General features: G+C 43.4%; 10 protein-coding genes and 1 long non-coding RNA gene across 51 annotated transcripts; 4 read left to right on the plus strand and 7 right to left on the minus strand.

Moving 5' to 3' along the window:
* Window positions 1-24,027: 24,027 nt before the first annotated feature.
* c8h5orf22 (chromosome 8 C5orf22 homolog) lies at window positions 24,028-35,546 on the plus strand. The gene is made up of 9 exons (XM_035430815.1): window positions 24,028-24,216; window positions 24,663-24,808; window positions 24,979-25,128; window positions 25,471-25,921; window positions 27,553-27,615; window positions 28,171-28,292; window positions 29,703-29,769; window positions 30,266-30,405; window positions 33,576-35,546. Exons 1-9 carry the CDS (start codon window positions 24,148-24,150, stop codon window positions 33,718-33,720), a joined length of 1,353 nt encoding a protein of 450 aa, XP_035286706.1. The 5' UTR covers window positions 24,028-24,147; the 3' UTR covers window positions 33,721-35,546.
* A 5,026-nt stretch (window positions 35,547-40,572) lies between these two features.
* mc4r (melanocortin 4 receptor) lies at window positions 40,573-43,872 on the minus strand. Its single transcript, XM_035430816.1, has one exon. The coding sequence runs from the start codon at window positions 43,385-43,387 to the stop codon at window positions 42,458-42,460; it is 930 nt and encodes a 309-aa protein (XP_035286707.1). The 5' UTR covers window positions 43,388-43,872; the 3' UTR covers window positions 40,573-42,457.
* A 4,121-nt stretch (window positions 43,873-47,993) lies between these two features.
* Window positions 47,994-66,263, plus strand: gad3 (glutamate decarboxylase 3). 2 transcript variants are annotated; one of them, XM_035430812.1, is made up of 15 exons: window positions 47,994-48,114; window positions 48,795-48,953; window positions 54,741-54,983; window positions 55,286-55,376; window positions 56,008-56,120; window positions 56,547-56,662; window positions 57,073-57,152; window positions 57,714-57,768; window positions 58,518-58,634; window positions 61,732-61,796; window positions 62,363-62,441; window positions 63,361-63,510; window positions 63,843-63,950; window positions 64,169-64,258; window positions 65,473-66,263. In XM_035430812.1, the coding sequence occupies exons 1-15, from the start codon at window positions 48,099-48,101 to the stop codon at window positions 65,644-65,646; spliced, it is 1,656 nt and encodes a 551-aa protein (XP_035286703.1). In that variant the 5' UTR covers window positions 47,994-48,098; the 3' UTR covers window positions 65,647-66,263. The 2 variants fall into 2 exon arrangements, with proteins under 2 accessions (XP_035286703.1, XP_035286705.1); XM_035430814.1 differs by having other exon boundaries at window positions 64,173-64,258; window positions 65,473-65,558.
* Window positions 66,264-78,086: 11,823 nt separating this feature from the next.
* On the minus strand, window positions 78,087-83,743 carry LOC118233095 (E3 ubiquitin-protein ligase RNF152-like). 2 transcript variants are annotated; one of them, XM_035428451.1, is made up of 3 exons: window positions 83,471-83,743; window positions 80,698-80,760; window positions 78,087-79,947 (listed from the first exon to the last, which is right to left on the minus strand). In XM_035428451.1, exon 3 carries the CDS (start codon window positions 79,625-79,627, stop codon window positions 79,085-79,087), a length of 543 nt encoding a protein of 180 aa, XP_035284342.1. In that variant the 5' UTR covers window positions 79,628-79,947; window positions 80,698-80,760; window positions 83,471-83,743; the 3' UTR covers window positions 78,087-79,084. The 2 variants fall into 2 exon arrangements, with proteins under 2 accessions (XP_035284342.1, XP_035284341.1); XM_035428450.1 differs by lacking the exon at window positions 80,698-80,760.
* A 3,162-nt stretch (window positions 83,744-86,905) lies between these two features.
* LOC118233078 (bucky ball-like) lies at window positions 86,906-92,155 on the minus strand. Its single transcript, XM_035428424.1, has 7 exons — window positions 92,049-92,155; window positions 91,814-91,882; window positions 91,237-91,401; window positions 88,933-90,621; window positions 88,318-88,428; window positions 87,633-87,746; window positions 86,906-87,497 (listed from the first exon to the last, which is right to left on the minus strand). The coding sequence occupies exons 2-7, from the start codon at window positions 91,818-91,820 to the stop codon at window positions 87,466-87,468; spliced, it is 2,118 nt and encodes a 705-aa protein (XP_035284315.1). The 5' UTR covers window positions 91,821-91,882; window positions 92,049-92,155; the 3' UTR covers window positions 86,906-87,465.
* Window positions 92,156-93,711: 1,556 nt separating this feature from the next.
* On the plus strand, window positions 93,712-125,944 carry LOC118234684 (oxysterol-binding protein-related protein 1-like). 4 transcript variants are annotated; one of them, XM_035431398.1, is made up of 28 exons: window positions 93,712-94,120; window positions 94,565-94,650; window positions 94,731-94,805; window positions 95,542-95,653; window positions 96,032-96,117; window positions 96,186-96,330; window positions 96,537-96,604; window positions 96,941-96,985; window positions 98,360-98,433; window positions 99,945-100,008; window positions 100,645-100,752; window positions 101,121-101,252; window positions 102,888-102,966; window positions 103,427-103,533; window positions 112,684-112,849; window positions 114,773-114,947; window positions 117,776-117,851; window positions 118,651-118,785; window positions 119,020-119,117; window positions 119,625-119,807; window positions 120,266-120,373; window positions 120,639-120,728; window positions 120,882-121,008; window positions 121,432-121,548; window positions 122,076-122,199; window positions 122,538-122,628; window positions 123,336-123,356; window positions 123,929-125,944. In XM_035431398.1, exons 1-28 carry the CDS (start codon window positions 93,997-93,999, stop codon window positions 124,029-124,031), a joined length of 2,919 nt encoding a protein of 972 aa, XP_035287289.1. In that variant the 5' UTR covers window positions 93,712-93,996; the 3' UTR covers window positions 124,032-125,944. The 4 variants fall into 4 exon arrangements, with proteins under 4 accessions (XP_035287289.1, XP_035287291.1, XP_035287290.1 ...); XM_035431399.1 differs by having other exon boundaries at window positions 93,713-94,120; window positions 100,645-100,746; XM_035431400.1 differs by lacking the exon at window positions 123,336-123,356.
* A 391-nt stretch (window positions 125,945-126,335) lies between these two features.
* LOC118234092 (tetratricopeptide repeat protein 39C-like) lies at window positions 126,336-148,614 on the minus strand. The gene is made up of 14 exons (XM_035430411.1): window positions 147,748-148,614; window positions 141,008-141,056; window positions 137,480-137,620; window positions 136,701-136,815; window positions 135,318-135,672; window positions 134,010-134,178; window positions 133,668-133,761; window positions 133,134-133,241; window positions 132,437-132,546; window positions 131,800-131,923; window positions 131,532-131,629; window positions 131,277-131,381; window positions 130,829-130,867; window positions 126,336-130,457 (listed from the first exon to the last, which is right to left on the minus strand). The coding sequence occupies exons 1-14, from the start codon at window positions 147,900-147,902 to the stop codon at window positions 130,368-130,370; spliced, it is 1,752 nt and encodes a 583-aa protein (XP_035286302.1). The 5' UTR covers window positions 147,903-148,614; the 3' UTR covers window positions 126,336-130,367.
* A 1,019-nt stretch (window positions 148,615-149,633) lies between these two features.
* On the minus strand, window positions 149,634-233,258 carry LOC118233913 (laminin subunit alpha-3-like). 12 transcript variants are annotated; one of them, XM_035430015.1, is made up of 84 exons: window positions 232,665-233,258; window positions 231,257-231,409; window positions 218,227-218,344; window positions 213,950-214,068; window positions 213,686-213,856; window positions 211,681-211,778; window positions 210,663-210,778; window positions 208,422-208,540; window positions 207,325-207,415; window positions 205,164-205,295; window positions 203,695-203,736; window positions 203,028-203,075; window positions 202,101-202,238; window positions 201,120-201,254; window positions 200,161-200,307; window positions 199,913-200,047; window positions 199,085-199,231; window positions 198,816-198,950; window positions 198,114-198,260; window positions 197,370-197,504; window positions 196,021-196,155; window positions 195,494-195,640; window positions 195,044-195,105; window positions 194,410-194,509; window positions 192,874-192,926; window positions 192,332-192,437; window positions 191,912-192,011; window positions 191,657-191,813; window positions 190,489-190,633; window positions 189,669-189,811; window positions 188,768-188,874; window positions 188,520-188,673; window positions 187,625-187,794; window positions 186,917-187,025; window positions 184,617-184,714; window positions 183,201-183,369; window positions 182,848-182,974; window positions 181,868-182,007; window positions 181,095-181,210; window positions 180,091-180,299; window positions 179,040-179,244; window positions 178,254-178,398; window positions 177,795-177,935; window positions 176,858-177,019; window positions 176,099-176,200; window positions 175,646-175,729; window positions 174,193-174,423; window positions 171,174-171,287; window positions 170,100-170,218; window positions 169,858-169,938; window positions 169,414-169,511; window positions 169,069-169,119; window positions 168,711-168,862; window positions 168,471-168,581; window positions 168,122-168,233; window positions 167,079-167,246; window positions 166,504-166,700; window positions 166,060-166,176; window positions 165,412-165,566; window positions 164,873-165,014; window positions 164,443-164,542; window positions 164,156-164,272; window positions 163,613-163,783; window positions 163,237-163,388; window positions 162,775-162,969; window positions 162,233-162,381; window positions 161,973-162,135; window positions 161,660-161,787; window positions 161,421-161,565; window positions 161,208-161,315; window positions 160,944-161,089; window positions 160,480-160,597; window positions 160,063-160,203; window positions 159,691-159,821; window positions 159,260-159,394; window positions 158,652-158,784; window positions 154,563-154,690; window positions 154,013-154,193; window positions 152,795-152,950; window positions 152,397-152,559; window positions 151,928-152,058; window positions 151,566-151,659; window positions 150,775-150,894; window positions 149,634-150,237 (listed from the first exon to the last, which is right to left on the minus strand). In XM_035430015.1, exons 1-84 carry the CDS (start codon window positions 232,929-232,931, stop codon window positions 150,095-150,097), a joined length of 11,175 nt encoding a protein of 3,724 aa, XP_035285906.1. In that variant the 5' UTR covers window positions 232,932-233,258; the 3' UTR covers window positions 149,634-150,094. The 12 variants fall into 12 exon arrangements, with proteins under 12 accessions (XP_035285906.1, XP_035285907.1, XP_035285910.1 ...); XM_035430016.1 differs by lacking the exon at window positions 190,489-190,633 and adding an exon at window positions 190,168-190,300 and having other exon boundaries at window positions 232,665-233,257; XM_035430019.1 differs by lacking the exons at window positions 198,816-198,950; window positions 199,085-199,231.
* A 5,392-nt stretch (window positions 233,259-238,650) lies between these two features.
* LOC118234423 (dipeptidyl aminopeptidase-like protein 6) lies at window positions 238,651-400,927 on the minus strand. 5 transcript variants are annotated; one of them, XM_035430940.1, is made up of 27 exons: window positions 400,520-400,927; window positions 400,347-400,423; window positions 286,214-286,328; window positions 280,149-280,247; window positions 268,081-268,175; window positions 267,584-267,658; window positions 265,801-265,853; window positions 264,664-264,745; window positions 260,803-260,923; window positions 253,187-253,341; window positions 252,977-253,074; window positions 252,556-252,679; window positions 251,904-251,942; window positions 251,237-251,344; window positions 250,569-250,660; window positions 250,117-250,164; window positions 249,725-249,840; window positions 248,798-248,845; window positions 246,075-246,173; window positions 245,128-245,197; window positions 244,184-244,378; window positions 243,710-243,764; window positions 242,455-242,554; window positions 241,896-241,954; window positions 241,730-241,802; window positions 241,417-241,490; window positions 238,651-240,359 (listed from the first exon to the last, which is right to left on the minus strand). In XM_035430940.1, exons 2-27 carry the CDS (start codon window positions 400,404-400,406, stop codon window positions 240,213-240,215), a joined length of 2,400 nt encoding a protein of 799 aa, XP_035286831.1. In that variant the 5' UTR covers window positions 400,407-400,423; window positions 400,520-400,927; the 3' UTR covers window positions 238,651-240,212. The 5 variants fall into 5 exon arrangements, with proteins under 5 accessions (XP_035286831.1, XP_035286835.1, XP_035286834.1 ...); XM_035430944.1 differs by lacking the exons at window positions 400,347-400,423; window positions 400,520-400,927 and adding an exon at window positions 386,750-387,316; XM_035430943.1 differs by lacking the exons at window positions 400,347-400,423; window positions 400,520-400,927 and adding an exon at window positions 367,063-367,291.
* Window positions 271,228-273,292, minus strand: LOC118234424. Its single transcript, XR_004766665.1, has 3 exons — window positions 272,984-273,292; window positions 272,719-272,779; window positions 271,228-271,294 (listed from the first exon to the last, which is right to left on the minus strand). It is a non-coding gene; the product is annotated as an uncharacterized LOC118234424 (long non-coding RNA).
* Window positions 400,928-438,584: 37,657 nt separating the features above from the next.
* On the plus strand, window positions 438,585-549,196 carry LOC118234703 (histone-lysine N-methyltransferase 2C-like). Of its 21 annotated transcripts, XM_035431458.1 has the most exons (62): window positions 438,585-439,339; window positions 453,270-453,476; window positions 462,001-462,089; window positions 466,197-466,356; window positions 469,154-469,342; window positions 471,472-471,590; window positions 472,484-472,593; window positions 477,106-477,268; window positions 477,846-478,017; window positions 480,734-480,848; window positions 485,998-486,173; window positions 487,886-488,049; window positions 493,419-493,514; window positions 493,914-494,710; window positions 497,916-498,035; window positions 501,868-501,984; window positions 502,682-502,792; window positions 503,229-503,333; window positions 505,915-506,096; window positions 506,892-507,056; window positions 507,530-507,639; window positions 508,015-508,092; window positions 508,196-508,408; window positions 509,530-509,658; window positions 511,561-511,680; window positions 511,800-511,930; window positions 513,542-513,743; window positions 515,542-515,646; window positions 516,023-516,070; window positions 518,902-519,039; window positions 519,331-519,363; window positions 519,456-519,596; window positions 520,092-520,242; window positions 521,198-521,412; window positions 521,544-521,617; window positions 522,460-522,666; window positions 523,289-524,831; window positions 524,916-525,694; window positions 525,851-526,170; window positions 526,300-528,032; window positions 528,312-528,423; window positions 528,740-528,821; window positions 529,275-529,338; window positions 529,577-529,809; window positions 530,759-532,369; window positions 533,001-533,183; window positions 534,964-535,128; window positions 535,829-535,970; window positions 536,334-536,481; window positions 537,799-537,977; window positions 538,354-538,490; window positions 538,603-538,801; window positions 539,408-539,532; window positions 540,188-540,295; window positions 540,698-541,820; window positions 542,826-542,962; window positions 543,753-543,883; window positions 544,700-544,907; window positions 545,557-545,673; window positions 546,140-546,213; window positions 546,839-546,947; window positions 547,138-549,196. In XM_035431458.1, exons 2-62 carry the CDS (start codon window positions 453,271-453,273, stop codon window positions 547,228-547,230), a joined length of 15,306 nt encoding a protein of 5,101 aa, XP_035287349.1. In that variant the 5' UTR covers window positions 438,585-439,339; window position 453,270; the 3' UTR covers window positions 547,231-549,196. The 21 variants fall into 21 exon arrangements, with proteins under 21 accessions (XP_035287349.1, XP_035287347.1, XP_035287342.1 ...); XM_035431456.1 differs by having other exon boundaries at window positions 523,289-525,694; window positions 543,753-543,895; window positions 544,739-544,907; XM_035431451.1 differs by having other exon boundaries at window positions 523,289-525,694.
* The last annotated feature ends 4,095 nt before the right edge of the window (window positions 549,197-553,291 follow it).

Consider the following 553,291-nt stretch of genomic DNA (forward strand, 5'->3'; position numbering starts at 1 on the left):
TGGTCCAGGAAGGAGGGCAGGGCCTAGTGGATGTCAGGAGTTGGATCTCTGCATTCCAACTGCAGGCAGCACTGAGACTCCTTTATTGAGTGGACCTGACATGGACCAAGATGGCATGTACTATCCTGCAGAAGGTGGAGAACCTGGGGCAGCTTTTTGTAATGAACCTTTGGGAGGTTGAGCTAACAGGCCTCACTTCTTATTGCTCTTCCATATTAAAATCAATAACATCCCTCATTAAGAAGTGGTTGTCCATAATTGACCGGTCGGGAAGACAATATGTCAGATCTTATACATCTTATATAATAAGTATAATATCTTGACTTGGATCCGTGGATTGTCTTCACTGTGGAAAGAGACATTTTGCAGTCAGGGGAATGGATTTTGGAAGAACCACTGTTTCACAATCCACTGATCCATGTCAAGATATTATACTCAGCAAGCATGCAAGCCTGTCTTGTGAAGAAAAGATGCACAAAACCGGCCCACCTAAGAGACCTCCGAAGCCCTTCAGGGGGTGACAGGCATATGGTCTTCTCGGCTGACTCATAGAGTAGTTGAGGAGGTCAAAGCAGCTCTGCCTGGCAACTTCAGACAGGCTCAGGAGGAACAGCTGAGTCAGTGCCAGAGGAGTAAGTTGTGTTGTCCACCATTCAATGTTTCGGCTGCCGTAGGGTATGTGCAGAAACACAATGCTACGAAGATTCTTTCTTACTGAACCCCAGAGTTAGGGAACTTTAAGGACATTAAAATGAAACCCATATATGTTACCTATGTTAAGGTAGCTGACTTGGACTTCTAAGGACTTGAAAGCCTTGAGGTGGTCAGAGTTATTAGAGCCAAATTTTTCTCTGAGGGGGGCACTGACAGGTCCTGTATAAACCTTCCCTAGAGAAGCATACAGCTGACCTACAGTGGAGGGTTATTCACAGGGCCATAGCTAAGAACAGACATGTGGGACACCTGAACCCGACAGTGAGGAGGAAGTGCTCTTTCTGTGGTAAGGAGACTTTGGATCATCTCTTCCTGTGCGGTGATCGCGTGAGGGGTCTTTTTAACTTGTTAAGCCATTGGTTTCAGGGGTTGGGTGAGGGTTTTTCTTTTAAATCCTTCACTGGGGGCCCAAAGTACAGTGTCCTTAATAAGGAGGAGGATTGTCTTTTGAATTATGTGTCTGGCTTGGCTAAACTGTGCATTTGGAAAACCAGGGAGAACAACCTTCTTCAGGCTGGTTTCACTGACCCTGGAAGAATGCTTAAGGGCTTGATGACAGCACGATTAAAGATTGAATTTGGGTATAGGACTTTAATTAATGATATGCCAGAGTTACATGCAACATGGTGTGTGACGAGGGTTCTTTGCCAAGTTGCGATGACGGGCAGTTGAGTTGAAATTTTTAATGGTCTTTTTTCATTTTCATTTTTTCATTTCATTTGTCTGAGTATCTCTCTCTCTCTCTCAGTATAATTTATAAACTCTATGTAAAATTATTCTGACCTACAATTTTCCACATACATTCTATTTCACTTCTGTAGGCTTTTAAGGAATTAAATCTTTGGGAAAAGATATCTATTTTAGGTCCTATTTTGAGTTTTCCTAATGGAAATCATCCAGCAGATTTTCTGCCATGCCAGAATAACAAAATGACTTTGTCCAGTGCAGAGGCTCGAAAGTCTGTCAGGGTTTGTCTTCTGATGATGTGTTCTGGTGGATTTTTTTTTTTTTTTTTTTACATATGAAAGCTCAAATAACAGCCATGGCCTTTGTTAACCTGGACAAGACTTCACACAGCATTGAAGAGCATTAAAAAAGGAACTCGGATTCTGTTTCATTTTATATTCTGTTTTAAAATTTGGTCTCACTTTAACTGACCAAATTCAACATTGGGTTTATTGAACTGCTGTTTTATTTATTTATTTTGTATTATTTTTAAGGCAGCCATCTCACTTCCATTAAGTGTAACCGCAGAAAGACCAGCCATGTCAATTCAGGTGATGAAGGGAAGTGAACAATACGAACTGCTTCAAAGGGCATCAACAGCCTTTTCATCAGCAGTGAGATGTGCTTTCAAGTTAAGTCATAAATAGCCATTAACTCTGCTTGCTATTCTCTGTCTTGAAGTGCTTATTGATAAAACAGGAGAGGAGCACCTCTTATGGGAAACAGCCACCTGTCAATTTAAATGACCTCCAAATAAGAGAAGGCCTGAACACTTGTGAATAGGAGAAGGTACTCCAGCACCTTGTCAAAGCTCAGAAAAGGATGGGAAGTAAAGAGAGATGATAATTTAATTTCTATGTGAGCCATTTTCTTCAGTCTTAAGAGGAAATCTGAACCAGTAAAAGGCTTCCACAGCAGAAATCGGAATAAAAGGCCCGTCCCAAGATGGCTGTCAACGCCTCTGGTGCTTTTAGCCTAGTTAGGAATCAAAGACAACACATGAATACAAAGCATGTGAAACAAGTCCTTTTCATACAAAAGAAAGGAGAGATAATTATTGAGAGATATTAAAGTCTACATGAGCACTACTCTTGAGTCTGTTTTTCATAATTTTCAAAGCGTTCACATTTTGATTTATTTAATAGAGTTTGAACTTATATAATTTTATATTGAAGAAAACTGCACCTGGTGTAATGGAGTTAATCTTTGAATGAGCACAATCGAAATAATGAAGATCGAAAAGCCCAGAGGGTGGAATATTTTTTTGTTGAAAAAGTGCACCACCCATTCAAAGACTGAGCAAGGTCTTTTTTATTATTAATCTTCAAAGCCAGATTTGTCAGCGCACCCAGTATTTTGCCTGTAATGAGTTTTACCTCTTTTCTCATAAATAATGTCGGACTGCTTGTGGCGTCAAACAAGTACAGCACTACACAATTTCCTGGTTATGTTACAAACAACATTGACAGAACACAAAGTGATGGACCTGCACTATAAACACTCCAGAAAGTTCTCAAAGTTCTGGTTCTGCTCTTAACCCTTTGAAGAGTAGGTTTTTATGGGATATTCTTCTCCAAGTCAGTGTTTTAGAACTGATTGTTACATCAGCATTAGAATGTTCAGTTAAGAACGTTATAGCCACATATCTATTTCACTTCGGTATAAAACAAGTAATTTTGTGGAACTTAACCCATTGTATTTACATAGGGTGAATACATAATGTACAATTGTGTACATAAGAGAGATCTGTTGTATATATGCATACTTCTTTAAATATTGATTGTGTTGTCATGTCACATGGTTTTGTCTCACCTACCTGTCTTCAATTAGTCCTATAATAGGGCTATGCATACTCACTGGCAATCACCCTGACGAAGGCATTTTTTTGCTGAAACATTGGTTTAATAAACACAGCGAGGAGGAATCCTAGTGTGCGACCAATTCCCAGTCCCTGCTGAATGTTAATGGACATTTCCAAACTTCCAAACATTTCAAAAGGCAATGTTTTCTCCCTTTTGTGACAATTTAATTTATTCAATACTTTTCCTTGAATTTGAGTAACAATTACTGCTATTAACTAATCCTACTCAACTGTTCGTTGAGTTCAGCAAGCAGTAAAACTATCTATCTCGAGTTTTGTTAAATGAAAAAAATAACACCTGCGTCCACATGCATGTCAAAGTTAATGACCAAAGTTGATTGGAGTTGAATAAAATTGAGTCCAGCTAACAGTCCAGCTTTATCGGAATGTGAAACCCACCAGTGAAAGTTTTTTTTTGTTTTTCAGCAATGTTTCAAAAACATTACTTCATACCTTTCCACTGAATCCTGCTTAGAACTCCAGTGGGCATAATGTATGAATGATGATTTCCAAGCTTGGCCCTTTCAAGTCAAGGCCTTTTCTATTCTTTTGTAGCTCTGTCTTTGAAGAGCTTTTGTCTGTCTTGCCACATTTCAACATGAACACTGCCCACATTGATTTGGGTTCATAGATTCAGAGACAGGGATTTAAAAAAAAAAAAAAAGGGTGAGACGAACAACCTGGTATCCTTAAGAAATTCTATATCTTCCACCTGGATAAATAATACTGGCCACCAAACAAAAAAAGCCTTTTGCTCTGGAAAAACTGCACTGTTGTAACCTGGAGAAACCCTCACAATTTCACCTGGAGGAACACTTTCATTCCAAACATAACATGTGGTTATAATATATTATTTATTATTTAAGCAATAGATCACATAAGGCATTAAGGGGTATTATTTTCTCATTTAGATTAAGTTTTAATTGTACAGTTGCAATACAGATTAACTGAAATTAGTCATATAAAAATTATAAACTTATCATAATGAAAACTATACATAATCCTTACTTCTTTGACTATAATGAACACTTTACCTGCGTAAGAAGATACAAGCCAGCCATTTCAATTGAAACTATGCTAAACTACAATGCTAAAATCAATAGGAAATAAATTGTCTAACTTTTATATAGATGTAATTGTAATGCAGAATTAAGCACATTATAGTTGTGTTTGTAACATTGCCTATCAATCAGAATATTTTAAGCAGGTTGAAATAAACTCAATGTTTGAAATGGACGCAAGTTATCTGCGGTTGGTTGTTTTCTGCGATGCCCATGTGATCACGGGCAACTCTTCCCTGTGAAATCACTCAGTGGGTCTCTCTAAAATGCAGAGAGTAGCAAAACACTGACATAGCATAATGTATAACTCCTGGAGAGGGAGGGTTAGTCTTTTGAGACCTCTCTGTAAAGAGCCACCATCCTTTGATAGCCCTGAGGTTTTCATCAGCCTCTCCAGAGGAGATCTGCCACTCATCTGTTAAGTGCCCAAAGCGCTGGTCCGGTAAACGGTCACAATGGGCCTACTTTAGATGGTAACCTAATTGGCACTTCAGAATCATTGTAGCTCAGACCTTTGAAAAATGGAAAGGTTTTTAATCACAACGTATTCTTGTGAATGGCGTGGAATGTGCGATTTATTAACAAACCTGATTGAAGCGGTATTTTTCCCCACTTGGCATTTTTCAGTGGAATGCATAATTCATACTTAAGAAAAGGAGATTTTTTGTTCATCATTTAGTCATTACTGTGAATGTGATGTATTTTCAAATGCTACATATCTGCTAGAAAGACAAAAATGACACTGTTGTGATTATCAGGATTAATTTCCCCTCATCTGTTTAACAGGATACATTGGCTTCCCAGCAGGGATTACATGGGTTGATGAAGACCATGTAGTTCAAGTTCAATGGTGGCTTAAATGCATTTTCAAGATTCAATTGTGAGGTACTGTTGCCTGGTATTTGACACACTGGCATGCAATAACTTTGTCACTTCAAAAGTGGTTGGGGGAGGGGGTGCCTTCTGTGTGTCCCAGTGATTACACAGTACAGCATGCAATTTGCAGTCCGAGCTGTGTTTGGGATGCACCCTATGCGTATAAGGAACTAAGGAACCTGTGTTGCTTCATGAAAAAAATGTATGTGAACAGAGAAATTTAAGAGTAATATGTGTGTGGACAGTGCTTAATGAGGACACCCAATTAGCAAATCAATAATGAAATACCTGTGTATTCATGTTGAAAAAATAGTATGCATACAGAATTTAAAATTTGGGATTTAGGGACATGTTTTAGGCCATCATGTTTTGCTTTTATTGTTTTTTTTCTCTCCAAATATAATCATCTGAAAAAGATGCTTTGAAGGCTATAATGCTGTAGGGGGGGCAGATATGGGAAAATGTTGATTTGGAAAACCACAGGATATCGGATAAATTCAGTGCAGCTGATGCCGGGGGTGCGTGTAATGGAGGTGTGGAACCAAAGTCTTTATCCCGAGCTGATTCAGATATAAAACGCCCTTTACAGCTGCTGGGAAGGTGAGCCGCAGTAGACACTTAGCGGAAACTGTTTGTTTTTGACGTGATCTCAAAGGCTCCCCGCTGCTTTCTGGGAACTGTTTCTCACAAGCTAATAATGCACGATAGGACTGCTGTTCTGACTGCTATCTTTAAGGCTCAAATGGCTCAGGCTGCTGGTACTGTTCCATCGCAGCGTGCCCCATAGGTTTTGTGGCATGTTGAAGGCAAAATCCAGCTGACCTTCCCATTAACACAACAGGATTTAGTTTTTTCCTGTAAAGGAAGTGGCTGTTCCCGTGTCATCCATGTGGTCCTTCTTAAGATGCAGTTAATGAGACTTCAGATTCCTTTTCCCCTGTACCTTTTGGACTACTGATAACAGTGTTTAATTACACAGAGTCATGAACACAATATTTAAGGATCGTGTTGGAAGTGTCTTGGGTAGTTGTACTCTTTGTTTTTCGTTTCTTTTCTTTTCTAAAAAAGGGCACACTTTGTGCACACAGGGTCGAGTTAAAATTCAACATTCCTGCAGCTCTGCGGCTAATCCCTCCTAGGAGATAAATTGTAATTTCCCAGTGATGCAGGCAGCCAGTCAGTCTCGCTACAAGTGTGCAGTGGATCCCTTAATCCCCTTTCCTGGTTCTGGTCTGCGTTCTGGGCTACGTGCACTCTGCCTTATGGCCAGAGCAGTCACACCAGAAGTCACTGTCACTTTGTGCTTTGGCGCTTGAGCTGGAAATCCTTTTACAAAAGCTTTGATCTGTTATTCCAAACCCCAAAACTCAATTATTCTCTGGGCTGCAGGCCTTTCCATGTAAGCAACTCATATAGAGAAAGAGAGAGGGAATGAGGGTGAGAGATTGATAGAGTTGAGAGAGAGAGAGAGAGAGAGAGAGAGAGAGGAATTAGATAACATTATTCATCTAAAAACAGTGCAAATACCATCCCAATATCATCAGAATAAATGCGCTCTCACTACACATAGCCTCAAACCTCCACACCTGCCACTACGGTTCATTTCATGAAACTATGAAAATATACTGAATTTCACAAAACTAAACACAAAGTACAAACAGTAGAGTCTGCAAAAACTTCACAAATCTTCATCAAAATATGACAGTGATGAAAACAATGTGTACTCTGCCCGAAAAATATCATTTTGCTTCCATATCATACATACAAGCTATCAAATGACAAATGAAAGACACTATTATGACAATCTTCAGGTATCAATATGTTTTTTTCTTATTTGGTGTTGTAATATACAACGAACATTCAGTAGCCTGCTGTTCTGGCTTATTACAGAGCATACATGCCTTCTAAAATATGAAAAGAACACATAAACACAGTGATTGTTTTTTTTTATTTTTATAAATTGCAGTACTCTGGGAAGTAGGCAGTGCAAAACAAAAAGAAACAGAAGGAAAAGAAAGTAGAAAATAACAGACAGAGAGGTAAAAAGCAGAAGCAAACAAAAATAAATGATTAAGGATCCAACCTCTGCTCTTGACCCGACCAGGGACTTCTCAAGCAATGCCTGTCTTGCTCTCTCTGACCCGAGGGGACAGGGGCAGTATTGCACAGGAGATGAGCAGAACTTAATGGATGTAGTGTGCACTTGGTGATGGAGGAAGCCCTGGTAGCTGATGGCTGCGCAGAGGGTGATATTTACCCCATGCTGACCACGGACTGACAATGGCACAGTGGGCAATGATGTTCCTTCTGAGTCACCTCCGCTTTGTCAAATCCAGCCAGCCTCATCACTGAAAAGGTACTTTTGCGCAATGGGGCTAGTATCTAGTTCACACATTCTCTGAGTAAGAAAAAGAGGACGATGGGCTCCCTCCATTATGTCAGATTCCTCCCGAGATTTCCTTTTTTTAATTCATCTGGAAAATGTTCATCGTGAAGTCTTGTATGACAACCTGACCGTTATTCGGCAGTAGAGCAAAGGGCCACTGGTGAGCCACAACTGACCTTTTGACCTGAAGGCCAAGGGTCACACTCTGGGCTTTACCCATGTTCCCCCTGTTCAATACCTATGATGGGCCGGGGCCTTGTTCTGTAGTTCACTTGGCTTGAGCTAAGGCAAGAAATGAACACAAACACTGTGAAACGCTCAGCTCTCGAGAGCCATGTAGACTTTGTTCTGTGGACAGAAAATAACAGAGTCCTCCGGCTTCAGTATTAACAAAATATCATTAATAATGAACTTTATAATAATGAGGCCAAGTACTTTACAGTACCACTATAAAACATAATAAAACAGTGAGCACAATAAAACAGTTCCTTTGAAAAATAAGGGCAGAAAACAATGAAACATTAAGTTTCATAAAGTCTGTAAGAGAGAGAAAATGTAAAACTCAGTGTCAGTATTATTCCTCATAATGTTACACTGGGGGATTGTTGAGAGGAGCAGCTATAAGTTCTTTCTGTTCTGACTGCAGAGAATATCTTTCATGAACTTACTTCCACTTCCCATCTTCTCTCTCTCTCTCAGCCCTTTTTGTATTCATAGTCAATATGAATAAATATGAAATTATATATATATATATATATACACACACACACACAAACTGGTGACAAATTAAAGGAAAAACCTGAATGAATGAATGAACATAATAAATGCAGATACTTCTATACAGGTGTACTACATGAAAAAATTAGTCAATGCGCATCCTATCATGTTCAGTGGAAATGCTGAGCAAGCCCAGCTGACCTCGATTTTCAAGATGGCAAGAGGAAAAGATCTAAGTGACTTTGAAAGAGGGCTCATTATTGCGGTACGGATGGCAAAGACTGCTCAACTGGCTAGTGTTTGAATAGGAACATTGTCTAAAGTGACATCTACATTTAGATCTATGGGAAAGGCAGTAAATAGGGTCACAAATTGCGGTCGAAAGCTCACATTCGATGACCGTGATGCTCGTGCATTAGTGCTATATGTAAGAGCTAAAAACAGAAGAGCAACTCTTCCACAGGTGACTGAGAATGTCAATGCAGGACATGATCAGACTGTGTCAGCAAGAACTGTCCATCAACAACTACATAGGGAGGGATATTACCGTAGGGTTTCAGTGCATAAACCCCTCTTTACAAAGGCAAATGCACATTTGAGAGTTCAGTGGTTCAGGCACTGGTCTACAGCGATGTGAAAAAAATTGATATGGGTTAGATGAGTCATCTTTCACCATATTCTTGACAAGTGGGCAAGTGCATGTGTGGTGCACACTAAGAGAATGGTACAGGCCTGAATGCTTGACCCCTACAGTGAGGGAGTCTGGTGCCTCTGTTATGCTGTGGGGGGCATTGGCCTGGCATGTTTTGGGTCCACTTGTCCTCTTACAGGGAAGGGTCACTGAAAATCAATACAAAGTTATTCTAAGTGATCACCTTTATTGCATGATGAAACATTTCTAGTCTGATGGGAGTGGTCTCTTCCAGGAAGACAATGCCCCTAACCACAGAGCGTCATAGGTTAATGAATGGTTTGATGGGTATGAAAACGATGTGAATCATATGCTATGGCCTTCACAGTCCTTGGATCTCAACCCAATTGAACACCTATGGGAGATTTTGGACCAACATGTTAGACAGTGCTCTCCACCACCATCATCAAAACACCAAATGAGGGAATATTTTCATGAAGAATGGTGTTCCATCCCTCCAGTAGACTTCTAGAGGCTTGTAGAATCTATGCATTGAAGGTGCATTGAAGCTGTTCTGGTGGCTCATGGTGGTCCAACAGCTTACTAAGACACTTCACATTGTTTTTTCCTTTAATTTGTCACCCGTCTGTGTGTATATATATGATCTGTGTGGGGCGTATTTAAGTATTTTGGGTTGTGATAGAGAATAAAAAATGTCTTGCATGGGAGAAAAGAACTACAATTCCACAGTTGCTGTCAGGAACATTATGAGGCAGTTTCACTGCTGTTGCTGTTGCTGTCTGTAGATATGCCAGAAATGCTGTGTGCTATTCAAATAGCACTCTCTACTGGCATGCCAGAAAACAAGAGAGAAATGCAGGTCTGAAGTATGCCAAAGCGAAGCGATACTGTGCACGTTTCAATTAACACACATCCTTTGTTGAAATACCTGAATGAGCAGGGGGCACATAGTATTTAGCAGTCTAAAACTACCACGCCATTCTCTCCAGCCCTTTCAGCAGTGTGTGACATTGCAAGGCTGGCTGCGGCCTTTGTCTGTATAATGAGTGTGAATTCTTGACTGTGTTACTTTGTGTCTTTGCATCCTTGCTGTGAAGCATGTAACACATTTTCCCAGTGGTTGGTCAGGAGAATTGGCCAGGGTGATGCGCTCGCATGAGCTCACCCCGCAGAAAACACTCCTCGGTGGTGGCGAGTGGAATTATCATCACGGCAACCTCAAAAGAGTGTGACGGGTCTGGCAGTGGCCGCAGAGCGAAAAGCTATTGTCGTCTATTGTTGTATTTCTCAGCACTTTGCTGCAATGAGAACGGGAGAAAAAGAGGATTACAGTCATCTTTAAATAAAAACACGTTGCCTAATCTCACCTCATATACAGCTATGAAGTAATCTATGCATGGGAATGTGTACAAAAGCTTTGGATGATGTGAATTTATTTTATTTTTTATCTGATGCACATAGACTTTTGTTGACTCACTACACTAGGCTCCAGTCTATTTCGGTAGAAACATTAACATTTATTCCTCCCAATAGCTGTGGTTGTACCTAAAATACCAATAAGTGTAGTTTTATTCGTAGACCTATTTGCAGTCGTGCCACATCAGACAGACGCTTTCAGTTTCCACCTTTTAGTTTGGCTTTAATTCTTGTGTAATTATATTTTCTACATTGATATATAGTTGTACTATTAGTAGTAGCAGCAGTAGTAGTAGCAGCAGAAGAAACAGTACTAGTCGTAGTAGCTGTAGTAGTAGTTACAGCAGCTACACAGTTGTAGCAGTAGTGGTAATATAGTAATACGGAATATTGCTAGAAATGGCCGTTTCTCTCTCAGGCTGATACTGAAAGGATATTGCATGGTTTTATAGTTGTATTACGAGCAGGCTTGAGTACTGTAATGCCCTCCTGTATAGTCTATCAAAAAAATTAATAACAACTTGTGCAGAATGTAGCAGCATGTGTGTTGGCAAAGACCAGATGGAGAGTTCACCGTACGCCCATTTAAAGGCCCTGCACTGACTGCCTGTTAGTTTTAGAATCTATTTTAAGACCCTTTTATTTGTTTTTTAAATCATTAAATGGCAATGCACCTGCCTGTTTATCTAAAATGCCTTTTAGGCATGTGCCCGGCAGAACACTTAAACCCTCTGACGCTGGTTTCTTAACTGTATCAAAGGCTAGAACAAAAAAGCACGGTGAGGCAGCTTTCAACTACCATGGCCCTGGACCCTCCTGAGGACCTACAGGTCCCTGAATCCCTGGGCACTTTCAGAAGGAATCTTAACACACACCTTTTTGGCATCACTTTTACCTAGGTTTGTTTTTTGTTTTTTCATTGCCTATTTTTCTTATGTACATTTATTTATTTATTTATTTATTGTTATTGCTATTATTGCCGATATTGCCACTGTTTCTGTTTCCATTCCTTTGCTTTTATTTTTTTATTCTTACCACTATCATTAGTATAATTTTTTTACAAAGTTCTTATCTGACCTTGTTTGCCATTTTGCTGTTGTTGCCATCACTGGGTAGTCTAATTTTAGTTTTATCCCTTCCCTTTTTTGTGTAAAGCGCATTGAGTTGCAACTGTTATATGCAAAATACTTTAAAAATAAAGTTTGATTGATTGATTGACTGGTAAGTAGAAATATTAGCATCATGCTAATATTAGCAGCAGTAGCCCTAGTTGGCCATTGCTTGTTTCCCTCAGTAAAGTATCTTGTACAAATAATAAAAAAACCTGTATAAATAGATAATCTACAAACTGCACTCGGTGTAAACCATCTGCTGAGTGGTGAGCGTGAATACCCACTTGTTTAATTACATTAAATAAAATGTGAATAGTATCTATAAATATTAGCTTAGCCTTGGAAAAAGCTTGCATGACAATATGTGGGTAATACCAGAGAGAGCTCATTGACAAAAATGTGACTACAGCAAGAATGCCCTCCAGTCATTAGATTAATTGCACACCTTCCAAAAATCATTAAAAGGCCATATCAGTCCACTGCATTGAGAACAGTGTGTTAAAACTGTAACTGTGGAGTACTGTGTTTTAAAACTGCCATATATGTTTAGCTCAACGCATGTTATATTTGAATCCTCACCCCATGGTTCGGCTTTGATTTTTAAATGGATTTCACAGTGACCTCCTTTGACGTCTGATGAGCGCCATTAAAGGTAAAAAAAGAAAGGAAGTGTAAAATAGGTTTGTGTGCGTAGGAAAAGGGCACAGCGGTGTTCCGGCGTGCTTCACGCAGCTGGAAAGAAAAGCGTGGGCCTGGTGCGTGGAATAAACTGCATTGTAAAATATGATATTCACTGAATCAAAGATAATCCCCCTTCTGACCTCTTTAATAGGAGGGCTTAGACAGACACACAAAGCTTTACCATCTGCTACCCAGTGGCCTGTCACAGACTTTAATCCAAAGATAATGCACACATGGAAATTAGGGACATAATCCCTATACAGAGTGCACTGTATATGTTACGTATACTCACATGTACGTAACATATATTTTGGATATGAATGGAAATGATGGGCTTGTCAGACACTTTCTTACATGATGCTTGGAGCTTGGCCTGGAACACAGGACCATAAGTGGTTCAGTGGTTTAACTGCAGATCAGCAGTCCAAAGAATTCAAAGAAGAACCATCAGGCATGCATATGGACAACTTTTCCTAGGTGTGTGTGTATGCCTGTGTGTGTGCATGTATGTGTGGGTGCATGAGAGAGGTTGTGTGTGTGTATGTGTGCGTGCGTGCGTGCGTGTGCAAGAAAGCATAAGCATCTGTGATATCAAAGTAATCTAACATGTTAGCTTGCTATGAGGGATCCCATCTGTAATTGCATCTTCAAAATCTTATTTTCTACCTTCAGAGCAGGTAAACAGCCTCCAGTAACACTCAGTGGAACTGCAATGCTTCTCAACTGTGACATGCAACGGCTTGAAATCCACTACAAAGCCCCAATTCTCTCACTTCAAGTTTTAGACAAGTGATAGGAACGAAGCCGGAACTTTGCTGAACAGAAAGCTTATTTATTACGAGGGATAAGAGATTGTCTATCCAAGCAATATTGCACAGACCCATGTACAATGTCAGAGACTATCACAATTATGACAACCTGAAAGCCAATACACTTCTATGAAGTGATTTTCTGTATGTCACCAATGAACCGTGATAACCACACCTGTAAGAAGGAGCTACTGTATAGTAGCCAGTATGTTTTTCTTTCATTTTTTGTTTGTTTGTTTATTAAAGCATTCATTTGTTTGTAGTGATCAATGTCTCATTTATCTCATGGTAGGATGCATCACATGCTTACATTCCTGTGCTACTGAAGAGGTCATGCTGGTCACACAGAGTATTAATGACATCCGAATCACTGTCAGCAGATAAACTCCCAGTGTCCCAGACCAACATGGATGTGACCTGGAGTTACCCAGCTTACTCTTCTTTACCCCCACTGTCTTCCTAAATCCCCTCCCTCGAAACCCCCCCCCCCACCACCACCACCACCACCACCACCCAAACAACCCACCCATCCCTACCAGAGGAGTCCATCTGCGGGGCTGTGTTTCTCTCTGCCGTTCCCCTGAGTGACTGAGATCAGTGTTTTGGAAAGGCACAAAGATGTTGGGACAGCCTGTGGAAAATGCAGCCCCTGCAGGGTATTATGTGGGGATCCTGCAAAGCTGGCAGGCATTTTTTTAAAAGCAGAGGATGCTGGGCTGGTGCTGAGAGTCAGTTGTTTACTTATTAGGTCCATTGTGTTTGCTCTAATTTTAGCATTCTCTGTTCCACTATCCACTAATGAGAGAATGTAGACTACAGGGGAGAGCTAGGAGGGTGTGTTCTGGAAAATACAGATGCACCACCCCCCCACGCCCGCCTCGCACCCCCCGTAGGAGGACAGAAGTCTCTAGACTACATGAGCAGAGCTCAGTGGAGCTGCCTGTCTGAATTATTAAAATCATGGGTTCACATTGAGTCAGAGACTTGACTACACATGCACGCACTTCTGGTAAAACTTTAAAAGGGATTCCTCTTTTGACCACAGCTGAGGGGTCTGGCTGTGAAATGGATCAACATGTTTCATGTTGCAATAAACACAAGGTCTGTTGATGGCACACTTCCAGAGGACAGGGTACGATAAAGATGTGGAAATGGTGTAATAAGGACCAGGTGTGACACCGACAGTGTGTATTAAGAACAGTATTATAAGCACAGGGTGTGTTAAGTACTTTGTGTAATAACCACAGTGTGTTTTAAGAACAGGATGTGTAATGGGCACCGTGTGGTAAGGACACTACTGTGGCTTATATTACTGTGAATCATTTAACAGCCCAGGGAATACCCTTCCTGAGTGGGCTCTGTGCAAACCCTCCTCTTCCATGCCTTCCTTCCATGGCCTGGCATTTTCTGCTCAAGTCTAGCTCCTGAGCACCACGGCAACATATCCTGCTTTCTTTAACTGCAGAGACAGAGCACGGTGTAGCTATCAAGACATATCAAAGAAAAAGAACACTGGGATGGAACACTAAGATGGAACCCTGACACAGAGAACCGATCTTGAGGTGGAACAAAGATAACAAGACCAGGTCAAAACCCAGTATATGGTGGGGCCGTGTATGTGCCGGTCTGATGTATGGTGTAACACACTTCATCCGGCTGACCAATGGTGTAACTTTATCACTCAGTCACTCAGTCACAGACATTCGCATTTATAGGGCTGGCCCCGCTTTTGCGGTCCAGCCAAAGGGGTAGTTTCAATACAGAGAGAACACACGCATATGAGGGATTCCAGTCTAAAATTGGACTAAAAAGAGCTGGAACACACATTATTAACACAGAGGCAGAGAACAGCGATTGGATCACAGGTTCTATTCAACAACCAGGTGATCAGCTCTTTCTTTCGTTCCATCATCGATGTTTCTGCAGGACAGGAGTTTCCAGCAACAGTGTTAACAGTAGTTAGAGGTGTAATACTGAGGTACAGCGCATCTATTGGCATTACCACTGCTGCCAGTCTTATGAATGCAGGGAATCTGATGGGCCTACAGAGCCTCTGATGAGATCTTGAGACGAAGATGAAACACGGCAACAGAACCAAGATGGAATGCCGAGGAGGAACATAGAGGCGGGCTATAGAAATGTAACACTGAGATAACGGAGACAGAGATGAGGGGATTCTATCAGAGTCATTATTTATTTAACAGGGCTCTGACAAAGACAGATCCGCTCAGCACAACCCAATGGCCAGGTAAAGAAAAAGGAACAGTCTGATCCACATTTGATTGACATGGCGAAGGAGCTGCACAGAGGAACTCGCTAGCCATATTACTACTTCACTGTCATCCTCCCCCGCACCCTCCCTCCCCCCCCCCCCCTCGCCCCCCGACTCCACCACCACTACCACCACCACCATTCAAATATCTTTATTGTCATGACAAGAAAAATGTTAAACTGCCAAAGCACAGATAAAGTTACAGCTATAACACACAGGCAATAAAGGGAATACTGTTGCTGAAAGAACTGATTCAATAAAATAGCAGTAATTAAATAATACGGCAGAGAGATGAATTGATGATTAATGCTCAGCATATTTTCAAACTCAGGGCAAATTTGTATGAATTTATGATAATTGTTTTATTATTTTAACACACACTGTCATTGTAAAGCACAGCGTTGAAGTGATTTCCAGTAAGAGAATAAAATATAAAGAGCACACATAATAAAACACTACCTGTTTTAAAAGAAAGCAGAAAGCAATAAAAAAAAGAAACATTAAGTTTACTAAATTAAACTTATGAAATAAGGTTTTCATTAAAGTAAAACAAGAAAGAAGATGTACTGTATATGTATGATAGAGTACAGTATTATTGCTCATAAAGGTATGTTGGGAATTGTTGAGCAAAGCAGCAATAAATTATTTTATGTTCTGACTGCAAAGAACATCATTAACTTACTTCCATTCCCCCCACCCCCCACCCACACCCCCTGAACTTGGTCCACACCTCTCAAAAGTTTGACAGTTGAACTCAGAGTCTTGGCGCTCTGGAATAATTGAACACAGAATCCTCTGTGATTTCTCAACTTCTTCCAGAGTTTTGCTCAGCTACACTCAACTTACCCAAAGCAACACGCATGAACCAAGTGTCACCCAAAGCAACATGGCATGCATGCCTGTGCACACACAAATTGAATTTGAATGAACAAACTGCTAACTCCATATGGAAACTCCAGAGACATGCAACAGGCGAATGAGTGAACAGTATATCAGAATCTGTCCAACCTATTAGAAGATGAAACGCTTCGGCGTTTATTTTAACATTTGTCTCTCACATCAAGACCTGGTTGGGCATCTATGAAGTGATTCAGTTCCAGCTCTGCTCTTAAACGCTTGTAGGAAGCAAGCAAAGGATGACGTGTGTGCCAAGTGAGCATCAGCAGGGTTGGCAATCTCGAGCATCACAATGCACTATGCGGGGATGGGTTTGAGTGAACTGCTCCCAAACGCTGCCTACACAATCCTGGCATCGGTTAAAAGAATACACCAACTCCACAGGCAGTTGAGAACATTTATTTATTTATTTATTTATTTATTTATTTATTTATTTATTTATTTATTTATTTATTTGTTTGTTTATTTATTTATTCATTCATTTATTTATTTATTAATTAATGTATGTTTTTATTTATTTATCCTAACCCATTCAACATGCATGGCCAACTTGAAAACACACTGAATGAACATCACCAAAGCAACAATAGCAATAGGATAAACTAGAGATAACATAAGATAGAGGACTGCAGCCAAAAGAGCAGCAAGCTGAAAAACAGAGCTAAAATATATAGAGATTTCACAGATGGGAAACATATACTTGCTAGATGGCCTATAGATATGTAATATTATGGATGTTTATTTTTGTAAAGAAAAGATAAGCTTGAATCAGATTCTCATGTGTTTGTTAATTTGCAAGTTGCTAATCTTAGCACCCACCCCTATGCAACAAGGGCTTTGTACTTACACACATAAGCCACAGAGCACTACGAGAAAGCTAGCACTGATCATTCCAGGAGAGCTAGTACGGATCATTACAGGAGAGTTAGCATTGATCACTACAGGAGAGCTGTTACTAATAACTAAATGAGAGCTATTATTGATCACTACAGGAGAGCTAGTACTGATCACTAAAGGGGAGCTAGTAGTGATCACTACAGGAGAGCTAGTACTGATCACTAAAGGAGAAGTAGTAGTGATCACTACAGGAGAGCTAGTACTGATCACTAAAAGAGAGCTAGTACTGATCACTACAGGAGAGCTATTACTGATCACTAAAGGAGAGCCAGTAGTGATCACTACAGGAGAGCTAGTACTGATCACTACAGGAGAGCTAGTACTGATCACTAAAAGAGAGCTAGTACTCATCACTAAAGGAAAGCTAGTAGTGATCACTACAGGAGAGCTAGTACTGATCACTAAAAGAGAGCTAGTACTGATCACTACAGGAGAGCTAGTACTCATCACTAAAAGAGAGCTAGTACTCATCACTAAAGGAAAGCTAGTAGTGATCACTACAGGAGAGCTAGTACTGATCACTACAGGAGAGCTAGTACTGATCACTAAAAGAGAGCTAGTACTCATCACTAAAGGAAAGCTAGTAGTGATCACTAAAGGAAAGCTAGTAGTGATCACTACAGGAGAGCTAGTACTGATCACTACAGGAGAGCTAGTACTGATCACTAAAAGAGAGCTAGTACTCATCACTAAAGGAAAGCTAGTAGGGATCACTAAAGGAAAGCTAGTAGTGATCACTACAGGAGAGCTAGTACTGATCACTAAAAGAGAGCTAGTACTCATCACTAAAGGAAAGCTAGTAGTGATCACTACAGGAGAGCTAGTACTCATCACTAAAGGAAAGCTAGTAGTGATCACTACAGGAGAGCTAGTACTGATCACTAAAAGAGAGCTAGTACTGATCACTACAGGAGAGCTAGTACTCATCACTAAAAGAGAGCTAGTACTCATCACTAAAGGAAAGCTAGTAGTGATCACTACAGGAGAGCTAGTACTGATCACTAAAAGAGAGCTAGTACTCATCACTAAAAGAGAGCTAGTACTCATCACTAAAGGAAAGCTAGTAGTGATCACTACAGGAGAGCTAGTGTAATGAGTTAGAGAAAATCCTGAGTCCGAGGTGGGATTTGAAACTGGCCTCTCATTCGTCCAAAGATTTCATAGACAAATGCCTTACCAATCAGCTAAATCGCTCCTAGTTAAGGCCAACTCTGATTCTCTGAGCATCTCTTTGACTGCGGGTAACAGGAAGGCATAGCCTGTGGCTACTCCTTCAGTTCGGCTAAATAATTCAATTGTTTTTAGCCCTGGAACAATTCATTATAAACACAAATTAATGAACTTGGCTCTCTGTCTGTACTCATTCTCATTTGCTCCAGAGGTATTCTGGGAATTTTCCCTTTCCCTTTTCCCTACTTTCAGCGACATACTTATAGCTGGCAGGTGAATTGAATTACAGGCCCAAATCAGCATTTGACCAAAACTTGCTTCAAGCCAAATTACCTGAGTGGAAATCCAGCACGCACCACAGAAATCACAGCAGTATATGCATTTTTGAAATGCAATATTACAAGAGTAAACACGAAGCCCCCTTTGAGACAATCTTCGGAGGAATGAGGCAGGAAGCGTTCAGAACAATTCCACTTCAGGCTACATCATTCCGTTAAAAAGGAAAGCCCGCATATTTATTTTTTCCCAACCCCTGGTAATATTTGCACAGCCTGAATTAAACATGATCTATCTAACGCAATAATTGTGGCACGCAGAGGGAGCAATAACAACAATAGAAAAAAACACATGAATAAGTAATGGCACTCCACTTTGAACCGTGCATCAAAGTGAGCTGGGGCTCTTCTGCGAGGCTGGCGGCGAACGCACTGCAGCTCCTAGGGTGCTCGCCGGGCAGCAGACTCAATCAATCATTGATTCAGTCAATCAGAGAACCCCACTACCTGACGGCCTCCCGTAAATACACCGCTTATTCTTTCTCCGCATGAAATTCCCTTTATCCACGGCGTCTTACCCAACGTTTTACGTTCTCTTTATGTAATATGAAGCGGGTAATATGAAGCTCAGGCCGGGTACCGTGAAGACAAGATTCAAGATTAACTTTATTGTCCCACAAAGTGGAAAATTTGGCTTGGGCTTTCACCCATGCTGCAGCCGTAAAAGACAAACATTCCAGATACAAAAAACATACAAAGATGTTAGCGAATAAAAACATACAGCAAGGTGCCTAAAAGCACCTATAGACAAACAAAAAACAAACAAACACATCAACAATAGAAGCAAAGATCGCCAAACACCGTCAGTATAAAATCACGCAATATTAGACACAAACAAACAGAACCACTACAAGGCAGCAGCAGCGCAGCCCGGGTTGCAACAGAGCAGCGCCGCCGGAAGTTGAATCAAGACACAAGAGCTTCACCCCAGCCTGGGGACCTGTTAACTGAAGGTTCAAATGTCACTCCAGATATGATGCTTTCCGAATTCAGTGAGTTCAATGATTCTGTCGATCCTTGATCACAGGAAAGCCTATGATGATCATAGTTTCTTAAGTGTGTTTGTCATGATGTACACTTGTATGACTTTTCGCTTTGTTATTCTAAAGACACACAGGGCTCATTCCAATTGCTAATTGTCATACCGTGAATCCTTGTGTCCTTTACTTGCTCCTTAGCTTCCCCCAATGGAGGACACAAGGAAAGGATGCGAGGAAGAGATAGGAAGAGCCTGAGGACAGATAAAATAAGCGAAATGGAATGAGCCCACAGAAGTCGCTGACATCTTGGATAGAACCACACCCCTCTCTATGATGGACAGCTTCTGACCCCACCTTCAAGTTTAGCTACTTCGGAAAAGGAATAAACAGCAACACTGTCTGACAACTCTTCATACAGACCAGTTAGTTTGAAGCATGTCGAAGCCTTAAGACCAGCGGTTCCACTCAATGAATCCCATTTGACTTTGTTACACTTGCAATATACTCTAGTGATCAATAGAGGGCAGCAGAATAGACAGATGAGTGCACTGGACCCAAAATTGAACTGGACCCAATGGGTCTCGAAATGTTGAACAACCACAAAATCAACTTGTAAAGCCATTGTCCTGTAAAGGCTTAGTGATTCCATTGTCTGGATAATGTAAAGGATAATGTAAGACTGACTGGTCTTCAAAACGCGACCAGGTTTCAGAAAGTGCTAGCACTGAGGCTAATTAATGCTGATCGGTTGAGCATGCTCATGAAAAATAAATAAATATAAAGTGTTAGAAAGTATTCAAAAGTATTTGAATACAGTCATAATACTGTATCATCTCACTGTTATGTGTACTTAGGCTACAGCTTCATTGAATCCCATATTCTGTATTCCTTCTCACCTGCCATCTAGTGGTAAGAAAATGCACAGAACAGTGACATGATCGTTCTTCTCATTAAAAATTATTTATTATTCTATGACCTTGCAATGTTACTCCTTCATGACTGCAAAGACAAGAGAGCTCAAAGGCAATACAAATCACAGTACTGTGGAGAGCAGGAAAATGCATTTCACCAGAATGATTTATATCAGATCAGTGCTATTCAGATGTAAAGGCTGTTCATAGTTTGGTTTACATGGTTTTCAAGTTTTCATAAGAATATTTTCCTGAAAACCTAGGGATTATTAATCAAAGATAATCAAATGAGTATGTCTCATTCAGGTGGTGAGAAAGAATAGCTGTGTTGAGCTGTGTTACAGATTGGACAAATCCCATTGATTTCCCATCCATAAAGAGATGCTACTTCCTCTGCATAACCGAATTCTGAGTTGCAGTCCTGCGGTCAGTATTGCCTGGGGAATCGGATGTCTTGCTCCACCCATTTCTCTTTTTTATACTGTGTTTAAAGCCTGTAATCTTGGAGAAGATGAAACTCTGTGTCCCTGGAAATCAAATTTAGTTTTACCTGTAGCAGTGAAAAGGGCATTACTTCTTCCCTCGCTGAGTTAATAATCTGTAATGCAATGGTCAATGCACCAAGCTTTTCTGAGAAACTGCTGCCTTCTGTGCCAGTCTCAGTTTATGAGCAGTTTCAATGTATCATTTGATTCCAATGCTGATATCTGGTAATGAATTGTAGATTGATGCAATACCCAGGTTGCATTCTTCATTTAAATAGCAGGTACTCTCTAACTGAATTGTCTGAAACTGTCTATGAATCCATTGCTGTGGTGCTCTGTAACTCATTTTCTAACTCATCTTATACTCAGAGGTTTACAAATGTCATAGTTATATCAGAATTCTTACAGATGCCAAAATGAAATCAATCCATTGTGGATGACCCTTGATATCCTCAGTACTGATCACAAATGTTAAAATATATGCCTAAATTTTAATCTTTGCTTTTATAAAAATAAAAAGGACTGCATCAGCTTGCGGACTTTCATTACTTTTATTATGTTGGCCAGAAGATGGAGCCATTCAAGAAAACTTTGTGCTGCTTCTAGAGCCATAAATACTGTAATGCTACGGTGAGTTCTTTAGAACAGTATGTCAGTATTTCATACTCATACACCATTATGAAACAACATAATTTATTGGTACTCTGGGGCTATTATTCATTTAGTTTTCTCTCTGAAGCCTGCATTATTTTTTCTGCCAACTTGGCAGGGAGAGGAAGGCAGTGTGAATAGTTTATTAACATTGATTGTTCTGTCACAGCACTGCAGACACACACGTTGTTAGTCGTAAGGTGAAATTAATTCTTCATATTTCTCTCACTTATTTTCTTTTTTGTAAAGTATTGTGTCAAAACATGTCAAATCAGTATATGAGCAGTCACTATTATATGTCTCGATGTGCAATATATATGTTTCTTTTCAGACTAAACCTTCAGGTGGGGGTCTTTGAAATCATCAGATAAAACAATTGCATAATAATGGCTGAATTATTTCTGTATTGATTACATTTGTTTCTTTACATGGTACAGATGCCATTTTGGAGAATTCTATTTCATTATCTTTATTTCAGCTCAACTTAATTTTACCACAAGTATTAGCATAATTAAATCTTCATTAAATCTCTCTCTCACTCTCTCTCCCACTCTCTCCCTCTCACACACACTCTCTCTCTCTCTCTCTCTCTCTCTCTCTCTCTGGCCTTGCTGCCAGTGTAATTATTTTAATTACAGCCTTCAGAATCAGAAAGGGATTTAGCCTTGTTCAATAGTGTGGCCCCTGTCAGCCTATGAAAGTGTCTTGAGACTGCGGGGGGGGGGGGGGGGGGGGGGGGGGGGGGGGGGGGCTAAACGTAACCAAGTTGTCAGTAAGAAGGACTGGCATTTATCTGCAGAACATGATTCCCATAGCAACAGGCCTGTTGGTGCATGGATACGAAAACAATGGCATAATATTCCTTCACCAAGGTTGGCCATCTCCTCCTTGCTTCTCCCACTGCTTTAAACTCTAGACACTAACACATTTACTAACAAACATAAAATAAATGTGAAATTGTTATGCTATATGCTATGCTATGTTTAATGAGTAGAAACAGCACTATGAATCATGGGGCCTGCTGTAATGTTTCACTAAACTCGTACCTATACCCATACTCATTCTTTACAGCTGTGATTGGTCACTGACTTTGTCACACTGGTTCTGAGCTTTGCACATCAATGTTCTTGCCCAGTACCATCAACACCAAAAAAATGGCATTAACAACTGTGATTTTAGGGAAAAAACAAATAACACAGCCACCCATTCATTCTCACATAAGGAGAGATACCTGGTAATGCTAATGGGGTCCTGCACCTACACAGAAAACAGCAGTGAACACTACAAGAAAGGGGGACTGCAATGGGAACAGAGGATATGGAACCCAAGCCAACAGGGTCAACATTCAGGCCTGTGGTGCTTACATTAGGGGATTTTATTATTATTATTATTATTATTATTATTATTATTATTGTTGTTGTTGTTGTTGTTGTTATTATTTGTACTTAATTTGTTTTCTTTGGGGTTTATTTTGTCTGATTGAAGTGGCACATTAGTATGTTTTGTTTTAATTGCCTGTATCTGGTAAAACCTTTTTATTTCCTTTAATACGGCATCTATTTTCGGGTAGAAGACGTTAATCATTTTTGTTTGCCTGGCTACGTTCGTATAGGGTGGTTTTCTCGGTAAAACTAATTATTACCCTAGCTCCCCAGTGGTGGAACGAACTCCCCGTCCCTCTCCGAACTTCCCCCTCACTATCCATCTTCCGCCGTGGCCTGAAGACTCATCTCTTCAGACTATACCTAGAATAACCACCACCACGCTGTGTATATATATATTTTTAAAAAATAAAATTAAAAAAATAAATTAAAAAAAACCCTTTTTCCTGTCACTTGTTACATGTTGCCCCATCCCTGCACTTCTTGGTAAATTGTATTTGTCCTAATACTCTACCCTATTCTTCTGCCTAGTTTGGCTTTGCAGATGTTAGACCAGGATAGTGTTCTTTGTTCTCGGCTAGAAATAGCTTTACAAAATAAGTAATTGTACCTTACTGAACCCGTGTTCAGCAGTTGTCTACGATCATGAAAATGCACTTTTTGTACGTCGCTTTGGATAAAAGCGTCTGCTAAATGAATGTAATGTAATGTAATGTATTACTTACCACTAGAGGGAGATGTGGTGCTATGTCAGAAATGTATTCAGGTCTATCCTTAGTTTGTTAAAGAACAAGGGAAATACGATTAAAGTAGTACATAAAAAATCGATTTTTTACAATTCATTTCACGGTCAAATTAGTCTTCTCAGATCTGTACCTATACTTCATACACAGGTCGTTTGCACAGGTCAGAAGCGTAATTCGCTTATGACCTCCCTTAATAATACCGAAAATGTGAGGACGCATGTTTCTACCCGGCGACAAAAAACAAGATGGACATTATTAGACCAATCACAAGCTAGTGAGATCTCTCTCAGCCAATCGGACTACAGAGTTATTGTGTGTTCAAGTAATTATCCCCATTACGAAAATTCTTTGAAAACACCAAAGGACGTGGAAATAAAGAGAATTTACGAAACTGATTCATTTGAAAAAACATGAATAGTCAAACCTCGAAAAGGGTATACACAGAGTTGCCTGTGTGGATTGTTGAAGACCACCACGATGTAAGCTTTGGAAAACCAAGAGATGTATAGCTTTCGAGCTAGGCTAAAAGTTGTATGCTTTGACTAACGCAGATTAAACTTGGCTGTCTTAACCAGGTACCTGGCAAGCTTGTAAAGTAGTTAGCCAGCCATGAATTACATTATATGGTGAAGTATGTAAGAATTTTTGTAAAGAACAAATTGCTCTTAAAATTGCACCTTGCAAATACGTGTCGGATAGCTGACGGGCTGCGGAATTAAACAACCGGAAAGCTAACAGTTAGCCAGATCTGCTTGCACTGTTACCTAAATTTAGCCTTCCACTCCATTATCCCTTCTGTTAGCTTGTCGGTTAGCTACAGTAGTTGTGTATGACGTGTATCGATAATTCCTTGAAAATCATATCATGAGCTGTCGTTTTAAATAGAGGGTATGGTAAAGCAATAAATAATTGTGTTTCCCCCCAGGTGGTGCGTCACATATATCGTGCAATTGCTTCAAGGCATGTTCCAATGAAGAATATTAAAATGGTCCATTTGGATTCTCACCCTGATCTCCTAATACCCGTTAACATGCCCGCGGACACCGTGTTTGATAAAGAAGCTCTTTTCAGGTTGAGTAATCCACTGTGTTTATTCAAATCAGCGCCTCATTTGATGTGTTGGATATTTCACAGTAGAAATGCCAAAAGAAAAAAAGTCTGCTGTATTCTTCCTGAACACCGTCTCTTTAAACATTGTGGTAGTATTTTCATTAATGTCATTTATTTATATTTTTTTACAGTGAGCTGAGCATTGAGAATTGGGTCATGCCCATGGTTTATGCTGGACACGTGTCCCATGTGATGTGGCTCCATCCCTATTGGGCCCAGCAGATTAAAGAGGGGGAGCACAGCATGTGTGTGGGCAGAGACTCCTCCACAACCACAATCAGGTCATTGAAGCCCTGGGGTAGCATCCATCTTGAAAAACCTCCACTACCCACCCAGTTGTCTACACTCAGTAGCCTATTACACACTGCATTTTTACTAGAATGGGAAAGGGGAACTATTTGTGGTGTACGCAGTGTGATTTACCTGAAAGGGATAGTGGAACTATTCAAAGGCTACACTTTGTCTGATTTTCAGAATTAGGACAGGGAAACAATTTCAAGGCTTAACATTGTTAGATTTGTTGGTTTCTGGACTAGTTGGTTGTGAGCTATTATTCCTTGTAGTGTCGTTTTTGAGACTCTTCAGGACAGAATAACCTCTCTGACTCTCTATCTTTTTCTCAGGGTTACAAGCAAGGATGATTACTTTCTTAGCGATGGTCTCTACGTTCCTCCAGACCAGCTGGAAAACCCCAAACCCCTGCAGCTGAGCGTTGTCCAGGTGAACCCGGTGGAGCATGAGTGCATTCAGGGGGAAGAGACCCCTGTGTCAGTTGCAAAAAGGCCACGGGCGCAGGACACGGGGGCGGAGGGAGCTGCCGTTTCTGGGAGTGATGTGTCACCCTACAATGACAGACTCCAGCCACCAGGTGGCAGCGGAACCTCAGGAGGTGATGACAAAAATGCAGCAACTCCACGGACCGATAGTCCTCAGTGTGGGAAAGATGGGACTGGCTCAACTGCTAAAGCTGTGGCCAGCCTCAGTTCTGCTATAGGGCAAGATGGTTCCTTCATCCTGGACATCGACCTGGATTTCTTCTCTTGTAAAAACCCATTCAAAGAGATGTACACACAGGTAATCTAGCAGCTAGGGACCCTGGAGCATATAGCTCAGTTAGGATACATTTATCAAGGTCCTTAATCTGGATTTTTTAATGAAAGGCCCAGCTGTGTAAATATGAGAACATATACGCTCTGCTAGTTGCCCTGAAGGGAATCTAGTGGCAAAATGTAATGCAGTTTCATCCGTTCATTCAATCTGTCTTGAACTGAGAAACCTGGTTGGTCTGCCTTTATTCTGCAATCAAGGGACATGGCCTGTGGCTGAGCAGATTTTTCAGTCAACCGGTGACTAGCGGCAGTAGAGAATGGCCTGAGGTTGTGATTTATAAAGCTCATTTATTTTCAAATGCATTCGCTCAGTGGCAGGTCCTTGTGAAATGAGACTGTAGACACTTCATTTTTTTTTTTTTGACTGGTACTGAGGCTCCTAAGCAGTTCAGCAGGAAAAACAGAAGCACCCTTCCTGTTCCCCAAAACCGTGCATTTCTAAGGCGTCAGTGTGCACTGTTGTGTGGCTGTTCTTACAATCCGTATTTGAACCTTGTACATACATTCTCAGTATTTCCATCCAGTTACCATTTCTGTCATTTCATTAAGCAGACACTTTAATAATGTGTGACCACTAGCTTTTGATACTATTGGACAACCAATTATCGTTATCAAAAATCACAATGGATTTGTCCTACTACTACAAATAGTAGTTTCTTTATATTTTAATGTGTATTTCTTTACCGAACCGATTTTGATTCAGTACTGTTGAATTGGAGGTATTTCTTGGAGTTGACAGATGACAGAAGTGCTGCAATTGGTGACTCAATGAGACTTTGAATTGTACCAACATCCCTCCAGGTTCAGTTGGTTTGATGCGCTTGACTTCTGAGCGCTTGACCATCCAGCTGTTTAGCTGAGCGTTGCCGGGTAGTCGGGTCCCTGAGAAACTCGCAGGAGTGGGTCGTGGGCTTTTTTTTCACGGAAATAGGCTGGGGGGTAAATCTGCCGGGCGCTGCATCGGCACAGCCGGAGGCGAGTCGCCGGCTCTGCGGAATGCGGCGACCGCACCGGACATCGCTCCAGTCAGATTTCCATCCCATTGAGAGAAGCGAGACCTCGGCTCGCACCGTTTCCTAGGTAATGGCATTTCGTGTGTTTAGTGAAACGGTTTGAAGTGGCTGCCTTTGAAAAGACTGACCGCAGTAGGAGAGCTGACTTCTCTTAAAACATTACGACTCGGGTCTTTCATGGGCTGGTGGTTCGGAGGCAGAGTTTTGTAATGCACTCTTTCACAGTTCCTACTGGCGTGAGTCACGCCGTCATATTCCCCTAAATGGTAATATGATTTATACGTATGTAAGTGTGATGCGAGATGTACTCTAGTATACTAGTCTATTCTTTAGAAAATAATTTAAATATGCATCTCACTATGATGTACATTCTGGGTAATATGGAGAATATTCCATAATATCTGTAATATAGCTATGTGTGTGTGTGTGCGTGTGCCTACCTGTCTGCCTGCCTGTCTGCCTCTCTCTGTCTGTCTGTATGTCTGTCTGTGCACAGTAAAATTACACATCAGATCAACTCAAAAAGTGTGTACACCTCTATCCATGGTCATGCATGTGTCAGTGTTTCTTCTGTCCTCCACAGGAGGAGTATGCCATTCTGCAAGGCTTGTACAGTTTCCAGAAGCCCAGTGAAAACGCAGATGAGGTAACGCACCTCCTGCCTCTCACACAGAGTCTCGTGGGCTAACAGCTATCTTGAGTAAATCGTCTCTTTTCGTATGTGAGCAGCACAAAAAATTTTAGGGTAGCAGGACCCTAAGAGCCATCAACAGCTCTTAGGGTCCTGCTACCCTAAAATTTTTTGTTAATGTTGTTATGGATGCCAACATTCTACCACATGTCCAATTGCCTCTGAAAGCAATCATAATCCTGAACCATCCTTAGTAATATCCTCCAAACATGTGTGTCTTCACAGTAGCATGTAACCGTGTTCTATCGGTCTTCAGTAATGCTCAGTGGATGTGCCGTGTCTTCTGTAATATGTTGGGAGCATGTCTTCAGCTTTATGTTATAAGCATGTGCTACTTGTCCTCAGAAATATTTTGTGTAGTGTGGTTTGAGTAAGATGTTGTAAGCATGTGCTGTGTTTTCAGTAATGCAGTGTAAGCGTGTTTTCAGCAGGGTTGCCTAAGCGTGTCCCGTGTCGCTCACACATCTAGCGTGGTTTCACTAACATTGTGAGCGTGTGTGGAATCCTCAGGACGAGGTGCTGGACTGTGTGGAGCGGCGCGTTCGGCAGCTGGAGGATCTGGAAACCGTGTTTGCCGACCTGGTCGAAGACGACGGTGAAGAAACGGTCCAGCGGTGGGCAGCCAACCCAGGGTGAGCATGAGGAAACGTACACTGACCGCGGTCGTGATGAGGATATGTATCGTGACCGCGGTCGCATATGAGGAAGCGTACGCTGACCACAGTCAAACATGGGGAAACATATGCTGACCACGGTGAATGATTTTCCAAACAAACATTTCCGCGGTCGACCTCACGGGAAAAGGAAAGCACAGCTTTTAAACCTGTGACTTTCTGTTTCTAACAGATTTCCTTGTCAGAAACTCTGCACCTCAGTTGTCTGTTACCTTTTACGTCACCATTTTGAAAAAGCCCTTAGGTTCACATTCCATTTGATTAAAGAAGTACATTATGGTACTGTGAATGCGTAAGCGCCTGAATCCTGTTCATTCATGTGTATGTAAAACAGGGCATGCGGGGATTCGTTTCTGAGCGTGGCGGAAACGCGAAAGATGAGCTCCTGAAAACATGTTTTTAATCGTCTCTGACTTTCCCAGTGCAGACCTTTGAGTCCAGATTCTGGAATGGCACTAGATACTTCCGAACAAGCTCTCTAATGGATTCATTAGGTCAGTGTTAAAGGCTTTTAGCTGGAGAAAGAACTATGAGTGTATCTGAAATAGTCCTGGTGTGTGAGTTAACGCACATATCATTGTAGAGAATCAATGTTAACACCAAAAGAGCTGCAGATACATGGAATGCTTGTTGGTACATTTTAATGTATATTATTGTTATATTTGATCTTAGAAGAAAAAAAAGATTGAACAAGCAAATATTCTGAAATGCACTTCCCACATCCTGATCTAGTTTCTTTGTTAGACTGTGTGTGTGCGCAGGCGTGTGTGAGTGTCTTTGTGTGTGTGTGTGTGTGTGTGTGTCTCTTTGTGTGTGTGTGTGTGCGTGGGTGTGTGTGTGCTTGTGTGTGAGTGTCTTTGTGTGTGTGTGTGTGTGTGTGTCTGTGTGTGTCTGTTTTTCACTCATTGTAGATAAATTAATAAAAGCTGGAACTGTCCCTATTTGTACATTAATACTAATGTGCTTTAGACTCCCTTAGCTTAAGTGGCTAACAAAGACATGGATCACATCCTCAGAGCATGACTAGTTTCTCACGCTTTTGAAGTCTGGCGTAGAAACTGTACTGAGCATCAGTACAATGCAACCAGCAAAGCCACTTTAAAAGGGGAGCCATTGTCCATCCCCAGCTCTTTTAACAGCACAAAAAGACTGGGGCCGGAGCATTACCGAGCACATAAATGACCCTGGGTGGTACTTTCATGCTCATAATAATGGGGTGTCGTATTCGTGCGGACACGCTTCTGTTTCCACGGTACTGTGGCTCTGTCTCTTTCAGGCTCAGTAGTGGTTTTGGGCATAGCGCGTTCCCATTAGGAGTTAACACACAGGCCGGATATGAGAACAGCCTGGGCCGCTTGTGTTTTTCAGGATGAAGTCTGTCGTGAGGCTCGTGCAAAGCCTGCGGAATCGCATGGAGTCTCCCGACTATGAAATGGTAAATTGTGTTGATCAGTGTAACCACCGTCGTTATCTTCATTCATATTGCAATACACTGTTAACACAAAAAATGAATCGATTGTGAAATGGTTAGTCATTTTTGTCAGTGTAACCACCATCGTCGTCATCGTCGTAATAATCAATACACGAGACAGTCATACATTGTGTAACCACCATTTTCCCAGTTACCCAATAGTGACATAGAACATCATCATCAGAATAATCAATTCAAGAAATAATCATACACTGTTTACCCAGACACCTGATTATGAAATTGAGATGATGATGATCATCATCATCATAGTCAGTACTACAATTTATCATGTACTGTTTAAACAACAAAAACATTGTTTTCCTGTCAGACCTTCTGGTGAAACGTGTCCACCCAGAGATGTCATGTGACTTCATGTAACACGGGTTCAGCTTATGAAACCTCTGAAGGGAGCACGTGTTCTTTAAACTGGCGCTGCGTCTCCTCTGGGTCTCTGCCACAGGTGCACCAAGCCGGCCTCACCTGTGACTACTCCGAGCTGCCCCACCACGTCAGCACTGAGGAAGAGATCCAGAGGCTGGCACAGGCCGTCAGGCTCATCCTGCGGGCACTGCCCAAGCCCACGCTGGTCACCATTTCCAGGTAAGAGTTATGGGACACAGCCCGCGCCAGTGTCTGTTCAGATCTCGGCCCAGACCGCCTGGCATGTCCGTCTGTCAGGCTGGCACCCACACCTGATCAAATCTCAGCAAAGACAGGCTGGTACCCATAAATGTTCACATCCCAGCAAAGACAGGCTGGGACCCACACATATTCCAATGCCAGCAAAGAGAGGCTGGGACCCACACATATTCCAATACCAGCAAAGACAGGCTGGGACCCACACATATTCCAATACCAGCAAAGACAGGCTGGGACCCACACATATTCCATTACCAGCAAAGACAGGCTGGGACCCACACATATTCCAATACCAGCAAAGACAGGCTGGGACCCACACATATTCCAATACCAGCAAAGACAGGCTGGGACCCACACATATTCCAATACCAGCAAAGAGAGGCTGGGACCTACACATATTCCATTACCAGCAAAGACAGGCTGGGACCCACACATATTCCAATATCAGCAAAGACAGGCTGGGACCCACACATATTCCATTACCAGCAAAGACAGGCTGGGACCCACACATATTCCAATACCAGCAAAGACAGGCTGGGACCCACACATATTCCAATGCCAGCAAAGAGAGGCTGGGACCCACACATATTCCAATACCAGCAAAGACAGGCTGGGACCCACACATATTCCAATACCAGCAAAGACAGGCTGGGACCCACACATATTCCATTACCAGCAAAGACAGGCTGGGACCCACACATATTCCAATACCAGCAAAGACAGGCTGGGACCCACACATATTCCAATACCAGCAAAGACAGGCTGGGACCCACACATATTCCATTACCAGCAAAGACAGGCTGGGACCCACACATATTCCAATACCAGCAAAGACAGGCTGGGACCCACACATATTCCAATACCAGCAAAGAGAGGCTGGGACCCACACATATTCCAATACCAGCAAAGACAGGCTGGGACCCACACATATTCCAATACCAGCAAAGACAGGCTGGGACCCACACATATTCCATTACCAGCAAAGACAGGCTGGGACCCACACATATTCCAATACCAGCAAAGACAGGCTGGGACCCACACATATTCCAATACCAGCAAAGACAGGCTGGGACCCACACATATTCCAATACCAGCAAAGATAGGCTGGGACCCACACATATTCCAATACCAGCAAAGACAGGCTGGGACCCACACATATTCCAATACCAGCAAAGAGAGGCTGGGACCTACACATATTCCATTACCAGCAAAGACAGGCTGGGACCCACACATATTCCAATATCAGCAAAGACAGGCTGGGACCCACACATATTCCAATACCAGCAAAGACAGGCTGGGACCCACACATATTCCATTACCAGCAAAGAGAGGCTGGGACCTACACATATTCCAATACAGCAAAGAGAGGCTGGGACCCACGCCTGTTCACATCCCAGCAAAGACAGGTTGGGACCCACGCCTGTTCACATCCCAGTAAAGACAGGCTGGGACCTACGCCTGTTCACATCCCAGGCAGGCTGGGATCTACGCCTGTTCACATCCCTGGCAGGCTGGGACCCACGCCTGTTCCAATACCAGCAAAGACAGGCTCACGCCCACGCCTACTCAAACTGGCTCCAGGTGCTGTTCACATCTCAGCCCAAATAGGAGTGCTAACGCTTTCATTTTTAGCTGTCATTTGCAATACATACTTTTGAAGACCTATGGTTTTTAAGGTGTTGTCAGTGGTGCAGCAGAAGCATACAAAATCTCATTTTGTTTTGTTGAGCTGTTTCTTATGCGTAATTTTCAAATTTTATATTTTAATTATAAGTGAAGAGCTGTTTCCGAGTTCAGACCAATCTCACAGCATCTGTGTTCCCTCTGTCAAATGTTTCTTCTGAATAGATCCATTGAAATAGGATACTGTGGTTTGTCTTCAATACGGATGGGTATCGTTTAGATTTTGCCAAAACTGGTGCTAAAATGATACTTTTAAAACTCTACTGTGTGTTTGGGGTGGGTGTGTGTTGCGAGGATGGAAAATGTGTGCAACGTGCCATGCGTCTTTGGTTGCTGTGACAACACAACACAAGTGCATAAATAAGAAGTCTCTCTCGCTTAGTGTAGCTTGTATCGTTTAGTGTTGCTTTAATTTCATGCCAAATTGCAGAATAAAAGAAGCCCATAAAATGCACACTCAACTTAAAACAAGCCCAAAAAACACAGCCCGCAGCTCTTTAAATTTACCAGTGACTTTATATTAAAAAGAAGAAGCTTATAATAAGTGGACTTGGCAACACTACTTGACTTGGCAGCTCGCACAGCAAAATGACAGTCGGCCTGCATGTGACCCTTTGACATTTCAAAGAAAAAGTCATGAATACAAAAGGATGGTGTGCTGCTTACAGAAATAAACAACTAACGAAGACACTGTTCAGAACAAAATGGGGAGGCGGCTGCTTCATGCTGACGTTGACGTCCATTCAATGGCAGTGTTTCTCCTGATGAATAAGGTTTATGATTGTGGTTGCATTTTGGCTCTCCGAGACACTAAAACACTTCAATCGATGTGAAATTGCACTAATAATTATGGAGAAAAAGACAAAACAACTCCACTACTTCTCTGTGTTTGGAATGCCGTATTACCTCACAGTGTTACAAACACCGCGAACTCTATGTTCGGAATACCACGAGTCTCCTTTGTGGAATTTTACAGAAATGCAGCGAGTGATGTTACTTAGTGCATACCATGTATCATCTGTAATTGTGTCTGCTTATGCCTTGCAGTGGTGTGTGTGTGTACGTGCGTACGTGCATGTGTTGCTCGTTTATACTTCTGTGATGTAATTAGCACCTGGTCAGGTCCTGTCACTCCATTATCCTTAGTAATTGGGCTTTAAAAGCTGCAGATTCATTGCACTGCATGCAGAGCACATTGGACGTGCTCAAGATCTCCTCATATCCATTCATCTGGCTCGACAATTTTACAGCGCTCAGCACCCGAAATGCCACAACTTGTCTTTTAATCTGCACCTTTAGGGAGTTATTGGCTTACAATCAAGCGAAAGCTCATCTTTCAACCATTAAAATACCCCAGTGTTCCTGTCTCATTCTGTTTCTCAGAAATGTATTTTCTTAAAATGATAGATTTGCCTTTTGTCGTTGTTGTTGTTGTTTTCCTGTGCCAGATCCAGTTTGGATGAGTACTGCCCTGTCGATCAAGTGGACTCTATTCAAGAGCGAGTCCTGGCCATCTTGGAGTCGCTGTACGGGCCGCTAGCAGTTCACAGAGAGTACGCTACCACGGCGGACTCCCCTGCCACGTCCTCCTGAGGAGAAGCAGCCGCCTGCCCGAGGGAGTGCGCAGCGCGTCTTTAAAACATGAGCCGCGTTTAAAATAGAAATGGACTAGACTCTCATTTCAGCCTTTCGGTTTGCAGGGGTGCAGCAGCGTGTAGTGCCAAAATGTTTGAGTGACTTAGCATTGTCTCGACTAAAATCTGTAAATCTTCATCAAAATGTGAAATGCAAATAATTGAAAGGGGTAGGCGTGTACGGCGGTCTCGCTGTGGAGTCGGACCTGTGCCTGTGCCGGTGCCGGCCGGCGGGGTTGGAGCACAGTTGACTTTGCATCGGCCAGGGATACGGCAGCGTTTGTTGTTCATGTGACCCCGGTTCCCTCTGTCTGTTCACACGTATGACTGGGTCTCCTCCACCCCAAGCTTGCGGCTTCAGTGTGTAAAGAAGCAGTTGGCTGGCAGGCACGTGTTACAGCAGAAAACCGTGGGTTGTCTTCACTCTCCCGAGCCAGCTGCAGAGGCTGTATATACACTGACATTTGGGTGAGATTGGAGATGCCAAACGCTTTATAAAACAAAAGGGATAGACTTACATTTGGCTTATATGTCAGAATGTGCTGTGCACAATGAAGAACAGTTAAGATTGCTTTCACGTAGTTCACATTTTGCGCGTGTTGTAAAAGCCATAATGTAACATGACTTGTGTAAGCTCTGTACAAAATGTGTGTATGTGAAGTTAACAGCAAAATTGTTATGATATATTTTGACCTATGCTGGAAATATATTCCAATATAATTTATTTGGTGTTTTTCTTTGTTGCCATAAACACGGCTTCCTCGAGAGGGTGTGGCTGGGGAGTTGCTACTGTGATGGTGGTCAGTGTAACCTTCTACCAGGATTGGGGGGTAAATCCATTCAATACATGTTCAGTCAGATGAAATTCAATTCATCAGTTGAAAAATATAGAACCTCGTGGCCACTTTTCAGTTCATTAATTCAAATGGACCCCAGCTCTGAGTTCTGCCAGTCAGGAGGTGTGGGCTGCCGGTCTAACGGAGCTTGGGATTCTACAGAATGGAATTCAGTGGCATGGGATACATGGCTGTCCTTCTAGAACCCGCTGCAGGAACTGGTTACTGCTGCCATAGTAACGGAACAATATAACCCTGATGCACTGCACGGTGGGCAGTTGATGTGCTCTTAGTTTTTAGTCGCACGCCTTCTGCGGTTGCCACGGCGTGACTTATAGCCGTTGCTGAAGTGTTCAATCTGGGAGACGCTTTACAATTCTTAGCCTTAAAAAATGGACTGGCTTCCATTTCTTTCATTAAAAGGACAATGAGAGAAAGGCTCTTTAGAATATAAAGCGTATGAAGAGTCAGGCATGATGAAATTATGTTGTACAGTCTCATTCTCTGCACTTGACTGCAGAAATAGACACATTTCAGAGGGAGTCTAAGAGGGACTAAAATGGAAAACTGATTGATATGCCATTTATTTAGTCCACTTCAGCTGTTTAATTACTTTATGTGACATAGAAAGGGTGTGGGCACATTTAACATGCTGATGAGGACTGGGTAACCTTGAGCATCCTCACCTGTGAGTAATTTCACTGAATTCTAATGTCATTGTTTGCAGTTCTCTGTATTTTTTCCCTTTTTTTGGTTTTATTCATTTATTTACTAAGTTTTCTGCTCTGGTGTTGATTTGTTTAGCCAATGGCTCAAAAGCCAGAAAGGTTTTTCATTTTGAGTTTTAGGTTTTTTTAAGTTAATGTTTTAACATTCTACTCACAAGTTTTCTCAAACGACAATGAGATAGCCTTCACCATGTTGGCTGAATAAAGGCAGGATATCAAGATGGTTTGTTGTGGAGTTACATGGTTTCGCTGAATGTCTGGGTTTACTTTGTATATCATTTGAAAAGAACTCATTTCGGGACAGACAGTTAAATGTGCCAGTCACCTTAAGCAGTCTCACTCATAAAAGTAGCTACCGGACATAAAAACTTCAGTTTCGCAAACAAGAAGAAAACTCACAAACACAGGCATAGACCCAGGGCCGTAAACTAAAAAAAACACATTTCACTGAAGGCAAATGACATATTTAAGGGTGGTATATTTTGGAGTGAAAATGATCTTTTGTCAAATTTTGTTATTCCTATACCCACCTCGCCCCCAGTCAGGAATTTGTGTATTTCATGCATTTGGATTTCAGATATGTGATGTGTTTTTGTTTTCATTTCATGGTGGCTATCTTCTGTTCTGCAACTATGGCTTCCCTGACATTGTTTCTGAACTATGTCTGCCCTTTCCTGGGCTGCTATGGTTCTGTCCTTGACACTTGTGTTTTCATATAGTTTCTTGATTTTTTGATTTTTCTAAATTCTGAGTCGTGGTTCTAGAACCCCATTGCTTTAAGTTACCAGTGGTGATAGTTACATCAGCAATAGAATGTTCAGTTAAGAACATTCTGATCACATATCTGTGATCTTATACCTTAAAAGGTTAAGTAAGCCCTTGAGCATCCCAATCCCTCAGTTCTCCAGTGCATGGGATGATGATTGCTGGATATCCAGTTAGGTTTTTGCATTGGATTTCTTCTCTGTTTTTTTCTGGTATTTCAACCACTAAGCCTCAGAGAGGTGTGATGAATTCCATATGCTGCCCCTTTTTTGAGGGGCGGTCTGCAAACTGTCAGTCTATAGATTTTATGCAGACTTATTACTGACCTCGTAATTGCACTCAGTAGGTGGAGGGCTGTTGAGTTAAAGCCCTAGGTTGCAGTTTGCACAGATTGATTTTTGTGCAGAAGATCGATCAGAAAATCTTTTCGGCATTTACTCCCACCTGAAGGAGCAGGAAAGTTGTGTTTTCTAATGAGTTTCCCAGGTACTGTGTGCTTTTGATTTATTGTTTGTTTCTCTTTAAGGAAAGTTCGCTTCTGAACATAAGTTAGCAGACCCCAAACCACTCTCTTGGGTTTTATTTTCTACAGAATTTCGTGTTTCAACCTGTTGCTAAGACACCAGACATCATCTGGTTCGGTCTCCTTGGACCCACTGCTTGCTTGTATATTTGGGAAATTTACGAAATTGCAGGCACATGGACACTTTAGTGTTAGTCTCCCAGGATGCGTATGGAAAACCGTATTTCCTCCCAGCATGCAATGCAGATTGAAAATACGTCCTCTGAGGCATAGCACTTGAAATGTAAGATGGAATACTTCACACAATTGACATAGAAGAATATCAGTTTGTTCATTTTATAAGGGTTTTAGAGTTCATTAATGGTGTTACAGATGCAGGTTCCGAACAGGTGGTTGGATAACAAACTATATAATTATGTGCGTTCTTTCAGGAGAGATGTTCAATTCCCCTGTTTAGTTGAACAGCACATCTTCCCTTCTGCCTGTGTTTTTTTTTTTTTTATAATTTTTTTAACACTGCTGTAGCACATTAAAAATGTTACTTCACACGGCCTCATGAGATGGAAAGACAGACAGACAGACCGACAGACACTGGTGGAACGTTCAGCTTGGTTCCAGCCTGGTTTAAAGCTGGGCCAGCTTATTTGAAGCTGGTTTGGACATGGTCAAGCTGGCAACAAGATGGTTGAGATACCAACCATGCTGGCAAGACCATTGTCTAGCTGGTGGGCCAGCTTGGTACAGAAAACTGACCATCACCAAATTCCAGATGGCATCCAGCTGGAGCAGAAGCTGGTTCCAGCAAGATTCTATCTTAGGCTGGTAGCTGGAATTTCCACCAGGGGACAGATGATTGAATTACTCTCTCTCTCTCACTATGACTGATGAGGTGAGAAACTGTAAAATTCAATAAAAGCATAAACTCATCCAGAATACACATTGTGAATCTCCAGGAGAGATGCAGAGCTGTAAGTATTGGCGCATGGCTCCAGCACTGTATCTATCAGCACTTTCAGTCTGCGTCATTTTTCATTGAACGCTCATGACCAACTGTCTCCTGCTTTAAGTAAAATGTTCACGTCTTGTGCTAGTCAGTTAATCAACATCGAATACTCCCGTCCTGCAGCTTTAGCAACGATGACATCAAAGTGATGTTCCTCAAGAAAACAAAGAACGAACCCAATTCAGTTGGAGGAGTAATGCTGAATTAGCATTTCTGTCATGTAGCACATTTGTTTCCCCATGCAATGAGAATTCATTAGAATATTCATGGAGCATGGTTTTGCATGAAAGATTTCCATTGCTAATAGATGCCGAGATTACTTGCGCACATTTACCTGTGGCACAAGAACAAAACAAAAAAAGTGAAACGAGAGTCGTAGGTGGTTACATAGAGTCCTCAAACTGTGGGGGACTGAATTAACCACAAAAAATACCAGCCACATGGGCTGAAAACAGCCAACGCAGATTTTAAAGGTGAAAAAAGACTGATGACGTAAAAACAAGAATAAAGAGGTTAAATGACTGTGGTCCCACTATTGTTAAGTGACATTAAGACTTGCGTAATTAAACTGTTATTACTTGAATAAGTCCACCATTATTCTTAATGATAGGCCTGTGGAATGGACAAGAGCTTTCAGGCAGTGCGTTGTAAGGTGAAGGAATATTCAAGCCGGGTAGTTGTTCAAAGAGAAATGACAGTCTGGATAGAGACAATCTGGAAAGAGACAACGTCTGGAAATCTCAAATATTGTGGTCCAAAAAACCAGGAGAAATACTGGTGGTTCATAATGATATATATGTGTGTATATTAGGGGTGGAGGGAGATGCCACTATTTGTATTTGTATCTGTATTTGTTCAACCAAAAAATTATTTGTATTATTATTCAAATTAAAACCGGAAGTAATGCAGTTTAACAATGAACTATAATGTTATATAGCCATAACAGACTTTTATAACACTGATGTGGGCTAAACAAACAGTCAAATCAAGTTTCAGACATAGGAAAATGTTTTTATAGATCAAAATATAGCTATATATTATATATATTTTCATCATACATTTTTAAAATATATTTGCATGTCCATCCTGCATATACTGTACTATTCTGCCAACAGACCTCAGTAACACTAGCAGAACATCCTGCCATTGATGGCACTTCTGCGAATCATTACCAGACAGCCTGTTTCCCACACTCTTACTTTTGGAGTGTTTGGAGCTGTTTTAGTGCTCCTCTGAAGAGTCTCTCCATGCCTTTGTTCCTCCTCCTCCAAGTCACTTAGCCTACACCCCACACATTCCCTTTTTTGTTCTGTGATGGAGTAAATTGGTCATGATCCCCTCTTCTTCATTTTCCCCCTGTTTGACGCACGCGTCCTTTTGTAGTGAAATGCGGGGCATCCATTTTGCCATTGAACCATTATTTTACCCGATGAATCCCACTCTCTTTCCTCGGTCAGGAAAGCGTGCAAACAGGAGAGTCCAATTTGAGACTAGATGAATCTCATGAGAAAATTGAATCTCTGTAGAGTTTGTTTCACAGGCATGCTGTCACAAAGACAGCACAGAAAAACAGAATATACGAAGATTGTGGGGGGGGGGGGGGGGACTGACAATATGTTTACAAATATCTGTCAGTACTCAATGAAGCATCAGTATCACATTCTATGGATTTAAAATGGAAATGTTAATCAGGGGTTAAGCATTGTATAATGCATTGTATAATGTAGCCACGTACTTTAATAATATGTTGATGGGAGCAGAAATATCAGAGCAGTATGCTTTTTTAGGGGCATTTTCTTCCTTGACTTCTTAAACATTTTAAAAATATTTTTTAGACTGTTTCCATGATTGGGAAATAACAAGTGTAATTATGATGAGCGTGATCATCTGAGCAAGCCCAGCCTTGCACAAATACCATCCCATGTCCCTTATAGACTGTGATGTAGTAATGTAAATATGGAATTGGCTTTCTTCCCAAACAAAAAAAAATACTGGGCCAGTTGAAAAACTGAAAAATATATTATTATTACTATTATTATTATTATTATCATCCACTTAATTTAGAGATATTGGGCATAAACATGCTGCGCTCACACACACACGCACATGGAAATCTTCTGGGAATCAGTCATTTTATATAGAGCTGTTGTCTGTGCCAAACATCCGGCCTCCTATGACCTGTTTCTCTCTCATAAAATAAAATGACTCATTCTATTGAATGTGAGATTTGTGACAGCATTTATAGGTAATAATTATTCTTTGCAGAAGTGTCAGAAACATAAAATATTAATAAGAGAACTTATTTGATTTAAATTTTTACATTTATTTGAAAATTGGATGTCCAACCTTGTTTGAAAATTCCTTGACATAATTACGGTTTATAAGTATAACTAAAGAACAAAAAGAGATGGTCATACATTATTATCAAATGATTCAATTTTTGTTCATTTATATGGTATTAAAACAGCTCGTTTTCCATCCTGGAGGCCAGTTTATTTTGTGTGTCCGTTACTCATGGATTTCTAACTTGGCAGTGTTTTTGGTTGGTTTGTACTGCGTCAAAATAAAGGTGCGCATTTTTTGTTTCGTTTTTTAATGGTATTGTCATGCATTGAAACAGCTGTTGAATATGCTGAGCTTTTAACAGTCATTTCAGAAGTCATCTATGCTCATTAACCCATTAACACATTAAGTTGGCAGTGATGTTCACGCATGAAATGGAATGGAATTCAGTTTGCTCCGAGACATGATTCCTGCTTAGTAGATGAAGGGGAGCATAAATCAGTTGTCAGCTGTGTAAACTGTTGTTTTTGTAAGGACATGCATTTCTGTGCAGCCAACTAGTTTAAACAGGAATGCCCAGTAATGAGAAAGCCGCTGGGATCAGGTCATTTGAGTCCTTTATTTTCAGCCATTTCCACTTTAAACGCTGTCTCAGAACATGAAGCATCTTTGGTTTAATTCTCTTCCAGTGCACACTTGTACATGTTCAAAACAACTGTGACAGAGAATTTGAAAAATTTACATTTAAAACATGCAACTTCAAGGCAAACACACACTCAAGCGGAGTAATGAAAGACCAGGTATAACTGCTACAATTATGCTGAGACACAATTACAACACAATGTTACTTTCCAAGAACACAAAAATGCATATCAGTCATACAAGTGACAACGTGGAGTGGTTAAAACAGTGACATTAAAGACTCGTTTTAAGACTCACTGGAGCCATAATCACGTTCTGAGGAACAGACAACAACAAAATGACCAGCAAGCTACTGGCACTGACACGTGTGTTTGTGTGCGTTCTTTTGTTTAATTTTACATCTCTGTGAATTATGTGAGATATTTTCTGTTATCTGTTACTGTTACAGTTGCGTTTTTGTCGGGACTGTGCAATCCTCAACTGTAAAGTTTGCACAAACCTTGACGTTTTTTTCACTTGCACTGTTCTTAAGCTGCAGTCATACCAAAGATGCTGTTTGTTTTCTAGGTTTGAATAATAGTCTGAATAATTTTAGTTTTTCAAACTTCACAGTCTTCACAGTTGGATCATTGGATATGGGATATCTGTTTTCACACAGATCAATTCTGCAAGCTGAGCTGTTCATTGCCAAGCTTGCCAGTCCTGTCACACATGTACAACACTAGTTCATTAAATTTAGGAGAGCACATGCTTTCATGTTTTCATATTAGCACAACAAATGGACAGTGTTGTTTACAGCAGTGATTTTCAAACTCAGTCCTGGGGGAACTCTGTGTATGCTGGTTTTTGTTACAACCACTATTGCAATCCCAGAGTTTTAACAAGCTGTTCATTTTTCTTAATTATGCTTTTCGTGTTTTCCGGATTATTTACTCTCTTAAGGCACACTATATCACAAATAGCTATGGTTGTCCTGAAGTACAACAGTTTTGTGTTCATCTTGTGCTATATTGCAGTTACATGAATCATACCAATCAAAGACTAAGATGAATCAACAGGCTCCTAAATGCTTTGCACATGCTGACAAGCCAAACCTGGATTGTGTTCACTTGTGTTAACACAGTACAAGTTTGGTTCGTTATCATTTGCAAAGCAATTAGGAGTCCATTGATTCACTTCAATCTTTAATTTCATCTGTTAAAAACGTTTTACCTCTGCTTACGAAAGCAATATTGCACAATGTGAATACGGGAGTTTTCTCATTCATAGTATGTCTTACCCATATGAGGGTAAATAATCCCTGAAAACATGAAGAGAAAATGAAAAGCTTTTTGCAGTTGCGGTTGGAGTGAAAACAAGCATACACAGCGGTCCCTCAGAACCGAGTCTGAAAACCTCTTAAAAAAAAACCTCACTTAAAAATCATTTGATTACAAGAGCAGCGTATAAACCTACCTCCTCGGTAACCGCCTGAAACGTAAGAACAGAAAAACAGAGGCTATCTTTTACATTTGCTAACCTCAAAGAGCACAGACAATGGAGCTCTTCCAGTGTCAGCAGTGTTGACCCAGGCAGACCCTTAGCCAACACCTGCTGTGGTCAATGCCCACTGGGTCAGTTTCCCCATGGTCAGTAGCCCCAGGGCCATTATTTGCTGTGTCAGGGTCTATACTCACTGGGTCAGTGTCAGTACCTATTGAGTCTGGGTCAGTGCTCACTGGGTCAGTAACTGCTGAAGCAAGGTCAGCAACCACTGGGTGAGTAGCCCCATAACCAGTACCTACTGAGTCAAGATGAGCATCCATTAGGCCACTACCAGCTGTGTAAATGTCAGTACCTGCCAGGTACCTGTTCAGTCAGTACTTACTGAGTGAGTACCTGATGGGCAGCTCACAGGCACAGGACGTGGGCCTCCCTCACCAGCAGCAGAGGAAGATCTCCTTGAAGGTCTTCCTCATCTCCTGGCTGCGGAAGGCATAGATGAGCGGGTCGATGACGGAGTTGCACATGATGAGGATGAGGTAGACGTTGAAGTGGGACATGAAGCAGATGCAGTAGGGGTTCCGAGGGCAGGAGATCATGAGGACCAGGTGGAGGAAGAAGGGCGCCCAGCAGACCACGAAGACGCCCAGCAGGATGGTGAGGGTGATGGCGCCCTTCATGTTGGCGCCCTGGCGCACGGGGGCGCCGCCGGGCAGGACGGCGATGCGCTTCATGTGCAGCCGGGCCAAAAGGAACATGTGCACGTAGAGCGAGGCCATGAGCACCAGCATGGCGAAGAAGGTGGTGATGAGGCACACCAGCACGGTGGTGCTCTCCGAGTACACGATGAAGAGGACCCCCGACACCGTGCAGCACGCCCAGATGCAGGAGATGATGGCTGCCGCCCGCCGCGCAGTCATGATGTTGTGGTAGCGCAGGGCATAGAAGATGGTGATGTATCGGTCGATTGCGATGGCCAGCAGGCTGCAGATGGACGCCAGCAGCGAGCTGCAGATCATGGAGTCGAAGACGTTGTCCATGCTCTTGATCAGGCCGCCCCGTGTGGCCAGGTGGTCGCTGGTGATCAGCGCCATGACGACAGTCTCCGTGGCATTGGAGACACTGACCAGCATGTCGGCCACCGCCAGGCTGCAGATGAAGAAGTACATGGGCGAGTGCAGGTTCTTGTTCTTGACGATGGCACCGACCACCAGGATGTTCTCCAGGAGGCTGACGATACCCAGGATGAGGAAGACCTCGGTGGAGACCAGGAGCTGCTCGTAGCAGCCGGAGGCGTCCTTGGCCCCCTCTCTCGAGCTGCAGTTCCTGGGGTGAATTGGACCATGGTGGTGCGTGCCATTCATCCCTCAGACTCGTGTATTAACCTCTGGCTGTTTGCGTGCTCTGCTCTCTTGGGTGGTTCCCTTGGAGAATCCTCCCCACCCCTCAGCAGACCGTCACGCTCCCTCGTTGCGGGACACTGCTGGAGCCTACGAGCGGTGGCGGGGGGAGGGGGTTACAGTCACTGGTGGGCGTCCACCTGTCTGTTCCCAATCCTCTGGTTGAGCTGTCTCATCATCGGCTCGGATCAACCCTTTCCATTTCTCTTCCTCTGTGGAGGAAGTCAGGGAGGAAAAAAGAGAGAAGGGGGGATGGAGTGAAACAAATGGTTAAGAAATATAGAGTGGTGCTGATGAGTAGAAAGGCAGGCAGAGAAAAAGAAGGGGAAAGAATGAGAGGCTGAATGCAGAGAAAGAAAGAGAGGCGAGTAGCGTGGGAATGAGTAGGAGCGGGAGTGGGCGAATGAAGATTTTCTGCAGTGCTGATGTGGAGCTGGAGAGAGCACATGGTGATCTCGCCGATTTATCACACACTGGCTTTATCAATCTGCTCCAGTCTCCTGACTGGCTCCTCCCACTGCTTTTCCTCTCAGCCAATTAGGTTGCGTATAGCAGTAATGGGTAGGGGGGCAGAGCTACAGATTGCTGTTCAGAAGAGACGTGGAAAGTAAATGAAGTAGATGCTACAAATGATCCGTTTTCACCTTTTCTTCTATTTACAGCATGGCACTCAAAAAGTAAAACAATTGGCAAACCACATTTAATCCATGAAAAAACAGCCTGCTTTCTGGAGAACACAGTAAAATAATTGATCGTTATTTTAATATACAGTAATATACCACAAGTCCCACACCAAAAATACCACATCCAATAATATTAAATTTGTGAATAGATAGTCTGCTTTAAATTTGTTATATAAGCTGTCAACTATGGCGAGACTATTTTGAAATAGAATAAATAGTATTTTCATATCCCAAAGAAATGCATTCATGATGTAATACATAATAGACTAAACATAGATGTGGATAGATAGGGCTGTATTCAGCCTTTCATAAATAGTCCATGTATCTGTGACACTGCGGTGCTAATGCATATGCAACAATGCTCAGAATAATTTCTGCATCTGTGAAAAGCTTGGATGTAGGATGGATTTAAATGTGTTATTTCGGTTACCACTGCATTAGCTACTTCAAAGAAAACAAGGCTTGTTAGAGAGAGACACACACCTTCCGATCAGCATTAGCTCGCTCTTGCAAGATTGCCTGGTCAGCCATGCAAATACACAGAAATTTTTCCACATCAAGTTAATACACCATGCATCAGATCTGATAAATGGACACAGAGATATTGTGACATTTGTATAAATTCAGTAATGAATAGTTTAAATAAAAGAATGCAACAGCTATTTCATTCAATTTGTCACCGTGTGAGGGAGCTGAATATCTTTCAACCAAAATGAATAAATACGAATAAATAATGAGAATGTGTTAACCCCAAGGAGAAGCTCCAGCACAGAAGAGCAGTCTGGATAACAGACCAAAGAAACCGGGCCATCAATTATGAATGCATTTTATGATTTGTAACTATTGAAATCAAACAAGACTTTATTCCGTGGCGGTTTAATTTTGCAGACGCACAAGATAAAGACTTGGTTAAAATTAACATTTGCCCTCAAATAAATTAAGTTCAACTTTTTTATCCCTGAAGTTCACTTCACAGAGTGCATGTTTGATGAAAGAACTAATGCTTTATTTCAATTTGGCCCCAATTTAAAAAAATAATTTATTTCAAAAGATTGAATCCTGGCCCAAGATTCAGACGAAGGGAAACTAAATAAGCCAGTGTGCATCATTATGTAATGTGTTTTGATTTTAAAAACCTTTTGTAATGTAGTACAGCATATTTTCTACATAGGTTTTGCTCTATTTTGATCATTGTGTATGTTGTAAACAGTTTAATGTGCATTTTAGCATTGAGCTCAGAACAGTTTGACCCGTTGTACTGTGGTTGAGCACTGTCACCCGTATAATAATCCTGGCTCACAGACAGTTAGGTTTTTGGGTCCAGCCACATGTCAATGCTTGCCATTAACTCACATAATCCACTCAAATCACTCAGAATGGCTGATGTGTACCAAAATAAGTATGGAGCATGGCTCACTCAGAGCAGCAGTGCATAGCACACCAAGTAAAATTCTTATCAGTACTTTCAGTGGGCTAAACACTGAGTGCTCAGTGGTTTAACATGCCCATGAATGCTTTTTTTTTTTTACCTGCTCTGATTCCAGCACAAATTGTGGAGTTCCAGAGCAAGAGACCCAGATGGGTGGGAGAACTTTGGGTGACTTGCCACCCAAGAATGTCCAGAATGCTCCCACCCACCTAAATGCTACACTGGCAGAGGAGACTGAGTCTGTGTGTGTGTGTGTGTGGGGGGGGGCATGATTCAGCGGGTATGACAGTGAAATTTGACCGGCTGTCCACTCAGGAAAGGGGAGGTTCACACCAGATCCGGTGAGGACGCTGGACCCCCAAGCTCTCCGTTTAATGGGCGGTACTACGCAAACAGTGCAGGCGGGTTACGTCGGATAGATGCCTTGGTGGAATCAATACGAACAGGTGAACACTGCCGGCACCTGATTGGATATATGATAGGTCGTCTTTTGGTTCGGCTCTCCTTTTCAAAACGAAACAATATGGCAGAGTGTTGATAAACTTTTTTTTTTTCCATCTAAACTGTCCACTAAAATATATTTCTGAAAACATTTGAGGGGAGAAATGGGCAATGTAGTTGCTGAATCTTGGTTCATATTTGATCTGCAGCACCTAGTTTGAAAGTTTGATCCCAGTTTTGCGAGCCAGAGCCAGCTAGGTTTGGATGCCTTCATGTGCACAGAACAAAGACAAAGTGCATTCTACGCAAATACAGAACCGGTGACGGCGCCACCACTTGCCAGACCGTTTCCATCATGCACTGTGCAGCCTGTCCATAGAAAATGAATAGGATGCGTTGAGTGCCAGATCCAGTGAGAACCCCCCTGAAAGGGGTAGTGCCAGGAAACATCAGCACCATGGACAGCTACCATGTTCCCCCATGTGGTAGTGAGGGGGTATGCATCTTTCTGACTCCAAAAACATGGAGTTTTTTTGTGATTGAACACTGATCTAATCTCAGTGAGGGCCTTAAGCAGCATACGGTCTTCAGATGTGTTTGAACATGATGTAACTGGACTCACCTCAAACCCATACATAACATACATAACGTTATTTTCGCGGAACTAGCGGTATAAATTGAAAATGGAATGGCAACAGAAAATTTCATGTAGGAAGGATTTTACCAAGTGAAATCCCGCCCCACCCCCCTCCACAGACTTGTTTAGGGCCACCAAAATCCTAGGGCTGGCCTTGAGACTGAGCATTCCAGAGTGCACTACGTAATTCCTGAAAAACATTCTTTGCTGTTGACTGCTCCATTAACAAAATGGAATATGCCTAAAGGCGCCCTGTAGCTCAGATGCATAATGGGCGGCATTGTTATGCTGAGGTCACTCCTTGCACAAACAAATGCTGATTTACTGCGACATGATCTTCTGTGCATATTGCAGCATAGGTCCAAACCCATATCTTTCATTCAGCCTGTACCTCTGAAAACTACATGTAGACAAGTGCAGACTTACTCTATGCATGTCCACTTGCTTGAATATATGAAAAAAACAAATGCTCGTAGACACAAAAACACACACGCGCACACACACACTCCAATATGCACACACATACATACTGTACACACATGCACACACACACATCCACATACACACACAGATACACATACTCATCTTCATTTATAGATCTGCATGCGCACCCACCACACATAGATACACATACACATGCAAACACACACACATACTTGCCCATTTCTCCATTAAATAAAGCTTTGATGATAATATTAAATCTTTCTGCATCTATTGGGATGGCAGGTATGCCATCCTGCCAAGTTATGCTTTGGCAGGCACCATGCCTCATACCTAAAAAGCACTGAGAATTTGGCACTTTTCAGGGTTTCCTACAGAAACAACCACAATGACCACAGACTCCCACATTAATTTAGCTACCTTCTGACCTCATGTCAACCCACAGAAATATAATATAGCCCTAATGGTGCAGTGTGTGCAGTGTATTTACATGCGTCTGAGGGTGAAAGGGGGCCCATAAAAAAATCTTAATTGTTACTGTAATTGACATACAGTAACTAGCTTCTATCACTGCTACTAGGGGGCATGCATCTGTTCTTAATCTCAACAACCATATGCTCTACAATGCTCTGTATACAGTACACTCTGTAGTTTTGAAAATGTTTTCAGTGGAACATGTTTTTGCGTAGCCCTTATTAGTTATTAGCATTTCAAAAAATAATTCTGCCAAGTCTGAGGGGTTTTTTGTACATGAAAGTAACATGAAAGGGGAGATTTTAATATCATGACGGTTCATATTGGGCTGGCTTTTTGCCAAGCTTTCTTAGCAGCGCGCTTACAACCTTGTTGAAAGACAGTGTGAATGGCCCCACCCCAGATCCCCTTTGTGCTATTTAAGAGATGGTAAACATGAGGTGCAGGTGATCAGTCTGTATCTGTCCTTGGAAGGAGAGAACACTGTGAACAAGGCTATAAGCAAACAGAAAAGGAAGCAGAAGACCTACCATTCCAATTTGGGACTTCAGTCACACTCAGCTGAACAAAATGCAGACTTTCCATGGTGAGTATCCCGGTATCTATGAACAGCAAATGTTTTCAATGTTAAAAACTCCAATAGAGTACATTTTACTCTGATAAAGTACCTTTTCCCATTATGGACTTGTGTATCTGTGTTGAATTAACACACTGAGCCCTCCCTTTGTTGTATTGTATTGACGTTTCACATGGATATTACAGTTTTGTTAGCGTCTTGATGCTGAGGGTAATCTTTAAATGTTATGCCTTCTTTTCTGCATTCATACCTCTCGAGCTTAATCTTTGGGTGCATAGGTCAAAATATCCACTTGCTTTCCTGTGGTTCTTTATTTGGTTTCACCTCTCTGTTCATTTTGGTCTGTTGGCAACAATATTTTAATTATTTCCAAGCGTTTCTGCAGTGATGTGATTTATTTAACCTGGTTTCATTACTACTAGAGTCATATTTGAATTCAAATGAATAATTTCCTTCTAATAAAATTGTTTCCGTTTAAAACAATGTGCATTGTAAATAAAATGTATTTGTTGGAGGATATGGTTATACCTCTCCAACCACTAAATAATCACCCTTCCTAGGGGTCATTCAGCTTACAAAAAATCTTTACAAAACAATTGTTCAAACTTTGTTTTATTTTTTTTGTGAGTGTGTGTGTGTGTGTGTGTGCATGAGTGTTGTAGGTTTACTTTTACCATTCTTCTCCCCAGACAACTCTGAAGTAATTCTTGCCAGGGGAGGGGGTAAACCCAGGATTGAGTGGATGGAGCATACAGACAAAGATCACCCAGAAAACAGCAAATACTCCCAGACCCCAGTCCCAGACAGAAGCTGCAATGCCAAGGATTTCAGCAGCATCTACAGTAAAGGTAGCATGTAATCAAGGCATATGTTATTATTCTTGGTAATGAAGGTTAAAATTAAGCAGAAAGATAAACTGCATTAGACCAATTGCCTTTGATGTCATAATTACAGTGCGCCAGAAGTCATCTGTATTGATGAATTCATTAATCATTTAATTAATTTGTCCTAGCAACAGCCCTTACAGGATTATAAACTGAAACGGGTAGGTAGTACATGTTTCCTTATGGGCATGCCACAGCATTAATAAAAGACATTTCTGAAACTTAAGAACTTCTAAAGAAGAATGCCTTGGAATAGTTATCTTATTGATTATATCAAATAAAACAACTGCCTATATGAAGTGTTTATCGTTCTGTTCTTTTAAATGTATGCTACTATAAATATTAGCCTAAATTCAATCCGTTATTCCTTTAACATTGTTCAGAGTTGGTTCTGGCTCAAACTCGAGGATACACCTTTACAGGTAGCTGAATCCAGGACAGCATCTGAAGCTGCGCTATTGTTACAGAATTCCCTTAATAGCTTAGCTAAATTGTTTAATAAAATGGTAGGCCTATTTTACCGTTTCCCATAGTAGCTAGGCCTGACACATTAATATCATTTTTCTAACCTTGTACCGCGAATATTGCGTCAGTACCTTTTATTGTTTTGGCCAATTGCATTATCGCCTACAGAACAACATACAGTAAATTGCGCTTTACCATATTTGTACATAGGCTCTCTATAGCCGCCGCAGCACATCGCTATGAGGTCGTGATTGTCAGATTTGTATGATTAGGCTACCGTTTTCATCTGCGAGGATAAGATGTGGTCGGCTGTGTGAGTATGGCTGAATTTAGTTGTCAGACGACAGTGAAAATTTTAGGAGAGCGGTAATGTAATTCTTAATGAGACAAATTGTTTGCTCCAGAAACGCCTTTGTAAATATCGTAGTGTTGTTTGCAATCTTTGAATGTGGGTGTTTTTTTCCGCATACATCTCACCAATACGAAAACTTTGGTGTGTAATTATCACTGGTGGAGAAGGGGGATGGGCGTCATGTAGCCTTTTGACGTCACTGCTAGTGTTGGGAAGAGTCTTTCAAATAAATTGGTAAATTTGAGTCAGTACATCAAAATTACCAGAACGTTTGAGTCTTTCAGATTATTTTTTCATAACCATTAAAAAACACCCACTTTGCCGATTATAATACTTTCTATTCCTGCTTCTCTGGCTCTAATTCAAATTATTCACTTTCGGCTCCTAGCAAAATGTTGGTGCTTGTGACAATGTATAATCTGAAGAAAAACACATTTTCAACATACAAATTATTTAATGGAATGGTTTAAACGATATGTTTTCTGCAGAATGGGCATGTAGATTAAGTTTAACACGATCACAGACTATTGTACAAAGAAAGCAGACTAACCATGACAGAGATGAGTTTGCTTATTGAACGATTTATAAAAGAGGTGGCACCTGTAAACTATCATATTCTCAGATGTTAAATGAGTGTCTCAAACACAATTAAAAGCTTGTGTGTGAAAGTTTCACCTAGACAACTGGTAGATATCAAAGTGTTTGTCATGTTTTTGAATGGAAGTGTTTTTAATGGGCTGTTGTATACACGACGGACGTACTAATTGTTTGCATGTGGGTAGAGAATATGGCTAGCTAACATTAATTTAGAACTGTGGCGTTTGCAGGTAACAATAGCTACAGTAGCCTAGCAAAAAAGTACTTAAACAGTAGAAATGCCACAACGGTCAGCTGTTGTCACTTCAATAAATATGCCGTAACAAATTGCACAAAATGGCTCCCCATTTGTGACTTTTGCAAAGTATATGCTTTGAACATTCTGATATAATTAGGATGTCAATATCGCATAAGAGAATAAAGTTATAAACACCTAGCCTACTTAGTTAAATGTCCGTGTCCAACAGCTTTGCAATAAGAAGACATTCTTTATTGTCATCATTTGCTCGTGCTTTTAAAGAAGGTAGCCCAGTTAGCACAAGCCTGAACATAGATGGAATGTAATCTAAAGGGTTGGAAATCAAGGTTGACATGTTTTGACATAAAGAACTAGGTTAGCTCAATTTGACCGTAATTCAATTCAGGTTTTACTTCCATATGGCCTGGCACCTACACAATATTAGGTAGGTGGTTTTAATGTTGCGGCTGATCGGTGTAAATAAGTTCCCACAAGGTTTATGCAGTTGCACCATTATTAGTAAACAAATAACAAATTAGAGATTTGCTTCAGCCAGAGTTGGGATTCTAAAGTCCTATAGGCAAGCACATTACCAGCGATCCACCATTGAAGTAGTCAGGATGGGGTGTATGGGATGTTTTGATTGCTGGTGTAGATAAATATCCGATGGGGAAATGTATTGTTTGTGGGCCGGGAGCATTTCTGATGATTTAATGGGCTAGGAAAAAGAAGAAGAAGGAAAAAACGGCAAATCCATTAAGCGTGGATGTGTCTAGTTGTTTGTGAATTCTGTCTGTTGAAATGGGATCAGAAGGTACAGAAATTAATGTTTTAAGGGCTGAGAGTCTGTGGTCATTGTGGTTATTTCTGTAGGGAACCCTGAAATGTGCCAAACTCTCAGTGCTGTATAGATATGGGAGATGTGGGAAGGGGCATGCCACTCTACCAAGCCGTAACTTGGCGGGATAGCATACCAGGCATCCCAATAATAGTTAAGCAAGGCTGTATTTCTTTTCTCCTGCTTAGATACTGTTAGACTAAACTTCATCTGGAGAAAAGCACTGTTTCAATGTACAAAAATGTCAAGTTACTCACACATGCAAAGCACTGTCTTCAACTAATTCATTCAAACTTGCAAAATCTGGGCCTGCCATTTAAAGTATTGATATCAAAATTAGGTCATGTTACAAGAAACGATATTACCTATCTTAGCTCACACAAATTAAACAAGCCGTATTCTATAGCAATGCCACTGAACGTTTCCTAAATTACTTCTATGAGTAACTTGGCCCAGTGTTTTTTCATCTTACCATCTGAAGAGAAGGTGGTCGTTTAAAATTTGCATCACATCATGTCAAATAATAAAAATGACCTCATGGAAGAGGACATTTCAATGAATGTACGAAACCGCTGATGAATACTCCAGAAAAGGGTATATTTACACTTGGTCATCAAGTTCATTTTACAAAATGTCCAAGTTCTTGTGTATTTGCAACTTAAAATAAATACTCATTGTTAAATACATTCATAAATAAAAAAATAAATATTAGAAACATTGAGGCCTATTACATAAATATTGAATCTTACAAACCTATCCAGACATATGTTTGCCCAATTAGTGTACTGTATGCTTGTACACACAGGGCCAAGACGAATCTAATTATCAATTAAATTAGGTTAATCGGTTGATTGAGTAACAAAGAGGGCAATTACTTTTTTACATGGGTGATATGAGTGTGTCTGTTTGACTTTTTTCATTAAAAAAAGAAATAATAATTTTAAAAATGCGTTTTGTGTTTACTCTGTTTCCCTTTGTCTAATATTGTATTTTATTTAAAGATCTGAAACCGTTCAGTGTGACAAATAAGCAATAATAGAGAAAATCAGGAAGGGGTCAAATCCTATACTTTGTCATGGCACTGTATATGAAATGGCAAATTCAATTCAAAATTAAATTTTAATTTTGAGACACAGTTAAATTAAAATTATATGATTGGGAAATTTAAAAGCAAATGTAGGATTACATTTCCATTTTACATACAACTTTTTCATTTGAATGTTGCCAGTGATATGCTTCCATAGAAATTAAAAGCACAGAATACACTCTGTGTGGTGAGGTCATCCATCAATGTGGTGAAACAAAGGACACTACAGGTCAGCCATCATGCTTTTAACCATGAAAATAATACACATAATGATTTTATGTCAGGCATTGTTGAGGACAGCCTTTGTGTTCTACCCCACTATTAATTGTGTGTGGATAGCGTTTCCTGCGTAAGTACAGGAGAGTACTGATAAAACTCCACATTTGAATATTTAGCACAATATGCCCTCTATGAAATGCGGTTCAGCACCAGGAGACATGAAGTACTCCAATGGACCAGTTGGAAGGAATTATGCTGTAAGAAAGGAACGGAGTGGTAACCCTGCCAGGCCACCTGTTTCAAAGAGTCTGAGCCAGCCAAATCACACTCGCCAGCAGCCTTCTTTTGTCGTTGGGTAATATTTTGATGGCCCAATTGTATAATTGCACTGAAAGGACACGGGTTCTCCGGAACATTTTCTGCGGCCTCTCATTGTGGCATCACTGAAGACTCCTAATGTATGGCGTACCTAGAGGAACTTGAGGAGGTACTCTACCATGACTCATGGGGCTCTATTTTCCAACGGGCGCATGGCGTGTTGGGAGCTGTCTGACTGGCGAAATTATGTCTTCATCATGGATTTTGACACGCCTGAGCCATTTGGAAATTTTGTGACTCGCCGTGTGCCAAAGTGGGAGCGGAGCCGCCGCTGTGGGTGTAGTGCAGTGCAATTATGATGTGGCTCATCGGAAGTTTTGGGTCAGACAAGTCCAATGAGTAAGCAATACAAGTCAGATCAATGCTGATTTGGAAACAGGTGATACATTCTCAAAATACGTGTGTTTAAAACATGGGGAAACTATAACTCATCCAAGCCTATTCGGTTCAGTTAAGCCACGCCATTGTTGCAAATTAATGACGGACTTATAATTTTTCTTTAATTTGAGCTGCACTGAGTCATTTTACTGCTGAGAACGGGATCATTGACATTGTATGATTTCCCCTGGTTTTATTTTGTTTAATAAAACTTCACAGTACAGTTGTCATTATTTCTTAGTTATAGCATATCATGTTTAAATTATTTAGCTACAGGAATACAATTGGAACAAATACAAACAAATTCGTCTTATGAAATTTGTTCGGATTCGGTTTTTGAAGAAAAAAAAAAAAAAAAGACAGCCCAATTCTGCGCCTCCTGCAAAAGACCGCATTGTGAGAAACATCTGATTAATATATCATTATGCTCGTCTTCCATTGCAGCCATCGTCTACCAAAATTGGCAGTACACACTGCAATGTCCTCGGCTCTTAAAGGGAATAGAAAGAGATAATTTGATTGGCTATTTAAAAAATACAGCAGCAGCACACCCACTAGTAATATATTCAGCATAACCCAGCGCTGTTTCCACGTGCGCCACATGTTTGTGCAATGCACTCCTCGCCTCTGGTCCTGAAAATATCACCATTCACTGGCCTCACCCAGTGTGCCCACGCGCTGTGCCATTGAGTGTACCCATACACCATGTGAGATTGATTCCAGAAAACAGAGTTGATGAAGTCAATATGTGGCCAATCAGGCACTTACCATGAGTTTTTCCCATCTCTTACTCCTGCTTTGAAACACTGAAAGCTTGCAGGGAGGCAGGTGGGTGGCATTACGTCCAGGATTTCAGCTGCCCTCCAACACTTATTTGCTTGATTGTATTTCATTCTCCTGGTTCATATAAATATACACTTATAAATGTGGCATGCTCAACTTGAGCAACAAGAAGCAGCCACTTGACATTGTATGTTTTAGAGGAGATTGTGTGCTTGTTTGCAGTCTTCTGAAGTGACAGTGAAGTTTGCAGCGATGAGCATGGCTGGTGATTAAGGCCTTGGGAGAATATGTGGGGAAAATATAGTTAAAACATTAATGACTTTGCCATGCACTGTCCCAATTGCATGTAAGTAGACAGCTTTACATTGTTGCAGTCTCCGAGTGTACAATATTATGCTGTGTCTTTGGATGTTTAGATTTGCTTCCCCACCCTGATGGGGAGAAGATGACCAGAGGTTTCCTGCAGGAGCTGGTGAGCACTCTCCTGGCCTATGTTACCAAGACTTTTGACCGGACAAGCAAAGTGCTGGACTTCCATCACCCCCACCAGCTTAAGGATGGCCTGGAGGGATTCAGCCTGGAGCTTCCCGACCTGCCTGAAAACCTGGAGCAGATCCTGGTCGACTGCAGTGACACCTTAAAATACGGAGTCAAGACGGGTAGACACAGTCATCATAATAATCATAACTATAATATTTATTTTTTTATTGTACAGTTCATGAATAGAGTATCCCAAGTCACTGTGCATGGATAGATTTATAAACAAATTTATAGATAACCATGAACAGACAGGATACATTAAAATAACTGATGCATTAAAAGTGCATCTTAAGTGATGTGAAAACTAGTGAGAGATTAGTAACTGTCTCTGTGATCCTTGAGAAAGTACTTCCAAAGCTGTGCTGTGTGTCTAGACAGGGTTGTGTGCCTGAAATTAATTGAATAACTCATCGGTTCCCAGGGCATCCACGATTTTTTAATCAGCTCTCCTCGGGCCTTGATATTATTGGTCTGGCTGGTGAATGGCTGACATCGACTGCCAACACAAACATGTAAGAAAGTGTATACTTCCCTTCTGTTTGCAAGATGATGAAAATCTCAGTGACAACTTTTAGTTATCCACCGCTTAGCAACTCATTAAGAATTGCACATATGGATTTTGACAATTTCAGATAAATAAACCAAAGCTCAAGTATTTGTGTTTATTTGCGCAACAAATGTTTGAGCTTTGTTTTTTTTTCTTTGAAATTGTTGCAGAGAATGATAGAATTATAATATGTGTGTGTGTGTGGGTGGGTGCACTCATGTTCATATTGCTATACTTGTGAGGACTTCCCATTGACTTACATTCATTCCGTAACCTCTAACCATAACCCTAACCCTAACCCCAACCACTACATGCCTAACCTTAACCCTAACCTTAACTTAATTGTAACCCTAACCCTAACCCTAAGTCCTAACCCTAAAACATTCAACAACTCTTGAACTTGTCGGGACCAGCAAAAGGTCTAAACCTTGTGTAATTTTCCTCATCTTTCTATCCTTGTGGGGACATTTGGTTCTCACAAAGATAGTAATACATGCCCACACATACACACACACACACACACACATGCGTGTGTGTGTGCATGTGTGAGTGTTTTTGTCTGTGTGCATGAATACGTGTGTGTTGTGTTCTTGTAGGTTTACTTTTGAAATATCCCCAGTCTTTATCCTCATGGAGGAAACCGTTTTGAGGAAAATGCAGGAGAAAGTGGGCTGGGCTGATGAAGAAGGGGATGGAATCTTCTGTCCAGGTTCACCAGCACTCTTAACCACCTTCACCAATTAGGCATAATCACCCCAAACAATACATCTGACAAACAATCACCATGCACAGGGGAAATGCGAGCTATTTCACCTTCAGTCTCATCCCATCCAAATGGCCCACACATCCACACACATACACTCACTCACTATTCACTCACTCACTCACTCACTCATCGCACACACTCGCTCACAGACTCAGCCGCCTACTCATTCACTCACTCACCCAACTCACATTCAATTGCTCACAAACTTCCTAACTCACTCACTCACTCACTATTCATTCACACATCCAGTCATTCACACACACAGTCACTAACTGACCTTCCCACTTCCAGAGTTTATGGCTTCTTTGACATAAAAATCAGTTGCAACAGTGTGCCAACATATTTGCTTTTATATTTCCATGCGTGTAGGTGGTTCCATGTGCAACCTGTACAGTCTGTTGCTGGCCCGATACAATTTCTACCCTGAGGTGAAGACGGGAGGAATGAGCGACCTTCCCAGACTGGCGTTATTCACCTCTGAACACGTAATCCCAGCATCCCATCTGGCCTTTCTGTGCTCTAACCATGCTAGTGTCATTCCTTACAGTCTGGGTAACTGCTTAATCGTTTATTGTTTCCCAGAAACAAAATGGGCTCCTTATGCGAATATTAGACTGCAGTTTCAGTTATTCCATAATCTAATTGCATTGCATCTTCTATATATTTTGTAATCAATTGTATTTACTGGTTAATTAATTTTGAATTGATTGCAAGCATATTAAACTGCGATCCTATTTAACTTTTTCTTTGATTTACTTACTGATTGCAAGGAAATGAAGACTTTATTCATACAGCATTTTTGACAATCTTCGAAGCCATGATGTCTATCTGGAATCATTTTTCTTTCCCACACTGCGTTATTAATGTTCCAGAATCTGTGTTATTAATGTTCCAGAGTCATTATTCCATCCAGAAAGCCGCACAAGTCCTCGGCATCGGGACCAAAAATGTTTTTGTCGTGAAATGCGATGAAAGGTAAAGAACGGGAAACATTATGGATGCCGCACATGCAGAAGTATTACTACAGCCCCAGACGTGCTCTTTACACTGTCAAAAAGTTGTGTGTGTGTTGTACAACACAGGAACTGTTTTATTTTATTGTCTTATAATTGCAATTACTGATGTATTTGTACATTTAGGGTGTTTGATGTAATTGGTCATGTCTTTTAAAACCAAGGACATGTATTTGCAAGAATGTCCTGGGTTTGAATCCCGGCCCGAGGCCTTTCTGTGTGCCTCCTCTCCCGATGACCGTTTCCTACCACAGTACATAGACATGCAGGTTACACTAATTGAGGAGTTTAAATTTCCTGTATGGATGAGCGTGTGAGTTAATGGTGTGTGTGTGTGTGCCCTGCAGTGCAATAATAGCCTGTCCAGAGTGCTCCTGCCTCTCAGGGATACCCCCCCCCCCCCCCCCCCCCCCCCCACCCCGCCATGACCCTGTCTGGGAAAGATAATGGAAAGATGAGCCCTTGAGTTTTTTTTTATCACTGCATTTGTTTTTTGTTTTTTTTTTGTTTTGTTTTTTCTCAGAGGAAAGATGATCCCTGTAGAACTGGAATCAAGCATAATGCAGGCCAAAGCTGCAGTAGGTGATTTTGATATTTTTTTCACTTGACTTGTATCTTCATTTGTTTTCAATCATAGCATTGTTGCATTGAACAAAGCTAAAAATCCATTGTGTATGCATATTTATGAATATTGCTTATGACAATAGCAAAAACATTTCCACCAGAATCAACACCAGGTTTTCTTAGCGTTATAGTATTTAGCATATAATGTGTCCAATAGCAGTATAACCAACATAATATTTTGTTTTGTTTTTAACTTTTATTTATGAATATGAGTTAATGTTGTTCCACAATATTCCACCCCACTAATAGCCAATAATTTTACTATGTTGAGAATGTATGTGCATTCAACAAGGATGATTTTGGGGGAAACTATGCTGCCATGCAAACAGTTACTACAGTTACTGCTGACAGTAATGATTTAATTAATAGTAATTAATTAAACAATGCAGAGATGGATTGATAATGTAATTGTATTTTTTATTACTTTAAAACACACTCATAGTAAAGCACATACTTAAAGCGCTTTACGGTAAAATAATATAGCAACACACATAATTAAGCATTACCTTCTAAAAAAAGGTAGAAAACAAACTTAGGAAAGTTAACTTTAAGAAAGGTATTACTCGTGAAAGTAAGCTGGGGGATTGTTGAGAGGAGAAGCTATTAATTGTTTTCTGTTCTGACTGCCGATATCATCTTCCATTCACCTTAGTTCCACTTTCCGTGCCTTAACCACCCCGCCCCCTCTCTGTCTCTCTCTCAGGGCTGCGTTCCATTCTATGCAAATGCCACGGCAGGCACCACTGTGTATGGGGCCTTCGACCCTCTGCCCGAAATTGCTGATATCTGCAGCAAGCATGGCCTGTGGATGCACGTTGATGTGAGTATAGCTCCATGTGTCATGCATTGCCTACATTTTGGTCACTGGCTATTAGCTGCTTTACTTAAGAGTATTAGTGGGGATGGGAGTGTAGCATAATGGTTGGGGAAGTGGCTCACAGGTTCAAGTCCCAGGTGACACACTGCCATTGTACCATTGAGCCAAGATATTTACCTGAGATGCTTCAGCATATGTCCACCTGTATAAATACATACTTACATATCTTTTTTTGTATGTAAAAAGTTGTTAAGCTGTGAAAATTACTCTGGGTAAGAGCATCTGCTAAATGATTACATTTTATTTGCAAAACGTGTTCAAATAAACAAATTCAAGGTGTAGTACAAGTTTGAGTTCAGGCTCGATGCTGTTCAATACATTTTGAATTGCTTTAATGTAATGCACAAGCTTGTTCAAGAAACACACATAGATACTCTGCAACAAACATAGTTAAAGTAATAATCTCTTTTAAAGATTTTCATTAAAATTAATGTCTGTTAAGTCACTATCTATCGCCAAATTAGGTAAAACAATGGTGATTAAGCGTATTATTATATTAATTTATATTATTATTATTATTATTATTATTTATGATTAAAGAACTGGGTGTCTGTGGCGACATTCCCAGGAAAAAATCAAAAGCGGCGCATAGTTAGTGACGTCTTTTCCATCACCCATCAGTGGTTGGTCCGCCAGAGAGGGTAGGCGGAGCTAACGCAATAGGCTTGCTCTTCAACTCACTTGTGTGTGAGTACTGTTTTTTCCGGTGTCTGCCAGCATTACAATAACAGAGAAGGGGGGGCAGGTTATGGAACCCTAAAAAGTTTTTGTGTAACATGAGAGGTCATATTATTTGTTGATGTAGATTTCGTATTACATTTGATGACAATGTAACGTTACTAAATTACATAGCTATTTGCACAGCTAACGCTAGCTACCGGACCATGTCAAGAAAGGCAACATTAGTTTAGACAACGTTGCACACAGTATCCATCTCTCATATCAGGTAACGTTGCGTTAGCTAGCAAGCTAATGTAAATAACACAATCTAATGTCAGCTAACAATTATAAAAAACGTTAGCTAACACTACCGACCGGTACCGACCTCGCAAACCGTCTCTCGAATGCAATGCTACCTTATTGCAACGTTGCAGTGTAGCTAACTAAAGGCCAGTTCAGATCAATGATTCGCAACGAGACTGGATGCAACTTGTAAAATTCCAAGACGTCTGATTGTAAACGTTCTAAAACTGCACTTGGCGATTTGACAAGGTGGGTCTTTTGAGACCCCAGGTAACGGCTTCAGACGCTCTGCAACTAACCAGTTCACACCGCTGTAATTTTCTCTGCAACATTCTAAAACTGTTTCGTGTCGTTGCGAATCATTGTTCTGAACTGGCCATAACGTTACCATTATTTACATTGCCATCAAGTTCATAATGATCGGAATAAAGCCGGGGTATAGGTGGAGGAGAGCCGGGTCTGATTTCTGTGTAAAGACGTCAAGCCGGAGAAAACTAGATAAAAGAATACGGCAGTATGGATTAGCGTTGTTATTATTTTATTATGCTTCCTCATATGTTCCTTCAGCCTTGATGCCCTTTTTTGATGAAATCTCCTTTGTTTTTGTTTTATTCTTGTTTTGATTGCTAATTTAACACCCAGCTCAGCTTTATCCTCGAACAGTTTAGCTAGCAAAACCAGAAACACCAAGGGTAACATTTTGCAAGGCGGTTGTTTCAAAAATATCACGCAACAATCATTCACGAAAAAGACTGTTTATTGTGCACGAGATACAAAATTGCACGAGCTACAGCGAATCCCGTGAATTCTTCTCTGCAGTGTAAAGAAGTTCATACCGGGCAAAAGGTGGATAAAGAACGTTTGTGGAAATGGATCATCACTTATTCTACCCCAGGTCTGCTACAGCATTTTAACCCGGCTCAGCAGTGTGAAGACAGCTTAAGTTAGCCTAATGTTAGACAATGAATGAGTATGTACATATCGTTACTTTTATAACAACCATTTTATTCAGTAAATAGTAAGTGTTATAGTTGGCGTGGCCCAGGTGCCAACTGACTGACGTCACACGAGCGACACTGGTTGGATCCGGGTGGATCTATGGGAAGTGAGGTCCAAAACCACACCTGCAATTAATGCTTCTCGCCATTGGTACCACCAAAGAGAATGAAACGGAAATCTTCGAGATTGTAACTTTAAATAGAAACTGCATTGATTCTGTGTAACAGTAATGGATTCTGTGGCAATCGTTGAAGCACACCAGGAAAGAATGGCCATCAGGAACATTTTTAGCATTTTAGCATCAATATCAAAGGTTTTAGTGAATACTTCACCTGTTAAAATGTTGTTTAGCATACACAGTAGCAAAGCAGCTGGCCTGATTCAGATCCTGCTAAAAGCACTGTCAGAAAAGTTGATGGCTGAACATGTAAATGTTAAGATGTATCTGTCTAAAAAACAAGCAACCTTGAAAAAAAAAGACCTGAATGAAAAAAGTCTGGCCTCAAGCTTAGTTAAGAAGCTTGGCTAGCCATTCAGAAAATTTAAAATGAAAGGCTTCTCTTCATCACTGTTTATAGAAATAAGATGGAACTGTAGTCTCCCTACACTCTGTAGCTGTTGCCTTGGGTTGCTTCTGCTTAGTTTCTCTGTTTTTAATTTATTTATTCTTACACCAATGTACACTATGTTACATGATAGTTAACACCAAGCAGGGTGCTGGCGAGTGTGGGCACGAGGAGTTGCGTGTTATGCATTCAAATGACAAAGTGCTTCTCGTCACATTAATAACACTAATTGAATCAACCAGCAGTACACTGCAAAAAAAAAAAAAATTCTTAACATTTGATTGGGTGGGCAAGATGCACGTTTGGGTGGGCTGAGCCAACCCCTGCCCATTACCGCCGCCGGCCGTAATGCCTTGTCATGACTTTGCACATTCCCCCTGTATTTCGTGATTTATTAGCTTGCCGTACCTGCTAATTCCCTATATAGTGATGCGTTTAATGGTAGGAACTGAAGCTGCATGTCATTCTTTGGGGTGTAACAGCAGATCGCGATCTCTCTCTGTCCTCTGCAGGCCGCCTGGGGGGGTGGCCTCCTCATGTCCAAACGGCATTGTGGTAAACTGCGCGGGATCGAGCGGTATGCTGAGTTTCGCCCCTAGCCCCACACCCCTCCATGACAACACTGACTGACTGCATTCTATGACCCTGTTTTGCTAAGAATTTTAGCATTCACAGAATTTTTAGTACAGGCAGAACTAAAAACAACAGGCAATGATGTGTGGATAAGCAATTACCATGACAATTCAATCATTGGTTGTGGTTATTGGTTTTGTGTGTGCTGACAGGTTTTACACAACTAAAGTCCATACTAAATTAAGTCCTATAATGGTTCCACGGAAAACAAAAAACTACTTTCTATGTAGAAGAATATGCAGAAAACTCCAAGACCTTCATATTTGGCTATATTAGTGGTCAATAAACCTGTTCCTGGAGATCTACCATCTTGTAGGTTTTCATTTAAACCCTGATTTGGTTACAGTGAAAACCTACAGGACAGTAGATCTCCAGGAACAGGGTTGGTTACCACTAGGCTATATCATATAGAAAAAAAGACACATTTTCACTGGTGATCTAGTGTCTCAGAGTTTTCTATATTTCGCAATGGGCACCTCTCCACCTCCAAAATTTTTTTTTTTCTGTTAGGGCTTCATCCGTTACCTGGAACCCTCACAAGATGATGGGGGTTCCACTGCAGTGTGCCGCCCTGCTGGTGAAAAAGAAGGTGAGCTGGGCCGTGTTACCGATGCACAGGTGCCGCATACCAGACAGGTTCAAACAGGCTGCTCTGCACAGTACTTCAGGTGTTCTCCAGTTCAGTCAGCTCTCCCAAGTACTTAAGGGCGGGCTTCAATCATCATTTCTCATTGGCTTTGATTAACACATTAAGTGCTAACGTTATTCAATGTAAACACAGATCGGCAAGTAAATGTTGGTGAGCCATGAACTATGAAAACTGTGCAGAAACTGCAACTGGAAACTTGTGCACGAAAGTGTGATGCAAAGTGAAGGACCCATTACAAGGGATTGTGAAAGAAGCAGGATTTAACGTGTCGTATTTGGTTCCGTGGTATTTCAGTAGAGAAATACAATACAGCTGAAGAGATGCCAGTTTTCCCAATAACTTTGGAGAGGAGCCCTTTCGTGGCACCCAGGCAGTTTGGCACAGTCAGTGTGGATTCCTCGAAATGGCACACGTTCCTCCCAGCTTCGCAGCCACAACCAGCGGCAATGGGAGGAACATGCGCCATTTCAAGGAATCCATACTGATTGTGCCAAAATTATTTGGTTGACAAGCACAATTCCTGCCAGTTTAATGAACTACGTACATATAATTTGCATCTGCTTGTGTGTGTATGAGCATGCATGCGTGTGTGCGTATGTGTGCGTATGTGTGCGTGTGTAGGTGTATGCAAAGGAGTGTGTATGAGTGTGTGTGCAAATGAGTGTGTATGCAAGTGTGTGTGGAGTGTAGCGTGAGGTAGCTGCATATACTTCTGTGTGTGTGTGTGTGTGCGTATATGAGTGTGTGTGTATATGTGTGTGAGTAGGTGTATATGTGTGAAGTGCAGTATGATGTAGTTGGGGATATTTACTTGCATGATAGCTTATGTTGCTAATGTAGCTCACATTGTCCATCACAGGGCCTCTTGCAGGAGTGTAACCAGCTGGGAGCGAAGTACCTCTTCCAGCCAGACAAGCAGTACGACGTCTCCTACGACACCGGAGACAAGAGCATCCAGTGTGGCAGACACGTGGACGTCTTCAAGCTCTGGCTCATGTGGAAAGCCAAGGTATTGTAACCATGTGCAATGGGTGACAAGGAGGGCAACAAGCACCAGGTAGCAGGCTTTAATGGGGTGATGCAGTGTTATGAGGGTTAGCTAACTGTGTATTTGGATAGCACTGTATGACACAAGTGATTGTGTAGCAGGCCGTGTGGTGCGTGCATGTGTGAGATAAATAAAAGGAAGTTTGACAGTTTGGGGAGAGGCTCAGTTCTTCCCCATGCTGTTAAAGGTCAGTTTGGGGGTCATGCCTACCCCAAATCTGAGTTTGTTTTACATTATTTTAGCACTACTTCTATGTACATGTCCTGCTGTTCACTTTTGGTTTGTCATTCCAGGGCTCTGAGGGATTTGGGTCACAGGTCAACAGGTGTCTGGAAAACGCAGAGTACCTGTTCAATCGCTTGAGTGAAAGGGCTGATTTTGAGCTTGTGTATAGAAGCAAGGTGAGGCAGAGAGCATCCTGGAGGCTCAGTGCACTTCACGTTCTCATTTTAGTTTACATTATTAATGCATTCTAAGTAATTTCTTCTGTGGTTTAATTTCAATTGTATTTTTTCGCACTGTGCATGCTAAATTTGCAAGACTAATTTGACTGTCATGCAAGTGGTCCAGTTCAATGACTTTGATCACAAACGTTATTTTTGTTTGTTTTTCCCAAAAGCCAGAACACAGCAATGTGTGCTTCTGGTACATTCCGCCCAGTCTGAGAGGGATCCCTCCAGGCGCAGAGAGAGAGAGGAGGCTTCATGAGGTAAATCAGCAGCCAAACTCACTCATAACGGATTCTGCCACACCCCAAATTGGGTGAAATGACCATATGTTACCAGTGACTCACAGCTCTCAAGTGCAGTGGTTTACAGCAGTTTACAGCACACAAAAGCTCCGCTCATTACAATGTTTCCTGTGACTGGCCCCCCAAAAATGTCTTATTAGCCTTTACGCAAAACAGGGATTTGTTTATTTCTTGTTTTCTGAGAAATGTTTAATTCATTAAAATGTCTGAAAATTGGCCAGATACAACATTTATTCATCCAATCCTGCCAAGTTATGCTAGTTGATTTCCCTTCACTGGAACTATGGAACCTAGCCCAAACTATGAAAAACATCCCTAGACCATTATTCCTCTTCCACCAGACTTTACAGTTGGCACTATTCGGGCCAATACAGTTAGCACTATGCATTCCGCCAAACCCAGATTCATCCATCAGACTGCCAGATAAGGAAGCGTTATTCATCACTCCAGAGAACACATTTCCACTGCTCTGGAGTCCAGTGGCAGTGCACTTTACACCACTCCAGCCGATGCTTGGCCTTGTGTATGGTGCTCTTAGAATTGTATGCAGATGCTCCCCCATGGAAACTCATTTCATGAAGCTTTTGATGAACAGTTCTTGTGCTTAAATTGTTTCCAGAGATAGTTTGGAACTCTGAAGTGCGTCTTGCAACCGAGGACAGATGATTTTTACGCACTACACGCTTCAGCACTTGGTGGTCCCAATCTGTAAGCTTGTGTGGCCTACCGCTTTGCGGCTGAGCTGTTGTTGCCCCTAGTTTACTGGGGCTACTCTAGCAGGGCAGGAATTTGATGAACTGACTTTTTGGAATTGCATCCTATGACAGTGCCACGTTGAAAGCCACTGAACTCTTCAATACGACCCATTCTACTGCCTGTGTTTGTCAATGGAGATTGCATGGCTGAATGCTTGACTTTATGCTCCTGTTTGCAATGGGTGTGACCAAAAGAGCCGCAACTACTCATTAGACGACTTGTCCACATACTTTTGAAGATGTAATGTGTGTGTGTGTGTATACATATATATATATATATATATATATATATATACAGCGTGTGTGTGTGTATATATATATATATATATATACAGTATATATAATATATATATAAATAGGGAAATAAAGCAGGAAAAGAGTGTTTAGTGTTTGTTGTGTTCTTTGTTCATTATGAAGGTTGCTCCAAAGATAAAAGCCAAAATGATGGAGGAGGGATCTGTAATGATTGGCTACCAGCCGACCAGTGAGAAGGTCAACTTCTTCAGATGTGTGTTCTCCAACCCTGCCACCAGGAAGGAGGATGTCGACTTCCTATTGGATGAGATTGTTCGGCTGGGGTGTGACCTGTGAACTATGTTATCACGTATGGCTGATGGTGTTTGAATATAAAGAGAGTAGATTGTTATAATTTGCATGACAATCAGCTGAACACAGAAATATTTGTACAATTTACAGCAAGTTTGTTCAGCAACTCAGTCAAACAAATCATTAATAATTAATAAATAATCATAGTTAAATTGAATCCATCTCCCAAAGCCTGCAAGAATCCACTGTGGATTCATGTTTCACTAAATTTATCAGGGTTTTAATATTGTCTGAGATACGTAATAGTATAAAATTAATTATATGTAATCTCTGGCAGTACATTAAGGAAAAATAGAATACAAATAGAGATAATAGCAATGTTTTAAGGGGAAATAGACTATAAAGAGGTAATGCAAATGCATTAACTGGGAATAGAATATAAATAATGCAGTACTTTAAAGAGGAATAAAATATAAATAGTGATAGAATACTTTGATTTCTAAAGGTGGAAAATATTTTATTTTTATATCAAGATCAGCCTTGTTTCTCATTAGCCTGCATTAACTGCATTAGCCTGGTCATGTCATTATTGTTCACTGTACTCATGTACTGAAGTGGTTGCTGTGTATTTAAACGTATTTTCTCTATCTTTTAATAAAGAATTATTTCATAGTTTGATGTATTTGACGGTAGTTTGAGTTTTTCCTGGAATTAGATCATGGAAGATAACAGAAAAGAGAAGGCTCTGGGGGATTGTGAGTGCTGGGAAGCATGTCGTTTCTTTCTCTCTTTCTCTCTTTCGTTCTTTGAAGCCTCAGTAAAGGTGTAGAGTATAATAGAATAATACTGCTCGGTCTGAGAACAAAGACACTGCCCCGATGGCTGTTGCCCCCTTTCGAAAAGGGCCACTCCCAGGAAGCGTGGGAAAAGGAAAACAAACATAACATGATAAATGAGAGGACGAGAAAGATAAAGAGACAGACTCCAGTGAACACACTAAGCCAGCCCCTGAAACCTCACACAACAGCCGGACAGATCGCACACGTGTCATCTGACTCACTGTGCAAATGAACATGCAAAGAAGGACCACCTGACCTTTATTTGTGACAAAGGTGGGAGGGCAAACAAGGGAAGAGTTCTCCTGGTCTGTACACGTATACAGGCTTTGTGAACAATTGTAGTCAGGGGTCCACCATTCACTTGCAATGCAGTCTGCTAGCTGAGATATGCAGCCGATGCGTTGGAGGACTGCGGTTCTTATGAAGCTGGTTCAGCCAAGATTGCTGGTGGCCAGCTTTTTGGAGAAGCCAATTTTGTGCAATGAAGTCAGGAAATTTGCTGAATTAAACTCGTGGAAAATGTGAAAGAACTATGTATCATCTCGGTGCACCTCTGTGGACAGTCAGTGCTGACATGGTCAGGATTTGCATCAGGACCAAGGGCTGAATCATTGTACACAAAGTCATACATTAACTGAACACACCAGCTGAGATTCCTGATGTTTATTTCATGATGTGCCCACTATGTCAGAACACTGCTCCAATCGGGTGCAGTTTGGCATATAAATAAATATCATTGGGTATTGCTCAAGTGACACCTTTACTAATTAAAACCACAACCATGAGATTTTCAGGTACAAATCATGTAAATATGTACCATTGTCACTGGAAATAAAATGACCTGAGAAATATAACAGAAAATTCTGAAAGGTAACATGACCGATGACCTATCATTTAAAAAATCAATTTTGTTTTGGGAATACCTTTTGCATCACTTCATTTTGAACGACATAGGAAGAAATCATAAGGTCAATTAGCTCCTCTTCATGTAATAACAGGTGCAACAAGTTAGTTTTCATGCCCCTGAACGTGGGTTTCCTTCACGTACTCCAGTTTCTTCCCACAATCCAAAAAACAAAAATAGGCTACTTAGGCAAAGGTAGGAGCATTTTAAAGGTGTGCCCATTTAAAGCGTCTCTGTAAATTAAGTTTACATGCACACCACTTGGTGGCGACATTATCCTGTCAAGCTCGCATACAGTGTGTGCTTATATATTTTCTTGATAGGATGATGTCACCACCTAGTGGTGTGTTAACATACATAAACATATAATGGACACTATGCACCGTGACCAATTCTAAAATCTGTTTGTACTGAAGCAATTCAGATGAAATACTTTCCGCAGGGGCCCAGCTGCAGCACCCAAGCTGGGAATCAAAGCGCTTTGAGTCACAAGCTCAGTTGGCTTATGATCCAAAGCTTATATACTACCGTGCTACACCCACACTGTAACTGAATGCTAAATATTTTGGATAATTAACCTTTTCCAACCTTTCAAAGGCATGTTTGATTGTGTATAATGAAACATTTAGATTATAAACAGTGTATACTGTGTAGTTTAGGCTTAAAATTGCATATAATAACGTGACAATAATGTGCATGTCATTTATTTGTTTGGCCATAAATGAAAAGCTTCTTTTCTTACTCTATACTCCATATTTTCTTTCCACAGCAAAGAATTTATACATTTTTGTGTTCTGAAAAGTTAGTGCCTTGAAATAGGTTATGGCCTTAATCTTCACATGCTCCAGTGAAATATTATATTCCACACCCTGCATAAGTACTATCCATCTTTTATATGGAAACGTATTCACGCCTATCTGCCTCACATGCAAAATGCAATCAACAAAGCAACTTAAAAGGATGGCCACTTACAGCAAGTGCTGAGAGAAATTTATTCTTCTGAAAAAACAGGACTTCATTTATAGCACATGAGCTGAAAAATGGTACCGCTACCCTATAAAAAGCTGTGCGTACTTTCAAATAAACCTCCTTTATAATATGAACGGAGCAAAATCTAGTTAAATGGTCAATGGCTAAATCTAAGAAAACAACCACATGCCAAAGGAGAAGAATAGGATTCGTGAGCAGGCCTTCTGCATAATGACCAGCCATAAATCATGTGTTGTTGATCAAGTACCTATGGACATTCTCATGTCCAATTCCAGCATTCTCATAAAAGGATACATGTTTATGTTTCTTTTTTCTGTTATATCGCCAAAACCTGACACCACAAATGCTAATCGGTCGCTCTGGACACTTAAAACGAAACTTGCCCTGGGTGGCTTTGGACATGAGCACGATTCTGGAGCACAAATTGTTTTTGTCTGTTTGGAGTTAATTAGCAGAATTAATTTTCATATTGCCCTGAAGCGATTTGTATTTTGTAAGCTTTATAAAGATTCACTTTCATTATCATGAAGGTTTACTGAACACATCTCAATAAAATAAGTAGACCTGGAGCTGATTCCAGGCATACGCATCATAGATGATTGCCCCCCCCCCCCCCCCCCCCCCCCCCCCCAGCCCCCGGTCTGCAATTGGAAATAACTCAATATAGTTCAGGCTTCCACCTAGGCCCTCCTGTTGTTTAGGGCCCTGAATAGAGCGTTGAGTTTTAGACATGTCAATTGCAGATCATGTTTAAGCATATGTGTAGCTCTACATTTGTTCTGTGAAGCTGTAGCAGGAATTCTCTGCCCGAGGAAACGTCATGCCCTGCTAACCCAATTTCTCAGTTTAAATCTGTTCTTAACAGTTTCCTTTATCCCAAAATGACATTATCCTTCCTCAGTATTTCCCAAAAGATATTACCCAAAGCAAAATGGATCATTAAACTCACTTTCCTCTGGGTGGGCTAAAACTCCAAAAAGTTCATTTTTATGGTGTGAGCAGTGTTAATCCAGTTCGGAGTTACAATCTCAAAACCCAACACATTGTCCTTTAATGTGATTTGGAGAAGATTAAAAACATGCAACTAAGTAGGTACAGTTTTCATACTACCACAGTAAACACGTTTTCCAAAGCCAAAATCATTTTTTAGCTTACCTGACCTTTACAAAAGAATGTTGGCAAATAAAGTCTGTCCCTTATGTAGCATAGTAAGCATGTGCTAAGCTGTTGTTTAAAATAAACGGTAGCTCTTGTGAGTTTTTATTATCAGTGGTGATAGCAGAAAGCCATATTAGAAAATGCAATTGTTGTGCATTTCTTACGGCTGAGAAATGTTCTCAAAATCGGACCCATCCTGCCCTAGATACAGGGTATTTTGGTGCCGGTGCCACTGTGAGAACACCCATAACTAGGGAATCAGAAAAATTCTGTCACTGTCTTGTCTTCACCAGTCACAATTGGTTAAAATATGAAATAGTTTTTTACATTTCCCCATCCATCCTACCCTTCTCCTGTTTCCAAGGTTACTAAGGTTACTGTCGGGGGGGGGGGGAGGGGGGCAATCCATTAATATGAAAAAGAATTCACCATGAGCCACACAACAGTTAATCCCAGAGAGCCAATTCCATTCCTTGTATGTTCCAGACCTGACCTCCTTTATCCAGAGCGCACATCGCCCCCAGCATGAAATACTTGCTGCTGTGATTGGTGTGTAAACAGATCGATGGGTGGTAAGTAAAGCAGGGATGGGGTCAAGTGCATTCAAAGTGCTCCCTCTTAACAAAATGCCCTGTGCACAAATAGCGAGACTGAGAAGACGCGGCTTGCTTGAGACTTTTGAGCAGGTTACAGGTTAGAGCAAGCAACGCAAGAACAAAACCATAGCTAAACACTCAGAATCCCATTAACATTAACTCCATCCACAGGGCAGCGTATTCCCAAACTTGAAGAGATATAGCTAGTCAACCTGGTCCTGGAGGGACATTGTTTCTGCAGGACCACCTACCCCTGGTCTCAGAGAGCTGTAGAGCTTGGAGGGCCTGGAGGGCCACAGTAATTTTAGAGCTACTACACCCTGCTGGAAAGCCACATAAATTTCTGGGCAGTAATTTTACTACATCAGATTCATTCATCTAATGAGGGATTCAGCTCCAGGTGCTTATTTCGGTCTACAGGTTCTGCACAATTCACGGTTTAAAGACACTTTTTTAGTGTCTTTTTTAGGCCGTGCTTTTTCACTCTCGCAACCCTCCCACGCACAGGACCCACAAAACACATCAGCATCCATCGGCGAACACCGGCAGATGAGCCAGCCTGCTCAGGCAAGCACCCATAACTGATGAAATCATAAAACTGTTTCCCTCAGAAACAGGGGAGGAGGAGCTTGACAGCCGGGGATTTAAGGCACTTCAACCTCGGCTCGCGTTCTCGAGACTGGAGGAGGATTAGTCTCCCAGATTAGCCAGCATGAGAACGAAACCAGTCCTTCCCCAGTGCTTTGTCTCAGGCAGAGATAAAAGGCCTGTGCCCTGTTCGAGCAACACAGGGGTGACTGGCTGCTGATTGCGATCACACAGTGCTGATTAGCATTCCCCTGGGGGATGTAGCGCTGGTACGAAATGGAAGACTCGCAGGTGAAAAGGAGACAGGAATGATGTGTGAGGAATGGTTTATGGGTGAATTATGCTTCTACCCCAAGGGAAATACAGACTTTAGATCCTGCTATTACGGCTATGGAAACATCAATAATGCAGTTGTTTATTCAGAGCCCCGAGTCGGCTGAATGGTGGATGTGTCCAGTGTAATTGGGCTGTCCGCGATCGGATTTCTGGGAAATTGAAATAGCTTTTCTGAGGCTCTTTATGGAAATGATACAGATATGGATGTTAATGAAAAGAACAGTCCATTGTTTAAAAATACTGTCATACTTTAAATCACGGGGGTGTTGTGAAGAGGCAGGCCTGGTGAGTGTGTCTGTGTGTGTCTCTGTGTATGTGTGGGTGTGTGTGTGTGTGTGTGTGTGTGAGTGTGTGTGTGTGTATGCGTGTGTGTGTGTCTGTTGTCTATGATGGTCTGTGTATGTTTGTGTGTGAGAATGTGCATACATGTTATATTGTGTGTGTGTGGACTTTTTTAAACCTTTATTTAATCAGGGAAGGCCTGCATAAACTAGACCTGATGTCCATGGCTTAGTGGGAATACTTATCGGACCTGTGTTCTGCAGTTGTTCCATTGACCTTCAGTATGCATTTATTGTGCTTTGATTTGGATAAAAGCAACAGCCAAGTAAATATAATGCAATCAGAGGTTCTGCAAACTACACAGATATTTCTTTTAACAAATAATGTAGTTTTTTATTTTCTAATAGGTTGTGCCTTGACATGATATGCTGTGGTTCTGTGGTGACATGGGCAAGGTCATGCTGCAGTTCCATGGCAACAGTCTCCATTGACAACAGAATAATTTTGTATCCTAGAAACAACTATATCATTGGCCGTGTCAAATGGCAGTTTGATAGACAATTACACGTGCAGTCAATTTCAAGTGCCAGACCAGTTTATCATAAGCAACTGCATTACACATCTTGTCAAGATTTCCTCTCTTCAGACAGTGACCTTCTGACACAGCCCTGGTTGAGGATCTGAATGTGAAGCTGAAAAGATTAATAATTTAGAATTAGAAAACAAGGTCTTTTTATTCAGTGGCTAAAATGTATATTACAGGAAGGCTCCAGCCATACGTAGCAGTTTCCAGGCGAACTCAGCTGGTTTCTCAAGGCTAAAAACAGTAATTTCCATTTTTTACATTACATACATTACTCATGACCTATCTTTGGACAACACCACAGCATCTTGTGTAGATTATTTTCTTGGGAATTTGATAACAGCTCAGGCTTTGAATTTTTGGCATGAGAATTGCTGATAAGCCGTCGATTTCTCAAACAGACAGAGAATGCAGCACAATACGACCAAGACAGGCATTGCCTCTCCAACCCTCATATGTGCTGAGCCTGCTCCATGCATGTCACCTGTATCCATCATCATCAAAGTGGTAACAGAGGTTGCCAGGGCAACACCAGAAGGATGCTCTGCCTGTCCTTGGCGTGTCATTTCTTGTTGATTTCACACAGAATGAGTGTGGTAGTGAATTGCACGGTAAATAGTGCATCATAGATTAACGCTGACATCTTTCACCCAGCAGATGCATAGTAAATGCACAGGCTAAAAAATGGGCTTTCTTTGCAGTGGTGAATACTGCAGGATTTACTGAAGTGAGCTTGTGATTTTGGCTTTCAACCTGCCCACCTAATTATCCCTAAATTTAACTGGCTCAGTAATTTTCTCTCCCCCATGCTAAGCCTACCATGAAATGCGTGTTAAGCATTCTAGTGTAAAATGGCACAAAATGGCTGATGTGCATCAGGCAAGGTGGGTGCTGCACATTTTTTGTGGTGGAAGTGAGTCCCCCCCATTCCCCCCATTCCCCCCATTCCCTGTGGGGTTATTACTCTTATTGAATATTATTATTTATTGAGTAAGATTTTGAATTCTTATGTTTATATCCAGTCGTCAAGAGGTTTACCATGTTGCATGTCACAGGCAGCAGATTTTACAGTATTTCACTGTATTCTCTGAGACATTACAATTGTGCTGGCCCATCAATCTTTTACTCATCAGGACGGATTGTCTTGCTAAAGCCCTGAGTCTGATACTGAATCCTGCTCATACCCGTTTCCGACTGTAAATGGCAGTCCGGCTGGTTGGCAAATCATTTCCTGTGAAATTGAACAAGGAGTGAGGGTTTAATCCCCGAGTCTGTCTTTGTCTCACTGCAGTGCGGAAACAATTGTAGTTGTAGTTATAAAATGAGCAAACTAATACAACCGAGAATTAAAAATGAACTAAAAATTGGTTTAAAACAATGGTTAAAAAAACAGAAGTACAGCCAAATCCTGGATTTTATGACAATCCTTTTTAAAAACAACGCCTCTTGAGAGGTTGGAGGATTTACAATGTGTGCAAAATGGCATCTACATTGGCTCTTGGCTATAGCTGTATTGACACTTTCAAGCAAGTGCACAAAAATAATTTCATTAGATTAGGGTAGATTTGATCCGATTAGACTTCGATGCAATTACATTGAGAGACGTCCCCCAGAGGTCAATATGGAAGGCGGAGATAAACCTGAATCCACCATGAATCAGTTTCATCTAATTTTATCGCACCGCATCTAATCTGAGGTGGTAAATATGGAGGTCTCTGTATCAGTGTTTCTCAACCCTGGTCCTGGGGACCCACTGCCCTGCATGTTTTAGATGTTTCCCTGCTCCAACACACCTGATTCAAATGAATGGGTCGTTATCAAGCTCTGCAGAAGCCTGATAATAACAGATTCATTTGAATCAGGTGCGCTGGAGCAGGGAGACATCTAAAACATGCAGGGCAGTGGGTCCCCAGGACCAGGGTTGAGAAACACTGCTCTATATTACAAAGCACTACAAAAGCAGGAATAGAGAAAACTAGTTTTATCCTCAGAATATTGTTTGTACCAGTAAAGTACAGGAGCATAAAAATGAATAAAAATTATTTTTTATTTATCTATTTACTTTTTTTGCCAAGAATTGGTCATCCATGCTATCTCAGCTTTTCAGCATGCACGCTGTCTAAAGAGCGTTATTTTGTGTGACGCCTGGTTTCAAAAACCCCAACGGTCTCTGCTTCTCTGACCAGTTCCCATGCAACAAATCCCTGCGTGAAATATTTTCTGTACTGTAATTTTACTTGTTTCTGTCATTTTCCTCCTTTGTTCTGCTGATGGATTTTAACCTGGAATATTGCATGTCTGTCATCTTCTAATGAAAAATAGAAAGCACCATCTAACTTCAGCTTACACTTCACAAAATATTGCTGTAAAAACTATGATATCCATGTCAAAACAAAATTCATTGCAAATAGAAGTCCTTGTCACTTACATATATAGGAATGTATGTACTAATTATGGAATATATAAAATTGTATACAGAATTTTACATTACAACACAAATGTGTAAAAATCCACAAAGCAGCCAAGTTGTACAATGTCCATAGGCTATTAATTCAGTATTATCGGTTATTCAGTTGTGGCATTTGCCAATTATGACATTCAAATATTTTGGCAACATAATAGCTGCCAAATTTGGGTGCATTTCACCAGTTGGTTTCAGTGATTGAAGTGATTGGAGAGGTTTATGGTGATTATGTTTAATCGGGTTTCATTTAACGCAGAGCTATCTCTCTCTCTTTCTCTCTCTCTCGGTCTTTCCCAGCCCTCTCCCTCTGGGAATAAGCACTGTGTCAATAAGGAAACCTTTTGAAATGCAGAAGACATGCTGTTGTGGTGGAACCTCTAGCAGGATGGCCAGATAAACAAATGAGCCATTTGGTTGGTGAGAATGGTGCAGACAAGTGTTCATTAAGAAGACACCAAATGTATCAGAAAGAGTCACGCCTGCAGTCAGAATTTGCCCTTATCAAAAGTGTGATTTAGCACCACAAGTCTATCTTTAGAGGGAATCTCAGGCTGGATTCACACCAGATCAGGCAATGCGGCACCTTGGCACAGGGTTGTGCGGAGGTGTGGGCGTGTCACTACATGGCCCATTTGTGTGACGTCATTTTGTGAACTTTAACCCCCCCCCCTCCATTTCCTGTCTGCTAACTCAAACAAGTGGACACAAACCAAGCGAGGACACAACTGGGAGAGTATCATCATTTGGTCCATGAACTCCATAGTACTAGGTACAATAAACTAGCATACAAGAACTGCTAAATAGCGAATCTTTTTATACAGCTTAATTCCGACGTTCGGAATTGATATTTAGCTAGTAACTATTGTTTCGGTACTCGTTCCATTGCTACATGGTAATTTAAACAATTTACGTGATTGGCCACCACAGTGTGACTCGGGTTGCGTTACGGCAACAGTTTATTCTGGTTCTACTTTCTTGCTGCAGGCCGCTGCGTTTTTTTTTTTCTGCACCCCATGCGGTCCCCACTCCTGCCGCCTAAACGCACTACCCCCATTCAAATGAATGGGAAGACTGCCGTTTTTGCCGCATTGCGTGATCTGGTGTGAATCCAGCCTTAGTGTAGGGTCTATATGGGACAGGGAGACAAATGCCCTTTTGTAAATGTATTTTATATATTATTATTATATATAATAATGAACAGAATCTTATATATAAAATAAGATATCAGGGAAAGATTAGGAGGAGAGGAAGAAGAAGAAGAAGAAGAAAGATGGAGAAGGGGTTAGAAACAGAATATTCCATCACTCCCACTCCAGGGGAAAAACATGAAACCTTTACCCTCCTCCCTCAGCACCATGCCTCCGTCGCTTTTTCATCCGCAGTTAGAGTCTCGTCGCCGGGAGCGGTACACCTCCTGAAACACAACGGGTGTCTGATAAACTACCTCCCCAGTGCTCAGGGATAAATGCGATGCATCATGGGCCGTCTCACGCGCAAGCTCTCCTTGCCATCCAGCCATTAGTCTTTTTTAATACTGTTTATCCCTTGTTTAAAAAAAAATGAGTGGAAAACACATTTAAATGCTAATAATGAAAGGGGGAAGCTGCGGCAGCTGTTGATGGATTTGCCGTGAATTGACCTCACAGGAAATACCCAGGCCCTGCTGTAGGCTATTCAACAGCGCTTGAATGGCGACAGTGAGCGGGCCTACAGACTCAGGATTGCTCTCTGCTAAAGTTTAATGACACGGAGACTGGGTCGTTTACTTCATATTTCTATATCTTTACATGTTATTCCACCAGCTGTAGCTTGTATTTCTGCAACAGTGGGGTTGCTGCAAAAAAAAGATATTCCCCCATTAACCTCTATACCAGCCTCTAAGTGGAGGTCAGAACAGCTGAGACTGTGACCCATTTCAAACGACGACTGAAGACCCACCTCTTCAGGCTGCACCTCTCCCCATCCCTCCCTTCCCCCCTGTAAATGACTAAACTTAGGGTTGTAACTAGGCAGCTGTTTCATAGGTGACTTAGTTGATGCACCTGTCTTAACGACTAATTGTATTTTTATTTATTTTTATTTTTCCATAGATTGCGTTGTTGCCGTTCTCGTTGTTAGTGTTAATCAGTTTACCCATCAGGGTCCAAGTTGAACTATGCGGTTGTTCCCTGCACTTGGACCGGTACTTCTCTCTAGGGTTTTCGTCATACTTGTTCCTGGTTATGGTTATACACTTTGTTGTACGTCGATGGATAAGAGCGTCTGCCAAATGCCTGTAATGTAATGTAATGTAATGTAATTAAATATTCTTGGAACTATGTCTACAATCATCAGTCAAGCATGGTAGAGGATCAGTGCAAGTTTGGGGTTGTATAACAACATCAAGAGTTGATGATTTGGTTTTAAGGCATTGTGAATGCTGATAAATACAAATAAAACATACAATACCCTCTGGACAATGTTTGATTTGGAGAAAATTAATTCTACAGCAAGATAATTACCCCAAGCACACTGCTCTAACAACTGTGAAAAGTCATCAGACAGGATTTCACATGCAAGCAGGACCTCTCGACATTGCATGACACTCAGCATTTACATTTTTGGCATGTTCCATCTTACACAACATTCTTTCACATCACAGGGACATTGTAATTCAGGTTAACAACCTTGCTCAACGGTAACACCCCAGCTGGGAATTGAACCAAGAGCCTCAGAGTTGCAGGTCTAGTTCCCTAGCCATGCTGCAATGCCTTCATTTGCATACTTTTGTGGAGATGCCATCTCTGTGACTGATATTAACATAAGCACATAAATTAATCTCCCTTCTGCAAATATGTAACTCATATAGTGACAGAATAACACACAGAGCCTGTTTTCATTTAATCTCAAATAGCACACACAGTGTTTGGAAGGAACACATACAGAGAGAGAATAAGAAAAAGAGAGAGAGAAGCACAGTAGGAGGGAAACAGGTCAGAGAAGATGAGAAAGGATGAAGAGAGGCAGATATAATTCATACTCAAGTGAAGGATGCTCTACTATTCTGTCGCCATAGGTTAGTGACACAATAAATCTATGGTGTACTTTTTTTTTCATGCCTAACTTCCCCCAGTACACCTCAATTTTAATACAGATTAACAGGCAAACCTGAAACAACACACGCCACACAACCTCACAGGATAACGGTGACCTTCAACAGAAGAGATGAACTAACCACTTAAGATAAGATTCATCCGACTGCGATTCCTTCCAGACTATTCCGCCATTGAATCCATCACATGAAATGTTCCCTTGGGCCCCAGACAGCAGGCATGACTGCAATAAGCGCTTACCTCAGAAACTCACAGAAGCGGCTAACCTCATCATATGGCTCCTACTCGACCCAGGATGGAGAGAAAGCAAGAGCATTGTACACAAACACAGTAAAAATCAATTAGTCTTTGCCTGTAGGTTCCATGTGGTGTATAATTCTTTCTTTTTTTCATTGTTTGTGTTATTGTTATACCTTCAAGTTCTTGTGAGGGCACTAATGCAATTAATTCAATTAAGGTTAGATATTTTATCTCTTTATGTTGTAACATTGTAGTGTGCTTTTCTGTGATGTGTATGTGCACACTGTCCTTTATTTTTTTCTTGTGTGTATTTATGTGTAGGCCTACATTTTTCAAAAACAATGTTGAGGTTTTTAAAACATTGTGACTGTTTCATACAGCAGCATGATTACAGAATGGACAGCAGGTGTTTATTTACATATTATTTCATTTTAATATGAAAAAGAAAACACAAAGATCATGTCAGGTCACAACCAAATGGTCACAACATAAGCAGATGTACAGAAATGACCCACCATATATCTGACACAGGGAATTAACAAATCTAGAATAAACAGTATGAAAATGTTTTAGCACTACACTTTGCTTATAAAGGCATTCATTGACATCACTAATGCTGAGGGTCTGTCTCTAAAAAACATGTCAAAATGTCAAATGTAAAGTGACATTTGTAAAACAAATGTCACTTTACTATTTTTTCATATTTATAAACCATTATTACACGGATAAGATGTTGATACTAATAACATTTCACGAACCATTAAAAAATGAAACACAGGAAAAATATTTCTTTGGAAATATTTACCATGCATCAAGAAGTTTGTCACAGTTACTCAGATAAAGAGTGAAGCTGCCCACAGTCACAGTCATTGCTTCATCTCAGCATCAGACAGGAGTAAAAGGGCATGGCATTCATCATATGAACACTGTTTGCAATTCACATATTTAAAAAATAACCTTTCTATAAATACAACTTCAAAAAACGTTGACTACAAAAACAAAAATGATAGAAAAACATACAAATACAATCATAACTGCACAGAGTTGGTCTGATGAAGTATGAAATTTTAAGAACCTATTAAAATATCCCTAGACCACAACATTTGAGAAAAGTATGAAAGAATAAGTAAAAATTAACATTGCAATCACAAAATTACTGGCTGCAACTAGCCAACAATGGTGAAAGGTTATTTCCATTGAGGTCTGCATCAAGAAGAGACACTGGCCTCCAAAGTTGCCCTTCTTCAGGACAGCCATTACAGCTGAGCAGTGATCAGCTCTTCATACCTGAGAGGGCACAGTGGTAAAGCCTGGTCAGCCCATCATCAGTTCTCAGAAGAGGGTCATGCCACAAGCACCACCTTCCACCCCAGTCCCAACTGTTCTTGTGCTCTGTGATCCTGCCCAAATTTCAGCCACAGGAGATGACTGTGAAACGCTTAGAGACACAGGACATGTTGTGCAGGATGATGATGAGGAGGAAGAGGAGGATGAAGGCCACCAGGAGCACAGTGCAGACCCCAGACCAGGTGGCCCCTCGCCTCCCTCTCTCCCGCTCCACCATGGGCAGCGCCACCATGGCCACACCTTTCTGGCGCTCGTTCGTTCTCCCCACTGCAGGCCCTCCCCGTTCATCCCCACCTGTCAGGGGCAGCGTGTAGCAACCATTGCTAGACAACCGGATGAAGACTGGTGTGTGCTGCGTGCGTTGCACGGCGATGAAGGCAATAGCGTCCGGGTCGTCCGGGAGATGGGACACAGGTTGGCCGGCTGGCAACCTAGTGACGGCGCGACACCAGGGACACCGCACTTCCCGTTGCCCCGCCCCCATTTGGGTCAGGCACACAGAGCAGCAGGTGTGCTGGCAGTCCAGCACCTTGGGCCGATGTCGCGGGCTGTAGCGGTTGAAACATATCTGGCATTCCAAAGGGGAGTCTTGTGAGAGCGTCTCCATAATCCCAGAATCCCCTTTTTACCCACTTCTTTCTCTCTCTCTCTCTCTCTTACCCACACTCACTATAACTCTCCTTTTTTCTTACTCTTCCTTTGTCTTCTTTAATCACCTTACACAATAATCACAGATGCAGCCATTTGCAAACTGTGTGACAACAAGACTAACAGCAAGTAGATTTGCCAGGAAACCATCAGAAGCAGATCTACCAGGTGACCACAGGAAATAGCACCAGTAGATCAGACAGGAGATTCAACCAGAACCAAGTTTCAATTGGCCAGGACGTCAATGGCAGTGATAATCCATTATGCATCTTTACTAGCCTGTAAAACAAGGGAGATGAGACCACAAGTTACTCAATGGCAGCACCACACAACCTCCTAGGACCCCAACACAATGAAGGACAGTATAAAAGGTTACAGCCGGCCAAAAGGCATCAGAAAGGAACATAATACTGGTGGAATATCTGGTGTGTGTAGAGATGGATACATGAAGAATTCTTTCCTATTCAAAATCCAGTCCAATTCAGCATTCTCATTCTTACCCCCATTATTACAAAAAAGTAGAGAATATGGATTCAGTAGTGAATAGTGATTTGTGCATTGTGGCATCGGTTTTTTTTAGTTCTGTTTTTACAATCAATGCCCTTGTTTTTTTTTTAACATATTTTCACTGAATATTGTTCTTAATGACAGACTATCATTTCAAATGAAAATAAAACCTGTTTTTGCAACATGCAATCCAATTTACATATTTAAGGAACTGTAATACAAAAAGAACTGAAATAGAATTGAATTGACACCTCAAGAATCAGGATCGTATTGTATCATCAGGTCCTTGGATATTTCCACTTATAAAGAAAATGCATATTTTCCTCAAAGTGTCTGACTTCGACACTTCACCTCAACAGAAGGGCCTGAAGTACCGCCACTGACGATAATGCGTGTGTGAAAACCCAGCAGCTCAAACAGTAATGTGAGAAGAATCAGCTCAGAGCGTGCTGTCACCTCCAATTCAAACCTTTACAGAGCTGAAGAAGAGGGTTTATTGGTAAAAACCAGTGCATCACTAACCATAACCACTTCAACTGCTCTTCACGGAGATATACAAATGGCGTTTGCGTGAAGCGGTCCTTTCTGTAAGGAAATAATGTCCTTCAATGACTTTCAAGTAGCCACAAGCAGAAGTAGGCTAGAGATCACCTATCCCAGCAGTACCTAATGGAGCAGTTAGAAACGCGTATGGGTCGTATGTAAATTTCCTCGGTGTTCACACTTAACTGTCTTCTGCCCGATAGCAGACCATTCACTACCCCAAACTCTGTGTGTGAATGGCACTCTGTGTGAATAGCGTATTCAGCTCCTTCCTGCGAATGATAACCGTTTAAAAGGAAGAATAAAAGGGTTTGTTTGTTCTCACAGCTAGCCAATGTCTTATCAGAGTAAAAACCTGTGGAAAATTCCAGCTAAGGACCCGCTGGGATCCTATGCTGGTTTAAGATGGTTTAAGATGTGTCTTTGACACGTCTCACTGGTCACGGCTGGTCTGTGGCAGGTCAAAGCTGGTCTCCAGCTGGACAAAGCGGGTACAGTAAGCTGGTGGTGAAACTGGTGGACTAGCTGACTATATAGGCTGGTTGGCTGCTTGACTGGCTAAAAGTGTTGAAAACACAGCATAAACCAGATAGACCAGTTTAGGCTTCTCAGCAGGGAAGGACTCTTTCCAGTTATGAGTTATGAATAAATGAAAGAAACGTTGTATTTATATAGATAGGGTAAACACACATATTTCTCACCTGAACAACTATAATTTTCTGGGGGTCAAAATGCATGGGTTATGGGTCAGGTTGTCATATTGAAACACCCTTGGACCCCTCAGGTACAACTGACATTTAGTTTATGAGGTCCTGTTGAAACAATTGCTTGGTTAGGGGGCAAAGGTGCCGAAGATTTCTGACAGTTGATTAATTCAATACACTTGTCTGGTGTATTGGAACCAATGAAATGCACTCTCAAAAAGTGCAAACCCCGCATTCTGGTCATATTGGCAGGCTCAATTACCCTAGGCTAGTGGTTCTCAAACTTGGTCCTGGGGGACCCCTGTGTATGCTGGTTTTCATTCCAACCTCAACAGCAATCCAAGAATTTTAACAAGCTGTTAATTTTTCTTAATTAGGTGCTTTTCATGTTTTAGAGCTGGGGTCCCCAGTCTTATCCGGAAAGGGCCAGTTTGGGTGCACACACCTGATCCTGATTCTACAAATCAAGGTGCTTAGCAATGACTCTAGTGATTGATCAGTAGAATCAGGTGTGTGCACCCACACTGGCCCTTTTGGAACCCCCTTTCTCTAAAACAGTGGTGTCAAACTCGTTGCCATGGAGGGCCGTGTGTATGCAGGTTTTCATTCCAACCAATTAATGCTGCCTTAATTGAGTCCAATTACTCATTCAGCCATATGCGTTTAACTGCATTGAAGCACAGAATATAAGAAAATTTTTATTTAGACAATGCGGGTCACCATAGATGTCGGGTCACCATTGTGCACAAACCTGCATCCCTAATTCAGCAAATAATTTAACTAATTATATAATCAAGATCTGAGGCTGGAATGAAAACCTGCATACACACGGCCCTCCATGGCAACGAGTTTGACACCACTGCTCTAAAACATGAAAAGCACCTAATTAAGAAAAATTAACAGCTTGTTAAAATGCTGGGATTGCTGTTGAGGTTGGAATGAAAACCAGCATACGAGGACCGAGTTTGAGAACCACTGCCTAGGCGAAATCAATAGAAATCAGCAGAAAAGTATTTGAATCCAAAACAAATATACTTATTTGACCCAGGTCTGATTGTAACTCAAAAAGTAAGGCTAAATTTTATTACTTTGCTTCCCCTCCATTTATTTTACATGGGAGGGGGAAAGTGCAGTCGTTTCCCAGTAGACCCGCGTTCTTCTCTTGCATCTGATATGCAATGACTGGGTTTATGTGGGGTCACTGCCGTCCTGACTCCAGGCGACCTAGTATTCGTGGTTTGAAGGGACTCGTAATGAGTAATAGTCATTTACATATCACACTCCTTCTTGTCATGTGAAACAAACGGAGCCCTACACCGCAAACCAGGATATACAAACGTCGCGCGCACAACTGTTCATGGTGCATGGCCCATACCAATTGCGTGTGGTCAAGCTTGATTTATTTCAGACAATTATATCAGAAATAGACAGACCGCTTGTAATAAATTTCAATGCAATGTATTGCACCGTCCAGCATGTCGGTGAGTGAAACTAAGGTGAATAATATGCACCCAGTCCAGGATATGCTGTCGTTTGCTTCAGATACACAGGGGGGAATTACACTTGATCGCGCAGAGCAGATACCAAGCGTGCTCAAGCTTTTGTTCTTGAACCATACAGGTTTCTAACGGAAAATGAGTAGCATCACAAAAATAAAATGATCCTTGTACTCATTCTAATTTCTGATCATACTAATCATAGCTAGTGCATAACGGGTTATACTGAAATATATGTAAATGATAATAAACAATATCGATAGCCAAATAGAACAAAAAGAGCACGCGTGCGTAACGCACACAGCTGGCCAAATTTCTTTATACAACGTTTTTACAGACGACTCGCATATCACACGGGATGGTATGTGCATTGCTTGTCTGTGCAGTACTAATCCACACAACGATCCATTACATTTACATTAACAATAAATAAAGTAATGGAGGGCGCATAATGGAAGTACTCCGAGAAGTGAACATCATTTAATTTTCACTTAAAAAAGACGGCACAAGTTTAGTTAGCTGGATTTTGGACAGGATATGAAAAAGACTCACCTTTATTGTTTTGGAATACACACAGCGTATTCGGTTTTTGTATCCAAAGATATATCCTGTAGTTCTGATCTGAAACACGTTTTCCACATTGGTTTCTGTTTTGTTTCCGTATTTTTTCCCCCCCGAAATACGTCGAGTCCCTCCCACTTTTCCCGTCTCGCCCAAACACAGCTCAGCCTTCATGCCATGGTCCGCCCATCGTAAAGAGAGCACGCCCAGTGTATTCTTAACCGTTTTGATGTGGTCAGTGTAAAACTATTCTCTAAATTTTGTGGAACCTTAGTTGTGTGTGTGTACGTGTAATGCATGTACAAATGGGTGACAAATTAAAGGAAAAACCTAAATAAATACGTGGAGAAACATAACGAATGCAGATGATTTCATACAGATGTACTGCATGATACAATTAATCAATTAACATCCTATCATGCTCTATGGCATATATGAAAATGCTGAGCAGGCCCAGTTGACCTCAATTTTGGATCAAGATGGCAAGAGGAAAAGATCTAAGTGATTTTGAAGGAGGGTTCATAATTGGGGCACGGATGGCAGGAGCTTCAGTCACAAAGACTGCTCAACGGCCGAGTGGTTCAACAGGAAGAGTGATGAAAGTGGCATCTGTATTTAGATCTATGAGAAATACATCAGTAAGTAGGGTCAGAAATTGCGGTCGAAAGCGCACATTTGTTGGCCGTGATGCTCGTGCATTAGTGCAACATGTAAGGACAAACAGCAGAGCAACTCTTCCTCCGGTGACTGAGAAAGTCTGATCATGTCCTGCATTGACAGTGTCAACAAGAACAGTCCATCAACAACTACATGGAGAACGATATTATAGTTGGGTGGCAGAGCATAAACCCCTCAGAGGTTTGTGAAATAACAGGGCTCCAGTGTTTGTCTGACCTATTATATCCAGACACTAACAGGACATGTCACCAAATGTGATGTCTGCAAAATAACTTGTCCCTTGTCAATAAATCCTGCTAAGGTACACAGATCAAACCAAAAAATACTTTATTCAGATAGCAGATATGATGTTAACAAGGTGTTTTGACCCAGACAATCTATAGACAGTCTGGAGCGGTGCACAAAGATAAGATGCATTCTAGCAGTTTTTAACAAAGACTCTAATGAATAGAGAACAGCTGAATATCTGCTTAGCGCATAGAAAATGGCAGCCATTTTTTTAACCAGACTTCCCTGGAGCCAGACAATATTTCAGGCAACCTAAGGGCTTACAAATGAACACAGCTCAGATACAAAATATAAAGGCACTGAGGCTTTAAGTATTACTAGGGCATTTGTAGAAAAATTGGTCAGGCAAAAACTTTGTTACCATACTACCCACACCTAGCTGCAAAATTAAGGCCCAGTTAGTGTAGCTGATTTTAATCAGGCCCACAATTAATCTCACCTGGAAACCTTCCAATCAAGTCTGAATGACACACCAAAAGCACTAATCCAGTAGTTCTAAAATTTGGTCCTGGGAACTTCAAAGTACCTTGACTTTTGTCACTGCCAATCTCTTCAATTAATGTTGTTGAACACATATGTTTAAGTTATTTGTCTTTGAATTATTCATTACCTAGTGGCAATGTGTCCACACTTTCACCAACAAGGAGCTTATTGATTCTCCAGTCTCTAATTTGAGAAGTCATTTTTGGTTTATCTCTTCTTATTAACTCTCTTAGACCACATTACCAGAAATAGATATACATGCCATGAAAAATAAAAGTCCTATGTTAACACTGCTTACTGCGCTATATTGCAAAATAATTACATAAGTCCTCAAAACATGAAAAGCTTCAAATTTTAAAAAAAATCCACAGCTTGTTAAAATCAGGGATTGCAAATATGGTTGGAAAAAAAAACGGCCTCCAGGACCAAGTTTTAGAACCACTGCACTATTCTAACAGTCGGTTCATGAAAATGGTGAAAACGGGAACTGGAGTACAGCTTTGCATGTTTTATTCGCTGCTATTGTCATGCTGGAACTGCATGTTCATATGAAGGAGACAAGATAGGAAGTGCAAGTCATGGATAATGAACTGGTCCTCTATTGCCACTGCCTCTTCGGAAATCAAAGTCTGCATCGATTCATACTCTATATTTATTCACAAGTTTCTGCCGAGAGTCCTCCAAAGGTATTCTAGAAACATCTGAGCTCACGCAGACTTTGATATCACAGCAGGCTGTGGGATTTGATTTTTAGAGAAACAAAAAAAGAAGTTATTGATCTTATTGTAGACACACCTACAAATAACAGGCTGGTTAGTCCATATAGCATATCTGTGTTTCATCCTCAAAGGAATCCATCTTATCTCACTACACCCCTGAGTTTGATTTCTGGTCAGTACACAGAACAACAATATTGGGACCTCCTAGTTTTGGATCTTTGTAGACATGACCAAATTGCTACTTGTCCAGGTAGTTAAATGATTTCAGCAGAGACACTGGCCTAGAATGACACGGGGACAGTACACTTCTTGGTCTTCAGATTTGTTGAAACGTTTTTTATTGCTAGACAAGTATGGGTACTACCCATGATGCTTTTGTCTGCAGTGTGTGGAGGCCCACTGAGTTGGAGTCACTCTGGGTATTAAGCAAACAAACCAAGGTCACAAGCACTCTGCAGTCAAAGGAATAGTTTCTTTATATTTGGTCCAACATTGATAAGAATGCACTGCATAGATTTCTGAGGTGTTGCAACTGAGCCAATTGTAATGTATATCACATCAAATTATGTGATATTTATATATTAGTTACAGGGATTAACCATGACTAACTACATATAGCAAATGGTGTCAAAAAAGGGGTCAAAATCATATTTCACATTCAAAAATAATTTCAAACTGCATGCCCGTCCCATTAAGGCCATGATGTGGGGTGACTGTTGGCAACACTGCATTATATTGATAACTTGCATTGTTACAAGTCATAACTGTACTAAAAGCTGAGGACATGCATATGGGAGCACAATCCAGAATGTGGCCATAACCATGCTTGTACTTTAGTGTCAATATTACATAAGCTAAGCAAAGTGATTATACACTTGCATATCGGCAAGTTGTAAGATTAGTAAAATATTACTAATTACTACTAGAATATTTTTGGAAATCATTTAACAAATCCATTTTTCCAATTTTATTTTGTGTTTATATTGTAATCCATTTAACATTTCAGATGTACACATTATCTATATTATTGTATTAATTTTTTTAAAAATGTAAGTAATGGAAGCATCCGTCCTAAAACAAATCGGATTTCAGTTCTCCCTCCATACTCAACTCAAGAATTTAAACTCCAGGAAACTCTACCATTGTGGACAAATGGCACCACCTACTGGACCAATGGATGACTACAGACATGAAGAGGACTAGTAAGGAAAACAGAAAGGCCAACAGAGCAAGCACACAAAAGATCAGGAACACACGATTAATTGCAATGCAAAGATTTTAATGACAACACTGTGCAGGTGTGCGCTACTCATCCATGTCAAATATTACACTGCGGTGTTTAAAAGATCTGCACCATAATAAAAACGAGACACTTCAGACTCCGGCTGGCTGGCCAGAGCCAATCGAAGCGGCCCCCTCCCTCCAGCTGCACTTGCACTGCCCGAGAACACAGCCCCCGCCCGGGCTTCGGCGTCCGCAGGCCACGTCCTGGCGCCGCTAAGATCCGTGACCCAGGCCCAAGCGGGCGGGGCCAGGTGGGCGTACGTCAGGGCGTGACCCGGAGAGAAATGGCACCGGGCGGTTAATCGGGTCGGACGTGCAGTCCAACACGGCTTCAGTCAAGCAGTGGAAGAGCAGCGTGTAACGGGGTGTTCCATCCGCCTTGGTATCTTTTAATATATTTTTACACAAACACTGTACAAAAACTAACAATGTGTGTCCATTTATTATAATGTGCTTTGTGTTAATTTCATAGAGAGTGCTTTTTTTTTTTTTTAGATATGTTTTTTTAAGTATTAAGGCAGTGCAATTTTTAGGTTAGTATCTTGCGCCTCTTCTTTTAGTGGACCCTATTTGAAAGAAAACAGCAAAAATTAGAAGGACTGACTTTCGCAGGACTGAGTCCATGTTCAATACAACATTAAGGTGCCACATCCAAAAGTCTGCCATGTTAACATGCAAGCCAATGTGTGAAGACATCCTACCTCTGCCCCTCTGGAAGCGCGTTAATTCCTCCTCCTCCTCCTCGTCCTCGTAGTCCCTCCTGAACCTCTGAGGCACGAACGTCTTGTAGCCCCCCCGTCTGCGCGCGGGCCTCACTGCAGGTGAGGGAGAAGACAGCAGTCACTCGCAGCAGTTAAACCAGGCCCTGACCATTGCGTTTCCCAACCATCAGAAAGCCACAGAGTTCAGAGTTAGCATGACAGCATAGCTCAGAACTGCTATCGGTTTAGCACTGAAGAGATTCAGTTCCATATATGAAACTGCTATTAGACATTTCAGAGAAGAGCATGAACACCATCACTCCAGCTGAAGTCTAACGGTATAGGAATGAAAAAGCTAAAGTCCAAAGCCTATTCCATTTCTTAGATTGTGAATACTTGGTAAGTCACCATATGATTAAACACACTTTTGAACTCATGCTTGCAACAAGTATAGAGGCCTGGATTCAGACAACAGCTTTGATTAACAATTAAAAGGATGTTTCAAGGTTCATGTCAAAGTTAAGGATAAATGTTGATTACAAGCAATGTAAAATGCAACAATATAAAATTCTAGCAGATTTGATGACTAAGATAAGATGTTCAAAGTGCTTGCCACCACAACAGGTTCCAGCAGTATGATTGACGGGCAGATCATAGCAAAGTTAGCAGCATGGGTTAGCCCTACCTCGCCCTCTTGATGAGGGATATGGTTTCCAGAACTTTTGTCTTGGTTTGATGCCACAACTCTCCCAATTTTCCTGGCCTGTGGCAACTCTGTCCCCTCCCTGTGGTTTGTCTGTTTAAGGGGGCGGGGGGGGGTGGTTGAAATACACCTTAAATTTGTAGCCCTTAAAGTCAATACATTTTAAAAGTGACGCTTAAGAAGTCATATAGATTTCATTTAAAAATGATTGGTGCATCCAGTTGGAACATCCACTTCACTGGTGGGTCCTCAGGGGGATCAGGTGACTTCCAAGATGCATGTGAAATCACTATGCACACCTTCCACAAGCATTCACTAAAGAAACTAAAGGATGCACTGGCAAGCATACATTCAGGTACTCTGGGAAAAATGCAGAGAACATAAGAATATGAAATATATAAACATACGTTAGGCTGCATTTAAAAACAGGGTTGATTGCTCAAAATGTGTCCTGGGAATCACTGTCCTAGAACAAACACTAAAGGACACATGAACACATTTGCCAAGCAAATTAGAATAGCTGAAATGTATTTGAGAATAAAATGGACAGTCCTACAGTATCTACCCTCTCCAGGTTGAGCAGAAAAAGGGGATTACCTGAGTGAGGCCTGGACTGAGTACCATTCAGATTCGGCCCTTTGCACTTGTCTGGTTTAGTGGGAGCCTTGTACCCTTCACAGCACGGTGGCCCTCTGGGGTAGCTCTGTTCCTGCTCCTCCAGACCGCTCGGGTCTAATGGTTCACAGCTGTAGGCATTTTTTAGCTTCTGCCATGGGACGCAAGAGGACTGCGTGTGCCTTACAGGACAATGCAGCTTCCTGACGGGCACCTCCCAGCTCTCACAAGCGTCTTTCGGCAAGTCATCTTCATCGTCGTAACCATCGCAGTCTCCGTCATCTACCTCGTCTTCTTCAACCACCTCTTTGTCATTTTGTGGATAGGCCCATGTTCCCATCCCCATGGATTTGCCCCTCCTGGAGTCTCCATTCAGGCACGACCCGCAAGCGACACACAGCCTCGTTTCACGAGCGGGGCGTTCCTCTTCCTCCCACCGGCCCCCCTCGTCTTCGTCCCCGGGGTCCGAAGCCCCCGCAGCCGCCTGGGCAGACACCCCCTCACCGACGTAGGCTGTCCCCGAGACGGACTCCACGTCCTCGAGGTCCGTGGAGAACATGTCGTCCCTGGAGGACAGCTCGTCCAGGGAGGGGCTGAGGACGCTCTGTCGCTCTGGAGCCACAGGGGGGTAGTAGCTGTAGAGGAAGCCGTCTCCGAGCGATGGCAGGTAACCGGCCCGAGGGAGCGCAGCGGCTGCGCAGGGCGTGGCGTCTCCGGGCCACAGGGGGCCGTCCCTCGGAAGCACTCCCGCCGTCGTCACCTCGTCGCACGGCAGACGCAGGATCCGGTACGGCAGGTTCTCTGTGTTCAGGACGGGCTCTTCCTGAACGCCTGTCACACCTGCCTTCTCAGGTGAGGGAACGTTCCCTCTTGGCTCCGAATCTTTGGCCGGGTGGGTTGATGGCAGCCTTTCTGGTGTCACTTCCCCACAGGCCTGTGGGCCTCCTGGTTTGCAAACAGGCTGGGTTCCAGCTGCACCATTTCCTTTGTTTTCTTCATGGTCGCTCTTGGGACAGTTGGACCAGGCTGTGGCTAGGTGCTGCTTCTCGGGGGCGGGGAAACTAACGGACTCATCCGGCATTGGCTCCCCTTCGCTCTCCTCATATTGGGAGGAGCTGTCGAGAGGTAGGACCCCATCATCAACCCCCACAGACCAGACCCCCTGCCGGATCACCTCCTCCACATGGCCCGGGCTCGAACCCGCAACATGCCGGGTCACGGTCGACAGTCCGCGTGGTGTGGCGGCCGGGGGTGACAGCTCGCCCCGCAGCGTGGCTTCCGCAGCCGGACACACCTCCGCCTCGGGGTCCTCCCTCTGTTCCTCGCGGGACGGGCCCTGCCCGGAATGCAGGAACATGTCGGAGGTCTGGGACACCACCCCGGAATCCTGCTCGTTCTCCTCCGAGGCCTCCTCGCTCGCCCGGAGCCCGCCCAGCCGCACCATCAGCTTGCTCACGGCGTCCCTGGCCTCGGTCTGCGTCTCCGAGGTGGTCGTCTCCCGACACGCGCGGGCCTGCGGGTGGAAGCGAACATCGCAGGCCGTGCCAGGCGACGTGTTTGGGTTAAACATTCTCCTGTAATCCATGGGCCGCATCGGAGCGTGCGGCATGATGTAGCCAGGACATGTCATGTAAGGATAGGGAGCAACGTATGGCCGCCCAAAAGGAACACCTGTGTAAGAGTTCAGAGAGAAAAAAAAGAAAAAGGCAATAACCTCACTAACAACTCCTCGTCTGTGTAAAAATAAAAAAATAACAAATTCAGTATCAAGTCTTGTAGCAATTGGATCTGTGCACTACATTTCCCATTGCTTTACAATGAACTCTTGGTAAGCTTGTGTGAAAACAGTAAATTGAGATCATAAGGACATGCACAACAAACCAGCTAAGGTAAACATGTAAACAGCTGTTCAGTTCTGCAAATGTCAGTTAAACTAAAGGAAATTTCCCATTCTGACACCAGAGGATGATTCTGTGCAACATTCAATTTTATTTTTATGGTGCTTTTTGCAGAGACCTGTCACAAAGACACCTTACAGATTAGCAAGGCAAGAGGGAGCAGAGCAAACAGAGCAAACACCACGCCTGAACCCCCAAATAGCAAGTACATAAGGTGTTAAAAAAAAAGAAAAAAGAAAAAAAGTCCCAGTGGGGAGAAAACCCTCAAATGGTAGCGAGAAACATACAAGGCTGACACGCCGATCTTTAGTAGGTCGACTGCATATTAGCGGAATCAATCAATGGGCGTAGGAAAGTCAATTTAAGAAATTTAAACACGCAAACCTACCTGTTCCCGGAATGGCGCCATAGTGCCCATACGGGTTAGTAAATTGCCAGTGGTGGTAGTAAAACTGCTGATTAGGTGGATGAACGTAGAAAAACGGCCTTGTGTGATTAACTGGATTTTGGTGTGGTTGCCCATTTCCCGTAGAGTGAGGAGGAATGCTCGTGTCTGAAATGAGAGCACACGGTCAGATATTCCACTTCTGCTACGCCGAATTCAAAGTGATCCGATCTGATGCATGGGCACACTGATGTTGACATAGGCCTAATTGTACAACACAGACCACTATGATTTCAGGTAAATGAAAGAAATCGATATACAATCAACTGAAGTGATCAATAAGCCAGGGCTGCTCAACCCGGTTCCTGTGGACATATACGGCCCTCTAGGTTTTCATTTACACCCGAATTTGGCTCGCCTGATTAGGAACTGAACGAGGTATCTAGCTGTTGAATAAGGTATGCTTCGTTAGGGCTGAAGTGAAAACCTATATGACGGCGGATCTCCAGGAAAATGGTTGGGCAGCCCTGCTCGAAGCTGTATCCTGCGATATATTTGGTATATATTACGCAAATGTTACCTTCCATTTCCTGTCGCGTTTCGGGATACAAAGACGTACAGGGCACGAGATACTATACACCGCAAAACACTGTGGGGAAGAGGATTAGCAACGATCAATTCAGTCACTCTTTGCCATGTGAAACAAACTAAGTACGTTTTACGCGCGATATGAAGAGACTGTCAAATGCGCCTTGTAACCCTCAGCATAAATTAATATTTGCATACATGTAATTTTGTCTGTGAACAGCACCAACCTGAAATGTGTACGTGATAATACGAAGTGTGTCCGCAAAACAGACAGTGCACCCCAAACACAAAGAGCAAAATTAAACTCTTTCGGCGGTGAGCCACTCCAGTCAATTTGTATGCCCGCGCACCTGTTTTCCATCACGCTCTAATGAGCCGTCAGTCAAACAGGTAGGAAAGCCCACACCTCTGTATGCGTACGTTTGTTTTTGAGTGGAGGGTTTTAATCAGCAACCATAGTTTTAATGAATGAATTTGAAAGAATTTAATGAAATGACTGTTTTAACATGAACTGTCGTCATGGGAGTGACGTGTTTAATGTTCAGCAGTAAAACGTACACTCTCAAAGAACTGTCTGAAACTAAGTGTCATCTTTTCCCTTTCCAGGAGATGGCAGCAAAATACAGCTGTTACTCAATGCAATAATAAAAAATAAAATAAAAACTGGCATCCAATATGTTTTATGGAAAGACAGCAATAGAACAGAGGAGACAGCCATCTAGATAACGCATGGGTGCACAATAAAACGTGTAGTGTCAATTCAACACTAACAGAGTACACAAGTCCAACTCAATCCTGAAGTACTCCATGTTTCACAAACTGACTCACTTACATGACTATCAGCCAGCTGTCATTTTCATTTTTTTTTTTTTTTCTGAAGATCACATCAATGTAATCTAAGTATGCCTAAATCTGATTGCAGGCTATGGGAGGGGCAGGGTCAGGATGACACAAAGTAATTGGTTAAAAGCAATTCTACCTTTTGATGGTCTCTTTCAAGTGCTCTAGAAGCTCTGTATTGGACCAACTAACGAGGTAGGATATCAAAGGGTTGGGCTTGACGTCAAGCCCCGCCCTTAGATGCATCTCATAAACATTTTTCTTTTTTTTTAACAAAAGGTTTCCAGTGCAAAATTGACAGAAGTGTGAATGATCTTTGACAGGTTTTTGTAAGACGCAAGCTGGTTGTATGAGGCAGGCTGCATTGGAGTGTTTTTAATGCGAACGGTTTTGATATTTTCATTCCTCTGTGTGAGGGTGTCTGTCGAATCTCTGCTCTTCCACATTCTTCCAATTCATCCAATTTCTCTTCGTTCAATTATTGCATGTCTTTTCTATAATGCACTCTGCAAAATTGCCTTTCTTGAGGCCAGTGCACTGAATGAAATACTGAGCCAATATATTTAATAATGTGAAGTGGCAAGTCTTAGCATTATTGCTTCTTGAGTTAAATGTTCATTCCAGTAATTTGTTTCAAACAGGAGAGGAAAATAAATAAATACTGAAGTGCATTAGAATGTCCAGCACCTCATTTCATGTTTGGTTCTAACAAGACAGCATTGCCCAGCGTCAGGTTTTATAGTGAAATCAATTACCCTGTCTTTAACATCTCTAGCAGTTGTTTAATTGCTCCCAGTTGACATCACATTAAATGCTCCTAATTGAGTATTAACCTTTGCTGTCTTAACGCCAAGCCCCTCATAACAGTTCTCATAATCTACTGTTGTGGGGACTGAAGCTTAAGGCTTAAGTGTGATTTTAACTGATTTGTGTGGAGTTACTGTGAAGGCTTGTTCACATTTATCTGTAATTCCATGTTGCAGGGTTATTCTTGATATTCTTATTTATTTAGTGTCTTACTTTAGGAATAACCTATGCATTTCAGAGATTGACTTTGAGCCTGTTCTGTTTTTAGGTTTATCTTCCAGTAATCTCTGTATGTTGCAGATCACAGGGGTCAGGGTCCAGTGTGTTTTAGTGCCAGTGGTTCAAGAGTCCACACACCTGTGTGCAATGTCTTAATTAGTTGCTGATTGGAAGGAAGCCACAGATACCTACAGATACTTGCAGACACTGCAGCTTTCCAGGTCTGAGGTTTGATTGACTGATGTGGTGCTGAGGTCAGCTCCTCTGAAGTAAAGCTGCATTTTTTTAGAGAGTCCTTTGTTGACAGTGATGGATCTTCATGACCCTGAAGAGCTGTTTCTTCAGTATGCCAGGAGTGGAGACCTTTCAGGGATTTTGAGGCTCCTGCTGGCCAAAATTAAGGAAGAAATTGGTCTTAACATCAACTGCAGAGGTAACTGCACCATCCACACTGGATCTCGGAGCTGGAGGACTAATATTAAGGATGATTTTGCACTGACTTGTATAATTACATTTTAATTAAATGGCAGATCAAGGAAATTAACTTTCTGTAGTGAAGCTAAACCCAGTTCACATGTATACATTCACACTCGGTTCCAGTCAAGGGATCAGTTCTGAGGTCTCAGCCTTACAGGATGTTAGCGGTTAGCAGAAGTACAGTTTTCTCTAAATCTGTGTGTGTGCACCAGATATAAATTTGTCTGCGAGTCTACTGTGGGTGGTGACTTCAGCATATTTTATTTTTAGATTTGAGATTTACAGACAGAAGCCAACCTTCAGTGATCACCAGCTGTGCATTCGATCACAGGCAGCAGTGCAGAAAGTATCCCTTCTGTCAAAACCAAGGTTTAAAATTGTACCCCTCCCCCCACCCCAGGTAAGAAAAAGGCTAACTCAGGATGGACAGCTCTTCATCTGGCCTCCTACTTCGGACACAGGGAAGTGGTGGAGGAGCTGCTCAAGGTAGTGCGTGATGTTACTGCCATTACTGAAGCATTGGTCTGGAGTGTATGTGAGTGTCTGTGATTGATGTGTGTGTGTAGGCGGGAGCTGATGTGAATCTGGCCAATGAGGAGGGAGACACCGCACTGCACAAGGCTGTACTCACAGAGAGAAAGGTATGAGGCTTCCATCCATCCATCTTTCACACTGTGTATGTGTAATATTTCTTCAAAGCATCTTGCTGGGCCCTCTTCAGTGCAGGCTCATAAGGAGGTCTGAATGGGTATTGTAGGATGAAGGAAAATAGTATGTTTAAACAGTCTCTTTTTCCAGAGTGATATACACCGCTTAGATTTAATATTTAATATATTTTCATTTATTTCGTTTTTGTTTATTTATTTAAAAAAACACAATCCATTTATACAGCTGGTTATTTCCTGAAGCAATTCAGGTTGCATACCTTGCACAAGAGTACTGCAGTGCCCCACCTGGGAATCAAACCTGCAAATTTTGCAATGCAAGCCTAATTTCCTAAGCATTCTACACTGCTAACCCAATCTGGTTTTTGTTAACCCAGGGGAGCACAAGTGCCAATCCGTTTCAGGATTTTGTGCCAACTTCAGCTCTTACTTAATTAGCTCAACCATATCTTGAGCTGATATTTGTATAAGCATCAGCTACAGCTGCAAGTGTATCCTAAAGATTTTACTGTGCTCAAGTACAGGAGTGAACCAGCGTAGTTTATAGAGCTGTCAGTAAACTAATACAAATGTAATTGGAACAAAAACCAACACAAAGGTGGGTCCTCCAGGACTGGAGTTGCACGCCCCTGTTTGCCTAATTCTGGAGTCATACCATCTCACAGTAGTTATTCTGATCCGTGTTGCTGTCACTGGGTGGATTGTTTTTAAGGAAGTCGTGTTGCTGCTGCTGCGGTATGACGCTCGCCCCTCAGCCACCAATGGAACAGGCCGAATCCCCAGAGACTGCACGCATGACGACGAGATAATAACCATGTTGGACGGTAAGGACTGTGTAGGGCAATACTGAGAGGAAAATACAAATTTGAGTGCCTTGTCACATAATCTAAATAACTGTTATCGCTGTACATTACATTTTTTTTTCTCCAATATCTGCACTTGCATGCCAATGGATTACTTTCCTCACCACCAACCCATAGCATCTAGCAAGAGTACAGCAAATGGGGGATTGTTGTATCTCTCAACAATTACATCTATTAGCTTGAATTGTTACTGAATGCACTGAAACCACTCTCTAGGGAGAAACTTATGATATGGCACTCAATGCAGCTCAATGCAGACTGGCATGTATTTCATCATTGAAGCGCTGTGGATGCTATTTTAGTGTTTGCGTTGAGCGTGCCAGTTTTGTGGCTCCACAGCCGCCGAGAGGAGAGAGCAGCGGAGAGCTGAGGAGCAGCTTCTGAATGCAGCGAGAGAGGGGGACGCCCTCACCCTGACCCAGCTGGTGAGCTCCGCTCCGTCAAAAAATGGATAGCGGGATGGCTAAAGCCTCTGATCACGGTCGGTCTTTAGCTCAGCAGAAAGCCGTCCCCGGACATACACTGCAGAGACATACTGGGAAACACCCCCCTGCACTGCGCGGTCTACAGAGGTCAGAAACACTGCGTTCTCCAACTGCTCCGGAGCGGAGCGTCCCCCAACCTCAGGAACCGGAACGGTAAAGAAGGACCTCAGAACCCTAATAATTAATATACAAACCAGTCCTGACCATCAACCTTTTCCATAAAATAATTTGGAGTAGCACCATCTTGCTTTATAAGACGCCTTCAGTGCAGCAGTCTACAGAATGTCGGTGACATTTTATAGTTCTATAAGGGTAAACAATGTGTGGGTTGGATAATGGAGACTGAGTGTCTGTTACAGATCAGTCTGTATTTGACTTGGCCAGCAGTACTGAGCTGAAGCAAATGCTGGAAGGAAATCTAGAGAAGGTTTGTGTGACTTGTTTATTTTGCCTCAAGGTAGTTTGGGCTTTAATGTAGTCGTCCTTTAGATGATTAATATTACATCTGGATTCTTGATCAGAACTTCTTTCTTTTTTGATGGTTCCTTCATAAGTCAGTGCCTGTCTGGCTTCTGCAACTTTAGTAAGTCTACTCAATCGAAGGAACTGTGGCCAGGAAGTGCCGCAGATCATTTGACTTCAATAGTCTCTACTTCACATGGATTGTTGTGCATGTTGCATTTTATTTTTAAGTTTAAAGCCTGTATGTCTCCAAATGGATTTAACAGACATAACTTTTCCCTCTCTTTTTTTTCCTTTAAAGGGTCTGAGTCATGCTGTTCAGATGTTTGAAGGACCTCTTTGGAAGGTATTATGAAATGCTGTTCTGATGTGCAATTTAACTTGAAGTAATTCAAAGGAAATGTAAAGGCCTTTAGAACCAGTGCACTGCATTTGGAAATATATATATATATTTAACAAAGAATGCACTACACAGTCATGTGTTTCTCTTCTAGGACCCGTGCACACAGTAGTGAACTGCATCATTCACTTTTTCATTATCTGCTTGACTTCACTATCTGAGGGCAGCATTATCTACTGAACAGATTAAACGGCCTCGCCAGTCACTCTCGTTTAGCGTGATTTAAATCCCATTAGTGATCTACATAAGTGCAGATTGAGAAATACCATATCAATAGAAATGACTGCCTACCAGCAACATGATTCATTACTGTGACTATGAGCCAGGTACCAGAAGAAAGTATAGCTCCATTTACTTCTTTCTAAAGATTGGTACTTGCCTGTTTTTTGTAAAATGAAATGATGGCCTTGTATCTTCTTAGTGGTTTAGAAACTGGTGCCCTTTAGCAAGGCAATTATCTTGAATGTATTCAGTATATCTCTTCCATGGACAGAATATAAAAAAGTAATTTAAAAAAGTCCCTCTATAAATGCATTTACTAGATAACTAAGGTATAATTGGCCATAGCCAAAGATAATTACCCCTTTCATCATGCAAAAGTAAGTCCCCTAGTTGCTGGAAGACCTACAGTCTGCCTGTACTGGTTGTATAAGCTGTGCACTCTTCTTTTGGATGTGAACTGCTTTGCGTGTGACTACAGAGTTTAAAGAAGAGGCTGCTTGCTGAATTTTTCATGGGATTTCTTTTCTGCACTCTCCTGAATTACACCTGAATATTCCGAATTTGGGAATTTTAATCTCTTCTGGATATTTTTGGACGGACTCCGCATGTCAAGGAGTCAAAGCCAATTTCATATAAATAGATGTTTATGTAAAAATTAATATTATAATTTTTTTTCTGTTTTTATGGTTTAATTCTTATTTTAGGAGTACAATATCTTGGCTTTCATGATCTATATAATGAATGTCTTTGCTTTCATTATCTGTATGTGAATGTCTTGGAATTGTAAGATGACAAGGCAGTACTGGACATCAGTGGATGTACTTGTTGGGTCTTTTATGGAATCACTTGATGGTGATGATGGAACACTGTCAGTGCTCACTAAGTGAAGTGAAGCTATTTGGTCCTCTTCTCTGTTGATCGGGCATGTTCATGATTGGGTCTGTATAAAAGCCACTGTCCCATTTATATACTTGCTCATTACTGCCATATGTCACGCCCTTCCCGGTCTCCTCCCTTCATATGGGTGGGAGGGTACCCTGTGGGAGTGCTTGTAGTCCCGCCCCTGATTGGCTCCTCCTTCTCCTCTTATCCATTCAGAGGTCTCGGTTTGTAGGCTGGCGATCGCACTGGGTGGTGCTTCAGGAAGGATCCCTGTCCTGGTATCCTAAACGGTGGGTCTTAGCAGAGCAGTGTGAGTCTTTTTGCACTAGGAACACTTAAGCCGCGTTTCCACCAAAATTACCCGGAACTTTCAGTCCCAGGAACTACTTTACCAGGAACTAAAAGGTTCCTTCAGCCAATGGTTGTCTGCGTTTCCACCGGGGTCTAAAGTCCCGCGAAGATTAGGCAAATTAGCCCACTGATGAAAAAGCGACGTTGTCGTCGGTCCATCTGTCATATGATTTCTTCTGTAACCCCATACTACCACCATAGTAGCCTACATTATTTTCTAATAACCGGGACAGCCCGGAGGGGTTTATTTCACTTATATACAACGGGTTACCAACAATGACTATATATATGGTTACTTTTGTATTTATTGATTTTCATATATCCTCTCAAACACATTCATTATGTTTTTATGCGAACATTCGCTTTCATGTCTTGACATCCGAAGCGACAGAATGCATTCACATTTATATGTATAACTGACAACAACAGCAGAAAACATGCACACGTTGTAAACAATTTGCTGTTTGATTACTTTCTCGTCGTCAATTCCATATAGGCTAATGGCAAAATGACAAGAATAGAACGAAAACTCGGACTTGCGTGAAAATGTAAATTAGTAGTGGTACAGCCACCGTTTGCTTTCCTTCGAAGTTACTGCTAGCCGAGCAGCGAAGTGTGCCCTCCAGATGCGAACCATGCACCATAAATTAGTCCATAGTCTTCCTGGTCTTTTCGTGGAATTGAAAAATGGCAGTAAAATTGAGTAAAATTACGGCAGTCTGAAAAAGCTAAAGGGAAGATTACTAGAATTAACCTGTTATTTTACCCGGATAAAAAGTGCGGAAGGTGATTTCCAGTTTGCTTGTACTGTATCACCAATGTTAATTATGCAGAACTACCGCATACCTCACATAACTGTATCAAACGTTTTGAGTCAATTACAACGGGCTAACAAAGAAAATCCGGAAGAAAATATTCAGCAACCGAATTAATCCGTTTGAATGTTTTGGTAGCCTACGTAATATGCTGTCCCAGCACGAATGATTAGCATTTTATAAAACGAATACTAAAGCAAGAAAAGAACAGAAGAGCACACGTTATAATTCCAAGACGTTGACAGGCTATAACCAAAACTAGGCTACTGCGCCGCATAACATACTGTTTGATTTGAAGTTATTATGAAAATAAATTGGTTTGCCGCTGCATATTTTCAAACATGGCGGGTAATGGCGGAAAATAAATACAACACAAGTGCTGCGAGTACTCGACCAATCAAAAATGTTCAGCGCTGCAAGCTCCACCCAAAAGGTTCCTGTACTTTCGGAAAGTACTACCCCCCGAGCAGGAACGTTTTGGGGGGTAAAACAAAGCCCCCAGAACTAAATTTAGACCCTAGTTCCTGCGGTGGAAACGCACTGAGTTCCTCAAAAGGTTCCTAGTTCCGGGGTATAGTTCCTGCGGTGGAAACGCGGCTTTAGACTGTCCCTAATCTTTCTCTGTCTGCCCCCAGGTCTGATGCAGCCTCGAACATCTGCAGGCAAGGCTTCAAAAACCTCACAGAGGCCCAATGCATGGTACTCCACAGACTGCCTGTACTGTAGCTTTGTGCATAGATTTAGAATTCTAATACGTTTACAGATTTGAGAACTTTCAGATTAATGTTCTTACGTATGCATGTACAGATGTATAGAGAAACACATTTTAGAAATTATCCCATACAATATCTGCAGATATATAGAAACATTCTTACTATAGTACTGTAAATTTAGAGATTCATAGATAAATTAATATCCTGTGGTATGTCATAATTGCAGAAGATGTAGTGATAAATGCTTATACTGTAGTTCATTAACAGATTCTCAGACAGATGACTGTACTTTGTAGAATATTTAGAGGATCACCTGTACTGTACTGTAGTAGAGAACTACCAGCAGATTATTATATTTTGAACAATATATTTTACATAGTTGAGGGACTGTAGATGGTGAGGTTCTTAGGGATTTGTGCATCACGTTGCTGCAATATTTAGATTTAGAGTAAGTCTTGTACTGTAGCGTGTTTTATATATTTATAGCCAGGATTTGTAATGTTACTGAACCTTGCATCTGAAGTGCAGAAACGGGGCAGTCACTGCACATGTCGCCCGGGGATTATTTTGCTCCAGTGGGTGTCTGATCTGCTTTGACTTGTTCATTCTTTTTTCCATTAAGGTGAAAGCCTGGGACAGCCGCCGTTTTACCCTCACGTGCTTTGATGGCAGTGTCCATCATTTTAAAGTGTCCCAAAGAAATGATCCGGCAACAACAAGAAAAGTTGAGATGGGTTTTGTTTTGTGTGTGGGTATGTGCACGTGTGTGTGTGTGTGTGTGTGTGTGTGGCAGTGTAGTATAATGGGTAATGGTTGCAGGTTTGATCCCCCGGTAGGACACTGCCATTGTACCCTTGAGCAAGGTACTTAACCTGCATTGCTTCAGTATATATCCAGCTGTATAATTGGATACAATGTAAATGCTACGTACAGAGTTGTGTAAGTCGCTCTGGATAAAGAATGTCTGCTAAATTAAGAATAAGATAAGCCTGTAATGTAATTTAATGTAATGTGTATGTGTGTACTACTGCATGTAGCCAATGTGACCCAAAGAGCCTGAGATGATGCGTGTCTATTGTTGTTGATGCATGTCTGTAGAAATGGCTGGATGCCCTGGAGGAGCACTCCACCTATAGCACACAGTACTGCTCCCAGGACTCAGGCAGAGAGGACAGGGAAGAGCGGGAACAGGATGTGATGTCACGGAGTCATTTGACAGACTGTTTGCAGGTGAGAGGTTCCACAGCTACAGGCTCAACCTTCGAAGTCTTTCAACATCAGAAAAACACACACAAACACGCAGCAGATACTGTGGATAGAAATGGTTGAACTCTCAAATGTAATGAAATCAAATTGTCGCACTGAGGCTGCTGAGTGGCTCACCGTGTTGAGGCACTGTTAAAGTATGTGGATGAGCCTCACACTGGGGTATTGAATTTGGATGGTTCCAGTGCTGACTGTGACCAGCAGACCCAGCAGCACGACTTGGACTAGCATCGCCCAGGGAAGGGAGGGTTTCATCGTGCACCAGTTCCCCCCCCCCCCCCCCCCCCCCGCCCCCTCACTGGCCAATCAGGCACCCCTAAGCCATCCTTATGCTGCACATGATGCAGCTTCCTCCGACTCGTGTTTGTGTGAACACGCGTTATGAACTGCGGCTTGATGAGAAGAGACGGCTAACATTGCATGCTTCAGAGGAAAGTACATGCTCTTCTGCACTCTCAGATCAATAGCAGTGGTTGTGATGTAGTGCTGACGGAGAGGCCATTTGGCATTCAAAACTTGTGTGACATAGAGGTGGAAAGCATTCGTTTTGTAAGATCATTTATCACCATTACCATTATCTTCTGCTGTAAGTGGAATGATTTATGGAAATGGAATGTTGAACAGGCTCATTTAAAAAAGTTGGTAAGGCTCGCTGGAGCTAATTAATAGCCCTGCATTTTATTGTTTCTCTGTGCGGGTTATAGGAAAATAACCCACATCCTATCAACCAATCAGAGTGGTGTATACATATATACTTGTGTGTATCTACATTATACATGTAAATATACATGTGCTGTATGTGGAGTGTACACTAATACACAGAATAAATATGCATGCAATGCTGCTGTGAGTATTGTTGTGTGGATGCTCTTCTGTCTCCAAGTTTTGCAAATCCAATGTTCTATTGCCATCCTTGCAATGTTGTGTCCTCAGAATGAATGAGATCTACATGTGGGGATGTGTTTGAGAAGCAGCCCCGCTGTGCGTGCGCGTGTGTGTGGGTGTTTTTGACTGACCACACCCTGCCCCGTTATGCAGGATCTTAATGCTCAGCACGTCCGTCTTCCGCATGTAAACCAGAGCAGGCACTGACGCGTAAGCAAATGTGCTTTAATATGCTTTATTTTTTGTGATCAACTGTTTTTCAATTAATTATTAAAGGCATAGGGGTTACATGATTACAAAGATACAGAAGAGCAACAAAAAATGTCAATAAAAATAATTGCCTCCCTAGCCCCCGTCCCATACCTGGCAACATCTCCTTCCCAACCCAACCCCCGGGATCACAGAGAAATGAATGAATAATAAGAGGAGACTTAAATGAGTTTAGTTAAAGCAGACGCAGCTGCTTCCCAGTAAAGTATTGTTCTCTGTATGGCACAATGAATCCGCGCAATGGACAGCTCCTTATAAATGATATGAAGAAAAGTGTGAATCCAGTGAATCTAAGAGAGTTAATGAGGTGGCTTCCACCGTACAGCCAGAACTTTCTCAGCTGCTCTGAGCCCTGACAGCCAAACGTATTTCTGATGCAGTGCAAGGTCAAGACCCAAATCTTCTTTTAAACTCCGAAAGGTTTCTGTTCCCCTCTTCCCTCAGATTGCTGAAGCCAGTCAGCAGAGACTGGAGACCCAGGTGTCTACCCTGGTCTCCATGGCGAAGAACAGCGAGGCAGAGAGTACGGCCTTCTTCCTCCTTTCTCTGAATCCTTGCTGTGATTACCATTGTCCCCCTGTAACCTTTAAACGTGGTGATACAATATGCAAAGCCAGACTGTGGAGCTGGAATACTCAACCCTGGTCCTGCAGGGCTGCTGGGTCTGCTGATTTTTTTCACTGTTAACCAGCATTTAATTTATGAACTGAAGTTGATGACAGTTAACTTTCCTCACCTGGTTTGTTGGATCTGTACTGCTTGACGATTGTAGGGGGATAACAAATGCCAGTAGAGTCTTCAGCCCTCCAGGACCAGAGTAGCCCTGCTGTGGTGTGTGTGTTTGTGTGTGTGTGTGTTTGATGCTATTATTATTATTATTATTATTATTATAATAGACTGTATGAAGGGTGCTGTGTGACTAATACAACCTACTACAGTACATTGGGCCACATTCAGTCAGTGTCTGTCCTCCTTGCCCGCAGGTCTGTCTGCTCCCATTCTCCTCAAAGTAAGGGAGGTGAGAGACCTCTCCGGCGAGACCTGCACCTTCCTCCGATCCTGCCTGGGACTCCTCTCCCAACAGGAGGAGGTACGTTTCCTGCATTTCTTCCATTAATACTGCTCGCATATTGGAGCGCGATGTGTGCTCAAGGATCTCTGCTCATTGTTGCAGGGTTGCAAGTTTGATTCCCTTGAGAGCCACTGTGCTCTTGTGCCTGTTCCACATAACCAAAATTTAATTAATAAAAACCCCCTACTCTATAAACCATAGGTGGAAAATGATGGTCCTGGAGGGCCGGTGTATATGGAGGTTTTTTCTTCCTGCAGACCAACATTGGTTCACACACAGATTAGATCACAGTAAAAGGTTTCATGTTTCATATAGGGACACAAGAACAGTCATCGGCTCTCTTATCAAGAAATGCTAAAATGTCAGATGGCGTAAATGTTAAGGCTAATTGAATAATTAAGGTCAGAAGTTGGAACGAAACCCTGAAACCAATACGGCTCGCCCACCTCTGATATAAACCATGACGTCATTACATGACATTACAGGAATTTAGCAGACGTCTTATCCAGTGTGACTTACAGAAGTTTTACAAAGCATTAAAGCAATCAATTGCACCCCTGACTTACCTGACATGACCCCAGCTCTCCAGGCCCCATTATAAGCATTATGTAAACAAGGAAACTCATGAACTGTGTAAATGAAGGTATACACAAAGTAATTAGCTCTGTGCATTAGCATGGTGAAATCCCAATTTATTTATGGATCATTGCATTTCTATCACAATACTGATGGGGTCCAGTTGCTTTCTTAGTCAGCATGTACTCAAATTTCATTTCAGATTTTTGCATGCTGAGTTTGACATTTTTAAGTTATTACATGGTGACTTAAGCTGTGCTGTGACTTGCGTGCAGTGAAGTGATTCTGACAGGGTGTGCGTTTCAGTAATGTTTCGCTGTTTGCATGTGAATCCCACCAGCACGGTGCCGTAGACTTTGTTTTGCTGTCGAACAGAGAAAAATGTCTCTGCTGTCAGTCGGAGCAGGGAAAAAACAATGAACTTCAAATCAATCCCTGACGAGATGCGTCTAGTGGCTCCATGTTCAGATACATGTGATATATATATATATATATATATATATATATATATATATATATATATATATATATATATATATATATCCCGTTTAAGTAATGCCACCTCACCAATACCAGAAGAGCTATGTGAAATATCGATATTTCGGGAGCGTGCTACATACACTGCATTTCATTATTCCTGCCACGAGACCGAAAGGCTGCTTCTGTAATGCTGACAGTCTCACACGTGTGTTTGTGGAGGTGTGCTGTGGCGCTGTTCTTAAAGGCGACGCCTGGTCCCACCGGCATTTCTGGCTGCTATCAACAAGAAGGCTGTGCATCCCCCCTCCCCTCCTCCCACGCATACACCTGTCCTCTACCCGGCCCTGCGCCCTTGGGAAGGAGAGAGGGAGGAGGGAGAGAGAGGGGAAGAGTTAGGGAGGGAGGGAGGGAGGGAGGGGGAGAGAGAGGGAGGGAGATGGGGAGAGTAATTACTGGTGTGGCAGCAGAAGGTGGTGTACGAATCTGGCTTTGTGCTGAGGTGTGCAATCAGCCTGGAGATCTCTCACACACACACACACACACACACACACACATACATGTGTGTACACACTCACAAGCGCACACACAGTTTCTCACCCGTGCTGAAGGGAAGTGCTGCTCACTGGAGAATAAGGACGGTACCGCGCATGCACACGCGCTCACGCACGTGCACACGCACGCACCTCTCATCTGAACAGAGGGAAAGCAAGGAACTGTGATCGGCGCCAACACCCGGCACCCCAGCAGGTACTGCCCCGTCTACACCGCGCCTTTTCTTCCTGTTTGCTCAGTTCTCGAGCCAGCCGTGCTCCTCGCTTTGCGCCGCGTTCCGAGGAAGCGCGTCTCCGAACCTTTTCGCTCCGTTTCGCGCGCCGTGTGCTCCCTTGCATATTGACATTCTATTTATATCTTGGGTCATCCATATTTAGGTTGTGTAGGTGAGTTCAGCAGCTTCGGCTGAATTTCTGGCATAAGATCTCCTGTGCTATTACTAGATGTCATTTTAAAAACTGTCATTTAAAATTTCCTTTAAAAAGCAGTTGTTGTGCTGCGATGAGTCATTGGATTTTGTTGTGTGACAGCCTATTGTGTAGTGGGCAGTGCAGGATGGTTCCTTTGTAACTTTATCCATACTGTGCATGCTATACCTGCGCAGGTTCAGATTAGCGAGCCTTTGGCGGGGATGGTGTTATGGTTTCTGCGAAGCTCCCTGAGGGGATTGTTTGAACAGGTAAAGGAGAGTGCGTTTTACAGGACTGCACTCTACGAATAGAGGGCTGTGGAAAGAACAGCCCATATTTACTCTACACACAGACTTGTGTGTTGTGTGTGTGTGTGCAGTCACAAGAACTGGTACACTATTAGCACAGCAGGTCATAATGTTAAGGCTTTAACATATTTAAAGAAATAAAATAAAAAATGAAAGGTGAATAAAAGGCATGGCGCTAACAGCCGAAACAAAATGAGCAAACGAGCACCGCTCAGTTTTTTAAAAATGATTTTTATGTTCTGTGCTTTTGCAAAGGGTTTCTCCTGTCTGTGGTGGGTTGCTGGTTCAGGGCTGTCAGTCCCTCGGTGAGTCCGGTAGATTGAAGTGGAAAAGCCAGAGTGTGTGTGTGATACTGATAATGCCACCTGGTCGAGCCTTGTTTCATATGTTTACATTTGCCGCAACATGATGTGCGCAGCCTGCCTGTCATGAGATGGGAGTGTTATACTCTATTGAGCACAGGCGCTTTCTAGACTGCTGAACTGTTTGACCTGCAACATGGCTGATTTGTGCCTGTTTGTGTGTTCAGCCATTTCACTTAATTTATGTGCTAGTCATTGTTTTATTTTTTATTGGAAGCCAACCATTTTTACTGTTGTTTTTCCATAGACTCATCAGCTAGTGTTAACAGCAATTTAGCTAACATTGTTCATTTTATGATTTATATTTTGAATGAAAATAAATCCAAGCCCAGTCTTAGAGGACAAGGCAGTGAGAGTCCAATGAATGGCTGACAAGGAATAAAATAATGAGATTACAACCCCGAACAGCTCACCAGGGAACAGACACAATCTGCGCAGAGCATGCACACAGGCAATATCTTTTCCACTAGGTTATCTGCTTAATCATGCTTATTTTTGTTACAATACAAATTATGGGTTTGTAAAGCTGAAATGGTGCTTATTGATTGTAAATGAGCCTGTACTTCCTTGGAGATTTCATACTTTTTAAATACTGCGACCAGCACTAGTGCATACACTGCTGTAAGGTGTTCTGGATAAGAGTGTCTAAGTCATTGAGATGTAAAAATGCACCAATACGCAGGAAATGCATGTCTGCACTGCGCTGTATGCTCCAATAGTTAAGGATGGCAAAGAGCATACCGCACAGTTATGATTTGCATAGCTGAAGTAAACGTACGGAGTTGACCTAGTTAAAATGGCTGTCTATTGGCTGAGCAGCATTGGAGAATTGATGAGGGGGAATTAAACAGGGCGAGGGACTATCGGCTGGATGGAACAATAAGACGAGAACAACTGAACAAGCAGTGACTCATTCCCCGGGCCCGACTGGCCAATAATCCCCTCCAGCAGGCCGAATGGGTTAGAGCGGTTAGCAGCGAGCGGCGTGTGCACAAGGTGTGATTGACGGCATTATGGTAATCCACCCGCCCGGTCTGCCTCTGCCGCCGTCTGAGGGGACACATTCCTCTTCCTCCTTATTTAACCGCGCGCCACGTGCGAACGCTCCGCTCTCCAGCGCCGGGGAAGAAAACGGTGGAATGATTCACGGTTAATGCCGCCACTCATTTACCGTCGTTACGGCTGATTGTCCAGCGGGCGTGATAATTTGGCACCGAGTGACAAAGTAACGGCGGATGATTAATTTGTTAATTACAGGACTTTATCAGTCGTTAGGTAAGAGGTGCTGATTGGACTGTATAATTGCAAAATTAAGGATGTGTTGTCTGGCTAAATTCATTATGGAATTGGAAAAGTAGGCTATTTCCCAGAATTATTATCCTCTTCTGGATAATAATTGTGAGCAGCCCACAGTCTATTACAGTCCCATTTCCACATCTCTTTAATTGTGTGTGACATTTGATTGTACGTGTACGGATTTACACTTCATTTCCAGTATAATGGTTTTATGGGGTTAGACAGCTGCCAAAACATATCTCAGTTTATAATTATGAAAAGTGTTGGCAGCGATCTAACTACATATGGTTTAATTGCACTATTTTTCTCTGGGTACTTTCTGCCACTTACAGCAGATCTCAGATCAGCTTTCCCAACACCAATTGTTATCCGGGCTTGTTAAACATATATATTTTAAATCTGATCCAGGACCAGTTGCAAAAGGCGAAATACGCCCCATGTTTGAAAGCCGAACATTGGATCATCGTTATAAAATGAGTTCAGACGTCACCTGGCCTCAACAGAGCCATGTAGATTTGAACTTAGCTCCAGGGTAAAACTGCAGCCGGAAGTCCCCTTTAGGGAAGACATTTGATTTGATGCTGACAACATAGAAACTGAGTGAACGAAATAAAAAACACTTCAGAAAGTGTGTTTATATCCTAGCGGTCACATACAGTAGTGGGCCTACTTGCCCCTAGAGAAGGCAGTCTCACATCTGCCACCATTGCAACAGCCAGCAGGGCATGTGAGGGGAGTGGTCTCTGAGGCTTTCGCCGCGACGCAAAGTGCCTACGTGCCCTCTCTGGTGCGCGAAGGTGCTGCGATTTAGAAACAACCTCGGCGCATTATACAACGAAGCACACCAGGATTTGACATCGAAGCGAGCGCGCTCATATGCAAGTTACTGTATCACGCTGTCACAGGGAAAAAAAAAATGCTTATCAACAAAGTTCTCATAAGATTGGTTTTCAAACACTGGGCTATGGACCCTTGCGTCCTGACCAGAGTAGGTATCCGTTTGACAGAATAAAGAAAAAAAATCTTGGGGTTTAACTCGCGACGAAGGATGGTGCGCATAGACTGCAGGATAAATGAGACTGATCATTCAGGAGGAATATGAGTGGCCGTACTGTTGATGAAAAGGTACTTTGGCAGATGGGGGAGAGGTGTGCAATCATTTCCTGGTATTACTTGACCCAAAGGACGAGGGCATTGTTATTGAAGCACAATTATTACACAGCTGCCCGGACGCCTAGCTAATCAGTCACAGCTCTTAATAAGCAGCTGGCATGCTGGTTTAAAATGCTAGCTTACCATTTCATACACTGCAATAATGATCCTTGTTTGCATCAGACTTTATGAGAATAAGTCATCGCTGAGCAAGCCTGAGCAACAAGAACGGCTTTCATGAAATGTCTGTCTTTTGAAAGTCCTGTGACGCTGTTGTTTTACCATAGGGGAGTTAGCTGGTGGTATGTCTGGGGTGTTGATGATGATGATGAAAAGGGCGAGGATAGTGAGAAGCTCATACTTTTTTAGGTCATTAATGTCCAACCCTCCACATCTTTACAGCAGTGTTGCCAATTTCCTCTCACTGATTCTGTACATGAGATCAAAGGTCATCTACTTATGGTTCAAATGGGCTGACTTGGGACTTTTTGTTTAACGTTGGCTAGTAGTGAATCAGGCATGAGAAAGTCAGAGCTGCCTAGGTCCACTTGAGAACAGGCCGTGTAGTTTGCTCACTTTGTCCTCCTCTTCTGACAGACTGAAATATGGCCACCAGTGCGTTTTTGGATAATGGTGGTGATGAAGCAACGTCAGGGCATCGGGGATGTCATGTACATGTGCAGCAGCACGTAATCAAGCAGAAGCCGGATGCGAGGGAGGTCTTTGAAAATAATCATAAGAGCTTAGTGTCACCAGCGTTCTCTCACATGCAGCTATTTCTGTGGCTAATTAGCACTCCTATCTTCAGAGGCTGGAAGACACATCGCGCTGTTCTCAGTGTGTCAGATGGTCAGGGGGCCAGTGCTTGTCAAATGACACGGATGTAAGCAGGATGCAGTTAAAGTGATATCCTCGCTCTCGGAGGGGTGCTGTTGTTCGTCCCCTCTACATATCGCTTGCTGTGCTCTCAGACCTCAGCCGTCATGGAGTCATTTTAACTGGAAGACGAAAGCACGTGGTAACAAGACCGTGAACGCCATGATGATCAGTCACGCTGGAGGGGAGAACTTGAGAGCTTCTGTTGTGCGATTCAGACGACCTTGCCACAAGCTGAAGATGTCACATGCATATGTATGATAATTTTTTGTATATTCATGAGTGTTGTTGGAAAGCAGATCCCTTGGTTTTTAAGGACTAAAAAAAAAAATTGCCTTTTTTTAAGGCAAGTCCAATGACCAAAAGTAGCCCCATTTTCCTGCCCACACCCCCACCCCTTGCCCTCAGGGTTTTGTCTTTCATAATGCTACCTGCAAACTCAATATATCGTATTGATCAGAGTTATTTTAAAGCGCCTCAGCAGAAAATGCGTAAGTTCATTATGCCGGCAAATCGATGCACCTGGCTCACTTTCGCCCTTGTGACCTTAAAATAGTGTGTTCATTACAGCTGTGGACTGTCCAGCATGAACTGCGTCATTGGTAAATTCAGAGATTGCGTGGTGTCTAAGAATCTTGTGTTTGCTGTGAATGATCAATGTTTTGGCAAGCTTTCTGAGATTTGTGTAAGGCGATCCCAGGCAGCTGTGGAGGTAGCTCCTGTAGAAGTTTGCTCCAAGGTGAGGTGTGTTCTGTTTACTTTCTTTGCTCTTGAGTATGCAATGAAACCCATGAAGGGCGTGCCCCCTGATGCCAACTGCCTAGAAAGCTCACCCAATCAAAGCGCGGCTCTGCTTCCTCTGTTCCGCTCTAATCCCTGCCATTGCTACCAGGCCACAGCAGTGGCCGTGGAGGTTGGGCATGGAGCCGTAGAGATTAACTACCACATGGTGTGAGCGGCAGTCTCGCAGCCTAAACTTCTGTGCTGGCATGACTACCCCTAACTCATTTCTTTAAGGATGTGTCCCTAAAAGATTAAGATCCAATTATGTTTGTTCCGGCATGCTGCGTGTTCCTCTGGGACCCAGACTGCAGTCTCTCCTCTCTTTCTGTACACCTTGTTTTAATGTTGTTCACCTCAGTTATGGTGCTGGAGTGTAGGAAGTGATGCTATGGCTAACTGGCCTTGTTAGTGTGAATGAAAGGGTAGCATTTGTCATGTCTCAACACAACAGCTGTTTCCAATTCCAAGACAAATTAACAGATGAAGGTCTGGATATGGGGAACAGGCATCATTTTTCAGTCTGTGTTGGTAGACATAATTAATTCTGGGTACACAGAACTAAGCAAAGACCAGACTGATTTTGGAAACAAAACCTTTTCAGATATAAAATGCAATTCTAAATATGATTCTGATCTTTATTCGTATGGGCAGGATTCAAATCAAAATACTGTCAGCAAGCTAAACGTAGGAGGCTTTCAATCAAACCCATGTGACACTCGCTTTAAAGCTTTTTAGAAATGTATGCAAATGTGTGTTTGAGCTGATTGGTGGTTAGTTTGCATGTGCCATGTCTGTGCTCTGTAGTGTTAGTGGTAGCATGAGCCATTCTGAAGCCCCGCCCCACATTCTGAAGCCCCACCCCATTCCTCTGAGAAGCGTGCCAATCTGAATGATCAGACACACAAAGGGTAGGTGACTCTCTTGACCCTGAACTGCAGCAATCAAAGACCACTCTCTGTTCACCTGGCCTATCAGAGCTGTGTGCTTGTGTACTGAATCTTGGATTCAGGTGCAGGTCTGAGGAGAACTTGAGGATATTTCCCCCGCGCGTCGTGAAAGCGGCGGACGATGATTGCTTGCCTGTCGGAAAAGGGATCCATTCCAGGTCCCAAAGACTCGCCCCCGGCTCAGGTTGCTCCTCGCGGACAAATGATCCGCCATCGCATATCGCGTTCCCTTGAGAGGAAACCAGAGCCAGAGGGAGATTAGAGCGACGATGAGTAGCTCACCAAGTGCCAATCGACCGCCAACCGCTAGCCCCTCCCCTCAGCGAGCGGCTGCTCGTCTAGCATAGGCTCGCTAGGCAGCAGTGTGGAGTAGCACCTAGGCTACCAGCCCATGTGAACAGAAGGCTGTGGGGTTGAATCCCACCACGTTATCTCGAGATTATCTTGTTTGAATGGATGTGTAAAATCACCTGTGGTCACCCTCTGTAAAAGTGAACAGCTGTCAACGAATCAGAGTTCTCTTTGGTGAAGGTTTACATGTGTGTCCTTTGTGTGTGTCTGGGTAATGATGTTTTCTTAAGCTGGGAATCTGTGGGAAATGACTATGAAGACCAATCCTTATTGCTGTCAATTGGCTGTGTCACTACTGCTAGAATTCTTGTTATCTTGATTTAGCACTTGATTTTTAAAATTTTGTAAATGGTGGGAATAAAATCAGATCAACTGTGCTGCACAATTTCAAATAGGGTATGAAGTCCAACAAAAAAATTAGGTTTATCGCAAGATTTCTGGAACAACTTGCAAGTGAAAGAAATTTGGAAAAGCAGTTCTCCTGAAGATAGCGGCTCAGACAGGCAAAGCCTTGTTTAACACCTTTTGTTATGAAAGATATTTTTAAAAACCAGACGAGATTCACGCTGATGTGTTTTTGCCCACAGAGCCTTCCTTCCACTCTTTTTGCCTCTATTTTATTGTTAAGATGTGGGGTTATCTGAGCATATGCTGTAGGTTTTGCTTGTGCAAGGTTTCCGATTGTCTTCCTAGATAATTAAGTAGTCGTACTCTGGAGATTTACGCAGGAATTTTTGGAATGTAGCTCGCAAATGTTACGGTACCACACTCAATTAAAATGGATGAACTGAGGATTTGGATGCCCTGCTCGAAGATGTATAATGAATGAATACAGCCTGTACTCGCATGCATTGACCTTAAAGGAGTAAGGTTGCACATTGTGACTGGTATCAAATTTAATTACCATTACGCTCTGCTTGCTGATGTGCAGTTCTTTCAATACCGAAGTTATGCGAAAACATTTTATTGCTCAGAAAATGTCAGGGAATAGATCTTGCTGTCACTGTATGATTTGTCAGTGTTAATTGGTAATGTTTTTTTTTTTTTTTTGCAATAAATAAATGCCCCCTTGCAGGTGTGGAATCTGAAATTGGAACAGGAAGTGGAAAAAAACAAGATCCTGTCGGAGGCCCTGCAGACACTTGCCACTGAGCACCACGACCTGAAGCGGTCCTTCTCCAGGAAAAGGTCCTTGCCGCAGAGCGCCTTCCCTGAGTACGAGTTTTTCGACGCTTACTCTGGTGAGTGCGTCTGTCCCGGGACAGCTCCGTCTGCCACCCATCCCCAGAGGCGATGCCCGTTATGTGGATACCGGGGCTTATGCATGGAGTATGAATGAACCCCTCACTCACAGATGGGGTGTTTTTGGTTATACATATATTTGTAACTTAAGCCCTACTGGCAGAAGATGTACACCTTTACATAGGTTATTATTGTAGGTCTCATGCTAAGTCCTGTCTGGTGAAGTGCATGCATCTTACACTCAGGATCTCGAGACCTTAACAGCTGCCCTTAGTGCTGGCTGTAGTTCCAGTTTTAATACCAATTCTTATGCAGCCATTGCTTCGCATTATCACATGCTACATTTTATGATGCTTGTATGTCTTAGATTTAATGCAGTATTTTTTGTAAACTATCCTCAGGACCATACCAGTGTATCAACCAAGCAAAATGTGACCTTAATCATTCAAGGGAAGCTACTGTGGCCCAGTGCAGAATGTTTTAAGGCCATTCGGTATAGGCTCTTATCAGGCTTTGCATGCTGGGAGAAAAAGAGCGTCAGGACGTTTACTGTTTTTCATCGGAACAGAGCTGCCCTACGAACAGCCTTGAGTGCTTGTGCTCCTGACTGGAGGGGCGCATACATCATTCTGACGCGGTTTCAGGAAGGCGGAGAGCGCTGGTGTTGATGTGCGGTCTGACCCTTGAACTGGGATGTAAATCGTGTTTTAGTGGCCCTGTCGGCACAAGCCTCCTGATTATAACCGCAGTGACCTTCCTGTCTGAGAGAGTGCCACTTTCCTGTATGGAGCATGTGAGGGGCGTGTCTGTGCCGGCGGGGGATGGCATCAGGTCTGAGAGATGGAAATGCCTGCAGTGCTAAAGGATCATGGGTGATATTTTTGTCGAATCAGCCAAGTTGTTGGCGTTTCAATTTGTTGTTTCTGCAGACTCGCATACATTAAAAAAACAAGACTCCTCCCATTTCTGGCCTTGTTCTGATTGGCACAGCTGATAAAATGATCATTCCATGATCAACGGCACACAGTTGGCTTTGAGACTTGCAGGTAGGTGTGCAGACCTCACAGTTCTGAAAATATTGTAGGAGTGATGTTCTGATGCGTTTCAAAAGTAAAGGTCAGTGCGAGATTTGATAGGTAATGACAGGGACTTTTACCAACATGCTGCAGAGCAGAACTTTGCCATTGTTTAATTGACAAGGTTGATCTTTATCAGAGGCTATGGACATGAATGAAAATTAAACTGTCTAAAATTTTTTGTTTGGGTGAATCCTATTGAAATGCACGGTTTGAGCTGGTCAACAGTTCCTGATGAAGTCCCTTTGGACAGCACTGCTGATTTTGCTTGTAAGGCATCCTTCCTGCACTACCCATGCCTTTGTAAAATGCTGTAATATAATACCAGGTCAAAGCCTCCACTGGCTTCATAGATGCAGGTGATATAATCAGGTCCTTTGTATTGATCTTCAGATAAATCACCTGTACAAAAAGCACAAACGCATTGCTATTCCAAAGTAACACTTCACCTACTGCTTGTTTAGAAGTTTGAGAGTAATATAGCTCTCAAAATCTTATTCAAACATCAGAGTAACTCATATCTATGCCTCAGAATTAAAACTGGGCGTCAGTTCACCGTGAGGTATGATTCCCGCGTTTCTGTACCAGCTATACGTTCTGCTATCGCAGGCAATGATTGAGTTTCCGTGGCAAGAGGAAGGAGGTAGGGTAGGGAAGCAAAGCGAGGTCTGCCGGAGGAATCTGACAGCAGACAGAGGCACTGCCTTCCAGTGGAACAATATCCCCAGATGGGGTTTCTGCCTCCAGGGAGGGGCGGGGAGGGGAGGGGGCGGGGGCGGGGGCGGGGGTGTCGGTTGCCGTGGGGCAGCGCTGACGGCAGGCTCTCCGCTGGCTCTTCCCCTCCAGACTCGGACTCGGAGCACTCTCTGAGCGGCTTCCTGTCCGTCACCGGCACCTCGTTGGAGGAAGAGAGCGTCCGGCACGGCGGCGGCGGCGGCAGCCCCAGCGGCCAGACCGCCATGTCCCGGGAGGGTAACCACGGCAACGAGAAGTCCCAGTGCAACGGGACGAAGAAGCACAGGTGAGGCTCCGCGCGCCGCGGCGGCGGGAAACCCGCCGGCTCTCCTCTGCTCTGCTCTCCTGATGCAGGCTGGGAAACGTGCAGGAGCCACTGAGCGTCAGCCTTCCATAGTCTGCGGTCTGTACGGCTCTGTGCGTTTGCAACGACTTCCTATTTCACATTTACTGGTGTTTACATGATAACGTGTTTGTATGGAGTGCTCCTAAGGCAGTGGTGTTGAACTGGGCAGCTGCTATCAGCTGGGCTTGGGCAAGGGCAGCATTGTTATATCAGTAAAAGTACAGCTGTGTTGTGATATCATATCTCCCAGTGCTGGATCTCAGCCGCAGTTTTTTATAAATGTGTTCTTTACATCCCCTCCCAAGGAAAGAGCATCTGATTCCAGTCCAGAGCCTCTCCTTCGGTTATGTTTGTATTGATAGCTTTTTCCCTGCCAAGTCCCTTTTATTTTGGGCAACTTATTTTCCTTCCTTTGGTGGCTTGTGAATAATTGAGGGCAGTGTCGTGTCTTGGGTTGGGACGCAGAGGGCGAGGGATTGAGGTGCAGCCATGCAGGCAGAGTAAAAGATTGATGAGGATGAGGAGCGAGGCGGGCGAACACGGCGGCCTGGAGTCCGTCGTCCCGTGATGACGGATGGAAGGGTCACATTCCACCGGCGGTAAACACGCGCGCTTACTAAGGTTTCATCCCCGCTGAGCGGGAGAACAAAACCTGATAGATTATGTGAATGTTAGACGGGGACTGCTGCATACTGGTCACTTATTCTTATGTTTTTAATTTGTGTGTGTGCATGCGTGCACAAGTACACAACAAAATGTTCAACATTTAATCAAATCTCAATTGGACTCGTATGTAATCTATTGAGTTGAATTAACAGCTGGTGTCTAGGCAATTCATAAGAACGTGCTTGCATGCATGCGTATATACAATCCGAGTGTGTGCATGGATGGTTATGCCCGATGTCCAACGGTGGTTATTATCTGCCATCATCTGTACCTGGGCCTCAGTTTTGGACTTTCCTGGGGTCTGAGAGAACCTGGACTAATGTGTGTGCTTATGCAGGGAAACACCAATGACCCCGATAAGCCATTACTCTGCATATGGAATACTTTGGCTCACAGTTTTTAAAGGCTAAGCAGGGGACATTCCTCCCCATGTTACATTCCTGCACATCACTTGGTTAGTAAATTATGTTATGAGCATATCAGTTAGAAGCATATCAATATTTTAAAAGGCACAGAAGTGAGGATAAAATTAGAAATGGCGTTCTGTAAAAATGATTCACAGAAAGCAGAAATGTGCTGACCATGTGAAAAAGCAGTTCCTATTTTATTCTGATAGACTGAATTTTATTTCCGTAAGCAGAAACTATTTTTCTGGCCTTTCCAGAATATTTTGTGTGCTTTTCTCATTTTGCATTCAGGCATTAGATTTTCAAGTCCATGTCCTTAGCTGCTAAGCCATGTTGCCATTGAATTTGGTTATCCAGAGGGATTTACTCCTTCATCAGAGACATACTGGGAGGCAGGTCAGGCAGCTTTGCTGTTCAGCCTGCTGGGCCTGCAGCAGACTAGGATTACAGTACCTGATCATATCTGGAGTGAACACTGCTAGCACTGGGTGTTAGCCTTCAGGCCTAGCCAACCCGGCCAGACCCCGCAGGCCAGGCTGGGTTTATCGTGTCCGTAAGGACACCCACAATGTGCTTCTGGTGCCCCGCTGTCTGTGTAAACATTACATGTTCTGCATGAATGAATTAGTTCATTCGGTAGTTAACATTTAATGAGTGGATCCTGATGGCATACGGCCTATGCTGTGTGTGACTCTCTGTTTTCACATGGCACTGTGTAAAAATAAACTTGATTTGTCTCATATGGTATGCCAATTTTCATAATAAAGAACAAATATGATTAAATGGCTCACATTTATATTAAAGAAGGATAAAGTACATTAAATGTCAACCGGAAAGTAAAATTATTACATTATATTATCTATATGATGAGAGTTTAATGTATACATCATAGCCAGTTATTGGTCACAGGCAGTGCTGTGTGTGGTCTGCTGTGTACATATTAGGAACGGTCCACATGTAGGAGATTTAGTCATTTGCTCCAGCATTACGTCTGTACCTGGGTGAGTTTGTTTTCCATTTCCCCCATTGCTTCAGTGTCCAGCGCACTGTGAGGATAATACAGCCGTGCACACGTGTCCACAGCCAATGAGCTCGGATTGATTGATTGGGTCAGCGTGGCTATGTGCTGCTCTGCTTGGGGACCGGCCGTCCCATCCCCCGCTGCTGGTGTGTGGACAGAGCATTAGTGCGGCCATGGCGACACAATCGCTCGGCACGGGCCAAACAGAGCCCGCAGTGTCCACACTGCCACCTCATCTGCAGATGGGTGCAGACCAGCCAGAGGACATGGTCGCTTTGCTCTGTCCCATTCAGAATGGGGGTGGGGCAGCTACAATCCACACATGGTGCTGCATGTCACATTTGACCTGTAGAAACCTCTTGTTTTTTACAATATGTTTGCAAGTAATTTCAGTGCTAGTGCATAGTAAATAATAAATGAGCAAGTTGATTAAGTCACTCTGGATAAGAACACACGCTGTCTGTAATGTATTGTGATGTATAATAATTATGATACTTACTTGTATATAAATGTAGATGAGGAAAATTCTGTGTATATATGTAATTAGTTAACTGGTATCCCTGTGCTTTCACACATTAGGCCTAGTGAAAGCCTGCTTTGGTAACCTGTGTCCTTTCACTGTGTTTTGTGCCTGTCTGTCTGTCTGTCTGTTTATCCGTCTGTCCGTATATCAGGACAAGATTACCGGCCCCCATGTTTTCCCGGAATGACTTCAGTATCTGGAGCATTCTGAAGAAGTGCATTGGCATGGTGAGATTCTTCATCTGTATTAGACTGCCCTGTCTGTGCTGTAAATCACCACCTGGGCCTCACTGCTCTAACTGCGCTGTAAATCTCTGTGTATAGGTATGGGGTACGTCGTGCCAAGCCGTAACTTGGCAGATTGCATACCTGCCATCCCAATCTGGGTCCAACACCCCCCTGTAACTGCACTGTAAATCTCCATCTGGGTCACTCTCCCACTCACTATAAATATTGGTCCCTGATTCATCTTTCATTTGTGTTAATTACAGGCAATAAGCATGTTTTGAAAGCTAATGACTCAAAGGCTTTGCATACTTGCAGATGCATCCTAACAGATTGACTGTCTTGGCTGTACAAAACACTGCTTTAATGAGACCTCCCTCATATTTGAGCGTGTGTGAGTTGTGCTAGTTATACTAGAAGTAACCATTTATTACGGGTGTAATTTTGCAGTGAACATACACATGACTTAGGACTGACAGGCGGGGACATCTGTCAAATGCACCGGCCAGATGTCCCTGAACATGTTGAATATATGGCCTTTTACAAAGTGTTCCAGCCGCGTCTGTTTACAGTATGGCCTGAGTGGAGACCAGACATAGTATCTCACTGCTGTTTGATTACACTAAGCTCGCATAATGTTTTAGATACATTATCAGGTGTTTCATATTTATCTGTAGCTTGTGATTTTGTAGTGTGTGTGGTGTTCCTTGTGTGTGTATGTACAACTGTTTTCCTGTCTCTGGCTGTCTCATTGTAAAATTCACATTCTCTCTCCCTCATTCTCTCTCTCTCTCTCCTTCAGGAGCTCTCCAAGATTGCCATGCCGGTGGTATTCAACGAGCCGCTGAGCTTCCTGCAGCGGCTGACTGAGTACATGGAGCACACATACCTGATCCACCAGGCCAACAGCTCCTCAGATTCTGTGGAGAGGATGAAGGTACCTGTTCTGCCCCTCTCTAGCTCCTTTAGTGCTTTGTACACTTGCACCATGTTGGTTTTGGGGATGCTAATGGCTAACAGTGGTGTGCTTTTTGGGGTGTGGGGACGCTGATGGCTACCAGTGGTGTGCTGTTTGGGTTGTGGGGAAGCTAATGGCTAACGGTGGTGTGCTGTTTGGGTCGTGGGGACGCTAATGGCTAACGGTGGTGTGCTGTTTGGGTCATGTCCGCAGTGTGTGGCGGCCTTCGCCGTCTCAGCTGTGGCCTCGCAGTGGGAACGCACCGGGAAGCCCTTCAACCCGCTGCTGGGAGAGACGTACGAGCTGGTCAGGTACGGGTGGATCGTCCTCCTTGAAACTGTCAAGTGTGCTTGTTAGCATGCTGGCATGTTATTAAAGGCTCTGTAATGCACAGCACGGACTTTGAGTGGGTCAATGCCCACACATCTCATTTTATGATTATTAATAATAAGTAATAGATTGGAATTACATTTCACCATGTATCTAGTGATCTTAGTGCCCTTTTCAGTGAAGGGGGGGGGGGGGGCAGGGGAACTTACCTCAACCACCCCTAATGTGTTGCAACCAACAGATGATGCACAGCATCCATTTCTTGTTAAAATGCTCCCCCCTCACCAGCTGAATGGAACATTATAGAGCTACTTAAACTATCTCAATAAATGTTTGAGTGTAGATTAATCATTTCAGCCATGGGTTAATGGTATGCTACACCTAGTCTGTCATTGTCATGTTATCAACAAGGCAGGAGAGGACGATTTTTTTCCCACGTGCACGTTTCTGGAGGTTGCCATGGTGATACTGCCTCCCGCCCCTTGCAGGGAGGACCTGGGTTTCAGGCTGATGTCGGAGCAGGTCAGCCACCACCCGCCAGTCAGCGCCTTCCACGCAGAGGGCCTGAACAAGGACTTTATGTTCCACGGGTCCATCTACCCCAAGCTCAAGTTCTGGGGGAAAAGCGTGGAGGCAGAGCCCAAAGGAATCATCACCCTGGAACTGCCCAAGTGGGTCCGCCTCCCAACACACACTGAGTCAGCTGACTCTCATGGGAAAACTTGATTTATTATTTATGTTGTGTGATGCAAATACAGCAATTTCACAAACATCGGCCAGGTGCAGATAGCACATTTATGATAGTATATTTCCATTTAAAAATAGAATAAAATATGCTTGCATATCCCTCATTTTTAATGAAACAGAAAATGCAAAGTAGACAGAGATAAATAAACCTCCTTTTGTTCTGTTCATGTCTAGTGAGCATTCTCAGGTGATCAAGGACAATACTGAAAGTCTCTTTCATGTGTAGTGGAAGACATTGGGTAGATCAGATGTGTCCTTTGAATAAGGCCTCCTGGTGCCCAAAGCCTGTCTCACAGACTCAAGCGGTTGAGGTTGTGTGATTTGATTTCAGTGGTCTTATCAAAGGTTTGGAGCTTAGCGGTCAATGTTTTGTGTCGCACAGGCACAATGAAGCCTACACATGGACAAACCCCACCTGCTGCGTTCACAACATCATTGTGGGTCAGCTGTGGATTGAGCAATACGGAAACGTGGAAGTAATCAACCACAAGTACGTACAGCTCCTTCGCCGTTTGTCTGTAGGACTGTGTAATGAACCAAACATCTGTAGTGTCTTTGCTTAAAGTGTCACTCTGGTAAACAAGTGTAGGAATCTCAAGAGCCTCTTCATCCAATGTAGAAGATTGATCAGCCTTGACTGGTGGCAGTTGAAAAGAGGTCGCGGTGGGATGGCACATCAAACTGAAACTGGCAAAGGAACAATATATTATGTTGTTAAAATGGTAACTACTGAATTATTATTTTTTTTTTAATAGAACTGGAGAAAGATGTAGCCTGACTTTCAAACCATGTGGCCTTTTTGGGAAGGAACTGCACAAAGTGGAAGGCTACATACTCGATAAAAGGTAATATGGCCAGAAGGGAATCGTGTGTGGTCACTGGCCTTTCATAAATTCCTGATAACTGTAAGGCTCACAACCTCTGATTAGATAGAGACCTTTGAAAAGTCCGCTAGGCCTCTGCATAGTCTCACCCTCCTGTTTCCGTTTGGGGTACAGTAAAAAGAAGCTCTGTGCGCTCTATGGGAAGTGGACTGAGTGTCTGTACACCGTGGACCCGGCCAGCTTCGATGCCCACAAGAAGACGGACAGGAAGAACTCGGAGGAGAAGAAGAGCAGCAAACCAGTACGTACGGCGATGCGCCCCACACAACCACCTACAGCAGGGCATTGGGTCGCCCGCCTCACCTGATTGAACCGTGCTGTATAATAAGGACTTGTCTACATGTAACTGCCAGGATTTGAAAGGACCAGAGAAAGGATGACCAAAAGTCTCCTTTGCTTTGTGGCTGGTTTTAGATTTGAGCTAGTGAGCCAGAAGGTACTGAGTTCAGATCCTGGACTGTGAACATGTTGTTGGATGCTTCAGCAAAGTGCTTGATCTGAACCGTTTCAGTTGTTTCTGTACAAATTTGGCATGCCTCCTTGGTGGACAACAATGGAAATAGTTTAGTGTGTAACTTAATTGATTATTATAACCTCATTGAGTATTATTTTTTTAATGCATAGATATACATGTTTGATGTTAGCCGTGGTAACTGTGTTCCAGGCCGCCCCAGACGAGGAAGCAGAGGACATGCCCCCTCCAGAGGCAGAGACGGTCCAGGTCATCCCGGGCAGCGAACTCCTGTGGAGGATAGCGCCCCGCCCAGAGAACTACGCAGAGGTCAGCAGGAAAGATTGGGCAACCCGCCAACCAGCGCTGGTCACTAGTGAGGGATGAGACTCTGTCATCACGCCCAACTGAAGCCCTCCCGCCACTGGGCGATGCTAGAGCCAACTGGGCATCACCATGTGGGCCTGCCAGCCGCAGTTGGCACTGACATGGTCTGGGTTCCATACCAGACCATAGGGGCCATCCATTCACTATAACAGTGCTTCAACAGGATGAGTCATCCAGCAGGCCCTTCCAGTCAATTGTTGATGCAAATGTCCATTCTCCTGACAGTAGGGTTGGGATTAATCTTTTTAGTCCAAGCAGTTCAGTAAATAGGAATTGACTCCCACACTGCAAGATATAGGGCGAATTACAACTTTAACTTTCAACTTTATTGAGTACAAGTCTAGATGGGCTGATTGGTCTGATCAAATATTATTTTGTTCCTATTTTTGTATGGCTGCTTGTGTGGTACTCATGGTCATTTATAATTTCCCATTGGCTAATCTGCCATCCATCTGTCCACTGATTCGTAGATGTACGCCTTCTCCACATTCGCCATGCAGCTGAATGAACTGGACGAGGAGATGGAAGGAGTCGTACCCAAAACAGACTGCAGGCTAAGGCCAGACATCCGCGCAATGGAGAACGGCGACATAGGTACTGCGTCTACATCAAAACGGCTATGAATTATAAATGCGATCGCATTCAAATACGTCTGTTAGTAGTATTTTAATTTGGAATTTGATTCTTATAATATTTTCCAGTACATCTGTACAGTGTGTGTATAAACCTGGGGATCGTGCTTCTTTTCCTTGTACAGTAATCTTGTATAGGTATGAATACTCATAATAAATATGTATAATAAATAGTTTGTACATAACATTCCATACGACACTGCAGCTCACTGTGCTTCATGGGAGGAGTCATACTAACTTGAATTGAATAAATAAGCCTCAGACAGCCTTGTGCAGTGCCGTTTGTCTGTCTGTGACTAGATCTAGCGAGTGAGGAGAAGAAGAGACTGGAGGAGAAGCAGAGAGCTTCGCGGAAGAACCGCTCCAAATCCGACGAGGACTGGAAGACCAGGTGAGTACAGCTCCCAAAAGTCGGTCCTGACCCATGAGAGACCCACACAAACACAGCTACCCTTTCCTTATTTTGGGTTTGGACGTTACACTATCTTAAATCATTCATTCAGGCTGAAGGCAGACTATTCTGTGGTTAGATGGAATTTGGGCAAGAGAATGCTCATCTCAACGTGATACATAAGCAGAGGAGAGCTTTCTTATCAAATTTTGTGGATCAAATTACTTTGCTGTTTGTACTGTGTACTTTTTTTGAGTGCAGTCCAAGCAAAAATAGAAGGTATGCACTTAGACAGCGAACAGGAGTGACTGCAGCACGTTCAGTGAAAATCATTGTGCTTACAACCAAATTATACTTTTTGTGTCCTACCGAACACAGCCATATAGTATGAGGCTCATTGCACAATGAGTTTTTAAGACAGAACTGTACAATGCCATTTGATCCTAAATTAATTTAAAGTCTTATACACATTTAATAATTAAATCTTTGTTTTAGAAGGTCAAATAAAGGTTATTGCATGCTTCTTCCCTGCTACAGTGTGTGTATTATCCACATGGACATGCTGTATTCCACACTATAATATTAATGCCACAAATTAGTTTAATTATTCCCAGTGCTGCGCTATGTTTTTTTTAATCAGTAACCCCCCTTTTCCTGTTTTTTGTTTTCTCTCCATTGTGTGTTTGTTGCTCTGTTTTAATGAGAAGAAATCCTGCTCCCTGCTGCAGGTTTGAGTTGCTTGCTGCCCTCTGGTCTGGTTTGGTTTGGTGTTTCACATTTGAACACTATGCTGTGCTATGTGCTCCCCCCTCTGACTCACTCCAGTACTGCAATAGATGCATTGGCACTTGAGCCCTTTAAATTCAAATTGGTAACAGAAAAATGAATTGTGTAGATCCTTTCAAGAATCGGATCAGCAAAAAGCATTTCGGAATATTCAGTTAAATTTAAGATGAAAAAAAATGTTTGTGAAATGCCATGTCTTTCAAGTTCAACAATACAGATTTTAATTTTATGTCATAACTAATGCATCTCTTTCATCTACTCTCACTTAAACTGTTAAATTGATATAGCAGCAAATTTGAACAGTTCAGCTAGCACTATACATTTTATTGCACAATATCATCTTGGGTGTTTCATTGGCTGATTTTACAGTTTTTAAAAAATGATTAATACCTGAATGAACCAGAGCTTTGTGATTAAATAAGTTGGAAATTTGCTGAAGCTTCCAGTTTTAGTTGTATAGTATTCCTTCAGAGTGTGAGGGAATGCTGTGTAACTCTGTGGCATTTCCTTTTAGATGGTTTAACCAGGGGCCCAACCCTCACAATGGCTCCCAGGACTGGCTTTACACCGGGGGATACTGGGATCGAAACTACTCCAACCTGCCGGACATCTATTAATGCACAAGGGGAGACGTCCGCACTTGGTGGGCATCAACCAAAACCCAGATTTTAAACTCTCCTCTTTTTTTAAAACCATGGTGTAGCTCTGATCTGTAGCATACGTTTGGGCTGTCTAAATGGGGCAAGAGCCCAGGATACAGTTAGCTGTGTTGTTCATTTTCATATACGTGTTCAGGATATTACTTAATTACCCTAGCAGACAGCTCTATCTAGGGCATAGCTCTATTAGTAATAGCACCCTTATTCAGCTATCGTGCATACAAGCACACATAATATGTTTATACTGCTGACTGTTTATATACCACAGCATATATTTATATGTAACAACAGGGTCCCTCTCAGGATTTGAATCTACAACCTTCTGGTTACAACATCAGTTAAATTCAGATCATTACAACATAGAACTCAACAGGGAGGGTACTCTTAAAAACAACCATTAAGTGAGCTACACCATGCCAAAGGGGCATTGTTCTAAGCTGTAGCACTCGGATACATTTGATTCTTCGCTCCTCTGTACGACTGAACAGTTTAAACCCACTTAACAGGAAGTTAAGGTTTGAGAGTTGAATGTGACATTGTCTTTCTTCCTCAAGTCTCGCTTCAGGAATGAAGAAGCCATGTGTATGGAACTCTGACAAAACTATTTAAGATTAATGTACAGCTGTTTTGTGTAAAGAATAGACCATGTTAGTTTGTTAGTAAACTACTATAAGACATGTAATGCAGTTCTGCTGTCACAGTGCAGTCGAAAACAACTTCAGGAATTACACAACACCTTTATTCCTTAACAGATGTGTGTAGACTGTTTTCTGTGAGCAGAGTTTCACAGATTCTGTGTCCTCTGTGATGCAGAATTGTCTCCAGTTATTAGTCTGAAAGTCTGCATTATGACAAGGCACACTACTTATCTTATACTTACCCACTGATACTGGGTGGATGTAACTTATTGCTGTATGTACCATCAGTGGGTGCCGATCTTGCACACATTGACTGTTAATCATGCCTTAGAGACGTAGTAAAATGCTAGGCCAGAAACGTTGCACATCCCTGCTTCTACACCTGCTCTTATACTTGTAACGCGTCTGTTGTAAGGCAGTTTGTTCTTTTCAATAGTGCTGTGAATGTGTAATTCTTCTCAGAGAGCAGTGCAGACAGATGATCAGCCAGTGGAGCAAAGCGGGTTGGGCAGAGCAGCAATTTCACTGCACAAGGGAAAGTGGTTTCAGTAGCGATGGGCAACTGAGTGCAACACTCAGGGTCAGTTCAGTAAGCCACACGGTCCTCCTCTTTTCAGAGGTGGTAATGGGAAATGAAGTCCTGCACTTGTGCACAGCTGTTCCGTCACATCCATCTAAGGACTTCATCTCACATAGGCACGATGGCTAAACAAGACTTGGTATATATTAGTCAGAACCGCTGTTTCTCAACAGATCGATTCTCAGTAAATCATACCCAGACCAAATCTTGCTTTCCACAAAATGCTTTCCACACCAAAGTCCTCCAGTTGGTTTAAACAAATCAGGTGTTAGCTAATCTATTTCCCCCATTCAGCACTTGCTCTCAAGCGGTTGAAATCACATGGTACAGGAAATTTAAAAGACCTGTGAGTACCGCTTCCACTCACAGGTAAGCGTACAAAAATCAAATCATTACGTAAGGAGGGGATGTGTGAACACCCCGGACTGTTACTAGCATTCTAAAAGCATTCCTCATGTCCAGTGTGTAAGGACACCGCAATTCCCAAACGCGTCCTCGTCTGGGGCAGCTGTTTAAAGAACTACTGCACTGGAGGTAGATAGACTAGTGTGCTCCTGGCATTACGGTTTTATCCATTGTTGACCTGTGTATATTGAGTATCTTAATGCAGAATTTCTATTGCTGCTAAATAAAAGCTTAACATTATATTGTCAGTGCTTGTACTTTGTGTCCCTGTTTACTAATATAGACTTGGAAAAAGATAAAATGGTGACTGCCCTAACCACAAAATCATCGATAATAAATCGATAGTTCCCCTCTGGATTTTGGTTCAATACGAATACGTGCATTTCTGGAACAAATCAGAATAAGTAAAATTCATCTTCTTACTGCCTCTGAGTTTAGCCCGGAATTTCTGCAAAATCCCTTCTTTCATTTAAAAATGAACATTTGATACTAGACATGAAAGAGGAAAATAAGTTGAAAACCATTTTTTCCAACTGTTTGTGCAGTTGCAGTTGTTGGTAGCTGTAGCTGGAATCCCTTGTGTGTTACCCTTCTTATTTTTACAAAAACACAACAACACAGAAGACCAATAATACATGATAGAATTAACACAGATAATTTATTTTCTTTGTACAATTTGTTGAACCTGACAAAGAAAATGCTTCCTGTATGCAGGAAAACCAGTTCCTGCAGTGATTAATCTCATGTAGTCACCCCTCCCACCCCACCCCAGTTATGTACCCTTTACCACCGACTAAGATTACAATGGTTTGTGCCACCTTGCATACTAAATAATTAAAAGGGAAGATTACTCATACGTACAGTACATGTGTTCATATATACACATATTGCGCGGGCATATCATCCCCCGTACAAGTTATATCAGTGTAATATTATGTAAAAGGTGTCTTGACGGCCTGTGCTGTCAACACACCGCCAATGCAACGCTAAAGAACTCGCACTGTGTCACACTACGTTTCATCCTTCACCAGAAGGGGTGGGAGGGAGATGCGGGGAAATGCATTAAGATTGTCGACAAAAACATACGGGATCACGGCGATATTTGGCCGCAGTCAAGACGGCACTAATGTTATTATTAAAACAATAATTTATTCTTTCTTTTTTTTTAAAGCGAACATAAAAGCACAACCTATGCAAATCTTTACAGGAATACCACGGGCCTTGCACAGAATACTCAAACACATCAACTTGCGGCTATTGCTCGCTGGTCACACCCCAGCGTGGCCATTTCCAAATGGACCGTTGGTTACTGTGTGTTGCTCACCGGTACAGTATGACACGCGCAAAACAAAATGTATAAAACAAAAGCTTTTCCTTAACATGCGGAAGATGAAATTGCCATTATGTACCTGCAGTACATAATGGCATTCAGGCCATGTGCTGCGGAAGGACATCTTTCTGAGAAAGGTAAACATTAGTTCAACGTACTGAGGTAAGGCCTGTTTACCCACACAGAAGGGCAGGAATTATTGAGCCACAGGAATACATCATAATCTGAGGAATTTGAGAATTCTTCCAATAGCTTTTCCAAGATATCCCGATAAAGCAGGGGCATCTGATGGAATGATTATGTGCCAGAGCGCACCTGTTTGTTGCACCACTCAGGATTTACATTGTTCAAGAGGGACACTTACACACAAACTCAGGCAGCTCAACACTGAGTAAAACAGGAAAAATTTTTGGGATTATAAAATCATTTCAAAAATATGAACCTTACACAAAATGAGATTCACAAATATTTTTGTACCTTATAAAATAATTGGTTCACAAATATTTCTTTCCACTCACAAATCTCTCCCAAACAGAAAAATAATACACTTTCATTTCTTTGCACATTTTATTTTTTCTAAACCATTTTTCTGATTACCTATTAATTTCACAATGACTTGTGCACGTAGACATCGCCTGGCATTTGTGGATTGGAGACATTCCCTCACAGCAAGATGTGCAAATTTATCCACAAAGTTTTTTTGTTTTTTTGAGTCTATTCCAGCCAATCAGACTAACACAAACTTTCACAAACAAACAATTTATTCTAACCAATTACAGCACATATGTGTTCCCATAAATAATCAGCTCACCTAATTTTACAAGCACTGCAGGGACAGTTCTGTGCTGACAAGACAACCGCTTGATCGAGAAGGCTATAATGGCGGTCTCTGATTGATGACTGAAGCCTTGAATCGAAGTGAAACATCATCATCTCTATTAGTATGCAAGAGAATCAGACCAAAAAAAAGCTGTAGGAACAACATGGAACATCATTATTCTGTAACATACGAGAAATATTTGTGAATCTGATTTTGTGTTAAATTATTATTTATTTAATGATTTATGAGAGAATAATGACCCCATGTCGCACCCAGCTGGATGTGAAAAAAAACTGCAGCATTCAAAAAGGAAACACTTATAATTCTGTATAGCACTGCTGCAGTAAATGCACCCGACTGGTCACACTAGCCCATGGAATGATCCATCTTTGGAATTAGTTTTACGCTAATTCACTTGCGTTGTGATAAAAATAACTATTTTTGCCATAATATGCCAACTCACAAAAATAACACAATAAATACACGTCGTTCATAATTTTATTATCACACTTGTAACAAAATTAATAGCGGGATTAAAATAAACTATAAATAATGTTTTGGCGTTCTGATCAAAACAAATTTTTTGCCACACAGGCTAATAATATTAAGAATTTCTGTTTTATTTTACTCATGTTGAGCAAGCTAGCTAGAACGTGACATTGTGTTTTCGACTTTTCGTTCAAATTAAACATCCTCTTCATTCTCGCAATGCTAACGATGGCTGTGTAAATATTATGATCAATAAACAACACAGATGTCAAACACTGAAAGACGCCTGGCTCAAAGAAACAGGAGCAATTATTTTTTTGTAGCTGAAGTCTGGCTCGTCGCCCATTGAAATCTTTTTTTTTTTTAAAAACCTTGGAATATCTGCGTTTATAGAACGCAGTGTATTTTTTCCCCCCCACTGTATTTTGGTTCTTTTTTTCCACTTTAAAAAACGCTGAATCCTGCATTAACGCAACCACTGGGCCCATATTTTTTCATAAAGCTCCAAACCAATTGTTAGAAAACAAATCAGTCTATTCTTTAGTTCTGCTGAAAGCCAAGTGATGATTGGCAATCCCTCCCCATTCAATCAATACACTAACAGGTGTTGCATTCTCTATGCAATATTCATTGTCAGATACTCACTTTTTTACTCACTAGCAAGCACATAATTTGGTTTTGGGCATTTAGGCGTTTGTAGAATAACAGGGTTAAAAAGGCCATTGCCATACCAACCAAGCTGTCAAAACAGCCATCATTCATGTTTTATCAGCCTCAGTCTAGCTACCTCACAATACTAAGTGTTAAAGTGCCTCAGATTTGTATAAGACTGTCAGTGATAAACCATCCTAAGATGATTTATTCATGCCATATATTTGATTGGATCACTGGAATGAATGGTGTAAAATTGTCTGCGATGACTGGACCGATTCATGACACAACCGCAAACCAAAGTTATTGTAACTGCCGATCTCTAGTTCTAGGTGTGTTTGCTTTCCATGATAAATGCACTGCAATGCAAGTCGCTTAGGCTAAAAGTGACAAAATTTTAATCGTAAAGGGTCATTCGAAAAACAGTAAACAATTTAAGAACATTTTTGTCTCTTTCTGTCTGCTCCTATCTCTCTCTTTCTCTCGATTTGAGCTGTCTTTTTGCAGCTCATCACAGTAATCTGCAGGCCTAGACTTGCTCTTCATAACAGGGGGCCCACACAGTGCAAACGTATTTGGCAACACAACATAGAGAGAAAAAGCAACACACACACACCATGGGAAGCTGCGTCTTTGATCGTTTTAAGTATGACGAGAGCACCAAGTCGGCACACTACAGCACTGCCCTTTCAATCACAATCTACTCCACTCTGCCAGGTCGCCAACAGGATAACTACCTGACGAATCCAAACAAAAGAGGTTTCATTACAACCTGCCGTGTCTTCACACTTTCACTTTAAAGTGTAATTTTTTATTATTGTAAAAATATATTTTTTAAAATTAAAAATCAAAAGTAAAATCCTGCCTTATTGGTAAATGTGAAAGGTCTTCATAGTGAATTATAAAATCAAGCAGAAGGGTGCATGGGTGATGTGAGGACAGATTGTGCAAATACATCCAGGGCCAGTATTCATAAAGTGTCTCAAAAGTAGGGCCTATGTTCATAGCTCATATCAAAGGCAGCGTGCTGGTCTAGGATCAGCTTGCCTTTTTTAGCCTGCAATGGCTATGGTTAGAATATGGGCCAAGAGAACCTGATCCTAGCTCAGCACTCCTACTCAGAGATGCTTTATGAATACAGGTCCAGACTCTGTAAAATGGTCATGCATAATTACTTTAGTATTCTAATGCCGTGTCTGTCGCTAAGCGACATACACACAGTGCTTAGCACACAGTTATAGTGAAAATAAGAGAGTTAGCGTCAGGACCATATTACATGGATAGAATCCCCCTCCCCCACCTAAACTCACTAGCTTGAGCATATATCTGAAGTCTTCCATGACCACCCTATGGGGGAAGTGGGCGGAGTGGGTAGGCGGAGTCACTGAGGCACCACCTCTCTCACGGACGCGAGGGCGGAGTGGATGCGCACGTGCAGCCTGTTCTCAAAGTCGTAGCCGGCGAAATCCTCCTGTCAATCAAGGCACGTTACAGAGACACTGTCAGGAAGAGTTCAATTCCCGTCTGAATCTTAACAGGTTCTCCAAAATGCTAAACGTAGCGCTGGGGGAGAGATTTTAGAATGCTTGATTGGAATAGAAGGTAGAAATTATGGCTATACAGTTATGCTATATACAAACTAGATTTCTTTTTTCTTTGTCTATAATGATCTTGTAAATAAATATTTTTAGATTCATATCATTTTGTACCACCAGGCGACTGTACACAAAAATGAATCGACAGGGTCATCTAAAGGGATCAAAACAAATCCAAAGCACCTTGTTAAATTAGAGGACTACAGTATATTCGTACCAGTAGGTTTCATAGTTACACATAGCTTACCTTAGCCTGAAGGAGCAGTGCTCTACCTCTCCCTACAGCCTGGGACAAAGAAACAACAGTGTGATTGCATGTTCATTACATCTAGCTTTCAAAGTACTTTATTTGTATGTACATTTTTTATGCAAGCACACATTTTAAGGAAGAAACATTATCAACTGGCATAGAACATTTCTTAACTTTTCATATACTGCCCACTTACTGTCTATGCCATGCTAATTTTTATTGCGTAAAAAGTATTTTTGTTGAAGATAAATAAATAAATAAATAAATGTTTATCTAATACCAGGCAACAAAAACAACAACCTGGCATGCATTGCAGAAAAAATGATCAGGAGTGCCTTCAATATATGGCTATATATTTCTATTACATAAGCGACGTCACAGAGCTGAACTCATGAACACACACACACACACACACACAGAGGTTAGAGTGGTGGACCCCCGTCACCTCTGGCTTGCTGAGGAGGACGCAGCCCAGCTCGTAGCAGGCGTACGGCTGGACGTAGGAGTTGTTCAGTCGGCCCATCTCGTCCCTGGCTGACAGCTGGAAACACTGAAACCACAGCGACCAAGCCAAAGTCACATGGTGATAATGCTAGTGACACTCATTACCTGTCAGTGGAAGTGAATGAGGTGAGTTACCCCCTTTCACTGTAGGGCTCTGAGGCCATATATGAATAATGGTGATAGCACTATCAAATACCTGAATGGCGTCCTTTGTGTTTCCGAGGCATTTGTGAATGGCTCCCAGAAGCAGGTTTTTGAGACCCATGCAATGCATGTCATTAACTCCCTGTAGGACTGCAGGGGGAGAGCAATTAAAATAATTGAAAATGCAAATATTACCATATTACCACCCCAAAGCCATGCTGCAGAAAATGAAGTTTTAAATCTGACCCAAAAAAAAAATACATACTTATTATACAGCATATTTACAGGAGACTGTACAAACAGCGCCATCTGCTGCTCACCTTGGCCCATGAGCTGCAGTTTGGAGGTAGAGCAGTTGGTAAGGGCCTTCCACAGATACAGGACCTCGATGGATGCTAGGATACACAACTCCTTGCTGGGGTTCATCTTTCTCAGCCTCTCTGCCTGCACGCACACATAAATACACAGATCACATACTGTATATGTATATGCAAAATACTCCCCAACGTCTGAGCAAAAGGTAAATTCTGCAGACGTTAGGAAGCATTTTTCCACACAGAGTACTCACTGTGTGGAATAACTTGCCAGGTCATGTAGTAGAGACCGAAACTCTGGGGGTTTTCAAGACCAGGATTGACACAAAAACTAGATACTATCTAGTTTGTAGGTAAACCGAACAATTAAATATAGTATGTTATGCATATAATGTCACTTTCAGTGCATGAGTGAGCACCGCAGTCTCAGATTGAATCTGGCCCTTGCCAGTGCCATCTGTAGTTAGCAGTCAGGTGTGAAGAGAAGCAGCTGGCTGGCAGCCACGTGTGCTGGAGGAGAACCGCGAGCCGCCTTCGCTCTCCCGAGCCGACGGAACGGGCTTTTATATGTGCACGCTGGTACACACATCGCAACTTGGACATTCCGAATCCGGGCGGGGCTGGAGACGCCTGATGAGCTCACCCGCTTCAAGGAGAACTGCTCGATCTGGTTGTTCTTCCTCTTGAAGAGCTTCTGGACATCCTTGAAGACGCTGATGGCTCCTTCCAGGTCCCCGGCAGCTCCCTGACACACTGTGGGGTTAAAAGAATACAGGAAGTCACACAGACTCAGGCGACACGCATTCAGACAGTCAAACTGCGCTCTGCTAATATAAGGGCTTCAAAGATACAACGTTCAGTAACACTGTGCTGCAATTAACTCCATTCCTGGAAGGTATGGACATTTCCTGTTTTTCATTGAAACAACTGGCCTTACTTAACTGGCATAGTTAGTAACTGATCATTAGCATAGGGTCTGTGTGCACATTGTATCCTTAAACATCACGCATGCCACAAGTTAATTAGTTGGGTCAAAAAGTATGATTCATTTGAATAAGTTTACATAAGTACAGATTCGTTGAAATCAGAAAACAATATACAACTAAAAAATGGCCCGAAAACAGCAAACCTAGAATACAAAGAGAAAAACATGAGGTGTGAGCAGACAGTTTTACTAGATGTACACAGATATACAGCTGGTATGGGTTTCTTTTCAATGGCTTTGGCAAAGACATATTCCATTGGAACCTGGTTCCATTCATAACACACTGAAAACATCTGGCTGGCATTAACACTGAATCCCTTGTTATGACATACACCCGTGAATGGCGAACACTGACCTCCGGTCAGGTAGGCGTAGTAGCACTGCGACCACCTTGACTCGTTCTTCAGCCGTTCAAAGGACTTGTAGGCATCGCTGAAGTTCATCTCAATCATGCTGCACCAGCCTGGGAAAGGGCGAGAGCTGTTAAGAGTGCTCCAAAACACATCTAGTGCATGCACGAAAGCTTTTTTTGTCTCCGCCAAATGCGTTTCATGCTACTGTAGACCTGAGTAGGAAGGCTCCAGCACAGCTTACAGATGACTCTTAATAAAAATGTAAATACATTTAATTAAATCGCAGACTAGGTTTGAGTCACCCTGATCTGTAAACTATAGCTTGGAAACATAGTTAATCTGAAATGACAATATTCTGCACATATTAAAATGCTTTAATGGAGCTTCTTAAAGCAGAATGTGTTCATTTTCCTCTAATATCTAACATTCAAGTGTGCCCCTCTCTCATGACACGTGTTTTTTTAATTGCCATGATTACGATTGTGTAATAATACTTAAAAGAATAATGTGGTGTGGACAATGGGAAAGGCCCGTACCGATTTCATACAGGCAAACGTGCTGGATCTCCCTTTGGTCTGTCGCCAGCTCCAATGCATCATTGAAGGAAGTCAAGGCACTGTTTATCTGGCACTGAGAAACCACAGAAAAAAGCAAGCACCATCAGCAGAACTGCACACTGCCCCCTAGTGCCAAACCCCCACACAGTAGCAAACCATTTAAATAAGGCCAAGTGAAAGCATTGAGAAGAAAGCGAGAATTGCTGCTGTGGCATTTGGCCTGTACTGATGACAACACCGTTCACCCAGCAGAGGCTAACAGTCGAGCCCTGATCCGATTGGACACTGGTCAAAGAGCGTCCGATCTGATTGGACACGCACCTCCAGCCGCTGGACCCTGCCTCTGAAGAACATGAAGAGGGAGGAGTTTGGGTAAACCGTCGCCTTGTTCTGCAGGATTCCTTTCGCCTCCATCAGGCCCATCTGCGTGTCTGAGCCATCCAGAGCAAAGAAGGGCAGGACCACCGTGTGATACCATAGCAACGCCAGCCTGGGGGTGGGAAATGGGAAATGGGGGGGGGGGGGGGGCAACGGAAGACCGCGCAAAAAATATGGAGAGAAAGAGTGGAGGAGAGAGAGGAAGCAGAGGAGGAAATCACAAAGGCATAGTCAATAACAGCACACTGAAGAAGCTTCCACGAGGCAAGAGTTACCAAAAACGGACACTACTCATTTAAACAACTCAATTCTTGACAGTTTAAACCCAGCAAACTCCACACAACATACTGTACTAAAGTAACCATTATGATCATTCCTTACTGTGCGTAAGAGCAGAAATCAACATAATAAAACATCAAAATTATTTATAAGCAGCAGACCTCACGAAAAGTATTTAGAGATAAGCACTACAGCAACAGATTGTATTTAGATTAAATACAAGTGCTTACAGTAATAAATAGCAGCAGTTAGAGATAGTGATAATAATTCAGTGAGCCATAAATGTAGCCAAGCTGAGCGTGTACACAAGCTGTCTATGGATTATGATGTCATTAATGAGTCACTTGCTGGAGAAAAGACAAGAACTCCATTAGTCCACTGCACGTGAGACCTTGCTCCTTCTGTGCAGTTAGGTAATGGTGCCTTAGCGGAGATCTTAGTCACGCGATTGCCAGGGTCATGGATCTGATTGCCATTCAGACCACACCGCTTGCATTTATCAGGGAAGATATGCATGCTAAAGCACGCACATGCCCAAACTCTCACCCATTTTCTGGCTCTTCAGAGCACTTCTATATTCATGCATGCCAAATAAATGATTCATACAAAACTGTTATGCATACCCAACGGCAAAGGAAAACCACAGATTCTGATGCAATATGGCTGAAATTTCAAAATCTCTACATTAACTCCAGTGCATCAAATGAAAGTACTACTCTGCTGCTACTGCACTTAATAATAATAATAATATCTCTACAGTCTATACCCTGCACAAGTTCTAGTTAACATACTAAGGTGGGACAGCTAAACAGGGCACACGATGATGATAGCATGCGGCAGAACTAATGTGTAAACTGAGTAAATAAAATAAAATAAAGGAAAGCGTATCAACACAAAGGTGCAGCCCAACACAGTCACACTCCACCATTAAGCCCCTCCTCCCCAGGAAGTGATGCGGGATGACCTACTCACGTAGCAAGAGGGGCCTTCATGTCCTTACTTTCACTCGCGTACGCGAGAGAAGCCAGCCCCTGGTGCCGGTTGCCGGGGAAACCCAGCAGGTTGACGATCTTCAGCAGGTGGGGCGGCACCATGGAGATGCACAGGTGGAAGAGGCCATACCCGAAGCTCACCGAGCCCTTGAGCCGGCCCAGCGCCTCGGCCGTGGCGGCCCCCCGCGGCGGCGCGTTGTCATTGGCCTGGTCCAGGGGCGGAGCTTCCTGGGAGGCCCGCCTCTGACACGCCTCCTGCAGAAGGCTGATGTCGCTGTAGCACTTGTTGTACATCTTCCAGGCCTTGCGGAGGATCCAGCCTCCTTTGATGTACGCTGGAACAGTTAAAACGGAGGAGGGTATGATTTCATCAGCATGCTGGAGGGTGTTCACCAATCAGGATTAAGGACTTAGTCATCCTACTTCTGCAAATATTTTTACAAATATTTATAAAAATAACAGGATCATATCTGATTGGATGAAAGCTTGAGTTCCTTCATAATATTTACCAAATTTATCAGGCTTCATTTTGCTTAATCCTGCAAAATACCCTGCAAGATGTTTCTGGGGTCAACACAAGACTTGCATAATAACGCTTGGATGGTTTCAACATTCAGTTCTGAAATACTTCTCACCATTTAAACAGACTGGTCAACTGCAAATTGACTTGTTTAGATGAACTCTAGCTCTATCCTCTCAGATTCTCTCACTCCAGCGATTTAGTCATGGTGAGATGGCAGAGTATTCAATTGATGTTGGTGAAAAAAATCGAAGGAGAGTCCACCGAGCTTTGCTCAGTTTGGCCTTTTATGGATATGTAAGCGCAGTTAGTTTGGCATCTTTTCATGAAAACAAACTTATGGCTCACACTGTCTGACCTTGCAACTATTTTTTATGAACCATTGAGCCCTGTCTGCATTAATCACTTGTGTTTAATGAAATATTTAGTAGAACCATCCAAACCTGCTCAGAACAGTATCTTTATGGTATAATTAACTCCCAATACAAACACTGGAGGAACATGCTCAGAAAATACTGGCAGAGAATCAGCTTATGAAGGTGAAAGATACTGAATAATTAAACAGTCCATCACACAGACATCCACACTGAGGAAGGCAAGAGCCAAAATATATGCATCATAGACAGTTACATTAAAAATGAGACTATTAAACCTACAATATCATTCAAACAAGTGAGGGTTTGCTTTTTCACCTTTATTCTTCTATAAGAAGCAGAGCAGTTCAAAGGTTTTTTTAGATCAAATCGACTGTTGTTGAGTCAATGTAATGAAAAGCGGGGTGTCGGGGAGCCAACGCAAGCAGTCTGTACAAAAGCGGCGTGGTCAGTCAGGACAGAAACGGACCTGAGAGCTCCTGCTTCACAAAGGAGAGCACGGCGAGGTAGACCTGGCAGTCCGCCACGATGATCTGTCTCTGCAGCCGATCCACCACCACGGCCCCAGACCTCTGAGAGTCCATCTGGAGGGGCACAAACACACGGCATTCTGGGTACTGGCCAGACTGACGAGGAGGAAAACAGGCAGACAGGACAGACCAATGGATCCGGTGTTAATGAGCTCATCGCCCTCCTTTGGCTATAACACGTGTCTTAACTTTGCTACAACATCTCTCTTAGCTTTGCGTCCAGTGATGCAAACACAGGAGAGCTGGAAGGTGGCCATATTGCAGTACTCCAGCTATGCCATTCATGCACACCACAACTGTGAAATGGAACAATCACACACTGTTGCTTTAACTCACAACATTGAATTAAACCAACAAGGCAAACTTTTAAAAATCTTTTTCTCTCCAAGGCTGCGGCAGAGTAATCTATATATATTGTTTAACTTGGAAACTGAATTTCTATTTCTAGGAAAAATCAATACATGTTTTTAAATGAATGTAGTAGAAAGCATTTATCTGAACATAAAAAGCATTCAACCAAGTATTTACACAGCAAATACTATTAACCAATCACTTTCTGTGTGTTTATATTATCAAACAGACCCCCCAAATGCAATTTAAAAGACTACCCTAAAATCTGTCTCTACAATGAAGGTCCCTCCTATCTTAACATTTTCCCTAACATTAAAGTTTCTCTATCCATGACTAAACTCTTATTAAGGATGTCCAGTTGACATACACTCCTCTTAATCTTGTTTTTGATGGTTTCGATGACCCCGGCGTTGACCCCCACGTTATCGCTCTCACACAGCTTCTCCGTAGCCCGCAGGTCCTCGCAGGCCATCTGCATCTTCTCCTCCTCAAACGTCATCATGGCGTTCTGAAAAACACACACGCAGTGCAATTCAGTCATCATGGAGTTCTGAAAAACACACACGCAGTGCAATTCAGTCATCATGGGGTTCTGAAAAACACACACGCAGTGCAATTCAGTCATCATGGGGTTCTGAAAAACACACACGCAGTGCAATTCAGTCATCATGGGGTTCTGAAAACACACACGCAGTGCAATTCAGTCATCATGGCGTTCTGAAAAACACACACGCAGTGCAATTCAGTCATCATGGGGTTCTGAAAAACACACACGCAGTGCAATTCTGTCATCATGGGGTTCTGAAATCACACAAAGCGTGATTCAGTCATCATGGAGTTCTGAAAAACACACAAAGCGCGATTCAGTCATCATGGGGTTCTGGAAAAACACGTAGGGCAGTCATTGTGGCATCTGGAAAACTCGCACTTGATCTCAGCCACACTCGTGTCCTACAAAAACGCAATTACTCTTAGTCCTCAGTGTACTAGGTAGACATAGTGCATATTAATCATCTTGGCATTATACAAGCACAAAAACACTTCACGTGAAGTCATAAGTATGTGCTGCAAACACTTAGCCTAATTCTTCTTGGTCATCACTGCACTCAGCAAATACAGTGGTAATCACCCATCATTGCATTCTGCAAATACAACCAACCTTCATCTAAGCCATTACCATTTTCTGCAAATGCATACTTATAGTTATTCATCACAGTGTGCTGCAGACACAGTCTGTATCAGTAATCACATACAGAAGGCCTCTTGTCAAGTACACAAAATCTGTCATAAAATATAGGAAATCTAACAGCAGGGTTCTGTACTGGAGACACTTCAAGTTCCATTCGCATTTGTCAGGAGACAGATGCTATTTGAAATAAAACACCTCAACATACGTCTTCATCGTATAACTGCCTAAATACCCTCTAAAAATCTTTAAAAATGGTATCTGCCACAGTCACACAATCCTGTAAAAATATACACACCATGTTTTCTCTCTAGCCGTAGGCGTTCAACAGATTTCACACAGCTGACTGAATTAATTCCACCTCCCACTGTTTCCAATCTGTACAGTTAATCATTTTAATACAATTCGGAATCTTCCCACCAGATCTGATATTATAAAATCCAATACCAGTAAGAAGAAAGACCAATCAGTCAAATTTCATCTAAATGATCTACCAAATTAATAATCTATTGGGAAAATGCACATAATTATCAGACTAATTACATGACTTAAGATCTCACTGGCTTGTTTGAATCAATCAAAAGATTTTGCTCTCCACAGTAAAAAAATGAATAAGGAAATAAAAGAAGACTGACTGGATCAAATAAATTGGTGACAGTGCATGTTGCTCCGCCCATATTCGCTTTCTTGAAACATGACTCTCCCATCACTTATTCTAGGCAGAAAAAGTCTGAAAGCTGGCTTTTCCTCAGAGTACGAGGGGTGGCATCAGTACAGGAAACCCTGAAAACAAGGACACGTCTGCCATTTTACATGTGCCAATTACAGTATGTGAATTCTCTATGAAACATATGTGTTTGAATTATTTGACATAAATGTGATTATTTATTACTTCTTTTCTCTCGTGAAGTTGTCTGTACCAAACACATACCAATGAGCCACCATTAAATGTCCCATATAAGAATGCTTGGTACACCCAACCATACACCTTCATTCGTTCAGTGCCCTTTGTGGACAAATGTGGTAAGCTGCTCTCATTTTTATAATCGCCTCATCAAAATTATTGTTTTATTAGATTGTATTTTAATATTAATATGCTCCCAAAATTCAATGTCCAAGATGAATGCGCTGAAAATGAAACCATGCAGTTCACTTCCATTCATCCACATTCATCCAGCATTGTGGTTGATCTGATTCATTCGCAGCAGGTTAGCAAGCTGGATTGATTTAATGACCTTTAATTATTCATGATTATAATGAATGAATTATTTTGCCATGTCGCACAGCAGTGCAGGCCATTGCTCCCTTCCTGTTAAGAGAAAACCCTCCCCACCGATGCTAGATCAACCCGAAAGAATGGCAGAAAAAGGTTAGCCAGGGTGAGGCACAAAAGAAGGTACTATGGCCATATTCAATCTAACTGCAAAGCACTTTCTCCCATTTCACTACAATATTATGTTAAAATGGGTATCTTATTATTATTATTATTATATACAAAAACATGTATTATTATTACAAAATTTTTGTTAAATGGAAAAGCATAAAAGGAACAATTATTTAATCTACTAGTTTGCTTCAGACTCAATTTTGTCATTAATGTACAACTTATTTACTAGTTGTGTGCTAAATATGCAGCCGTATTTCGTTTCCTTACGTGATGAACAGGCTCCTAAAATAAAGTGTGATCACACTTTTTTCTGTTTTATTTAAAGTATTTCTGTGGGTAGTACAGGCTATCGAAAAAGTGGCCAAACCACATGAACACTGACACATTTAAACAAATCTCCAGAGATTCGTCTGAACCAGATTGAGCCCATGAACACTGAAGCATTCAAACGAATATCCAGGGATTTGTCTGCAGCAGAGCCAGTGAGAGACCTTCTCCCAGACCTTATGGAGGGCAAACCCTGATGTGATGGACAGTGACATTGACCTATTTCCGCCTCTGCGCCAGAATGGAACTTTTTTCTGTACGAATCGCTGAGAGACAGAGCCAGCCAGCACTGTGGAAACTGAACAGTAAAAGATGATGATCCCAGGGATGACAAAGGTGATAATACTCAACATTTCAGGGGAGAACACTGTCTGACACCCTCATTCACATAGGGGCGACATAGCTCAGGAGGTAAGAGTCGTTGTCTGGCAGTCAGAGGGTTGCCGGTTCGATCCCCCGCCCTGGGAGTCGAAGTGTCTCTGAGCAAGACACCTAACCCCTAATTGCTCCCAACGAGCTGGCTGGTGCATGGCAGCCTTTCACCGTTGGTGTGTGTGTGTGTGCGTGTGTGTGTGCGTGTGTGAATGGGTGAATGAGAGGAATCAATTGTAAAGCGCTTTGGATAAAAGCACTATATAAATGCAGTCCATTTACCATTTACAAAGAATACAGAGACAGTTTCCTTTTAGACTCTGAAAGGCTATGTGAAAAGAAGGCTGGAATCAGCTACACTTCTCTCTTTTTTTCCATGTGTGATTTTGTCTTTTCTGCATTTCCTCTGTTTCTGGGGTTTAATTATTTAAACCATATCAAATGACGATGTGCGTGGGCGGCGTTGATACATCCGGCTCATCGGCTGTCTTCAGAGAAAACTGTCCCCGTGAATGCATCCTGTACCTCAAGCCATGATCTGCATGAACTTCAGATTTCACTCAGGAACTTTGGGTGGTCTGGCAGAACCAGAATAAGGACAAAGCAGGACCTGCTCGACTCACCAGGAAACTGACGAAACTGGCTCCAAAACTCATCAGTGGGCTGTGATTCCTGAGGGAGAGAGACAGAGGTGAGCTCTACTGACAGCATCATTACAGACCTCGGCAGATAGAAGATAAACATCCCTTTACCATTGTGAAGCTGGAACCAGGCTGGATCATTATACCCCCTTCCCACTGTAGAGCTGAACCAGGCTGGCTCATTATAACCCCTTCCCACTGTAGAGCTGGAACAGGCTGACTCATTACACCCCTTTCCCACTGTAGAGCTGAACCAGGCTGGCTCATTATACCCCCTTCCCACTGTAGAGCTGGAACAGGCTGACTCATTATACCCCTTTCCCACTGTAAACCTGGAACCAGCCTGAATTATAATACCTGTATCCCAGCATCGAGCTGGAATCAGCCGAGATCACTGTGCTTGTATCCCACTGTAGAGCTGGAACCACACTGCATTATACCCCTTTCTTAATGCAGATCTGGGTCCAGGTGGAACCAAACTGACCCATGGCAATTCAGCCCACTAGCATAAGACTTACTGTATTGTTGGCTAACTATAATGATTATTTCAGCTAACAGAAACATAGATGTGTAAAGGAGGAAAGAAAAAAAGCACGCCTACATCGCTTCAGAAGAACTACTGAGGGAAATCTGCCAGGCAGTGGTCTGAATCTGGGCTGATGCCAGGCCGTTATGAGCCCTGGCTCTGACTACACAAAGGGAAGTCAGGAAGTGTGGTTTTCCTGCCTCACTGTCATCACAGAGTTTCATCAATAACACTGCATCAACAGACAGCTTTCCTTCTATTGTAGAACAAACCCCCACTGCAGCAATCCAGCCTGGCCTCCATATGGAGACGTTTTTATGCACTGAGAGCACACAAAGCTAACCGTCAACGCCAAATACCAAAACAGCTAAAAACCATTGGATTAACGCTTTTCAACTGAAGCTTTCAATTTCAGCCTGTTGCCCAGTGCCAGGACAATTGTAACAATAGACAGATCAGAATAAAGAAACCAGGTGAGCTCAATTAACTGCTTCAATTGACCAATTAAGTATTGTGTAGCAACAAAAACTGACACGGTCCTGTGGCTCTCCATGTACAGGGCTGCAGAGCTCTAGGCCCTGTTTCATGAACCAGGATTACTGAGTTAGCTGGATATGTGCACTGAGTAAAACCCAGAACCCTCCCAAATTTGGAACATGGAGTCAAGTAAAAACAACTGTTCCGGGTTTTACTCAGTCATGTTATCATTATTTGCGAAATACCCTCCTGATCTAAAAGGATTCTTTTCAAAAGAATGACTAATGCCTTTCATATTAATTGTTTTAGCCAAAAAGAATAACAATTGGTTGAAAGCACAAAAGGTCATTGTCTCCTCAGGGAGACGGTGTTTACCACCAGGGGTAATGCGTGCAGGGGAGATTATTATCCATGAGCTGAATCTACCTCAGTAAATGGCAGCCCCTTCTGCTCCCATAAATACACAGCACGTTGCTCTCTCTTAGGCGCAATCAGTCATACTGTGACATTTACTATGTATGGGGGAAGCTGAAGTACTGCTTGTGCCTGTCAGGTCTAATAATGATTGCATTTCCTGTTTCTGACTATGAACCTGCCCTTCGATGTTGCAAAAAATGTACTTGTATATTTATAGATACAAATGTAAATAATCTAGGCCTACATCTTCTTTTGCACAGATTAAAAACCGAGCACAATCTTGAGATAGTATTATAATATCCGCGTGGAAAAGCATATCGCATTCTCCATCACACTGATATTGGCTGCTTTGGCCGTTCAGTGTTGTGTGCAAGAAGCCATGTTCTCACCTCCTTGTCCGAGATTCTAGAGCAGTTGATTAAAAATTAAAAAGGGCAAAGGTAGGTCTTGGGGATTAGTCAATATCAACAACAGTAATATGTTAGCGCTTGCTTAATTACAGGCTTAATTACAATACCAAGTTTAGTCTCACGCACACACACACAGTTTCTACTTATATTCTTTGGAACTCCTTGAAGCATTTAATTGGAAAGGGACAGAATTTGCATTCAGTCTCAGCAGCAGGAATAAGCTCCCTGATTTGTTGATCACTTGAGCAAGAACACTGGGGCATGCTCACACTAAATGTGCATGATGCAACTCAAGAGAAATGAATCCAATCTGTCAAGGACCCTAATGAGGGAATAAGGAGAGAAAACTGAAAGCACACGCTAATGCTCCAGTAATGGCTATATGTCTCCTTAATTGCATAAAGGCTGCTGGTGCACATCGCCTGTGGTCTTCAGAGCTACTGTTTGCCATCCATACGCGTCAACGTCCAGACTGGCAGTGCCCATCAGCTAACTGAAAATGATGAGCTTACAGGAAGTCATCACGTTTAGTCTCACAACCGCACACGGTGATGCAAATTCCTTTTTGGTATATAATATGTGTCATGGTTTTGGGTGATAACACCATTTCTTTTCCATCCTGCGTCATTCTTTCGTTTATTACGGCCATTATGGTTTTTTCTGCGCCTTTTCTTCAGTTATTACGGCCATTGGTTTCTTCCTGCGCCTTTTCTTCAGTTATTACGGCCATTAAGTTTTCTTCATTTCCTTGATTGAATTATACGCATGCAAATCTTTTTACAATTTGCACCTGTTGGCTTTCTATTTAAACCCCTAGCAAGCCGATAAGCTTTGCTTCAGTGTCACTTATGTTACACGAGAGCTGGTAATCTGTCAGGTGTGGTAAAGGTACAGGTTTGAGAGTTTGGGGTATTGGATTGTTGTAGCTACAAAATTAGCACAACAGTCTTTAGCTTAACGGGTTGTTGGCAACAAGTTAGTGCCACAACCTAAACTCAGAATTCTTCTTTTAGGGTGTTACTTTTTCAGCCTCGGTTCGAGGTCTGTTTTCTCTAAGTTACCCCGTTTTCTGCACAGGCAGTTTTGTTTTTTATTTTCAGAAAGTCCATTCTCCTTAAGCTTTTGTTTTTTACCCAGTACGTGGGTTGTTTAGAGCTTTTCTTTGGGATACTCTCCCTTAGGAGTATTGTTTTTCTTATTGTTCTTTTTCCCCTGTCCTCGTCTTTTTCGAGACTTAGTGGTTATTCTACCTCAGGTGAACAGCTTAAAGATTCCCTGTTCAGTCACGTTTGGTCTCCCAAAACCCCTACTCCCTCAATATGTGTATGTCAAATATTGTCCTGAGTTGAACCTGTGGTTTCCACACTATAGAGCCTGCCTGGTTGTGTGGGGAACACCTGCACTGACTGTGTCTATGGAAAGCCCAGTTCTCATTGCAATTTACCATTCCTATTACAAGCTGAAACAACCATTGTCACCTTGTCAAGTGCCACACTGGAAAGGCAACTGATGCAGAATTTATATTTGCTGCAGCCAACTGAACACAGGAAAAAAATAAGACTGTGTAACCAAGGCATTTTTTTGCAAGGGGGATTCAGTTGGGTTTACAACTGATACTGCACTTGGCTTGTTGTGTAGATTACATTTCAATGCCTTCTTTGTCTCCTCTGTATCTTGTGTGCCAGCAGGGTTTCCAGCACAGAGTATTTTTTTTGCCCTCTCTTGATTTATTAAGAGAAACATATTTTTTCTTCGGGTTATGTATGGACATTCAGGCAACTCAAGAGATTTCCGACTATGATTACAAAATCGACCTACTTTAACTGAACTGTTTTTTTTTTTTTTAAAAGCCATCCTCTAAGAGTATCGAAATCTCCCACACTGCTACTTCCTTGCATCACTAGCTTCTGGCACCCCTCCTCCTCCTTCTCCTCTGTTTTCATCTCTGCTTTCTGTTCTTCCTGTTCTGTCATCCACAGGAGAACTTGGCAACCTTGTACAACTGCAAAGTGTAAACTGCAATGTCTTCAGTGGGCTTCAAGTCAAAGACGGTCCTTATAAATAAAACCTACCACATTTCGTACCATTCCTAGATAAATAAACATGAGCTTTCTTCTTTCTACTGAACTGAAATGTTGTGTGAAGGACAATCCTACTCCCGCCTGATAAGTCTATATACAAAGTGCTCTGTGTCCACATGCCATTATGTGTTTTGTTATTCCAGCAAACTGAACTGACTCTGAGAGTACAGCACTTTCTGAAATGACTTGTTTGACTTGGGCCTGCAGAAGAAAATGATAACCACACTTCACAGTCCATAAATGAAGGCACCAGCTTGTAGGTGAAAACTACCATGCTATGCTATTAACAGTCACTCTAAAATTGTTTCTAAAATTTAGCAAACAGAGGTACACAGATTTCTAAATTTATGCATTGATGCCTAATGTAAACTTATGAAAAGTAGAAATACTAATTGCTCAGAATAAAGCAATTTGGTATCTATAATTATACATAATTATCGCCATTACAGCTCTAGTTGTTTGTAAATAAGGACACTTTCCATTTTATTGTATTGCTGTGTTGTTTGCCTCACACAATGTGGCACAGCGGTTAAAGGAAGTAGACTTACAAACAGACGGAGGTAAATTCCAGGCCCAAGTGGATACCTGCTGGGGTGTGATGCTGTATTTGAATTAAATAATTCATTCATTAAACATCCATCTACATAAATGAAAACTCAAGTATTACTTCCAACAAGAAATGCATTTTTACCTGCCTTGTCTTCTGCAATGCACTCTTACTAGTGGGAGTAGCTAATGTAAAACAGTGACTGTTTATCTCTCTGTTCTGATGCACGTTTCCGCCTCTGCGATTATGCTTTGCTGCAGTCGATATACAGCACACAGAGATCCCTGACTAGCCAGCATTCACACTAGGTCTCAGCTTGTTATGTATTTCATCTTCACAACGCAGTGACGGAGTCCAGCAACTATTTAGGTGTGCATCGCATCACACACGCACACATCTCTATGTGCTCTGTGTGTGTGTCAAATGACAATGTCAGCATGTATAAGTAGATTTTCACCGAGCTGCTAAGCGCCTGCAGGTGATAGGGATTCTGAGATTTCATTCTCTCGGGTGTCAGGAGAAGAGGCAGATAGTCTGAGTCACGGATCTGCCCCGGGTTAGAGCTGACAGCACAGAGAGCTCTGTGTTATAGCCGTGGGTGAAAAGCACACTGTGATTTCAGTGTTCACCGAATACTGAAAGTGCAATGAGCTGACCTCTGCAGCCATGTCCTTACGGCTGTCTCAGAAGTGTGACACACCACACTCTTTTGGGGTCTCTACGTTCCTCTTTAGGCTCTCTGCGTTCCTCTTCACCAAAGACAGTTCTGGATGCCCGACCACTACAAGGCGCATCCACGTCAGCTTTCAGACACCTGCCAGGTACTACCATTCAGTCTGTGAATGTCAATCATTTGTTCACAAATCTGTGTACGTCAATCATTTATGCACAAGTCTTTGCATGTGAATCATTTATTCACAAGCCTGTGCATGCGAATCAGTTACTTACAACATTATCTGTGCAAATAATGAGGAGTGGGAACCTGTGTGGACCACATTTGTGAGTATGCGTGCAGAAGCAGGTGAGTGGGTGAGTGTGTGTGTGTGTGTGTGTGTGTGTGTGTGTATACATGCTCACGCAAAACAAACAAAACCATATCACAAAGTAATTTCCTGTTTTCAAAAATAAGTTAGAGGTAATGTGAAGAATGTGGATATCTCTAAGACAAGCTCTCTTTCTATGTTGGAGGCATTAGCCATAAAAAGACTTTTCTTCTAAAGAGATGCATCATGATGTACATACACATCAGACCTTCCTAACAAATTAGTGAGACAACTGAACACAACCTTGTTTGTTCAAATTGAACCCAGACCATCAAAGGACTGAACGGTTACACTTCCTCGAGCATATCTCCAGAGCTGTCAGAACGGCCTGTCAAGCAAGAGCAGCAGTTGTGTGTGGGTCTAGAACGCCACATTTCGCATGGAAAATGAGCAGATGTGTTCCATGTGAAATCCTGTTCCTGGGACCAGGGATACCTCTAGAGTTTTGTTCCACCTACTCAAACATCCCCTACATGTTGCCTGCACTTTTTGGATCCTGTACACTGGCAGAAATGCAATAGGAGGATATGACTCTGACTCGTTAGTCCGCAGACCTTGGCAGATTCTACACCAACGCACTTTGACTTTGCAGTTAAACAAATGCGCGCGCCAACCACCGCTAGGATGCACGCTCTCACTCTAACGAGGCGTTCTGTGACCCATCCACCTGACAGAAGCACAACACATTTACAGTGTCAGAATGTAATCGGACCAGTGGTTGTATGCTAATTTCTATTCTGTACGTTACCGAACACCCGTTTCTAACTATATGAGTTTGTATGACAGCTGTGCAGTAACAAAACATTTAGAGAGGAGAATTCCCGGAGCTGCACCACGTCCTCATTGAAAGTAAACAATAATGTTATTGTTCAAAAATACTACATGACCAGATTCAGTCACGGTTTTATAATTAATCATTAAAATTAATAATTAAAAATGTGAAAATGTGATTTTAAAATATATTTATAGGGCTCGGTTCTTGTGAAGCAACACACCACAAGGCTTTTAGAAGGCTATTCAGTGTTATACTGTATAGTTTCCTATAAAGGATATATACACTAGGCCTAGCAACAAAAACCAAATGTGGAGCACAGCAGCTGAAGCAGCCTATGATAATTTCTGCAATGATGGCTTATATTGCAAAAGATCTGTTTCAACACACACAGAAGCGGTCTTACAGTCGATACATTTAAACACTACAGATAAAAACGGCATTCTTACCTGTATCTTTTGAACAACTCGTCGCTCTCTCTGAAGCCATTGTTGAGAAGCATATTAATGCCCTGGAGAGCCAGCTCCGCATCATCCAGCTGATCGTCTATTTCCTCGACCTGCTGTTGGTTCTGTTCGGGACCCGCCATTGCTGACAAACTCATTCACAGTGTGTTTGCAGATAAACGAATAAATAAATATCACAATCCCGTTTCCACCGCTCTTGTTTCCAAAATAAAAGCTTACAGCAAAAGCTGGAGTGAGGAAACACAATAGTAAATTTCCAATAGGCTACAGGAAGGATACGCGCCTCGCCTTTATTTGTGTTTACAGTCGCCTATTTCATCGCCAGCCAACATCAAGACTGCTCAGTTAGACTCACCGCCTCACAGTGGCATAGTCAATACCAATCCAAAAGCGATGGGATATTTCTCCAGGCCTACCGTCGTTTGAGAACCCCCCTTCTGCACGCTTCCCCCATATTAATATTTAAATCTCGCTACACACAACGCTGCAGATGTTTGCAGATTTTTTTTTTTTCAATAAAAGTAAATTCTGTTGTCATGCGATTAGCTAAAATTATGTTTAGCTAGTCGAAAGCATCACGCACGAGCGTCTGATTTCCGTGGCATTTGATGTGTACCATCTTGCAGGTTGCAAAAATATTTAGCCATCTACGTGTAACCTTCGTTCAGGAAATCAGGAAATTCTCCAGGCGAAATACGAAAATGCCACCTTTTCGAAGCCACTCAACGTTATTCCTAATCGCCACTTAATGCTGATTTTTTCCGTTTTGGAGATGCGCAGGAAGGTACAGCTGTGAGAGACTGCGATAAGCCCACACCCTCCAAGAAGCACCAGCTGGCCAATGGGAGCGCTCTATGCACCCGGCAGGCGCAATATGCAGAAATAGCCCGGTTCAACTGACTGTAAACGATTTGCCGGCGTCCACTTGTCACATATCGTTGTTTTATCTTGTACATTCATTCACGATTATGTGAATCATATCAGCAACACTAATTGAAAAATGGATCTAGCATATTGATTTCTGAGAAAATGAGCCCTCTATGAGATTTAGAGATCAACCCACAAATTGCAATATACTGTTTAATACTATACAGTACTCTTACAGAAATTATCAGACACACGCCCACAAACACACACGCACGCGCGCGCGCGCAGACACACACGCACACACACAACGTTTCCAAACCAATTGCTTTGCTATAGCGCACAGCCAAAATTCGAAAATGGGGTTAATTGAAGGCATTTCTTGAATGTGTTGTAGCTGCTGTAGTCTTGGCTTTCAATGAAGCAGTGTTTACACTTGATGACCTAGTTGTCCTTGGCCAGTGATGCAAAACATGAACAGAAGCGAAGCCACACACCACACACAGATTAATTCAGTTCCTGCAAATTCACCCCATGCCGGTAACATCCTACCTGAGAAGACCCTGCAGTACCGTATTCATCTCTGCATGTAGAAAACAGAGCTGGGGGAGACCATGAAGAAACATAAATAAATCAGTGACGAGTGGCTTTTGCCAGCAGGTGTTCACTACCTCAAAATACTTCAGCCAGAAATAGAACAGATAAATACACTACATTTCCAAAAGTATGTAGAAACCCCTTCTAATTAGTGGTTTAGGCTATTCCAGCCACACCCATTGCTAACAGGTGCATAAAGTGTGACAGATGTTTTATAGTACCAGACAAAATTGATGAACTTCAGACCAGTCAAATTGTCAACTAGGAAATTGCTGTCTCTACTTTGCAAGCATCGCCTGCTAAAACCAACACTGCTACACCTTTTTTTATATTCCACATAAGCACACACACAGAGGCACAGGACAGGGGTGCAGAATCCCCAATAAGAATGAAGCAAGCGGACATGCTAAGAGAAAAAAAAAAGATTTATTCATCATTTTGACAGTATTTACATGAGCTGGTATTTAATGATATTAAACAAAGTGCACATAGTTTGCTCCACAGACCCCAATGAATCACTACACACAAAAAAGTCATCTGTCCTCTCATATGAGAGGGGTTTGATCCACACATTGATCGAGTGAGAAAAAACAGATAAAAATAAAACATGACATAAAAATACATCTTCATACAAAAACACAGAATATATCCACCGTGAGGGTAAGAGGAAAGGGTACATCAATTCATTTAAAAATAAATAAAAAAATAGAAATGTCTAAATCAATTTTCTGACAGTTCTTTACATTGCAACGTCGATACAACAAAGATACGCATTGTAATTGGAGTAACAGTTAAATTTAACAAGCACCCGGTATATTTTTGACTGATTGCACATAGTGGCGAGTCTTCCCTTGGCGGTAACGTCTTTTCAGCTGGAGGGACACTCTCTGAGGTTCACAGGCCCAAACACTCGTGCGATTTTGTCAAAGGAAACTGTGTTTCCGTTGATCTGCACGTTCTGCAGGCAGCCAACGAAAGACGTCTTTGGGAGTTGTGTAGACCATGTGGAATCTGTGGGGGAGGGGACATTTGTAATATTTAAGAGACATGATGACTACCATGCATATCGAGCATGGTTTCATCCACAATGAGAAAACTAGGTCTAGAACTAGATTTTGGCCTGGATTCAATCAATATGCGTCCTTAACAAAGGTTAAGGACAAAGCTAAATTTAGACTGAACTCAAGCCTTCCTTGTGGAAGAACAGTGCCATATTCCTCCAGCAGGATTCCAGAATTCCAAGCCATACTGGCCACACAAAGTGGCCCAAACCCTATTAACCCATGGTTCCCAACCCCATTCCTGGACAACTACCATACTGTAGGTTTTCATCCCAACCTTAGTTTGGCACACCTGATTCTACTAATTAGCAGCTCAACAAGATCTCTAACTGTTGAATGCCGTATGCTTTGTTAGGAAGACCTACAGGATGGTAGATCTCCAGGATAAAGACAATATACAAAGTACTTTACTGGTGGATGCATTTGATACCTGTATTGCTTTAAAATCCCAATAATGTCCTGTTATCAGGTGTGAAAGGTGTCTCACCTGGAATGCCGCCCACATAAAGTGGGTCTCTGGTCCTGGTGGAGACAGAGGAGGAAGGCCCCACTGTGTACCGGCCCTCAGTGTCCACGTCCAGCTGGATTACATTGTTCCTCTTGATAACTGAGAGAATAAAGAAGGCTTAAGCCCGACCACCGCTCTACTGTCATGCAAAAACTCAATGACTGTCGACATTGCTGAACTGAGGTATTTCATAAAGAAACTGCCAGTCTGTAATTTCATAAACACTCCACAAGCCTGTATTCAGTTCAGTCAATATTTGTTCTTGACATTGACCCTCACGCATGATTAATATGTAAATGTTACATTTGTCTTCACTAGCGCAGTTGGCAAAGCTCAGAAATAAATTATATAACTTTCCAAACTGTTTTATGAAAGAAAAATGTATAACATTTATTAATGAGGCAACGTTAAGGACAAGATACTGATTGAATCTAAGCCATAGTTTATTTGCTGCCAACTTTCCCAGGCTAAGCTAAGTATCTGTCTTCTCAATAATTTGCACACCTGTCTTTCCCCCAAAACAGGCCTTTAGATTTTAGACTCAGACAGACTCACAGAAAACCAGTGTCTGCATGTATGTATGTGTGTGTATGCGTGGGCGAGATGTGTGTGTGTGCCTGTTTGTTTTTGTGTGTGTGTGTGTGTGTGTGTGTGTGTATATGTGTGTATGCATGCATGTGTGTGTGCATGTGTGTGTGTGTGTGTGTGTGTATATGTGTATGCATGCATGTGTGTGTGTGCTTGTGAATGCATGTACGTATTTGTGTTACCTGCCACTCGGTGGAACATGCTGTTACACAGCATCTTCTGTGGAGTCACAGAGACGTTGAATTCACCTGCCCCGTTGTTCACTTGGACAACCACCTGAAAGAACACACTTACAGTCCAGCTCTGCTCATTCAGATTTAGTTCTGGTCAGTGTTGTGGCTTTTGAGATTTGACTCGTGATTCAACTGGAGGCCACTGTAAATAGTTATGTCAGAAGTCCTTAAACGTGTGAAACAATCCTAATCTAAGAGGAAGAGCGTTCAGACAGTTTCAAAGGAAGAGTATTTAAACTTTCACAAGACAACATGAAAACGAGACACCTGGAGACATAAAAAGATATGGTGAGAAAAATCTGTGAGCTCACCTCCCCTCTCCTCAGGAACAGACTCAGGTGGTGTCCTCCCTTGCCCCCAACATGGAAAATGACTCCTGTTAGGGTTCTGGGCCGAACCTCGAACACCAGCTCAAAGCTCACTCCCACCACAAAGTTGTCCTCTGCAAACCAAAAAATTCATGATCACAAATATTTCTCTGAGCCTCTTATGACTTAGATCAGGAGAAGCCAACCCTGGTCTTGGAAAGCTGCAGGGTCTGCTGGTTTTTGTTTTCCCCTTAAATACGACACACACTTTAGAACCAGGAAACCAGATCAGGTGACTTAACTGTGTGATCAACTGTTTTAATTAATTGACTAAGTGGCAAATAACAACAAAACCAGCTCTACATGACCAGGGTTGTCCACCCCTAAATTAGATAATGTATATTCTGCTTAAAATAATTCACTGAGTTCCTAAGTTAACTAATCGGAGAGATGAAAAGATGAGTTATGTCACCTATGACAGCATATCCATTCCCTGAAAAATAGGCTCCGCCCACAGTGTGCCCATCAAAACAGGGTGCCGCCCCGTAATTGGCTGTGGGCTCTGCCATTGGCTGGCTGTTCATCTTGAAATTGCGAACACATCCGATTATGCTTTCCCTGGGGAGGTCCTTCCACTGAAAGAAACACGACAAGAATGACTATACAGCACTTATTGTCGTTATGTCATATACAGTCAACTTACAAATCAAGCATCCTAAGGAAATGCTTGGCTGCAGCGTGTGAGTGTGCATTTGAGTTTTGTGCAGGTTTAAGTAGATACCCCTGCTAGTCTGTCTGAAGAGTCACTTTTGTGCCTAAGAAGAAAATGGCTGCAGACGTGTGTGCGAGTTGAAGCAGGCACGCGGTTACCTGTTGTTCCATGCGCACGGACGCCGGTACGCTGCCCAGGTAGACAGGTGACTGCAGGTCCAGAGAGACTCCCTCGTCAGGGGACAGCTGGCCATTGTGGGCACGGAGCCCGTCCACCACCAGGCGAAACTTGCGCCTCTCCCAGCTGAACATCACCTGCGAAGGAAACGAGCACTAGCATTGCACACCTGTAACAAAGGAACACCACGGAAAGACTCGCCTGAACAATAACTCCTTCATCATTTATATACACACATATCAGTGGATCATTTATGGTCCCCAAATATCTACAGACCATAATGCTGCAGGCAGGGAGCATTAAAAAAACTATGAGGCCTTACACAGAGCCAAATATAAATGCGTGTCATAATCAATGCTTATTGATTAACTAAATAAAGAAAGATTTTGTTACCCTTCAACCACAGTATTTACCGAGTGTATTCATCACAACACTCTCAGTTACAGTTTACCTGAAATGAACCTGAATATGCTTCCTCTAAGCACAGATTGTGCATGCACAGTAAGGCACTCAGTTTTAATTCAACTCTAACAGAGACCACATGAGGCCATTCAATTGACTCAATCAGAATTTAACAATCATCATTTTACGGTCTTATATGAAAGGATTACTTACATTTGACATTTAAAATGAGATTGCACCCAGACACACGTACACAAATATAAAATGTATATGAACTAAATGTTCATTAAACATCACATTTAAGCGAGTACTGATTAATATTCAAGTTTATTGACTGTGTTGTTCATCGTGAACCCATAACCTAGGAGGTTGGGCTGGTTCCTCCCAAGGTTTCATCCTATACACCACCTTTTTCCTTGCCACTGTTTCCCACTAGGCTTATCTTCATGGAGGCTTTAAGCTGTGGTATGCTGTGATAAATGTGTATTGTGCTAAATTATTTCTAAATTTATATTGTGTTACGCTTGTGCAAGTGTGTTTTAAATGTTTTATACATTGTGATAAATATTTTGTAAATGTACTGTGATAAATGTTTTGTAAACGTATATGTTGTTAAATGTTTTGTAAATGCGTATGTTGTTGAATGTTTTGTAAATGTGAATGTTGTTAAATGTTTTGTAAACCTGTATGTTGTTAAATGTTTTATAAATGTGTATTGTGTTAAGTGTTTTGTAAAATGCCTTTTGATTTGAGTCTTCAGGACTGATTTGTGAAGCGTGTAGCTGCTTGAGTCTTACCGTATGCCACTTGCCATCGCTGTACTTCTCCCTGTTGAAGATGTGCTGTTTTCTCCCGATGGACAGCCGGATGCGGCCTTTGGACATGTACAGGACCAGATGGGAGCTGTCCTGACTGCCGGCCACGTAGAGTAGTAGGCCGTCTGCCGACTCTGTCCTCACATCCAGAGAGAAGTGAGGCCTGGAACACAAAAGCACACAGGTGTTCGTATGGTCTGTCGCTTCTCACCTGCTATCCCAGCGCGATAATATGTGCAGCTTAGCATAGCAGCCCACTTCTATTCAGGAGTCTGTGAAAAGCTTATATTCACACCCACGGAAGCAGTAGTTCAGGATAAATATATTTCACAAGGTTAACATAGCTACACCTGTGTCTCCATTTTTACCTGCAGCTTTTTTCTGGTCACCCTTCTTGTATCTGAACTGCCTTTCCACATTTCTGGACCAGAGACAGCATCCGTAGATAAAATTCACTTTGTAGTTCATGAAGAGGTTAGAGGTGTGATGTCATCAACATGCGATGGGAGAGTGCGACGCGGGGAGGACTAACCTGCTGCGCAGAGCCTGTGGGGTGATGTTGTAGGTCAGAGAGCTGAAAGGTCCTCCGAGCCGGTAACTGTGTTTTACCATAGACGGCAGGCTGCACACAGAGAGGCTGTCATCACGCACCTCTTCCTCCTGTTCAACACAGAGAACACATCTCTCAGTACATTCAGCACCAAAAAACCAAAAACCAGGAAGAACTCCGCCCATGCACCCCTGTTCTTTGGAGGAGACATAAAACTGAGCCACTGAGTCGCAGTAATCAGGAAAGATCCCACGGCCCTTTTCAAAGGGAGACACTAGCATCCTGGCCACATTCCCACAAAACTGGCTCTCAGTATCTGGCCACATAATCATCCACTACATCTGATTGGCTGTTTGCATGCCATTCCTAATTTGATTCCACAGATCATCACTGTCAAAGGAAATGGGGTTTGCAGTTAACACATGTGGTTAAATACAGATTTAACCACATATATTCTTCCTTTTTTAATCCTGTCAGAACAAGACTTTCCATTTTAGTGGCCTCTAGATGTAGGTGACAGCATTTGCTAAATGTGTGACTAAGTTAATTTTGGACAAAGTGAGAATGTGGTAACAAGGTTTTGGCAACATAGTTGTCATGCAGACAGTCTGCACGGCGCCAACTCTGACCCTGAACTCTGGGTACAGACTGACCTTATCTCAGACAGACTGGAGATTTGCCTCAGTGATATTCTGCACCTATGTGCTCTGAGGAAGGTGTTAACAAAACCTGTGAACACTACATCTGACACAACAGCAGATGGCGTGACTTCTCTGAACAAGTACAATTTGTGATGTATTTGTTTGTGATTTTTAAAAGTTGTACGCATGCTTTTAAATATATTAAAGATTACAATACAGTGCTGCAAACTGATACACTGTAACTAAAAGCCTCAATGTTTATCAGTTTGAAGACAACAGTATTTTTCGATGTTGTTTTGTGTGGCTTTTCAACGAGAGATTACAATCTACCTTTTTAATAGATCGCCTTATACTATTCAATACCACACCGGACCAGGAGCAAAGCCTTTTGACTTGTTTACGAAGGGTGTTCAGTAATCATCGCCACTCACTGCACTCTGGGGGCTGTGAGTGGAAGGAATTCTGGGAAAACTCATCAGCCGAAGAGAGGCAAGTCTGGTCATGTCAGAAAGTCCCATAAGTCAAAGAGGAACATGATGTGAAGGGGTAGGGCAGAGTTTAGATTTGCTACTGCATTCTCACAAATTCGATTCACATTCAGTTACAAAGCTTGTAGAAAACATCCTGTTACATGAGTTCTGATACACTTTAACCTCCAGCTAAAAACAGTATCTTTACAGCAAATGCATAAATATCTGTTTATCAGTATCTGACCAAGCCACTGCCCTGCGAAATGGAGGTCCTGGGTTGCTATTTTCCTTCAGTTTCTTCAGTAATAGCCCTTTCATTTTCCTCATCCCAAAAATAAAGCACAGCACAATTTTCTTTCTTCTTAACATGGGAATTCTGTTGTTTGTGAATTTATGACAACCTCCTTAACTGATGCTAGCATTGATTGTGTTGGAACAGCACGGTGCAGCGGTGTCTACAGTGTGTTTGCCTTTTAACCAGTGAACAACACACCTCTCATTTTAAGGCTATTACCCTAATCATATAATTCAGATTATATGACAACAGGGTAATTTTTTCACTGGGTGGATAGGAGCGCCATCATCTGGTTTCCAAACTCCATGTTTTTTTCATGTTCCAAACTCCACATCTTTTCACAGCAAATGGCTTTGTACAACACAGCAATGGTGAGCAAAAAATAAGAGCTTACTTGAATACACAATACGTGGAGACACATGGATATAATCCCACCTTGTTCAATAAATGTTAATTCAATGTTATTTTCTATATCAAGCCATTGCAGACTTGTGAGACATTACACTAAAGCACTTTTTTATTTGTGGGATCTCCATCACTGAAGAATTATTCCATGTAAGAGACAAATGGTAAATGTCCACATCCCTGGTCCTGAAGAGACCGTTCTCTTAATTCCGTTAATCAATTAGGTTTGAGTTAACAATGAAACCAGGACCAGCACTGGGGACCCATGACATAATTCAGGCTGATGCTGCATATTACACTGATTTCACAGCTTTTTGCAGCATACTTAAGGGACATTATGGGATGGAATTTCCTATTTTTTCCCCTTGCAGTGAGGTTAGTGGTATAGGTATGATTGGTGTGGTTACACATTAGACACAAGACTGAGAGAATCATTCAGGTAAATCATGCATGTTACTTTGCAAACATGACTTAACTTAGCCACCGCATGCTCGGGCAGCAGACTGTAATTGTGTTTTGATATTTTGCACTAAGCAACCTTCCGATTCTGTACATTTTCATATATACATGCACAAGTTCTGTTGGGTTTTTGACGCTTGTGAGTACATTGGGCTTCTATACAGGTGGATATTTGCATTTCTCACAAGGTATCTATAAAGGAAAATTCTGCAAAGTCCCTTCAAGTAATTTTGTAGTGTACTTTATTATTTAAAGGCGATTTTTGGTATTTGTCCTTACAAGTTTGGAAATGCAGCACACCATGCACATAAACAGGCACATAAGCATCCATTGTGAGTATGAAGCTGAACACAACAACATCTGATTATATTTTATGTGAAATGGCAGCGGTGTTTCAACTGGATCTACGCTGTTCAAAGCAATGTGCTGTAGGCAGATGTGATTATGTGCTCTAGTTAGCTTTCTTCTGAAAAGTCTATTTTTATAGCTGGGAAAACCCTAATGGCAGTGCACTGTTGCTCTAAAGAAATATAAACAATGACGAAAATGAAACATGAAAAATGCTAAATGTAAATCTGCAAGTTAAATGGGCGAGATTGAAGGTTGCGTGGTTATGGACATGATCAGAAGGTGAGTAAATGTTGCCATGTTCCTGAACAAGTGAGTATACAACTGGAAGAATGGATAACCTGCATTTACAAGCACTGGATAAGGAGGCCAGCAAATACATGATGTAATGGGAAAAAGTTATATACATATAATTTGTGTAACGGGCCAATGGTTAAACGAAGCACAAAAATGATCGCATCTTTTCCATTGTATCTGCTGTTTAGATGACAGCATTCATTCTCTTAATTTATGAAAAGCAGTTATGGGAAATGTAAAATGAAAAGATATCCCTACAGAGCTGCGCCTGTTGCCAAGGGTGGGGCTCTCAAAGTATTGTATTAGAATATTTGTTCATTGGCTGCATGTTCTACTGTTTATTTCAATGGAGAATACACAGAAGGCCTTTTGAATACTGAATACTGACTTTTGTGTTGGTTGATTAAGTCCACGGTCTGAAAGATGGCATGGTTATAACATGGAGCCTGCTCTTTTTATTTATGTCAGAAGTCAATGCTTGCAAAATACAATTTTTTGCTGATATGGCTTTTCATTGTTTTTTGAAAGCAGTCACAACCTGCAAACAATACAACAGCAACCAACACTTATAAAACAACAACAATACTTTTACATGGGGAAATGCTTATAAATACATAAATAGTAATCGCATTCAAGTGAAATGTGTTTTTTAAATATTGATTTTTAAAAATGATGAATGTCCACTTTTCAGGGTACTGATAATCCTTTTCTCCTCTTCAACCCTGAAAGGAGAGCAGCACACAACCATCAAATTTACATCACAACTACAGTCAAGCCAACACCAATGACCAGGTGGACAGGCTCCAGAAAGATTTGCAGTCTTATCACAAACTCATGTCAATGTCAAACATTTGTCTCCAACTGGAAAAGCTCTGAGAAGATCATTAATGTCATTTTATGTCAGAGCCTAAGTCTGACATCACTGAAAATGTCCACATATCTACAATATAATGCAATATATTCAATTTCTATAAATGTAAGCAGAGACAAAAAAATGTGTATTCTATTCAGTCAGTTTAAACAAAGAGAAATGTTGGACAAGACTGGTTCATGAGTGCATGAGCCACAATCCTGCAATATGCAGCACCAGGTCTTTTTAGACTGATCTGATTGGTCACCCCCACTGATTGGGTTGCCAGGCAGAAGTGACACCCACCATCCTGGAGAAGCTGCGGTTGCGTTTGTCCACCATCAGCAGGGGGGGTCGGTCTGAGCTGCAGACGTCGAGCAGGATCTCCCCGCTGGTGCTGAACTCACTCAGGTCCTCCGGCTTATACAACACATCGGGTCTGAGACAAAGACAAACAGGAAACAAAGATGGTCACAACCCTTATTCCTGCACCCAACCCTTATTCCTGCACCTCTATGGGTATATAGTACACTACATGTACCATATAACCATACAAGTTATATCAAAAGTGTAAAGACAACAAAGTGATATGACATTCTGTTTTCAAAAAAATCTAATGTATGTAAAAAAAATGACCCTGGACAGGTGAACACACAAAAAGGATCCTCTGGAACTTTTGAAAATACATATGTATAAACATTGTGTCTGTCTATCCAAGGCACCAGATTTGGGTGTTTATTTCAGTAGCAACAGGTAGGGGAAATTTGGTATTAAGCCCTGTGAAGGGGCCTTTTGCCCAAACCGGACATTATAAATTAAAAGTGGCAGTGTGGTTGTGTGTCTAACTGCTGGACACATAGAGGTATTGTAAGAACATTTTCTAAACACAGGAAGGGGATGCTGAAGAGTCTGACCTCCTCATGTAAAGGTTGGCAAGGCAGCCCTTGAAGGTGTCTTTCCCCAGGAAGACGTTGTTTCCCTCAGCAGCTATAGAAGACGAAGAACTCTGCTGTTGTCCCTCGTCCTGTTCATCGATCAAAAACTCAAACCTGAGAAGTGATGACAAGAAGAGAGGTTAAGCCTTATTAGGTTTTTAAAAAATTTATTTTCAAAATTCTATGTAGGTGTTCTAGAACTCCATTGCTTTCAATTACCAGAAGTGAATGTTACACCACCATTAGAATGTTCAGTTAAGAACATTCTAATCACATATATGTCATCTTACATGTTAAAGGGTTAATAGAGTGCCCATGGTAATTTGTCATTGCTAAGAAATGCATCCATTGCCTTAGTTCAATGTTCAAGAAATAAACAGTGAAATTAATTTATATTTTGTTTCTCCTACCTTTGCCCAATTCTGGCTGCCGTCAAATAGTGCCATTTACCATCTTTGTATGTTTTATTTGACTTCCAGACTTTGTCATTGAATTTGAATAACACAAAGCCATTATCCATGGCTAGCTCTATCCCATTGCCCTGTTGGAGAAAAACACATGAGTCAGAGGGTTCAATTCAAAGCAGTTGCATTGTGTGTGGTTCGAATGGTTCACTTAAAATATTTGGGTCAACTATTCGTCTGATCACGTTGATCTGAATAAAGACACTGGCACATGTTTTAATAATCCGACCATACTGTAAAATGTCACGTCCTAATGCCCTGGGGAGGGGAAGACACGTTTGTCAAAGACAGGCCCTGACTCACTGGACGGAGGCTTACCGCTTGGCTGTTGGTGAGAAGCAGGCCGTTGCTCTCCGTGCTCTTGAAGCCCAGGGAGACAGTCACATCGCTGCTCAGTTCGAACTTCCCTGGGGGAGCAGAAAGGGAGCTTCCCAGGCTGAACTCAGCTTTACGAGAGGCCTGGGGTTAAAGTTCAAAGACAGAGACGATTATTGTAAATGCTGCAGTGATCTGCTGTAGAATTACAGTTGCCGTACTGCTGCATACAGGTTTACTGATGGGAGAGTGATGACAATATCCTAACTGATATACATTCACCAGTGAGATGACAATGATGTGAATATACCTTTTATAACTAAAATACTGCTCAGTACTGTAACTTCTGCCTGAATTTTTTGGCAAAAGAGGTTTTGAATGACTGAAATGTGCAGAAGGTTCCGGAACATTAAGACTTACCAGGTAGTCCTTCGGGCATCCTTTGCTCATGCCCACCCTCTCCAGAAGGTTGGCGTGGCTGCCACCCATCTTGATGTTCCTCACGCATCCCTTCATTGGCGGGGTGGTGATGCTGTCCCTGAGTAAGCACACAGTCATTGCACTCAGACATTGCAAATCACCTCCATCACTCGCAGAGGAAGTCAGCTCCGTAACATTCATAATACCATGCAACAAGTAGTGGAGGAATTAACTGTGTTCAGTCAGTAAGTCCAGGGGTCAGAAAGCAAAAGTCCGGCCATGTGTTTCTTCCACTCATGAACTCAGTCAGCTGATTTCACCAATTAGTTCCACCTCCTGGCTAATTAGCAAATCCAGGTGATTGGAACAAAATACTGGGAAGGACTTTTACTTTCTGAATATGGATTCTGCAACTCTGAATGTAGGCACTACATAGCAATTCCTCCGTGCACTAAAAGAGCTACCTTTCTCTCAACATTGGCGGTAAGCCTCCAAGGTAATAGCTGTCGTATTGTCCTTGAGTGTAACTGGCCGTTAAGGCCGTCTTGCTTCCCAGACGAACCAGGAAAGAGGTTTTGCGTAAGATCACCTGAATCTCCTCTTGCTTCTCCTGCAGGGGCACACAAGAACAAAGAAAAGCACTTGACTGGCTGCAGCTGATGTGAACTGTAGAGGGCGCTGTTGAACGAGCGGTGCTTAGAGATTATGTCATCAAAGAGCTCTCTTACCAGAGGAAATAGCTTCTCGGTGCTCTTGGCCTTTTCCAAAACTTTGTCGCCCTCTCTTCCTCGGAATACAACATAACCTCCTTCCACGGCGAAGGTGTAAAAGGAGTCCTGAATAAAAGGTAAATAAAGCAGCTCAGAGGAATGCATTACAGCGCTATTTATGATAGATGGCATTTGTGCACACACGTAATAAAACCTTTCTGTGAGACCTACCTCATTTCCAATGTACAGAAGGAGCGCATTCTCTGATCGGGTATAAACAGACTGTGAAAGGACTAGCACGTTTGAGGATTTGTCAATCGCTATTTTGGCATAGCCGGTGCCTTCAAAGTACAAGTCGACTTCTGAGGGTATGTATCTAAGGGAATGGAGAAAAGCACGGTCAACTGACTACATCAACAAGCAACCCCAAATGGTTTTCATGGCTTTTTATAGGTATTTTAGCACTGTACCTCTTGCAAGGCAGCTCTGTATTTACGTTGACAGCCTTCTTGAAGTTGTACAGGCTGATGAACTTCTCATTGAAGGTGGACATTTCAATGCATCCTTTATATTTGGGGTAGTTCAAAGATGCTGGAGGCTGTTTGAAGAAATCGCATAATGTTGAAAAACGACAAAAATTGTCGTTTTTTTTTCTACACTAAATGATCTATACTAGAATGACAAGGCTAAAAGCTAAACAGGATATTTTGTCAATATCACTATTATTAAATATTATTTATTAAAAATATGTTGTTATGATCAGAAAATCAAAAGACTGCTTACTGTGAAGGTGTCTGGGTATCCTCCCACATAGAAGACCACATCCTCGGGGTCCAGGTTGAGAAGGTTCCGGGTGATCTCCCCCCTGTTGTGATAGGTCACGGGCGCATATGGATCGCTTGACGTGAACAGCTGGGTCAGGATGACTTCGGCGTCCTCGTAAATTCTGAGGGAAGAGGACAGAGGAGGGACGCGGTTAGCACTGGAAACGCCAGGAGGCCAACTGCTGTCAGCTAGCGAGGAAGTCCGTCCGCACGGAATACCTTCTGAAGTCCACCTTGTCGAAGTAGGAAGGCTCGGTCGGGGACCTGTTGATGCTTTTTGTCTGGATCTTGTACTCCTTGCCATTCAGCTTGTAGATGCAGAAGAGCTCGTTGTTTTTCAGGACCATGCCTATGTAGTCTGTGGATGCCTGAGAGCAAAGAGAAGGAAGCCGGTCACCACACTTAAATTTTCTTTACTTTCTCATATTACCTGATCTATTTACACACTTCATTAAACATCATGGGATGTTTAATAGTATACATGGCTCAGTAAAGAACAACAGAATCAATGATAAAGGCAATTGAGAAGTCAAGAAATACATCATTATGTATTGTGCATGCGTAAATCATCCGCATATGAATATGAACATCAGTGCTGACTCCTAGCAAACAACCTCCCGTCATGTCCAATGGCACTAAATCCATATGCCTGTGACTCCCCATTTCCCTGTACAGACTTGAGCTCCTACAGGCCCGTACAGCATGTCCTCCGAAACAGAGTTTCGATGAAGAAGCAATGGCGTGTCAGTGACGGTACTCACGTCCTTCTTGCCGAGGTAAAGCACAAACAGGTCGTCGGTGGAGGTCTGTCTTCGGCGGCGGCCTCCGTCGCCTCTGCCGTTCTCCGGCCTCTGCAGGGACAGGCTGAGGGCGGTGTACGCCATCAGGTCGTCCATGTCTTTCGGGGTGCGAAGCTCCACGTGTCCGTCGCCCGCAAATTTCATGGGGACCGTGATCTGCGAACAGAGGACAAGCAGGCAGCCAGTCAGCATCGTCCCCGCACCAAGCAGCAATGCCGTTTAAAAAAAAAAACTGAAAATAAAACCTAAGGAACCAGTTTGTCAGAAGAGCAAGTCATTCAAACGAAATCCACCTGGACGTTCACAACAAAACTGTTTTTTTTTTCTGTTGCTTCCATTTCACTTATTACGAGAATGAGAAACTGGAATGAGGGAGAAGGAGAGAACGACAGAGACAGTTTTGGGGGTTAGAAAGAGACGCACCCTGTTGGCGGCGTCCCGGGCCAGCTCAATCAGCTCTTTGATCCTCTTGATGTTTTCCGACACGTTGCCCGTGGGGGTTATTTGGGTGCTCAGATCCTCGATCTGGCTGATCTTATCCAGGAGGGATGGGATAGTGTTGGTGAGGTTTTTCACTAGATTTTGTTTAAAAAAAAAAAAAAAAGACAAAATGACTTAATATGATGTTTTGCTCTTAAAAGAAGTACTTTCAAAGTGAAGATTTTAAATAAACAGAACATATGTGAAAATATACTGCATATATTATGTGAGTGAAGAACATGTAAACAAACATAATGCTGCTGGTTTTCAGAATCTGGACTTGGGTTATATGGAATGCTATAGGTATTTGGGTGCTTACCTGATTTATCCACGTCATTCAGGACGTTGTCCAGATTAGGATCTGTGGGAAGGACATTAATCTTGTCCACCTCATCCTTAATGGCGTTGAGTCGGTCCATCGCGTCCTTAGCGGTGTCGTTAGCGTTAGCCGCCGTTCTCTTGGCTGCGTCTATCATGTCAGCGACATCATCTGGAAAGACGAAGGGCAAGGGTTGAGCTCCGGATGAAAGACAACACCAGAAGGACAAAGAAATGCGCATTGAGGGTTCATCAGCATCTCTCATTCTCTCACTAAGTATCTCGCTCCTTCACTCTCTCACCCTCATTTCCTCTCACTGCCCTCTCTCTCTCTCTCTCTCTCTCTCCACAACCCGCCTCTCTCAGTTTGTATAGCTTCCTCATTTCTTAACACCTCAGCCTAATCTGGAGCTATCCCTTTTAACCTCGCTCTCCCTAAAACCTTCTCTCTCTCTCTCCGTCGCTGTTTCGTATTCCTCCTGTCTCTGTACTCTGCGTGTTGGAAGCAGCGGCCCTGTCCAGGTGTTCGGCGGTAATGGCGCACCTCTTTTAATCTTGTCCAGCTCAGCTTGGGCGGCGAGGAGGTCGCTCTTCAGAGCGTCCTTCTTCTTCTCAGCCTCGGCCAAACGCTTCTTCTGGGTGTCCAGCTCGTCTGCGGCATCTTTGAAATGAAACACCGGTTAAAAGCCACATTCTCTAAAGAGAACTCAACGTAAAAACACACTGCTAATGACACTGTGCCAGTAATTCGAAAATCAGGAACACGATACATAGCATTAGCAGAGTCGTGTTATAAAATGACATTATTAAATTATATGTATAAAAGCCTACTTTTAAGATCATTCTGTGCGTCCTTCGCAGTTTTCAGCAGTTCATCCCCATTGTCTTTCAGGTCCTGGGCTCTCTTTGTCAGATCCTGATTTTGCACGTCCTAAAAAAAATTCATATATGTATATTTTTATTATCAACGACCGTGAAAATACAGAATATCACAAGCAAACTGCCAAAATATCTGATTCATTATGCTTCATAATATGCACTTTTCCAGAATCAGGATAGGATAGGAAACAGGACAGGACTGGATACTGGTTTCCATGACGCCCAAGGGGCTAGATAAGCACACATCCATAATCTCATTAAAACTCAGTCCTGCTGAGCGTCTGTGTGTGAGACGGAACCCCGGGGCCTCCAACGAGGCAGCAGCGGCCTCCCTGATCGCAAGGCCGTTTCTGAGAGCGGCAGTCCAGGCGGGTCGACGTACGCTCAGAGCTTTGTCCGCCGCCTTTTTGGCCTCGTTGGCTGCGTCCTCTGCCGCTTTGATGGCCTCGGTGATGTTCTTGTACGCCTCGATGGCGTCCACGGCACAGCGCACGTCCGAGCTGCCGCTGGCGTTCCTCACCGCCCTGCGAATGTGGGAAAAAATGTTAGCGGGATTCGCGCCTCGCACCTCCGACCAAGTGTGAGGAAATATCAGGTGACAGTATGTGAGTAAATGGCATATTAAAACATGCCTGTGTACAGAATATGAACCATCTTCTTAGCATGAGGGACTATAGCTACAGACAATACAATGATGTAGGTTTGTGTTTTTTTGTTGGCAAAGAGACAGATTACAGGCAATACAGAATGGAAAAAGGAAAATACCCCTTGTGGTCAAACCACCATGTTATGTTTCAATAAAAAACAAGCAATTAAAGAGTAACTGAAGGGTAGGTGCAGTGGTAAGTGTAATTTATGGGAGGTGTCAAAGCCTTAAGTGCTGCATGTTATCTGAAAGTCAGCCAATCAGAATCTGCCTACTCTTGGAGGTCCTTAGCCAGCCGGTTGAGGGTCTCGGCATGCTTCTCTGCTTTCTCGACGATGTCTTCCTTGGCCGCCGCCTGGGTGATGTCATTGACTTTTTTGGTGAGGTCCGTTTTGGCGCCATCCAGCTGCGCGGCCAATTGCTCGTATTCCTGTAGGGGAAAAAAGAACACAAAAGACCCTTCTGTTGTTGCGGCACGCAGGAGAAACCGCAAGCTTGCTGGTGGTGATGTGACACGGACTGCCCCCACTGATTGCTATCTCAGCGAATGAGCAAGTTAATACTCGACAGCTCCCTTTCATTTCGGAGAAACAAAACAAGCACAGCTGCAAAAGCTCCAAGTGAATCACCATTTCCACTGCTCAGCATAGCAATTAACTCAACCTGTTGGTTACAATTGATACTATTTGGTTATTTGTTTCGCAGGTGGCCTCATCCAGTGTGATTTATAAGGCTTACAACTGGGATTAAAGCCCTAAACAGTCTGGCCGCAAGCCCACTTTAACAGCATTTACACCAGACCTCTGCACACCACCCATATAACCACAATGTGGGTTGTCCTTAGCTATACGCGTTTCAGCAGATTTTCAGATTTTTTTTGTTGTTGTTTTGTTTTGGTTAGGGCTGTCCCAGTTCCTGCTTACCTTTTTGCTGTCGGCCAGCATGTCGAGAAGATCTTTTGTGCCTTTAAGCTGGTCTTTGGCCATTTTGATTTGGTCGAGCACTTGATCTCGCTCTTTCTCCAGCTCCTTTTTCTTTTTCTGGTGATCAGAGAGTATTTTTTAAAAGAAACATTTACCATTGTCCTGCAACACTACATCACAAACCAAAACTGAGGAACCCCATACGGTCACAGAATATATTGCAATATATACTGTAAATATGATGGATTCATGACAATATAATAACAAATATACAGCATATTCACAGCAATGGATTTAAAATAATACAGTATTAAAGTGTCAATAATGTGTATATTTACCCACATATTATGTGGCAATATGCTGATATTACATTTTATTTCAATTTGAGTAGCTGAAAAAGTTCTACACAAACCCAAAGATGTGACACTTTTCATTTGGCCTTACCAGAAGGTCCTCTAAAATTTTGGCATTGACCCCATTCTGCTGGTTGGCTTTCTTGACGGTGCTGTCTGCTTCTTTCAGTGCCTCCTCCAGGTCTTTGAGCTTGGCTTCGTGATCTTTCAGCAAGCCCGCGATACGTTTGACAGCATCCTTGTTCAGCTCGTACTGTTTGGTCACGTCGTTCTTGATGTGGTCCAGCACTAAAACGTAAGTGCATATGCATTATATATACAGGCCAGCTTCTGGGATTGTTGTCTGGAAAAATAAAGCCTACTGTATGTGGTGTGGGAAACGTCTGACCGCATTCATGGACATTCCTGTATACATACTCGAGACTATTCAATTTAGAGATGCATTCAACTTGGTAAGTTAAACTCAGATAATGGGGTAAATTACGGATTTTTTCTGAACCCATCCTGCTCCTAACTTCAGCAGGACTTTAACATGCTCTCTGGATAGAAGAGCATGTGTGGACTAAGTCACGGATGTGGCAGAATGAAAGCGAGTGAGTGAGAGAAACAAGGTGTGTGAGGAACAAGCGGAGACTTGCTCTGGGAGTCGGAGGGGGGTGAACTTACGCTTTTTGGCCTCCTCGTTCTCCTTCTCGGCCGCATTCTTCAGGTCGCTGAAGTCTCGGGCCTTCATGTCCCTCACCATGCGCTCTGCCTCGCTCAGGATCTTGGCCAGGTCCTCTGTGGGCAGGCTGCCAGCTCCGGAAGTGGCGTCATTCAACTCCTTCAGCAGATCTGCGCATAAACACACGGTCAAGGCAAGGTCAGAGCTGCTGTTTGCAAGGAAACGGCCAAGGTCAGAGCTGCTGTTTACAAGGAAACGGTCAAGGTCAGAGCTGCTGTTTACAAGGAAACGGTCAAGGTCAGAGATGCTGTTTACAAGGAAACGGTCAAGGTCAGAGCTGCTGTTTACAAGGAAACGGTCAAGGTCAGAGATGCTGTTTACAAGAAAACGGTCAAGGTCAGAGCTGCTGTTTGCAAATAAATGGCCCAAAGAAAAGGTTTTGGGGAGAGCAACTGTTTATAAAGACAGGCAAATGTGTTGTTTGTAACGAGTCATGGTCATAACTGCTGTTTTTAAAGAGAACCTTTATCAGTGTTGCTTTTTCATTTAAAGACAATCAGAGAGTGGAGGGAGAGAGAGATAGTGAGAGAGAGAGAGAGAGAGAGAGAGAGAGAGAGAATCAAGTCAGGATTATAGGATTATTAACAGGAATAAAAAAACAGCAGAGACAGAGTCAGGGGCTACGCTGCAGCCCATGATGACTCAAGCAAGAAAATGTGTTTTGTGTGAAGCTGAAGGAAGAAGTGAAGCAGTCTTAAAGCACGTCTAACTGAGGTGCGCATGCAGAGCTGAAAGCACTTAACCCCAGGCCTGCCAGTTTAAATCCCACCTGGGCCAATTATCCCCTGGAACAAAGTACTCAATGTGAACACCACAAAATAAACTCCAGCTGTGCAGGTAAGCTACTGAATGCGAAAGCTGAATAATGCAAACCGTATAAAGTACAGAGACAGGAGAGCAGTGTAACATATTCACTGTATTCGATGTTTGCATGTGCGGTAAATGTGTGAATGGGGCCAGCATGCAGAGGGAGGGGGACTCTCACCCTTGATCTTGTTGAAAATGCTCTCAGCCCCAGCGGCGAGGTCCTCTGCGCGGTCGTGCGTCTTCTCCGCAGCATCCACTGCTTCCTGGGCCTTTTCAGAGTTCTCAGTAGCCTGGACACAAAAACGGCGACGCACGGTCCCGTTTCATTACAAACTATCAACAGTTCACAGGGCAGATTTTGTCTTCAACACAGCTGAGAAATCACAGTGATCGAGCACAATTTAAAATGAATGAAAATGTACTTTTCACACAAAAACAACGGTCAAAGGCCATTAAATTCAAGAATGTGACTCCTGACACTGCCTGTGCAGCTCGCAAAGACAAGATGGGGGGGGGTGCTCTGGTACCTTCTTCTTGATCAGTCCAATGTCCTCGCTCAGATTTTTGGCATCATCTTCCAGCTGTTTGACCTTGGGTACCTGGCTTGTGATGCTTGTGCTGTATATTTTCACCAAAGTCTGGAAAGAGAAAGAAGCCAGCTTCCAGACTGAATCTCCCACAGGTCACATGCCATGTGTTACACATCTACATTTCGGGATCCATGCCCAGTTGGGGTTTTCGGGAGGAGAGGACAAGGGCCACCGTACCTTGGCTGCGGCGATGGCGTCCTCCAGCTTCTTCAGACGCTCCTGGACGGCCGAGCTGGCGTTGACGTTCTCCAGCTGGGACTTCAGCTTGCTGAGCATGTCGTCCAAGCTCTCCAAGTCCTTCAGCAGGGTCTCCACACAGCTGTCACACTCTAAAAGGCAGGGCAACGTCAAAAACACGCAGCACACTTCAACTACACCTTCAAACATCACACTCTTACGAGTCACAGCAATGTCAGAAAGACACCACACACTTCACAACCATGTCTTCACACACCGTGCCTTAAGAGCCAGAGCAATGTCAGAAACACACTGCAACAACAAAAAAGTATTTAAATTCATCCTCTACTTAACTCACCTTGACATTGCTCGTCTGTTGTGTCCTTTGGCTCGAGAGTGTTCTTGCACACTGCAATAAGAGCAGAAACACTGACAGTTACTCACATGAACACTAAGTTCTTAACATGGCAATTCTGAACGCAGCTTTTCACAAAAAAAACTACTTCTTCACTATTAGACAACAAACTTAACAAACTACTGACTTGTCCTAGTAACATGTTGTAACAAATGTTGGAGGTGTGGGTGAAATGTTGCCATGTGGATATAAGGTTTTCAGTGACAGGTAAATGTTGCTACCGTGTGTGAATCGTTGTCCATGAGTGTGAAATGTTGTCCGTGGGAGTAAATTTAGTTTTGTACTCACCCCCTGTCTTAGAGTCGCAGTTGCCGTTACCGTTGCAGTTACAGGGTTGGCAGCTCCCCCTAAGATCCATAGGGTCGCCATAGTAACCAGGAGCACACCTGGCAGACATAAGGAAGTGACAGGTTAAGTCATCGAATAAAGTAAATAAATAAATGAATTCAGTCCCAGAATCCAGCAGTGTTCGTCAATGTCCTCCAGCTATCATGACTAGACTGTGACTCTTCTATGACTCGACCACTGAGGTTTTTGCCATTTCAGTTCACTTCACCACATTGCAGTTACCTTTCATTTACACAACGGATTTTCTCAATTAAGGTAGTTCAATCATTCCATTCTTAACAAGAGATCCAATTCGAAGCTAATAGCATGTTTGCTTAGTGAACTGAATCTTTGTTTTCTGCCTCTTTCTAAACATTATAGCACAGTAGAGCAGAAGACACCAACCTTTCACATCTGGGTCCAGTATATCCTTGCCGACACACGCACACAAATCCTCCAGGAACCTTCTTACAGCTAGTGGCAAAGCTGAGAAAAAGCAAGGGACAATTTTTTAAGCACCTGATCCAAATAATTAAAATTTCAATTTAGGGCAAATTTAAGCTAAGATAAATTATTTTATTTTTTGAACAGGATGATGCCCCTCCCCACCCTCTACTGGAGGTCCCGCCCCTTGCTGGTGCACTCACCTATTGGACTCCACGTTGAAGGGACAGGGGCAGACCCGGCAGGTGCCGTTGGTGGGGTTGCCGTAGTAACCTTCCTTGCACTGCTCACATCGGTAGCCAGCAGTGTTCTGCTTGCAGTTCTGTTGGTGGGATGAAAACAGAACACAGAACACAGAACACAGCGTGTGATTACAGGTTCTCCAAAAAATTAGTCCCTACATCGGTTCCTTTCTTCTCCCCACTGGTGCTCTTCAGGCCACACAATCAGACAATATGCGATTCGAGGTATATGCCAGGCATTACTAACATTTAAAAATGCAGGTATTTGTTTCCACCACGCAGTACACCACCAGATTTCACTAATGTGCTTACTTCCTGGAACAAGGAGGTGACATAATTAGTGAAATGAAGTGGTGGAGTGCATAATTAGAGTGAATTCTTGGAGCTGAGTAGCACTGATTTAAGAGGTGTGTGTGTGTGTCAGAAGCATGTGGAGGAAAATCAACCAATGGTCTCAATAATGGCAGTGCTGAGGGGTTAAAGCACTCAGCAGATACCACAGCGCCAATGAGAGTCAGTCAGGTGTAACTCCCCCCCACCCCTGCTTGACACTAGGATACTCAATATGATATTTCTCTAAAAGATCAAATATCCAAATACAACACTCACATGATAAACATTCCATTCACATACAGTTCCCCACAGAGTGTGCTCTGTGTGCCCCCCCCCCCCCCCCACACAGAAACATCTACTGCTGAGAAGTCTAGACACAGTGATTCAGGCTAGCAGCCCACAAAATAGTGCAAGTCAGTGAAAATCTCAAACCACTACTGCTAGTCCATATACATTTAAAAAAAATAAAATTAGGTTTTTACCTTTGCTCCTTAAATTCATTGTGTGAATTCATGTTTGGGTGTTTTCATTTGTGTGTGTGTGTGTGCGTGCGTGGTTGTGTGTGTATGTGCACGTGTATGTGCGAGTGTACATCTCTCCTTATATGTGTGAGAGCAGATAAAGAGGAACAGTGATGAAATGAGAGAGGGATGGAAAGAGGAGAAGGAGAGACAGCGAGAGGGGTGAGAGACGGACACTCACCAGGCACCTCCCGGTGGCCTCGTCGCATGCGTTGGAGAGCCCGTTACAGGAGCAGGGCACACAGCGGCCGGGCCCCTGCTGGCTCCTGTCTCTGTAGTAACCAGGGGCACATTTCTGTCAGGGAGCAGAGGAAAAGTGTCACCAACACCACATAGCATACAGCCTGCCGCAGAGGCCAGGGGCCGGCCGCAAAGTCGATGCTTTTCAAACCGGCTAAACAAACGATGACGCACCCTTGACCGAGCCACTTAACTTGAACTGTTTTACGAACTCTACAAATGCACAATATGTAAAATTGAAGCTTTGTAAGTCTACCTGGATAAACACATATAAAAAATAGGCACAGAAAATGCATTATCAGCGATCTCCCAATTCAAACCCTGAGACCGGTTTTGGCTGTTCAGCTGCGAGAGATTAGTGTTTCATTCACCTCTTGCCAATATTATCACCCATCACACTAAGAATACGGCAGCGTTACAAAAGGCGTGGGGCTGGTGTTCGAGAAAGCCAAACAGTCCCTCGCTGCCCTGTCCGGTAAGTGTGATTTAATGAAAGCAGTTGGAAACGAGCAAGGTATGAATTTTCAGCCTGTGGTGAAGCAGGGCGTTTCCACGCGGTCAATGTGTGGAATTCTCCTAATGGTCCGTTACAACCTCTGTCTTGGCTGGTCAGACAATGTGCACTCAAGTCTAAGACTAACAATTATTAACTAGAGCAAAACGCAGGGGGTTTCCACTGAGAAAAAAACTCCAGAAATATCTTTTGTTAGGCCTGATAGAAACACCTAAATAACACGTATTCTTCTTTGGAATATAAACTCACACCACATAAACAAAAGCAATACCACTGGGGTGTTTGACACAGGCAAACTCCAACACAAAAAGGCCTCTTTTTATATCACTCTTTATACACTATGTCACTGTCTGCTTTGGTTTTACAATAAACAACATAAATCAACGTAAAACAACAGGAATCAAGCCAGGATAAACCTGCTTTTTGAGACACATTCCAAAACCATGTGCGAGACAATTTAGAGAACATTCCTGCTAAAACCTGTTACCTGAACTGTGGAACTAGATGAACTGCCGTCTAAAGAAGGAAGACGGACATTCTGTCCGGAGCAGTCGTCCTTCGGAGGAGTCACAACCCTCTGTCCTTCCTGGTCGTGCAGCGATGGATATCGAACCCTTTGAGTGTCCTGGTTGTTCAGCGATGGGTATTGAACCCTTTGTGTTTCCTGGTCTTGTAGCGATGGGTACTGAACCCTCTGTGTTTCCCGGTCGTGTAGCGATGGATATCGAACTCTCTGCGTATCCCGGTTGTGTAGAAAGACACGACCATCCCCCTGAAAAGGCCTGTGTCCGGCCCAGCAGATGCCAAACACGGCCCCCCAGATCAGGGCCCACCTCACGGCCTTCTCCCAGCAAGATTCTCCACACATGGCTAGCATTCCTCACGCTTCCCAAAGTAAAATAACTGCTCTGCCAGCCGGCCCCATTCTCTTAAAGGCCCAGAGAAACGGAAGCTGGCAGGCCCCGCCCACACACTGCTATCTGAGTCAGGTCTGCTGCAGGAACACGCTGGCTCTTAGACATAGACACAAACACGCACATGCAGTCAGACTGAGACACACCCAAACTCACACACACCCACATACAGACAGATAGGTAGATGCAATCAAAAGCACACTCACACAGATGCAAACACATACTCTCTCTCTCCCTCCCTCCCTCCCTCTCTTTCTTTCTCTCTCGCACACACACAAACACACACACAAACAGAGTACACAAGAGAACACAGTTACAGCAAATACACACACAGCACATGCATGTGCAGTATGCATACAGACTTAGACACATACACACACAAGGGCACACATACACACACACACACACACAGGTACACACACACACACACACACACACAGGTACACGCACACACAGCCACACACAAGTTCACCCCCCCCCCCCCCCCGCACCAGCACCCAAGCAAAGCCAAGCCCATCCTGGAAGCATACCGTAAACAGCCTGGGTGTGCCCGTCCGGCCTTACAAACCCCCCCCCCCGCCCCCCAAATTAGCCCTGTCTGAATGTGAGCACAGTCACACTTCCAGACAACAACGCAGCAGCAGTCACGCCTGAATCACGGCGCCCAAGCCCGCCTCAGGTGCTGGAAAAGGTGGGGCGCGGCACGGCGTGCGCTAACCGTCTGACGCTTCGCTGAGCAAGTCCGTCACACCCTGAAATCTGTCAGAGCTCCTCCCTCCCTCCCTCCCCCCGCCTCCGCGCCCCAGGCAACGGATAACTCAGGTGTGGGGCTCGACACGCCCTTATCGACTGCATTAGCCTCAGAGTTCACGCTTTGCTGTAGCATAGCAGAAATTCAGGCCCAGCGTCCAAAATATAAATCAGTCGCGCTGCCACTTATAAGTAAAGCGACAGTGCCAGTTCTCAGGGCTGTCCTATACAATTAACTTGTCATGTTTAATTAACTGTTTCACAGGGGATTTCAAATGCTTTCCACTTTATTGGGGCCCTGGGGAAAATATACCTTTCTTAAGGGTAAAGCAGCAATGCCCAGCCAGGATTCAAACCTGTGAACCCTGTGGTCCATTGACCAGTTCTCTAACCCCAGCTCCACACTATCAATCTTTGAGAAAATTAAAAATTCTGTCCTCCCAAAGAACATACAAAAATGCACTGTATTGAGAGATGTGTTTATATTATGTTCCATATGGCTGTTTCCATGACAAAGCGGCAGATTTAATCATTGACATTACTTAAGAACGTCAAAACCCTTTCCCTCAGGCTACGAATTGTGTTATTTACGCAATATTCCTGTAGAGAAAAACCACGCCCCTGTACTTTTTATTAGTCTTGTATTTTTCCTCAAATGAACTTTGGGGCGTGTCTCACAATGCAAGCCTTTAATAAAATCCATTCGCTCATAGCTAAAGGATTCTGAATAGGTAATTGCACAAAGCCCTGCCTTCTGGTCCCGCCCCCTCTCTCTCTCTCACCTGACAGGAGTCTCCTTGGTGACCAGGGGGACAGGTGCACACCTCCACCATGCTGCTGGACACTCCGCTCCCGGTGGGCGTGGCCTCCTCCAGCCCCACCTCCCCCAGACTCAGCCGCTGGCTCTGGGAGAAGTACAGCCCCCGGATGTGCAGGGCGTCCAGATCCGCCAAAACAGCCATAAGCACCTCCCGAGACACGGGCCGGTCGGTTCCCTCGCGCCGGAAGTTACCCTGCCCCAAAAGAGACGGGGAGTCACACCAGGAGCGCATACTCAATCAACACATGCTGTCACTGGAAAAAATTTGATGAAACATGTAAAATATAAAACACATGATAAAAAGTTGTAGATACCGTAATGCAGTGCATTTTACTAAATCAGTCAGGGTACAGTCACTGTGTTATTCAGGCAACTTAAAATGAGATCATCATTTTTTGTATTTTGTACCATACACAAAAAACAACATTAATGTGCAGTGGTGCAAATTGATATCATGGGGGGGGGGGGTATATATTGATAGGAAAATCAGAACTGGAATAAAGTTCCCCAAATTAGAGAAAGAAAAGGCAGGGACATTTTTTTAATTATACTGTGTACACTTTAGATTTACCACTTTCAGCATATTGATTTATTATCTGTTCTTATTTATTTTTTGTGAACAGCCCTGATTTTTCTCCTGCAGGGGACACAAGTATCTGGTCTTAATCTCAAGAACCATTTAAACTATTATGCTGAAACCTACACTAAAAGAGCCACTCAATAAAAATAAAATAATATTTTTGAAAATATCTTCACTGCGACATCATCCAAGACACTTGTATACACTTGTAGACACTTACATTTAAATACTTAATTTTTATTTCTACCAGAGCTCAGGAGGATAAAAAGACATTCAGAGAAATTCTTCCACTACAAGGTGAAGTGCAGTAATGCTGACTGTCTCCTTACTGTGGAATTTCCCTCTCTAAGCAGACATAACTCCAGTATACCCCAAAGCTTGCACTTAAATGCCAAAGCAAAAGTAAAAGTAAATGTTCTATTCATTGATTTCAGCAGTACTGGAGAACGTAAAAACACAGTGCACTGATTGTGCAGCAACAAAAGATTGTAAAGTATTCAAAGTGTGAAAAAGGTGTTAAAAGACATGACACAGCTCACAAGGTTTATTTTTCTGACCAGCTGAGCCTTCTCATTAAACACTGCCTGCAGCCTTAGTCATCGAGTTAATGATCAGCATGAGTCCAGCCCTGACGGACAGATTTAAGGGATTGCACTTAAATACTGTTTTGCCATCTCATCGTCTCAATGTGTTTAAGGCATTAAACACGGAGAAAGGCGTGCTTAATGGCAAGCTAGGTTGGTCCAGTCCCTGTCCCTCTATGGTGGACCCATACGTCCTGTCCTGTCCTGTCCCACGTATGGAAGGGTAAGAATCCATCAGGAACGAGCAGTACCTCAATCAGCTGCACTCGCCCCTCGTACAGACGGTCCGCAGAGGGGGTGAGGGGGGCCCTGTGGACCAGAGTCACTTCCTTCCGCTGATAACAAAGGTAGAACACATCACAAAAAATAAACTTAGGCCTTCTCTCAGTGCCTCATAAAAACAAGAAAAACACACCAAAAACATAGAAAGATTCATTGTGAGCCAAACAAGTGCTGAAAAAAATCTATTCTTGGAGGTTCATCAACAATTCTTACTCCCTTACCTTAATCAACCCCTATGTGAGGAAAACTATTCTCTCCTCTGCTTATATGCAGAGAAACAACTTAATTAGCAGAGGTTCACACTTTATTATGCTCTATTCTTTTGCAGTTGAGAGGCGGGAGCTTTGTACTGTCACGGTCAATCACAGCAGAGCTTGGTTTGACTGGCAGGTCTAACGGGAGGTGAGAGAAAGGAAACTTACGCTGAGCAGGAGGTCGGCGCTCCTGTCCAGCAGGACCATGCCCTCACTGGGAATCCCAAAAGACTTCAGCTGATAGGTCAGGAACCCTCCGTACGAGGACACCTGCAAAAAGCAAGGAAGTGAAGTTCACCTACAAGTAGTGGCACTGAACCCGGCTGCCACTGGCGACAGTCGTCAGGGTTATACTCTCAGAAGACAGAGTTCCAAAAGTGTCTTCTGTTTCTCTACAGAGGAACCCTATGTACAGTAGTGTAAATACTTCAATCTGGGACCTTTCACACTTTCCACACCTACCATAGAAGTTTCTAGTACTAAAAAAGAGGTTTCCTGGGGAGGAAAGCCAAAGAACGCTGTTTTTATGAGGGTCTACCGCAAAGCTGCTGTCCCTGAATCCAGTGCAGCTCAAGAGAGGGTTTCAGTGAGGTATTCTATCTCTAATTTATGCTAACCATTCAAACAGAAAGACAGGAAAAAGAGGTACACTCTGGGTAGCAGAGGTGCAGATCACTGGAAGATGCAACATCAAATCAAAATATAACTGAGCCTGAACTGTGGGTTCAAGTCAAAATATAGCTGAGCCAGAACCGTCTTCTTTGTGCTGTGTAATGGAGGGAACACAATCTGCCATGAGAATAAATACTAAAATACCAAGAAAACAATTTTACCTATAATAGTTTAATGCAATTTAAATTAAGATCATTGCTGTCACACTAAGGAAAGTATTTGTTTGCCCACAACATCTGTAGTGTTTCCACTTACCCTGTCTCCCAGGTAAGTTTTTGGTGCCACCCAGTGGAGATCTTTCACTGTTGCAGGCAGCTCCTGCACATCCGCCACCACTGTGTTGCTGGCTGTGTTAAAAACGGAGGGCACCTCCTCCTGATCCAGCTTCTCCAAGCGCCAGCTCTTCATGTCCACAAACTGGCAGGAGAGGGAAGGTGTCAGACCCCAATTGCCTGCGACTGCCACCCCATCTGGCTTGCATTTTAGGGCAGGGCTGCCCAATCCTGTTCCTGAAGACCTATCGTCCTGCATGTTTTTATTTCAACCGTTATTTTACATTCCTGACAATACCAATTAGCAGCTCAACAAGATCTCTAGCTGTTGAATGAGGTGTGCTCTGTTAGGGAGTGAAAACCTATAGGATGGTAAATCTCCAGGAACAGGATTGGGCAGGCCAGCTTTAGACTGAGAGAAAACACTGTGGACCAGCTACAAAGAGGTAAACGCACTGCCAAAAGCTATGGTCAGTGGATAGGCTAGGGGTTGTACAGTAATCTTGGCTTTTTGAACATGGCGATATAGCTGAATAGAAAAATGTGGTTGTTTCATGCACAAATAAAACTCAGGGAAAGTATTTGGTTGAACGCACAAAGTATTTAAATTGGCCCAACAATATGCTTTCCACAGGGTCCTACTATCGAAATGACTTTTTTCTTGATAAATCAAAATGGATTTTGTTTTGATTACATGACAAATGGATTCTAGTTTCAAAAACATTTCATAGGACGTTTAATTTCATTGAGTCTGATTTGTGTCGCCGATTTTGCTGTCACTTGTCATCACTACTTCGAGCTCTATTTACTGCAGTGGCTGTGCTGCTGATATGATATTTATACACACTTTATAAGGTCACTTTCCCTTGTGAAGGGCACTAATGGAGACTGACAGGTACTGATTAAAGGCTCCGTCCCACCTTTCCCCGGCGCTTGCCCGAACTCCGGCACTGATCTGTGGCTCCGAAACAGAAGCAGCTGAGGCAGCCGCTGGGGTTGGACTCATCGAAGTGGAAGGACCCCTTGCGACAGGAGTCACACCTGACCCCCACCACGTTTTTCTGGAAAAAAAATCCACAAAAACAAGAAGCGTTCAGGATATTTCCATTTGTGCACCGTAAACAAAGTTTCATGTAATCGTGAATGTCCAATTTTGGATGTATTATCAATTTTTTTGTTGGTGCAATGCTTGATCCTATCTGCGTATCGCAGTGTCTGTGTTCTGTGCTTTTAACATGGGACAGTGTGGCGTCAGGGAAGTTCTAGATGACCAGAGATGGAGCCTGCTGATGAGTAACACTGCTGTTCTCTGCTACAGCATGTCGCTCTGGATTACGGCAGCAGCTCAGTCAATGTGATGTGACGTAATGCAGACTCACCTTGCAGAGGCACTTCCCGGTCTGCGGGTGGCACACGTCCGGCACCACGCCCCCCATGTTGCAGTCACATGGCGCGCACTCGGGGAAGCCGTAATACCCTGCGGTGCACCGGTCGCACTGCCGCCCGTCAATGTGATCTTTACACCTGCACCGTTCAGAGAGAGAGAGAGAGAGAGAGGGAGAGAGAGAGAGAGAGAGAGAGAGAGAGACAGAGAGACAGAGAAGGAGAGAGAGAGAGAGAGAGAGGGAGAGAGAGAGAGAGAGCACATATTCATGCACAACACCTCTGTACAGTTGAGAGACACAAATATACCTGTATCCAGTACTATTCACATACACAGTCTCACTGTCACACTGCACAGCACACCAGCAGTAGTCACTTTAATATGTGACACAGATCCACTGTATCCTGAGGAAGTCTGTGCACGTTGATTGACAGTGGCGTACAATAAACCGTTCTCTGGTGTGGACAGTAACAAGCAATATCCATATAGTGTTATAGTTTAAGAGTAGTTGCTGCTAGTGTAAACTTGCCTTTACAAACACAGGACTGAACTGGAAAGGACAAGGTTGAAAAGGAAGGAGCAGGGGGGAACAGGAAGTGGTGGGATAGAACAGGGATGGAGAACAGCGAGGAGAGATGTGGAACAGGAAGGGTTGGGGTAGAACAGGAAGAGGAGGGGGAACAGTAAGAAGCAGATTGGAGCAGGAACGGGCGGGTTGGAGGAGGAAGGGTGGTGGTGAAATAGGAATGCGTGGGGCAAAGCAGGAAGGGGCAGGACTTACGCGCACTGGCCTGTGGTTTGGTTGCAGCCCTCTTCCGCTACATTGTCGATGCCGTTGGGCGAGCAGTCGCATCCCTCGCAGCCCAGCAGGGGGTGGTAGCTGAAGGTCTGGCTCTCACACACGTCACAGGCGGGCCTGATGGTCTGCGGGGGGCAGATGCACTGGCCCGTCACCTCGTCACACAGACGCCTGCCACACTTGCATGCTGGGAACAGAGACAGGCTGGCATCTCACAAACATGTGTGCCCTCATGTCACAACACAGACCGTCATATCAGCAACATGTCTGCTCTGATGTCACAACACAGACCGTCATGTCTGCAACATGTCTGCTCTGATGTCACAACACTGACCGTCATGTCTGCAACATGTCTGCTCTGATGTCACATCACAAACCATCATGTCAGCAACATGTCTGCTCTGATGTCACATCACAAACCATCATGTCAGCAACATGTCTGCTCTGATGTCACACCACAAACCATCATGTCAGCAACATGTCTGCTCTGATGTCACAACACAAACCATCATGTCAGCCACATGTCTGCTCTGATGTCACAACACAGACCGTCATGTCAGCAACATGTCTGCTCTGATGTCACAACACAGACCGTCATGTCAGCAACATGTCTGCTCTGATGTCACAACACAGACCGTCATGTCAGCAACATGTCTGCTCTGATGTCACAACACAGACCGTCATGTCAGCAACATGTCTGCTCTGATGTCACAACACTGATGGACACATCAACAGCGTCTGCTCTGATGTCACAACACAGACTGACATATGACCTCCAGTCGACCAAACAGTTGCTCTGTAGTAGCAGCTGTTACCATAACAGCTGTTAACCTACTCTAGTAACAGTCACTAGTATAACTGCGTAAGTGAGAGCAATAACAGCAGAACAGTCTGAAGTGGAGGACTGTCTTCCGATACTGTATAAATCAACCCCAGACGATCAAAACTATAATGGTGGACACTGAGTGATGTACGATGGCTCGGAAAGAGGGAGAGAGACCCTGAGGACGGTCGAGCGGGGAGGCGGACTCACGCCTGCAGTAGGGGAAGCCGTAGTGTCCCGTGGCGCAGCGGGTGCACTGTCGGCCGATGATGTTGGGCCTGCAGGTGCACTGACCGCCCTCGGGGTCGCAGGTGGGGCCGGTGGCCCCGGCCTCGTCGCAGCCGCAGGGCAGGGCCCCGTTGTTGAAGAACGCCACCAGGGAGCGGGCGGAGTCTCTGCAGAACTGGGAGGAGCTTGGGCTATAGCACAGGAAGACACGAGAGAGAAAAACAGAGAATGAGGGATCAGTCAACTGCTTTCCGTATCCAAACAAGTCATCGCTTTCATCAAGGAACCACCCAAGAAACTTTTAACAATACTAACACAAAAACACAAAAAGCATAAACCCATTTCACATCCAAATGACTAAGTGAATTCCAAATGCATGTTTTTCTTATTGTGGTGAGACTAGATTCTGTCTGTGGACTATAGGAGCTTTACTTTGAATGCAGTCTTATATAGATAGCCTGTTGTTGACGTTCAAAATCGACAGTGGAATTATACCCTCTGGACTTGGTTTAGTGAGAGGTCTACAGGTTACTGTAGATTCTTCAGCAACTGCATGGCCACTAGATGGCCCTGCTAGCCAGGTTACACATGGCAGAATTTTTTTTTTTTCAAATGCTTGTAAAATATGTTAAGCCCCACAGTTGTATTACATTCACAGACTTTGAATGCAGTGTTTGCAGCATTTGATGTGAGCTACATGTGTAATGTGATATGACACTATTTCTGTGTGTCCTTTCCACAAACAAAAGCATTGGTGAACTTCTTTTTATTTGTTTTATGCATTGGAAAATAATTTTTTTTACCACTGTTATTTGTTGAATTTATTGATTTGCCAAAAAACTGTTTTTTTTCCACAAATGTAACAGAAAAAGATTTAACTTTTAAAACAGTGTTGTCTTAGTATGTGCGTAATGTTAAACAACAGCTTTAGCATACTTAAGCTACACAGGGCCCAGAAATTGCAAGAGGAAAGGTTAAATACATACTCTATATAAAAACTGTTCCCTCCGCACTGGTTGATGAAATCTGATGACCTGCCCAAAGGCTTCTCCCTAAGCAGCTCTGGGCCATAGCTTTCATCTGGAAACACCAAGATGTAGTCCTGCACCAAAACAAAACAAGGCCTTTTGTTCACTAAGACATCTCAAGTTTAACTCTCCACAAAAAAAAACAAGACAACCAAGACAAATGCAATGACTAACATATCAATAAAAAAGGTTGGGCACACAGCTATTGATCAGGTTCTGAGTGACTTCACAAATTCCTGCGTGGAACTGATTTGGTGGTAAAGCCAGGCCCAGTTTCGTATTAAAGGGCTTGGTGGAGCTTGGCTATTTTTCTCTCGGACAGCGTTGTCATAAAGAGAGGTAATACAACCCAGTGCACACTGAAATCCTACTCAATCTCTTTATAACTAGAAATGAGAGGTCTCTGTTCACTGTGTGCACCTGGATGTAAAAATGACGGATGTCTTTTAAGAATAAACTAATGGCTGTACATCACATCAAGGGTAGCGTCACAAAGCTTTCATTTGTCAAGCCTGTATGAATCTGACATGTATAAATACCATATAAACATCTATTCCTCTTCACCAACTTTCCTAACATATGCATTATGGCTTTATGAAGGGAAAGTTAATGATATGTGACCAAAAAACATAAATCTGTGGAAAAACCTAAAAGTTAGAATGTTCAAACAAATAGGAGGTCCACTTAAGATCTTTCAGCTGGAACCAGTGAAGAGAGAGGAACTGACTAACCAGGATGAGGGTTTTCCCAGGGGGAACTCTGAGCGTGACGGTCAGGTCCTGCCGGGGAACGTCTAAAGCGATGCGCTGCTCTGCAATGACCTGGTCCCGGCAGCCAGAGACGCGGGGGCAGAAAGAGGCGTTGATGGAGCCTGTGGGAGGGGGGGTGGGGCCAGGGAGGGGCGGGAAGGCGAGGAGGAAGAAGCATCACCGCGGTGCGACGTGCTTAATCCCCGACAGAGGACGCGTTTCCTCGGTGCGCCGCCCGGCTTTGATCATCTTACTCCTAAAAGCATTCTCCCGGAGGCTAATCCCCCTGTTAAAGGGGATCACTGCATTTCTTCAGATGCTGTAAGTGCCCTTACCCCCTCAGCATGTCACCTTAAAATCCACAGGAATGCGGGGCTTTTTGTAAGACTTGGCCCCTGAGAATGTCTAGAGCGGGGGGTGTCAAACTCCAGTCCTGGAGGGCCGCCGTGTCTGCTGGTTTTTGGTGTGTTTCAGCACAAGAGATTAATTTAAATCTGTGCTTGGACATTACCACACACCTTGTTCTTAAGGCCTTAGTTGGCTACGAATTGAACGGAAACCACTAAAACCTGCAGACAGTGGGACACTCCAGGACTGGGGATTGACGCCCCTGGTCTAGAGGATAACATCCAGTGAGCCACTGACTAAAACCCATTGCAAGGACAGAGAGAAGAGAGAGAGACTTCAACACAAATATATAAAAAGCAATATAGGGGCGAAAAGAATAAAGCTTAAAAACTAGACATTTATTCTTTATTCCTCAAAATGAGGTCCCCTGAAATATTGTTGGTGTGGCTTTGTAGAAATTCACTATTAATGAGTAGCATTTATTTTCTCTCTTTTTTTTCATTGTTTTTCATTTCACATGGAACAAATCACCTCCCACCTGAGGGTGTGTAGCTCCCTAACCTAAGCCACCTTGGACATACCCAATCCCACCAGGATTAGACCCCACCTCTCACCTTTCCAGGGTCGGCCTCCATCCACCAGTACCTCCACAGGGAAGAAGGGGAGCTCTGGCTGACGGAAGTGGACCACGAATACATATCTCCCTGGGACGGGCACCCGAGCACTGAAGCTGATCTCAGTCTGCCAAGACAATCAGCAATCAATCAACCAATCTAAGCAATCGACCAGTCGACCAATCAACCAATCACCTGGCCTCATTATTTGCCACTCATTGCATGTGTTTCTGGCTCTCAACATGTCCTGTTTGAAGCCGGGATGACCGCTAAGCCTGGGAAGACTGTTCCAGCTCACCAAAGAGAACAGAATAAATGAAAATTGGCGTGGCGGCAGTGCATCTGTAGTGTACCTGAGGGGATTTGAGCAGGACCCCGTCCCGTGGGGGGGCGATGAGGGGGGCTGGTCCTGCCTGTCTGCTCTGCCTCCCTCCGGACGGAACGGAAAGACGCCCCTCTCGCGCCGCGTCCAAAACCAGCGCTGAAGGGGGGATCTCATACTGGGGAGGGACACATAAGCGACTGCAAAGGGGGGGTGGGGGAGGGGGGATGTACATAAATTGGGGCTTAACACAGAGTCTGCCTCTGGAATCCACACATAGCTCAGCGTGATGCATTAGAGCTGAGGTTCTGACCTGAGGAACTCCAAACTATCTTTCCTTTGAAATCTAAATCCCCAAAATCCACCCACACCCCCAGCCCAGGCAGAGGAGCCAAATTCAAGAGCTTCCAAAGGTCCACAGATGAGTTCAGAAAATGGTACGATATAATATGACATTTGCATTTAAAATTAAGCCACACTCATAAATAAAAAATTAAGCCTTTTCAAAAGTTTGCAAAAAGTTTTATATGTATAAAACAGAAAATAAAAGGATAAGAGTTCTGGCACTGAAGCCATCATCAGTATCTGACATTATGACATCACTTCATCATAATTATGCAGAACAAGGGGATGGTCTGGAAGACTTTGAAGGTCTATAGTACCAGAGATGGAAAATCCAGGTTCAGAAAGTAAAAGTCATTCCCCCATTATTCTGTTCCATTCACCTGGATATGCTAATTAGCACTTTTTTTCAGTCAGGAGGTAGAACTAATTAGTGAAATTAGAGTTAATGGGTGGAAGAAACACAGGGCAGGACTTTTACTTTCTGACCCCTGGACTTTCCACCTCTGTATAGCACTGTGTAAATAGTCTAATTATCCTATTATCACCACTCAGACCCTATAATCAGGCTACAGCAGGGCACTGGTTCAGGGCAACAGATCAGTAAGCAGTGGACTTTCTTTGCTTTCTTAACCAGATGTTCAACCGTGTACATCCAGTAGCCTCAGGTGAGAGACCTGCCAGGCCTCAAGAATGTACGGAATCTCACCTGTGCTCCAGATGTTCACTTCAAGGAGCAGTCAGAGGAGAGCTACTGTAGCGAGTCAGTTTTTTATACATTCATGACCTTTTTATCGGGTAGAAAGGGCTCTTTGCCGGTGAACTAAGAAAATCAATTTATCACCAGCATAAAACCTTGTGGAAAAACGTATTTCAGGGAGTAGTGCAGCAATAAATAAACTGGATTTGAGATCAGAGATCAGAGGTTTACAAGTTCAGATCCCAGAAAACTGACTGCTATTCTCACTGTGCGAAGGTACTAACCCTGCAGTGCTCTGGTACGTATGCAGTTGTGCTAATGAATAGTGTACAAAACATAACATATGTAAGCAGAATAAATAAACACTGCACAATAGAATATAATATCCATTAGAAATGTAATCACCTGTCCTCAGAGAAGCGGCCATGGACAGAGACACAAAGCTCTTTAGGATCCACGTACTCCATTGAAAATTTGTCTGCCGGCACTGCATACACTTTGTACTGGAAAGAGAAAATGTACAAACTCCTTTTAACACTGGGAAAGAGCAGTTCTCTCTGGTTCACCTTGTAACGAGAGTCTAACTGAGTTTACTCTTTTGTTTGAAGTCAATACTTTCCATTCGTCTCATGGAAAAAGCTAAAGAGATGCAGCACTGTAGTCTTGATGTCAATGAAAAACTGACATTTATCATAAAAATAATTTCACAAAAACACTTTTGTTGAGCACCTTCAGTAAACAAAGTGTGAATGAATGGTTGCGGATGATTGGTTGTGGAGGGGGAATGCACACAGTCATATTAAAACCAAACGAAGAGAACAGAACAGAAGCCATGTTTATTTGAACACAGAAAATGATTAGAATGTCATGATTAGAAGGTCATTTATTTTCATGCCTGATGCTCAGAAAAGATGTGCTTTTGAAACATCGCTTTTCTGCAGGAGCGCAACCACAGCAGCGCTACAGGGGGGTTAAGGATCAGGCTAATTAGCCTCCCAGTGACACGGGTCAGGGCAGTTCAGCCAGGGTTGCAGAATGCAGTGTTTATACGTTTAACTGGAGCCCTAGAGTCACCGATTCCACACAGACACTCAGCAGCCTCCCCGCAGTCCACAGGTCAGCTTTGAGCCGTTATTTTATCGTGACATTGTTTCTGTAAGCGACTCATTCCGATAAGACCACCATAAAACACGACCTGGCAGGCGAGCTGCTATCCGGCACGGCCGTGAATGTTTACGCTCACGTGTTCGCCGCACGCCCGCAAGGTTGCCACGAGGTGCCCCCCGCTGAAATACTGCGCCGTTAAAAGCCGACAAGGTAAAGCGAAACGTCCGCGTCTCCACGGCAGCGAATCAACACGCCGACAATACAATAATATATTTCCAATGGAAGCAAATAAGGCGACGTATGCAGCGTGTTTAACCAGGGGTGCACGTGCATACAACAGCAGAAAGGCAATCACACATATAAAACCAGCAAAAAAACTATTCAGCGCTGGATCAAGGAATCTGCCCGTACAAAAGACAAGAACAAATAGCTGTGTCCAAGTTAGCATCAGACCTCCTTGGTCATCAAAACATAAGACGATAAAACAAAATTTAAAAAATGAACACACAACAAAACTTCAAAAGATCTAATTAGGCTCCCAGAACAGTTTCGCCATTCCCCCGTACACGAGACACTATAAAGGGTGCCGACGCAATCAGAGAGGGTGAGCGAACGCTGAAACACAGGTTATCTCCGGAACATTCCAGCTGTCAGTGCTGGCGCTGCAGTCTGCGGAGTGTTTATGCCTCGCAGTGCCGTTTATCCTTATAGCGGTTCTGTCACGTGACCGGCAATCCAGCGGTCGAAGGAAGAGACTGTAACTAGTGGAAACAAGCCCTCTTTCTTCAGAGAGCTCCATTACTGCCCATCATCTTCAAGCTTACTTTTCAAAACACATTTCATAGCACACACCGCTGGGCATTAAGGAAGAAGGTAATACTTCTCTTGTTTAACTGGGCTAGTCACTCAGCTGTTACAAGTGACTAGTCCAGAAGTCATGGTGGTGCACATTTCTTGTAACATGATACTTAATATGAATTGATTCAGTAAAAAAATCCAGCTGGATAAATAAATTGCAGGTAAAAATCGATAAATAGATTGCAGGTTAAAAGTTATTTAAGTTGCTCTTATTTAGATTGTCTTCAATGCATGAGTATCTCCAGTCTAGACTCCAGTCTAGAGGGCCGCAGTGTACAATGGTTTTCGGTGTGTTTCAGCACAAGTGATGCATTTAAGTTGTTAATTGCCTAAAGAGTCCACACGCCTTGTTCCCAAGGCTTTAATGTGCTGTCCTTTTAAAGGGAACCACAAAAACCTACAGACACTGCGGCCCTCCAGGAATCTGACCCTTGTTCTAAGCAAATTAATAACTAATAAAACAATAATCATCATCCTATTTTTGTGTTTTCATCTCAGCAATACGGTTATGTGTAAAAACGGCTGAACTCATAAACGTACCTACAGACAAAATATAACCATACAAAAACATATGTATGGCACTAATATGGTAAGGGCAAAGCCCCATAGTCATTAGATTGGATGCCCTATTCAGAAGATTAAACAATAATGTATGTGAAGGGTTGTATTTAAAGGACATAACTGTAGTTACAGCGGTCGTTGCCAGTGACAGCGCGGTTACTGTGGCGATCGGCACTCACCAGGAGGAAGGAAGCCGTGGAGGTCTGCAGCAGGACGTCGGTCTTATGGTCCATCTGGAGCAGGGCTACGCGGCCGCTCCCATCCACCGCCACGCCGCGACACAGGAAACTGCAGGGGACGAACGCACCATTACCAAAACTATTACCGCAACCGTTACAGAGCAAGCACACTCTCAACCCGCTGACGTCACCAGCTTAAAAGTCAAACTGCATGACACGCTGCACATGACACCTCCCCTGGTGCCTGCTGGTTTTCCTATCAACCATAATTGCGACTTCTGGATTGTAACAAGCTGATAATTGTTCTTAAGTAAACATGCATGATGCCTACTGAGTGATGCCTTGCTCTGACATCATGTCAGAAATAGCTACACATGCTATGAAGCATGAATGTCCTATAGTCAAGTCCCAGGAGATCGGCCATTACGGATCTCAGACAGATCGTTGTTTAATTTCCTGCGATGAGTATTATCACATATGGGTGTCATATAGGTAGACTGAACGTGTGACCAAGTGACAGAACCTAAACCCTTTTTAAGTTCAAAGACAAACCAAATGGCAACGAGCCAATTTTGCCCAGATACAGTCCCAGATGCGCAGACAGACAGACCTGCACGCACGCACATCCTGACATACAGATGCAGATGCGCAGACACAGACCTCCATGCACACACGTGCTGACGTACAGGCGCAGGTGTGCAGACGTACCTGTAGGCGCAGCTGTCGATGTTGACCCTAGCCTGGGCCTGGGCCTGGGCCTGGGGCTGGCTGCTTAGGAGCACGTTGACGTTCTGCAGCGCGTCCACCTCGCTGGCGTACTCCAGAACCAGCACGTAGCGACCCGGAGACGGCACCCTGAGCGTCAGCTGCAACTGGGCCTGGAACACGCCCACAGTCACATGATCACACACACGCCCCCATATCGCTGGGAGGGAGAGACTGTGGGAACCAGGCATAACAGAAGCGTGTGCAGTGCTAACAATCAGCGCCAGAAAGAGCTGCTGAGTGGCGCCTGACAACTAACTGATAAGTTTACACGCACTGGAACTCACTCTACTTTCAGATGCTTGGATACATTTCAAAAATGTGAAAGCGGCTGAACAGAGGTACAGCCATGTCCTGGCTGAAGAAGATTTTGACTAGCAGAGAAAACCTCAGTGGTAAATATCTTTATAAACAGCGTGAAAGACAGCAAAGCAAGAGTGCTGCCAATATGACGGTTTTAAACAGTCTGTGTGTGTGTGTGTGTGTGTGTTCATGTGTATGTGAATGTTTGTGTGAGAGTTTGCATTGAGTGTCTGTGTGTACATATGTGTGTGTCTGTGTGCACAGTTGTGTGCGTGTGTGTGCGCACACGTGCATGCTTGTAGATGTGTGCTTCTGTCTGTGTGTGCATGCTAATGTGTGTGTGGGTGTGCGATAATGTGTGTGTATGAGTGCGTGCGTGTGTGTATGTGTGAGTGTGCATGCTGGCTCTAAATGTACACACATGTTCGTGACTGTGTGCTCCTAACGTGCGATGCATGCATGCCTTCCCGCGTGTGTGCCACTGAGCGTGTGCAAGCGTGCCGTCTGAGGCAGGGGTCAATAGGCCACGCCCCACCTGTCGCCCGCTGACGGACGCCATCTCCGGGTGCTCGGGGGTGGGGCGGCGCACGCGAGCCTGCCTCTTCCTCCGGCCGCGGGACGAGAACACGCCCTGGGACGCCAGGGCGGAGGGGAAGCGGTCCATCGGCGTGTGCCTGTACAGCAGACAGCTGCAGCCGGGGACAGAAATAATGCCCCCGTTAGCATCGCTAGCCTGGCCCTCTCCCACAGGGAGGCTAATCCGCTAACGCGAGGCCGACTCACTTCTTGCCCATGTTATCCGAGTTGATCACATAGGTGCAGGGCTCCGTCGTCTTGGACTGCAGAATGGGAGCCTCGTAGTAGACGCTGGGTAGCAGCACCAGGTAATCCTGCAGGGATCAGTCAGACAGATGCACTAACGCATTGGCTTTATGCAAGGCCCGGATATTACACATCAACCGCTTCAGCAAGTGTCTCTGCTCCAACCCCTTCAAGGTCCCATTAAATGGTAAATGGTAAATGGACTGCATTTACATAGCGTTTTTATCCAAAGCGCTTTACAACTGATGCCTCTCATTCACCCATTCACACACACACTCACACACCAATAGTGAAAGGCTGCCATGCAAGGTACCAATCAGCTTGTTGGGAGCAATCAGCGGTTAGGTGTCTTGCTCCGACACGCCCAGGGCGGGGGATCGAACCGGCAACCGCTCTTACCTCTTGAGCTATGTCGCCCCTTACATTAAATTCCACAGTGCTACTAAGACTTTGACCTGTCCCTCTTTCTTATTGAATCACAGCACTTTTTCATCTGAAATAATCCCCTGGGTTTCTACCATTACACATTCCTCAGAGAACTGGAGGAACTCTCATTCCTCTATCCGTCTCTCCTCCTGGCTTGCTCTTCATTCTATCGCTTCTTTTCCTTCCATGCCTACTATCCCCCATCCGCTATCCTCTCTACTTCTCCACCTCTGCTTTTTATTGCACATTTGTTTGTCTGACTCATTCCTCTCCTCCCCTTTCATTTCCTGTACACAGAGCAGGAAGATAGATCTCAGATCAGTTCTCCCAGTCTGAATCCTAACACAAACCACTCAGGGTTAACATTTTGATTCTGGTCCAGGATGAGCCGCTGATTGTTCCATGTGCAGTCTAAGTTGGGTGGAGCAGGACTCACCAGGAGCACGTCCTCGGCTCGGATGTGAATGATCCATTTCCCAGGAGCCAGCGGGAACGGTTCTGCAAAGCCGCTCCCTGGGATGGTGACGAAGGCAGGGGTGCGACTGGGGGGGAACACCACCTCTTTACTGTGCCGCTGCCCTGTCAAAATCCCACAAACATCAGGGTGTAAAGGAGTACCACACAAACACGAGCTTATTAAACCATCTACACACACTGGCAGCTGTTTCAGCTTCTCCATTTAAGACACAAGGGCATATGCCAGATGTTGTTAGCCCAGGGAAATGACAGGCATTGATAGCATTACATGTATCGTGCATTCGGTGAAAAAGTCAAACAAGAAACAAGAGTAAATCACAACGCATGGATAATTAAGAGGCACGACGTGGAGAAGCAAGAGAAAAAATATCGAAGTTGACTATGAAAAGTTAATATGTCAGAGGGCCGTGATCTGTCCCCGTGCCGGTTTTCGGGAGGGGGGGGGGTTAGAGCCTTACCTTCGGTACCCCGGACGTGGGCGGCGGTGACGCGACCGGTCACGCTCGAGCCGCCAGGGTTAATGAACCGCAGGATGAAACGGAACACAGAGGACCGGCCCTCCTCCACATGCACTGTTATTCTCACTTCACTCTGCAGGGGAGGCAAGCGCACACACGGGCGGCTTATGGCGGGGGGGGGGCTGGTGGTTAGGCGTGTCTTTAGAGGAGGAGCCACGGGGGCGGCCATGCCGGGGGAGGTGGGAGGGGGGGGGAGGTGCAGGGGGTGGCTTAGATGGAAAGAAGGAGGCGGAGAGAGCAGGGTGTGTCACCGTCACTTACAGTCGCAGCAAGAGGAAAAGTGAGCCTCGTCAATCAGCAAAATCCTGCCTTTGATTGGCCCGCGAGGGCGGGAAGGGGTGGAGTAACGCAAAACAATGCGGTAGGAGCTGGGCGGGGCCACAGTGAGTGACAGGACCACCTCTGGCTGAGAACAGACAGCATTAGGACTAAATAAAGAAGAGAGCACCACCCTCATTACAAAAGAAACACTATATATTTGAGAACAGACCTTTAACTTTACACATTATTTGGTCAAAAGATTTAATTCAGGTATGTTTTAATGCTTGTCACTTCAGTTTTCTGATTTTCTCTGATTACTGAAATATCTTACAAGCACCAGTGGTTGAAAACACCTATCAAAATATTTGCATAACAACTGCAATGCAAGAAAACATTTCTTGTATGCAATTGCATAGATTTATTGCAGAGTACGTATAATTACATATAATTTAAATGAAATATACCATCTTATTCCATGAATACACATTTGAGAGCACCCATTATTAATATATCCTTAAATTAATTCAAGAATATGTTTTGTCATAGGATAATTAGTCATTTTTTATTTTATGTTTGGCTCTGCTTCTGTATATGTTAATTTTCCACAATGGTAGGGCTGGCATGATCACCCCCAGTTGGCCCACCATACAATTCAATATTATAAATATATGATAAAATACCTGAATACCGAATCCTGAATATGTATTAACATAGAAAAGTAACTTTTTCTTTGAGTCTACAATAATACAAATAACTTTTTGCTTTATAACCCTAACGCTGCCTGAAAGAAGGTCATGCAGAAACTACTATTTCCCACAATGCTTTGCTCTAAATGGAACCGAAGCCAGAAAAGCTGGAAGTGAAGGAAAGCAAGAAAATAGGAAACAGAACAACAGACCAATGACTGAAGAGTGTGTGTGTGTGTGAGTGAGTGAGTGAGTGAGTGAGTGCGTGTGAGTGAGTGTGTGCAGTGTGTGCACGTGTGTGTGCATGAGTATGTGTGCATGGACATGAGTGTGTGTAAGTGAGTGGGTACAGTGCGTGCATGTGTGTGTGTGTGTGTGTGTGTGCATGAGCTTTGCATGCCTGTGTGTGTGTGTGTGTGTGCCTGTATGTGTGTGTATACATGAGGGGAAGTGGGGCTTATCAAACAGACAAAATGACTCACCTGACCACGGGACATAGTAGCATACCCCCTCCAGCTGAAGTCTGGGAACTCCTGTGGGTTGTAGCCAAAGCGGGCAGGCCTGCCGTTAGGAGTAATCCCATCTTCCACCTCGAATTTCATATGATAGAGGTCTGGGAAATAATAGTTTGTCTCTGGCCTTGGAGAGGGAGAGGAGGGAAAATGAGAGGGAGGATAAGAAAGTGAAAGAGATTCCAGAGAATGCTAATGCCAAAAAATGCCCTCATCTGTCCTTACTGGTTACAAGTGCGCCCCACCACGTGCTTCCGGCACAGGCACTGTCCCGTTGGCTCCGCACAGGCTCTGCCCAGAGCCCCGCCCACATCACACTGGCAGCCTATCAGCAAGAGCGTACAGCCATCACTGTGAAGCCCTACACATTAATAATTACCTAGAAACTAGACAGTGTCAGCTATGAGATAAATGTATTCACCAATTTAGAGATTGTTCCATTCCTAAATAGAAAGAACTCTCATAATGGATGCCTTAATAGTGAAAGAAATAGTGGAATTTTTGATGAAGATACATTCTTGTTTGTATACTAACGTGGCAACCTACTTACACTGTAACTACAAAAAAAAGTCTGCAAAACATTTCTAGTCTCAAGGGAAGAGTAGACTGGGAAGAGCATTGCTCATTTCTCATAAAGGGATTTACCTTGGCAGCCAAAATAGTTCTTCTTCTGGTGTAGGAAGTAGCCCTCTTTACAAGTGTTGCAGGTGTGGCCACAGGTGTTGGGCTTGCAAAAACACTTTCCACTTTCCTAAAAAAAAAAAAAAGCTAATTTCAGAAAAATGTCACGAACAGCAGCCTGGTGTAGCAATGAGAAACCTTCAATGCAGTTTGAAGGCTGCAAGTTAGAATGTGCTTTTGTGCCCCCGAGCAAAATTCTTGAACCTAAACCACTTGGGTAAAATTGCACTTTTGAAAAGGAAATGAAAACATGAGAGAACATGATGCAAAACACCTTGGGTAAGAGAAATAGCAAATCAAATATATAATGTCAAATAAAACTAACAAAAACTAACAAATGAACAAATATTCAATATTACTTTGAAAAAGTGGTAAGACAAGGGAGCATCAAAGTGACTGCAGAAGTAACAGGGGATAATTTTATTATTGATGTTTTTTATGATTTTTTATCTGTTACATAAATGTCAGTATAACATGAAGGGTTTATATTCTTGCTGAAGACTCACCTGTTCACACTCCCCAACACCACTGAGTGTACCTTTAACATCACACTGGCACGCTACAGAGGGAGAGAGAGAGAGAGTACAGGCGCTCATTCTCATGGTCGAAATCCCGTATGGATCAAAGCTTCAAAGTCGACCTTTCAATCCAGCCAGAAATAAATGCATTCTCACAATATTAAAAAGGGCCTTTTTTCCCCTCCCGCCCCACATATATTCTCCTGACAGCCACGCACTGATAACATTCTTGCAGGAATCCTGTAACTTAAGACAGATATTTACACAAAGGCCGATGCTGTTTGCCTCGGAGGCGCTGAGGGAAGCCAGGCCCGCGACTGAAGGAAATACGAGGCCCGGGGCATCGGCCGGGCCGAGATGGACGGCCCTGACCTTTGCACCCGGTTGCCAAATTCCGGGGCCTGCGAGTTCCTGCCCCGCCCCGCCGGAGCGGAGCCCGGATCCGCAGCGATCGACCAATCCGGTCGGCCCGGCTCGTAAACAACCAACTCCTTATCGAAAAGTGGCTTCAACATCAGCCCGCACACCTCAGAGCTGCTGGCTGCGCACACAGGAGGTGTGTATGTTTGAGCGGAAACCCGCGGCGGTAAGGCGAGGGAGGGAGAGAGAGAAAGGCACAAACGGCCGAGCGCGATGCGGACAGAGGCGGCAGGATTAGCGTGAAGCGTGCGGCTGTTCGCGCCGCCAGCAGCACCAGGGAATTATTGGATTCTGCTGAAAACGCGAGTTTGTGATTTGCGGCTAGCAGGTGCCCCACAGTCACGGCTCAAGGTCTCACAATAAAGATGGGCTTGTTTGTTTTTCATAATGGATTTTCCCTCCGCCATGCTTTGAACCCAGAAGGGAGAAAGCGAGAATGGCTAAGTGCTGAAAATCAAACACAAGGCCTGTCACGACTCTCTTTAGCTCCACGGTCTAGAGATAAGAGCTTATGTATATGGCCACGGGGGTTCTAAGGACCCGAATTACAGCGTCCAATGGGCATATGTTATCAGTATAGTCTCTGCAGGTTCTAAGAACAAAGGTTCCAGGTTCCAATACAGCTGCTGCTTTGATTCTAAGAAACAAGGTTCTACAATGCAGCAGATAAGGATAACCAATGGCTGCCAGAGGGAAAGATGCACAGTGAACAAGTATGATGACAATCATTTGGCTGTTGTGCTTCATTTAATCAATTAAATGAATAATCTTTGTTATTTCAGTTTGTTGTGTTAATTTATTTTTTTTTTTTACCTGGATCCCGAAGATGTTTTATTTAATTTCTGTAGGACCACGCTCTATCTCTCCATTTAAAACTGTAAAACTGTAACTGTTTCTGTATCTCCCTGTGGCCAACTCTTCTGTCCAACAAAGGGGTGTGTCATGGCATGTGACAATAATATTAGTTCCTCATCTTTACAAACAATGCACTGACAATGCACAAAGCCTCCCTATTGAATGCCTTCCAGGTTACATGCTTGTAGAAAGAGCAGCGGTTACAGATTCCAAGAACCCCGGTTCTGTATTCCAGATGGGAGGCCTTACCGATGCATCCATTTTGGTTCTCAGAGGCCAGATTCCAGAAGAGAGGCTTACATCTGTCACACAGCAGGCCTTCCACATCTGCCAGGCAGGGACACTGACCCTGCATCAGGACAACAGAAAGCCAGAATCACACTACACCTGCTAGCATGTTCCTAGCTGCAGCAAGACACCGTCTCTAAGAAAGGCCTACTTCTCTGTTTCTCCCAGGGAAGGACAAGCCACCAGTCTATAAACAACCAAGGCAAAATAAAAGCCTTCACACGCTTTTAATTTTATAGTGCCATTACTTATTGTGTCATACTGTGTGAACGTTGCACATTCTTCTTCTGGATAACTGCAGGAAGCAGTGTGGGAAAAAAATCATACGCAGCTCAATAACTCAAGGAGGGAATGGCATCAATCTGCTTGCTGAAAAGCAATTCTGGGGTTGAGAATGGGAGTTTTTTTCTGGAAAGGAAGGAACCTTCTAACTCCTTTTGATTACACTCCATATCACTTACAACAGGAACCCCCCCCTGCTTCCCTGTGCATGTCATGGAGCATGTTATCGACACTTAACGCCGTTTCCTTGATGGCCTGACCTGCATCCCCCTGCACTAACAAAACACGGAAAAACATCTCAGGCTCTGCTCACTTCGTTTGGTACCACCCTGTTCACATCTGTGCCCACGGGATTACACCGGCTCACAGGCGGCTCTGAAACAGACAAGGAGTAGAAATGAAGGGTTGTTCTGGAAAGTGGCACCCAGACCCAATGCACGCACACAGAAGAGTTATATTTAGTAGATGTGTTAATCCAAAGTGACTTACATTCTTTTCACATGCAATACATTTACAGAGCTGGAAATTTACTGAAGTGATTCAGGGTAAGAACCTCACTTAAGGGTAGAGTTGCAGCCCCCCACCAGTTAATCAGTCCTACAACCTTGAAGACACAAGCCCAGGTCCCTAACCAATATGCTTCAGAGTTATTGACTGCTTTGTCCCTTTCTCTCTTTTAATATTAATGTTAATGTGACCTGATGAGGTCTGTCAGATGAATGAATGAATGAATGAACGGATGAATTCACTTGCAGCAGTGTACCTATGGGCGCGTCACACTGGGGGAACCTGCGTCTCACATCCACACAGCGGTCACAGCGCTGACCCGTCACACCGGGACGACAGCGACACTGCCCTGACGCCAGGTCACATGACTCCTCATACGAACCGTCCCGTGAGCACTGGCAAGCTGGGGACAGAGAGCAGATACATTCACATTTAATGTAAATACAAATTGACATGTATCTGTAGGTAAATGAAATATACACAAAATATATTGAAATAACATATATTATCAATATATGTGCCATACTTCGCAATATGGACAAACACATAAACTATAGTCGCTTTCAGATTGGCAAAATATTAAAATGCTGTAAAATAGTGTAAATATATATATTTTAAACTTATTTTTCATCATAGTCGGCAACATACTTTCATTCATTTACATCCTTCACGTTAATAGATTTAAAATGAGTTCCTTGGAACAGCTTAATAGTTCAGCATATATCATTTATTTTTTTAGGGGATCCTAAGTCCCCTCTATCTTTGGGATAGGGAGAGGCTCACCGCCGCAGTTGGGGTATCCATAGTAACCCCGGGCACACTGTTCACACCGGCGTCCCGCATAGTTTGTGTGGCACCTGCAGTCTCCCCGGGGGCCACAGGCCCCGTCGGCCACGCCCACACCATCACAACGACAGGCTGAGTGCACAAGAGGAGAGAACAGAGCATCATGGGTAGAGTGCCTTTTGAAGCCGTGGTTATTGGCTTCTTGTGTCACCTTTAAAAATCCCAACTCATTCACAACAGCAATGCCAAGGTTGACATCAATTCATTAAAAACCAGTAAAAGTCAGCCCTTCACGAGAGTTACTCATGAACGACAATGTGCTTGACAACCTGCAAACCAGAGCACACAATGGATTTCCAAGAAGCCAACTTGTTTGCAAAACAAAGCAGATGTATTCTGGAAATATTTCACTGCAACCAAAAAAAAAACTATTCAGGAGTGAGTTATTGGCACATCTGAAAGTTAAACTGGCAGCGAATCTGTAACTACAGCTCTAAATGTAAAATCAAGTCAAATTAAGTGCTGAATGATGGTGCAATTACAAACCAAATATGGGCCAAAAATCTGCATGCACACAGGCAATCATTACCTAGGGCATCTAGTGCAAACTAAATCTGGCATTGATGGTTCTGGATAGATGGCCAGGTTCCCAGCACATTCATGAGTTATTCATTTCGTCATATAAATTTTCCAGGAATAAGCTTAGAGGAGATTTAAGCGGATAAAAGATCTGATAAAAGTGCAACCAACACGAGCAAAGCCAAAAGTGGCCAGGCACGGATCCAGTAACTAAGGGTTGAGCATGTTTGTTTTTATAATTTCTATGTCCTCCATCACCAGCAGTCTTCACTGTAAATTTACACACGGGCAACTCTAAGGTGATCAAACTCACAAAACATTATCTTTACCCTTGAGCAGGAATAAATGGAGCTGAAGATTTGAGTAAATAAATGTACCACAAAGTTAAGCTTGTTACTGCACACAGTTGAACTGTTTTTTTCTCTTTGACTGAATTAACAGAAACTTATATTGTTACGTGCTGTTCATTTATATAAATGCATAAATATAAATAGGGAAAAATGCCACCCGGTAATGATTTATATTGATGGTTCCCTAGCACAGTACTGCAGATAATGATTCATGTCACGATTCTCAAGCCTACATGTACCTGAGCCATAAAGATTTTTTACTTTTCAATCCATAAGTCCAGAAGTAACTGTACAGTGAAGTGATGGTTAAATAAATGGAACCCAACATTAAGTGTATATTTAAGACTCATGCCAAGCTTGCACTTTTCAAGTCTACGCCAGCAGGAAACAGGAAGTGGACAGACTGCAGCGGCTCACCCTGGCAGTCTGGGAATGAGTGGTATCCGGGGCGACAGCGGTCGCACTGCGGCCCTTCCACCTCCGCCCGGCACAGACACCGCCCGTACGCATCACACCGCTCCGGCAGGGTCCCCTCCCGGTTACACACACACTCTGGGCGGGGCAGACAGCGACAGCGTGATTCTGGAAACCTAGCGCGCTCGCAGGAAACGTACACACATCGAGATGAGGCGCGCTCGTGTGACCCTCCCCGCCACAGGAAAGACACGGCTATTTTGGGAGCGCCCTTTGGAGACCGGAATGGTTCGGCGAACACAGAGACCCGGATTCATCAGACGCACGTAAAGCTTTACCGTGATACCGGGGTGTGCCCCGCCCCCGCTTATCAAGCCCGGCTTCCAATGACAGGAACTGCAGGCCAAATGGCCCACATTTATCCAAAGCAACTTAAACAGCTCACATTCTTTTCTGATGCAATAAACATACACTAGAGCTGAAAATTCAACTTAAGCGATTCGGGTTAAGTTCCTCAGTTAAGGGTCGAGCTGCAGCCCCCCACCAGGTCATCAGTCCTACGATCTTGAACACAAAAGCCCAGGTCCCTAAGTAGTATGCCGCAGAGTTACTGACTGCTTTGTCCTTGTATCTCTTTTTAATTTGAGTTTAATGTGACCTGCTGAGGTCTGTCAGATGAATTAATGAATGAATGACTGAATGGACGCATGGACAAATGAATGAATGAATTCGCGTGCAGCAGTGTACCTATGGGCGCGTCACACTGGGGGAACCTGCGTCTCACGTCCACACAGCGGTCGCAGCGCTGGCCCGTCACACCGGGACGACAGCGACACTGCCCTGACTCCAGGTCACATGACTCCTCATACGAACCGAGCTCTGAGCACTGGCAAGCTGGGGACAGAGAGCGGACAGCAATTTACAAACATTTAATGCTGTACTTATCTTCCAATTATACATATATATATATATATGTATAATATATTGACAAACACCAATAACAGACTCTAAAGGCAATCAAAAGCCTAAAATTAAGATTAGATGCTGAAAACTCACTTTGACCTGCATTAGGGATGCACCTGAACACACTTGACTAATTAGAAACACCCATAAAATCATTTGTCCCAAATATTATGGTGCCCTGAAATGGGGGGGGGGAGAGGTTATGTATAATAAATTGTTGTAATGTCTACATGGTGAAACCAAAATGTATAAAAATACCCTTTAATAAAAGCTGAGAATCTACACTTAAACGTGTGAACAGATTAATTACAGATCTAAAACTGTACAGTGCAGAGCCAAATCCATGTTCAAAGTAACTGTACAGTGAAGTGATGGTTAAATACATGGAACCTAACATTAAGTGCATATTTGAGACTCATGCCATGCTTGCACTTTTCAAACCTACGCCAGCAGGAAACAGGAAGTGGACAGACTGAAGCGGCTCACCCTGGCAGTCTGGGAATGAGTGGTATCCCGGGCGACAGCGGTCGCACTGCGGCCCTTCCACCTCCGACCGGCACAGACACCGCCCGTACGCATCACACCGCTCCGGCAGGGTCCCCTCCCGGTTACACGGACACTCTGGGCGGGGCAGACAGCGACAGCGTGAGTCTGGAAACCTAGCGCGCTCGCAGGAAACGTGTATCTTGCCAAGATGAGGTGCGTCAAATTAATGGAGAAATGAATGAATGAATGAATTTGGTGCAGCAGTGTACCTATGGGCGCGTCACACTGGGGGAACCTGCGTCTCACGTCCACACAGCGGTCACAGCGCTGACCCGTCACACCGGGACGACAGCGACACTGCCCTGACTCCAGGTCACATGACTCCTCATACGAACCGTCCCGTGAGCACTGGCAAGCTGGGGACAGACAGGGGACATTTTGGTTTGGAAGTTTTTCTTCATCATGGTGAGAGGTTTTCGCTCAGCAACTGTAGAGGTCCTCCTTGACCTAGAGGCCTTTTGCGAGACCTGAGCCCACCAGTGGTACGCGTAACATATAGACCATGACTGTTTTTTTTCTTATTTCTCAACCTCATAATGGTTTCCTTGACCTTCCTTGGTATAACTCCTGCCCTCATGTTGAAAATCACAAATAACAGACTCATAAGTCAACCAAAAGTCTAGAATCAAGACTAGATACCGAAATCTCTCTTATACCTGCACTAAGGAAGCAATTTAACAGACTTAACTAATCATAAAACTACATAAATGGGGGGGGGGGGGGTTATGTATATAAAGTGCTGTAATTTCTACATGATGAAAGCAAAATGTATACAAATACCTTTTAATGAAACCTGAGAATCTGCACGTTCACAACATGTGAATTGTTTGCTTACAAAATTATCTAAAGTTGAGCAGCACCAAATCTAAATACATATATATACATAAGAACTTACTGTATACATATATTCGAAGTAACTTTAGAGTGAATTGACATGGAATCCAACATTAAGAGTAAATTTCAGACAAGTGCCAAGCTTGCACTTTTCAAGTCTATGCCAGCAGCAAACAGGAAGTGGACAGACTGAAGCGGCTCACCCTGGCAGTCTGGGAATGAGTGGTATCCTGGGCGACAGCGGTCGCACTGCGGCCCTTCCACCTCCGACCGGCACAGACACCGCCCGTACGCATCACACCGCTCCGGCAGGGTCCCCTCCCGGTCACACCGACACTCTGGGCGGGACAGACAGCGACAGCGTGAGTCTGGAAACCTAGCGCGCTCGCAGGAAACGTACGCACATCGAGATGTGACGAATGAATGAATGAATTCACGTGCAGCAGTGTACCTATGGGCGCGTCACACTGGGGGAACCTGCGTCTCACGTCCACACAGCGGTCGCAGCGCTGACCCGTCACACCGGGACGACAGCGACACTGCCCTGACTCCAGGTCACATGACCGTTCATACGAACCGACCTCTGAGCAGTGACAATCTGGGGACAGAGAGCGGACAGCAATTTACAAACATTTAATGCTGTACTTGAGCTACAATTATATATATACACACACATATATACTGTATATATATAGCCATTCAAGAATTGTCCAGTTTTTGGCTTTGAAAAATTCCTTTGTTGCTTTGGCAGTATGTTCGGGCTCATTGTCTTGCTGTAGGATGAAGCACCATCCAATGAGCTTGGAGGTGTTCAGCTGAACTTGAGCAGATAAGATGTTTCTGTGCGCATGGAAATTCATTCTGCTGTTGCTATCAGCAGTTTTATCATCACTGCAGACAAGTGAGCTAGTAACTATGGCAGCTATACATGAACAAACCATCATACCCCCACCATGTTTCACAAAGGAGGGGGATGCTTTGGATCTTGGGCTGTTCCTTTTAGTCTCTACACTCTCCCCTTACATCAATCTGATACAGGCAAATCTTGGTCTCATCTGTCCATAAGACCTTTTGCCTCTGCAGACTCTAAGATACTTCCTACCTGTTTTTACAGCTAACTAGCGGCTTGCAGCTTGCAGTGTAGTCTGTAGTCACTGACACATCCATGCCTGCCTCCTAAATATTGTTTCAGATCCGTCATGTGAATTGTTTGCTTACAAAATAAAATTGAGCAGCGCCAAATCTGAATACATATTTATTTATATGTACTTATACATACATTCAAAGTAACTTGAGAGTAAAATGACATGAAACCCTACATCAAGAGTAAATTTCAGACTCATGCCATGCTTGTACAGTTCAAATCTACACCAGCAGGAAACAGGAAGTGGACAGACTGAAGCGGCTCACCCTGGCAGTCTGGGAATGAGTGGTATCCTGGGCGACAGCGGTCGCACTGCGGCCCTTCCACCTCCGACCGGCACAGACACTGTCCGTACGCATCACACCCTTCCGGCAGGGTCCCCTCCCGGTCACACGGACACTCTGGGCGGGGCAGACAGCGACAGCGTGAGTCTGGAAACCTAGCGCGCTGGCAGGAAACGTACGCACATCGAGATGAGGCGCGCTCGCGTGAGCTCCCCGCTACAGGAAAGACACGGCTATTTTGGGAGCGCCCTTTGGAGACCGGAACGGTTCGGCGAACACAGAGACCCGGATTCATCAGGCGGCAGGAAGCTGTGCGGAGCGCTGATCTCTGCGTCCTCCCGTCTGACCGCAGTGCACTGTTTAGCCGTGGTGCCCCGCCCTACGTCCCCGCTTCTCATCAAAACCCTGCTTCCACTGACAGAAGCCAGGGGCCAAACGGGCACAGGCTTTCACGGGACAGCAGAATGCCCTCATTGTTTGCTTTGCCCCCTGTGCAATCCTCAGACACAGCCTCAAAGGCCATAAATTCAATTATTTTTCCATCATCTCACATCTGCACTGAATGCTCCCCCCTGTTCATCCCACATTCCCCCGACAAACAACGACAACATAAAAAAAACCAGTGATGCGGTCCAACGTGGGCAGAGAAACCTTCATTTCCTAAGAAATATAAAGGTCAGTTGGCCTGCGTTCTGGGGGATTTCATCCCCGTGCACGAAGCAGAATAAAAACATTCGGTCTGGATTTGGATCTTTGGCAATGGGGTATGGGTGAATGCCAAAAATACAATCCTCTATCTCACTTCACCAGTGCAGCAGAGAGAGGGAGAGCAGATATCATATTCCAGTTTGCTGACCAATGACTTCATGGGAACAGAACTGCACAACCAATAGCAGGGACAGAGGCCCGTCGTGACCTACGCCCACTCTCTCATTTTGCCCGCAGGCCACGCCTCCTCTTTACCTTGACAGTAGGGGTAACTGAAGCGCCCCGGTTCACAGCGGTCGCAGAACCTGCTCTGGAACCCGGGCCTACAGAAGCACTCGCCCGTCTGTCCGTCGCACGTCTGCGTAGCCACCCCCGGGCCGTCGCACCTGCAGGCTGGACAGACCGGGAGCGCACGTCACGCCTCACGCAACACACAGCAGGTGTTTCCACGGCATCAGCCTTAGACATAACACAGCCCATCAGATAATAGTGGTGAGCAAAGTGGCGGTGAAATGAAAGCATGTATTACACTATACAGTTTTATAAAGACATACAGGTATGCAAGGCATGCTGAAACAAAACGGAGAGATGGCAGAGCAGAAACAAAGTGTTCATCTAGCTTTCACAATGTGAATTCATTTACTAAATTCAATGCCCTTTTTCTATCCAGCCAACAGAGCATGAAAATGTGTACCAAAAATAAGATCCAATATGAAATGGTGCCAACTCAGCTCCTCACAAACTGAAAACAGCTCTATAAAACTGGTTCCCGTCCAATCAGCTAGTAGTTTAAACTTCACCGAAAAATGATTCAATGTTACAGGAATTTTCTCGTTTTCGCCATTGTATTTTATTTATGTTTTTACCATACAATGGGAATTAAAATCTCACTCATCTGGAAGTAATATAGGGATTAAGAAATCGTTCCTGGCTTTAAAAAAAGATCACATTTGTTTCAACTGTACCAGTGAACAAAGCTATCATTGATTAGTCTTTTTTCTGGCCACATTGACAGAGAGATGACGACTATTAACAAGACCCAGAACAATAGGAACACAGTAATTAAAATCCTCACAAAAATCTATATGCCGGTAGACAGGATACTGTATGTGACCCCGCTAATTGACAAGCTTGGACAAATTTTGAACACGAAGGCCCAAGAAGTTATTGGCACAGACTTACGCTGGCAGCTGGGTGGTCCAAAACTCCCTTCACTGCAGCTATCAGGGTCTACAAGATGGAGACAAAAGCAGTTCGCAAAAATCCCCCAGGACTACAGAAATATTTGCCTTTATCAGCCCTTAATGGGAGGAGAAGGACAAAGAAACGGTGACTCACAATACCTTTGGGGAAGTCCATACATGAGACTCACCAGGCATTGATATAATTCTCTCTTACAACCCCACAAAAACACATGCATGGTGGGTTGCCTAGTACACTTTTAGCAGGTACAACAGTTTAATAGCCTCCGGAGATTGTTGCTTTCAGTTTATCCAAGAATCACTGCTGAACGTGTTTATGTAATTGGAGCTTGAGATAAAATGGAAACCTTTTGGAAGGAGCTGATAAGTAGTTGAAAATAAACTCCAGAGTGTGTTTCATTGGATGTGTTCAAACATGCACTAAGCCTGTGATTCACATATTAATGCAGAGCAGACAAATTCCCCAGTTTAGTCCCCTCTTACCACCCAGTATGATGTGGTTAACAAACTACTAAGAGTGGTTTGGGGGGCCGAAACATGAATGGAAGCCTGAAGGGCCTGTAGTTCTCTGCCAATACTGAATTTGCTGTACATCTGCAGCAGAGCATGGTGGGTAATGTAGGCGATTACTCTGGCTTTTCACTTACCTACAATATGGCCTGCGGGGGATTTTGTGGTTGTTTGATGCCCTACCAAGAGGAGAAGATGAGCACAAGATCATTTTCTTATCATTCAGTTCAGAGGTGCAAAGGCAGGCAGACACATTGATAATAGCCATCATAATAAGAGAGAGAGGGAGAGAGAGAGATAGAGAGAGAGATGGACAGAAAGAGAGAGGAAAAAACTGTTAGATGACAGAGACATGGATAGAACAAAATAACATGAGACACACAAGGGACACAAGTTGTCTGATCACTTGGCAGCCATTTTGCTGGAGGACTAACAGCATTTGGCTCTGGGAATACAGTACAGGCATGGAGCGCTCCATTGTGCCAGCCTCTTTCAATATCCAGCTACAGTCGGCCATGAGAAAGGCGCACTGCAGTGGCTACAGGCCAAATAAGGCAGGGAAAATATGACATCACAGCCCCTGTGATATTTTCATCCCTGAGAATAACAGACCAGGCTCATGCTTGGATAAGCACACACTAGACTGCACTTTAAGGATTGTGTACTTTAGAACTCTATCAAGCACTATGATTTACAAGTAAGCATGTTTTGATAAACATCTCCTTGTCCCTGCCTTGTGATAGATTACGGCCTGTCCAGGGTGTATTCCTGCCTCTCGCCCAATGCATGCTGGGATAGGCTCCAGCATCCCCCATGACCCTGCCCAGGATAAGCGGACATATATAATGGATGCATGGATGGATGGGTCTACTCATCCCCACAGTTATTTCTTCTTGTTACTGGTCAATGGAAGTACAAAGCCTCTACAATCATTTGGATTTGTCAACAGTATTATTGGAACTGACATCAAACTATACCCTGGCAGACACATTTTTCTTTCTTTAATAAATCAATCAATCAAATCAAACAAAAACAGGATGGAAGTCACCAAGGGAACATATTTTTATGGATATATCAAGCAAATACATCACTGATTTAGTATATACAATGTCCAAGCCAAACACTTCCCCTGGGTGTAATTTTCCCATAAACTGCATCTAAATGCCCTTGCAGCTTAGTGGAGAGTCTCGAGAGATTCTATTTTCACAACAAAAAAACAAAGGCAACACATTCTGAATACACACACTGTTCAGTGCAGCCCTACTGTCAACTATTTTTTTATGGTTGACTATTTGAAGCTTTTAAAACAGAATAAATGCATGGGGATTTTGGGGCACCAGCAGTCCAAAGACTAGCTGTTTACTGGAGGAACATATATTTGGGGCAAAACAAGTGTTCAAGAGACTCACAGGTTTACTGTCAGCCATTCAACAATTCCATTCTCATCAATGCCTGACCCTGCATTTTCTGTAGAAATACATCTGCACTTGCCTCTGATGAGAGTACAACCTACGCTGATGCTTTTCTTACACACTCACCACCCAATCATAGAGGTACTGATGTCTGCGCTACACCCTAGCTCCCCAAATCACAGTGAGATACGTACGGATGCACTGCGGAAACCCATGGTAACCATCTGCGCAGCGGTCACAGTTGTCCCCACTGAAGTTTAGCCTGCAGATACAGCGTCCCGACCCGTCCTCACAACCTGCTGTGGTCCTGGGATCACAACTGCAGGCTGTGCGCGCACACACACACACACACACACACACACACACACACAAACCATAAACACACACACACACACACACACACACACACACACACACACACACACACACAAACCATAAATACACACACACACACACACACACACAAACCATAAATACAGACACACACACACACACACACACACACATACACACAAACCATAAACACACACACACACACACACACCATAAACACACACACACACACATACACACAAACCATAAACACACACACACACAAACACACAAACACACAAACCATAAACACACACACACACACACAAACCATAAATACAGACACACACACGCACACACACACACAAAACCACAAACATACACACACCCAAAGATAATAATTCTTTAATAATTCTTAACAAAAAATACACTCCTAAATACACATAGAACACATTCAAGTAGAAATTCTGATTAAAACAATCGATAGCCTATACAATAAAAATCTCTGCTCTTAAGCAATAGATACAGCCACAGAGCAATAAAATGAGCAAGGCCCTGATGAGCAAAGGCAAGATGAATATTCTCAGAGATGTGAACCATGTTGACGTGCAGTTCACAAGTAGCAACACAATAGAAACACACACTGCTCCAAGTCCGCGTTTTAACAAGTCGTCACCTTTGGCGGCTAATCCATCTTGATTGTGTTAGCGGCTTCACAGTTCTGTAAGCCCAGGCCCCAGTCTTTTTTAATCCCACCACCTTCCAAAGTCTAAACGCAGCTGGACCCTACTGATGTACAGGGCAACTCCTACATACTTCACTGAGCATGTCTGCAATGCAAACAATGCAGCGCCAAATTTAGCATGACACAAGAAGGGGCGGGTGTCCATGGACTATAACTAACACTACTAATTCTGCCAGCAGAGAAATGAAGAAATGCTTTTGTTTTGTGGCTGGGTGGGGCAGTGTGTGTGTGTGTGTGTGCTTGCATGCACATGAGGTGCTCACGGGGGGCTTTTCAAAAGTGAATCCATTAATTATGCATTGGATACTACTATATACAATTTAGTTAACTCCCTAACAGTTACTGCTAACACTTTTCTGCAGTGAAATTACAACAGGAAATGTTGGACATGACAACATCTTTAATTCAAAAAGTGAACTTCTTTAAAAAGCGGAGATTTTTCAAAGCATAATAAAAGCAGTTAGTTATCATCAGTGAGCCATCTTGAATATACTTGACCTTACTGGATCCAGCTGATGTCAGTTTTGTTTTGTCAGTACATGAGCTGTTAAGCCTGCTGGTTAAGCAGCGATTCTGCCCACTACGCTGTGTAGTTCAAAGCGCCATTGATCAGGTTTCTATGGTAGATTCACATTGATCTATACATTCTCTTTGATCTCCACCTGTGTGATGTCATTCCAGCATGCAATCCTGACTTGCATTCAGATAATAGTCCTATATACTATTAACGGTTATCTGATAATCCACAAGCAAACTTACAGCTATCTGTTACATATTTGGTTGAAAGTTGTTTGAATAAATTATTGTAACATTGGAGGCAAAATCATTTCCGTTAATTGATCTGCCTTGAAGGGCTCTTAGGATGGTCCAAAAAGAGTAACATAAACACAAAGAAAGTATTAAGTGGACACTTGTCAATTGTCCAATCAAAATCTCCATTACGATCCACTGTGACAGTGAATTGTAAAAGAGGCCTAAGTGTCCATTATTAAACACCCATCTAGATGACGCATCTCTAACAAAAACCTTTCTAGGAAATAAATATGTATAATATTAATTATAACAATGGGAAGATAATGGTTCAACATGTCTCTTTTTTCCTTAAGTGCCCTATATGCAAAGTAAAAGCATTCAACTCAACAGTTCTTAAGACCAGGATTGAGAGGCACTGCTATGGACTGCTAAGAAAATCACTAACATGTAACACAGGCTACCTCATGTCAGCAAGTCCACCTGCCCCACAGAAAATAGAGAAGAGCCAATCAGAGGCCCAGAAGAGGGGGCGGGGAGGGGCTTACGTGCACACGCGTAGGGCGAGTCCGGCTGCGCTCCGTGGGGCCTGTAGAATCCCTCCGCGCATCGCTCGCAGTTCACCCCCGCCGTGTTGTGCTGAGGGAAGGCCAGAGGTGTCACACCATCACTCCCTCCCCGAACAGGGCCTTCCCACCTGCTTTTCACTTTTTTTTTACCCCCTCAGAGATCCACCATTTTGTGTCTGAACATGTGCAGATGTTTCTCTGGCAGCGTCACTCACTGGTGAGCCGTTTCAAATGACGCTCACAGCGTGGGCCTGTTCCTGCATGCGCTACGTTCAGGGGTTTATTTAGTGACACAGCCGTGCAGAGAAACGAACGGACAGCGAACGTGGAAAAATTCACTTCTAAAATGTCAAGGGGTGGACTTGTTTCCATGGTGCACAAAAAGGCATGATAAGGCATTTACTAGAGATTATTTACAGCTTTTTATTTACAGCCTTTATTATCATAGAAAATCACCAATCATGTTTAATTGGTGATTTCCAGTGATAACAGAGACTATAACCACGCCTCCATTTTCTTCAGCCTTACATTTAACAGTAAAGTTTTCATGCAAATCTTTAAAGAATTACAAAAAATACCACAGGGCATAAATATGTTTCTTTACTGAAAAAAACCACCTCAGGAAGTTAAGCATATTGTCTACTTTTATTTTATGGGAAATAACTTCACAGGATTCTTCATAAAATGTTTCACAATATACTGGATCATTGATCCCCTGGAAAAGCATAAGGTTGGAGCCATGAAGTTGGATCCAATGAACTGTCAAATAGGTAAGGCTAATTTATTTTGTCTGCACATGTATCTAACATGCCATGCATTTCCAACAATGTTTATAAAACAACAAAAATGATTTCAGGATGTCCAGACGAGCTAAGAGACAGGAACAGTTTTGTAGCAGCGCAGGAGGCAGCCAAGTAGGACTAATGCAGGCGCGCAAAATTTCAGTGGCTCTCAATCGCGTCGTATCTCGACAAGCAGAAAAGGGCGAGATTAAGGCGCAAATCTCCGGGGAATTCCGATCGCCGCGTAACCCCGAAACGGAGAACCTGGTCCTGAGCGTAACCAGAGCCGCATACCTGGCAGCTGATGCAGACTCCCCCTCCGTCGTATTGGCCGTAAACGTTGAGACTTGCCCCGATGCGATCCACCTCGGGGTCGTAGTAGCAGTCGGTGGCGTGCGAATGGCACATACAGGCTGAGGGATGATCGCAGAGAGCAGAACACAGACACATCGTGACCCTGACAAACCCAGATTAATCCCCCTACACAGTACATGTAGCTACCGCCAGGCAGAGTAAGACAACGCACCCCAACTAATGACGCCATTTCATTCTTATTTCGGAATTACCTTAAAATAATACACCAGAAGACAAAACACTAAGGGTGATCGACTAATCACGGTAAATAGAGAGAATACCCTGTTATGCTTTATCCAATGGGTGGTATTCTGAAACAATGCACTATGATAAACTGTGTTTATGTTTTCATTGTGTAAAAATGACATTGCCATAATTTTAGCTTAATCTGTTTAAATATTATAAAAACAAAAAATAAAATGTTTCCTGAGAAAGTCATTTCTGGCAACATAAGAGTACAAAAACACCACAGGCTAAAAACGTATAGTGAACAAACATATAGTGTCTTAGACAAGGAAGAGTTTATAGAGTTCTTTTTCTTGTTTTTCCTGCAAAAGCATTTAAAAGGCAAGCCTTTAGCCTTTAGAAAAATAGAAAATGAAGAAAAAGGCTTTAATCTATATTACCTAACTTCTAAAAAATATCTTAAAAGTGTCTTGTGAGTTGATTTTATGGAGGGGAATGGTGTGCACCTTAATCTCAGTACAAAGCCATATGAACCTCACAATAATGTCCACTAACTGGGACATTTTGTCCTGGGCTTGGGCCCAAGGGAGGCCCAGGATACAGGATCTATTTTTAATTTGTTACAAAATATACTGTGGGGGGACTCCCAATATATATTGTCCTGGGCATGAGAACGCATAGCTGCAGCCCTCGTGGCTGTCAAGATGGCTCTTAAGCAGTGGCATGGCAGTCTCAGATTAAATGAAACCATGATAGCACCAACGATCCTCCAGGCTGGAAAATGATTGGCCATAGTGTCATCCAATGAATGAGGCCGTCCATGTCTCAACTTGCCAGGCCAATTCAATCAGGCACCTGCAGTCACAGCTCAGTTGGTGGACTGTGGAGTGCAAAATGGCGGCTGGTGCCATGCTCTTCAGAGGAGAGATATACTTCTCTGCAATCCCCCAAGCTCATGACTTTACTGTGATGGGGAGAACTTTGAAATGCAGTCAGGCATGCAAATATGGTTGAAATGAATTATTTGGAAATTAAACATGCTAAAACAAGTCTGGATGGCCCTCTAAAGTGAGGTTGTTTTGCAAAATACAAAAGTATAAAGAAAAGATTTCAGACTCCCCGTGAATAATGATAGACGTGAAGTTTTATAATTTATAATCTACACAAATTTATCCAGATGGCATTGGACAAATTTCTTGTTGAAAATGACTGTTTATGAAAAAAAAATTCACATGCCAACACATTGCTTGACCAGGGTCCGGCGAGCGTGTTCAAATCCCCAAGGGATTAATTGGGCGATAAATTTAACTTTAGTCACAAAATGTTTCTGCCATGACAAAAGTTTTCAGCATCCTGGAAATCAATGTTTCACAGTATAGCCAAAAGAGCAGGGTCCTATCACCAGTCCAGAATCATTAAAAAAACCAGCTGGCACAATCCTGACTCACTGCATTGCTATAGTATTACAGTAGCAACAGACTGCTCTTAATTATTCGCTGCCTCCAGACAGCTATTGGGCACACAGTAGTTAGGGATGCACCAAGAGTAGTTCTCAACATAGTTCACAAGTAGTTCTTTTTAAATAAGTAACCCAGGGAAAAGTGTACAGTTAAAAATGATGATCATACACAAATCAGAAACAGTAAAAGTAAAATATGCAGTGTTGAAGATTACATATTATTGTTATTACTATTGTATATGTTTAATTTACATTTACATTACATCTACTGTAGGCATTTAGCAAATGCTCTCATCAGGAATGACCTACTCCATTTTGGGCTTGTATACTCTTATAACTTTTAACTCTGGAAGTTTTATTGTGAATGATGTCAGCAGGACTGACTTATAAAAGTTTACTCTGTATATAAAATAATAAATCAATGTTTGACCCACACTGGGTCTTTGTTTATAGCAAGCTAAGACATTAACATGGCACAGATACACTAACGGCAGCGGGTGGGGTACTCTGGGGGTATCGCCAGCTTGGGCACTTACGGTGGCACTCGTTGGCACTGTCTGCTGTCGCCGCCCGCCAGGGCTTCTGATTGAACCCTGGGCAACAGCGGCCACATGACTCCCCACAGGTGTTGTGCAGACACTCGCACTGAAGGCTGCAAATGGATTTTAAATAAACATTCTTAATCCAACAAGAGCCTAAAAAACGTCTGCAAATCTGTTGGTATAGCAGATACATCCAGTGCAGACACATAAATAAACTTCTAAGCCATGAATGTGATATTGTAAGAACTTCCTTTCTGCTCTGTCTGAACTATGTGCCCTCTGGTGTCTATTTTCCTGTTTTGTGACATTATACATAAATGCTACCAAAAAAACTTTCCATTCAAAGATGACACAACTCATGAGCCTTGCTATCTTACCAGTATTGTATATCATACACATAACTAATTACACTTTCAAAAACAACACTGCGGCCATTACAAAGGAAGCTTCCTAAAAAGAAAACATATGTTGTAATTTCCTCTCTTCATAACACAGCTATCAGAAGCATCTCAAGTTCAGATGCTATCGTCTGGCTTTCTTTGGCATTTTTAGCTGCCAAGCTCTCACGTAATACATGACATTATACAATAACATCCATTTAATCACCTAGATACCTAGCTGATAAACGTCTGTCATTTTCTTTTGATTTTTTAAGGAACAATAATCTATGGTTGCCACCAATTTCATACCACAATCAATCGACTCTAATGGACAGGGGAAACTGGGGAGTAAATTAAATGCAAAAGAAAACAAGAGATAACACGTCAGGATATAAACAACAGTAACATGATATATTCCTTTTCTTTCACTCTTTTTTAATGAACAACTTCTAGCCTGAGGAACTTCAACTGTTGTCAGAAGATTAGAAAATTATTTCTAAATATGTCTGTCTATATCAGCATTCTAAATATGAAAATATGCATATTTATTTTTAGAAACGAATCTAAGTTTCTACAAGCTGCTAAATGAGACTAATCTTCTGATAGCATTCAGCAGACTGAAGTGTACACACCTGCTGGAGTTGTTGGGATCGCGTGCTCCACACACCAGTGCATGGCCATGACAGACACAGCGGCCCCCGACACTGATGTCTTTGATACTGTAGTAATACTAACAAAGAAAGGAGAAGGATTTTATTATTGTTATTATTATTATTATTATTGTTATTTTTATTATGTAACCACTCAGACCAACTGTGGACTCATTTTACATGAGACATTAAAGAGGGTAGAAAATGCAAGGGGTTTACTGTATGACTTGCTGGCCAGATTGAAAAGACAGTTCGGCATCACTGCTTACACCCCAGCTCTTTCAATAAGCGCTATAGGGTCTTTATCGGTAAGTCAGGATCTTGGTTTACCTTCTTATCTAGATGACATACATTCCCAAGGCATCACTATTAATATTCGGAACGCTCTTATAAACGTATCGAAATATCAATCGGTTCCATTTTGTATGTTACGTATCACCGCATGTTGACATATGTCCACTTTTCTGACAGGGCAGTGGGTAGAGATGCCAGTTTATCGCCAACTCTGCTTGGCGCTATCTGGGCTCCTTCCGCATTCCCTGAACCCATTAACGTGACTGACCTTCCTGGCAGGCTTGGCAGGATAGCTACCTTGGCACCCAGCCTGACACTGAGGAATTTACAAGGAAGAAGCCCAGGAGAGAGGAGTGTGGTGTCAGCAAACAGAGGGACAACACACAAGTACAATAGCCCATTTAGTATGGCCCCATTTAGAATTGCAGATTAAGGCTTGTTAACCCCCACTAATCAAAAGGGTGCAGCAGCTTCTGAATGCAGGACGTGAACACCACCAAAATGGCAGGTCTTCGTATCCCTAAAACTATGGGGGCTAGGTAATCCACCTCTTTTTCTCTATGAACACTACTGGGTAATCCTCTTCTTTTTCTCTGGGACCACTATGGGTAATGCTCCTCTTTTTCTCTATGACCAGCACTGCGTAAGCCTCCGCTTTCTCTCTATGACCGACGCTGGCCAATAATGGCTTGGGAAAACCATTCAAATGTCATCAGCGACCAAAGTGCAAGCTGGTTAAGACCTTGGCTAATGGCTCTTTCTCCATGCTTCTCTGGCAGGGGTGGATTTCAGTACTCCCCTGAGATCCCACACAGTGCTTTTTCTGTGAAGTCACAAGCTCCAGGAGATCCGCACTGATGGACTGATTGCTGGATTTCCCACAAGGTCGTCGAAAGAGATTACACAGCAAGGGTGTCGACTTACTGGGGAATGAGTCATACGAGGGTAAACCAATCCTGGGACACGAGTCACGAAGAACAGCCTTTAACAGGAGCGTGTCAGGGAAACAGAGAACTCATGCGATAAGCTGAGTGTCAGCAAACCTGTCATCCTTACATGCACACTTCTAATGAAATAAAGTGTGATTTGACTACAAAGAGTCAAGAATGGAAAAGAAAATCAAATTTGCTCCTTCAGCAAATGTAGATTCTGAAAAGCCGGTAGATGCTGTATGATACATTAGCCTATCGCAGAACAAGCTGTAAGCCACATTAAAGTTTTAATCAAGCACTTGGCACAGCGCTCTGAAAGACCTGTAAACAAAAATGATCATTTCCCATCTTAAACTTTATTGAAGCTTAAAATTAATTTTTAAATATTAAGAAGCATGAACCCCAGGGAGGATGATTAGTTGAACATACCAGACACATCATGTAAACCTTCACTGCATGGCACATACATGCTTAAGGCATCATCCTGTATAAATACATTATCCGTAAGTCTAAATGTATGCAGCTGCTAAACAATATCATTCACCAAAAAGGATGATCTAATCAAGCTTTTATCTCCACAGCTAAACCCTTATAGGGTCAAATTAATGAACTGATGGACAGCACATGATTGCCCTACCCACTGCAGGGACCTCAAGATTTCACCCACCCATCCCCAGTTGTACTGTATGGTAATTGATTCATCATGCAGTAATCTTCAAGTCCAATTAAATTAGAGACATGGGTCTCCAATTAAGACTCACTCTGCGGGTAACAGTCGGGTCACGCTGGGCTTTGGAGATGAGGTGTCCCAGTAGGGTGCTGGTACGAAGGAAGCGCAAGCGTATGTTGGTTGCCTTGGTGAAGTCCCTCAGCACCGGAGAATAGGTGAAGTTCCTCGCTCCGGGACGACCATTCACAAGTGACACCACAATCTGGAGAAACAGCATAGCACAGGCTCACTCGCCACTGCCAATCAAACCCAATGCAAACTTCACATCCCCGTATAAAAAACAAGATCTTCTCACCTCACCATTCTCCAGGGGTACGATCCGAGAGTATTCTGTAGTGCAGATCTGGTCATCATCTCGGGAAATGCGTGCATTTGGCTGCTTACCGAAGAACTCAAGGCAGTCCCTTTTCAAATCTGATAATACCAAACCAAGAATGCATAAATGTCATGTCATGTAATTTTTCTCAATTTGTTTTCAATTCCCCATTGCTAGCGCAGCCATTTAGAAAATCAGCGCATTAATAATGTCACACATTGGTTTCACTTTCACATCAATACACAGAAGTATAAATGCTAAGAAGTCACAAACTCCATTGCATTTACAATGTTACTGCTCTGAAAATGAAATTCCAAAAAAACATTTTTTCTGTTGAATGACATGCCTTGCTTCAGTACAGGCATCAGATCCTGACCATGCCGAAAACTGTTGTGGCCAGAAACCATTAAGAGCTGTGTTTAATTCCCAGTGGAGCCACCCAGGTAGAGAGAATTTAATTTGGCAGGGCTACCGCTCTCCCACTGCACATGAGCAATTCTACTGGTTGATCAGGGTACTGTAGTCTACCTGCACCGACCATGAATTAAGTGCACTCCTCCAACACAGTGACAGTGCAGCTCAGCAAGTGGATGGCAGTGAAAAGAAGTAAAGCTGGTAACACAGAATTTTTTTTTTTTTCCTTGAATATCTGAGGGGAAACTTGTTTGGACATAGCCAGTCCACTTGAGATCCATCACCAACTGACCTCCTGCCCTTTGACATGAGCAAATATGTGCCTTTTGGGCATTCTCTGATCTGAATTATTACAACCCATTCTATAGACACAGATTCTCAAGTGTACATTGAACATGATACCCCCATGAAAAAATATTTTACTGATTGGACATTAAGTTGGGTCCAGTACAGAGGATGTAAAAAAGTATTCAGTCTGTATTTTAATACAACGGGACAACTTAAAAAAAACTCTTCCCCCCACAATCAATAACTGGAAAGACCTTGTACATGATAGCATTTTTTCATTTCACAAAACATAATTTTAGCCATGAAAAAAATTTGCAAAATAGGTATCCAAGATAACCTTGAAAAACACATTTTTCAAGCTCAAAAGAAACCAATGGCTTGTACGCCTCATTTGTGAGTGATTTGGTTGCCCTGTCATGCATCTGTACTGACAAACCCATTTCTGGATTCTTCTGGATTGCCAAATCTGGATTTCTGGCTTATTTGTTCATAGGCATAACTGAGGAGTTAAAAGAAGAGCGAGCAGGAAACTGCTTGTATTCAAGGTGGAGAGTGAAAGACCTTCCAAATAATGACTCAATGTGTCACAGGGTGGACCCGTGAAATGTTCTTCAGACCGTTCATAGATAAGACATTTTAAAGGTTCAATAAGAGACTATCCCTCCACCGGATGTTGGGATAACGTGACGCATTTCAGAAGAAAGATTTTGGTACTACATTTTTGGACAATCACCATAAGCTATAGATGTTATTTTTATTTACCATTATTTATACAGGATAGGTTGACTAAGCATGCATGTTCTTTCACAGCAACACCCTGTTAAAACCCCTGCCAATTAGCCTAATTTGCGGGTCTTTAGATTGTGGGAGGAGTCCCCAGAAGACTTGCAAACTCCACACAGGAAGGCCTTTGCTGGGATTCAAACCCAAGGCATGACAGTGCTATCCACTGCACTACTGTGGCACCCAAGCCAGCAGAGCTTCAAGCTCTTCCTGTGCATAATGTCATTTCAATCAAATTAATTCAAGACCATTTAAATTTTTTAAAAAATCTTAGTTCTGTCTTTAATTTACAGCATTGTTTTCTTCAGCTTTCACAGGACTTCTGAGTGTGCAGCCAATCTGCATGACCATCATCTTGAACGGTCCTCCTTCTGCAATTAATTTCCAAAAATAATTCTGGGACTAAACATACTAGCTAGCTACCACAAATGCATGCAATCTATTCTATCGCTTGTTCCCTGGCCTAGAATATTGAAATTGGTGGGCACTGGGGCGATTTTGCTTACAGTATTGGCCAAACAGTCGAATGCAGACTGGTTCCACTGAAGCAGTGAGTACTCTTCCCATGCACACAGGTGGTGCACTCCCTGACCTTTCCATTAGTGAATCATTCAGATGTTATTTGCTCTGCTTTTAGCATGATAAGCGATGTTCTTTCAAGAAGAACCTTGCTCCCCTAGGCTGCCCCCCATTTCTGTTTGAACATCATCTGACAGAACTGATTAAGCAGTCATTTAAAACACTCATAAAGGTGACTGATTGAACACACCCAAGCCTCCACCCCGCCAACATACACACGCACACACACACACACACATTTGGCAGGCCTCCCAAGCATGCTAGCACCTGCAGATATATGAGACACTGGTTACACGTTTTTTTAGGTGAAAATCCCAAGTTAGGCAGGCACTGCAATTGGACAAACAATAAAGAACAGAGGAATTCATCTGATTGTTTGGCACATCTCGGAACAAGAAGAAAAGCGCACATAAAAAACTCTGGAAGCCACCAATGGAAGAGAGGAAGGATGTACAGAAATTAAGAAATACACCAAGCAGGCAGAACAGAATGTGCCCAGTCGCAGCTGAGTCTGCTAACTGCACCACCACTGGGGTTCAGGTGGCCCGCCAACCCACCTCCCCTCACCTGAAGTGACTCTGAACTGCTGTCACTCATCATGAAACTGTGAAACAGCAAGCTGGGCATCATGAAACTGTGAAACAGCATGCTGGGCATCATTCAAACTCAAGTACACACAGACATACTTTCTGCAAGCTTGCAAATTCCAATACGCATGCAAACACGTGCGCCCACTCATGTAAAAATGTGCACGCACAGAGATAGAGAGAGAGAGAGAGAATGAGAGAGAGAGATAGAGAGAGATCGCGCCAATATTATTCATACACAACACCTCTGACACACATACACCTGAGAGAACGCTTGGCAATTTATCTTCCAGCTCCTAATGCAGCAAAGCATTCAACAAAAATGCAGAAGGGAATTCAACAAAAAACTGTCCAATGTCAAATCACAATTTTAGGCACTTTATCAAAAAACTATGGCTTTTCATCAAAGCAACCCTTGACTTTATGATCGCAGCGTTCGGTCAGGTGAGAAGGCAAATTGGTCTCGGCAACACCAACTGGTGGACTGAGTACACACACCTGGGCTGCGTTAATTAATCAGCCCAGGAGTATTAAAGGTGTGTTCCTCTCCACAGTTCAGGGCCGAGACTGGGAGCACACAAAGAGCGAGTCTTTATTGAATGTTCTTTGGTCAACTGAAAAGCTGACCAGCTAGGAGCACAGAGCTGAAAAGCTGCCACTCAGTTTTGCTTTCTTTTGTCTTTGTTGTTTTAGTTTATATTTTTTGCCCAAAACCCGCGAGGGGGAAGGGTGAAGGTTTTTATTTATTCGTTTTTGTGTTGGAGTTGATGCACTCTCGCTCTCCATGCAGCAACCATTGATGGACACCCGGAACTGCCGCATCTCTCTCCTCGGGGTGTCACCCTGGCATGTGACAATGATGTTTGGTAGTTTAGGCTTTAAAGTAGTGGACTTCAAAGCAAAGCCTTGCGGCAGCACATCACTGCTATGCATTCCAGAAAAAAATACACCGGGGCTGCACACCAGACCCTAGCCTTACATCCATGCCAAAAGTTCATCTTTAAAGAGAACAGCCAGATGAACCAGTTCATATTTTACAGCATCATATAGCCTACTGTCTTCTTGCTAATTCCACCTAACTACAGATCAAAATGCTAATAAAAACAATCTGGTCTTTTTATCATGATATATGTCTTCTCAGCTCCTTCATTCATCAGGGCTTTTGACTGAGCACTATGCCGTACAGTTAGGATAGAAAATATGAATAATAATGCATTATTATAGTCCAATATCACAGTAATTTAGAAATATATCATGTAATCCGGACTATTAAAATGATCCACTGCATAATAATATGATTAAAATATATATATAATTACAAGAGTAACACAGTGCACACAATTACAATCCATACATGCCATGCCTGTGTTCTTGCTTCTGAGTACCGGCACTTCATAAAACACCTAAATGTCAAGAACCTCAATAAAACAGAAACTTCTTAAACAATAATGCACAGGCAGGTTGTTAAATGCCTCAAGCTCATTAAAAGTGTACATGAGAGCCACTTAACTCTACTTAATTTTATTGCCAAGGCTTCCGTAAACATCAAAATTAAAACCACAATGATTAGGAAGGAGAAAGGAGAACAAAGATATTTGTACTTACGTGCAAAGTACTGCCAGGGGACATAGGTCCTGCCATTGTCAACTGATCGCTCCAGAACCCAGAGGTCAGGGCGGGGGGAGTTGGCAAACTTAATGAGGACGTAGGCCACATGAAAAAGCTACAAGAGACAGAGAAGAGCAGTCTTTTCAGCCTAAAGTATCAGGGACATGCATTTACATTTTTTGCAGTATACAGCGGCCTATAAAATAAAGTGACTGACAAGGTTTGGTAAAGGCTCGGGTGAAGACCTTTACCAATAAGCCAAACAAACAAAACTTAGTATTCATAACGTTCACCAGGCAAGAGTGTGGGGGCTGTGCCATTCATTCTTATTTCATATTTTCGGTTTGAAAGGTCAATCGAGAGAAAGCAGCGCTGACGCGATGGACTATGTCACATAAACAGCGGAGTGTCAAGCTCAACTCGCAGGGCCCTGTAAGCTCTGCTGGGAGGCCTCACTGACAGGGCTCTCCACTGAGAAGGGCGTGGGTGGAGCCAACGCCGCACCTTCCCGGAGACACAGGCGCAGTCATTCAAGGCACCCCCGGCCCACCGTGTGTCCCTTCAGCAGGCTTTTGTGAGCCCCTGAAAAGAAATCACTGACACAAACAAATGCGTTTCTAATGGGTTCTGCTTTTTTTTTTTCTCTCTCTCCTTCCTCTGCCCCATTCAACCCCAGGATGGCAGTTTCCTGTAGTACAGGGCCGTAATCAGATGCCACAATGCAGGGCCCTGATCTTGGCCATCAGTTTTAACAATGCTTCTCTTCCTTACTAAGAAAACAGGAGCCAGGCTAAATGGAAAAAAAAAAAAACGCTCGCTGCTCCGAACCAAAGGGAGTTCCTCTGTTCAAAATGAACGGTGCACACTGGGACTGAATGTAGCACAGAAAGAAACGAAGCCAGCATCTCCACGTATTCCATGAGACCCATATCCTTTCTTACAGTGAGATGCGACTGCGCTGAAATGGCAGTTCAGTCCCGGTGCAGTTCGATCTCCTGACAAGGTGAGGATGTTATCTCCGAGGTCAGCTGTGCAGTTGTGTAAAGTACGACTAAATGTAATCAAGGGACAAGAGCAGCGTTCCACGTTTTGATTACACGGACAGAAAGCTTCAGCTCAAACTGCGGCTCCAGTTAATGCTGTTTGATTGTTTTTCGGAGATTAATATCGCTGAAGATGGTGCAAAAAAATATACGCACAAATGCACTTTTATGCACCAATATACTCACGTTACTATTTTATGTTAACTGCCAGTTGGCATTGGTTCAGCATCACTGAAAATGGCATACGTTAAGACCTCTGCCTACTTCCAGTACCAATGATGTAATGTTTAACGATTTCAAGCTGACTGCACTGAGCTAAATACACATCTTGTTTATTTATATTGCACTCTGGCCATTTGTTTATATCTTGTGTTCAGCAGCATAGATCACACTGGCAAAATCTGGGTTTGGTCAAAGCGCTCCCGTTTTCTTAGCACAGAAGACTATAAGGGCGGGTTTTTACAAGTCACGGATCTTTGGGAATTTCTGACATGCCTGCAAGCGTTTAAGGTTATTTATCTCCACGAGATGCAGAACTTCACTGCACTAGCACGAGAATGAAGCGGTACTCTCTGGATACACTCTCAGAAGTAAAGGTACACAAGGGCACAGATTCTGTACAAGTACAAAACTGTACCTCTAAAGGGATTAGTGACAAGCGATTGTACCTTTGTAGGTACTGAATGGTACCTTTATTTCTGAGAGTGTACCAGTGAAAAATTTTGACTTTGACTTTGACTCACCTTTAAGGGCCTAGAGCAGAGTTTCCAAAACTAACCCTCACCTGGCTAATGTGCAAATGTACTTTCACTCAGAGCCTCCTCTGATTACACTGATATCCAGTATTTACATTCAGTATTTCATAAGAAATACACATATCAAAACAGCAGCATGCTCAGTACATCTAGTTCAGTAATTGGTGTAGGGATTATTTTAATTGATGTTAATGTGTATGGAAAGCATGTTATGTACAGTAAGTATTTTTTTTTCATGTTTCATCTCATGACTGACCTCAGCTGCCACAACTGGCCAGTTTGTCCTGGCCCACAGTTTGGGAAGCATTACTATTAATGAGCTTGTGTGTTACTATCAACGTGTTCAAGCAGTTTGGTGGTAGCTTGTTCTTGAGTGCAGAAGGAAATCCATAGGGCCTTGGCCAGGGGCACTGTCAGTGATTTTGGGCCCCATGAAAAGAGCTCAAATTCTCGTGGCCCCCAGCTTTGGGCCCCTAGAATTATTACCACCTTTTCCCCCACTTAAGATGGAGCTGGCTAAGGTATCTGGCCCCAGGGGTCACAGTCCTGTGAGAGGGATCTGCAGAATTACCCACAGTCCTTTTCCTAACCGATTTTAACTGATGTATGGGTTAATGCCAGGGAAAGAAAATCCTGCTTTAGCACAAGAAGACTTCACAAACAATTTCCATGAACGCCGCCTCCACATCTCCCTGCTATGTGGGAGTGCCCAGAAGCTAATCCACCATCAGGCCCTCGGACACACAGAAAGAAAAATAAGTCTCTCTGCGTAAACAGAACATCCGCTAACATCCCTAAAAACAGACCCAAGGTCTTTGCCCAAGACTCTCCTTGGCAAAGAGACTCTCCGTGTGCTATCAATAGCCTCAGTAGCGGGAGGGCCGTAGCTGACGAGGAAGAGGAGGAGGCGGGAGGGGCTTCCTGTATTAGCTAGGACTTGGCTAGCTGTGTGTGGGAAAGGACAACAGCAAAAGAGAACAAGCTGCCTGTGATGCAGCAAGGGCCATCAGCAACTTAATCACCCCGTCCCTCCATCGAAAAGGCCAAAACTGAGGCCTAAACCCAAACATACTGGTCCACAGAGTCCAATTTCACCAGAACTAGCGAGAGGAGACTTTTGCTTTCCTTAATCACATCATTCTGAGACAAATGAATGATCCTGTCTACAAACAAACTGACCGTGACATGACTTATGATTTATCTGGAGAATGTAGGGTGACTTAAAAGGCTCCCATGGATATGTACATGCTGTGTACCACATTCTGTGATTGATGCAAACATAAGGGCGTGGGTAAAGAATAACAAGAAGCAAATCAGCGATAAAGCCCCAAGTTAAAAAGAGAGAGTTCTAGATAAGCGTGCTGCCGATCTGATACAGATTTCACACTCGGGACGCGGATTTGTAATGGCACACTAAGTGAGCTCTCTTCCCAAGTGCCGTCCGGCAAGGGGTCAGAGCAGGGCCTTAGCCGGCAGCTCTTTGGATGACGGGCGGGGGTGTGGTCGTTTCAGCCCGCTGGTGATGTCAGGGCGGGGATGGAGCGCTGGCCCCCTGATGGTGGGCGTGCGTTCCGGTCATGGTGCCGCGCAGGAGCGCTTTTCCTGCCGCCTCTGCCAGAAAATGCTAACAAACCCAGCAACCGGCCTGGGGCGACCCAGCAAAACAGCCCTCGCTGTTAGCGGCACGTATCTCCTCACGTTAAATGAGCCAAACTAAGACTTGAAAGGGACAGTGTTTTATTTACAGTGATGGCGTTTACAGTTGCCAAAGTTAAGGATAGTTGTTGATTGAATACAGGCCAATGCTTGAATCCCAGCCATCGATTCATAAGAAACAAAATATGTAGAAATCTCACTTTGATTTGTTAGTCTAAGTTCAGGTATATCTAAGTTCAAATATTGACTGAATCCTAGCCAGTGTCCATTCATAAAGATGGACATTTTACACAAGTACAACTATAAGGGTACAGCAGAAGTGAATCATCTTGGATGTGAACATGCAACCCCTTGGTTGCAAAAGCATTATTTACAGGGAAAACTGCTGGGCTCCAATTGTGGCCAGTTGATCCACAGCGGCACAGCCGCAGTAAAGCACAAGCACACTCAGATCTAGAGGGAACCTTTCCAAATCGGTTCAGTCAAGTCAAAGTCCAATCACACGATTAAGAGCCTAGCTGGAATGAAAGTCTGTGCTCTTTGGGCAAGCTTGGGCAGTCCTATTGTAACACATTCATCTAACAGAAGAAACAGTTCTCTGCTTACACTACACTGAACAGGAGACAAGACAGGCTTAAGCAGCTGCTTTAAGTGTTTCAGGTCCCATGATGCTTTGCACCTGAATAACTTTAACTCATCACCTGCCTTAAATGTCTCAAATGCATCAGCAGATCACACCACTCAACGCACATACCCATTTTCTATTTAAATAGTTCACAAGCAGGTATATTCAAAGATGCCTCCACTTTTATTCCTCTGTCTGAAAGAGATCATGAAAAGTATATACCTGGAGATACAGTAATCCCCTCTGGATAGATATTCAGACAAAGTCAAGAGTCAGAGAGTAGCTGTGAAACGGTAATTGGGGATGATGGGCCACGCCCTGAGAAATAGTTTCAACAGGAACGGCTACCTCTTCCACAGTGAAAACAGCAGCAGTGCTCCCGCAATGCGAGTCGTTTCAACTTGCTCAACATGCCTCTGCTCTTGTCTTACCTGTGAAAGGGTTTTCTCCAGGATTATTGAATGCTTGTTTAGGAAATATTAAACTTAAACTTCCTCCAGGCTCCCAAATTTGGTTAATACTTCAAGAAATTAAAATCCTAGCTGGAGAAACACTGTAGAGCTGATGACAAAAGGCAAGTAACCACAGCCACAGTTCATTTTAGATATATTACAAAATAACATTCATACAATTTTCGTAGGAGGGCCAGTGGCAGTGGAACATAATGGATTTCAGAATTTCATCTGTATTTCAGCAATTAATCATTGCTGAAATATTCTGCCAAATTCAATGGTACATTAATCACTGTTAACGTACCATGTAATCTGCTATATCATTACACATGATATCATGCCTATTGTCTAATGTCATGGAACAAATGTTGGAGACATTCCACCTCTCCATTCTTCTGGAAGCATAACCGAACTTGTACAAGTCTGTCTCTGTTCAGCAGGCAAAGCATGAAATAATTCACAGAAGAGTTGATGGGAGATGAAGTCCAAAGCCTGAGGAGGTGGGACATATGGAGCGAGCCAAGGACTTCATCTCCCATCAGCTCCCAGTGAGAAAGACTTGGTGCTCTTGTCTGCTGAACAGAGACAGACTGGTACTGTTTTAGTGTTCTCAGAAGTGAAGGTTTATAGAAGAATGGAGCAGTGGAATGTATCCAGAATTTGTTCCATGACAGGAAACATCAGGCACAGTAATGCACAACTCAGTTAATGACATGTTATCTCTATCAGCACAACAGTTCCAGCCTTCCTGGAAATAAGCAATATGAAATATCACAGTTGGCCACCAATCACAGCCATGAACACCAACCCCCTTTGTCCACATGTCTGTTTTTTGTCACTTGCGTTGACTCCTCAGTCACTCACAGTGTGTCACTCTGTGAGAGCACCAGCCGAGCCCTGTGAAAACGAAGACATCCGCCTCCCACTGCTCACAAACACAGAGCCCGCTGACAGCGCAGGTGATTAATGCGCACCTTCGACCGTGAACGGCTGCGTAACCTCGGTTCGGAATTCCTCCGCAGACTTCACACACCCTGGCGCCTCCTGCAGCCGGGCCCCGGTGGTTGTTTACCCCCCCGTAAGACGCGGCTCGCTCTCCGCTAAGCCGTCCACCAGCGACCATAATGACCTCGGCCATAATCTCCTGACCAGGCAGCTCCGTCACATCAAATCCCCCCCCACTGGCTTTCAGAGAACAATGGCACACAGAATTATTCTAATACAGCCACTAAAGTGGGTGTACACTACCTACACTTCTGCTGTTTTGAATGGACTCATTTCAGAAGGGACATTTCCTTACAGGGAAGCCCCCAGCTTTCCAGATCAATGAGGCTTTACGATTACGCAACACCAGGGTCAGAGCAGCATTTCAATGAAGAAGTGCGGAACTGTTATTTTATGCAGCAATGACACACACCAAAAGTAACGGTGTAATTTGTGTCCATGACAAATGTCAAGCTCTGGCTCCAGTGCAAAAATTATTCAGTTAAATAATCTTTCCAGATGCATGTTTTATAAATGCTTCACACAAAAACAAACAACACACTGGTGAGCCAATTATTGAGTTTGGTCAATAGACACATACAAAACAAAAACATACTCTCAGCCACATATCACCTAGGCTAACACTTCCTAATAATCGTGAGGATTAGCACTGTGCACCTAATTTCCATCCAACCTTAAGCCAACAGACTTTTATTTTAAAATATACCTGGGGTAGACATTTCTTGAGAAATCAAGATGAGATAAGACTGTATTTGTACTAGTAAAAATCCACAAACCAAAAAAAGGCTCACTGTTAAATCCACACTGATAAGAGTACACTTTACACTGAATGTGTTACTGTGTACATGTGTGCAAGTAAAAGTTCGGTCAGACCTAGTAAATAAACTGAGCTGGGTTACAGTGCATGGCCCCAGAACCAGGATGTACAGATGATTATCTAACTAAAGGGGAATGCACAGCACATTTCTGCTACGGCATCAACCAAACACACAACACATGAAAACCAGAGCGACCGAAAGCCCGTTTTAAACAATGCCGGCTCCCGCTGTCTGTCTGAGGGAACAGGTGGGAGCTCTGAAAGGAATTCACTCTCCGCCTCCGCCCCTGACATCCACCAGGACCCCTTTTCGCATGAGTTTTTCACCCAGCTGGCGGCCACCGCAACTGTCGCCCAGCGTGATCCGCTAATCTGTTTTAGCGCAGGACGAGGTACGTATCCATAGGCCACCATGGTTACTCCGCACCTGTGGCCGTAAATGACAGCTTCGCCATAGCAACAGTTTACAACACACATCACACTCTTGACAATGGCAAGAATAAGCATGAGGATACGAGCGTATGTACAACAACAAATCACGTACCTAAAACAAAACTCTTTGGAACATATGATTTTAGAATTTGGGAAGAAAAAAAAACATTTGAAGACCTCAGATCACAGCAGTAGTGCCGTATAAATAACACATTGTATTGCTATGTAAATATTCATATATATATATAAACTGACAAATAGATAGTCATGTGCCATGTATATATTTAGATATGTTGCCTCAGATCTCAAACATTGTTAGCTGTGAAACAAATTTCCTCTTGGGAGAAAGAAAAAAATGGAAAGTCAGTCCAGGATCTGAAACTGACATCACAGAAGGGAATGAAGCACAAAGCCTCCTTCATTTCCTGAGTGAACCTCGGCGATGACGAACGGCTGGAGTCTGGAGCCTGGGTGAGACCTCCCAGGCCTGTGAGGAGAAGGAGGCCAGGAGCACGCTGCCCCCCTGCCCTCCACCGCATGCTCGCACAGCGGCATCGCTCCTGCTGTCCCTCCTGCAGCTCCCACTGCTGCAGGGATCCTTTAAAAAGATCCTCTACAGTGATCTCCTATGGCCATCCTCTATCGTGATCCACTTAAGTGATTCACAACAAAGATCCACAGCTGTGATAATCTACAAGGATCTGCTATTGCGATTCTGTGCAGAGATCCTTGGCAGTGATCCACAACAGTGACCCACATCAGCTTCCTTCACAGTAATCTACTACAGTAGTCCTTCACATAAATCCCTACAGTGATCCACTTTAGTGATTCTCAATAGCAATCCATAAATACTCTACTAAAGTGATCCCCTACAGTAATATACAGTACAACAACAATCTATTATACTGATGTTCCACAGCAGTCCTCAGTGGTCATCTACAGTGATACAGGGGTTAAACTTTAAATGGCTATCTCATAAATCAGTTTTTGTAAAGGTAACTAAATGCTCCTTACGTGAATATACTTTCATTCTTCCTGGCATGCACAGCTATTTCTGACATAATGTGGCTAAAGAACGTATTATAGATAGTCCCTCAAAACAGGACAAGTGTAATTAAGACAAATTAACAGCTTGTTGAAACTATGGGATTGCAGTTGTAGCTGGAACATAAACCAGCATACACATAGGTCCCCAGGATCGAGTTTGAAATCCACTGCACTAAAGTGATCATTTGGCATCAGCAGATCATCAAAAGGAAAAAATGAGCATGGGCATGCACAGATGGTTAGTGGCCAAAACGTACCATGCTGGATTTGAGAGAAGAAGGATTTAGTTGTCTTTACAAAAATTGATTTAAAAAATAACCATTTAAAGTTTAACCTCAGCACAGGAAGTTTTTAATGGTCTGACAAAACTGCAGCGGCCTACAAAAGGGTGTACTGCTGTACCTTGCTGCCGAATGAGAGAAAGGTAAAGAATGCACTGTGCTATCAAGTATGAAATTACCTGCATAAAAAAGAACAGACAACTCCACCCAGTCTCTCTTCCTGATTGGAGGAGGAGAGAGGAATGAGGGAGTGAAAGAGAGATGCAGGTCACAGCAGAGCTCTGAGAGCTCATTAGAAGACGTGTTCTCGTCTCAGGTAACTCCTGAGCTAGCCCAGTCAAACAGACAAACCCTCTCACACACACACACACACACTCACACACACACAATATCACATGAACATGTATGTGTATAAATACAAGCAAATGTATAAACAGACATAAGCATACATACAAACATATACACAAATAATTGCACGTATGCAGAGACACCAACCCACTTGACCAGACATGCACATTAGCACAGTCACACGCCCAAACACAGGCGTGCTTCCACAGTTTTTCATCCTAAGTGAAGTAAGCAGCACGCTTTCTTTCCACACAGTGAACCTATACAGCTGAGGGCTTTACTGAGGCAATTCAAGTCAAGCGCCTCACTCAAAGTTACAGCAGTATTTCCACATCTGGGAATCAAACCCACAGTAACAAGCCAATCTCCCCAACCATTTATGCATGTATGCACCGCCGCCGCCCCACGTGCAGTGTTTCTAGCCCACACGTGCTACCCGCCAAGAACATAACCGACCTGTCAGCATCCATCAAACACTAACCCCGCATTTCTGAGGCTTACTGAGGGCTCTCTCTGTCCCAGCCCCTACCTACACAGCCTGGCATGATGCACGCCTCTTCCCTCCCACCCCCCCCAGAAAAAAAAACAAGATCCCTTTAAAAAGACTTGAAAGAATCCCCCCTTTGTTCACTTTGGCCGCTGCAGAGAGATTTGAAAAAGCGAGGCCTACATCACGACTCCGACAAAAGGAGGCCAAACCTCAGATTCAATATTAAAACAAACTTAAGTGGGAAACAGTAAAAGGGCCAGAGGGGGATTAAGTTGCAGGGAATTCTTCGGCTGAAAGAAGAAAACTTTTGAATCTCCGCAGTCCTTTCTTCTCAGCCCTAGCTCCTGCTGTAGAGGACGGCTTACACAACTAATTCTCACTGAGGGCCATCGGTAGTTCAGGCCAGAACAGCAGCCAGTTCAGAGTCCGTGGCCCGGGCACTACGAATTGATGTTTTTAAATACCCAACAAGTACTGCTTGGCATTTCAGCGGCACAGCTGTAGCTCGTTATCAGAAAGTCACTTAGCTTTTTCAACAGCAATCAAGCTCCTGCCTAGCTACGATGTGTGAGAGGCAGCAATGCACTACTACACACGGGTGTGAGAGAGCGCAGTGATCTCACCCAGCATGCCGCTGACAGGGTGTCCCAAAATACCCGTCCAGACAACCCGGGGGCAGGGGACCCTCGCTGTGTCCTGAGCGCCAGGGAAGGGTGTCGCCACATCACCCTCCAAATTATTTTTAAATAGAAGTCTGGGGGGGGGGGGTTGTGTGTCCACACGTGCGGGTGTGTCTGTGTGTGTGTGTGTCCAAATTTAAGCACTCACTCATTCTGGTCAGTTCAAAGCCTGTTTAAAATCTAACTATGGTATTGCACACATCATTTTTTTTAGCAACATAATAAAAATGTGTTGTTTTTATCAGTACTTATATTACATGTTTTATTAATTTCACCTCACACTTACTGGTAGATTGGCATAGATCTTACTTAAATTAATTATGTTATGTTTAGGATAAAGTACACTGTAGATTGAAGAAACCAAATCCTCACTTATTAAAAGCTCAAGAGACAACAGCACACTGAAGCTCACTTGCTTGATTGTTGAAGAACAAAAGGAAAACACATATGGTTTAATTATATATTTTTATACATAGTTTTATTTTAGGTCACTTTTTATAAAAGCGTCAGGCAAATGAAATGAAATGAAATGTAATGTATTACTTTATTCAGTGAATGTAAAGTCATAAAGCAGTCCTACTGTGTGCAGTACGAGTTTCCTTTTCCCTTTGCATTGAGCTAAAAGAAGCACATTCCTTTTGGAGGACTGGAGAGTTTCTGTTTGAGAACTTTTGTACTACTACATTTTTACTAGCTTTTAAACACACAGGTGAAGTCACTGATGTATAAGGTAATCCTTCACTGTTCTACAAAGGCATCTCAGAGTAGTACAACAATTTTTAGAATTATTAGAACTGCATCCACTCTCCAGTGTTTATGTGAGCACAATAAAGACAATATGTACTCTGTTACAGTTAAAAGTACTCTAAAGGAGTTGATCTTACACTGAACATTGTGCTGTGGACGTGCGTTTGGAGATGAACTGCGTTTGTTCTCATTAATCCCAGGATGTCTGCAACATTAGAGTAGGGACTAGAAGTCAAGCACAGAGCTTCAAGGGGCTTTATCTTTCATAATGGCGTAACAACATGATAAAAAGCGGCACTGCTTTTGATGTCCTAGATTGCATAAACATAAACCGCACTGTTATAAAATATATCCAACATCAAAGGTTCAGATAACAGAGGTTATTGGGACCCAACACCTGTATTCTTTCACAAATTCATAAAGGCCATTCATTCTGGTTCAGTCTCTGGCATTGTTAAAGACCGTCCTTCTCTGTTGAACGTCGGCACCAGGTAAAGAAAGCACAAGCCTATCAAAGCCATTATTTAAACAAAATAAATCAAGAGAAGACCAATACAAAGAAACCTGCAGTTTTGTTGTGAGACACAACAACTGAGAACACTACCAACTGGCTGACTGATATTACATTTATATTTACCACATAAGTTACAGGATTTTCTTTTTTTGTTAATATCAGGACAACGATCGATTCACTGCATGACAGTGAATTAAATAATATTGCACTGGATCACTGTCAAATGATTGATCCAACAGCATAGCAGCATGTGCATTGATATTCATACTGATTCACATTCACATCAAATATCTACACATAGACATAGCTAACTTTCCATAATTTTTCCAAACACAAAAGCATCTCTGTTAATCTCACAAAACACATTTATAAGTAAAATGGTCTTTACCCCGAAAAAAACAACAACATAGGTCATTGTTTTTTTGTAGTAGCATGTTCATTAGTAACACAAAAGCCTTTTACAGACTTCAGTATCTACACACCACAACTGAGCTGACCGTAAGTAAACAATATTACAAGGAGTACTTCCATGAAGAAGATAGATCTTATTTTTAACTGGAAGAGCACAGCTTGTTAGAATGTATACGATATCTCGTAATTATGTTATAAATGTGAGTGAGCTGGAGATTTTGCGGTCCCTGGTTATGTGCCATGTAAATTCACTCATACATCAAAAACTGCTTTATTTGTTGTTGCTTTCTCATCTCTGTTAAAAGTCACCTAGGCAGTGAAGTATGATAAGATACAATGATAACCAGACACAACAATGTACACAAGTCCCTATCTAAACACATTTCATGGGTAAACCTGAATCCTTTATTTTACAGCGTGTACATTCATGGCTATTTTAGTTATTTCCATTTATAACAAAACCAAAATGGAGGAATGGCAGGAGTCGTAGCTGCTCTTCCCTCCCCTCCCCAAGATATGGAAGCTGTGAGGTAGTCGTTCACTTCAAAATCTCTCGCTAACCATTTATAAAAGAAGCTTATATTCTATAAAAGTCACACTATGCAAGAAAAACAAAAATACCATGCAGTATAATGAAGAGCCAATACTGCGTCTCTCAAACTAATCCCCCACAGGAATGTGTGCTGCATTCTGATGAGATTGGCCGTGCTAAAAGCGAAAGCATGACACCAGCGCAGAAACTCAGGTGCGAGCATCTGGGAAGCTCAGACGGCTGCGGATGGAATTAGGCGGGGCTCAGCAGTCGCCTAAGCCCCGCCCATTATAGCACACCATAATGCCCTAATGCCACTTTCCCAAGCCTGAATAAACTGAGCATTACCACATCTACAAACTCGGCCTCTCCCACAGCCCTGCACGCGTAGCTATTTTTGGCGGAGTCCCTCTGTGATGCGGTTTCTAAAACGAGGCATGGAAAACCCTCCACTGGTTCACGCATCACGCGTGCACAAAGCATCACATGCTACATAGCACCGGATTGCGCTTCTGGAAAGTTAACGCTGGGGTGTCTCTGTTCATGGGGTGCAGATGCATTGATAATGCATCTCATTGCAGGTTGAACCCCTCTAACCCACACCTTGCCCCTTGCCTCCCTCCCTTAACAGCATCCATAAGTTTAAGGCCCTTCTCTGATCTTTAATTCCTGTCTGGATTTCTTTTCCCAGAAGATAATTTAGCGTGAGATGCAACTCCACGAACTGTACGCACATTCCTCAGCTGGACGGAGGGCCGTAATGACTGCTTGTTTCCACTTTCCACTTGGGGCATGACTCTTAATTCCTGGCCCCCTGCCAGCTGAAAGATATCCCTCACATGACCACCTTCACAGACACTGACCTTCCATTCGCCTCATTAGCAGCTTGACGCTCTCGTCTGAATCAGAGTTGACAAGTAATACATTAACTGTAGACTTCAGAGGGACTCAGCCTGCACAGGTACATTCTTCAACCATTTTTCTTAACTTAAAGGAAAGGCACTGTTAATATCCCCGTGGGCTTCTGTTTATTGCTGATCACGTGGTCTACATTAGCCGCTGATTAAATTCTGGAGAAACCACAAGGCCTCAGCGTTTTCTGCTCACTACATCATAGCTTAGATTTCTTACTCCCTTAATAGCGGCCTGCCACTCAAACTGAGCGAACAACAGCTTTGGATGGTACACTCACCTGCCCAAGATCCAACGTGACGTTGACCTCGTTGTACCTCAAACTCCGGGAAAGAGGCGGGCTTTGCCACCAGCGTTCAGTCCCGTCTATGGCGTTGCTGGCTGGGCGCGCGGCGTTTGGGTCGTTGGAGTTACAGTATTCGCAGAACTGGCCCTGAGAGAGAGGAAGCCGTTGTTAAGAACAGCAATATGGCTACAACTCATAAAGTGAAAGTCAGCACATGTGACAGGTACCGCGACTGCTAATCAACAGACTATCATTTCCGAATTCCACTGCCTAGATATTCCATACGTTTAAGGCGACATTGATTTACCGCGGAAAACCAGCATCCTACAATAACTTAATTAACATTTAATAAAGACTAATAATATTTATAATAGCAAGGAAAAAAATTAATGATTGATATATTATCTGATAGCGTACTGTCACGATGGAATGTCATGCGTGTTCAAAGCGTGTGACGGCCTTATCGCAATAATTTTGCCAACACTGTGGCTCAGGGCGATAAAGAAGAAACACTGCAAGTCTATAAAGTCATGCATAAACGTTTTACAACATTTCAGTTTTGAAAACGTATTAGTGAGAATGCTGTTGTGTGTACTAATTTAGATTCGGTCGAAACTCAGTATATAACTAACTTATGTGCGTGGATAATAAAAAACGAAGTGAACACGCAGATAAAAACAATATAGATAATCGAAAGCAGCAGCAAGTGCAAGTATAGTGTCAAAAATGTGCACCAATGCGATATAGCAAAATAACGCCCCGCGGCATCAAAAACTGGTGTGGACAATCCGATTTTGTAACTAAGCTATACAGAACATTTTTGGCATGTGAACGATTTAGTTAGGGATCACTGCACTTTTAATTTCCCACAATAGCAACAAGTGAGTCATTTTAGTGCACGAGTGGCAGGGTTGGGCAGGGTATGGGGGTAAAAAGTACTGGTTTATGATAAGACCAAGAAACATGGGGTTTTAATAAGGGTCACTTGATTGCAAATAACTGTTTTATGTCGTGTCACAGTAGGCTATCTTGTCCTTGCCAAAACATCAAATAGCTACCTGAGTTTTACAGAGTACGTTTAATTCCTAGGTTCAATCAATTAAACACACAGGTTTCTTTGTACTTTTACTTGTACACAGACCTCGAGGAAAAATACAGGTCCACTTATTGTTCTTGAGTACCTATCCATATCCATGTACAATATTTATGCTTGGTCGGCTCCAGGCATATTGGTCTTTACGCACGCACGGCACTAGGCTAGCCAACAGGCGCGGTAACTACCCGCAATATCCCGAAGGAAAGGCTATGCCGACGACAAACACGGAAAGGGCAAAGTACAACCTTGAAAATACTTGAAAAACTACGCAGGTATGCGTATGCAGCCTATGTGAATTCGGGTTACCTGTATAGTCTGGCTCGGAAGCTCAGTGGTTGGTCCCCCAACAAGCTTGCAGTACAGATCCGATCTAGGTATCCCAGTATCATCTTCTCCGCACGTTGCTGTAGCAGAAATCCGAGCTCCTTCAGCCAGGTTGAAATACGGAGGGCTAAGACTAAACCCCGTAATTTCGTTAGCCGGGAGCTGAGCGTTCACAGCCCCAAGTAGAACGAGCGCTAATAACAAAAGAAGGGCAAAGGCTTCCTTCTTGCCCCTCGCCATGTTCGACATCAAGAATCCTTATCAATACTGAAACCAACCCGCGGCACATACTAGAACTCCATAAGAGTAGCGCACCACACACACCCTTCAAAAGACAACCACACACACCCTTCAAAAGACAAAATCCCACAGACAGTGTGAAGCTCAAGTCCGTTGGTGTAGAGATTTCAGCAAGCTATCAGTTATCGCTTCCGACTTCTGTTTCGATTGCATGGTTTTCAGCGCAAAGTAAGTTTGGTCTCCTATTTCTTCCACCTTTTGCTGTCACTACTGGGAGGATCCGGTATCAAAGACAATCCACGAATGAGCGAGGAGGCTGGACCGAGAGAGTTTCTCTCACTATGCAACACTGAGCAGGCGATTCAAACGTTTGAAAGGATGCGAGACTCCGTAAGCTATTCACTAAAGTAATACCGAACGAATGTGAATATTTAATCGTTTCTTTGTTTAAAAGTTTCACACTGCTAACAAATTGCACATAAGAAATAGACTAGTTGATATTTGGAGCACCAATTTTAAATATATTATTACATATATTATTTAAATCCATTTATTGAAATATATTATATTATTATTATTATTATTATTATTATTATTATTATTATTATTATTTTTGTTGTTGATATATATTACAAATGTTTTAGGCTACTCGGTACTTTTAGGCCCCACTCGAGCTCGCGCAGCTGTGCTAAGGCCTTAACTTAAACAGTTTTAAACAAACGTTGCGTTTATGGATAATTTTGTGTTTAGTAATATCATTTATATTGTTGAAAGATGAACTTGACATGTATGTTTACATTGTCTGCATTTTACATGGGTTCTATTTTTACTGAAGCTCTAGGGCATGACAGAAGGGCAGTTAAAACCTTCTGTGACTATTTCATTACAAACCCAGCTGAAACCCCACCATGATGTCACCCTGCACACGGGACAGCACACACAACATGCTTTGACATCACTGCAACACGCACAGATGATGGCCACGTCCAGTCTGGGGTCTCCCTGAATCATTAACACTTTTGGTCATGTTTTCAGTGACCCTGGGTGTACCCTACCACCTGAAGCCAGTTTCAGACTTAAATTACTGGACTCTCCACAGCATACGAAAACTTACCAGTTTAAATCAATGCAAGCCATTAAGAGTGAATGTTAGCTGCGCACATTCTGGGTTTCATGTGGTCTCAGTCTCACTTCAGTTCTTTACCTACTTTTTATGTTGATTTTCTATCAATAAATAGTAGTTCTACCAAGAACCCTCCACCCCCATGTGCTTCAGACCAGCACTTTCATATCATTGAATAAGATCAGTAAACACAATATAAATGAAATACATGTACATTCAATACTTAACAAATATGGCAACAAAAAACCCAAAGTTAGTGAAAACAGTTCAATAAATCACAATATATGCACTGGTGGTGACACATGGAAAACAGACCTGGAATGTGTCTGTCGAAGTTCAAAGCCAAACCCAAACCTGAGACATATTCTCTGCCTTGCCACGCCTTGCAGTTGTTTGTTCAATCTTGTACTCTTCCAATGGGGTCCGACTGCTGGAGGCAGTACAAGACCTCTACTTGCCTCTTCATTACTTCTACAGAGAAGTCCACATTTACCAGACACAGCAGTGATAATGCTACCAGCCTACCAACCTTACTATACCATCACCAATGCAACCAACACTGCCCTTCCTGTCTGTAAATTATTAATAAAGGCAAGCACTACACTGCCTGCATAACTGTAACTTATATTACACAATGCTCGTCTGCATCACTTTGTTTTAAGTGAAGTTAAATGGCTATTTGTTACTAATACATTAAACCCTCAATTTGTCCATCTCAGCTTTATCAACAGTATACCGAACACCCCATACCTCCGCCCCCCTTCCCCCTGTCCCAACTACTCTGTAAAAACTCTGATCCTCTCTTATTAGAGTTGCTGTAAATTGCTCCCTCTGCTGGTCTGTACGGCAGCAGAATTCTTCCTCAAACTCTTGCACATAAAGGTAACAAAGTTTTTCATCTTCTTGTCTTTGTACTCACACCAACAAATTCCAAATAGCCTGTAATTTTGAAGAACTGTGTGGCAAAAGCATGTTACCGATTCTAATTGTGAGGGATGGTAGTATTTCCAGCATGGAGGTGGCTGAGGTGTAAGCTTCTTGATGGAAATCAGATCTCCCACTTGGCCTTCTGTTGGTCCATGAAGCAATGTGGGACTCGCGCCACACACTCTGCTTGGCTCTCAGGAAATCACTGACAGTGTCATTTGAACTTTTAAGGCTGGGACTGGGCTTTTACAATCTAAAGTGCCTAAGGAACTGAAAATGCATTTAGATTCTTTCCCCTATGCATATATTTTTTCAATACAATATACAGTTAAATAAAGATAGTAGTAAGGATTATTTTTATTATTTTTATTCTGCTGTGTCCAATTTTCAGAATAAAACATTTATAAAACAAACAAACATGGAAACTAACTGAATGATTACCTCTGATTCTGTCTGTTCCTTATTTTGATGCTCTTGATTGGAGCTGTGTCTTGTTTCAAAAGGCTGATGTGTGAATCCCAGTTTATATCTGCTACAGCACACCAGTCATATGCATGTCATGTATGAATTAAATAGATTATTTCTCCACAGTGCGAGACAGTGTTTTTGCATGGCCCATTCCTCTGTGCTGATATTGTGTTGTTTATACACGACAGTGGTGTGCCGGGGTCTGGCACCTGTCAAGGGAGTGGCGCTGGTGGAGGGTGGCAACTGAGGGAAAGAAAAAATAGGATTAAATTCTGTGCCAGCTGCATGTGAGTGCCCAATGCCCAGTGCCTCCTACTGTGCCACACACGTCACTGGAATGTGTCACAGTTCTGTCAGTGGCGTGTTGCCATTGTGTCGAGAATGTTGCCTGCGCTATCTTGCCTGGTCTACCTCAGCTACCATCTAGAGGCATTTCTGGCAGTTCCATCTAACCACTCCCACTCCTTCAGAGTTATGTGTCCTGATTGGTCCATTATGTCCCCTTTTACCTCATTGGTCACTTCTTTCCTCATCTCCTTCCACTGGGTTCCAATGAATAGGTGTTGAATTGGTTTGTGAGCCGAGTCAAAAGGCTCCCCATCCTGTCAGATTTCTTTTTTTGGATTAAAACACAAAACCAATTGGTTGGTGTTACGTTACACAATACATTTTACACAGCTGTTCATATGGCTGCATTTTAATAGGTAGCTGGCCATTTGGGAAGTTACCGAAATAACTAATTTTAATTATCAATTAAATTGCCTTTAATGATCAATTTAATTGTCAATTAAATTGTGTTGAACAAGCAGGCATTTACATGCATAAGTGAACTTCGGATTTCCCTGGTTCTCTCCATTTCTTGTTAGTGTTAGGTGTTGCAGAGAAAGAAATGAAGTAGCACTATCCAGGAGAGTGTAGAGAAGAGAAGTAAAGAACTATGAGGCAAGAAAGAGGAGAGTGCAGAGAGGCAGAGTTTGTGTCAGGTGCTGAAAAGCAGGAAGAAGTGTGGAGAGATAAGGGTGCAGAGAGGAGCAGGTGAATGCAGACAAGAAGAAGAGAGGGCCAAGAGGAGAAATGGAGGGAGGGAAGAGGGAAAATGAGCAGAGAAAAAAGAAATGAGCTACTGACGTGTAGAGAGGAGGTATGTTACTCACTTCAGTTCAGAAGTGAAATGATCAGACATAAGGAAAAGCGTGTCAGTCAGTTTATGGTCTAGTTGAACACTAGAGGGCAGTGTATGACTGAAATATTCTCTCCAGTCTCACCTTGAGTAAGTATCTTCACTGAGGCTGAGGAGCAGTAATTTTCCCTACATTTCCCCTGCTTTTCCAAGAAATCGTTGAAGTGGAAAATTGCTGTGAATAATTGGAAATTGGATGATGTATGAGTGCTCCACAATTTTCTTTAGGTCACTATGCAGGGAATAACCAAATTGAGACTTAATATGCCCTTGTTGACGTTTCTCTTGGGCATATTAACATTGAAAAATTGGGATAATTCTTCACATTGCAGGAAACGTACAGAAGTGTTGCTTAATGTGTATTGATTTGAACTTATATTAGCTGTGATTTTTGATTCATAGGTGACATGATTGGTTATTGTGTTGCAGAAGCCATGTCAGTGTCTTGGTGGTGGCAGTAGCTCAGGCAAAAGCCTGCCTCCTTCTCATTTTATTGGATGGACTGACGCACCCTTAATGGAGTGTGTCACTGTCGGTGTCCAGATTGGACCTGCTGGGAGCTGATTCACATATTTATGATTATAAATTGAGCTCTGCCACATCCAAGCAGAAGCCTGGCTAGTTAAGACAAGCCCAGGCCTTTATATCTAAAGCGATATCTGCTAAGCCTTTATACACTTTATTTCAAGCTGTCTTCGGTGAGGAAATGGTGTGGATTGCTAAGAAAAATGACTCCTGAGCATAGTCATTAATCTAAAACCCATGAATTAGAAAAGCAGGCATAGCCCCAGGGAGTGTTACTGTGTGTGTGTGTGTGTGTGTGTGTGTGTGCGTACGCGTGTGTGTGTCTGTCTCTCTGTCTGTCTGTGTGTGTCTGTGTCTGCAAGTGTAAGAGAGAATGTTGGAGAGGTGCAGGAATTGAACACTGCTAGTCAGTCAAATCAATAACTGGCAGTTCACTGCTGCTTCAACCATTACTGGCTCATGAAACATCACTTTCCCATCTAAGCTCTTACCAGAGTTATCTTGGTAAAGGGTGGGTCTGGCATGCACACATTCCCCATGTTTTTCAACTTTATGTGTAGGTTTGTTGGGCCTCTCCTTCTAAAACAATATGCCACAAATGTGCTTTAAATGTAATGTAATAGTTGTAAACTTAAATCAGGGTGCCATTTTGGCTCATGGCCACCCAGGTTGCAGGACAAATGCCTTTGTTCCAGTTCTCTCCAGTACAGATTGTTATATATACTGAGTAGAAACAGTACCCGCACACTGCTGTCACTGCCAAATGTTCCGCTTTATTGCGCAGGAATAAAGAGATAATGTTTCGAGCAGACTAGCTGTTCACAACCGACTTTGTTCTGCTTTTAATGCATAATGTATGGTGGTACCTGTGTTAGGGACACATTCCCATGACACTGGCCAAAACGAAGAACGTGAGATTGTTCAGAGGTGCTCCTGGTTGACCCATGTGCCTCATTGCGATTGTGAGGTTCGATAACGTACCGTATCTGTCTAGAATAAAGAAATAGTTACAATGCTTGTGTCTTCATGCATTGATACTGTGCAAATAATAACAAGGATCATGATGGTAAAATAACTTTATTCTGACAACACAAACTTTCATGCCACAACCTGTTTTTTGTTGTTGTTGTTTTTTTACCACAAGTTGCTCGACAAAGTGAAATGCACAGTCACAAAGTCACCTCTCAGACTAATGGGAAATAAAACCTCCAGGGTCTGCATGTGTGTGTGCGTGTGTATGTGTGTGTGTGTGTGTGTGTGTGTATGTGTGTGTGCATGTGGGTGTGGGTGTGGGTGTGTATGTGTGTGTGTGTGCGTATGAGTGTGTGTGTGCGTGTCCGTGTGTGTGGAATTGTGGTTGTGGGGGTGTGTATGCAGGCATACACATGTGCATATTATGTATGTATGTATGCTCACACACACACACACAAACACACAAGCACACATGCACACACCACTGTGTGGCATCATTTTCCCAAAGAACAAAATACAAGAACAGAAAAATGTAACTTTCAAAATGTTTTATGTACAGGTAACACTGAAATATTAATATTAATATGACCAAATTGATTTCAAAGAACACTGATACAATGGCAGATGGAGAAAGATAGTTCACTCACGACACTAAAATGAAATGTAGCTCTGCTAAGTAACATTCAAGCTGTCAAATATACAATGCTTAGGCTGAACTACAGAAAGAATGCAAATTTGCCAACATGCCAAATTAGATACAAAAATATTCAAAGAAAAACCTCATCACAAAACATAAGGAAGGAAGTCCAAATGCTTTTTTTAAATGATTATTTTTAAATGGAAAAAAACCGACCATACTCATTCAGAAGTACGTCTTAATAATATACAAGCACAGGTTTATGATACATATTTGGAAATGTGATAACTCAGATTCTTCACAATGGCACCACAGACGAGCTCATGGCCTGGCCATGGTGTAATATTAACATGATGCTAAAAAGCGACATTTCATGACTGCGGTTAGCATTAAGTATTCTGTGGTAATGACTTTATCTGGAAAGAAAAAAAAAGAACATTATGATTCTTCTTCCTGTCTTGTCTTGTCTTGTCATTTAAAATAAGCCTTGCGTTTCAAGGAGAGTCCTCACTTGACAGTTCTCAGAAAGGACGGTTTACTCCAAAAGTAAGGCACAGTGACTAAGAATTTTTGAGACATTTCAGTAGTTATGCAAGGACAGTTTACTCGACATATAAGATAAAAGATTCACAGACCATTATAATAATCTGCCTACATGGTCCCAATTCAAAACAAACAGACTACTTTTAAATTTTTTTTACAATTTTACTCAGAAGAATCACTTGGGCCTCAGGCCATTTTAAGCATATGTCAATTCAAAGCTATTGTAATATGTTACACAGATTTGGATAATGTCAAACACTGAAAAACAAACAGTAGACACCCCCAGTAACCAATAATATTCTATGTGCTGCTTTAGTTTACTTGAGAACAAGGGACACAAATACAATTCAAGTGGCAAACAAGGATGCCGTTGCTTGAAAAGACAGTGCCCGTGACACAAGGTGACCTCTGTCCCACCCATGGTACTCTGACAATCACTCCCGCCCAAATAACTCGGCAGAGAGTCTGGACATCCGTCAGAAATGTTTGTGCTACGCAACCTTTTATTTTGATGACTCAACTTGATGACAGGGGGAGGGGGGGGTGGAAGGTGGCGGAGGGGCAGAGAGCTCGGTAGGAGTGCCAGCACAGCGTCCCTCGGGTCACCAGGGGCCCCCTGTACACTTGGTCCAGTCAAAATCGACGAGGTGCCATCTGTACGTCCGTGCCGCATGAACCGGAGTTGATGATGTGCCTACGTCACCGCGGATGGTCTTCCATTGAACAGGTAAGAGGTGGGGAAGAGGAGGAGAGCACTGCTCTTGCACAGCCTGGGAACGTGCCGAAGGTGGGGTGGTGGTGGTGGGGTGGGGGACGGGGGGTTTCGGAGAAAGCCGACTCGGAGAGAGGGGGGAGAGAAAGCCGTCTTGCATATCGTGTTCGCGGCTCGCTGCGCGCGGCGGGCTCAGGGGCGGGCTAGCCCTCGTTGTCCTCTTCCACGTCCTTCTCCTCCGTCACCCTCTCGGGCAGTCTGAAGCACTCCTCGAAAAAGTTCACCAGCGACTGGCTCAGGTGCTGTTTCGTGGCCGCTTTGTGGAGGAAGTGTCCCTCGTCGGGGTATATCTGAGGAGAATACACGTTTCACTGTACCGAACATCAAGGCAAAAGAAAAATAGGCAGCAGTGTAGTATAAAGGGTAAGGAGCTGGTCTTGTAACCTTGTAACAGTCACAGGTTCGATTCCCATGTTGGACACTGCCGTTAAGTACTCTGAGCAAGGTACTTAACCTGCATTGCTTCAGTATATATCCAGCTGTATAAATGGATGCAATGTAAGTCACTCTGGAAAAGGGCGTCTGCTAAATGCCTTTAATATAATGCAATGTAATGACGACTAAATGTTATGGCACTAATTTTATTCACGGGTCATCCGTGACTGATCGTGGTACACTGGACTGACTGTATGATTGCTACTTCACCCGACATCTCAGACAGCAGACTGCATTTGGCCAGGATAAATGCCAGCCTTGATGGAAATTAGGAAAGACAAACTGGGACTAAAATTACCTGCATGCCCTTCTTGCCATTCTTATCTTAGAGACTGAACTTGGTCAGTGCACTGAGGCTAGTCATTTAGGGTGTTCACACACAATAAGATATCCAGTGTTCATTCTACTCTAACTGTTAATTCAACTCTTAGATAGCATTTGGTCCCGATTCCAGAGTGGGGCCAAATGTTATCTGTTAAGAGTTGAATTAACACTGCTGGAGTTTAATTAACACTGGACATTTTACTGTGTAATCAGATGATAACCAAAAAAAAATTAAAATTTTAAAGTCAGTATATTTGTAAGCACTGAGAAAACGTGATGATGCTAAATGATGCTTTGTGCATTGTCAAAAATCTACTGTTGATGGAAGGTTCTCAGACAATTTCGGAAACTTCTGGAAACAATGTCAATGCTTCCAATCCCACAATGCATTACTGTAGCAACCATGAGGCATGCACCATGGCTACACAAGAAAAGAATGTAGCATTATAGCAGCAGTAAAAAAAAAAAGAAAATCTTGATATGAAATCTCCATTTAATATTCAAATCTTGTAAGCAACGACACAGGAGCAGTGACCATGCAGCTAATGAAAACCCATTTATGCATTTCAACAGAGAGACCATGCTTACCTGGAGAGAATAATTAGCTTTTTCATTGATTAGCTGGTTAATAAACCTTGCCGTGTGCTGAAAATGAACTTTCTCTGTGAGGGAATAGCAGGCACAAGAAGTGCTGGTAAGAACACTTGCAGTAACATGAGTACAAAAGTCATTTAAATAAAACTGTTTGCAGTGGATTTACTTACTTACTTAATTACCATGTAGACCACCAATTGCCTGTGCCAACGTTAGACGTATCAATCACAGTAAACATACAGTAGTCCTGTCTCATCATTCCAATACTTAATGAGTTTAAACTAATAAAAAAATGAAATAAAATTACCATCAGCTGTCGGATGAATGATCAGGTACTTTTTATCCTCCAGTAGAGATGCATAATGCGTTAAATTCGCCAGCTGTAGTGATGAAGACAGCCAAGAATAAATCTTAACGCAAATACATTTACGAGCATAATCGGCCTAAATTTCAGCAACGGTTTAAAAACTCACCCGGTAAGCGTTTGAGTTTGTCTTTGGTGATCCCAGATATCTTTCAGAAAATGCAGAGGCTGTGGGCAGCAGTTTAAAAAAGATTCAGTGACAACATTCAGATCTCAGATACACTCAAGCACAGATGAGACTCACAGAACCATGTGATTTTCTCATCAAAACTGCTGCTTTGTTTTAAACCAATTATGTCTCATTTAATTAATCACGCTTGTAAATGCAAATACATATTTTGACACAGGAATAAACACAAGAATTAACTACTGTAGAAGTAGTTAAACAAAATTATAGTTATTGTATTCAAACAGTTTTTATCAGCTTCATCACCACTATTCAATGGCATGACAAATCATTTCGAAAACTGTGAATTTTAGTAGTAGCTTAGCGAGGACTGACATACTGTAGTTGATTAAGAAATTTCATACACATATTGCCAGAGGTACAGATTCCAGTGAATGTGTTTTTATGTGATTAATAGGGATTAACTAATGAACTAATTTCAGACTGACAATACTGATATAAGGATTAATATCATCATCCTGAATCAGAACTGTCCTCCCACCGTATAATTCGAAGTCTGTGATTGGTGAAAGAGCCGCTCCGCATTTTAATAATGAGTCCTCAGCGTTTAGGAGACGGCTGGTCAAATAACCCCCATAGACCTGCATGGGAAATGCACACAGAGATTGTTAAGAGCAGAGAGGTCAATTAACTGTAGCCAACATCAGCGAATTGGCTCAATTCATCCGCTACGTTATTTCACTAAATCAATAAAAGCATTGAAATAGACAAGCATCCTTTGGTACTTTGTACAAACCGGTGGCCCACAGGAGCTTGCTCAGCGAAGGCCTTCTCATTTAACTGCTCAGAAAACCGCGGCGGTTTGAGTGGGGAAACGGCGAAGTGATAAGAGCACTTGAAATAAGCCTCAGTGGTTGACTGAGTAAAAGTAAAAACGGGGCACAGACACTCATTGCTGCACTTGCCCCTGTTAACGCCTTCTTTTCAGCCTGGCGGTTTGGCCTCGGTGAACTATTCATGCGTTCCGATCCGTTCTTTGGTATTACAGCTGGACCGCAGCGCTTTCCAGCTTTCGTTCCCTAATACAAAAGCCTGGGCAACAGCCTCTCCGTCCCAGTTTCACTTTCTCCAGATATCCACCAGCTGTCCTTAACCCTTTGAAGAGTAGGATTTTGGAATTTTGTCCCCCATAATTCTAAGTCTATGTTCTAGAACAATAGAACCAGTAGTGCTTGCCAAATTAGCATTAGAATGTTACAGCTAGGAACATTCTAATCACATTATTTGTGATATTTGTGCCTTATAGGGTCAAAACCTGGAATGGCCACTGTATGTGACTGTATTTCTGAAAAAATTCAGTGCTGTAATTATGCCTTTTAAAATCCCCAAAATGTGTGTTTGACCCTCTCTGGACCCTCTGCATGGATTATTAATTTGCTGTTTTGTTATCAGAAATGAGCGCATCGTTTCTTTGTGCTGCTGGTTCAAGGCCATTTCTCATGTTGAGATTCAGTGGTGTTGAATAGAGAGGCCTGAGAATGGGCAATAAAGCTACCCATTACCCATTAAACAAAAGCAGTTTGCCAAGGAAAATCAACAAAAGATTCAGGCTAAGACAAACGACAGCCAAAATGGTGCAGTGCAATGCTGCAGCCAAAACAGCCTAGCCAAGAGCGCAGCACTTGTATTTGTTTTTGTTTTTTTTATTCCCCACTGGGTAAACTGTGAGCTAAATTACATACACATCACATAATAAGCCATTTATTCAGAAAATAGAATGAATAAAATTACATTACCTTTCCATAAGCTCCAATGCGCGTTCTGTCAATATAAGATTCCTTTGAGATAACGCTAAAATTGAGAAGCAAACAAGTTAGGTTTTTGTTCACAGTAACAGTAGTGGTCTAGCTGTTTAAAACCTTTCTGTTCCTATTGTTCTGAACGTAGTCATGTTTAATTAAGGTGCTTCATGTTGATCATCTGCCAACTTTGAGCAGTAAAATGCTAGGCCAGCAGGGCTCAGTAAAATATATTGCATCAGATGAGTCAAGTGGTTTTTATTCAGACTTCTGTTCTCAGAAACACACACAAGTGCTATAGGGAAAGCACTGGCAATACCACAGCCACAGTTACAGTGAAAGCCTTATTTTACTGTAAGCATTGCAAAGTGAAAGCATTATTTTAGCATTTGTAACATAACAACGTTATAGAGACAGCGTTACTTTAACATTACTAATCTCTTAAGTGAATGTTAGGGTTGAGGGCCGTACTTCAGTGCCTCCATGTGGTCTCTCTCCTCGAACACGCCCAGTTTGCGCTTCACTTTGTGCAGGAAGTTGGTGCCCTGGAAGCCACTCCCCCAGCCGTCGAAGCGGACGGCGATTGCGCCGAAGCTGCTGACCAGAACCGTGGCCCAGTCCAACTGGAACCGCTCGGTGACCATCTGACCGCCCGGTGTCCCGTCCCTGAAACCAGACCAGCGTCGAACACAGCCAATCAGATGGGCCCCTTTGATGACCTCACATCTTCATCTTCACCCTCCTCTCCCTTACGACTACAATTTTAACAACCGCCTATAAACCACTTCCCCATGAGATCATGGTTTCCAGCCTGCTTGATACATTATATTTAACAAGTTCAAAAACATTCTGTTTCTCATTTATAAGGTAAATTAATGGGTAAATTAACAATTATTTGAGATTTTAACTCAACACAACATTTATACCTGTTGCTCTAGGCTGGCTTTTACTCGATACACTGTCTCTTTAATGAAGCAGGTGTGATTGGAGATTAGCACCGGGTTAATTCAGCAGGAACTGGAGACATTTTCATTTGCAGCATAATTACCTCGGCTGAATTATTAACAGCCTGCTGGCAAGCCAAGAACAAGGTGCCAGTGATTTGATGAATAACTTGACAACCACTGTGGCTCAGTGTAATTAACGCAGTCGTTGTAATGAACTGTCCTCAGTATATTTTCATAAAACGGGAACTGTGTAAAAAAGGCCTCATATCTACATATTCAAACATTTAAAAAGAGACTAAGGAGAGTATAATAATGTGTGTGTGTATGTGTGTGTACCGTGTATATGTATTGTCAGTATGTTTCTGTATGGGTGTTCTGTGTGTGTGTGCACGCACGTGTGTTTGTGTGTGTACTATCTATATGTATTGTGAGTATGTTTGTGTGTGTGTGAGTGTGTGACATACTTACACTAGCAGCAGTAAGGGGTAATGTGCTGTATCCAGGAATCCAGCAGGTTTCATAATCTGCATTGTCAGAACTGCAGAAAATACACCATCAGACCATGTCCTCCTTCACCTTTCTTTCCTTAGAAACTTTTATCTTTGTACTATTAGTCTCAGATTTGTCATGCCCAATAACAACTATAATCCCTATCTTTTCCCTGCAACATCCTCTGTTAATTCCTTCAATTTATAATGAAGTCATTTGGCAGATGCTTTTAGCCGAATTGCGAGATCAGAGAAGATGGCCGCTGCCTATCGTGGCTCTGCAGTATAAAAGCTGAGCCGCATAGCCACTGCGTCAGCCCGATGAGTCTCTGGCATGTGCCCAGGTAGGTAGCATGCTGCCAACCGAAGCCCTGCCACCCAGAGCAATGCCACAGCAAAATAAGTGCACCCTCAACCACAGATAGCCTGGGAGGGGTCAGCATTTGGGTATGGAACAGGTCACTGAGCAGAGAGTCTGGGACTGAGCGGAGTATACTACATAATGCTTCTCCCTTCCCCCTTTTCTGAAGGAATACATTACAACTCTCCAGTGATACTCACAGACCACAGATCGTTTTACAGCTCCTAAAACACACCACCCATTTCTGTGTGCACTCAAAAGGCTTGAATATCATCCACATTTCTCCTTAACTTTGTCTTAAAATTAAATGCACGTGCTGATTCCAATCTACACAGACACCGTTTGGCAAGTTCAGTGACCACCAGAATTAATTAGCTAATTAAATGAACAAATGCATTTAATTATAAGTCAAAGGCAAATGTTGATTGAATCTAGACAAAGATATTTTGACACTGGTTTCTCTGTTGTGCAATATTTTATAACTGGTCAGACCTGAATCCACAGGGAAATTGAAAGGCATAACAAAGGAAACATCTGTTTATGGAAGCACGTTCGTGGATACCTACTGTAATCCTCTATGTTTATCTCCTTGTATTCCACTTTGGGCATCTGCATGGAGTCGAGTGTGATGTTTAGATCCTCGTTGGTCTCCAGATCCAAAAGCTCTGTAATGGCAGGGCACATACACTTGAGGTATTGAAGTACATCTCGTGTTAAATTAATAAAATTGATCAAAGAAAAAGACAACGTAAAATAAGTAAAAAGTAAATGAATAAGCATGCGTGTGTGTGTTCATAGTCTATGCATTAGTGTTAGTGTGTGAGGGACTGCATGCACATGGCTGCGTTGTACAGCATAATGGTTGTGTGAAACAAAATAGGCCTTGCACTGCTGGAGTTTTAACTGCCAGAGTCTGAGGTGCGACAGAAGTGTAATACTTAGAATGGCTGTTAGCGCTCTGAGAAAATGATCTTGGTTAATGGGTACATGCAAGTATAATAGCACGCTTTGATTACTGTGTGAAGCAGACCATAATTAACAAGGGCAGGCTTCCTGTACGAGTATGAATTATGATTCATTACGACAGCCGTGTGGGACCATTCGTTTTTGCAACACTACATTGCCTCATCCTTGCACCTGGATAATTATGTACAGTATGTAAACACTATATATTTATAATATAAATACCTCTAAAATCTCACATGTATGGTGAACATTTAGCGTGCATAAACTCTACTTCATGTCAGCCAGTCTTCTCAGATAAAACCTTTACCGTAGTACAGGAAGACCAGACTCCTGCAGCCAATTCACACAAATCCCTGAAGGGATTTCACTGTGCCTTTTCCAAATTAAAGAAAAAAGTCTATGCACAATCCGCTGTGATTGTATTTCTTATAAATTACAAGTGTATAGTATATCCATACTCTCTCAGACTGGGGTTAGGGATAATACACAGTGCTGAGATACACTGCAGCTGAAAAATAAAGCGTTATTTTTATTCTTCTTTGTCCTTTCATTCTTGATAGATATGCTTTTGTCCTTGATACATGGTCTCAGGAGGTATCGCAGAGAAACTACAGACAGTATAAACACATCTCTAAGATCTCAGCAGCTGCATCAAATCACCTCCAGGTGAAAAATAGTCCAATGTGAAAAGTATGGTTCCGTGCTGGTCCCTATATGGACAAAAAAAAAAGCTAATAAAAATGGACCAATGGAATCTCGCTCGGCTGTCAGTGGAAGACTATCGCTATGGCGATGTGGGCAGAGCTCATGTATATGTGGCAGGGTTCTGGGGCCACAGTGAGCAGGGCAGTCTGTGAAAACGCTATTAACTGGGCTGTCTCTCAGACTGATGGCTGCGCTTTCCCGCCTGATGGCTGCGGCTCAATTATTCATGCCGCGACCGTTCCGCTGGCTTCCGCGCGGTTCTGTGAGCGCGAAGCGGGCCTCTGCCGCCTCTCCCTCAGCCAATAACGGCCCGCTCTCGGGCGACGGCGGACTAGCCCTTCTGGGCTCGCTCTGACATCACCAATCCTGCTTTACTGCCCCTCATGCAAATGGAAGTCAGGCCACCGTCAGCCATCACACCCTTATTCCAGAGGAGATGATGCGAGCACTCACAGAGAAACAACAGCACACCCACCAGTAACGGGTTTGCTCTTTCACCCTTCTCAGATAACTCAGTGGTAGGATATACCGTGTATTTTAAAGGACTCATTCTGTTCTGCTAATTGCATTTGGAACCAGCGCTGGTACAGATATATTTATTCATGTATGTTCTTGTAGGTTATTGTCAGCTCTACTCATATATATGCAGGTCTTGTCCTTAATTTAGTTATATGGACTTGTGCCACGCGTGCAGATGCATTTGCTTATTTCTCTACAGTATCTATGTTTATTAAGAGCTGCGCAGGGATATGCATGCACGTGTAATCCATACTTTAATACACTTCATTTTTCAAAACCATCTAATCTCCTCATCACTAATTAAAACTTGACTTGATTAATCCACCAGGTCAATCTGCTACTCCCCACAACCATGTTTAATGAAGAGAAGAAATACATTCATGAATCATTCATCTCTGAAAATCTGACTGCTCTGTGTGTATTTATTGGAAGATAACTGATAATTAAGTTGTGCATGAAATGCATTTATATATATTATTCCTATAATGTGTCTCTGTTTGATTAATCATTTGTGACTTTGGCAAAATCAAACTAGGGCACGACTGGCTGGCATCATTCAGTTTTTTCATTTAGCTCTAAGAGCAAATGTGTGAGTGTGTATGTGTGTGTGTGTGTCTGTGTGTGTGTGTGTGTGTGTGCGTGTGTGTGAGCGTGTCTTTGAATATGTGTGCTGCTCAATTCAGAATAATCAGTTGGCTTATATTACACTGAAACATCACACCCCTTAACTTATAAACTTATTTTTGCCATCAGAGTGTCAGGATATATTGCCATTACAGAGACACTTTGGTTAAAAAACATTCACCATTACTGGACAGAAAGATACGCAAACCAAACGAGCACGCACAGCTGAGATAAATCCTATGTGCTGAACACAGCTGAGATAAATCCTGTGTGCCGAACACAGCTGAGATAAATCCTGTGTGCTGAACACAGCTGAGATAAATCCTGTGTGCTGAACAGAGCTGAAATAAATCATGTGTGCTAAACTTAAATCCAGGATGGTGTATTTGGTCAGGCAGCACAATAGGGGTCATTCCCAACTTCACCTGAGCCAGGAGCAAAGGCCCTGGACATTTCGGAGTTCAGTTTTACTCACTCATTCGATCTCTTGTGCTGTACACAGACACAGTCGGCACTCCAGGGCCTTCGGCAAAAAAAGAGAAAATAAACAATACATCCCAAAAGGCATTTAAAGGACAACAGACAGGGTAGTGGTTTAATTTATGTAAGTTGTAGATGTAGCATAAAATTGTAGTATAGACATTGTCATTGAAACCTCTGTCCCGTGCACCTACATTTACTGTCACTATGCAGTATTTTCATGCATCTTTCATACCAAACAATTTATTTCCGAGGGAAAGGATGAAAGTAGGACAACAGGCAAGCAGACTCTACAGAGACTGTAAAGTGGGTCATGTTACCTGAAAACAGCCTCAGAGAAAATGACCCACCTCTACAAAACTCAACAACAGAAACCAAACAACAAGTAACACCTTTCTCAAGAACTTGAGAAGAAATCGCAGCACAGTTGTGCAATTAAAATGGTTGTGGCACAAAAAGGTATAAATTATATAATATACAAAATAATGTGCATTTGTGTCATGCACAATGCCACCCTACAGTAAATAGACTGCATACTTGTTTCATCTTACACAGGATATGTGCCTCTTATCATATAGTCTCCATCACGGTTACAAATGGCAACCCACTCTTTTACAATTTAACAATAAGTGACAACATTCTCCTTTAAGAGATGAAATGACAACACGTAAATCATTAAATTTACATAGTAGGCATTTAGCAGACACTCTTATCCAGACAGTCTTACACAGCTTACATTCTTTTACGTGTCATTTATTTCAACGGCTGGAAATGTACTGAAGCAATGTAGTTTAAGTATTTTGTATCAAGGGTCCAAGATCAAGCAGTCAAACCCACAACTTTTTAGTTACAAATGCAATTCCCTAACCAACATGCTACACTGTCACTCCTTTGAACTTGAACAGTTCCTTTGAACAGTCACCTTTACAGTTGAGGAGGAAGTACTGCATGTCATGGCTGAAGGAGCCACTCACGTAACCACAGCCAATGAAATCGCAGGAGATGCAGCGTCTGTTGAAGGGTCCAATGGTATCCGCACTGAAGCAGTAAAATACAGAAATGAAAATGAAAACAATTCATTTTGAACCTGTCAAAAAATTCAAAAAAACAAAACAAACCCACACAGGCATGCCATTTGATAAGAGCACAAAGTTAATTTGTTATTGAACACAGTGTACAATGACAGTACCCTACATGGGAATAAAACCTACAAGTTTGGAGTTGCAAACTTAGTTTCCTAATCATTATACTACACTGCCACATGAGTAGCCTATACAGTATATTTCCATCCAGTTGTAAATATGTAAGTGATACCTGTAAAGATGTCTTCGTTTTGGGTCATCTTCTGTACTCAGGAAGTATCTATAAAAAATGCATGTATGTCATTGCCTCAAAACAGAATGACCACTGTATTTGTGCTGCTATGCAAATACATGAAAGCAAAAACGCATAGATTCTTTGATAAATCCAAAAGCTGACATCAAAAAAGAGTGTTTTTTGAAGCCAAATGCAAATATACTCGGGTCAATATGCGCTACAAATTGTGTTAGAGCAGAGTTGGATGTTTGGCCTTCTTTAATTCACCATTCATAATGAGACTGGGGTCAAGCCTTCCGGCTAATAGAATTATGAATTAAATATAACGCACGTGCTGTGAAGTCACGGTTTCGTCCAGAAATAGACGAGCTGTGTGACCGCCAGCGGCTTAGCCGCGCCTGACTGGCCCCGTTGAGGCGCGGCTCAGACACGCTCCGGGGCTTACTCACATCAGCTGGCTGCCCTCGTCGTAGGCCAGGACCTCGGTGACGTCCCAGTCCCCAGAGGTGAGGGACTGGAGGCTGTCGCTGCTCGCGTTGGGCTTGAGGAGGAGAGGGAGAAACCGGCAGGAACAGAGATCAGTCCCCCTCTTCCGTTCCCATGTTTCTCTGACAGAATATATTCGATGAATCCCGGACTAAGCTCCATTAAAGTTGAATAAACACAGAATATTTTAATGTGCAATAAAGATATTATGTAGGTTTATAAGAGGTATAATTTCACGAAGTATCTCTTTTGTTACTGTTATTAGTGTCATTACACTGTCTGGGACCTGCAGATATGGGGCTTAACACACCATTTATCTGTTCGGATCACGTACACAAAGGACATCAGGCTGACAAATTCTGGCCTTCAGCTGTCTATAAACATATTCCCCAAGATGCAATTCTTTGTCCTGTCATATCAGAGCTGTGTTTGATGGCTGGCAAAGGATCTGAGTTTCTGTGCCTTTTTATAAAACAACTTTTTATTCTCCTAGGTAATTTAAGGTACACACATCCATAAATTCAGACACTGGTCTAAAACAGAATGACAGTGTGAGAGAAAGAGAGAGCAAGAGAATAAGAGAGGGTGTGAGAGAAAGAGAGAGTGAGAGATCAATCATGAGGGATCATACCGGTGAGGACAACATAGAGATATGGAAGAACTTCCCTCTTCCTCCCTGTGGGATTGCTCTGGTGAAGAAGAACTTGTGCCCGTCTTTGGAGAATAGTGGCGCTTCGTTCTGTGCATGCAAATACGCAATGTCAGTCACCCTTTTTTCAAAATGGAAATACTGGAAAATTCATAACCTTGGTTTCTCCATTGTCAAACTTTTCCCACAGTCAGTCGGTAGAAAACGACCTAAAATTACTTAAGATTCAAATGATCATTCCAAAACAAATCTGTTGGTTTTCTTTGACCAAATGGAATGGCCACTGCATACCTCTGTAGGAAATGCCTGAAAAAATGGGCTACAATTTGACTTGTTTGGCCTGCTTTATTGTTCTGCCTGGTCAGCAAGTTAGTTAGCCAACTAGTCAAAGAATGACCAGATAGCCAGTAAGATAGCGTGGGCAGATAGCTAGGCTGGTCAGTGACATTACCTCATTCAGAAAAGTCACACATAACTTTGCTTTATTGTCTCTGACTAGAGTTTGTTGTTGCAAAGTTAATTCACTGAATATATACTGTATGTGCCTGAATTAGACAGTGAGACTGACAGGTTGACCACAGGTAATGATTGGCTTTTCTGAGCCTTTATCCAGAAATCAGGAAAGTGCTTTCTTTAGTAAAATCTGTACCTGTCTATGCAGCCAGCCCTCACTCTCATCTTCATGTTTCTGAAAAGAGAGAAATTAATAAATCAAAGCCTCCCACATTCATTCCACTGCTGTAAAATACCACATAGGCTAAATTACGATGTCTACAGGAAAAAACAGCCACATTTTCCAAGTGAAAGGTTTATGCATTTTTTCCTAAATTGACACATAATTTAATTTACAGAAAAAGAGTATGTAAAAAAATGCTGCCTTAAAGTTGTTATTGCCAGTTACTGCCACTCACTCAGCAGTCTCATTGAATTACATACCAAATCAGTCAGCACATTGCAGCCTTTAACTAAGCTCCAATTGGTTTCATTTTCAAACTCTATAGTAATACCATTCATGAGATGTGACATTAGCTACGTTAATGTAATCTGCACAATGTCTTGGTTACCATTGAAAACCATTTTTCAAACGTTATATTGAATACATGGGAAATTGATACACATCAGAAACAGAAACGCCTTAACACTAGAATTATTTTCACCCCTTAGCAACTTTTAGAGCAAGTGGAACAAGCTCCTTATGTGGATCAGAAGGGAAGGCACTGTCCCAGATAAACAGCCCAAGGCCGTTTCTTATTATGGTTCAACATTCTGAATTTCGGTCCTTAGAATGAAACGTGTTGTACCTTTGTGCAGACTCCAGTAGTGGCCTCACACAGAGTCAGAACAGAGATGTTCTGTGCCCTGTTTAGCCAGTTCACAGCCAGTTTTGTATTTGTTGCCCATTTTACCATCGTTATGTAGTACTCCCTGTTGAGAAAGAAGCAGACACATGAATATCAGAGAAATTCAAACCCTGGTCCTGATGAGCCACAGTGTCTTTAAATCCAGCCTGTCAGCAAACCATCTGGCCCAACCAAATGCCATCTTTGCTTAAACATAAAAAAGACAAAAAAAAAAAACTTAAGTTAAGGTACTTAATCTAAACTGCTTCAGTAAGTATCCATCTGTAAATGGATCGCACATAAAGAATATAATCAGTGTAAGTCGCTGGTGATAAAAGCATTTACTATGTGCTTAAAAGTGTCGGAGCGGTGCGAGACACACCCTATCCGCTGGTTCTCCGGCCTGCGCATCTCCATGGTGTGAAGGGGCCCATTCAGGTTCACCACAAACAGCTGGATCATGGGGTTCTCTTCCCCCGCCTGCAGGGGGCAGTGTGGAGAGAGAGAGAGAGAGAGAGATTTCACTCAGGCTGTCCTTAACTTAATGCTAGTCGACACTAATCAATCAGAAGTAGGCGTCTGTGGCGCTTACTTTGGGGTAGTGGTACTCTATCCCGATTGGATAAGGAGAACCAGTAAAGGTTGGGATTTCCATTTTGGGGACCAGGGTGTCATCAATGGTAGTGTACGCCAACCTGGCACCATCTGGAGACCACCAGTGAGCAATGTGGGTTTGGAAAATCTCCTCTGCAAAATAAGGCCATAGAAACTTTGTGAAGCCAAAGAAAATTTGAAATACGTTTTTATATATGCTGGCCTGTGTATCCTTTGCAATGCTCTGTATATGGACATTTTAATAACTGGAATATTTTCCAGTATAATCAGACATAGAAGTATAATCATATAATAGAATGTCCAGTATAATAGAATTTGACATTCACATACTGAATGCTTCCCTTAAAATTTTGCATATTTGACCATGTCTTGATCTGTCAAATTAATAAAAGGAATGCGTGCCAAACACAAGGCATGTTGGTTCAAGGGAAAAAAATGTTTCTTTATTTAATTACTGAAAAAGAAGTTACATCATTATTGTAAAATGACAGCCTTGAGGACACAGTTAAAAAACAGGTATTAAATTGATACTCAGCGTACCATAAAATATTCTACAACATCTCTAATCAGGCATTTAAAAACAGTGCTGAAGGCTAAGACCTCATAAGTGTCTGCAATATACAGGCAAGTACAGGTAATTGCATTCATGGACAGCAAAATGCTATACATTTTGATCAAAAACATACATGTGAACATTTCAGAGGAGAGAACCTGCTAATACTTATGAGGGATATCAGTAATTAGCATAATATAATAAAGACCAGTTATATACAGTACTGTGCAAAAGTCAGAGAACACCCTTTCCTGTATTTGCTTTCCAGGGAAAACAGCAATTAAGTGCACATTATTTTTTCAGTGTCAGAAAATAATGAACAACACAACACAATGCATTACACTAAAACCTCCACAATCATGTACAATATCAAATCTTTCAGAATTGAAATTGTCCACCTTTGCTTTTATTACAGCTTCCATTCTTTTCAGGAGATTTGCTTGGAGTTTTTTGAAGAAATCTGCAGATATTTTTTCCTTGCTTCTTGTTAACACCTCCAAAGGTCAGTCTTAGAAGTTTCATTTTCTCTCTATCCAAGTAATCCCAAACACATTTAATGATGTTGCCGTCTGGACTCTGGGATGGCCAGTCCATTGTTCTGAGAACACTAGCAGGTTGATCTTCTTTTCAGTGTGCTTAGGGTCATTATCTTGCTGTAAAATTATTTTGTGCCCAATAAAACATTTTCCAGAGGGTATTGCATGATTTTTTTTTTTTAAATCAGCATTTATGTCTTCGATCAAAACCCAATCCACAACTCTATATGCAGCTATACAACCCCAAACTTGCACTGATCTTCCATCATGCTTAACTGATGGTTGTAGGCATGGTTCAAAGTCTTTCATTGCTTCCGCAGTGTAAATACTGCCTTCTCTTATTTTCAAAAATCAAAAATTTAGACTCAGTTTGAAGGCAAAGGGTTCTATCATAATGTCATTACAGTATGTATCAGGAAACACAGTGGAGATTCCCCACAGCAGACACATTATGTATGGTCCATCAAAATGTCTCACAGAAGGCAGTGAAGGAGGCGGGGCAGCTGCAATAAAAATAATCCTGAAACATTTCCAAAAAAAACCGGCTGTCTGTATCTGCTCAGCATGGCGGCTTGGGTAAAAGCACTCCGCGCAACACCCCTCCCCTCACACCCCCTCCACCCCCCACCCCGACATAATTTCAACAGCCTTGAAGCGCCGCTGATTGCCATCTCATAGCTGTCGAACCCCGCTGCGATCGCTCACTTCCCGGTCCTCCTCCTCCACGACGGCTCGCCCGCGAGCCTCCGATCCGAGGCGCTGAAACAGAACTCCCGCTGCGGGCGGAGCGACGGGCTGGAGCTCTGCGCGGCGGGTGCGTCCCTTTCCCGCGCGACGCTCGGCGAAAACGCCACCAAAAAAAAAAAAGCGCCTTTTTTTCAAAGCGCCTTTGAGCTCGGGGAATAATAATACGTGGCCCTGAATAATTAAATCGGAGGGAGACATTCGTTAACGAGAGCGTGACCCCGGGCTGAACCGAGCGGCTGATTGCGGCGCCGGTGAGAGGAGTCGCTCCTAATTACCTCCCGAAGGCCGCCGGTGCCTCTGCCGGGCCTTTCGCCTCTGTAATGTGATTACTCCCTGCACATCTTTAATCACGCGCCGACGCCAAATGAGACTGCAGGCCTGGGATTACACCTTCAAGCAAGAAGGATGTTTCATAACCAGATGAGTGAGAGATAACGCGGCCACTGTGATGTAAGCCTGAATCATTAGAGAAACACAAATTCTGGCCACGCTAAAGTTCTGCAAACTGGACTGAGAGGAAAGCTTTAGAGTGTTGTTGAGCAAGGTGGTCACAGTATGATTACTGAGGATGCAGTAGGATGCAAATATCCATTCATTTAACGTAAAGTCATCCAGCGGTTGACAACGTTGAACATCTGAATGACTGTTACTAAATCCCACTCACTCGATACGAGTGATTAATTTTTAATTCTATATCATCTGCTCTCTGAAAACAAAAAAGTGGACTCCGACCCACAAAATGGCAGCATTGATGCTCTTCGCAGGGCGTCTCTGAAGCCTGTCGGGTACAGCTCACATTGGCATTTACCGAGAGTTCTACAGATGGAAATCAGTGTCCCTCCTCCACTTACATAAACAATGACAGGTTTTATGTTATTGCATCCATGTCTTGCTCTGATTGTCTGCGAAATGGCTCAGGGTATTAAAATGATTGGCCGGTGGCAATGGAGGGCATTTCGCATTGCGTTGTCTCTACCTTCAAAATCAAAATCCTGCAGCATATATTACCCTGTGACAGTGTGGGGTAATGCGAAGGGAGTGTGTGCTTCAGTAGCACAATCGAGGACGGTATAAATGGATATAAATGTCTCTGAGAAATGTTCACTCTGTCTGCCGCACTGGATAAATGGTGTCCGCAGAATAAACAAAAAAGGATAACACCCAGGTGACTTGACAGACAGCAACTGCTAATTTCCCTTACTCACCATTCACAGCTTGACAAGGATAAATTATGACAGCTTATAAATTATATGTTTTTAAGGCTTGTTCGCGCTCATTACTCATATTAGAAACAACTGCGTAGACAGTTTGGTGATTCATGCACAACGGGGACTGTAGAGGCGTGCTTTCATGTTTGCCAAATGAGTAAAGCACAGCCAGACGGCCAGAAGGTTAACATGTGGGAAACGTATCGGGTATTTTCAAAAGCAGGGCTTCAAAGGTACTGCTCATGCATTTGAAATCAAGACAGTTTACCCTCACCTACAGAGTGCAACTTGATTGTCCTTGAAAAAGAAGAAGAGACTCAAACTAGCTTGCGCTTGAAATAGCTTAAAGTAAAACTAACACCGAATGTCTTTAAACAGCCACAGGGTGGCGGCAGAACCCCTTGGTGAAACAGGCCCTCTGTCTGCGTCTAAACGTGGACGCTCAGAAATTAGACGGCAGGTTGTGAATTAACCCTGACAACCTGCCAGTTCTCACTTCCATGCAGCCCTGGGAACAACGGTGAGAAACACACATACACGCCAGGAATGGGTAAAAAAAAAAAAACCCCACAAGAGAGCGCAGCTGATGTCCAGAGGGACTGTGGGTGTGGACGACTGCTGCTCTTTTCTGGCTGTGTCTGGGCTGAATTCTCCGAGACACGTCACCGATTCGAATCGTTTTAACCCCTGCCGTACACCAGACCTGACGGGCTGCTATGAATCTGATGCTCAAAATGAGATCTGGAGCAGAGTGCGGCACACTGTTTCTATGAAGTCCAGCAAACACAGCACATTTAAAAAATGCTGGGGAACAATCTGATGCCTAATAGGTTATGAAATAATGTTTGGAGAAGAGCCGTCCTCAAATACTCTTAGAACACATTTTTGTGCCAAAGAGTTCTGTCAAGTCCAGAACATTCCAGGTATGCTACATACTCCAGGGAACAGCCCCTGATGGATATCCTTTATTCATGAAAAAGCATCATGGACAACACATGTCTAAAACAATTTAAGAATGTTCTAAATTTAAGGACTGAAATTCAAAAACGTTTTGACTATACTTCCCAAAAAGCTGAACGATCAATCCACCACAATGTAAATTATTTAATTGATACAACAAAAACAAAAAATTATTAACAAAACCAAGTCACACTTCAAAACTATTCCTGCCATGGTCCTTATGGCTTAAAAATACCATTCAAACCACATCCATAAATTAGGACAAATTGATCCAGATATTATGGAAGTGTTCTGCGAGGCAAAATTGGTAAGAGAAGAGCAATATTTTTCTCCCTGTAAAGCTCTCCTGCACTACCTTTAAAACTAAAAGACAGTCTCCTGAGCTGTCTTCTGCCTCTCTGTGTCCCTGGTCCCACGTATCTTTGATCTCAGAAGGATCATTCTGCAGCCCTGTCCTATCTATGAGAGCAGAAACCAGACACAACAGCTTTAACTGCAGTGCACTTTCAGTCACAGTGTGGCAGAACAGGACAATCGGACAGCTGCACCTGCTATGTAGGAACCCAGAGACCTGGTCTCCTACATCTGGGGACTAACTCTGTGCTCTCTGCTAATTGGCTGACAGTGATGTAATCATGTACAAACTTATCATCACTGCACACGCCCCTCACTCACGAAGGCCTCATCTACCTCAGCTGTAAATGGAGATTAAATGTGCACCAACCCCAAAAACCACAAACAAATCAATGTCACGGTAACAGGAAGCCAACATCTATAGGTCCTACCCATAATCCAATCTGCTGTTTGATTCAGTTTTATTAATTTTTAATTAACAGCCTACTCAAAGCAACACAGCTCGGCCTGGTGTAAAACCAATACAAAGAGTATTGAGTGCCATTTTATTTGTTTACATTGTTCATCAGGGACAACATACCATGTTAGCACAGTTAACCAATTGCAACAGAATTGCTAATAGCCTAGAATAAATGTCTACATAAGTGCAAACAATGTGGTTACAGTCTCAGTTCTTTGATATGTCATATATTTAGCATACACAGCACATGCTGTTGAAGCATGCAATTCCAAAGGTTCCTGAAGAACACTCAGCACTTCATAAATACTAAAATCAATACAGACTGCATTTTGGGGAGAAAAAGTCCAAGACATCATCCTCCAATATCTTCTGCACAGACAATCACCAATAGGTGAAAGTGTAGGTATTTCCTCGCCCAAACAGAATCAAGGAGTTCTTTCAATAATTTATTAATGCCATAAAGTCAAAGCTTCGGTACTCCATTCTTTCTACTCGTACATTGACACAAACATGCATTTTCCATTTATACCCACGCAATTGACTGCCATAATCTACTCTCAAACTGCAGCTAACAGTATCAGCCTTTACCATAAGAACCTCTGTTAACTAGTGCTGCATGTGGTTCTGAGGACATTATCTGCCATCACTACAGCCAGACTCCTGCTCTCAAACACTCTGGCCAGAGCCTGGTCCCTGGGTAGCACGACACCACTGAGACGCCAGCACGACCCGCTTTGATTCGGCGGCTTCCTCTTAATTCCGCGCAACAATCGTCCCTTCATGACGCCGGCAGACCGGTCTGGAGCTCTCTCCCTCAGTCTGGATGACTGACAGACCGCCATCATCAAAGAAGAATCCCGGCGCTGTCATTACCCGCGCCGCTGAGTGCGAAGGGAAAGTAGGGCGGCGGCTCTCAGACTGCAGCTCTGTGACCAGCAGGACTCTGCGGCGGCTGGAAGCTGTGTTGATTATGATTGCTTCATTTTAACATCATAACACCATTGCCCTCCTTGCAGGAGCCGTGGTGTGATTGCCATACACTGTGAGCCATTTAGAAGAGCTGTGCTTTCACTGTTTATAATATTACAGGGTAAAGAACACTGGGAAGATGCTTTGTTCCAGTTCTAGAATAGAATTTGTGACTCTGATTTTGTTCTTGGATAAATTATGAATTTAAGACATTTTGGCATTGCCTTTGTGCATGCGTGGCAGGGCGTTCGGTACAAGCCTGGCATGTAACCAGGTGGGTTCAAATCCCTGGGGCGGAACTACTGCTACAGTACTGAGCTGCGCACACAACCTGAATTGCTTCAGTAAACACATCCAGCTGTATTAAAAAGACGATGGTGAACAGAAATGCCTGTCTGAGCCCTTGAGGCAGGTTATTTTAAGCAAACATGCATTTCTGCTGTGCTACAGCAGACAGCTGTCATTCCCTCTGGGGCATTATTTGTATTGAGTTAACTTACCGGGTGATAAGACTACAGACAATTATACTGTTTGAAAATAAACAGTATTATCTGGGATTTATCCCTTAATGAATTGTACTCCGCCAACCATTTGATTCACAGGGACACAAATCAGCAAGCGCACGATATTTGACTGGAACTATCAATCTATTTCTGTAGTAAGAACTCTTTTTCTGCTGCGTCACATAACTCTGCATTGTTCTTTATAGCGACTGAACGTGTGGCAGTACACTGCTCTTAGCATGCTATTCGGCTCTGTCTCGTGCATTACAAAATGCTCTTGAAAGCAATCACCGGTTTTGTACCAGACTACATTGCAGCATTTTAACAGAAAAATTAAAGGTGCTTTTTTCTTAATCATTAATGACAAACAATGATATATAAAGAATCAATGGAAGTCATTTTGCAATGAAAAAGATCCAGATGGAGCATGAATTCAGCTCAGTATCAGTTACCTTCCTTTAAACCATTTATGAGTTTCAATAAATAATGACAGGTTCAAATGGCAAGATATTCTCAGAGGTTGGGAAGGGATGTGCCAGGACTGCGCAATATGCCCCATGATTAAAGTTATATATTGGAGCCCTCCTGGAAATGTCTCTCCACACCAGATTGTCCCTTAGATTTACTGCCAGAATAAATGGGAATACACACACAGGCACACACACACACACACACACACACACACACACACACACACACACACACACACACACACACACGCAGGCACACACACGCACACACACACACACACGCACAAAACCAAGCCCTATTCCTTCCTCATATATGAATGTTCGGAAATCATATTATCAGTCAACAGATGCACAGAATGACTGCAGTGAAGTAGGAAATTGCATAATTTGACAAAGAGAAGCAATTTACAAGTTTGGGGATGTGAGCTCAGAAAACAAACATGAGTGCTCCAGGCATTGCTTTTCTGAAACTTTATTTTGTGTTTCTCAGTTAATTTTACAGGAAAAGATATGAATGCTTCAGATAAATATAGCCAGGAGAGGATACAAACATATTTTATTCGTAGCTCATAACTGATAAAACATTTTTTGTAACTGGTTGTAGGACCCTACAAACTGCTCAACCACTATGAGTATGTGTTATCAATATGGGTATTCCAGTGTTATTTGGAAAACATAACATTTGGAAGCATTTGTGGGTATTCCTAACACTGCTGAACATTCCCAAATTCTTACTGAAGAGTACTCCCTACGTACCAGAGCAGGGAAACCTGGAGATGAATATGTGAAAAAGGTCAAAATGGCTGCTGTACATCGCTAATCATGAGGCTTACCTTCATAAAGCCAGTCACTCAGGCCGTTAAAGATGACCCGTTCCTTTCCCGACGAAACCAGGCGTATCGATCGGCTTTCCACAGTGGCTCGGTAGTAGATGTTATTCTCGAATATGAAGATCTGAGAGGGCATAAAAACAGGAACAGGCACCGCAGTTTGTAAAGCGTGACACCACGGACCATGCTGGTGGTGGGCTAAGAAACTGGAGCTCAACGGCCCGATGTAAGCTTCAGTGTATCTGCCTGCAATAATCCAGCTCTTCTCTGCAGAGGATTTTTAGGAAGTCACTTCCAGGACAGTTAATTTGATTTGAACCGACTATTTCAGCTACACATAGCTATATATTTTCACAGAGAAATACAGTCCAGTAAGCTCCATATATTAAACTCTCTTCAAAAGTTTAATCTAAGTGTGTATAGCCTTGCATCTGCAAGCATGAGACAAGCTAGCAACAGCTAATATACCATTTAAGCACACCAATGGAAGAAATATTGCATATTTCATTTTAAAAGATGCATTAATAGCAGCGTGCTGTGCCCAGACGCTGTTTGGCAGTGTAGACTTGTGCACCGCCCCCTTTACCCTGTCCCGGTGATATGTGGGTCCCCAAAGGGGGCTGCCTCTCGCTGTCTGTCTCCCAACCCACGGTAAAAAGATACCAGCATGCTCAAACTCCAAGGCCAACAAAGGAGAGCAACCAAACATGGAGTATCGGAACATGAATAGCGAAGACATGTTCCTTCCTGGCTTTTTAGGGCAAGTGTAAAACTCCACTCAGGGCAAGTGTAATAGCTCCACTCAGTAAAGGATTTTAGTGAGAGGGAATGCATAGTGGAAAGGGAGAGAATCCATTTCACACACAGCACATGTGGGGCGTCATCTACAAGCTTCCAAGGCCCAGAGGTAAACAAGAAGACGGCTGGTTCATTTCACAGCATCTGAAAAAAAATATGTAAATCCACTGAATAGTTCTGCTGACTAAAGTTTCCTGACTGTTTTCCGTTTATTTATTTATTTTTAGCCAAAATGGCACAAAAAAAACTGTATTGTAAGAATTCAGGTCACACTCATGTCTCACTACGCACAGCCTTCTTCGGCTATGTGCCGGTATAGCACACAAGTGTCATTGCTCTGCCAAATACAGCCCATCCGAGAGGACGAGAAGCAGGCTGGTTATCGGCGTTTGCGAGCGCCGGGGACGAAGCAGCACGAGCGGTGGCGCGCGCGGAAAGCACAGACGGATCTGATCGCGCCGCGGAGCTGAGGAAGAAATATTTCCTCAACACCGCCTCGCCGTGCCATCGCACCGCCGGCTGGCGGTCTGCTCCTGGGGGATCAAGGGAAGGCTGAGAGAGCGAGGCGGGAGATGAAAGGAGCGGGCGATCAAAGCGGCTCGGGCAGGCCGTGCGCCTGGGAACGGGCGTCGGAGGCCAAGGGCGAGCGTGAAAACCCCGCTCTTCACCCCTCGGCCAGCTAGCCTGTCTCTCTCTCTCTCTCTCTCTCTCTCTGTCCTCCTCCCTCTCTTCTGCCGTCAGTTCTCTTTGACTCTGTCTCATTCTCTATCCGAGTACTTTTCTTTCTGTGTGTGTCTGTGTGAGTGTGCGTGTGTGGGCGAGAGAGAGTGTGTGTCTGTGTGTCTGTGTGTCTATGCACATATGTGCTTGTTGAAAATGAATGTAAAGTAACTACCAAAGATGAGCATGTGCGTGCAGGTATGCTCACACAAACACACCAAGTGTCCACAAAATACATTCTTTGATTATGCAAATTCCTAATCACAAAAAGAAAAACTTGAGTCAAATCACTGTTAATGTCAAATATACATAATTAGATATATACAAAACCCGTAATTAGATGACAGAATGAGGACTCTAAGCTGAATTTGAAGACATGGTGAACTGTAATGGTAAAACATTTAAACAATTAAATAAAAGCTGTCTTCTATTAAACGTTTTATTTGGGTATAAGTGCTAAGATTTATTATTTTGAAAGATCGAGCTATCAGACTGTGAACATTAAACAAGTAAACACTCCAAAATAATTGGAAAAAAGTAACAATATAATCACAGACAGCTCAGAGTTGTAAAATCCACATTAGGTATTTAACACCTGTTAAAAATGAAATGCTCTTTTGTTTCATTTGTTATTTATGCAAAAAGATAAAAGGCATAATTATCCGGGGAGAACATAAACTGATTTTCAATAAGATGCACAAAATGTAGAGAAACGGGGGGGTGGGGGTGGGGGGGATGCACTTTTATCTGAGTTCATTCATGAATAACAATGAAGCCTGTGAGTTCCTTTGGAATAATTGCTCTGTATACTAATGAGCACAAACATACAGTTTTATAAATGGTTTGTTGAAACTGAACTACAATAATGAGTTGTGAAGTATTACTGTGGTGTGTGAGGGAACTGATTAATAAAGTGAATTAAAAACCGCTGTATAGTATGGCAGCAAAATATTTAATCATTGCTAGGTTTATTTTCTGTTAATATGGGGAGTACTATGATAATCATTCATAATTATCTATCTATCTATCTATCTGGAAATCCTCATAGGCCAACCTCATGATGCACAGAATGGGCTGAATGACAATTCTATCATTTTTAAGATTTTAAACTCAGGATTTGCACTGAACCAGCAGTCAGCAGGAGCTTTGTGAAGACCACCGTTTAGACCTTCACGAGTCCCCCGTGTCATTATGAGATTATGTGCTGCTTGGGGTCACGTAGCAGTACTGTGGAGAGATGATGGGGAATGGCTGTGGAGCCTGAAAGTGCACAGATAGCTGTCCTTGGCTCCACTCTCCCTCAGGCTCACAGCCACTCTGCAGGTTCCGGAACCACTCCTGCCAACTGACGCCTGGACCAGAACTAGGTCCTTCTGGCTGCCGTGGCCCCACACAGCCTGCCTCTAACACACCAGCTGCTTGTGTGCGTGTGTGTGTGCGTGTGCGTGCATGCGTGCATGTGTGTGTTTCCATTTCCAAAGACCTGTAATTATTCACAGCTGGTTAAACAGAAATCTAATAAAATATTTCTGTATATGTATTATGCATTGGAAGCAATTAAATCATATTATACATTATTATTATTACAGTACAAAGTGAGTAAAGATACAACACTTCTGCAGCCTCAGAGGAACTGTTAGCAGCCACCACCTACGGCAAAGCCTCAGTTTCATCAAGAACACAGTCACAGTCATTGTGACATATTCCTATAGGCCTAATAGCTCATGGCTGTATTTAATGTGCATGGGATTCTGAGTCAGCGGGAGGAAATGAGCTCACAGTCCTAAACTCTGCACACAGTCCTAAACCAGGAAGCAGCAGGCCACTTACACCTGTGCATGAGTTTCAGTCTGTTCCCTTCAGGAAGCTGCAGCCAAGAAGCAGCACGGTGCAGTCTGGGATTGCTGGGATGCTTTTTATTAAAGGATCGGCTTACGAATATCAACAACTACACAGGAGTGACAATAATTTGTTGGTCTGATCCAGATTAAGGGTTTAGATGGTGACAAAAAAGCTACTTCACTTCAAATTAATAAAAAACGAGGCAAAATGGTTTGGGCCCTTACTGGTCGCACTACATAATGTGTTTCAGCAACCATCCTCCTCATGAATATCTCATGAGAATAGGCACTGGATAGACACGTATGTGCACACCTGCTAGGGTAATTGCACCAGAACATAAGGATACGTTTGCGGCGGGAGCCTGGACTTCTTAGCTTGCCATTGAGCAGCAGACTAGAGAGCATCCATCACTGCGTCAAGCCTGGGCTTCAATGTCCCAAGGGTCTCTGACTCTGTCTCTATGGCAACCTGAGGACAGTGACATCAGCGAGAGGAGGAGCTCACCAGCTGCTGCCCGTGGGGCCCCCAGCCGGCGTACTGCAGCGGGACGTTGCGCACCTCCGGAGGGCTCAGGATCCAGGTCTCCCTGCAGAGAAACAGCACCACGCTTTACTTTAGCCCCGCAAAATGCACCGTGGACACGAGGATTCAAGAGAGGGATTAAGCAGGCAGTTAGACTTCACATCTGATCAAAGTGTTATCTATACGGTGCATTTTCTGTGCATAGCTAGCACCCGAGCTGCACTGGGACAAATAATATCATCCTCATCTGCTTAATGTATGGGTAGCTAGCTACACCATTAGCACTTTGCCTGCTGTGAACCACTAAGGGCAAGCTAATGGGGCATTTAATGTATGTAAGCACATTTTCCTCTTCTTCAGCACTGGAAAGAAAAACATGGTTCACGCAATGTTTCGCACAAAGTTTCGTGATCCAGGATCAGTGTTATAAAGATGATTATAATGTTAGTGTGCTCAGTGCACCTTACTCTAACGCTGCTCCAGAAGATCAGCAGCGGGAAGATTTGGGTAACATCCTGCTGTAATTCACACAGCACCTCGGACACATTTTCATCATTTGAATTGCAATATTTTGTATCCACTAGGTGGCAGCATAGACAGATTGCTTATCTAAAGTGCAGTGTGTAGGTTTTTGGGCAGTGACACAATTTGTTGTTGCTTTGATTCTGTTCAGAGACAACAGCAACTGCAAATAAAAATTTCACACCTAAGAGCTTTCTGCATGAATTAATGGTACAGAGACACACAACTGGCCAAGAGACCACTGAACAGTCAACTGTCCAATTACGCTTGCCCCGCTAAGATGCGGGGACTACGTATAAAAAGTCAGTCATTTCTAAGCAGATCACTGGATATGGATGTAAATACCCTTAAATTAATGCTGACAGTCTGCACTCTCATGTTTTTAGTTTTGTTTAAATCCAATGTGCAGGAATACAGAGCCAAAACAACCACAAAAAATGTTGCTGTCCAAATATATAAGCTAGAATGCATTTTAAGTACAAGAATACAGAATGGAGTTGTTTTCACCCAGGTAACTGTGCCTGGTCTCATGCATTAACTGTGATACAGTAACATGTAGCATGCTTTTAAGTGTTTAAGCAGAGTTTGCTCACTTACGGAGTATCCAGACTGCAGATGATGTAATGGGCATTGTAGGAGTGCTGGTACACCTGGGTAAATATGCAGAATTACGAGGTTATGATGGGGTTTCATTATTTTGCACTCTGAAAACTGCAGGCACATCAGAGCCCAGTCTGTACGCTAGTGCTAAATTTGCAGTTAGAGTAGGACTTACCAGCCAAACACCTCTGACAGTTGGTGTCAGATTGACTAAACCCTTTCAATGCTCATTAAAACAAATTTGATTTTCTTAAATTTTAGAAGCACCAAAAAGTCTTGGCCAAGAAACGATATGGATACTACAGAGAAAAAAACAAGTTATATTAACTTGACTCTAACTTGAAATTAAATTTTCCAGTTATGATAAACCATTGGTGAACAAAGAAATGGCTTCACCAAGACGGTCTTCACAAAATGGTCACAGGAAGGTGCATGATGAGAGGGAACATCTCCAATGGGCGGGTGGAAATGTCTGTTAATAGAATTACTCAACACGCACTGAGTCTCTGCTTGTGATCAAGCCCTGGGTCAGGAGGATCCTGGCACACTGTGTGAACTCAAAGAAGACCCACCCACCGCGCCCCCCACCCCCGAAAAACCATGTAGGACGAGGGGGCGCTGCCACCATCAGACACGTCTTCAAGTCCAGGGCGGAAATAAACGTGTGATCGCAGCACGCCCTGCATCCGGCCGCTTGTGTCGCTCGCGTGTTGCTCTGTCATTCGGGCCATCATTTTTACATCTTCTCGCCATTGGGCACGGGAAACATCTGCTGCCGCATGTGACATCACTCCCGAGAGATGCAACTGATGTGCAGTTAATCCCTTTGGCTAAAGACCTTGGTCTTCAGCTCAGCATGCTAATCGTATCCCTTAGTAGTCACTCCAATAAGTAATGCTGCTTCAAGTCTTTAGAGGCTGTCCAGTTTCCTTTTTCAAGGAATCTGCCACTGTGAATGAAAATGTATGCTCCTCTAGATGATGGGACTCCTTTGTCCCGGTGCTGTTTTACATCTGGTCCGTATTTTGGTTGAGGTCGGCTGTGGTTGCGAATCTGACAGTCATTTAGGACATATGACCTCATAACGAAGAGAAGATTTGGCCCATTTTGGCCTGCCTACTTGTGCAAGCTGGTACAGGGACACAGTGCCTTCACCACCTGCATAAAAGCAGTAAGAATATAATGCAGACGATTCCACTCTGACCTAACTGGTTATTATTCATCATGGGGGAGTCCAGATAAAGCACTGCCTATTAAAGAAGCACCGGTATTCCAAAATATTTATGGAAGATTGATTGCTGGATCACGGCATGCTAAGAAGGAGCATGTTTACCGCATGCACTGAAAGATCTGCCGACAGATAGATTAACCACAAACTGGCATCACATCTGGCAACCGGTGACCTCGCAGGTCAAACTGCTGAGATGCAGGAAGAGGTCAGCAGATCGCCGGCTAAGGCACGCAACAAATCACAGCGGGTCACGCGGCAGACACATCATGAATATACAGTGTGTACGGGACAAGTGTGAAATCTAACATACAAAGCCCAAATAAAGTTTTAAAACATTTTTAAAACAGTTTCCATGTGTTGTGTTCGAGTGACAGAGTTTTGTGTACAGCAGCGATCCCCTTTCATAAGCTCCACCCTGTGACTCTCAGCCGCTGTCAAAGCCCGAGAAGGACGGATGCAGGTTCTGCCTCCATTGTCCTACTCAAGGTGCGTCTTTCTTGTTATCCATGCCATGACATGAGATGGGGAGCGAACATGTGAATGACTCACCGGGGCAACATTGTAGGCCAGAAGCACATGCCTCATGTCAGGGGACACTTCGTACTTGCTGGCTTGGTACATTTCCTACAAGGGACGAGCAGAGGAGACCGTTAGCCACACACGCATAGCGTTTTCTTCAATGCGATTCTTAAATTGCCTGACAGATCTCCCCCAAACAGAGCGCACGCACACACACGGAAACATTAATCTGGTCTCGCACCGCCGGCCACGCTACCACATTGCCCCGGGTCCAGATTTAACACCACTGTTTACAAAGCGCACACAGGATTACAGAGAAAGATGATATCAGATGATGTGAAAGATGCTGAATCATCTGAGAACTCCGACCCACACATTCCCTGGGCTTTCGGTTACAACGGCTGGGGAATGAAAACAATGGTGCTTTCTCCGCACCTTAGAATCTGCAGTCAGTAGCCTTCTATACAACAGTTTGATGGCAAAAGATAATACTTCTCTAAATCTCATTTTCGTATCCCTGTACTCACAAACTTTTTTCTTTCAACCAAAATGGCCTTCTCTTGTGTTTTGACGTTGAAGCGGACCACATCCCCTTCGCGTGTTTGGAGGAGAAGCTCATCACCTGCGCAGAAAAGAGAGAAAAAGATTAATCCCAAAATCTAAATATGATACAGATCAGCAGGCCACAGTAGTACAATAACCATGTGATGCTTACGGTATATGAGGTGTTGAAATTTTTTAAGTAAAATTCAGAAAATTTTAATATCATTGTTTGTGTGTGTGTGTGTGTGTGTGTGTGTGTGTGTGGAGACATACAGCGCACAAAACAGAATTCAACCGATCGGAACTAAGCCGTAGTATGAACAGTCAAACAGTATTTCACAGTCTCAAAACGTTAGCAGCAACAGAAAAGCTATGTTAGCTTTGACCTTTGTAAAGCAAGAATAATAAAACACCACAGCTACTCAGCCTCTTTCCACCTCACCTGTAAATATCTCTCAATCCTGCTGACTGCTTGCAATTCTTTTAATGGCACATTTTAATTGGGTGTAAAGGCCCGCTATGTACTTGGGCAAATGCTAATGGCCAAGATGTGACCAGATAACCACTTTGCCATTCATACTGAATGCCGAGTTTAAAGCAACCTCTCCATATTTAAGCCTTTTAATAGATCAAGCAATATAACCAGCTATTCTGAAGCCTTGGAGTGCCAATAACACTAAACGTTTAAAAGAGAAAATTAAAAAGTATGCTCTTGCAAGGCTGTCAACTCTTCATCTAGTTGTTATATTGGCCTTTTACAACATATTAAAGGAAATCTTCAGAATTTCAAGATTTCATAGCATAGTCGTATTTCGTTCTCTGAAATACACATGTCTGGCCTTTTCTGCCTCTCAGGTCCAACTCATTCCCCCTTCGTAAGTGATGCTGTACCCAGTTATTATAACTCAGGCGGACTTTCGGGCCATAATGCATCCATTTTACAGCTCTACTTTAAACCAGGCCGACAACCACAGGATGAGTTTCCCCTTTGTAGCCATGTTCCTCCCAAGATCATGTCCTATTGGGGAGTTTCCTTGATTTATGTGGCTTCAGCCCTGGTGTTGGTCCAATTTCCCCTCTGTTTCTTTATGAAGCATCTTTGTTACAGTTCTCCGGAAAAAGCGCTACATAAACAAAATTGAACTTAACTGAATCAATTAAAATTGAGATTCAAGCCACGCTTGGAGGCGGAGCTTCAGCAAAGCAGCACAGTGAGGTACTGCAGAGAGAACTAGCTAGAGTTAGTAAGAGGGAAAACACTCGATGAATAGTCTATGAACATTTCACTGCCAATATCTCTGTTCAGATATTGCTTTAGCCAGCTACACAGAGAGAGTAAATTAGGTATGCCTTGATCTGTGAAATGAGCTAAATGTTGTGGTGGAAATTCTGTTTAACTGGACTGATTTTGGTAGAACAAGCCACATATTTACCATATAGCCTACAGCCTATCCTTTAAAGTTTTTAACTGGTGCTCCATTCCAATGAGTGAAAGCGGAACAATTTATGAAATGGAATCATATCGTTTGGTAAAATAACAAGTGTAGAACTTGGATGGGTGCCGGTGGCAACTTTTGTTGCTCAGTTGCCGTTGCTCAGCTGAGAATGGATGGACTTCCGGCAACTGGCCAACAGAATTGTTGTGTTATACTGTGCACTTGACAAATAAAAACACTTTGACACTTTGACTTTGAATTGCCACCGCGTGAACACGGAACTTTCCATCTTCTAATATAAATCAGACACACAGACAGCAAGTGTTGAATGCTTGGAGTACTTTATTGAGAGGGTAACAAAGCAACATTTTCAGTGGGCCGATTGACCTTGGTACGGGCCCAATTCAATAATCAGATCGCTTGGCACACATGTAAGGATAAGTGAAGCCACAGGACTTGTCGTTCCAATCTTTATCGGCTGTGGATGAAAAACATGAGAAATCAGTGCATGTCAAACATTCGGTTCTCCAGAATTCCACTTTGTAAATTGCACACGAGTACCATCAGACCACAACCATTTTCCCTCCTGAACAAGGGAGAGGCAAATGCATTAACACAATATACATTTGTCTCAAAAAAGCATATGCACTAAAATCTCAGTAAATTAATGCATCAGAGCCACACACACACACAAGAAAATAAAGGCTATGTCTAGGGACACCAGTTTATGTTGGGTAGTTTTGTCACCTGCAACAGTCATCACTCAGATTACTCGACTACCACGGACACAACACACAATTTTATTATTTTTTTCCTTTGGTTGGCACTCCCCCAGACAGATTGGGCCCTATGCCTCGAGCTGGGTCTACTCAAAATTAAAGAAGACCCCTGTGGTTTAAAAAACATCACTGCAACCTAAAGGGCACTTTTACTGTCTCAGGGCAGGGGGCATATGTTTCAGCACATGTTAGTGCCTACCTGTACAGGTGCCAGCGTACATGTGTATATTATCAGATTTTTAAAAAACTATATTTGATCTTATTTTTTGTTACAACTATTTCATATAGCCATTACAACTTAAGCTCAAAGAAACTGCATCATACTTGAAGTGCATGTTCTTGCTTCAAACCACAAATCAGAAATATTCTATATCACCAATTGTGAAGCTGGCAGGTCTTCAGAAACTTCTGAAAGTATCCACGATATCATCTATTGCACACAAGTTTGCATGCTTCTTTGTCTGGGCCAAAGGAACACACCCACTAAAACTGAAAATATATATATTTTTAACTCCAGAAAGTAAACAATCCCTTGAAGTTATTACCTCAGCATCAATCCAGTTTGACTTCTTGCCGAAGTACCGGAAGCAGCGCTGATTGTAGTACTCCCACCCTCCAGGGCAGGGACCCTGACAAAATTCTGTATGGGCTGTTTAAGATACAAAGGAGCGTATATATATGATGGCCACGTTTTACAGTTGTCTGTCAATTAGGAATTGATTTGTACCTATAAAAGCAACTTCCTGTCCAATTATTGGTTTCATGTAAACAAAAATGGGAGTACTAGAGTATTAGGCCATTGTTGTTTGGTATTCTGTCAAAAAGGCCCTCTGTATTATCATAAATTAAGACTTGTATTGTCAACCGTATGAGGTAAAAACAAATGAACACAAAAATAAGAAAATACTCACCCCAAGCCATGCAAGAGAGAGCAGTAACACAGGAATGTTGACAATGTGAAGGAGGCCATGATGACTCTTCAGCTACCAGGAAAGAATTATAAAGTCAACTCAAGAACTGCAGACAGAAAAAGTCTGCAGCACACGGATGTAAAATAAGCCCTTTAATGGTGCAAAATAAAACTGACAAGTTTTGATGCTACTGCATCATCACTAGAGTTATACAAAAAGACATAGTACAAGATCAGCAGTTCTTATAGACTTCAGCAGATTAATAATCAGATCACATGCTTCCAACAGGTGCAAACATAAAGCCCTTATTTGGATATAGACTACCAGAACAATCACCGCAATACTTATACCAATTAGGGTTGGGCCGATGGACGATGCCTAGCTGACATCGACCACTGAGCCCAACATCGTGATTCAAAGGAATTTGTGATTTACTAAAGGAAAAACAGCTTATTTAATCACACTATTTACCTTCCAGTGAAAGCATGTTTTAATTTAGGCACAAACATAAAAAATATTTTTAAATCTACCGGGTTTGTGCCTGCCTTAGTAAATCAGGGGGTGAGTCTTTATTTGTATCACAAAAGCGGCGACTAGTGAGCTGAAAATTAGCGGGGCGCAAAACTTTCCTTTAAACTAATCATTGATCTCAAACTGTTTTAATTAATTTTCAGTGATTAACAAGCATGCGAACAAAGTGACTAATCAATTGAAAAGTGACACACAGCTTCTTCGCATTGTGGAGATTTAATCATTAAGCAGTGGTGGAAACTTCCCCTGATTTTCCTTGAGTATCAATACAATTAATCCACAAAATAGGCTACTCAATACTATCATATATAGCCAGCTCTCCCCAAATGGGCAGTTTTAGTGAGTAGTCTAGGCCTTATAGCCTACATTTATTTTCATTTGCAGTAGGCCTACGCAATTGTGCACGTTTTTAATCAACATCATTTGCGGATACATGCACTTCTTTCTCCGCACTCGTATTCATGGAAAATATCTGCAATGCGTAGATTGCAAACAATCTTGAAGTGTAGGTTTTGTTTTTGCTGGTTATTTTGAAAGCTAATCTAAATATCAGACTGGTGTATCTTGTTTGTATAAGTATAGAATACTTGGTGATTAAAACTGATTTTTTAACAGATAAATTGAATTGATGATTTAATCCCCCTAATATGGTAGGCTATGAAGACGCTGTGTGTTAGGCTACTTGCCATTTGATTAGTCCGATCGTTGGCACGCTTGATAATAAAGGAAAATTAATGAAAACAGGTCGAGATCGATAACGATACAGCCGTTTTTGGTCATTTTCATTAAGGCTGCCCAGAAATTCTTCTGTTGACTGTACATCTGCATCACTCATAATGCAATGCAAGGGTCAATAACCCAAGAGAGACAGAAGATCTACAGCACTATGAATGGATGGGGCTGTTTTAACAGCTAATCTGGTGATTCATATCGTATTAAAATAAACAAAAGAGAAGTTTTGTTACCTTTTGACAGCACGTTGAGGCGATCACGAGGAGTTTCCTTCTTTCGGTCTTCAGAACAATCCTATTTTTTATTATTTTTATTTTATTTTTTTGAAAAGAAAATGATTACTTATTGTAAACAATTTGTGTACATTGTACTGGTTCAGGGTTCGAATTACGGGGGGGGATTGGGGGGGTCTGACCCCCCTAATTAAAACTTGGACCCCCCCAAAAGAGGTAAAAACAACATGTCAGGGGTGTCTAAATATTTATATATCCTTCTTACCTGTAATCGTAAATATTACAATATATGTCCCATCAGTGGCGCCACAAGCGGCCAGTTGTGGGAGGGGAGAGGGATTTCAGGTAAACTCGTCAGCGGACCTCTATCTCTGCATCACAATGTTAAGGTTTGCATTTCTGGATACAAGTGACAGTTTGGCTAGTAAATAAAACAGGTAAACAACCATCTTCAAATGCCACTCCAAAGGAATTATTGCATCCATTATCAAGAACACGACAAGAATATGAAAGCGCCTGCAGCTACCAGTTTTCTCTGCAGCCATCCTGTCCTAAATCACAGGTGTGCTGTAAACAAAATAGTTTTACCTTTATATCTTATGTCTTTCTATGAAAGTTGCTCTGCAAATGGGTGATTCATATTAGGTTATTAGCACTGGGAAGATTAAATACGAATCACTCCTGTTCTTGATGCATGGAATTTTACTTTACTTTCTGTATTTTTGCACATAGGAAATTTCATATGGGATGTACATGAAATGTGTTGCCTCAACAAAAACTGTTATGGTGAATAACACACGACAAATATGCAACAGCTGAGCACCTGTGCAGCACAGGTGCTGCATAATTATAGGCAGGGGTGCCACCAGGGCCCCACCACCCCAGAAAATCCTATGTTTTAATATTTTTTGAGGGCCCCTGTGAGTCAGGGCCCTTGGAATCATCCAAACACTGCTCCCCCCCCGCCCCCCCTTTACAGTACCCCTGACTTTGACCTGCACCACAGAGGCAGAGGACAGAAAACATGCTAGCATTTGCTGACAGTGGGCCTGTCTAAAGACGGGATGGGAGTTTTCACTCTGATTTATAGCTGTCAGCAATGCCCATCAAGGTCGCTGGGGAATCTCATTTGTCATTGCGGTATAGCTCTGTGTATCCGCCGCACACTGTAAATGAAGCTGAAAATGGTAACATTGGGGCATAAATCTTATTTTATTATTGCTCTTACATTCCATAATAGAGTTTTCTGAAGTATGGTGTTTGCTAATGATATGCCCGCAACCATCGCGAGGAAGAAGCCATAAAATAAATAATCATAAAAAAAACAAGATGGCTGTTTAATGATGGGGCTAAAAAGGTTTTTGAACATAAATAAAAATGTGCTGTGAAAGGAAGCTAATACTTCTATTCAAGTGTGCTACTGTGTATTGTAATGACAGATTTAGAGGCTATGCTACAGGCGTCTTAAAGCTAATTTGATCAATGCATATTCAAGTCACTGCCAAAGTTTGAGACAGACAGCATAGATTTCCATGTTGATTATCTGCAAATACAATACATCCTATTCTAAAGAATGAATTGCATTATTGCAATCTTTGTGAATTACATTTAGAGAAATAAACAGCACATTTGTGAGCAGGTTGCTCATTGTTATATACATAGGAAAGATCAATGAAGATTTTTCTGCTATTCTACCAAATTAAACTGGAAAAACTATGCCAAGCAGACCAATCACAACTGAGCAATCTTGAGTTAGCCTACTAGCACATGAACAAACAGATCCAGACCAGTTTTCTGACATAACCTATAATCTACAATACCTCATGACATCATAATCCCTGTTGGAGTACTATCTCCTTAAAATGAGTCAATAAGACATATATTCCACTAAATTATATAATGCATACCCAAAAATCTGGTGGTTTAGTCTCAATCTCAGTTCAGGACTGCTCACTTCCTATAAACTAACATGATATAATTTATAGAAATACATTTTACTTGTACAGTAAATATATCAGATAATCGTATATAATTTGTCAATCTGCAAATGTGAGGCTGCAAATGTGCCGTCGCACATCAGTAGAATCAACAAAGCATTTCCTATTTTAATTTGCAGTTATGTGCATAATAAGCAAGCTACTATTCCTGGCCGACGTTAAGCACAGCAACATGAGAAATCAATTGAACAGGTGTTGTTTACTGAAGGAAGAATTAATTGAAACAGCTAACTGGGGTGATTTACTCCAACAGCCTATGTCTGTAGTATCACTTCACTGGTCCACACTAGCTAGGTGGCAAGAGCTCATTCCGGATAATATCAATATGGATGTGCATTTAGGATGCACTGCCAATTGCCATCTGAAATAAGTGCGAACTTTTCTGGAGAAAACTGACCATGTTGAGGCAGTTTTTTTTTTGTTTTTTTAAAATTGGAATGTCCAATCAAACACTTTCCCGGGATGTGTCCTCAAATAACCCCTGCCACAGGCGTGCTTTAACGGACAGCGTGTAGTCATACCACCAGCCCACAGATCGCTGCTGTTCGCAGCCCCTTGTCACCACTCGAAATAATGTGCCTAGTGTTTGCCGCTCTCAGAGGGGTTTCAGGCAGGCTTTTTAACGGCTCAGGCTGCGTGTTCGTCCCCGGGTATTCACGTGTGTTCGGCAGATGCCGTGGAGTCTCGCGCAGACCCATTTTTCTATTCTGTCCTGAGGCTGGCTAATCGCAGAAACCGAGAGCATCACCCACTTCCCTGTCAAGTATACCCATGCAGTTTTCAATTCAGCTTCTGACACATCACACTTTTTACAGTGACACAGTCGCAAAGGCACCTTACACAATTCCACAAATACATGAACCATAGAGAGATAGGTAGGGACGAAAGCACACACGTTTCGATTTTGAGCCGAGCGGCAAGGGCGTACCTTTAGTCTGAACATTGGGGAGGTTGAAATGCACAAACCACAAGAACACAAACCCACTAGGAGGGATCCAGGGGCATAACCCCCCCCCCCCCCCCCCCCCCCCAGAAGAAATTATTTAGAAGAACAGCTGAGGAATAATCATTGATGGTGAATCCTAATTGGAAAACCCTCCAGACTACTGATCAGTATACCCCAATCACTACACATTTTTATTATATGAAATTATTTTATTATATATACTATATTATTGGGGGGGTTATTTGGCATATTTTATCGGGGACGTTGTAACCCCCCATGAACCCCATAAATTTAGCCCTTGCCAAGTGGTGGCAGGCTGCCGATTGTAGGAAGTGGAGGATGAATGCAAAAGGAACAAATGCATGATTCATCTTTTCTGCCTGGGGAATCAGCAGCTTCCTGTCCTTGTGGGAGCTTTACTTCCTGTCTTTCCTACGCATCTGTCTGTGTGTCCTTCTGTCCCAGAGAACTGACAGTCTGTCTGTCTGTGTGTCACGCCATCATTTCCAGGCGTGTTTCCACAGAAATGACACAATGACGCTAATTTGAAGCCATGATGACTCATTTCAAATGAGAGCTCAGATGTAGCTCAGACAAGCCAAGGATTATGGAACAGCAGGCATCAATTATGCATCGTTCTTAACTACACAGAATATTCATGATGATTGTTAGCCTTTTTAGGAGGGAATGGTTTCACATTTCAATCCCTAATTTGTGTCCCATTCTACTGAATGTGTTATCATTTTGATTTAATTTTGCTTAAATATTTTAGAACGATTTGTTGTCCCTCCAAATGCACAATGCCCTTAAATTCAAGTTACATAATTGTGAAGCTATTATCTGCAAGACAGAACAATTAAAATTAGAGCAGAAGTGCTTTTAAATGATTTGACAGAAAGGAAAGCTAATTTCTTTAGTGCACAACGTGTGACAGTTTTTCCAAGTTTTCCTGATTTCTTGTGCAGAACTCGACCTTGCAAGCCGTCCTCTTGCATGTTTTCGTATATTTCAATTACTGCAAAGTCAATCAACAAGCTTATAAAGGTTTCAGTTGATGCACAGCAACCCCTTAAAATGCATCACCTGCTGTTCATAATTACTGTTATTAAAACAGGTAGATGATGCAGGCTAATTATAATTCTGGCAATAATGAAAATCCAATGGAGGAAGAAAAACGAGGTGATCTGATCTGCATGCTGTAGGCTGTTATGCAGTGACAGCAGCTGTAGGAAAGATTATGCTGATTTCAGCTTTGGCCTGCAGGGTGGGCCGTTCAGCCTAAAGCGGTTTGTTTATCACGATGTCTGTCATTATTTATTTATTCATTTATTTATTTATTTATTTATTTATTTATTTATTTATTTATTTATTTAATCACATTTATCAAGGTTATGACACACAATCCACCAATCACCTATCTGGCTGCTTTATGGCATGTTGTAAACTGCACAAGACATTAGCAATCCGAAAGAGGACGGTGTCTCTCTTGTAGTCATGGGATGAAACATGTGAATAGGAAAAAAATAGATATGAATCCAGTGATATCTTTAATTAATCATGACTGAACAAACAAAATCATGCATGTTGGAAGTAATTCTTGTAATATTTTGGAAATGCTAATAGCTAGTACAAAATTTTACTGAAATGTGTAACGTCCCTCGAGCTTGTAAACCAGGTCCCAAATTATGTATCCAGGAATGACCCACATAGTAGCCATATAGGCTAACATATATACAACAAAATGTCCAGTGTTAATTCAACTCTAACAGTGTTAATTCAACTCTTAACAGATACCATTTGATCCCACTCTCGAATGTGGGACCAAATAATATCTTTTAAGTGTTGAATTAACACTGTACATTCTACTGTGTAGACACCTCATACATAAGGGGTAATTTCACCAGCAGCCTACGTCTGTATGCAGTCTGTATGGAAAGTTCTGAGACTTTGACAGAACGTGTTTGGAATCCTAAATATATTTTAAATATGTTTAAGGGGGTGTTATGCTCTTAACCTTCTCATAATAAAATGTGAATATTCCCTAACGTGCTGCCTTACGGTATTCAAACAGGCACATACTTTTTTAGTAGCCTATTTCTCCTCCACAGAAACATAACAAGAATGCACGTTGAATACAACTGGGCTGCGGGTTTGCGGTCGAGTACTAATGTATGGTATGTTTCAGACCTTATTTTTTGGCACTCTAGCACACCGCTTATGTGTTTCACGTTCAAAATAAACTAAAGTGGGCGTGACCCCAACTGCCGTTAGAGAAACCGAGGATGATGGGAAGGACCGAAGAGAACGTGAGTTGGAGGAAGACTCAATATTTTGTGGCGGAAATTTTGAAAACGGCGTTTATAAATGTCTTATTTTATGGCAAATGAGGGATAAATAATTAGTAGCTAGCCAGCCGGCTAGGTGGCTGCTTCGTTGTAATAAAGGCTTTTTGAGGAGGATGACTTAGGACAGCATCTTATTCCTGAATTTCCCTACTCAGTGAGTGGGAATTTGTTTAGGAGCCACAATCCAAGAGAAAAATTACATAATGCTTTATACTACATCCTCAACCTGTTTATACTTTAGTGGATATGCCTCTGCCCACTTTGTTCTGTAGTCGATCATGAAGCATATAGCACATAGCCTATTGCCTCTTGGATTTGCCGTCAGTTTCCCCACACGATCCATGCCGACCAATACAAATGTTTCAGACACCTGAGCAGTTATACACGTTTTAGGAGAATACACATAAATATTGGTAACTTTATATACAAAGCGTAATGAATAAATTATGCTTATAGCCTGCTTGAACTTGAATTAATTCTTTGTATCGTTTGATGTTATTCTGGCACTGGAGGGAGTTCAGGAATAAGGTGCTGTCGCATTATCATGCATTTTCAGTGGTTTCTCAATAATAACATCTTATTCGCCTCTATATGCTAGTTTCATAAACCAAAAACGTGGCTGAGGTTCACTACAGGTTTCTTTAATGGCTACGGATTCTACCCAGAATCGTGTAGTATTTTTAAAGGGGTGCATCGATATATGGTTTCAAACACTCGCTGTGCGCTGTGATGGCGTTATGTGCACATTGCGTGGGTGATTGATGAGTGTTATTTTTTATTTCAAATGTTTTCCCCAAAGATGGTATTTCTCGGCATAATTGTGCCGCCGCTAAATATTTCTACTCCTGCGGTCCAGGCACTCTACGCGATAAGAAGAGATTTTAGGACAGCGCCTCCTATATTGCTTGTGTCGAAAATGCTGCGACGGAAACAGGGATTGATTTGCTTAGCAGTCGGGATCTGAGCAGAATGTAAACAAGAAGACATTCACGGTAAGACATTTTATGAAAACTTTACATACTCCATGTGCACACAATTGTTTTGCATTTTCATATTGGTAGGAAGCCAGTATGGGACACATTATTGGGTCTGAAGCGTAGTAACATCTGGAAATGTTTGATATAGACTTGGATGCGCTGCGGCTAATTGCTTCTCTACCGCATGTTCCTCGTCCATAGTAGTATACTATATTACACTCGCAGCCAATCTGCGCGTAACACAGCCACGAATGTAAATGGGGAGAAAAATCCTCTCGATTGCAAGTGGCTTTGGATTTACGGGTGTATTGAGCGGCCCTGTTGAGGGAAGGACATTCGCTGTGCGCTTATAAAAAAGGAAAAGGGACGCGGGGGTCCTGAGCTTGTTCTGAAGTGCACTCAGCAATTGCTTGTGCTCTTTCCTTCCATCGCGGAACATCGTGCGTGAGTATTGTTGTATGTCTGTTCAGACGAACCCCGGCCCTGCTCCCTCAGCGCGAGCCAGCAAATTACAGGCCCATGCTGGCTTTGTTGCAGCTCGTCTGAGTTCAAATTTTTTAATTATGTTTTCAAGTGGACACTTACTTCGCTATTGGCTATGCTTAATGTAAGTGCAAAGTGTTACAGAGGTAATATCTGAGTGACAGTGATTGTTAAAGCCACAGGAAAAAAGACAATCAATGCACAGGGCAATCCTCTGGTCGATCAGGCAACCTGCAATCTCTGCAGAAGCTGTGTCAGATCCATGAGTTCAGCTGGAAGAGTGCACGTGCAACAGGACAGCTGGCTGTGTACACTTTGAAGGACCTGTATATTAGTGGCCCTGTTGCTGGGACGGGATGGGATGGTCTGTATAACTGGATCTGTGTTGGGTACCACAGTGCATGTAGTGGGTCTCAGTGGCTGTCACATTTGAGCTTACAGCCTGAGGTATAACCAGTGCTGGCTTCCCCTCATGCATACAGCACACGTAGCTCCTTTGCCCTGCACCATTTTTGTGGTCTTATCACATGAAGAACATAAGGGCGGAATCATGATACCCAATGATGAAATGAAATGCGCAATTTTTAACAGACATTCCAGCCTTCCTCTGGTGCTCCGGTAGAAGGGTAGCTTTAGTGATGTCCACTGCCCTGTTTAAAGAACAAAAATAGGCTCTACTCACTGCTGATCCACTTGGCGCCCGGGTCGTTGAATCTGAAATCTTTGCTGAAAAGGTTCTCTATGGTCACTTTGCCCTTCAGTGCCAGGCTGTCATCCTCAGCTATGGAAAGAGAGAGAAATCTGTATGAGTGCCACAGAAAGTTACCGCAAACTTACGACCAAGCAGTGTGTGATATGAGGAGCAGTGACATTGTGGTGATGATTCACGGTTCCGGTCCTGAACAATGTAGATGCAGACCAGTTAAGAGCACCTCCTGTGATGGAGGACGTGGCTTTACCAAGCTCAAAGGCCCCTTGTTACCTCACTTCCTCTCTGCTTAATACATTTAAATATTCCCACTGGGAAAGTAACGTACGGAAATATGTTTTATGAAGTAATAAGTTGCGGCCATTAGAAAAATCCACCACTGCCACACTCATACATAAAGTCGTAGGCAACATGTTTATGTCATTCATTTGATTTATCCGGGGAGTCCGGATATTTTAGATAATAAATAAATAAGTAATTAAAAATAAAGAAATTAATAATTTCAAGGGAGTACAGGCCAAAAAATTGCAGTATGCAGAGTTTTAATTCAGCGCAATACAAAAACAACAACGTCATATCTGTTTTAATCTACGTTAGTATGTTTACATTTGGGCAAAAGAACACAATGTGAAAAAGTGGGGAAAAAAGTGATGTAATGCTTCCTGTCACTAGGTAGTGCACAGTGAGGTCACATTTCTCCTCAGAGGCACAGATACAGACCGCAATAGCTATTCATCTCACCACAGCTCGCGTCCAATCAGGATTGACTTTTGCTTACTTGATGGTGTGGACTGCTCGCATGAAGCCACACAGAGTGATATTTGATAAAACCATGAAACTGATAAAACGCTGGCAATCTTTTCTCAAGGCATCTCTTGGCCAGCTGTAAATATGATTATTAACAAAGGCGCCAAGACACTATCTGCTCAATGTGTATTTTATAACTTAATTCATTTAAGGATGATTTTCTGCATCACATATGATCACATCCACACTGGGTTTCAGTGTAATCTAATATACAAAAAGGAAAAGGAAACTGGATTGCTATGTTTCTGTCCAACCTGCTATCACAGTGTTTTAAAATTATCAAGACAATTATCGGTAAGGAAGCTCAAGATTTTTAATTACTAAATTGGCTGTTCATTAAATCACGAATGACCATCTAAATAACTCAACACCAATTTCCTTAAAAACGAAAAGAAAAAGATAAAACAAAAGTAACAAAGAAGCCACATTCAGTCAGACTAAATTGCTAAACAGTCACACTAAAACTTAGCCAAAACACCGGATGTTCTTGGAGATGGGAAAAGTACAGCAAGCACTCCAAGACTAAATGGACACTTTGCAGTCTGAACAGAGAGTGTGTGTTTATGGAACTAATAAAAACTTTGAGCTAAGAACTCCCTTAGCCCTGAATGAATTTTGCATGTAAAGTGTGGAAATGGAATGTGTTGAAATATAACATAAATATTTAGACTTTTTTTTGAAAATATAATGGTATTGCATTATTTTATGGTATATTGCAGTAATGCAGTAATGTGTATATTTGCCCATCTGCTGTGATGTGTTAATATATTTATGATTTCATTTTAATTTGAGTATGTCAATGTTTGCCATTACCATAAGGGAAATGCCAGAGAATCCACACATTCATGCACTGCTGTAAAATGACCACCGCCAGGGGGCGCTGTTTGTTACATAAGAATGACTACTGCAGGATGTCAGAGATTTGTCATGAGAGACAGGTATACACTCGCAAACAAATACAGATGGACATCTAACGGAAAGACCCGTTGAAACAAAAGGAAGATGCTGTGAGGATGAGTGAGTTGGTGTAGGAGTGGATGGAGGGAAGAGATGAAGGGAGAGGGGTGGGGCACTCAGATCAGTCCACCAGGAGGCCTTCAGACCTCACACACAGACTGTTCTCCTTGCATGGGGTCTTTGCAAGAGTGAACGCAGCTCCTGGCCTGAGATTGTCAGATTTTCTGGGGGGGGGGAAAAATCAACCTCTGTTCGCAGTCTCGCTCCTAATAGCCTACAGTACTGAATTAGGCCGCCAGTACCCTGTGCAAGGTCACACTTGCAAAGCATCATGTCCATGGATGGACTGTTGAAAGGAGGTGAAAGGAGCAGGGTGTGTACTCTCTTTGCCAAAAAAACATTACTTTCTTTTCTTTAACAAATACATGAGGAGTGAGTAGGACATAATCACAAACAGGTCCCTCTCCCTTGTTAAAAAAATCATGAAATAAAAAAATCCCAAAACTGTTTTTTTTGTCTTGAAATTTAAGTAATAATATATTAATTTTTATAATAGATAAATGATGCCTGAACATTTTAGTATGCAGCACTCGTTCGTGGCAGAGCATATTTTCAAAGATTTCAGGTAATCCTGTCATCTTGATGACGCACAGGTCTTAATATTCCTCTTCCGTATCAAATTGTTTGAACAGTTTCTGGCATTTGTACATTTGTGGAAAATTCAAGTGACAGATTCTGCTAGTCCAGGCATTTGTTTACGATGTGACACACAGGAGCAATCGTTCTATCGTGCGGCACACTATATTTATACTTATGGTTGCACAACAGACTGAACTCATTCCAGTGTGCTGGGACCGGCTGCACCAACCAACCTGCTGGACATGTTGATTTTTCAGTCCTGTATCAAAGATGTTCATGGTGGAGGTTAGGCTGCTTTGTGTTGAAAGCATGAAAATTAGTTTGAGGTGAATTGTGATGTTCTGTGTTCGCTGTGCTCCGGAAGATTAAATGAATCCGGCTGAATCGGTCTTGGCCTCTCTGTTGGTTTTGTCTTAGCCAGCATCCGTGCCGTCCTGTGCCCTGTTTGTGCCAATGACTGAGAGACAGTTCTAAAAGCCTGACATGAAGCTGTCCTTCAGACCATGGTAGTCTGATTGTATCATGAGCGTGGCGCGAAAAGAGGGTGTGTTTCACAGTGTTGGGTACACTGAATAACCCCTAATTGGATCTTGTCAGCGTGACAACGTTGAGTTCACACTGAGGTCAGGCTGCAAAAAATAATTTCAGGTCAGACAAAGTAGTGAAGGAAGGGCCACTGAGTCACTGCTGTTAAAGTAGGCCAGTGTGAATCTAGTGACAGAATCGCTGTTTGAGAGACTAAAAAAGGGTTGTTTGAAATGTTCAAGGGACTGTGTTATCTACTGACACTGGCTGTCACTGCTTTTCAAATACCTGACCCACTTAAGGCAAGAGAAATGAGTGTCCGCCATAGAATCAATATAAAGCACACACACGCACAACAAAGACTAACATTGATCAACTGTTCGTCTAGAGAATGTACTCTTCAGTTCAGATAACAGGACTCTTTCTGTCAATGGGATTTCTCTGAGCGAACGGATCTTTTGAAGGCTTACAAGACTCGTATTCGTCAGTGCACCAGCCAAAAAGTGATGGGCCCACTCCCTGCAGGGATGGTGCTGCTGTGTGCCGGGGTTGGATATCTCTAATCCAGAAACACTCTGCTATCTAGCAACGAGAGGGAGATGGAAAGAGAGAGTGAGAGATAGAAGAGAAAAAGAGAGAGCTCCTATCTTTGCTGTTAGCAGCTTGGTGATTCAGACTTATCGATTCACAACCTCCAGCTTTTTCTTTCAGGCTTTCAGTACCGTTTTTCAGCTAATGATATTATTGCACTCAAGGAAAAATGGATATAATACTTATCGTCTCACTGGGCAGAGAATGTATGTTCCTTACGTGTGTCTGTGTGTTAGATATTTACCATTGTGTGCATACAGCATGTGTGTGCATGTGTGTGTACATGTGTGAATGTGTGTTTGAGCTCTGAATGTGTACAAGTGTCTGAGACAGCAGTGTGTATGCATGAGAGAAAGAGTTTTATATCAAATTTCATAAAAATGTCTTATTACTGTTAGTTTTTTTCCTGTTATCATGTTTATGTGTCCCTTTTTCTCCTCCAACAAGCTTTGGCAATATAATCACACAATTTTGTTGTGCCAGTAAAACTTTACTGAATTGGTGGTAATAACTCCACATTAATAAGACCAGTAAAGCTAGGGCATGTCCATATGAGGCAGCTGTTATCAGACTGATCTGGGTCTGAATCCTGGCCATGCCAGTGCTGACTGGGCAGGAGTCTCGTGGGACCATGGAGCTGTGGGGGGAAATATATTTGGCCGTATCCCCTCCCAGGGAGGGAGGGTTTCAGTTTCTTTGCATCTGCTTCTCTTAACTGACCCATGGGCAGACGCCAGCTGCATCAGCTGCACAGTCCTCCAGTGCAACCGCTGCGCAGCTCAAGCGACGCACTGCATAGTGAGAAGGAGCTTCAGCTGGCTGTATGCCATTCAGAGAAAGGCTGTGCTCCTGCTTGCCCATCCAGAATTAACATACTGTAGCAATCAAGCAATTAAACCTGCAATTAAAATGAGGATTCCCAAATTGGGTGAGACATTTTTATTTTCTGTAGTCATCACCACCATAACCATATTCATATTCTCTCAAAGTACTTAAAAGGGGAAGAAAGAGGCACTCGTGGTAAAGACACTGCCCTGCTCATCTCTGCATTGATGATGCTTATTTGCCTGCCCAGTGGCTGCTGCAGAGTTTATTGCCTTAGATGAACCTGCATCTCTTCAGTGAGTCTTTTTAAAATGGCTGATTGGGTTGTTTGCTTGTTTCCTTTGCTTGTTGCATTATGCTCAGAATAAACTGCACACAGCTTGAGTGAAGTATGAGGAAAAGCAGATGTTTTGTTATTTGAAAAAAAAAAAAATCTATTAAAAACGTTCAGGGGATGCTGAACACATATTAGTTCATCACCTTAAAATGAGAATGAGAAGGAAGCATAAGGCTATTCTGAGTACATAGGATAAATGTTGATCTCCTTCACGCACTTGCTCAGCTGTGAAATGGTTATGTACACCAGCAAATAAAACAATTAAAGTGAAGATATTGTAGGAGCCCAGTGTGGACAAGACCTGAGCCACTTGTGCTATGGTAACTCCACATGAAGAGGGGGAAAGAAAACGGTAAAACACAGAGGACAGAAATAAATATGAACAATGCACGATGGAAAGACTTTCAGGGAAAGATATGAAAAATGTGTGCTGAAATGATTACATTCAATGAGAGTGCAATCTTCACTTCTAATGCACTGCCAGTTTTCAAAATTGCTAGAGATATTACTCGATAATAATCAACACTGAGGCTTCAGGATGAACACCAAACCCGAAAATCTGCCAGTAAAACTGAAACAGGGAGTATAAGACCCTGCATCAGTGCTGTCTGGAAATAAGCAGTTTCCTACACACAGTATAGGGTAAGAACATTCTGCCTCGAGGTAAAGCAATTTCAAGATGATTTTTCCAGTCTCCCAGAGTTGTGGTCAAACACATTTCACAGGGGCGGCAGTTAAAACAGGCACTGTTTGCTTTGCTTTTTATCCACTCTGCCATTATGTGTCTAGGAGGCTCTGGTCAATAACTGGAGTATAGAGTGCTTCCACAGGTCCTATAACTACTGGCTGTGGAAGCTCTGACTTTCATGACCCCTCCATCATGAATATTCACAAGGCCAAAATCAGTTTTGAGCCTCTGCAAGGGCTGTGACAGTTTAAAACATCACAAACACTGACCTGCCATCTTCTGAGCAGAAAATAATGTGGTTGCATTTGACCTTGATTGCCACCTCCTTCAGTACCTTTTTTCCTGTTTACAGGGCCCAATTAGTGAACAGGATCACAAATGGCCTGTAGAGGAGTATTTTTACAGAGGGACGCATCATTAAACTCCTTTTTTTTAATCACCGCTTAGCCGAGTATGAGAGAGCTAAACAGTGCCTTGATGTGGGCATATCATCACACCAGCTGGTCATTTTTGGCACCGTTTCGCCAGGTGTGAGCACTAAAGAGGAGTGTGTGACAAGGGCGTGGGCACGTCATTATTCAGGCAGGACATTCTTGGCGCGTTTTAGCCGAATGCGATTCAGCTAACCGGGAGCGTGTGAGAAGAGGTGCTGGCGCTTCATTACGCTACCTGGAGTCAGGACGATGACAGAGGTGACGATCAGCGAGCAGATGACCAGAATGACAAGCAGGGCGATTGCGATTCCTTTCCAGTTCCTTTGCGGAGGGTTGCTTCCCACCAGCTCCTGCGAGAGGGCACAAAAGAGCGTTACCGAAGGACGACCCTGCGGTGACTCGCCGCTCAAGGACAGCAGCCTCCACAGAGCAGGAGAAGGACGCTTTGAATCTGCGCCAGTCCGCTGCGATTTCTGGGCATGACAACATGACAGCTAAAAATGTGTTACCCCAATCTGTGACAGTGGCGGAGCGTTTTGTTAAAAGGCAGGGGAATATGTGTCTTGTGCGATGTCAGTAAATTACACTTTCTGCATTTTTTTAATTTTTAATTCTTTGAACTTGTAGTAAATACAGTGGATCCACTAGCAAAAACCATCAGAATCCAAACCATTTGAGAGGAATTTCTTTTATGGTCTCTTTCATACTATAAACCGATATAAAAAATGAAAAATATAATTGAAGTGCCAGTTGTATTCCATTACTCAGAGAAAAGGCTTACTAAACTGTAGCTTTGAAAAAATACAGACCCATATAGGTGTGCTTGGAGGTGATAATCGCCAAAAAAAACAAAAGTAACAGCTTTTATTAAAACCAACATAGGCAACAAACGTAAGACACTGTAGGAAAACTAAAGCGTAAATCTTAATTAGGGTAAACCATAGGTGCACTATTTTATGACACTTTGTAAGATTTGATCTACTGGATATAGAAAGCAGTGAAGTTATAAGCCCATTACTTCCTAATTGAATGGAAGTGCTAACGCCATAAACTGTTTGTGGGCAGGAAGAAAGACTGTTATCTTACCTCTCATTTCAAAGCTCATTAAAACTAAGCCTTTTAGTTCAGCCGCTTCAAGAGAAACGGCTGAACTCTGATTTCAAAGGCATAACAAACACCGAGGAATTAATTTGATCGTGTATTGTTAATTAGTTTGATGGCTATCACTGCTAGCTGAAGCCGTTGTCCAGTGGTTAGGCGAAAACAAGAGGTGATAGAGACCTATTTGGGAGGTCTCGTCATTGTCAAAATATGTGACAGTCAGTCACACGTATCTGGTTGTATTAGTGCAGAAACTCGAAGGGCCAGACTTACCAAGCCTTCAGCAACTAGTTTCAGATGCAGATATGATGCATTGTGCCCCAGAAATATGCGTCTTATGTATCGAACAGGCACATGGGGTTGGAAGCGCAGTATGCATGTCATCCACATGAGTCATCTCTCCTTAATGCATATGCATTTAAGTGAGGATCTCACTATGAATGGGTGGAGATATTATAAGTGTATATTAGAAATGTATTCCATCAAATTTATTAAAGTTCATGAAATTAACTTGGGTCAATTTTGGCATGAAATGTCTCGCAGAGTGTTTACATTTAAAAAAAAATAAATTAAGCGACAGAGCTCATGCTCAGGAGTGGGACATGATTGAAAGAACATGTGTAACTGTATAGCGGCAGCATAAAGTTTTTGAAGTTTCAAAAAATCAGTGGGAAGTTGCCACTAGTAAAAAAAAAAATAAAAAAGTAAATGCAATGATAGGCTGGTGCATTTAGTTGCTTTTGTCCATCACGGACAGAGCAGGCCTTTTGCCTTTGACAGAACATTGCATTACTTAAATAATAAAAAACACGGTTACTTTGTGTTTGTTTTTATTACTTTAAAGTTAAGATTTGGTACATGTTGCAGCCTACATTTGTGAGGTGCCTGATGTCACTGTAGCAACTGACTGCAGGCTGTGTTATGCTGTAGTTACCAAGCAAAACTGCCAAAAAAATCACCGAAAGCACTAAAAATAGGGAAAGACACGGACGTGCCAAAAAGGAGACAAAACGCATGGAGCATGTCATCTGTGACTTCTGTGACAAACACCCAACCACGGAAATAATTGCCTTTCTGGGAGGAAGAAAGGATGACCGAGAACCTCCCACACAACGTTCCCATTCCTACTCGCCAGTAGTCAAGCCTTGGATCATTACACTCACTGTCTTGTATCTGGATCATTTCAAATCGAGAATTGCCACCACAGCTGGAATATCAATCCGCAATGTAGAACGCCAGACCTAGATGCAGGACTCAGATGGCCACTTCCACCTGTTACAAAACTTCTTTCCAGGTTGCCCAAAAAAACGAAGAGAAAGATGCATATTTTACGTAGTGAAAAAGAGGAAGGGGCACCCCCTCACACACACACACACACACACACTATTTCACAGCATAGTTCCATTCAATGGACCATGCCTTAAACTCTTGAATGGATGTACACCAGCAATATCAGAACCCTTGATTCAATGTGCATCAGCAATATCAGAACCATTAAATCAATGTGCAATCAGTGATGTCAGAACGCTTTGAATTGATGGGTATCCGTGATATTGGAACCTGGGATCAATGTACATCAGTGATATCGGCTTTGTACAATTGAGTATGATGCATTGATTTGTATCAATGATCTCACTGTGTCTTGAAGCACTCTGAACACCTCTCAAGTTTATTGAGCTGTTAGATGGAAGGCTGACAGGAGTTTGACATTACTTTACAGATACAGCCTTTGGTCTGGGTTTTTCTTTTCTGTTGTTGTTGTTTTTGTTTTGAAAGAAACTGCTTGTTGGAAGGTGTTTGTGCTGGCTCAGTGAAGTGTTTGAGGGATTTTCTCGCCCAATCAATCGTGTACCCCCTTCATAAAATGCTACTTGTGGAATGTGAGCGAGACAAACCTCTAAGTTGAAGGTTAACCAGTCAGCTGAACATGATCTAAACCCAGGAGTGGCTACATTTTTCCTTATCAATATCAGACTCCTTATCAATTATACAGAAAGGTGAGCATTAAACTGAAACCAGTCACACTTTCCATTGACTCCCAAAATAATGTCAAAATGAGACAACGGAGCATATCTTTGCACTATTGAAAAGAAATTCACTGTAGGAAAAGCAAAATTGTTTGATAATGAAGGAGAAAAAAAAAATTCAAATTCTGTTAATTTGTTTAACAGCCAGATTTGACCAGTAATTTATTAAATTGGGTCCTCCAACAACATTGTTCTTTCACAAGGGCTTTACAGCAGATGAACAATCGGATGTTAAATACAGGTCAGTGTGTAATTAACGGCTCAATCAAACCTAATTAATTTAAATAAGTTGGAGCGAAAGCTTGCGTACACGGAGTTCCACTGTGAATAACTATCGGCCTCATACACACCTACACACACACACCACAAAAACACACATGCACACACACAGACACACACAAACTCACTCGAAATAAATCACAATAATGCCATAAGGCAGAAAAATGTCTCCAGTTGGGAATATCTCCCCACCTGCAGGAAAACAGCAGTATGATGCGTTCACCATACAAGAGATGTTTACCTGGAGGGGTGCATCTGCTACAGCTTCCATTAATAATAACCTATTAACCTACACTGGACCACAGCAAAACGTCAACATCAATGCCTGAGGAGACACAGTGACCTATGACCCCTGATTCACTAAGCTGATGTTGATATCAACAGTACTCTATTCCAATTCTATTCCCATTTGTAGTACTACTGCATATGGGGTGCTCATGCTGAAAATAATATCATTGAACATGCTGACGTAGTTTGCTATTACACTTATGGTGTCAACCGGACCTCTTTTAATCATTCTTTGTATCCGAAGGCTGCAGATAAGATTGTCTACTCGAGTATTCACTTCAACTTTGAGAGGCACAAAGGCTAAGGTGTATATTCAGAGATTTAAAGATGTAAAAAAGTTGTACAGGAGCAATTCAGCGTACATGTGGATTTCATTGCCTGCTAGTGAAAAATACTCAAGTCTCACGTTGCAAGCGTGGGTGGTGCTTTCAAATTCCAAGAGAGAGAGACTATCATGGATACAAATTTGATTAAACCATGATCTCTTTACTGGAAAGTGGAAGTATGGATGATTCGCTGTTTTGTTGGTATAGAAGGTAATGAAATGCAAACTGTGTGTAGTTCTATGAACATAGACGAGATAAACTCCAGTTTCTCTGACCAACAATCGGATCAGCTACCCAAAGGAGTCTACCCATAAACACCTATTACTATGTTAATCTCCAGTACACACAGAACTCTGTGAATGGCACTTCAATCTAAGCTACATTGCTATAGCATGCTTCTAACATAACAAGCGGTTAAGTGCCAAGCAAGTGTAGCCTGTTGCATGAAATATGATTCTGTTTATAAGAGCCTTCCCTCTCATAAAAAGGTATAATTCAGCTTCCACTCCACACCATTAGCACTTGGTTAGCACTAACTGCCAGCTGCATTAAATATGTACTATTTTAAATGTTTCTGTGTGGTTATGCATTATTTATTCAATTAAATCACATAACGAGACATGTTTGTAAAAGCAAAAGGCATAACACAATATGTGTACTATACAAGTGTTCAATTTCCACAGCAAGTATTTGTCTTGACTGTTGGTTGTTGCATGGCAAATAGAAAATACCATATTCTCAGTTTAAAAAGGGAGAGAATCCCATTGTTCTCAGGCTTGCAGATTAACCACTGTGCCTTTAAAAAAAGAACAGAAATGTTAATGGTAAGCTACCATTGATTGATGTACAGATGTATTGATATATAGAGCTGGCTGGCGCACACAGATCTGATGGAGGTCCACACATGTATCTGAGATAAGGGACATGGTGAGCCGGTGTCTGGGCTCTTAATGAACTCTCCAGTTTCCGCAAGCCTTATTCAGAGTTCATTACTCACAGCGTCAGACCAAAGCAGGAAGAGACTGGTGGCCAATCCATTTCTGACGGCGCCGTGAAAACCGTCGAAAAACCGATGGAAAGAGAAAGGCGGTGTAACCACCGCTGTCCCCAGATCACTATAACCGAGAAAATTGGTTCGATAAAATGCCAAATCTGCATTTAAAACGTGCGGCGGCCTAGATTTTCATGTCAGTCTTTTGATCAGGAACGTGACCTCGATACTTGAACCCATCTACCCTCCACATTCCAGGGTGTGACTGTCAGCAGAGGATGCTGTGGAAAAGAAGCCCGCATGCTGATCTGCTTTGAAGCCTTTTGAGCCCACCAGCTCACGTCTCCTCCTTTACCTTTCCCGCGGTGGAATGTGCTGTCAGGGCTGCCTATAAGATGAAAGCCTTAAGCAGAGATCCGCTTATTTCACATCCCTTTGTGTGGAAATGAGAGGGTCGTTCCTGTTAAAACCGGGGCCCGCATACCGCTAAAGACAGGCCGGTGCCTTAATGATCAGTAACGGCTCTCAAAATAGCCTTGGAGCCCTTCGAAGGATCACGTGACAATCTCTTGACGAATGAGGCAAATCATTCATCTTCACTGTGCTCTGTGAAGGGAATGACATGTGATTTAATGTCATTCTGTGGCAGCGATTCACGGACGGCATGCAGGACAAACATCAGCGTCCACAGCCGACTGGGGTCAGGGTCTGTTATCGCAAGCATTTCACCTGCAAATGAAACTACTCAGTGAGATGTTAAAGGCCAAGTATCTTCTGGTTCAATGGGGCCTAATAACACACCTTTCTTTCTGGATTGAGGCTAGTGGTTAAGCTTCTCGAGCAAACGGATTGGCTGTTGGGTTCGACAGGCACTGAAAAGATCCAGGAGCTGTGAAGCAGCTATTTATGGGATTAAGTCATTAAGTTTTTTCCACAGTGTGTAGGCAGTGGCAGTGCTGGGCAGGCTGCAGAGCCAGCTGGTATTTCAGCCTCCCAGTGTCTGCTTTAAATGGCTTAATTGAATTCCTTATTTGGGCATTCTCCGCCCTTGAAATAAGTCTATATGGAAACACACACACACACACACACACACACACACACACACACACTAACAAATGTTGGTGGGTGGGATCATGTAATAATATTGCAGCTTTGAAGCGTGCAGTCAAAATTGTTTATCACACACTTCTATACAGACAGAAGAGGGATTTAGAGGATCAAACTGAGAGAAACCCCCGCTATGAATGTGAGCATTTGCATTGCCTGCCGCAGAGTCCCTCCGTGGCAGCCATTGTCATCTGCCCTTATGGTTTGCAGTGTGAGCGGCGCATGCTAATCTCAGTGATGTAGCAGGATCGTGTCGGTGATGGCTGCTTCCTGCTCTCCCTGTGTGGGAACCTGAGCAGCACGCGAGCGAGCTAGCAGCCAACCAGGGGGACTCCTCTGCGGCCTGGCGCTGAAGCTAAACCGCTTCCTGAACACGCTGCTGTGGATACAGTGAGCCCGGGTGACGCTAGCGCTAGTCTGCATTAGCGAAGCTACAGTACGAGGGGCGCAGGGCTAACTCCTGCCTCCGTCTCCTCCTCAGGGGCCGGCTAACCTTGTGTTCCGCTGAGAGCTGAGGCTCGGCTGGCTGCGCGGAACTAGACAAGGCGGCGAGACAATCCGGTGTGGGTACGGACTGACACGCCCCCAGCGTGTCCACAAGCCCCAGTGGGCCTGAGCGTGCCTGTCTGCAGACGCGGTGCATTAGAATGGAATGGAATTACTTTGCTGTCTACCCAGTCATTCTGTTATACTGTTATGCTCCACACTTGCAGGCTTTCACACTCGCAGCAGAAATTGTTCTTATGATAGGCTGTAGGCTGCTCATTCATTGTCTACATTTTATTCAGTTATTTTACTTTGGAGCATGTTTTACTGCGATGGAGCACACACAATCCCCCCACAAAAATTCTGCTTTGGTTGAACACCCAACATGTTTTTTTTGTGTCTTTTCTTTGTTAAGTACATAGCTTGTTAGCAATTACTTTCATCACTTAACCCCAAATACCCTATCCTTCTATATCCTTTCCCTCTTGAGTTTGAAGGCCAAAGACCAAATTGTGATTGTTCACACACTGTATAATTATGCTAAAATTATTGGTGCAAATATGCCTGTGTGTCTTTATTACATTTAACTACTGCTCCTGGATATGCTGGGGATGGATTTGCCTGTCTGTATTACTCTCACTGCTGGCCCACTGCTGAGATGCCCACCCCACCCCTTCTCTCCTCCTCTAATCACTGCCAGTGCAGGCCCCCCCCTCTGCTAACTGGTATGAAACCTGCTGCAGTGAGGGTAGGGGTGGAGTGGGGGGGCTGGGGTTGCGGGGCAGGACCCGGGGCCGCCCCTAGGCTGTGCCCTAATCTCTGATCAGTGGCGAACCACCAGTGCTGATGGGGGCCGGCGGTACGGTGGCTTCACCCTCCAGGCAAAGTTGAAAGGGAGTGCTGGGCCCCAATGCCCCCCCCCCCCCCGCCCTCCCCTCTTCACAGACCATTTCCTCCGGAAACTGGCACGTTTGACCGGCGGGAGCAGATGCTCCGGGGGCTAGCTCCCTCAGTTAAAGGCCTTTCATGCACATTCTAACGGGCTTAATGAGTTTAATCTGGAACGATGAGGCCCTTTTAATGCTTGGATTAAGCAGCGAAAAAAAAAAAAACGCGTGCATGAATATTCCGTGTGCGCGGGTGAGCGAGGCTGCCATCTGCTGCGAGCTAGACATCTCATTACCGCAGTAAACGATGCCCGTTTCGGACGCCGAAGAGCCCAGAGAAAAGGGATTGTAGGCGGAGACTGCGCACCCACATGCCAGTTGGGGTGCTGTGCAATGGACCACTACAGAGGCATTTGTAATGAATGCCCCTGAGATAACCAGCTGCTATTGATTCCCACTGGTTCCCCAGCCGTGCCCTAAAGTTGTTCCATCACCCGGATAGAAAGGAATTGGTAAAAGTCTTTTTAGGACTAACATTCACCAAACAACAAACACCCACTAGAACTCCATAAGGAATATTTGCCTGCTGAGCTCATAGCCACATTTTATATTAGGTGTAAAGAAATCTTACTTAAGTGCTTAGTATGTTTTGTGTAAACCTTAGAACATTATGCTTAAGATAAAGTGTGGTTGAGTTAGCTAATCTACAATGGATGCTTCTATTAGGTTCAGGTCAAAAGCTTTTTTCCTCAATATGTCTTCTTTTGTGACTTGTCTGTGTTTCAGTGTGACAATAAAACGTACACCGTGCAGCACAAATAAGGAATAATCTTTTCCCCCTTTCAAAAAAAAGAAAGGCAATTGCCCGCCCTTCTGTGTATGCGTGCTGGAGGAACGGGACATGCATTTTAATAAGGACTTGGTGTTAATTAATCATAAACTGGACTGTACCTTTCAAAATGAATCGGGAAGAAACAACTCCATACAATTCATCTATTTTTTCCAGAGGCAAAACCAAAAAATCAGTGTCTGTGTCTTTGCAATTATTGTGTGTGTGTGTGTGTGCTTGCATCTGCTTGCGTGCACCAGCAAACTGTAGGTGCTATGAAAATGATTCTAAATAATCATTCAACACCATAAAGATATGCAGCCCAATATCCAGACAAGACAATTCATCAAAGGCATAAATACATTTACGTGCTCATCTCATGCAACATTGATGGGCCAGCACTTATGCAGTCTTGCTGTGCGTGGGCTATTAAATGCATCTCCAGCTCATGGACCTCAAAGTTAATAAATGACGCATAAATGTAAGTACTTTAGCAGTCAGAAAGCATTACTTTCATTTAAGGATAACTGCTTCATCACAGAACACATTTATGCTGCTGTAACTAGTAGCATGAAGTAAATCATTAGCATTGCCCCTTGGAGATCCTTTTTTAATGCATTAATGTGTTTCACACTTCCTTAGCAAGGTGTTGAACAGCTTTCATGCTGGCTCTCATCAAATTATTAGGTACTGTAACAAATTAAGTAAAACTAACGGAAATGTTTTTCAAAAATGTTAAAAATCAGCTTATTTTTATATGCAAACTTGATTGCCTCAGGAAGATTATATGCCACGATGTGTTGCGATAATGATTTCCACTGAATTTAAGTTCAATGACATTAACTTTTAACTGTCTCATTGTCTGTGTGCCATTATCTTCATAATAAGCTAGACTTTATTAACCACATTGGGTAATTTGTCCTCCGCATTTAACCCATCCTAGATTCTTAAGAGCAGTGGGCAGCCACAGTGCAGCACACAGGGACCAGTTCCAGTTCTGAGGCCAGTGCCCTGGTCAAGGGCACCTAACCTGGAGTGTACCGAACCTGACAGGCATGTCATGTTTTTTTAAACAGAGGGCCTGACTATACTATGTCTATTTTTTGACAGACTCTTTCGTCATAGTCTTGGACACCTTTCGTCTTTCAAAGCTCAGCCTCAGCAAGAGAAAATCATCACAGCTTGCTCCTGTGGGGGTTCAGGCCAGGGTTGTCTGTGAAGCGTTTTCTGACAATTGGTTGTGAAATGTGCTGTATAAATAAATTCTGATTTGATTTGAGCTGATGAGAGACAGAGACCATGAGCAGGAAAAGTTTGGAAAAGGACCATGCGCACGAGTAGTTTGGAAAAGTATTGTGAGCAGGGACTAGTTAGGAAAAGGTTCCTGAGCAGGATTCGTTTGGAAAAGGGTCCTGAGCAGGTAAAGTTTAGAAAAGGACCATGAGCAGGAAAAGTTTGGATAAGTACATTGAACAGGAAAAGTTTGGCTTCTCTTCCAGTTTTCCCAGCCCAAGGACACTGGCAGTTTGCCAGAAGCCTGGTATAAATATCCCTTCATCTCTCCTCTCTTCTTCACCACATACTCAATTAGCTGGGGGTGATATCTGACACGAGCTGGGACAAATAACTGAAAACCAGGGAATATTAAAAAAGAGAGCGAGAGAGAGCACTGTAACAATTCTGAAGTCCTACTGAATAATTTATACAAGTCCCACAGCTCTTCAGGGAGAAAATTAGGCCGCACAACTTTAGGATAGGAGGTAATGTAGTTTCTGGTACAGGCTCACTGGCAGTGTCCTAAAGTAGTTGCCCCATTTATTGACAACTGCTTGTGTAGATCATGCCCGACTCAATAAACGTCGGTCATCAGCTCTGACTTAAAAATAAATGCAAGCACTGTTTTTTTTCTCTTCATAAATAAAGTTTTTACAAGATTCACAAATCAGCAATATGAACTTGCCAAACTGTGTTTGTAAAGGTCAGGTTGTTAAAGTTTTGTTTGAAAATAAAAGTTCAGGAAAAGCAGTAAAGTCCTAATGAAATGCAACTCTTTTAGATTTTTCCAAAGCCCCACCATGGTGGCCAGCGTAGCTCCCTGATTGGTGCAGTAGACTGCAGCCTCCGATAAGTGCATCTCTGAAACATGAGCCCGCGGTGCTGAGTGTGCATATGGAACCATAATCGAGGCACTTGGCCGTTTATTTCCTTTGATAAAATCTTTGTTCCAGATGTAAACTAATTACTCTCAAGGCCATTACAACACCACACTGCAGAAAGCCTGCAAAGTGGCACAGTTGCGCAGCATCTTAAGCACAGCGATCCAAAAACAGACTGCATTTGTATTTCTGTCTGCGGCAGTTTTCATTAGTTAGCACATTACTGCATTTGCACCGCAGAGAGCTAGCATGGTACGTCAGCCTATGGGGGTCGTTTCACGCAACTCGGTCTCAATTTATTTTAAAATCCTGACATGTCAGCAGACAATCTTATGTTTGTATTTATGTGTGTCATGGTTTGTGTCTTGAAATGGTTTTCATGGAAAATCCACATCGTAAAAGAACAAGCACTGCCAGAAATAGTGTGTGCTTAAACACACCAGTAAACCAAAACCACACTGGAGATCTGACAGCTGTTATTTATGACAAGGATTGTAACTTTGGCAATCCAACCTTCGAGGACCATTACCCACTGATAAGACCTCCTCTTCCGATTGTTATCCTTCACCCTCTATTGCACTGCTGAGCATCTATCATGTTTGAAACACGTGAAAAAAGAAAATCCATTTTGGAAATAAAGTATGAGGATGGGCATGTTGGGTGGCAGCTGTCCTATAATGAAACACCCAACTCTGACATTTCAAGGCAATGCTGTGTGAACTAGGATTGAGAAGATGTTTAGTTGTATGCTTCTAGTTTACATGACTCTTTATTTATTATATTTATCTTTGTTCCTGATTTCAAATGTCCACAGCAACTTGTGAGAGATCGGACAGGAAACATTTCAAGTGTAATATCCCAGCCCATTTTCTTAGCCAGTTCATCTTTAAAATAGGATCAAATGTTCTGTTTCTACACAAGATGGAGGCATAAGTTTTGTAGGGAATCAAAGGACATGGTATACCTATTTACTCTTAGCTACCGTGTTCTTAAAACAGGAAAAAAGACTGAGCTTCCATAGAAACTATGCTTGGCAACAAAACTGAAGGCAATGCACTTGGTGAACCCAACCTAACGATGAAGACGATGCGGTCTAACAAGTGTGTCACCTACTCCTGAATTATACCTTCCTATCATCCAGCAATTAACAATGATGCTTTTTTTTCTTCTTAAAAATGTGTTTGTTTAAACAGCCAATGGTTGCTGTGGCAACCATGCCAAGGCAAAAGTCACATGAATACTTCTGCGCTTGCCAGCTGCTGTTGCCAGATCCCTTTCACTCATCACGCACCCCCCCCCCCCCCCACCCCCCCACAACACCCAATATAAAGGCAACAAACCAGGCCTCAATCATTGAATCATTGTGATGAGGACTAGCCTATGTTTGCTTTGGTGCACACAGCTTTATAGATTAGTACACCCATTGTTAGTGCTAAGTGTGCAGTACTTGAGCATTTATGTTGTTAACCAGACAATTTTCCCTATACATGTTCTACTGAAAAGGTCACTGTGACATAGAAGTCAGAAATAATTGTTCCTCTACGTGTTCAACGTATGAAAATGTATAAAAAGCTAAATGTATGAGCAGAAATGGATTATGTTGAAAGCTGAAGTTAGGCTGTTTGGTTTCACAGAGATAGAAATGGGGACAACGTGTTAAGAACTTTTTGTCACTTCAGAATGGGGTCTTTGCAAAAAACAGACCTTCCAGCTCTTCATGTGTGGGATCATGGGAATACTTCACTAATAATTCCTTTGAAATTATCTCTTCAGCGAGCCAGAGAACATGGCCATTGTAGTTTATTCAGATATACTTGATTCATTCACAGTACCTTTATTTGAGCTTATGGTCTACGCCTCCGAACAATAGAGAGTGGACATACTGTTGTTAGTACTGCAGATATTGTGAGTACATACTGTACTGATTTTCCTTTGTTCATTGGTTAATGGATTTGGTCCATGGTATACTGTGTAAAATCTGTGACACATATAGCACAGATCACATGGGTGATATATCAGGACTATTTACCACTGTTTCCAGCCGGAATGCAGAGGTTTGAAAATAGTATATAATAATAATCTGTTTGTAATCACATTTCATGTCATTGCACGGTTATGTATTCATTTATTTTATCATGCTCCTATGCAGGCCTGTATTTAGTGTACCTGCACTAGCATTCTTTGTCAGAAAGCCTTATTTCTGTCCGAGCAAACAAGGCAAAAATAAAAAGAAACAAAAGAATGCCTGTATTGTGGCAGCATATACAGTAGGGGTTATTATAAGCTAGTCATGTCGCTGTGCTCTAATTGAGGAAACATGATGTACTCATGGAAGTACCGCTCTTTTTTTTTAAAGCACACCGGAGAAAAGAAGCTATACCCAGGATCATGAGGTTACTCGTTTTATCGAATATTATCAGGGATTCGCAGCATTTCAAATCCATATTTTACCCTGGCCAAAAGAAAGTGCTAAATAATATGGAGGAAACCAGCCTCTTCACAGATCTTGTAAGGAAGGTAATGTGCCAGTTTGCATGTCAGTTTGTGAATTGGTACATCATGCCAGCTGGTGTGTTGGTTCCTCTTCTGTTGGACTAGAGGTGTTATAGGCCAGAAAAACGTAGCTGGTATATACCACAAACAAGCCGTGGTGCACCCAATGCCCAACCTCCAGTGTGACTCACCCTCAGTCGTCATCTGTGCTATTATTTAGTGGCTGCCTCTGCTTTTACCATTACTCTCCAGTCCATGAACTCCAGTAAATGCATCCGAAACTCTTATTTGAGGACTTCAGCACTGGATTATAATGGTTAGTTTGTGGGGAAATGGTTTTGTTGTTGTTGCTGTTGTTTTTTTTTTTATTGTTTAAAAAAAAAAAAAAAAAAAAAAAAAAAAACTCTTTTCTCTCCCCTGAAAGCTTGAGGACTTAGCCTCAAGGTTCTGCTTTCAAGAGCACCGTACTGAACTGAGTTCTGGTATTTAATTATTTATTTTTTTAAATGCGTGGCTTTGTTCCAGTTTCCTAGAACTAAACCCATGTTTCCTTTGGTTCTGACGATTGTGGCATGGAACAATTCTCCAGGTATGATGCATTTCCTGAATGGCTGCTTAATTTGGCAAGGTAATTTCAGCAGTGAGAGAATTATCTGTATTTTACAGAATTCCACTGATCCAGGTCTTCCAAAATGCATCCATTTTCAGAGCTTTTTGTACACCCATTACCCCTAACATAATAACGTTTCAGTGTTAGGATAACATGGAGATTGGCTGGGGAAAAAAACATTAGCAACTGCCTAGGCTAAATGTCCTTGGATGGTTTTATTGGTGAAGATCACTTGTGGTAATGGGTGAACACTATTTATTTTTAATTATTTTCAATTAACAAATATGTTGCCTGAACATTAGGTGCTGTATATTGCTTAAGCATATACATTTAACCCACACAAATACAGTTATGTGCATTTATATTACTGCCAGGGGACATATTTTTAAAAGTTCATCAGGCTGAATAGTCCCGCACTTAATTATTCCTGTTTCGAAGCATTTTCAGTCTTTTGGGTGATTAAAAATAATGTAGAGTCAACAGAAGAGGTCTGCTTTAAGGACCTTCTCTACTGGAGGAAGGGAGAAAGAGAGATAAGGGGAATGAGAAAAGGGGAGGGAAGGAGCAAAAGACGCAGGGAATGAGAGAGAGAGCAGGAGGGAGTGAAACAGCGAGAAAAGGGATCCTAGGGCGTAGCACTTTAGAACTTACCATTTCAGTCAAGTTCCACTCACTTGCCTCAAGTGTAACCCTCCAATCTCCACCCCACTCCCCCTCTCCCCACACGTGAATAAATAAATAAAAAGTACTTCTGTTCCCGCTTCTCGGCGAGCGCGGTGGAGAGGCACTGTTTTTGGCTCCTCTGGCCGGGGAGCTGTGTGTGCATTAGGCCGTCTCCTCGCATTAGCCCGCGTGAGAAGCCCGCCCTGCCTGCGCGCTGTCAACCGACGCCATCAATAAATGAAGGAAGGAGCTATTCCAGTCTGCTGTTTCCCAGCTCGGACACCCCCCCCCCCAAACAAAGGGCGCCGAGGGCTCCCGTAACGTCAGGTGCTGTCGGCGGCGGCGGCGGCGAGTGTCGGCCGTCCCACAGCCCCCGGACCTCCTCTGACGGGAGCCCGGGGCTCTCCGCATGCCGAGGTCCTCTCTCGCACGAGCGGCGTGAAGTACGAGACGGATATTTCCCGATCTCAGAGCATCCAGTTTCCAGGGGAACCGAAGAAGGACGAGACTGTGGGGGGTGGGGGGGGGGGGGGGGCGCTCGCAGGGGAGCTGTCTCGCTCTTAATGGTCTGATGAAAACCAACAGTCGGTGATTTCAATTAGCGAGCGCCTTGGCCGTCCAAAGTTTTTCAACAAACGCTCGCACACAGCCAAGCTAGCTTGGTGGAAAAATGATACCTGCTGCATGTAGCTAATTACTTCAGAAAATCATACTGGCCCTCGTGCGCATAGATTCGGTCTCACGGACAAAATGAGATGTGCTTCCCTGTCAACATTTCACAACTAAACCATTTGTTCATCCATTGCCCATCAACTGTTCCTCCATGGATCTCATTAAGGACAGGCGTACATTGTACGATTTCCTCGCAGGTTATAACGTCTCACACTTAACGAGGCTCAGATTGTGACAGCAGGTTGGATGATAGCATAGACTAACAAGCTCCCGAACCAGATCCGATGGCGTTACAGTCAGCAAAGCACAGCGGGCAAAACGTCATACACTGAGACGCCTCCTGATTGGTCAGCGGGAGTTGAAACACAGAATCGCCTCACGTGACCTCTCTCACCTGGCGAATTCAAGCCGATTGTGTCCAAATTTATTTGACATGTCAAAAAAAAAAATAAGGAGTCCATAATCCGGTCAGATCGGTTTGAAATGGTAAGTCATACCTTGCAAGTTTCAATGTTAAGACCGAGCGTTTTTCTTACGATTTGGTCCCGATCAGGAAAAAACTATCTTGCAACTCGTATAATGTTCGCCTGCCCTAACAGGACCTTCATTTAGAGCTAGAATGCACCAGACATCATTGTGACATCATTGCAATGACATCACAACAGACTCTTTAGACCCTCCAGGTACTCTGTTTCATCCTAGTTCGTATTCTTTTTTTAGAAGATGAGTCAAATTTTAACATTTCAGTGTGAACAGTGGGGAAGTAGAACTTTAACTGTTAAGAATACAGAGCTGAGTGTATCTGCTTTGTGTTAAGCATATGTGAGGTACCAGGGATACGCAGTGGCATAATTACATACACATTATTGCATGTCCATTTTTTTTTCTACTGCAGTTAGTGAAGGGACAGCACTTCTTTTTACAAATCAAAATGCGATGAACGAGATGGTTGTGGTGCAGCGACCACACGTCTCTGCTGATTTAACTCAGTCACTTTGCGGGTTACTCATGATACTGAAAACACTCCATTTGTTACATGACATCTGCAGGACAGTAATGGATCCTAAAAAGGGCTCTCAAGTGCTTACGAGTTCATTGAGAACACAGTGGATGCCACACCCTTGGTCTGTGTACTTACACAACAGGTCCTTTTAGATGTGTAATTACAGCAAGGGAAAGCAGCTTAACAGTAATGCCAGCATAAGCTTGTGGTCGTTAATCGATCAGAATAGAAGTTAGCCATGTGGGAATGCACCTTGGACCAAAATGAAAAGGACTTCAGTGAACACCACAATGTCGGCCATTAAATGTTGGACATTAAATCTCACCTCTACGGTCTGCAATTATCTGAGGAAAGACTTAAACCGTAATGCAATGCGCCTTAAGCATTCTGACGAGGCAGATAACTTTCCCCTTTAAGTCCTCTGCCATTAATAAGTAATGACCATAACGTTGTGGAATTAAGAATGTATGTCGGAGAGAGATCCAGTTTAAGGGTGGGAGTACACTGACCTGGTGCTATTGCGTTAACAAGTTGCCTCATATAAAGACTTTGAGGCGATAAAGATTTGAATAGGAATTTTTGGGTCATTGGAGACTGCCGGCGAGAGTCTAACCCACAGTATAAAAAAAAAACCAAACTAATTAAAAAACTAATTAAATCCCAGGAAAATTATCATAAACAACATAAGTGTGCCATACAGCCATCCAACTGAATGGTATGTGAAGTACAGTATTATCTGCAGGTAGAATGCATTCAAGTTTTCTGGGTAAATATGAACGATAAGTTCAAGGCCCCCTCAACACAACCATCCACATTAGCCACAGCAGCTGCTAATGGTGGCTTTCCCCATAGGAGAAGCAACAAAAGACAATGTTGGAAAAACACTGTCCCATTTTAGGCAAATGCATTTGGTTGCCTGTCATTTGGCAGTAGACGTAGAAGGCGACGCAGTCTACTGGATAGGGAAGCGAGCTGGTAATTTGTCAGGTTTGATTCCCGGGTGAGACACTGCGTTTTGTTCGCTTGGGCAAGGCGCTGAACCTGAACCGCTTGTCCAAACACCCAGCAGAAAATAAGTACGCAAATTACACAGCATAAATGAATAATATTTTTCAGCAGCGGTTCAGCAAACAGCCCTGCCCCACAGAAGGTTGGCGGGGTGCTGTGTTCGAGGGCGCTAGCGTGAGTCCGGGCGTCTGTTAGGGTCCTGCCGCTGCTCTCCTGCTTGTGGGACGCAGGTGCTGGCGGTCTGCCGTCGATGGCGAGTTCGTTCGTACTCCATTAGCTCTCACTGAAATGACAGATTCCATGGGACGTGCCTCCCTCCTGCTCTGACTCGCCCCATAATTAAGTGCGGATTAGTTTGGGGGCCCCTTGAGTGGCAGACTTTTGAAATTAGTTGTTTAGCCCAAGGCCCCCCCCCCCCACAACTCCCCCAGATGGCACCCAAGACAGTGTCATCACAGAGAGTACTTTGAGAGAACAGAGAGGACTGGAACATTCAGAGTGCACTCTGGGTTTCGTCTCTGAGAAGTAACATGGTTTCAAAAGAAAGGACGTCCAGTAGTCCTGTGTCTGTGATTGCTATAAGCTCTTCAGCCTGTCACTGGTTGGTTTTACTTATTTTTTTCAGCTCGATTTTAATTTTAGATGCTGAATTGGGGTTTACAGGGGCAGGAGCTGTAGCGCTGCACTGTCGACGCTAGTATGTGGTTACTTGTCTGACCTCCAAATCAAAAGATAACCCCGTGAAAGATTTCTCTGGTTTACGTGTCAGTGGGCATAGATTAAATGGGACTCTGGGTCAAATGTGTTGAGTTCTGTTGTTGTTAAGCAGAAGAATTAGGGTTAAAATAAGGGTTGGGAAAAAATGATCCTTAATCATTTGCTTGGGTTGTCAAGACAGGCCAACCTGTCAGTCTCTTTTTCCTTCCGATGCTCAAGTCAAGCGTGAACCTGTGTTTTCATTGCACCAATGAAGCGTACAAGCACAGGCTGAAGCTAAGTAGATTAGACACCCCTTAACTCACAGGTGACTTGTAAAGTGTTTGTTCTAAAGTGATAGGACCAAACCACAAATATGTACACATGTATATCCATGAGTCATGACATAAGTATTACATCGCTAAATGCAGTGATGAGAATCTGCTTTGACGTGAAGGGAGAATTAAATTCACAGCTGCCAAGATTGTGCAGAGAGTTCAAACAACCCATGCCATTTTAGCAGCACGAGAATGAACGTGATTGTGGTTTTCCATCAAATTCTTGTAATTGCTTCTTAGGATAATGGTCTCACTTGTTGATTCAGTTGCTGTGGATGTCTTGGCAAAGGAAAAATGAATATGGCAGTTATGCTACTCATACATAAATTGCCACTGCTATCTTTGAGCACTGAGTAATTCGTAGAATCCCCAATAGAGTATTTTAAAATGCCACGGTGTCTGCATGTGACAGTCAGATATGGTTGGCGGTGATTCAAAACAAAAATGCAACGCCAGTAAACCAGTTGAAATAGGAATATCTGCCATTGGTATACATTATTTTACATGCAGCAAGGAAACGCTCTACAGAAGCAAAAGCATCACCTATTCTTTGTTTGTATATATGAGAAATGGAAGCCCATCACTAGCCCTTCTGTGAAAGAAAATTGGAGGAACAGACTGCATTTTAACAAGGAACTTTTGTCTTGAGCTGGCCGATACCTTTCAAAATGTTTTTAGAGAAGGGAGGGGGGCAGCGGCGAAAGGTTTGTTTCCGCTCCTGTTACAGCACAGGTTTATGTGATGGTGTATATGTGTCAGTGGCGAGTAAAGTGATATTTGACCTTGGGATAATGAAGAATCTTTGGGTTTAGGTGCATTGACCGTATAGTTCTCTGCTTCAAGCAGGAAGGGCCTCTGCTCAAATTACTGGTAAAGAAGACCCTGCTGCAACCTAATACAACCTTCTCTTTCACAGTATTGCCCGGTTCAGTGCCCCATATAAGACCCCATAATGAAAACCTTATTCTATTTTCCCTCTCTATACAGAAGTTTAAAAATAGAAAATTGATTTGAAAAACCTGTGTGTGGAAAAAAAAGCTTTCTTCATCTATTTATATAGGAGTTTTGACTGAATCGCAATGGTAGAAAAACAGATAACATTATTTTTTTTGATGGAAAAACAGGACAGCTTTAGTCCTGGCGTCTGCATTGAAAATTCTGTTTACATAGTACTGTGTGTGAATGCAATCGAGCATACTACAAATGGCTCCTGGGAACAAATGACACAATAGGAAATGCCAGTGCCAGATTCAAGGCCATCTCCTTTTGAAAATCTGCTCTTTTTGAGGAGCAGTGATGGGAAAACCTGGGAGCGATCATGTCTCTTCTCCTGATAAACCTCCTCAAACCAAAATGTGGCCCAGCTGCCTAATATGTGCCACTTGAAAGCACATTGATTTCTAAGATGACCTTAAAAATTAAGTGTTGTATTAAAGGGGCTGATGCCAGCTGCTGGTGGAGATATCATTCACATCATTTAAGGATCACGGGTTGCTGCTGGGACTAATAGATGCAGGAAGTTCTGGCAGATCACATAGCATTTAGGCTAAATTAATGTCATATTTAAAGAGATACTGTGCATGTGCCGTTTTTCCCCAGGCAGTCTACTGACGGAATGCCCTTGTAATAGACTGGCGGCCATTACAAGGGCATTGTGTGTGTATGTGTGTGTGTTAGGTGGGTTAGAGGCAGGGTTCAGTGTATGCAAGTGTGATTAGTCTGAATCTTTGTGCATGTCTGTATGTTTTTTTTTAGTTCAAACATGACACTATTCACACCTGCTTATCTGTTATCTTTCTAGAATGTTCTTCTGGTATTAGATCAGGGCAGTGCACAAGGCCATGAATATGAATTTGCCCTTATGGACAGAATCCTACCTGAGAGCTCACCTCTGAATGTCACCCTTGAACCCACGTTCACTCACCAAACACAACGTATCAAGTCTGAGAGATGGAGGAGGCCATTAAAACAGCAATGCGTAACTTCAAAAGGGGCTGTGGAAATGTACAAATAGCCTTTGCAACTGCAGTCCAATTTTGATTTTCTTTCACTGTTTCCAATGACCTGCTGTGAGCGGCTGAAATGTGTTGTTTTGTTCATGACAACTCCTGCTTATAACGCAGTGCCTCTGGAGTAAAACAAGCATCAATCAGGTTCTTACTAAAAAAAAATACATTTTTCAGACCCTGACGTATGGTGCCGAGAAGCAGAAAAGTTACATCATATCATAGACTCGTTTGAGTCCTCAGTCGAGACGGCGAAGAAATGTTGCTACATGACGAGCTGAGGTACACAATGAAAGAGGGATTGACAAACTATCCAGCATCAGTATCAGGGGAAAGATTACGGATTGACTCAGCCCGTTGTGAATTTCCGGAAGCTTCAGTCTCCCATCACTTCTCGCATGCGTTCTACTGGAAATTGGTTATCACAGACCAAAACACCGCAGTAAAGCAAGTCTTCCTCAAGTACGACAATGCTGTCGGGTAATTGCGGTTTTCCGCGAAAAAATGGGCTTACGTTGGCGCGCTTACTCATAAGACACCCATAAAAGAATACTAGAGGGCCTGTTAAATGGTCCTTATTAATAAAACAGCATGGCGACACCATTTGCAAAAGGCTTTACGCAGACAGCTGACTCGTAATGCTTTCTCCGACAAGTAGGCCGGGCTCTCCCTCTGTCAACCTCTGCTGCTCTCCGGCACTGCGAAGCAGCATGTGGCCCGCTTCCTGCAATAAGCTATTAGCTCCACTCATTCTTCCCGTCTGTTGAGGTAATCGTATCAACGCGGCGCTGGTAAAATGGCTGGCCCGGAGCCAGCCTTCTCCCTTTTCCACATTTTGTGCGCCGCTTACATGCCTCCTAATTGCAATGCCATGGATGCGGACATGCGCCTTTATCAGCCCACATCCAATTCAGGCAGATAATACATGCGTAAGGAAGCGGGCTGAATCCAAGCATGTCCCTGGTAGAAAAGCTTGTCCCGGGGGGAGAGCTTCTTGGTTGCCAGGCATCATTATAGAAGACAATGGCAAAGGCAGTGATACCACACTAAATATGGACTTTCTTTAAATAGGTCCAGATAAAACTGCAGTTCCGTTAGGATGTGCATTATTTTTCCTCCTGCGTCCTCTGTGTGATGTACCGCAATGCTGCGACAAGAAGACGATCACTTTTCCCCTTAAAGTACCCGCACACATTTCACATTAATTATGACATTATCTCCTTCAAGCGGTTCACAATATCATTCAGAATAAAAATCTTAAGTATCATTTATTTAAAAGGCAAAGGCAAGACACTAGTTCAGTGGCTAGTTTTGTCAGCTTATAGAATGTTAATTTGTGCAGGGCTGTGTTGTATTCAGTCCCTCTTTGGGGTTTCTTTGTTAGCTCTGTAGACTCCACACTGAGAAATGGCAGTTCAACAGTCCTTGCCCTCCACAGTCTTTCCTTCCACATCCAACAAGAGGAGCCATCTCCTGAAATCAGCTGCTTATCGACCTCCGACATCACAAATAGAGTCGCTCTTCTACGATTTAAAACCCACAATCTTTGTACAATGAATTCTGTCAGACAGTCGCTCTCCTATGATGTGAACTAGCTGCTGTGATGTTCATACATGAAGCAGATTCAGATTCCATCTGGAGCCCCCAGAGATGCAAATAGACATTTGTTTGTAAATCAGAGAGACCGCTGAACATAACAAATCGGATGAACTTTGTATCGGTTGTAAGGAGACAGATAAATCATATGCTGAATCGTCTGTTAATGGGTCAGACTATATCTGATGAGATACTATACTGGTGTATATGCGATCATTTTCTAATACAACAGGGTGATTGAAAGGGTGAGGATAACAAAAGTACATTTGGTGTAGAAAATCACAAAGTATCATTAAATCAACGTTAATTAACGTCTCTGCACTTGTTCATCGACAGCCTGATTAAATCCTTAGTAGAGTGTAAACAAACAGAACACAGTGAGAGTGATTTAGGAGACTAGACTTCACATCATCAATGTTGCAGTAAGTGAAATTAAAATCGAGAGCAGGAACGAGGAAGATGTCAAAACTGCCTTCTATTCCAGTCCTTTTGTTTTTTTTTCTACTCCCATGGCTAGGGAGGTCAGAATTAAGCACACCTCACTCTGCTTGCATTAATTGCTTGCAAGCCTACATTAAAATGAGCTAACCTTGAGCCAGTCTTTTGTTTAATATTACAATCAGCAAAAAAAGGAGAAATGAATAAATAAGTAAAACAGAAGCAACCAAACCTTGGGTAAGAGCTCAAATTATGGTAGAATAGTTTCACTGTGGGGTTATTGAATATCACCATAGAAACCAGAGTTTGGATCTCACTCAGGCGATGCCATTATGATAGTCAGCTTGCAGAGATGGTCTCTATAACTCCAAATAAAGCAGCAGCCAATATTTCCCTGACAAGAAATAAATACGTTTTTTAAAAATTTAAGCAAGGACAGTGTTGCAGAGAGAGAACCATCGGCCCGGGCTGCTTCACGTGTGGCAGAGCAGAGTTCAGGACAAGCCAGCTATTCAGCTGCATTGGCATGAAAAACATGACAGATGAGCGTGGCACACACTTTCATGAAGGACAGATGTCAGACAGATAATGGTTTCTTTATTATCGTAATCACTTAATTATCCATGGACCATCCTGATGTCATCACATCAGGATGCAGTTACTGTACAATGGTGATAAAACGAGAGCTGACTACCCAAAATAGCCTTATTTCTAAAAGAAAGTCATTTTCTGAATGAGCCTTGCACTTTTTTCCACCTCTAACATCTCTGTATGAATCTCTGTATGGACTGTATTTGTGTAATTCACGAGTCCCAATTCTCACTCCACGAGAGTGTGTCCTCGCTGTAGGCAATCTGACCTTCCACGCTGAAAAAAAACAGCCTTGTGTTTAATCCAAATGCAGTCAGCACAACACAGGGGCCAAATCGTTAACATCATTTATGCCACTGCGAAGGCATCTATGCTTCCACGGGCCAATTTGAGCCCTGGCAATAACTGATCTTTGTTTACAAGCAACCGTGAGGATGTAATCTTTCCGACGCCGTTCCTGCTGGAGAGAAAAATAACAAATCGATGGCAGGGGAACGAGAACGCCATGCCAGGCTGTTAGTCCAGTAATGGGAACGCCATGCCAGGCTGTTAGTCTAGTAATGGGAATGCCATGCCGTACTGGTATTCCAGAAAGGAAATGCATGCGATGGCACCCCTCCTCCGAGCCTCTCTGTGCACCTGCTCTGCTAACCGCTCTGGTCTCTCTCCTCAAAAATCGGCTTTGAAATCCTGCCCAGGATGGGCACCATGCAGGAAGCATGAAAAATGTAAGCTCTGCGGTCACTTATTTGCAGGGAGGAAATCTAAACCAGGAAACGAATGCGCATGACAAATGTGATTTTGTGCGCAATCATTTGCTCATTATTTGAACCGCCGCTGCGTTCTGTATCGATTTTTACTGGTTCTGACCTTGACTCTGGGTTGCATTTTTGCTCCAGCATATTGGATGGCTGCCTTACAGCAACAACAAAAAAAAAGCCAGGCTATGTGTCTTTTCCGAGTCTGCATGTAAAGGACAGAGCTTGAAAAACTCTGGTAAGATGTGTCGAGGAATCAATGATCTTCAATTATAAGAGATGAAGAGGGAAGAATTTCCACACAGAGAAGGTGAATATCAAAATCTCTCAAGGTCATAAAAATATGCATTCTAAATTTGGGAACATCATGGATGGAAAGTTTTTGAAGCCAGGTTTAAATAATTTTTAATCTCATGCAGCGTGTCCCCAGACATCAATTAAAGCAAGAGAGAATTAACAGAATGTTCAGCCAAGGTCAACTGGCATGTTGTTCTTTGCCTATAAATACAATACCATTCAATTAACTTAAATTATTTTATATATTATTTTACTTCCACTGGGGATATTAATCTAACAACCTTTGAGATCAAGTCCAGTTATTTCACTAAATAATTAGCTAGCACATTCTGAAAAGAAAGCCCAAAGTCCTTGAATATGAAAATTTTAAAGGGCACCAGGCTGTTATTTTCTAACAAAAATGATCAGTAGTCAACAAAATTAATTAATTTAGAGCAAGGCTAACCGGCCCTTTTCCTGGAGATCTACCATCCAGTAGGTTATCACGCCAACCCTAACAAAGCACATCTCGTTTAACAGCTCATTGAGCTGATAATTACTAAAATCAGGTGTGCCGAAATAGGGCTGAAATGACAACCTGCAGGACGGCAGAATATTTGTGTAATCAGAGCTTCAAACTTTTCTGGAAAATTAAAAAAACTAAAAGCATTTGTCTGGAACTGCCTGGTACAATTATGTATATAACTTGAATATTTTGCCTATATGTAATTGTAACATCATATGTGTATTAAAGAGTCACTGAATAATTTAATATCACTGCCAGTACCTACAAAAGCATAAACATTGACGTTTTAATGGTCTGAATCTGGTTTGAATCCCATGAAATGTAATGTATTCAAAGCAGCAACTAATGATGTGAACCCATAGCCCAGACAAATGGCTTAAAATATATTCTAATTGTTTACACTTATGAATGTGTGTTCTTTCAAAAAATGCTCTCAGTGTTCATTCACTGATGAAAAGCCTCCAATAATTAGTCCTTAAATATTTTTGAGATCTTCCTTTGAATCAAGACACAAAGCATTCCCAGACATTTATAACCAAAATGTTCTAGTGCCAGGGCAGGCTGCTGGCATTTCCTTGGGAGAGAGAAGGTTTATATGACATAAATCTTATTTCAATATAGTTCCTTCCATTAGTGATACATGTTGTACACTTCCTTGAAAAAACATGCATACTCCAATCGTTGAGACACACATAATGGTGCATTGCAGTGTAGGCAGACTTCAGACTATTCCCAACACATCAAAACAGTAGCTCCTGTATCACGGGTAATTACGCCTCAGAGAGATCCACAGCAAATGATGCTCTGCAGTTCCATTAATAATGCCAGCTCGGCCCATCTCCACCTCATCTTTTTATCTCTGCTACTATTCCAAAAGTATCAATTGGATTCTTATTCTCAATGGTATCAGAGTAAGTTTTTCTGTATTTCCACCTGAACCAGAGCCCAGAGCCGTTCTGCTGAGTGTATGAACAGGGAAGCTCTTGCCTCCTCTGGCGATAGTTTATTAATTATCCCTCAACACAATGATGGGGAAAAGGCAGGGTGGGCTACAGAATGCTATTTGACTGCATTGCTTAGTTTTTTCTTCAAAAAGAGTCAGCATTACATGTGGTGTACCCCAGGGCTCAATCCTAGGACCTATCCTGTGTAGCCTACACACACTCCAGTTAGGGACTCTTATCTGCAAACACAGCATAAATGTACACTGTTATCCAGATGACACTCTTCTATATTTTAGAACTAGGGCTTTAAATGTCACTTCTCGGGAAAAACCTGGTCATTTTATTTTGTAGCAACCTGGATATTGATGCACTTATGAGAAATGTGGCCAAAACTGCTTTTTACCATTTAAGGAATACTGCTAAAGTTAGGCCCATCATTTCCAAACAATATTCTAAAATTGGACTTGCCCCAGACTAATTAAATGAGTGTCAAGTAAAACATGTTCATGTCGGAGCTCTCAAATCCTCAGATTCCCTCATGTTGTCCATCCCATTATCTAGGACAAAAACTTACGGAGAGGTTGCTTTCAGTTCGTGTTTTATTTTTATTAATTTCTTTATTTCTATTTAATATATATTTTACTTTTTTGTCTTGTCCTCTTTAATTTCTGTCACTTTTTCTGTAAAGTACATTGAATGGCATTGTGTGTTCAAAATGTGTTATATAAGGCTTATTATTATTATTATTATTATTATTGTGTGGCTGCATCAATCGAGATCAACTGTTTTTTTACTGAGAGGCGCTTACAGTAACTACAGAGCTCTCATAGGAATTAGGAGCCTGGAACCCTGCCATGTTTGTAGAATTGGGCTGCCCTTCTGGTTGCACCTCCAACTGATGGGGTGCTGTCAATGCCCAAGCAGCATCTCAGGTTACATACCTTACAAGATGACGTTAACATTTAATGAGAAATTACTAGCTTTAAAAAAAACACAACATTGAAATTAATTATTTACGGCAAAGATGGGACCACATTCATTCATGCACAAATCTGACATGGTTCATATTAAGAAGAGACTTGACAAAAACATCCATGGCTCAGATTGGTGCCCCTTAAAGCACTGGCTAATGTGTAGCTTTGGTGAGTCCTCACAATGCCCCAAAAATCAATTATTTACACTCAGTGAACATGGGAACCCAGCCATAGAAAATTGTACCAGAAGCAAATGTGATTTAGCAGAACAATCATAGTGCATGTTCCCCAAAGTATGGCATTAAGGATGTCTTTTTTGCACATTATGTTTTAATGAACATTTTCCCATGCAATAATCATGAGCACAGCTTTTCAGCTGTACTAAAGCATGTGAAAAGCATTTTTTTTTTTCAGTTCTGGGCTATCTTATTTTCTCATAAGTGCAATAATGAACACTTACAGTCCAAAAGCAATGTTGAGGTTTATTTATTTTTTAACGGCCGGCACATTTTTATTTTGGCATAGACATTAACGGAAAAAATGAGTGCACAGGAAAAAATATGCAGGATAATTACGCAAAAACGTTGAAGACCATGACCAGTAAGAAGACATGACTGGATCCAGATCCAGAAGTTAAGGCACAGGTGACTCTGAATAAAGTGACGCACTGTCACAATGTTGCACTGTCTCTGGGAGCTTTTTCCATATATACATATGGAACATGTACATAATAAAAGGTGAAGTAACAGCCAAATAGCTACTGTAGCTGAGCAAATTTACAGGCAATTTTTATTCCACCGCATTGGCACTAATGTGTGTATTCAGTTAGCTGGCTAGCAGACAAATTGGCAACATAAGAAACTGATTATGTAGCTAATAAGTAACTGATTATGAAACTAATTGTCAAAATAGCAATTTTGCCGAAATTTCTCCATCACTCGTGTTGACTTACAGGACTGGTGTTTGCTCTGTCCCATCCGTTAATTACGGAATAAGGAGGATTTTAAATAAAAATTTCAGCAAGTGACCATGTGCCCAAGGTACTCATTTTAAAATGGACAAAAATAAAAGAAGAAAAAAATGAATAATTCTGCCAGACTGTGGGACGAAAGGAACCGGTTGGCTCACTGTTGACAAACCCACTGCTATGGAACAAGTCACTGCAGCAGGTAGACCAATGCAAAGTAGTTTCAGCACGCGATCATCCATGTCTTTTGGCAAAGGGAACGCACTGTCACACCGCCTTCCTCCCACCAAACACAGGCTTTTCCACTTGCACAGGGCACTAGAAAGAGGCAGCTAGCACAGCATGCACCAGGTCACAAAAAAGAAAAAGCAGTACACATTTTACTGGGAAAAGCATGTGTCGGTGTGTATCTGTGTGTGCACATTTGATTTTATGCAGCACGTTTTTTTGTGTGTGTGACATCAACGGTTATTGAATTCTTCAAGTGCTTGGATGTTTAAATAACCTTCAATATATTTGCTATATTTTACTCAATTTCATTCTGAGTGTCTAAGTTGAGGACACTGGCAAAAAAAAGTCCTCAACAAGTTTCCTGTTGCCTGTTACTTGCACTCACTCAGGTTAGTGCTTCAGAACTCAGGGTGTCTCTTTCAATGCTTACTCACTTATGTGAAATGGGAGCTGTAATCAGTGCATAAATGTATATGGGTAGGAGTTAATTTACGCGATTTGTAATGTTATAATACCAAGGCACTGAAACACGCTGAGTAGGAAGTAGGAACCTTGTTCTTATTCAAGCGACTTCACATTGCTGGTTGCAGGTAACCCTGCCATTGCGCCAATCGGTAATAAAACGCGCCGTTCGTGTAAACGTTTCTATTTAAAAAGAGCAGCATTTCATATACTTTAAACATCATTCACTGTAGGTCACTTTCCATCGTTGACCAAATATGCGGAGACCGACGGACTATTAACTAGCCTATTGTCGCCCGAGTTCTATAGGAAATGAACTGTACTTCGTCAGTCGAAGCGATACTCATCATATCCGTGATGCATTGTCGAACATACAGAATAGTCCACCAGAAACAGCTGGGCTTAATTCTGTGTCGTTTCGCTGATCTGCAGCCAGTGAATGGCTGCTTTCAAAGCACTACACTGAAATTAATACATTCCGCAAGTTCCCATGCTCAAGAAGATGACTTACCTAAATTATGCAATTACTGAAAACGCGGCGTTTTACGTCCACAACATTATTTTCAGCGTTTCATTATAATACTGTGTAGATAAATTGAGCATATGAACAGTGCTGGTTTAGGTTTTGCTTCCCTTAACCAAAGGAACACGCATATTTAAACATTTAGAAAACAAATAAAGCACTAAAACACAGAAGAGTAGTACCTGATCTTGCTGTTGAGCTGGTTTCGCTGGTGCATTGGTCTCCTTGGCTGAAGTCATTATAACCTATCGCAGGGATCACACAGCTGTGAACCGCAAAAATTCAGACTGGAGCCACCAAAGTACCGCGAACAAGACTTGGAATTCAATCTCAGTAGCAAACGATTCTGAGTGGCTCGAGAGATCGAAAGACCCCCCAGCAAAATGCAACCACTAAATGATTTGGGTGCTAATCTGCGAAGACGTACGAGGAAGGAGATACTGATGCTCAGCCTCTATATCGCAGGGAAGCAGCGCGAGCCACAGTCACTGGAATCGTCACGAGCGCTGTGATAACTGCCTGGCAACCAACCACCTCAGGAAACTGAGATAGGAGACGGACGGTTGATGCGAGTTCCCATTCACTCGCACTGCATTTCCCAACCGTACAGCCAACGCAACACAACGCAACACAACCAAAACTGCAAATAATGCAATAGCGTGTTGGAGCTAGACAGGTGTGCTGATATCGAAAAGCATTTTAAAATAGACTATTTGGCATTGCAAACTCAGTATTAAAAGGCACAAGGCATTGTAAGCGTTTCAGCCTAGACATACAGTATAGACTACTTTTCGTAGAAAAAATACTGTAGGCTAATGCCAATACTTCAATACTTAAAACTTTTTTCAATAATTTTCACTCCAGAAACGCACAGGAAACAAACATAAAGTGCATGTTGGTCTTTGAAGCTAGGAACAATTTAGAGAAAGCAAAATATCTGCAAGTTGAACCCAAAGCCTACATCAAGTTTAGCTTTGAAGGTAGGCTTCAGCAGTATAGTCATTCATTTTTGCCAGTGCGTGTTTTGATAAGATAAATGTTTCATGGTTCACTTGCAATTTACAAGCCAGTAGCCTACGTTGTCAGTTTTTAATTTTGTTTGACTGTTAAACATGCCATAGCAGGGCGTGTAGAATCACAACAATTAAAATTAATACTTTTTTATTTCTTCTAATGTCATCGTGGAGTCAATTCATTTTTAATTCAGGAAATTAATTCTAACTAAGGGTGGCACGGTGATGCAGTGGGTAGCACTGTCACCTCACAGCAAGAAGGTTCTCTGTTTAAATCCGGCCTCGACCTTTCTGGGTGGAGTTTGCATGTTCTCCCTGTGTGGGTTTCCTCTGGGTACTCCAGTTTCCTCCCACAGACATGCTGGTAAGCTAATTGGAAACTCTCAATTGCTCATAGGTATGCATGTGTGTGGGTGAATGGTGAGCGAGTGGTGTATGTGCCCTACGAAGGATTGGCAGCCTGTCCAGGTTGCATTCCTGCCCCCTAGCCCAGTGCACGCTGGGACAGGCTCTAGCACCCATGACCCTGCCCAGGATAAGCTACCTGCTAGTAATGGGTGGGTGGAATTATTATTAAATGAAAAATCCTGAAATAACATTATGGTTAGTTCAGTAATACAACTTCAGTCTACTAGATCTCCAGGTGTTGTAGATGAGCTAATTTTCATATTTAAAAAAAAAAAACTTAATTATGCCTAATTGTCAGCGACATGCCTTTTCTGTCAGAGAATACAATATTTGAAATGGGTATATGCCGTCTATTAACACTGTTCTATAAAGTATTGGTTAGGCTAATGTAAGTTCCTTCCAGCAGTAGGCTAGGCCTATAGCCTACTCCAATTTCAACATGAACATGAACAATCTCAACCAATGATGAAACTCATAACACAGTTGTAAGCTTTTAATACACAAATCTACATTTTGAATGTTGCTATCCCTTTGGAATTTCTCATTCTACTGAGACAAGACCGTTTAAAATGTAAAATATATTGTAATGCACCCGTGACCATCAAAGTTTTGAGAACCCGTTAATGATCCCAGTCCATGAGCCAATAATTCAACCCCTCTCGTTTCCTCAGTCACACAAAAATAACCAGCAGGCAAAGACACTATTAAGGGAGAGGAACTGCAACGAAAATAAAATGCTGTCCAATCTTATATGATATAAAATTAAACATTCACATCAATGTAATTTGTATGATACCCATGATAATCCTTCCTGCAACAACAAATAAATTATTTATTTGAGAAGCAGACGTATTAATCTCAGATATTGCATCAAATGACCATGCACTGTGAATATCGAAAAAATTGTCTTTGCACTATATGGCACTCTATCTCACGCAGCCAAATCATTTTCTATCATGGAGACAGATAGCCTGTTTATAATGAGATTGAGTTTATAGAAAAGGTGAGATGGTCTTTTGGGGGAAATAGAACAAATGTATTCAGGGCAACATGAATCATTAATGACGTTGTGTGTTTATATTAAATATGGGAAAATTGGTAAACCATGGAGGGAACAATCCTGACTTGTTCGACAGTGTAATGATACACAGTTATAATGGCAGAGATTTTTAAGGCAAACTGTTTATACCTCAAGGTAAAATATTTATTTTATAGTGAGAACCTTTCACAGAAGCTGTCACATCCTTTGCCTGCTGGTGATTGGTGGAAATCCGTAAATCTGAGCAACTGACATTATCTTGGCATGCAGCTTCAAACCCTCTGAACTTTTACATTATTTGTTGTGTCATGACATTTCACTCGTTGTCTGGTACATAAAAAAATCCCCATATACATTCTGGCCAGAATATAAATGGTCTTCATAAATAAATAAAAAAAGACTAGTTTTGGGTCATTTTCCTGCCTTGCTGCTACAGATGGTGTTAGCGTTCATTGCAGTGCGTCACCAAATGCATGTCGTGATTCTGAAGCTTTGACAGCAGCCTTCCACTCATGGTTGCAGTTTGAGATGATGACGAAGAGAAAGCCAGTGATGTATGCCCAACAAGGCAGGTTTGTTTAAACACTGTTCTGTGAAGGTTCTGGATTAATTGACTGACTGACAGAGTGAAAAATGATGTTTTTTTTCACTGCTGTTTTCTTCAGGAAGCCTTATCCTAGGTATTCTTCAGAAACCTATATAGTGCCGCTGTGCAGTCTAAGTTTCCCACATGTAAGCATACACATGCTTATTAGGATTTGCAAAGCATGTTTAAAGTGCGATGATACAGGACATACTTCTCTGCGCAACAGTGTGGAAGAGTGTGTAGGGAGTTGAGCGTGCTACAATAACATTGCAGGTTCGGTCTTCAGGAGAGCATTGTACCTGGTAGTTGACCTGAATTGCTTAAGAGGGATAAACAGCTGTGAAAATGCGAAACATGTCAACAGTGTCAGGGTTTCTGCCAAACAAATTAATTATAATTATATAGTGCAACATATAGTACTGTGGTTGATTAGCATCTGCTGAAAATGATTTGAGAAACGGTTCACAGTGTGATAATTGCGACGGTGGCAGCTGTAGTGATTGCAGCAACCAATCGCAGTTATACCGGCAAGATTAATGTTCCTTGGGGAGCGCATTATGCTTAGACTTTCACTTACAAGTAAATGCAAACGTTACACTCCTTTTTCGCAATCACAGTTTGGCGAGTTTGTTTTCGTGATTCCCCCAACTTCCAAAATCTGTTACAAAGGGGAAAAAATCTCTGCTTTTAATTGTTAGTCAAAATTTGAAGACAAATGTTGGTTGAATCCCAGCCTTCCGCATTGCAATGCTGTTGGAGTAACTTCATCATCATTATATGTATTGTGTTATGTAGTAGAATGTGTTCTCATTCACAAGATGGCGGTGAAAACAATGTTAGGAATGGCTAGGTCAAGTTGCTAAGTGGAGCCGAATAATAAAGTTTTACTTTTCCAAAGGGAAGGCCGCTCTGACAAATAATTGGCCTGGAGAACAGGAGTAAAAGCGAGAGATCACATTAAATTCAGTCACAAGCATTGTCTTGCTTTATCTCTCTCCTTTGAAGAGCTGGGCCCACGTTATCCCGGCGTTGCAGTGATGCATTATGGGCACTTCAGATACCTGCTTAATTGAGATTCACCCGAGCCGTGTTTGAAAAATCCCCTCCAACCTCCCACTAGCAACCTGAGAGCAGTGATTTGCACTGGCATGATGAATGAATTACACTCTGCTAAATTAGTCTAGGTAAACCATGCAACACACAAATAAGTAAAAAAAATAAAAATAAAAAAAGCTATTAAAATGGCATAAGAATTGTGCAGAGTCTGATGAGCCCTTTTTCTGAAGAAGGGTCTGATTGCTTGCAAAGTGAAATCATACCCATCGACCTGTTCCAAATATACCAAGATTAAAGGCGGTTCTTATTTTAGAAGCAGATTCAGGAGAGGGGTAATTCTTTTGGTTTGAGCATGGTGCAGTTGGCAGAATTTTAGGTTTGCTTCTCTGGTTTTTGATTTCACAGCACAGTACATTAATTCTGTAGCTGAACATCTACAGAAGTAACAAAAAAAGCATACTATTTGTGTCGACAAATCACTGACAATTTTACCATTTCAGAAAAGAAAATTGAGCCACAATGTCTAGGTTCAGTGAGAACCGGGAGGACACATTACCACACCGTCTGAACACACAGAAACAGCACAAATCAGAAAAAGCCAAGAAAATCCCATTGGTCTTACAATCACCCCAGGATTTGAGCAGGGCCTCCACAAAGCTTATTTGTACCACAATTGTTTTCACACCGTGTCATTTTCTGAGCGTACCTGCGCGCGGAAAGGCAGGACCTTGCAGCGTGACCCTCCGCTCCAGTGTGAATTAACATGAGCTGGAGTCGGCTACGGCACGGCGAAGGACGCTGCCCTGGGTCTGGCGTAATCTCGGCAGATCTCCCGCCCCGCCTTCAGTCCCCGGTGGGGCAAAGCCATCCCGAATCTCCGGGAGAAGTGATAGCACATGCTCGATGAGCCAGAGCTGCGGCAAGTGCTCGAAGTAGCGGAATATCCCTTTTGCAGGCAAGGGATGCTATCAGTAGTGCCAGTAGGCAATGCACTCCACTGCTAAGCCTCAATGAGCAATGTATACTCACTGATGGGAGTTTTTTCCTTATTTTAACCATAATTGCTATGAATTAAATATAGTTGCTCTTTGTTGAGAACCACCTTGTGCCAAATAATTTGGGACCACAAGGTTTCTTTTTTTATTATTTATTTTCTTGGATTTAGCCATATGAATCAGACACAGTGGAACATCTGCTGTATGATTCAATTTAATTGTACAAGTTTGAGTGTAGCAAAGAGCAAAGAGTGTAGCCCCCAGCAAAGAGTTATAATATGAAGAGAGTCAGAGACAAGTGAGAAATAACAAGTCAGAAAATGAATTTATCAATTAATTCTTCTCTTGGTCATCACAGGTTATCATGTGAGGTCTTGCCTCATAAACCTAATGTTCAGGCCCCGTGGGAAGCAAATAACTTCCTCTGAATAATGGAAGGAACCGCTTGATGAAAACACAGTGAAATGGCATATAATTACATTCATAGTGTGCAGCGGGCATTGGTCTGTGCCTTGTGCTTTCTCCCCTGAGACTGATTACTGCCAAAACATGCTTAAGAGCAAGTTTCACGCTTTTTATGAGACCATTTCACTGACTGTGTGAAAGGATGCCCACCATGTCCACTTAACTCAGGCAGTGCTGCATAGTATCCCCTCACAAAAGCTAAGCGACCTCCAAATCCTTTTACATTATAAATACAATGGTGCACACACTTTCTACTCAATGTAAGTTTAAATAAAACATTTAAATAAGAGCTGGCTGTTCTGATGGGTTGGAAATAGTCATTAAAAGGCTATGGAGTACATTTTACAAGCACATTTGTTTTTTTATTTTTTTTAATTGAATTTAGCTCCAACAAACAAAGGTGGAAAAGGGCTGGTGCCAAGGGCACTTCAGCACCACAAAGCACTGCAGACACTGAACCAATCCTCTGAGAACTTTCAGCAGAGACAAAGCAGGTTAGCAAAGGCTCCCATAATGCATTTCAGAATCATCAAAGTTAGCCAGCCCATGGACAGCTCGCATGAAGCATTTCAGCACCAACAAAGCAGATTAGCCAATGGACAGCTCCCAGGAAGCAATTCAGCACCAACAAAGCAGGTTAGCCAATGGACAGCTCCCAGGAAGCAATTCAGCACCAACAAAGCAGGTTACTCAGTGGACATCTCCCAGGAAGCAATTCAGCACCAACAAAGCAGGTTAGCCAATGGACAGCTCCCAGGAAGCAATTCAGCACCAACAAAGCAGGTTACTCAGTGGACAGCTCGCATGAAGCATTTTGACACCAACAAAGCAAATTATTCAGTGGACAGCTCCCAGGAAGCATTTTGGCACCAACAAAGCAGGTTAGCCAATGGGCAGCTCCCATTAACACATTTCAGCACCAATAAAGCAACCTAGCAAATGAACAGCACTGTACATGATCATGACCAGCTAAATAGACTCCTAATTAGCAGATTCATCCATGTACTACAATTATAGCAATATGCTTACACTGTATGTAGTTTACGCTACAATACCACTCCAGACAAAGAGCTTTTAGTGAAATACAATGTGAGTGGTAGCTCCTCCTACACAATTACAATATTGCTGACTGGTTCTGGAAAGTAGAGCCAGTGGTACTGTGGATGATCTGTGTAATGTACGTATTTGCCATGAGTCTGTACCATACGTACAGTTTACTGCAAGCACAGTTTAACAGTAGTATTGTTTATCATATGATATTAATTGTGCAGTCTATGTTAGGTTTTAGTATGGAATTGAACATTCAGGGTGCCAGAGAAAATGGATATGACAATAAACAGTGCATACTGAAATTTAGCCAGAATGGTCAGTGTTTGGACTATAAGTTTTCTATTGCAAAGATTCCCTTACAGATTTTGCAATTGGTAATACAACGGTTTCTTTCAGCACTATATTTTTTGATAATTGGACTCCACATGTTCTGTTGAAAGAAGCACAATATAATTGTTCCATTCAATTTAGAGTTTCTGAGATTCTGCCTTTTCAAGAAATCTGTGGAAGTAAACAAATATCTGTCTTTAGATTGTGAAGGACATGCTGTTCAAAAGGGCACTTGTATTCACAAGCAACACACATCTCTATAGCCTCTGTTATCAATAAAGGAGAGCACATGCTCTCCTACAAGACATGCCTGTCAGCTTCTTTCTATGCCACAGTTCACAAGTATAGCTCACACAGACTCGAGTAGAAGGAGGACATTTACAGCCTGAGAATGCAGGGACAGCTGGTGCCAGACTGACCAGTAGAGGTCACTCATGAGCAATGAGACATGTTTTATCCCTGCTGATGAACCCCCGGGCAATGCTATTAAGCTTTGCCATGGAGGGCTGCCAGCCATGGTCATGGATTTGATTACAGACCAGTGGCCCCATCCACACACTGGGACATTGCCTAAACATGATTAGCCACCCAGTAGCCCACCAATAATAGTTTGAAGCTGCACAACATGGTTTTGCTCAATGGGGACTGAGATGCTTGGTGTGTATGACATACGGTGTCTGCGTAGCATAAAAGCCCCTACATTTAAATGTAAGTGTTCTCATATTTAAATGAATTACCACATGAACGAATGTGTGAATTACTGCCTCCGTTAACATGTGAATTAAAATGTAAATTGCAAATATATCTATATTAGCTGAATGCAGCCATGCAGTACATGGTTAGAAAGCATGCATACATGAAAGATTATAGCAAAAACCATTTGGAAAAACAACCAGGAAATAAAATTGGTTGATGTTTGTGATAACTGGGTGAATGGATTTGGGCATGTACATCTACCTACTGTTTTAAGCCTCAAATATCAAGCTGTCACCTTTGGTTGCTCAACTTGTGGTATAAGACCAGTATATCCTGCTGTCTGATGGATATGTGAACAGCAATTGTATGCACTATTGTCTCTATTTGTGGAGCTGTTTCACCATTACTAAAGAATCAAACTACACAAACAGTTATGCACTACACCATGCCAATGAATAAATATGTCAGGGATATGTCTTAATCAGTGTTTCCTTACGTAGTACACAAGTTCACATTTTGACTATCCTTCTTATTCACACACAGAAGACAGTCCTACCTGTTAAAGAGATTTTTCCTTGAACACCAATTATTAGATTACATTTGCTGAACCATTTTATCGCAGGATCAAATGTGATTTAAGCCTGTAGGATTGAGTTGTGTGTCAACGACTGGAATTTCAGCAAAAAAAAAAAGCTTCAGAAGGGGGAAAGGGAGTTCAGATAAGACCAAAGCAAATGATGGCGGAGCTCCAAACGTGGTGATGGATGCGGGAATTGATTATTGCTCTGAAGGCGCCTCCTGACATCTATCAACATGCTGTGGCGGGGCTTACAGATGTAATTGAGGCTGAAAAAACAGATGGTGACGGATAGGCCAAAGCCTTAGGGACACTTCCGAATGTTTGAGCACGCACTCCAGGTGGCAGGTGGGGTCATCCCGTCCCGAGACCAATCCATCGATTGAACCTCAAAGTCGATGAAGGTCGCAAAACCCAGAACACAGCAGCATTATGCAGATAGCATACAGGTATTGTTTTATTTTGACAAATGAAGTGTGTCTAACAAATTTCATGCGTTTCTCACTTTGAACAAAGTCCAATTTTGTTCTATCAACTTCATCACAATTGCAGTGAATTAATTTTGTGCGATTATATGCGCAGATTTTGTTTTGATAGCGCTTTATTGGGAAATTTGTGTCAAAGCACCGGTCATTCAATTATAGAATAGCGTGCCGAAGCAGACGGCGACACGTTCGCACCTGGGTAAAAACACCTGTTGTTGTCTATTTATTTTTTTTAAATGCAGTTTTTATATTTAGGAGAGTCGTGGAAGGATCGGGATATGGCATTTACGAAGTTGGAGTAATTTTCATTTTAAAGTCCCCAAAGCCCCATGGCATCGCTGTCCCATATCTAATCTTAATAGAAACTCTCACTCACTATCTCTCTGCAGGTGTGTGTGTGTGTGTGTGTCTAATTGAGAAACTTGGTCCTGATTTTTGAGCGAATGGCATTGAAGAGGTGGGAAGAAACGCCAAATTCGGTAGGAGAAAGCATTCAGAGAGGAATGCATTATTCAAGTGTTGCCGAATATAGTATTTGTATTCGACAACATCCCTAATGCATTGACACACACATAATCACACAGATGCACATACAATACTGTACGCTCACAGTCACTCTCACAGAAGGTAATGTTGTGATTTTTTCCCTCCCTCTACTATCTCCTTTTACTCCCAAGTAGCATCTGCAGAATCTGCACTCACTGGTCCACGTGCTCCAAAATTCATCTGCCTCCATGCAATATTCATTAATTTTTCTTCAAAAAATATATAAATTAAACATTTCCAATCACTGTTTTTCTTGATTCTAGCAAACCTATGGTATTTCTATTTTCCCTCTAATCTGGCTAGGTGACCTATTTAATCATCCATCAAATAAGTGTTTTTTTTTCTTCAAAAGAAAAATCACAAATCTGGTCATTATTTCTGCCTGTTAAATCAATATTGATCTTTTCCCTCAGTACAAAACTGGGCTTGTATTGGCAAGCATATAGAAAGCTCCTGTGGAGAAAACCAAGATCAGTCCATCTCAGCAACCCCACAGCTAGGGAGGAAAAGACAGCCGATGCCACATTTCACACATACCCATGAGTACATTTTCACCCAAGACCAGGATAGCTCAGGCTGTACATTACAGGACATTTTTGAATATCACTGTAGATTTTCCAGCTCCGATCTGTCAGCCTTTCAGCACAGGGACTTCACAAAAACAAGAACTTGTCTTTACAGGATTTTCTATCTGAAGAAAACCAACCTTGATGGCAGCCTATGATTCTTCCCTTAATGGCACAGAAACGAAGGAGATTTAGCCACTGCTGCAAGGTGACTGAGGGTAATGGCAATATCAACATAAACACTGCAGGAAATTATATTAGCAGCTACAGGAACACAGCTGTGCACATTACATTCAATCTTTGCCCATTAATGCAGCATGAAGACTGGTCTTTGAAGTATAATACACCCACTTTCACATGTTGCATTCAAAGACAAGGAAGCAAATCATAAGAATATTGAATATTAGCAGAAAGTAAAGAACACTCTATCATAATATTTTGTATCTCAACCTTTATAGATGTAGTGTCAATCATTTTTTTATTAGAACAATTGATCAGAGCAATTAGACATTGATACTGTTCTAGCCCAGCTGAGCACAGGTTACTATTGTGTGAATTGCTGCACATTACTGCCACCTAGTGAACTGCAAGCCACATGCCACACCCTTATATGAACAGTGCCCAATGTCACACAGCATGCACCCTTCTTTGTAAATTCGAAATGAAACATGGCAATGGTAGACATTTTCTAAACTTGCGACGGGGTTGTGATTTGAAGCTAAAAAAAGAACACACTGTGGAAAGTCATTGAAATATCATCCAAGCATGGCTCTAAATCTGAGAGCTACATGGGTTTTAAGCTTTTTTTTAAGTAGCTTAGCATTCTTTGCTACTTGACTGGATGATTTGGAACCTTTAAATGCCACGAAATCACATTTCAATATATTTTACACTGCTCTCCCTGCAGGAGTATGAATCCCAGAGCAAATGTGCCTATAACTGAAGCAGGTCTTGGTTTTAGGGGACTTTCCAGACAGGGGATTTGTGTGAAGTATAGGCAACAAAACACATTAGTAAAACCATTTGTTTCCACAGTCTTAATATGCAAATAGTGGCAAAACCAGGGTCCTTGAAGCTAGATCAACTATGTGGCATTGAAATGCAATAGAAAGGCTTTTGTTAATGAATGTGAGACTCTCTTTAAACTGCCTGCTTCACACTATGGCCATTAATCAGTCTTCAGAGCATTGTAAAGTCAATAGTAAATGTTTTTGCAAAAACTTACAAACTTACAAGCAGTAGCCATAAGATTCAACTTCAATCTAACTTCCTGAGAATGGCTAGGGTATAAATAATTAATCACTGATGGACAACCACTTCAGACAAAGCAATGCAAAGTGCACTTACCCAATCATGGAGAAAACACAAAGATCTTACGTTGTTTTTTCCACGATTGTACACAGTCTGAAAACCACAAAATGCGCTGCTACAATGGAAAAAGTTTCTGGACTACTTTTAAGGAGAATTTCAGCAGTTGCCTTGTTAGGCTCTGAGACTTCATAGCCTGTTTTCAGGAGGAGGCCCAACTGCTCGTGGCACCTTTGGGCAACTCTGCACATTCTGTGTTACACTCGGTTTGCCCCTCTTGGGCCTTTGTTAGCACTCACAACCCAGGATGATGTGTTTTTGTGGTTTTTTTGAGTCTGTGTTACTTTTCCAATTTTACGTTACGTTTCACAGTGGTTCGAAACAGGAAGGGGAAGCATACGCTTGTGAACTGGGCAGGCAAGGACATTTTTTTTACAAGCAAAGACTGAGATAGGTGGGGGACAAGACAGCTACACATGGCATAGAAGGACCCCATTTGTCTCTCTGACTCTCCCTGGCTTCGAGCCAACCTCTTTTCCACTGGGTCAGCGTGGTTGACCTCCTTGTCTGCGTGTGCACAAAAGGTAACCTTAGAGGACTTTCAACAGCAGAGCACCTGCCAGACTAATTTAATTAAAGGGAATTAGTGAGTAAATGCGACCCATAACAAACGTTTGCTCTGGCAGATGCTACTTCACAAAGTGAAGGTTAAATCTATTAGGAGTGAAAAATATATAGTGGCAGCCGCCCTGTCTGCATTGTAAGTGCGCTAGGTTGCTTTTCAGCTGTTTAGTTGGATTAACGTGCTCCAGCGGCTAATGCTATCAGAGGTATGGCCCATGCCCTCCCAAGCCCAACAAAGGCCCTGATTAAATCTAACCAGAGCCACAACATTAATTTCACTGGTATATGTGTGTATATAAATAATGCTGTGGAAAATAATGCCTAAAGAAATTATTCTTTTTTTTCTTTACTGAGCAATAAAACCACACCGCATTGTGGTTAAGCTGGATGTTGCCACAAACTTAGCATAAAGCTGGCCTTCAGAGTGTCAGTGGGGTAATTACTTGACACATTTACAATCTAGTCACAATGCACAGTGTCATTAGTGTAGCATAGTGGTTACAGAACTGGGCTTGTAACTCTTAAGTTTGTGGGATTGATTCCCAGGTAGGGCACTGTTATTGTACCCTTTAGCAAGGTGCTTAACCTGAATTGCTCCGGTAAAATAGCCAGCCGTATAAACTGATTTAATGTAAATACAAATGCAAGCCGTGTAAGTCGCTCTGGGTAAGATTGTCTGCTAAACGGCAAGCGAAAAAAAAAAAAATCCTTTCTGCTACGCTCACAGCACGATGACCTGGAAGCATAGCAGGGTCACCTGCCAGGTTGTTGGAAGGAACAGTGGTTACAATGGGAAAATAGGTCCTCAGAGAGGACAAGCTGCTGCCGGTGGAATGAATTGAAGTGAAACACACCACCGGTGTACTCGCGGTCATAGGCGGTGAATCACATCAGCCAGACGTATGACTGACGTCAGCAGTCATCAGCTACGCCACTTGGGAGCCCCAGAAACAGGTTTTATTCTGTCCATTGCACTGTGTCCATGGCATATTTGTGTAATTGTTCAGCGCATTGTATTACAAATCTGTATGACATGTGCTTGATAAATAAAGCCTGATTGGTTGATTGATATTTGTGTAATTGTAATAGTCTAAATCTAACACCAAATTTCAAAAAGTGGGCCATTAACAAGATCTTTGAATGAGGACTACTGTTATGGTGCATAGCAGCAAAAAAAAAAAAGGTAATTTGACTGTTTATTCTTGTCAGTTTCGCTGGCTTGTCATGTTCTCTTAACGGAGGCAAAAGCAGGGCTTCTGAAAGCTCTCATTAGCAGACGGGAGCCATGCGGCATCATGCAGTGTGAATTCCAAATAAAGTGAGCCTGTCTCATGATTTGGTGTGCAAGGAGGTGGAAGAGATGGGGGGGGAGGGGCACAACAGAAATGGGGGCCTTGCTCTGTCTGAAAGAGAAGTCTTCTAACATCAAAATCGAGAAAGACAGTAAGATAACGTGTTAACGTCATATCCTATGACAAGCTTGTGCTTTAAAATGGTTGACTAGAGTGCAGTGAAAGACTGCCCCGAAACAGAAATTTAAGGGTTAAGGGTTTAACAGCTGTCCAGAATAGCAGGCCTTAAAATATGCAAAAAGAACGGAACAGGGGTAAAATTTAATTGCTTTTCACCAGAAATCCACATCTCTAGTGCGATTCATCCAATTATAGAATGCAGAAATGTGAGTTGAGCAGCCACCTTCACCTGGGGTGAATTACACAGCTCACACCTTATACGCAGTCTATTTATACATCTGAGGAACAACGGCAGTACCCCAACTGGAATTTGAACCTCTAACCTTTTGATGATGAGAGCATGTTCTTTCAGTTCCACTCTTATGAGAGACTGTAACGGCACTGCCCCCTCCCCCTAACACCGCCACCAGAAATACCCCACTTTGGGATTCAAACTTGCAACCTCCTGGTTGTCACTTCCAAAACCACTTCTGCTTTACGCAATACCGTTCTTTCAGTATCACTGCCAGGCATTAAACAGCCTATTGTAAAACCAGGCACTCTTCCAGCAAACCCCACCCCCTTATAAAAAGGTGGTCCATGTCCAGCTGGTACTTGGTGAAGGCTGCTGACGTGGCAGCAGATAAAATGAGAGTTCCTGTTGGTGGGAGCAGCTGCCTGATAGAGAGGCGGCGATAAGGAGGTAATGGATGTGACGGAAAATGAGGCGTCAGCACTGATGGTAATGGCAGGGCGAGGGCGCGTTTGTTTCGGCCGATAGCGCACTGCGCCCGGGTCCGAGTGGGTCAGGCCGTGGCCCGGGCATCATCGCCGCCAGCTTTAGGGCGAAGAGAGAAGCACTCCTATATCCCTGCATAACTGCTGAAGAGGAGTTACAATACCGTGTGATTGTATTTCACTTTCCCATTCTCCGAAGTTGATGTTGCAAGCTGTCCTGAAGTTGTAATGCATTTGTACCCACGCCCCCCCGCCCCCCTTCCCCCTCCCACCTCATGTTGAACTAATGCCACTCTGACAAGACTTATTTATTATTACAGCATGGCAATATCAAGAAGAAAAACGGAAAATGCTGGGTGATTTTTTTTTTTTTAAAATAATGAAGTAAATCCATACAATCCACACTAAGGAGCCTGAGAAGAGGGCATAGGTGGGATCTCAATGCATTCAAATTTTCAGTATTTTTATTTGATTTTTATCGATGTATTTATTTTACACAAAGAGCTATGATTGCATAGACTCCCTGCTTATGGCTGATAATGGAAACAGAGACCCTTGGAGAGTTCAAGACCAGACAGATGAAGTGCTGGAGGCACTACAGACTATAGGCAAAAATATGAGATCAGACTGGCTAAATGGCCAGTTCTTATCAGTAGACTTCATGTTTTATTGTCCGTGGCCTGTATTCAATCGACATTCGCCCTTAGCTTTGACGTAAATGTAAACAAAAGTACATGTTTTCTTCACAAACTTTTTTTTTTTTTTTTGCAAGTTTAAGGAATGGAATTTACAAACCTGTGTTTGTGAGAAGAAGAAAAAAGTGGGTTCTAATTGAGGAAAAACTGTTTATTCAACCTCCTCCCTTGTTGCCCAAAGAGGGGAAAAAAAAGTCTTGTAAACGTGGGCCATATTTACCGCCCAAAATTCTCACTTCCACCATCCCGTCGGGACGAGGGAGAAGGCTGCTCCACTGCACTGCTGTTATCGAGGTTTCACACTGTACACAGCCTTACCCAGAGGTGCAGATCTGTGACAGATATCACGTTACCAAGGAGAAATTAGACACTCTGTAATGGAGTGGCAGTAGAAGGGGGGTGTGGGGGGGATAAAAAAAGATATAAAAATGAGGTCAGCTAACAACAAAATGATTGCACTGGCATTAAAGCACTACATTTCTAAGTGAGTGGCACTGTATTGCTTAAGTTATGTTTTTTTTTTCTTCCCTCTTTGAATGTGAACACTTCGTTTCATTAACACTGTAACCATGGTTATAACTTGGAACTGGAAGATAAAGAACAAAGCACACTGTGGCTAGATTAGTTCCGCCCACAGGTCTAAGATAAAAATATATATATTTGACGAACCAGTCATTATTTAGTTTGACCTTTTGATTGACCAGTCAACAATCATGATAATTCTAGGAACATGAAGCACCATACTGTACATAAATCATATGATAATTTTATAATTATAATGATATTTCAGTCAAATGGACAACAGCCTTTGTAATGGTTTATGAAGGAAGAATTTCCACTGCACACCTTTTGAATAAACATTGAAATAGCTAGACACAAAATGTATACACTGGATGCAAAATACATTACAAGATTTCACTTGAATGGTTTTTATGTATTCTGTTTTTCTTGAGCTAAGCTGAATCACTGTACCCTTCATCCACTATCCCCAGAGAATCATAAATAGTCTATTTATAATGATTGATAATTCAGTTCATTCAGATGATAGTGGGCTGTATAAATGTTTTGCGAATCATCTACAAGTCTTTATTAGACAGGACAAAGCTAAAATATCACTTTACTTTTCTGAAAAATATCAGTTTTTCCATTGAAAAGAACAGAGCAACCCAGTTGGTAAAAACACATTAACTGAGAAGGTTAAATACACATTTAAACTGTCAATTTGTATTAGTCACTATGTAAGTGCAAATACCAAGCCACCCATTTTTCCACTTAAACGAAAAATGCTTAAAAATGGATAAATAGTCATGGGCTGAGTGCAATTTAATCCAAATGAAAATGGATTGTGTTTATGTGCATCAGCAAACATTTAGCACTCTTACAACGGTCATTCTCAGGAAAAATAAATCAAAAGCAATATATTCATAATGCAACCATTATGGGTTTGTAAATTCATTATGATTAGAATTGTGCAGGACGTGTCACATAGCCTGCTGGCTGATGGTACGATCAACGTTGACCACTGAGCACACTACTCGAGCAAGGCTATGGAAGTATTTTTTCACACAGCGAGTGGTATAGAATAGGGTTGAATAACTTGCCAGGTCATGTAGCAGAAGGCAGAAACTCTGGGGTTTTTTCGAGACCAAGTTTGATACTGTGGTAGATACTATCTAGTTTATAGGTAAACCGAACTCTAGGTACACTTTAGTGATAGGAAAATGGCAAGCATTGTAGGCCTGAATGGCCTGTTCTCGTCGTCATGTCATGTCATGTCATGTCAGGCTATGTTACAGTGCCGTGAAAAGGTATTTGCCCCCCTTCTTGATTTCCTCAATTACTGCATATTTGCCACACTGAATGGTCTCAGACCTTTAAACAAAATGTAATATTATACAAAGGTAATCTGAGTGAACACATTTTTAAAATTTCATTTATTTAATGAAAAATTAGGTGGTGCAATAAGAAGCAAATCAGTTTAAATGCCTATAACTCTTCAGCTGTTTGACCAATCAGGTTGACATTTTGTATCCTACATGTCTGTGAAAGACCCCACCAGTGACCACTGACAAAAATATATTGTAAAAAAAAAAAAAACATGGCCACCATCAGCCAATCAAGTATCAGAAGCCATTTCACAAACTTAGCAATGGGCGATCATCACTATCATCTTGGTAAGCATATTGACAAATCAAAAGTGAAATGCTTTTTGCCACAATGCATTTTCAGACAGCATCACAGGAAGATATGAATGATGATGTATTCATATTCGTATTCCACCTGACCAGGCATTAACTGTTGGCTCTATGGATGCAGTCCTGCTGGGACTCCAGAACCTGTGGACATCTGTTCAAGGTCTGTCATTTTGTGTAGGGTGGAGAGGGCCAATTTTAATGACACACACACACACACACACACTATGTAAACAAATGAAGAGCCTAAAGTATACGCTCGGACAAAAAAAAAAAACTATATCAGTTTCACGCTGTGCTAAAAGCTTTCGATAAACAAGCTAAAAATATATTGACGAACAACTGAGTTATGTTTGTTTCTTGTGGACCAGTGTATTAATGCACATCCTTTTTAAAGCTAAACATAAAAAGTAGTGTTGCCAGGGAAAACAATAGGCCTCATCCAAATCATGTGGGAATTAGACTGTTTTAATGACAAGACACAAGCTGTCAGACAAATAAAAGAGGTTCATAACAGCACTTCCCTCAGATGTCTATGTGGCTAAAGTTTTTTTTATTTTTGGCAGCAAAATTATTTTTGCTATGCGTCACAGCATGCTCTGTTTAAGAGGGACAAGGGCAAAAGCTGATTTACTTAAGTGGGATTTTGCATATTGAAAAAGACTTTATGATTGAAGAGAGTGGACTGCAGTGGCAGTGTTACAAAGATTTTTCCCAACAAATATCTATTTTGGCAGTTACTAACGTTGCTTTAACAGTGATCTGTTACCTTTTTCAGGTTATCCCTTTTGACATGACAAAGACTGCCATTGCAAGACATAGCATTTAATATGTAATGAGAAACATGTCTGAAAAACTAATCACATCTATTAAACAGGCCCTCAAACAGGGAAAATGTGCTCTCCAGTTGCCATTTTATCATGTGCACTGGCTCAAGTTAAATTCAGCACACAGTTTCAGCACAAAAGTTTCAGAGATCAAACAGATAAAAGGAACCATAATTTAGAGTGCTGACCTTTTCTATTTTTTGAATGTGAATATTAATTTAAATATATATGAGCACCTATTTCCTCACACAGTCCAAAGACGTGCAGGTTAGACTAATTGGCCATTCTAAATTGCCCATAAGCTTGCGTGTGAGTCAACGGTATTTGTGCCCTCGATGGATTGGCAACATGTCCAGGGTGTATTCCTGCCTCTGGTGCAATGCAGGCTCCAGCACCCCAATCACCCCCCCAAACCCCGTGCAACCCTGACCAGGAGTAATCAGGCTAGATAATGGATGGATGGATGAGCACCTATTTAAGAGGCCTATTGTCCACTTCTGTTTACAAGTCATCCCCTCCTGTGCCCTGCGGGCAGTTGGGCGTGGCAGGTGCAGACCATTGCTGGGTTACACATTGCCTCCGGTGGCTTCAGTGAAGGATGCCAGGAGGCCAGAAGACACAGACCCCCTGTTTCCATCCCAGCATGTCCATGCATGGAGAAAATATTTCCTTAGCAGCCGGTACTTTACAGAGGTAAGGGTGGGGAGTGGGGGGCCTGTCTCCTGTCTGTATTTCAGCTCTCTATGTTATTATTTTTAATTAGCAATAACCCATACATGAATACACTATGAAACCGCAAATATATGTTTTGAATGTGAATCACAATAATGTAAGCATTAGAAAGTATACACATAAATCTCCACCCATTCTGTGCATGTATTGTAATTTATTGTAATGTAATGCACTTCAAATATGGTCATATTGCAGTGTTTTTGTTTTTGTTTTGTTTGTTTTTTGCATTTTTTTGGATATAATTATGCATCTTATGTAACATGCAACATACAGTATTTGATATATGTAATAGACTAAATATTTCCTTATTAGTCAATATCAAGCAGATATTAGTCAATATTATAGTCTACATAATTATATTTAAGTCAGAGCTGGTAGTGAGGTGATGTTGCAACAGAGATAGAGACTCTGTTAAGTCACTGCAGTAGCAATGCCTATGTTGTCAGTGTTCACAGAATGTTATTATTAAAGGCAGTCAGGTAACAAGCACAAGGATATACGTAGAACAGGGGTGTCCAATCCTATCCGAAAGTACCTGTGTGGGTGAAGGTTTTGGTTTTAGCCCCGCACTATGACACCTGATTCAACAGATCAACTAATCAAGGTCTTCAATCAACAATAATCAGGTGTTGTAGAGATGAGCCAAAACAAAAACCTGCCACCACACCAGTCCTTTTCGGATAAGACTGGGCACCCCTGGTATAGAGGCTGTGCCCAGCCCGGAGTTTGAACCTGCATCCTTTAGATAGCAAGCTGGGCTTCTTAACCACAACACCTCCATGCCAACCCACATAATTTAGTGCTCTAAGCAGAACAAAAGGGCCCAGTGTTGATCCAAGCCCATGCAGTGAGTACAGTGAACAAAAAAATGGCCCAGTTAAACTAATTAGGCTGCATTTTAAAAAGTTACTGTCACACATAAGACACAACCTTTGTTACCAGTATGTATATTCATACAAATATGAAATCCTGACTGCACAATGGCAGCTGAGCAAAACATGTTCTCTCAAAAACTCAGTTATGTACAGCCATACAGATGCCTGAAACCATTACGAAGTGAGGACAATAGCCAGTATTTCTCAGAGCCCCATGCCAGCAATACAATGGTCAGAATCATAACAGAAAGGCCTGAACAACCAGCAGCATTGTCAAAGAGTGTTCGGCCTCCCCCGTTTTCCCCTGCAGTCGGCTAACAATGCAACACACAGTCACGGACAACATGTCCCTGCTCCCCCCTCCATCTCACGTATGAACCAACCGACATCAGAAGCTCAGAAGGCCAAACAATGGCTGACAGTGGTAGGAAAAGCCGTCTTCACACAGGGGGGACAATGGCAAAATGCACCAGGCCCGCATGGCGACATATTAATAATGATGCGTCTCATGTTGCAAGGGTCACAGTGCAATTTGCATCGCAATATCACACTGAGCTGCGTGACGCGCTGGTTGAGCACAGGGGAAAAATAACCACGTAAGCACATTTGTATGAAATTTCCCTTACCCGTGCAGTATTCGACATGCAGCTATAACAAAATGCTATGATTGACAGATTGGTAATCTGTTTATAGACCAGGAAAGCAGCATAAATGCGCCATTGACAAACGCAATGATTAATGATACCATTATCGTAAAAACTCAAAACGGCAACGCTCAGCAGGATCGATAAATTGCCGACCCTGATCCAGGTAAGTGAACATAATGAGTCATTCCCCGCAACAGGAAACAGAATTGCCCATTTCCTCTTGCACGAGCAGATGTTTGGCCACAGTTGCCTTTAAGACTCTCAGTTTCCTTCAGAATGATGTGTCGTTAGGGAGACGGGGAGAGTCAGGGATACTGAGAGAACTGGACTGGTCGGGTTGGGTTTCAGAGAATTCTGCGGGCCATTCACGTCATTGTAACAGAAACGGAAGAGAGAGAGAATCCAGAGCCCTGTATTGGAGGAGGGGGTGTGGGGGGGGGGGGAGGGGGGAGAGTGGGGGGCTGTGTCCAGTGACTCTGAGGGCCTGATGCATTCCTGTGACCGGTCTGGGCACTGTCAACACAAATCAAATCATCCATTTCCACTACCAGACAGCCTCCTAGAGTGCACAGAGCAATCACATGCCCACTTTCATCTCGCTGTTAGGGAGGCAAGCTGAGAGAGATCTGTGTGCTGTCTTTATGAAATATGTGTTGCTCTGCTTATCCTCCGATCAGCTGGAAAATTCAGGCCTGGCTCTACAACTAGTTGTACCAGTGTAATCATTAGGGAACTAGGCTTGCAAACACTGGTTTATACTCCATCGGGCAACCGGTGGCTTATAAACCAGTCTTTACAAGCTTAGTTCTCTTACTATTATACTACTCGCTTAGTCAAACTAGCCTTAACCCAAAGGTTGCAGGTCCATTGTACCCTTAAGCAAGATACCTAGTCTGAATCCTTTCCAGCTATATAAACTGATTGTACATAAAAATATAATCTGGATGAATTGCTCTGGATTAGAGATGTTTTATTGTACAAAATAGCCTTCCACGCACCCTTATTCATGTACACAATGAAATAACATGCCATATATGGCAGTGAGGAAGCTAATGTCGTCAGCTGTTGAATGTCATTTGTTCATATTTAGCAGGAACATGTACAGACAGAGATAGCACACAGGGCACATTACTGTAAAAACCAGGCACATATTATTGTTTTCATAAGATGCAAAGCATCAGCAACTGATAGAAGCTTTCTCACAATCCGTTAAGAAAATGCTAATTCCGGACTACATGTTCTACTGTTATGCTCTGCCTGCTTGCGTATGCTCTCAATTAAACCATAAACCTTAATATTATCAACAACTTCCTTTTGATTTAAAAAATGACTGAAAGCACTTAATACAATTTTGTACCCCCCTCCCCTCCACCCCCTATCCGCTCACTTTTATAGAAGAAGCTGGCATTAATGAGCCACAAATAATACACATCCATATCCACACACACACACACACACACAGAATAAGAATGGAGACTCACCTTCCATAGCGCTTTCAGCGTTAACACTCTGGATAACTTACGGGTGTTCATTGTTGGGCAGACGGCTGAGCGTGTGTGTGCATGCGTGTGTGTGTGTGTGCGTGCGCTGTGTGGACCGGACCAGTTATGAACCGTGGAAGCTTTAATGGAGCCAGCAAACACTGGCCATTACTGCTGAAGTTGCTTATAACCACCCAGCAACTCAAAGCTCAGCATAAAGTATTCCACCCCCCTTGCCATTAACAAACCCTCCCCCCGCACCCCTCCATCTTTAGACTGTAAGAAGCTGCACCCACCCCATCCTAGCAAGGACTACAGTAGTAATCTATACTCCAGTATCACTTTAATGAGCACCCAAACTCCAGGACAGCAGGGCCAGGGTGTCTGAATTCTTGAAATGTGCACTGTAACTTTATAGCAGGGAGAACACATGGTGTCGTAGCAATCAGCACCAAACCTGCTATCGACTCACAATTTTCACGGGTTCTTAGGTGTTACACAAGACTGGAGCTCTGTCATATAGAGGGGCTGTACAGTATCTTTTTGCTGGACTCTCTTACAGTTCCATAGCTTGTAGCGGAGGTTATATGACAATAGTTTTTTTGGGGGGATGATTTTCCAACTGGCACACAGAGGGGGAAATCATTCACTGGCCTGCCCTTAATTAAGAGCATTAGAGACCAGCACTCACCCAGGTACAGTACTTCCTGTGAGGGTGTAGGTACCACATAGGTAACTCTAGGAGGTCTTGTTGTCCTTTTCAAATTGGGGAGAATAACAGGGAAACAAACAGTTAAGCTGAAAAACATGAGCAGACTGAATTATGCTTGAGATGGGAGATGCAGCTATCCCCTCTCTGAAGGTGTTTACAGCTGCCTATAAGAATGTGAAGCAAATGTTAAGATGCTAATCCAATGATATGTCTGCAGTCTGCTGGCTTGTCAGGCTCTTCCACCACATCAAGTATGTTCCAAAGAGATGCACATCAGCCATTTCAGAAGCCACAGTGCAGACATTTAGGCGCTGAGTGACTTTGCACTTCTTGCAAAATTTTTAAAGGACAAACTTAAAAGGCTACTGAAGTAGAATGGCCTTGTGAATCACAAAAAAGCAGACTTTGGACAATCATATCTGCCCGCGAATGGTAGGAGAAAATGGATTTCTCCATCTACTTTTGCCGATTAAATGGAAAACGGAGTGCTGAATCAGATACTAGAAGAAAGACGATTTTAATAGAGCATAGCAGAGTCGTTTTTCCAAGGAATGCTGTGTGTGTGTTTCTTTAATGTGTCTGAAACGGTACACTTCAGTGTTAAGTGTGCAAATGAACTCATTAACACTTCGCCTTTACTTATTTATTGCCCTGTTGGCTCTCAGTAGACAGGATTACCACATCACCAGACTTTAACCACGAGCAATCTGTCACAGCTTCTGCTGCAACATGTCGAATCGTACAAAGCATAGCCCTCATTCGCTATTGCAGGCAGCTCAACCAGTCAGCTCAACCCTCCTGACCAGTAACTCCTCAAAGTGCCGTTTCACCGTGATTCAGGAAGTGATAAAAATAAATGAATGAAAACAAAGAGGACTCATGAAGCAATCGGAATGCATGTCTTATAAATAATAATAGAACATAATTCAGAGTGACTATGCAGTGAGAAATCCATATGTATATATGCGCAGTATCATTCATGTTTATTTGCGTATATATGTTTTTTCTATTTGGCATTCAGGAGAAAGATTCAATTTCAGCGAATTGAAAGTACATCTGGCCCCTTCTTGGGATGAGCCATAGGGACCTGCAGCGCAACGGAAAATAACAGACTGGAGTTCCACATCTCTCTGAAGACACAGGGAGTCATTATCTCCTTCAGCCTCCATCTAAGTCGGAGAATACTCACGCACTCTGTTCCGTGTGCCTTTCGCAGACACATGAAAGCAATCTCCTACACTGTCAAACGCAAAGCACATTTTAATATTGGTTCACAGCGCAAGTCGCTTTAGCGTGAAATATAAAACTGCAGAATGCATTACCATTGTATTAAAAAAAACGGGGGAAAAAAAGGGCCTATCACGGAAAGGCCTCCGATGACCGCATTCCATGATTGGCAGCTTACGGAATTACGAGGGCTTAGCTTCACGGATGTGAAAGAACTGAGGAATGAAATGAAAGTGTAAATGAAACTGAATTGTAGTACAGGCATTTTGCATCTGGAGCAACTGGGGAAGAGAGATCAATTTACAAGTTCCGTGAAACCACTATCCACAACTCACCAGTGTTATGAAGCAGCATTTAAGTCACTACCCATGATAATGGTGAATGCAGAATGATAACTGATAGGCTGTCATTCATGTGAAGGAAGGTGGTCACATCCAGTAATCACTCACCCACTTATTAATAACTTGGCGATCACCTCCTGTCTCTTCATCTGCTTCCCTTCCCTTGCCAATCAGGTGGACCCACCTGTACTTGAAAACTACAATTCCCACAAAAATGCTTCAACCATACCATACCAATACACCGTCTGTGTGTATATAGTGAAATCTGCACGAGAGGATACTTGAATAAGAATAAATCTTTTCAGTAAACAGCAGTTATAACTTCTGATTTACAGCCTGGACAAGTTGGACAAGATGATTTATTTACTTTTCCTTCTAACTTCTCTTGACTTTATGAAGCAACATCATGAGTAAGACCAAAAATAATCTGTTCATTCACGGGCAGTTTAATGTTTTGGAAGGGTGACCGATGCTTGAGTAAACTCAATAAGGGGATTCCTGGAAAGTCTACAATGTTTCCACAAGCACAACAAAGTTCTGAAGCAACTTCCTGCAGAGTTTTCCAAATTGTGCTGCCATGTTGCCGTGGAGCACTTGGCCACTCTGACACCCTGACCTGAAATGTGAGACCAAAGGGAAACAAAGGCTTCTGTGCAATGTTCTGCTCCACCAACCCAGCAACATTAGCCCGTGTCCCAGGAAAGAGAGGTGACACACAACCCACAGAGAAGCGGAGCTGCATTCCCCCGATGTACCCATCAGCTTAGCGAAAAAAGCTAGCATCGCTCAGTACCAGATGAATAATAGGTGAGGAGCGGATTCAAGAGACAGGTCTGACTCAGTCACAGTACAGTAGGGAGGGGTTTAGGCATCTAAAAAACACTTCTGAAGCATAATTCTGAAATCAAAGTGAATTTCATTTAGAGTAGCATAAGGTGTTCATATGGGAAACAAAATTAAACCTATTGTATTCACCTTTATTTCCATATCAATTAATTTTGAAACTAATTTCCCAGCCTAGAAAAACTGTTTTACTTCATTTAATATTATATTCCATGTTTTATCTAAATCTAGTTTCATTACCCCACTGGCAGATTGTTTGTCTTATTGTAAGGAATTATTTCCCATGCTTATTTTTTAAGATTTAATCTAAGTAGGGTACCTTGGAACTTACAACTTAATTGATCACATTTTGCAAACGTTTTATAGTATCTTACATTTAATTTGTCAATTTAGCCTTTTACTGAGAACAACGAGTGATACTTCATGAAGCTCAAATTTCCAAAGCCACTGTGTCCTTTGATTTTACTGTAAAACACTGTGATTGGTTCAAATGAGAAAGTAACACTAGGATAATGCACAATAACTCCACCACCTTTTGTAGTTCATGATGCCTCATCCTGGGAATTTAAGGGAAAAACCCCAAAGACTGCTGAATATTCCAAAAAGCCAGGGATGAAAATACAAAATGGCAGATGAGCTGTGTGATAAAAATGTCAGACCCTATGCACACAGACACTCAGAAACAAAAGGCCCAGGTGCAAGGTTCAGATTCCCCAAATGGTAACAGCAGGTATCGACAACCGAATGTCCACCGCAACAGGCGTTAAACGGCTGATGTTAAGCACCCAAACTCCTCTGACTCAAAAAAAGGCCTGCATTTTAAGTTCTTCCAAGAGGGGAGGGGGAATGCTTGACAGAGAGGGGGGGCGATGCGGCTGCACTAATTGGGTGTGAAAGGGTGGAGGGTCATGCAAGGACTGTCCCATCTGAAGGCTTACAAGTTACATACACAAAATGAACTCATGTTGTTGGAAGCAGGGCTAAGTCCGCTATACGTCCTCTGGACCCACATCAGGTGACAAATGGGAAATACAGGCTTTTCAGTCTCTAGCTGTTAATGACCTCATTTACATATTTTCTTGTTCAGGGTGACTGCTCTCACTTTACCAATTTACACAGCTGGATATTTACTGGTGCTATTTAGGTTAAGTACCTCCCTACAATAGTAGCACTCCACCTGGGATTCAGTGTTCTCAGTGCTTGGTCACCCAATGCATCACACAGCATGCAGAACAGCTTATTATTACTAAAAGTGGCATGTGATCGAACACACACACAACCCCGGCAGCTATTTCACTCGTGTGGAAGCAGCATTCAAACTGCACACTCCTTAATACAGTTCTGTCCGTAGACACAAAGCACAGTGTGCGTTAAAGGCAGCCCAGCCATTCTCACGGCACTACCAACCACAACAAAATGTAAAACAATGTCTGCCAGGGAAGGGGATGGCATTTTGATAACACTCCTCACTGTGTGTGGTGTTATGAAAAAAAAACATGTGAATGCCTTCATTTTAATCTTAAATCAGGTCAGTAAGTTTTATTTATGTTCTAAATTATAATTGATATAATGAAGTGCATTTGTACAGTGCTTACTGTTCCCCCCCTGAAAAGTAGAATCAAACTGTGGCTCAGAAGTTGATGTTTAAGATGAGTATTGGATTTGGAGAATCATCATTATGCCACAGGCCCTAATATATCTGTGTATGTAAAATCATACGCATGTAATTTATGTAACTTCGAAATGTACTGGAGTTTCCTTGGTAATACAGTGGATATCATTTAGAAAGTAGCAACCTTTTTTCAGTTTTTTCATTAATAACACTGCTGTGTTATTCCCTCTTTTTAAAGTGAAATGCCAGTAGACATCTGTAACCATTTCAGACACAATATTACACAGTATATTCTCCTTCCTCTCCTTCCCTGAGATAAACCCTGTGGTTCCTGTGTTCTGAAGACTCACCTCTTCAGACTAACTCAAACACTACTCCTCTGCAGGGTTACTCCCAATCTCGGATCACTCATATCACTTGTATCCCTGTATCTTGATCTTCTTGCACTTTCATGTTACACTTGTATCTTCATCTAGCACTTGTGTTGCACTTGTACTTTCATCTTGATGTTGTAGCTCCTTATCATATCGCTTGTTATCATGCCTCACGTCTATTTGACTTGCCATTACTGTACGGTCTTAGGCTATGCATCAAGTCTAGCGTGAACTCGACTTGAGGTTCATGACTATGGATAACTGATACTTTATAAGGATTGTACCTCATCTGACCTGTGTTCTGTAGTTGTTCCTTTGTCCTTCAGTATGCAATTACTGTGCATTCCTTTGGATAAAAGCTTTTGCCAAATACAATGTAAATATAAATACAAATCACAGCTTTGATCACCCGGCTGATTTATGTAATTAAAAATGTAACACCATTCAAGGGAATCTCATAATTCTAAATTCTGATTCTACGTTTCCCAAATAACCACATTTTTAGATGCATCTGAGCACAGCACCTATAAATGGATGTGCCTGTAATTTGACCTTAGCTTGGGTGTGAAGCTGAGAATGTGTCACTTTCCCCAGACTGTGAATTGATTCCCTCCCCTGCCCGTCCGTAGCACTGCCGCACGCGAGGGAATCTCTCCAAGGGGCTTCTAGAGGTTTCCGTGGCCTACGCAGAAGCATCTACCAGGCTGTGACTTTGGGACCTGTTACACGCTGTGGGCGGTAGTGTAGCATGATGGTCAGGAAAATTGGCTTGTAACTCCAAGACTGTAGGTTTGAGTCCCAGTTGGGACAATGCTGTTCTGTCATGGAGGAAAGCACTTATCCTGCATTGCCTTAGTATAGATCCAGCTGTGGAACTGAATTTTTTTTTATGTGCTGCAGCACTGGACAAACCTACACTGTTCTGTGGCGCCCTAGGCCGCCATCATAGCATGTGGCACAGCACAGGGTTTGAACCTGCAATCTCCATGCCATGTGAATGATACCACAATGCTGGCTGAGATTTATTTTAAACTGCGAACCTGTTTGGGGCCCTGTGGTAGACACCCACTAGGGGCCTGTTCAGTCTCACTAATTCTGTGTTACATGCTCAACCCTGAGTCGTGAATTTAAGCCACCTGTGATTGCCAATAAAAATCTAATGAAGTCAGAGCAAAACATAATCTTGATTTTTTTTTTCAGTGCACATTTTCCTAGAAACACTAGAGCGTTAGGCTGTACACAAATTTGCATGAAAGTTACAACATAATGTATTCCTCAGGCAGTACATTGCCTTTTTTTAGCTTTTCTGATTTAGGACCTGACTGGAGAAATAAAACAATTAGGTATGAGCATAAGAGTACTGCGAGTATGTGGAAGTTTATATGAACTATGATCAACACAGTATTATATTTTAATAGCAATATCTTGAAAAGCTAAGCCATTGCTAAAGCACTTTCTAAAAATACAAGTACATATAAAATAAACAAGATACCATTTTAAATAAGACATTTATATACATTTTAAAAACTTACACATTTATGATGTGAGATAATTATTTTTTCATAAGAGTAGAATTGTTTTGCTTAATCGAGTGGCAAGGTGCAGTGGCCCATTCTTTCGAGATGCATCAGAGGAAGATGAAAAAAAAGGAATAAAACATTCCAGAAATATCGGCGGTTGAAACGCGTGAGATGCAGCTTTGCCTAAGCACCGCAGGAAGCTGCAGAAGGGACGCGCTCGCAGCGTGACGCTCATGTGTAATGCATTGCCGGCATGCAGGTGAAGTGACGAACGGAGGAGGAGCGGACGCTCTTGGTGGCAGCCTCATAGCGTCCTCTCTCGTTTCTGTCTATAGTAATGAGTGCATCTGCAGACTGGCATTTCGCGGCCCGAAGTAACAGCGGGGAGAAGGAAAAAAAGTTGCGAATGAACAGGCAGCCAGGATGCGACAGAAAAGACCAGAAAGCACCGGTGATTTGTGGAGGGGCCGCAGAGCACAATGTTTCACATACGGAACGGCCGCAATATCCGCAATAACATTGCGGTGTATGTTAAAAAAAAAAAAGGTTTCTTCATTTAAATCTTCAGTGGTGGTGCATTTTAACAGCCGTCTGTTTTCATCACCCAGTCGATAAAACAGAGGCCGCTCTAAAACAACTCGGTCATGCATTTATTCATCTCCTACTGCTGTAGTACAACAAGCCAGACATGGCTTGATATAGCCTATCTCCAAAAAATAAATATGAGAAATAATACTGCAAACTATATTCAGAGCCAGCAGTGATTCACATTGTGGCAATCGCACCGATTAACAGCTGTAACAGGTCGACATTTAAATCGTGAAGTTCATAGTCTTTAATGCAAATATGTTACAGGTATTATCAACAGTTATAGACTATTATTTTCATATGAACAGTGTAAGGATGGGCTTGGAAAAGGCTTTAACTCCAGATATTTACATTATATTCACAACAAGTTTATCCTACAAGTTTCTTGTTGAGAGCCCTGCATGTAAAAAGCAACTATTAAACAGGCACTTTGATTTTTATTGACTAATCATTGGATTAATCATGCTGACATCATACTGTAGCATACACCGAATGGCAGAGCTGGATATTAGGGCCACTTTAAATAAGACATTTTATGATTGGAGTAATGCAGACATGATTATAGCACTGGGGTCTCTTCATGAGTAACCAACGTCCAGTCAGGAATCATTCAGATGAGTCACAGAAGATGTGTCATGGGGCAACAGTCATTATGACAACCAATGAGAGAGCTCAGCACTCCACTGGCAGTCACACCTGCCATTTAATTTCTCACCAGTAGGGGGTATTGAAGCTACGTAAAATCTAAAGTCTGTCTCTCTCTGGAGAAAACTGGAAAATTCATAGAGAGATTTGGATTAAAAGGATTGCCTTGGGCTAAAGTACATGTTCGCTCTACAGAGCGCCAAATAACTTGTGTCAAAAATTATTATTGCCCAGACATACAAAGTTATACCACTTAAGATGACTTCCTAAACTGTTTCTGCATGCACTTTCAAGATCAACCACTTCTTAACTGTGTGCTAATCAGAAAGATAATATAATGCTATAATGTTTATCATATTTTCTAAATATACATTCTCAATTAGCAATTCCTACAGTAAATTTATATTATAATCACTGTATTATAATCAGGTCTGTAATGGTTAATAATGCATTCATCCACCAAGGAAACAAGCTTGGACCTCTTAACAGCACAAATGGCAATAGATATTTTCCTTTAGCCTGTCAGCAAATCACAGGAGGACAGTAGAGCTATCAAGCCAGGACCCAGAACCCCAAGCCCTCCTGACTGTTCATTTTAATTACCACGCGTCCCTGTTTCCACGGAGGCCTCAGGACCTATGGGTAATGTGATCAGTCAGCTCTCTTAATGCACACTGGCAGGTTGGGAGGTCTGGAAACTCTGTGAGACTCTGTATACTGCAGTACCCGCAGTGACTGAACACGATCAATCTCTCCTCACTGGGTGTGATGGGCTCTGGTGGTGGAGATCAGCTTGGATGGATCCCCCCAGGCTGTAAAACCAGCACACACCTGCTTGGTGTATCATGGGGCATCTCAGGGCTCCTGGATGAACCTTTCGACGATTCTGTGACCCTGTGAGCCTCCGTTCCGCCCTTGGTTCTCTGATCCGTTTATCCCAGCAGACTGCAGCAACCCTGCAGACTGTGCACTGCTGCCTTTCCCTCAACCCGCAGAACAGCTGGAGTAAGACAGCCTCTAGTGGCCAAGAGCAGGTACTGCACCACAGTATGAAGCCCTAAATCCCTGACAGGCCTAGATCTCTCTCACTGTCTGTCCTCCTGTCACTCTTCTAAAATGCACATTGCTGAAGTAATCAGTCCAGGTAAATAATCTCACTGCCAGAAAGGTGAAACCTCACCAAATACAATTCCTCTAATTCTACATTTTCAAATGTATGTATGTATTATTGCTGTTGTACTCAGGAACATTATTTCTTTTAAATCCAATTTGTTTTTCATTCAGCACAAAGAGCTCATTGCTGAGTCTAAAAAAAATTAGCCAGACTGGCAAAAGAAAATAATCCCCTAGAACAGAACAGCCTGAAAAAACTAAAATGAACCGACCTGCTTTCATTCTTTTGAATTTCAGAGGCTGAAGTGTCAGAACTTGAAAGGGAAAGGAAGAAGTAAATAAAGGCAGCTATATTTAGCACAGTGATGCATTGAGAGCAAACTTCTTAAGTGACACAGAGATTTAACATGCTGCAGAAAGAGCACTGCACTAAGCGAGTTTCAGTCCTGGGGGACTGAATTTGGGGTGGGGGTGGGCTCAGAGTGAGAGTAAATGGGTTACTGCCCCAAATGGGGAACCAAAAAAGCCAAAACTGGGAAAAAGAATAGTCGACCTTCTTACTGACAAACAGACAACTCTCACACTGAAACAAACTATGATGAACAGGCAACAGACATAGCTGGTGAGTTAGGTACAACCAATTAGCCGTAAATGTGCAACTTTTTGTACCAATTCTGGTACGATGGAATTTCCCCATAAATATGACTGGCTGTGCACGTAACACAATAACAGAACCAAAATATGTTAACAGTGTGTGTCAGCTGAGCGGATGCTAAATTGACCCAATCAACATGGATAAGCATTCCTTTTCATTGAAATTAAGCAGTTTGACTCTTGCCGCGTGACAGTTGGTACACTGCTGCACTTGGATACGACTTTGAGGATATTCATAAACCGTGCAGAATGACAGTTGTTGTGCAGCCAAATGTCTCTCCAGTGAACAGAGCCAGTGGCTGACATGGCCCTGTCTGTTTGATGGTGAACAGAGCCAGTGACTATGCATGGCTGCTCCTTGTTTGCCAGATAATGAAACCATTGCCTGAACATGGCCTCTGCCTATTTGCCAGTGACTGAACATGACCTCTGTCTGTGTTCCAGTGACTGAATATGACCTCTGCCTGTTTGCCATGACCGTAGGTGGCACAGAGCCACGCCCAGCGCCTGTGCCCCCTGGGTTGCCGTGTCAACCTCAGAAGAGCGAGAGCAGACTGCATGCTGGCAGCTAATGCGCTTTCTGAAACACAGCAGCACGCTCATTAGAGAGCCATGAAGAATCCTCCTTTCTCCAAGAGCTGGGGTGCGCATGCTGACTCCCATTCGCAGACTGAGCCTGCTAAATTGGAAGTGCTTATTAACACTCCCAGCTTAGCTCTTTTCCACAGAATTGGCTGAATTGCCACACGTGTGCAACTGATAAGGCAGCTGGCGGTTTGAATATCTTCCCAAAAATCATGACAACTTGACAATAACACGCCGTTTTCCCTTAATACTGAGCTGCAACAGCTATATTTGAATTTCTGCAATGACTCGTTCATTCCAAGAAGCCAGCCGACAGCTTGGCTTTATCCCCAAAAAAAATAGTGTTTTGTTTGCTGTGACGCATTGCGTTCTTGGCTCCATTAGCAAGCAGATGATGTCACAATGGCTGGTGCCTTATATCAACTGTACAAAGCCATGAATGTTTGCGTGCTGCTTTCCGTAGCCTCAACAGGCAGCTGAGCGTTATTTCTCAACATTTAAATGAGAATGAGTACATTTACTGTGGCCCTCCATGAAATATATAACAAACATGCTGTGGCTCAGACTCCTCCCTGTCCTCTGGCCTACAGTAGCTGCAGTCCAGCTGGATCTGGCAACCACGGTCTTGGCTCCATCTCTCTATCAGTGTATCTTGTGTGTTGAAGGTCAGTGTCTCCAGGACTGGGCCCAGGCCTTGTGTTGAAAGACTCCCTGTCTGACGGTTCAAAGCAGAGCTTTCAGTCCTGTAGGCTTTCCTTTAGCTGCTTTATAATGCATCTAGAGTTTCTGGGAGGTAAAAAAAAAAAAAAAAAGCAACTGCTCACCTTGCAGTTATGATTTAATGCGTACACCTGATTGGGCTTGATTTAATCTGCGGTTTTCTGGGGAAAGTCAAAAGTGTGTGAAATGAGCTCCAGGGAGTGTTTAGTTAGATGCGCCGCGCACGCACGGAATCGATGGGCCTTGGAAGAGCTGCTTTCCGCTTTTGCGGTGTGTCAAACTCCCTTCCCTTCCCTCATAAACCAAAACTGTTTTCATTTGTGAGGGTGAAGGAAAGGCTGATTCAGGAAATCAATTATTTCAATTTCAGGCTAGAAAAAGTCTGCAGATACTGTGGCCTTCCAGGACTAGGATAGAAGTAGCCCTGTAGATACTGTAGTCCTCCAGTCCCAGATATTCACTACAAGCCCCAGACATGTTTATGTTCTTATGGAAATAACCCATGCTCTTCTCACAACAAAGATCCCCTGGGCTACACACTCAACATGGAAAAGAAACTGCCTGGTTCAATTAACAAAATGCAGTCAAAACATTGTGCCCTGTCTAGGACACGGTTTAACCTTATGCACGTATATACATTTATATACGTATATACATTTACACAAATGTGTAAATGAATATGAGCATCAGTCTCATATTTCATTATTTTGCATGGATTCAAGTCTGATTCCTTGTGCGATGATTTTATCACCCTAAAATGTCTTAAAATATGTTCCATAAATTATAGCCCTTTGAAAAAGTTCAGCTAAAAGTGCTGTGTAGGAGCACTTCCGTGTTATGAATTACAGTTCAATAGCAGGCTATTACGGAGTACTGCTTTGGAATAATAAACACAAAGATTGATTATGCTATAATTATAGTTATGATTGTGATTAAATAATTGGTTTATTGTGCTTTTACAATTGCTGTCAGTGAACAGGAGTGGCACATTTTATTTACAGAACAGAAAAGCAGACAAAGCCTGAGTGAATTTTGATCCGTTATGAAGCGTTTATTGTAAACAGCTGCCACAGGAGGAGCCTGCTCTCAAGATGAACAAGGACACGCCGTTAGCCTTTCCACCTGCGAAACCATGGCAACAAAGCAAAAGGGGTCTCTATTGAGGCAGCAGCTATAGTGAGAGCGAGCCTTGTCTGGTCAGCCATTGGTGCCAATTTATTTAGTCTGATCACTCTTGGGTGAGACCACCAGGGTAAATGAGGCAGGGAAGAGCAGTGGTCACATCCTTCACTCTCATCATTATCTTGAGTGCTTTCTGGTCATGGATTTTGAATTCTCCCCCTCTTTAGATGGCAAGATTACAGACCTGGTCTCACTCAGTTACCCCAGACAGATGCTTGATTATTTTGATATGAAATTAATACAAGCAGATAAATCAGGCAGCTTTTAATAGTATCTCAATTAGCATGGCATTTGTGAGTGCTCTGCCTGGTGTATTGTGGGATTGGCAACAGCTGAGCACGTCTGCACAAACTCTAATGTACGTATGTATAAGGAGAGCTCCTGCAGTACCTCTGTATGACTCAAGAGGGCTCTGATTCATGGGGTTGACTCACTCCTAGAACAGCCTGCACTGCCCATCTCCCTTTTCTCCTCTTTATCAGTGACTATTTATCAGTCTTTTCCTCCTCCTCATGACCAGTCAGAATCTGCATTTGGCTTGGGCCAGGACCAGAGCGAAAAGGTCCTGACCTGCCAGCAGCCAATACATAAAATGTAATAATTTCATACCTTCAATTTGAATCGTTAGTTCAGCCTAATGTGGATTGGTTCTGCCGGTTACTCTTAGTCTCTCAAACACACGTGCCAATAAACAAAGGCTCTGAGCCAGAGTGGAGTCTGACAACTTATTTATTCCACTCCGAGAATCATAGTAACAGCAAACAAACAAGCAAGCCTTTATAAGGTACTTCTTTAGTTGTGTTCAACATTATCAGTCACGGATGGTAGTTCACTCAATCAGAACTAAACCCCAGCTTAATGGCTGCCATGCAAATGATTCTCTGCATTTGGTAGGTCCAGGCAGAAGCGGAGCTTAATGTGTCGGTCCTATTATAAACCCTAAATTTCGTTGATGAAAAAATTTCACACTCCACCTCCCCTGCTAGAGGGAGTTTACTGTCCTCTGAATACCGGGACAGATTATTTAATGCGCCATACTTCCTCTGCATCAAAATGGAGAACTTAAGTGTTGTTGAGTCAAATGTTCAAGGGAATGTTTTTTTTCCCCCTCCTTGCAGTAACTCAAGTTTATTAATATCCTCTTAAATATGCGGTGGGATTCGTCTATTTTTACCTCCATGTGAATGCTTCAAAGACAAAGGGGCTGTGGCTTAGACAGTTACTGCTCTAAGTACAACGCGAGGCAGAAGGCTGTCTGCAATAAACAGCACAGCTGACAACCCGTTAAAATCAACCTGACACCCTGATTTTGTGTCTATCCCATGTGTCGGCTGATTTCTGACACTGCATCTGTATAGAGGAAAGCGGTCCCAGGGTTGTGTGATGACACTTCTATAACATTAGCAAACTTCCAATTACAGTATTTTCAAACCAGCCTCAATAAAAGGCTGTGTGTGTGGTTTCACAAGAGGGCAAACCTTATCACCTGCATGTCTAAGTCAAACAAGGTCCCAAAATGACCACCTCACCCAAGGGAGAATGATTTGTGAAGCTTGTCTGTTATGGTCAGATGGAGTCAGCATGATTGGCTTCTTGCAAACTTATTCAAACAACATTACATTGCATTGCAGGCATTTAGCAGATGCTCTTATCCAAAGAAACTTACAGCAATCTCTTTACATTACATTGCATCCATTTATACAGCCAGATTGGATATATACTGAAGCAATGCAGGTACAGTACCTTGCTCAAGGGTACAACGGCAGCGTCCTAGCTGAGAATCGAACCTACGACCTTGAGGTTACGACCCCACCATTAACTTTATGAATATTTATTTGCCTTTTGCAAACTGCTTTTGCTAACAGCGTCTGTCACATGACTGGATTGTACATTTTAAATCACACCCTTGTATTAAGCACTTCTCAGCAGAGTGGTCACATATCCAAGTCACCGAAAGCACACATTTGACCGCACATTTTTCCCTTCTTCACATCATGCAGTGAGAAGATGATCTGGGATTCTCCTGTAGACGAGGAGAGAAAATCTATGCTTCCAAACTTCCAAACGTGATAATTAGAACTGAAACATCTGTATAATATCTGATTGCTATTGGCCCACCACCATCTCATGCATCACTGAGTCCTATCTATCCAGTCCTATCTGCTGCATGCACAAACACTGTATCCAACTCAATTTTGCAGCAAAGTAGCTTTTATTTGAACACAAAGACAATCCAATAAAATAATGCCACATCATTGTTATTCCAGACTGAATGGAAGCAATAATGTTATTCTGTATAGCAGAAAGTTCCTGAAATACATTATTCAGATTTGGGGCAATTTTTGACAGACCCGCACATCCTGGGACAGGAACAGGACAGGAACATGTCACAGGGATTGGAAAAGTACTGGATGTGGGATTAAACCTGGAAAGTGATCGTTTGCACATTTTTAGTGAAGATAAAAATAAATCTAAATAAGGAAGACTGTCACTGGACATGTTCATACACAACCAAATTCAGGGAGGGAACTATAGGAAGAAAGGATAAAAAGGAGAATATTTTCTATAATTTGAGAAGGAATATAAATAGAACAGTTTCTTAGACCATGCCCCATCGTGCATCACAAGCTAAGAGACGCAGTCTGCTTAGCTTAGGATCTGCCAGTAATTGGCTTGTCAAAAATAGCTGAAAAATAACAAGAACCTTGCAGGGTGAGAGCTCTCGAGCAGGCAGAGTCATTTCAGGTCCACTGAACAACCCCTGACACCGCCAATGTAGATTAACTGCACGGACAGGGAGGCTTGAACTCCACACCATATCTAATGATTCAGGTTTCTTGATTCTCTGTACTGCTTGTTGCATAAATGCACATCTCCCCATTAAATACACTTACACTACTTTTGTGCAGAAAAGGCCGCATGTGGCAATGCATAAATCAGTGCTTGTGCAAACACTGTAATTCTATGGAATATCCAGAGGGAACTGAGACAAAAGGAATGTATGGTAGCTGCAGTATCCAGTAGGAAAAAAATGAGCTATTATACAGATAAAGTGTTTCTCAGGAGATTGGTGCAAGACTGATCTAGAAGTTCAGGAAACAAAGACTAATGGACACATTGTTCTAAGTATTCCCCACAAAGCCCCGCTGAGTTTGGTCATGGTCACACAGGCTCTGGGGCTATCCATTCATGTTATGATGTATGACCATCTGAAATGAAGCATGGATTATAATTACCATCACAACATTATTCATAAGCATGGAGATGCCATTCGACCAAACATTAAATTGCAGCAGCACTTTGGAAATGGTCAATGTGTGTCGCAGTTACTTTCTCCTCTAATACAGTCCATCTTAAAAATAATAAATATACTGATTACTAAAATATTTTTTTGTAAAAAAACACAAATATATTGCATTCAGATGCAATGCCATTTTTTCAGTCTGTATGCAAATATAGAATCAAGCCTGCTAACTGTACAGCCATTGCTCGTAAATCAGGGATAATCAAATTCCTTTATTCACAATACATTAGCAAAGATGACTAACTTGTATAATATGGTTATAGTCTTTAATTTCCAAGGCCACTTCCACATGCTTTCAACCTACTGACCTCAGAGTCCTTAATCAATAGGTTCCTATATCTTCTTGCACTGATGTGTAGTCATTTTGGACCTGTAACCAATATATGAAATCACATGGTTCAGCGCAGCAGTTTATGACTCCATAAAGCCATTGATGGGGGGGGGGGGGGGGGTGGAGGGTTAGCAAGGCAGGTCAAAATGAAGGATGCCCCCACCCTGCTGTCTTCAGTTCAATAAGCTCTCCATCACAGTAGGACTGATATCTCTGTGTCCGTTTAACCTTTAAATGTCATCCTGTTCCCAGCTGAATCCCTCTGAGGTTTAAGTAGGGTTAGGTTATTGGATTCCGTCGTGACATTAAAAAAAGGAAAAGGTTTCTCATAATTCACAATTAGAGAAACAGTTGGTGTTGACATGGAAACCTGATGATGGCTGTCTGTTCTTAAGGTCTGCCAATCTGTGGCGGCCTGAAGGTTACATTAATTATGCGTAGTGCTTTAATGTGCAAGCACATCAGCTCAAACGCAATACTTCTGTCAATACAAACTGTAATTATCATACAGCTAAAAGTATAATTTTCTACTAATGTACAAATTTTTACAGCTAAAAATGCAATCAACAGAGGAACAGTTTGGTGCCATTTCTTTCGTGACTGACTGCAGACAACAAGGTCATTACATTACTAGTCTCAAGGTAATCTGAAGGTGTGTGCACACCTTTAAATCGCGCTGCATGAAACAGGGTAACCTGAAGATGGGTTCCTAAGATCTATTACAAATACAACCATTCAGAATGAATTCACTTATCTCATTTTAAACCAAACAAACAGAAGTTTTCAATACTGTTATTCATTGTATATCCATGTATTTGAATACTTACATTAATAGCAGCTTCACTTATCAGTGGGGGAAAAAATATTAAATCTGGTCAAAACTGTGATATGATAAGGATATAAAAAGTATCTGAGCAGCTAATACATATAAGACACATAACAAAGACTGGAACGGTATGAAAAATGCGTGACTCAAATATGGTCAACAGGTAGGTATCTGGCAGTTCTCAGAAGCAGTATCATTTGCAATAGTCCCGCCTGCTCTTTGTCAACCAACTGTCAGCAAAGCAAGCGTTAACAATTCAGTACAGCTTGTACTGCAGACAGCACGAGTGGTCATAGTGTGAAAAAATAGTGTGAAATATACCTTGTGCAGATTGCCACACATGAGAATGCAAACAGGTGGGATATAAGATGTCATTCCCACTCATAATATATTACTGTGCCACACCTTTGGTGCTTAACAAATCTAGGTTAAATCCACAAGATGGCAACTGTTAGTGCCAACTGCATCAGTTACGTATAATAATAATAATAATAATAATAATATGTAACTGATGCAGTTATGCCAGGACAATGGAGAACCGCCCTACCCTTTCATTCCATGAAATGCGTTTTAACATCGCATCTGCATGATGGAACATTCTTCGTCACAGCATTCCTGTCACTACACTGGTGCATTTCAACATTTTAGCTTGGGCCAGATTACCCACTACTTTACGAATGAAAGTTCACTGCCAATCAACTGGTCGAGCAATTTATATTCTGCCCATTACAGCCTTGCCTGTAAATCTGCTTCGCTCTTTCTTTACAAGCAGCCGCAATCATTTTTTCAAACCCCGCTGCTATTTGTCCTTAGGACATTCATGTGGTTTGGGTACTTACTGACTTTAGCTCGCTGATTGTACAATAAATGTCGTGGTTGCACTTAATGTGTGCACGTAATAAAAGCCAAAAAGCGAAGACAGCGATTACAGCACGTTGGATGGCCTAACGTGGTCCAGCAGAGACGACAAAGGCTTCGCGACAGTGGCTAGTTTAAAATGACGCACAGAATTACCCAGCTTTATTCATCATAGCCACATTTACGTGCTTTAACATATATACGCATTTTGGTTTCCCATACGTTGCCATTACTTTTACGCGTAAGTGAATTAGGATTTAAACATTGACAACTCAATAAGTAACCATTATTTCGCAACAGAATAGGCAGTAACAAAAACTCATAACATAACATGAACTCAACCATGAAGTAGGCTAGCCTAAACCGTAAAACTCGGTCCCGTCAAGCGACACCTGCTGCTTAAATGGTCTCACAACACAACTACATTGAACAAATTCATAAATTGTATGGTTGTATGGACCCTGCTAAATACAGGTTTCTACATTGAAATACATATAGTAGGCTATTCTGATGTTTTTGTAATTTATTTTGTTCTATAATTAGGTTTCAAATACATTATTATTGTTTTTGTTATTGTTGTTGTACCGTTGCTAGTGTTATGCCAAAGTAACCAAAATAAATATTACTAGGCCAATTGTTAAAATATTGAACATTGTATAAGTTTTACATGTTTTATTCTAATCGTAAAGTTTATGAAAATCATTCATGTCTGAAACATGTTTTAATTCAAAGATGTGATTTGATTGATTAAATGGCAATACATTGATAATGAATACGTTATCAGAACAAATGACTGCTCGATTCACAGAAAGGCTGCATGAAAAATTGACTAAGTTGGGGTCATCCACCACCCCCCACAAGACAGACAGACAGACAGACATACACACACACACACACACACCCACCCGAAGAATCCGCCCATTGCTAATGAAGACAATGCAGAAAATTCTGAAAATTACGAATCTAATAATCATCGCTCCGAGACAGGAGGCGGCATGTTTGATTTACTGATTGAATTTTAAATGCAGGCCAACAATGAGCAGATAAATATCGACCAGATGCGGTTTAACTCTTTTGTCCTTGCACGATGTGTGGACATAACTGGCTACGAGTCAGTGAGTCAGCCGTTACGCAGGTACTATGAACTAATCGGCTGCATGTGCGCTGTGGACTTGATTGGATTTGCAATATGATTTTAAACCACTTTCCATGAAGGCCAGCAGAAATAATATTACAGGTACATTAATACTCGAGAAACTAAATATATTGCATCATTCCATTTACACCAACGGCAACTTTTCCTACATCGTTCAGGCTCGGAATACACTGTGCGTCTGCCAACTGTCCCATGATGTCATTGTTGTGAATATCAATGAATATAAATGCATCCGCTCCAAAACCACGCCTTTGAGGTACAGTACAGATTGTATCACATATACCTGATGTAACCATGAAGACGTTAGAGCCGTTTCATGAGTCTTTTTTACTATGGATTCAACAAGCTAAAAAGCGAGCAGTCTCTGGATATTAATTCGCACAACTGACAACACATGAAAGGGTGAGAGTAAGATTTCCCTTACGTCCTCGTCTTCGCATCTTCTCCCGTTTCGTTGCTGGAAACGAGGTCTCTTGTCTTGCAAAGGGTGCGGGGTCTTCCCAGCGTTTTCCTCTTCGGCACTGTGTCCACCGAGAAGGTGACTGGCCTCCGGCGGGTTTGGGAAAGATCTGTTAGTGTTAATCTTCCCGGTAAATCTCTGATACAGCGAAGCCATATGTAAAACCAGAAGTCTACTGCATGTCACAACAGAAGATTAAAGTTTTTCATAAATCTACCGCTATTTACTGTTTATTGTTTGACGTGCGTGTCAATGGAAATCGGCTCCCCTAAAACTCGCGAGCAGAAGCTGCCAAAAAGAAAAGGAAACTCAGTTAAGTGGATTGTTTAATCAGATAAAGGATTTAAAATGCTCTCTTCTGTTCGTCCCAAACGGCGAGGTGTCGGTTCAATTTGTTGGAGGTAGCACTAAAGCAGAGAGCGTTCAAAGCGGTGTCGATAAAGTCTGTTCTACATTCCAAGCACGTTGTTTCTCCACCTCGGTCCTTTGGGGGCTGTATGGATCCTGCCGTCCGCTAGATGTAGCGGCGAAAGGTTTAGATTTCCAACCGAATATCTATTTTCGAATTATACTAAGTAAATAAATATATCGGCGTTATAATAGCCTACCATGGCACGAAGAGTATAATGAACTGACGAGACGAAGCAGGCACTCTGGCGACAATTTCTGCAGAAGTGACCTGCAGAACTGTTCAAATAGTATAATCTGTAATCCGCATCGTTCGCGAATAAACACGTAAACAACGCTTGGTTGCTCCTCCTCTTAATCGAAACACAACAATTTAAAGAAATGCGTATTAACGCGGCATCTCTGCGAGCCGGTCCATGGAATTTGTATTCCTAGTTTGTAATCTTTGCTTCTGTTTCCCCACAGAGCCACGTCTGTCATAAAGCGTCCTCCAGTGCCACTCTGTGGTTCTCCAAAATACGACAGTATGGACAGCTAGAACCGCGACGCGGTTTGGCTTTCTTTTTTTTCCTTTTTTTTCAGAGAGCAGAAAAACAACACGTCAGTTAACCTATAATCGAAAGATAATATCAAAAAAACATTAGTAAAGTGAACAAACACTTTTGAAGAAAAAAAAACGTGAATGCAATTTGAGGTGAATGTCAGATAACAATGTTCTCACTAAGAAAAGAATGCCTATAAGGCTATCTATAATTAAATGCTTAATTGGGCTACTGTACACTGTGAATGATAAACCGACTTCCCACAGTAAGAATAATGAATCAGGATTCTTCAATCAACTACTACATTTTTGTTCATACTGCTCCATACAACCAATGTTAAAATAAAAGAACAGTAATTGATAAACTGTGGAACCCATCTGGGCCTGCTCTGGCCCTTGGAGTTCCTGGAGGTCGTGCATAGGGGTCGCTCAGCACTTGTTGTTGTTGATAAATAGGTAGAACTATTATCGAGATTATTCGATGCAGCGACTCGAAATGAATTTCAGCACCACGGAGAGCGTCACAACACCAGTAAAGTTAACCTGTTGAATCCTTAAGACATCACTAACTCAACACGCTGGAAATCGTCGCAACTTAAATGTTTTATATATTTGGGACTATCTGACCTAACATCTGATACACGGTGAAATTCAGCTTTGCAGCGCATACACGTGAATACATAGCTCCCAAAATTTAGTCGGTCTTTGTTCATGATGAGCTGTCTTTTTGATTTGAAACACTTGAGTTGATCTGTCTAGAGTGAATATTGTGTTACCACGCAACTTGATACACCCGATTAAGTCTATCATCAATCATAATTTCCTTTATCCCTAAGGGTCAACCCCCAGTCATTAAATTTTCACATAAGCTGTGGGAGTGAATTAATTAATAAAATGCCCCATGCGGAGACTGCTGTATTGATGTAATATGCATAGTCATTGCACGATAACACAACCAGCCAAAAAGCAGAGCCCCCTGCATAGTCTTTTTCAACCATACGTCACTGCTTGATAGCATTAGCATTATTTATTATTTGCTGAGCAGATGCCCTGGTCCAGAGGGATTTCCATAGATCACATTTTACAGAATAACCATTTGTTCAGCTAGCCGTGATCTGATCCAGACTCCAGGCTGTACAACATGCAGGCTTTGGGGAGACTAGGCTTCTCCATAGATCAAAACTCTCTCTGTCCCTGAAACACAAATAAACTCGGTATGCTTACTAGATCAAATGCTACGTGTTTAACTGTTTTATTAAGAGTCTATGAGAGTATAAACATAAGCTACATGATATATTCTATAGCCCATTCCACAAATATATTTTTTTTATGTTGTTTTGAGAAATGTGTTTTAGTCACTTAAATACTGCCATGTTTAATTGGTTGAAGGTCTTTAGTTTTTACAATCTCTCTTTAACAAATTAGAAAAATCAGTTGTGATTCTAATATATTCACATTCTTACATTTAAAATTAAATACATTCGAAATAGTGGTTTGTGTTTAAAAAAGATTAACATATTTTATCATGAAATACTTTACTTTTGCAACATTTAACCAATAGTTAAGTTCTGTTCACAAATGAAAATACTGTATGTAAGCTTTTAACAGTATTGCTGAATATCTGCTAGAGTAAATCACGCTCTACAATCATTTCCTCATGAAGAAGCATACCCAGGACCAAACAAAGCTGAAATGAAAAAGGCATTTTAACAGGCAGAAGCAATTACTTTAACACATTACGCCACATTAAAACATCAAACACTCTTCTCTGCCTTCAGTAAGTATAGTGAATTTTGAATCAGCACTGTCCAATTTTACTGTGTAGAAACTATTGTGAAATATGAGAAAATTCATTTTTTCAAACTGCCGACACGAGAGATGGCCTAAACCCAAAGGTATAGTCAAGGAGAGTCAAGAAATGAATTTTGAATAGCTACCGGAAACAAGAATGGATTTTCTCTATGTTTTGACTAATTACTTGAATAAAAGGGAAAAGCACTAATGTACTTAATTTCAATTTGTACTTCCATATTCAAAAAAGTGTCATTGAGCCCTATGCATTTATTTAGTGCTCATTTTGCCATTTTAATATCTGAGGTTTCACTTTAACTTTCTTTCTTGTTTTGAGGCGCACAAAGGTAATTCAGATAAAGGATCTGATTAATTTAGTCTCAGTAGACCTAAATGGCAGACCCAGTAAGGACAAGCCTTTTGTGGAATGTGAAATGGGATGCACTGCAGTGCAGTGAGGTAAATGGAAAGATGTAGATTTGTCTCCCGGACAGGAAGATGCTTAATGTGTCCTGTGCGTGATCAGTCTCCGAGCGGTGTTTAACAGAAGAAATGGTACATGATAAAAGTTACGGCTCCTGAACACTGGCACCTGACATTCAGGGGGGCTTTCGCACAATGTGGCCAAGGGAAGTAGCCTGACCATCGAACACAAAGCATTTATGTACTTGAAATAAGTTAAGTCGTCTTACATCTGTCAGCAGAATTTAAGGACAGATTGCAAGGTGGGTGTTTTGGGTAGCCTCCTAAAAAATAAATTGATGAATGAAAATAAATTAATGAATGAAAAATAAATAACATAACATAACATAATGTAACAATGTATTGTAAAACAACATTGCATTTCACAGCATCAGTCAATGTGGGAAACTGCCTGAAAGTTTTCCAATATAATTATTCCAGATCCTTCTCACATTCAGACTTCACATACTTATGATTTCCTGCCATCAGTGGCATGCATAGTCCATTTATCTGGGTAATGCAGCTTGCGCCCAAAATTAATATTGTGCATAGACATCCTTATAAGCCATCCTTTTGCTGTCTATTGAAGGTCACTGTCGAAATGATAGCCATTACTTTGGCGTCTCAGAGCATACTTAATGTCATGGTGACTTTTATCCAAAGGCGGCACGCACGCACGCACACATGCACGCACACATGCACACACGCATGCACACAACCAGCATTTCCGGGTAATATGGGGCCTGGGAAGACATACGGACGAAAAACTAATCTTATGGTGAAAGATCCTGTATAACAACAACCATTCATAAAGCCTTAATAAATACGAGAAAAACATTCATGAGCACTATTTCTTTATCTCTCCAGGTGTGTCCCATTTAGATAAAAAATATATTAGTCATGGGAGCCCTGGCCACAACTTTGCAACATAAACAACCACGCAATTACTCAGCCTCAATCATTTTACAGGTCACCAGCACCTTATGGGTCTAAGAAAGAGCATATCTCAGATTTTATGGTTAAAGCTAAACTCTGAACATCACACAAAGGGGTAAAGTATTGAGTTTGAGCTAGCTTCTCTACCTAAGTCCTAAAACCATGAAGAGCAGCAGCTAAAAGCTATCTTCCTGAATTCAGAGAAAGTACAGGGCACAGTAAAAAAAACATGAGCAAGCAAGTCATTAGAGAAGGGAGGGTAGGTACATGTATTTCAGGTTAAACATCTGATAAGATAAACAGAAACTTTCCTAATAATTTCTTTGTACAAAAAAACTTGTGAGTGTGTTTTGGCATTTGCTGCGTCATTCATTCATTCATGTTTATCTAAAAATCACTAGATAACTCGTTCCTCAGGTAAGAGTATCAACAGAAAAGTAATGCGCACATTTAAGAAGCTGCAAAGTAGCTCCTTATCAGAAAGCATTCATTTGTAAGTGCTGGTCACTGATAGATAAAACAGTGGTTAGGGACATGCAGTCTTGTTCGGGGGTTTAATGCATCCTGTCTGAAATGAACCAATGAACAGGGAATTGTGGGAATTTCCCTGGTTGCACATTCAGCTAAGCTCCTTGCGCATGAGTAATAACCCTGACAGTGAAAGCTCTGACCCTGAGCCCAACGAAGCTACACCTGTATCATCAGTACAAGGGGGCAGAACAGTTGGCATAATTAAATTTCGCTTTTTATATTTTTAAAACAGATGATTATCTCTTTACAGATTTCAATTCAATTTAATTCAGTTTCATTTGAATTTCTCTTTTCAGAGAGAACCAATCTCTCAAGGCATTTTATAGACATTCCATGCCTAGGTCCCCATGAGCAGGCCAATGGCAAAGGTAGTAAAAAAAAAAAAACTCCTGTGAGGAAATGAAAATAAACCTTGTGTGAACCCTAAATTTGTGGGAGCGCTCCACCAATAACATAGATATAGTGTAAATTATCATTTGTATTAAGTCATTAAGATTGGAACTGTCCTGTTCCTAAGCTGCGCGAAGTTAGCCAGTTCCTTTCACACCTGTACATTTTCCAGCAGCGTGCACACAAGCCTGATGAATTGTCGTCTGCGCAGTTTTAATCACGCCATGCTGCCTGGATGGCTCAAAGGTTCATTAGTTCTGGCTGGCACCCAGGTTCACTCATTGAGCCCAGAGAAAATTCATCCTGTTGATAGATGTGGGCTGTATTCTGGCATCATTTACTTCTGTCTTCCATGTGAGCGATTTGGTGACTGAGAGGGGTAGACATTTCTATTATCACAGGTCAGTGCCCTTTTACCACAGCATAATTTTTGCTATTTATTTATATTAATTCTGGTTGTTAATCAACAGCGCTAGGCAATATGTCTACCAAAACACTCTCCTTCTTTGCACGTTTATGTTTGACCCCTGTAATATCCTCTCTGAATCTACCTTTATGTTCTAACTTCAGTCTATAAACAACCTCTTTTATAGAGTTTAGGGCAAGACATCGACGGGGTTCGGGTAATTACGACCCTACCAGCTTTCACATTTCTCCGTACAAATAACAGAAGTTACAGCAGCCATAATTGTCCTCCAATGGAACAACAGTGGCGCCTAGTGGACGCTAAAATTATGAAATGATTTGCCTGCATTAAACTTGGAATTACGGGTTTTCTGTACTCAAACTTCACAATGCTTCTCGGAAGACTAATAGAGTCATGTCATTAGCAGTGGGGAACAAACAACCAGGCGACTACTATATGTGCTGTTTAGACTGATGTTTTTGTCTTTATTCACAGCTCGTCTCCACAACCCCCATTTATTTGACTGCTTCTTTGCCGCACGCTTGGCGCGTGTTTCGATTTGTGATGGATGTCTTCCCATCCCGCTCGCGTTCCATCCAGACAACACGTACGATCTGCCTTACGTCTCCCAGAGGATCGCAGCAGTGCTACATTAAAAATCACTGTCTTCTCCACAGCAACTAGGGCGATGTGCTCCTCGCTGGAGAGCAACTATTGAAACCTGCCATGTGTGATATTGGCATTATATTGACCGATACATCATGTCGCGTTGCACCTCATAACTTCTCTGGCCACAGCCGCAGAAGGGATTTCAGGGACATCCCTGCTCAATGTGGTGACACCGTTGGAGGTATAATATTGTTATTACCCGTGTTGGGACGTTGGACCCGCAATGAAGGCGAGTGGCAATCAATGTCATTCACTGACTGAGCCAAACCAATCAAAACACGTTCATCTCCACAAAAAAAAGAAAAACTTTGATCGGTTGAAATCGGTGAGCTGGCAAAGACGAAGCCCGGCTCTCCCCCGACTCGTTTTCGCTACGCCTGTCGGTATGCATTCGCATATTTTCCCCAGGGTTCAGTGAATCAATGTGTTGAATGATTCCCAGCGTCATCTCAGCTCAAATTTATCTATTCTCATCACAGAGAGTCTCTCCGGAATCCGGCCTATCAGAATTCATTCTAAGACAGCATATTACTATGTCTGAGATACGTGAGAAACACAAATCAATACCGCGCATAAAATAATCTCGCGTTTAATTAAAACTTGAACTCCAACATCTCCGTAGCTGTGTTCTCGCCATATTGGCTGGTGGGTGTAGTCAACGGAAAATAGAAATATTTAGATCGTACCATTATCTTGATTTAAAAAAAAATCTAAGACACCACATCAAACATTGGACAGCAACTGACCATTACTTGTGTATCAATCTAAAGCTTGAGCCCACGCTCGAAAAGGGTTCTGCCTTGTGTTTTGTAGCGTCAGCATTATTGTACATTAATTTTTCCTGGAGGGCAGCATTACAACAGATGCCTACCCTCAATGTGCATTGACAATTAATTATTCCTTGCTACTAAAGGCGAAACTTAATGGGATCCAAGTTCCGCAGCAAAACATACTGCTTATCGTGCAGTTTTGCTTCAAAAATCCAGCAATCACAAACCAAGCTCATTTCCATACTTTTACTCTAGGAAACCCACTTTGAAATGTTATTGAGTCTCCACTTTCAGCTGAGTACAAATTTGATGACAGAGAATAGTCTGCAAGAACTATTAAAGAGACACAGGCACAGAGGGTCCAGAATTCTAACAGCAAAATATCCACTTTAAAATCAATCCTGGCCAAGTTAGGCTTTTTTAACAGAAAATGTGCACTGACATATACTTTAAACTTTTAATCTAAAATGATTTTGTTTGGTCATTTTTGGGTTAGATTAAGTTTTGGGGCTAAGATTAGGATTGAGTTTAATTATATGATTTTAATTTATTTTGTGTGACTGATTGCAGTACATAACTAATTCTTTGTAAAATACACTCCACAACCTTGCATTCCTTTTAACAGGAAACTAAAATGAAAACGCTTTTTATTTTCGCTACTGAATGGTCCGTCAGCCTTGGCATCGGTGGAGCGCGCCTGGAATGTCATCAGGCAGCTGTGACTGGGAGGCCACAGAGGCGGAGAGCAGTGTGCGTTATCCAGCATGGGTAGGGTGCGCTTAGTTTGGCTACTGCTCCGGCACCCCAAGGTGCTCTTCAGGTTGCAACATGTCATTAGTGTCATCGGTGAGGGATGGTAAAGGATAGTGGGGTTATGGGGAACCCCCTCCACCCCACCCTGGGGGTGGTTCAACCAATCAGGATGTATATTTGAAGAAAACATCTGCCCAGCAACAGCTTAAGGATGGAGCAGCCAATGGCAACTCCCCTTGTTAGATGGGTCAGATAAGCTAGATGGGGGGGGAAAGCAGCAGCGATAAAGGGACTCAGGTGACATTTAAGTCTCTCAACAGGCCCCACCCTGTTTCATTAGAGGTAATATATTCCTTCAGAATACCATCCTACTGGCAGAATGACATCACAGACGTCACGCTCCACCCCTGCTCGGGAGAAATCGATATTGTCATTAGTCAAGACATTTCAGATTGCTGCTCCCTGACCAACAGCGGACAAGCAGCACGGAGTCTTTAATACCGAATTAATCTGAATCTGATGGTCTTCAATAATCCTGCCTCTCTCTGAGACACAAACTCCAGCATGTGAATCACCTTTCTGCCGCCTCCCGAGTGCGGCTGCCATCCGTATTCCTCAAACACGCTGGCGGCTCGGCACGTGAGCAATCCGGCAAAACGTCTTCGCAGGCGTGGTGTTACCGGGCAGAAGTCACCGTGTGGGCACCAGGCAAAAGTCCAATAGAGCCTGGGGGTACTCCAACTGGCTACACTCCTCCCCAGCTCACGGTCAGCATGTTTTTTTTTTCTGTAATCATACCTAACGTAACATAACCTAATATAATGACGAGAACAGGCCATTCAGCCCAACAATGCTTGCCATTTTCCTAACTAAATTAGTGCTCTGATTACCTACAGACTATATAGTATCTAACGCTGTATCAAGCCTAGTCTTGATACCTGATGCCATAGTGAAAATGTCAGAGGCCACGTGGAATTCTTCCTGGTAAAAAATAAATAAATAAATAAATAAAACATAACAAATCCCACCTGTTGGTTGTTGATAAGGCAGCCAATCAGCAGCAAGGCATGCGTTGCGTTTTTGTGGATCATGTTTCAACACATGCGTAAAATTGACATTATTTCTATGAAATAGGCACTGGATATGCTGGATTATTAGCAGTGCAATGTGTACAGATATTTTACTGTGTATTTCACATTTCACATGCAAACACACACATTGTTTTACGTAAGGGAACAGGCACATTCTCTGACCAATGCTTGCACAAGGAGTAGATAAATATTTCAAATCAACATTGTTTTCATTCGGCACACATTTGGGTGTAAAAATCTAAATTTGCTTCATAACTGCAGATAGAGAAAAAATATGTTTTGCTCTTATGCAAGATGGAAGTTGAAAACATGCACTATGCAATCTGTTTACTCTCTCTCACAGGGACTTGGTCAAATTACCACTGAATCGAATTGGAAATTGACAAGATAAGGACAGAAAATGGAGTTTTAAGGTAGAATGGGGAATACGGACTTTGGCATAGGGCTAGAATCTCCGCACCTGAGCTCACAGACACAGGACTATAGGGGAAATAGCCAGGGACCTGCGTTTAGTGCAAACCACTCGACACACAGACAGAGGGGGACGATGGAAAAAAGAAGGGATGGAATGAGGACAGAGGAAGGAGAAAATTATAAAGACAACGAGGAGTGACGTGGAAAAGTGATGGAAATCGACAAGTACACTGGGCTCCTTCCAATCACTTATTTTCTCTCCTTGCAACCTTTCCTTGCATCCTTCCCTCGCTCCTTAGTTCCACTCAATAGAGGATGCAAGGCAAATAAATGAGTCGAGGAATCGTGCATTAGGCAACTGGAACGTCCTGGTTTAGTGAATCTACAGGTCGATCATTCAACTGTCACGTGTTCCAAGAAATACTTCCGCAAAGGATGCACTTGTGTATCCTCGCTGAAACGTCCTCCAGGAGCCCCCTCACTCCTAGCTCCTCACTCCTCCAAACAGCATTTAACGGATTAGAATGTCCTTAAAGATGGTGAACGTCGAGGACAGAGGAGGCAAGGACGGATAAAAAATAAACGACTGGAATCAGCCCCTTTAGTCTGAGGACTGAAAGAATATATGGAATGTGGCAAGAAAAGAGAAGAGAGCGAGAGATTTTTTTAACTTGTCAGTGTGTTTCCTTTTCATTTATCATTTTCCAATATTTAGTGCTTCTATTAATTGTTTGTATTGTGTCTTGCTCCACTGGCAGTTGTTTGCCAATATTGCAGTCATGCCAATCGAGCATTATTATTGCTTGAGAGAGAGATACATTGCTGGCCAGAAGAGAAATGGCACAGTCAGTTAGAAGACTGGGTGTGTGTGGATGTACAGCATATGGGCAGTAAAGCTAAGTAAAGGCATTCTTATCTGGAGGGCATTGTTGTGTATGAAATTCTAAAAAATGGCCAAAATCAAATACAATAAGAAAATATCTTAAAGATTAATTTAAAAATCTTATAAATATGCAAATCACACAAGGCTCAAAGCTACACTGGCTGCAAGAAAAAAATAGCGGAAACAGCACCAAAAATAAAAAACATTCAGGCTCAGGGACCAGGTGGCATTCGACTTCAAGGGTTTGAAGCAGAACTTACAGTATGCTATTCAGAACTGATTGGGAATATTGCTTTTGAAGAGGCCTGCTGTTCCGCTGTTTTACCCACGATCCGGACAACACTTGTTGGACGGCGCAGCCCCGCATGTTTAATCCAGGACCAGTTCGCTTGTGGCCTTCCCTCGTTATTGCTTTGTTACGGCTGGAAGCGTTTGTGCCTGCAGTGCCACAGGCTCAAACTGCGCTTCTTCACACCTCCATATGCCACTGCATCAGTGGGACGGGTCTACCTGCACAGTTAAATGTCCAGAGTTAATTCAACTCTTAACAGTGTGCATTTTAAGTCCAATTGGGACCCAGAGTTTATTTAAGACAGAACGCTTTACTGTTTTAATGTGTGGCTGTAGAACATCACCCAAGTCAGATTTCGGAGGGGGAATTATTAAATTAAGAGCGCCAGCAGGCTGTTCTAAACTTGGTCGAACAAACACAAGAATGCGTCACCTGATTTTTCCATTCTAACACACGCTAACACTAAATCACAATGTAGCACTGTCTGCCGCATATCTGCAGGGCATGTACTTTTCAATTGGACCATTCGCTGGTCCACGGTGTATTAGAGAAGATACAAGCAACCACGTGTTTGTTTAAATTGCTTCCCCAGGAGGTGCTAAAGGCAGCTCTTAGTTCAGCGATGCTCCCAACCCTCTGGAATCAAATCCTGGCTGTATCAGTGGCCACTGAGGTCAGGGCTCCTGTGGGGCGGGGCATGATTGACCACAGTATTGACCGGGCGGGGGGGGGGGGGGGGGTAATTTGGTAAAATGTCCCCCCTCACATAATCTCAATTAGTTACTCCATATACAGGATAGATGGTCTGACAGGAAGCTGCAGTCTGTCTGCAGCAGCTGCGCAGCCAGCGCAGTCCTCTGCAGTCAGTTCAGCCTGGTGGACTGCAGAGCCTATTAAGAAGCTTCTTTACACGCACGTTTACGAGTTCGTGGAGGTCATTGCGGCAGTGCAAACATGACTGGGGAGACCAAATTTGGAGAACGAGAAAACAGAAATTTCTACCTCAGGCACCGAGTGGAATCATGGCCAATCATCAGTGTGGGGTTAGCAATCTGCCGCCATGCGGAGTTATTCAGCTCCTTCACGGAATGCTCAACCCCCTTTTCATAACGGTTCAGCAACTCCTACACTCCGCGCATTTTCCTGACCTGATGTCTTACATACATAAACAGGATTCTGACTATATGCCAAAACAGAAAACATTTCAAATCTTGGAACCTCTTTCTTTAGAAAATCATTAAACCTCTGTTTAACACATCTGTTGCACTGGTTTTCAACACACTGAATAATGAAAATGCATTATACTCTGTGGAACAAATTTGATCCATTTTCTGAATTGAATGTGTTAATGAACTGTGCTGAGGCTTTCAAAATTGACCTCTCATGCCATCACATTATGAAAACAAGACTCTCCTGTGATGGAAACACATGAAACTATGAAGCCCTCAAATATCTCCATGAAAAACCATGGTTTGTACATATCTAGAAATGAAAAAGCATAAGCACTTTAGTGACATTTGTGTCCGAGGTTGATAGAATCTCAAACATAAAGCATAAAACGAGGAGCCTATATTGCAGAACCGGAGAATTTTCCCGAGATGAAAATGGTGTTTTTTCAGTGCGCTACAGGGATTTCACTGTAAACAAGACCACTAAATGTATCATCAGTGCAATTGTCCAGAATTGCAGCCCTGCACCCTATTACTGCTCAAAAATCCCTACACTGTTCATGTAAATTTCAGTTACCTATGCAGATACCTGAAACGGTAAATTCAGATGCAAGTGAAAATTGCTTTAGATGTCAGTTTGTTTTCATTTCTGTAATATGCAAAACAATTTGTAAAAATGACTCAAAATAACACCTGTTTGTTCAAGATGGAATGCACTGTTACGTTGTGATATAAGAGACACCAACTGCATTTCAGGAAAAAAAAATCATTATCTGCAGCGTAAAGGGCATTTTTTTTTCTTTCGCTAGTACTGCAGTAAAGGGAAAAGCCACTTTAATCGAGATGAGGACAGAGCAGGCTGCAGAACGTGCATCTGAAATGAGAGCCCTTACCGTTCTGGAAGAGGTGGTGGTGTCGATCTTCAGCTGGCTGGCGATTAGAACCGACATGGTCCGGACCGCTCGGGCTCCGATGCGCGCGCGCGCAGGCTCAAGTTGAGCGGTAAAAGTCTGGCAGAAGTCTGCTAACGGGCGCAGACGCTCGGTTTGACGGTCCCGCCGCCGTTCTTCGGCCGCATGCTCGCAACGGGAAATCGATGGGGCGGGCGCACGTGTGTGTCCCCCTCTCCCGGGTAACGCGATCGGTCCAAGCGGGAGACTTTAAACCGCGCTCTCTCTCCTCCCTCTCTCCCTCTCTTAAAGCTTCCTCCCAGAGGACGCCACAGGCTCAACACCACCAGTAAACCGCAGCCAGACTCCAGTGCATGAGGATGCATGCCACGGGGAAGCATGCACGTGTGTGTGTATGCTTTATGTCATATGCGTGTGCATGCATGCCTGCATATGTACATGTATGCAGATGCGTGTATGGGTGTATGCTGCGTGCTTGTATGTGTGTGCACGTGCATGCGTGTGTTTGTGTGTGTGCATGCATGCTACAAATATTGAATCATAGACTCCAGAGAGAGGCATGTGCTTGTGTGCACCTGTATCTTCCCGTGCCAGTGAGTGATTGTGTCTGTGAATGTATATCCACAATAGTGTGTGTCTGCATGTGTACATATGAGTAGGTGTGAATGCATACTTTCATATATGAAACTGTGTGCATGTGTGCGCGTGTGAGTGTGAGCCCACATGGGACTGAAAGGATCAATTCAATCAGCTCCTCTGTTGGGTAGTGATTTAGCGTGAGCAATATTTATTCTGCATGCCTCGTGTGTCGTAAATTACTATATCTGCCCCTAAGAGGACGGACAGTTGGCACGATTTGCAGCTGTGTTTTATTTATGTTGCATTTACACATGGGTCCCGGATCCGCCGCTCAATCTGGATAACCAATCTACGGCACAAACCGGCAACGTCCGCGGACTGACTAAATGGGAGTCTGCAGCCAAGTGCAGAGGGACCACAGCAGAGCAGAATAATGGCTTTGCAAAGATTAGGTTTCATTAAAAGACGAGCCGCTTTCAACAGGAGCAACAAGTTTTTCCCATTACCTCTCTTTTAAATTACACTGAGAATTATCTAGGAGGCTCAGTTCAGTAAAGGAGGATCTAGTAGAATGCATTACCTTCACACAATAAAAAGCACACAGCAGCTTTGCCATGGCAGAAACGGCCACCAAATGAATTGTGGATGCGTGACTAAGTTCCACAACTGAAACGTATCGCACAGCTCAGTGTTTCCGTTTCCTTTAATTGAATTATTCACTGAGTCATTCGCTTTTTTTTTTTTACTACGGCTCTTCTGCAGGTTTGGAGATGGCTCGCTGTGATTCACAACCAGAAGGACTGATCTCATAACTTCCGCTCCAGTGGTGGATATTCTTATATTAATACTGTATCTGATTGAAACAACTTCTATCTAATAAATGACAGGGATATCCATCACATACGGTACATCGTAGAAGTGAACTGGTGAATCTTAACGGGAAAAAACTGCATAACTGTGGATCTGTACTTGGACAGAGAAATTATCCACTGTTCAGCTTTTAAACCCTTTAGCTTAAAACCAATACATAAACATGATTTCATTTGTTCTGGTGAACTCATAGTTACAATAGCACAATTGCTTTGTCGATTTGTATCAAAAGCTACATAAAAAAAACACTTAAATGAAGACATAACAAAAAGGAATACCACGTTACAACTTTCCTGGCTTTAGACTATAATAATGGCTATGTTTGAGAGTGTATGTTACAGTGTGTTGAAGCTGACCCCATATTATATGATGCAAAGCCTCTAAAACGTCATTGGCAATGCATCCAAAAAATTCTCACTGCTGCTGATAATGAAGTCAAATAATTACTTATAGAGATAATGAACTCCCTTTGTGCACACATTTAATGCAGTCTTCCTGCCACACATCCTATGGAAGATGTGTCTTGTTTCATCTCTATCATATTCACAAGGATGGATCAATTGATTCACAGTTTTAAAAGTCTCAAACATTTAGTGTTATATAAAACTTTGTAAGAACAGAATAAGTACGATATAAAATGATGCTCTGGGTTCAGTTTAGTCAAACTTCTGGACTGGCGATTTAATCTCAAAGAGAAAGAATTTGAATAATCATTTACTGTTCACATCATTTTCACAATTGTAGTTTTACTGTGCACGGCAAAATATGCATTTAATTAAAATAAATTGATTTGACAAGGTTAAGGACTATCACCAGGCTCAATACACAAAGGCTGGAATTGAATTAAAACTGACCCAGAAGCCGAAGAATTCAACTAACACACTACAAAGCAGACGCTGTTAGGAAATGCAATTTCTTAAAAATGCCAACCCAAATTATAAAGCACACTTTGACATCAGCTTACTTTTCTTTTTCACATTTTCTTTTCAATAAAGCATGGTCTATAGATTTGACTTCATTTGGCCCTGAGATTCTATTTCAATTGAGCACAGTATCATGTGCATACAATTACAAAAACTGCATGTGCAGTCATTATTAGTTTGAATCAGACTGAGCACTCTGTAGCTACTCAATGGACAACACACTGGATTCCAATGAAAATTATGTTTAATTTGGATTACTCTTGCTGGTGCATGCTGTTTGCATGTCGTCGTAATAGAAAGTTTTCAGGGGTAAGTACTTTTACCGAAATCTCCAGGCAACGCATCTGTCTGTTTCCCTGCTATTTGATGACACACTGACCTCCATCCATCACTCTCATTGCAGGAAATGCCCAGTTGACATGTTTCTTTGTCCTAAAATAGACAATCTCCTCCCTCCCTCCTTCTTAACCCCGTCCCATCACGATTATGGGAAGCTTTCCTCTCCTGCACCACACAAAAATATATAATCTCTCCCCTCAGGCACACAGTAGGTACAGCACAAGCCATGTACAAAAGGTATTACTGTTATGAATGTATCAATGTAGTCTCACCAGCCCCAAACCCACCACTATATATATATATATATATATATATATATATATATATATTATTAGGGGGGCTCGTTGTTGGTGGTAGTGAGGCCCTAAACAGCTGCTTATGTCATTTATTAGGTCGAGCTGGCTCTGCTGACCTGTTTTGAGTGTAGCAGGCATACAGAATACCTTAGATGAAACAAAGAATTCTTATCATTTTACAGCACCAGGCAATACATATTTCTCCTAAAGTACTCCAAGCAGACAGCCAAGAAACAAGCCTTCAGCGGCTCCAGCTACTTGTACTTGTGAGTTGTGCAGTGACTTCTTTTATGTCTGAGTTCTGCAATGACTGGATACATTTTTACGTGGAAACTTTTACTTGGAAGATGAATTGATCTTAAAGTTCCTTCTGCTCGCTGACTGATGAGGAAGTTAAAGGCTGGCTCAGCAGGCCAGGAAGATTTTCTGAGCTTATCCGTCCAGTTCCCTCTGGTCAGTTCAGCGTTAGCAAGGAACGCTTCGCTTTTGGTGAGTGAGCCCAGCAGGTGCACATTCTCTGCCGAATGAACACAGCACGTCGTTTTCTTGAAGAAGTCTTCCCCACCGTGCGCACGCGGTACAGATGCGCAGGCTACCAAACGCATCGCCACTTTCCCTTCCCTTCCACTGATCACCACATCGTGTCGACCTGTCGGTTCAGCGAGAAAAACGAACTGTCACCTCCGCGAGCTGTTTCTGCAGGAAGGAAGTACACAGGTTTCGGGCAACTGACCGCTAGCAATGGCTAACTCGCATTATTTAATAAGCAAATTAACTGTGCTGCGTTTAAATTTACTGTAGTGCTTTCCATAATTGCAGTTTCCACCACAATTTCTCTATCGCTTCAGCATTGTTCAGCCTTACAATTAAAGACTACTTAAAGATAATGACTCCCAAACTCTGTTAATTTCATTGCTGTCCCGTGGTGTAGTTTGGCACTACCTTAACCGTCAAGGTAATATAGTACGCATTTATACCCCATTTAGTGGAGACTCAAACAGAACGAGAAAAGTGCATTAGAACAAAATCTGCTGATGAACCTAAAGAAAACGATTACATAAATGTGTTTGTGTACACATTTGTAACACTAATGGTGCTTTGCAACTGTTCTAGTTAGTTGTTGTCCTTTGACTTCAGTTACAAAATATTTGAGTTTATTAGAGTTCGTGTTAAGCCATTTTCAGTCAAAAGTGCTTTGTAAAGCAAGTATCAGGAAATAAGGTAGGACCAGTCATTCAGCATCAAGGAGAAGCAACGAAGGAAGATCCCATATTCACTACAATGCATGACAGGGGCCTTGTGATGCCAAACTCAGAAATCTGATGAGTACACAAGCTACACAAGCTTGTGTACTTGTGTACACAAGCTCTTGCATGGAATATTTTCTTCCACAGAGAATCATTCTTCCACACCAAAATCATGCTATAAAATAGCACTGCCCATATTTATCTTCACTCCACTCCTTGCTAACATTAGCATGATTTAGGATTCTTGGTCTTAAGACCATTAATATCATCCATTATGTGCATAGGTTTTAGCTTCATTCCGAGTCACTGTTTTACTGCCTGTTCTGTGCCTCTATTATTATTTCGGTTCCCCACTGATCCTGCTTTGAACATCTAATGCATCATACCCATGATGGTCCAGTAAGTCAGTCTGGATAAAAACATCAGCCAAATAAATAAATTAATAATAACTTTAAAGAATAGCTCTAGGTTTAATACATTCTAATACATTCCAATTTTCAGTGATTACGTGATGCATCTATCAAGACTTCAAGAATTTGCATAAGGTGGATCTGGCGGCAATATAAAATGATGCTCGGTGGCACAGTACAATGCCAGCACTCACTATCACAAAAATGGGCCGATGTCATAAAGGTAAAAGGACTGATATATGAACATTGCACTTTTATGGACGGCATGCATTCATGGAAAGCTTAAAATCCACGCAGGGGTTGGGAGACATTCAATTACAAACCATCTGCATAATGAATAAATGCTTTGTTTAACCGCACGGCCCTTTCCTGCTGCAATGCATAACAAATCATTAAAATGTCCGGGTGTTTTACAGAGAACAGGCCCACCGCTGCTGTAAATGCAGATGGCGCATTCAGCATACTGAGCTCACCTTCACCAAGACGGCCACTTTAAATAAAATAGAAGCAACACTGCACACTCATACAGAATAAAACCCCAAATCTACAGCATTCCAGTCTTCCTCTATGTCTCTCTGATTGAGACTTTCAAGCATGTAATTATGGCACTAGCTGTTGTAAACTATATCATAAGTAGGTTGCATTTTTTCCGATATTAAATGTTAATAAATATTTCAGTATGAAATTTTTTTTTATGGTGGAATTAGAAAGTCACATCAAAAAGTACTCTAAGGCATAGTAATTCAAATGAGTCAACTTCGCAGTCAATGATGATTTTCATGTTTAAATATGATTTTCATTTAGACGTGGATGACCAGTTCCAGAGGCAGACACTGATTTGACTAAAATACTAAAAAGTACTGTAAATAAAACTTAAATCCCTGAGTGGTATATGGATGGGGGGAAAATCTCAAGTGGGGGAAAAAAAAAAAAAAAATTAAAATGTGCCAGCATATAGCACATGTATTATTATAACAAGCAAAGTCAGGTCCTGCAATTTACCACAGGAAATGTAAAGGAGTGATGGCCCAATATGTTATTTCACGGATCACACTTCATAACCGTACGTTCTGAAGGAATAACTGGTTTAGAGATTCATGGTTCTCATAAAGGCTGGGACATAAAGTTGGCTTTTCCTTTTTTCCACCACACTCTATAAAGATGATTTTAAACAGCTCATGCAGCACTGGGGAGGAAGAGGGCTTTCGCCAAACGTGGGCAGTTAAAACACACTTTGGTTTGTTTGTAGGATTTTGGGATGTGCTGCCTGATATTATGTGGTGCTTCACCACCTCTCTGGAAACGGAGCAGCCAGCCATGCCCCTGTGATCATTTTTAGTGACACGAAAGTGCTAAAATCACAGGGTGCGCTCGTTTGATAGTACACAGTGCACATCTGCACAACCTTCATAAACATATGTTTTGTATTTTCTGCAAAAATCTGTTCATGTAGGCCCACAGACATAGGCAAGTAAATGCTTTGCTTGAAAGCATTTCAAAATATATATATATATATATATATATATAGTGAGCTCCACAATGTTTGGGACAAATACTGACTCTGTACTCCGCAATCTTAGATTTGTAATCAATCATGTGGTTAACATGCACACCCTCAGCTTTTTTCAAAGGGCTTTTTTTATGCATTTTGGTTTCACCATATAGAAATTAAAGCACTTTTTATACATAGTCCCCCCCATTTCAGGGCATCATAATGTTTGGGAAAACGGCTTCACAGGTGTTTGTAATTAGTCTGGTGTGTTCAATTGCTTCCTTGGTGCAGGTATAAGAGAGCTTTCAGGATTTGGTATTGATTCTAGGCTTTTGATTGCCTTTGGTGTCTGTTATTGGCATTTGTCAACATGAGGACCTCAGCTGAGTCAATGAAAGTAAAGGAAGCCATTATGAGACTGAGCAATAAGAACAGAAAAACAGTCAAAGACATAGGCCCAACCTTAGGCTTACCTATATCAACTGTTTGGAACATCATTAAGAAGAAAGAGACCTCTACAGTTGATGACTGAAGAATTGTCACCATAACCAAAAAAATTACCCAGTCAGACAGATCAGAAACTCTTCAGGAGGGAGGTGTGGATTTTCCAGTGACTACTGTCCACAGAAGACTTCATGAACAGAACTACACTGCAAGATGCAAACCACTAGTCACGAAAACAGGATGGCCAGGTTACAGTTGCTAGGAAATACCTAAAAGAGTCTGCAGAGTTTTGGGAAAAGGTCATGAGGACAGATAAGACCAAGATTCACTTGTACCACAGTGATGGCAAGAGAAAACCGTGGAGGCCAAAAGGAACTGCTGAAGATCCAAATGCTATATACAAATCCCCCTGCACATGAGTGCTCAATCCCCGTCGTGACACTTTCTGGGCTGGACATCCCACCTCTATCTGTAACCCTCTCTGTTCTCCTCCGGTCTGAATAAAGAAAATACTAAAGGAGGGCGGACTGTCCGCTCTGTGTGTAAGAGAGAGAAAAAGATTCAAGCTGCCCTTTTCCTTTTTATTTACTATTTACAGCCTGCTACACAATGAGCTGCCATTTATTGTATTTTTTGCTGATCTGGCAGACTTCTGGAGTTTAATTACCCCCCCAGTAACGCTGAACACACATTTGAATAATAGAAGGTCTAGTGAAACCCAAAGCTTGTGCGATAAACACTCCCAGAATATCGCAGCATGAGACTAATTCACATCAATGAGCCGCATCTCTCTTCCTTATGCATCTATAATCAAGATCGCAAGTTAAAACTGCCAAAATTAAGAATTATTCTTTTCTATTATTCCCTGTTTCCCTGTTTTCCGAGGTGCTCATGAAATTTTAACATATTAATCAATGCGCAAAAAGGCTTTCTCAGTGTACTGGGAGCAAACAGCATTTGTAATGTCTGTACTTTAATTAAGACAACACTGATACAGATCACTTGTAAGACTGTGCATCCTGCTGGGTGAATACGTTGTTATCGCCCAGTCAGGTGCAGTTCCTCTTCCATACGACAGGAGGGGAAAATATTATTATGCACTGGGGCTTCTTGTAAGAAGAAGATTTATCACAAAAGATATTTTTATGTAAAAGAGGCATCGTGCCTGGCCCTTATGGTTTACAATTCAGCTCCCCCCCCCCCCCCCCCCCCCCCCGCTGCAGCTTCTAGAAGATGTGCTGTAGATGGACTAAAGGTTACCTTTGTTAAGAGGGAAGAGGGGAATCAGGTGGCTTGGGTTATATATACATATAATGCCCAGTAGTTGCAGGACTACCCTTTTATTGTAGTATTTATTGTAGTATTTTATTACTATCCTATATGTGTTATACATTAATATTTGTATAAATACAACATACTTCACACATTTACAAACAAAAAGAAGTGAAAAAAAGGTATACAGATACTTCAATAAACACTGATACGTTGCTTGCATAAGTATTCATCCACTGTGCTCCAGTAGCTCTAAATGTATACAGTCCACGAGTAAAAACGTAATTTAAAAAGTCCTTATCGTGATTTCCGGATAAAAACATTTGCTTCTTTTGGAGGATTATTGATCCACTTGTGCAATTTAAGGGAAGACACAAACTTGACGCCCAATGGGCTTAAAATTATCAAAGGGCAGATTTAAGGAGAAAGGTACAAAAATACATCTAAATATTTGGATATTACAGTGAGAATTGCCGGATCAATAATTAAAAACAGGAAGCCGCATTGTAGCATCCAGACGCTGCCAAGAAAAGGCTGTCCCTCCAGTCTCAGTGACCAAACAAGATGAAAACTGGTAGAGAGAAGCCACTGTGAGGCCACACACACGGCAGGCTCGCTCCAGAGGTGGCATTACTTTGAAAAAGAACTGTCTCAAAGTCCTCCTGAAGTTTACTAGAAAGCATGAGAACAAGATTAACTGTGTTGGAATAAAAGTAGACCAGTTTTCCATATGTTTGAGCATAAACTATAGCTCATTATCTGTGTCGGTTATTTTATACAGAATTTGTTTCCCTCATTTCATTCATCAAAGGTGCCAATAAGTCTAGACTTGACCATATGTGCGTTGTGCATGTATCCTCTCAGTCAGCACTTTTTGGAAACTTTTTGGAGACTTCACAAGCAATGCTGTCTTTTCTCAATAACACACAGGAGGAGTAGTAACACTATAAAGACAGGCATCCATATCAACTGTGAAGAAAGGGGGGATCATAGGATTGGAACAAAGCACAATCAGGCACGGTATACAAATTTTTGTGTACGCATAAAATAGTCTTATTGGCAAACCATCACAAATTTTTATTTCTATATTTCCCCATCAGCGCGTTTTCTTCAGAGCCCGCTGAAGGATTTTATGGCTTAATTCTTTTCCTGGATGAGTCCCTGATTGCTTTGCTAACAGAACCGTGCTAAATTCTGCTTTTCTCACACGGCAGTGAGCCCTTCACAGGGAATTCAAAACAACGCAGGCAGATTAATTCAATCCTTAACCACAAAGAGTTAATAAAAAAACATTTTGGGAAAACGGCAGAAAGCACCACCCTCCCCACCTCCCCTTATTTTTAATAACATTATGTAATAAAGTTTGATAATTCCGTACGGTCAACTCTGCTGTTGTGAATGGCTTGAGCACAACAACAACAACAACATTTATAGCCAGGGTGGCTAGGCCATGCCCGGCTCCTGATTCTTCCTCACTACCGCAGTGACTAACAGAATCACTGGCACAGAACACACGGATGCCTGGACTGAAGCCACACGCCGCCTCCTGTTTGACTTTGAATTTACATTCTGTGTCCTGCCTTTATATTTGTACACACAACTGCCGGAGTCAGACTGCATAACTTATGTTTTCAGACGCCTCCATGTAAGTCATGGGATTTTACAGCAGATGCTCATTTTTAACAGTAAACAGTATCAGTAAACCACTGACACGCATAGTGCACTACAGTGAATAGCAAATTTGTTTTCCATAGAAACCAGTAGGCTACCCTAAGTATCATGTGCCATGTATGTATGTGCCTTTCATTGGCTGTTGCACGGTGTTATATCGTACAGTACATACATTATGGTTAGAAATAACTAAACTTAATATTTCTGTAGTAACGCATCATTTACAATGCCTTCTGTATAGACACAAGGTTAACCCAAAGGGAATACCTGGATAATTCCTACCAGGATATAGCACCTTGGATGCTTGCTCTATTTCAGTATGCACCCTGTCCCCATCGATTTAAACCGTGTGCCTCTTCTCACACCCTCTGCATGTAAGCGCTCTCTCCCTCAGCACTCATAAATAAATGCCTTTCCTCTGTACCTACTTAACAAAATTATCAGAGTTAAATCAACTCTAAAAGAGTTTATAGAATCCAAACATGCTCTATTACAGTTAAGTTACAGTTGGTTTTTCACAGTGAATTTTACATTACATTACATTACATTACGTTACAGGCATTTGGCAGACTCTCTTATCCAGAGCGACGTACAACAAAGTGTATAACCATAACCAGGAACAAGTGTGTCGAAAACTCTAGAGGGAAGTACAGTTCCAAGTGCAGGGAACGTTGCGTATATTTTGCTGTGTATGCCCCCGTGTAACTCTACCCTCTGGTAGGTAAGACCGATATAAATGCAGTCCATTTGGTCCACTGTAGGCATGCACCAGAGCCATTCCAGTTGTGGCCTACCATAGAAGTATTTTTGGCTATTTGATCCTTCAGATAAATAAACATGTCGTTATTCAAATCCATCAAAAAAATCTCTAGATCTGCATCTGCACCATGTCAGCATACCTCCCATCAGTGACAGAATAATAATAAACAGCTGTGCATACTCGGAGAAGGCATCTGCTTTGTTTACATGAGCGTAGAACATTTATAAATAGTATGCGGAAAATGTTTTGCCTGTATGCTGCATTTTAGAAAAGCACCTGCCCCTCAAGAAAAAGAACCATGCTACACCCCTTGTCCCATGTGAATATTTACCCTCTCGCCTGAAACTACATCCCCCCCACCCCCACTGCTACCATTGACAGTATCCTGTGTCACCCTCAGCAGCTTGTACTTTGTTCTAATTTATCAAAGCATCAGTCAGCTCCTGTCCACAGTCCTATACTGGCTGGACTCCAGAGTTCTTCAACAGCAGGGTGTTCTCTCTCTCTCTCTCTGCCTCTCTCTCTCTATCTCCCTTCTCTCTCTCTCTCCATCCATACCATTCCTTCTTCCTTCACTGGTCGAATAAGGAACTATTTTTTGGCACAGTCTATGCCTCTTATAGACAATTTACAGTACCGAACATTGTAGTCCAAAAATTTACCCAGCACGTCCCTCTGGCTTAACCACCAGTGTGAATATGTATGTATGTATGCATGTGTGTGAGAAGAATGGTTGATACATTCGTAAAACAGATATTAATATTAAGGGAAAGGCTTGTACTGGTAAAATAACACCATCCCTGCTGGACTTGTGGGGATTAAACCCACAAGTGCATTTATTGGTGCTTTTTTCCTGCACTTTAATGCAAACATGCTGGTATGTGTGGTCAGCATAGCCTCCTGTTACACTCCACGAGAGACTGCCATAACTATGCTAAGACGGGACAATGAGATTTTTTCAGTCATTAAAGTACCATCCTGAATTCTGATTTACGACGCAGGGGATGTTTCAGTCCCTCGGCCACACATTCACCCAGCATTCAAATGACCTCACGTTACCCTGAGAGTCCACAGGGTGCGGACAAATGCCAAATTTACACCGGGGAACCGTAATGAGCGCTTCATTTGTTCTGTCTTCTCAAAGTTAAACAGCACGACGCATACAATGAAACATGAGAGAAACCGATCATTTATTTACCGGTGGCAATGAGAGGCAAGTGCGCAGCAAGTAAGGAGAAATCTGTTTCTTTTTTGCGTATGCTGAAAACTGTAAAACCTGTTCAACGCGGTGTTTCTAGCTGTTTTCACATTATTAAATCGCTAAAATCATAATCATACGAGCTAAACGTTCATGTTTTTAGCATAGCCTTTATTACCATTGGTACCATATGCTACTACATACAAACCATTGATTACTGCTTTAATGTTTAAGCGTGTTAAATCGGGCTCCCCATTTCCCAAAAGGGGTGTTTCCGCCCCAACCTGGTAGCTAACTGATCAAGCAGTGAGGCACTTAATTATGCCTTGGTTGACCAGAAAAAGTTCATGGTGAACACGACTCAGCGGAGGGTCAGTTCCGCAGTCAGTATATATATATATATATATATATATACACACACACACACACACACACACACACACAGGCAGTAACATATATAGAGACAGTGTAGAAACAACAAATATTATGGTGACAGCAGACATCCTTCCAGGAAATGCAGTGGCTTGAACGAAGTATTCAGGATCAATCAAAGAGAAAAGCCGTAGGACAGGTTGGCAGAACCAAGTGCTCATTTTTAAGCGAGAAAACAAGAAAGACATCCAGTGATGTCTGCATTTTCAGCTAGTCTCAGCAGCGCATTGTGCTCATCTAGCACACTGTAGGGAGGGTGTGGTCAAGGCTAAAGCTTTGATTTCTTTTTCCCCATTTGAAACTGTACAAGGCCATAGATGCTAAATACATCATAAATATATTGACTGCTCCATCACAGCATGGTCTTAATGCACCGTGAATCTGCTGCACCTGAGTGTGTGGGTGTGTGTGTGTGTCTGTTTGTGTTAACGGCATATGAGATCATATCTAGTAGGTTACGTATTTGTGTAACATTTTTACCAGGATAAATAGCTAACAATGTTTTCATTGTTGATAATGCAATGTGTGGGAGTTCATTGGATTTAAAAAGGCTTTTTTGTTGTTCTTGACTGGTACATGGTTTCTTTAAGTTACTTTTACAACTGTTGTACTCAGTATTATTTTCTTCAATGATATTGTATTTGATTTTTTAAAAATTATTATTATAAATTTGAATCACCATGTGTATCAAGGCATGTATTGTATCACAACCCATGAATCAGGATACATATTGTATCGAGAGCCCCTGTATTGGAAAATGTATTGCAACACCTTTTTCAGGATATGTATTATACAATGACCCCTGTATCATGATATGTTTTGTATCATGACCCCTTAATTATAATATGTATTATATAATGACCCCCACATCAAGACACATATTGAATTGTTATTCCTGTATTGGGATATGTTTGGTATCCTCTATATCCCCTCTACTATGATATGTATAGTACCCCCTATATCCCCTATACCAGGATATGTATAGTACCCCTATATACCCTACATTGGGATGTGTACAGTATACTACCCCTGAAATATGTATAGTGAGGCTCCTGACAATACCCAGTCCTAGTACACGAAATGCTCTTATGATACAGGTATCTCTTTAAATTCACAGTACTAATGTGAGCTATTACTGTTTACTCGCAGTAAAGTTTTATTTAATGAAAGAAATACAACTTAAAAAACGACACCACTCAAAATCTGAAGACTCAGCTTTCCTTCGTTTTAGCTGTAAGATTAAACGCAACTAAGTTTTTTGAAGTTTTTTTTTTTTCCACGACCGCAGCGCTAATTGTCGCATCCGAGCATATGTGGGAGCCGGCGTGAGCATCTGTCAAGGAGCCGCGTGATCCGCAGACGCCAGCGCACCGTCGTTCTGCATTCTCTCAGCTCTTCGGGTGGCTGGCTAGAAGGGCAGGACACTCCATCACCTCCAGACACACAGCCCACTTCAAGGAAACCGACTCCTCCACCGCCAAAAATTCCCCCTTCCAGAAGGACTTACTAAATGCCCGTCAGTCGCTAACATAAATATGGATCGACATGACACAGAAAGTGCGCTCAGCCCGCTGACGACAACCAGTACACGGTGATCTTAAAGGTAGAGTTAAGAGTGTCACTCACTAGAAAGAGGGGCATGACTAATTCAGATTTAGTGTAATGCTGTTTGCTTTTGTTTCTGGATTTAACCACAGGAAGTGAAGCGCTTCATGTGCGTTCATGACTACACGACCTCACTGGCACTGCCACACTTCATACTGTTACACAAGCAACTGGCCTAATTTTGACGAAAAGCTCATATTTAAAAAACAACTAGCTTAATACACCTCTTGTGAATTGCCACTGCTGAACGGGGCTAAAATGAATTTCTGAAAATACCTGCGATACTCTGTTCAATTCTCAGTTGAATACTTCAGACAAATTACAATCTTTCGGTAATAGAGGTGAGCAGTATCAGCATAAACAGGGAGGGTACTTCATAAGATCATTATGTCTGAGGCCACATGCTGGTTTCCTAGGAGACAACAGAACATTTTTATAGATGTCAGTTACAAAGTAACAGCAAATAAAAACTGATTTCTTGGATTGGACTAGTTGCAATGACTTGCCTTAAGATTACTAATTCACTAATTATTATCTACCAATTGTCAGAGTAAACACAATTGTTCTGCACAGAAAACTCTTGATTTAAGAAAATAGCTAAAGTAACTGAGTGCAAAAAGACAGCCAACATGGCAGAATAGAGGTAAAAGATTATTATAGACAAATGTGGAGAAAGCAATGCAAAATTGAATTCTACAGTCTATCCCAATTACAGATTAAACCCAACATATCTAAGGCATAGATGGATAATTGAAGAAAGCCAGCTGAAGGTTAATTTCATAAACTTGAGAATGGCATCGAATGACTGCACATATTCATGTATGCCATTGTCTTTATATGGCATATGTATGTCTGAATGGTAAATATCAACTCTCACAACCAACAGAATCATTTGTCGGAGAAAGATTCATAAGATGCATGCTGTTTATTAAGTACTCTATACTACAAAGCAGCTGCACTAAATCACAGAAATACAAATGGCATAGAATTTTTAAAAAGTTATTAAATATACACAGGAATGGGTCATTTTACATCCAGTGTATGGACACATTTCTACCTGATTATTCATATTTTCTGAAATCGTAATTTGTTAATCAGGGCTTCAATCCAAGGTGACCTTAAATCTCTAATGAAACTGCCACAAAAACAGACTACACAAAAATGCTTTTTGTCATGCTCTGACACACTCTGCAAGGCTTCAGAATTACCTCACCAAGCATCAAAGAGACTGTAAAAAGTAGCACTGAAGCACTGTGTTCAGTTATACATTAAAGAAAACTTGTGCTGGACAAAAGGTCAACATTTAAAATGTTGAGGTTTCCCTCTGCCTATAGACTATAGACTTATTTATTGGATGAATCTACTCTCCTGATCTAACGCAGCACAGCTTGTTCACCTGATCTTCACCCCAAAACGTACCATAAGAATCAGCTGGGCGTTACACCCCAAAAAAGCCACAGGTATGAGTAAACACATGAAGCTGTGATTGTACTAATCCCGGTAAATGTGCATCATTGAAATGTAGTCCTCCACTGGTGAGGGTTAAATCCCTGTATGTCTGGGGAAATTTGCAGGCAGCACATTGAAAGGGAGGGTCTGAGAAGCACGACAGCACAGAGCAGCTGGACTCAGTCAATGGCCTTGCAGGCAATGTGTGGCGTGGTCTGCTTCGGGAAGAGTTGAATTTGTGCGTGCCTACCTCCTCCCACGCATACACACACACACACACACACACACACACCTCATCACACACACACACTTCAAAAACAGGATGCCTGATTATCAGCACTTGTTAAAGGAACCAGAGACAGCCTAGTTGTCGCTCAATGTATGTTTCTGAACTCAGAGGTCGCCCATGATTTTAGTTATTCATGCTAAAAAATGAGGACAGTGACATTAGCATACCTCAAAAGTGTTTCAGTTGAGACATGATATACCAGTGGCAATTAATGCAGATTTTTGCAGGGGTACCAGAATAAGCAGCATAGAAAATAACCACATACAGACACACACACATACCGACCCACCCACCCATGCACCCACACACACACACACTGCTACATTTCTATAATAATGAACTGCTATACTGTTGTTGCTGCTACAGCACTGTGCTGTAACATAGGAACATATTCATTATATTTTCCTTCATAGTATGTCAGGAACCTACCAAGTAATTCATGTCACAGACAGAAATATACAGTATATACATATATTGTGTTCTGTAAATAAGTGGAGTTTTACAAAAATTAGTCACTAAAAAAACCTCAGCATAGATATTACTGTGTGTGTGTGTGTGTGTGTTGGCTTGTTTGTGCATTTGCGCATGTGTTTGTTCTTTCTATGTGTGAGTGAGTCTGTGCATATGTGGGCAATGCCAGCACAAAAAAGCACAACCACAGTTGGCACTGCCATAGCCAAGGGTCAATAGCACACTTTGAAGCAGGTCATTACAGCAAACTCCAGTACTTTAATTAGGGGTGCCAATAATTGACTGGCTATATTGGCCAATACCGATGCCTCCCTGTTTTACATTATAGCACAAATGCAAACTGCAACCAAGTTTCCACATTCTTGGATGAAGTAGATGAGCAAAAACATCGACTTATGAAGGAAAATGTAATAAACCTCATTTGAAAAACTAAATATTTAAAATTACTTTATTATTAATTCAATTCAATTCAATTTTATGTGTAGAGTGCTTTTTACAGCGACACTACCCCAGTCTCTTTACGGAGGAAACAGAAAGGAAAATTGAGAAAAAAGCAGCAGAGCAGCTAATAAGCAGGGAGCAAAGGTCTGGAGAGTTACCCGTCCTCTGTATAGCTTTGCCTGTGAGTTTAGTTGGTAAAAATGATAAAGTAAAAATAACACCGTGATGAGACTTTTTTGAGCATGAAATTTTCACTTAGATTTTCATCAGCGCATCAAATGCATCACCTCTCTAGCGCATGTATTGCATCACCACTTTGCCCATAATCTTATTTTGTCCGCCAATACCGTTAGATTACTTCTAAGATATTATCAGATGAGACTGATACAACCCCAATATAAACATGCATCCCGATTGCAACAGGACGACCAAGCTACCAGCCCCAAAATGTATGCTCATAATTTGACAGGTTTTTGGGGGGAAAATCCAAAAAAAGGGAGACAGTGACAATCCCTCCAACGTTAGAGGGTCACGAGAGTGGAACTCAATTCCAACTCACCTCAAAGAACTCCATACCTTCAGGTCTTTTAACCATCACTTAAAACAATGGATGATTAACATACAAACCTGTCAGCACTGAGATGTCACTTGTCCTATGCTTCTGTGTCATGGCAGTATGTCTGTGTACCCTCCAACCCTCTAGCATCTGTTGTTGCTTGTGTTGACCACCTTTTTTAAATAACTGTGCGTGTATTTTTTTTCTTTGCTATGTATGTTTTACTGTTTACCTTTATCTTTTATCTTTTTAGGAAGCCTTTTTATAACACTTTGGCCGGGGACTACAGATGAAAATTAGCCTTTTGGCTAAATCTGGCATATTTACATTTGTTGTTGATTAATATGCACTGTCCCTTCTTAAATAAACTAAAAAATAAAATAAATAAAATGTGGGGTGGGGGGGCAGCCAGAGAGGAAAAAGGGGAGGGGGTTGGGGGAGCAGGGAATTACCCTTTGAGCCCCCAATCCTCATTCACCTGATCTTACTTTGTTTATCACATTTAACAAGCTCGCTATTTTAGAGTAGGTGAGGATCGCCCCCGCAGGTAATTCATTTTTATTGCATTTGATAGTTGCTCTATTGCGGTGCCTTTTAGCTCATCCTATTTAATAACTTTAATTATACCAATAAGCATTGTATTACATTATTATAATTTTTTCCATTCTAATGGTTTCTGCGAACAGCAACAACGTAAAGCTGACAGGTTAATTTAGGTAAAAAAGGCATCGCTTGTTCATTTATATCAGCATTAATGAAGAAAACAGTCCTGAAAAACAATGATGAACACGCACACACATTTGTTCGCGATGCTGATCAAATTAAGGCAAATTCTCAGCCGTCCAATTTACAGCTCATCAACCAACATTAGCTTGTTGCAACGCTGCCAGGCTTTACGGCCAAAATAGCTGAACTGTCGACGCTTTTGTAAAAGCCTGCGGAGTTTCTCCTTTCCTCAAAATGAGCATTCTTCAGGGTGTCAGCTTTTACTATGCCCATGCAACCGTCTCAGCCTTCAGCCTCTCTGGTGAGCATGTGATGTCGCATTGGCTTGAGGTTTTGACTTGAGTGTGGAAACCCCGCAGGGTTGTGCCAAAGCATATTTTATTCATAACTGTGAGAAAATGTTGGGTGAAAACCGTACACTAAAATCAGGGGTACACAGAGGAGGAACGAGAGGTCAGTGTGTTAAATAGACTTTAACCTATTTTATGAGTCCAGTAAGAACACTCTATTTGTACTCTATCACAGTTAAACATTCTGCTATCAGAGCTGATTTTACACTGATTTTATATATTTTCTTTCTGAGGATTTTAATACAGTTTGCCACTATCTGGTGTAAACCGTATTACATCAATGAAACTGTGATGAGAAAGATTTTCAAGTGCATGTCAAGAGCACTGTGAAGAAGTGTTTGTACTATTAGAAGTGTGTGTTGTATTGCATCTGTATTCGTAGAATCTTTAATGAAACGTTGAGCAGATGTCTTTGAGCAGATGCACTGGTTGCATGCAATTTTTCACAGTATATAAAAAAGCTGTCAATCATTTCTAACACACAATAAAATGTGTTTAATCAACTCTTACAGAGTACATATGGTCCCATTTTGACCCATATGGGCTCTGTAAGAGTTCAATTAACATTGGAAATTGTACTGTGCAGAAACGTTAAGGTCATTCTATTATCAATATTCTGGCGTGTAGACCACTTTTTACATTAGTATAATATTATTTTGTATAATTTCCGTATTTGTTTTTATTTTTTATTTTATTTTATATCCATTAGGGTGTTATTTCTCACTTAGTTATAGGACTGGAATAAATCAAACAAAAAGCAGCTGGAACTAAACTATAAATCCCACAAAGGCATTAAATAAATGGTAGTACTGCGTGTAATGTTAAAAATGCATGGAAACGCAAAAAAGCCCCCATAAACCATTCGTTTTTTATGCCTTGTATCGAGAACTCCTGGGAGTTGTGCTGTGAGTGCCAGCCGAATCAAGAAACGATAGGGGGGATCTCAAATAAGATTTCTTTAACACATTTCATATTTAAACTGAAGCTATTCCATTTTGACAGGCTTCAGTTATGCTTTTTTTGAAAAAGTATTTTAAAATAACACCGAGAACGCAAGACCACGGTCACGCTATCCACTGTGCATTAATTTGGGAGGCTACAACTGAGAATAACACCTCTATTTAAAATAATGCACAATGTAGGCTAAGTTTATCTAAGGGGAAATGAACCGCAATTTGCCTATTGCCGGAACTGAGACTGCTTTCAACTGCGTTTCAGCGAGTAGACTAATAAAAAATGAAGCTGTAGTTCCCTCAAAGTATAAACAGGTAGGCTATTATAAATAGGTATAACGCCTTTCGTGACTGGTGATAACCTGTTTATTTATTTGTCTTTCTGTTTTGTTAGTTTGTTTGTTCATTTATTTTCATTTATTTCAATTGCTATGTAATTCCAAGGGCAGCCATAGAAACACAGTCAGCCAACTACTACCTAGGACTTGCCCATACGTATATGCTACTGTGGGTAGGCTACTGCCTGTCAAAGAGACTTCAAACAGCAGTTATGTCGCCTACTTACAGTCAACCAGTGCCTGCTTTATTTTTAAGGCCAAAATACTGAACTTAGCTTTATGCATTTAAAACAAATAATTCATAGAATAATATTGACATTTTATAAAGCTGCAGTAGTGAAACAACGTACCGCTTTGCCTGTGCTAAATAGCAGTGTTGATAGTTGGGAGCTATCCTGGCCAGTAAAACCAGCTAGCTATCTCTTTCTTTTTCCCATTTCCTTAATCGCGGACAAAACTGTGAAACGTTTACTTTGGATAGATTCGGTCTCCTGGATGGTCCAGGCGCCAAATGAATTGAAAACATTACAACCCGAATAAGAATCACTTTACACTCACCATCATGTTCCCCTGCATTTTTGCCGTTTCGATTAATTTTTTTTCTTTCATTGCTTCCCTTTTTCAAAGAATCCGCTGGCAGTAATTCTGTATGCTGATGACCGTCTCTCCGTGCAAGTATAGCCTTCTGTCGAAGGTTTCGCTGAGTTCGCCCTGCAGTCCGGAATCTGCCTATATAGTTAAGCAACCAATATAGACCGCTGATCTTTTGCGTTTTTCAGAACATCCTGTTGATAATAGACGCGTGTCCCCAGTCCTAACGCGTCCAATAAAATCAGTCAGAAATGGACGAAACGTAATTTAGCAGGATTTTAGGGAGATTGACATTTTGATGTCGGAGACGTGAAAAGACTCCAGATAGGGTGATTCGCGTACAATCCGCGCGTATCTAGCCTTTGCTCATTTTATTTATTACGCTGACCACGCGAGATTCCGTCCACATGTATTACTGCGATCAGGCTCTCAAATCTGGGGCATGCACTGCTTTCAGAATATAAATAATGTTTCTGCAATGCACATGGCGTTTCCATGGGTGCATTCATTTTGCCACAGCGAGAAAACCTTGCGAGGTGGTAGGGCGCTACAGTGGACATTATCGGGATTTTTAAAAAACGGGCGCATTCAGTGGTTGTGCCCAACTAAAGTGAGGACTTCATCAATGCAGACGTACTTGTGTGCAGGTGAGTTTTGAACCAAAGGGAACGTTCCTCGCCTGTGTGTCTTATGGGAATAAACTCTGCCAGCGACCCTGAACCAGTAATGATAACGTAACGGTCACCAATGCTCATCCTTTTCCGGTATAGTACTTTATCCAAGGTATATCCCCCCCAAAAAAACTAATTTCATTCTCCTGTGATGCAATAATGAAACGACTGAAAGATTAGGGTCAGGGACATTAACATAAGTAGTGTGAGAGGTGCGACTTTTAATTCAACCTCCTCCCTGAGGAAACCATTAATCATACCCTAGATTGTACTGCCACAAAGATGTACTGCAGGCCTGGCGCCACAATAAACGTGTGTATGATATATGACCCTTTTAAGATGCCTTTCCTGTCCCAGAGGAGATATTCAAATTTTGATTACAACGATAAAAAGTAGGAGTGTTTGGCTTTGACCAATTAGTGGCTTGGCCATCATCATCATTATCGTCATCATCGTTCTACTTACAACTCATTGCTGTTGTAGATAATAATAATACAGAACATTTTCGTTAATCTTGCCAAATGTAAAATTGTGCATGCTGAAAATAATTTCAAATAGGAGTACGTGCTAAGAGGGTACATATTAAAATGTGCTCCTTAAGAAAAAAAGACTCAGGAGAAATGGAGGCTTAAAATCATTTAGATATTGTGCCAAAGCAATAATAAAGGCAAACCGTATGCTGGGAACACGTCGAAAAACATACAGAGTATAGATCAAAGAACGTAAATATTACACGACGCATACAATAGACCATATGTCACGAGTTCTGGGCACCACACTATATGAAATAAATAAAAACTCCTGAGAAAATAAAGAGAAGGGTAACTAAACTGGCTTAAATTATCAGACAAGAAGTTATAAATAATACCTTAAGGCTCAGCAAAAGGTACTTGGAGGGAGGGGGGGTGGATTTTTTATTTATTTTTATTTTTTTATATATAAAGGAATCATCAGCAGACTGGAGGCATTGGAACATATTGGTGTGCTGTATTGTTTTTTCCTCATGTGACTTTTCCCACTTTATATTCTGAGCATCTGCGAGGGGCACATACTGTGCAGCACCAAGATTATATGCATAAGTGCGTTTGGCCAACGTACATTTTGGTGAAGGGCTTTCCGAGGTGCAAATGACCAGAATGTTTGCAGCTGTTTTTTCACCCCGAAATGTGTAACACATACTAAAGCGCTGTGTGTCTACACAAGGTTTTGCAATGTGTGGACAGCCCCAGTCCTTCACACTTTGGTATTATACCCGCAGTATTCAAGTGTGACTGTCAACAACAATCTTTTCCTCCATGGATGCATTCTATTCATCTTTGATCTGCTTATATATAGTATAAAACCTCCGAGACACACAGACTCACACACTTGCTGTAATTAAATTAGCAGAAATTCACAAATGAAGAATGATAATTATTGTATAATTAACATAGTTTTGCATTTTGTTTTGGGGGGGAGGCTGTTTGTTCATCCTCATTACAACTTGCAACAAAAAATTCTATTCACACTGCAGGGGATTTGAGAGCTGAAACGTCTTTGAACAAGAAAATCTGTAATGCATTCTCAGTGGGAAATCTCAAGTTAATTATGGATATATTTGCCAGCTCTCAAACAGGTGCTTTTGCAAGTTGGTTTTCATGAAAGTCCTGATGGGTGTTGCTCTTTAAAAACAGGTTATTCCAATAGCTCAAGTTGCCCATTTATTTGTAAAAAGAAAAAATACACAGGATGGAATGAATCCTATCTAACCTATTTAAATGATTTTTAATTGCTCCACTTGTAATACTGATAGACTACATGAATGGATGGCTCAGTCAAAACAAAATACACAGACAATGTGCAATCTATTAATGACACGTAATCATTTTTTGTGTTTTTCTATTTGTCATAATAAATGAGCTTATGAAAGTTAACATTTTAGTTTTCAATTTGTGCAAACTCTTGGATACCTAATATTTCACTGCCTAACTTAAAAGGTTTCAGTAAACATGATCATATGAATCAATATAACGTTTTTCCATATGGCAGCTAAAAGATAAATTATTTCTGTTGATGAAAGACATTACCCACTTGAATTGTATTACAGTATGTTCTTAAAGTTAGGCTAATCAAAGTAAAACCATAGAGACTCAGCATAATCCCCAGTCTGTAGTCGTAGTAAGTCTCCACGACTGGGACAAAATTATGTAAAGGGGTGGGTGGGGGGATCGGGGGGAAACACCAATGCAAACAGGAATGGCTTGTTTGAGGGCTTCAAAAGCATGAAGGAATTGCCTTCACTTTAAGAGTTCCATTACAACTTTCAACAGCCTCAGTTTATGAGTTCCATTGGAACTCTCAACAGTCTTTTTCAGTTTGAGTTCCATTAGAACTTCCAACAGCTTCAGTTTAAGAGTTTCACTGGAACTTTCATTTTAAGGATGAAATCTGAAAACTGCATAGCAGCTTACTTTCCCAGTCTAATGAAAACTAGGCTGATTGGTCTCTTGAAAACACTATGTAATGTGCTGAGACTTGGTCCTCAGAGGCCAAAACTAAGCTCTCCTGATTTAGTACCAGGCCATTTCACATTTAGGGCCTACTCATGTATTATGTCCCTTTGATAGGGTGCATATATTTATATATCATGCATATTGTATATTAGGCTGAAACTCACCCTAGTTGCTATTTCAGCAATATGGAGAAATCCAGAAATCATAGAAAGACCAATCCACAGTCACTAAATCTGTAATAGAAACTGAGTAAAAACTTTGGTATTGTTCCAGTAAGACTATTGTCAGTACGTAGTGAAAATAAAATGATGATGTTCCTATTTGAATAAGGAAAAGAAAAGGCATCTATATGTTTCTGGTAAGATGTATTTTATATGGACATGGGCAGCATATGTTCAGCATTAATATTTAATAGTATGAGTATGTACATGCCATTTTAGTAGGATATCTGCCCAATGTCCCAAGGTGCATTTGTTCCAGTGTGACTAACCATGCACTTACTGTATATGAAAAACACAGTATCTGAGGTTTCTTGGGCTAAGAGCCTATGCCACCTAAAAGGAGTGGTGTAGAGTGCTGATAAAAATACTGGAATATTGCTTCATGCATTGGCACATAGAAGGAAAAGGAAAACAATATGGATTTTGCTGGCCCTGAGATTGGCGCTATAATGGTACACCTCCCAAGGCAGTTTCATGATTTGTTTTTTTTGTTTTTGTTTTTTTTACTGTGCCGTAAACCAGAATACTGTAGGAAGCATTCTGGGTCAAGCCGATATAATGAAAGCACAGGAGCCTTCAGCTAATAAGTTTTAAGAAGCAATCGTAGGAATGAAGGAAAATATGATTTTTATCTTTCACTGGTTGGAAATGCCACATATTTTATCTGATTTTCCATACACTCCATGGATGGTTTCTAGGGAAACCAGGAAACAATCAATCTGTCTTCTGTCGTCCAGCTCACATGCGTGACTGTTTTGTTTATCATAAGATGTCTGGTGGAAACCAATCGGAAAGGTGTCAGTTTTTGTTTTGTGTATACTTAATGATTAAAACTTACTTTTCTAAATTGAATTTATCATTTAATCTGCCTATCATGAAGAAAGAAAATGTGTGTGTATATGCCAATTGATTATTCAGATAGTTGGCATACTAGTTAATCAGGATAAATGCACATACACACACACACACATGCACGCACACACACACAGACACACACATCTGTGGAAGGAAAGAAGAGGAGGGAAATCTGAGCCAGGAGGCCCAGCTTCAGAATCTTTATGATCAAAAGCTAAATTTACCTCAAAGCATGGACCACTGACCAACAGCAAAACAAACCAATTAATGGCTGATGGGAGATTTCTTTATTCATCTGAAAACAATTACCGCTAAGAGAGAGCATCCCATCAAAGCTGGTTCTGCCATTTGCAGATCACAATCAATTTTAGCTGATTGCACAATTACAAATACAATAGTAAAGCAATCTAATTAGACAACCCCGATAGCTAACTATCAATACAGGAAGTGTATGTAGACCAAATGAGTTCTAATGATGATACAGTGACGGGAAGGGAAGACGATGTGCAGTATTCCTAGTCATTTACTGGTTTTTCACCTGATCTCAGATTGATTTATTCCTCTCCTTTCTTTAATTGTTCTAATATAAATGCAGACAGAAGAGCTTCATTATCAGTTGAGTGCAAATACAAGGTTATTCTTTTCCAGCTCTAGAGCTGAATCTAATGATTATTTTATTTGCTGCAATCCAGCAGAGCACCCATTCTTTAAATACTGCCAATGATTTATCAGCACTGCAACCTGTTTGCCATATTAAAAGAGCCAAGCACAGCCGCTAAACTTGCATTAATACACCTATGTCTATATTTGTGTGTTTGTTGTAGTACTATGCAACGCCACTGATACTAGACATCTGTTAAATCAGCATGTGGGGTTTTCTGTGTGTATGTGCGTGAAGCGTGAGTGCATGCGAGAGAGAGAGAGAGAGAGAGAGAGAGAGGGAGAGAGAGAGAGAGGGAGAGAGGGAGAGAGAGAGAGAGAGAGCACCCTGCCTGCTGTTCTTTGATTCAGTGTTTATGTCCCAATGAATGAACTGCTAGACTCATCAAGCAGGACGGCCAGTCATTCAGGGACGTACAGTAACAATGCAATTCTTATAAAACAGCCAATAAATCAACAAACTCTTATATGGGAGAGTTGGAAGCAGTCCATAGGTACAGGTTAAGTCATATCAGCCAAGTAAAATATCAGCTCTGCACATGAACATGTGCACACCACGGAGCCATGCTCTGGATCATAATCTATGTTCAGTAAATTGGAGTCTAATTCTGCATCGTGTTTCTTATCATTTCAACACTTAAAAATACATAATACATTTAACTGATAGGAAAAAATATTGCTTTTTTAATCATGCAATAGCCATAAAACTTATATCTCTGTGACAAATAATACCTCATACAAATCATAAAATTATTACTGAAAAAACATAGGGAAAAGATGGAGTGTAAGAAACAGGTAGCAATTTCTTACACTAGCCTGTTGGCTTATTGAGAGTTGGCTTATTGCTGGTTGTGACTTTGTTCACTAGGTTGGCCCAGTGTTATCTACAGCTGCCTTTGATGAGAGAATTTGATTTGTATGTGAGTTATTTGGCCTGTCTTTTATCTGGAAAGCATTTTTGTTGAGATACATTAACCCTAACTACGCTGAAAACGGTGTGCGTAAATCAAAATACTCAAATAAGCCAAGTCGGAAAACAAAAATGCTGACTGGCAATTTCTCCCTAAATCTTGTACACCAGTGGTGACATTTTCAGTAAAGGCTAGTGGTGTAAAATAACACGGTATGACTGTGGAGAGAAGTCTGCTCTGCCAGCAGAGGATGTGCTCCCCCTCTGTCGCCTGGTTTCTCCCAAGATTTGTTCTCACCAGGGAATTTTTTTTCTCACCACTGTTTGAGTGTTTTTCTTCCCACTGGGGAGTTTATTTTTACTTCACTTGCTGTTTTTTGGGGGGTTCTGTTCCGGTTCTTTCCTATTTTCCTGTACTGCATCTTTATGACAGACTATACAAATGTAAAAAGCACTACACAAATAAAACTGAATAGAAATGCAATTGAATTAATAATGGAATTCAATATGTGGATATTTTTATATTATAAGCATCATATTTATTGACATTTGTGTGTGACTGCTCTATAAGTTTTATTTTATTTTATTTTTGAATATTCTGTGATCTACAGACATTGGATTTCAGCCAATAGGGTGAAGTGTAGAAGTGTAATCCACTTTGAGTTAAATGTTGTTAGATATGACACAGGAGGTAAAGTGATTGATATCTGATTTCATGTGATTTCATCGCCCCCATGTTCAAGATGTTTTTTCTGGCTGAAACAGTGGTTCCCAGCCCTGTTCCTGGAGATCTGCCGTCCTGTATTTTTTCATTCCAACCCTAATTTGACACACCTGATTCTACTAATGAGTCTAGCAGCTCAACGAGATCTCCAGCTATTGAATGAGGTTTGCTTTGTTAGGGTTGGAATGAAAGCCTACACGGTGGTAGAGCTCCAGGAACATGGTTGGGAATGACTAGTCTAAGACATGCCAACATTTTTAATTTTGGAAACACTTGAATGTGCTCCCTTATATCCAATCCATACACCCTGAGAACGATGTGCGTGCTCATCTTACACTGTTGCCCATGTTTCCAGGTGCGGTATATTCAGGGCTTCAGACCTCTCAATCAACTATGGGACATTGGAAGAGAGGTCCATCTCTCGCTGTTGATTGCCAGTATAGCATGCAAGCCAGACTTAGCAGTCGCTAGCAAGCGCTACTGCACCAGCGAGCAGAGCAGCCCTCTCTGATTAATCCCACGTTTCCCAGCAGGATGCAGCTGATTGTGCCCCTGTGCTCTGTCCTTATTGCCGAGCTCCATTAAGGGCGTCGGCCTGACTCATACCGGGGGAAGAGACGGCTACAGCGCTCGGCTTCTGCTAGAGAGAGTGTTTTTCCTTCGCCTGCCACGTGTTACTGCAGAGGGAAAGAAATCCCGTTTGTGCACATTCTGTTCTCGTGCGCTCGCTACACTGGAAAAAAAAACAGTCAGAAAAAAAAACAACAGAACATTTTCTGTGAATAAAAGAACTCCTGCTCTCTTTCTCCCAAACAATGCATGCCCTTATTGCCTTCTGAGAAACTTCTGGATTCTGTTCCTTTGAGCATGGAGGCAATACTGTCTCTTACATCATCACCTCATTTTTGTTTTACAGCACTACTCAAAGTTAGCTAGTCAATAAAAAAACACATTTTTCTTGGAGCGTACCAGTATTTCAGTAAATCTAAGCTCTGCGATTCCAGACCTGCATTGCATTATCTTCCCTGAATCGGTTGGGCATTACTGGAGTCACTGTCTAAAGCTTTTTGATTTCCTTCATTGTGATATTCTGCCCAGAAAACTTGCATTTCTATAAAAGTGGGTTCAAACTGATTTCAGAATCGTTCCCATCGTGTAAAATCAGGTAACCTCATTTCCTGTTTTCGCTCTGTCGATAAAACAGTCCCACAAGGCTCCACCTTAGGGCCAACTCTTGTTTCTTTGTGCATTTATATTATCACCCAGGGAATGCCTCTTTGCCTCTCTGCTGGCATCACTCTCTCCAACACTCAAGATGAGTTGGTGGCAATGTCTCCATGTGCGCAGACATCTGTCAACAGATGTCTCGTATCACACGTTTTCTCTAAATCACAAAATGGCTTCACTTGTACCATTCAGAAGACCCTCAGTGATTTGCGCCTTCTTCTGAACATTGATAGACAGCAATATCCAAACTACACATCCTTCCCATTTCTGAAATCCATTCACAATATTAGGCTGCCTTCCCTTCCACAGCATGCACACGACACACTGTCACACATTCATCTGGCAAACTCCTCCTTTCTTGCGTAAACACTTTCAGGTTTTTCTGTCATAATAAAACCTCAGATACACTTGCCAGTCTGTTCCAGTACTGGCCACATTGCATACAATGATTCACAGAATACAATAATGACAATTTGCTTTAGCAGACAGTAATTACATTCTTCCCTGTTTCATTTTGAAATTATGGTAAAACTCTTTTGGAAATGGTCTCTCTTTGCTGTTAACTATATCAGAGCTTATTGTTGCATTCCTTATGTTTCTATCCTTCAGTGTGGTACTATAGTTGACGATCTTACAGTATACTTATGAATGAATGTTGAAATATATAATTTCAAATTAAAAAAAAGTCATTAACACTTATTTTTTATGTTTTCAACATTTTCAACAAATTCTCAATATTTGCAGACTAAAACCATGTTATAATATATTTCAGTTTTGGGGAGAAGAACCGAAATGAAAATTAGTATTGGAGTAAGCCTTAATGACCATTACTAATACTAACAGTTTCCAAATGTGATAGCGCAGTAATTGAAAGCAACAGGATTCTCTTTGTCTCTTGCTTCTGAATTTATTTTTGGTTCCATCCAGCAGAGGGTGCTTCAACACAGTTACTGACTGGAATGTGTGCAAAGTATAACTGATTCTTGCACTTAAAAAATTAATTAAATTAATTTCAGTATTTCTATATGTCACATACCAAGCATCGCAACACATTGCATCACAACACATTTTCTGCTCATATTTACAAACAAAATTAAAATCTTTCAGTTGTATTACGATACAATTAATGAGGTTCTCTTTTGTTCCTTTGCACTTGATTTGATTGATTGGCAGTATTGTGAATGCTAGCACAGTAGATGCTTATTTGATTTTATACTAAAAAAAACTGGCTATTTATAAATATCAAGGCTCAAATCTGAATCCAGCTGCCTGACAGAAAACTTATCTGTCTTACTGCTAGTTCATCCTGTCTTTCTGACATAATGCTTATTTCTGGCAGTACTGTGTAGGTCTTGCGGGTGTCTGTGGGTCTTTTATTCCAAGCAGAGTGCTGTGGCCTTTGAAAGAAAGAAACGGAAAGGCCTGAATGACTCATACACTCACACCTACTCCTTTTCCATGTCCATCATCTGTCATCTGTTCAATACAAGGCCTCCAATCAGTTTAGTGTTTCTCGCTATCCCTCTCTCCTTTTCTTTCTTTCTTTCTTTCTTTCCAATGCATCCACATAGTGGCCTCCGAATAAATGTATACCTTAACTGACAAAAAAAAATTATGTAACACTAATTGACCCTTGTGCGAGAAAAATACAGCAAAATAACACAAACTTAATATCCGAGCATGTGAGCCATGGGAACATGACAGTGGCTTCTATGCATGAGCTCATCCCCTGACACTGTGGCTGAACTCTAAGCTTTGGCCCACACAGATGGAAACAAATTACACTCGGCAACAACACCTGCCAGGTCCATGCAATCAAAATCAATCTTTCTACTTACTGTTTCTTCAGGCCCTGATTTCACAGTATTCATGGTTCTTTCTAATATCTGCTGCACAAAGAACTGTGATTTCCATGAATTCATGACCTGAATTATGTGATTGGGCCAGTGGATGTTGGTAATGAACAAGCACAGCACACTAGAAATGTATATTTTTGTCAGCATAGTACACCAGGAGACATAGTAAAGAGGTGACAATCCCTTCAACATGAACTCCATTGCCATTCAAGATAAAAACAGAACTTATACTCGGGCAAGAATGTTATTTTAACGTATGGCCCAAAGAAATTCTGACATCTACTAAAGAAATTATATCACTGGGGTTAAATTAATTTGCTCATGTCCTGAGAGACTTCATGAAAGATTACCATGAATAGTGAGTACTGTTTTATTAAAATTGAATGAATGTATATAAATGTATACCACAATATCAGCTTCACCATACAATTTAGCATGTAACTTAATGCTATTAAGAAATGAACAGGGAATTGCATTCATAATTTGCACTCATGAATGTGTGGGGACCTCTAGTGGTGATAGCATTACAGTCTGCAGATCACAGAGATCACAACACAGATTCTACCAACAGTGGCAGTTCTATGGGTCTGTTAGTCAAGAAATGCAATTATTCATTTTGATTTAGATTCCACAAAATATGTTCTAAACCATCAAAGCTGAAACAAAAAGTAATATACATAAAGATACCTGATCAGAGGAAATTATTTTATCACAAGAGTAACAAAATATTTCTAAATGTAAACAGGGAATATACATAGATGTTATATTATAAAATATTACAAAACTGCAGATACTGCATTCATATACAGCACTTGCATTTTCAACCGTCAGTGTATATGAAAATATAAATATAGCATTCACTTGATATTAGAATAAATATTTCTGATGAAGAATAGATGCCATTGCTGAAGAGAGGTATGTAAAAAATTAGATTTGAGGCACTTCACCCAAATGTTGCTTTTAACTATGCTTATTACATACATGCTGTCCTGAAAGGACAGTGTAAAGCGAAAACCATCCTGAATATTTTTTCTTTACATTTTCAATATGCTTTGATTTCCCATAGAAACTTACGTTAGAAAGAGCACCAGTAAATTCAGGATTTTCAGAAAAATGGCAACCACAAATCTTAACTGCAAAAACACTTCTTTTCTATTACAGACTCATTCTATCACAGTCCCCTACACAGATATCCTTCTTCGCCTACAGTATAACTTTTTTCAATCTATTTCTACACTTATTTAAGGTTCCTAGGAAAGTATTGTGACAGTGTGTTTGTTTCAGAATATTTAAAGTATTTTTGTGAAATACTTTTTCTTAACAGGTAATTTCTTTCATAAGCACTGTGCGAATGGAAAATTTCACAAGAAAATAAGGCTCAGGGAAAAAGTGCGGTCTACATACACACAATAGAGCAGGAATAATTGATAAATATGGCGCAAGAAAGAACCAGATGTGAGCAGTTAACTCAAGTTAACTATGGAAAATCATTTCACCCATTCTGCAATGGAAACATGTCCAAATATGGTGAAGTTCTTTCCTTGTATCCAGCTATCAAAAGAAGCCATTATGTAATTGCCTCCAAGCCTGCTTTACCAAAATGAAACATCTGCAACTCTCTGGGATTGTGTGCACAGAATGGCAGATGGGCTCATTATTTGCAAAGTCAGTGTTAAAAAAGGCTCACTGACTTAAGCTTCAAATTTAAGAACCAGTTTAACTGATGTAATTCACAGGTTAAACTACCTTACATCAGTGAAACTGTTTTAGATATGTCACTTCAAAGAAATGTCAGCTACAATCCTACAGTTAATGGTCTGCTGAACTGAAACTGACGGGATTCCATCGCCACAGCAATCGTTTGACATTTCGGAAATGACAGCACCACCGCAAACTGTGAGTGGCCTGCCATGCTTCAAAACAGACACTGTGTGGTTCCAGAATATATTTTAGGGTTCAACAGAAAAACATGCACTTGTAACCACAGGGAAGTATGAAATCAGATTCAGCTCAGATACCTGGTGCTAGTTCGAAACATTGTTTAAAAACTATTGATTTCTTTTTACATCATAAAGAATGTTCTGACTTTTCAGACAGTGAATAAAGCTTTCAATCAACAGTGCTTTCAGTGAAGATCCTGTGGCTTACAAGAGACACAAAGCAAATGGCTGGTGCAAAAAGCTGCCGGTAGTCGAAGCAAGGCGACCATGAAAGGTGAGAGGGATCTGCTTAGCAGATCAAAGTTATGAAACTTTTTGTGAACATTTTTTTCCTGATTTATCAGAGTTATCTACCGAATAGTTTGGGTGGAAGGGAGCCAAGGTTAAAACTCTATTATCATTTAATGGCCTTATCAAGAATGAGCTGCCACTGGGAATTTGTATTTTATGAAAGGTACTCAGCGTCCCCTTGTTCAACACTTTCTCGATTCCAGAAAGGACTCTGGGGCAATTATGTTGGTGCATTCTCTAATCTGATTTAATTAATGCCATTGAACAGTGTTGACCCGAACTCCACTGAGATGGTGACATTGTCTGATAGACCTAACCTTGTCACTGATATTACTGCCATATTCATAAGCCCTGTGCTTGTGGGTCTGAAACATCTATTATTTGGGAACAATCACCACCTGCACCTTTTATTTTGGTTCACCTGTTGTGAAAAGGTGTGCATTTCATGAAAAGATTTTAGTGTGTGTGCGCGCGCGCGTGCGTGCGTGCGTGTACAGCGCAGAGAGGGCTTCTCCCGTGTTACAGTATGGCAGCTGTGACTTTCTAAAGCTTGGAAGTCATCAGGACCTTGGAGAGCAGCACACTTCCAGGTATGCAAAGCTGACGGTGATGGAAAAAGCTTTCCAACACTTTCTACTTGAACGAAGTAAACAAAAGGTGCATGTTGTTACATTTCGGTTACATTTTTTTAAATCTCACATATCTGACAGATATCAAGACATGTCCAGAAGCCTAATGTAGGCTATAGCACCCAACAAAGACAATGCGACGATATCCAAATCGTACCGAATCGTACTTCAGTCCAGTTCTCCTCTATTCGGCAGTCTTGCTGGCTCAAGCTTCATAGATGAGAGTAAACTTTTAATAGCCTATGCATAATTCAAAGAATGGATACAGGCCTATAGCTACTAAAAGTTAATCAGAAGAAATCATAAATTAATATTATTCCTAGTACTAAAATCTGACTGATTTTTACCGATATCCGTTTAATAGCCACGATGTGACAAGTTGTTTGCAAAGACTTTGCAAAGATCCAGGCAATAAACCGTGCTCTTTTTCCACTCACCAACCGTGTTCACAACAGAAAGTATCAATGTCTTTAATTAAGCTAAAGGCAGCTAACTGGAAACACAGTGCCCCGTGTAACATGAGTCTACCCACACCTCACACTCCCGGCTCGTTTTTCTTCTCAGAAAAATTCCGACCATAAACATTTGTTTCCACGTCGTAGGTTTCTGGGTCCCCGTTGGAAACATGAAATCGCAAATCTCTTATGTAGGCTATTAGTAACACTACGAAGCCTACACAACGAAACAGAATTTACCATAATGTACCATAATGTTTAACGAGGTGGTTAACTCTTAAATTAATTTACAGAATGATAGTGGAATGGAGCCTATGAATGCGTAGCCTACGCGTCCACTATAACTTTCTATTGACTGTGTGACGACTTTGCTAATTTCAATTTATCGACAGGCTTTAAAACACGAAAATCTATAGTGCGAGACGGCGACTATCAATGACTCCAGCTCTACCCTGTTCGAGGACTGCAGCACTTACTTTAACTACCGACACTAATTCGTAATATGGCGCAACGAACTACTAAAGTAACAACAATTGAATTAAATGAGGCAACATTTGAGCTATAATTAAGCAGAAAAGTAGAGAATCGACATTCTGCACCTTTAGTCGCATTATAAAATATAACCATCCATACCTTATCTCCTTTCGTTGACCCTCGACGGTAGTTATTACCTGCTCCCGCCGAAGAGTTCATGGTTTGTAGCTCAATACCTAAAAGCAGGGGAAAAAATCCCGCGGTTCCTCTTATGATCTGTGATGCATTTTAAAGGGTCTGATTTAAAATTACGGAGCAATTCAAATACGTACCGCAATATTTTCACCTTTATAGTCTCCTGGGAAGATGCGCTTTTCCTGAGTGTCTTGGGGTACTTGTTTGATGTTTTATTGATGACTGCGATTTTTGTGCAAAGTCCAGGAGGTAACTTTTCCCTCGGGTTATGGCTGTCAACAGTTACATTGCATTTGAGATCCTTTTGCATGTTATTATAAAAACATAAATAAGTAAATAAATAAATGATAATAATTAAGTAAAACCTCGTGTAGAGCGCGTTTCTTCTACTCTCGATTCATTTCCTACCGATCTACTCGTTCTAGAAGCATAGCCTACATTAAATAGTCATACAGACTTAGACTCCAATCACTTGTCCAAATTAGTGTACTTCCTCAAAATGTCCCTTTATACCTTTCTGCATAGCCCGCTTACAAACCTGCACTTGAACTAGCTTTAGCCTACTCATTGTAAAGAAACTTTAGTCATTGAGATCAGCACGTCCGCGATGCGCAAGGTTAATCGATTTCCTCTAAGCAAATCAAATCGCTGCACTGTCCTTGCGTCGGCGCTTAGTTTATGCAACGCTGAAGTTATGTATTTTCGAAAAACACGAATTTCAGAACTTTCTTCGGACTAATAAGCATGAGTTGTTACTAAGCATGCGTTGTTACAATGGTCGTTACCATCCAGAGACCGATTGCACATGGTGCAGAAGATTTCTCCATGTCTTAGAATTGTGTGAATAGTAGCCTAAACCATACTGTTCGTGTGCCTAGGCACTCTCATTGAGCTCAGTGTTACTCTTGGAGGTCTTTATCATTTCCACTGAAAATCTAATTGAGTTCAAGCTTTTTGAAATGTCATTTCATTATTTTAAAAAATAATTGCAAATAATTTCTGGAAATAAATCTGTAGAGTTTCTGTTTCTCAGAATGGCCCACAGAGGTTATCACAGCAGGCTCAAGGTTATTTTGTGTCATCTTTTTAAGCAGTTATTTGTCAATGTTAACACAAGCAGCCCGCTCCGCCAAACAGCAAACCATGTGGCTACAATGCAATACACAAAACAAGCAGACATGGTAAAGAGGTTTCGTTGTTGTTGTTTGACCAAACATTAGACTAGACGTGATCTAACTGACTTCGACCTTCGTTTGATTGTAGGTGCCAGTTCTGCATGCAAAAACACCTTGTTAATGAGACAGGTCAGAGGAGAATGGGCCAGAAAATGGCCAGAAATGCTCAAATAACAGCTGTTTGCAACAGTGGTGTGCTGAAGGGAATCTCTGAATGTGTCAAAACTTGAAGCAGATGGGCTACATCAGCAGAAGAACATGCTGGGCTCCACTGTAAGCTAATAACAGGAATATGATCTACAGTGGGCATGATCACTAAAATTGCATGGATTGTAAAAATTTTGCCTGGTCTGAATTTTCATTTCTGCTGCAACGTGCAGATCATAGGGTCAGAATTTGAGTAAAATAGCACAAATCCTTGGAACCATCCTGCCATGTGTCAATGGTGCAGGCTGTTGTTGGTGGTGCAATAGTGTGGGGAATGTTTTCTTGGTTTACAATAGGCTGCTTAATACCAATAGAGCATCATTTGACCATGTGCATCCCTTTTTGGCCACAGTTTACCCTTTTTCAAATTGATACGTCCAGCAGGATAATGCACCATGTCACAAAGCATGCATCATCTCAAGTTGGTTGCACAAACATGAGAGAAACTCAAGTCTTCTCCACTGGCCTGCACAGACCACAAATTTCAATCAATTTGGGATGAGGAGTATTATTATACGCTTTGGTTTGATCATATAGAAATTACAGCACTTTTTATACATAACTCCCATTCCAGGGCACCATAATGTTTGAGACATATTCATATTATACAACTGAAAGTAGTCCTGTTTACTACTTTGCTGCCTATGCAATGGCTGCTTTAAGTCTGTGAGCCATAGACATCACCAGGTGCTGAGTATCTTCTCTTGTGAGGCTCAGCTAGGCCTGTAATGCAAGTCATCTTTAGCTCCTGCATGCTTTGAGGGCTTGTTGCCTTATGTTTTATCTTCAGCATATGAAACAAATGTTCAATTTGATTCAAAATGAGTGAATGACTTGGCCAGTTAAGAATTTTCCAGGTTATGGCTTTGAAGAACGTGTTTGTTGATTTAGCATCCTTCATCATTTTCTTGACAAGTGTGCAAGTGCATGTGTGGTGCACACCAAGAGAATGGTGCAGGCCAGAATGCTTGACCCCTATAGTGAGGGGGTCCAGTGGCTCTGTTATGCTGTGGGGGGAATTTTCCTGGCATGGTTTGGGTCCACTTGTCCCCTTAGAGGGGAGCGTCACTGCAAATCATTACAAAGTTATTTTAATTGATCACCTTCATCCTATGATGAAACATTTCTATCCTGATGGCAGTGATCTCTTCCAGGATAACAATGCCCCTATCCACAGGGCATGAGGGGTCTGTGAATTGATGAGTATGAAAATGATGTGAATCATAGGCTATGGCCAGATCTCAACCCAATTGAACACTTACGGGAGATTTTGGAGTTAGACAGCACTCTCCACCACCATCATCAGAACACCAAATCAGGGAATATCTCTTGGAAGAACGATTTTCCATCTATCCAGTTGAGTTCCAGAGACTTGCAGAATCTATGCCAATGCACATTGAAGCAGTTCTGGGAGCTCGTGGTTTGCCCATCGCCTTACTGAGACACTTTATGTTGGTTTTTCCTTTAATTTGTCGCCCATCTGTGTGTGTGTGTGTGTGTGTGTGTATGTGTATACATATACTGTATATATACATTTATTGTACTGCTATAAGGCAGCTGTTAAAATTTTCCAAATGTCAGGATTCACTTAAATTGCAGGTCAGTGCATATTATTACCTTTAAAGAGTGCGTAGTTACCTTCCTGCTACTTACACTTTTAATTTTATAGAAGCATGATTCTGGGAATTAGCCCTTTGCAAAATCAGGAAGCTAAAATGAGTCTCTGAAAGTGAATTACTTTAGAAAATGTAATTGCTCATAGTCTGAATTTCCCTTTTTTATTGCACAAGAGTTTCTCAGAACATTAATCACTGGAGGAGCTATTTTTGTCACTCTGAAGTGACCGAACAAGTCTAAGAGTTTGCAATGAATGTGAATCAGGACCTTTGCACAGCAGAAACTTAGTACTTCACTGTTTGTGAGAGGCCAGCTTGTTAAAAGTCATTTGTACTGTTATATTACTGGCATGGGAAGATAATTACATGAATTACATAACCAGGTATTTAAATTTTTGAGGCTGACCAAAACTTGCACATGACAATTAAGTATGGTTTCTAAGTTTCAGAGTCATGACAGTCCATAGAGAAATATGTTCATTTCTAAAGTTCTTTTTTCTTCTTCTTCTCCCATGTTGGTTTCTTTAGCTTGAATATAAAAGTGTTATGGGCCATTGTGCAGATGTGGAAGATGTAAATAAAAGAGTCTGGGGAAAATCTAATTTGAGGAATTATCAAATTTAATAGTAGGTAATTTGGTTCAAGATAAAATGTAGATTTGGGATTCTAGTCCCATCTTGTTATTGTATAAGCCCAATTACTTAACTACTGCTCCAGCTTACATTTTTCCTGGAACTTTTCTGGCCAGTTTTTGTTCAAATCCAAGTATATAAAAATCAGTGAGCCAAGTGAATTCATTTCTGAAGCCCTGAAGTGCAATTAAACACAAAGGTCTGTACTCAACATCCATTCTCAACATCCACGTCCGATCAAATGCAGGTGTTACGCTTTTTTCTTTATCAACACAGTTTGGTGAGCTAGTTTTAGTGATTGCTGAACTCACCAAGCTGTGTTTGTGAAGTACAAAAATTTCCTTCTTTTACGAACAATTAGATTGATTGAATCCCAAACATAGTAGCATCTCCCCACTGGCTCTGTAGATAGTTGTTTTCAGTCTGCAAATGGAAATCGCCACCTAGGATTGGTCAGACCATGATCATACTTATTCCTTGCCTACTTCACTGGAATTAACAAAGACAAATTGCAATTACTGCATGATAAATAGTATGTAAATGGATTTCATTATATACTACAGTGACCTGCATATCTTTATGCACATTTTCTCTATGATAAATCTATTTGAATTTTTTAAAAGTCAGAAACAGAAACCATTCACAAATGTAGATAGAGGGAAGTATGAAATTATCTCAAGTGCATTCCAAGCATTGAGGTTCTTGTCATAGTTTAATACAAGTGGACCAGCTCAGTTTAATTTGATGCTGCACATTTTAAGGGCATTAATAGTGCTGTCTGGGTTCATTCTCTGATAGTCTCCACTACATGTTACATTTTTTGTTTAGAAATCTCTGTGTGGGGCAAATTTGCCAATATAGTCTTCCCTGTTGATTTAGGTTTCAGATCAGTGACTGTATTTCTTGGTGATTGTGTGGGTTGATTGTTTGACTACTTTTGCTACAGTTGCATAATTTTACTTTGTGTGCAGGGCACACTTTATTTGAGGAAATCAAACCTGTACACTAATACCCAATTGAAATTTAAATGAGCTTCCACTTCTTAGGCATATCAACAATGTTTCCTTAAACAATTTAGACTTTCCACTTTGAAAAGGTTCCAGAACTGCACTACAAATGCTGCTACATTAATTCACCCCAGTCCAACTGTATTTATCTTTTGGAAGCATTCACGAAAGTCAAGTGCAATGTACTTTCACATTAGCAAGGGAATTGAATTTTGTAGCAGTATCCAGCAGATACTGCGGGGGGACATTTCACTGTTAAGCACCTCATCCTTTAAGAGATAGGCTGGAGGTGAAAGACATTCAGCGCTGAGGGAGAAACTGAGAAGAATCAGATGAGATTGGACGTGAGACCCCAAGCTAGAGTCCCACCTCTTGATTTGTAGGAAGCTTTTCTGAATGCTTGAATCAATACGGTATCATCTAATGGACACATTTGCAACCTTGCTGAAAGTGGCTCTCACTTTGTTAAGAGGATGAGTTATGAACCAACAGGCATTTTGGAGAATCTTATGAGGCACAAGAGTGTCCTTTGGGAGGAGTGCAGCACTTTATCTGTCCTACAACAACAAAACTGCAAGAGCCTTGGCTAGAACGCTGTAAATAGCTACATAAAGACAGATAGTAAAATAGAAAGCATTCAATAATACATCTGTTATCTCTTATAACTTCTCATGTCCAATTGGAAGAAAGCTTATGTCAATTGGCTGAATCAATGTGTGATTAGTTTTAAATCGCACATGGTTAAAACCTAGGATGGGAGACCTCGGAACTCACTTACTGTGGGAGGTAATGTCTGAAAAATTCCAAATCCGACTCCCCTAGTCTGGACATTTAACCATCCCCCAGGTTAAGTGACAACATAAATCCCTCCCTCACTAACGCCGGTGGGAATTCACCAGAGAAGAATCTGGTCCTGTTTTGTTTGTAGCAGTATTTTTGTCATTGCTCCAATTGGCAGTCACCCAAAGTCCATGTTGATTTATGGAGCATCAGAAGCAAGTCCAGAAGTGATCGCAGTTATTTTGCTGCCTGTGGCACTCAGCTTTCACAGTTATGCTATTGTCCACAAGAGCACGAATGATCCGAGCAAGTGGGCAACTGTATTCTAAGCGTTGCAGCATTCAAACTGGCACGCTGTAAAGCTGGGATCTGCAGAGAGCTTTTCAGGGGCAGGTGCTCAAAGTGAGAAAAGGGTACACCAGCCTAGAAAAACAAAATGTTTTTTTTTTCAATTGAAAGGGGCATATTGGGCCCTTATGTCAGAAGGGGCAGGTGCTCAGGCAAAAAAATCATTATATACTGTATTATTTGGTAGGTTTCATTATTATCCACCTGTATCTGGTGGTGCCAGTTCAGCGCATGGTACTGGTACAATACTGATGCCCACCCCCGCACTTTTCCCTTGTCTCTATGTATGCATCCCAAGATTGAGCTATGGCAACTTCATGTCTGGATGTTTCCATAGTGCAACCAAGGGACCCCTTCTTAATTTTACCAAACTTGTGACTCTCCAAAAACGCGGGCCTGTGGGTCCTTGGCCTGACCGTCACGGGAGAGCGAGAGGACACACAGACGAGGGTTCGAAGCCCAGGGACAGGCAGGGCCTGCAGCTGATGGGTCTGTCGGCGGTATTCTTTTCCGTGATTGTTTCCATTTGTGGAGCAGTGACAATTATAGCCTCTCCCTGGAGACGGCAACCGTTACGTGATATTTCTGTTTGCATCAGACCTCGAGAACAACTGGGCCAACCTCACTTTGTCCACCTATGCATACCACGTGTATGTTTCCGTTTTATTTATACCGGACATACAGGCATCGATTGAAGAGTTTTTAGAAAGTATCAGCGTTACATAGAACCTCTTCTCAATGACCTATGAGTGATTTTCTGCCCTTCCTCATCAGGAAGGAAAATCGCTGTGTTCATCATTATTTGTGCATCTCTGAATCTGCTTAACATTTGGAGTCTGCTTAACATGTCTGACTACACAGAAGAGATTGCACTCAATAGCAATTTCAAATATTACAGTAATTTTAGAAAATACCTAGAGTTTAACACAAGCCTCAAGCAGTGGAGTTTGTTGTATACTTCAAACAAAGATTTTAGACAAAATTAACTTTCTTTGCACTTGGTGGTGAAATTTTCAAAAATGTGTATCATGAACATTTTAAAACAGCTCATATTCCTTACCCAAAATATATGAAGAAAACATCAGAATCAGAGTGGAAAAAGCACACATATTTTGTGGAACAAAATATGAATTTATGTTTCTTTGATTGAACATGTGAATTTACGCATCTTACTCTCATCAACTTCTAATTCATCTTATTATCATAATAATGACTCGATTTTCCTCACTACAACTCAAGAATTATATCTGAAAAGTATTCCCCTTTCATTCAGTATTAAAAAGCTGGCACCCTCCGATGCTTTAAGGTCAGTATATGAGATTACCCCAGAGGAGGTAACTGGCCTATTACTTCACATTTAAATGTATTGCAAATTTATGTTGCATGTTAATTACCAAAAAATACAAAAGTTTAACTGCCTTGCAGAAGTGCCCCAAGGCAATGTGTTGCTCTCAATTTACATGCTGATCTTTTTTAAGACAAAAGTTAAGTTTTATCTTAAAGTTTACAGCAAGCAATGCCTACCAACCCACTGGTGACATGGTCAGAAATATCTATATTTTCGACAGTAAGTTTCTTTGTTCTGAAACAAAAAGACCCTACAGGAATATATGCTGCAATCAGGGCTTTTTTCATATAATCTCAGACTAGTTAAAAATGGCTTTAATATGGTTAGAATATTAATATATGGCTGATTCACAAGAGGCAGAAGAACACAAAGACGCAGAGTCCACTGCTTGGAGTAACACCCTGGGAATGATAAGCCTGGCACTGCGGTTGCAACAGTTCCAGGGTGGGTCAGGGACAGACAGTCTGCCACATCCCGGGGTGGAAAGACCCTCTGCTGTTCTACCACGACTGATTTCAGCAGCAGGCTGTGTCTCCCATTGGCATGAGAGATTTAGAATCGCTCATGCCAGTACTTTCAGCAAGCTATCTCTCTCTCTCTCCCTCTAGCCCCTCTCCCTCTCTACAGGAGTGGTGTGGTATCCTGATATAGTGTCACTCTGGTCACCAACCTTGGTCTTCACCTTGCATGTCCTCCTTGGTGTGCATGTAGTGGAAGACATTCTGTAGCTGCCACTTTTCTGGCGAAGACACACACCTACACCCATTGCTGATCCATAGGATGATGCTTTCCTGTTGGAGACTGTTGTTGCCTTGCCTCCACCCCTGCACCTTTAAGTGTCTCCTCCTACTTTGCACAGCTGCCATCTTGAGCCCCTTCCTCCAGAATATGCTTACCCCGCCCATGATTGATCACATGACCAAGATCACCAATAGCAGCTCAGAATTTACCCAAGGCATCAAATCCACTTGCATATAGGTTTACATGTAGGTACAAAACCTTCCTTTGAAAGAGCGAACCATTCTGTTGACCCAGCATTAATATGTAAGGAGTTAGTTAACACTGTTTCAAGGGTCACTTCCATAGAGACTTCCATAGCATGCTTCTAAAACAAAAACAAACGCTACATGTGTTTGCATGTGTTTCTCTTTTTTTGCCATTCAACGACAGCCTTTATATTTTAAAAATAACTTCCAGTGCAGTGCTGAAAGCTAAGTAATAATTACAGGAAAACTGTATTTTAATGTCACTTTTAATGAACAGCTATCATTTGTTTGAATTCTTGTCAGATTTTAAAGTCGGCCTTCTTGCAATACAGATGTGAAAGAATATTATTTTATTATTTTTTGCAACCCCTTTTTCTCCGGACACACACACACACAAACGGCACAAAGAAGGCAGTACTCCGGGGCTCGGACTGCAGGAGCCTGTTCGCAGCGGTGAGCCTCAGGCTGCGCACTGCGGCCTGTCAGTCATTCCTGACGCCGTTAACGTCATCGCTCAAACTCCGCCCATAAAACCGGGCTCCGCGACGCTCGATTGCCGCGACCCGCCGCTAATAGTCGGCGCCGCCCCTCCCGGGACGCGGATGCGGCAGAAACGGAGAGAGCGTTAAACGGAGAGGCGGAGCTGTCCCACTTTCGCCGACCCCCGGTTCGAGCAGCGCGCGAGAACTCCCCCATGTGACATAAACAAGATTATTTTGAAATATCAAGGGGCATGTTCCAGATTTCCCACATTAATTTTTTTATTCCACCTTGCTCATATGAAAAATAATTTGCGCCACGTCTCACAGAAGCTCAATATACGTAAGTGTAGCAAATAAGAACAAAGGAACGTTTCACAGAGGATCGGCACACCATTCAACCCATTACATTATAATCACTTGGTACTTGGCTCCTCATCTCAATAAAACAATACATAGCAGCATCTGTGTGATGATTGTGCATTGAAAGCAATATGTTCTACATCTAAATGCAGTGTAATTGTAAACAGTGGGGCATGACTGAAAACCATGTAGCATAAAGGCCTGTTTATATTTACCTAGCACAAGCCCCTCCCTGAGTGGGACTGTGTGCAGAACTGATGGCGGCGGGTTACAGGGCAGGGTATCGGGTTCCTGGTGGCCTGGAGCTCTGAGTTTTTCTCCGCCAGATTAATGGAAAGAAAGGCTGACGGCCCTTCCTGGGATATCTTGTTCTGCCATCGGACAAAGGGAGACTGGACACTCCATTTCTTTCATTCCAGCTGACGCTGTCGATTCCTCCAAAGGCCATTTTTGAAGAGCTCATCACGCACCTGCTCCAGCAATGAAACTTTCCAGTCAAATGAACCTGCCTTTTGCCATTGTGGTCGTATAGTGATATGCAGTTTAGGTTTTTAAAACAGGCAGGTACTTTCATTTGTAAGCCAGGATGCATATGAGCCCATCAAAGGTTCTGAACAAGGAGAAGGCCATTGTGGTTGTGTGTCTTGCATGTCTTGTACTCAAGTTTCAAGGAACTACTCCATTTATAAATTTTCTTTGCTATTCATTTTAATTTTACTTTTATAACTTCTAAGCAATGCACCATAGGGCCACACATGACTTTATCATTATTTTAACATTAAATGAAAGTATAGTAAGTACACTTGATCAGCAGGAGTAATCACTGAACTTGCAGAACTAGTCTACTAATTGAATACAATTATTTCATCCAAAGTCAAATAGTCTTAACAGCTCTATATATGATTGTGCATAATGTGTAAAAATTATTCTTCAAATTCTGAGGACCAGCACACAATTCCTGGAATCAAGCCTGAGTGAAAATTATACAATTAAGGCTAAAATGGACGTATTGCTAAGCAGACATAGGGGCGACATAGCTCAGGAGGTAAGACTAATTGTCTGGCAGTCGGAGGGTTGCCGGTTGCCGGTTCAAACCCCGCCCTGGGCGTGTCGAAGTGTCCTTGAGCAAGACACCTAACCCCTAACTGCTCTGGCGAATGAGAGGCATCAATTGTGAAGCGCTTTGGATAAAAGCGCTATATAAATGCAGTCCATTTACCATCCATTTACAGAACATAATGTCCCAATTTATGAAACACGTGAATATCCTAATTACAAATGGACTGTTAAAAATGATTTCCAGTTAGTTTAAATACTCAAGAGTTATGATTTTTGCCAATTTCAATGTGTTTCTTAGCATTGTGGCAGGAAGACCCGCTGAGAGCGGTGGCTGTTAGTGGTTTCATTTTTCCCTTTACTCTGAATGAAAGGGTAATAACCAACAGTGAAACAGGCCTTCTGACTTTCTGAAGCTGTTTCTTCATGGCTCAGCAGGTTTTATGCCTGATATTGATGAGAAATCACATCATAATGTCAGCCATAGAAGACCTTTGATGGATTACTGGTGGAATGCTTCAGAGGAGGGGGTAAATTAAACAGCCAGACATGATGAATGGCTAAACGAGGGCATTTAATGCCATCCTTTGAATCATCACTTTATGAGGGTTGCTCCCCAGAATCTTAAGAACTGGGTGTCTTCCCTACAAACCAGTATCAATTTGTTTATAATTCTACCCACATTCAAAGACCAGGAACAAAAAAATATGCCTCATTAGAACATAATGCTGACCAGCCATGCTAAATCATTATCAAATCAATCAATCAGTCCGTCAATCAGACCATGAAGAAAGTGTGTTGGTGCATTTAATATCCACACAAAAGCAGGGGAGATGTGGCATACATCTGTCCCCAAAACAGACATGCTATCTTGTTATGTAACCATATTGCTTTTGTGCAGATGGATAAAGCAATTGTAAGCCAAAGGTTCTTTGCAGATAACCTCTCTACATTATGTGCAATACCATATGCTGAACATTTCCTGGGGGTGTTGCAGGCGAGATGTTTCCAAGGAAAAATGTTTTGACTCTGAAAAAGATAAAATGGAAGGAATTGTTTTCTTTGATGATTTGAAAACTTGAGGGGGTAATCAATCTAATGACACTTTGCCCTTCACTATGATTATGACTCCCAGTGAATAGAAAATCTTCATTATCTAGGGCCTGCAATCTTGCCACTACTACAGAATTTCAGTTCTAACTCTGAGTAGGAATTTGAAAGAGTCAGATTTTACATTTTCACCATTGGCTTTTTGGAATATTTCGCAGTTTTTGGACTTCGATCTTGGTCTAGGACTATTTTGGGAAAAAACTGTTGTGGTTCAGTATTTCCTTTGATTCATTTCTTTTGTGATTGCAATGTATACATAACAAGTCAAGTGTGTAAATACCCGTCAATATGTTCTACCTGACCAGTGTGGTTGTGTGCAACCTACATCTTGAGTAATGTCTGTACACACATGCTCACACACATACAGTACATAAGAAATATACACATTAAAGTACAGGCTCTAGGCATTCATTAGGAAAGCATTCATAATAGTTGTAAAAAAAATTTTTTTTTAAACCACATATTCGTGCTCAGAACAGCCATGTGTTGCAATAACAGGAAAATCATGCACAAAATGTTTCTGGAACAATCGGGTTCCACCATACATAAATCCCATACGGCAAGACATTCGTCTTTGATCCGTAATAAGAGAGAAAGAGAAAGGGAGAATTAGCTGGCTGAGTCCACGGGCGTGCTCATATTAAAGAAATAAATCACCCTGTATGAGGGCTTCCTGATTGCCGAACCCAACACCGTGGGGGAACGGTGTCGTTCTGTGTCACTCTGTTTGCTGGAACAGCCATCTAACGCCGTTCTCCCAGGGCCTCGCTGTGTGCTACGTTTTCATTTTGCTTTGTGCATTAGCTTGCTCTTGTGGGAAATATCGTAAGTTATGTAACTTTATATTTAGAAATTGTGCTTGTTTTGATGGCAAGATACATTGCTTTTATGGTACTCGCACTTGTCCCAGGCGTGTATTGGTTTATCATATTGTTAATTAAAAAAGAAAGTTCCAAAGACTGATGCTTATTATAACCTTGCATATGTATGATGGCCCAGATTTAAACTACACTCCCAAAAAAACTGAAACTAACTTTGTCCTTTACTTTCAGCAACAAATGGTATATTTTTAAATAAATTCCAGAAAACAAACTCATTATTTTAAGCATCAGTGTCAAGATCATCATAAAACATAGAAATATGTGACATTTTGATTCCCGCCAGGTTTGATTCTCAACTGTCTTTATTGACTCATATAAATGAAATATACATTGGAATTCAAAGTGAGGAGATGGAGGAGCGGTAGTTTTTGACAGTAAGCTATCATCTTGTGCTGTATTTGCACTACTGATGCCTGCACCTGCCGTTATTTGATATATACTCTAATCCACAAGCTTTTACCAACAGTAATGGATCATTTTTCCCAGAATAGTGCCAATATATGAGCAGAATCATTGTAATATCACACCAAAATACATCCATGTTGCTGGGCTTGTTCGTGTCATATCTTGAATCGAGACAATTACTTCCCAACCTCAGTAAAAATAATGATGTTGTAGTTGTAGCTAACGGTAATTGTATCTTTGTTGCAACCAGACATAATGATTTACTAATAACACTCTATTTTTCTGAATATGTCAGAAATGCATTTAAATCAGATTGGCGCCTGAGTCAGAGGATCTGAATTCACAAACACTCACTGGTTCAAATCCTATCATTAAGGATTGGATCAGACATGGCTCTCATTCTATATACACAGACACGAGGCATGCTTATACCACAATAGCGCCGATCGAGTTTCAGTCATGCTTTCACCTCATAAATTAACTTATGAACCCTGAAAGCTAGCCAGCATGTGTACTGGGCAGGCACATTACTTTAGCTAACGAGGTAGCCACGCTGGATGTTCTCAGTTACTGTGCTAAATAAGTCACAAACACAGCAATACACAAGAACGTGAAACTGGACTTTTTATCTTTAGCTAGTTGACATTTGTTCAAAGCAGCTAACCATAGCCAAACTTCCTTTTTTCACACACAGATGAACTATGTACAGACTGCATGCCGTTTAACCATGTTCCCATGAGGATATGATTATTGAACAGATAATTTCTGTATTATCTCCTATGGTGCTCTGACATTATTAAAGATATATTATTATGATTTATTAAGCAGCACAATGGAACTGTGAAACATTCCACTTTGATTAACACATGCTCCCTAAAAGCTTCTTGAAGATGTTTACCTTTGAAAACCAAATTTTAAATGCAACATTCCCTTGGGGCATATTGACAAATTTATTTATTTATATGTATGAAAGCTCACATTGCACACATAACTTATTTCCAATGCTGGCACTTGTTGTAAGCTAGGTTTGCAGTGTAGTTCTGGGCATGTGGTTGTAGTTTTTTATTTTTTTTGTGTCGTATAGGTGTGAAATACACCCCACCAAACTGTAACCATGTGGTCAGGTCATAATGATAAAATAATCATCAGTTTCGATTACCTTCTCATGGGTACAACCACAACTTTCAAGGCAGATTCCTTAATGCTACACTACACACTGAAATCAATAGCTGCACTTTAAAAATGAAAGATTCTAAATAAATAAATATTCAATTTTCATATTGTAAGAAATCTGGGGTACAAAGCTGGAGATTATTTAGAAAATGTGCCTAGATTGCATTCCTTTCTAATAAAGCTGAATAGATCAGATATCAGGCATTGTCACAATAGCTGAACCACTGAACTTGTATTGCATATATTTTCTTTCACATGGGAGGCATTCCTCATAGTATGCTTTAATAGCCACAGTTCCTAATAAAATTAATTACAAATACAAATATTGATAATGGCATTGAATATTAGTATGGATTAATATCAACTGCATTGTACATGCTGGCAGATGCATCAATGTGATTGTGGGTTTCTCTGCTCATTGGAGTTTCTAAAAGTATTTAAAAAACCAAGGCAAGACAATAAGGGAAGTAAAACCCCAGAGGACATCTGTTATGTTTGATGAATGACCACTGCACTAACTTTCCCACTTGAGTAGAGGAGTCTGATTTAAACATGAGGGTATTTGAAAAGGAAGCAACGACAGTTCAATTAATGCATATCACAGAACTCCCAGTAGGAGATCAAGCAAGCTCAATATTTGCGCAAGAACGGTTAGCTAAGTGAACCATACTCATGTATATTAAATACGCTATACAAAATCACAGCTTTTCATTCCAATTCTCATTAAGGTATAAGCAAGCACAAAAAAAATCGTATTTATTGGATTTTTGAATATATGTCTTGAAAACAATGACATTACTGATGTGCAAATACAATGGCCTTTAGGCTTAGAATGGAATTAACTACAAATGCATTAAGACTGCAAGCACATCATTGTTACCCTTGATGATCTTTTATGCTAGGCTAACATACTTATGCATCAGAGGCAACAAGGTAAACATCTTAGCTGTCAGTCCATCAACATGGTAACACAAAATTTCAAGGTCCCATCTTGAAGACGCTCTTTGAATTGGACTTGTCTGTTCTAGAGACTCACAAAAGCTGCTAACAACTGGTGCCATCATGCAGCTTTCTCCATCTACATATGGAGGGATGGGTTGAGCACAACTTCTGCCTGACACCCCCATTTTTCAAACTCTGCCACTAATATTCTCCAAGGGCTGCTTGGTGGGCATGTCTGTACGGCAGCCAAGCCATAAAGGATATTAGTGAATATAATTGTATTACGTCTCCGCGGAGACCCGCGCTTGATTGATACATAAAACCCTGTTCGTTGATCCTTAAAGCATTCTGCTGACCTAACATCCCTCTCATTGTTAAATGATTAAGGGGAGTCGTGTAATGGGTGCACATTTTCAGCTGCTGTGATTTACTAAACATCAGAGAGTACTGTGTTCCTGCAGATCAGTAATGGGGTAATCGAAAACAATGCATCTCGTATTTTACATCTAATGGAGCTGGATGAATAAAAGAGCATCACTTAAAGGTAGCTTAATTAGGGGAACTGGGAAGGAGGGGAGTGGTTTATTCATTGTATTTTCATTTTATTTCTCACCAGTTTGGGATGCCCAAGCATTGGTTGAGACCACTCTGCCCTCTGTCATTCCACAAGAGCACAGATTGGTATACAGGTTCTCCACACATCCACCTCTGTGTCGTCCATCTACTGAGTAGCGTAGCCATTGCCCTGGATGCTTGCGCTTCACATTCATCTAGTATTGGCAGACCAGTGACATCTGACCTTCTTGTATATTGGCATAACATCAGCTCCAAATATGAGGGGAAAAAATGACTTAGCTGGCTAGCTAATGTAAACTGGTATGGCTAATACAAAATGCAAAATACAAAAACCAATACAAAATGCTTAAATTCAAACATTTTAAACTAAACTAAATTAATCTTTTTGTCACAAATACTGCTTCTCTCATCTTACAGTTGCTTGCAATTCCCTGTATGTCCCCACTTCGTGCTAAAGACTAAACTATGTGCTCTCAACTCAGCAGGTTGTGCGAGAGCCAATTAATGCCCTTGGAGGAGATGCATTCTTCCACACGGTCTTGGTGCCATTTCTCCTGTGGCCAAAATGCATCAGTTATTTTCAATTTCAGCAGAAAAAATAGACATTTAAAAAGTGCTGGGGAGAGAATCAGCCTTTTGAAAGAGTAGCAAGGACAGTGTCCCCGTTCTCTTTGACACCTATGGTCCCGACTAGCCGTCCCACAAAGAATTGGGGAATGTATTGCATACCAAAATATCCATCCTTTGCGCAGATGATTGCAGGAGTTTCCTCGATGATCATCACATCATTAAATATGCGGATGACACCGTCCTCCTGTCTCTGCTCTCTGGCTCAAACTTAGACCATCGTCCAACTCGGGAATTTGTGGAGTGATGTGACTATTAAACATCTCAAAAACTAAGGAGTTGATTGTGGACTTCTCCAAGCAGCAACCTGTTTATGGAGAGACATGCATCCATGGGCAGACTGTTAACAAAGTGGAGAAATATAAATACTTAGGTACCATTTTTTATAAGCTAAAATTTGAGGACAATGCGCAGAAAATATTGAAAAATAGTCAGCAACGCATCTACTTCCTCAGGAAACTGAAATCATTTTCCGTGAACCCATCCATCCTACCTTTTACAGTTGTTTTACTGAGAGCATTATTGCATTATCATTCATCTGCTGGTTTTAGTCTCTGAGCCTCAAGAATAAAAATCATCTTCAAAGCATTGTATCCACCTGCTCTAAAAGACTCCCACTCAGGTCACTGGCTGCTTTTCAAAAACGACAGACCATGAACAAGCACACATCATCCTCAGTGACTCCTCTCATGCCCTCCACCCAGCCTTTGATCTTTTGCCCTTGGGTCGACAGTACCGCTGCCCCCGGTGCCAGACCGTCAGGCGGAGAGTAACGCTTGTGCCTGAGGCCATCAGGCTGATTAATGATCATCAATGACTCCCCCGTGAATTTTTACATGTGTCAAAATCTAAACAATGCTCATCTGTAGTCATGAAACAATATTATGTGGGGTTTACAAGTGAAATGATAGAGAATGCATTTCAGAAATATAAATTAGTTTCTTACTAAGATTATACAGCTGTTAAAGCTTTTCTTTAATTGTTCAATGGGGAGAATTATTGATTGTGGAACTGCAGAATTTGTGATGATGAAATCTGCAAGCAAAAAAAAAGAATAAGAAGGAAAATGTGAAATAATCCAAGTTTGGGGCTTTATTGTGTGGACATGTGAAGTTGTATCTGAATTCTGTGTATTTGCATGAGGTCAGAAGGTACAGAAATTAAGTTTTTAAGGGCTGAGAGTCTGTGGTCATTGAGGTTATTTCAGTAGGAAACACTGAAAAGTGCTCTCAGTGCTGTTTAAGTATGGGGCATGCCCCGCCAAGCCAAAACATGCCCCGCCAAGTATACCTGGCATCCTAGTGAGGCAAACAGCACAGAATATATTCCTTTGTTCACAGGTCAATGCACCAGAGGAGTGAGCACATTCTACTGACATGCCCTCTGTGTGGTGTGGGTGTCAGTAATATAATCTTAATCCCATCTTCTTGCTGCTAAGAAGACGTCTGTTGTCTCTGAATAATAAAATTGTGACATGTAAAAAATAATGGTGTCTCACCCTACACAAAGTCAGCACAATTCACTCATATTTTTAACATGCATAAACTATATAGTACAACAGAAACACATAATATTAAAAGAGAGATGAGGCCTTTTTTTCTCCCTTTGTGAAATTATCATACTGGCAATTGTGCCTTCGATGATTGGTCAGATTTTGAAGGGGACACACAGGAAACAGGGCTATTTATCTCATCACTGTCGCCGCTGTGATTCTCCCTTGTAGTTAAGATCCTCAGGCCGAACTAAATGATCCACTCAGGGTCCCTCAGTCATGATAATAGGGAGGAAGTTCTTTGAAGTGTGACGCACGCAAAGTACAATTACAGAAGGCAGTTAGATAAAAATGGGACAGTGGGGGAGGGTGGCATGGAGTGAAATCAAAAGCTGGGATGGAGACAGTAACTTCAAAAATATATAAACTTTTGGAACCAGCTCACTGGTGCCATTTGATGTGCAGTGAAAGGCATTCACGGCGGAAAAATAAACTCCTCATACTAGTGGAGTGAAAGCCTTTCAGTTCTGTGATATTCATCTTGTTTGATGCTTCAGAAACACTGTTAAATAAATGTTGCAATGTTGCCATCATTTGTTTGTTTGAAGATGAAGATAATCCGACATCAAAAACATCTTTGTTCAAGTTTACAAAAATAAGTGTCGCCAAGCAAGTTTTGCGTGTGAACTCATTAGCAGACCAAGCACTGCAGGATTGTTTTTGTTAGGATTCTTTTTTCCCTCCCCTTTCAGCTCAAATAACCATGAGCGACGATAGCCTTTCATTTACGGCCGAGAATCACCCAATTTGGATGGCTTGTTTGGATGCCTGAACTCTTGGATCCTTTAAATTATGGAACAGTTTGAATACTTTGTGGTGCTGTATTCAATTTGACAAATTTTGACATTCACATACCCATCCCCTGTGTCCCATTTCATTCCATACATTTGATGCACAAGTCCAAAGTTCCAAAAAGCCTTTTTCACATAAAGTTATGAAACTTGGTAAGTTCATTGACAGTTAGATCAACACACCAGTCCCCCAATCCACCCACATGGTAATGAGATAATATATTCAATATGAAAAATATTCAAAAATTCACTAAATATCATTGCTGCATTAGACAGTTCCATAAGTTGTTGGCATGGTCCATCATCTTAGTTAGTATATGCCTGTAAAGTATGTACATATGTATGTATATTTTTCTGTATATGTTCCATATTCTATTTATAGATAGAATCTCTGTGTTTACCAGCTGTTACTTATGCTGTTTGGACCCCAGGAATCATTGCGTGCAGCTATATGTTTGTTTGTGATTCCATCTTTGTTTAATACAAGTCACAGTTAAAGAAATACAATGAAAAATGGACCAAATTTACATTGGTCCATATACAATATATGACAAAATATGGTCTTCTTTAGGTACCACTGACAACCAGATAATAATAAAATCCAAGTATACGAGATGTCTTTACTAGTATTCCACCAAGTTTGACAATATTTCATCTGCTGTACTTGTATTTCAGTTCTTAATTGGAAAGAAAATCCATCAGGGTTTTTTAAGTTCCAGAATCTTTCATGGGTCTCTTTTAATGAAAATCCTCTTAAGTTTAGTGGGAAACACCACTATCTGCCACATTTCTTAATAGACCTTGCCTTTGGTTTGCTAATAATGGACAGAAGTGACTGATGAAAGCAAAGCAGTGTCAGAAAGTAAGGAGTAAGTAAGAAGCTAATGCTTTGTTAGTGTTCCATTTGAACTCTCAATTCATTATCTACATTCTCTAAGATAAAATGTAATTTAATTGTTGTTTTAGAAAATCTGAAAAGGAAGTCTATAACTCAACTACAAGTGTAGTGTTCAGTTTGTTCTATTTTCCTGGACAAGATGGAAATTAACACAAAGGAAGCCTGAAAGAAAAATGAATAAGTGAGAGGTAACTGATCGAGAGAAGCCAAGTAGCCTCTGAACAAATTGAAACAGCCTGCCATGTTGCAAAACCATATTTCACTCTGTAATTGATGACTGTCTTGGGGACAACTTTTAATGAGTTATGTACTTACAAGGAATGCAAGGCCAAATGAAATGAGGCTGCATCTAGTGGAATAGTGAGAAGCAATATAGGCATATGTTCAGCAGATCCCAGATGGCTTCTCAAAATGATACATATTCCCAAAAATATGCATTAAATATATTAAAAATTATATATTCTGAAATTTGTGAAATAATATGAATTATTGTTATTAAGAATGATCATAATAATATACATTTTACTTGATTGGCACCTTTGTAGACTCTCAAGGTCACTTTTAGTAAGGATTCATCTGAAAAGTTAGAACACTGGATAATACACTGGACCAACAGGAATAAATCCGTTGAAAAAATAATGATTTTAGAATTAATTTAATTTGTTGTTAATTGTTGAGTCAGCTGTGTTCCACAGGTGTGCAATGCCTCTACCTCTCTTAAGATGCAGGCATATGGCTTTTGCATTTTAAAGGTTCCAAAGACAATATAACGTAGGCTGCATGTATCCCAAACTGTTCGGGGGGGGGGGGGGGCGCGTGGGGGTTTGGGTGTGGATGCGGATGAGGGGGGCGGGGGCGGGGGCGGACTACACTCTATCTCTCTGAGGTGAAATCTTCATCTTCAGAACATATTGCAGAGATCAGAAATCCTGGCATGGAGAGCGATAACCTTGGTTTTAATGAGCCCTCCTGGGCATGATGTCTGGGGGGTTTGGGCTATTTCAGCCTTCATTCAGTACAGGCAGAGGCCAAAAAGACATTCTGCCTTCATCCTTCAGCTGAGGTAAAAAAAAATTTCAGTGCAGCCTCATGCAGGCCGGTTATCTGTAGCATAATGAGCTCCAACCACAAAAACAGCCTTCAGCATTTAAATGAACCGTATGGAACTTTAAAGACAGGACTGAAAATTGAATCTCTCATAACTGTTTTTCCAAGATGGTTGGGATATATGCCTTACCATTTCTGTACTTCAACAATAATTCATTCCAAACAGACTGTAATGGAATGAAATAAATAACAGGACACAGTGAGGCATGTGTGTTATAGTTTCTAAAGTCAGAGTACATTGTTAATCCTTGGCAATTCTGGCACTGTTAAGCTTATAAAAGCCACTTGTATTAACTTTTTTTCCCATGTGAATGAAAAATCAATTTTTGAAAGCAGTAATGAAGGCATGTTCATTTGCAATAGATGCCCCACTGAGAGTGATCTGATATAATAAAAGTCATATACGGAAGTAATGTTCAGAATTTATGAGATGATACTCCATCACAACATTCCCTGTCAAAGTATCTTTGAGAATAGGCATAAAAATGGAGAAACCACTATAAAATCGACAAGTAATTGTTTTCCTCACCATAAACTTACGTAACTGCCATTTATCTAAATTGGATAAAATTTACATTACAACTGATGTACTGTTCACACAATTTTAGAATGTCAATTTTTATATACAATGAGAGCTTGCTATACATTGCTGAGTTTGATTGCAAGGCAACTGAAATGACATCAAACATTGATTTCAGCCAAATGGAACAGCAAGGCCCTATCGCTAATACAGTGACGTTGTGATGTCACAAAACGTATAAGCTTAGCAGTACCTTCAGATATCCTGAATTCCCCCTCATTTTAACAAGCAGTATACTAGCATCATTTGTATATTTGTCAGTGAAAGCACATTCAATATGAATTTCAGCCATAAAAGCTGGCGCTTAACTCAAACCACGGAAAATTTAATTTGTTACTTGGCCACTGTTTATTGCTTTTAATTAAAATCACTGAAATTGTTATATCTGTTATAAATATGCCATTGCTCAGGATAGCCGGTGTTGAATTTCATATTATAATAAAGAATAAGATTCATAATTATGTGTTACACAATACAATTACACAGGTGGTGCTGAATATTACAGACAGTTATGTGGCCTTATTGCTGTACTTGCTGTAATGTGAAGTAGTGTGTTGAACAATGTGTTTAATTAAATCAAGCATGCTTATATAAAACGCATCATATGTATAATTAAAGGCACATTATATTTCTCTTGTGTTTCAGGTAAACAATCTTAGCTCAGATGACTCAGAGGCACATTGATTTTTGATTCACAACTTAAAAACATTCTTTATTGCTACTATTTGGTAGAAGAGAATAACGTTACTACCTAATTAAAATCAGAAAGAATGTTCTGTTAATTGTTTAATCTAAGAATGAATATGCAATACTAACATAATTTTCATCCTAAATGGTTGGCACATATAGCTTGTACTGTAAGTGACTGTGTGTGTGTGTGTGTGTGTGTAATGATTGAGAACATAAAAACTGGGAGTGCAATGTATCACAGCAGCAGACTGGAGAACAGAACAGAGGCCCTTTCAGATTTGCCACTGAAGAGCCCGATCTGTCACATTCATGGTGGGAAAATGTACATTTCAGAGAAGCACCCTTCAGCATTTCCGGTATCAGCCAGGATTAAGCCTCTCTTGAAACACAATGTATTCCATGCTGGGCAACGCTCAGCATGAAGTCAGCAAGCCAAGCGAGCCTTAATAGGGCTTCCCTATGGAGACCACCAGAAATATCCATGGAAACTGGCAGCGGAACTGACCGGGGTGCCCTCTCTTGAGGGAGCTGGGAGACCAAGGTCCCAGAACATAGAAAAGAACACAGTAATTGCAGGATAAAACCTGAATCACCTCTCGGTTTAATGTGGAGGTAAAAGCTGTAATTTCCAAGGTAACCGAACAATTGCTAGAATCAACTGACTGTGTCTATGTTCCATATTTTAAAAGAGAGTTACTAAAGGTAGCCAGTTACTAAATGCACTCCTGTCGGGCCCATTCCAGCCTTACCCTTCAGATCCAGTTCTGATACCATACATCACAAATATGACAAATATAATCTCTCACATTAAAGCAGGGTCATCTCAGAAAAAGATAGAAGCCTTAAATGAGAACAGCAATAGTCATCCACAGGCCATTTTATGAACCAGATAATAACATCTCAGCTCCTGGACCGTTACACTTCTTATGGTTTCCTGGAAGAGCTTTAATCTAGCTTTCCCATATTATGTGATCATGCCATTTCACTGAAGTCAGCATTTTACTTTTTACTTTGTTACCTCCCTGAGAGTAAGAGTCTTGTTCAGTCTGCATGTATTGTCAGATACCACACTCCATGCCACTGGCAGCAAAGATAGACACATTTTTCTGCTGCACACGAGGGCTACATACTCCTTTTAGCACTCTGCCTGTTTAAAATGTAAATATACATAATACAAATATGGCAGCAGTGTAGCATAATGGCCAGAGAACTGGTTTCAACTCTCGAGTGGGACACTACCATTGACATTTATTGAGTTCAACCTATACAGCTTACATTCTTTTTACATACAGTCCATTTATACAGCTGGAGGTTTTAATTTAAGCAACTCAAGTTCCTTGTCCCAGAGTAAATCAGCAAGGCCTTGCTGGGATTCAAACCCATCATTGTGTCATACCCTCAGTTTTCTCGCATTGGCGAACCCATTCTCGTTCTTTAATTCACCCTCTATGGTAGGTGTGGAAAGTGTGAAAGCTCCCAGATTGAACCATTTTGCCTGAAAAAGGAGCATTGAACTAGGTAGCGTTCCTCTATTGAGACACAGAAGAACCTTTTGAAACGCTTTTTTCTGAGAGTGTACTACACTGCCACCTATGTTCTTTGAGTCAGTAGAATAGAGTATAAGCATCCTTTCTTAAGGTACAGACAGGCTGTGAGCAAGACTGTGCTGAATGCTCTGTTCCCTATATTAAAATATATCTGAGTTCAGGCTTTTGAACTCAGGGATCAGTAAGGGATCTGTAATTCATGAAATAAATGTCTGAGAGGGACAGAGCTATGTGATTAGAGACATTCTGTTCAGGAGTATAAAAAAGCTTTTAAGCTCTAGCCAGTATGTGGTGAAACTGAATCACTGACTCATATATGGGAGGCTAATTATCTAATTATCCACCTGGAACAGCCTGGAGCCTATTCAGGTGGAATAAAAAATTATTCAAGAACTGCTGAGTGTACCAGGCTTGAATAATCTTGAGCTGAAGATTTTTATTCTGAGTAGTTCTTGATTGAACATTACCTAAATGAACTATCTGTGCGCATGGGAGCGTACACACGCATGCATATGAACACAGATAAACCAAGATAACATATTACATTACATTACAGGTATTTAGCAGACTCTCTTATCCAGAGCGACTTACATTGTATCCAGTTATACAGCTGGATATATACTGGAGCAATGCAGGTTAAGTACCTTGCTCAAGGGTACAACGGCAGTGTCCTACCGGGGAATCGAACCTGCAACCTTTAGGTTACAAGACCAACTCCTTAGCCATTATACTATACTGCTGTCATATGCACACACTTGTATACACAAAAAATATGCACGCCAATATACGTAAGAATAGACACCTATTCATATACAAGTGCACAAGCACATGCAATGTTACACAAGACATTTTTCAAAAACTTTGGTAATAACTTTTCTGTTATTACCCATTGCTTGAATGCCTAGCTGGCAAACAAAAATTCAAAGACTCCATTATACTTTGCAGCGTGTTCTAAAGATAACCAGCTCTCCCGTCACATATCACACAAGAACATTACAGTCTGCATCGCAACAAATTAAAATATTCATTAAAAACTGTGGCTAAAATCAAATTTTTACAGCAAATCTCCAAGCCAGGGAATGCATTTCTGCTTTCACGATAAGTTATTAGATCTATTTTTATAAGTTTTACCCCAAGCCTCCGTGAATATTATTTATCACATTATTCATTTCCTTTACAGACATCAATTTCCAGCGCCGCTTGCAATGTTTGCATCATTTTTACATACTGTGTTATTCTCTACAGCAGGATAGGAACTGAAACGGAAGCATATTAAATTGTTTTCTCTTGGGTTTTGTCCCACTATGGAATCAAACCTTCTACCCAAGCCCTTCTACAGCACACCCTGTAATTGAGTGTGTTTGTCACATGCATTAATGTCCTAGTTAGATGATAATTCCCTCTCTGGGATGATATCATCCTTGCTTATTAAGCCTGCTGTGGAAGACTTGGTTTGCAATCTGTGGAGGGGCAGAGAAGCCCCAGGCAAACAGGATTAATCTGGGGATCCACGCAAAGGACACATGGATAAAATTAAACTCTGTAACAACAGGGGGGAAAAAATAGCACTTCCAGTCCTTAATCAGTCAAATTTTCCTCTTGATCTGAGCAGTGTTTTTTTTTTGTAGTCATTGATGGCTGGTTATTGTTGGTTCTCATTGTTATTGCAGGGGAAATTCACTATCTATTGAACAGTGTTCGGATAAATATCAATCACTTGAGGAACAGTATACAGTGATTCCATTTGCATTTGAAATGCTCACTATTGGGCATAAACCAAATTTGTTTGAGAGATTATGAAATTAATTAATGTGTTAAAATCTATATATATACTGTATATGACAAACATGTTTCTCACATGTTATTTCACAATGTCAATTCATGTTTAAAACATTGTTGGTTGAGTAAGATATGTTGTCATGGTTTTACAACAGGCAACTTTTTTTGACAGCTGTCAGGTCTTGTCATATAATTGGTTCGTTGTCTTGCCAGTCCATGGCAGTTGGTTTTGACACAGTATCTCACTGCTGGTGGGAGACGCTCTCATGGAGACTATTCAGGATGGCATTGCTCCAGGTGCTACTTGAGGCTAAATCGGATGAGACACACACTTCACGCTGTTTCAGAAACAGATGGTGTGAGCAACCAGAAACACAACAATGGAGAGGCCTGCCGCGGCGTAGAAATTTTCAGCCATCTGACCTGCGGTTAAGAATTTCACTGAGGATTCCTGGTTGATATCAAAATAGATTTGAGGAACGGTTCCTGCACAAACCTTTTAGAGGAACAGTTCCTGCACAAATCCCAGTTGTGGCATGCTCATTGTGCCCTTGAGCATGACACTTTATCAGTAATGCTTAGCCATTCGTTTCCATTCAGAAGCAAACTATTAAGCATTGCGCTTTTTTACACATTTTACTGTTTAGCTGATTGCCATTGTCAAACCGTTATCTTCCCACCTGTCATTCATTTTGTAAATAAGGCTCTGTAGAGCTGGGAGTATCTGTAATAGAACAGAAGATAACAATGCTGAATTGTTTGGTTTTGTCTTATTTTTTTATTTCACATATTCAGTTCAGTACTATCTGCATATGAGTTGGAGTAGATTGTTACATGGCAGTATCTTATTTTTGTTGCTTGTGACCGGAATCTTTCTTCTTACTATTCAGTTGATATTTTTTCTGCAATTATTAATACAATTTTATATATTAATTATAATATATCGGCGCAGCAGTGCGGCATAATAGTTGTGCAACTGGGCTCAAAATTCAAAGATTATAGGTTTGATTTCCAGCAGAGTCACTGCTTTTATACCCTGGAGTGAGGTAATTAACTCGAATTACTTCAGTAAAATATCCAGGAATGTGTGTTATGTAAGTTGCAGTGGGTAAAAATGTGTTAAATTCCTAAAATGCTAAATATACTAACAGAGGCTTGAAGCCCAAAATAAGCGATGTATTCTTCACCGATGGCATCTTTTTTCCCCTTTAAGATCGATCTTGGAGTGACAGATGCCAGTATCATTTGAATGGACACGATGCCAAAATGAAGAAACACTGCACCTGTCCTTTGTCTGTGACCTAGAGCCGTGTCACTTTGAACACTTGAAGGTTGCCATCAGCTTGGGTCAAGCGCTGATCACACTCCACAAATAGCAAAGAAGCAGCACAGCAGTGTCCTTTGCGTGCAGAGCAGAAGAACTTCACCATAATGGAACCCGGGTTCCAAAACACTTCTTATAGTGCATCATTCATTTCTCAGACTGTGGAGATGTTTGCACAGTTCTTCAGACTTTTAGTTTTTATTTTATGTGCACATTTTTTATTCCTGTGCAGTCATCCTCATCAATATTTCTCTCTGGATTTGGAATGAAAAATATTCTCATGTGCCATCTCTGTTCATCCTTGTAGTTACATTTTATCATTTTAAGCGTATTTTCTCATGCTCAGTGTAACGTTGAATCCCTTCTAAATTTTCACTCATGCTGCCAGGTTTTAACTGTTGCTTATCTGTGTGTGTGTGTGTGTGTGTGTGTTCTCCTCTCCCTTTATGGTGATAATCATCATCTATCTCTCACACACACACACACACACACATGCTGACATGACTGAGGCGAACCTGCATACTCACGCCCGCTCTCCACTTAACCATAATTGACCTCTGAATATCCAATCAATCACAAGTGGAATTCCACACCCAAATACTCTACATAGCCAACACACACATACACACACAAGCCCACATGCAAAACTCTGTGACACACACATGCACAGACACACACATGCATACCCACACCATCGCACACAGACACACACAGAGCCGTCTCCACCCTAATCCATACAGTAAATGGATTGTAAATGGAATCTCCTTCATCTCAGAGCCATGCTACGGTGTCTCCTTACATTGTGGTAGGTCCCATTACCCATAATCCCCTTGGGCTTCAGCACAGTCCAATAATGGCTAGATTAGCAAACACTATGTTTTTTGCCCACCTTTTATTATTTTTTTTAATATTCCTTGCAGATGATTCCCACTTGGCAGAACTCTCCATTTCCTGCCTGCCTCTAGGTTGATGACAAACCATATCAAAGAGCAGCCGGCTTAGTGAGCCACAAAGCGATTGGACGGATCGCCAGCTGGCATTAGGGCAAGCCGCCTGACATTCAATAGATGGATTTAGCTTCCTTTGTGTCCCTCCCTCCCTTTTGTCTGTTTGGTGTCACCATTTCAATACAATAAAGTGCGGAGTGGCTTTCATCATAACAAGGTATTGATCCCCTTCTTCCCCGCTCACCCACTTGCCATTTTGAGAACTGTTAGGGTAATTGCTGTCGTACAAAAGTTACTGAAGTGATAAAAAGGCTTTTGGGACAGGTTGTCCTTTGATATGGATGATAGACCTGTGCTTTATAGTTGTTGGTGCCATTGCTGTAAAATACAGTACCTCAGAGATCTTTACAGGAAAAAAAAATTGGTAGTGTTGGTGTTGGGTAGAACAGGTGAGCCTTCTCTGTGTGCTGTCAAATTTCAAGTCTCTGTTGAATGCCCCCACCCCTCCTGCACCTCCCCCCTCTCCCCCCTCCCCCCTCCCCAAAGTCACCTTTCCCAAGCGCCTTCCACGCAGCTCGAGTCTGCTTCCCTCTTGGATCGGGTTCCTCGGGGCGGCCTTTGGGTTCTAATTAGGGCACAAAGCCCACGTCTCCCCCGGCTCTGCATCGCTGATCTGGGTTCAGTGGTGCCTGTGGGCCCGCGGTACTAACAGGCAGATCATTACAGAGAAGCCTGGGAAAAGCCGGATCTCTGGGGACTGATGTTGGGTGTGGAGTTTGCCAGGCTTGTGACAGACTGAATAAGAATAACTGCCGTACTGTTCACGATATGTCTCCCATAGTATTTTCCAATGTCAGAGGCATGCCTGACTTCCCTACTGGTGTGCAGTATGTGTGAGTGTATTTGTATGTGTCCAACCAACAATACCATCCATGTATATCTCTATATATTCACATAGAAAACCGCACATGGTTTTAAATTTAGTCCAGAAACCTGGCCTTCACTGGTCTTCCAGTTTATGCTACGGTCCCTAGCCCGGTCACCTGGATAACCAGCATAATCACCGTCAGAGAGGATGTGCTGGTGAACAGAAATACGGACCAAGGAATGAGGGGTGAACCTGCCTTGCCCTGCCTAGCTCTAACTCCACTAACACTGACCACTCAAACTCAAGCAAACACCAAGCTACCATTTCATACCTCACAAGTAATCACCTTCAACAGTTCAGACCCTCTAGGGAAGAGGATGCTGGGATTCAAAAAATTAAAGACCAATTTTCATTAATGAAGAGGCAGGTCGCATACTGGTCTAGTTAAGCATTTAATGCTGCTCTCCCTTGGTAGAGTACAGGTTAATTTTTTTTATCTTAAACACATAGTTCTTTGATTAGTAGGTTGAGTCCATAACCAATGTGCTCTCACTTTGAGTTCTGTGTTATTTATTGATAAATCAGAACAGGGAATATTTTCCCTTCAAAAGAACAGCATCTTTGATCTACTGTATATACAATTCTCTTTGTTTTTTAACATGAAAAATGTAAATATTTCCATTCATTCCAGAGATTTTCCCATTATGTCAAGTCACCAGACATTTAACAGAGAAAAAGTTTTCTGTGGATGCTTGTGTTTTGTTTTATTTTTATCTTTCTGCTGAGGTTTTATTGATTGTCTGGGGCTGCCTGTAACCCAAATAGCCTCCCATGGGGTGGTAAAGTTGATTCTATTCTTCTGTTCTTAAAAAAATATACTTTAAATGCACATTATATCTGTTGAATTCAATATTCAAGCAGTATTTTTTTTTAATCAAGTGCATAGTTCAAATAAACATGAGTTCATTTAAGGCAGTTCCAAACACTTAAAAATGCTATTTTCAAAAAAGATTATTCCAAAAGGCTCTTGAGCTAAATTGAATCTTCGCCAGGAGGGTCCCAGTCAGGGTACTTAAATAAAAGAGACAGTATCAAAGCATCAAAAAGTATCGTCAGTATCAAAAGAAAAAAAAAAACGGTCAGTTGCTATTTGAACTTCCTGTCTATGACATTGCATCACATTCTTTTTAGTGTCTTTTGAAATGCAGAATGGAAGGTATTTAATTAGCCCAACTGAGGGTAGATTTGCTATGTAAATTTCTCACAAAATATTCATTAGTGTTTTGTTTGCTCCTATTTACATTATACATATTAATATCAAATTGCCTTTAGGTGTTTTAAGAAATACTGTATGCAGTAATGTGTTTCATACACCCATCTCCCGTACATATTCAGTCCTGTAGGGGGCAGTTGTGAGCTAGAAATAAACCAGTGTCTGTTAAGGAAGCCAGTCCATTTCAGCGCAAGCATAAACACACAGGCTCATACAACCACTCCCTAGATGCTGCAAGGGGTCACAAAGTATATTCCATTGGTCAAAACTTCAACATTTAGCTCAAATTACTATTGTTTGAAGTGTTTATCAGTTGCTGTTGATAGACAATTAGATGGATGGATAGCCTGGAAATGTATTGTTATGGTTCTCTAGAGACGGAGAACTTGCCCTTTCCGTCTCCCTGATGCTGAGACTGGACCTCAGTGTAACAGACTCAGTGACCTCTGTGAAGGGCGCACTTTGAAACTGCACAGCGAAACGGTGTGTACCACAGGGACAGGTACCTTATAAGAGGAAGATATTGTTAGGACATCGAGGGTTCGCTGAATTCACTCTGAACATTTACTAAACAGAGTGATACTGCCCCCTAGTGCATCTAATATGAAACACACATCGATTATGCTCCTGATGGGAGAAGGTGCAGGATACCTGAAGTCAGCACTGTTCATTTTGATGGGAAAATGTTGCCTTGACTTGCTGAGTGAAAAATGAATCATCAGCCTTTCATTTAGGCATTGTTATCTTGCGCCTCAAGCAAATAAACAGCTTGTTTTCCGACATTTACTATATTTCCACTGTCGTATTTTTTCACACTGTTCTCCCTGTCCACAGCAAAATGCAATTTTTATCATCGAAACTCTCCTGGAATTTGCCATGTATATATTTTTATTTTTGTTCATTTATTCGTTTTTTTGTTTTTTGCTGTCGTATAATTTAACATCATATGCATGTGTTAGACTAAATGTTCTGGATATATGTTCCATTACTCTTCTGTTCATTTAATCTATGTTCAGGTATATTCTATTCTATAAAAAAAATGCAGTGGGGAATAATTCTGTAATGATATGTTTGTTGGGTAAATATTTGAAATATTAAACTAGAACAGAGAGCTATAATTACGTCCCAGGATCAGTTACTGAGGGTGTCATCTGTTTAGCCGCTCTCCCACTTTCAAAATGAGTTTCCCGGACACCAAAAGCCATTTCAGGACTGCAGGCAAGAGTAACTTCTAAACCACTCCTTTGGTATCGTGTAAACAAATGTAATTAGGACAATGGGATTACAGCAGTGAAATGTATATCACTGACCCCCTCTACTGGTGTGGATCAGTAAGACACATTATCCTCGTATCTCTTTGACTTAATTACCCAGAATGTGTCATGTGTCCTCAGCTGTCCCAGAATGCCTATTGTGGCATTGTCACGATGATGAGTTTAAATTGATGATCAGCCGCTTGATTATCAGCTGATTTTTGACCAAAGAAAAGGTCATTGTTACTGTCTATTACAGTGACAACTAACTCAAGATGTAAATCTTGTAGAAACTGAACTTCATACTGTGAATTATTACATAATCCTCACAAGGAAAGCACAGGATAAATTGAGGAAAATATTGTGAAAATATATTGTAAATGTTCAATGTTTATGTCATACTACCTTTTAATTAAGCACCAATGGCCTACTATATACACATGGTACTTAAAATGTATGCTATGTAATTACATAAATACCACACAGATACTTTATGGTAAAAAGATCAATTGAAATATGCCATGTTTCACTGGATCTGAGATACCCTCTGGATTGTTTTAGCTCCCTGTTTAAGGTTAATCAGAAATTCACTGGGTTAAAGTATCGTTCAGTCAGGATGAGATTCGTGCTTGTAACAAAATAGCCAGCTAAGCATCTGACAGAGCTATTATCAATCAGTCCTTAGGTATATTACCAACTCATGTCTGTACAGCATGTATACATTCACCTCAGTGACATTACATTCGGACCAGCAATTCCTAATCCGTGTGAAAAAAGACATATTAAAGCACACCTGTGTCCTTCAATTGATATACAACAATACAATTTCTTTTCTGAGCTGCTGTGGCTTCATATTCTATACCAAGAGCATTGACTTTACACCACGGTTATAAATGGGCTGGGAGACTCACTGTAATGGCAGCTCAGTGTCAAGCATATAGTATATTAGCAAGCGAATATAAATGCCCTGTTGTGCTATCCAACAGTTTATTGTGTTTATACTCCAGCATTACCAGGGCAATGTATTTGATTAGTAAGAATTAGTTTCCTCATGACTCTATCATTCTGCAACCACCAGGGGGCAATCTGTTGTAACTTGTACAGTATGGAGCAACGCTGTAGGGAGTTGGACCTGCCTGCCTTTTGAAAATTTTCATAAATACATTATTTTCCCCTTACACTCAAATTGTTGACCTCTAAAATTATAGAGTATAGCATCTGAGATAATTATTTCACTTTAATGCACACAGGGCAATTACATTGCCCACGGTCTTTTTGACACAACTTGAAGTTGGTCTCTGTTAATCACTGTGTGGAATTAAAATTGGCCAACCCTTTTTTCTCACAAATTAACTTGTTTCAAAAGATGTCCTTTTTTTTGTTCTTTCCATTCACGATCACGATCGGGTCGTATGCCAAAATTGTGGCGTGCTTGCAAAATGAGGCCTAGGGCAATTTCTCCCCCCTAGCAATTGATCCGGTTGACCCAGCTCTAATTCCATCCCCAGACACTACATGAAAACAAAATTAGAAACTGATCCAGTATCTGAGCCTGAGGGTAAAATCTATCCATACCCACTGCGTACAGTAAGCTGGGGCTAGCCGTGTCTTAGGAAGAGTCAGCGAAATTACGTCAGGGAATCAGAACGATTGAATTACACCCAACCTTTCGATGCACAGCTCAGGTTGAATTTAGATAAAAAAAATATTTACATTTAAGGTTCAACACCAGAAGAAGGAAAGCAAAAGTATGGTTAAAAATGTTCCAGAAATACTTGTTTCATTTTGTTTTGTGTAGACAGTGAGAATGGCAACTAAATCTTTAACATGTTGTTTTTCCATTTCCTTCTCCTTTGAGACTATAAAAGTAGGCGAACTCAAAGAACATATTTATCAAAAACAAAAACAAAAAAAACATTTGCAAATTGCCTTCGAAATTAGGACAACTTTTATTCTGGGGACAAATGTCGGTGGTCTCTGAAGTACCGTACTGAAATTCTGCACTGTGCTGTGAAAGACTGCAGTTCCCGTGGTTCAGTCCCGTGAATAATCCCCTCAAACCTGCATGTGTGGTGGTGTGGGGTAGTGGTTAGGAACCTGGGCTCGTTCCCAGAAGATGGCTGCAGGTGTCATTTCTGCACATGGCTCCCTCGAGTACCGACACTTCTTGGCCCGACTGTTGCTTAAAAAAGATCATTTGTTTTAAAAAGTGTACTTTGATACAGAGCGCCTGCCCAGTGGCTGGGTCATTCATTCTCAGGCGGACGAGGCTGGAATAAAGTGGGCCCGTGGCGGGGGGGCGGGGGGGGGGACAGGTCTCCAGAGATCGTCTGGGGAAAAATTATTCCAGACTGGCCTTCAGCCCTCCCTCAGGATGAGGAGAAATGCCGTACAGGAGGATATTTTCAGTACGCATTTTTTTTTCTGTTACTGTTCCACCATTTCAAACTCTAAATGCAGATATTATACAGCTTTTCATGCTTCTCTCTTCTGTCTGGAAACTTGACACTTGCATCTTTATTTTAATTGCTGCTACTGGACCACAATTCCATTTTTATAGTCCAATTGTTAGTTTTTATAACATTCTGGAGTGACTTTTTAAAACTTGTATTGAGTTTTAGTCCCTAAAGTTACTGTGACATTTCCTTCTCAAAATGTGTTTTGTGTAGTCAGATAAAGAGGGAAGTTGGTGTTGATGAAATTGGATGCATTATTGAATACTGATGGTGAATTTTAATGTGGCTCACTGAAGGGAGTATCTTATAAGTAATGCCCTTGTTTGCAGTGCCCAACACTGCAAAAAATTACTTCTGTGATTCAGGAAAAACAATATAAGAAGGCTTACACTCATGTAGCATATATAAAGTCCAGTGATACTCTTTGTGTGTGTGTGTGCATGCATATATATGTGTGCATGTGTTTGTGTTTCAGTGTTTTCATTTATTTTCTTTTGATTTGCCAAGGTCTCCACTTAAAAGGTTAGGACTCTCCTTTTCAACATGCACCACTATCAGGTAAGTCATATCAGGCCCCTACCGAGACAAATTGAAAGTTACTAGACTCTCTGAGAAAGTGTATTCAGTGCTGTGGTAAATTAAATATCAACCTTCCGTGCGAAGTTCAGATTTCAAGAGAGATGAAAGTGTGTTTGCTTGAACTGTACTAAGAGATACATTCAAACATTTCGGCCACAGTCATGTGACACATAACAATAAATAAAATGGTACATTTCATTGACGCAGCGCAACAGTAATGATGCTGTTAGGAAAGCCTGCCAATTTATCATGAACCTGGGCACGATGGCTTTGCTGAAATATTTGCTAAATGAATTATTCATCCGCAAATCTGCAATTACAAAAGAGCAAAAGACGAAGCTATTTTCAGTTCCCCAAAAATAATAGATGACTTAATTGCTCTGGAGTTTACGTGGGCGGTGTTAGTCTTTTGAAAGATGGCCGTTAGAACAGCAGAATTATCACTCGTCCTCGCAGGGTGGAACACGTGGAGTCGATCCTCGGGTTCGGCACGGTGGAGAGACAACGCGTGAAAGTTTGCCAGCTGGCAGACAGCAGTGCAGCAGGAATCTTTAACGTTGTTTAAACAATCGCAGCGAGCCTTTTGTACCGTAATTATCTTTGACTTCTGACACTCACTGGCTGCGTCTGCAGTAATGTCCCCCGACAAACTCCACAACAACCCCCAACCATTGGGACTGTTGAAGGGAGATGGCTGGTACCTCTACGCCAAAATCCACATTAACCTTCCATCATTGGGACTATTGAAAGGAAATGGCTGGTACCTTTACTAATGGAAACCCAGTGAGCTCCCAATAAAAGCAGAAGATTGTTTCCCTTAAGTCGTCACATTGTTGTACCTTTTCTGCTTCTTTTAACTCTTCAGCATGAACAATGTCATTGATTGCCATATTACAGTATCCGTTATACACATCTAAGAGACAGCATTAGTTCACACCCTCCCAGGATTTTGTGTCTGATTTGCCCAAAGGTTATATTTCTTAGTTCATTGTCCATTATCCAGTGGATTAAATTTGCGGTTTATGTCCATCCTTGCCATCTAATATGGTGTCAGCAGTAGGAAATTAGCCATCCTCTGGTGGTTATAATGAGAATAGATGTCATTGAATTAGAGAGACTCTTAATGTTTTCTTACATTTCCAATGGACGAGTGACCATCGTAGATGGTAGGACAATTCAATTGAGCCGATCGTCCTTAACATTAAGGTGGTAATGAAAGATGTAAGGAAGGATGAATAAATAGTAACCCGACACGTTAACGCCATCTTAACAAAAGGCGATGACTAAGAATATCATATATAGTCATTTACAGTTATATTTGCTTGCTGAAAGTGTAGTGTAAAATCAAATGAAGGGGATTTGTGGATGTCTGGGTGGCTCATCCTGCTAAGGCACAGTTACTAGGCTAGTATTAAATCCGGACTGTGCCTGGACCGACTGTGGCCAGCAGCCCCGCAGGGTAACACACAACTGGTGCCAGCCGAGTGGGGGCCAGCCAGGTGGGGGGTCCACATGGAGGAAAGCCTTTTTAATAAAAAAAACATACTGTAATGGAACGGCACAATAGTGTTGAAAACTCCAGAGCCGGAGACAAATTAAAATGTTCTGCTGCCCTCCCCCCCTTTCTGGTGCCCCCCAGGACAGTAAGTTAAAATGAACACTGAAGCATGAGCATGACTGGGTGTTATGCATTTGGAGAAAAGGGGGAACCCTAAAAAAAGGAAAATAATGTGGAGCTTCTACACCAAAAGTAGTTCATTTGTGTTTTATTTTTTGGTCTGTTTCCATGGTTTTTAATGGACTGGGCTGAGGAAGCTTGCAGTGGGTTTTTCCACATTGACTGATTGAAGTGTTAACACTTTTGACACAAGTTATTCAAAGCTACAGTGTTTCATCTACATATACTAGTCAAGTGCGCCAAAGACACCTGATTTAGAAAAAAGAAATTCTAACAGTAAGGCAGGATTGCTTTCACATGAAGATATCACAAACATCTTATTTGGCCAGAGATTCATCAAATGCTAATTTACTTGAGTATTAAGTGGAAACAGCTGTTTAACTTCATCAGAACAACATAGAACCGATTTATAAAGATAAAGAACTAGGCACAGATTCTGCTGGGTCTTGTTCAGAATGGTATGAGATCTCTCTAATTCAAAATTAATAATGAAATGTGTTTAACTGTTAGTAATGGCATTCACTATGAGGGCAGATGAAGCACTATATTCATAAGATGGAGCGTTAGCTTGGCTGTGTCATTGGCTAACTGTAAATGGGTGTCAGAACTGTTCTTACCCAATAAGGGCGGGTTACAGGCACTGTGCTGTGAAAAAGTATTTGCCTCCTTTTTTCCTCTATTATTGCATATTTGTCACACTGAATGGTTTCAGATCTTTTGACAAAATGTAATATTAGACAAAGAGAACCTGAGTAAACACAAGACATATGGTGCTCGATAAATATTTTTATTTAAAAAATAAAATTATGATTTAAAAAATGTGTTTTGTGCTTACTCAGTATGCCTTTGTCTAATATTACATTTTGTCAAAAGATCTGAAATTATTCAATGTGACAAATGAATTTCATTTTTCATTTTTCGTTTCAGGAAGGGGGCAAATACGGTACTTTTTCACAGCACTGTACGGTAGCTCAGCCCAATGACATGTTAGGCGCCCACAGCCAAAAAGTTGGTAGTAGAGAGAACAATATTTTTTACATGTACATTTTAGGCATTTAGCAGATTGTATTATCCAGTGATTACACTGCTAACATTCTTTATTTTATTTTAATCCATATAATCCATTTATATAGCTGGATTTGTGCTGAAACAAATCGGGTTGAGCACATTGTTCAAGGGTACAACAGCAGAGCTCACCTCAGAATCAAACCGACAACCTTCAAGTTACAAACCCAGTTCCCCAACCATTATGCTACATTTCTGCCAAATTGGTGTTGTATCTGTAGTGCTTTGTGAATTGTAGTCACTGGTTCACAGCCAATGCTCTGCGTGTGACTGCAGGTGTGTTTGTTAAAAAATTAATGCTTTAATTTTGAAATACAAACTGCATTTGCATTTGCGTTACGTGGCCCACGGGGGCCCATTTCAAAATTTTATCATGAGGCCCCCTCCTCTCCTTTCGCTGCCCCACCAGCCACTTGCCTATGACAGGTTAAAAAAAAAAGCAGTTAATTTTCTTGGCAACATTTTAATTTAGGTCCTGTGCAGAAATCACCAGCGGACAAAAAAGCGAGCTGGCAAAGACATCAAGCACCCCGGTTTCCAAGCCGAGTTCGAACGGCCCGCGCTGCTTGCGTTGCGAGCTGCTGCGTACATGAGTTGTTGCCTAGCGACTGTAGGCCTGCTGACAGCTTTTTGTGGCTGGGTTGAGGGTCTATCGTGCACCGAATATAGGCTACATGTAGCTGCGAATGGCAAACACATGGCTTTTTCTATAGCATCCTTTAAAAAACTTTCAATTTAACTATTGACAGTTTTCCAGAATTCTCATGGGGGTGGAACAACCGTGGGTTTCATGTCCAGTGAAGTGCCAAAGGAATGAGTTCTTAGACAGAGTTATCAGTTTTAAAGAGTGTTTGACAGATGCATAATTCCAGCTTTGGGTTGTCCCTCATGTTGCATATGGTCCACAGAGTGCTACAACCTGCAGTGGAGAGGTGGGGGAATGATACCAACAGCACTGACCTCAGACTTCTACCAGCCAGTTCTTTCCAACCGTTGACTGTGCTAAATTCTTTTTCTTCTTCTAGGCAAAAATCCAAAGTGCAGATGCTAAGACCACACAAGTGAACACCCTCCTCATCCTCTTCTTATTCTGTTCAGCATCCTCCCCTACTTCTCTGATGGCATAAGAATCTATAGCCACCTTCAGGGAAGAAATATAATTGTGTGTGCTCTTTATATGTGCTTTGTTATGCTTATACTCCACCAATCAACGCCCCCCCCCCCCCCCCCCCCCCCCCCCCCCCCCCTTCCATTTGGTTTTAGAACAATTTGGCATGTTGTATCAAATAATTGTATGGTTTCTCTTCCAGGAGAACGATCTAAATGGTAATGAGTCATGGTGGGTATGGTTTCAGTCCTGTATACCTGTGCAGAGGTGTCTTGTGTCTCAGTAATGCCATCTCTGCTATATCTTCACAATGCACATGCCCTTTGTTATGACACATCAGATCACAACAGTCTCCTGTCCATCCTAGCAGGATTATCTCAAATGGCTCTTGGATAGTTCTTATCAAGTTACCTGGAAAGAGTCCATCTCACCTTCTCACTGCCTCTCAAAAAGAGCTGTTTCAGTTGCAAAAAGAACTGCCTGGAGTTCCTGCCTTAAACACGGGCCACAGAAACTCTGTTAGCCAGCAACAATTTCACAACAATTTCAGCGGCCTTCACCTGCAAGGATGCTGCTGATAAACTCATCCGCAGCATCCCAGAGTATTCCTCTAAAAACTGTGCCTCTTCTTGTCTCATATTCCAGTTCCATATAACGTACGTTATATTATACAAATACTACTGTTTCGTGTTAATAGTATGACTTCTGTCATTTTTCTAGATGCATCATTTCATGTGTGTAAAACTTTTGTCGTTCCTACCGAGCGCGCGATGTGTGTGAAACACTGTGCGGGGAGAGAGTTCGCTCCATTGAACCCTTGTCGGGTTTTTACTGTCTCCTTTTGGCTGATGATTGAAAAAAGTCTCCTTACCTGGTGCTCCAATGTATCCCTACGCAGGGTCAGCGAGTCTTTTTATAAAATGTATTTACTGTCCAGAATTCTGAACGAACAAGTTCGCTCCTGTTGTGTAAAACTTTATTTTTCATCTATATCGCACCATTTATTACTGTAAAACATCAGGGCAACATTTTTAGTTTCGCGTGATGTATAATACGGGACTATTTATATGAGAGCCGCTGACAGGCAGTTCTTCGGTCGCTCTCAAATATGGCCACCATGATGGAGTGAATGCAATAACTTTAATTTTCAGATTTTTAAGGGGAGAAACTCACCCCTTTCGCATTGTAAAAACAATATTCAATCGGAAATATACTTCAAATATATTTTCATTCGTTGGAAAGCCTTGGATAAATCATCGGTTGGATCCCTGCTCATTTAAATTGTATGGGAGCTAGAAAGAAAATAGAATTGTGATCTATTTCGTAAGCGTTCTTTTTCTCTCTTTGAATGTTTTTTAACCTCATTGCGTTTTTGGAAGGTTTGCAACAGCAGGCGAATGTGGATTTCTTTCGTTTTTTTCTGCGAAGAATAAAAGATGATCGCTACCAGTGGGATGCAACATCTTTTTGTATTTTGCGGTGTGTGATCTGTTGTTTAAAGGGAGAGAAGCTGTGTTCACTGTTGGATCGTTTACCTTCCACCATTCATAACTGGATTAACTGATTTCGGAATATACTTCTTTCGAAACGAATAAACTACATTGGCAATTTTCACAATATTTTTTGAACTGGCGAGTGGTCTACCCCCCATACCCAAGAAGACCCTCCACAATACTAAACAAAGTATTACATTTCACATATGACATTACTGGTCATGAAGGAAATAATTCCAAACTTCTAGGGTTAAAAAGGTAAGTTTTTCAGCTTTTTACATCAGTATAGTTATTTATTTATTTATTTTTTTATATCTCTTTAGCGTTTTAGTGCTGGTGGTGACCGTTTCCGTACGGAGATCCGACGTCAGCGAACAGTTTCGATTTGTTCTATTGCCTGATGTTTTTGTGTAACGTTGTATAGCTCGTTGCTTGCTGGGTTACGTTGTATCAATAAAGGGTTCTAAATTCTGCTTTTAAAATACGCATGCCGGTCATTCTTCTGTTACATTTTATATTTGATGCAGTCTTTGTGTTATATAAGCATGGTTTCGAAATTCATATAACATAGTTTTTATTAGCCCATATATCGGGTATAATACTTCACACTAATAATGTGCATTAAGTTACACAACATTTCAGGATAAAATGTTTTGTCTATGAGTGGCTTTGTCAGATACTATGGGATTAATTTTGGTACCTTTTTCCAATAACTGGAAGACAGGCCAAAAGAGGTCACTTGCCTTTGTTTTTCTAAAAAGAATGCTGATTGGGCTATTGTATAGAAAATGATAGCCTCCTTGATGTTCACAGTGTGTTCAAGCAGGGTATGGTATGGCCAAAGTAAAGCCTTTATTTAGGCTATTTAAAAGGGGTTGTTCAAAGTTTGTAAATGAATAATCACAATCAATAGATATCAGGCCCGTCTTTCAATGTAGGGTACCAATCAGACAATGAAAGGTAAAGCTAGACATATTGTATCTTCTCTGAGCCGTAAAAAAACACCAGACAACAGAGGTCCGTTAGGCTATAAATTATTTCAAGTGATGTAGCAGGGCACACGGACGTTTCATGAATACACCCCTTTACCGGAATTACCGAACGGAGACCACGTCTATATGCACACACACGAAGCACTTTTCCCAATCCTCAGATGAAACGTTTTACCCAACCCAAAGGGGGGGGGGGGGGGGGGGTTGTTGGTAGCAGCTTCTACGTGGTTTGCAGGCTCTACATTTGTCCCGTCGTATCAAAAAATGCCATCGATTTCAAGGTTTCGTTTTACCCAGATACTGCGTGGCATGATAGCTCAACCAATCTAGTCTTCATGGCTATGACTTTGAAGGAAGAGGAACCGTTTCCCCTCACTAGATCATGACTAAGAGGATCCCTTAAAAAGTAATGGTAATACCTTGTTTTACCACTAGGCACTGTAAAGGGGGTCCACGAAAGTAGCGGCCCCCATAGTGCCTGCTGTTTTCCTTCACATTGAGAGTAACATGCATTTCTTATGTTTCTTGTGTTAATCCAGGTCGGTATTTTTTTTAGATGTAAGAAGCAGTTAAGGGCGTCTGAAATTTATTTCGTTCATTTCTGTGCTGGCAACAGGTGAGGCGCAAGTATGGATGGAAACCAAGGATCTTGGATTTTAAACCTAGCATTAGCTATATCGTAACTTGCATTGCACGCGATTTTAATTGTAACCGATGCGAAATGAGTTAAAAGGGGGGGGGGGGGGGGGGGGACTGTTTACTAAACTGCAGTCTAAAATGTTATGTGAATCCTCAAAGGCAGCATTGCTTTACCACAATAGTGCAAAAAAAGAGGAAACAACACTTGTTATTTCATCAACCATTGCAAAACAACAAACAACGACAACAAAAACAAAGCAAACAAACAAAAAAACAAAGGCCAATACATTGGCTGAGCGGGGGAACATTTGCTCTTAATTGATTCAGTTCATCGACTAAGTGAATTCTGGTCTTTTATAAAAGTAGCTACTAATGACTGATCCTTATCAAAACTACCGTGCACGTTGGTGGCAAGAATGACTGAAATAAACTGGTTCCGGACAGTCGTCAGATTCTCTACCTCCCTTATTTTCAGCGTTGGCTGGAGCTGTTTGTTTAGTAGGCTGTGTGTTTTTTTGTTGCCGTCCACTTGCTGTAGATCCCGGGTTTTTCACCGGTCACATTCACGTTGCTTCTTCTGAGTCTTTGCTCTGTTGTGGACAGTATGAAAACTGTGGATGTGCCCAAGGCAGAGAAATAAATGCATAAGCTGAATGAAAACGAATGGCATCAATCAGCCTAGCGCCCCATAGCCGGGATGTGTAACACTCTAAACGTAAATATTTTCATTTTTGTTGCAACATATTTATTTAGCCCGTTTGATTCTTGTGACCGCAGTTGTAGGTGCACGGAGTGCCGGCAATGCTCGTTTGTTGATAAATGTTGTTAAAGAGCCACCGACCTGGATTAAAATATGTGTGATGTAAACCATGAGATCTGTCTTGCTGCACATTTATGTTGGTTTTTAAGGAGGCCTTTATCAGGGGGCCTAATTTGAAAACTACAAAAACTTGGCGGGTTTGTAGTGGGCGATGACCACATCTTAAGAGGCCAAATATGCACAATTTATAGGCATTGGCTTGAATTTTATGAGACCTGTCTTTAAGATCTGCAGCTTATTAATCTTCCAAAGGGAATGTGGTGATACTATACCGTGGCGCATAGCCTAGTGTCAGTTTTATTCAGTAGTATTGCCCAGAATATGTCAGTAGTAGACTACATTCACTCGTTCAATTCTCAGAAGTATCCTAACAGAGTGTGATTTGTCAGAATCTTCCAAAAAGGGTCAAACATGATAAATTTGAATTTTTAAAAAATTTGTCTTCTGGATATTGCTGCACTACATGGCACTTTTGATGTGAGATGTAACTACCTTTTGGACCCTGTCAGCATACCCTTCCCGCCCCTCCCCTTCCCTCCCTCCCCCAACCGCACAGTTGTGGTTTGTGTTCCTTTGGCTGAATGTCATTGGCTGCTATGTGTACCTCTCTTCCTCTGAGCTTAAGACCTGCCCCTGCTCTGACTGCATTCTAGAATATTGACAGGTTTACTGGCAAAGCGGTGTGTTTACCATCATTGTTGATGTGCAGTGACGTGTTGCGAGTCTGGCGATCTCTTGCTCTAAATTGAGGTCCTGCTTGGGGAATCAATCGTAAGAAAAAGTAAAGAATAGCACTTTTATTTCTGTCACCAAATTAAATGCATACACACTTGTGAAATACTAGTCGGAAAGCAGAATTACTAAGTCTCGCCATGTTGTCACTGACTTATTTATAATAAAATACTCCGTAATAATATTTTCTTTCATCTTTACCAATTACTTTTTTAAAGAACAAGATATTTTTGAATTTGCATTACTGGCTAATAGTAAGTGGGACTTGTTTGGATCACACCATTTTCAATGCGATTCCGGTTGCATGTGAATGACACAAATGTGAATAGGCAAAAAGACGAGCACAATGAAGTGATCAAATGGCTTTCACTCCAGCTTGCACTTTGTGCTTTCCCTAACATGCCTACGTGCCTCGTCACCTCCGTGGTTGATGTACTCCTTCCCACACGATCACTTTGGTTTGATTGGCCAAGTTTCTTGGTCGCTCCTCCCCTTCCGAGGCTGGGATCCATCTGTAGCCCCTAACAGAAGCTTGTGACCTGTGCCGCACAGTTATGGCAGATTGAACATTTATAGCTAGTTGCGGCAATCATAAGTGAATCCAATCTTGGATTTGGTGGATGTGTAAGGTAAGATAAGGTGGTTTATGGGCTGAGAGGTTTAATATTAATGCCAAAAACATTCTCCCCCTTCCTGGAAAGTTGCTTTCAGTTTATGGTGGAGTTGGTTTAACTTTCCCGTAGCAGTTTTTCCAGTCACATGGGTAAAGCATAGGTCCTCAAACAGGTAAACCTGCCTCTGAAAAATTCCCCATGAATTAATGTAAATGTTTACTTGCCATCCAACACCATCTTGTGGAATGAGAGTCTTCAGGAACTTCCCTTAACTTGAACTTGCTAGACTTCCTGTTTCCTTTTTAAGATAAAAACTCTGGGAAACGTTTTGTTTTTTAAATTCTTTTGCACATGAAAGTTGAGTTTATGACAGAGTCAACCCTTGAGGAGGGGGAAAAAAGCCTTTTTTAATTAAACGCCAGAAAGGGGGCGAGCAGAAGTTAGTTAATCAGCACGCGCTAATGACCGGCTCGTTTGAATCCAGCTTTGGCTTTAAATAATAATTTGAGGCTTTTTCTCAGACAACAGCAGTGTGAAGCACTTATATTTCAGTCTCCTGTACCACTCTCATGTGCTCAGTATGTATTGTGATGTGGCTTTGTAAAGCTGAAGAATGGAAACAAAAGCGTTTCTAAAGTTTTTAAAAATACCATTTGAAATCATAGTACATGTTTAGCAGTTTTACACTTTGCTGACTGCACACAGAGAAATGGCCCCAGGATATGACGTGGATATAGAAATTATTATTCACGGTGTGCTCGGTCGGTACTCGAGCGGAAAGGAAGTGAATGCTGTGGATATGGAAACTCCTAGCATGTGGCCTCAGTGAGCGGTTAGGCCTGTCCTCTGTTCTCAAAAAAAAAAAAAAAACAATGTAAACCTGCCCATCACTTTAAAAAAAAAAAAAAAACCTCATTGAATTTACCCAAACCTACTGCAGGGTTAGCGACATGCTAACGTAAGCACGCTATGCCTAACACGCCAAGGCAGCTTGCGTCAAACGGCAAATTGGACATACTCCTTTAGGTTACATTGTCACATTGGGGGAAAAAGCTGAGCAGCAGGAAAACAAAACTGGCCAGGAAGGAGGTCATTAAACGCTGCACTGTCTGTAGGTGAATCACGTGAAGTACAGTCATGTCATGTCATGTCTGAATTTATGAAATACATTCTGTAAAGGGACACTAAATGCGGGCAGACTGGGCCAAGTAGCCAGAGAATTGAGCCTGGCCCATATCTTTACCATACTGGTCTTCCACATTGGCAGAAGAGAGTTTGCATTATCCACCTATGGTTGGTTGGGGGTTAGGGTTTGCTGTGGCCAGCTTAGGATACCGTTGCAATGGCTTTTCCCAGCAGTCAGCTTGGCGCCAGTTCTCATCAGTGAGAGGCAGGCCTCTCCACTGATTGGTTGCCCTGTAGTTCTGTGTGGTCTATAGTGTGTAAAATAAACTACAGCCTAGCCTCCCATGCTTGTACATGGAGGAACTAAGCATGCTTCAAACACAGTTTTCCCTTAGATGGTTATGCATGATGCAGCTCAATTGGTGATGCCAAATTTGGGGGTGAGGAGTGTAAATGAATAAGCACATGGGGGCGTTCATGGGTGTCTGCTTCGATTGTGCATTTACATCAAACTGTTTTACTTGCCGTCAGAAGACTTGAACTAGAGAGCTCCCTTATTTTCACATGCTGTCTGTGAAGAAAATGTCTTTCACTTGGTCTCTAGTGCAGTGCTCAAGTTGACATTTGGGTCCTGTGAAAAATGACCATGACAGACCAGTGCATAAACTAATCATAGTGGAAGAGGAAGGTCATTTCTCTGCAAGGACATCCTGGGCAACAAGTTGTGAAAACCGATCCTAGCTGATTCTGCTGCCTCATTTATCAATCGTGGGTCTACAAATTATACCATGAATAGTGCTCATGACCCATTTCTCGAATTTTATTTATCAGTAAATTAAATGCATATCAGTGTTTGGTTAAGCTACCATGTTGTGGGGTGCATGGCTGAGCCTCACAGGCTCCAATCCGGACTGTGCCAGTGCTGACTGTTGCCACTCGCTGCATAGGGTGATATGCACTTGCCTATTGCATCGCCCCAGGTATTGGAGGGTTAAGTCAGTTAGATAAGCTGGTTAGAGGGCTGCTTTTCATCGGTCCTCAATGACCCCCCCACCCCCCACACTGATCAATTGGATTTTCCTATTACTCCGCTCTGTGCGAGCTTGGCTGTAGTCTGCGGTGTGAAAAGAAGCATCTGGCGAGGCTGCGTGTTTCAGGAGAGAAACGTGAATGCCTACACTCTCCTGAATTGCCAGTGGGGTTTGGGCATGAACAAGGCTGCAGTTGAGGATTAAACATTCCAAATTAATGTAGGTCATGGATATATGCAGGCCCACATCGGGCTCCAAATCAATTTATTTTCAAAAATGCAAGTTCTGCCTCAGAATAATAGGATTTTTTTGTGGCTAAATCACAATTGTTTAAAAATTACCCATTTGAGAAATTCTTGTTTTATTTGTACAATATATAGGCTATCAATATCTAATGGGCTAGGGGGTGTCACAGTATTAAAACACTTTGTTAGGTAAAAGTTGCGATTTGCCATCTTGGGGAAATTAGTCAGTATTGAAACTTTTATCACGCCGATGTGAAGTAGCAGTCTATTCAGTGGTGTAATCATCATGAAAAATCCATTATCATGCACTGTAACCGACCTAAACTCCATCTTTCCTGTTCTTTTGAAAACACTGGATGCACACAAGTCATATTTGAATTGGTACTGGATGACATCTGCGTAGAGTCATTGGCATGATGCAATCCTCAATGATGCAATTTCACAACGCAATTGCATTACTCCGCCATCCCTTAACGCAGTTGATGTTCAGTGTATCACTGTGACATCAGAATTTTTTTCAGCCATGTCAAGATCTTTGCGATTTAGTCAATTTAATTTGTTTATTTAACACTAAATAATCTTGGCATTGTCCAGATTATATGCTAGTTGTGTAAGGTGAGTTCTTGTTGATGATGTCACGGTGAACTTTGACATGGCATTGTTGGTCATTATGTGTCAGTAAGTCTCTGAAAAGAAGGGAAAATCACATTAGAGGGGAGTAGTTCGGAATGTATTTACTCCTGATCAGTTCTGTCCCATCAAAGAGAGTTGACTTGTGAGTGAGTATACCTCATGGATTATGCCAAATAAAGCAGGGAGTTTGCCCTGATCCTGTAGGCCTTGATTTACATTGGACGGGACCCTGTGAGTAGTGGGTAGGGAGAAGTCCCACCCTGTTTCTAGGAGTGCTGCCGTGGTTCACAGGATTGAGGTAGGCCTGCCAAAGTCCCATAATCCTACGTGAACAACCTCGCTGTGGAGAGCGAAATGTTCATCCGTTTGGTTTCCATCGCCTAAATTGACGTGCTGACTGTCTGACCGACAGAAGCTGGAATTGTTCGTCTGTCCCTGAAGCAGTTTAACCTGGGTCCGTGTGCCGCCCAAGTCATTTGGTATGGGACAATTAGCCTACCTTTTTCAGTGAGAGAGATGGTAGGTTTTATCAGGAGGTATAAAGGGTTGAAGACCTGAAGAGGAATCCATTTGGTGTGCCCTGTGTAAAATGGAAAGCAGATGAGACCCCTTATCAAGATTTCGACTCCTTGGAAACGGCAGGAAACTACTGCGAAAGGAAGAACACCGTGTTAAGACACTGATCTTAAACCGATAGGAAGAAGAGCCAGAATTTTGAAGATAAAGAGTAATGCAAGTTCTCTCCAGGAGACCTAGGTCCCACAGAACTTGCTTCTGCTTAGCATTTTTTGGATCGATCGAGGGCCTGCTATTATTTTTAAGAGCCGTGCTCAGGAGAGCACAGCATCATTTGTGCGACTGCAGATATGAACCAAGCGCAGTGCAGCCGGGGAAGTGTGTGTCACAGGTGTGTCCAACGGTTCGAGGTAGTTACAGCGGGTTGCTTCTCCATTCATCTCAGTCATTTATCTGACAGGCAGAGAAGAGGTAAGGTGAGGTTGTTCCTGTCGGACTTCCTAGACTCACAATTCTGCACAACCTGCCAACCCTTTCACCACTCCCACCACCACCTCCCCCCGCCCACCCACCACCACCTGCTACTCACAAAGGCACATGAATGAAAAAAGCCATTTAATGGAAAACACGCTTTGAGAACCATTTACGTCATCACCTGCAAATCATCGCCAGACCTCCATTTATAGACTGTTGTGACTCGCAGAAATGTGTCCTTTTCCCATTTTCAGACAATGCAACGCCCATAAAGGAATATTTCCCCTTTTAAAAACTGGCTTGAGTCATGTTTAATTGATGATAAAAAGAATTCTTTTTCAAGATCATTCCTCCTTGTAGCTGAAGCTCTTTCATTGGCTTATTGGCGGCTTTGGTTATTTCTGATGTTTTTTTGTACGTGGCTTTCCGGAACATGACAAATCAATTGCATCGTTAGATGTGTGAATTGTGGTGTGTGGCAGTGCCCAGTGTGTTTCCATGTACTGGGAATTGTGGACCAGTTGGGAGCGCCTTTACCCTCGTCTTCCTCATGGTGGGTGATGGAAACTGAACTGAGCTCTGTGGAACATTCTGGGCTTAATCCTGAAAGTCCACTCTTGGGTCCTACACAAAGCAGAGTTTTTGTACTTAAAAACACATCAATTGTGTCCCTGTGACAAGAGGAAACTCATCTCAACACAATACCTTAGAAACTGCCATTAGGTCATTTAATCACAGTTTGCAGTACTCCTCTATGTGATGCTCTGAACCATCGATTAGTGCAGTATTGGCACATTTTGTCGACAAGACAGAGATTGCTGGACTTAAGACAATTTGTGAATTGACCAACAGAAGCTGTTGAAGCCAAATTCTATATCCTACAGTAATGGGTATGAATGTGTATAAAAGCCAAGGTTTCGTATGGGTTTTAGGCCAATACTAGTAGGCCAAAGTGAAATTACTCATCCTGAGAGAGATAATGGTGAATTTCAAGAACCAAATAAGGAAAGTACACACGTAGGCATGATTCAAAAAGAAATAGTCAAAAAACTAAGGAGGAAAAAGCAGCCAAAAACATCTGACAAGTCTTATAATGGTCCCACCCAACAAAAAAATAAAAATAAAAAGGTGGCTGGAGGTTTGCTTATGAAATGAAAACCAGCTGCATTAAAGTTGTGGTCAGTAAGCAACTGTATTACTGGTTGTGGTTTGTGGACGTTTTGATCTGTCTCGAAGCATTAATTTGGTAACCAAGTGTGGTTATCTTGTTAGAGAACTTTACCTATTATGTTTCATTCTTGAATTCAAGGCTGTCTATTGTCTTCATTTTCTGTCTTGTTCTGCTACTAGACTAGTCTTTTTTTTTTTTTTTTTTTTTATGCTCTTGAAAAAGTCCAATTTCATCAGTAAAATTTAAGGCCCTGCCGGCCAAATGACTGCTATGTAATTTGTACGACACATTAAGACTTGTTTATTTTTTTTACAAGTTCTAGCTTTCGAAGCCGAAACACGTGAAATGAATTTGTGCCCATTGGTGCGATGATAGAATTTTCCTACCAGGAGTCATGAGGCTTGATTACTTTGTCAGCCAGTATTCAGGAGAGACAATATGCATTGTTATACCCATTTAAACCCCCGTGTGCTGTTCTCCAAACACTAGACAAAGTCACACTTTTGACGAAATGTGTAGTTTTACAGATTCCCTTGCGGTGCAATCTGGTTAGGTATTACAGGAAGGGTCTAACGCTGCAGATGGGTGTTGATTAGTCCCAGATTAGTCCCGGAGTTCTGGCCTGGCCGGCGCAGGCTAGGGCATGGATGAGGGTGTCACCCGGGGTGATGCGGCTGGAGTCATTGTGAATCTGAGGAGGTCAACCGGGCCCCTGCAGTCTTTTATTTATGGACTTATATATTTATTTAAGTATTTTTCTATCAAGCAGATTTGATTCCATTTGCAATAACGGCCTAAGCGAGAGCCCAGAACAGCAGTATAATAAATGCAGACCGACAGCACAAGTGCTATCTGTGTGAAGTATTAGTCCTGCTGCGCAGTTGTAAATGGCTGACTGCGGAGTGTAGGGAAGCAGTGGCTGGCTGCGTGGACCCGGGGGAATCGCGTACGAGCCTGAGCTCAGGGTAACTCTGATGGGGGATGTAGGAAATGGTGGTGTGTCTACAGTTACGACTGGGCATTTCAAAATGGGGCAAGTTCACTTGGTGTCGCTGCGTTCCGTGCCTGAAATGCAGGGTTGTTGTGATTTCAGTGCTCCCCTGCTTAGCGTAATGTGCCAAATGTTACAAAGTTCAGTATTCAGGGTCTCTTGCATAGTTTGTTTTAGACTGTCCTTGTCTCCCCCCCCCCCCCCCCCCCTCATTTTTGCTTGTGTTTGAGAGTAAGTGTGCCACTAATTTCCCCGCCTTTTTTCAGAGCAATGAGAGCCATGAGTGGAGAAATTCCCCTGGTCAGAGGAACTGAAGCATTTCTCTACTCCGGTTTCCAGCCTACAGCCTTATTTGTTCTCCTTCGTGTTAGGAGTGTAATCCTGCTCCGGTGTTGTGCGACCTTTGTGTGACCTACGTATGACCTTTGTGTGAGGCCTTGCGCCGGGCGATTGGTCTAGCATAGGCCCCACCTTGTTCCTGGCGATCTGCTGTCCTGTAAGTTTTCATTTCAACCCTAATTTGGCATGTCTGATTCTGCTAATGAGCAGCTAAAAATCTCTAGCTGTTGAATGAGGTGTGCTTTGTTAGGGTTGGAGTGAAAACCTGCAGGACGGTAGATCTCCAGGAACAGGGTCGGGCAGCCCTGCTTTAGCTTCATTTCCATTTGGTTTGGACGGCCTTTCCCTACCTCAAATTCTGCTCACAGCTTGTCTGATTGCTGGTTGGTTTTTTTGGCTCGGAAATTTCGACTTCATCCGTGCCTACATAACACTGTTCCGTTCACTGAGCGAAACTGGAGTGGTCTGCCCTCTCAGGCCAAAGAGACGGCCATCTCTGCCAGCGTAACTTTCCCACCGCAATTCAGCTTCAGGGATTGGCTTTGTACCCATGTCATTAGTCTGTAAATGAGCCCTGTCAAATAACTGACATTGTGGATGCCCAGCAATTGATAAGTACGGCCCACCGATGCACTTTGAATGGGTGCATTTTACAGATGGCCAGTCTGTGGTGGGCGAGATTGTAACAGCCCTGGCTGATTGGGGGTACCCCTGATATTTTTTCCTGGCTGACATTTAAAATTCCACTTTTAATTAATTTGTCAAGTCGCAAGTCTTCTTTCGGGAGGTCGGAGAATCATCCGGAGTTGTTGATTGCCAGCTGAGCCTGTTCTGTAGTGAACGGCATCCCTCTAAACGCTTGTCTCCAGATGGAAATGGAGAGATTAGGGCCCAGGCTGCATTTGCTCTGAGATTGAATTTCAGCGTAAAGGACGGCCTTGGAAAAATGGGGCAGACTTGAAAAACTTCTGGCAAATCACAGAATGTACCATTACGTTCGAAATGACAGTTTAAAAATTTAGCCCTGGCGATTAAAATGGAACTGGGCTGTGTTTGGCTTCTGCTGACTGAATGGTGAGATGGGAACAAGTTTGAATTTTGGAGGAGAAGCTTTGATTTTTACCTGTACTTGATCTGTCTTGTTTATTGGAGGGGGTGTAATATATTGCATGCTCTAGTGTATAATAAACGTGTATTTCGTTTTTTCATGTTTTTTCATGAAGTGTTGCATATCACAATGGTCTCAGCAGCATTGTTGTAAGGTAGATTGTAAAAGGAACAAGAAATCAATTCAAGTTTTACAATTGTATGTTAATTCTATTTGTTCTGCTTGTAAACTGTTATACAGGGATGTTTTGGTAACCTTTTTTGGCGGATAGAGGTGCTTCATATGAAGCATAAGGATGGCAGGCCCAGTACTGTGCACATGCGCCTTCCCCTTGTCTGTTCAAGCCTACTCAGTCTGTGCTACGAACCTGGGAGGGGCAGCTGGTGCATTATTGAATCAGACCAACGTTTCTCCTTTCTGATTGGCTGGGAATCGACGAATGGTAGCAGAGGGAGGCGTGGCTGACCCGAGTCACAGCCCCAGCGGGCTCAGAGATATGGGCACGGCAACCACGAACACAGCCGACAGATCCTCTATTCCTTCTTCAGAGAGGACAAAAAGCGCCTGGACTAGATTTTCATTTATATACAGGATTTTTTTTGTTTTTTTTGTTTTGTCAGTTGATTTCTTTCTGTGTTCTCTAACTATTTAATACAAAATGACTTTTCAGTTAAATTGTTAGCGGTTGCGCATAGAGCTGAACTGAAGCGACGGGTACTGGCGTGTATTTAGCTGCGTTTCAGCTGCGTTTCAGAGGCAGCGCAGTGCAGTGTGTGGAGAGCCGGACTGGGCCGCGTGTGTGGAGGGGGGAGGCCCCGCGTGCGATTAGAGGAGGCCCAGCGCTGAGCCCTCCAGCTGAATCGATGTCCTCGCGCTCGGCGGAGAGAGGAGCCGCCGCAGGACGCCTCTCTGCACAGCGGGACCCCAGCGAATTAAAGGAAATATCCAAATTCATTAAAGCGGCCGATCCTCAGAGAGAGCAGGCACCGTGCAGCCCGAGAACCTCTGAGTGCCAGTCTGCGCAGCTGCAGCTGGCGGCAGACCCTGTCATAGACTGCACAGCTCCTCTTAAAGCCCCTGAGTGCCAGTCTGCGCAGCTGCAGCTGGCGGCAGACCCCGTCATACGGGGTTTAAAGGGGCTGCGCAGTCAACTTAGCACTCTGTGCTACTGCTAATCGTTGGCATGCTTACTGATTTGCCTGCTTCTAGTGGGGAGGTGGGGGCATCTGAAATTTGATTGAAATTGGGGGCTATGGTCATAGGAGACCAAAATGGAGCTTTTTGGCCACTCACACCAGTGGTGGGTTTGGTGTCAGGATGATACTTCTGTTGAAAAGAACATCATAGTTTTGGTGAAATATGGTGGTGGATTTTTATGTTATGAGGTTTTTTTTGCATGTACTGATCCAAAAACCCCTGGCAGGAGGCTCAAAAACTTGGCTGAAAATTGATCTTTCAAAAAGACTATAATCCCAAGGATACCTCAAAATTGACCGCAAAATTACAGTTTTGCAACGATGTCCATCACAGTCTCCAGACATAAAGCAGATTAAAAATGTGTGGTTTGAATTGAAGTGGCTATTCCACAAGCGCTGACTGAAGGATCTTGAAAGACCCTGTATGAAGAATTGATCAAACATCCCCCATCTCATTATTTATTTATTTATTTAGCCTTTGTTTAACCAGGAAAAACCTGTTGAGATCGAAATCCCTTTTGCAAGGGGGACGTGACATAAAACACACAGTTACAAAGTTACACAAGACAGCAAACAGACAAGTTACAAAAATCAAATGGGGAATGAGACAGCAATGTAACAGTAATTGAAAAGCAGGGCAGACATTAAATTTGTGAATTTTAAGATTGTTCTAACTATGAGGTGCAAAATACCTGAAACCTTTCCAAATTCAAAATTAAATGAAAATGAAACAATGTAGAAGACAACTTCATATTGTCTTGCTTGAGAACAAATAGCTCAAAGTATCGAAAATGGGGGTGTGAAAAGTCATGGTGCATCTTTGGGGTGAGGCGGGTGGGAAGTATTACTTGTTAAAAAAGTATTGCTCTATGGAAGTTTATTTACTTATTTATTTATTTATGTATTTTTTGCTATCATTGCATGAGGCCCAGTGTTTGCTCTCCTGGCTTTCCTCTGTTTGCTTGCTATCCCTCAGGTGGAAGGTTATTGGGCACATCTTTATGAATATACCTATACCGTGAATCTGTACCTTCAGCAGCAGAGGTCTGTCGCGTCAGATTCAGCTGCACTTTTCTTCCCTTTCATAAAGCGGTGACTGTGGAGGCTTACCGTGCAGAGGAAAGTGGGTTATTCCAAACCTTAAACACATTCTGATCTCGTGGAGGTTGAGAGAAAGGTACCTAATAGTCTGGAGCTGAGGACTAGGTGTCCTCTGAGGAATCGGGGCAGCACTGTGAATTAAACACAAGTGACAATGTCGCATTTCGTCTTATTCGTTAAAGGAATTTTAACCGTTTCATTTTCCATTCTCCAAAAACTTTAGTCCGTTCTGCAGTATTTGGTGAAGCGTTAAATAGGTTACGGTGTGTAGTGCGGATAGCTGTACGGCTGTGCCATCTTCTAGAGGTTGGCTGTACGTTGTTAACGGGATATTCTCCTTTGTTCAAGCTCTGAAATGAGCATGTGCGTATGGATCCTCAATGGGCATCTGGGAATCTCTCTCTCCTCTCTCCCTCGCTGTCTCTTCTCTCTCAAATTCATTCTCTCCCTTTGCTTTGCAGAATGTCATCAGAGGATAAGAGTCTGGAGGCCTCTGACCAAGGACCATCGCCGCCGCCCCCTGGCAGTGCTGGGGCCACGCCCACGGGCAGCCCGGCCACGCCCACGGGCAGCCCAGCCGCCACAGACAGGCGTCCCCGGGGCCGGCCGCGCAAGGATGCCGTCGTGCCCCCGACCGCGCCCGTACCCACAACCAGGCCCAAAAAGAAGTAAGTTTAACCCTTGCAAATTTCTTCTGTTAGTATTTCGGTGGTTCACGCCGTACACTGAATAGTTAGATGTCCGTTGTCTTTCGTACGGCTTCAGTTTAAGTTGAGCCTGAACTGGTTCAGGTTGGGTTCTGCTTATGCCCCGCATGTGATTTCAAACCGTAGACCCCTGATTTTGGTGTCCGGAGTCCAGTGTGTAAGCCACTGCAGTGTTCCTCCTGCTCCCGTCTGTTGTGCTGCAGAGATTCACCAGGGGTTCTGTCCCCAGGTCTATTCAAGTCTGTTAAAGTGGACCTCATTTATTAAGCGCCATGAATTATTTAATCTCCAAGCATTTAATCTTCTGCAAAGCATCCAAATGAAAGCTCGAGTAGGAAGTGAAGACGTGTACTGTCTCCAGGACGTACAGCTTCTTGCACTCTCTTTTTTTAAGGGCGGAAAGTGACCTTTGACCTGCATTTTCTGCTTCTCACTACTTTTGAAGTGGGTTGAGTTAGATGCGCTGTGAATTCCCTCCCTCATTATTGAAACGAGGGGGGGCTTTGTCCTTGTCTGGGGGATGGGGGTGGTAATTTTGTCTTCCACCCCCCCCCCCCCACTGTTAGAGTGGGTGGGAGGGGTCAAAGCAGTAAAGTCAGTTTCACTGTAAGGGGGGGAGGGGTGTAATTCAGTGTAGGGTTTTTTCTGAGATGTCATTTAGGAACACCAGAGTGCTCGTTTTCTATTGAAGACCGAGAGCAGCATCGAAACTAGAAATTCTAAAACTGAAGTTCTGTGTCGGGTGGAAAGCATTTAATTTCCCCCCCTGCATGATTCAAGTGTTGATCTTTTGGACTTAAACTGTCATCGCCTTTGTAAACGTAACAATCATGCTTTCACATTTTAGCCCACTGGACTGCAACCCAGTGTTTGTAGATTTTTGCTGTTGCTCAGCGCATAATTGATCAGTTAAAGCGGTTGTTTACTGAAGTGATTATTTGTTGGAGATAACTCCCCTCGCCTTATTTCTTGGGTCTGAATGGGTAGCCGCAGACCTTTGCTCGGGCCAGTATGCACTTTTACAGGCAAAGGGACGCGGGATAGCCAGTGACTCACCGCTTTAATGGCTATGCAGCTCTTGGGCACATCCAGAATCCTGAACCGGGTATTAGGACGGGTACATCAGAGGGGCTTAATATTGGGGCTAATGCCGCAGAATTGAGCCCGTTCGGCCGAGAGCAGAACGGAAGATAAAAGTGAAGTGGTCCCGAGTGCGGCTGCTCGCGGCAGTAATGTAGCAAGCAGGTTATCACTTCCCTCCAAAAACACTGCAGCATATCTTCACAAGTTGCTAGCGCACCTACCGCATCAGGCTGGCGTGTGTAAGTTGAGATCCAGGACGTCTGAGATACACAGCTGTACGTTTTGATTTCCTGCGGTCGCTTTAGTTGAAGTGCTCACATTTTTGCCGTTTGATTTTAATTAATTCCTCTGTAGTATCGTGTTTCTGTACAAGGATTCGATTGGTATAGATGTTGCAAGTTATTTTCATATAGCTCTCTTCAACATGATCTCCTGACTGCAGTGTATCATGTGGTACAAGAATATGTGACTTTAATGTGGCAAATTGGACCGAAGCAAATCAGAGATGGAAGCTTTCCGCTGTGCTGGAAAAAAGGCGTTTGCGGTGCATGCTGGGAGACGGAGCCACCGTTATGAGGGGAGGGTGCCCCGTCTCAGTCAGTGAATCCACTCCGGGTTTTTGTGTTCTCCCTCTTAGCTGGGACTACTTACCACAACAGCTTTTTTTTTTCTCTCTCTCTCTCTCTCTCTTTCTTTTTTTCCCCCACTGTAGCAGGATCATGAGGATAAGTTATGGTGTTCTGGGCTGGGGGTTGGGTGCTCTAGAGCCAGTTAGGTTTTGCTTCGTAAAGAAAACCCTGCAATTCTTTGATTGTACCAGCCATGGGAACAACGTTTGGCCTCCGGAGCTGGGTGGAAGAAATGAAAAAATTACGAGCCCAGAATAATGTATACATGGAAGTTTCGAAAAGAGCAGCATAACTAACTTGCTGCTGCTTTTTGTTAATACAATGTGTTCGTAGAAGTACTTGTTCTGATACATTGTGGATGTAAAGTGTCACGTTCTCATGGCTCTTCCTGGAAATGTGACCACGGATACAGGTTTTTTGCATTTTTTGCTGGGATCTTTTGTTGGGTTGACTCTGCTGGATGGATGATAGTCACTGTTCCCTGGAAATGCCTCTTGAGATGATTCTATGATGATCTTGTAAGTAATTGTATGTAATTCAACTGCACCTGCCTCTCTGGGACCAGGCTAAAACACTTTGTGTGTGTGTGTGTGTGTGTGTGTGTGTACGTGTACACACACCTGTTTTTGTGTATCTTTGTGTGTGTATCTGTATGGGTGTGTATCTGCCCTACTGGTGTGTGTGTGTGTGTGTGTGTGTGTGTGCTTGCATGTATGTGTTTGAGTGAATGTGTATGCATGTGTGAGTTGGCATGCATTCGAGGGGATTGTTTGAAACTTAACTGTAGTTCTGTCGCCGTTATCAGTAAAAACATGGGGACACATTTGTGCATTTTTTGATTAATATGGTATAATTGGCTCAATGGTGCTGTTCTGACCTGCCCTTTGTGTGAGGCCAGTCTGATTTTGTTGTACTTTTGGTTAGCCTCTTGCCTGTTTTGCTGTTGGGGATGACAGCATTTGGAATCCATCTAGCTGTCCTTGTTTGGGGAAATTACTGGAGGAAAACCCCTCGTACTCTCGACATCCATTGTGTCTCCTGTAAGAATTACAGTGGACTGAGGCCTTTTGTACTTCATTTGGCTTGTATGATTTGCCAAAATGGCTTTCGGAAGGAAATGAAGCAGTTTCAAACTCCATATTGGCCTCTCCCAAAAAAGCCTAACTGTTGTGTCTGAAATTCATATGGATTTCTGAAAGGCATTTTAATTGGTTTCATTCTCCTACCCAGGCATAGGCAGTATTTCATATGCACGTTTTTGAAATATGCGTTCATGTGCTCATTTATGTATAAGCTATGTGTAACATGGGTTTCTCGTCTTTTTTTGGCATGGATTATAACCTATATTTCCACCATTTTGGTTATAGATACATTTTTTCAGGAATTAATTTTGCAACAAGATACATTTTAGTGTATTTTTACGAGTCCTTGCTGCTCGCTTCCTGAATCAATATTTGAATCAGAATGTGCTTTTTAAACAAAGGCCGTGGAAATGGGCTATTCTGTATCGAGTACAGTACTCCTGAGCAGGCTTTGTGTCCAGTGCTCCAAGAGGGTTTTAAATGACCTGAACAACATCTGCAGCGGGATCAGGACCGCGCTTAGACAACCTGATCCCTACTGAAATGAAACTCGACAAATTACACATCTGACTGTACAAGGGGCACACGCTGAGCATGGGATATGTGTTCCTCATTCAGGGCAATATTAATACATTGTGCAATGGCAGTTTAATCACGCGTGGTAGTGAAACCATCAGTCTTCTAACACTTGATTCCTTATAGGCTATATTTATGAATATGTGGTTGTTTACTTCCTTTTGTGTCTTATAAATAACTGAAACTATATACAGGATTTCTCGTCACAAGCCCAACTTGAGTCGAGTTCAGCTGCTGTGAAGTCTGTATGTGGAAATACCTCATTAGCAAACGCTTTTTCAGGTGTGGTCCTGAAGTGAAATATTCTGAGTGTACAGTCACCCCTGTTCACGGAGGGGAAAGATTCCATCTGCAGGTAATATTATTCTTCAGTCTATAGTCTATACTATGACTGAAGCCACTTGTTTGTGCTGTTGCCATTTCCATCAAAAACTGAATCATTCCGTTTTTTTTTTTTTTGTCTAACAATTTGTCTAGCCTCTATATGGAACAAAAGACAAAATGGCCTTCAGTAACATTAACTGCCTACACTTATACTATCTTTACATGTTGCCAGAAAGATCTGGTGAGGTGGTGAAGGTCCAGTCTTCGTCTGCCAGAGATCAGGCTGTTCTCAGATTCCTCATTCCTCACAGATGTGCAAAAGTCAACTGAAAATGGCTGGAAAACCTGAATCCAGTGAAAGTGTTTGTTTGGCCAGGTGAATAATTTTTGAGCCCCATCTCTCTGGTGTACACTCGGAGTGTCCAGACCAGTGCGGGTTGCCAAAATGTCCACGCTCAAAACCAGGACACGGTGTGTTTGAAGCACAAGTGCTTTAGGAAATGAATTAGCTACATTCGCACTAGTTAACCATGTAGTGGCCAGAATTTGTTTAGTTACTGGTATTCATGAGTGCTGTCAATGGTCTGGGTTTTCAGTCCCCTGTTTTGTGACACTGTGTGTGTCATATTCCTTCATCAACTACAGAAATCATTAGCAAAATGTAGAGAACCCAGCTAAATTGGGCATGTTGGCAATCCTAGTTTAAATGTGTGATGTATTTTCATCAAATGTTGCGAAATGAATGAGAGATTCCAGTAACAAGCACGTGGGTTTGTGTGTGTAAAACCCTTTTCAAAGTGCTGCTTTGAACCGTAGGCAGGGGCCAGAGACCCACGCCCGTTGAGCCCGTTGAGCGGTGTCCTGTTGTTCTTCCTTCTGGAGAGGTGAATGGTCGCGGGTTATGTGGGAGGTGTCCCTCCGCGCGCCTGATCGAAGCTCTCTCCGGCGGCAGCCGTAATTGTGCCCCGCGCCCGCAGCGCGCGTCACGTGACCCCCGGACGCCGCTTCCCTTTTCCGCGGCGCGGCCGACTCAAATTGCTGTGTAATCGTACCCCTGAAGCGCGGCGTCGCGGCGCGGCGTTAGCGGGAAAGGGCGACGGGGGCGCAGCGGGAACCGGCTCGCCGGTGCTGTTCTGACACCCCGCCCCACCCCACCCATCCCCCGCCAATCCCCCCCCACCCCACCCCACCCCACCCCACCCTGTCATAATTATAATGGCTGCTTTCTGTCAGGCACCTCTGTTTGTCTTGTTTCGCAGGGCTTGTGAGGCTTGTGAGGGTTTCGCTTGTTTTCAGTCATCACGCTGAAGAAAGGCTGGAGGCCACAATAGGGGCCCGGCTGCTTTGTCTGGGCGTCCTGGCTAAACTGCCGAAATGTCACTGCGTTTGGAAATGTTAAGGCGTTCCTTCGCTTTTGGGTCACACGGGAAAATGTAAATGTTCAGTATTTTGTGGGCGTGTTCTTGTTTTTGTTTATTTGTTTAAAAAAAAAAAAAAATGTAATCGCTCATTTGAATTACAGCACGGTCATGGTATTTACTGAGAGCTTTCAAAATGGAGGTCCTCGTTTCAGTTTTGAGTGACTAAATGTGTACGATATTACCTGGCTTACCACAGAAGATGAACTGTCCTTATTGTCCTGAACTGTCCTCATTAATTATCCCTGACACTTCAGTGGCTCGAAGTAACATTCTTCTAGTCCTGATGGATATATTCAAACATCCATCTTTTACAATTATTCACCATTTCCAGTGCTTTACTACACACCCTGTTATCAATAATGTTACAATTAGCATTTCCCTTAATATGGCGGTCCTATTAGACCGTAAATACTCAGTCTTTATAGATGCAGGAAATTGAACGCAAACGAAAAGGTGCAGTGACGTCGACCTGTGGTGAACCACACCGGTAACGGATCTCACTAAAAGCAGACCGTCCTACCTTCCCTTGCCAAGAAACCGGGAAGCCGTTTGAGCGCGGGGGCGGAACATCGAACGCTCGCGGGCGTGCGCGTTGTCAACGCCGCGCATTGTCGCTGGCTTAGATTTCAGGAGTCCGCTCGGCTTTAATTCCGTCCGCTCTCTGACGGGATGCGTCGCGCGTTGAGCGATACTCCTGCCGGCTGTAGCCCTGTCCTGGGCCTCAGACAAAGAGCGTCTGCGCTAGCCCCGCGCCGCGCGTTGAGCGATACTCCAGCCGGCCGTAGCCTGTCCTGGGCCTCAGACAAAGAGCGTCTGCGCTGCTCTGCGGCGGAGGTCTGCGCTAGCCCCGCGCCGCGCGCCGGGCTCGTACCGTCCCTGTTGCCGAGCGCGGGCGGCTCTCTGTCCCGGGGGGCTCGTTAGCGGGTCCTCGTTTAGCGTCCGTCGCTGGGGGCCCGCTCTCCCCCCCCCATGAGGGGGGGGCTGCGCAGCAGGTTGAGCGGTAATGACGCACCAGAGCTGTAGCGATTGGTCGGGCACGTTGGAGGTACCTCCCGGTACCGCCCGTCTGAGGAAAGACGCGAAGCGGGATTCAGACCCTTCATGTGGATGGTCCATCGCCGGTGTGCGACGCGGTAAAGGTCCATTTAGGCTCCACAGTTGGTCCTGTTACGGCTGGCCCAATGAAGGCCGTTGTTGGTGGGTTACTCTCGGATCTGTCTCCTGGTGGTTTTGAAACCCATTCAGCTGTGGGTTAGCTGAGGTCTGGTCTAGTTTGATTTAACCTTTTATTGCACGATGATGTTTTAACATGAACTTGTTGACCCCAAAAAAAAACAAAAATTAAATAAATAAAAATCAGACATGCTACTTCCTCTTTACTTATGTACTTTGCCAATGCTGACGATGGTTACTATGGAAACGAGCTGCCGAGCGCTAGCTGCGGGCGATCTGTGGATCCCATTGGCTGCTATCTGTGTTGGTGAGAGACCAGGCGTGGGCTGGGGGGGCTGGGGGGGCTGGGGGGCTGGGAGGCTGGGAGGCTGGGGCGGGGGGGGGGGCATTAGAGGGGAGGCGTCCTGCTCCACTCCGCTCTGCAGACTAAATCTGTGTGGACAGAAGCTGACTGAGAGGGGGAGAGGGAGCAGGAGATGGAGTGAGAGCGAGTTTAAAGGAGTGGAGGAGAGAGGGAAATAGCAGGGGATAGAGGGAGAGTGGGTTTAAAGGGGAAGTTGAGAGGACGGCCGCAGGGTAGCCTGGCAGTGGCTGAGAATCTGAGCCTGAGGTGGAGCTCTGAGTTGGACTGGTAAAAGCCCTGTCCCTCTGCCTCCTGCTCCCTCCAGGCACATCCATACCAACCTCTAAGGTGTTTGTGTGTGTTTGTGTGTGAGTGTGTGCGTCCGTGTGTGTGTGAGAGTGCGCATATGCGTGTGTGTGTGTGATTGTTTGTGTGTTTGTGCGTGCGAGAGTGCGCACGTGTGAGCGCGTGCGTGTGAGTGTGTGAGTGTGTGTGAGCATGCGTGTGCGTATGAGCGTGCGTGTTTGTGGGTGTGTGTTCCATGTGTTTTCCTTGCATGTTGGTGCATAAGCCAACAAATGAACAGCACTGCTAGGAACCAAATGTTATTTGAAGGGAAGGCATGTACTATTTGGAAGTAGCCATTGGCTGTGAGCATACAAACTGGTTAAATGCTCTGGAGGTTTGGGGTTTGGGTTCATATAAGGGTTAGACTCACTCAGCAATGTAATGTGCAATTACACAGACCACAGGCTTGTGTTACTTTGCTCGTTATTTATTTTATAATAACATCTGCATGAATTTTAATTGCAGGGCAACTGCATTGCAATTACATGAATCATCTGCCCACTCGACGTGGTGTTACTGCGATGCCGCGTATCCGACCAGGCCTTTGTGAAACCGCGAGGCCAACTGGAAACGCGGCCTAATGAGGCTGGACCCGCGCACCTGAATCCCGCCTGTTCGCTGTCACCCGAGCGTGACGTCCGCGGGCTCCTTGACAGGTGCTGTCAAGGCGGTCGGCGTGACGGACAGCTGGTTTTTTTTTTTTTGGTTTTTTTTTTCCAGCCGGTTCGTGCCGTTCATTAACTCTGACACGGAGTGGGAGGGCCATATGGCCACCCAGCTAATTTGACACGCGGGCTTCAGGACCCTAATTACGCTCTGGTACTTCAGGGTCAGTTTCTGTTAACTACTCGTTAACGATCATCCGATGTAAGGAAAGTCCGTCGCTCAAATGTTTGAAAGGTTTTAATCTTTCGTCTTACTGTGGAAGCGGCGTGATGGGAATATGACCAAGACTAGCAGTGTGATGTTTTGTGTTTTTTATTTATTTATTTTTTTTATTTATTTATTTTTTTGGAGACACTGAAGATTGAATCCATCTGGCGGTAGTGCTTCACTAGCAAGGGATGAAATTAAAGATTCAGCTCGAGAACGACTTGATCACAAGACCGTGATGCGATCGCACAAATCAATGTCCAACTGCTCATTCGCATACGCAGAAGAAATGTTTTCAGCAGTATCGTTGAAGAGCTGATCAAGCCCAGCATAAAGAAACGCGTTCATTTTCCTACTTAGATTTGTGAGTGCTTTGCGACGAGTTACAGAGATGGAAAAGAGCAGCACGTCTTTCGTTATTTCAGCATTTGTTCTTGGGAGCCCTCGATTACTTTGATATTCAGGTGTTCTAAGTGCCTGTCGCCAACACTGGTTTGTAACTATGAGTGGAACTTCCTCACGGGTAACATCTGTGGGGTCTGCTTACAGACGGATTCTGGATCGAGGCTCAGCGAAACTGGGTGGTTCTGGGTAAGACTGGCGCTCCTAACGTTCTCCTGCCGTCGTTTCCAGGTCTCGTAGCCGCGGAAGAGCCGCGGCCGACGATGAGGACAGCATGGACGGGGTGGAGATGGCGGGATCTCAGAGTGCTCAGGACATGGGTGAGTCCTCTCCTGCCTTTCTCCTTCTGTGGTGCTTCTTTTTAAAAAAAAAAAAAAAATGCCTTTCTGGTTGCACAGCTGCCCATGGAGCCTGCTGCTCTTTCACTCCCACTGACCTCTCAATTAATTAGCCTCGATGTGGGACTATCAGCAGCTAGCTGAATTAGACTCTGTACTGCTCTGAGATGTGCCCACTGTCTTGTGAAAGAAACGGGTTTTGGAGGCTTGTTTCATTTGACAGAAAACGCAAAGCCAGTGGTGTTTTCTTGACTGGGGTCACTAGTTACTTTTTCCAACCTATTGAAAAAATGGGGGGTGTAATCTGTATTTGACTCGGTTTCTCGGGTGTATTCTCACAGTATAGAGTGCCACAGTGGGGGATTGGACCCCAGGCCGCAAGGGTGGATGTGGAAATGAGTTGACAGTGGGCCGCCACATGCCCCCCCCCCCCCCCCCCCACCATTTGAATGATCTTGCCGGCACACCTGAGTATTTGTGGGAAATGAAGCACTGCCTCACTTGCTAGTGAGCAGGGATTGAAGCTGCAGGGTTGAGGGAGCAGAGTTTCTATGATGGTTCTGAGCAGCACGCCCCCCCCCCCCCCAGCTGCTGCACTATTTGCAGGAATTTTGGCGCTCCTCTTTGGATTCGGGCTTGAAAATGAGACATCCACCACAGAGCTCCTCTCTGGGGCTTTTTATTATTTTTTTAATAGCTCCTCACTTCTCGGTCTGAGATTTAGATGCAGACTGACAGGGCCAGTGACTAATGCCATCTGAGAGCTTTTAAAATCCCATCCTTTATTCCCCGGCTCTCCTCCGCGCGCTCGCGATCACGTGACCCACATTTCGCCGGGCTGGGGCCGACGGCCTTCAGCACTAATGTGGGCTGCGTTGCTGCCGAGCTTTTTAGAGAGATTTTCACCTTCGGCTGGAGGAATGAAGATGCGGGGTGTGTTTTTACCAAGATATTCTTTTTACGGCTGGAAGCTGGTACCCCTGAAGAATTTCTTGAATCGTGAAGCGGAATGGCTGTACATAGGCTAGGTACATACACGGGCTATAAGCTAGGAGTGTACACATTTTTTGGCCAGATATGATGGATAATGAATGAGTTCACTCCTGACGGGTATCACCCGAAATATGTATACTAAAGAAGGTAGGGGCATCCTGTTTACGTTGAGCTGGCTTGGTGTAGAGATGACTCATTGATGTAGTGCACTGATAATGGGTAATGGCACCAGTCCCCCACTACCCAGTCATTTTGGGACAGGATGGGTAGTGGTTGGGCCCGTGTGGTTAAGGCGTGGGGGTTGCCGTCTCGAATCCTATTTGGCTCATCCGTTTTGTACCACTGAGCAAGGTGGCTACTTCACCTGAAGGTCTTCAATGAATACCTTCACTTGCTTAATGAGCGGCACGTCCAGATTGGCGATAAATGTCACCACTGATAACTGTGTGAGCTAAGCTACCGTAGAAAGAAAAAGCAACGGTCCTCGTGGCTGCTCGCGTTCGCCCCCGTGTCCCTCCTCGTTCCCTTCCTGAGGGCTGGCCTCCTGTCGCTAACATCATTAGCATGTCAGGACAAAACCTCGGAGCTGGTCCACTCGTTCCCTGAACCGCCTCCGCTGGAGAGTGACGCTAACCGCCAGCGCCCCCCCCCCAGCCGTGTCTTTAAGCCAGTGATGAATGGCTTCGCCGCCGGGACACGTGACTGGGGCCCCCCCGACAAAAGCCGCTGTGTCCGGTTCCCGAGGGGTGAGGTCGGAGGAGGAGGAGGAGGAGGAGGAGATCCTTAATGAAGACCAGTGTTCGGAAGATGGAGGGCTTCCAGGACGAGCCCCACCCAAGGGGAAGCGGACCCCAGACGCCCCGCAGCATCGCTAACGCTGCCTTGTGAGGGCCTCGTGGGGCAGCCCTCTGTCCGCTCCCTTTGAGCGATGTTCTTTAAATGGAGAACAGAGTGTACACCCTCATGCTGTGTTAAGATGGGGGAAGAGACAAACAACGCTTTGGGTACTGGACCAGTTTGTAGGGGTGGGGTGGGGGGGGGGGGGGGGTTTGGGGAGAGGTGGGAGGTGGGAGGCAAGCTTTTTTCTCCGGGAGATGGAATTGTTTTGCGAAACAGAATTTTTGGGTCGGCCCGTTCGAAACAACGGATTTAATTTTGCGGTGTAATGGAGCCTGAAGGAAATGAATTCCTTTTTTTAAGATTATCACTTCAACACGTCCTGAGCTGTCGCAAGACCCCCCTTGCAATCCGAGAGCTTTTCAGCACTCCAGGGGTAATTCATCACTTTGGCTTTGCTGGGAGATGTTCCCAGTGGGGTCTGAACCCCCCCCCCCCCCCTGTTGAGGCTGAGGGTTGAGTCTGAGTCTGAGTCTGAGTCTGAGTCTGAGTCTGAGGCTGAGGCTGAGGCTGAGGCTGAGGCTGAGGCTGAGGCTGAGGCTGAGGCTGAGGCTGAGGCTGAGGCTGAGGCTGAGGCTGAGGGTTGAGTCTGAGGCTGAGGGTTGAGTCTGAGGCTGAGGCTGAGGGTTGAGTCCGAGTCCGAGTCCGAGGCATTGCTGTTGTGCTGCTGTACTGGTGGGCCGTTAGCTTAGGCCTTCAGCTGGGGTGCTTCTCATGTGCACTCTGACTCAGTCACAACAGCAGCTACCCTCTCATCTTTGGGTTCCATTGAATCCAAAGCATCCTGCTGTGTTGGAGCTGTGAGTTGGAGTGCATTGCGATTTCTCTTTTTTTTCTTTGCTTGGGGCTTTGTGCACAAATTTAATGTGTAAAACATTTTTTTTCTGAAGTAATGCTGGGTGATATCCACAGGCATAGATGTAGGAGACTTTGTTAATATATAAAATGAGTCGGGTGGCTTGTAAATGTGGGCAGGATGCTCATCTGTGACCCTGAAGTTTGTGGTTGCATGCGAGTCATATTTAAAGAGAATTCAGCGGTGTGTGGTCAAATTGCACAATGTGCATTTAGAAACTTGGATACATGTTGTTGATGATGATGATGATGATGATGATGATGATGAAGATTATTATTATTACTAATAAACATTGTGTCCTTGTTTATGAATACTGCATGCCTGTGGTGTTATTCTTTCACCTCAGCATGGTTAAAAATGCACAGTGCTTTAAAATGGAGGGTGGTTGCGCCCTTCCAGTTTGCAGGCTTGGTGCGTCCATCCAGCCAGGCCTCTGGGACCCTGTCGCGTAGCGGGTCAGCGGAAAAGGCTGCCCCGTTCCCCCCTCAATGCCACGTGCCCCCCTTCTCCAAAAATGCGGAAGAGGACCAACGCCGCTTTTCACACCTCCCTTACCTCGTACCCGCAAAAAAAAAAAAGGAACGGGCTGGGAACCTGGAGCGGGGGCTCGTCCTGGAACCACGGGTTTCCCCGGGAGCCCGCGGGATAGCGGCAGCTGCGGGGCCTGCGGGCCACGGCTCGCTGATTGGCTGCGCGTGCGGTTTGGCGGGTGCGTTCTGGCCTTCCAGCGGTACGGCAGAACGCGCACACTTCGGCGAGCCGCGCCTCCCTCCCCCCCCCCCCCCCCCCCCCCCCCCCCCCCCCCCCCGCGCATCGTTAGCGAGCGGCGCTCCGCCATGCGGAGGGGCCTGGAGCCGTCTCCCTAACGAGCGGCGGGGCCCGATGGCCGTTTACCTAATTGCCTGCCGCCTGACGACGGCTCCCGGCTTCCTTTAGGACCCCGTGCGGCAGTTTGGGGAGGAAATTAATTTACTTTGAATGACTGTGCAATTCGACATCGGCGTTTCCAACTTCGTACACGAATATTATTACTAACTATCTTGAATTCTTTTGTGGTTGTCTGTGTGTTACTTTAATCAGCAACTTTTCGTCTTTTACATTTGGTCTGGCAACTGGCTTTGCAGATGGAAACCACCACCCCCAAAAAGGCCTCTGTAGAAAATGTCACACCAGGAATTGCATTAATACACTAAGATGTAACATGGCTGTTTATTATGTGAGAATGAGTCTGAAGGGAGGTTCGTGCTAATGGAGGAGTCTCGTGAGTCTTTGGGACTGAATGAGCAGGCCGACGCGGTCAGGCCTGTCCTCCGTTATAAATCCATCTCTCCCGTCTCCCACAGAAACGAGCGGACAGCAGGAGGCGGAGGACGGGAGCGAGCCGGCGGGGGCCGCCGAGGGGCCGGCGGAGGAGGACGAGAGCTCGGGCCCCTCGCCGGGGGGGAGCCAGCGCCATGAGTCAGCGGGGTGCTCTGCCTCTGCCGCCACACCAACCAAAAGCAGGTTAGAGAAGTGCGCCCTGCTTCCTGCTGCAGTCACTGAGCAGGCGAGCTGTGTGTGTGTGTGTGTGTGAGAGTGCGCCTGCCTGCGTCTGCTTGTGTGCCTGCCTGTGTGTGTGCGTGTGTGTGTGTGAGAGAGTGCGCCTGCCTGCGTCTGCTTGTGTGCCTGCGTGTGCCTGCCTGTGTGTGTGCGTGTGTGTGTGTGAGAGAGTGCGCCTGCCTGCGTCTGCTTGTGTGCCTGCCTGTGTGTGTGCGTGTGTGTGCGTGTGTGTGTGTGTGTGTGTGTGTGTGAGAGAGTGCGCCTGCCTGCGTCTGCTTGTGTGCCTGCGTGTGTGTGTGTGTGCACACAGAGGCAAAGAGGAAAGAGGTATAGAAACTAGTGTGTGAGAGATGTACTGTAGAGGGAGGTCTGGTGTGAGCTTGTGTGTGGGCGAGAGAGAGGGATAGAGGAAGAGTGTGTGTTGGAGAGAGAGAGAGGAGGGGTGGAGTCTGCGTGGGAGGGAGAGAGATGGAGAGGGAGGGAGTGCTTGTGTGTGTGTGAGTGAGAGAGAGAGAGAGACCAGTGGGACCAGTGAGTGTGATGAAGAGCGCGTGCGTGCGTCTGTGTGTTTTTCACAGGAACTGAGATGCGGAGTGAGTGAGAGAGGGAGGGAGGGAGGGAGTGTGTTTGTGTGTTTAGAGAGGGAGGCAGCAGAGACAGGCTGCCGTGCGCATGCGCGCCCCAGCTCTATTGAGGCAGAGCGGGGGATGGGCGAGCAGCGGGAATAATTGAGCAGGGAATTCTGGGAAAAGGGAAAGCTGTGGGAGAGGCTGCGCTTGCCAGGCCCGCCGATGTCCTGGCAGCTTGCAGACTGCGGGGCTGGCGCTGTAATTATCGGGGGCGGAGGAGGGGGGCGGAGGAAGAGAGGCTTTCCTAGGCACATCACTCAATTAGCGCAAACTGTGAGCGCGTTAATGTAGCGCTGCAGGAGCAACAGGTGTGCGGGCACCGCTGCCTCCTTTTCCTGCCTGCCTGTCTGCGTCTTCCCTGCGCAAACTCTCTCCCGCCTTCCTGTGCCTTGGGGGGGGACTCTGTACACATACTGTCGAGTTTGACGCTTAGCGCCGATGTTCGCGTTTGCTTGTGTTCAATGGCTGCGCTTCGCCAAAGCAGTTTCCTGCACTGCTGAGGCCTCTGGGAACTGTAGGAACTAATTAGAAAATATGGATAATATGGTGTGATCGGGAGACGGAAGACAATCATTTTAGTTTCGGCCTCATTGATTTGTTTGTTGTAATGAAGTGGCTTGTTTGAGTTTGAAGGTAAAATGTACTGTCAGTCTGTGTGCATGCAAACATCCGTACACAAGCACTTACTGTGTGTGTGTGCGTGCGTGCGTGCGCGCGTGCGTGCGTACATGGTGTGTGTGTGTGTGTAATACGCGTGTACATGCATGTGTGTTTGTGTACACGTGTGTATATCAGTGTGTGTGTGCCTGTGTGTGTGTGTGTGTTTGTGTGTCCCTGTGTGGATATCACTGTGTGTGTGTGTGTGTGTGTGTGTGTGTGTGTTTGTGTGTCCCTGTGTGGATATCACTGTGTGTGCCTGTGTGTGCGCCTGTGTGTGTGCACCTGTGTGTGTGTGCCTGTGTGTGTGTGTGTGTGTGTGTGTGCTCTCAAATGAGGAGGAATAATCATCAGGTTGTTAGCGCAGGCTGGGAATTGTTTCCTCCGAGGTGCCACCTTTTAAAAGGTTGTAATCAATCTGAGGCTGACCGCTCGCTCTGTCGATGCTTATCACAGGGCGAAGGGAGGGGCCAGCCGCTCCGGAGAGCTTATTAACATCACACTTTTTTCCCCAGGTTATCGTGGGACTGCTATTTACTCTGCAGTCCCTGCCCCGCTTATGCAAAGGCACAATTTATGGAGAATGCGAGAATGTGCCTGAAAAATATGCTACTTTAGCAGGGAAAAAAAAAGAATTGGCTGTAAGATATGTGCAGACAGGCAAACGGAGTCGTGTTTCAGACACATGAAATATAAACCCTCCTCATTAAGTTGCCGTGGCCATTACCTTCAGGCCCCGGGGCGACAGTGGGGAGGAGGGGAGGAGGTTTTTTTGGCGGTGTTTGGCTTTTGCGGTCTGTGGCGTTTAATCGAGCGAGGACACAACCTGAGGTGCCGCCGCGGCGCTCTGGGTACGCAGCGAGATTCGCACGCTCCCTCTCTGGGGGAGCGAGGCCCGCCGGTCGGTGAGATCTGGCGCGCCGACGCCGCAGCCGCGTCCGCGACTGCCGCGGTTCATTCGAGCCGCCGGTTTACGGGCTGGGACGGCGGCCCGCGGCGCAGGCCGGGCTGATGAGACGCCGATGCCACTTCCTGCCGCCCTGATCGCGCACCTTCCGCCGCGCTCCGAGGAATTCGCAGGGGGGGGGGGGGGAGGGGCCTGGTACGGTTCACCTCCAGGAAGCACGAGTCCGCATCGCGCCTCAGCCGGGAAGTTCCCTGAAAGCTCGGCGCCCTTTTGTGCTCGACAGGGCGTGTGCGTTATGTGTGTGTGTGTGTGTGTGTGTGCGTGCCAGCGTGTGTGTGTGTGTGTGTGCGTGCGTGTGTGTGCATGCGTCCTAGGAATGTCACAAAAGACATTTGTCATAATGACAACGGTAATGAACAATAATTGTTGTTATTGGCATTCATTTTCTCGGTAGATCTGTTCTTGCTGTAATTAGGCCAACTATTGTTCGCATTAATGTAATTGAGATTTGTAATTTTTTGTAAGGTTCGTAAGTGAGCTTGTGGTATTTTGTGTGTGCTCCTTGCAGTGAACTGCTCTGTGCCTTCTGCTACTGTGGAGGGCGGAGCCTTCTAGGGCAGGGTGAGCTGAAAACCTTCGGCCCCACCCCCGGATACGCCCCCCAGCACCGCCCGGACCGGACAGGAAGCGCAGAGGACCGCGGCGAGGAAAGCCCGGCCCGGAACTCCAGTTGGCGTTGGCCGAGCGGCCCGAGAACGTGAGTTTCCCCCCCCCACCCAAACCCCGCCCCGCCAAAGGTCATTCGCTGCTTTGCTGAGGCTCGTCCTGCAGGTAGTGCTCGCGTACGCGTGTGTGAGGGTCGTGAGAAACTTCGACGCTCAGCGAGCGGTGTTGAGGGAGTGTTCAGGAGCGGTGTCTGACAAGCTCCTCCCCTTCAGGTGTAGCTGATTTCTATTGGCCGCTACTCTTCTGCCTTTGGGCTCCTGTTTTTAAAGCGGAACATGTTTTTTTCTAGAATGGCTTATCTATTCTTTTGACAGAAATTTTACTTTTGGGGTCCTTGAGCTGGAATAATTACTGTCTCACTCTAGGGTGAAGCCGATGTTTGTGTGTGTTTCTTGCTCTCTGCTGGCTTTCATCTCATTATTTCCTGGTCACCCTCTGCTGCTGGTCATCTTGCTTTGTTATGAATGGGCTTAAGATCGACGAGCAAATGACCTTCTTTCATTTTATCAATGAAGCTACGCCCGCCCCCCCCCCCCCCCTTTTCCCCCCGCTCTTTGTACCTTGTTGGGGGAGATGGAGTGTCCTGACCTAAATGCAGCCGCAAATGCTAACGAATGGAATGGCAGAATTCAATTCGGATCAATGAATCTTGCGCAGGGAATGACCCCTGCAATTAGTCATTTGATTAAAGGGGGGGGTGGCGGGAGGGGGGGGGGGGAAACAATCCATACGTTTCCGGTGCACCTGCGGGGCTTTCCCGCGTCCTCCCAGCTGCGTCCGTCACGCAAACGCCGCGCGAGCGCCGCCGTCGCCATGGCTCCCGTCCAAAGACACTCCCGGGGCACTTTGGATCAGCGCCTAATTTGTTTCGGCTCTTTGGAGCCAATCAAGCCTCCCTCCCCCGCGGGGTCAGGTGACGTAATGCGCCCCGGAGCGCGAGCCCTGGCAGGCGGCCAAGGAGGCAGAGCGGCGTCGCGCTGGAGCCGCGCGATTGGTCAGCGCCGCTGGAGCCCTGCCACTAATAAGAAAGAGGGCCGGGAAATGAAAACAACAACAACGCACGAAAAAAGCAGCCGCCGTGTGGGCGGTTTTTTAAGGTGGCTCTGATTTAAGGAGGCCCTGCGCTGATGGTTGGACTTGAATGGCATTTTACCCCCAGCCCTTCTTCAGTGGGGCTGTAGCACTGTATTATGACGTGGTGTTCCAGAACCTTCCACGGAATGGATGGGGAATGTTTTCAGCGTAGCCTCCTTTAAAAAAAATCCCCCAAAAAAACCACGGCAACCAGATAAACTTGCAGAAAATTGCTGGCACTCGCATTCTAATTAGCCGCCCAGTCAATTTAATCTTTTCTTCATTTACCGAGAATGCATTCCACGTTAAGTGAGAGTGGAGCGCTCGTGGCAGTCGCATAAGGACGTTGGCCTTGAGTCAGTAAGGGTGATCCTGGATGAAATTATTTGCGTCCTCTGCGAATGTGTGTTTGTGTTGTCTTCATGCTCGGTTATCTCGAACAGTAATTTGTGAAAATTACGCAAGCCACAAAAATGTTTTGATGCAGAAGACGATGGGTTTCCGATTGTCTATACGTCTATAGTGATTTATTGCCGAATGCAGAATTAAATGAGCTTGCTTGACTTACCGTTTTCAGTTCAGGTTTAATATTTAATATTTATTTTTTAAAATGTTTGGTACTTGATGTGTGCGCATTGTACTCATGGAATTTTTCTGCAGCTTACCATGAATCGTATAATTAAGTTTTAAAAAATGCCTCTCTCCAGCATTGCTCAGCTCGTTGATGGAAAGCAGTCAGCCTGAACTTTATACTTTGTTGTACACAGATGTGCATGTGCAGCACTGGGGTGTGTTGTGAACTGTAGGCTTTCAACCCTTCCCAGAGATCCCAGCTCTGGATGAGGCTGTTTAAAATGTAAATGTGCCTTCCGCTTCCCTGTGCCTCGTGGCTGAGTTTGGTGTTGGCCCGTCCTCAGAGCAGTAATTCGGGGAATTACTCATGACTCAACAGCCAGTCCGTGTGCGCCAGCCAGATCAGATGACCTCCTTTTCTCTCTTCTGCTCCTCTCCTCTGCCCTGTCCTCGCTCTCACCCTCCCTCCTGCTCCGCCCCTCCCCCCCCCCCTCCCCCCCACCTCCTCTGCAGGTCCTGCTCGCCCTTCGCCCCTGGACCCGGGGAGGACCCTGCCAACAGATTCTGGGACGAGCTTGGGCAGGTCGGGCTCCCGGACGATATCGATGTCCACTCTCTCTTTGATATTTCAGGTACGCTTTCGGGGACTGATGTGGCCGGGGATAGGTATCGCTCTTGATTGATGGGCTGCTTTATTATAGAGGGGCACTGTTGAATGTCAAGTGAGATACCGAGTCCTATTTGCATTCTTATAAATGCAGTGTTTTCTCACTTGAGTTGCATTGTGGAAAGTCTGCGTATGGCCATGCATCGCTTACGAATGAATGATAATTGTTGTAAATAATGGTAATAAGATGTCTAATCAGATATTTGATTGATATTGAGTTGACTGTGATAGTTCAAATGGCCAGTTCCATCTGTGAGTATACACACGCTAAGGACAGCAGGAGCCGAAATTCACAAATTTCCACTCAGTCCACTGAGACACGGTTCTGTCATTTGGGAGCACAGTGTTCCCTTAATTTTGTCCAACCTTGGAAAACTTCTCTCCGCATGGGCTCTTGTGACAGGAAGCATTGAAAAAACACAAAGTTCTAGAACTCTTGGAAAGAATTCCTGGTTGCAGGTCTTCTATGTGTCGATTTGGAATTTCAGTGGGGGTTCAAATCCACTCCCCCCCACCCCCCCCCCCCCACCCCCCCACCACCTGCCACTGGTTTTGGGTGGAGACTGAGAGGATGTAGCTATCGAGCCGGGGGCCATATAGAACCTCCGGCAAATCTCTAAGCGTACATTGTAAGGGTCCAGTTTCCTCTCAGGACAAGAGGGTGGTGCTGGGTAATATTAGGTTCGCCTAATGCAACCTGACTAGTTGAACCTGCTGGATACCTTTAATGTACCATGTAATGAAAAATGCAAAGACATATTGGGGCCGTATCATTAGAAGTGTGAGCCCTGTCGGTGAGTGTTGCCATCAAAGCCTTGTTCTGTGGCTCGGTCACATGACCTGCCCTTGCGATTGCAGGCGGGTGCTGTGCCCATCAGCACTGTGCGGAGTGGTCGGAGGGCGTGTACCAAGGAGAGAGCCAATCGCTGTGCAACGTGGACAGAGCTGTCGACTCAGGGAGCACAGAGGTGAGAAGCGTGTATGCGCCAGCGTGTCATAATGGTTAAGGAACTGGGCTTGTAACCGAAAGGCTGCGGGTTTGAATCCAAGGTTAGACACTAATGTTGTACCCCTGAGCAATCCGCTTAATCTGAATGGCATCTGTATGTATCCAGCTGTATCAATGTATACAATGGAAATAAATGCTAAAGTTGTGTAATTTGCTCTGGATAAGAGCATCTGCTAAAATTCCAGTAATCTTCATTTAGAAAACAGGTGATGAATGGGTAGCAGTGTACAAGGATAGTTAGGGGGCTGGGCTTGGAACTCCAAGGTTGTAGGTTTTATTTCCAGAGAGGGCACTGCTATTTTGCCCATGAGTAAGGTACTTCACCTGAATTGCATCAGTAGAAATATCCAGCTGTATAAATGGATTATATGTGAAGAATGCAAACTGAGTTCATCGCTCTATTATTGTCTGCTAAATGGTTAAAATGCAGCAATGTGATTTGCATTACTGGCGTGATTTTCTCTGAACTCGAAGCCAGCCACATCTGTGTGAATTGGCTGTTGGTATTTCAACGCCAAATCATTTTAGCCTGGACTTTGCTGAGCACTATTAATGGTCAAACTTTGCCACAGTTAAAAGGCTTTGGATTTCCATTTTAAACTAGGTGGCATTCAAACCTCCCCCCTCATATTTCCCCCAGCACCTGTTCTCTCTGTCACGGGTATGTGTATTGCTGTGTGTCATTATAGAGGAGATTGTCTTTGTATTAAGACCCGTTGGTTTTATTGGGTCGGTTGATATCTTTCACCAAAACATATGCTGATATTACTGCAATATGTAGCCATGATTTTTTTAAATGTTTAGGAAACTAGGAAAATTGGCTTTATACAAATTCCTGTTGAGTCTAGATTGTATTATTTAATATAATGTTCCCTGATTGGGACTAAAGTCTCTCTAAATCTCGCGTTTCCTTGATTTTTGGATGCATTTCATTAGATATTTGAAAAGGCATTTCTACTGTAATGAAACTGAATTGCAGGGAATGTGGGTGTAATTTTATCACCTCGTTCTGGGGAGCCATTTAAATTTGTCTGGCTAAAAGTCTGGCTATACAGAACAAAGACTGATGAGAAACGATGAAGAGGCAGTCACACCCACCTAGCCGTTTAAAACGGCACATTTAGGCCTTTTTAAAAAAAGAAAAAAAAGAAAAGCAGACAGTCTGCCCTGGATTTTGTTTTGCTCTAGTCAGGCGCTGAGAAAGCAGAGAGGGTAACGGATAAAGATGGTATCACGGCTCAGATGGTGCCGCTTGGGTGGTGAGGGGGGTTGGGTTGGGTGGTGGTGGGGGGGGGTTGGGTTGGGGGGGTCGAACCCCTGTCCTCACTGTGGCACCCGTACGTGGCGTGCGTAGCCGCCGTCCTCACCGCGTACGCTCCGAAGCGCAGACCAGCAGCGGGACTGAGGAGACGCGTGTCCTGGCCACGATGCCCGCTCTGCGCTGCGCTGCGCTGGCGCTCTCTCTCTCTCTCTCTCTCCGCGAGCGCCTCAGCAGGCACCTGTAAGCCTTTGATGGGCTGATGGATGGGGCGCTCGGTAAAGGTCGTCCTCGGCTGCCTGGATCACTGGGCTGTGAAATGGAAAGGTCACGGCGCTCAGGAGAGCCGCTCCGCCCGGGCCTCCAATCATGTTCCCCTAATTGCGTTTGCACCTGTGATCTGCTGAACTGCCCGCAAATCGCTCATTTACTCTTCAGCCAAATGCCAGGGCTGCGTGCGTGTGTGTGTGTGTGTGTGTGTGCACGTGTGCGTGTGCGTGTGCGCCGTGTGTTTGCGTGCGTGTGTGCGTGTGCGTGCGTGTGTGCACGTGTGCATGTGCGTGTCTGTGTGTGCGTGTCTGTGTGTGCGTGTGCGCGTGTTTATTTGTGTGCTTGTGTGTGTGTACGCTCATGTGCGCTTGTGTGCGCTCGTCTGTGTGCGCATATGTGTGTGTGTGCATGTGTGCGCGTGCGTGTGTGTGCATGTGTGCGCTTTGTATGTGTGTGTGTGCGCGCATGTGTCCAACACTGGTTGTATTGAATGGTCATATGAGGAAGTCCATTTTCTGTTGATCACTGTTTGTGCGACATCGGGAAGTGAATTCCAGGTAAAAGGAAGTAGACATTATAACTGTTGCTTCTGGGGAAGGAAATCGGTGTCAAGTTCTAGAAATTCTATTCGCAAACATCCAAGGGGCAATCGAGGTCAACGCAGTCGCGCTGACGTCTGATTAACGGAGGGGAAGTAGATGTGAGCACGCAGGTCTGGATTGATTCGCATTATGAATCTCCCACGGTTCACGCTAATTGAAAACTCCCTTCACCTCAGCCGAGAGCTGCCTTACCTCTGACACAGTGCCTCGGAGCTCCAGGCGCCCCAAATCGGCTTCGTAATGCAAATCGTGCTAACGGCTCAGACAGCAAGGGAAGGGCAGTGCTAATTAAGGTCCTTAAAATGAATAATTATCGCGCTGACAGCGTATGAATTATGGCTTTCTACACTTTACATTTAAATAACAATCCTACGCTTGTGTAATTTACGGCTGAATTTGATCGTAAACGTAGAGACTGTTCGTATGATGCGGTGGACTTCCCGTAAATCTCTCTTTCCCTTGTATTTAATAATGCCGGTGACCCAGTCGGTGACCTGCGTTTAATTAGTGTGAAATTGTATCGGTGTCCCGAACAAAGGGAATCGGAGAGCACAATTACGCGCGGCGGTTATGAAGGGTCAGCTCCGCGCGCTCTCGCTCCGCACAAACCCGCATTCTGGAAATGGCTCCGCGTCAGCCGTCTGAATCATGAATGAATGAAACTAATTGCGCCGCAACAGGTTTTTTTTTCTTTCTTTCTTTCTTCTTCTTTTCCTTTTTTCCTTGACAGAACTGGAGCGGTGACTAAATAAACGGAGCTCCTGCCGGTCTCGGGAGTCCGCGTGAGAGCGATAATTACTCGATGCTCCTTGTTAGAAGTATTTGCAGATTGTTGCTTTTGGGCCGTGTGCCAGATCTGTGGAACACAAGGGGACCGGCGACTGAAAGCCATTATATTCACCCTTTTTTATCTCTTTCTCTTCCTCTCTCTTACCCGACTCTGTCATCAAGCAAAGTAGGATGTTTAGTGTGTTGAGACTGTATTTAACCAAACAAGAGCTTGAGCAGACTTGGGAGTATCCGCAACTCGGATTTAGCCTTGCGTGCGCGGAATAACGTTCTCAAAATTAATCCACCTGAGCAACACTTAGTGGCTTTTCTTGTTCGCACAAATAATGACTGTGTCATATATAACTGGTTTATAGAATTCATATATAGCAGTGCCTGAAATTTTTGTCTGAATAATCAGCTGGCAAATACTAAAAAAAAGAACTCAAAATGTGATGGAAGTAGTAAAGACTTAAAGACGCATAACTAAGACATGTACAGTACCGACCAGGTATGATTTTGTTTACTTTAGCTTCCTAGCCGCAGAAGCTAATATTATCTTGCTTGCTACTGAAGAAAAAAAGAATCATGACAGCTGATGTTCTGCCTCATGTGAATGTGCACCTATGGGAACTTGAGGAATGGTGTTACCATGTAATTTGTAGTTTGATGGTAAGGTAAGCTGTCATTTATTCACTCAGTTGCTTTTTTATTTTTTGCTGTAGTGATAAAAAATATTAGGCGAATGGATGTCTTTGGGGAAATGATCTGTTTTGATCCGTTAATATTACGGTTTTGTTCACACTAACATTGTAATGGAGATCTTGAGCATGAAAATTGCTCAGGAAACTTTTCCGTAAATGCAAACACTCTGGCTCCCATTCACACACGACCCCCTAAATGGTGAAGTTCCAGAACATTTCTGGCTAAGGCTGCATGCCTGCCACAACAGCATCGAGACCTTGTGATATTTTGCATTACACATAGCTGTAGGACAGGAAGGCAGTTCAGGAGCAAACATGTTTGCCTTCAAACGCAGTTAGGTAGCCTGGGATATCTGTGCATTTACAAATGCCCCAGGGTCGAATATTTAAAAGGCACCAGAGCGGTTTTGAGAGGAAGCTGGGGCTGTAGTGGCATACTGGTTTGGGAATTGAGCTTTGGCTCACTTCTCTTTGAAGGGTTGCAGGTTCAAATCCCATGTGTGGCACTGCCGTGCTACTGTCAAGTAAATATTGGCACATTTGAAAATATCCATTTATACATTTTAAAATGCTGCATTTTATGTCCGCAAGTATAACATTTGAAAAAAGATTGTTTTGTTTCCCGAAGATGAGATTAGCAGAACAGGCGTGCTAAACAGATACAGTGTAGTCTCTGCACACTCCTTATATGTAATACGCCTCCCTCGTCTCTCATAAGAGCTAATTAAGCAGTTTCAGATTCAGCATCAGTGGGAGATGGGCATGGTGAAAGATGGTTGATGGCTGCCATCTTGTCCCCCCATTGAGCAGTCATCGGTGCCCTGACAGTAATTCTAATCGAAGCCCCTTCCTTCCTGTGCCCCGCCCAGCACTGTGCATACTGTAAGCGCCTTGGAGCATCCATCAAGTGCTGTGAGGAGACGTGCGGCCGCCTGTACCACTACCCCTGCGCCGCCGCCGCCGGAGCCTTCCAGAACGTCAGGGGCCACACCCTGCTCTGCCCGGAGCACATCCAACAGGCCGTCGACAGATGTAAGACAAGCTCTTCGGTCACGTTTACTAACACAGCACGTATGTGTTAGTAAATGCAGGCGGCAGTGTAGTATAATGGCTAAGGAGTTAGTCTTGTAACCTAAAGGTCGCAGGTTCGAGTCCCCGGTAGGACACCGCCGTTGTACCGTTGAGCAAGGTACTTAACCTGCATTGCTCCAGTGTATATCCAGCTGTATAATTGGATACAGTGTAAGTCGCTCTGGATAAGGGCGTCTGCTAAATGCCTGTAAACTAAACTAAACATATGTGTCGACTGCACGTCTCTGTTGAAGGCTGAATGTTTTGATATTCTGTAAAAAACTGTAAATATTAATTTGGAAGGTTGAGCTCTGTAGCATGAAAATGGTTGTATGTTGGTATTGGTCATTCTCCTCATGTTGTCAGAGTCTGTCACTCTTTACCAGGGCGAGAAGCCGGTTGGCTTTGGTTCCGTATTGCTTGTGGTTTTCTGAAGCTTTTGGATTCCTCATCCAGCCCCTCGGTCTGTAGTTGGCTGTGGGTACGATGGGGGTGTGTCGGACGCTGAAATGAAACGCCCTCTGTTGCCCCCCCACAGCCCAGCAGGATGCCAGCTGTGTCCTGTGCGACAGCCCTGGAGACCTGCTGGACCAGCTCTTCTGTACCAGCTGCGGTCAGCACTACCACGGAATGTGCCTGGACATCGCGACCACCCCTGTCAAGAGGGCCGGCTGGCAGTGCCCCGAGTGCAAGGTCTGCCAAACTTGCAAGTGAGTCTTCGCCCCACCCCGCCCCCGCCCCGCCCCCACCACGCTCGGGGCGGCTGTTCCTCATTGTGGCCTGCCGACAGAGTTCGTGTAACGCAGCCTGGTTTTCAATGGCTGTGTCTCAGTGTGGAGATCCGCTGGAATCCGTGTAACGTAGCCTTGCTTTGTATGGCAGTTTCGCAGTGGGGCGGACCATTTGCTTTTCATACGCAGTAGACTGCTTGTGAATGGCTGTTTCAGTGTGGTGCACCATTGATCCTGTATATCCCTTCCACGAGTTGAAGTACCAGTAGTTTCCATTTACTTGTGGCTGACTGCAAATGTTTTTTTTCTCAGCGTGGAATTTCATTGATTTCTGTGTGCTACAGCCCGGTTTTTGGATGGCTGTTCTGTGTGAAGTGTCCGTGCAGTCCATGCCATGCCCTCTAGGCTGGTTGTGTGGGTCAGGGAGGCATGGATGATGTCTATAACCTTCAGTGAGGGACTGTATCCAAATACTCTTCATTTTATTCAAGCATTTTCATTTAATGTAGAAGAAACTCAAATTTAACATGCTAAAATGAGGGAACTTTAAGTTCCCCTGTGTTCAGAGAATGTGATGTTCGTTGAGTTTGGTTTGAGCAGAGATGTTGTGGTTGGGTAAGATGGAAGGAGCTTCAGACTCATCTTTTTTTTCATAGTTGTTTTTTTCTTTCCTTCTTTACGGAATTAGTTTTTATTCAGTTTTATACTTGATTCCCCCTGACGTTTTGAGCCAGGAAAAAAGAGCACAGCACCAAGGGAAGTTTCTAGGCTTTTATGTTATGTGTGTTTTTCTCTAGTAAGCTGGAGAGGAGAAAGATCAGAAAGGAATTATGGGATGGCTCGCAGTAAGTCTGTAGAGGACTGGTTTGGAGTGCTTGAGGATTTTAGAGATATTGACGCGCGGCTAGTCTGGAGCGTTAGCAGCCTGGCTATGTGGTATGCAGTGCAGGGGCTAAGGTCTCCATAGGACAGAGGCTAATTAGCCGCATTTGTAATGTGCCTTTGGTAATGTTTGAGCCGTGCTACGCCCCCGCAGTGTATGGGAAGGAGGCGTGAGCCAGTCAGACCTGACATCACCCCATGACCGCCCCCCCCCCCCCGCGCTGTGGGTCTCAGGAGTGCCAGGAATAATGGCGAATGAACCGCCTCTGCCGGACCTGGTCTGAACCTCTTAATTAATGCAAGGGCTGCTGACTCATTTGGAGAGGGCTGCACATTTGATTTATTTATTTCTTTTTTGCTTTGTTTGTTTTTGTTTTTGTTTTTTTTACCGCCTCAGTCTAATTTCCCTGGCTGCATTGATCCGAACAAATCGATCGGTGCGGTTGAATCAGTCTTCGGCTGAGGTTTAATTATTTTTTTTGTCTTAAGAAATGATGAAAGCGAAAAGGCCTCTGTGTAATTGATCAGGCTCATAGCCGGCGATGTGGTGGCTGGATCTTTAAAGGAGTGCGCTAACCATTGCTCTTAAAAAAACCCAGACTGCCTGGGTCCCCCTGGGGCTCACGTGCATTGATGTATTGGAGAGCACAATCAAAGGAATAATTCCTGCTGCTAGGCGGGTCGTTCTGTGAGATCAGTTGGCCAGTATCTGAGTCTCATTGCTCTTTAGCGACCCCAGCTGGTCAATTGGACACCCACAATCTGTGTGCTAAAGCTGCACATGAGGTGTCTTCCTCCAGCTCTTATCTGTGCGAGCTTGGCATGTGGGCTGTGGTGTGAAAAGAAGCAGCTGGTGACATCATGTGCTTTGGCAGAGGCATGTCCATCTACAGTCCATGCATCAGCTGTGCAGATTGCGGCATTACTGTAGCTATGCGCAGTTGGGAAAGCCAAATTTGGAAACGGCAAAAATGCATTAAAAAATTTTTGAAATTAAAGGAAGTATCGTCTAACTACAATGCCCTTTGTCCTAAATTCTGTGCTGATAATTTCATTTTGTTTTAAAACTAAAATCTATTGGCAAGAAATAATTCGCTGTAAATGTAGCTTAATTTTGTTTGCCAACACACTTACCAAAAGTTTTGTGGCTTCGTGGAATGTTGGCCAAAATGTGCCATTGCATGAAGGAATGGATATGGACTCCATTAACGAAACACAGCAGAGCGAAGAGGACTATTCTTTACAATCTGAGGAGTGCGGTATCTGCCGAGCGAGCTCTGCGGAAACGGGGCCAAGCGAAATCCCGGTATTAAACAATGTCCTTGTCCTTGCTTGGCACAAATCTGCATTGGCCAGAAATTTTGTGGGGGCCTTGATTGATGATGCTTTGCTTGCTGCCCTAGTCGACAGCCACTGACTTCATTAATCTGCAGGATGAGGGACTAGCTTTGCACTATGGATCTTTAGTGGGTTTAAAGGACTGTACAACTGGACTGTGCTTACGGAATATGTTTGCATTTTACAGACACTTTCCACTTTAGCCATTCAACCTAGCAGCTGAAGGACAGTGTCTAATGTATTTGTTAGCATTTAGTTGCAAATACTCATGTACATGAGATGCTAGTTACGTGCAAATATAATACTGAAATGACTGGCAATTTCCCAGAATTTGAGCAGTCAGTAATCAAATTCTGTTTCATCATATGTTTCTTTTGCCAGGAATCGCTGCCCTTGGCTACAACAGTTGTGGAAAATGCTTTATTATTTTGATATTGCTTTTAAACATGCTTTTTTTCCCCTTGTGTTGTTTCAGGAACCCCGGAGAAGACAGCAAGATGTTGGTGTGTGACACGTGTGACAAAGGCTACCACACCTTCTGCCTGCAGCCTGCCATGGACTCCCTCCCCACCAACGGCTGGAGGTGTCAGGTGCGTGATGCCGCTGTGCGGTATGGCGGTCTCTCGCGTGCCGCCGCCGCTTCGCGGGCTGCTATCCGCCGTCTCCGCCATCTCCGCCGCGCTTCCCGGAATAGGGCTCCTGGGACTGTGAGTCAGCGGCTCCTGAGTCTCGCTTTCACACTGCGCCCAAACAGAAGGGACTGAATCCGCTCCTGAGAACACCGCGCGTGTGTAAACCCCAGCAGCCCTGAAAGCCGCACTCTGAGAGTAAAGGCGCGGGAGCCGGCCAGTCGTCTGCTCCAGTGTTCGCTTTTCATTTGCGCGTTTCCGATGAAGAACAGCGTTCGCTGTTGATTGTGGATTTGTGGTGGAAAAGAAACAGAGTGTTGGAGAAGGAAGCACCACTTTGGCAGTGATGCATGTCCCATCATACCTTTCTAGATGGCCTTTTTATGCCACAGGAAGGAGCCGTATGATTATTAGTATTGCTTTAATTTTTGTACCCATGTTTGGTCTCATGGTGGACCGTTCAGTGGACTAAAATGAGTCATTGCCTCTAGTGCTAATGGACTAAAGTGAGTCTCAGTGCTTTTGACTGTGATAATGGGCTAAAGTGAGTCTCAGTGTTTTGACTGTGCTAATGGGCTAAAGTGAGTCTCAGTGTTTTGACTGTGCTAATGGGCTAAAGTGAGTCTCAGTGTTCTGGCTGTGCTAATGGGCTAAAGTGAGTCTCAGTGTTCTGGCTGTGCTAATGGGCTAAAGTGAGTCTCAGTGCTTTTGACTGTGCTAATGGGCTAAAGTGAGTCTCAGTGTCTCTATAGTGCTAATGCGCTAAAGTGAGTCTCAGTGTTATAACTGTGCTAATGGGCTAAAGTGAGTGTCAGTGTTCTGGCTGTGCTAATGGGCTAAAGTGAGTGTCAGTGTTCTGGCTGTGCTAATGGGCTAAAGTGAGTTTCAGTGTTATAACGGTGCTAGTGGACCAAAGTGAGTTTCAGTGTCTCTATAGTGCTAATGGACTAAAGTTAGTCTCAGTGTTTTTACGGTGCTAATGGGCTAAAGTGAGTCTCAGTGTTCTGGCTGTGCTAATGGGCTAAAGTGAGTTTCAGTGTTATAATGGTGATAATGGATTAAAGTGAGTCTCAGTGTTTTGACGGTGCTAATGGGCTAAAGTGAGTTTCAGTGTCTCTATAGTGCTAATGGACTAAAGTTAGTCTCAGTGTTTTGACAGTGCTAATGGATTAAAGTGAGTCTCAGTGTTCTGGCTGTGCTAATGGGCTGAAGTGAGTCTCAGTTTTTTGACTGTGATAATGGGCTAAAGTGAGTACCAGTGTTTTGACGGTGCTAATGGGCTAAAGTGAGTCTCAGTGTCTCTATAGTGCTAATGGGCTAAAGTGAGTCTCAGTGTTCTGGCTGTGTTAATGGGCTAAAGTGAGTTTCAGTGTTATAACGGTGATAATGGATTAAAGTGAGTCTCAGTGTTTTGACAGTGCTAATGGATTAAAGTGAGTCTCAGTGTCTCTATAGTGCTAATGCGCTAAAGTGAGTCTCAGTGTTATAACTGTGATAATGGGCTAAAGTGAGTTTCAGTGTTATAACTGTGCTAATGGGCTAAAGTGAGTGTCAGTGTTCTGGCTGTGCTAATGGGCTAAAGTGAGTCTCAGTGTTCTGGCTGTGCTAATGGGCTAAAGTGAGTTTCAGTGTTATAACGGTGATAATGGATTAAAGTGAGTCTCAGTGTTATAACTGTTCTAATGGGCTAAAGTGAGTGTCAGTGTTCTGGCTGTGCTAATGGGCTAAAGTGAGTGTCAGTGTTCTGGCTGTGCTAATGGGCTAAAGTGAGTGTCAGTGTTCTGGCTGTGCTAATGGGCTAAAGTGAGTGTCAGTGTTCTGGCTGTGCTAATGGGCTAAAGTGAGTGTCAGTGTTCTGGCTGTGCTAATGGGCTAAAGTGAGTGTCAGTGTTCTGGCTGTGCTAATGGGCTAAAGTGAGTGTCAGTGTTCTGGCTGTGCTAATGGGCTAAAGTGAGTGTCAGTGTTCTGGCTGTGCTAATGGGCTAAAGTGAGTGTCAGTGTTCTGGCTGTGCTAATGGGCTAAAGTGAGTGTCAGTGTTCTGGCTGTGCTAATGGGCTAAAGTGAGTGTCAGTGTTCTGGCTGTGCTAATGGGCTAAAGTGAGTGTCAGTGTTCTGGCTGTGCTAATGGGCTAAAGTGAGTCTCAGTGTTATAACTGTGATAATGGGCTAAAGTGAGTCTCAGTGTTCTGGTTGTTCTAATGGGCTAAAGTGAGTGTCAGGGTGCCTGCAGAGTTCTGTCTCTGCACCCTGCAGGCTAATGCGTATAAGCGGGGAGGAGAGCGCGTGGGCGATCGTTGTGCGTCAGGGGACAAGGCGTGGGCTGAGATACCGAGATGTCCCAGGGCCTCGGAACATGTATTTATTTATTTATTTTTTGCGGGGGATGGGAGATGGGGGGGGGGGGGGTTGGCGGGGTTGTCGGAGACGACGCTTGGTCTGTTTGAAATGACTTTGAGTCCCGGTGAGCGTCTCGGGGCTGTCGATCCCAGATTTGGCGGAGGCCCGTCTCTCCCGCGGTCCCGTACGCACCGCTGCGGACGTCCCCGGCGGAAGCCCGGGCGGGAGGGCGAGCGCGGGAGAGCGAGCGCGGCCGGGCGGGCAGCCCGTTCCGCTACAGAGCGCTAAGCCGAGCCGAGGCCTGCCATGTTCTCTCTCTTTCCCCCTCTTCATTTTCTCTGTGGACGGCTCTGAGCAGACAGACAGGCCGCTTTCTTTTCTCCTGTCTGGCCCTCTGATGGACAGCTCCGTTTGAACCGGCGGATGATGCAAAGCTGGGGCAGCTAGGGCTGCCAGATGACCGGTTTCTGACCGGAATGTCTGGTTTTCAAGTCGTTTGTGCACGTCCATTTTGTGGTGCCGACGGGACGATATTACGCCTGGTCTGATTCTATTAATAGAAAAAATTAACTGTCTGAAATGAATTTGCATCTCAACCACCCCCCGGTTCGTGATGCATTCCGATAGCCCCGGTCCACTGTCATTCCCAACAGCCTTCTCAGATCCACCATCGTTCATAATGAACCTTCCGGTTGAATTAGTCAAAACCATGTTGTCTGGTTTTGACTCATTTAAAATCCGGTAACCGTACGGTCCGCTGCATTTGGGTTGTTGTCCTGCACCGATACTGAAGTGCCACATTTGGGTTATCTGGCACAGTTTTTGTGTTTCATTTTTTTTTTTTACCGCAGGTACACGTGACCCTTTCAGGAGAGAGGTTTTATATTGTCTTGTTTCTGGGAACTGCAGTCATATTCCTATTTTTGGAAGTGGTTTGGATTTAAAATAGCGTATTTCACGTAAAACGAGAGAGAAACCTTTCTGGCAGCAGCGTCTTTCCTGTCAGTGATCTCAGTCCTGGCGCCCACTGTCCCGTTTTGTGTCACTCATGACGGCAGTTTGCGTCGTTAGGCAGCAGCCGTTGCTGTGGTTGCGCTAACCCTCGGCGAACCTTCGCTTGGCTTTTAGCCTCGCCTGCTCTGCCTTGTGCGGTTTCAGTGCTAACTCAGCAGCTCAAAAAGCCGCACCACCCCCCCTCTTCCCCCCCCTCCCCCCCCCCCCGCCCCCCACGCAGCCAGCTGCTCTGACGAGGCCCCCTCGTCCCCACCGCAGAGGAAGCGCCTCGGCTCTCCTCTCGCGTGTGGCTGGCACCCGCGGTTTCGATCTGAGTGGAGCGCTCGCTCCGCGTTCGCGGAGGGCGGCGTCGGGGGTTCGAGCAGAGGAGACGAGGCGGCGGGATGGCGGGGCGGGGCCTGGGGAAGCGGGCCGCGGCTCGCGGGCCTGCTGACGCACGCTGCAGCGAAGACGCCGCCCGGCAGGACGGGAATCGGCATCGAGTGTTTTTTTGCGCGCAGCAGCCCCCGCCTGTCAAACTCCAGCCTCGGGGCTCCGCCTGGCATCAGGACAAATAAGCGCGACCTGGAGACGGAGGGCTTCGCTGGTGCCAGAACAGAGCGACAGGCGTGTGTGTGCCCCAGGAGAGAGGCTTTCTAAAGCTGTGGTTCACCTGCGGGCCTCCTCCGGCCTCCTCCGCCAGCGGCACCGCCGGCTCCCGCGGGCGGCTTCGGTGGCATCTGCGCTGCGGCCGAGCGCTACAATGGCCATTGAAATCGGCTTTGTGGAGCGCGCGGCGCTCTGACAAAGGAAAATGTGGAGAAGAAGGGCCTGTGGAAAGACCTCGCGGTGGATGTCAGAGGTGGTGTGACTGCGTTGAGGCCACGTGGTTTGAGGAGGGGATGGCGGAAAGCTCGGTTAGCCCGTTTCCCGCGCGTTCGTCCGTGGGTACCTCCCCGTCTGAGAAACATCCACTCCCGCAAAGGAAAACTGGGTTTTCTGAGCCGGTATCCATTTCAGGCTCCCTTCAGCTTTCCACAAAATTCTCAGTTAAGCCTGCAGGTCATGGCTTTCAGTGCAGGAGGAGAGTCTGAAATGGAGCCGCTCTGAGCCTCTGGAGCTGCGTGATGTGCAGTCGCTGTGTGCTACAGCTCTTTGGCCTGTCTGAGAGCTGTGCCTTTCATGGTTGGATATGGCCAACTGGAAAACACCTATGATTTTATGATTTTTAGAGCCGTTTAGTGGGTTGTAGTTGTCTGAACCGCAGTGTGTACGTGTACGTGCGAGAGTGTGTGCGTGTGTGTGTGTGTCTTAGTCACGCTGTGACTCTCCTGTCACCTGCAGAACTGCAGTGTGTGTGTGTGTGTGTGTGTGTGTGTGTGTCTGTCTTAGTAACACTGTGACTTTCCCATCCCCTGCCGAACTGAAGAGTGTGTGTGTGTATGTGTATGTGTGTGTGTGTGTGTGTGTCTTAGTAATGCTGTGACTCTCCCATCCCCTGCAGAACTGCAGAGTGTATGTGTGTGTGTGTGTGTGTGTCTTAGTAACGCTGTGACTCTCCCGTGCCCTACAGAACTGCTGTGTGTGTGTGTGTATCTATCTCAGTAACACTGTGACTCTCCCGTCCCCTGCAGAACTGCAGAGTGTGTGTGTGTGTGTGTGTGTGTATCTATCTCAGTAACGCTGTGACTCTCCCGTCCCCATGCAGAACTGCAGAGTGTGTGTGTGTGTGTGTGTGTGTGTGTGTGTAACGCTGTGACTCTCCCGTCCCCATGCAGAACTGCAGAGTGTGTGTCCAGTGCGGCTCCAGGACCAGCGGTCAGTGGCACCACAACTGCCTGCTGTGTGACGGGTGCTACCAGCAGCAGGATGCGATGCCCACCTGTGCCCTCTGCCGGACCCCCCTCACCCCGGAGAGCCAGCGGGACCTGCTGTCCTGCCACGTCTGCAAGAGGTGAGCGCGCTCAGAACGCCCTGCTCATTAACCATTAAGATCAGTCTTCCTCATCATTTTCACTTCTTATTTATCGATCCTTATCGTTTCTGTATTTAAGCGTTTTGTTTTCACACATTTCTTTTCCTCAGACATTTTCTAATTATTTAGGATATATCACCCTGTGCATATAGAAAAATCACCATGTTATTAGGGTTTTTAGTATAAATTTGTTCAGTAAGGTAGTTGACAAGCTGTCAATCAAATCTGGCCTTCTTGCCCTTGCTGTCTCTGTCTCTCTGGGGCTGTAGCTTCCCCCCCAAGGGAATTACTGCACTTCTGTTCCTGCTTTTTGCATTTGTATTTGCATTGTAAGTCGCACCAGCAAAGAGCTCTGCTTAATTCCAAATTCCAATAAAGTAAATGATTTTTTACCGGAAAAAGACTAGTACACTTTGCTATTCATAATAAAAATACTGAACAAATTGTGCATGCTATGTTCAGCAGTTTTTAAAAAATGTTTGTTGCATGCAAAGTTGTGGCAGCTCCGTGCCTGCCTTTTACATAAATAAAACATGAACATCGTCTGTCCAGATAGCAATATCAGGTCTGTTCATTACATGGGCCTTGAATATAGATTGACGTCTACTTTTGGGTGGCTCTGTTTTGCCTGTCTGAATTACCTGCACTGAAATTTGATTTGGAGTTTCTCATGCTGCTGGTTTTTTTGTATCGCTCAGCAGAAATCAATATTATCTAAGAAATCATGATTTGTGTGAACTTCTGCATTGTAAGCACGAGTCAGCCAGTGCAACGTGCAGTTTGTGAGTCTTCCTTGCAGTTCCCATGGCAACCTGACCTGATTATCTTCTTTAGACTGTTAATTTGAGGCCAAATATAATGGGAAAATCATTTTAAACGGATTTACGGTTTTATGGTTTAATTTTATTTGCGTATTCCGCGCATTTGAGTTTCTTTTCGTGAGAAGATCCGCCGAAAATGTGCCGTTGTCCAGGGATTGGCCTCAGTTTCCGATACAGCGCGATTGTTTACCGTGGATCCAGTCTTTTTTAAATGAGCAGGGTCTTCTGTATGCGCGCTGTGCTGCATCACATTTAAAAGCTGGAGCGATGGGGGGTGCGGGTGGAGGGTGGCGGGGGGGTGTGGCGTTTCATTAGCGCCCAGCTCCACGCTGCATCGCCCCGGCAGCCCGACTGCCTCCTGGTGCCACCCCGCCATTTGCGCGTTAATGTCAGGGCATGGCTGGGTGCGGGTTTCCTCGCTCATAACGAGCAGCCGGGGTGCCTGCCCACCTGCCTGCGTTCGGGGGTGTGCGCACGCTCTTAATGGGAGGTGTGCCGAGGAGCCAGCGTAACTCCTCACCGCGCGGCTTTAAATAAACCTCCGAGCCGCGCGGTTTAAATAAGGTCTCCAAGGAGCGGGTGAAGAGGAAGCCAGTGCCCGCTGCTGCTGCTGCCGCTTCCAGAACCCTCTCCCACACTTTTGAGTTATTCAATTGGGTAATTATGCTTACGTTTGTCCTGTAGGCACAGTAATTGGCCACAGCTCCAAACATGCAGATTTGGCTCGAAAGGCATCCAATGGCAGTGACTCGTATTGTTATTTCTAGCTATTAGCAAAGCGGTAAAAACACTCCATCAAAAAAATATTTCCTTGTCACTTTTTAGTCAAGATGGCCGCCGGCTGACCTGCGGCGTTCTTGCTTCTTTCAGGTGGCTGCACCTGGAGTGCGAGCGACAGGTGAAGGGCGACGCGGAGCTCCAGGTCAGGGAGGACTACGTCTGCACGGACTGCCGGCTGGAGGAGCTGGCGGAGGAGAAGGCGTCGGTCGGCGACGCCGGGGAGTTCGCGGAGGAGCCGCCGGAGCCCGGGTCGGGTAGGTCTCCGCCTCCGCCCGCTGCTCGCCGACCGGAGCGGGGGGGCGCTCGGAACCTCGCCGCCGCGGGCCGCGGGCCGCCGTTACCCGGGCCTGCTCAGAGAGCCGCGCGTTAGCTCAGCCAATTAGAGCCAGGCTGCTGGCCGTCGCCGTAGAGATAAGCGCTCGGATACCAGGGCTGAAGTGATGACGGAGTCGTCCGTCAGAGCGGTGTCCTCGGGCTGTTAGAACACGGCAGCGGACCTGAAGAGGTGGTGAAAAGGGGTGGGGTGGGGGGTGTGGGGGGGGTTGGTTTGGCATTTGGGGGGAGAGGGCTCCCGGTGCAACGGATCTCGTAAAGCGCCTGAGCTCTTGAGCACTGACAGACATTTGCATTTCACCCTCCTCCTCCTGCCTGCGTTTCCACAGCCCTTTTCCTCTGAGGTCTTTCCTTAATAGCGTGCGTCTGCTTCTGGCCGTTACCGCAGCAGACTGGTTGGTTATGTACTGCGTGTAATTATGTTTCTGGCATCGGAAATGGGCTTTTGCAAAGAAATGACGTTAGAGTAACTGTTCATAACAAGACAAGGGGAGAGTGCTTCTGGATGACTGTCACATTTTCTATTTGCCTTGTGGAAGTCACCTTCTGAGTGTGATTTTACATGGGTTACAGTTTACCTGATATGTACATAATATGTACATGTGTCCTGAGGCGCGTCAGGTTGAGCTGCGGACGCCCCACCTGACGTTTGACCGCGTGGCACAGAAGCGCAGCGCTTCGCCGTAGGTACAAATCCTGCAGAGGCGTTCTGCAGTTCTGTCACGCTTGCGGATTTCACGCCGCTTCCCAGACTCGTCTGAGGTTTCTCCGTTGCAGTCCGAGTGTGGGGATTAACCCCGCACTGTGTTGAGCGGGTGGACTGCAGTCTGCGCGCGGCTCTACCCACAATGCAGCAGGCATTGTGCGGGTGAGCCGGGCGCTGGCTGGCGGACGTGACAGGAGCCTCAGGTTTGACGCCAGCTCCTTTAAGGTCTGGAGCGGCGGGCCGCGCTCCTCCCCAGGGTCACTCGGGTGCTTCTGGACGGCGAGGCGGGGGCTTTTGAAGGCGGAGGGGCTCCGCTTTCCCGGCATCAGCCAATGGGGATCGAGATTTCATCTCAGCTCCTTCTTGGATTATTTTTTTTTTCTCTCCTTTCTTTCTTTTTCCCCCCTTCTTATTTCATTCTTTTTCTTGCTGTGCGGCTTGTTTTGGGAGATGGAGAAAGGGTCTCCGGTGTTTGGAGGGAGCCCGGAACATTCTCTGAATCTCATCCGTTCCTGTCGAAGAAAAAAATAATAACGACGCTCTAATTTAGGGCCCTCTCTCCGCGCGAGGCCAGATGGCTGCCCGTCACGAGGAACCCCGAGCGCATCGATCTTCTGCGTATCCGCGGAAACGAGAGCGGGCCGCGCGTGGAGGGGAGCCCTTTGCGCGCGACGCGCAGGAGTGCAGGAGGTGCGCGGGCGGAGGTGCGCGGGTGGAGAAACGCGGTGGTCCGGGCCTGTCGGAAGCCATGCGGTGGGCGGATGTGTGGCCGTCCCATTGTTTACCAACCCGACCCCCCCCAGGGTGCCCTGATCCTTGCACAGAATGCCACCTGCTGAACGCGCTCATGCACACGTGCTCATGCACGCGCGTGCTCACGTGCGTGTGCACACACAAAGACTGGAGGGCAGTCAGGTTGGGTCTCATAAACGTCGCATCCATCACAGTGCGGGGGATAGCGACATTTTAACTGCTTCAGACAACCCGGCCTGCTATGCGAACTGCACAGTGTCTTCACAGTGCCTTAGGGTTGATCCTCTACCTTTTTAATGTGTTCTGCTTTATGGAATTTAAGTTTTCATCACATTTATGAGAATAAGTCAAAACAACCTGCCGGTGCATTTTGCTTGTCACACGTCTTCTCGAACAAGGTAACACTTCCATTATCAGGTCTGTTTCCCAGCTGAGTTGTTTGCTTGCAAGATAGCTGACAATTTCGATGGGGAACGTTTTAGTCTCCTAATGTGAATCCGTAATTCACTTAGTGAGAACCCACTGTGAATTGGCTGACTGGGTTGCTCACCATGTGAGGCGAGCTAATTGCATTAAGTGGCTACAGAATCCTCCTAGCCCTAGTAAACAAGGGGATTTATCAGTAAAGAGACGGAAGGGCTTCTCCTGCCGCGGCCCGTGTAGCGCTGTTACCCAGCCTCGCGCGGGAGAGCTAGCGTGCGAGCTAGCGTGCGAGCAGCGCGCGACTGGCTCTGGCAGGAGTGTCAGTTCGCACCCCGTCCTCCCGAGGCCAGAGCAACTAACGAGGGCATGGCAGACATCTAAACGAGCAGCGCGGCATGCTGGGAGTAATCTCCCCCACCTCAGAGCAGGCGAGACAAATGGATCGGTATCGATCGGCGGAGTCGCGGGTCCGGGGCCGGGGCTCGCTGCCGACCTGACGGCCCCGCTCAGGATAATGGGCCCTCAGAGCTCTTCCTCCGCTGCGGGGAGAACGACCGCTCCGCCGCCCTCCGTCCGTCTGAAGACGGATGCGCCAGTCAGCGTGCCGCCGCGTAGCCGTGGTTACCCCCGTCCCCGCCGCTCTCTGCTGTTGGGCGTGGGGGCGGGGCCCGGGGCCGCTGACGGGCGCTTGGCTGTTAATGGCCTGTCCTCTTTGCGCCGCGCGCTTCCATTAGGATAATCTTCCGGATCAGAGATCTGATCGCCAGCGCAGCCTCAGGAAGTCGGGCTGGAAACTATTTATTATTGCGCTGACTGGCGTGTGAAGCCGTGCGGTTATATATCTGGTACGCTTGTCTTATCTCTGTTAGATGCGAGTTTGAGATCTGCTCCTCAGGAACAATATCCCTGGAATCCGTTTCTTAGTGACCAGTAAAGTGCGGGTTATCTCTTTGCTAGCGGTGCCTGGATTACTTTACAGTGGTCGGGTTGATGACATCCGTCGATTGCAAGACGATATTATAGATCCAATAAAATCAATTAGATCTGCGTTTTCGGTCGTTGGAAAATGTATGCCATAATGTCAGGGAAATGGAGCTGGATGTCTAAGTATGGATTATGATGCTGATACTGTGGAGATTGAAGAGGAGTAAATCACATTCTCTGTGGAAGAATGAAGAGCTCACGGCCGCACTAGTCTTCAGAGCCGATGTTGTTTTCAGCAGAATGAACATGCCACGCCTTCTGCTCTTGCGTCAGATCCGACCCAAAGGGGGGGCGGTGGGGGGGGGGGGTCTGCTTTCCCTGCTCCCCTTGCTGCCAAGTTTGGTGCAGTTTCGCTTCGCCCCGGAAACCATCGCAGCTCCTGTCTATGGGGACTGCTTTGAAAAGCGCGTTGTCATGGTAACCCCCCACCACCACCACCACCACCACCACCCTGCGCTTCAGGCGCCTTGCTGCTCCACACACGCGAGTGCTCCGAGGGATAGGGGGGCGGGGGGGGGGGGAGGGGGGGCAGACTTAGGAAGCGGTGCATTCTGGGACTTAACTTGCCGAGTCGGGCTGCAAAATGAACACGTGTGACCCCCCCCCTTAGAAACCCGGATGAGGTGTGAGCTCCTGTGTTGGTGGTGTGTTTGTTTTTTTTTAGCTGCCTTCTGTCAGCCAGTGCTGTCTACTGAGAAGTTTTCTTTTCATTTTCTTCTGACTCCCAGACCCTGTAATAACTAAAGGGCCATTGATGAATAAAGCAGTGATTGAGCTTTCAGTAAGCATACATTCTGAATTATTTTACATTTTTTAATTTTACTTAAAATATTTATTTAATTTTTTAATGCATTTTTTATTTTTTTACGAATGGACTCTCAGGATTGCCAGGTGCTGATTTTTAAGGGCCTTTTAAGTCTAGCTTTTCCACCTCATGACTATGAGGTGAGCGGCTCAGAGAATGTCCAGAGAGGGGGTGGGGCCATCGTCCGCTGATACCGTGAGCGCGCGCGAACTGTTCTGAAAACCGAATCGAAAAGGCGTAAGACAGAAATATGAGCGGATGGCTGTCCGTCTGATGCGCGTGAGGCCTTAGAATGGCCGCCTCCTCAGAGCTCAGTGGAGCAGTTCGCGTGTAGCACTGATGGCGCCAATTAACCGAATGAAATGCTTAAGTGGGAAAACTGACCCCGAGGAACTGCGCTGATCACCGGCGATATAAACCGGCGCATAAAATGGAGTGATTCTGTGTGGCGTGAGAGCGGCGCTTCAGACTGCCTGGAGGGGGGCGAGCTCAGCGTGCTGCCGGGATATTGCACAATGGCGCCGGGGGTGTGGCGCGTCCCTTCTGAGTCGCTCGGGATCGGCAGCGCGGTCTTCGCACGGCGTCTCCGACACGGCGTGCCGTCGGTGTGAAACCCGGCTTCTCGTCGGCGCGGTAACGCTCGCGGTCTGTCCCGAGAAACCTTTTTTTTTTTTTTTTGGGGGGGGGGGGGGGGGCGCAGCCCTGCGTCCGATGCCGTTCCGTGGGCTTCCTCAGATCCCCCCTGCGGTGCGGTTACCGGTTCTGCCGCCTCTCAGCCCGTTTCCAACACGCAGCCGGGCGCCGCCTTCTTAAGGGCACTTAAGCTTCTCGGATGCCGTCTTCTGATGAGAAACGGGTGCGCAGCCTTCGCTGGCTCTGAATACCCGGGCTTAGTCTTAAGATGAGCATTGTGTAAAGTGTGTGTGTGGGGGAGGGCACTGGTGTGTAATTGCGCTCGGTAGTAAGGCTGAAATGTTTACTAAGTGCTCCAGCGCTGGGTTGTGAAATCCGCTGAGGTTAGGAGATTTATTGCCGATACCTGGAGGACATTTTTGCTCGGTCACATAAAATTCATTGCGTTTTTAATTACAGGGTTTGAAGCGAGTTGGACTGGAAAGGTGGTAGGGACTGTAATTTGAAGGCTGTCAAGAGTGCGTTCTGGGTGCATTCTGGGAGTTCATTCTGGCAGCCAGGAGTCAAGGGCACAAGGAAGAAGACCTTTTATATGAGCACTCTGTGCAAAGCAAAGACCGGCTGAAAATTTGCCTGCAGGGCCCATTTTTAATTCACATTTTAATGAAATGTTTATACTAATGTTTCCCCTTCCCCTGCCCTTTTGTGTCAATATTTAATCTTGCCAAGTCCCAAAATGACGTTGGCCTTCATTTTTCCGGCTGGTTTTTTTTTTTTTTTTTTTTTTACGTGCCTGCCACCAGAAACTGTACGATGTGTCAAATGAAACCTGTATTCACCCTGGGTAAGAGCATGTGCCAACCAAAACCATCACCAACCAATATGTGGTTTCAGTGAGCTGTTGCAGCATCCACTGGTGTCACCTGAACGTAGTGGTGTACAGTGTCACCTTGATTTTCACACTCTGGTTTGCTCCTCCTCCTCAGAACCCTCAGGAGATGATGTCATAGAGGAGATGTTCCTGGCAGAGCACGTGCCCAATCAGATGGCCATCAGCGACATACAGAAATGTTTCACATCAGGTACTGTAGAGCCCAGCCTCTCGTGGCCCAAACCGAAGCGATGTGTTCAGGTCGTAGGGCATTGCTTTGCTGGAGGAACCGCACCTTAAATTAATGACTTCATAAATATAGAAAGCCTGGCCTTACCACGTGCAATTGAAACTGATTCAGTATGGTCGACAAATTAGATTTTTTTTTTTAACTTGCTGTGAACCACTTCCTTAAGTGAGTTTTTTCTGGTTGCAGTTTAGAAACGGCCTAATTTAAATCATCTTCTCCTGCATTTTTACAGTAGAACTTTGTAAACATTGTAAAGGCAAACAAAACCGATTAAGTTAACGATATTTTTCAAAGGAAGTGTAGCTCATTCGTGACATTGTTTGATTACAGAGTTGCTTGTTATGTCTTCTGTTTGTTCAGCTATGGGACCGGGGCGTGAGATCCAGGTGACCGTGACCGTGATGGAGAGTCCCGAATCTCCACCTCAAAGGGTGGAGGAGCCCGACCCGCCGTCGCTGGTCACGGCCTACCGGAAGGCCGACGTGGTGCTGGACGCGGTCGCCGAGACCGTCGAGTCGGAGGACATGTCGCCGGAGCCTCCGCCCGAGGAGCCGGAGGAAGAGCCGGGGGCGGAGTCTCCGCCAAGGCCGTCGCCCTCGCCAACCAAAGAGACGGCCGCCGAGCCCCTGGAGGCGGAGGGGGAGGAGCCTATGGAGGTCTCGCCCGCCGAGCGTTCCGGGCCAGACGCGGCGGTCGAGGCGACCGCCCCGGAGCCGCCGGGGCCGCTGACCGGCGAGGAGGAGCCGGAGGGCGAGGAGGAGCCGGAGGGCGAGGAGGAGCAGGAGGAAGAGGAGGAGGCGAAAGCTCTCGTCCCTGTGGAGGTGGAGCCGGAGCCCGAGGAGGTCCCGGCGGCGACGGGGTCCAGCCCCGCCGTGGAGATGGACACCACGCCGCCGAGCGAGCGCAGCCTCCCCAACCTCAGCCCCCCCGCCGAGGAGAGCGCCCCCAAACGCTCGCCCCCGGAGGAGCGGCCCGCCCCCTCGCCCCCGCCCGCCTGGCCCTCCCCCAAGGAGCTGTCGCCTCCCCACGCCGCGGCCGGCGAGCACGGAGGAAGCGCGCCCCCCACCACCTTCATCCCCGTCACCCCCAAAATCGGCATGGGGAAGCCCGCCATCTCCAAGAGGAAGTTCTCTCCCGGGAGGCCCAGGGCCAAGCAGGTAGGCCGGCGGTGTTTGGGGCCCCGTGTCTTTGGGACGATCCGCGGCTCGTAGGCTGGTTAAGGCCGGGCCCTCGAGTATTATTTATTTATTTATTTATTTATTTATTTATTTATTTCGCTCGGTCACATCGATTAGCCTGGGCCCGCAGAGTGTATTAATTCATGTGGAAAGGTTCTGGCGAGGCCTACGGGGGGGGGGGGGGTCTGGGAGTGCCGTAAACACCCAGGGACAGCCGAGCTGGCCTGATGTGCCAACCGGCTGGTGCAGGGAGAGGCGAAAAGCCCTTTCAGGAGGTGTGTAATTTGGGTAAGCATTCCTCTGACAGTGTGACACCGAGGGGCCCAGACCCAATTTTCACCACCGGGTTGTGTGGGACCTTCCTTCTCCCCCAAGTGTAACTTGTACTTGTGATTCCTAAGCCCCTTGAATGCAACGGCAGTGTTGTTAGGCTGATAGTTTTTTTTTTTTTTTTAAGGTTAGCCAAGCTGTCAGAAATTGAAATCAGACTTGACATCTGGCCAGTTTTACAGAGGATTAAGGATGAAAACATAAACTGTAATCTGAGCTCCGGTTTTCATCAAGTTTCTTTCTCCCCAAGGTCCCTCCTCACTCTTTCGCTCTCCTTCTCCCTCTCTCTCTCTCTCTCTCTCTCTGTCACTCCCCTCTTCCTCCCTCCCTTTCTATCTGTTGCCAGTGGTTCTGTTTGGAAATGTATTCATTTCCATGGGCAGAGTACGGAGAAATGGAAACATTTGGAGTTTTGCAAAGTTGTCTTATTTGATTTGAAAGTAATTCAAAGTCCATTTGTTCTAGTCAACAAGAGGGTATCAGTCCCCAGTGGTGCAGTCACCGTGCGTATGAGTTCTGCACATGCACAGTTGCCTTTGTCTACTGCTGAATTTAGTTATTAAGTGTGGACACGTTCTATTTTTTATTATTATTGTATTTTGTTTTATGACTTCCGAGGATAATTGTTGGTTCCTGCTCTTAATTTCAAGGGTGGGAAACTGTAGCTTGGAGATTTTCCATTTTTAGGAGAGCGTGTGCTTCTTGGTGGGTAGGTGGGTATTTCTGGGGATGTTTAGTCGAACGGACCACATTGCTTTGAACGGTTTTTGAGGAAGAGCTAGTGGAATGCTAGCCTGTGTCATGGTAGCACTGGCGGGGCTATAATAAGAAATACACAACATGGAGATCAAAGGGGAAAAACACTTCTGCTTACAATTTAAAAAACTGCCTCCAAGTGGATTTATTGTCATTGATTATCTGTGAGTGCACAATATGACTGGCTTATTTGGCAGCGCTGAAAATGGAATTCAAGAATGCATACTCCGTCCCTGCATTGGCAGTGTGTATTGTTTGGGAATGGATAGCAATCGTGTACAACGCGGCTTCCTTCTGGAATTCAATCAAAGGTCAAGTGGAATCCTGAAACCGGTGTGCTACATTACAACGTGGAGTAATCCGATCTGCGCATAACAATTCTGGAGTGCATGCAGGTGTTTTGGCTGGAAGGTCATGTAGTAGAACTGCATTAAGCCTTAATAAGCAGTGCGTAACACTGTCCCAGTTCCAGCAGCGCATGCACATTTATAAGACTACCGCAGCACATACTGGGCCTCCATTCATCTTATGAATGACTTATGAATGAATGAAGAGCATTTCAGATCTGAGTGCCATAGGAGTGCAATGTACGTGATGACGTGGCGCAGCCCATGGCAATCTGTGGGTTGGCATAAATATTTATAAACGCTTGCGTGGTGCTGAGGATGGCTTAATGGAAAGTTAAAATAAGATACTTCAGGGCTTCCGCAGGTTTTACTTATTTGCCGGACTAGCCTACGTTTTGTGTCGTCTGTGAGCCATTTTTAGGATGCTGTGTCGACTGCAGCTGGGTTGAAGGCCAGCCCGCGTAACAGAGTCGAGGACCTAGCGCTTAAGTTTCCGCTCGCGTCTGTCAGTGCGGAGATAGGACGGCGTGGGTACGCCTGTTCCGTTTTTATCTCTTCAGAGTGAACCCACTCACCGTTCCGCAGAAACGGTTTGCCTGGTGCGTTTATAGTGTCGAGTGGGAGGACGCCTTGTGGTTTTATGAAGTTTTTTTTTCCTTCAGAGAGCGTCCTGCGTGGATGGGCGTCGGTGGGGCTGTAGCGAATCTCGGGGGGTACGCGTCGGACCCTGCGGTGTGCTCTGAAGGTCCCTCACGTTCACGCCCATCCCGTTTCTGTTGACCACGCCCCCACAGCCTCACAGTGCACGCTCTGTCTGCTCTTCCAGCAGTGTTCTCATGTCTCTGTTCTCACACTGACACCCTTTACACAGTCACATGGGTTTGCCATTGTCTCAAGCCCCCATAAAGATCTTTTTTTTTTCATTTTGTCTTCGCCTCATGTGTTAGTTTTGTTCACAACGGCAGTTTATTAAATTCTTTAAAAATGTTACGTTCGGGGCAGGTATTCACGGTAAAAGAAAACCGCACGTACCCACAGCTGTCGTACATAATTCAGCATAAACTGGCTGGGAGAAATGGCGTCTTCCCCGCTTTAGCCCAGGGTAATTGTTTTATTGTCACTGATTAAACGCTTACGCTCTGAAAAGTGTGTTAAGTGATCCTGCGGGACGCTTCTCGCGTCGGTCCCCCCGCGGTTTGATTCTTCCTTCGCCGCGCCCTGGCACCGGCCGCTCGAATCGAACGCGCCTGGCTTAGCGGACGCGCGCGGGCGGCGTGAGCCTCGGCCTGCTTCGCTGGTATGAACGCAGAGGCTCCTTTACCCAGGGTGCACGCGCAGGGCCGTGGCATGGCGGCCGCTGGCCCGGACTCCGCTGGGCGCCAGCTCTGCCCTGCAGTCTGCGCGTAATCATCATCACCGCCGCCGCCGCCGCCGCCCGCCCTCTTCAGACGGGCTGCCTGCGCCTGGCTGTCGCTCTCAATTTAACACGCATCGCTCTCCTCTGTGCCTCCATGGTTCTTTCTATTTATTTTTATTCTCCTTTGTCTCACGCTGCTCCAGCAGTCTCTCACAAGCCGGCGTCGTTCAGCAGCCTGGCTCAGCGTTTGCATGTGCGTGTATCTGTGTGTCTCTGTTGCTCAGTTTTATTTGTTTTATTTTTGTTTTGTTTTGTTTTTGTTTTTTTCCTCCGCTGGCTGTCATTTTATGTTGCTGCATTTTGTCCCCTTTTCTCTCACCCGCTTTTGCCGTAGGGGGTGTGGATCGCCCGCGGCAACACACACTCACCTTCATGGTCGCTGGACCAATCAGAGGGGTGGGACTCCCCAAAGACCAGGCAGTCCCCGACCACACCCACCTGGAGCATCAAAGTGGTAATAAATGCATCGAATGAATAAACAGCAGTGATGCTTAATGGCAATTTGACCATCGTAGCAGTCTCGTGATTTAGTAGAATTTTTTGTAAAGACTGCTATAGGAAACCATATCATATCTACCCTATGGAGAAGAGAGTTGTGAGGTTTGTGTAATTGTGCTTGTGTTAAATGCAGTATAACACCTGTGATTTCCGTGTCTTTTTGCTGAGTTGTCACGGTGCGGTATGTGGTTTGGTACTGGCGGCTGAGGTCATTAGCATATTGTTGCGCTGATATTAGTGCAGAGCGGTGTGTGGTTGAGTTCAGCCTGAATGGCCGTGCGCTGCGTGCTGAAGATCCGGCCCTTGACCGCGCGGCGGGTGGCGTTCCGCACGCAGGCGACCGCCCGGGGACCGGGGCCAGGTGTTGGGGGGCGGGAGCGGTCGTGTTGCTACACGGGGAGCCGTCTGTTGCCCGCCAACAGGCCCGTGTTTTTTCCTGAAGCCACAGGGACGCTAATCTCCTGGCTTTGGCAGCGCGCCAGGGCAGGTCAGCGACCCGTCCCACGGCTGCACATCCCAACTTCCTGATCCAGCGCGTTTCCACACACGCACACACGCACGCACACACACACACACACCCCCACCCCCGCACACACACACACACACACACACACCCCGCACACACACACACACCCCCACCCCCGCACACACCCCCACACACGCACACACACGCACACACACACACACACACACACGCACACACACGCACACACACACGCACACACACACATACACACACATACACACACACATACACACCCCCGCACACACGCACGCACACACACACACATACACACCCCCGCACACACCCCCACCCCCGCACACACGCACGCACACACACACACATACACACCCCCGCACGCACGCACGCACACACACACACATACGCACACACGCACACACCCCCACCCCCGCACGCATGCACACACACACACGCACACCCCCACCCCCGCACACACGCGCACACACACCCCCACCCCCGCACACATGCGCACACACACACACACACACCCCCACCCCCGCACACACGCACGCACACACACACACACCCCCGCCCCCACCCCCGCACGCACAGACACGCACGCACACACCCCCACCCCCGCACACACGCACGCACACACACACACCCCCGCCCCCACCCCCGCACAGGCACACACACACCTGCACACACACACACCCCCACCCCCGCACAGACACGCACGCACGCACACACACACGCACACCCACACATGCACACACACACGCACTCTCATACCTCACAAACACACACATACGCGCGCACACACATACATGCACACACACACACCTCACACAAACACGCGTGCCCACACATACATGCACGCACACGCACGCACACACACACACACACATACACACACGCAAAACAGAGGCAGGAAACTCTTGGAATTCGGGCTGCAATATGACTGGCAGTGTTGGCCTCAGAGGAAAGGGCTGACAGCATAATGAATCTCAAATGGCCAGAGAGACATCAAAGGGGCCCTGTCACCAGTCCGGCGTCCTCGAGCGTCCGCGTTCAGAGCCATGTCCCACCAAACGCGCCGCGCTGCTTTTAAAATGACAATTACTGTCGAGAACATCGGCCTCGCGTTGTTCCTTTTGATCGAAAAAGCATTTCCTTTGTGGCCGTGCTCCATCTCGAGGGTTGCATTTGGCCCGGACGGGGGGGGCGGGGGGGGGGGGGGGGGAGATCAAATACGACACAGGTTTGCTGTTGTCCTCGTCCTCGCAGGTGTAAAATGGCCGTTTATGGGCCTGACGTTGGGCTGTGCTTGTGGTGGAGAGTGCTGTTTGACATTTTACTGAACTGAACTGAAAGGTCTTTCTGCTGCGTGAGCCTGTTGTGTCTTTGAGGGCGCGCTGCTTTGAACGAAGCTCAGCTGATGTAGAGCCCTGTGTGTGTGCTTGCACGGGATCCAGTGAACTAACAACGCTCCTTAGCTTGACTACAGGCCCTGGAGTGGTGGGGGCGGGGCGGGACGTTGGGGTGGGGGGGATACGAGGTGAGCTTCTAGGACTCTGCTTTCCGTCACCGTTCCAGTTCTGTGACTTCTTACGCAAATCAGATGCAGGCTTCAGATTCAGTCCTGGGAAAGCCCCCTCCGGGAAGCTTCCTTACCAAGCCGACGTGGACGCCTGTCGTAACAAGCCACGCCGCGCGAGAGGAGCCTGGGCGTGGCCGCTGTGTTTGCGTTGGGGGTGCGCAGTGTGTGAGGGGAGGAGAGGGGAGAGCGGGGGAGGGGGGTCGCTGCCGAGCAATCGACTGCTGCCTCGTCTGAACCCCAAGTGGCCTTAGGCTTGCCGCTGAACACCCGCTGAGAGGGTTGTGCTGAACACTGTGCTCCTGGAACTCAACGCTGTGGACCTGGTTGACATTCCCCTTATGAAGACCCACATCCCCCCCCCCCCCCCAACCTGACTTAGCATTGCTTATGATTTACACTGGCACTTGCTTTGCAATTAAATGAAATATGTTGACACACTTTGTTATTTCTCTGAAACACATCATCTGGTCAGCTTCATGTTGTCGGATTTAAATTGGGTCATGAACCGCAGAGAGAAAAAAAAATTGTTTGTTCCAGGCTTTTTATGTCTAACCAAACAGTTTCTCTCTGAGTTCATTTCCTCAGAAGAATACCATTTAGAGTCATGGCATTAGTCATAGGGTTAATATAAAGTGCTCTCGTCTTCTACAGGCCAAGCCGTGTTGCAGCTAAATAAAATGGAGCGATCCATTGTTTGTGGGTTGTTGGAGGGGGGGATATGCAGTGCCTTTTGTTTGCCCGTTTATGAGCTGATAATGATCTCAATAACATTTAATCCACGACTGCAAATATGACCGACAAAGGGGTGGCATGTCCTTTTCTCACCCGTCCTTTGTGCAGTGGGGTGCTATTGATTGCAGGGTCTCGCTGAATCCCTGTGGGAGTGAAAATAGAGGGCTATCAAATGCATCTTTACAAAAGCCTGGAATCTTTTGTGATATGAAATTAACCGCCCAAACAACTCAAATGCCTTTTTTTAAACATCTTTTCAAGATAATACTTTGCTGTCTAATGTAACGGGGAATAACACTTTTTTGTTGCTTTTTTGTTTGTTTAAGTTTTGTTTAAGTTTTGCAATCTTTGCTTTTGATATTTTGTAAATAGAAAAAGTTAGCATTCAGTGTTTCTCAAGCCTTTTCCTCATGAGCGCTCTCCCCCACGTGAACGTTGATCTCAGGTCTTTATTTCCTTCGGTATTGGCGCTGTTACCTGACGCCACTAATAATTTAGCAAGTTGCAAAGAGGGTGGAAAAAGAACCCCTTGTTCTGGGAAGTCTTCAGTAATTACCAGGCAAGCTCCTTGGGACAGCATTACATCAGCCATCTCCCAAAATGCCCTGGAACTTTGTCATGACTAATTGAGTCCTTAAATGTGCTTTCGTCTTACGCAAGTGCCAAAAAAAGAAAAGGGAAAAAAAAAAAGAAAACAAGCAAGCTTATCGAGTATCTGAATCATGGCTCATTAATGAGAGCTAAATGTGGATTACTTGCTCGTATAGGGGGTGTTTGCATTGATGGGATTTGTGATTCGCCGTCATAAATGTCACTGTGAGTAATGGTGGATGTGAATCTCAGGGAGGGTGGGGTGGGGGGTTTAAGAGAGAGGGCAGTTACTGGTCGAGCAGTGACGTCCCTGGGAGTCATGGTGACAGATGTGCGATTCAGACATTAATCACCGGCGGGGTCCAGTTTGAGTCCCGCTGATGTGTGTTTCGTTCCGTGCAGGGTCGGGGGTCAGGCTTTCCAGGCAAGAGGAGGCCCAGGGGGGCCGGGCTCTCCGGACGAGGGGGGCGGGGCCGCTCGAAGCCCAAGAACGGAATCAGCCCCGTCGCGACTCCTGGAGTACGTCCCACACACCACACAGCGACGGCGCGGATTATGCAATCCCATCTGTGACAGACCCCCGGGTTTCTGGCAGTGACGCGTACGGGCCAGAACGCCAGTGGACACCCGCCAGCACATAATGGCCCAGTCCAGATCTGTAGCTGTCCAAAATGCGTGTAGTCATGTGACTGCACACTGCAGCCGTGTTGCATATGGTGCTGTGAAAAAGTCTTTTCCCCCCTTCCTGATGTCCTCTGTTATTTCATGTTTGTCACACTGAATGGTTTCAGATCTTCAGACAGAATGTAACATTAGAGAAAGGGAAACTGAGTAAAAACAAAATGCATGTTTACCGTTTTCCCTTTGTATTCCCTAATATTATGCTTCATCTAAAGATATGCAAACATTCAGTGTGGCAGGTATGCAATAATGAAGGAAATCAGGAAGGGGGCAAATACTTTTTAACAGCACTGTATTAATTCACATCGCGGCACTTCTCAGGTATTGGTATATGTGGAAACATCACCATTGGCTTTAATGCCATGTGCCTTAAGGCTGGCAGTGTTCAGCAGCTGAGTGTTAAGGTGTAACAGTGGCGAGGGTTTTTCCTGTCGGGGTACGTCTGGGCATGTACAGTTGAGAAATGCCAGCGTTTGGCACCTGGTCCCCGCGGCAACCTTACAGTCGTTGATGGGGTTTGTTCCCCACTGCACAGGTGCCGGTGGGCGTCATGGAGACTGCGTTCCCAGGGAAGGAGGAGGAGGAGAACGCCATGCACAACACTGTGGTCATGTTCTCCAGCTCCGACACCTTCACTCTCAAACAGGTGCGTCTGTGTGCGTGTCTGTCTGTGTGTGCGTCTGGGTGTGCGTCTGCGTGCGTGTCTGCGTGTGCGTGTGCGTCTGTCTCTGTGTGCGTCTGTGTGCGCGCATGTGTGCGTCTGCGTCTGTCTCTGTATGCGTGTGCGTCTGTGTGCGCGCATGTGTGCGTCTGCGTCTGTGCGCGTGTGCGCGTCTGTGTGCGCGAGCGTGTACATGCATGCCTGTGTATATATGTGCGTGTGTGCAGCCTTCTATGTGCATGTATATGTGTGTGTGTGCTTGTGAGTGTGTACGTGCACTTCTGTGTTTGCGCCTGCACAAATATTTCTGCATGTGCACATATGGCTGTATGTCTTCGCATGTACACGTGTGCTCACCTATATTAGCTCACCCGGGATTTTTAGCCGGAGTTCCTGATTGGTCCCGTCTCCTCTGTTCCAGGACATGTGCGTGGTGTGCGGGAGTTTCGGACAGGGTGCTGAAGGCCGGCTGCTGGCCTGTGCCCAGTGTGGCCAGTGCTACCACCCCTTCTGCGTCAACATAAAGGTACAGCAGAGCCCCTGAGCGCCGCGCTAACGTGCTCTCCTCACCCCGCACTCTTACAGCAGAGCCCCCGAAGGTCAGGTGCTCCGCGGACAGAGCGCTAACGTGCTCTCCTCACCCCACACTCTTACAGCAGAGCCCCCCGCGCCACGAGGACAGAGCGCTAACGTGCTCCGCTCACCCCACACTCTTACAGCAGAGCCCCCCGCGCCACGAGGACAGAGCGCTAACGTGCTCTCCTCACCCCACACTCTTACAGCAGAGCCCCCGAAGGCCAGGCGCTCTGCGGACACAGCGCTAACGTGCTCTCCTCACCCCACACTCTTACAGCAGAGCCCCCGCGCCACATACTCCGCGGACACAGCGCTAACGTGCTCTCCTCACCCCACACTCTTACAGCAGAGCCCCCGCGCCACATACTCCGCGGACACAGCGCTAACGTGCTCTCCTCACCCCACACTCTTACAACAGAGCCCCCGCGCCACATACTCCGCGGACAGAGCGCTAACGTGCTCCGCTCACCCCACACTCTTACAGCAGAGCCCCCGCGCCACGTGGACAGAGTGCTAACGTGATCCGCTCACCCCACACTCTTACAGCAGAGGTCCGAGCGCCATGCGGACAGAGCGCTAACGTGCTCTCCTCAGCCTGCGCTCTTACAGCAGAGCCCCCGCGCCACGCGGAGAGAGCGCTAACGTGCTCCGCTCACCTCACACTCTTACAGCAGAGCCCCCGCGCCACGCGGACAGAGCGCTAACGTGCTCCGCTCACCTCACACTCTTACAGCAGAGCCCCCGAAGGCCAGGCGCTCTGCGGACAGAGCGCTAACGTGCTCTCCTCAGCCCGCACTCTTACAGCAGGGTCTCTTATCACACGGCCGGTCAGCGCCGGCAGCGGTGCTCCTTACCGCCGCGCTGGTTGATGCCGCCGCGGTGGCGAGACGAGCGGCCCCCTGGGCGGCCGTGCGCTGGCGTTCGCCGCGACAGGGGAACGGCGTTAAGGCTTCGTTCCTGAGGCGGCGTTGAAGCCCTGTGTAAAGCGCGGATTAGAGCGGATTAAAAGGCGCTCGTAGCCATTGTGCGCGGCTAAATCGAATGCGGCTCAACGGGAGTACCCTGATCCTTATCGCTAAACGCCCGCAATTACAGCAAACAGACTCTGGATGCCAAATTCGCTAAGCCCAAGGTGGCTGGGTCTCTATTGTTGCTGAAGATTACGGTCCCGATCCTCCCTGCTGTAGGATGGAGAGCAGTTCTCCTGGAGAGGTTTTAAAGGGCTCTTATGAAATCTCTGTTTAATATAAGGCAAAGTAGGCTGGATATTAAACACACGTGTTTAAATTTATCATTTTCTATGTTTCCTGTTTCTGGTATTATTTTTAGAATGCTACATTCATTGTTCATTTAGAATTGATGTTCTTCCGTATGACTTCATTTCTGATATAACAGTTACTTCAGATATGAGCTTTTGATTGCACCACCAAATAACTAAAAATGTGGCTGTAATTATTAGTCACGAGTCTCTCTCATTACTGCACTAAATAACTTCACCTCGGCCATCCTAGCAGTTCAGAACCTCAATTTGTTTTTTGTGCTTTAGCCAATCAGCTGTCAAAGCTGATTATTTCTGAATATTCTGTATCATTTTAAAGTCATTTTCATTCTCAAGTGGGAGAAGTTGAGCCAGTGGGAGGTGAAATCCCAAGAGACCTATGTCTGCAGGACCCACAAACACTGATGAAAACTCTGTAGAGTGGGCTATGTGAATCAGAATTGCCAGAACTTTCTGGAATGTCTTCATTAACCAGCTGCATATTCAGCAAGCAAAATCTTGACAACGTTTTGCATGTGTAGTGAAAGTTTTATTAGGAACACAGAAAGTCTCACGTGTACCATTTATGTCCCTTCTTGTGCTTTTCTTTTTTAAAAACAGAAAATTATTTTGAAGTTTCATAAATGAAAACACTGATGTCAGTGAAGTCATCTGTAAAATTAAAAGGGCTGAAAAATCAAAGGGCTTGTGACCACTAGATGACAATATGACTCTGTGGTAGGGGGGGAGGTAGTGTTTACAGTCGAAAATGAAGTTGAAGCTCGCTGTTAAACCGTTCTCTTACCAATGATTGTGAGCCCCTGAACACGTTCACTTGACAAAGAGGCCCGCCACTAGCATTCCTCCATATATACTATTTTACTGGCCAGATCGTTAAATCCCTGGTTTCATTCTGTTCTCTGTATTTTCTTATTTTAAGAGGTTCTGCTTGGAAGCTGTGTGTTTCTGTCTTTATCTTCAACCCTGCCTCTTTTTCACATTTTATTTTTATCTTTCACAATATGGCAGCAGTTTAGCTATAATAATGCAATAATCTCTTCTTTAGTAGTCCTGTCTGGCCTGAAAGGTCACATTTAGCTTCAGTATTGTCTGAAATCTTTCATTGCAAAAAATATTTTCTTAGTGTTGATATTTAATATCTGGTCATCATAACTAAAACCCCCTACACCTTTCCGATCTTGCCTCTTGGTCCCTGACTTGTTGACCTCTTGACCCTTGACCCATGACCTGACCCCATGTGCTCCGGTTCCAGATTACGCGAGTGGTGCTGAGCAAAGGCTGGCGCTGTCTGGAGTGCACGGTGTGTGAGGAGTGTGGGAAGGCCACGGACCCCGGGCGCCTGCTGCTGTGTGACGACTGTGACATCAGTTACCACACCTACTGCCTGGACCCGCCCCTGCAGACCGTCCCCAAGGGCAGCTGGAAGTGCAAATGGTGAGAGAGTTTACCCCCACCATTACCAACCTCTCTCACCCAGCTCTACCCCCAGCCACACCCAGCTGTGCCCCCCCATCCTCGGCTAACTCCACCCCCTAGACCCTCCCTTACCAAGCTCTTCACATTGCCTGCCATAGATCGATTGCTACTCTCCCATTGGATTTTCCCACATTAACAGATCCTGGGTCAGTCTCCGTATTATATACAATATGGTATACATTTGGATTAGTGGCTGGTAAACAGATCCTGGATCTGCTGGTAGTAATGCGGATTACCATAAGCTCCCACCTGCTTACATGTTCCACTGTCCTCATCATTTTTTTCGAAATGGATGATGTTTTCTGTCTATTTGGTAAGCTTGACTGGCATTTCTTTGGAACACTTTCAGTGATGATTTCACATGAATCATGATTTTTGTTTCGGTCTTATTCATTCTAAATGACTGAAATCAATTGGTGTGTGCCAGATAAGATGTTTAACAACTCACTTTGTGCAAACTAAAGTGCAAAAGGAAAAAAAAAAAGCAGAGGTCATGTTTAACAGGTGGTCAGTTCAATTTCATTGTGTGTATCTATGTCTGCACAGTCAGATGCAAAAGTATTAGGTCAGTTGTGTCAAATTGGTTCAAACTGGTTCTTTTTCAAATCAAGACAATGACTATGGGGGGAATTGGAGGACTTGACTCATTGAAAGGCATTGCTGCAATGTAGGCCAAAGTCTGTTTTAAAACCACATGAAATAAATGCAGACATTGTGATTTACCCCCCCCCCCCCCCCCTCATCTTTGCGCAGGTGTGTCTCCTGTACCCAGTGCGGTGCCACCTCCCCTGGCCCTCGCTGCGAGTGGCAGAACAATTACACCCAGTGTGCCCCCTGCGCCAGCCTGGCCACCTGCCCCGTCTGCCTGCGCAGCTACTGCGAGGAGGAGCTCATCGTGCAGTGCCGACAGTGCGACAGGTGGGCACCGTGCCACCGAGCCAAAACCCGCCACGCCGCGCCCTTTCCCTCTGTAACGTCTTCACCTCCGTGCCGTTTAGGGGGATAGAGAAAGGGTCCTGTGGTAGCATGCATCCCCTCCACACAACCCGCAGTGTTGGTTTGCTCTGTTCCCCCCTGCGGTATCTCAGGAGTTCATTCATGGTGGTTACTGGACATCCAGGTCCAGATTCTGTTTCTGACAGCTTCATCAGTGAGCTTACAGTTTCCAGCCACAGGGTTGAGCTGCAGGGTTTTCCCCTCGATCCATCTGCCACATTTAAAAAAATATATATATATACATTTTGGTAATGGTAATGGACTGCATTTATATAGCGCTTTTATCCAAAGCGCTTTACAATTGATGCCTCTTAATTTTTATGTTCAAAGTCTCATTCCATTCTTCCTCTGACCGTTCCTCTCCCCTCCTCCCCCGCCCCTCCTCCTCCTCCCAGGTGGATGCACGCCGCCTGTCAGAACCTCAACACGGAGGAGGAGGTGGAGAGCGCGGCCGAGGACAGCTTCGACTGCACCATGTGCCGGGTCCACACACCACCGTCTCAGGGTGAGGCGCTCGGCTGTCCGGAGCTCTGCCAGCGCGGCGAACGTCGTCGTCCTGGTTACCCACCGCACACCTCCCGGTTCTCTCTCTTGTAGTTCATTTAATGTATAGGAGCCGCATTGGCAGACACAAGTACATTTTTCCTCTATTCAGTTATGGATGGAACAAGTTCAATTACAGAAATGAATGTGGTGGTGGGAGGGTTATGGCTAGAGGAGAAGAGCCTAAACAGTATCTGATGTTAGTTTTTGGCTCTGATGCTCCAATGAGAATGAAAGGCATGACCCCTGCTGAGCACTGATCACTTCCATTAATGTACATTTGGGTCTCCTCTTCTTGCACTAACGCTCTTGTTTTTGGTACGCCCGCCATGTGCAGTCACCACGGTCGCAGTCTCCACGGAACCCGTCGAGCAGCCAATCGCAGTGCAGATCGTGACGAAAGTCAAGGAACTGGGTAATTGGTCTTTTTTTTTTTTGTCGGTACGAACGCAGCTGTGATCTTTGGGTTTAGCGGCGCGGCTCAGAGGCTGACTCCTCCCCCTTCCTCTGTCCGGCAGACCCGGCGAAGACGTACACGCAGGACGGCGTGTGCCTGACCGAGTCGGGCCTGTCCCAGCTGCAGAGCCTGGCGGCGGCCGCGTCCCGACGCAAGCGGCCCAAACCCAAGCTCAAGCTGAAGATCATCAACCAGAACAGCGTGGCGGTGCTCCAGACCCCGCCCGACCCCCACTCCGAGCACTCCCGCGACGGAGACCTGGACGACAGCAGAGGTACCCGCGCCCCCCCCCCCCCCCCCCCCCCCCCCCCCCCCCCCCCCGAAAACTTACTGCACCCCTTTGTTCTCCTGCATAATGCGGGAACCAAGTGCAGAGACCCAGCCTGTCATGCAACTCCGCATCTAGTGCTCTGTTCGCAAAATGGCGGCTAAGCGTTTCTCTGCCAACTGCAGACACTGTGCTGTAAATGGGGCATGTGGTTTTCTTTTTGGTTTTAAAAAACGTAATTGTAAAATATTAGTTGGAGCCAAAATATTATTAAACATTTATTTTTTAAATGTACATTCAGTTATAGTGGGATTAGTGTATGGGAGTTAATTGTAGATAGACGGAGCCAAGGGTCAACTAGTTGTGGAGGACGTATTATGGGGGAGAATGTCAGAAACTCCTTGTTTATCCATGTTTAATGTTTCTTTTTGGTCGTTTAACTATTTAGCTGAAGTTCCTTTTCCCTGACAGCATGGCCTTTTACCTTATTTATGTCCGTGCTTTTTGGTTGCTGTTGCTTCGAGCTCTCCAGATGTTCTTTCAGCTCAGAAAAGTACAGTTTTTAATGTTTGATTAACGAGTCAATGAACTTTTCGGTTTGCCTGCGTGTAAAATTCTCAGACGCAATTTTTGCCGTGTTCGCACCCTTCCTGCGCTCCCTTTTGAAAATCACCCCCTCGGCGCATCCAGATCACGAGGCTTTAAACCGCCGCGGCGCTAATTAACGTTTGGATTTTCTATCATTGGAGATGTTAGGAAGGTGTTTATTTGGGTGTGATTATTCCAGGTGTGCCCTTGTTTCAGTAAATAGAATTTGTCATGTCATGTAGAGGAGCAGTGGGAGGAGAATTCCCCCGTTCTTCAGCTTTTAAAACAAGACTTTTTTTTTTTTTCCCTCAAATACAAAACTTTTCAAATGACCTGGAAATAAAGACTCATGGCAGTGGAGTAAAATAAGAGTGAGACCTTTAGTCAGCTTCAGTGGGGATTCAGGGTGGTAAAAATGAGCGCTCCTGGGAGAGAGGGTATAGGGACTGTACAGGACTGTAGGTGTGGAAATCGTGCTGCGAGAGGAGGAGGCTCTTCGCCTGATCTCTGACGGGCGGGGTTCTGTGTGCCGCTTGCAGAGGGAGACCACTTGGACTGTGAGGGGAAGTCCGACTCCAGCCCCGAGCGAGAGCCCGCCGACGAGGACGGCAAGGGGGCGGAGGGCCCGGACGGGGCCAAGAAGAGGAAAAGGAAGCCGTACCGCCCGGGTAGGCGACCTGATTGGAGACGACATCTCCACCAGACCATGAAATGGCGCAGTGCGCACGGCAAAGCTTAAACAAGGCCCACAGTGCACCACTCTGCTTCCAGAAAAACCCTGTTTTCAGAAAAGCCCTTTCCTCTGACTTTCGGGGATTTCCTTTTCTTTCTTTTTCTTTCTCTTTTTCTTTCTTTCTTTCTTTCTTTTGTTTGTTTCTTTCTTTCTATGTAAAGATTTATAACTGGTTTTTGCCTTACTCCATTCACAAAATGACTTAATCTGTTACTTCAAAGATACTTCATGTTGGTGTCTTGGTGCTTTCAAATGTCATTTTTTTACAGGGAGTAGAACACCCCCTGCAAATTTGGCATGGCCTTTTACAGTTTGGTTATACTAGTGCCTCAGTGGCCTGACCGTGTGTTTATTTGCTTGTTTATTGGTTGAATGAGTGTTTTATTTATTGTGCCTCCTTACCTCTTGAGGCACCTCCACACAAAGCACTACAGCTGAGACACATCCAGCCATCCACTGCATTCACCAGTAAACCAGTAACTACTTTTGGCTTTATTGCCAATCTGAGGACAGGTGTATTGCACACTGGTTACTATTCATACTTAATGGACAATTGAGAGAAGCTAATTAAATGGTTTACAGGAGCAACCCTGCTCCACCCCTGGCAGAACAAAGCCAGTATTTTGCTGCCACTATAGGCTCCCGTTCATAGTTGGCTAATAACCTAGCTTTGGCTGAAATCTGCAATGTCCAGGCTATGGGACCTCCCTTTATTCTTATAGACACACAGGCAGAGCAGTACATAGTGCAGTACATCAGCTTTCCTTCTCTGAAAACCCAGTCTCATCAGTGTAAGCAGTCTGTGTGTGAAACTGGTTTCTATCACTGCCTGAATCTGTCATGTGATCTCTGCACTGAAGAGTGTGTTGTATTTTCTTAAGTACACCTGCATTGTTAATAGATGGATAGGTGGATGGATAGATAGATAGATAGATAGGTCCATTTACAAGGACAAACCTCTGGCTGTTGAATGTAAGGTCTTCATTTGGAAAGTATGACAGAGGTTTATTTGGGAATGGGTTTGCTCTTTCTTTGCAGTAGTTGGTTTTGTTGAGCGCGTACATTGCGGAACCATAAATAGCCTTAATGATGAGGCGGCCTTGTTTGTTATATGGTTTCTTTCTGCTGTGGAACTCTTTCTTTCTCCTAAGGTACTGCCCATTTTGCATCCTTTGATCTCCGAAGCAATTAGAGTGAGAAAGAGCGAGGGAGAATGAGAGCCAGAGAGAGACCTCATTCTTTTATGGCCAATGCTTTTGAAAGATATAATAAGGAGTGTTTATTTTTCCCTTGGGTCAAAACAAAAACATTTCTCCATTGCTGTCACATGTGTCCTCTAGACCAACCAGGAGCGATTGTTAGTTTCTGTTCAAATAAAATAATGGCTAGTAATACCACAGTCTTGCTCTGTAATGCTGAGCGGGGGTGGGGTGGTTTCCATTGACTGAGTATACCTCATATTGTTAGTGTGGGGAGTTACCTTTATCCGTCTGGAGGTGATGTCAGTTTTTTAAGGCCTGAACATTGAGTTTCAAAATGTATTTCTTAATTTAGTTTAAGTCTTGTACTTTTAGTTTTGAGCTGGAGAGGTCTGTTGAAAACCTTAAACTATGGATGTAGTTTGGTCTTATTGGACCTGAAATGTTTCCCGAGGGGCATACAAGCTGGTTGCTGAAGCATGTTTCTGGGACCTGGGGCTTGCATGTCACCATAAATAATGACTCCTCTCAGCGGCCATAATGTCTGGAGTCCTGGTGTTGTTGTGCTTAATTCCTAGACTCCTGGGCTGGACTGTGTTTTCCCAGCTTTTCTGACTGTATCGGTTTTCCCTCCGTAGGCATCGGCGGGTTTATGGTGCGCCAGAGAAGCCGGGCAGGTCAAGGCAAGGCCAAACGCTCCCTCTCCAGGAAGGACTCCTCAGGGTCCGTGTCGGAGAACCCACTAGGGAAAGATGAAGGTAGGCGCTCGGGGATCGCTTGCTTTTGCCTGAGTTCAACAATCTAGAATCTTCCCTGAGTGTTTATGGTAAATGATGAGAGCCCTGTTGAGAGACCGGTTTGGTCGTGGCTGTGGCAGGTTGGAGCGAGGCGTTGCCGGACACGCCGGTGGAGGAGAACGTGCCAGGGTCCGAGTGTCTGGAGAAGGCCAAGAAACGCTACCGCAAGAAGAAAACCAAACTGGAGGAGGCTTTTCCCTCCTACCTGCAGGTGGGCTTCCACAAGCAAACACTCACTGTCCTCTTATTAATCAGTCTTCTTTATTTCTCCATTTATATCATAATTAATATACCATATTATTGTGTAACAGGTTGCAGGAATTCATTCTGGCACAATGAGCAGCCCTGTACCTTCTATTATTTAAAAATGTGATTCTTTATAAATTTGCTTTTTGGTATCTGAGTGCATCAATTCCTTTATGACTTTGGTGAGTATGGTTTGTTAGTGAAGTTAATGGTTTAAGGTAATAACCATGCTTGAGGCTGAGTGACTTGTTGCAGGAGGCTATTCTTTTACTGAAAGGCTTTTCACGGCCTGAATTTAGTACATACTTAATCAACAAAATGGCCGTCAAACCAAATGCCTTATTTTTTTTTAGAACCTTTTAGCCTCTCAGATTAGTACTGAGAGACTAAGAGGTTCCTTTCTTTTTGTGTTTTTTTATGTTTTATTATTTTAGTAAATTAGTATTCATTATTTTACATGTTATTTATCGCGGTTGGGCTGAGGAAGATTGTCTCGCTGGCGGATTGATGTGGCTTCATTGTGAGGCAGCCTCCCGGAGGGGCCGGTCACATGGTCCGCAGCATACGCTGGCCGCAGTTAAAGCGCTGGCGGAGGAAGCGCCCGTCTCTTTCGCAGGCCCGCCATTGAAGAGCCCTCATTTGCTCCGAGCAGACGTTCACAATGTCTTCTCAAAAGCACTTCTGTTTGCTTTTGAATGAAGAGATTAAAGCTAAATCGGAGATGAGAGACTGCGCTTTTGTCTTCTTTTTTTTCCCCCCTTTTTTTGTTGCGTACGCTCGTGCGTCTCGTTCGAACGCGAGGCGGAACGGGCCCGCACTCGCCAGACTCGCTCCGCCTGCCGCTCGCCGTTCGGTGAGCGAGGGGCGCGTCGAAAATAGGCGCTCTCCCCCCATCAGCTTCAGAATGAAACTTAAAGGGCCTCAGCGGAGGGAGGGCATTCATGGGTTATTTAAATGGGGATGCGTTTAAAGAGCTTTTAAAGAGCGGGTTCGGAGGGGGAGACGACGCAGATGCCGGTCAGCCAGCTGCAGCGGGTGCGTTTGTGGCCGAGCTTTTGCTTGTGTTCCTTGTGTTCCCAGCTTCAGAAGAGGCTTGTGTGTGTATATATATCCCAGGGTCCACTGCAGCTGTCAGCAGTGTTCTTTCAGCCCCTCCCTCCCCATATACACCTCTGAGTCTTCACTGTGGGTTTATAGATCTCTCACTTTTTAGTGTAAAACCAGTGTGCACCAAACACTTGTTCTTGCACGGCTTGGGACTTGTACTATAATTGCATTTGATTGTGAGTGTTCTCCAAAAGAATGACGTTGTTATTATTATTGTTAGTAGTAGTAGTAGTAGTAGTAATTGTAATAGTAGCAGTACCAATAGCAGCAGTAGCAGTATTTAGTCATTAATCTTAACAGTAACAATAATAAGAAGAAGAATGAGAATAATAATGAGAGCCTGGCGTTGGCAGGAAGCTGACTGAATTAGAATAGGGGTTAAATGGTGAAGAGCCGAGTGGTGAGTTGGGCTCATAGGGCCTGCTTTAATTACAGTGCAGATCTGATCCCGTTTGATTGGTCTCTGCAGGAAGCCTTCTTCGGGAAAGAGCTGCTGGACAAAAGCAGGCAGAGCAAGCAGGCCCTAGAGACGGGCCTCTCCGACGACGACCGCAGCCACGGCCACGCCCACACGGACGGCAAGCCCTCGAGCGCCAGCTTCCTGGACCCCTCCTCGGACCCGCTGCTCAGCGCCGCCGCCACGCCCGCCTCCACCAAGCCCGGGGCTCAGAGTACGTTCCCGCCGCACGCACGAGCAGATGCACGCGCACGCGCACACACATGCACATGCACACGCACACACACACACACACACACACACACACACACACTCGCGCACACACACACACTCACGCACACACACACACTCACGCGCACACACACACTCATGCGCACGCACACGCACACTCACACACACACACACTCGTGCGCACGCACACACACACACACTCGTACGCGCACACACGCGCGCGCACGCACACACACTCACGCACACACACTCACGCACACACGCACAAACACGCACATGCACACGCACACACTCACGCGCACACACACACACACACACACACACTCACGCACACACACACGCACACGCACATGCACACACTCACGCACACACACACACACATGCACGCACTTGTGCGCACACACACGCTTGACCTGTCTCCTTCACAAATGTTGCTGGACATGCCCCCCTGTCCCCCAGCAGTGCCCTGTCAGGAAGAATATACCTGCTCAATGCACAGAGCGTACTGCAAGGAGGGATAATTAAGTTTTTCTCTCGCTCTCTCTCCCGTCTCCCTCTTTCCTTTTTCCATTTCACACTCTCCCCCCCTCTCCCTGTTGCTCGCTCTCTTTCTCTCTCTCTCTGTCTCCATCTCGCACTCTTCCCATCTCTCCATTTATGTGCTCTCTCCCTCCTCCCTCCCCCCTCCCTCCTTTCCTCTCTTTCCCCACTCTCCCTTCCTCCCCCCTCCCTCTCCCTCCCTGCCTCTTCATTTAGTAGGAGCTGAGCAACATGTCCTTGCCCCCTCGCCCCTTGAATCAGAGATGACGCACCACTGTAATTACTTTTGCTGACTTGCTTTGTCCATTTTTCAACCAATATGAACACCGCCAAGCACTGCTTGGTCTTTAACCACCATCAGTACACCGCACAATTCCAGTTAATATCGCTTCATAAACAGGCTAATAACATAATCTTGTTTCATTCTTTCTATACTTACAGGGCAATTTCACAGATCTTCACCACCAAGTCAGAACTAGATTATGCGATTGGAAAATTTGTTTACCCAGACTTGTTTTAGGCCTTGATAACAACTGCTAATCCCAGCGCTGCAGTGTTGTCTGCCAGAGCAGGCAGATTAGCATTTAGGCTACATCCTCTGAAATGCGTAAAGCCAGCTGCTACTTGCCTTTCCTGGTGGAATCCACCAGCTGATCTGCGCAGACCTCTGTTGCCGGGCCGACCGGGGCAGTCGCGCCCTGGCCGATCGTGCGTCGCCCTGTCTCCGCCCACGGTTGCCGCGGGCGGCCTGGCCACCGTTCAGGTCCAGAATATGGGGTGTGTCACGGCACAAAGAAAGAGTGGCAGAGCCTCACCCCAGCCTCACAGAAACCAGCCATTTTGCCATTTTGCCATTTTGCCATTTCAGTCTCGTAAACTCATTGTGTCAGGTGGTTTCCCCCATAACACAAGAGAAAGCATGCCATAATGCATGCGTTTTTACTTTCTGTCTGTGATAGTGCCACCATTTGAAGAGTCGGGCGGTACCCCTGAACTTTATGAGCTAAGAAAACAGAATAGTTTTATTTTGCTTTTTGGGGGGGGGGGGGGGGGGGGGGGTGGTTGGGTGGAGTGGAGGTGTGTTGGCTTTCAACTACTTGGCAGTTCAAAAATAGCCACGATACAATGTTGTTATTGGGTTCAAGGTTTGCAGTGTTATCAAGGAGAGCAGTGTTCTCCGAGGTGGGTGAGTAGCTCTTACGGAAGGTCTTATGAGTGCGTTTGTTTGGCTCCGCCCCTAGCCAACTCTGAGGATCCACTGGAAGACCTTTCAGAAGTGTTGAACACTGACGCTGACATCCTGGGAATGCTGTCAGGTGACCTGGGGAAACCGACCGATGATTCCGGTACGCTGACTGTGGCATCGTTAGACACATTCGGTTACTCTCTCTGAGTGTTTCCTTTTTAAATCCCTGCAGCTGTCTGAGCCTACTGTCGAGCCAAGTTTTTACATACTGTTTTATTTACACCCTACTGTTCCCCCTCTGAAGCTGAACTCACATGACTTTGTTTTGCTCGTGATCTTTTCATCTCTTCAGTTTTGCAACCAAAAAATATAGTTTCTTTTTTTTTTTCTGTGCCTGTGCTTCATCTTTAATGCTCTTGGATTGGCGTTTTTATTGGGTGTATTTGCATGGGTTTTTTTTAACAGTTTGTTTGTACTGTTTTCCTTCTCATTTCATTGTTTTATTCACCCATTTTATCTGGTTTGGGTTCCTGTAGGTCTTGATTTATGCCCTTTCCAGGTCGAGAACCCTCCCTCTCCATTTGGTAAGAGATGAATCCATGGCCTACCCATGGCTTTCAGTAGTCCCCGCCTCTCTTCTGCCTGTCAGCTGGTCCTGTGCTTACACGCTTTCCCAAGCTCCTCCCCCATCCACTGACGCAGTAGCATTGCGGTGTTTTGTGTTGCTGCTGTGCAATTCACCAACTCTGATTAACTGCATGTTTCACTAACCTTTATTTTTATCGAAGCTGTGGGTGCCATGCTGGAAATATTTCTGATTACCTAAGGCAGGGAGGCGTTTTATTAAATGAAGCCGTTTCTGTTTTTTTTTTTCGTTTTTTTTTTTTTTAACCAGTGAACTCAGTTTTTCTTATTATATTTTAAAGGCCTTATTAAAGTCTATTGTGCAAATGGACGGATGAGTTCAAGGGGAAACAAATTCCAAACTTTCGGTTCAGTTTGAGTGCAGTCTAAAAAAAAAAAAATCTTGCACAAAGCGCCGTCCTCACTAAGCACCACCAGTGCTGCTCCCCTGCAGAAGAATAAAAGCCGCAAATGCAATTTCTCATAAGTGCTTGGCCAAGGACACGCTCCCATTCAGAGCTCAGAATGAGCAGTCCAGTGGCGGGTAATTTACAGGATGCGAAACGTCAATATCGCCTTCCATTTTCTGATCACGGCCAAGGTTCGGTGATGGGCGTACGCTCCCGCAAACACACACACACACATATACACACACACACACACACACACACACAACAGCTGAAGGAATAAGCATTCAATTCCTGGAAGTCCTCAAAGGCCTTGGCCAATAACAAGCAACTAGTCTGTATAGCTTGATTCCTGCTATGTAAGAAAACAGCCTTCACAGCTAGCAGTTGCTGCGTTTCTGACCACGCAGCCAAAAGATACATTTTTAAGCGGCTTTTTGTTTTTTAAGGATGGTGTATTTGGACAGATTGTGTCAAAATGTGCCTGTAAGTGCTGCAGGAGCAGAAGTGCTGTAGCAGAAACTGTTCTTTCACCCTGCGTCACTCTTAGTCAGTGCCTGTGATCTACTCTTGTGTTTCTTTGTTATCGATGAAGTGCCTTTTAATCATTTTGAGTCTGAATGCTGATAAGGATCAGACCAGCTCTGATACTGCTCTAAGGGAAGTTAACCTAGCAGTCAAGTGTGGAGAGATCAGCTAAAGCCTGATATGAGATCATTAATGGCCAATTACAGATTACAATGGACGTAATGTGGGTGTACTTGTGGGTGAAATTGGATTGAAGGAAAGAGTTTGGTTTGACCTAATGAGAATTTCAGTCATTCTTGTCAGAAACATTACTCAGTCTTCTCCTATATTTATAGCTAGTTGGCTATAATTGTCAGAGTTTCTTGTCACAAAGCAGAAACGCATAGAACAAGATCATCTAGTCCTTGTCATTCAAAGCATTATCACAATGCTGAGCCATCTGTTGTGTCATGGCAGCAGGATTTAGGCTATGTCCAATGGGTAGTGTCCCCAAAATCTTGATGTTGTACCAGCCTCAAACTGCTGAATTATGAGTTTAACTGAAAACAAAGATTGCCCCCGTTATAAACATATAAAAACAAGCCATTATTGTTCATATCTGTGTGTGAAATCAAAAGGCTGTTAGTCTCTCTATCAGAATTTTTCTACCTTCATACACCCCCCCCCCCCACCCCGCCACCCCCCCACCCACCCCCCAGCAGCTTTTTGATTAAACAAATTTTCAACTTGGGTTGGAATGTATGTTATTTATGACACTTATCAGATGTGACAATTATTTCATTGCATCAGCCCCACAATTCGCCCAGTACATTTCCTGCCATTCTTAAGATATATGCATAGTATGCATTGTTTTGGTTGTCAAAGACTCCAACTCCCAGCATCCCTTCTGTGAAGATTTCATACACCCTAAATAAGTTTCAGAGAAATGCCCACTACCAATAATTTCTTAAAATCAAGAAGCAGCGGACATACTGTAATCATAGTATGTGTGATTTAGTCAGATTGCAGTCCAATGCAGACAGATTATTATTATTCTTGACTTGTCTGGAATAGAATAACTATCATACTCCCAACCCCCACCCCTGCTAGACCTTTTTGGGTTAAGAATTTGAGTAAATATGACACATTGCATGTAGATGACACACACTGAATCAAATGCTTTTCCAGGCTGCCAGTTTCAAATGCTGATGGCCTATTCCAGAATACCTGAATGTAAATGTAAAACTTCTAAATGTGAAACTCCAAATAGATGCATGTACATGATTTATTGTCATAATATATTTATAGTTTGAAGGGATCAGCTCCCTAGGTGCCCTTGAAAACTTGAGCTTCCTTGAGTCATGTTCTCAGGGTCAGTAAATTCAGCCATGTGACATAGCACCATAAGCTAACACTATACCACACATCTCAGGATTTATGATGAAAGCAGCCATTACTGTTAATCAAAGCAGCTTACTGCATGCTGTTTTCATTGATTGAGTCCCCTATTCTGTATGCGTAATATGGGTTGATGACATGGTGCCAATTAATAAGGGGTTGAATGTGTGCTCGGTTGACCAGATTTTGAAAAGTGTTTCATATCATCACCCGCGAAAAAAATAAAAACATCCCGAAGTGGTTGTTTAATCAGATGAGACGAAGGCCAAGCTTCTCTTCTCCTGGCCGCCATGTGCCTTAGAGGGCATGTAATTTATCACCCAGATAATAAATTTCAGATCAGCTCTCGGTTGCTGTAGTCTGCTACTGTGATTGCTTTGCCGGGCCTGAGTGGGAAAATAAACGTGGACTCCTTGCGTGTGTGTGTGTGTTTGTTTGTTTGTGTGCCCTTGTGTGTGTGTGTGTGTGTGTGTCTGCAGCAGGCCTGGACATCGGTCCCATCACGGACGATTCGGCAGCCACGCCCCAGACCCTCCCTACCCGCGGCCCTCGCACCCTTCCGGAAGAGCCGCTGGACCACATCCTCAGCCCAGAACTGGACAAGATGGTCACTGACGGTCAGCAGGAGAGAGGCTCCTTTTTGATTTGCCTTTGTTTCTCCTTGTGAATGTAAACTGATCAGCTACAACTGTCTAAAGCACTGTACGTATGTGAGAATAGCTCCCCTTCTACTGAGATGTGCTGAAGACCATGTACTTTTTTTTTTACTTTTTACTTTTAGAAACTAAGAGAATAGGAGGAATTAGGAAGATGCCATTTTGAGATGTGTGAACATGAAGCGTGAATGTGGTGATTAATGTGCTAATGTGTAGAATGTCTCAGAGTAATTCTCAGTTTTCTTCCTGCAGGTGCCATTCTCAGCAAACTGTACAAAATTCCAGGTGTGTTTTCCCGCCTTGTGACCGTAATATGTAAACTGGGTAAAACACTGCGAGGGCTATAGCTAAATGACTCCGCTGTGCCCCCTCTCCAGAACTGGAGGGTAAGGATGTGGAGGAGCTCTTCACTGCCGTGCTGAGCCCCACCCCCAGCCAGCCTCCTCAACTGGTTCAGCCCCCGCCTTCTACCGCTGTCCCACCTCCACCAGGCCCCGCCATGCCACTGTCCAACCCAGGTACACTGCTGCACCAGAACCACCCAGGAGAAGCACTTCCTTAGCTGTGCTCCTGGGCTGAACATCTTTGGATCAGCTGTACCTGCGCTCTTTAGAACCATGTGATGTCACAGTGGCTGGTGATGAGTCTTTCTATGGAACGTGATGAGTCTTTCCATGGAGTGTGATTCATCTTTCTATGGAAAATGCTCTGAAAGTTTTTTCAAAGCCTGTGATGCTTTGCCGCTCATACACGGTGCAAACCTGTCATTGGTGTGAACTTTCATGAGACACCTTTGGGAAAATCACAGGGGATTTGAGTTGGTGAGTGGAGGGTAAAAAATTGTATAGGGTTGAGTTGTGCATTCTTTGTCAATAGTCTGTGTCTAAGAGGATCAGTTTTCGTGGTATTCATGGTTGTTTCAGGGTTAAGTGTTTAGTGGGCGGTGATTTAAAAGGACTACAGATTTTTTTTCATTAATTCTAAATCGTTTTCACTATTTTCTGCCCTCAAAGGCAATGGCATGTTTCCTCGGATGCCGATGATGAACGGCATGATGGGACATGGACCCCACTTCCCGGCGACGCCCCTGAGCCCTGGAGCTGGACCCTGCGTCTCCACTTCCTTCTCTCCCCTGCATAGGCTGCCCTTCCCTGATAACGCACGGTAAACCTCAATCCCATCACTTCAAACTCTCCCTTTAGTCATCCTTCCCAAAACTAAACCTTTTCTCTGTAATGTGTGTGTTGCTGATTTCCCATGCTAATTGCTATATTTAAAAAATGCATATTAAACAGCAGAGGGCTCTGTCATAGGCCTTTGGCAGCACTCTGAAATCACTCACTCAAATTTCTAGGTGTATTCCTGAAGCGTGATGCATAATCCGTGTGCTAGTTCGACTTCCACCCCACTTACACATTGCTGCTCTAGATATATTTCACTGGGTTCATGTAGTTTTCCGTGAACAGTGTCTCTCTGAAGTGGACTAGCCCGGTCTGTAAGATGGAAGCTTGCTGGGGTTTCCAGACCTTTCTCAAAATGCTTCCACGCTTCCACTGTTTACAGCCAGCGTCAGATCATCACATCCACATACTAGGTCATTAGCAAGTCATTTGCCATTGATGCATAAAGAATGTTTTTGTGCTAAGAAGTTTATTTCCACTCACTGTATTGAGGCATAAGTGGTTTAGCCACAGCCCTTCTCGGGGGAGATTTACAGTGCTTGAGGTAATTATGGCAGATATTGTACAATGTAACAAAAATGGAACTAAATAGTAAAAAAAAAACTGAAATAAATAGTAAAGACTTCATTTTAGTCTGCCAAGAACATGCCTTGTGTTACACTGGAGATGTGGGTGATATGGTATTAAATTAATTCAGGGCAAATGAAGTTCAGAAGAATCTGATAAACTTTAATCAGATTATTGTGGGGGAGCTGGAGCGCGAGGGGGTAAGATAATCATGGTTACAGTATTCAGGCGATTGTATCTAAATAAATATCAGGCACTCAGTGTCCCATGTGTACATTTGGAGTTAAAAAATTAGTAGATGCATTTAGTTTTTCTAGTGTATGATCTCCTAGATGTGATTCATAAGGAGTGGTGGTAATTGTGTTCCGCAGAGATAAGAAGTTTAGTCCAATGGGGAGAGACGGACCGGGCCCCTGGGGCACGCCTGGCCCTGCCCCTCCCCTGGAGGGGGAGGCGGACACTATGTCCAACGCCCAGAGGAGTACGCTGAAGTGGGAGAAGGAGGAGACCCTGGGGGAGATGGCCACTGTGGCCCCAGTCCTCTACACCAATGTCAACTTCCCCAACCTCCGGGACGAGTTTCCCGGTGAGTCCCTGGGGCTTAGCCTGCCTGCCAAACCACTGCCTGGAATGCAGAACCAGTGGTTTTTTTTTTGTTTGTTTGTTTTTTTGTCTGTTCTAAACGATCTCCTTTTAATCTTTTTATTTCTGCCTCAGACTGGTCTACGAGAGTTAAACAAATTGCCAAATTGTGGAGGAAAGCCAGTTCCCAGGAAAGAGCTCCATATGTGGTAAGGCACCTTCTATTTTATTATTATTATTATCATCATCCTTTTAAATCTAGCTCACTTTCTAGTTCCGGAAGTCAAAAAATTGTAAATTAAGAAGTTATGAATTTGAAGTGATTTGACTTGACAAATCCGTCATTCCAGGTCAGTGCATCTACCTAAAAAATCCGTGTTACATTTTACCCCAGGTTTTGCCCCGCTCCCCCCTATTGCTGAATATATTTCTTATTAGTCTATCATGAGGTCACTCGGGAAATGCTAATGCTAGTGTTTGCACATGGTTTTGTTCTTTGCAATTTTGCGTTCCTGAAAGCGTTTCCGGTCCCTAGAGTATTTTATGTCTTTGCTTTTGAAAATTTGTCCTATGGGTTCTGTGCTTAAAAGACAGTACTTCAGGCAGGGTGGTGGGGGGTTCCAGCAGCAGTGTCGAGAATGGACTTGAAAATATGTCTGACGGCGCAATCTCTTTTTCTCCCTGTTGTGTTTCTAATAACTTCTGTTTTAAATGTCCCCATTGGCCTCAGGCTAATTTATGAGGGGCCTCAGTAGACATGTTCTCCACACATTGTGAGGAATTCTGCAATTCAGTGATTAACAAAGGAATCACACTTATCACCACTGCCACTCACAGTGCCTCCAATAATTAACTTAAATAATAATGGAATGAATTTATCTAGCAGGTGGAAAATTCAGGGGACTGTACTCAAGGGATTCAAAATTCTATTTTTAAAAGCTTAGCACTTTTGCTATCTTTGTGTGACGGTGGAAAAGATTTTTTGCCTTGCGCTAACAGAAATGCTCGCTCTCTCTCTCGCTGTGTGTTTGTGTGTGTGTGTGTGTTTCAGCAAAAGGCCAGGGATAACAGGGCTGCCCTTCGCATAAATAAAGTTCAGCTGTCAAATGAGTCTATCAAACGGCAGCAGCAGCAGCAGCAGCATCCACAACAGCCACCGGACACCTTTGACCCCATCGTTCCCATGGAGACGGACCTTTTCAAGGACCCACTGAAGCACAAGGAGTCTGAGCACGAGCAGGAGTGGAAGTTCCGACAGGTGGGGAGAAACGCTGGGCATGTGCTGTATGTACTGCCCAAGTGGAACGCCCCCTAGCAGTGAAATTTGTGAGCAGCTGACTGCAGCTGTGCTGTGAAGTGCTGCTTTTCTGGTTCTCTGGTTATTGTGGCCCATAACAGTGATTGCACAGGGCTTAGAGCTGGAATAACATGAATCAACAAGCCGTAACTGAATACTTCTGGTGCTGCGTAGACTCCCAGTTGTCGGCTGTCAATAAAAGTTAAGTTAAATCTAAAGTGAGAACCTGTTAAGTAGCAGCCAAAAACAGCAAAGTAGGAAAATTCTCTATATCTATATGTTTTTGGGGCTTTGCAGCCAGGCAACTCCAGTGATAGAAAAGGGACCGGAAAGGGACTCTTGTAATGTCCCAGACAAAGCACTGCTCTGCCATAAGCTTGTCAAGAAGTAATAAGACCCACTGAAATTAGAGAAACAAAAAGTAGAATTGCAGGATGAATAAGTTACCAATGGAGCACTGTTCAACTCCTCCTTGCAAACGTTCATGTGGAGTGAGAGTTGTCGGGCATTTCACTAGCCCAGTTCTAATACAGACAATATAAATAAAATGATAATTAAACAATGTGTTTTCTTTGGCTGACAGCAAATGAGGCAGAAAAGCAAGCAGCAAGCCAAGATTGAAGCCACGCAGAAGTTGGAACAGATGAAGAGTGAACAGCAGCAACTGCAGCAGCAGCAGCAGCAGGGCAGTAATCCAGATGGGGAAACTCCTGGCAGCGGCAACCAGAGTCCTGTAACTCCTCAGGGGAGCAATGGGAATGTGTCCCCCATGCAGCAGACCTCATCCAAAGATGGGTTCGCCAGACCGCAGCTACCAGGGCCATCGACGCCAGGTTCTACTGATGACGTATTCCTACGGCCTCCTCCCCCTCCCCCCGCAGGGTCCCGGACACCGGCCCAGGACACCTGCCTGCAGGGCCAGTCATCCCAGCCACAGTCTCCGCAAGTGTTTTCCTCCCCCAGTTCATCTGGGTCCAGACCATCCTCCCCGTGGGATCCATACGCCAAAATGGTAGGGACTCCACGGCCACCACCCTTGGGGTCGAGTACACCCCGGAGGAACTCTGAGTCCGGTAAGTCCCCACGATCTCTGCCAGAGCAGCAGGAAAGAGGGCGACCTTCGCCAGCTCATGAGTCCTTCGGCTCGCCAACATCCATGAGCAGTGACCCATACGCAAAGCCACCTGACACACCCAGGCCTGTGGCAGCCGCAGACCCATTTTTAAAACCCATGGGACCCCCCAGGCCAAGTCCCGGCTCTGAACAACATGGAAGGCAGGCAATGAGCTCCATAGCAGGTGAAACTTTCGTCAGGCCAGCACTTCGAAATGAGGTCTACCAACGGATGCCACAGAACAAAATGATCTTGTCGGATCCGTACTCCAGGCCTCTTTTGACTCCTATCCCTGGAAGCAATGAGTCCGGCTCTGTGTCTGTGTTCAAAATGCCAATGCCACCGCCTCAATCGCAAGATCTCTATGGCTCCATGATTTCTGCCCCACGCCGCGGGTCTATTGACCCATACGAGAGACCTGTGCTGACCCCCAGACCACTGGATGGAGTCTCTCAAAATCAGCCAGGCGATCCATATGCACATCCTCCCCTCACTCCCCGTCCATCAATGAATGACTGCTTCCCCAACCCTCCAAGGATGGTGCGCCTCCCACAGGGCAACCCCTTCACCCAACCTGGTTCCCGCGAACCTCCAAGAGATTCATATACTCACGCTCCTTCTACCCCAAGGCCTGATTATTCCCAATCCATGCCTGACCCCTATGCTCAACCGCCAGGTACTCCGCGACCCTCATCTGACCCCTATGCCCAGCCGCCAGGTACTCCGCGACCCTCATCTGACCCCTATGCCCAGCCGCCAGGTACCCCACGACCCCTACCTGACCCCTATGCCCAACCACCAGGCACCCCACGACCCCTACCTGACCCCTATGCCCAACCACCAGGCACCCCACGACCCTCATCTGACCCCTATGCCCAACCACCAGGCACCCCACGACCCTCATCTGACCCCTATGCCCAACCACCAGGCACCCCACGACCCTCGTCTGACCCCTATGCCCAACCGCCAGGTACTCCACGGCCCCTACCTGACCCCTATGCCCAACCACCAGGCACCCCACGACCCTCTTCTGACCCCTATGCCCAACCGCCAGGTACTCCACGGCCCCTACCTGACCCCTATGCCCAACCACCAGGTACCCCACGACCCTTGCCCGATCCTTATGCCCAACCTCCTGGCACCCCAAGGCCTTCATCAAGCCTGTACGCTCAGCCTCCCCCAGCCAGTACCCGTCCAGTTGCTGTGGAGCAGTACCTACAGCAGCCTCCCAATCGAAAGCCGTCCCCCTCACATTCAGCAGACCCTTACGCCCAGCCTCCCGGCACCCCAAGGCCCATAGCAGGAGAGAGGTTCTCTAAATCGCCTGGCAGCCAGAGAATCTCTGACCCCTATGCCCACCCTCCAGGGACCCCGAGACCTTTGAGCAATGACCCGTATGTGCAGCCACCCGGGACACCCCGACCAGTGCTGAGCGATCCCTATGCACAACCTCCAGGAACTCCAAGGCCCGGAGCAGGCCCAGATGGGTTCAACAGAGCAATCATAAGGCCTGGGTCCACATCTAGTCAGGACCCTTTCTCACCACCTCAGGCTAGAATGCAGGAGACCTTTGTACGTCCAGCTGCCCCTGGCTCTCAGACACCAAAGCATTCTGGGATGTCAGACAATGGATTTTCTCCGTCTCATCTGCCTAACCAGACGCCTGTGCATGATCCCTATGAGCAGGCCCCCATGACCCCACGGCCACCATCTGGGGAAAGGCTCTCTCATGACATGAATGATCAAGGGATGTCGCAGGAGGGAAGCTCCCAGGATTTGGGCCATTTCTCAACCCTTTCGCAAAGTACTGGAACACCCTCTGAAGCACATAATGCTGGACCAGCAGACACAGAAGAGAAGTTCAGACAGGTTCAGGTAAGATCTTATAAGTTATTAGTTTGTTCTTCTCATAAGCACATTCTCATCCATTTAACCAGGAATTTTCTACTAGTTGCATTTGTCAAATATGCAATAATGACTTGCATAAATCGAGATTGAAATTGTGCTATTGTCACTCTTGCCATTGTTTAGCGCCAGAGAATACGAGAACTGATCCTAAAACAACAGCAGCAGAAACAGAATGCGGTTCGCCAAGAGAAGGGCCTACAGGAGCAGGGTGTGGCTGCAGGTCCTGGAACCCCCCGCCACTGGTCACAGGAGAACCCCAGTCAGCACAATGAGCTGTTTAGCCGGCCGCCACCTCCCTACCCAGGGACTATGAGGGGTCCCCTGCGGTACCCTGGGCCTTTCCCTGGGGACCGACGGGCATCATTTCCTAATGAAGGCCATTTCGTCAGGCCCCAGTATCCTGGAGACATTGCTAATATGGGCATGAGGCCACATGGGCCAAGGTTGGTTTCAGTGAATGCTTCATTTAAATACTACTGGATGCAGTTGTGTTAGTGTTGTTTAATTGATAGTGTCTTCTAATTAATTTTTTTATTCCCTTTTTTTTTTCTCCCCCCCCCCCCCCCCCCAAGGTTTGCATATCCCCCTGGTGGGCAGGGTCCCCATGGAGGACAGGAGCGCTTCCTGAACCCTCCTCACCAGATGCAGGCACCCATGATGGACCTGCCCCAACAGATGCGGAGGCCCCCACCTGTTGACTTAGTCAGATCCATGGGTAACAACATGACGGGACTTCCCCAACACTTTCCCCCGCGAGGTATACCGATGCAGCAGCACAACATCATGGGGCAGCCCTTCATAGAGCTTCGCCACAGGGCTCCTGAAAGCAGGATGAGGCTTCCCTTTGGACCCCAGGTTATGGCTGGGAATGTCATGGACCCCCCTCAGAGGCAGCCAGGGTTGATGGGCGGACCAGACATTGGGTTCCCTTTGAGCCAGGGTCCCAGGATGATGGATCCTGCGATGAGTCAGCCTTTGGGAATGGGTGGTCACATGCAGATGTCATCAAGTATGGAAAACTTACACCAGCAGCCCATGCAAATGAACACTGGGCCTCAACACCCTCCGCTAATGCGATCTCAGAGCCATCTGAACCCCAGTGAATCCTTCACGGCTGCCCCAACTATGCTTCTACCTCCAGCACCGGCAGAACAATCTGAGGAAATCCCCATAGCCACAGCCGATGCGATCGAGGAAAAATTGGATGCCGATGACTCCGCTGTGAAAGACCTGGAAGATGTGGAGGTGAAAGATTTGGTCGATGCAGACCTGGAGAACCTCAACCTTGACCCGGATGATGGCAAAGACTTGGACCTCGAGACTAACGACTTGCATCTGGATGATTTTCTGAGGTCAGGGAAGTTTGACATCATCGCCTACACAGATCCCGAGCTGGACCTGGAGGACAAGAAGGACATGTTCAATGAAGAGCTGGATCTCAGTGATCCCATTGATGACCATAGTGAGACCTCAGATCTTCAGAAGGCACTGTCGGAGAAAAGGAATGCCAGTGCCGGTGGTTCTGGGTCGTCTTCCCAGGTGACTACAGAATCCAGGGAGTGCAAATCTGCTGATGCAGCAGAGTGCCTCAGCCAGATCAAACAGGAGGGTGGTTGTCAGAGTGCCAAAGAACTGTGTACAGAGCAGACTATCAAAACTGAAGGCAAAGACTGCTTTTTGCAGGGACAGGAGGCCTCTGTCTGTAGAGATCAAACTAACAAGGGGGCTGCACTCCCCCAGGAGGTACCTGGCCAGCAAGCTGTTCAGCCTTGTGCCAGCACCCTCTCTGACTCCACCCCAGTCCTCTCTAGCTTGCTTGTCAAGGAGAAGACGGAGGACACCCAAATTGGCCCTGTTTGTCCTGATCAGAGCAACCCAACAGCTCAGTCCAGTCAAGTATCAGGAATGCCACAGAATACCGGTGCCATGATGCCGGCTGTACAAATCCCAGAACATGGAGTGAACCCTGGCCTTAGCTTGGGACACATGATGGACACACAGGGAGCTCCGCTGGCGAATCCCAACATCATGCAGGGACAGCCTCCTTGCCAGAACTTCGGAGCCGCCCAACCAGTCGACCAAATGCTCACTGTTGGGAACCAGCCCAATATGAGTCAGGCTCAGCAGGCTATGTTCTCTCAGGCTATGGGCCCACAAGGACAGCAGAACAGACCCCTCCTGTTAGATGAACAGCCCCTCCTCCTGCAGGACCTCCTCGACCAGGAGAGGCAGGAACAGCAGCAGCAGAGGCAGATGCAGGCTATGATCCGCCAACGGTCCAGTGACTCCTTCTTTCCCAACATCGGTAAGGCCCAGGGACATGACATGGGTATTCACTTTCTTAGGCAAGGTCTGCATATACAACCATGCTTTCTGGAATGTATCAATTCAGCAGCAATAGAGAGTGGGTCGAGATCATCTTTCAAAAAAAGCACAGAATAAATTTACTTGCATATGAAAAGTGTAAAGTGCAATATTTTTTGAATGGTTTCCACCACCTCCTCATAACAGATCCATAAATAGATTTGTTTTTAAAAAAAGGTCTAAAGGTTTTTACTGAAGCTGTATCTTATAAATCTTACAGACATTGATGCCATCACCGATCCTATCATGAAAGCGAAGATGATCGCCTTGAAGGGAATCAACAAAGTGATGGTGCAGAACAACATGGGAATGGCACCCATGGTCATGAACAGGTATGAAATTCATCATCAGTTGTTAACACTTCAGATATATCATAAAATCATGAATCTTAAATAATGGCTTCATAACACTCATAACCTCTAGGTAATCTATATGACCACTCATGGATTCATTTTAAATGTATTTTGATGTTATGAGTTAATCAATTGACCTGTAGGCTAACTGAAGAACTTATGAATGTTTATGAATGCGTTTTGTCTGATTGTACCAGTTATGGGATTGCGGAGCATGCGTATGTTATTCAGATAGTAATATCCTTTGTATGCATTTTTCATTTTGTTTGTTATTAAAACGTGTTTCACTGCACAGCAGGTTTCAGTTGGGTCCTCATCAGGCACCAGCTGCAGAGTGCCCCGAAAACATGCCTGTTCCCCAGCAGGCTGTTGGAATGGTAGGTTCAAATAAATGGTAAATGGAATGCATTTATATAGCGCTTTTATCCAAAGCGCTTTACGATTGATGCCTCTCATTCACCCACACACCAACGGTGAAAGGCTGCCATGCAAGGTACCAATCAGCTCGTTGGGAGCAATTAGGGGTTAGGTTTCTTGCTCAGGGACACTTCGGCACGCTCAGGGCGGGGGATCGAACCGGCAACCCTCCAACTGCCAAACAACCGCTCTTACCTCCTGAGCTATGCTATAATGGAAGGGTCAGACTGCATGATCTCCATAGTGTTTGAACCACAGATTGAACCACTATGTATTACAGAGTGAAACATATTTTGTTAATTTACTTTTTGACATGTCGTAGCTCTAGCCATTATTGATTATAGGGTCAGTTTTGCAAAAAAGTATGCCGTTTCTAGCAGTTTGTCAAATATAAATATATTTTTTCTTTTTAGGATGGTAAGTTGTTACCACACATGGCAAGACCTAATCCTCCAAATTTTGGCCCAGGATTTGTCAGTGAGTATATTCTCTGATTAATTCTCACTTATTTTATTTTTGGTTACACATGTGGATGGATCAAGTAATAAGACACAGTACAGTGTTGTTTGCTGGCTTTGGAAATGGTTCAAATTTATTTGAATAACTGACTAATTCTGGAGACTCGCTGTAGTACTTGGAACTATGAACTAATCAACTGTTAGGAGTGAAAATCCAGATACACAGAGTTAAATAATGCCCAACTTTGCCTTTGCAGATGATGCTCAGAAGAAGCAGTATGAGGACTGGCTCAAGGAAACCCAGCAGCTGCTCCAGATGCAGCAGAAGTTTCTGGAAGAGCAGATTGGGGCCCACAGGAAATCTAAAAAGGCCCTCTCTGCCAAGCAGCGCACAGCCAAGAAAGCTGGCCGTGAGTTTCCTGAGGAAGATGCCGAGCAGCTTAAGCATGTGACGGAGCAGCAAGGCATGGTGCAGAAGCAGCTCGAGCAGGTAACTTAAAGAGAACACCATAACCCGACAAGAACTTCATACTAGCTGCATTTTGATAGCCAGTATGTACGAGCGTTTAGGCCCAGTGTCAGGCAAGAGGAGATATTACGCTGGCCTTCCAACTGTGCCATTTAAAATACATGACATTCATGTGAACGTAGTACATCATATTGTGTAGTACTCGCTGTATGGAAAGCTCTGAGCATTTCATGTAATTACCTGTGCAGCACTGCCATACTGTAGTAATCACATAGTAAAAGGTCAGTGGTGCCACCATTACTTTTACTTTGCATTTGTGGTACTATAATAGTGATTAGTTCTGCCCGTGAATGGAGTGCTTATAAGATTTGTACTTGGATTTTTATGTCATGGTTTATTTTATAAGGCTGGGAACAATCAGTTTTATGAAAGAATACTGCATGGATACATGAAGGTTATGGAGTGCAACAGAGAATCAGTAATTTTATATCCACTGTTGAACATGACCGCGAACGATTGGTACACTTCTCCATTTGCGTCACTACGATAGTTTGTACTGAGACGCAGAGGGTTACTTTCACTGAAAACAGAGCGAATGCTACCATAGCACACTGTCCTCCTAGAATGCACCTCTGTGAGATCAGCGCTCAAGATCAGCCATGAATTTTCGAAATTAAGACCACGTGAAACCGCCCCGTGTCCTTTCTTTGCCCTCACGTCTGAAGTCATAAATTGGTTGATTGTACGCGTCCCCGTCCCTCTGTCCTTCTGTAAAAGGCCGCAGTGGACTTGCACACTCGGGCGCCCTTGAGTTGGCGGATCAGAGGCCGCCATTATTCTCTCTCAGCTTCTCTCCCAAGGCCTTTTCTGCTAGCCTGTGTAGAATGTTCCGGTGTTCGGGGATTTGGCAGCTCTGACTCTGTCTGTGTGCTTCCCCTGACCCCGCTCTCTCTCGTCGCCTTGCCGACAGATCCGGAAGCAGCAGAAGGAGCACGCCGAGCTGATCGAGGAGTACCGAGTGAAGCAGCAGCAGTGCGCCATGCAGCAGGCTGGCATGCCGGGGGCACCGGCCCAGCCGGGCATCATGCCAGGCGGCGCCCCCATGAACCCGCCCGTCATGAACCCCATGATGCAGATGCAGCCCCACCCGGGACAGCCCAATCCGACCCGCATGCCCAACGCACCAGGCTGGCACCCCGGTGCCCCCCTCCCCATGGGTGGGCCCAGGATGCCCAGCATCGTGCCACCCCAGACGGCCCCGCCCACCAACCCCGCCCAAGCCCCCCAGCAGCCACCCCCCTTGGGCGGGGGCGCACCCGCTCAGCCCCCTGGGGATTCCCCTCACGTGAAGTTCGACGACAACAACCCGTTCAGCGAGGGCTTCCAGGAGAGGGAGCGGAAGGAGCGCCTGCGCGAGCAGCAGGAGAGGCAGCGCGTGCAGCTCATGCAGGAGGTGGAGCGGCAGCGCGCGCTGCAGCAGCGGCTGGAGCTGGAACAGCAGGGCATGATGGGAGCCGACGCCAGCGCCAACCGCGCGCCCCTCTCCCAAATGGCCTTCTACAACTCAGACCTGCCCCAAGATTTCATGCAGCCCCAGAGGCCTATGCTGCCACAGCAGCAGCAGCAGATGGGGCAGATGTTCCCCCAGCAGCAGGGATTCATGGGTCCTCACGCTGGCGCCCCCTACATGCAGGGTGGGGAGCGCCGGCCTATGGTGGGCAATGGGGTCTTTGGCCCTGAGATGGGTCCCAACTACCAACCTGGCAACCCTGCCTTACAGGGACCTAACTTTGTCCCCGGTCAGCCCAGACCACCAAGGTTCATGGGACCGGGCATGATGATGCAGGGAGCAGGGGACGGGCATCCGTTTGGGATGGAGCCGTCCACGCCCCTGCCCCCGAACTACCCTGGGTCTGGGCAGTCGCTGATCCAGCTCTACTCCAACATCATCCCCGAGGAGAAGGGGAAGAAGAAGAGGAACCGCAAGAAGAAGAAGGACGAGGACGCCGACTCTGTGAAGACGCCCTCCACCCCGCACTCTGACCTGACCGCCCCGCTAACCCCCTGCGTGTCCGACACCTCCTCCACGCCCACCCGGAGTGCCCCGCACCTGGGGGAGTCGGACCCCTCCGAGCGTCTGCCGGGCTGCTCCACGCCAGGCTCCCTGGGCAGCCTGCCCCCCTCCGAGCTGGAGCGCCAGCTGTCCGGGGGCAGCGGAGGGGGTCCGGGTCGCCCTTGCGGCCCGGGCTCGCTGACGGACAGGATCCTCAGCAACATCAAGCTGGAGAGGGTGGAGGCCAGCGAGTGCCACGGCCCCCGGGACCACAAGCTGGAGACGGCCGCCGGGGCCGTCAAGGTGGAGGAGGGGAAGGACGGCGCTTCGCCCCGCCCGGCAGGCCACAGCCCCGCCCACGCCGCCAAGGGGGAGTCCGGGAACGAGCTGCTGAAGCACCTGCTGAAGCACAAGAGCACGCCCCCTCCGTTCCCGCACCAGAGGCCCGACGAGGGCCTGCGGTCGGAGGATGAGGAGTCCCCGGAGAGCAAGGCCCTCCCCAAGCACGGCTCCACAGACACCGCGGGGGTAAGCACTCAAACTCCGATGCGTGGTCCTGCTCAGATTAGTGCATGCAAGTGGGCCTAGGTTCTCATGGCTTGTGACTCACCCAGTAAACACTCTTACCAGCTGTCTGGAAAATTACAGCTAAGGATTTCTTCCAAGAAATAGAAATTTAAAGGAAGTTATCCTTGTGGCAGGAAGACCAATATCTCGTGGGAAGGGAGAAATCATTTTGGGGATTAATTTCCACTTCAAGCTCTCGAGTAAGACTGAGGACATAGCAAAGTTCTGATAGGAAACCGAAACTGATACCTGAGAACATTAATGGAAAAAACATTCCGAATCATGAATGAATTTAATTTATTGATCTCTTTGTTGGTTAATTTATGAACCTTAAATTGAAAAATCATTTTGAAACTATTCCAGTTGCTTACACATAATGAGCTGGTAAATGGTTTGAATTTTCTTGTTCGCTAATTTTCTCCAAAACATCTACATTTACCTCTCAATGATTATTTTCTGCAAACAGCAACATTAGAAATTTGCTCAGGTAGCATCACATGCTGAAGTAAACATTGAGCCAGTGACCCGTAGCAACGATGAATCGATCATCAGCCCGTCCTTCTCAACGCTCGCGCTGCGTTTCGTTCTCCAGCAGACGGCCTCCGATGTTTCGGGCCACCCTCAGCCGGAGCAGGACAAGAAGAAGCCGCGCAACAAAAGGGCCCCCAAAAACGGGGAGAAGCCCGCCTCCCGCTACAAGAAGAGGAAGAAGGAGGAGGAGGAGCGACAGGCGGTCTACTCCAGCACCGACACGCTGATGACACAGCTCAAACAGGTACGCAGCGGCGGCATTCCTCTCCTTCAGGAGCGGTGCACCTCGCCCCTGGCCCTGGTGGCCTGACTCCCAACTGACTGTGAACCACGTTGTAACCCTTCATATGCCAGTAACATTTGAAACCCTGAGGTTTTCCACGAAATGTGTTACTAACCAAAACCTATGAAAAATAGGAAAAGGCACACTTTTGAAAGTACATTCTAATGGGAATTGCTGCCAAAAGTGCTTCTCAATAAAAAATTAAAAAAATGCATCATAAAATATAGCGTATGTAAACGTATCCCACGGGAGAAAAGTTAACAAAAATCTGCAGAAATTTTGCTGGTGTGTAAGGGTTAAAAAAAAAAAAAAGTCTATTTTTATTTGAACTGCATCTGTTGTGCGTATGCATGCATCCAAAGCGGAGTGACTCATGGTGAGATCAGCGTATTCGGTTCTCGTCGAGAGCGCGGTGTCTCTTTTCGGTGAAAGGCAAGCCTTGCGGTGAAAATGAAACTGCCCGGGGGATACATTGATCATGGTGGTGACTACCGACGCCCTCGGTGATCATCCATCACCCCGACGCACGTGTCCGCGCTTTCCGCCAAATCTCCCCTCATGCATCACTGTTACACAGCTGTTATGGCGAAGCAAATGAAGCTGTCATGTGACCGTTCTCACGGCACATTACGATTGGCTGTTGCAGGCAGTTGGGTAGCGAGCCCAGTCGAAATATGGAAATCCTACTGCGTTTGTGGTTATTGATTGAACTTGCATATTTCTTTCATCTGCAGCCCGAAATGCATCAGTATGTGCAATCATTACTGAGGATTAATACATCAACATATGTAGTTTAATATAAAAAAGGGGATACATTTTTTAAATATTAGGCATCAAAAACGATTCATTCATAAGTATATAAATGCATACATTACACACACACACACACACATTCATATACATGTATGCTCCTGAGGTTGAGTATTGCGCATATGAATATTACGTACTTTCTTCTTCTTTTTTTAGCATTAGCACTAGCTGTGAAGGCATGTGTGTTGAAACCAACATTTTTCTTAGCACAGGCTTTTACTGTTTTTATTAATGCACCTGCTTAATTACAGTTGTCTGGAAAAGCAATTGCTTTCATTATATTTTAATTGCAGTATGGTGAGAATAATTATGGGAAATACAGTTAATGGAGTTTCTGGATTTAAATAAAACATTCAGCAGTTATTTTGAAATGATAAACAAAGGAAAATGAATTGTTCACCCCTGCAATCACTTTCAGATTATTGTTTGATTATACTTCATAGAAAAACTGATTCAGTGTGATTTATAGCCATATTACTCGTTGATAAATGTACCTGTTTCTTACTGAGGTCTCCATGGAAACAAGCTGGTCATGACAACAAATTGCACGTCTGGGAAACCAAGCTATTATTGCAACCATTAATGTCTTTTTGTAGTATGACTAATATGTGTTTTGCATGTGGAAGCAAAGGCATCAGACGCACGTCTTAGACAGGTGTGTCAAACTCGTGAAATGTTAGGATGCTATGGCTGCTGGTTTTTGTAGTTTCTTTTCAGTCCGCAGCCAGTTGAGTTCTTTGTGTTGAACTGTTGAAACAACCCAAAACCAGTAGACACTGTGGGCCTCCTGAACAGGACATGCCCAGTTTAAGGTGAAGTATGTCCTGAGGGGACGAGGTGATGACAGATGATAAATAACTGCTTTAAAAAGAGAAACAGGGCAGTGAGAGGTTGCAGTTGAAAGTGATGTTTGTCTTGCCTTCCCCCTTAGCAACTTTCCCTGCTGCCCCTGATGGAGCCCCTGATAGGGGTAAACTTCGCTCACTTCCCCCCCTACGGGAGCGGGCAGCTGAACGGGGAGAGCCGTCTCTCCGGGACCTTCGGCAGCGCCTCACTGGACGGAGTGTCCGACTACTACTCCCAGCTCATCTACAAGGTGAGGCCGTGCCCCCTCCCCTCCCCCCGAAATGACCTCACCCGTATCTCTTATCCAGTGAGGATGGAGTACTGTGTCCTCTGGTTTGGGCAGATATCTATGAGGCATGAACTTCTCACCCTCAGGACTGGAATCATGCATGAATCACTGTGGTGTGGATTTCTTACATGTGTGGATGGTGCTGGTGGCGGTAGTACTAACAATAATAATAATGACAATAACTTGAATAATTATAATAATAGTAATAACAGCTAGTAGTGTTATTCATTTATTATAGCTAGTTGAGTTGCTATTTCTTGTTCAATACGATGAGTAATAAAGTTGTCAGCCCAGCAGCTCTTGACGTGGCCCTTGGAGGAGGGCAGTGCATTTGGCCTTCAGCTTGGCAGTGCACCGACAAAGGGAATCACTCCGCATGTATAATTCATGACCTCGGACGGAAGTAATGGGTGGAAGTAATTAATTAATTAAAAATTAATTATGGCAATGAATTAATCATTTTTTGCCATTTCAATCTCATCTGACAGTGGGCTTGTCAGTCACTTAAGTTATCAAATAATATACGTGTGCATTTGCAGTAAGTTCCTGTAGAGATGACTGGGTGTGGTGCCTGACAAGCGTCCTTATTTCCAGGGATGATATCCTTTAGTTATTTAATGATTTTTTTTTTTAGAAGATTTTTCTCAAATTCTTTCTGCAGCAGAACAACTTGAGCAACCCCCCCACGCCCCCGGCCTCCCTGCCCCCCACCCCCCCGCCCGTGGCTCGGCAGAAGATGGTCAACGGCTTCGCCACCAGCGAGGAGCTCGCGAGCAAGGCGGCCATCATGGGCGGGCACGACGGTAGGGGCTGTGCTGAGATCTGTCATTACAGCGCCGAGGAGCTGGGAGACTTCCTTCCTTCAGGCTCTGCAGTTTCCCTGTTTCCTTTGGTGCAAATTGTTTTTGTAATTGCAGGGTCTAATTGCTGTTTTTTTTTTCTTCTTTTAATATCTCTCCTTGTGTGTAATTACTTGAGCGTTCGTCTGTCAGGTTGTTCAGTTCAGTTGAAAAGTGCTGCAGAACAATCTTTTAAGAGGTGGACGTACGGAGTGTGGTCTTTTCATTTACATTCAGTCGGCATAATTCAAGGCAATGTTAATATATTGATGAAAAATACATATTTATGTTTTAAAATATGCTGAGCAGGCTTTCCGTTTCCCGCAGTGACCAAGGGCCTGGCTCCCAAGCAGATCCAGGCGGCGTTCAGACCGGAGGAGGACCTGCTGGCTCGAGCCATCGCTCAGGGCCCCAAAACTGTGGATGTGCCCGCTTCCCTCCCCACGCCCCCGCACAACAACCAGGAGGAGCTCAGGTGGGTCCCGCTCTGCTCGGCCTCTGAAGTTTGCTGTAGCCTGAACAGAACCAGGGAGTCTCAGGGACTCTGTCTCAGGGCCTCTGTCTCAGGGGCTCTGTCTCAGGGGCTCTGTCTCAGGGGCTCTGTCTCAGGGACTCTGTCTCAGGGGCTCTGTCTCAGGGACTCTGTCTCAGGGACTCTGTCTCAGGGACTCGGTCTCAGGGGCTCTGTCTCAGGGGCTCTGTCTCAGGGACTCGGTCTCAGGGACTCGGTCTCAGGGACTCTGTCTCAGGGACTCGGTCTCAGGGACTCGGTCTCAGGGACTCTGTCTCAGGGACTCGGTCTCAGGGACTCGGTCTCAGGGACTCGGTCTCAGGGACTCTGTCTCAGGGACTCGGTCTCAGGGGCTCTGTCTCAGGGGCTCTGTCTCAGGGGCTCTGTCTCAGGGACTCTGTCTCAGGGGCTCTGACTCAGGGGCTCTGTCTCAGGGGCTCTGTCTCAGGGGCTCTGTCTCAGGGGCTCTGACTCAGGGACTCTGACTCAGGGACTCTGACTCAGGGGCTCTGTCTCAGGGGCTCTGTCTCAGGGGCTCTGTCTCAGGGACTCTGTCTTAAGGACTCTGTCTCAGGGACTCGTTCTCAGGGACTCGTTCTCAGGGACTCTGTCTCAGGGGCTCGGTCTCAGGGACTCTGTCTCAGGGGCTCGGTCTCAGGGGCTCGGTCTCAGGGGCTCGGTCTCAGGGGCTCGGTCTCAGGGACTCTGTCTCAGGGACTCTGTCTCAGGGACTCTGTCTCAGGGACTCTGTCTTAGGGACTCGGTCTCAGGGGCTCTGTCTCAGGGACTCGGTCTCAGGGACTCTGTCTCTGTTTAGTCTTGACTGGATCTCTTCAGCCTGTCCTGTGACTGCTCTGTCATGTTTAAGGCTGTGGAAAATGTTAATGTTTGTCTGTCCAGCTGGAGTCAGATCTAAAGCGACTATTAATACACAATTAAAATCTTAGTGAAGTGGACCACCCTGTAGATGAATGGAGTGCCTTGGTTGCTTTTGGGGTAACCTAGGCCCTCTCTGGAACATCTGGAAAAGGAGGCCAAAGTTGGTGATAGTCATTCCTGCTGACCTCCTGCACTCCGATTGGTTCTTGTATTTTTTATTTTTTCCAATTGTAGCTCCACTCAAATAGGAACGCTACATTATAAGGACATCTCCAACAGTGGAGTGGACTCATCTCATTTTGCCTGGTCTTGCTCATAGTACTGCCTGACAGCCGAGGCCTCTGTTTGAAGGGCCCTTTCCTGAGCTAGTATGTAAATGGTGCTTTTGTCTTCTGTGTGCAGGGGACAGGAGCACTGCGATGACCGGGACACGCCCGACAGCTTCGTCCCCTCCTCGTCCCCGGAGAGTGTGGTCGGCATGGAGATAAGCCGCTACCCAGACCTTTCCCTGGTGAAGGCGGAACCCCCCTCCCCCGCCCCTTCCCCTGTCATTCCTATGCTGCCGAGCTCCACTGGTAAAGGTGAGGTCTGCAAGTCTCCCTCCCACCCCCCCACCCCCCCCCCGCTTCATTTTAAAGACTCAGGAAGTGATACCAAAGTGTAATTCTAAAATCTGGAGTGACACAGGAGGGGTGAAAGATAAGCGTGCCAAAGCAGCCATGTATTAGTGTCAGTGTGGCTGCTTCGTACTGATTGATTTTGTGTCTTGAGAAGGATTACAGTGGATTGAAGGACAGCTCGCCCAAGTGGCAGAATTGAGGGTCATTTAGAGTAACGCTCTTTGTAGGAGTGACAAGAGATTACTAACCCACTCTGTCCCTCTCTCTCTCTGTGTAAGCGATTTACCTCTGTCTTTTGTGTGCAACTGAAAGAGTATGTCTTTGTTGAATGGTTCAGGTTCTGAGGTCAGGCAGCGGGATGTGAAGATGGAGCCCCCAAACACCTTCTTCGGGTCGCAGTTCGGACACGCCCCCAATGGCTCAAAGACTGGGCTGGTCTCCATAGCGATCACCCTGAACCCAGCTGCTGCTGAGGTGAGTCACAACTGCTGATTATTTGCACTGCTTTCTATGTCCAACCAGCCTCTCTCCCAGAGTTTTATTTGCCTGGGACGCCTCTTGACGTTTGGGGGGTTTGCTTCTTCAGAACATCAGCGGGGTGATGGCCGCCATGGCTGACCTCCTGTGCATGAAGGCCCCGTGCAACTACGAGGTCACCAACGCCCCCGACCGCGGCCCGCCGGCTCCCATGTTCCGGGGCCCCGGGGCTGGCCCACAGGGCATGGTGAGGTTCATGAGGCCCCCCGGACCCCCAGGGGCCCTGCACTTCCCTCCCGTCGGCACCGGTAAGCTAAACTCTGTCAGACCCTGCTAACGCCCCCGCACGCATTCCTTTGGATATTCATAGCAGATTATCTTGGGGCATTGTTAAAGGTGCGGCAACTCAAGTCATTTAAAATGTTATTTTTCAAGAATGACTCATTCTAATATAACTGTCACTTCTTCAAAACATTTACACAGACTTGTTCCATTTTAGTGACTGAAAGCTGCATTTATTGAAAGATGTGTTTTAATAACTAGATTTAGTTTCTGCTGTAAAACAGGATGCATACAATTTTGAACACATTTCACCATATATTTGAAGAGACATAATTGCCTCGGAACACTGTTTGCCTGTTGACTGATGCATAGAAACTTCAAAAATAATTTGACTGTGATTTATTTTTCTGTCTCTGGCTTTGCTCCAAATGTTTGTGCGCTTTCAAAGCATTTAATTTTAATTAAGATGCAGCCAAAAACCTGAGCCTGTCTAGGGAGCGATCTATTGTAAATTGTATCCCCACGGTACTTGGATGAATTTATGAATACATTTATGAATTTGTGTGAAAATCTTGCCTGACGATCAAGCCACCGTCAGCACGCGATCAGTGATGCGTGTGTGTGCGTTTCAGGGCCAGCCATGGTCAGGGGAGACCACCCAACTGGACCCAGACCACAGTGGTGTTGTCACTGCAAAGTGGTGGTTCTGGGTAATGGAGTTCGAAAACCCGTCAAAGACTTAAACTGCAACAAAAAGGTATGGACAGGTCAACAGAGATATCATTGTTAAAGGAAATCATACCCTTTTGGATTTTCAACAAGAAATTATATGTGTGCCTGTGCTTTATTATTAAAATGTATGCGATTATATTAATGTTCTATTTATCATACTTTCACACACACACACACTCTGTATTTATAAAGTATAATGGTCTGGTATGCTAAGAGGGAAGGTTTCCCCTGATGATACAATTCATAAGCAGACAAGTCCAAAGTGGACTTCAAAGTGTATATTGCTCAAGATCCTGCTTAAAGGCATACAGATCAGCCTCTGTAATTATGCAAATCCTCCCCCATTGAGTAAAACGTGCAGTCCCAGAGCAATTAGGGGGTTAACCGATGCTGTCTGCATGGAGAACGCAAAAAAAAGAAACCGATGCTAGGCGTTCACACGCTACGCAGCTACAGAAATGCAGGTAATTCAAATGGGAGATCTGTTTGATGTTCCCCAGATACAAGCGAATGTAAATGTGCAGTAACTCCTTTTGGCATCAACAAGGGTTCGTGGGAGTCAGGTCTTTGATCTCTCCCTGCCTCCCCCCCCAGGACTACATTTGAATGATAATGTGGTATTGATTGGGGGCGGGCCTATGAACGCTACCCTGACATCCACTTTGCCTTTCCCCCCCCAGGATTCGTCACAGGTCCAAGGGAGGTCCGAGGGGGACATGGTCTTCTGTAGCCATAACTGCCTTGTCCTTCATTCGTCCGCCACGCAATCAAAGACTCCGGACACAAAGGTACGAGCCCCAGAATATCGCTGCAGATAAAGCAACCAAGTAAAACGCGGGTGGTTGGATGAATGAGAGAGTATTTGTAAATCTTCTTTACAACGGCCGTTTACTCAGTGTGCTTTAAACAACTCAGGCTTTTTTTTTATTTGAATCTTTTTAAATCTCATTAAATATCATTAAATGCTAAAATAATTTTCTGCCAAAATGTCACTGGATTTGTGGAGGGAAAAAAAAACTTATTTTGTATGAAGCGGTTATAGAGTGAGTGTTATTATGAATTCAAATTTCATATGCTCTTTCCAAGCCCTCAAAGAATCGTTCCCTAGCCGCCTACATTGAATTTCATATGTAAATGATTAATGTTCCTTTTCGGTTAACATGATTTTTAATGTGACCCAAACCCCACAGGAAGCGGTTGCCCTTCTCCCCTCCTCCACCTTCAAAGAGAGCCCTTCTAAAGCCCTGCACCAGTACAGCAACAACATGTCCGCCCTGGATGTGCACTCCCTCTCCCAGCTTCAGCCCAAGCAGTCTCCTCCCTCCACCCCGCCCATCGCCTTCCCGTCGGCCGCCTTCGAGGCCACCAAGGCGGAGGCCAAGCCGGACGCCCTCAAGGTGACGGTCAAGCTGAAGCCCCGCCCCCGGGCGGTCCACAACGCGGACGAGGGCCGCCCCCACGGGAAGAAGTGGAAGGGCCTGCGCTGGAGGAAGTGGAGCGTCCAGATCGTGGTCCCCAAGGGCGACTTCCGCCTGCCGGGCGAGGACGAGATCGACGGGCTCCTGAAGAAGCTGGGGGCGTCGCTGCGGCCCGAGCCCCTCCCCCGGGACCGCCGCAAGTGCTGCTTCTGCCACGAGGAGGGCGACGGCGTCACCGACGGCCCCGCCCGCCTCCTCAACCTGGACCTGGACCTGTGGGTGCACCTCAACTGCGCCCTGTGGTCCACCGAGGTGTACGAGACGCAGGCGGGCGCCCTCATCAACGTGGAGCTGGCGCTGCGGCGGGGCCTGACGGTGCGCTGCACCTACTGCCAGCGCACGGGCGCCACCAGCGGCTGCCACCGCCTCCGCTGCGCCAACGTCTACCACTTCACCTGCGCCCTCCGCGCCCAGTGCACCTTCTTCAAGGACAAGACCATGCTGTGCCACCAGCACCGGCCGCGGGGGGGCGCCCAGGGCCAGGAGCTGCGCTACTTCGCCGTGTTCCGCCGCGTCTACGTGCAGCGCGACGAGGTGCGGCAGCTGGCCAGCGTGGTGCGGCGCCCCGAGCGCGACCACACCTTCCGCGTGGGCAGCCTCATCTTCCACGCGGTGGGCCAGCTCCTGCCGCAGCAGCTGGCCGCCTTCCACGGGCCGGCCGCCATCTTCCCCGCCGGCTACGAGGCCAGCCGCATCTACTGGAGCATGCGCCACGGCAACCGCCGCTGCCGCTACCTGTGCTCCATCGACGAGAGGGACGACCTGCCCGAGTTCTCCATCCGCGTGCTGGAGCAGGGCTACGAGGAGCTGCTGCTCACCGACTCCACCCCCAAAGGTACCGCGCCCAAAACCTGCTCCTCTCCAACCCCCCAACCTCAGCTCCGCCCGTCCCGTCCCCTGTGCAGGAGGGGTCCCACTCCCCTGCACTCAGTAACATCTGGGGCTGGGCGACATATACAGCAACGATAATTTCCACTGGCAGTAACGGTCATCTCCACCAGGTGGTGTATTTCTTTTCTTTAATCTCTTTCTCTAATTATACCTGATGCAGTAGTAAACATCCAAACTTCAGAGGCGGTGTGAAATTATTTTTGGGGGGGGGGGGGGGGGGGGAAGGAACGTTTGCACTTATCTAAAGGGTGTCGATGATAAGACAACCAATTAGCAGCAAGGTCGTACAGTTTCTATGTGAATGCGATGCATTTTTGTCAGTCACCTGGAAGCTGAAATGCCTTGCTGCTGATTACCTGTCTTATCAACACCCAATAGATAACAGTGGTGACATTTTTGGTTGGAAGCATTTCACACAGCCTCTGAGTGTTTACTACTGAAACAGGTATAACTAAATAGGAAAAAGATTAAATGAAAAAAGATGTGGAAAAATATGAATGAAAATGAATGAAAATATACACCACAAGATGGCAATGGCCGATATCACGTGAGATAATGTTGTTTGTATTGCCGTGTATCGCCCAGCCCAAGTAACATCCACAGGGTTAGGCAAAGCCGGCCAGAGTTAGCAGATGCAGTTCTCCTGGGCCGGGGATAAGTAGCCTTGGTGCACTGGGCAGTCTTCTCTGGTCTGCCTGATTAAAGCTGACTGAAACTTGCCCCAAGCTTAATTTACCTCATGCAATGCAGTCCGCATAGCCCTTTGCTAATTAGGCTCACAAGGACCTCTCCTGTTGATCAAGGTTTTTTTTTTTGCTGTTTCCATTTGAAAATATTTGAACCTGCAGCGCAAGGTTAGACCTGCAGTGTTTGAAAGCCCAAATCTGAAGGGATTAGGGGTGCATTTTATGCGGCGTTTCTTCATTTCCATGTCGTTTTGCTTGCGCAGGAGTCTGGGATAAGGTTCTGGGGCCGGTGGCCGAGCGAAGGACCGAGTCTGGGACGCTGAAGCTCTTCCCCATCTACCTGAAAGGAGAGGACCTGTTCGGGCTCACGGTCTCCGCAGTCACCAGGATAACAGAATCGGTAAGGAAAGGAATCCTGCAAGAATCCTCTAAGATCCACAGACAGCAATAATGGTCTCATTTCTGTGTTTCACCATCAGTGAGAGCGACGTGCTGTTGTACTCTTACTGTAGTAAAGAGAAAATGAGTAGTTTTAATTTGCCACTGGTTAATGTTAATGTTTCAAACTTTCACCAGTAGCCCACTCAGTTTAATGTTAAATAATGGGGAATAATTGTGTTTAACATGCAACAACTTTAATGTTATACCCTCATACATCACCACAGTCTACTGTAATTTGAACGCAATTTTAAAACATTTAAGCCCCAGCTATGAAACACAGGTTGGTAATTATTCCTATCCTCCATGCTTTATAAATATTAACATTGTGCTTTTTATATAACGTAATCTATCTAAGTGTAACCCTCAATTAGGTTTGTTTCCAGTAAAACTGTCTGTTTGAAAGCAAAGACTAAAGCAGTCCATTTCTAGTTTACTAAATAGCTTGTTTGTAAATGCTTGGCACGCCCAGCTAAACATTGAATTTACATTTAGGCATTTAGCAGATTCTCTTATCCAGAAAAACTTGCGTGGATTATTCTTTATGTGCAGTCCATTTATACAGGAGTACATTGTTACTGAAGCTGTTCAGGTTAAGTGCCATGCTCATTGGTACAAACTCAGTGGCCCAGCTAGGAATCAAACCCACAACCTTTGAGTTACAGCCCCAGGTCCTCCCAAACCGTTATGCTACACCGCACACCCCATTCACGGGCCTGTTCCACGGCGCTAACGCACCGCTTCTCTCGCAGCTTCCGGGGGTGGAGGCCTGCGAGAACTACACCTTCCGCTACGGCCGCAACCCTCTGATGGAGCTGCCGCTGGTCTTCAACCCCACCGGCTCCGCCCGCTCCCAGCCCAACACCAGCTCCCAGGCCAAGAGGTTTGTGTTAAGGTATTCCTTGCTCTCCACCTTCCTGATCTGTGCGCCTCTTACTGCGCGCACTGTGCATGGCCTGCTCTGTGCCCTCTGGGATAGCCCCTCTGGTGGCCTCTTCTGGAGGCCATTTTGTGCTTGGTGCTTATAGTAAATGCATAGCTGCTTCTGTGGTGGAAGGATTGAATGTATAAATCAGAATGGACACAAAAGAGCATGGGTGCTGTTGGTAAACTGTTAATTGCCCTGGTGGTCTGCGATTGGATAATTAATGCAGTTGGTAATGTGGTCAGTAATGTGCTAAGGATTCTGATGTAGTTAGTAATTTGACCACATGGTCAGTAATGTTGGTAGTGTTAATGTGGTTAGAACTGTGTGGTATGGATAATGTGCTCTTTGTGTTAATGCTACTAAACACGCGATGGGTAATGTGTCAGCGAAGTCTGTAATGTGTAAATGTTGATATTCTGGTCAGTACTGTCCAATCATGGTCATTTTTTGATGTGCAGTTTCTCGGTCCCACTTAGCTTAATATTAATTCCTCTTTAAATGGGTTGTGTTGCTATTACCTGTGGTTGCGGCAGCCTGTGACCTTCGGTCAGGGCTGCCCAATCCTTTTCCTGGAGATCTACCATCCTGTAGGTTTTCACTCCAGCCCTAACAAAGCAAACCTCATTCAACAGCTAGTGATCTCATTGAGCTGCTAATTAGTAGAATCCTTAGCAGAAGGTGTGCCAAAATAGACTTGCAATGCAAACATACAGGATGGTAGATCTCAGATGGTAGATTGGGCAGCCCTTAGACAAACGCTGTCACACACAGTCGCGAGACCTTCGATGTCACCCGGCTTCCCTCTCCCAGGCCTCGAACCCTGACCAGCTCTGGCACCAGCAGGCCCCTCCAGAACGCGTCCAGCGGGGAGCTGGGCACCCCCTACAGCAAGCAGTTTGTCCACTCAAAGTCATCCCAGTACCGAAGGCTGAAGAGCGAGTGGAAGAGCAACGTGTACCTGGCTTGCTCGCCCATACAGGTGGGTAAAGCCTGAGAGAAGGGGAGGTTAATAACACAAAATAAACCGCAAAATCAATGTGTGGTTAAAGCGCAGTTTCCTGACCGACCCTCTAAATTATTAATCAGCGTGTGAATATCTACCTGCTCAGAATTCTGCACAGGGATCAGGATGCCAAAGATTTGGCCTGGTTTTTAAAAAATTTTATTTTATAAATCATTGCCAAAATGCACACCGGTTGTTTCAGTGAAATGTGAACCGTTGCTATTATTAGTAGGAGTATAATAGTGGCAGTACTGTAGTAGAGAGGTAATAGTTCTGAGTTGTAGTATTTTAATTGCATCGCTCATAAAGTTACTCATTTGAATGCAAAAGGTACTCATGTTAATGCATAAGGAACATAATATAGGTTAAATAGTTACAAGCAATCCTGTGAATTTGCATCTGCAAGAGGACGTGTTCCTAGCCGTGAAAAGCCTGGTAACTGTTATCAGTTGCAGTGATCTTCCATTTCCACTGAACGCTGTTCAATAAGCCACCATTCCGCCCCCAATTATATGTCACATTAGTTTTGGCTTTGTCTGTCAGCCACATGTGACCCCATACAGAGTGTGGACGTAGCACTTCCTGTTTAGGATGAGTGCCATCTCTCTGCTGTGTGTTATCTCAGGGGCTGGGGCTCTACGCCGCTAAAGACCTTGAGAAGTACACCATGGTGATTGAGTACGTCGGGACTGTCATCCGCAACGAAGTCGCAAGCAGGAAGGAGAAGTTGTACGAATCTCAGGTACGGTAACTAGGAAAAAAAGCCCATTTATCGCGTTTTGAGATTATCGCCTCGGTTCGGAGGTCAGTCGAGTTGCGAGGCACAGCTTCAGACAGTCTCCTCTCTTACAGTGTGGAAATTGTGTCTGGGCTCTTCATTCATTGCTCTGTAAAGCACAGCCCACACACTTCCACAGAATGAAGCATTTTAAAGAGCTCATCCTTTTTTTTTTTTGATGTAAAAAGGTGCAAAAGTGTTAAATGTTTTGGTCAAGCAACCTCCTTAAGTTTCAATAAACACTTGAATTGCACCCACCCTGCATTTAAAAATAAAAACTTTATACACAATTGGGGAGTCTCACAGTATTTTTTGTGGAAATGTATAGGTTGTGCTTCAGAGTGCAAGGCCTTTCTGCTCCTAAAATGCCTTCTTGTTTGGATGACAACCATGATGTTTTCTCCTGACGGGTGTTCGTCTTCTCCCTCAGAATCGCAACGCGTACATGTTCCGTCTGGACAGCGAGCACGTCATCGACGCGACCCTCACAGGAGGACCAGCGAGGTAAGGCCCACTGCACTCAGCGAACACAGCAAACATTGGGCTCCAATTCTGAACCTCCCCCTGTGCATCTCCTCCTCAAAGAGCAACACGTGACTTTACCAAGCCAATCGCCTTGCTCGGCCTCTGGGTGGTAGAGCTTGGACTTTGAACTACATTTTGGCTTTGGGCAGACAATCCAGAATGAGTTGCATACAATCCATTTATACAGCTGAATTGTTTTACGGAAGCAAGTCAGCTTGAGCACCTTTCTCAAGTGTGCAACGGCTGTGTCCCAGCTAGGAATCAAACCCACAACCTTTGAGTTTACAAGCCCCAGGGATCTCTTGACTCCTTGCCATCTTTTGTGAGCAGATGCGAATATCGCCCAATTAATATGCCTGTGTCGAGTCCTGTGGACTTGGCTGTCACGCTCCTTACACACACAATCCAGGCAGCTTGACCCTCTAATTCAGTGCTCCTTCACCCCTCTTTCTCTGAGCCGAAACCTTGACCCCGTGTTCTCCTTGCTGCACACTTGACCCCTCAGTCTTCAATCTTGGATCTTGGCCTCTTGCTGGGGGGTTTGACAGAAACTGTTGTTTTGTTCAACAAGAAGTTTTACAAAAAAAACATTTTTTCCTTCTAGGTATATCAACCATTCTTGCGCTCCAAATTGTGTGGCCGAGGCAGTGACATTTGAGCGAGGCCACAGGATTATCGTCACTTCAATTCGCAAAATTCAAAAAGGAGAAGAGGTAGGACGTGCTCGTTTCTCTCAGTGATTCTTCCGTTATGTGCAAGAATGCAAGTCCGTTTAGATGAAATTCTAACCGACAGAAGAATTATTTTCTTATGCTTTATGAGAAAGGCTATACTCGTGTACACTTCCTTTATTATTTGATAATGGATTTTATAAAAATCGCATTGGATTTTTTCATTTTTCAGCTGTGCTACGACTACAAGTTTGACCTTGAAGACGACCAGCATAAGATCCCATGCCACTGTGGGGCAGTCAACTGCCGAAAATGGATGAATTAAAATGAGAGAGAGAGAAAGATTGAAATGGAAATCACATGCATTCCTTGACATCAATATTACAGGAGAAGCGTGCTCCTGAGGGGGCGGGGGGAGCTCTTGGGAGCGGGAGGGATGCTGGCGAGCTGTAGGATGGCTTGAGCTTTGCCCGCTGCTCAGCAGGGCACAGTGGCTGTGCCGGACGACAGATGTGGACAGCGGCCAAAATGCCGACGGACTGTCACCTCCGTTCTTTAGTTAGTGCAGCATCTTTTTTTTTTCCTGAACTTGGAAGGAAAAAGGCGATTGGCTGTACCGTGCGATAACATGTGTGCGCGAATGAAATGAGGAGGGCCGAATACACCAGCGAATGAGGGGAGAGAGTACCGTGCTGGCCACCGCCTTATTAGATGATTACGGGGCAGGCCCTCTGTTATTAAAAGGTAAATGTACACATACACAGTATAAGTTGAATAAACGTAGACATCACTGAACGGGGAATGTATGGAAATGACTTCCTTAGGGATGCAGCTAAGGGAAAAATTAACTTGCACTAAAAAACAAAAACAACAAAAAACCAAAAAAAAATTTAAAAAACTAAAATGTAAAACTAAAAAAAAAATTTAAATACTTGATTCCATGAGTCAGTTTATTGTAGTTTTATTTTTTTCCCTGTTTTGATTTCTGTAAAATAAGAGGAACATTTTTGTATTTATTACTGAATAAGTGAATGAAGCTATTTTTAAGATGATGTGGAAAAGAAGGCTGAATTGCTGCTGTTGCCTGCGGATTGGACAGATCCAGTCACATGTACAAAGTGTAAATATCCGAATCCACCGTCTAAATGAAATAGTAATAATTGACCAAATGCTACCTTAACTTCATGGCTGTTTGGGTGATTTTTTTTTTTTTTTTCTTATTTACAATTTTTTTTTTTTTTTTTTTTGCTTTTTGTTTCAAAAAATTATTTAATAAGGATGTCATGATATCATTCTGAGAGTATATACTGTATAAATATTCTGTACAGAATGTGTAAAATAATTACAATAATTCACAAAAAAAGTATTTTTGTTGTATTGAGAATATAGTATGGTTTTCGTGATTTAAAAAATGTATTCTGACCACTTGAAAAAATATAATTTCCCTTTTTCTTGGCTTTCCTTTAATCTGTTTTTGTTCTCTAATGAATTCATTGGTGGGGTGCAGGTGTAGGTGGTTTTGACATCCTTACTGTAAATCAGGTTTGACTTTAGAGCGAGTGATAACTGTGAATTTAGGTTTTAAAGCACCCAAACTGAATTAGTTTGCTTCTTTCTAACTCGATAGGCACAACTAGACCCTTCTTTAATATTCATTTTTTGCAGACTTAGTACTGTGACTTTGATAACAGCCACAGTCATTCAAAGAAAACAGTTTTTGCCTTTTACAATTTTCCTGAGTTTTGTCTTTGGGTTAGAAGTACAGAAAAATTGAAAGAAAAAAAAAACTGATGGTTTTGTTTACATTTTCTTGCAAAAGAAATAACTTTGGATAGCGTTGGATCATGGAGAAAAACAATTTGGAACCAGGATCATGTTTTTTGTACTGAAATTAATCTGGTACTGACACTTTGCAAACCACAGTTTGAAATGAAGTTTTCATTTGTGTGCACAAATTCAGTCGACTGTAAAACTTTTGATTTATTCAGACAGTCTTGTATATGGCATGATGTATTTTTTAAACTTCTAAAAGAATCAGATTGTGTATATTTTTTTTCTTGATAAAATCGCTGTAATGAAATTGTTCCTTGGATATTTTTCTTGTACAATATTCCAACATCTTACCCTACGGTATTTTCCCTGCATTTTTTCTTTGTCCTGTATAGTTACAGTAGTATCTAATGTTTTAAAGAAATGAAGCCTTTTTGAAGTATCCAGAGTGCTATGGGTTTGAGTTTGTGGAACCAGATTTAGGAGCATTTGCAAAAAAAATAAAATATTTTACATCTTTATATTTGTGTAACTATTTTATCCAATGTCATCCAAGACATAATGTTAGCTGTTAGGTCTCAGCCATGTCATTTTCCATTTTTTATTTTTTGGCCTGTACTCCATCTGATATTTTTCCATGTTTAACAGAGGTTACTTGTGTGCATTGAAGTTTGAGTACCCACAATGCTAATCAGTGTTGTGCCACAATGCCCAGTTAGTTAATACAGATTTTACTTTTGTAGAAATGCCATAAGGAAGTCCTGTCCAATGCAATTAAGCAGTGGTGGAGCAGTGTGGAATTAGGAAAGCTTGCAGGACACGTTCAGATGCCCAAATGAGCTCATCCTTCACAGTCCCAATGCTTGACACAAGACTGAGTTTAAATGTGTACAATAAATGCTTTGTATTCAAGGTTTAGACAAAGAAAATGTATTCTAGTACATGGTCAATTCGGAACCGTCTCAATAGGTTTTTTCCAGACAAATGTTCCGTGAAAGAAAAATGTCCTGTTTGATCATTTGAAAACATTTTAAATGTCGCGAGTACACGTGTGTGTTACCGTTTTACAGGCGGTAGTACCGGATATCAACTATAATGGACTTGTGTTTTTCCTTATACAATACATACCCTCGGTCAAGTAACGTTTAGCCTTTTAAAATATAATTCTGACAATCAGCACATGTAGTTATCGGGCAATACATGTTATTACCAACGCAAATATGAAATTCTCGGTGTCCTTAATTTAGATCCATTAAAGATCCATATCTAAAGATATGTTGGGTTCTTAAATCACTTGTTTAAATGTCTCAGAGAAATTTCGCAATTCAAACGGTAGTTTACATTTAGCAGTCTCCTACCCATTAAATTATTCGTCCCCATACATTCCACATCTTTAGAAATAAGCAAGTCGATGGTGCTGCTGCCCGTACCGTCATAAATTGTGCACGACTGAATGGCCCGGGACAGCCTTCACGACTGGCACAATGGCAGCGCCTTTTGCTTTTGAGATGGGCACTGGGCGCAAGGGTTTATGAATTATGTAGACCCCCTTGCTTACTTGGCAGGCGGTGTCCTCTTTTCTGTGCGTCGTCATGGCAATGTTGCCTGTGCGGCTGAGTGGGTCGCCCGCCGTCCAGTCCAGCGTCTGTCCCAGACAGTCGGGTCTGTCGCGCGCTTGCCTGGAGAGCTGTACACGAAGGCGCAAACATGGGATAAACAAGAGCTCACAATGAGAGGAGCCTTTCTTACGGACGAAGACAGTCACGACAGAGAAGTACGAAGGGAGCTGAAGTACACCGGTGTCTTTAGACGCAGCATCACCCCAGAAGTATTCTTCCAGCGTTCAGGATATTTCGGTCTATAATCCAGCGAGCTCTGTTATAGGATGGTTTAAGACGATTAAGCGGGATTTCATTTGTAACCCAGGGGTTTGATTTCAGTAAGAGGGGTTTAGTACATCAAGAGATATCCATAATTAGATTTATGTTTTCATTCAGAACTGCAAACAAAACGTTGGTATGGAAAATACGGTCACGATACCGTTTGCATCGCAAGATAATGAGCCACCGCAGGATCACCACTCCAGCCCTCTGCAGTCATCATGAATTCACTTCCAGTACTAGCCAGAGCTCTGTTACTAAGCAGCTAGGCCCACCCCCTCTCAGAAAGCCGGTGAGGCGGGGGAAGTCTCACCCCCAGGGTCTACTACCGAGTTATCATTCCCCACCCCCACTCCAAAGTTGTGACGCTTCTGGAAGCAGCGTCGGGTAGGGGGGCGGGGATCTTTCACATGTGACAGCATCTTATATAACAGGCCGAGAGCGATAGAGAGAAAGAGAGATGCATCGCTTACCAAGCCTGTTCTGCTGGATTTCTGCCACGTAGTGACTCATTCTTGGCCACTTGACTCGCACAAGTGGTGCAGTAATAATTATAGGTATGTGTCTATGTGCGTATATATGCGTTTTTCCAAATGTCAATGCATTCTTCGTGTGCATTAAGCTAAATCACGTGACACCAAATTTTTTTTTTTTAATTAAAAGCTGCTCATCAACCATTTTCCAGAATGTAACTAATTCAGTTGTATGGAAGGATGAGCTGAGATTGGAATCGTATCATTAAAATGAAATGAACTTAAACAAGTCCAGCAATGAGGGTGAGAACCAACCCATAGAACCCCAAGACTTCAGCAGCATACATAGTTTGTATAAAGAGAAGCACTTCACCACCATGTTAGATCCCTTCTCCCCACTCTTGTGTTTGGAACTGCCACTGGTTTCATTTCTTACCTCTGAAGAGAGTGCCTTCCTTTTTTGAGGTGAATTGATAAATATTTACTGTTTTCCCCCACGTGGACATTTCCTTCCACTCTGACATTCAACAGGGTCAAGGTTGAATGTCAGAGTGGAAGGGCCACAGGAGACATGGCTCAAGGTAAGGCTATGCTTGTTCAAATGGAGGGGGTTGGCAAAAGCCCCATTCATCAGGGGTTCCCAACATCTGAGAGCCATAGGGCCTGCTGGGTTTTGTTCTGATCTTAAAATAAGGCCCAAGAAAGCAGGGGGTATTTCACAGGGTTACAGAATTAGCTGGATAACTGCACTCAGTGCAACCCAGAACAGCTCTTTTTACTTCAGTCCATGTTCCAGATTTGAGAGGGTTCTGGGTTTTACTCAGTGCAGTTATCCAGCTAACCCAGTAATCCTGCTTCCTGAAATAACCCCTCAGGTGAGGTGAGTTAACCAGGTGATCAACCACTTTAATTTCTAGTTGGTACTCAGTTAAATGCTGAGTACCAACACAATCAGCACACCCTGTGGTTCTCTCTGGGTCTTTCCATTTATGAAATACTGAACCACACATTTCAAATCATATATAATATACTCCTGACAAGTGTAAGCTTGTAATAATAAAGGGCAACTTTTCTGTTATGCTATATTTTGATGCCATGGACTCACGCAATTTCAGGTCAGCCGAAGGTATGCCTTACTTATCTTTCAAGTCTGCTTGTTGAAGTTCTTTATTGCCACAGTGCCCCCTGCTGTTTGATAAATGCTCAAATGCATGTTGCATCAGTTATGTTTGGCCTATTTTTTATATTAGGAGTTTGCATCTACCTAAAATGTTTTGATGTACCTGTGTACAATTTTCTTTGTACATTTTGCATTAATCTGGCTGATTATGTTCTCCAAAGAAGTCAAAATTGGCAAGACATACCAAATTAATTATTCTTATTATTATTATTATTATTATTATTATTATTACCATTGAAATGAAATCATTTACAGAGCATGATCACAGCTATGAAACACACATTAGTCATAGCCGTGAAGTCAAGGATTCCATCAATCAAATGCAGATACTGATACCTCAACCGTTTGACTCAAGGGTCACCAGCACAATGCTGGAGCAGGACATGAGCAAATGCTCTCACCCCAGTGAATCACAGTCAGTGGGGGAGAGAGTGGGGGGGGGGGGGGCAGGGGGGGCCGAGTGGTGACTCAGCCCCCGCCACACTGGAGCCACATGTTGGCCGGGCCCCATAGCTCACAGCCTCGTTATAGCCTGATGATATCAGCGCGAGTCCCCTGGAGCCAGGACCAGGGGCTCAATCGGAGTGAGTCACTCATTGATTCCAGCGCTCGTCCCATCGTGTCAGCACCGTGCGGGGCGTGCCGACTGAGGGCCAGGGGGTGCTGGGAGAACCCCCCTAAATGATTATCGATTGGCCTCGGGGAACTGATGACACTTGGACTGGCCGCTGTGTCCCAGCAGGAGAACAGGCCCTAAAATCACAAACTTTATTTATGAGGTGCAAGTCCTGCTTGATGCAACAGATAACAGAAAATAATGTATGAGGGAAAGTAACATATGCTCATAGAACAATAGTGGATGACAATAAGTTTTTAATATATGAATACAAACCTAATAGCAAATACATGAGGATAGCTGCATAAAATGTATAATTTCATGTTTTAAAAGATGAATTTTTAAGAGCTCACATGTAGATAGAATGTGCTCAGCTGTTTGTGTCTTCTGAAAATGAAACACAAAATTTATGTCCCTGAGATTTTTTGTTTTAAGACAAGTCACAGGATGGAAAGAAACATTTATTT

The sequence above is a fragment of the Anguilla anguilla genome, chromosome 8, assembly GCF_013347855.1.
Source record: "Anguilla anguilla isolate fAngAng1 chromosome 8, fAngAng1.pri, whole genome shotgun sequence".
NCBI lineage: Eukaryota > Metazoa > Chordata > Actinopteri > Anguilliformes > Anguillidae > Anguilla > Anguilla anguilla.

Bases quoted from the DNA above. Each gene is read 5' to 3' on its own strand.
- c8h5orf22 (XM_035430815.1), top strand. From the start codon at position 24,148: ATGAATAGTCAAACCTCGAAAAGGGTATACACAGAGTTGCCTGTGTGG. The intron at 24,217-24,662 runs GTAAGCTTTGGA...GTTTCCCCCCAG, and splicing joins TTGTTGAAGACCACCACGAT to GTGGTGCGTCACATATATCG. The intron at 30,406-33,575 runs GTAAGAGTTATG...TTCCTGTGCCAG, and splicing joins ACGCTGGTCACCATTTCCAG to ATCCAGTTTGGATGAGTACT.
- LOC118234703 (XM_035431451.1), top strand. From the start codon at position 453,271: ATGTCATCAGAGGATAAGAGTCTGGAGGCCTCTGACCAAGGACCATCG. The intron at 529,339-529,576 runs GTGAGTATATTC...TTGCCTTTGCAG, and splicing joins TTTTGGCCCAGGATTTGTCA to ATGATGCTCAGAAGAAGCAG. The intron at 541,821-542,825 runs GTACCGCGCCCA...TTGCTTGCGCAG, and splicing joins CACCGACTCCACCCCCAAAG to GAGTCTGGGATAAGGTTCTG.
- LOC118233078 (XM_035428424.1), bottom strand. The intron at 88,429-88,932 runs GTAATCCCCTTT...CCCCTTAAACAG, and splicing joins TCAGTCCAGGCCTCACTCAG to ACAAACCACAGGGAGGGGAC. The intron at 87,498-87,632 runs GTAGGATGTCTT...TCTTTCAAATAG, and splicing joins GCGCTTCCAGAGGGGCAGAG to GGTCCACTAAAAGAAGAGGC.
- gad3 (XM_035430812.1), top strand. The intron at 57,769-58,517 runs GTAGGTGATTTT...TCTCTCTCTCAG, and splicing joins TAATGCAGGCCAAAGCTGCA to GGCTGCGTTCCATTCTATGC. The intron at 58,635-61,731 runs GTGAGTATAGCT...TGTCCTCTGCAG, and splicing joins GCCTGTGGATGCACGTTGAT to GCCGCCTGGGGGGGTGGCCT.
- LOC118233095 (XM_035428450.1), bottom strand. From the start codon at position 79,627: ATGGAGACGCTCTCACAAGACTCCCCTTTGGAATGCCAGATATGTTTC.
- LOC118234684 (XM_035431398.1), top strand. From the start codon at position 93,997: ATGGATCTTCATGACCCTGAAGAGCTGTTTCTTCAGTATGCCAGGAGT. The intron at 100,009-100,644 runs GTACTCCACAGA...TTTTCCATTAAG, and splicing joins TCACAGAGGCCCAATGCATG to GTGAAAGCCTGGGACAGCCG. The intron at 123,357-123,928 runs GTTTGAGTTGCT...ATTTCCTTTTAG, and splicing joins AATCCTGCTCCCTGCTGCAG to ATGGTTTAACCAGGGGCCCA.
- LOC118234092 (XM_035430411.1), bottom strand. From the start codon at position 147,902: ATGAGTTTGTCAGCAATGGCGGGTCCCGAACAGAACCAACAGCAGGTC. The intron at 135,673-136,700 runs GTCCGTTTCTGT...TAACTGTTCCAG, and splicing joins TGTGAAGCAGGAGCTCTCAG to CGTACATCAAAGGAGGCTGG. The intron at 132,547-133,133 runs GTCAGTGTTCGC...TTAACCCCACAG, and splicing joins CTACGCCTACCTGACCGGAG to TGTGTCAGGGAGCTGCCGGG.
- mc4r (XM_035430816.1), bottom strand. From the start codon at position 43,387: ATGAATGGCACGCACCACCATGGTCCAATTCACCCCAGGAACTGCAGC.
- LOC118234423 (XM_035430939.1), bottom strand. From the start codon at position 354,819: ATGGCTTCGCTGTATCAGAGATTTACCGGGAAGATTAACACTAACAGA. The intron at 246,174-248,797 runs GTGAGTAAAACT...CTGCCATTACAG, and splicing joins CAGCACAAGAGATCGAATGA to AGCTTTTGGATCTGGAGACC. The intron at 241,491-241,729 runs GTAATTTTATTT...ATTCCCTCACAG, and splicing joins CATTCATCCGACAGCTGATG to AGAAAGTTCATTTTCAGCAC.
- LOC118233913 (XM_035430015.1), bottom strand. From the start codon at position 232,931: ATGTCGAACATGGCGAGGGGCAAGAAGGAAGCCTTTGCCCTTCTTTTG. The intron at 163,389-163,612 runs GTAAGCACCCAA...AACAAAATCTAG, and splicing joins GAATGACGTGGATAAATCAG to TGAAAAACCTCACCAACACT. The intron at 150,895-151,565 runs GTAACACAAATA...TTATTCTCTCAG, and splicing joins CATGTTCCACCGAGTGGCAG to TTATCAAGAGGAACAATGTA.